This window comes from Salvelinus fontinalis, chromosome 4, assembly GCF_029448725.1.
Source record: "Salvelinus fontinalis isolate EN_2023a chromosome 4, ASM2944872v1, whole genome shotgun sequence".
In the NCBI taxonomy this organism is placed as follows: Eukaryota; Metazoa; Chordata; class Actinopteri; order Salmoniformes; family Salmonidae; genus Salvelinus; species Salvelinus fontinalis.
The window spans coordinates 68,842,339-69,318,636 of NC_074668.1; the positions used below are offsets into that span (position 1 = coordinate 68,842,339).

A 476,298-nucleotide genomic window follows, 5' to 3' on the forward strand; every position below is an offset into this window, starting at 1 on the left:
CCTTTCGGTTACTAGTCCAATGCTCTAACCACTAGGCTATGCTGCCGCCCCTATGTGTTGGATGTAGGTTCACACTAAACCAGTGTAAAGCTATTTGACTATAAATCCGTCTCTTTTACAGCTCAGCAGGCTTGAAATATATATGCAATATAGAGATGACAAATGACTTTACTTTGAGCAAGATTTAATTGAATTTTCAATTGAAAGTTGGCTCCCCATCGCTAGCCCAAGTTCCAATATGTCTCTCGTATCTCCTGGGCCCTCCTGCGGTGGATCTTCACTTAGCCACCTGTATCTTACCTGCAGGATCCACAACTGATAAACTCTCTCCTCCAGTGAGTCCTGTGGGACATTTATTCACTCTCAATTCAGACAAGACGCCGACTCCCTCCATTTGCTACCCAAACCTTTTCTGATTCCCCCGATCATAGTGGGCTTGTTTTGTGCCAAGAATATATCTCTTCTCACTCTTTTTTTATTGCAGCTGTGTCAGAGGCAGCAGGAACTGCAAGTGTGCATGATTATCGCGGTGCGCTCTCTCATTGCCTTTCTCCCAAGAGGCAGAAACCAGAATTATAAATGTGGGTAAGGGTAATGGGACCGTCTCACGCACACAGACCAAAGACACCACTGCTTTTTTGGGTTAGGAATTCTAGATTTCTCAGAAAGCTCTTGTTTTTAGATGAAATAAAAAAAACAAGAAGCAATGCCATTCATGGAATCATCAAACCCGCATTTCAGATATTGGAAAAAAATGTCAGTTGTCAAAGCAAGATGGTCATTAATCAGTGACATATCCAGGAAAGAAATCAGTATCTTTATGTAAAGTTTGTATAATATCTGTAAAAAATATATAAAATGTAATTCTATTTCTCATATGATGCACATGGTTTTTAGTCATCTTAGAATCGCTGTTACTGGGATTGATTGAACAGGTCCATGTTGTCATGTAAATCACACTTACATTTCTTTGGCTTTAATTCCTGAAACGGTATGTGAATCATAATGCTTTTACTGTCAGTATGAAGAGGACATTTCAAAGCAGGTGCTATCCCATCATTATGCTCATCTGAAAGGTTTTAAAGATTCACGATTAACATTATGCAAAAACTGTATGTGTTAACAAGAGCTGCAGTGTCATAAATAACTCAATGCCAAGATTTGAATATCTCGCTGAACGTGAGATTTGTTTGAAGAGTTCACTGTATGTGGTTCTGCATTATTTTATGAATTTAGAGCAATACAACTACTGTGGCAAAATTTGAGATGATGAATATGGTTTTCCACATATGAGGTTTGTGCATATCAGTTCGCAACCTTTGGAAAATCCATTCCTTTTTGAATTTGAGAACTCCCAAAAATATTTTCCTGATTTAAATCTGTTGGTGAAGGAAGCTCTGATGAAAGTGGGTTTACATGTATATTTAATGGCACGCCTCCCCTGGCCCGGCATGAATGTGGATGTTAATGAGGACTGGCATGTTGAAAACCGAATGTGCCACTCCTCTCCTCCCCTGGTACACACAACAGTCAGAATAGAAAGGCTTCGACAGAAACAAGCCCTGATTCTAGACTGGTGTCTGCTTCTACTGATATCACTCTGAGAAACTGACTAGATGTAATTTCTCCAATTTCTCCTTGTGTGTATGTGTGTACAGTATGTGTGTGTGTGTGTGTGTGTGTGTGTGTGTGTGTGTGTGTGTGCTCGCAAAATGTTTTTGATACATTATTGCACAAAACCATAAAAGGAGTATACAATATTATTTTGAAAATAATCCTGCAGCAACAGGAAATGTGAATTATTATGTGGATAATTTTTCATTAGGGCAAATCAAGTCTGACATTTTAAAGTGGAAATTTGACACTGTAGAATACTTTTTAAACCTTGAATACACTACAAGTTCCTGCTGCTCAGCAACAAAAGAGTAATCAAAAAAAGATCCTACATCTGTATGTGATCATTAATATAATTTGTGTAATCCGCATCCATTAAAAAGTGAACATAAACGATTAACTTCTGTATGTTGAGAGAGCTATAACCTTAAAAGGCATGAGCGTAAGGGGAAAGACACACATTCATTTTGATAACATGACATTTGCCTTGTGTCACATGGGACAGACGCACATACGGGACAGCTGGTGGCGGTTTACATGGAAAGGGCACACTCAACATTGTACCATTGGGGAAAAAAACACTCTACAACACATTCATATAGCATCAGTACTTTTACTGGCATATATTATAAATATTTTGAATATTTACACTTAGAAAATAGTATATTATTTCCATATATATATTCCAACATGTTGGCAATTCCCCAAAACTGTACAGCTTAATCGCATAATAAACTTATCCTACAAACCTGAGACACTAGAAGAAAAGAAAACAGCAGAGAACTTTTCGTAATGCTTGCTACACAGTAGCAGTTATTTACCAAGTACAACAATGAACATATAGAACCAGTACAACCTTCAAGTCAACAGAAAACCAACTACACTCTTAACAAAATATGTTTCATAACATTGTAGTATCTCATAATGCACAATATCAACCATCTATGGCTGAACCATACGCTAAAGAAAATGTTTAACATTTATCATGTGATGTCAACTGGTGAACAAAAAGACATCATGGTGCTCCAATGACTCATTAACCATGCGCCATTCTCCTTTATCCACAACAGAAAGTCCAGAGGAGCAACAGAATAAGCACCCCACCCAGTCCAGTGTGCTACAGTATATCCAGTGTTCTCTCAGAGGAGCCCATCATAGGGCACTGCCAGGCAGTGTGTTTGTGATGGACCATTTCTGTCCAGTGCATTTTTGAAGGGCCAGCTGGTACCCAAACTCGTTGTCATTGCTGGCCACCAGCTCAAGGCATCGCTTCGATTTCCTGTTCTGAATGGAACCTCCCTGAAAGGAAAAACAGGTAGATCAAATTACAGTGGGATGCAACAGCATCATTGGTGTGCATGTCGTTGATTGCTGTGTCACCTTAACCCCACAGCGCTATGAATTAATGGATGGGGTTGATGTGTATATCTTAACAAGCACGCGCAGCTCTGTTTTTCACTGATTTCCCTTTGGTGCCAGCACTGGGGCCTTCCCAGATAGCATCAGAATGCTCACGAAGCAAGAACAACACTATCTACCATTATACTCAGTAGCACTCTCAGTAGGAATGCCAAGGTTATGTGATAACAGAAGAAGACAGCATTAGATGAGAAGAAAACATTTTCACACGTCACCTGAGAAAACAACCGTCACACTTACAGGAAAAAACTCAATCTTTGTCACCTAAGGAATCGTTTGCTTCGAAGTGTCTCATCATCTCATCTCTCTTTCCTATCTCTTAGAGCGGAGAATCTCTCACATGTATTGGAGGCCTTAAAGCTTTGGGTTGGACTCAACTGTTGGGACCAGTGCGATGGGAGTCACTGCACAGATCAGAGAAATTCACTCTATGTGTAATTTCAGGGCCTGCGATCAGAAAATCTCCCGTCACCTCTCAGTCAGGAGAATGACGACTCAAACTGGAAGGGCAACCATTTTAAAATGGGCTTTCGTTCTGGTTCAAGATTAGATGCTCTAATAAGAAAGATGCTAGGGCATGTTAAGGTTCAGAAATTCAGACCAATACACATCCTTAAGATTTGCACTTACCAATTAATAATTAAGAGGACATTTTATGAGGGATTAATATTTATACGTGGAGTCAACAACCACCTCTAAGCAATCTCATTGTCAACTTGCCATTAATGTTTTGTTGCACATACAGCATACTGAGGATTTGGTCAGGTTAATTTGAAAGTGAATAAATCAAAATGACAGAGTCTAGTTGATGTCACTCTGACTCAGGATATGATAGGTTTTCATTAGAATAGAATACTGTATATTTAGTTAAGAGTGCTTGTCAGGTCTTGCATGCCTAAAAGCTATGGAATGAAACAATTATCTGCTTGAATGCATTCTGTAAAATACATGGGGGACGGATACAGTTTACATATTCACTAATAGTTTTTCATCAGTAATCAACATCTCCACGTGTAGTACTGGTTGTCAGATGTACAGTAGCATGAAATATAACATGGTGGATTCCATATGTTCAACCAAATGAAAAAAAAACGGCCATTAGATACACCTCATTGGCCACATGGTGCATATAGCCTGGAATGAGTCCAAGGAAAACAACATTACCGGCAAATAAGATATGACAAAGAAAACAAATAGAGCTACACAATGCAGTAGAACCAAAAAGTCATGAAAAAAGTTGTACATGTACATTTTTCTTATCATTGCTGCGGTATTTATTTCAGCTCATCAATTGTTAAGACTGTGCTTAGACATCTGAAGTTGTTTCAAAATATAAAACAATAAATTCATTTTCATTCTGTCATTATCATACTTTGCCAGAGGCGCTTCCTGAAATATTTACGAGGCATCTACGAAACTGGTAAAACACGCATTTATTTACAGAAAATATTCATAATTTCATACTGATTCTACTCATATTTGCAAGATTACCATCTTGCAGCAGGAAGCCTGCCAAGTTACCCTGGGGCTTTGGCATAATGTTCTTGACCTGATGTTTTGGCTATACATGGCTAAATAGCAAACATTTTCTGAGGCAGTTGAAGTCACTGAACACTTCAGAACAATTTCACACAAGAACAAATATCAGCATTACTCAGCCTTTCTCTATCTGGGTAGTCAACATCAAAATATCTTAAACACCAATAACCATTATAACCTTCAGGGTGCTTAAAAAGCCTGCGTTCTCTCCAGGAGAGGCTGCATTACAATACGAGGCCTGAGGTTGAATTCTGTACTGGCAGAGGACCAGTCCTGTGCTTGATCCCGTGGGCTGCTGCAAAACCAACATATTGATTTGCTATAGAGAGTGAACCAGCGAGCCAGAATGATAATGGCCCTGGGTTCACAAGCAGCAGTGAAAGGTTAACCAACTCTCCTGTGTTCTTTCATCTAATTGATTATTTTTGAGTGAACAGTTTGGGAGTCTGTGTGTGCATGCATGTGTTTATGTGTTGTGTTACATAAGGAGATAGGACGTATTTACAGTGGGTAGGCCAACATGAGAGGTAGAAGATACACCATGTAGTAGAAAAGCACAAAGGATAGTAGAAAACAGAAGCACTTGGGAAGGTGACGTCATCGAGTCAGTGAAAGCACTGAGGATGAACAGAAAGCTAATTAGATGTGTTTAATCAGCGTGTTAAGACTGTCTCCCAAGCAGGGCTCTTTACACCAAAACCCTCTGTGTCTCCATACTACAGCCCACGCTACAGCCACCTTAACTGCTGACAAAACCTTTACAAATACAAAAACACCCACTGCTTTCCTTCTGCTTCTTAAGATACATCACAATTATTTCACTTGTTGAATTTCCACTATAAGGCTCTAAAGCGAAGAAAAGTCACAAAATTGTAAGGCACATTCAACCACAAAGACATTAATTGATTGCTGCTCTTCTCCTCCTCGTAGAATTTAAGTGTGGTAACACTTAAGCTAGAATGGGAATAGGAACATTCCTCCTCGCTACAGCACTGTACAACCCTATGCTTGAGTTGTATCGATGCATCCTACTTCCTTTTGAGGTAAAACACATTTCACACTATGTCTAGCAGAAATGTGATCAATAATGCATGGTGTCTGACTCCATTCCTTCTTAAATTATACAATGCTAAACCAAGAAACCACCTACAGAAGAGTCATGTAGATCTGTGACACGTGAGACGAAGCATTTCAATTATTTTACACCGCAGAGCTACCTATACTTGAGTGAAACCAGGTCGGTACATTCTAGACGCAATTCCATCAACAATGATCTCTCCAACATAATCAAAGAAAAATTGCATTAAGATGTAAAACCGTGCTTGGCAGCATTTCAATAAAAACCTTTGAACGGAACATACAACATGATTTCCTTCTCAGTGAGTTCACAAGGTATCACACTAATGTCAAAACTATAGACGCAAATAGGTTGAATCCAATACTGACAATACCTTGACTTTTAGGAGTTTTAGTGCTAGAGATTCAACCAATTCAGGCATTTGACATACAGTACATAGTACTGTATAGTATGTTTTCAATGTCTCACTCCTTATAATTTTTGGGGGGGATAAGGTACAGAACCTACAAGTTTGTAACTTGTGCGGGCAACCACCCAAAATAAATAAGTGATCCACCAATTGAGAAAAAAAAATACATCTTTATCTGTAAACACAATTCCTAGAAGTTGAATTCAAGGTTAGCACCCCACTATTGAGTGGATATTTTGAGTGCATACGTTATGACGACACCGAACATGATCAGAACGGTTTTAATTGCACCTTCAAAACTTCAGATGGGTGAAGCACTCTTCAGGCCATGTTGATGTGGCCCTCATTACAGGCCACTGTGCTCAGTGAGCCAGTCCAATAATGAAGACAGAGAGAGTCATTATGATGTATTTACTGTTCATGTATAAATGGTTTGGAGGAATGTGGAGAGGTCTGTGGACCGTAAAACTCTTATTCCTGTGACACTCCTTAATGAGACCAACCCAACCACACTGAGCAACTGAGCCATGGACTTCTGTGAATATTACACCCTAAAATGTACCCAAGATATTTACGTCCACTTGTGCCACATTTACTAATGGTCCAACTCCCTTGCAACAAAGTAGTAATTTAGATCATTGACCTGCCATTTTCTATTGCTTGCTGGTCTATATTCAGTGAGCAGTCTGAGTGTGTTGGTCAGGTCTGTATGGTTTCTTACCTGAGTAAATAGCCAGTGGAGCTTCATGCGCTTGGCTGTGGCGTAGCTACACTCGATGAGGCGCGGTCGGCTGTTCACATCCACCAGGCACTTGTTGTCATCGTCATCGATGGTGGGACTGAGCACCCCTACATGTAACTGCTGAGTGCTGGTGTAGTACACATTCTGGAATGACAGAAGAGACAGCACATACATACGCTACATAGCTGGAAGGCATTCAAGCATTTCACAAAATGTTGATTTGTTTTAGGCTTTTCACTAGGACTTACATCACCCATATGGCATGTCTATTCATGCAGCTAACCTCACTGGACTGAAACACAGGGCAGGAAATGGCACAATGTGGGAAATGGCTTATTGTTTATGGAGAGGTGCGCACTCCATCAACAATTCAAGTCGACCAGCTAAACCCAAACACTTCTAATTGCACTCTCTGATGCGGTCCTTCCAGCCCGTATTTTCCAAGGGCACTTGAGTGCCCATATTTAGCTGGTAAAACACCAGCGGCAGGAAAAAGCATCTGTTTGAACTGAGTTAGTTGTGTGTGCTACAGATGGCAGCTACATCTGTGCTCTGACTATCACCGTGCATATGAGGGATGAGGAGGCTTGTCTGCACGTGAGGTAGCTAGAACCCTGGGAGAGGCAGGGGAATGTTAGAGCTGGATGGGTGGGAGGACATCACAGCTGGATAGGGGTGGGGATAGGTAGCACAGGGTTACATTAGGAGGGCTTTACTGCTACCTTGTTGCTCGCAAACAGTTGTCATAAATACACTATGTCACCTTGAAAACTATCCCATCAATCTTACAGGTAGAATACATCTCTATAGAATGACATGGCTGCCAAAATTTTTGTATTTATTTTCGGTAATACCAATTACCCCACCACCGACATTCTTTAAAAAAGTATACTCGGTCATAGAATAAAAATTAAAAAGTGTTACCTCTTCCTAAGTCCGAGGGTGGTTTTAACCTTCCAGACTCGGAATTATATCAACTCGCCACCCAAGGCTTTTACTTGCCACATATAGTTAAATGCACTAAAGAGGAACAATGGGTACATATTGAAGATGCACATGCTTATCTCCAGAATATTTTTTACTTGTCTATTTTCAAAGGATAAAGCTAAGAACATTAACAACTTCAAAGATAAGAACACTATAACGATATGGAAGAAAATGAAACATTTTACAAGAACCAATATCACTCTCTAGAAACACAACCTTATGGAACAATCCTTGGATAGCTTTTCAGAATTCATTGAAAAATAGGCCCACATGGAAAACTGAAGGCAGAGAAACGGTAAATGACTTGGTAACAGGAAATACATTTATTTCCATGACAGAATTTCAAAGTAATTTTGCACTGACAAATGTGGATAGTTTCAAATAATTCACCGCTTTGATCCAAAACGGATCTTCGTCAGGTCAAACAGACAGTGCTGACATCCCTATCATCCAATAAATTTGCATACGCAGGATCTGTAGTACAGAGTGACTATGACAAACGACTGTCTGGATGAGCTTTTCAGACAACAGGGTTGCCCAGAGGAATGGCTGCATGACGCAAGGGATGATAAAAAAAATGACCCAAAATGACATCCTCACACCCAAATCACCCCGCCCCCCCCTGACCAACGAGTTCAGAGTTTCCTTCAATACTCCCCACTTGGCAAACAGTTTGACCATATCATAAAAAAACACTGGCACATTTTGAGCCCTGATTCACAACTGGAAAATAATTTTTTTAGAACCCCCTAGTCTTTCGACGCTCCCCCAACAACAGTCGAATGGTGGTGGCGTCTGATCTTCCACCGGTGCCACGTAGCACCTTCCTAGACAATGTGCTGGACGGTAATTACAGATGTTGCCGATGTACCCAGTGTAACTTTACGAGCAATGCACAATGTTCAATCACATATCATGACCAAGGCCATTAAGATCAAGGGCATCATTACGTGTTCCACCAAAAATTTGAAACAAGGATAGCAGAACACAAGAGTAATATCAGGACTCTTGATCAGAGAAACCGCAAGGACCGCTGTGGATTTCATGGAGTACTGAAATACATTGGTATCGAACATGTTAAGACTCTTAGGAGGGGGGCGGGGGGGAGATAGTGATAATCTATTACTATGAAGAGAATTGTATTGGACTCACTATTTGTCGGCCATGTCTCCTAAAGGTCTGAACCAAGAGTTTGATATCAGACCTTTACTTACATGAATGTCACGTTGATTTGTCCTACCATATTGGACTCATATTGGTCATTTTGTACATATTAGATTTTTTGTAACTACTGATATTAAATTATTAGAGGTACACAAGTTGTTTTTGAAATAGGTCACTAATTATATCTATGGCCACTGCGCGTTCCGCGTGTATTGGTTAAATGCGCGGTTATTCCAACAGTTTCCAACGTAATCTCATTACTGTTGCCTAGGTTTTAACTTGGACCCTTTTGTATGCATATAATACTTTATGACCATATGTACAGTACCTATGTGCGAAAGTGAATTTAATGGTTCACACCCACCATGTGCGTAATGGTCATGTGAGGTGAAATGTGTATATTTTGGGATGTGAGGACTCAGTCTGCTTGACCTGACGAATATCTGTTTTGGATCGAAACGTAGTCCATAAAGCGGTGAATTGGGAGCAGAAACAGTTTGCGGGCCTTAAGGTTCTTTACTGGACGATCATTTTCTAATCACTCATCTTGAAAACATAAACTTGGAAGTCAATCAATCTGCCATCTTTGACACAATGGAAAATAAATAAACATTTATTATTGAAATAGCATGGGTGACCAAGAAAAACTAATTGGTACAATTTAAGGCCATTAGGCAAACAATAATGCAGGCATTAGGGATGGGGGTGTGAGCATGCGGATCTCGATAGATAAGATGGAGCCATTGTTTGTGTGTGTCTAAGTTGATGATCGTATGTATACGTTTGTTAAAAAATATATATTTTTAAAAAGGGAAAATAAAATATTATAACAAAAAAATGTAAACTATCATTCAGTCCCCTACCATCAGTGGGAGGTAAAGCAGGAAGAAAACGGCATCTGTAGTGGTGGGAAATTAAAACGGATTCTAAAAGGAGTAACAGCACTGTAACCCGACAACTATTCAACAGAGACATTTGAACAGATTTCTAACATTAATGAGTTCTTAAATTAGCCTGCTCTCAAGATGTGAGATTTGGTGTCATGTTTTCTCTGGAGTTATTTGTTAAGAAAAGTGTGCAAGGCATCTTGGGAAAGATCAGCTCCGACTGGCTTTCTTTCTTGTAATAGATCACAGGAGATTCCTCCAGAGCTTTAATTTGTAAACCAGCATAAAAATCAATACAGGTGCAATGAGTGTGAATTGTCTACCATGGAGATGTTTGAATAGGCAAGGATGATAGTGGATGCAACTTTTAGCTTCCCTTTCAAGAATTAGACCACTTTTTACTACACATCTGGCTAAAAGATTACTGTAGCTCTGTTGGTATAACTTTTATTGATATCGTTGACACCTTTTGGAAACAGAATATACTCTACAGGAATGCCGGAGTCCATCCAAATCATCTTGGTGCTTGGACCCTGTCCTCCCATTTCAAGGCTGCGTTGAGACAATGATTTAGCAGTGACCCAAGCCCTGCTCAGATAATCCCTACCATTGTGTTGCTGAGATGTCGTAGTGCTGCTGCAAATGTACAGTTTCCCAAGAAAGTTATCAGTCTTAATGTAAGTAACCTAATTTATGTACCTCTAACTCCCCTGAATTCCTCCGTCAATCTGACAGCAATAGTCAGCAGTAATCATGCGCCTATGAACCCGAGTTATACTGTTAGCACTGATACGGTTTTCTCTAGTAAGAAGCCCACTGTGAGCAGTTCACCTGCACTATCAGCTCAAATATAAATATCAGTCATGTCTACCTCTGGTAATCCTCCCAGTAAAGCAATGAAAACAATAACGCAAAACAGAAAAGTGTTGAAAATAGCCCACTTTACCATACTGTATGTAGCCAAAGAAACAAGGTTGATGAAATCAATACCTTGCTAGTAACAGAAAACATTAATACACTGGCTATCTCTGAAACTCACTTAGATAATTCCTTTGATGACAGTGGTAGCAATACTTGGCTAGAAAATATACAGAAGAGGCAGGAATACCAATGGGGGAGGTGTTGCTGTTTATATTTAGAGTCATATTCCTTTAAAACTTAGAGACTCATTTCAAATGCTGTTTGTTGAAGTAATATGGCTACAGCTACACTTGCCTCACCTAATGCCTATTCTTGTGGGAAGTTGCTATAGATCACTAAGTACTAACAGTCAGTATCTGGATAATATGTGTGATATCAACAGAGATATTTTCTGGGTGACCTAAATATTAACTTTCACCAAGCTGTCCACTCAAAAAAAAGCTTCAAACTGTAACCAGTGCCTGCAACCTGGTTCAGGCTATCAGTCAACCTACCAGGGTATTTACAGAAATCTGCTCTAAACTGGATGTAGTGTTCATAGTAGCCATATCTAAGAAAAACAACGTTTGGGCCTAATATAGTGTTTCACTAATCCTAGTAAAAATTCCTTGTCTTAGGTCAGTCAGGATCACCACTTTATTTAAGAATGTGAAATGTCAGAATAATAGTAGAGAGAATGATTTATTTATTTCATCACATTCCCAGTGGGTCAGAAGTTTACAAACAATTTAAAGGCAATGCTACTAATTGAGTGTAACTTGGGTCAAACATTATGGATAGCCTTCCACAAGCTTCCCACAATAGGTTGGGTGAATTTTGGCCCATTCCTCCTGACAGAGCTGGTGTAACTGAGTCAGGTTTGTAGGCCTCCTTGCTCACACACGCTTTTTCAGTTCTGTCCACAAATGTTCTATAGGATTGAGGTCAGGGCTTTGTGATGGCCACTCCAATACCTTGACTTTGATGATCTTCAGCCATTTTGCCACAACTTTGGTAGTATAAATTGGGGCCATTGTCCATTTGGAAGACCCATTTCCGACCAAGCTTTAACTTCCTGACTGATGTCTTGAGATGTTGCTTCAATATATCCACATCATTTCCCTGCCCCCATGATGCCATCTATTTTGTGAAGTGCACCAGTCCCTCCTACTGCAAAGCACCTCCACAACATGATGCTGCCACCCCCGTGCTTCAAAGTTGGGATGGTGTTCTTCAGCTTGCAAGCATCTCCCCTTTTCCGGTCATTATGGCCAAACAGTTCTGTTTTTGTTTCAACAGACCAGAGGACATTTCTCCAAAAAGTACGATCTTTGTCCCCATGTGCAGTTGCAAACTGTCGTCTGGCTTTTTTATGGCGGTCTTGGAGCAGTGGCTTCTTCCTTGTTGAGCGGCCTTTCAGGTTATGTCGATATACGACTCGTTTTACTATGGATATAGATACTTTTGTACCCGTTTCCTCCAGCATCGTCACAAGGTCCTTTGCTGTTGTTCTGGGATTGATTTGCACTTTTCGCACCAAAATATGTTCATCTCTAGAAGACAGAATGCGTCTCCTTCCTGAGCGGTATGATGGCTGCGTGGTCCCATGGTGTTTATACTTGCGTACTATTGTTTGTACAGATGAATGTGGTACCTTCAGGCATTTGGAAGTTGCTCCCAAGGATGAACCAGTCCTGTGGAGGTCTACAATTTTCTTTGAGGTCTTGGCTGATTCCTTTTGATTTTCTCATGATGTCAAGCAAAGAGGCACTGAGTTTGAAGGTAGGCCTTGAAATGCATCCACAGGTACACCTCCAATTGACTCAAATTATGTCAATTAGCCTATCAGAAGCTTCTAAAGCCATGACATGATTTTCTGGAATTTTCCAAGCTGTTTAAAGGCACAGTCAACTTAGTGTATGTAAACTTCTGACCCACTGGAATTGTGATGCTGTGAATTATAAGTGAAATAATCTGTCTGGAAACAATTGTTGGAAAAATGTATTTTTTCATGCACAAAGTAGATGTCCTAACTGTCTTCCCAAAACCATAGTTTGTTAACAAGAAATGTGTGGAGTGGTTGAAAACGAGATTTAATGACTCCATCCTAGGTGTATGTAAACTGACTTCAACTGTACATATCCCAACCAGAAGCCATGGATTACAGGCAACATCCGCACCGAGCTAAAGGCTAGAGCTGCCGCTTCCAAGGAGTGGGACACTAATCCGGGCACTTATAAGAAATCCTGCTATGCCCTCAGACGAACCATCAAACACGCAAAAAGTGAACACAGGACTAAGATTGAATCCTAACACACCGGCTCTGACGCTCGTCGGATGTGGTAGGGCTTTCAAACTATTACGGATTACAAAAGGGAAACCCAGCCACGAGCTGCTCAGTGACTCGAGCCCACCAGACAGGCTAAATGCCTTTTATGCTCGTTTCAAGCCAAGTAACACTGAAGCATGCATGAGAGCACCAGCTGTACACACCTCCAAGCTGTGTAAGGGCTATTTGACCAAGAAGGGGAGTGATGGAGTCCTTCATCAGATGACCTGGCCTCCACAATCACCCGACCTCAACCCAATTGAGATGGTTTGGGATGAGTTGGACTGCAGGAAAAGCAACGAACAAGTACTCAGCATATGTGGGAATTCCTGTTGCAAAAGCATTCCAGGCTAAACTGGTTGAGAGAACGCCAAGCGTGTGCAAAGCTGTCAAGGCAAAGGGTGGCTACTTTGAAGAATCTAAAATATACTTTGATTTGTTTAACACTTTTTTTTAATACTACATGATTACATGTGTTATTTCATAGTTTTGATTTCTTCACTACTATTCTACAATGTAGAAAATAGTAAAAATAAAGAAAACCCTTTAAATCAGTAGGTGTGTCCAAACTTTTGACTGGTACTGTATGTGTTATGGCTTTACATCATCTTTAATGGAAGCTTCTCCAATATAGTCCAGGTAGAGTCGCGAATACCCCAGGGCAGCTGTCTAGGCCACTTACCGTACCTTTTTCTATTTCCACTAATGACCTGCCACAGGCACAGAGTAAAGCCTGTGTGTCCGTGTATGCTGATGACAGAACATTATACACATCAGATACCACAGCAAGTGAAATCATTGCAACACTTAACAAAGAGCTGCAGACAGTTTTAGAATGGGTGGCAAGTAATACGCTAGTCATTAATATATATATATTTTTTTTAAAGCATTGTATTTGGGACAAATCATTGACTAAACCCTAAACCTCAACTATATCTTGTAATGAATAATGGGGAAATTGAGCAACTTGAAGAGACTAAACTGCTTGGTGTAACCCTGGATTGTAAACTGTCATGGTCAAAACATATTCATGCAATGGTAGCTAAGATGGGGAGAGGTCTGTCTGTAATAAAGAGCTGCTCTGCTTTCTTGACATTGCTATCAACAAAACAAGTCCTACAGGCCCTAGTTTTATCGCACCTGGACTACTACCCAGTCATAGAGTCAAGTTCCACAGAGGGAAATAGGCAAATTACAGTTGGCCCGGAACAGAGCAGCACGGCTAGCCCTTTCGTGTTCACGGAGAGCTAACATCAATGACATGCATGTCAATCTCTCCTGGCTCAAAGTAGTGGAGAGATTGACTGCATCACTACTTGTCTTTGTGGGAGGTATTGACAAGTTGAAAGCACAGAGCTATCTGTTTAAATGACTAGCACATAGCTCAGACACCCATACATACCCCACAAGACATGGAACCAAGGGTCTCTTCACAGTATCCAAGTCCAGAACAGACTCTGGGAAACAAACAGTACTACATAGAGTAATAACTACATGGAACTCTATTCCACATCAAGTAACTCAAGCAAGTAGTAAAATCGAATAAACAAAACTGATAAAACTAACACACGCACTGCACTCTACACAAGTAAACTGTAACGTTGTAATTTTGTTGTATTGTGGTATTATACATTTTGTATTGTAGATACAGTTGAAGTCGGAAGTTCACATAAACCTTAGCCAAATATATTTAAACTCAGTTTTTCACAATTCCTGACATTTAATCCTAGTAAAAATGCCCTGTCTTAGGTCAGTTAGGATCACCACTTTATTTTTAGAATGTGAAATGTCAGAATAATAGTAGAGAGAACGATTTATTTCTGATTTTATTTCTTTCATCACATTCCCAGTGGGTCAGAAGTTTACATACACTCAATTAGTCGGTGGTGGCATTGCATTTAAATTGTTTAACTTTTTGGGTAGCCTTCCACAAGCTTCCCACAATAAGTTGGGTGAATTTTGTCCCATTCCTCCTGACAGAGCTGGTGTAACTGAGTCAGGTTTGTAGGCCTCCTTGCTCGCACATGCTTTTCAGTTCTGCCCACACATTTTCTATAGGATTGAGGTCAGGGCTTTGTTATGGCCACCCCCAATACCTTGACTTTGTTGTTCTTAAGCCATTTTGCCACAACTTTGGAAGTATGCTTGGTGTCATTGTCCATTTGGAAGACCCATTTGCGACCAAGCTTTAACTTCCTGACTGATGTCTTGAGATGTTGCTTCAATATATTCACAATTTTCCTGCCTCATGATGCCATCTATTTTGTGAAGTGCACCAGTCCCTCCTGCAGGAAAGCACCCCCACAACATGATGCTGCCACCCCTGTGCTTCACGGGTTGGGATGGTATTCTTCAGCTTGCAAGCCTCCCCCCTTTTCCTCCAAACATAACAATGGTCATTATGGCCAAAATGTTCTATTATTTTTGTTTCATCAGACCAGAGGACATTTCTCCAAAAAGTGCAATCTTTGTCCCCATGTGCAGTTGCAAACTGTAGTCTGGCTTTTTAAAAACTTTTTTTTTTTTTTTTTTTTTTTTTTTTAAATGGGGGTTTTGGAACAGTGGCTTCTTCCTTGCTGAGCGGTCTTTCAGGTTATGTCGATACAGGACTCGTTTTACTGTGGATATAGATACTTTTGTACCCGTTTCCTCCAGCATCTTCACAAGGTCCTTTGCTGTTGTTCTGGGATTAATTTGCACTTTTCGCACCCAAGTACGTTCATCTCTAGGAGACAGAACGCATCTCCTTCCTGAGCGTTATGATGGCTGCGTGGTCCCATGGTGTTTATACTTGCGTACTATTGTTTGTGCAGATGAACGTGGTACCTTCAGGCATTTGGAAATTGCTCCCAAGGATGAACCAGTCCTGTGGAGGTCTACAATTGTTTTTCTGAGGTCTTGGCTGATTCCTTTTGATTTGCTCATGATGTCAAGCAAAGAGGCACTGAGTTTGAAGGTAGGCCTTGAAATGCATCCACAGGTACACCTCCAATTGACTCAAATGATGTCAATTAGCCTGTCAGAAGCTTCTAAAGCCATGACATAATTTTCTGGAATTTTCCAAGCTGTTTAACTTCTTATGGCTGCAATCCCGTTATCGGGATAATATGACAACAGCCAGTGAAAGTGCAGGGCGCCAAATTCAAACAACAGAAATCTCATAATTAAATTTCCTCAAACATACATGTATCTTATACCATTTTAAATGTAATCTTGTTGTTAATCCCACTAAAGTATCCAATTTTAAATAGGCTTTACAGCGAAAGCACCACAAACGATTATGTTAGGTCACCGCAAAATCACAGAAAAACAGCCAATTTTCCAGCCAAAGACAGGAGTCACAAAAAGCAGAAAGAGATAAAATGAATCACTAATCTTTGATGATCTTCATCAGATGACACTCATAGGACTTCATGTTACACAATACATATATGTTTTGTTCGATAAAGTTAATATTTATATCCAAAAACATCAGTTTACATTGGCGCCATGTTCAGAAATGCCTCCAAAATATCCTGAGAAGTTGCAGAGAGCCACGTCAAATAACATAAATACTCATCATAGAATTAAAGATATACTTGTTCTTAATGCAACCGCTGTGTCAGATTTCAAAAGCTTTACGGCAAAAGCACTATATTCAATAATCTGAGAACAGCGTTCAGCCACAAAAGGAAGCCATACAGTTACCCGCCAAATTGTGCAGTCAACAAAACTCATAAACAGCATTATAAATCTTCACTTACCTTCGCTGATCTTCGTCGGAATGCACTCCCAGGACTCCCACTCCCACAAGAAATGTTTGTTTTGTTCGGTAATGTCCATCATTTATTTCCAAACAGCTATTTTTGTTAGCGTGTTTGGTAAACAAATCCAAAGTCAGAAAGCGCGTTCACTAAAATCTGACAAAATGTCAAAAAGTTCCGTAACAGTCAGTAGAAACATGTCAAGCGATGTATTGAATCAATCTTTAGAATGTTTTTAACATAAATCGTCAGTAACGTTCCAACCAGAGAATTACATTGACTTCAGATATGCGATGGAACAGAGCTCCCTCTCATGTGAACACGCATGGTCAGAGCATGGCCAGGTCATGGTAGACCTGACTATTTCCTGTCTCCTTCGGCCCCACTTCACAGTAGAGGCATCAGACAAGGTTCTACAGACTGTTGACATCTAGTGGAAGCCGTAGGAAGTGCAAAGTCATCCATGTCCCACGGTTTGTTCAATTGGGGCTGTGTTGAAAATCTACGAACCTCAGAATTCCCACCTCCTGTTTGGATTTTTTCTCAGGTTTTTCGCTGCCATATGAGTTCTGTTATACTCACAGACATCATTCAAACAGTTTTAGAAACTTCCGAGTGTTTTCTATCCGATATGAATAATAGTGGTAGAGTAGTTGTGTAATAATGTGCTGTATGATGTAATTGCTTTAATCTTGTTTGGATCCCATTGGCTCACGGCAAAAACTTGACCTTATTCAAACAATTTGTTTTGTTGTCTGTTTTAGTCAATTACAAAACTACATTTAAGAAAAGTACAACATGTCTAAAGATTACTTTTAAATATTGCCTGCTCTCTAGTGTTCTCACTACTTAGAAAAAGTACTCACTACTTCCCTCAAGCCCCTTTTAATGACGGTGCTAGCAGCCACTAGTGCTAGCTAGGTACCGACCGAAACATTAAGCTAGCCAAGACCAACACCACAAACAAATAGACTATACAGCTACAAGTAGTGAGTGGAATTACAACCAGACTGTAGTTAACAAGTTAAACGTCTTACCTGTGATTAAATATTTTCTACACACATAGCTACGTGTAGCCTACTTGGACACCGCGTCCCTACATTTCCCACACCGAATAGCCTGAAGCCACAGTGCTCTTCTCGCAGGCTCTATTTTTGACCTGGCTACATGTACATTGAACAAAACAGCAGCTTTTCAGCATGTTTTGTTATTCATGTATTACAAAAAAGAAATTAAAATAGATGACGAAGTTGCCTCTCTTACAATGGGGGTCAATAGGTCGAGGGGAATTCCTTATTATAACGTGAATACCAACTGGGGTCATTACAAAATACAAATACTAGTCTGGTTAAGGATCACAAAAATCTCTAGGCATTGTTCTTAGCCCCTGGCTAGCTAAACCACAGGCTAGTCTGGCCCTGGGCTAGGCTTAGCCTGTGTTCACACAAGCATTTGTTAACCCAGGGCTAAGCGTGAGCCCCGGGCTAAGGGTTCACACTTGTATTCCAAAGCCCTGGGCTAACGGACAAACAACATGCGACCAACATTATATCTATGACATGCGACCAATGTTATAAGCAATAAGACATTTATTAGCACATGATTTCCTTTTGCTTCTAGTCTATCATTTGATTTCCAACAGTGATGGTTTGTATAAACCTTGCTGTCTGCCTGTCTAACCTCGGAAATAATGTTTTAATTTTGAAATTCGATCTTGCCCTTGTAGGTCTACACAGAGAATGCTGTGCATGAACAAAAATCAATATAACTTTTATGATCCAGGTCAAATAATGCAACAATATTACTATCATGGATATATCAAATTAAATGTCAATACAAAACCTATAAAAAGGCAAAGACAATTAAGCATATGCTGCCCTTCCAGCTGTAGAGTTTGTAGCTTTAGTTGGCTAAGTGAGAAGGAATTAGCCAGCCTGCATAGCAACCATTTTTTTTGGCATAGCAACCAAGTATTTATTTATTTATTTTTTCCCTTAGATGGAAGGTTGAAATAGTATGAATTTACTAAATGATGTGCAGAATGCATTAGAGGCATCATCACAAGAATATGTAAATTAAGTGACAGTGCCGCTTTTGTGATTAGACAGTGAGCATTCCAGGCGTTGTTCTTGACCCTGTTTCACACTGGCTATTTTGGCACTGTGTTTTCTGGGGCTAGCCCCGAAAAGTCGATACTAACCCTGCTCCGGAACAGGGCCAGCTACAGTTGGCCTGGGCTAAGGTGCTAGCCCACTTTAGAATGTGCAAGTATAAACACTCACCCTGGGGCTAAAATCTCACCTTCTGCAAACTTGAGAAGTCTATTCAGAAACAATAGAACCAAAGCTCTAATAAGAAATGACTGCTGTGCATATTTATGGCAGAAAAATATACAACTAGGTAGCCGTTGTGGAAAGTTATTTGAGTTTCAATTTTTGTTTTAACATTTACATAGTCCATGGTATCTCAGTTTTCAAAACATTATGACAATTGTTAGAGAAGGTGAGGCTGATAGTGCAGAGACAGCAGTTGTGCTGAATCATTCTGCCAGCTTGACCCAGATAGAAACAGTGTCAGGGGATGCTCTCCATCTCAACAGCACTGTAGTGGCTTCCTGGAATTAACTGCTAATGCCTGTCTGGAGACCGGGAAAGTATATGTATGTATGCATGTATCCCTCTCTCACACACACACACACACACACACACACACACACACACACACACACACACACACACACACACACACACACACACACACACACACACACACACACACACACACACACACACACACACACACACACACACACACACACACACACACACACACACACACACACACACACACACACACACACACACACACACACACACACACACACACACGTTTTGTCTAATCTCTGAGAAAGCTTCCTGTAAATTTACTACTTCCTGCAGACTTGCCACTTTTGAAGTAGAAACTATCTACAAATGGATTCCACTTTGCATTCTGTCAATACAAGACAAATGCAGCTTAGGATGAAGTTCACAGATCAAGCCCATGGTGGATGGGGACCCTTGGCAGTGTGGTGAATGATAAGTGGAGTCCTGTCAGCTGGTAGATCATGATGGGTGCTGCCATTACTAAGCCATACAAGAGACCAGACAGATGTTTCATACAATAATAGCTCTTTAAAAAGGGACCAACTGTACTGTAGCAGAGTCATAGACTGAATTTCACTGATAAGCCTTATGCAAGATAAGAAAGGGTCAAAAGGAGGGATAAGAAAAGGCGGGCTTTACACATGTGGAAGATTTGACACAGACAGAAATGATGATGTAGTGACGTGGGCTGAAGAGGGCTCGAGAGGGATCTAACCTGAGGTGTCATCCCATGACAGAGGTACAGGATGGGGACGTTGTCGGTGTCCGGCCCCTGGTCCAGACACAGGTCACTCTTCAGAGAGTTCTTCAGCTGAGGGAGGAAATGATCACAAAGGGAGTCATAATTTGATATGTCACTCAAACGGCTAGTTCAGGGAGGTTAGCTGTGTGACAGAGAATCGATGAGACCTTGAAATGATTCAAATATTCCTGCTATCACAGCTCCCTATTCAATCAAACCAGAAAGCAGGTTTCCAGTATAACTTCAAAACAACACATGGAGGGAACACTTTTCTGTTCTTTGCAGAACAACATGACATAGAACATAAATGGGACTTGTAATCCAAACATGAAGCCTTGTGTTTGCACAGTTATTTCAATATATAGCAGTATTTATTTTACAGATCTAGTCAACAGGTTTGTGTGAGGAGAGGGGAGGTACTCTGGAGACAGGGATTGGTGGCTGGGCGGATTAAGATGTGTTTGCCTCGCTCTCCGTGAGGACAGGATTAGGTACGGATATGACATTACAAGGACACAGCCAGAGACTGTGCCTGTCAACTCCCCACTGGCACAGGATATGTCTCATTCTGTCAGCTGATCATTAAAACGCCAGGCAGCACCTGGGATACTCTTCAGGGACTGAACATGATGGAATAAAGTCTGACAGACAACATCTAACCATTTCACTCAGGTTCCATGAAATGAAAAAACTATAACGTGCAAGGTTCATGCATGAGTGAATAAAACCTGGGGCTGCTTGTCAGTGTGGGGTGTAGCATGACATTTGACCTCAAATGCTGTGCTGAACAAAGTCTGCATTCTAGATAATGAATTCTCTGACAAAAATGATTGACAAGTTCATAAAATGCACCTAGCAAATGCAGAGTAATGAGGACATTCTATTTTTGAACCCACTTACTACTTGAATTAATTTTAATAAGGCTGACCTATTTTCCTCTCTGCATCTTACTACCTTTCATAATAATATGGAAATACAGAGAAAGAAACCAACCATGAAATGAAGCCCGTACTCCAATGAGACTGCTTTTTGGGTGTGTCACTGTAGATTCAGGCATATTGAACTGATGCACTGTGGCCACACAGAAATAAAGCTGTTTGTGTTGAACATGAATTGCTAATATAAATACTGCCAGCGTGCCCTCATGGCCCGAATACAAATTCAGAAACATTTGTCTAGCATTGCTGAGAATTCCATTTGGCCACACAGGCAGATCTCTGTGAGAGGAGGTGACAAACCAAGCTCTGCTCACCAGCCCCACCACTGCACAACAATATGTGCATACTCAATGGTATAACCTTTGGGTGGTGGAACATTCTTGATACACACAGGAAACTGTTGAGCGTCAAAAATCCAGCAGCGTTGCAGTTCTTGACACAAACCGGTGAACCTGGCACCTACTACCATACCCCGTTCAAAGGCACTTAAATATTTTGTCTTGCCCATTCATCCTCTGAATGGCATGCACACACAATCCATCTCAAGGCTTAAAAATCCTTCTTTTACCTGTCTCATCCTGTTCATCTGCACTGATTGAAGTGGATTTAACAAGTGACATCAATAAGGGATCATAGCTTTCGCCTGGATTCACCTGGTCAGTCTATGTCATGGAAAGAGCAGGTGTTCTTAATGTTTTATATACTCAGTGTATGTGCATACTATACAATGGTTTGTCACTTACTGTATGTGTGTGAAAACAATAGACTCTACTCAATGTGCATACACAATGGACAGATTCCTCTGAGTAGACTGGAAAAATAAAGCTTTAGCACTTGGGCAGGTTTGTGTACTGTATAATCTCCAGCAAGTCTTCTGTCTTCTCCCGGAGTCTGAGTTCCTGCACCTTTTCCACATCATGCCCACATTGCCCAAGCTTAAGCGTGCCAACCCTGGCAGTGCACACAAAGACTGAGGCTATGGTAGGCATGTCCACGTGTTTTAGAGCCAAGCTGCCGCAGAAATGCATCTCTCTGTGAAATGAAAGTATTCCTAACTGCAGTCATCCAAACCGTAACTCAATGGATTATGATTATTTGTTCAGGCATGGACCGCATGGTTTATTCTGTGGAGGCTTTACTTGACATAGCATTTCCATTTTTTGCAGAGGGCATGTTGCTTACCACTCCATACGCAATGGTGTCTGTGTACATCCTCATCTCTGGGTAGATGTTGACCAGGTACCACCGAAAAGTCTTACACTGGAGCCTCTTCCTAAGGGCCTTCCTCTCAGAGATATCTCCAATGTCTATTCCTGAGTCCTACACACACACACACACAACACAGAGATAAACAGTTTGACCGTGATTGCTGTAAAGATACAAATGCATAAAGATATCATGCATAGAAAAGGGTATATGTGCCAAGCTCTTAGGTGGAAAAAGGAATCAGATTCCCAGTTTCCCTGATTTCAGAGAGGCAATGTGACATAACTCCTGCGAGCCTTTCATGTTCCTTGTATAAAGAACCGCAGGACTAAGTGACTGACATCATTTAACATCATCTGCCATTTCCTCTGAGTCCTCACGCTGCAACAGCCACACTCTGGCCCAGCCTTCCTTCTGCAGCAAGCTGCCGCTCCTGTCCACTCTATCCCAATTATCTTAATTGCTGCAGCGCTGACAAACTTAAAAGCTGAAGCAGACCTGATAGATCCAACATCAACTGAAATTGAAGCAACTTGCATCCTTCTGAGATACAATAAACAGACCAACGAGAGTCTAATAGACAAAACAGCAACAGCTCTAACTTGAAATGGAATAGGTTTCTAATACGTTTGGACATAATAAATTCATGAGGCTAATCCTGAGGCCAAATTTCCCTCCAAGCTTGTTGAGTAGAATAGCAGAACTCAGTGTATCGATATCAATTTAGAGATTTGCCTGCTGATGCTCATCTATTTGAAAGGAGTTTGCACTAATACTCACAATTATGTAAACAGGAAAACTATTAAGCATCTAATCAACTCAGCCTTTGTTCAAAGAAACACCAGGAATCCCTGCTAATGTATTACAACATCTACATATACATATATATATATATATATATATATATATATATATATATATATATATATATATATATATATATATATATATATATATATATATATATATATACATATATACATATATATATATATATATATATATATATATATATATATATATATATATATATATATATATATATATATATATATATATATATATATATATATATACATATATACATATATACATATATACATATATATATATATATATATATATATATACATACATACATACATACATACATACATACATACATACATACATACATACATACATACATACATACATACATACATACATACATACATATATATATATATATATATATATATATATATATATATATATATATATATATATATACACACACAGTTGAAATTGGAAGTCTACATACACCTAGGTGGTAGTCATTAAAACTTGTTTTTCAACCACTCCACAATTGTCTTGTTAACAAACTATAGTTTTGGCAAGTCGGTTAGGACATCTAAGTAATTTTTCCAACAATTGTTTACAGACAGATTATTTCACTTATAATTCACTGTATCACAATTCCAGTGGGTCAAAAGTTTACATACACCAAGTTGACTGTGCCTTTAAACAGCTTGGAAAATTCCAGAAAAGGAAGTCATGGCTTTAGAATCTTCTGATAGGCTAATTGACATCATTTGAGTCAATTGACATCATTTGAGTCAATTGGAGGTGTACCTGTGGATGTATTTCAAGGCCTACCTTCAAACTCAGTGCCTCTTTTCTTGACATGGGAAAATCAAAAGAAATCAGCCAAGACCTCAGAAAAAAAATTGTAGACCTCCACAAGTCTGGTTCATCCTTGGGAGCAATTTCCAAATGCCTGAAGGTACCACGTTCATCTGCACAAACAATAGTACACAAGTACAAACACCATGGGACCACACAGCAGTCATACCGCTCAGGAAGGAGACGTGTTCTGTCTCCTAGAGAAGAACGTATTTTGGTGCGAAACGTACAAATCAATCCCAGAACAGCAGCAAAGGACCTTGTGAAGATGCTGGAGGAAACGGGTACAAAAGTATCTATATCCACAGTAGAACGAGTCCTATATCGATATAACCTGAAAGGCCACTCAGCAAGGAAGAAGCCACTGCTCTAAAACTGCCATAAAAAAAGACAGACTACGGTTTGCAACTGCACATGGGGACAAAGATCATACTTTTTGGAGAAATGTTCTCTGGTCTGATGAAACACAAATAGAACTGTTTGGCCATAATGACCATTGTTGGAGAAAAAAGGGGGAGGCTTGCAAGCCGAAGAACACCATCCCAACCATGAAGCAAGTGGGTGGCAGCATCATGTTGTGGAGGTGCTTTGCTGCAGGACGGACTGGTGCACTTCACAAAATAGATGGCATCATGAGGCAGGGAAATTATGTGGATATATTGAAGCAACATCTCAAGACATCAGTCAGGAAGTTAAAGCTTGGTCGCAAATGGGTCTTCCAAATGGACAATGACCCCAAGCATACTTCCAAAGTTGTGGCAAAATGGCTTAAGGACAACAAAGTCAAGGTATTGGAGTGGCCATCTCAAAGCCCTGACCTCAATCCTATAGAAAATGTGTGGGCAGAACTGAAAAAGCATGTGAGAGCAAGGAGGCCTACAAACCTGACTCAGTTACACCAGCTCTGTCAGGAGGAATGGGTCAAAATTCACCCAACTTATTGTGGGAAGCTTGTGGAAGGCTACCCAAAACGTTTGACACAAGTAATTAAACAATTTAAAGGCAATGCTACTAATTGAGTGTATGTACATTTCTGACCCACTGGGAATGTGATGAAAGAAATAAAATAAATAATTCTCTCCACTATTATTCTGACATTTCACATTCTCAAAATAAAAGTAATGATCCTAACTGACCTAAAACAGGACATTTTTTACTAGGATTAAATGTCAGCAATTGTGAAAAACTGAGTTTAAAATGTATTTGGCTAAGGTGTATGTTAACTTCCGACTTCAACTGTATATATACACACATAATGCCATATCAAATTGGCATCTCCAAAAATAACTTCAGTAACAATTCTCTTCACAATACAGGTGTAGGATCTTAATTTGAGCCAGTTTGCTACAGCAGAAAAATAATCCTGCTGCAGCAGAACATTTTAATTATGTGGATTATAATTAATGCACATTTTTTTTAGGGGTTGACACATTTTTCATAATGGAAAATTAAGTCTGACATTTCAAAGTGGAATTTACAAACTTCAGAAGCCTTTTAAACCTCAAATACTCTACAAGTTACAAATGTCCTGCATTGTAGGAACGTTCTCCTGCAACAGGGTGATCAAATTAAGATCCTAAACCTGTACACTAACGTATTACACTATACATCACTCTTTATTTACAAATCCCCACTAGCGAGACAATATTCCCACCCTGACCACTTGCCCACCCTCTATTAGACATGGTTCAGTAGACCTGGTCCAGTTAGCAGCTGACAAACTCTCACCTCCTGAGGGATGTTCCAGGCCATATAGACATGGCTCTTAAACTCGTCCATCCAGACCTCTGCAACCCTCAGGGCGTTCCGTCTCACGTGAGACGTCAGGTCCTCAGTGTAGGGCTTGTGGGCACGCTCTATATGGGCGATACGGGCACAGGGCAAGACTTCCACACTGCCCCCACACTGCCACACCTGGTATTACACATAAAAAGACAGAGCAAAACTTGGTTAATTATGTTGCCAGGCAGGAAAAGACCCAGGGCAGATCTAGAGCTCCAGAGGGTGCTCCAGTAGAAAGACTCAGATCAGAAGCCTCTTACTCTGAGGCTGACAGGGCTACATGAGCTCCACCTCTCTACTTGATCCAAAAAGCCTGTCAAATGCAGCCAGGAAGAGGAGAACCTGGAGAATCCTTGGTCCAGATAACACCTCACAGTACTGAGGTTGCCAGAAGCCTCATCAAAACGGAGCACCATGGCTTCACTGACATCTGACATGCTGTGTCTGACTTAGTGGTCTAACAGTTTTAATTGCTGATATGGGATGACATTTGGAGTCCCAGTGCCTTATGCTTAATGTCATGATTAATGGCTGCTAGGAGTGCGAGAGAGAGACAGCAAGAGCGAGAGGGGAAGAGGAAGCGAGCGAGAGAGAGTGTGTGCGAATGAGAAAAAGGGAGGGGGAGAATTCTGTATGTCAGTAACAACATTCCTACAATATGGCCTTATCTCCTGTTCTTTCTTAGACGTAGTGTAATGCTGTGATTCACTGTTGTGATAAAACTGACTGCTCTTTGTCCCCTGTGGCTCTGTGTATCTGTGCTTTGCCTGCTTTTATCTCTCTGCTCTGGCCCTGAAGAGCTCATAGCCTCTCGACTCCCTCCAAGGCACAGCACTAACCGACATCTAACCGGGCTTCAACGGGCTAGCATTCCATCCTGAGAATTCCTGCACACTGACATTCATTCCACATCTCCTCTTATCAGGTCCTATGTGCAAAAATGTACTTCAAAGCTCTGATGTAGTTCCAGAGTTCTGACAGATTTTCTGGAAAGGTAATGCTCATTCCATAATGTTATCATTTCCTACATTGCTGCCCACAGCACTGCATGAACTGGCATGGAGAGTAGATCGCCCCCCGCTGTCTGCAAGGAGTTTAACTTCCTCTGTCTACTTATAGCACTCAGGGACAGCCACAGAAATCTCTAAGTCGTCTATCAGGGGACACAAAACAGGACACATACATAACATACATACATACATACATATATACATACATACACAGACAGACCCAGAAAGAGAAACAAGTGCACACAGAACAACACAGTTACAGACCATAACAGTCAGACTACAGTGTTATAGGAGTGATACAGCTCAATGACGCAAGTAATGTAATTGATGATGTCTGTGACTGCTGTGCTGTGATCTACTTCCAAAGATGAGGCACTCTGTCTCTTTCTCTCACAGAGGCGTTCAGTCTTGCTTTCCAGTCACCTCCTCGCCTCTGTTTGCTGTGCTCATTTCTCCATGGCAAACTAACAAACTGGCAATGTCAACACCCACAGTCCCATTGCCCCATCTGGAGATTCTACTAAACAAACTGAAGGTGCAAAACAGGAATCTGTGAAAAAGTACATGTATGTCGATCTTTTCCCCTGACCTGAGTGAACTGGTGTTAATACACTACAGACAGAACAGACAGAAATCTTCATCACTCTGATTGGAGAGGTGCAGTAAAAGTCCTCAAGAACATCAAACTGCTCTCATCATCATTCTCTGATCTTCTCATCTCTTATGGCATTGTGCAGAGTTTGGACACACCAGATACAGACAGATGACCTCAGACAGACAGATTACAGACACATGACCTCAGTGAACCTTCTTCAGGAAAACCATTTCACAACCCACTAATTTTCTCTCCTACATGTCATGACTGCATTTCATGTTACAGGAGCTGTGTATACACAGAGGATGTGTTATGACAGTTTTCCAGCCATTGGCTTATTGCGTCAACATTATGAATAGGATGTTGAACGGAGCAGTTCACAGCATAAGTGCCTTTGGAATCTATGGAATATTTCCTGCCTACAATAACTAATATAGTAAAACAGTCTCAAAGCCTATGGAGCGTAACTATTTTTTTTACCTGATGTTCAGTAAATTACTTCTGTGTGACACATAGGCTACATTTATATTCATTCTGTGCAGTATGTGTTGATTTACCTAAATGTGCAGGTGTTGTTAAAGAATATGTATGCAAAGGCATACATTCTCAATAGGGTTGAATGGCGGGAACCCGGTAACCGGTGAATTATAATAAATAATTCATGTGAACAGCATGAAATGGAACAGTTAAATTATATGCAATGTCTAAACCTGGTTTCTCTACGGCCTCTGCATGGTAAGTCAACACTCAGACAGCGCATCTCACAATGCGTGTAGACCTATCATTTCATCATAACTTTTTTTCTTATGACAGGAAGGCCTACATTTGCTGCCGCATAGTCTATGCTACAGCAATATAAAGACTGAATGCACGTCTAATTTACACATCTTCACCTGGCTTCAAATCTCCTCCAAAATACAGTAGCTAATTCTGTTATATATATATATATATCCACAGTGCATTTGGAAAGTATTCAGACCCTTTGACTATTTACACATTTTGTTTAAGACAACCTTATTCTAAAATTGATTAAACACATGTTTTCCTCATTAATCTACACACAATAATAACAACAAAGTGAAAACAGGTTTAGATTTTTTTTGCAAAGTAATAATAAAAACATCATAAATACCTAATTTACATAACTATTCAGACCCTTTGCTATGAGACTTGAAATTGAGCTCATGTGCATCCTGTTTCCATTGATCATCCTTGAGATGTTTCTACAACTTGATTGGAGTCCACCTGTGGTAAATTCAATTGATTGGACATGATTTGGAAAGGCACACACCTGTCTGTATAAGGTCCCCTAGTTGAAAAACCAAGGCATGAGGTCGAAGGAGTTGTCCGTAAAGCTCCGAGACAGGATTGTGTCGAGGCACAGATCTGGGAAAGGCGCCAAAAAATGTCTGCAGCATTGAAAGTCCCCAAGAACACAGTGGCCTCCATCCTTTTTAAATGGAAGAAGTTTGGAACCACCAAGACTCTTCCTAGAGCTGGCCACCTGGCCAAACAGAGCAATTGGGGGAGAAGGGCCTTGGTCAGGGAGGGGACCAAGAACCTGATGGTCACTCTGACAGAGCTCCAGAATATCTCTGTGGAGTTGGGAGCACCTCGAAAAGGACAACCATCTCCGCAGCACTCCACCAATCAGGTCTTTATGGAAGAATGGCCAGACGGAAGCCACATGACAGCCCGCTTGGAGTTTGCCAAATGGGACCTAAAGAATCTCAGACCATGAGAAACAAGATTCTCTGGTCTGATGAAACCAAGATTAAACTCTTTGGCCTGAATACCAAGTGTCACATCTGGAGGAAACTTGGCACCATCCCTACGGTGAAGCATGGTGGTGGTAGCATTATGCCCTGGGGATGTTTTTCAGCGGCAGGGACTGGGAGACTAGTCAGGATCAAGGGAAAGATGAATGGAGTCAAAGTACAGAGAGATCCTTGATGAAAACCTGCTCCAGAGCGAAGGTTCAGCTTCCAACAGGACAACGACCCTAAGCACACAGCCAAGACAACACAGGAGTGGCTTCAGGACAAGTCTCTGAATGTCCTTAATTGGCCCAGCCAGAGCCTGGACTTGAACATCTCTGAAGAGACCTGAAAATAGCTGTGCAGTAACACTCCCCATTCAACCTGACAGAGCTTGAAAGGATCTGCAGAGAAGAATAGGAGAAACTCCCCAAATAAAGGTGTGCCAAGCTTGTAGCGTCATACCCAAAAAGACTCGAGGCTGTAAACGCTGCCGAGGTGCTTCAACGAAGTACTGAGTAAAGTGTCTGAATACCTATGGAAATGTGATATTTCAGTTGATTTTTTTTTTAAATTACCAAACATTTCTAAAAATGCAAAAAAATGATTTTCCATGCAGGAAAATCTAGACTAGAATAGTTTGCTGGATTAGCTTTTCTTATACCAATAGACTATTCAAAGAGGGACAGAAGCTCTTGTTTGCTGAATGTTAAATATAGCACCCAGAAGAGTGAACGCGATATGGCGGTAGGTTATAGCAGTTATTTATTCAGACTCAATCATTCAATCTTCGTGAAGAGAAGTGAAAGCCTTCTGCATCTAATTCTGTCAATAGAATGATGGACAACAAAACTTATTTCATTTAACTGTTAAAAGCGAGGAAGGAATGAAGCAAAAATAGAGAGAAAGAGGAGGTAGACTAATAACATTAAGGGGAAATATTATGGAAGGTGTATATGTGCCAGCCTAGTAATTTGAAAAATAGGCCCCATTATATATCAAAATTATTTAGCCTATACTTGTAACTTTGTAGGCCGCATGTGCTGCACCAGAATTGGATGTTCTCTCCTTGCTTTTCATGGTTTGAACGAGGTCAGTATAATAGTCTACAGTATAATACAATACAGTAATACAGTTCGCAATCAAAAGGATTAGCCTACTGGAGCTAGTTTCATTTATTTACTCAAGAGAGCATATAGCTAGCTACATATATGGGCTTTTATGTTTTCTGTCGTGAGTAAATGTGCAGTAGCTTACATTACCGTTCAAAAGTTTGGGGTCACTTAGAAATGTCCTTGTTTTTGAAAGAAAAGCACATTTGTTGTCCATTAAAATAACATAAAATTGATCAGAAATACAGTGTAGATATTGTTATGGTAGTAAATGACTACTGTAGCTGGAAACAGCGGATTTTTTTAATGGAATATCTAGATAGACATACAGAGGCCCATTATCAGCAACCATCACTCCCGTGTTCCAATGGCACGTTGTGTTAGCTTATCCAAGTTTATCATTTTAAAAGGCTAATTGATCATTAGAAAACCCTTTTGCAATTATGTCAGCGCAGCTGAAAACTGTTGTTCTGATTAAAGAAGCAATAAAACAGGCCTTCTTTAGACGAGTTGAGTATCTGGAGCATCAGCATTTGTGGGTTTGATTACAGGCTCAAAATGGCCAGAAACAAAGACCTTTCTTCTGAAACTCGTCAGTCTATTCTTGTTCTGAGAAATGATGGCTATTCCATGCGAGAAATTGCAAAGAAACTGAACGGCACAATCATTTGGCCTTTTTTGGGCATGTGCTCATTAAATGTCTTTAATGTAGGGCTCATAAAATGTATTTAATGGCTCAGGCTTGAATTTTCGATCAAAGCTCTAATCAAATCCAGACATAGGCCAATTTATTTACTTTAGAATGCTTTTGAATGACACTCCGGTTTTGGCGGGAAACTCCAGGTTACCCGGGTGAAAATTGATTTATGCTCAGGACGGAACATTTGTAAAATACCGGGAAAATATTAAACCCTAATTCTCACCATCTAGCACAACAAAGTACATTTCTGCTTTGTGTTTAATAACCAAATTAAATTTGAGGGATTATCTTTCAGAAATATAATTTAGATTTGGCCGCCGTCTACAGCTGGGTTTTTCATCAGAAAGGACAGAAACATGTTGTGCCCTCTAGCTCCTCTATTTCCATTCCCTAGCAACACATTCTGCAAGCTAAAGCAGCGCACAGGGGACGATTACGTTAAAACTCTGACACATACATTAAATAAATGAATACCATTCATTGTAAATGCAATTCACATGATATTTCATGATCCTTGTATATTTTCTTCCAGTGACAGAATGTGAACATGGTGCAGCTGTCATCCTGATACACCCAGGACATCCCCCTACAGATTACGCCCAAGCCTGGACCAGAGAGGTCCCCTGCGCTGTGCAGCAGTGTTGGCCTTGTGTGTGAGTATCTCTGTGAATGTCCCTTAGCGCTGTTCTGCTGTCAGCCTGAGTGTGTGCAAGCAGGTGGTCTGCAGGCAGGACCAATATGCTGCACCAGGCCGACCCTGCTGGAGCTCAGTGCGCTTGCTGATCTGGGATCAGTTCCAGGGCATCTATGGGCTCCAGTCCTGCAGCTCTCAATTCACTTCATCACCTTCTGTCAGACCAATGCCTCCCATCAGTCCACACATCCAGGACACAGACGAGGGCTGCAGGCTACACCACATTAACCCTCCATCCAAGGACCAGGGGTCACTTCCTATAGGACTCAGTCCAGATACAGACCCCAGCCATTAAAACAGCATGGGATTCAAGCAGCACATCTGGAGGCACAGATTTCCTTTGTCTCTATTTTTAGAGGTAGAGTTAACTGAAATTATTCATCAACTGTTTGTACATAGCAGTATGCAGGACACTGATGTATTATGTAGGTGATAAAAATTACCAACATTTTCAGCAGAAAGCAATCAGCGGGGCCATTATCAAGCCCCAAATCCTAAAAGCATGTAATGTTTTGGAGGAAAATGACTTATGGGACTAATCTCCTTCTCTTTCCTAAAGAGTGACTGATGATTACATCTCTGTCATTACCAAGGATGGATATTTCCCCACTTTGGCATCACATCTCTCTCTCTCTCCCTCCTGTAATCTACAGAGTACAGCTGGAGGAAGACTGTTTGTCCCGTCTCTGGGTGTTATTGTTGGAGTTGATTGCTGTTTTAGTGGCGGTATATGTACAGTGAGTATAGCAGGGTTATTATTAGACCTCCCTGGGGAAGTCGTGCCTCCTCTGGCCCATCTGCTCATTGTACTGCTGAGATCACACCGACTCTGGCTCGGAGACAGAGCTGAGGCAGGGGAATGGACCGTCACTCACACATACAGGGAATATACTTGACTGGAGGTATGCTCGACAGTCTGGAAATATGACGTAAGATTAACACAGATAAATATAACTGGCACAACCCAAAGCACTCTTTGAAGTGTATAAAAGGTGTTGATTTAAATCTGACATATTTTTCTTTGCTAGGAAACAAGGGGGCCTTTAAAGACTGAAATATATATTTTTTAATGAGTTTGGGGTGGTATAACTCCTCCTAGTCCTCTTACTATACATTGTTAATGTGTTCTAATTACAGACCGCACAAAGCCTTGAGCCAGAGGACACTTTACATAAAAAGTAGAGGGAGGCCAAACTCTAAAAGGTAGGGCTGCCAAAAACAGTGTGGATTATTATCGCTGTTAATTCTCCAGGATCAGAGCCATTACCTAAATGAACGATTCCCTGTGCCTGCTGGATGTGGCGTTATTACTCACCCTGACCCCCAGCTCCACGTTCTCGCCCCCATACACCTCCATCCCCTCGTCAAGCAGGCCAATCTCCTCAAAGTACAGCCTGTCCACCACGAAGCAGCCAATCAGAGAAGGGCTCCTACACCATCACACATGGAGTAGATACAAAATGTATTTACATGTGTTAGTCAACCTACTGGATACTTTGCTGAACTAAAAAAATAATAACTTGGAGGCATGAACAAATTAAATCAATCAATGTATATTTCAATGTGTTATATGCTGTTCTTGAGAGGAAATAAGTGTTTTTACGCTTTCATGTGTCATCCTCTCGGTATCTTGTACTTAAATACTGTATTTTTTCATTTGTACAAACGGTTTTACCCCAAATAAAGTGTATATATATATATATCTATCAATCAAAAGAATATTGTGTTCCCATGATTTACAGTATATTCTAATATACCTGGATACTTAATTGGCATGTATACTATATGTATACATTTGCCTTGTAAATCAGAAAACACAGCTGTTATGAAACAACGCAACCATCACATTCTGCCTGCATACAAAAGAGATGAAAGAAAATGTATTCATAAGTCCCCATATTTCTACCTACCTAATTGGAGCACTGTTGTTGGCCTGGTGCCACCAGGACTTGGGTGGGTTGAGGTAGCGGCACCACAGCTCCCAGTCGAAGCCCTGAGCAGACAGTGGGTACTCTTCAATCTCAAACGTGTCGTATTTGATGTTATCAAACGACGGAGAGATTATGCGTGTTCTGTCCTCCTGAATTCTCATGAGAACAGGCTCAGCCCTTCAAACACATAGTAGAATGCAATTAAGTTTTAGTACATGAGAAGCTCAATTACCTACCCTACACATGTAAATGAGGACCATGTGCAATAAATAAAAACTCCGCAATTAGCTTTCTGTAACAACCCCTAAAAAAGATCCAGGGTCCATTGTAACTAAGGGTCCAAAAAATATAAAAATGTGTATTATCCTACTAGCACAGACTTTGCTGATAACTACTTTATTGAGGAAAATGTATTTGCGATGACTGTAATATGTGGTTGTCTCACCCAGCTAGCTTAAGATGAATGCACTAATTATAAGTCGCTCTGGATAAGAGCGTCTGCTAAATGACTAAAATGTATATGTAAAAATTAAGCCACTGAGAAAACAGAAATGATTCATACTACTCCAAATGAGCACAAAAAACAATGCAAACAGTATACAATAGTTGTGCAATCATGCTCAGTAAAGGCTTGGATTAGCCACACACCGATAGTTACAAGTAGAGACAGGGTGGCAGGTAGCCTAGCGGTTAGAGCATTGGACCAGTAAACGAAAGGTTGCTGGTTCGAATACATGAGCCAAGAAAGTGAACAATCTGTTGATGTGCCCTTGAGCAAGGCACTTAACCCTAGTTTGCTCCAGGGATGCTGTACTACTATGGCTGGCCCTGTAAAACAACACATTTCACTGCACCTATCTAGTGTGTGACACTAAAAAAAAGATTAGTTTGTAGAAGCTGAGTTGGAAAATTCATCTATTGTATTCTGAACAAACCATGTGCGTAGGCGCTCCTGCCAAGTATTCAGACAAACAATGAATCAGCCTGTAGCAAGCGCACATCTAGGTAAAAGCATTACTGAGGGATGCTATTTGTGCTATGTAGGTTTAATACCAAATCAGCACAGATTAAAAACAGAAATATTCTGGATGCTGTTCAAACCGCCCTGACAGATTTGGGTCAGGCTGTTGAGACCACAATTCGACGGTATGAGAACTCTGTCAGAGCAATGATCGTTGTACCCCAGGGAAGTATGTGTAGGGTCTACAGTAGGCCTCACACACTTCCTGCCACACTGTTATCATAGACAACATGTCATGCCACCACACTGGCAACTATACCTCAGGAGGCAAAAGTCAAATGAAATGCCTGCTCTTCAACCAATCGCTGCCCGCACCCGCCTGCCCGACTAGCATCACTACTCTGGACGGTTCCAACTTAGACTGTGTGGACAACTATAAATACCTAGGTGTCTGGCTAGACTGTAAACTCTCCTTCCAGACTCACATTAAGCATCTCCAATCCAGAATTAAATCTAGAATCAGCTTCCTATTTCACAACAAAGCCTCCTTCACACATGCTGCCAAACATACCCTCATAAAACTGACTATCCTACCGATCCTTGACTTCATTTACAAAATAGCCTCCAACACTCTACTCAGCAAATTGGATGCAGTCTATCACAGTGCCATCCGTTTTGTCACCAAAGCCCCTTATACTACCCACCACTGCGACCTGTATGCTCTCGTTGGCTGGTCCTCGTTACATATTCGTCGCCAAACCCACTGGCTCCAGGTCAGTGGGTTTGGTCTATAAGTCTTTGCTAGGTAAAGCTCTGCCTTATCTCAGCTCACTGGTCACCATAGCAACACCCAACCGTAGCACGCGCTCCAGCAGGTATATTTCACTGGTCATCCCCAAAGCCAAATACCTGCTTTTGCCGCCTTTCCTTACAGTTCTCTGCTGCCAATGACTGGAACGAATTGCAAAAAAAATAAAATAAAATAAATATTGCTGAAGTTGGAGACATATCTCCCTCACTAACTTTACACGTCAGATGTCAGAGCAGCTCACCGATTCACTGCAGCTGTACACAGCCCATCTGTAAATAGCCTAACCAACCAACTACCTACCTCATCCCCATATTTGTTTTTCTGCTCTTTTGCACACCAGTATCTACTTGAACATCCTAATCTGCACATATATCACTCCAGTGTAAATTGCTAAATTGTAATTACTTCGCCACTATTGGCCTATTTATTGCCTTACTTCATTTGCACACACTGTATACAGATTTTTCTATTGTGTTATTGACTGTACGATTGTTTATCCCATGTGTAACTCTGTTTTTGTCGCACTGCTTTGTATTGGCCAGGTCGCAGTTGTAAATGAGAACTTTTTCTCAACTGGCCTACCTGGTTAAATATATATATATATATATATATATATATATATATATATATATATATATATATATATATATATATATATATATATATATATATATATATATATATATATATATTTTTTTTTTTTTAAGTCTTTGATCAAATGTGGCTTTGAGCATGGCCATAGAGTGCTGTAGCTGAGAACCCATATGCTTCACAAATCAGTGTAAGGAAGTGTGTTAATGTAATGTGCGTGTATGTCATGTGACTCACCAGCCTATGTTGAACTCCACGTGGGCGTCGAACAGGGCCACAACCGGAGCGGTGGCCGCCCTCCACCCACTCACCCTGGAGCGGATCAGACCCTCCTGCTTATCATGGCGCACCACCTTGATGAAGCCGGGACGCTGGCTGTTGGTCTCAGACACAAAGTCCTGTAGCTTCTCCTTCAGCTCATCTAAAAAGGAGACACACAGACACAAGGCATGAATGCACACAAACACACATGATTAGGCACACACGCAAACATGCATATGCACACAATAATGTGTTAAACCTTGAGTTTCCTCAATCTCTGGTGAAGTAAGAAAGGCTATGGATGATACATAGCCTACACCACTCTCAATAGACTCCATCTTATCCACCTTGGGGTATTTAAGGGTAGGGGGAGGCAGCCAAAAGCAGTCATGCTCCACTGCTTTGATCACTAGACCAAAGAACTTGCCTCCAGTTGTAGGGTTCCATAGGGCTCGCTGTACATGAGGGGATATTGCAATCCTGAAGAATCAGACCGCAATTCTATCAAAAGCGTGAAAGTAAGAGCAGGAATTGGGCACAGTTGGGGTGCTTTTGGCCTCAATACAGTATTTAACTTTTCAACAAACCAACAAGTCAAACAAACTGTAGGTTTATGGAAATGAATGGGCCTAAATAAAGATGGTGGCATAGTGCCACGGCTTGTAAAGTGTTGCTATAGAGGTCAACCAAAGACTGTTTTTCTCTAACCCCTTACACTCATGGTATTGGCCTATAGGGCTAAATTAAAATGTTTCTTACAGAAGAAACATGGGAAGCATACTGTATGCATAACCATGGTAGCAATTAAAAGGGAACAATTTGGAGATTATGGGGAAATTAGTGTTGGTCACTAAAGGTGAGGACACAACAGTTCACCTGACAAGACTCAATCCAAATATTACTGTTGATTTTATTTACTGTACTTTTTGCCTGCATTTGTTAGTAACAAAATCTGTAAATACTCTGGATACATTCAGTAATATGATAAGAATATTCATGGGAACTTTGGGGTAGATGCAACATAATTACAAGGGTTTGAGTAAGAGGTCTATCTGGTGTCTCAAAATGGCCACACACACCTCTCCAAAGTCTGCACAGTTCCTAAGCTTCTTCAATGCACTTTTATGACTCAAAGAAGAGTCTTCAACTATAAGGTGCTTTTTATTGCTCTCCTAGATGTGCCGTTAAGGAACTAGAGCAAGCATACTTGTAGTTGTTTTGTTTGGAACACAGACCTGCATCCACGCCGTCACACAAATACTGATGTTGTTTACTCAATTCAAAAATAGTCCATTACAAATCAGAAGCTGAGTTAGGGTGGGCATAATTTGAAAGCTTGTTCTATTGGCAGCGTGTTCTATTGGCAGCGGCAGCGTGGCCGCTGCCACTCTAACCTGGTGGTCCCAGCGCGCATGACCCACGTGGAGTTCCAGGTCTCCGGCAGCCTCTGGAACTGCCGATCTGCGGCCAACAAGGCAGAGTTCATCTCAGCTTATGCTTCCCTCCAGTCCCTCGACTTCTTGGCACTGACGGAAACATGGATTACCACAGATAACACTGCTACTCCTACTGCTCTCTCCTCGTCTGCCCACGTGCTCTCGCACACCCCGAGAGCTTCTGGTCAGCGGGGTGGTGGCACTGGGATCCTCATCTCTCCCAAGTGGACATTCTCTCTTTCTCCCCTGACCCATCTGTCTATCGCCTCCTTTGAATTCCATGCTGTCACAGTTACCAGCCCTTTCAAGCTTAACATCCTTATCATTTATCTCCATCCAGGTTCCCTTGGAGAGTTCATCAATGAGCTTGACGCCTTGATAAGTTCCTTTCCTGAGGATGGCTCACCTCTCACAGTTCTGGGTGACTTTAACCTCCCCACGTCTACCTTTGACTCATTCCTCTCTGCCTCCTTTCCACTCCTCTCCTCTTTTGACCTCACCCTCTCACCTTCCCCCCTACTCACAAGGCAGGCAATACGCTTGACCTCATCTTTACTAGATGCTGTTCTTCCACTAATCTCATTGCAACTCCCCTCCAAGTCTCCGACCACTACCTTGTATCCTTTTCCCTCTCGCTCTCATCCAACACTTCCCACTCTGCCCCTACTCGGATGGTATCGCGCCGTCCCAACCTTCGCTCTCTCTCCCCCGCTACTCTCTCCTCTTCCATCCTATCATCTCTTCCCTCTGCTCAAACCTTATCCTACCTATCTCCTGATTCTGCCTCATCAACCCTCCTCTCCTCCCTTTCCGCATCCTTTGACTCTCTATGTCCCCTATCCTCCAGGCCGGCTCGGTCCTCCCCTCCTGCTCCGTGGCTCGACGACTCATTGCGAGCTCACAGAACAGGGCTCCGGGCAGCCGAGCGGAAATGGAGGAAAACTCGCCTCCCTGCGGACCTGGCATCCTTTCACTCCCTCCTCTCTACATTTTCCTCTTCTGTCTCTGCTGCTAAAGCCACTTTCTACCACTCTAAATTCCAAGCATCTGCCTCTAACCATAGGAAGCTCTTTGCCACCTTCTCCTCCCTCCCCCCCCCCTCCTCCCTCTCTGCGGATGACTTCGTCAACCATTTTGAAAAGAAGGTCGACGACATCCGATCCTCGTTTGCTAAGTCAAACGACACCGCTGGTTCTGCTCACACTGCCCTACCCTGTGCTCTGACCTCTTTCTCCCCTCTCTCTCTGAAATCTCGCGTCTTGTGACGGCCTGCCGCCCAACAACCTGCCCGCTTGACCCTATCCCCTCCTCTCTTCTCCAGACCATTTCCGGAGACATTCTCCCTTACCTCACCCCGCTCATCAACTCATCCTTGACCGCTGGCTACGTCCCTTCCGTCTTCAAGAGAGCGAGAGTTGCACCCCATTCTGAAAAAACCTACACTCGATCCCTCCGATGTCAACAACTACAGACCAGTATCCCTTCTTTCTTTTCTCTCCAAAACTCTTGAACGTGCCGTCCTTGGCCAGCTCTCCTGCTATCTCTCTCAGAATGACCTTCTTGATCCAAATCAGTCAGGTTTCAAGACTAGTCATTCAACTGAGACTGCTCTTCTCTGTGTCACGGAGGCGCTCCGCACTGCTAAAGCTAACTCTTCTCTGCTCTCATCCTTCTAGACCTATCGGCTGCCTTTCATACCGTGAACCATCAGATCCTCCTCTCCACCCTCTCCGAGTTGGGCATCTCCGGCGCGGCCCACGCTTGGATTGCGTCCTACCTGACAGGTCGCTCCTACCAGGTGGCGTGGCGAGAATCTGTCTCCGCACCACGTGCTCTCACCACTGGTGTCCCCCAGGGCTCTGTCCTAGGCCCTCTCCTATTCTCGCTATACACCAAGTCACTTGGCTCTGTCATATCCTCACATGGTCTCTCCTATCATTGCTATGCAGACGACACACAATTAATCTTCTCCTTTCCCCCTTCTGATAACCAGGTGGCGAATCGCATCTCTGCATGTCTGGCAGACATATCAGTGTGGATGACGGATCACCACCTCAAGCTGAACCTCGGCAAGACGGAGCTGCTCTTCCTCCCGGGGAAGGACTGCCCGTTCCATGATCTCGCCATCACGGTTGACAACTCCATTGTATCCTCCTCCCAGAGTGCTAAGAACCTTGGCGTGATCCTGGACAACACCCTGTCGTTCTCAACTAACATCAAGGCGGTGACCCGTTCCTGTAGGTTCATGCTCTACAACATTCGCAGAGTACGACCCTGCCTCACACAGGAAGCGGCGCAGGTCCTAATCCAGGCACTTGTCATCTCCCGTCTGGATTACTGCAACTCGCTGTTGGCTGGGCTCCCTGCCTGTGCCATTAAACCCCTACAACTCATCCAGAACGCCGCAGCCCGTCTGGTGTTCAACCTTCCCAAGTTCTCACGTCACCCCGCTCCTCCGCTCTCTCCACTGGCTTCCAGTTGAAGCTCGCATCCGCTACAAGACCACGGTGCTTGCCTACGGAGCTGTGAGGGGAACGGCACCTCCGTACCTTCAGGCTCTGATCAGGCCCTACACCCAAACAAGGGCACTGCGTTCATCCACCTCTGGCCTGCTCGCCTCCCTACCTCTGAGGAAGTACAGTTCCCGCTCAGCCCAGTCAAAACTGTTCGCTGCTCTGGCACCCCAATGGTGGAACAAACTCCCTCACGACGCCAGGTCAGCGGAGTCAATCACCACCTTCCGGAGACACCTGAAACCCCACCTCTTTAAGGAATACCTAGGATAGGATAAAGTAATCCTTCTAACCCCCCCCCCCCCCCTTAAAAGATTTAGATGCACTATTGTAAAGTGGTTGTTCCACTGGATATCATAAGGTGAATGCACCAATTTGTAAGTCGCTCTGGATAAGAGCGTCTGCTAAATGACTTAAATGTAATGTAAATGTATTGCCAGCATGACTAGCTAAATTATAAAATATGATCTTACATTGTTAGGCTTTCACAAGGCAATTCAGAGAAGCAGATTGTCATTTGTGTGCGCATAGAATGGAGTCATAAGTGCATGACTCCATTCTATGTGTGGTCTGTGGAAAAAAAAGGTATTCACAATACAACAAACATAGGCTCATTCTGTTTAGGACACCCCAGTGTATAATGCCATGGTATCTTGCAACTGATCACAAACCATTGTATTTTACATGAGTTTTATGATATGGAAATGTGAAGTGCACATTTGGATTGCTTGTATGACATCAAAGCAGTATTTATTATAATCCTCAAAATCTCATCTTTCCAAATACATTGAGTCCTTGTCATATGCACACACCATTTCAATCACTCATACAAACAACAAAAAAGTTGCAAAAGTTGCCCAATTAGCAGGAGTGGTGGGGGCAACTTTGACCCTTTTCACACTACGACAGATTCTCTGGAGGTTGAGAGAATACCCTTGGCTATACTGTTTCTAATAATGTGAACTTGCAAACATTCTACATCTACCTTCAGAGGGAGTGCACAACGCTCGCCCGACAGTTGCCCACCTTGAAGCAAGGCTGTGAACAGAATTGCTTTGTTCAGCCCAACACTCCTAGAGCAATAATTTTGAAACATTTTGAAACATTTTCCTAATATTTGAGACTTATTTTATTGAGTTTTTACCTGCACTGAGCCACGTAAAACTATGGAAACCCATCCCCACCACCAAAATAAATGTATAATGTCAATAGTAGGTCATACAAAAAGGATATATACATTTAACATTGTGTGGTGATCATCACAGGTCCCAGAGTAAAGTAAGTAGCCTTGGCTTGTGCAAGCTGGAACAGCACATAGGAGCCTGTTTCTGTAGCATGAGGCAGCTTGATGTAAAAGTAAACCCCTTGGACAGGACACTAGTCTATAGCAGGGCCTTACCCCCAATCCCCTTAATGGTGAGTGTCAAGCAGAGACAATTTTTTATTACATTTATTATTTAACCTTTATTTAACTAGGCAAGTCAGTTAAGAACAAATTCTTATTTACAATGACAGCCTACCCTGGCCAAACCCGGACGACGCTGGGCCAATCATGCGCCGCACTATGGGACTCCCAATTAGGGCCAGATGTGATACAGACTTGATTCGAACCCGGGACTGTAGTGACGCCTCTTGCACTGAGATGCAGTGCCTTAGACTGCTGTGCCACTCGGGAGCCCAAGTCAGTTCCCATTTTTACAGTGTTCGGTATAACTTGGCCAGAGGATCAAACTCCCAACCTTCCAATCTCAGGGTGGGCCCAATAGTCCCAGAGTGGTGGGGTGGGAAAATAGTTTCTGGGGCCCAGGGTTTTTCCTGATCTGGTAACCTAACCAACTCCGGACCCTAGTTGTAGACAATTACTCAGCTGTAAAAAAAGTTGTATATGGGTTATGATGGGACCAGATTATTTTTCTAATCAGATCATATGTTGTTTTTTAAACTCCTGGAAAAACTCCTGGCCATAGGGAGAATGAAAACATTAAAATCCTGTAAAAACAGCAGAAACATTGTACTTGTTCATATAAATTGTATTTTATAAATAAAAAATTTACACAGATGTACATGTCCTTCACACAGACAGAGACAACAACTGCGATTGGACAAATAACTAATAACAGGGCTGAGCGCGCTGTATGCAGGTTTGCATCGTGTAGACCTTGGCATCTGTAATTAAGTTATTAATACAGCATGCCATCACTATTGTGTTGATTGATTAATTCCAGTCAACAACAAAAAATATAAAAAAGGACTTGAATATAAACCAAATTTGATCGCATTCTAGCAGAATACAAATAAATGGGTGAATTTTAGGCCATAAATGCATAGCTTAGGCTATAAATACATGACGTTACCGCTTCGTTTCCCCTGACCAGCCCAGATGGGATTTAGGCTATCTGCAGCTGTAGTTGTTCTAGGCTGAAGTTGATAAGCCTGAAGCACAGATTAATTGTGCAAGAGTTGGAAAATCCTGAGGCATATCAATGCATTTCTTTTTTAGGGTGGCGGGTATGGGGTCCATATATAAACAGCTCATCGCAACTCCCCAGTGAATTTGCTTATATAGTATACTCACGTTCTCAGTCATAATTTGCTTTTATTTTACTTGTATGTATGTATGTATGTATGTATGTATGTATGTATGTATGTATGTATGTATGTATGTATGTATGTATGTATGTATGTATATACACTGCTCAAAAAAATAAAGGGAACACTTAAACAACACAATGTAACTCCAAGTCAATCACACTTCTGTGAAATCAAACTGTCCACTTAGGAAGCAACACTGATTGACAATAAATTTCACATGCTGTTGTGCAAATGGAATAGACAAAAGGTGGAAATTATAGGCAATTAGCAAGACACCCCCAAAAAAGAAGTGATTCTGCAGGTGGTGACCACAGACCACTTCTCAGTTCCTATGCTTCCTGGCTGATGTTTTGGTCACTTTTGAATGCTGGCGGTGCTCTCACTCTAGTGGTAGCATGAGACGGAGTCTACAACCCACACAAGTGGCTCAGGTAGTGCAGTTCATCCAGGATGGCACATCAATGCGAGCTGTGGCAAAAAGGTTTGCTGTGTCTGTCAGCGTAGTGTCCAGAGCATGGAGGCGCTACCAGGAGACAGTTGAGCTGTTTTTGTTGGGGGTTAACTACCTTGCTTTTTCCACCTTACCGGCTCGGAGTTGAACCAGCAGCCTTTTGGTTACTGGCCCAACTTATTGTCTGCACATCCTTGTGAATTGTTGCCTTAAGAGTATAATGTGGTTTGGTTCCATTTTTCAAACGTGTAATCTGGTTAAGATAAAGTCGCTTGCATAGTTGAAGCATACTGGTTGTGGCTATAGTCTACTGGGATATTTCATAGGAATATTTATGGTAAAATGTCCGTTGCCGAACCCTCTTGCGGCACATGACGTTCCGTTGCTAATGTGAATTGAAAAGTGAATATACATATTATGTAAACTGAAATGTTGTCACGCTGCCTCTCCTTCAACTTTTGTCAATGAGAAGAAAAACATGTTGTGCGCGGTGCTCAAATTCAGAACGGCAGTCATTCGAAACCCATAATGAGCTGTAAAGACCCTGAACTCTGACGTCATGTATAGCATGTAACTGTGCAGCCACTGCGTTCCAATTTAGGCACTTAGTGTCCAAATCTGCCATTTCAACCTGTATAGGGGTACGAGTGCAAAGGGCTACTAATCAACATGTCAAGCCAAGTCTCCAACTGAAGGAAACATGAGGTCAACCACCTGATATCAACTGACGTCAGCGGAAAGATAGTTCCAGTTAGCACGCAGGTGAAACAACTCTGAGGTACCACTGACTTAACCTGAAACATTACAATTCACTCTCCAGGACAGGAAATCGTTACATTCAGAGTAATCACACATCGGGGAATAGCAGCCGATGAAATGCCAGCCAATCCAAAGGTTTCAGTCAATTACAAAGAACATTAAATACACTTTAATGAGCTGTGTAAACTTCCAGACAAATGCCTACAGTATGAAGAAGATGGACTCTTCCAAAGTGCCCTTGTTCAAGTCTCAGGGTTCTGCTGCATCATTTATAAAGTAGAAAGATGTGGTAAATGACTCTGCACTCCCCCACCAGGCACCTGCTTGTTTGCATCTGACGTGCTATCAGTCATCTCTCACAATGTTCACCAGATGGTTTGACTACAGGCCAGGAACAGAGGGACCCCTAAGCACAACAGCTACTGTGCTCTGTATGGCTGGCAGCCATAATCCAATAATCACACATTCCACCATGTGTAACACCACACTAAACAGTACAGCTACTGTGCTCTGTATGGCTGGCAGCCATAATCCAATAATCACACATTCCACCATGTGTAACACCACACTAAACAGTACAGCTACTGTGCTCTGTATGGCTGGCAGCCATAATCCAATAATCACACATTCCACCATGTGTAACACCACACTAAACAGTACAGCTACTGTGCTCTGTATGGCTGGCAGCCATAATCCAATAATCACACATTCCACCGTGTGTAACACCACACTAAACAGTACAGCTACTGTGCTCTGTATGGCTGGCAGCCATAATCTAATAATCACACATTTCACCATGTGTAACACCACACTAAACAGTACAGCTACTGTGCTCTGTATGGCTGGCAGCCATAATCCAATAATCACACATTTCACCATGTGTAACACCACACTAAACAGTACAGCTACTGTGCTCTGTATGGCTGGTAGCCATAATCCAATAATCACACATTCCACCGTGTGTAACACCACACTAAACAGTCCACCTGGGAGTAATGACTTACTGTAAACACTAATGGATCCACAGAGAATGGGACAGAAGGCCTCCCTGCCTACATTTTTTGGGTGGTTCCCTTTTCAGTCAGTACACTCATTACAACACAAAGCTATGGGGATTGCGCTCCACCGAGATCGACTGAAGAACCTTTGAGAAAGCATTTGTAGCGATCCAGCAAACTGGGAACATTCCTAACATTAGGATGATAACATCCCAAAAGCATTCATTCAAATATTGTTTTTGATAAAATGTTTTAAATGAAATATCCTTGGAATGTTCTCCTAACATTCACTAAAACATCTAACAACCACCACAGAACATTCCACAAACATTCTCATTAGGTTTCCCGGTTATGCAATAACGCACACAATGTGTTCTGGGAACATTCTTGCAACATCAGGCGAATGTTTTATACAAACATTGTATAATCATCAGCACAACTGGACAGTGTTTGTGTTATGAGAACATTTGCCACACCTTAACAAATGTTCTGGGAACTATCACAGAACCAATTTTGGTATTCTGGGTAGACACTGCAGAGCTACAAGCTCTCAAGATTTTATAAAGACACTTTGATGGTCATCCCATTCAGAGGGAAAGCATTGAGTGTCATTACAACCCAAGCAGAGGTAAGTAGAGAATGGAGGGTGTTATCTTAACTTGGCCATTTTGCTTCCTCATTGTTTTCCATAATGCCGCTGTAGTTCCCCTCAAGCAGCAGTCTCCATTCTAATCTTCTCCCATAGTGAACAGCAGCATACTAAACATTGTCTGAGGGAGTGGAACTCCAGCTACTATAGAATCTCACTGAATAAAAAAAGCACATGAGATCTCTACTAAGATACATTTTTCAGCAAATATAAGAATAATACATGCAGCAGAATTTTTTTTCAAAGTATGAATAAACATGACTGAATTAGATTTTTATAATACAATGGTACATTTGTTTATAATAACCACTCCAGCACCATGCAGTCCCAGTTCAGGTCAAGTAGATTGTGTTCTGAGAGAACCTTGTTTGCTGCCTTGAAGCACAACACCTTGCCCTTGAAATAGTTGTTCTTTTTGGCTGAGCGCACTAGCGTTTTGTTTATCCTTGAGCAAAATGTGTCCCTCATCGATCTTTGGGGAAAGTTCAATAGCCCAACTGGACGTGCTGTGAATGGTGGTGCTGTTCTATTTCAGAAAATTAGCGTTGGTTACAAGATGTTTCACAAATTGTGTTAATGCTTTCAGAGTGGCACATATCAGTTCAGTGATGGAATGGGGAGGAGCTAAATGACATTCTCTGTTCAGATCATTCCCTTTATCAGTCTCCTCAGGAAAGCAATTGGCACCTTATGGGCACGTGCTGATGACGTTTCATCAGCCGCATTAAGTCATTTGTTTTATACAATTAATAATTAAGAGATTCAGATGTGTGTGTTGAGAAGAAGAATGATGAAGTGTAATGGGTTCTAATGAATCATAATAAAGCACATGGAGTTACAGGTTCATTACCCTGGGAACAGCTGATGACCTAGAACATCAATCTTTTATGACTGATATCCTAACTGAAGCTTCCTAAGAAATTCTCATGTTTGAATGTAATAGGCACAGTCCTACAGTTAGAGTTGTGGGAGGATCCAGCTGCACAAAACTGCAACATCCTCTCGATTTGTGAAGTCATCAAGTGAAAAGTGTTTTTCATATAGATTCAAAGTTGCTTTCATAAATATTATTCCGTTTTGTAAATTTGTGGAAAAAGCTAATGAAGACAACTGCAGAATCATGGACATAATAGTTTGCTATAAAAGCAAATGCACAGTACAGATGTAGGATCTTAATTTGATCACCCCGTTGCAGGATAACTTTCCTTTAAAACATGTAGTGGTTGAGGTTTAAAAAATCTTCTGAAGTTTGTAATTTCCACTTAGAAATTTCAGACTTGATTTTTCCCTTATGAAAAATGTATTAACCCCTACAAAAAATATCCATTAATTACAATACATTTCCTGTTACTGCAGGATTATTTTCCTGCTGTAGCAAACTGGCTCAAATTAAGATCCTACGTCTGTATAAGAAGCATAATGAATAGGTGATGATATACAGTGAGCTCCAAAAGTATTGGGACCGACTATTTTGTTGTTGCTTTGGCTCTGTACTCTAGCACTTTGGATTTGAAATGATAAAATGACCGTGAGGTTAAAGTGCAGACTGTCAGCTTAGTATGATGATGAAAATACCCTCAAATATCCTCAAATTAAAGCCGACAGTCTGCACTTTAACCTTATAGTCATTGTATTATTTCAAATCCAAAGTGCTGGAGTACAAAGCCAAAACAACAACACATTTGTCACTGTCCCAATACTTTTGGAACTCACTGTTAAGCCATTTCCTATATCCAAATTGGGCACAACTGAGGAGTTTATAATCCAGGGGGGATGGACACAATCCTTGTTGTTGAGTCAAAGTTTCTGTATGTACTGTAGCTAAAAGCTGGGAGTTGGCGAGACAGAGGCTGCCATCCATCACTCAAAATGAGCCTGGGTTGGCAACTGTCAGGGCTGTGAATGTAATACATGAACAAATCCTCGTCACGCCGCCCAGACCAAGAGAGAGAGAGGGAAAGAGAAAAGAAAGCGAGAGAGAGAGAGTGAGTGCGAGAGCGAGAGAGTGCGAGAAGGCAAATGAAAGAGAGACTGATGTATGGAGTCTGAGAAAATATGAGGGACCAGAGAGCGACAGAGAGAGTAGACGGACAAAGATGGATCTTCCTTCATGCTTCTTGCTCTAGCCCTGTGATATACGCCCTTTCTCCCTGCAATGGAGAGTAGCTGGATAACAAGGCATGATAGATATTCTACTCTTTGTCGGTTAGGATATGCCTAACATTGCCTGTTCGTAATGATAATCATTTAGAAACTCACTCTGTGATGCAACCCTGTCAGATGACCTCATGCTAATTTGAATACAGAGATATACACAAGATCACAGGTTCAACTAAAGACTGACAACATTCCAAACAATATAAGTTCTGCTGTTTACAATTATCCTTAAATACAGTAGTGTGTCGCTCAATGTTGAAACACTGAGGAGTCATTGGCAGCCATTCCAAATCCTGCTTGGCTTCCAATGAAATCTTGAGCCTTCCTCCAATCAGTCAGATGATTGGACACCTGTCAGAGTCCCTGTGGCATGGAGACATGTCTTCCTCAGGCCAGGTACATCATCCAATCAGCCAGGCAAATTGGCCCTTCTTCCCCTCAACGGTCACAGTGTCTCCTGCATGCTAATGCTGGGTGGAGGTGGAGGTGAACTCTCAGAGATTCCCATTATGGATGCTCCTGGTGCTGGAGGACCGCAGCTAGATGGTGACCCTCTGAAAGCGGCCTCGGCAGCACCACGGGTCAACAGGCTGACAACGTTTAGTAGAGATAAGATTAGAAATCATGACGATAATGATAAGAGTAAATCTATCAGAGTGAATCTGACAGAATGCTCTGGCAAACAGGTTGCAATGCCATTAGCAAAATGTCACGGCGTGACTAGCTTTCCTGAGGGACCTCAGGGGCTGCTCTCTGCCTCCCAATTATGTGATAAAATCAAAGACTCCATGTGACACGGTAATCCACTTGAGCTGAGAGAGGACGGCAACAACCTTTGGAATTTCACCTCACTTAGGGGGGAAACAGATGGCATCTCCAGACAGTGGCACTCAGCCTACCCCCCGTACCCAGGTAATAATGGACTGTCCCAGGAGGCTGTCAACTCGCTGAGGCAATAAAGTGTGCCTCAGGTACCTACGGATTAGCAGAAGGGTGCAGGAGGTTGAGTGCACAGCAGGATAGAGAGGAGAGAAGAGATGAGGGAGAAAAGGAAAGAGGGATATCTTTAAATGAGTTCTTATCCCAGCAGGGAGAGTATGAGGTTCTTCTGGCTGACCCAACCCACTCAACAGCATTCTCTCCAATCAGCAGTCTGCACCAACTGATAGCTGGGCATTATTGACTTTTAGTGATGTAGTCCTGCACAAACTCTACAACAGCAGGATGTTTGCCTACATCTCACAGCTGGCGTCATCTTTAATCAGCCTTCCCCTCCACACCAGACTGTGTGACGGTGGTCATTAGTAACAGTAGACAGAGGCCGCTCACCTATACGGCTGCACTGTTTTAAAAGACGGTGTGCTGGTGGTGAGACTCCATAGGATCAGCTGGTGTTTTAAACCAGGCACAGTTTGAGACAGATCTCAGAACCAGTAGGCTCACACAGCTGGGAGGCCATAATACAATTCAAAATACTTAATTACCTCTCTGGATGGTAATCTACCATCAGGCAGATCTCCCTGCTTTTCTTGCTAATTAGTATTCTTTCACCTATCCTTTAAATCCAGTGAGCACAGCCCATAATTAAGGACATTAAAGAGCTAGATTAGAGATAGTCTACAGGAAACAAAGGGGTAATTACTAAGACTAGAAGATTCCCACAGAAACTGGAGGCCAACAGAGCCAAGGCCCAGAGGGAAAGAAAAGTACCACTGCTCAAGTTCTCAAAGGAAAAGGCAATCATACAAAATATGGGCAAGCTACGGCTGCTTCAGAGAAAACACTTTGTTGCAATACACCTTCATCATGGGTCATTTCAGTTCTATACAGTCTAATGATGCTCACCGTTGTCACTGTTGTCGTCAACCAGGATGATCTCTTTGAGGAGGTGGGAGGGGGTCCTGTGCATGGCAGAGTGGATGGAACGCAGGATGACGGACAAGGCCTCGTTCACAAAGATAAACACAATGCTAACTTGAGGGAGGTTAGATGGATACGTGATGTTTTTACACCTGGGGAGAAAACAAACCTATTGTGAGCGGAGTGTGGAAAGAAGGGACCTGATTTAGAGACGTGGACATGCATAGCAATAACATTCTAGCTAGATTAAAAATATTTGTCTGTTTCTCAGACACTTGGACAATTTGTAGTCTCAATGTTGAGGTGGTTGTTATGTTAATGTCCCTGGCAGACCTCCAAACCCAACAGCAGATGTGACAGCAAAAATACAATGTGTATTTCAGTGTGATCCAGATAAAAGCATCTGTGAAGCAAACAATGGGATAAGATGACACTTTTCACAATGTAACTTTATAGTCTGAGAACCACAGATAGACAGAGGGGGAGTGAGGGTCTTTTATGCTCCTACTGGGTAGACAAGAGTTGGTAATCATGGGAGATAAAATTGCACCCCGCTGTTTTGAAGTAACACTTTCCTCCTCTGTTGCCTGTCAAAACAGTGAAGGCTTGAGTCAAATGCAGAGGCATATTCTCAACATGAAAACCCACTAGGCAGCTTTGTTTTTTATGCTCTCGACAGTCAAACAAGTGGGGACTCTAATGTGTGCTCTTCCATATAGTCTGTATCCAAAACGATCACAACTAGTGTTATAGTCAGACCATAGTGAATTCAGACAGTCTGGATATGAAGGTCCTGTTAGCCCCTGGGCTGCTGGTATGACTTGGGGGGACAGCAAAAGTTTAAGTGGGAGATATTCTCAGTGGTTTTCAATGCTCTATTCAGATAGCTCAGCTTACCCATCAGGTCTGAGGTCTGGGATGGCTCTGTCCAGGGAGAGGCGCTCGCTGAGGTAGCCGTTGTAGCCGTAGTACTGGAACATCTTCAGGGCCACCCTGCGGCTGTCAGCGCTCAGCTCCTGACCCCAGTGGGCAAACAGGGACGAGTCAGAAAACGATTTGTCTCCTAGAACGTCCTCTCCTTTCAGGGGGGTTTCTGTGGGAGCCAGAGAGAGAAAAAAATTGAATATTTGTATAAGCCAGCCACACACAGTCCCTGCCTGTTACTGGGGGTGCATGACAGGAGAGAGGGACACTTCGATAACAAGGTCAATGTAACTTAGAACACTTAGTAGAGCTCTCACATGAATAAATGAATTGATGTTACATTGCTTATGTCCACACAGCTATCACACCTTAGAAAGCAGTAACAATACTCATATCAATATACAGTTCCGAATGTTAAGTAAATAATTGTATAGTATTACATTCGTATACAATGATAGAAAATAGACTGTATCCATTTATACAGCTTTTCGAGATAATAGATTTCCATGGTCACTGAGAAAGACGTAGTCAAGCATTGTGATGAGAGCCCGCGCAGAACGCAGCCTCGGCCTAGTGGTTTGTAAACCAAAGACACATTTAACCAAGTCGACAAAAAATGAAGGCTCCAGTGAGCGTGATAAAGTGAAACATTAAAGCTGTCAAACAGACTCGGTGTTGGTACGTGTGATTAGTGTTTACTTCTGGAATCCAATTGAATTTAAATAGATCCTGCGTCTTCCTCTATGACTCTCACAGCCACACTGTGAGTGCCCCAGGGCTGTCATTTAATGCATTTAATGCATTCCTTTAAATCCCAGTGGAGGGATTCTAGTGGGGACAGAATGATACATCTGAAAGCTGAACACTGCAGTGTGATTTGAATATTACATTGTTGTACAGCTCGATGACATTTATGATCCCTGTGAAGACAAGGAAAAAAGACTCAATACATTTGTGCAAATCTTGAATGTCGCTTCATCATAAATGACTCTATAGGGGATCAGTGGAAAAGGTTATTTTACGATGGTTCAGAGTAGTGTGTCTATCTAGGAGCTTTCAAGAGAAAACTGCAGAAAATCAAGCTGAAGTGCTGTAGGTTTTCAATCTGCTCATTTTGTTTTGGCTGCTGTGATGACCTTAAGCCTACAAGGTCTCCCATTTCTTCTCAAATACATATATCTCACATGGTGACCACAGTGGGGCTCAAGTTTAGCAGGAGGACAGTCTTTAAGGGGTTTAGCCAATACCTTGTAACACATGGGAGTTTGGAATGTCACCGAGTAGTCATTGCCTTGTTTTGTGAAAAGAAACCAGAGTGTGCACGGCCGTTGTAACAGAACAGTAAGGGAGAGCAGCTCCAGAGGCACCGGTCAGGACACTGAGACTGAGGGGTCAGGGAGGGTCCTGGGCTGAATGAAAACCTGGTCTGTCAGATGTGGGCATGTGATAGGATGCACTACGTGAAGAAAAAAATGATGTAATGCATATGCAACTATTATACAGTGGTTTTAGTCAGAAACAACATACTGTAAGAAAAAAATGAGAAGACATTTTGTTTGGTTTCATGTTAAGGGGCCAATGGATCTAGATTGCCTACAGCTATTTCCAGATTAACTCAACAGGCTAAAACAATTGCTTTGACAAGACAAATTACACTTCCCCTAACATGAGGTCATTTTGAAAAGAAAAAAAGGGGTGAGAATTAGTCTAGAATTGAAACAGCACTATGAGCATCTGTTTGATGGCAGCATGACAATGAACCATTACCCTTTCACAGAAACCCACTGTTACTGATTAAAAGAAAATGAAGCTTGACAGTGGGGGGGAAAAAAACACTTCCATTTATTTTCCAGGTATCAAATGTGATTTCCAAACCAAGAATAGACAAACATTAACAAGTAATGCTACTGTTAAACATCCAACAAATTCAGAAGGAAATATGTGCTTTTAATGAATTATCGAAAACTCTAAATAAACATAGCAGATGGTTGATTATTGTTTACCTCCGATTGAATGGTATACTTTCAGAGACAGAAAACAGTACCTCCAATGGTCTGCCTATCTGTAGGTAAAGGTCTCTCTCTATCATTTAATCTTATTACTTGAGTCAGTGTGCAGAGCGGCATTGGACTTTCCTATGAAACAAACAACCTTGTTATTGGCTGCATTTCAAACTCCTAAAAGACTCCCCCCTCCTCCACTTACCCTGGCCTTATGCCCTTGGTGGAATCCCCGTGGCCACCTTTGCTGTCAGTCCAAACAATTAGCCAAGCAAGTTGGCAACATATCATGTTGATGACACTGCTCGCGTTGCAAAATAAATGTACACATACATGTTATTCAAATCATTGCACCCACACTGGTCGCGAGCATCTGCGTGGCCAGGCGTTAAAACTGAAATTGGTTCTATTTGACACCCAACGCGCTGCAAGTCCAGCCTCTCCCATATCCTCATTGGTTTTTAGGAGCATATACCCACGTGCCATCTCATTGGTTTTCAGGAGCATATACCCACGTGGGTGATTGAAAGATTAACTGTGGTTTACCGTTTTATGTGGATTAATTGTCGGAGAAGAGGACCTTATGCATTTTAGCTAAAATAACACAATATTTCTATGCCAGGACAAATTAGCTAGCTAGCTAAATTGCCATAAATGTTTAATGCTTTTTGACCTTCCCCAAATTCATATAATTGATTTAGAGTTTGTTTTGTTATATAATCTGCGTGCCCTGATCACTTCTGATGTGGGTGAACAAAATCAACGTGCGTGCGATGGTGCACACACGTGTCCGGTTTGGTCAGCATGTAAGCCCCTCAGCCCTAGTTTGTGATCAAGTGTGCGAGTGTACAATTCTGTTCACTCCAGGGCCTGAAATGGCCCATAATTCAAATTGCTATAATTGTACATTTGCTAAGAAAAGTCTACCAAAACCCTTTTTTAAACAATCAACATACAAGTGTTAAGTAATATTATTTTTTATTTTTTTAATAAGTTAGAAATTGCTACTAATGCACATGGCAAAAAAACATATCGTAAAAGTAATGTTTGTTTGGTTGGCTTTTGGAAACGTTAGCAGGGAAAGTTATGCGCTAGCTATCACAGTTATACATTGTAATTTTCGATTTACTTGATATCGTCGGATAGTGTTCGTTGGCTTCTAGCCAAGATATGAAATGTAATCATAATTGACTGTAGCGCATACAAAGCACATACACACACACACACACACACACAACAGCTACCGGTGGTTCCATGATGCCTGAAAACACAACTGTGGGACGAACGAGTGACGAATTTCCAGGCAAGGGCGGTCCATTTAAAATTAATTCATTCTTCCCTCGCCCCTTCTGTTTCATTGGGGTATATACTACCGGTAAAAAGTTTTAGAGCATCTACTCATTCAAGGGTTTTTCTTAATTTTTACTATTTTCTACATTGTAGAATAATCGTGAAGACATCAAAACTATGAAATAACACATATGTAATCCTGTAGTAACCAAAAGTGTTAAACAAATAAAAATATATTTTAGATTCTTCAAGTAGCCACCCTTTGCCTTGATGACAGCTTTGCACACATGGCATTATGTGTTTCATAGTTTTGATGTATTCACTATTATTCTACAATGTAGAAAATAGTACAAAGAAACAAAGAAAAACCCTTGAATGAGTAGGTGTGTCCAAACTTTTGACCAGTAGTGTAAATATAAAGTTGACACACAGGCCAAGTTCCAATAGTCATTCATCACTTTGGGAAAGATCCGAGAACAGTAATGATGTGCGACCAAAGGTTGTGGAGCTGCACAAATCAGGAAATGGCTATAAGAAAACGGTTGAAAATGTCCACTATTATGGTGGTGGATCTTTGATGCCTTGTGGCTGTTTTTCTTCCAAAGGCCATGGACAACTTGTTAGGATGCATGGTATTACGGACTCATGGTTTTACATGGTAAAACCTGACTTTTTTTACATGGTAAAACCTGACTGCCTCTGCTAGGAAGCTTAAACTGGGCCGTGGTTGGATCTTCCAGCAGGACAATGATCCAAGGCACACCTCAAAAATCAACACAAAAATGGTTCACTGACCACAGAATCAAGGTTTTGCCATGGCCATCCCAGTCCCATGACCTAAACCCCATAGAAAACCTGTGGGATAAGCTGAAGAGGAGAGTCCACATGCGTGGACCTCGGAATCTGAAGGTCTGTAGAGATTCTTTATGGAGGAATGGTCTCAGATCCCTTGCCATGTGTTATCCAACCTCATTATGCATGATAGGAGAAGACTCAAAGGGAAAGGTTGTACAAAGTATTATTATTATTTGAGAAAATTATTTCAAAAATGAGACAAATATTTGTTTTATGATAAGAATATATTTCTTTCAATTATTTGACTTTAATTAAAAAGGTTAGATTTTTTGTGAATATTTTGAATGAAAGACCAAGAGGATAAAAAAAGGTTTTGCGCATATTTACCAAGGGTGCCAATATTAGTGGAGGGCACTATAATGCCTGGAGCTGTGTACCGTAAGTTAAACATACAGCATTGAACATTTCGGTTGCTTTGATGAACAAGGGAATGCCTCCATTCTTGATGGGAGAAGAACACAGTGATTAGGCTCAGACCGGGATGAAGTTCTAAAAGTCTGCCAACCCCAGCAAACATGCCTCCAGGCTCATTCACGTGACTACTTGTGCTGGTGATTAATTAGGCCTTGTGAGACGCTTTCCTCAGGAGTGAAAGGCTAAGCGCCAGCTGGGTCAAGGGTTGATGTTTTGCAGACAGGGTAACCTAGGCAACTTGTACTGGCTTAGTCTGGGCAGTGTGTCATCCCAAAGGCTCTTTTGTTGGGACAAGAACTCAGAAACCCCTAAAACGTGTAGGCAGCCTCTCATGCCCATTGAACACAGTAGAGGAAGCACTCAACTACTGCATGCTCAGTGCTCTGACAAAAAAATGGTACTGTAATTCAGTGACGATCGTCTCTAAGACAAAAGATAGTGTTACTGAGTTTGACACTATGAACCAAGTCTGTGTAATGAATTATAAATTAATGCATTCATATATTTATAAACGCTTATTGCTAGTCTTATTATCCCACGTTCTGCTGACACACACAAGTCCCAATCACAGTTCAACAACTCACAGCACTCTGGCCTCAAAACAAGACTTTAAAAAATGTAGAAGGCAGAAGAAATGTATATCTCAAAAACATGACAGGAAGTAGGTAAACTGATGTTTCAGTAGGAGAAGAAGAGGGAGAGTAGAAGGAAAGGAGGATGCATGTCAACACATGTCTAGCTATGGAATGCTGAGTTTTGATAGCATGTCGCACGATTTCCTAGCAACAACATTGAGTTACCAAGCGCATTCACACAGATGAGTAACACAAATGAGGAAAAAGTTGGGGGTTGTATTCAATAAAAGTTGTTATTAAAAGCATGAATTTAAGAACACAGCGGAAGGACCACAGTTGTACAGGACAAACATAGGTACAAGTAAGCGTTTTCAGAATTACATTTTTTACAAGTATCGACTGATGGTGGCTCAATGTTGTTGATAGCAAAACTCAACCCCGCCTCAATACGAGAGAACAGAGTTGAGCGTTCCTCAGCTAATACTGAGCGGTACCATTTAAGTAGCCTACAACTGCAACTCCTATGATAGGAAGAAAAACACCCTTCCTGTCTCTTGCTCCTGGCTTGTTTCTCTGTGGGTGGGAGTGTGTGTCTGTGTGTATGCGGTGGATTCTGAAGGGCTCAGGAAGGGGGACCCAGCGGGGTTTTGCTTTAAACTGTGATGGCTCTGGTCCAGACACAGAGAGCAGCAACATAGGCCCAGAGCTTATCAGCAGCAGTCCAGCCTGGTGAAGTGAGTCAGTCAGTGCGCTCCATTGTGTGTACATCAGGACAAGTCAGTTAGGGCCATGTGCTTACTGTGGCACATCCACAGAGGAGGAAGGCTGAGATACAACATGAAGAGGGAAACAGGACACACAAAGTGCCTTTATTCCTGGTTCAGGAAGGCAAACAGCACAATATAGCGAAGGGATTATGGCAACGAGAGGCGAGGGGAAGGTTTACAAAAGGAGGTCCACCGCAGAGGGAGAGAAAGTTAGATACAGTAAACAGGTCTGTACGCTGCAGCAAAACATGTGTTCCCTATGCTAACCTCCATGACAGAACACACAGAATCAACCCAGGGCGAACCGTACGAGGGAGGATTTCTGCTGTATTTTGGGAAAACAGGGATTTCAGAACAATAAGACATTGCACCAGAGCTCCGCTCTTGCCTGCCGATCACTGTTCTCCTCAGTTGTTCAGTGAGATGAATGTCTTGTCTGGAGTATAATAGGCAATTAAGACTCCACAGCGCTCATCTGTGCTGCTGTACCATGAGGCATCATATCAAACACTATCAGACGATATACATGATGATGGATTAAAGCTGCTCCCCAGCAGAGGGAGGGGAGGTCAGCAGAGACAGAGGGAAGAAATACACTGAAGGTTTACATTAACCCTTTACATCCCCTTTCCAACCCAATTAAATAATTACTACAAAGTATTATTATATTTTTTTAAAGCTATCATATCATGCCATCATTTTCAATTACATTTTCCCCACAAAACACTAACAGTATCCTATCTGATGAAATCACTGTGATGAGAGCACTCTGAAGATAATGAAGAGAGATAAACTGAAGAAATCACATTACAACTCCCAGTGGCCTCGCAGTTGGAACATATTTCAACCAGGCACCGTTTGTCTTTGACACCTCCAAGGTGAGGCCCTGCACACATGGTAACTCAGAGGCAAAGTTGTGTTGACAAAAACACTGTAAATCTTTACCTGTCGAAAGAAGGGGAAAAAAGGAAAATATACACCCTCAGTACACACATTAGGCCCTCATAACTTGCCCTTGTGTGTAACTTTATTACCCAGAAATCCATCCGATATGACGCAACACTGTGATAAAGTCGCTCTCACTACACTAGAACTTAATAGGAATACGACTTTTAGATTATGATAAACGTTTTCACACATGTCAGATTTCAACACTAGCCGATGCCATAATTGGAGGATGTCTTCTCTCGAATGAGCCATTGATCATATTTCTGCGATATTCCAACCGAGAAATTTGTAATTTAATGCATTTTTCCTATTTGTCTGCCTCTTTAGTCCAGGGTGCATTGCATGTTGCCGTTGCCAGAGATATTATAGACAGGCAATAGGAATCCATTGAATGATGGACCTTATAATGCCCCACCCAGCATACTGTCAACCAATTGTGCTCATGTTGTCATGCTGTGTCACACAGTTGCTAAGCTAATGGTAACACAATCCCTCAAAGTCAGTGTATATGTCGAGAAACGTGCCTATTTTCCTCCAAAGTTCCTTATGTCACGATTCCAAAACTATACGATACTACAGATTATAAATTAATCTCACATCTCGGAAAATATTTATAATGTACTTCTTGTTGCCAAAATTCGTGCTAATGTTGGGTTTATGAGCTAGCGCCCAATAGACTCCCATTCACTCCTTGAAGGAGGGGGCTCCTTGTCCCAGAATCGCCCAGAATGCACCGCGCTGCTCATTGACATAGCATGGGCAACGTTTCCCATTTTCTCAAAAGTATATCTGCTGTTGCAAATGTTGACCCCACTCTGAGGCACATCGATCTGCAGGTTGAACATGATGCGATTGTAGACTAAATTGATAGTGTAGTTTGTTTTGGCAATTTTACAGCTAACTAGCTACGTTACATGCTGATATTGTCTTTGGTATTATTGTGTGTAGCTACTTTTGCTAACTAGCTAGCCACCAGCCAGTCCATAGAGAGAGCATTGCATTGCTTAACTCTACACACAGAGGAGAGGGACACTAATCCGGACGCTTCTAAGAAATCCCGCTATGCCCTCAGACGAACCATCAAACAGGCAAAGCGTTAATATAGAACTAAGATTGAATCCTACTACACCGGCTCTGACGCTCGTCGGATGTGGCAGGGCTCGCAAACTATTACGGACTACAAAAGGGAAATCCAGCCGCGAGTTGCCCAGTGACGCAAGCCTACCAGATGAGCTAAATGCCTTTATGCTGGCTTCGGGGGAAGAAACACTGATGCATGCATGAGAGCACCAGCTGTTCCGGACAACTGTGTGATCACTCTCCATAGCTGATGTGAGCAAGACCTTTAAAACAGGTCAACATTCATAAGGCCGCGGGGACAGACGGATTACCAAGACGTGTACTCAGAGGATGCGCGGACCAACTGGCAAGTGACTTCACTGACATTTTTAACCTCTCCTTGACCGAGTCTGTAATACCTACATGTTTCAAGCAGACCACCATAGTCCCTGTGCTCAAGAAAGTGAAGATAACCTGCCCAAATGACTACCACCCTGTCGCACTCACGTCGGTAGTCATGAAGTGCTTTGAAAGGCTGGTCATGACTCACATCAACACCATCATCCCGGAAACTCTAGATCCACTCCATTCGCGTACCGCCCCAATAGATCCACAGATGACGCAATCTCAATCGCACTCCACACTGTCCTTTCCCACCTGGACAAAAGGAACACCTACAGCTCAGTGTTCAACACCATAGTGCCCACAATGCTCATCATTAAGCGAAGGACCCTGGGACTAAACACCTCCCTCCGCAACTGGATCCTGGACTTCCCAGGTGGTAAGGGTAGGTAACAACACATCTGCCACGCTGATCCTCAACACTGGAGGTGCGTGCTTAGTCCCCTCGTGTACTTACTCCCTGCTCACCCACGACTGCATGGCCAAGCACAACTCCAACTCCTTTTCCCCCTCAGCAGACTGAAAATGTTTGGCATGGGACCTCAGATCATCCAAAAGTTATACAGCTGCACAATCGAGAGCATCCTGACCGGTTGCATCACCGCCTGGTATGGCAACTGCTCGGCATCAGACCGTAAGGCGCTATATCGACTGTTCTCTCTGCTACCACACGGCAGGCGGTACCAGAGCGCCACATCTAGGTCCAAAAGGCTGCATAACACCTTCTACCCCCAAGCCATAAAACTGCTGAATAATTAATTAAATGGCCACCCAGACTATTTACATTGACACCCCCCCCCCCCCCTTTGTTTTTACACTGCTGCAACTCACTGTTTGTTTTCTATGCATAGTCACTTTACCCCTACCTACATGGACAAATTACCTTGACTAACCTGTACCCCCACACTGACTCAGGACCAGTGCCCCCTGTATATAGTCTCGTGTTACTTTTCTTTTTTACTTTCATTTATTTTGTAAATATTTTCTTAACTCTATTTCTTGAACTGCATTGTTGGTTAAGGGCTTGTAATTAAGCATTTCAAAGTAAGGTCTACACCTGATGTATTCAGTGCATGTGACAAATAAAATGTGATTTGATTTGTGGATTTTCTAGTCAACTTAAGCTGAAACAGATTCCCAAAACCATTTTCCATGTTGCTACCAACCTTATTATAATACCAAAATTAAACATTTGTTTACATATTAAATGTTATTTAACACTCTCAATTAAAGGAATTTGTGTTTTTTGGTGGATTTTTCATTTAATATGTGTGTTTGGCTGTGCAGGTGTTCAGGTGAGCTGGGGTCTGGAATAGACACTAGTGTGCTACTGAAACAAGAGGCACCTGGCCCATTGAACAGCGTCAGCATACCGTGTAGATAGACAGATGGAATATTTTGGCTTATGCACACTGCCAGGAATTATTAAAAAAATAATTAAAAAAACTTGGACCAGAACACAAACATTACCTTCAACATGCTAAATTGAGGCTTCAATAAAGAACCAATGGTGCTGCTATTTTAATGTACTGCATAATCATGTCTTGACATGGAAAACTCTAGTATGTGTGGGTTAAGGAGGTGGAGTACTGTTATTTCCTGTGTGTACAAAGCCACTACTTCTACCGCTCATCATCTATTCATGCTACAAGGTTACATAACTCCAATCCAGCTATCAACCCCCCTTCAACAGTCAAAGCCCTTTACCACTCACATCTTCACGGAACAAGACTTCTCCTGTGAAAATAAATGCACAATTAGCTTACACTCCAACTCCACATGGCTCAGCTCAGTGCCGAGACATACTGTATCACTTCTCTCTACGACTGTAGTTTGGTTGGTGCCAGCTAGCTTGAAAGCACATATTACAGCTAACAGCCAATTAACGTGCTCACAGGATGGGAGGCTGTGTACTCTGTCATACTGGTGCCCAGTGGAGACTGATGAAGTTCTCTGACTGGGTCTGTAAAGGGGGCACTCATTAGAACACATCAGCAGCTGACGCGTCTTCCTGACATTGTTTTTTTCTCTGGGAGAAGGGGAGGAAGAATCCAATCAAAGTTTGTCACGTGCGCCGAATAAAACAGGTGTAGACCTTACAGTGAAATGCTTACTTACAGGCTCCAACCAACATTGCAAAAAAAGGTATTAGGTGAACAATAGGTAAGTAAAGAAATAAAAACTGTAAAAAGACAGTGAAAAATAACAGTAGCGAGGCTATATACAGTAACGAGGATATAAAAGTAGCGAGGCTACATACAGGCACCGGTTAGTCGGGCTGATTGAGGTAGTATGTACATGTAGATATAGTTAAAGTGACTATGCATATATGATAAACAGAGAGTAGCAGGAGCGTAAAAGAGGTGTTGGCGGGTGGTGGGACAATGCAGATAGCCCGGTTAGCCAATGTGCGGGGGCACTGGTTGGTCGGGCCAATTGAGGTAGTATGTACAGTTAAAGTGACTATGCGTATATGAAAAACAGAGTAGCAGCAGCAGCGTAAAAAGAGGGGTTGGGGTGGGGCACACAATGCAAATAGTCCGGGTAGCCATTTGATTACCTGTTCAGGAGTGTTATGGCTTGCGGGTAAAAACTGTTGAGAAGCCTTTTTGTCCTAGACTTGCCACTCCCGTACCGCTTGCCATGCGGTAGTAGAGAGAACAGTCCATGACTGGGGTGGCTGGGGTCTATGACAATTTTTAGGGCCTTCCTCTGACACCGCCTGGTGTAGAGGTCCTGGATGGCAGGCAGCTTAGCCCCAGTGATGTACTGGGCCGTACTCACTACCCTCTGTAGTGCCTTGGGGTCGGAGGCCGAGCAATTGCCGTACCAGGCAGTGATGCAACCAGTCAGGATGCTCTCAATGTTGCAGCTGTAGAAACTTATGAGGATCTGAGGATCCATGACAAATCTTTTTAGTTTCCTGAGGGAGAATAGGCTTTGTCGTGCCCTCTTCATGACTGTCTTGGTGTGTTTGGACCATTCTAGTTTGTTGGGGATGTGGACACCAAGGAACTTGAAGCTCTCAACCTGCTGCACTACAGCCCCGTCGATGAGAATGCAGGCGTGCTCTGTCCTCCTTTTCCTGTAGTCCACAATCATCTCCTTACTATTGGTTACATTGAGGGATAAGTTGTTATTCTGGCACCACCCGGCCAGGTCTCTGACCTACTCGCTATAGGCTGTCTCGTCGTTGTCGGTGATTAGGCCTACCACTGTTGTGTTGTCTGCAAACTTAATGGTGTTGGAGTCATGCCTGGCCATGCAGTCGTGGGTGAACAGGGAGTATAGGAGGAGGGAGCTGAGCCCGCACCCCTGGGGGGGCTCCAGTGTTGAGGATCAGCATGGCAGATGTGTTGCTACCTACCCTCACCACCTGTTGGCGGCCTGTCAGGAAGTCCAGCATCCAGTTGCAGAGGGAGGTGTTTAGTTCCAGGATCCTTAGCGATGAGCTTTGAGTGTACTATGGTGTTGAACGCTGAGCTGTAGTCAATGAATAGCATTCTCACATAGGTGTTCCTTTTGTCCAGGTGGGAAAGGGCAGTGTGGAGTGCAATAGAGATTGCATCAACTGTGGATCTGTTTGGGCAGATCCACTCCAAATTGGAGTGGGTCTAGGGTTTCTGGGATAATGGTGTTGATGTGACCCATTACCAGCCTTTCAAAGCACTTCATGTTATGGGTCTGTAGTCATTTAGGCAGGTTGCCTTTGTGTTCTTGGACACAGTGACTACGGTGGTCTGCTTGAAACATGTTGGTATTACAGACTCAAATCAGGGACATGTTGAAAATGTCAGTGAAGATACCTGCCAGTTGGTCAGCACATGCACGGAGCACACGCCCTGGTAATCCGTCTGGCCCCGCAGCCTTGTGTATGTTGACCTGTTTAAAAAGGTCTTATTCATGTCTCTTACTCACGTCGGCTACTGAGAGCGTGATCACACAGTCGTCCGGAACAGCGGATGCTCTCATGCATGGCTCAGTGTTGCTTGCCTCGAACCGAGCATTGAAGTGATTTAGCTCGTCCGGTAGGCTCGTGTCACTGGGCAGCTGGCGGCTGTGCTTCAAGTCTTGTAGTCTGAAATAGTTTGCAAGCCCTGCCACATAAGACGAGCGTCGGAGCCAGTGTAGCATTCAATCTTAGCCCCGTTTTGACACTTTGCCTGTTTGATGGTTCGTCGCAGGCCATAGCAGGATTTCTTATAAGCTTCCGGATAAGCTTCCTGCACCTTAAAAGTGGCAGCTCTACCCTTTAGCTCAGTGAAAATTTTGCCTGTAATCCATGGCTTCTGGTTGGGGTATGTACGTACAGTCACTGTGGGGATGACATCCTCGATGCACTTATTGATAAAGCCAGTGACTGATGTGGTGTACTCCTCAATGCCATCGGAAAAGAATCCCGGAAAATGTTCCATTCTGATAGCAAAACAGTCCTGTAGTTTGTCATCTGCTTCATCTGAGCACTTTTTTATAGACCGAGTCACTGGTGCTTCCTGCATTAATTTTTGATTGTAAGCAGGAATCAGGAGGATAGAATTGTGGTCAGATTTGCCAAATTGAGGGTGAGGGAAAGCTTTGTACGCGTCTCCGTGTATGGAGTACAGGTGATCGAGAATGTTTTTCCCCTCTGGTTGCACATTTAACAGGTTAATGGAAATGAGGTAGAACTGATTTAATTTTCCCTGCATTAAAGTCTCCGGCCACTAGGAGCGCCGCCTCTGGGTGAGTGGTTTCCTGTTTGCTTATACAGCTGACTGAGTGCAGTCTCAGTGCCAGCATCTGTCTGTGGTGGTAAATAAACAGCCACAAAAAGTATAGCTGAAAACTCTCTCGGCAAGTGGTGTGGTCTGCAATTAAATCACAAAATATTCTACCTCAAGTGAGCAAAATCTAGAGACTTCCTTAGATTCCGTACACCAGTTGTTGTTTACAAATATGCACAGACCGCCCCCCCTCGTCTTACTGGAGTGTGCTGTTCTATCCTGACGGTGCAGCGTATATCCCGCTAGCTGAATATCCATATCGTCATTCAGCCACAATTCCGTGAAACATAGGATATTACAGATCTTGATGTCCCGTTGGTAGGATATTCGTGATCGTACCTCGTCTAATTTATTGTCCAATGATATCACGTTGGCGAGTAATATTGACGGTAACGGCAGCTTTCCCACTCGCCTTCTGCGGGTCCACACGAGGCATCCCACTCCGTGTCCCCTGTACCTGTGTTTCTTCCTCTTGCAAATAACGGGGATGTTGGCCCTGTTGGGTGTTTGGAGAATGTCCTCTGCCTCTTGCTTGTTGAAGAAAAACTCTTTCTAATCCGAGGTGAGTGATCGCTGTCCTGATATCCAGAAGCTCTTTTTTGCCATAAGATACGGTTGCAGAAACATTATGTACAAAATAAGTTACAAAACGCGGAAAAAACCCACATAATAGCACAATTGGTTGGGTGCCCGTAAAACTGCTGCCATTTCTTCCGGTGCCATTTCATCCGGTGTGGTGGGGAGTAGGCCTACTCTCTGGGTTTATTCCTGAGAGGGGAAATACACACTGGCAGAGTTTGGATTTAGGGTTGTCTCTGCTCCCCACAAACTATTGTTTACCCTGCTCCTTCCTTTCTGCTCATTAAAGTAATACAATCTCTAGGCCCTTCAGGAAGGCACTCACATTTCCATCCCTGACATCCCTTAGGAAACCAATGGGTGGTTCAGGGATAATAGATATGGCCTATTTTAACAATTCCAGGCTACAAAATGAAAAATAATGTTAAAAAAAACAAGAGAACATCAGAAGGGGATATTTCTCTCCCCCAAAGCAAAGTACATGTTAAAAAAACTGCACAAAAACATTTTGTTTCTTATGTTTGTGTACATTTTTCAGTCTCTTCAACGAGGTAGACAGCAGTCTTTGAGAGACTAGATGTTAGATGTGTCACTCTATTAAACCAGTCAGTGGAGTTGCGTCTCCTGTTGCCCCCTATCATGTTGATCTGACTCCCACTACACTTGGTGCCTGTGGATTAGTGCTCACTCTCTGAAGAGGGGAGATTTGAAAATAGATTTTGTTTTTGCATTGTGTGTCTCATCTGCACAGTGCTCTGAGCATGATTTCTCATGAAGGGTTTCTATTTTCAGTGTAGGGTATGGCCTCTGCTCAGAAACAAACTCACCACTGCAGGAAACAAATCAAAATGTTTCACAGCAACACATTACAGTGGCTGAACAACAGTGGTTGCCAAAGGCAAGCAAAGACAGTCAGGAATCAATATGAAAATACTGTGCATCTTCTTATCGAAGCACAGGCATTTTACAGTACATGTCTCAAGTACCATTGATGATGGCCTCTCGTCTGTTTACGTGGCTGCTCTACCATCGAAAACAAAGGTTTTTACAGTACAAACCCTTGATCAATATTTGTATAGAAATCAACGGGTGATATTTTTTTTTCAAACAAAGAAATGTATCTCAGATCGATACATGTTTATTCTAGGACAAAGACCAGGAAATATAGCGACAGATGCATTCTTCAGGAAATAATCAGGCAACTATTTCTTCACCATTTGACCAGTTTAAAATTGCTACAAAACCCTCATACACCCTCAGAAATATTCAGCAGTATCAGAGGGCCGGTCTCAAGTCTAGAACTCCAAAATCTATGTCTAATATTGTTTTCTGAGAGACGAGGAGTTGAGTATGGTACAAACTACTAAATATAAGAACATTTAAAAGAAGTACATTGAAAATGTAAATGAAATATGGATAGTGTGGGATAATGTGTGTGGGCGTTGTTAAAAATCTGTTGCACTGGTGCTATTTATATCTCCTTGAGTCATTAATTTGATTAAATGTCACATGGTCACAGATGGAGAGCACTGAGCATGCTTTAGCGAGTGCAAATTAGCATGGAGGTGTGGTTACACTTTAAACTCTAATTTCCTTTGGCTACGCCACAAAACTGCAAACCTAGAGGGGTATCAAGAAACACTGCTAACTTTATGGGACAGGTATGTCCCCCAAAAGTAAAATCTCTTATGTAAATTATCCTGTGTCTCATTTGCTCAAATCTATACTAGCCTATTGGGAATCATCTAACGGATTTAATGTCCTCAGTTGCCAGACAGTCTGACTCACAGCGCATCGCTCAGCTAACAAGTTTGGCAGGGCTAGAGCAATTACACCAATGACATACAATAAGCTCTATGGACGCACTGAATATTCCTCAATGAAAGACCTATAAAAAGTCAACATGGCTCACATTTACTTTGTATCAAATTAAGTTCTAGTATGTGCACCTTAATGTTTGACTACATTGATTTCCAGTAAGCTATTACTTGCCTTGATTGCTCACCACCTAAACCTCATTGAAAATGTTTCTCCTCTGCCACAAATTAAGTATTGTAATGGAAATCAAAACACTTTTTCAAAATGGAGAACATAAATCTGAATGTCACATCATAACTTTTAATCAAAGTTTCAATAATATCCAATTAATCAATGCAATATAATGCTGGGAGGATAAGTTAAAGACTTAACCCAATAACAAAGCATACTTGAATGTTTTTACTGCATGAGAGAGCAAGCAAGAGCGAGAGATGCGCCTCCCTATACCTTTGGAATATTTTCCAATATGATAATAAGACTCTGAAGCTGGAAAGAGGCAGAAAATGACTTTCATGCCCATAACATTTCACCTTCCCTTCCCTTTTAGATTGGATCACAAGATTCAGGAAATAAATACTTGGCTGAGCCAAATGAAATGAGATCAAGGCGGCTAAAGCTGCCAAGATCCGTCTGATGATAATAGAGAGTTATCTGGTCAAAATCTATTATAAGTACAAAATTATGGTGCTTGATCCATTACAGAACATGAATTTCCACTAACTTGGATCAAAGCCCTGCAGGTTAAAACCTGATGAGGATAGAGGGCGCTATTTACACTTTGGGTGAAAAACGTGCCCAATTTAAACGGCCTCGTACTCTATTCTTGCTCGTACAATATGCATATTATTATTGGATAAAAAACACTCTAGTTTCTAAAACCGTTTGAATTTTGTCTGTGAGTAAAACAGAACTCATTTGGCAGCACACTTTCTGACCAGGAAGTGGAAAGTCTGAAAATTATGCTCTGTTCAAGGGCCTGCCTATAAATGGACATGAAACGTATGAGTATACATGCACGTCATACACCTTCCCCTAGATGTCAAGAGGAAGTGAGAGAAAAAAATGAAGTGTTTATCTTGGTCTGAGGTGGAATATATCCTCTTGGCACGACGAGTCATCCATTTCCTGTTTTCTGGAGAGCGCGCAGATGGACCTGGAATTGCCTTTTGAAAAGCCGTCGTTATAGGCGACTACTATCTCCGGCTTTGATTTTATTTGATACATGTCACAATATCATCGTAAAGTATGTTTTTTCAATATAGTTTTATTAGATTTTTGAAATTTATTCGTGACGTTAGGCGTGTTGCGTTGTGTGCCTTTTTTCAGAAAGGAGAGCTTCGCGCCACTTAGCCAGTGTGCTTGCTAATTCAAGAGGGAAAAACTATGTTCTAAATCCAAACAATGACTGTTCTGGACAAAGGACCCCTTGTCCAACATTCTGATGGAAGATCACCAAAAGTAAGAAACATTTTATGATGCTATTTCATATATCTGTCGAACTGTATACTAGTAGTTTGCTCCCCGGTTTTGGCCACTCTCTCGCTATAACATAAGCCTTATGTCGTAATGAAGATATTTTTAGAATTCTAACACTGCGATTGCATTAAGAACTAATGGATCTATCATTTCCTATACAACATGTATTTTTTTGTAATGTTTATGAATAGCTATTTGGTCAGAATAGGTGAGAGTCTAATAGAAATATCCGCACATTCTGGGAAAAAGAAGCTACGTTAGCATAATGGATAACCACTGATTTCAGCTCTAAATATGCACATTTTCGAACAAAACATAAGTGTATGTATAACCTGATGTTATAGGACTGTCATCTGAGGAAGGTTTATGAAGGTTAGTGAAAATTGATATCTTTTGCTGGTTTATTCGCTAACGCTAACGTGCCTATTGCTATCGCTAACGTGCCTTGATGAATGAATGCGGTTGTGTGTAGGCTATTGTAGTAAGCTAATATAATGCTATATTGTGTTTTGGCTGTAAAACACTTATAAAATCTGAAATATTGGCTGGATTCACAAGATGCTTGTCTTTCATTTGCTGTACACGATGCATTTTTCAGAAATGTTTTATGATGAGTATTTAGGTATTCTACGTTGGTCTCTATAATTACTCTGGCTGCTTCGGTGCTATTTTTGACGGTAGCTGTGATGGTAGCTGCAATGTAAAACTGATTTATACCTCAAATATGCACATTTTTCGAACAAAACATAGATTTATTGTGTAACATGTTATAAGACTGTCATCTGATGAAGTTGGTTCTTGGTTAGTTAGGTTGGCTTTGTGCATGCTACCTGTGCTGTGAAAAATGTCTGTCCTTCTTTGTATTTGGTGGTGAGCTAACATAAATATACGTGCTGTTTTCGCTGTAAAACATTTTTTTATTTTTAAATCGGACATGTTGACTGGATTCACAAGATGTGTATCTTTCATTTGCTGTATTGGACTTGTTAATGTGTGAAAGTTACATATTTCGAAAAAATATTTTTTGAATTTCGCGCTCTGCCTTTTCAGTGGAATGTGGGAGGAGTTCCGCTAGCGGAACGCCTGGGCTGTAAAGGTTAATAAGTTAGATATTTATCACAGAGATAAGATAATACAAAGATCTTACAAAGGAGCCTGTTTAAGCAAAGTTATTCTAAGTGAAAGATAACTTTTTGTGAGAGTGACATTGTTCAAATAATGGGTCTGCATGTCTGCAATGATATCTAAACTAGAGGTCGACCGATTGATTTTTCAATGCCGATATCGATTCCGATTATTGGAGGACCAAAAAAAGCCGTTACCGATTAGATCGGCCGATTTGTATGTATAAATTTGTAATAATGACAATTACAACAATACTTATTGAACACTTTTATTTTAACTTAATCCATAAATAAACGTACATTTAGTCCAAAAAATATGATGAAACATGTTCAATTTGGTTTAAATAATGCAAAAATACAGTGTTGGAGAAGTAAGTAAAAGTGGAATATAGTTGAAGTCGGAAGTTCACAAACCTTAAACCAGTTTTTCACAATTCCTGACATTTAATCCTAGTAAAAATTCCCCGTCTTAGGTCAGTTAGGAGCACCACTTTATTTTAAGAATGTGAAATGTCAGAATAATAGTAGAGAGAACAATTTATTTCAGGTTTTATTTCTTTCATCACATTCCCAGTGGGTCAGAAGTGTACATACTAATTGAGTGCATTTGGTGGCATTGCCTTTAAATTGTTTAACTTGGGTCAAACGTTTTGAGTAGCCTTCCACAAGCTTCCCACAATAAATTGGGTGAATTTTGTCCCATTCCTCTTGACAGAGCTGGTGTAACTGAGTCAGGTTTGTAGGCCTCCTTGCTCGCACATGCTTTTTCAGTTCTGCCCACAAATTCTCTATAGGCTTGAGGTCAGGGCTTTGTGATGGCCACTCCAATACCTTGACTTTGTTGTCCTTAAGCCATTTTGCCACAACTTTGGAAGTATGCTTGGCATCATTGTCCATTTGGAAGACCCATTTGCGACCAAGCTTTAACTTCCTGACTGATGTCTTGAGATGCTCTGGATAAGAGCGTCTGCTAAATGACTTAAATGTAAATGTATGTTGCTTCAATATATCCACATAATTTCCCTCCTTCATGATGCCATCTATTTTGTGAAGTGCACCAGTCCCTCCTGCAGCTTAGCACCCCCACAGCATGATGCTGCCACCCCCGTGCTTCACGGTTGGGATGGTGTTCTTCAGCTTGCAAGCATCCCCCTTTTTCCTCCAAACATAACAATGGTCATTATGGCCAAACAATTCTATTTTTGTTTCATCAGACCAGAGAACATTTCTCCAAAAAGTACGCACTTTGTCCCCATGTGCAGTTGCAAACCTTAGTCTGGCTATTTTATGGCGGTTTTGGAGCAGTGGCTTCTTCCTTGCTGAGCGGCCTTTCAGGTTATGTCGATATAGTTACTTTTGTACCGGTTTCCTCCAGCATCTTCACAAGGTCTTTTGCTGTTGTTCTGGGATTGATTTGCACGTTTCGCACCAAAGTACGTTCATCTCTAGGAGAAAGAATACGTCTCCTTCCTGAGAAGTATGATGGCTGCGTGGTCCCATGATGTTTATACTTGCATATTATTGTTTGTACAGATGAACATGGTACCTTCAGGCATTTGGAAATTGCTCCCAAGGATGAACCAGTCTTGTGGAGGTCTACCAATTTTTTTCTGAGGTCTTGGCTGATTTCTTTTGATTTTTTCATGATATCAAGCAAAGAAGAACTGAGTTTGAAGGTAGACCTTGAAATACATCCACATGTACACTCAAATGATGTCAATTAGCCTATCAGAAGATTCTAAAGCCATGACATCATTTTATGGAAATGTCCAAGCTGTTTAAAGGCACAGTCAACTTAGTGTATGTAAACTTCTGACCCACTGGAATTGTGATACATTGAATTATAAGTGAAATAATCTGTCTGTAAACAATTGTTGGAAAAATGGTGTCATGCACAAAGTAGATGTCCTAAACGACTTGCAAAAACTATAGTTTGTAAACAAGAAATTTGTGGAGTGGTTGAAAAATAAGTTAATGACTCCAACCTAAGTGTATGTAAACGTCCGACTTCAACTGTATGTGCCATGTAAAAAAGCTAACGTTTAAGTTCCTTGCTCAGAATATGAGAACATATGAAAGCTGGTGGTTCCTTTTAACATGAGTCCTCAATATTCCCAGTTAAGAAGTTTTAGGTTGTAGTTATTATAGAACTCTCTCTCTATACCATTTGTATTTCATATACCTTTGACTATTGGATGTTCTTATAGGCACTATAGTATTGCCAGCCTAATCTCGGGAGTTGATAAGCTTGAAAGTCATAAACTGCGCTGTGCTTCAAGCATTGCGAAAAGCTGCGGGCAAAAGCAGAAAAGTGCTGTTTGAATGAATGCTTATGAGCCTGCTGCTGCCTACCACCGCTCAGTCAGACTGCTCTATCAAATCATAGACTTAATTATAATATAATGAACACACAGAAATACAAGCCTTAGGTCATTAATATAGTAAAATCCGTAAACTATAATTTCGAAAACATAACGTTTATTCTTTCAGTGAAATACGGAACTGTTCTGTATTTTATCAAACGGGTGGCATCTATAAGTCTAAATATTGCTGTTCCATTGCACAACCTTCAATGTTATGTCATAATTATGTAAAATTCTGGCAAATGAATTACAGTCTTTGTTAGGAAGAAATGGTCTTCACACAGTTCGCAACGAGCCAGGCGGCCCAAACTGCTGCATATACCCTGACTCTGCTTGCACAGAATGCTAGAGAAGTGACACAATTTCCCTAGTTAATATTGACTTTAACATTAATGTATTTTAACTAAATATGCAGGTTTAAAAATATATACTTGTGTATTGATTTTAAGAAAGGCGTTGATGTTTATGGTTAGGTACATTGGTGCAACGACAGTGTTTTTTCCCCAAAATAAATTAACAGGCACCGCATTGATTATTTGCAACGCAGGACAAGCTAGTTAAACTAGTAATATCATCAACCATGTGTAGTTAACTAGTGATTATGTTAAGATTGATTGTTTTTTATAAGATAAGTTTAATGCTAGCTAGGCTCCTTGCTGCACTAGTGTAACAGGTGGTCAGCCTGCCACGCAGTCTCCTTGTTGAGTGCAATGTAATCGGCCATAATCGGTGTCCAACAATGCCGATTACAAATTGTTATGAAAACTTGAAAATCGTCCCTAATTAAAATCGGCCAACCTCTAATCTAAACCATATCTTAATCTTAATTATTTTATCCAGCAAATGAGACAACATACTATTTTAAAGAAAATTTTGAACAGAAAGAACAAAAAACACATCTCCAAAACTGACTAGAATTCAAGTCATGCTCGCTCCACCATGACCAATTCCTTTACCTGTACCAATCCATGAAGACACCATTAGGTAAAATGTAAAGGAACTTGAGAAGACTGAAGGTTTCTTCTATCTTCTGTGTTAAAATATTTCAGTAACAGAATGCTGTCTTTAAACAGCCATTCTACAGATGTCACACCAACCACTTGTAATGTGCTCCTGAGCTTGAGTTGTTTCTCACTGCAACTAAAAACAGACTTCACTGGCCTATATACTAGAACACTAGGTCCACATGGATTTAGATTGCAGGCCCAATCACAGGGATCTCTCATCATCATAACATCAGTTATTCCAGCTGGTGTTGGTTTTCAATTAATTATTCAAGTTGGGAGAGCTCAGACTTTTACTGAGGGAATGTTGATGGGAATCTGGTACAGGTCAGTCCAGCCGGAGCCTTTTGCAATTACTTCAAATCAGACAAGCTGCTGCTCGGCTTTTGGCTAGGAACATAAGTTCCTAGATGACACTCTGTGGCAGAGGCTAGGATCACACGTACACCACCCTTCTTCACCAAAGCACAGAGTTGATGGAAGTACAGTAAGCGTGTGATTTATTTGTTTGGCATTATATTCTGCTAACCCAGCTCTGGTGAACTAGCCTCCTCTGTTCTGCTGCCGGTGTGAACAGGTTTGCTGCATCAAGTAGAGATGGGATGGGTGGAATGATAGCCTGAGGTAGTAGTGTTGTTGTTGTTGTTTAATAGCAGGCTGAATGTGTCACCAGCCATTGAAAGGTGGAAAACAAGCCCCAGAGCCCAAGAAGTCTCCCATAAGGGTGCATGATGGAAACAGGCTGCCAACCTAATTCAAGACATCAAGATGGGAGCCTGGGAATAATACAAAATAGATGGTGAGCCTGCCTATTATAAGATGTATTTTCTGTACCGGACCATCCCACATGCAAACAGCAAGAAATTTGGCCACCATCTTTCTATTCTCCAGCTCGAATACAGTCCTACCCTTTTCCTCCCACGCATTGACAGAATATATGTATGATGAGAAATGAGAAATGACAAACAGCTGAATGGAAGTGAAGGGAAAGTCAGTCATCTGTTGTTATCTATTGTCCTCCCCTTGCCTTTATTCATCACTTACATTCCACTCCAGTTAGACTGCAGTCTGAAAATAAACAGCTTTCTCTTGAGTCCTGTCTCCACATCCTCCCACTCTCTCTGAGGGAGTAATATGGGCACAAGGAGAGCAGAATTTAAATGTTTTCCCATCTCCAACTGAACCTGTCCGCTCCCCTCTACCACAGAGACACTTTAAGGAACTTTCTGGTGACTATGGAAACCCTGTGACAGGACCAATGGACACGAGCACTTCCACCAAATGAAAAGGCCTGTCCTTCTCAATGAGGCCCAGATCCCCTCCTCTTCCAGAAGCTATTAGCTCTCTAACCAGAAGGAGCAGGACTGGAGGAGACTGGAGAAGAATGAAGGAGACTGGGGAAGGCTGGAGCAGGAAGGAAGTGGCTGAAGCAGGAAGGAAGAGGGAGGAGGCTAGGGGTGACTGGATGAGACTGTCCTTTAAACAGGGCCTGACTGACTGGGGGGGCTCTGTGCTGCTGAGCGTGCTCAGTCTGCGTGCTGCAGAGACAGACATCCAGCAGGGAGCTTTAGGCTCCTTTCAGAGGGAGAAGTGCTTGGCTGAATCTGCATTGTGTGTACCAGACAAACAACATTACACTTTGTTTGCCTGAGGTGGAAGGCTACTCAATGAGGCTACAAAGATGTGCATTCAGATGTCTTATATTTTTTTCATGGATGTTTTTCCTCTCTAAATATTTACGGAAGGGTAAAAGCGTTCTCATTTGTGATAATTACCAACCTTGCTACAGCAGATAACTTTTATTTCTCTCAAAGCTGGAGGGTTTGACCTGTCTACTTAGCAAAGTTTCTCTCAGACACAACAAACAACACATTCTTTAAAGTGAATCACAACAGGGAACTGCAGCTGCATGGACCACCAGTTAATGCTGCGTTCATGTGCTAGTCGGAAGTAGGAAACTCTGAAATGTTCTACTTGCTAAATGGTTGAACGCAGCACATGTATAACCACAACCTGTTAGCAAGTCGTAAAGATACGAGTTTCCTAGTTACGACTAGCACATGAACGCAGCATTAGATTATGGGAGTGCTGAAGAGTTTGTGAACAGTTATGAAACAAGCTTATATTCATACACAGCCTACTACGTCTCAAGAAAGCAATAGATAACCATGGAAGAAAAGACATTTCAATTGCTGACATCGCCTACGGTTTACATTTTTATTCATTGAAGAAACTTGCGACAGTATGTAGTCCCTGGAAGTCTCTGCATTTTGGAGAATAAAGCATTCTACATCACGCATGTCTATGCTGTTTCTGTCTCCTGGCATAGAAAACACTAGAGCCATCATTCTTCATACTATTTACAGAAGGAAATGTTACCTTCAAAATCATTAAAATGGAGTAAAACACCCATGTGAGGTGAACTTGATGAATTGAAATTGACTAGGGGATGTGAAATTGGCAGTAACACTGATACTCAGATGGAATAAGATTAAGTTTAAACTGTAGCTCTAATTCAAAGAAAATGGCAGTCTCCTGGCATATACAGCACAGTGAGAGAGAGAAATGCTTAGATGTTCAATAATTTTGTAATCAGAGTAAAGCACATCCATGCTTACCTTACTGTTTGAGGGGGTTACGACAATAAACTCAGCTATCATTTTACATGTTCTATCATGACTGGGGTTGCAAATTCATAAATTCTGAACCAAACAATTTCCCTAACTTAAATTCCAAAAAGTGCTATGAGAGATTTAATTGACTCGAAACTGTCTGCAGTGAGGGATTTTCTTTTAACAGTCCACTCCTTATCACCACTCTGCAGATGCCCCACTAAAGCACATGAGAGGGAAGGTTTTCGCTGTGCTGTTTCGCTAACACCTCAGGTCAGACAGAGTGGTTGGCCGCTGACGGCTGTCATTGCCCTCTGTGCCAGACTGACAAAGCGCTGCCTGGTGGCTATATTCCTCCTATCATGTTTTGTCAGAATATCTGTTTTCCAAAGCTTCAAACTGGGTTTTTATGAAAGACAGCTCAGAAGTATCCATTTAGAGCTTTCAGAAGTAACACACAATGCCCTGTAGCCTTTCAATTCAATACCATTCTCTTTTCTGTTCTTCTCAAGCTGCTGGTGGCTGAACAATATGCTCCAACCATAGCATAAAGACATTCAAAGCTGTGACCGAAGAATTAATATCTCGTTACTAAATAGGCATTATTTGCATTGTGCTCTGTGCAGCATGCCTGCTGTAGAGTTATTACTAGAGTTATCGAAAAAATTAGTTAATATTAGGATATTATTTTTTACAATATATTGTATCATATCAGTTTGAATATATCGCAATATTATTTTTGCGCTAGTTGGCTGTACCTGCACCAAAACTCCAGTATTTTCCTTCATAGCTTGTTCTCCATCTCATTTTTAAGTAGGGAGCTAATTTGTTTTTAGCACTTTCATTTCCATGGCTCACTCTTGTCCCTCTGCAGCAGATGTAACTGACAAATTGTTATTTTATTACAGAGCAGTACTCTACTATCCTTTCTACAATGGGGAATTGTCGTCAGAGTTGATATAAACCTGTAATAAGAGAATACAATACACTGTTGTGGAACTAACTTTAGAAAGTAATACCTGCATCAGGATTGTTGTTAACATTCCTCTAACCTTCTCCACACCGTGCTATTTGTCTTCACATACATATTTCTCGGAAAAATTGCTGTGTAATAAACTTATTGAATAACTGATAGAGCGGGAGTAGCTAATGAGGCTGAACCTGAACCTGTGACCTGAGGTCTGAGGGGTCATGTCATGAGTGTGAGAAGTACTAGCAGATACACATCATACACTTCAGGCTATCCTCTTTGATTAATGCACCACTACCATTTCAAGGAGCCTTGTGGGTCCAACAGAATCAGACTGCAGCGAGCCAACACTACCGCTGTTGGAATGCTCAACCCGAGTTCATGAGAGTTCCGCACACAATTCAGTGGAGGCGGTCGGATGCAAATACAAACAGCATTTTAAGCATCTTTGGGGAGAATGTGTAATGACTCTTTCTTCCAGTATCACCACCTTAAAACATACTGGATCTATTTTTACACTTTGCATTTGCATTCTAAAGGCAGCAGTGAATATTTGATGGCTTGCACTTGTGCAGTGAGGAGGCGGAACAGAGGCAGAGGAGAGAGGCTGGCAGAGCAGAGCACTCCAGGCATAAACTCCTCTTATGACCAAAGTTTCTGGCTCCACTTCAACCTCTGACTGGCGTAGGCTACTTCTCTATAGAAGCTGATGGCCTTGATGAACATAGGAGAGATTCTAAATCAATAGCAGCTCAAAAAGCAGGTTTCATAAGGAAGTAGAATATAGAAACCACACATGCTAAAGATATATATATATATATATATATATATATATATTTTACCTTTATTTAACTAGGCAAGTCAGTTAAGAACAAATTCTTATTTTCAATGACAGCCTAGGAACAGTGGGCAGGGGCAGATTTGTACCTTGTCAGCTCGGGGATTCGAACTTGCAACCCTTTCGGTTACTAGCCCAACGTTCTAACCACTAGGCTACCCTGCCACCCCAGATGTCAGTAATGAGGTTTACAGATCCATACCTCTCAAATGTGCAAAACCTCATGCTGATTGAGAAACACATCTGTGATGCCTGTGTGTCAGATGCATTTGTTGGAACAAGTAAAATGTCAGACTCATTTCAGGAGTAGAGAGGACATGTTTCCAAACTCCACTCATCTCGCTGGGCATTCCTTGAGGTATAGCCTGCAGTGACAGCTCTAGAGAGGCGGACAGGACTTAACCAGTGTTGACAAGTTGAAGAGACCTTTTCAGACATTTAAAACAGAAAACATTTGATACTCCTGAATATTTTTTATGATAAATACCCACACATTGGTTCTGCTGATGCACCTGCTATAAAATGTCTCCTGTGACACTGATCCAATTCGGGTGTAAGCTCTGAGCTTCAAAGGCTCTGCTAACTTCACCTAGCATCACGTCCTACAGTAACACAGTCATCTCTGTATTGGTTCCCTGTGAAAACAGATGTATAAAGGGCTCGCCTCCTCCAGCCCTGTGGTCTGTGCTCTTCAACATGAGGCATCTAACACCGACATTCCAAGTCTAAGAGTTTACTGAAACAGCAGAGGACAGGCTGCTATCTGTCCTCACATCTGACGTATGCAAATGCCAATGTCACAGGGGCTTTCAATTTCAACTGGAGAGAAGAGGAAGAGTGAGTTGAACTTGGAGGGTAAATAGATTATCATTCTCTTAAAATAAGAATTTAAGGCTACTGTCTTTCATGCAAATATCACAACTTAAAGTTAAAATAATTAAGGTGAATGAAGTTAAAATAATTAAGGTGAATGAAGTAATCAAAAGAGATTGGGATAATGAGAGTGAATATTCTTTGAAGCAATTTTATCTCGATTCAAAAGGTTACAAGACACGCCTACATGGTAATGCCAGAGGTGAAACATACCCACACAGGTGGGAAAGTTTACACATCATTGCGTCTTCTTTCTGAGCAGAGCAGAGGCTTGCCTTGAAGCCTACCTGAACCGTTCCTGAGAAACTGCTTTAAAAATATTTAAAACACGACTATTAAACCTAATCCAATGTTTTGTTTCAAGACAACAGTATCTTAAGTGAGCTACGCTGAATTTGAGTGTCTGTTAGGCCACTGTCTGCTTCTACAGCTCTGTTCTTCCTTACGAGATGAGTCAGTCTATGAGACAGATGACTAAACCGCTGCCCTCCGCCCACTGGCCAGAATGGAGAGGTTTGATAGTGCAGGCATGGATGATTTCCCCCTCATAATAACATCTGTTCAAAGTTAGTCTTTTGAGTCATCTGTGGTTTACAACAAACACCAATAACAACAGCAGGTGCACTCAATGGGCTTCAACCGAACCGTGCACGCTGCTCTGTCTTCAAAACAAAACACTTCTAGAGACTTTGTACACTGCCGTTCAAAAGTTTGGGGTCACTTAGAAATGTCCTTGTTTTTGAAAGAAAAGCACATTTTTGTCCATTAAAATAACATCAAATTGATCAGAAATACAGTGTAGATATTGTTAATGTTGTAAATGACTATTGTAGTAAAATGGCGTCGGAAGAAATGGCAGCAGTTTTATGGGCGCCCAACCAATTGTGCTATTATGTTTTTGCGTTATTTGTAACTTATTTTGTACATAATGTTTCTGCAACCGTATCTTATGGCAAAAAAGAGCTTCTGGATATCAGGACAGCGATCACTCACCTCGGATTAGACAGAGTTTTTCTTCAACAAGCAAGAGGCAGAGGACATTCTCCAAACACCCAACAGGGCCAACATCCCCGTTATTTGCAAGAGGAAGAAACACAGGTACAGGGGACACGGAGTGGGATGCCTCGTGTGGACCCGCAGAAGGCGAGTGGGAAAGCTGCAGTTACCGTCAATATTACTCGCCAACGTGCAATCATTGGACAATAAATTAGACGAGGTACGATTACGAATATCCTACCAACGTGACATCAAAAACTGTAACATCCTATGTTTCACAGAATCGTGGCTGAATGACGATATGGATATTCAGCTAGTGGAATATACGCTGCACCGGCAAGATAGAACAGCACACTCGAGGGGGGACGATCTGTGCATATTTGTAAACTACAGCTGGTGCACGAAATCTGAGGAAGTCTAGATTTTGCTCGCCTGAAGTAGAGTATATTGTGATAAATTGCAGGCCACACTACATGCCTAGAGTGTTTTCAGCTATACTTTTTGTGGCTGTTTATTTACCACTACAGACAGATGCTGGCACTAAGACCTCAGTCAGTCAGCTATATAAGGAAAAAAGCAAACAGGAAACCACTCACCCAGAGGCGGCGCTCCTAGTGGCCGGAGACTTTAATGCAGGGAAACAAATCAGTTCTACCTAATTTCTATCAGCATGTTAAAATGTGCAACCAGAGGGAAAAACATTCTAGATCACATGTACTCCATACACAGAGACGCGTACAAAGCTCTCCCTCCATTTCAGTAAATCCGACCACAACTCCATCCTCCTGATTCCTGCTTACAATCAAAAATTAAAGCAGGAAGCACCAGTGACTCGGTCTATAAAAAAGTGGTCAGATGAAGCAGATGATAAACTACAGGACTGTTTTGCCATCACAGACTGGAACATGTTCCGGGATTCTTCCAATGGCATTGCGGAGTACACCACATCAGTCTCTGGCTTTATCAATAAGTGCATCGAGAACATCATCCCCACAGTGACTGTACGTTAATACCCCAACCAGAAGCTATGGATTACAGGAAACATTTGCACTGAGCTAAAGGGCAGAGCTGCCGCTTTCAAAGTGTGGGACTCTAACCCAGGAGCTTACAAGAAATCCTGCCATCCTGCCAAACAGGCAAAGCTTCAAAACAGGGCTAAGACCACACCGGCTCCGATGCTCATCTTATGTGGCAGGCTTGCAAACTATTACAGACTACAAAGGGAAACACAACCGCGAGCTGCCCAGTGACACGAGCCTACCGGACGAGCAAAATCACTTCTATGCTCGCTTGGAGGCAAGCAACACTGAGGCATGCATGAGAGTATCAGCTGTTCCGGACAACTGTGTGATCACGCTCTCAGTAGCCGACGTGAGTAAGACCTTTAAACAGGCCAACATACACAAGGCTGCGGGGCCAGACGGATTACCGGGACGTGTGCTCCGGTCATGTGCTGACCAACTGGCAGGTGTCTTCACTGACATTTTCAACATGTCCCTGATTGAGTCTGTAATACCAACATGTTTCAAGCAGACCACCATAGTCACTGTGTCCAAGAACACAAAGGCAACCTGCCTAAATGACTACAGACCCGTAGCACTCACGTCCGTAGCTATGAAAGTGCTTTGAAAGGCTGGTAATGGCTCACATCAACACCATTATCCCAGAAACCCTGGACCCACTCCAATTTGCATACCGCCCAAACAGATCCACAGATAATGCAATCTCTATTGCACTCCACACTGCCCTTTCCCATGTGGACAAAAGGAACACCTATGTGAGAATACCATTCATTGAACGCTGAGCTGTAGTCAACACTATAGTACCCTCAAAGCTCATCACTAAGCTAAGGATCTTGGGACTAAACACCTCCCTCTGCAACTGGATCCTGGACTTCCTGACGGGCCACCCCCAGGTGGTGAGGGTAGGTAGCAACACATCTGCCACACTGAACCTCAACACTGGAGCCCCTCAGGGGTGCGTGCTCAGTCCCCTCCTGTACTCCCTGTTCACCCACGACTGCATGGGCAGGCACGACTCCAACACCATCATTAAGTTTGCAGATGACACAACAGTGGTATGCTGATCACCGACAACGACGAGACAGCCTATAGGGAGGAGGTCAGAGACCTGGCCGGGTGGTGCCAGAATAACAACCTATCCCTCAATGTAACCAAGAGTAAGGAGATGATTGTGGACTACAGGAAAAGGAGGACCGAGCACACCCTCATTCACATCAACGGGGCTTTGGTGGAGCAGGTTGAGAGCTTCAAGTTCCTTGGTGTCCACATCACCAACAAACTAGAATGGTCCAAACACACCAAGACAGTCATGAAGAGGGCACGACAAAGCCTATTCCCCCTAGGAAACTAAAAAGATGTGTCATTGGTCCTCAGATCCTCATAAGTTTCTACAGCTGCAACATTGAGAGCATCCTGACTGGTTGCATCACTGCCTGGTACGACAATTACTCGGCCTCCGACCCCAAGGCACTACAGAGGGTAGTGCGTACGGGCCAGTACATCACTGGGGCTAAGCTGCCTGCCATCCAGGACCTCTACACCAGGCGGTGTCAGAGGAAGGTCCTAAAAATTGACAGACCCCAGTCACCCCAGTCATAGACTGTTCTCTCTACTACCGCATGGCAAGCAGTACCAGAGTGCCATGTCTAGAACAAAAAGGCATCTCAACAGTTTTTACCCCCAAGCCATAAGACTCCTGAACAGGTAATGAAATGGCTAACCAGACTATTTCCATTGTGTGCGTCCCCCAACCCCAAGGAATTCTTACTGGTTGGTAGGTGATCAAATACTTATGTCATGCAATAAAATGCAAATGAATTACTTAATCACATTGTATGATTTCTTTCTGGATTTTTGTTTTAGATTCCATCTCACCGTTGAAGTGTACCTATGATAAAAGTTACAGACCTCTACATGCTTTGTAAGTAGGAAAACCTGCAAAATCGGCAGTGTATCAAATACTTGTTCTCTCCACTGTATGTATGTATGTATGTATGTATGTATGTATGTATGTATGTATGTATGTATGTATGTATGTATACACATACATATATTATGTATTGGTTCCTGACAACTGAAAAGTTGCATATCGCGGGGGCTATTCGATGCCAATGCAGAACGCCACAGGATGTTTTTGTGCTGGTCAAGGGAAGACAGGTCTGGAGTGAACCAATGACTATATCTATTCCTAGTTCTACATTTTTTGAATGGGGCATGCTTATTTAAGATGGTGAGGAAAGCACTTTTAAAAGAGCAACCAGGCATCCTCTACTGATGGGATGAGGTCAATTTCCTTCCAGGATACCCGGGGACAGGTCAATTAGAGGAAGTGTTTAAGGGAGTGATTGACAGTGATGAGGGGTGGTCGTTTGACCGCGGACCCATTACGCACGCAGGCAATGAGGCAGTGATCGCTGAGATCCTGGTTGAAGACAGCAGAGGTGTATTTAGAGGGCAAGTTGGTCAGGATGATATCTAAGAGGGTGCCCATAGTTACGGATTTAGGGTTGTACCTGGTAGGTTCCTTGATAATTTGTGTGAGATTGAGGGCATCTAGCTTAGATTGTAGGATTGCCGAGGTGTTAAGCATGTCCCAGTTTATGTCCCCTAACAGTACGGACTCTGAAGATAGACGGGGGGGCAATCAATTCACATATGGTGTCCAGGGCACAGCTGGGGGCTTAAAGGGGCCTCTAACAAGCGGCAACGGTGAGAGACTTGTTTCTGGAAAGGTGGATTTTTAAAAGTAGAAGCTCAAATTGTTTATCCACAGACCTGGATAGTATGACATAACTCTATACAGGCTCTCTCTGCAGTAGATTGCAACTCAGCCCCCTTTGGCAGTTTTATCTTGTCGGGAAATGTTATAGTTAGGGATGGAAATTTCAGGGTTTTTGGTGGCCTTCCTAAGCCAGGATTCAGACATGGCTAGGACATCCAGTTTGGTGGAGTGTGCTGAAGCAGTGAATAAAACAAACTTACGGAGGAGGCTTCTAATGTTAACATACATGAAACCAAGGCTTTTACGGTTACAGAAGTCAACAAATGAGAGCGCCTGGGTAATGGGAGTGGTGCTGGGGGCTGCAGGGCCTGGGTTAACCTCTACATCACCAGAGGAGGAGTAGGATAAGGGTACGGCTAAAGGCTATAAGAACTAGTCGTCTAGTGCGTTCGGAACAGTGAGTAAAAGGAGCAGATTTCAGGGCACGGAAGAATAGATTCAAGGCATAACGTACAGACAAGGGTATGGTAGGATGTGAGTACAGTGGAGGTAAACCTAGGCATTGATTGATGATGAGAGAGGTTGTGTCTCTAGGAGGCACCATATAAGCCAGGTGAGGTCACTGCATGTGTGGAACAGAAGGACTAGCTAAGGCATTTGAGCAGGGCTGGAGGCTCTACAGTGAAATAAGACAATCACTAACCAAAACAGCAATAGACAAGGCATATTGACATTAGGGAGAGGCATGTGTATCCGAGTGATCATAGGGTCCAGTGAGTAGCTAGGCGAGCTGGAGACACGGCGATTCAGACAGCTAGCGGGCCGGGGATAGCAGATGGGCCTCCGGGGACGTCACAACTGAAGAGCCTGTTGAAAGCAACTTGGACAGTTACGTCGGCAGACCAGTCGTGATGGATCGGCGGGGCTTCGTGTCAGCAGTAAAGGGTCCAGGCCAATTGGCAAAAGAGGTATTGTAGCCCAAGAATTGGCTGATGGACCTCTTCGGCTAGCCAGGAGATGGGCCTAGCTTGAGGCTAGCTCCAGGCTAACTGGTGCTTGCTTCGGGACAGAGACGTCAGCCAGGAGTAGCCACTCGGACAGCAGCTAGCTAGCTGCGATGATCCGGTGTAAAGGTTCAGAGCTTGCAGTAGGAATCCGGAGCTGTGATAGAGAAAAAGCAGTCCGATATGCTCTGGGTTGATATCACGCTGTGCAGACTGGCAGGAATTGACCGGACTGAGGCTGGCTGATGTCCTTGTTAACGGTGATGACCGCTAGCAGTGGCTAACTGACTACTAGCTAGTTAGCTGGCTAGCTTCTGATGTGGGTTCCGGTTCTAAAGTATAAAAAATAGCAGATCCGTACCACATTGGGTGAGGCGGGTTGCAGGAAATTTAATGATTGACGAAGTTTGTGCAGCCTGCACAACAAACAAATCAGAGCTCATGCCTAAATCTAAACATATAGCCCAACGTTTCTATCACAACTAAAGTTACATAAATAACTCTATTAAATCATATATCAGGACCTGTTTCTTTGTTAACACAGAATAGCGTGCACTTCTTTGGAAACCATTTGGAGAATGTTTTTTTAAATTCAGCTATGTTCAATTGTATTCTTCATACTATAAAATAATAAATAATTACGTGGAATCTAAGCAACTCGTCTGCTAAATTAACTAGTGTAGCCCACAGCCATATGGCATAGCCATTTCAGGGCCGGATATAAGGACAACTCAGTATGCTATACTGTTCTTCTGAAATAAACATTTTCTTCATATCATGTTTCTTTAGACCAGGCTAAAATAAATCATGGATTTATTGTGATGGTGTAGGCTATATTACATGGATTTAGACTTTTTAAAATGTAGATGTTCCTAAGGTTCCTATCAGTGGCTTGGACGCTATGCGTGGAAGCCAGGAGATTCTAAACGTGTTTATGTTAATTAACAATCAATTACCGTGAGACTGGCAGTTATTTGCTTGACAATCACCGGCTGACAAAATGTCATGACCCCCACAGCCCTACTTGGAATATGTTCAATATAGTGATAGTAATGTGCCTTCCTGTGTAGTCTATAACTGGTAGTAATAATGTGCACTATAAGAAAACACAACAGCATGAATGAGGCATGTCTTTAATGCGCACAGGGCAGATTGTGATTATATGGATTGGTGATAACTATTATGAATAACAGGACGTGTTGCAGTCCAGTGGACAAAAGTGGCCAGATGCTAATTGCTATAGCGATTTTAATAAACATCTGAAAATAAACCTGTGTGGCGTGGCTGTTGCCTTCAGGTGTTTTGTGAGGAATACTGAAAAACAATTAGATAACAGAAGAATTTAGCGGCACTAAGTAATTAAGTTCCAGGGTAAAAATTATCAAATGAGACATGGTGATAATTGAGGCTGATTTTCAACATCCTGTGGGTATGAGATGCCTCAGTAGCACTCTCTCCCAATACATCAGCACAAATGCCAGTCTGCAATGGAGCGCTAATTTCTGTCAGGTTCAGGGAATGTTCAACTCTGGCTGATTGGGCCTATACTCGTAGCTCCTCACAGGTTCTTCATTCCCTCTAATTAACTAGCAATTAGGTCCCATTGCCGCTAATTAGAATCCCCTGCTCAAGATATGGGAGCAAAAAAGTGGCTTCTCTGTAATTAGCTACTTCATACACTCAATAGTTAGTATAAGTTAGAAAGCCTCTCCACTCAGAACACTCAGTAATAAGAACACTGATGGAGGAGGGAGTTGTTTCACTCACTGACTGTTCAACAACGACATAGCAACAACCTCAATAGTCTCACAGCTACGCATGTGCCAATGAATAACTATCATAGAATAAACACACAATGACAGTTAGTTAGGTCCATTCGGTTCACTTCTGTATCAGTGATGGATTATTAATGTTTTATGAGCCCTGGGAGTCAGTGAGCAGGGGACATGAGACATACGCGTTTTGATTACCATCCCAATTAGGGTTAACAGCGATGAATCCCCGGGCAGGTCACTGGTGATGTAGCCTCCTGCCGAGTCTCCTGCTTTCCTGTCATCATCTCTTCCTTCAGTCTCTGGGTTATCATCTCTTCCTTCAGTCTCTGGGTTATCAATCACGGTTTACACCAACCTTCAGCAGGATACAGATGTAGGATCTTAATTTGAGCCAGGTTGCTACAGTGGTTAATATATCCTGCAGCAACAGGAAATGTGAATTATGTGGAGTATAAATAAGAAATTTTTGTCGAGGTTGATACATTTTTCATAAGGGTAAATCCAGTTTGAAATGTCCATGTGAAAATCTCAAACTTCAGAAGCCCTTTTAAACCTCAAATACACTACATTTGAAAGTTCCCCTGCAACAGGGTGATCAAATTAAGATCCTACATCTGTAGTCTGCTGATTCCAGCAGCATACCACCCTGCATACCACTGCTGGCTTGCTTCTGAAGCTAAGCAGGGTTGGTCCTGGTCAGTCCCTGGATGGGAGACCAGATGCTGCTGGAAGTGGTGTTGGAGGGCCAGTAGGAGGCACTCTTTCAAAAATATCCCACTGCCCTGTGTAGGGTGCCGTCTTTCGGATGGGACGTTAAACGGGTGTCCTGACTCTCTGAGGTCATTAAAGATCCCATGGCACTTATCGTAAGAGTAGGGGTGTTAACCCCGGTGTCCTGGCTAAATTCCCAATCTGGCCCTCAAACCATCATGGTCACCTAATAATCCCCAGTTTACAATTGGCTCATTCATCCCCCTCCTCTCCCCTGTAACTATTCCCCAGGTCGTTGCTGCAAATGAGAACGTGTTCTCAGTCAACTTACCTGGTAAAATAACGGTAAAATAAAATAAAAAAATAAAAATTCACCAGGGAGAGGCGCAGAGGCATAGAGAAATTAGGCATGCAATAAAGAACAACTCTTCTTTTCCTCTTTGCCAATTGACTCCAGCAATACCCTACCTTAAATGTCTTAACCTGCAGACACTACATCTTCATTACAGATATAGCATCTTAATTTGATCACTGTGTTGCAGGAGAACCTTCTTGAAATGCAGGAAATGTAAAACTTGTAGTGTATTTAAGGTTTCTGAAGTATGTAATTTCCCTTTGATTTTCCCTTTGAAAAATGCATCAACCCCTACAAAAATGTCCATTCATGATAATCCACATTTCCTGTTGCTGCGGGATTATTTTCCTGCTGTAGCGAAATTGCTCAAATTAAGATCCTACATATGTAAATATCTCCAGACCTGTTTTTGAATGCAGCCAGACTGTGCTGTGCTCTGCATGACCTCGATTTGCACCACTGTGCCAACTCTTCCTTCATGCTTGTCAGGGAGTTTCTATATGAATTCCTAAATAAGAAAATGTGATTTTGCATTTCTCCTGTGTAGTACATCCTGGTATGTTTCCTGCTCTATGAGAAAACAGTCCTACTCAAATTAATACATCAAAGACTAATAAGGTATTAGAAAACTAGAAAGACTGTAGAACTCCAGAAATAATACATCATTTTTTGCTCAAAACAAAATGTTACTTTCTTACTCAGAGGCATGAATTATGAAGTATATAGGATGGCAGATGAATATGGGTAGACAATCTAGCATGTAAAAACAAAGCACTCCAATTTGTCTAAGTTACTGTCACCTTCACTCAGCCTCCTCGTTTCGCCACATGGAGATGAGCCTTCCCTAAAAAGCCTGTCTGGTGGAACACAAGCTGTCTTTGTGCCCATGTATGCACTTAGCAAATAGACCGGGCATATATGAGGGACTGAGACAAATTGCTTTGCATGATGGTGGGGTATAGAGGAGAGGAAGAGTCTGCATGGGACCATCTTAATCATGGTATAGCCAGAGAGGGCTGTCAAACGCTTTTGTTTCAGTGGGACACTTCTAAACGCTGTCCTGAATTATCTGTACGTTGCTTTCTAGATATTATAGCAGATACGGAGTAAACCGTAAAAATATCCCCCTCCTTACACTTCTCCAGCAATGAGACATGAATCTACCTCAGAATCATAGTGACTAACAACAATTACACGAAGATACTAATTTATAATTCAATTCAAATTAACAAGGAACAGTAGCCTTGAAGAAGTGCCATAGATATTTTCCTGTTTAGAGTAAATTGTCAGGGGAAACTCTGAACTGAAATACTTGCAAGGGAGGTTACAATTTCTAATTTATTCAGATTTTCTTCATGATGCTTTTGCCCTCTGCATTCATGGTAATTAATTGTTTTCATTAGCAATCGTCCTCCAGTGCATTTGTTTCTCTGTAATTCAATAATCGTTCCATTACTGGTAAAGGAAATCAACAGTCTGGAGACTCCCTTTCCCCTCCCTATCCACACCTTCACACTTCAGCACACTTTCACTGACACCACATTCACTTGGGATTGGTAGATCTTTGTCATTCCAGTAAGTTTACAATCCCAAAACCACTACATACATTGAGGCTGTGCTCTGTAAAGAAAAGACACCCTGTAGAGAAATGACAACATTTCTACTTGCTTACCCTGACACCCATATTCTACCAATCCACAACCCGCTAAGGTAATTAACTGTGGGAGTTGCTAAGAGGAATTCTGAGAGAAAATAAGGAGGTATGGGAGAATGAGATACTGTATCTCTACTTTCCTTTGAGGGAAAAGGGTTACAGCATATCTGCATTCTGTTCTGAAATGAGGATATTCATTGGTCTCCGAAGAGTAGTCTACATAAAGACTGTCAGTGAAAGGAAGCAGGGTACTTAACTAAATATCTAATGAAAACTTTCTCAGACAGACTTCCCCAGTCTTTCAATCAAATGTTAGTCTTTCATGCATAAAGTAACAATTACAAATACAAAAGTAACCTGGCATCGCCAATGATTTGATTCATATTTTGGGTAGCTTCCCAACCGTCAGCCGATCAGCTGAACACGACCCGTTCAGCACTATTGTTAGATCAAGAGAACCATATTTAACCTATATTCAGCAAGTTAAGCATTATGTATTATTATGACACTTAGTCAACGCCTGCAGCCTCCTGCAGTCGTTATGTCATTCAATATTTCATTGAAAGGATGTAGGGGCAAACTGACTTACCATGGCAGAATATGTGGAGGGGTATTTTTGTGGCAGATAACAAGGCAGATAAGTGCTCTATAGCCAAAACCATGCAAAAAGATAATACCATCGGATATACATTTCTTGTTCCATTATACAACATTTATTACTGGCCCTCCAGCAAGGAGCAAAACACACACACACCCTCTCTCACTCCTCTTCTCAAGAGTAAACACTCATTATGATTTAGAGGGCTTTTCAATTGATTTGACGGGTTTATTTGATTGAGGCATCATCATCTCCCTCTGAATCAGCACCATATAATTAGTTATCCCCAGGGGTAAAATACAGCCCCTGAGGTTAAATCAACCAGAGGACCACTGCCTTCTCACAAAAACAATCACCATGAAATAGACCCATACTCTGTCTTTTCTTCCCTCATGTTCAGAGGGGAGATCTATAGTAAAGTCTGAGGCACAGCTGTACTTTATGGAAGAAAACGCCTTTGGAGTTCTGTCATGTCTAAATTCATATTCACTTTTTGATGACTCAAGAAGACCTCTCAAGTGAATTCGCAGTTACCTGTGTTGAGGAGCACTCGGAGCGGCTCAAAATGTGAGCGCTGGTATGCAGGAGGAAAGACACTTCACACTTACAATACAAACGCCATCATTCTGAGTGATTGATGCCTGAATGATGCCCAGTGTTATACGGTACAAGACACATTTCTATGTCTCTGTACAAGAACACTCCGTCCATATTTGGTTGTCACATACTAAATGGTTTAGAACGATAGTCACTTGTTCAAGGTAAACAAGTGTCATGGCAGTGCATTTATTAATAGAGGACTATGTAAGTTGTTGTCCGTTTAGTACAGCAGCACCCTCACACAAATGCATTAACAGTATGAAGGCTTTTGGGAGCATGAGGAAAGCCATAGAGTGCAGTAACAGCACTTATGGTGGGCGTGTGTGGACTTGTCAGCTACGCAAACTAGAAATGTTTTCATTCTTGGTACTTACATTGGCAAGATAAACAGAACTCTAGATGTGTTCTGAGTAGTAGTCTTCCTAGTTTACTATTCTACAAAATGAATCCAAATATTTTATGCCTGCCCAAGCCGTGTCTTCAATCCTCTCTCAAACCTGAGGCCCACCTTTAATAGGCTGATTGATGATACATTCCAAATCAACATGCATGTACATCCGAGTTAGAGTGCATGTTTTATCAGTCCACACTCCATCCATACAGTATATTGCTATAGACAGAGGGCATTCTGTCCTTCCAGCCGTGTTCTGTGCCACATTGAATTGATCTTTACAATCTGACCTAATGCCACATTTCCCCTTTTGAGTAACACAACTAGTCCAAACATTTCCTGAGGAAATAAGACAGAAATAAGACAGAAATGTTTGGCAGACACTCTTACACGGAAAATGTAGAGCGCTGTTCAACAGGCTGCTCTCTGTCAGTTCCAAACAGTGAAATGTAGTCTTGGCACCACAACGAATGTTTACTCAACTGACCAGCCAGGCTTAACTATGTACGGTGCCTCACAGCTCAGTGAAGTCCACCTCTGCCCGTGACCTAGGGATGGGTGCCTCCCTGTCTGCCTGTAACTCATACTCTACCTGTCCTCTCTTCAAATCAGAGCCTGGGTAACATTATTCTTGTGTTGACAATAGTAAAGCTCAAATCATGACACAGAAAGGGAGGGAGATAATTACAGTATGGAGTAACTGTATGCTGTAGCGAGGGGCAAAGCCTGAAGGAATTTGAGAAGGGAATTCCAGACATTCCCAAGAACACAAGAGTAATCCAAAGTCAAAAGGATATTCAATATGGTCTACAACAAAATGTTTTTTTTTTTTTTTTATCAGATTCCCATTAGATTAACTGAATTAATGGCACCATTCGGTAGCATTTGAGCTTGTGAGATAATAATATAAAGTACAGTATAAAGAAATAATGTCTGTGGAAATTCACTTGTTGCAAGTTCAACAGTATCTCCAACACTATGTCTGGGAAAGACAGACAAACCTCTGTTTGGGTACAGTCTATACTGTGTGTGCCGTATTACATTGACATAACATCCTTCAAAATGTAGTCCCAGTACATTTGACATTGAGTTTTAAAGCTCAAAATAGATGACATTGTAGCAGATACGTACAGTACACTGGGCTAGTTTCACATTCACAGTCTACACTACAGTTTTCATGAGACAGTCTGAGAGAAGACTGTTTTCTACTATTGGCCTAACAGACAAACAAACTTAAAGAGTGTCACAATAGGCAGTCATAATAAACCTGATGAGCAGACGCAAATAGACAAGTATGCCAAAATGTATAAGGAGACAGACTTGGGGTTTGAAAAAGGTTTTAAGCTTCATCATGTGAGAGACAGCAAACTGAACAATAAGGTTGAGTATAACTGCAGCTATACATTTATTATATGTATATTTCACATGGTGGGAGAAGCTATTATGGTCACCAACACTGTTCGAATTATAATACATGGACTACAAGGAATTTTGCCCCCAGAGTATGAATGGCCTTTGCAATGTTCTCATTGTCCTTTTCCCTTTCTGTCACATGGTCCAGACAGGCAGACCATTCGAAGTAAGGACATGACAAATGTTGGTCACATTATTCATAAAGGACAATGTTATGGTCATCTTATGTTATAAATCAACAATGTCATGATTTGCTGCGTTTGGAGATATAGGCTCGTTCACATAGGTCGATATCATTAATAAATCACAAACTATGCATTCGATGCAATTAAACATATGCAACTCAGAATCTATAAAATGGTAAGTAAAGGATACTTGCTCAGTGTAGTGGTTACTTTACCTTGTATGTGCTGGTTGACCACATTCTCAAGTCGATCAAGTCTTTCTATGATCCGTAGGGTGTCCCCCTTCTTATCGCCTTCTAACTTTTTCTCTGGGACAGGCAAAGGGACTTTGATGTATACATTCGCGATATAATTAGTGACCCATCCAACATAGAGGAGACACACGATGTTGGTCATGCCACTCAAGATCACGCATGTAGACACCAAAGTTTTGGTTCTCCTGGTGCAAGCCATCCCGACATCCCTCCATACAGCCAACGAAATTCAGTACACCAGAGGACAAGTGCGACTGTCGCCCACCAAGATCTTAGAATGTGCTAGGCACGTCACTTGAGAGCAACCTGGATAAATTACTACAACTCCAAAATTCGTTCTGCAAACGCAGGCAACGGAGCCAATAACCGCACTGTGTCTTCACACGCAGAAGGCTATGATTTAATCCAAATAGGTAGGTCAAAGATTTTTAAAATATCTCAGTTGTTGGAAAGTAAAGTTGATTGTCTTGGTGACGAACGTTCCCTATTTCGCTTCATTTGCAAGTCCACACCAGTCGCGATTTCACCGACCGATAGAAGGCGTGTGGAACATACGTTCAACCGCTGTCCAATGAGATACGATAGTGAAATTGTGTGCATTCACTTCCACAATTATCCATTTAGATTAGAATGCGGGAGGGTTTTATTGTGAACGTTTTCAAATGTGCTAATCATTAATAGATAGTAATTGCTCGTTTACAATGTCGCAGCAATTATTAACTGTAATTGTTTCAATATTTTCCTATTTTGACATAAAGGTAGGCTACTGTACAGTCCAAGAAGTCACACCATGATTCAAGTTTGACTTAACTGTTTTCCAATCAAGGAAAAGATTAAACCTAGGCTACAATTTATGTAGCGAAATGTGACGTTTACATTCTTGTCAAATACTTATTTATTGTCACATGCATTCTTGTCATCTACAACCTGGCACATACTAAGCGTAGGCCTAGTAAACGTATCCTAGAGATGACAGCATATTAAATATTGCCACCTTTACTGACTGGCTTGGAGAAAGCACTCCTCATTTTGAAAGTGGAATCGGTTGGTATGTCATGATCTTGTGATAAAAGTATCCCCATATTGCTTATGGTAATTGTTGACACCTAATGGTTTCTGTATCCAAATAAATGATTGACCTATTTTTTTTTATAGTGTCTCTCCCTGCAAATTGAACATTCAACTTTGTTTCCAATGGATGAAGCACTGAGCATGCATGAGAGATCACTTGCAATACTTAATTAAGCCAGAAGATAGAGACACTGGGACCTAAATGACAAGGTGTATTATAATTGTTTGTACACACTACTTCATCAGTTCGACAGGAGAGGTTCATGTTAGAAAAGGAACACGTTTATCTCATAACAGTGTCCTGCTTGTTGCTCCTAGATGAAGCCTATTCTCTCTCCAAAGGGAGGAACACTGGACAACCCAATTACTACATTTCCATTGATCATCACAGTTCCGCTATGTGAGGACACAGTGGAGTAGACAAACAGACAACAGACAGCCAAACAAAACAATAAGGTGCTGAAACACATTCCCATTGTCATCCTCATCGTCATCATTATTATTATAATCAAAGTCGCTTAGAATACACATTTTCCTTGCATGCACAGCAACACACTTCATTGCACAATGGCACAGAAATCAATATTTGCTGTGTGCATCTAGGTGTCCCTGAGTGAGAAGCCTACTTGAAACAGGCTACAACTGTTTGGGTGGGGACCATGGTGAAAGCATTTGGCCCAGTCCTTCCATCAGTGGTCTTAGAACTGACCCCATCATGCACAGTGGCTCCTTCTGGAGGAAACCCAGTGTGATCCCTCTCCCCCTGTATTCCTCCGGAACATGAAAGCATGAGAGAAATGTCACCCCTCAGGCCTAAAAACGAGTTCACCCCTGCAAGCCTGAAAACGGTAATAAGCACTGAAACATCTCAGCAGCCGCTCAATGGGGGGCATCATGGAAGATGGATATGCAATATTATATTGTAAGGTTGAGAAGGCTATTGATCTCTGATGCCAGCGTGAGTTCAGTGGAACATTGAGACTTTGACTTTATGCCCCGTAGGGATGCAAATGTGCTGGTGCAAGGCATTATTTCCGCCCATCTAACGAGTGATTCAGTGCTTGAACAATATGGTGTCATTATTTTGTAAAGTAATGGATTTACAGTAAAGCAAAGATAAACATATTCAGCACCACAACGATTCATTGACGCATGGTTTTGCATTGTCTTTTTCTATCGACACTGCATTCTGAAAGTATTCAGACCCCTTGACTTTTTCCACATTTTGTTACGTTACAGTCTTATTCTAAAATGGATTCAATAAAAATAAATCTACACACAGTACCCCATAATGTTAAAGTGAAACAGGTTTTTAGAAATGTTTGCTAATTTATTACAAATAAAAAACAGAAATACCTTATTTACATAAGTATTCAGACCCTTTGCTATGAGACTTGAAATTGAGCTCAGCCGCTTCCTGTTTCCATTGATCATCCTTGAGATGTTTCTACAACTTGATTAGAGTATAGCTGTGGACATGATTTGGAAAGACACACATCTGTCTATATAAGGTCCCACCGTGGAAAGTGCATGTCAGAGCAAAAACCAAGCCATGAGGTTGAAGGAATTCTGCTAGAGCTCCGAGACCGTATTGTGTCTAGCCACAAATCTGGGGAATGGTACCAAAACAATTATGCAGAATTGAATGTTCCCAATAACACAGTGGCCTCCATCCTTCTTAAATGGAAGAAGTTTGGAACCACCAAGACTCTTCCTAGAGCTGGCCGCCCGTCCAAACTGAGCAATCGGGGGAGAAGGGACTTGGTCAGGGAGGTGACCAAGAACCTGATGGTCACTCTGAAAGAGCTCCAGAGTTCCTCTGTGGAGATGGGAGAACCTTCCAGAAGGACCACCATCTCTGCAGCACTCCACCAATCAGGCCTTTATGGTGGAGTGGCCAGACGGAAGCCACTCCTCATTAAAAAGTACATGGCAGCCTGCTTGGAGTTTGCCAAAAGGGACCTAAAGACTCCCAGACCATGAGAAACAAGATTCTCTGGTCTGATGAAACCAAGATTTAACTCTTTGGCCTGAATGCCAAGCGTCACATCTGGAGGAAACCTGGCACCATCCCTACGTTGAAGCATGGCGGTGGCAGCATCATGCTGTGGGGATGTTTTTCAGCGGCAGGGACTGGGAGACTAGTCATGATCGAGGGAAAGATGTACGGAGCAAAGTACAGAGAGATCCTTGATAAAAAAACCTGCTCCAGAGCGCTCAGGACCTCAGACTGGGGGCAAAGGTTCACCTTCCAACAGGACAATGACCCTAAGCACACAGCCAAGACAACACAGGAGTAGCTTTGGGACAAGTCTCTGAATGTCCTTGAGTGGCCCAGCCAGAACCTGGACTTGAACCCGATCGAACATCTCTGGAGAGACCTGAAAATAGCTATGCATAGACGCTTGAGAGGGTCTGCAGAGATCAACAGGAGAAACTCCCCAAAAACAGATGTGCCAAGCTTGTGGCGTCATACCCAAGAAGACTTGAGGCTGTAACCGCTGCCAAAGGTGGTTCAACAAAGTACTGAGTAAAGGGTCTGAATACTTATGTACCATTTTAGAATAAGTAACGTAACAAAATGTGGGAAAGAGTCAAGGGGTCTGAATACTTTCCAAATGCACTGTATATCCAGCCTTTATGTATATGACATTGGTCAGAGGGGAAAGGCTAACAAAGGTAATGGTTGGGGGCGCTGCACCTCTTCCGTCACGTCCCTTCATTCCTCATCTTCCACCCCAACAATGCATCCTCCTTCTTGAATGACATGCCCCACTGTACACTAATTGCCTTTCTGGGGCCTCCCTTTTGTTGTGACGCCGTTAATGGAATTCAAATTGTCTAGTCGTATGAAACTTTAATTTGGAAAATTGGTATTTGCGTCTGCCCAGAGTGCAGGCCCTTTGTGAATGGCTTCAGTGGCAGTTTTGTAAGTGCCAAGCACACTGCAGCTGTGGGAGAGAATGGAGACTCAATTAAGGGGCACAGCAGAAAGCCAGGCTTATTCCTCAGAACATAGTCAGAGAACATAGTCAGAACTCAGTCCAAAGCATCATGCTGTAATTCTCATATCTGCTGGAAAATAATGTTCTTGGTGCAGTGGGGCCAATGGATTTTCTGTTGTGTACCTGTTGGAACAAAATGTCCCCAAAACCCATTCTGATTCGCTCTTCATGCTGGCTGCTTTTAGAGATGACAGATCTCTGTGTAATGCCTCAACTGTTCCTCTGATACCAGCAGCTTCCAACACCTCTTTTCCTGTCGCCAATCAAGAGGAACTAATTTATACCTTTTTACAGGTCAGTCCACTCTATACATTGTATTCATAAATCCTGCTGGCCCCATGGTCCTCTTGTGAGGTTTGTTGCAGTGTGTCCAGAACATTACTTTTGTGTAGCTCCCTATTGCCAAAGCACCGAGTTTCTCAGCTTCCTCTCCCTCATGATTCCTAATGGGCATAAATGGCAGTATCAAAGTCTGGTATCAGCATCCAACCTAAAACTAAATTTCTCAATATGATCTAAAGGAGAGGTAGAGGGTCATTGGCACTCAGTGTCTTAGTCATCACAAGCACTAGTCAAAGACGGCAGCAGGGCCAGACTCACAATAGATGTGATGAAAGAGAGGCAGGGAATGTTGCCCCAGCAGGCCAGTTGTGTTTTCAACACCGGATTAAAGGCAGATAATTATGACAGTTCTTTGCCCCTGACAGACGTCTGCACTGCTTAAGGAGTTTGACCAACATATTTATGTCACAGCAGGGAGGTGGCAGTTGCCCTCTCAACCTGCGTTGTGGGACGCTCACAGTCCCTGCCTCTTCAGAAGAGAATGAATTACTGGCCCGCTGTGTGGCTGGCCTTGATTACAAACTTGATTAGAGAGAGGATGCCACAAGTAGAGAGCACCAAGCAGCCTCAGCATCTCTGGGAATTAAAAGGCTTTAACAATTGCGTTGATGGGGAATTTGTAAGGATCAGTAGGGGAAGACATTATGCAAACACAATTAGAAGATGTAATACCATCTGCTTACCATTTGATATTAAATGTATTCCTTTATAATCCCATTAGAATCACATCACATTTGAACATAGAGGGCATTGTTATTTAAATATATTTGATAATCAAGATTTTTATTTTTTATTTCACCTTTATTTAACCAGCTAGGCTAGTTGAGAACAAGTTCCCATTTACAACTGCTACCTGGCCAAGATAAAGCAAAACAAGTTTGTGTCACGGCTGTTGAATGAAGTAGACCAAGGCACAGCGTGGTGAACGTACATATTCCTTTTATGAGGATGACGCAATCAAAACAATAAACAATACAAAAACAACCGTAAAGCTTAAGGCTATGTGCCACAAACAAAGTTAACTTCCCACACTGAAAGGAGGGAAAAGGGATAGCTAAGTATGGTTCCCAATCAGAGACAACGATAGACAGCTGTCCCTGATTGAGAACCATACCCGGCAAAAACATAGAAATACAAAATCATAGAAAACAAAAACATAGAATGCCCACCCCAAATCACACCCTGACCAAACCAAATAGAGACATAAAAAGGCTCTCTAAGGTCAGGGCGTGACAGTTCGACACATACAACAACACAGAGTTACACATGGAATAAACAAGCATACAGTCAATAATACAGTAGAAAAAGTCTTTATACAGTGTCTGCAAATGAGGTAGGATAAGGGAGGTATGGCAATAATTAGGCTATGGTGGCGAAGTAGTTATAATATAGCAATTAAACACTGGAATTGTAGATGTGCAGAAGATGAATGTGCAAGTAGAGATACTGGGGTGCAAAGGAGCAAGATAAATAAATAAATACAGTGTGCGTAAAGCTAGTGTGGGAGAGATAAGTCTCCAGCTTCAGTGATTTTTGCAGTTCGTTACAGTCATTGGCAGCAAAGAACGGGAAGGAAAGGCGGCCAAAGGAAGAATTGGCTTTGGGGGTGACCAGTGAGATATACCCGCTGGAGCGCGTGCTACGGATGGGTGCTGCTATCGTGACCAGTGAGCTGAGATAAGGCGGGGCTTTACCTAGCAGAGACTTATAGATGACCTGGAGCCAGTGGGTTTGGCGGCGAGTATGAAGCGAGGGCAAGCCAACGAGAGCGTACAGGTTGGAGTGGTAGGTAGTATATGGGGCTTTGGTGACAAAACGGATGGCATTGTGATAGACTGCATCCAATTTGTTGAGTAGAGTAATGGAGGCTATTTTGTAAATGACATCGCCGAAGTCGAGGATCGGTAGGATGGTCAGTTTTACGAGGGTATGTTTTGCAGCATGAGTGAAGGATGCTTTGTAGGAACCCGATTCTAGATTTAATTTTGGATTGGAGATGCTTAAAGTGAGTCTGGAAGGAGAGTTTACAGTCTAACCAGACACCTAGGTATTTGTAGTTGTCCACATATTCTAAGTCAGAACCGTCCTGAGTAGTGACGCTGGACGGGCAGGTGCGGTCAGCGATCGGTTGAATAGCATGCATTTAGTTTTACTTGCATTTAAGAGCAGTTGGAGACCACGGAAGGAGAGTTGTAATGGCAAGATGGGATCCATTTGTTTTTCGTTCCCTCTTCCCAGTGTAAGCCCTGAGGTGACATGACAAACAACCACTGGTCTCCTCTGCTGCTCCATCTCATCAGCTTCACACTCATGCGAGAATGAGTCAGGCCCTTATACAGTAATATCAATGTGGTCCATTCCTCCCAGCTAACAGGCATACAGCCCACTGCATCTGTGATTTACTACAGTGTGGAGGCAGAGGTTTGTAGGGCTACCTGGATGTGATGTAAAATGCCAATGCTTATTTTCATCTGGCTCTGATTATTTTCACTTACATCAGAATTAATGTCAACCCCACCACTCCAGCCCAGCCTCCATTCCTTTCATTTAACCTTGCCATATCTATCTACACTACAGTATGTGTCTTGGAAATCAGTCTTCAGACTATCCTAAAAAAACATAGACTTGGATTTTTCCAGGTCAGTTGAAGTGCTTTTTAACTAAGTTCTACCCCTGCACAGTTCATGACAAGGTAACTGGCCTTAAGCTTTCCTGCTTCAAGGTATGGCATTAGCGTTTTAATCAAAGCGTATAGAAAGCAGATGGCAACTCTCCTTGCGTTTAGACCAGTATATTATTAATATGATATTCTCTGTCTTTAATCATTCTGATGACAGACATGGCTGACAGATGGCCCTTAGGTTTTGAGGCCATCAAATCGTGAGAGTGCTAATGTCTAAATAATTTTATGCTTATTCCAGCCCATGCTGCTGATGCAAATATACTCCATCCACTTTAACCCACTACATCTAGTCCTGACAGTGCATACAGTAGATGCCTGTATTTCCCAACATAGGATTATCTCACATGTTGTGGTCAAAGTATCCTCAAACAATCTCTGACTACAGGTATAATAATGGCCGAGGATGCCAACCATGGAAACCTTGCTTCCGCAGTGACATAGCAGTGTGTTGTCATTAAGCTTGGCGCCTGTCATCTCATATTTATGTCTAAAATGTATATATATATACAGTATTTTTTATAAATAGTTTTGACAGTAACCCTCCTTTTTAATTTCCACATGTAAATTAAAAAGGAGGGTTATTGTCAAAATTCGTGTGTTGTTCAATCTACAGTAGTTGAGTCAGACAATATAGTTTCCATGAATCAAATTAGCCTATTTCTCAACGGCGCCGGCGGCGGCCCGCCTCGGCCTCATCACCTAATTGCCTATCAAGTTCAAAAAAGTTAGGTGAATCGGATCGAACTCGGATGGAGAGTGAGTGAGTTGTTCAAGGTGGATAAACAATAGTCAAGACCAATTGGTGTACGAATACGCCGCAAAAAAAGCTTTATCTGATCAAGCTCGTGCCAAATTACCACATCAGCAAAGCTACCCCCTCGTCCTCGTTTGACGAAACACCATCACAGGTGGAAACTAGTAGGCCTCGTTTTGCAGCAACTAGCACTAGCAGCCTCCCAGGCCCGACAGAGACCTGGACTTTGCGGGGTCCAGAGAAACTGCCCTAAGCCAGTGGAGACAGGGTCCATTAATCAACATACCTTACACTGGAGTGGGTGCTGTATATTTATAGTCTGACCTTTACATTACAGAGAGAACAATGATTCACTGTGAACGGATGTAGGAAGTTTTATGTCTATTGTCTAAGTACCAAGGACGCAATCTGAACTATAGCCTGCAAACATGGATGTGACTCAACCCTTGCTAGAGAGGAATATTACAAAACTAAAAAGTCTTGCCAGACACAGAACTGTACTTAACTAAACTATGCTTGTTAAACTACATTATGCAGTGGTGTAAAGTACTTAAGTACAAACACTTTAAAGTACTACATACAGTAAGTAGTTTTTTTGGGGTACAGTGCATTCGGAAAGTATTCATAGCCCTTGATTTTTGCCATATTTTGTGATATTACAGCCTTATTCTAAAATGGATTTAGTTGTTTTTTTTTTACCTCATCAATCTACACAAAATACCCCATAACAACAAAGCAAAAACCGATTTAGGCTTTTTTTTGTTGTAATTTTTGTTGTTGTTGAAATATCACATTTACATAAGTATTCAGACCCTTTACTCAGTACTTTGTTGAAGCACTTTTGGCAGCGATTACAGCCTTGAGTCTTATTGAGTATGACGCTACAAGCTTGGCACACCGGTATTTGGGGAGTTTCTCCCGTTCTTCTCTGCAGATCCTCTCAAGCTCTGTCAGCTTGCATGTTGAGCATCGCTGCCCAGCTATTTTCAGGTCTCTCCAGAGATGTCGATTGGATTCAAGTCCGGGCTCTGACTTGGCCACTCAAGGACATTCAGAGACCTGTCCCGAAGCCACTCCTGTCTTGTGTTGGCTGTGTGCTTAGGGTCGATATCCTGTTGGAAGGTGAACCTTCGCCCCAGTCTGAGGTCCTGAGGGTTCATCAAGGACCTCTCTGTACTTTGCTCTGCTCATCTTTCCCTCGATCCTGACTTGTCTCGCAGTCCCTGCCGCTGAAAAACATCCCCACAGCATGATGCTGCCACCACCATGCTTCACCGTAGGGATGGTGCCAGGTTTCCTCCAGACGTGGCGCTTGGCATTCAGGCCAAAGAGTTCAATCTTGGTTTCATTAGACCAGAGAATCTTGTTTCTCATCGTCCTTTAGATGCCTTTTGGCAAACTCCAAGCAGGCTGTCATGTTTGTTTTACTGAGGAGTTGCTTCCGTCTGGCCACTCTACCATAAAGACCTGATTGGTGGAGTGCTGCAGAGATGGTTGTCCTTCTGGAAGGTTCTCCTATCTCCACAGAGGAACTCTGGAGCTCTGTCAGAGTGGTCATCAGGTTCTTGGTCACCTCCCTGACCAAGTCCCTTCTCCCCCGATTGCTCAGTTTGGCCGGGCGGCTAGCTCTAGGAAGAGTCTTGATGGTTCCAAACTTCTTCCATTTAAGAAGGATGGAGGCCACTGTGTTCTTGGGGACCTTCAATGCTGCAGAAATGTTTTGGAACCCTTCCCCAGATCTGTGCCTCGATACAATCCTGTCTCGGAGCTTTAAGACAATTCCTTTGACCTCATGGCTTGGTTTTTGGTCTGACATGCACTTTCAACTGTGGGACCTTATATAGACAGGTGTTTAACTTTACAAATCATGTCCAATCAATTGAATTTACCACAGTTGGACTCCAATCAAGTTGCAGAAACATCTCAAGGATGATCAATGGAAATTCTCAAAAGGTTTTGAATACTTATGTAAATTAGGTATTTATGTTTTTATATTTTATAAATTTGCTAAAACTTCTAAAAACCTTTTCACTTTGTCATTATCGGCTATTGTGTGTAGATTAATGAGTAAAACAATGAATTTAATACATTTGATAATAAAGCTGTAACGTAACAAAATGTGGAAAAAGTGAAGGGGTCTGAATAGGTCTGCACTATATTTGTACTTTACTTTACTATTTATATTTTTGACTACTTTTACTTTTACTCCACTACATTCATACAGAGAATAATGTACTTTTTACTCCATACATTTATCCTGACACCCAAAAGTGCTCATTACATTTTGAATGCTTAACAGGTTTGAAATATTGTCCAATTCACACACTTATCAAAATAACCTCCACGGTCATCCCTGCTGCCTGTGATCTGGCAGACTTACTAAACACAAATGCTTCGTTTGTAAATTATGTCTGAGTGTTGGAGTGTGCCCCTGGCTATCTGTAAAAAAAATGGTGCCGTCTGGTTTGCTTAAGATAAGGAATTTGAAATTATTTATACTTTTATTTTGGCAATTACATTTACTACAGAGGTGAAGGGAGAGAAAGAGAAACAGCTGCATGTGAGTTTTCACATTTTTCAACATGTTTTTTACAAAAAGATCGATTTGGAGTTAGATAAACTTTGAATTTTTGGCAGGGACATATAAAGAATGCTACCCTACACAGCATAACATTCACTCCAGATCAAAATTCCAAATCTATTACCTAATTTTGGACAAAATGATCTGGAAAGATTAATACACCATGTAACCTGGAAGTGAGACAGACCAGACAGACTAGATACAACTTCAATTAGCACTGAGGTGTGAAGTGAGAGGTGTCGAAGCCTATGAGCGCAACACATGGCAGGCTACCCCACCCAAATCCAGAGGCCTTGAAGCCCCCTCCTGCTGTTCAGTCCATCCACTGGCATTTTCTACAAGAAATCTGCCTCCAGAAATAAAAGCTTGGGTGCGACACCTACTCCCGTTGACTGCTGCACTGCTGCTTGGATTCCACCTGGTGTTCTGTTCACCTTCTGCTCTGGTTGTCTCCCCCTGTCTGGTACAGGTACCCCCCCCCCCCCCCCCCTCTCTTCTTCTGCATTTTGCTATTTTCCTCATGACTCCTGCATGCTTTGTTGACTATGAACTTTCTTATTTGCCCAACTGTGGGACAGACTATGTTTGTTCCCACACTCTGGATTCTGACTCTCTATTGGTTACACTGACTTTTGGCCTCCCATCCTATTCTAACCACCTCTCGCTGGCTTTGTAATCATGTTACCTGATGAAATTGCTGTATAATATGATCTTGTTGCCATCAAATGCACATTCAAATGTCATAACTCAACACTGCAGAGCTCTCCCTGTCCTCTGCCGGGCTTTTATTGTATTACTGTTGATGATATCTGGAAATCTACTGTTACTAGCCCCAATTCTGACTTGTGCTCTGATATCTGTTTCACAGATTTCTGCTCTCGTAAAAGCCTGGGTTTTCTGCGGGTTAACACTAGAAGCTTATTACCTAAAATGGATCAACTGAAAGTGTGGGTTCACAGCTCCAATCCAGATGTGTTGGTCATTACTGAGACATGGTTAAGAAAGAGTGTTTTGAATACTGATGTTAACCTTTCTGGTTATAACCTTTTTTGGCAAGACAGATCTTGGGGGAGTGGAAATCTTTCCCAAGGATCATTTTCAGTGCTAGGTTGTCTCCACAAAGTCTGTCCCCAAACAATTTGAATTGCTGGTTTTAAGCATTAAACTTTCAAATAGCTCTTTGTTGACTGTTGCTGGGTGTTATCGTCCTCCATCAGCACCGGCCTGTACCCTACCTGCCCTAAGCTCTCTCCTGGCCCCTTACACTAAGTCTGAATGTATCCTGCTTGGTGAACTAAACTGGAACATGCTTAAACCATCTGACCAAGTCCTAAGCAATGGGACTCGCTAAATCTTTCTCAGATTATTACCAATCCCACAAAGTATGACTCCAAACACCCAGAAAAGGCTACTCTCCTCGATGTTATCCTCCCAAATAATCCTGATAGTTATCAGTCTGGTGTTTTCTGTAAAAGACCTGGAGAATAAACCCTCCTCCTCACAGCTGCCCATGTCCCTTAAAGTTGATGATGTGGTTGTTACTGACAAAGCACATGGCTGATCTTTTTAATCACCACTTCATTAAGTGAGGATTCCTATTTGACTCAGCCGTGCCTCATTGCCCGTCCAACATTTCCTCATCTCCCACCCATTAGCCCCGATGCTACTCCCTCTTTTTCCCCTGCCCCGCTACAAAGCGAGTCCGAAGTGCTAAAGGAACTCCTTAAACTTGACCCCCCAAAAATATCTGGGTCAGATGATTTAGAGCCTTTCTTCTTTAAGGCTGCCCCTATAATCGCCAAGCCTATCTCTGACGTTTTTAACCTGTCTCTCCTCTCTGGGGAGGTTCCCATTGCTTGGAAGGCAGCTATGGTTCATCCTTTATTTATTTAAAGGGGGAGATCAAGCTGATTCTAGCTGTTATAGGGCTATTTCTATTTCGCAATGTTTATCAAAAGTGTTGGAAAAACTTGTCAATAATCAACTGACTGGCGTTCTTGATGTCTATAGTATTCTCTCTGGTATGCAATCTAGTTTCCGCTCAGGTTATGGATGTGTCACTGCAACCTTAAAGGTCCTCAATGATGTCACCATTGCCCTTGAATCATTGCCCTTGATTCTAAGAAATGTTCTGCTGCTTTTTTTTTTGACTTGGCCAAAGCTTTTGATACGGTAGACCCTTCCATTCTTGTGGGCCGGCTAAGGAGTATTGGTGTCTGAGCGGTCTTTGACCTTGTTTGCTAACTACCTCTCTCAAAGAGTGCAGTCTATGAAGTCAGAACATCTGCTGTCTCTGCCACTGCCTGTCACCAAGGGTGTACCCTAAGGCTCGATCCTAGGCCCCACGCTCTTCTCAATTTACATCAACAACATAGCTCAGGCAGTAGGACCCTCTTTCATCCATTTATATGCAAATGATACAGTCTTATACTCACCTGTCCCCTCCCTGGATTTTGTGTTAAACGCTCTACAACAAAGCTTTCTTAGTGTCCAACATTCTTTCTCTACCCTTAACCTTGTTCTGAACACCTCCAAAACAAAGGACATGTGGTTTGGTAAGAAGAATGCCCCTCTCCCCACAGGTGTGATTACTACCTCTGAGGGTTTAGAGCTTGAGGTAGTCACCTTATACAAGTACTTGGGAGTATGGCTAGATGGTACACTGTCCTTCTCTCAGCACATATCAAAGCTGCAGGCTAAAGTTAAATCTGGACTTGGTTTCCTCTATCATAATCGCTACTCTTTCACCCCAGCTGCCAAACTAACCCTGATTCAGATGACCATCCTACCCATGCTAGATTACGGAGACGTAATGTATAGATTGGCAGGTATGGGTGCTCTCGAGCGGTTAGATGTTTTTTACAATTCGCCCATCAGATTTGCCACCAATGCTCCTTATAGGACACATCACTGCACTCTATACTCCTCTGTAAACTGGTTATCTCTGTATACCCGTTGCAAGACACACTGGTTGATGCTTATTTATAAAAACCTTCTTAGGCCTCGCTCCCCCCTATCTGAGATATCTACTGCAGCCCTCATCCTCCACATACAACACCCGTTCTGCCAGTCATATTCTGTTAAAAGTCCCCAAAGCACACACATCCCTGGGTCGCTTGTCTTTTCAGTTCGCTGCAGCTAGCGACTGGAACGAGCTGCAACAAACACTCAAACTGGACAGTTTTATCTCAATCTCTTCATTCAAAGACTCAATCATGGACACTCTTACTGACAGTTGTGGCTGCTTTGCGTGATGTATTGTTGTCTCTACCTTCTTACCCTTTGTGCTGTTGTCTGTGCCCAATAATGTTTGTACCCTGTTATGTGCTTCTACCATGTTGTGCTGCTGCCATGTTGTGTTGCTACCATGCTGTTGTCATGTTCTGTTGCTACCATGCTGGGTTGTCATGTGCTGCTGCCATGCTATGTTGTTGTCTTAGGTCTCTCTTTATGTATTGTTGTGTTGTCTCGTCATAATGTGTGCTTTCTCCTGTATTTTTATTTAATTTAGTTTTAATCCTAGCCCCCGTCCCCACAGGAGGCCTTTTGCCTATTGGTAGGTCGTCATAGTAAATAAGAATTTGTTCTTAACTGACTTGCCTAGTTAAATAAAGATTAAATAATACAAAATAAAAAAATACTTTTGATACTTAAGTATATTTAAAACCAAATACTTTTAGACTTTTACACATGTAGTATTTTACTGGGTCTCTCACTTTTTCTTGAGTAATTTTCTATTAAGGTAGCTTTACTTCTGCTCAAGTATTACAATTGGGTACTTTTTACACTATTGACAATACGATACTTGATAAGTCCTACTGATGTGAACAGTGCTGATGTAATTGTATTCCTCTGGCTGCTGGTCTGCAGAAACTCTCCTTCATCTGAGCCCCAGAGAACACTCATACTCCGTTATCATGTCAGAAAATGTTCAGTGATGGCCAATCTCCATGATCAATACTTTGATGGGACTCTTACAGGTTAATTATGGGTTATGGCATCCCTTACACTGTGATGGAAGCTCTGGGGTCCCATGAGTCCCTCTAGTAATCAACCGATTGATTCTTAGCTAGGGAATGTGGTGGTGGGGTGATTCATAGAGTAATTCATGGGACTAATCCCCTCTCTGCATGCATGAACAATCCACACAGTTTATAGGCCACAGGCACAGATTAAATAAATAAACTCAAGGAGCTGGAGTCATTTTTCTAAACGTCTCCACATTGTGCATATTAATTATTAAGAGTGGACTAGCGTTTTATATGGAGGTGTTAAAGATTTGAAATGGATCCTCTTAATGGTAAACACAAACACACAGCTCCACATGAATGAGCTCACAGCTTATTACAGCGTGCAAAACTAAAAGGCAACAGGAAGGAGGCAGGTGCTCTGTGTACCTTTTGTGCGTCTGCAGGGATTACGGCGCTGCGTTTGGCATACAGAACTAATTCACTTTATACACTATCTTCCCTAACACCTTTAAAGAGATCTGTGTAGGGTGTTTGAATAGCTAAGCAGTTTTATTGGTCTTCATGGTAGGTCTTTGGGGGATGGACTCCAATTTCCTCTTTGGACAGTATAGCTCAGTGTGTGTGGTGTGTGTGTGTGTATTTTGGAAGCCTGGCAAACTTCTAAACTGCTGTTGCAATGTTTAGAGATATGTTTTTTTATTCAAAATTCACATGCAAGTCATACGTCTATAATAATATCAGAGGCAGAGCTCTGAATTTTACGTCATCTTGTTCTAAGCTGTAAATGGACCCAGAGGAGAATGTCTGTTTGTTTTTCATTACTGTCTGTGCCCCATTCTGTTGACCCGTTGGATGGGTGGTCACAGATGAGATTAAGGTGGAACAGGGATATTACATTTCCTGCCCTTGGCCAGTCTCTTCTGACTTCACTGGCATCAGATAAGTTCACAATAAATGAGCCTAGAGAATGGAGGGAAACAGAGGCCTTCAGACAGGAGGAACAGACACTTTAGGTCACCAACGAGGGGAGTTAGCAGGGGACATGTTTTAATTTTCTCATCATGCTGCATGCTGGGAAAGCTCAGTGGGGCCAGATGTGAGCCTTTCAAAAGAATTGCTTCAGATTGTGGAAAATAATCAGGAAACAAGGAGAAACAACAGGCAGGAAAATTAATATGTGAAGAGAATCGTCTGTGATGTCACAGGGGATTTGAGAGGTAATAGCATTAACGGGCATAGTTGGGTCCCCTGGAACAAAAGTCTGGGCCCTTTCTCTCTGCAGGCAGTCAGGAGTCAAATAAGGATAACTTATCACTGAGCTTGAGTTAGTGAGACAATGCTACAGCAAAGGACATTGAATCTTAATGGTATCTTTTATTTCATAAGTCCCTAATCCAAGAGTTGAATGAGTTGAACATTTTTGAAGTCCTCTCGGTTGCTGAAATAAAAATATAGGACAGAGAGAGCGAGATAACACTAGCTACCAGTCTGTAGACATGATGCCAGGCTAAACCTGACAGGATTATCCTTAAAAAATACCCTGTGTAGTGAAGAAAACCACAGTCTTTGCTTGAATGAAGTAGAAAGGGAAATCATTTTGACTTGGAGAAACATTGTTCTTGACCTACAGTATGAGACATAAGTTACATCCATGAGGTTAGAAAATAGGAGAAAGCTTCACTTGCTGAGGGCACATGTTTAGTTGGTATATAATGTTTCCTTCCCTTCTCAGTCATCGCCCAAGCAATGTTAAATACATCATAGGGGTCTCTTGTAATAAAATCAAAATAAGACTAAAGTTTTGGCAAATAAACTGCAATTTATCTCTGAGGCGTTTTAGTACTGAATGTCGCTTTGCATCATGCAGGAACAACCGCACACTTAAGCTGCGTTCGTCCCACATAGATATATAAAGATGCTTGTCCAGTTAATCTGTGCTGGATGGGTGATGTATTTGTTTGAATCTTAAACTGCTTTTTTATGTCGAGGAAAAACAACCAATTGATAAGCCTTGTCAAGTACAGTTTTGGGTTCATCCATTTTTCTAATCCAATCCAATGAACTCTCGTCCTGATCAACAGACTTCGAGTAACCGGCCAACAATGCACGGAGACAGCTGCATGTCAGTTGCATGCTACTGGAATGTTATGTATAGATAGTGCTGTGCTTATAGCTTGTGGTTCTTGCTGATACTGCAGGTCTTTACCATTTATGGCCCTTTATGAGATAATGCGAAATTTGCATTCACAAATATTGTACAAATTGTGCTCTGCTCTCTCCCAGTGACCAGAATGTAGCAATAATAACATGATAACAGTAGTGGACTAACACCTGGGAGAAAATCCCTTTGCCCCTCTTTTTCAGTTGGAGTTGCAGGTGGAGGCAGCAATTCCACTCCATTTCTCTGGTGTATACAGTAAGAAGAGCACTGACAATACTCTGAGGAGAGGACACAGTCTGCTCTTGAATGTACCATTGCCTCTCACATTTTCACTCACATGTCAGGGTGAGCGGTGAGTCACATATCAGCAGTGCAAGGAGCAGCCAGACATCATGTGGTCAGAGTAGATCAGCGTCTAATTACTGACCTCCCATGATCCTCAGTCCCTGAACTCTCATCAGACTCCTATCGGCCTCATCTGAGGAAATTTCCATCGTCAAGAGGATCTCTTTAGGAGATAGGTCATCATGTCAGTGATAATGACTGCATGGGGGTTTTCTATAGAGTAGAGACATTTAGACAGGAAAGGAACACTGCTGCCTCTGTCCTAATGCATCGCCATCTCTGCAAGGGGGAAAGGACATTTTTACCAAATATTGTACACTAGGCCTATTTGAGAGTGATCTTCCAAGCCCCTGGTCACTTTGCCCTATTTCACTCCTAAATCTTACCTCAGTCATTTCTAGGCACCCAGGGGTCAGGGTAAATGTAAAATTGTTCTAATACAGCTGTACCTCACTGTCATTGCTGCATTCACCGTGACTCAGATGAACTTGTTTTCATTTCTCCCTAGACCTATAAAGCGAATGACATACATATAAGATCAATATAGCATATTCATATAAATGTTTGACAATATTACAGATGATGTCACTCATTTATCTTGAGTGAGTGTCTTTGTAGTCACCACGGTATGGTGGTTAGCTAGCTTGCTGTAAAAAAACTCTTTACATATTGTGGAAAGCTTGTAAAACTTGAGAACTGTGACCAAGAAGTCTGTGACAGGCCTTTGTGAAACAAAAGCTTTCAGGGTAGCCTAACAGTCGGTGCTTGCCGCCTGCCTGCCCGTCCTTGTGTCTGCCACTTCATCTCTCATACCAATTTGTTGCTGTCACTTATCTCCATGTTCTCTGTGGGCAGCAGAGAACAAGGACACGAGAGGAAACTCTGTCCCTGAAGTGAGGCTTTTACAAATCAGTGTGTGCAAATAACACTTTGTCTTTGACTGAACACCCAGTAGCAATGGTGAGTATATTTAAATGCAATTCTAAAGGAAAATCCCATTTTGAGAATATAAATCGTAACCAAGCGGCTATGGGAGGATTGAACAACAATAGTATTTTCCTGAGAAATGTACTGTATTTCCTGATCTGGTCACCATGGTCTTTGATAATCTAATAGCCTATGGGTTTGAGCGGTAATAGCATCTAAGTACAGGCATAGCAGGAACACTTGAGAAGAAAATCAATTGTGAGGATTCTCCTGGCTCCGACTTCTCGACAATTTAATGATTTAGCCCATTTGATTGATGCTTTTTGAGTCTCTGAATTATTAACACAATAAAGATAGACCCATGAGCGGGGATAGAATTACATGAACAGATTATTAGTGTTCTGACCCATGTGCATGGGGGATATTATTTAACTGAACAACCAGTGCTTGACTTGAGCTCACTGGCACCTAAAAAGTTATACTATTTGAGCTCCTGTTCCTCCTACAGAATATAGGCACAAAAGTACTGTTGAGCTCCTGCACCTAAATATAAACAGTACCTGCACCCAAAATGAGTACCGGAACCTATTTCAGTCCAAGTCAAGCACTGTGAACAACAATGACACTATCATGTGTAGATGAGGCATTGTATGTTATACCTGTTTCTGATTTATGCTACTAATTGAATCTGATACATTTTGGTAGCTATACGAGACCTTTTCAAATAAAAATCTAATCTAATTTTATTGGTCACTTGCGCTGAATACGACAGGTGTAGACTACAATGAAACGCTTACTTATGAGCCCATTCCCAACAGTGCAGAGTTAGTTACAAAGTAAGACAAATGTTTGCTAAATACAAAAAGGAAATAGTAACACAACCAAAACAATAATGGGGCTATATACAAGGAGTCAGTACCGAGTCAATGTGCAGGGGTACGAGATATCTGAGGTAATTGAGGTAATACAGTATGTACTGTACATGTGGGTAAGGGCAGAGAGGGGTAGAGACAAACTTTGGAGGATAACCGACTGCATGCATGAACCCATTAAATTAATCTTAGTTATCAAGTGTATCTTCTGAAGCAGAATGGAAATATATATGTTATGGAAGTCTGCATTTGTTTCATGTCGATGCTTTAACAAACCCATTCTACGGGGTCCCTTTTGACAGAATAAACACACATTTCTTTGAAATGTCAAACCTATTTAGACGAGGAACATTTGCTCGAGCAGTGCAAATTGAGGTCACAAAACAAACTGACTCAGAGCAAAGTTAAAGTCTACCCTCTTGGGAGAGTGCCGCATCACTAATGAAGACATGTAGGTGCTCTCTCCTCAGGCAATGGATTTCTTGTGAGGTAGCTAGACGACAAAGGGGTAAGTGTAGTGAAGATCACGGTTCATTAGGAATAGACATAGGTCACTTCCCACTGAAAACAACTGGTTGAATGTGTGATAATGTGCGTCTAGGTCGTAGGTGTAGGGGTCAGGCGCAGGAGAGCAGGGATGTCTGAGAAGCATGTTTTAATAAGAAAGTCCACCAACACAGGAATGGCACAATCGAAAAAGTACAACGCCCTCGACAACAGATAACCCGTGCAAACGCACGGAGGAACAAACAAAGTTCCGACACGATTACACTTAAGAATCCGTGAAAACAAATAACGGTAGAATCTAACCGAGCACATCACAATAAAAGACTAATCCCGCACAAACTTAGGCAGGCAACAGGTTACAATTATACACACAGAAATGAACGCAAATGAAACCAGGTGTGAAAAAGAACCAAAGACAAAACAGAAAAGGAAAAAGGGATCGGTGATGGCTAGTAGACCGGTGACGCCGACCGCTGAGCGCCGCCCGAACAGGGAGAGGAGCTACCTTCGGTAGAAGTCGTGACAGAATCAACATTGTTTCCACGTCATTTCAACAAAAACAATTAAATGTGATGAAGTTGAATCAATGTGGAAAACTGATTGGATTTGCAAAAAGTCATCAACATAATTTTGTCTTTTCTTCACCCGACTTTTAACCTAAATCCAATGTCATGGTGAATTCTTGATGAATTCACGTTAGTTGACAACTCAACCAAATGTAAATCCAAAATAGACGTTGAACTGACGCCTGTACCCAGTGGGTTTTTATCTTGTGCTTCTCCATTTCCAATGGCAAGTTTGACCAAATGCTGAGTGATGTATTTAACCTTTATTTAACTAGGCAAGTCAGTTAAGAACAAATTCTTATTTACAGTGACGGCCTAGGAACAGTGAGTTAACTGCCTTGTTCAGGGGCAGAACTACATATTTTTACCTTGTCAGCTCAGGGATTTGATCTAGCAACCTTTCGGTCCAACGCTCTAACCACTAGGCTACCTGCCGTCCCAGTCATGTATAACATGACAAGCCCTCTGCTAGTTGATGGGGTTGTTAGTGAAGATCATTGGATGAGCAGTAGCAGCAGGTGTTGGGCCTGGATTGTTAAATGCTAACTAGCCTTGACATCCTCTCTCCGGGGGACTGAGCGAGCCCATCAGGACGCCTTGATTTCTTCCCGGCTTTGTCATGTAGCACCGAGCGCATCATGTTTACGCTGTCAATCACATGGTGATTCCTGTCACTCACTGACGTGTTAGTGTGTGTGAGTGTGTGCTTTGAGGCGGAACGACAAACCTGCATTATTGAAAGAGCCCCAGCAGCACAGGGGACAGATGTCATCACGGAGGAATCAAATGAGGACATCACTGTGTGTGTTGACGTTTTGTACTTCTCTCTATAAATGTTTGCAAGTGGAGGAGGTGGGACGGCTAATTCATTAGATCTTATCACACATCAGCGTTGCACACATCTTTTATTGGCAGAAAATAATATTATAGACATTATGAACTGAACAGGAGACAGTAATATATGGGACAAAAAGGGAATTATGTACTGAAGTGGAGGAGTCAAGGAGCAAACACTGATCAAAGCCATCCTGAAAAGTCTGAAAAGAACCCCATTCATGTCAGCCAAAGACCTTCAGTGGCCGTCAGCCACAGTTGTACATGGTGCTAGGTTACATAAACTATAGAATAAGGGCCTCGGTAAGTAACAAGTAACTAGTCAACTGTAGGCCTAATCAGGGCAACCCTTAATTCTGTCCTTTCTATTCTGTCCATTTTTCTCTCTCAAATCAAATCAAATTTAATTGTCACATACACATGGTTAGCAGATGTTAATGCGAGTGTAGCGAAATGCTTGTGCTTCTAGTTCCGACAATGCAGTAATAACCAACAAGTAATCTAACCTAACAATTCCACAACTACTACCTTATACACACAAGTGTAAAGGGATAAAGAATATGTACATAAAGATATATGAATGAGTGATGGTACAGAACGGCATAGGCAAGATGCAGTAGATGGTATAGAGTACAGTATATACATATGGTAAGCACCTCCCTCCATCCAACACAAACTCCCTCTTCTATCCAACAGGAACACCATTTATAGTTTGAGAAACTGGAAGCCCACACATCATTAGCAGTAATCCAGGGATAAGGATTATCTCTAAATTGTATTGTTCCACTGGCATTGAACACTGCCCAGTGGCCATAGGCTTGTATGTCTGAGCCAATGTTGTGGTGTCCTTGTAGCAGTTAAGCAGCCTGCCCTAACGACTGAATTATCATGCTGTGTGAAGTAGTTACAACCAAAATGTAATAGGGCATGCTTAGTCATGTTTTTTAGATTGTTCATACATTATACACTAGAACAGTTGTGTGCAGTCTACTGCATATGGCTGTTGACATTTTTTTTATCCTAAATTCGCACCACTGAATATCTGAACTTCGTCTCTGACTCTTAGCTCACCAGTTGCCCTTAGGGTGGATATTGACTATCAATTTTGAGACATTTTCCACCATCCAGATTGAATCACATGGAACAATAACCAATCCTCTAACTCTCTGGCATTAAGTCCATACACTTAGCAGAAGTAACAAGTCTGAGAGGACCATGTCCTGATCCGGTGCCCTGCTGATAGTGTAACGTGGACCTCTCTGAACTATGCGTCTGGTGAAATAGATGCACTCTGACACCCGCCGACCTCCTGCATGCCCTCTGCGCTTTAAAAGGTCTCTGGTGTACGATCTGAGCTTTCTGCTTTCATATAGCAGTCCAATCTAATTTAAACTTCAAAGCAACACAGAGAGAGACAGACAGACAGACAGACAGACAGAGAGAGAGAGAGAGAGAGAGAGAGAGAGAGAGAGAGAGAGAGAGAGAGAGAGAGAGAGAAACAGAGAGAGAGAGAGAGAGACAGAGAGACAGAGAGAGAGAGAGAGAGAGAGAGACAGAGAGACAGACAGACAGAGAGACAGACAGACAGACAGACAGACAGACAGACAGACAGAGAGAGGGGCTCTGGGCCAGCGTCTCTCTAACATTAGGACAGCCAGACAGGTGCTCTCTGTGCCCAGTTGATATGGTTAGGGATTCAGACTGAGGCTTTGATGAGCGAACGAGTCCTCAGCTGTCATTCACAGCACTTGCTGTGTTTTTTTCCTCTGTGTTGGGAGAACATCAAAAGCTGACGGGCAGCTCCCTGCTCTGTTTCCTGTGTGCTAGGCCGCTGACCTCCTGATGCTGCGTCTGCTGAGATGTCACTATGCTAGTGCTCTGTGCTGTGGCCGGATGCAGAGTGCACTGCTTCCTCTCATTAGTCAGAGTTTTAAAGTGGGGAGTGCTGACTGGGTGCTTCGTCTATTAAAAACCTCAATTGGGCTCAGAGGCTTGTTGTAGAGTTGCTTACTACGCAAAGTTGTTTGAAAGTGTAGCCCTGACCTTGATGTCTTATTTAGAAAATAAAATATATGGATTTTGTATAGAGGTGGATCATAGACTGTTTTAGCGAGACCACCCTAGAGATTTTAACTGAATTTGCATGGCTACAGGGTGAAATACAGAAACACAAAGTGAATGTTTTCTCATGTTTTACAACAGTGTGGTACAACACTCACCGGTCAGTAGATTGAAATCCAACAACAATCCCCTCCACAAAACAAACTAAAACAATGCTCTCTCAGAGAAGGTGATGCATCTCTCCTCACTAAAACAGTGTTCCATCAGCCTACAGCTTCACTACATGACTCTAAATGAAGTCCCTGGAAGCACAGTGATATAAGGCAGACATAATGTAGCTCTCTTCTCTCTCAGACAGAGGAACCCACAGAAAACTGCATTAGACCATACATCAACTACACCCACCCTCATTTGTAAGGCATTGGCAGAAGCTCCCCAGACAAGCAAGGGACACTGTCTCTTCCATATCCCAGTGTCACCAGTAACCAGTGTAAACGAAGGCCGACACCCAATTTGGTGCCACAGGTATGTCCAATCAGGTATATCCAATCACAGCCAGTGAGGTGAGACAAAGTTTGTGAGGTGAGACGAAGGAGACATTAGAGAGATGGATAAGGCTGGGAAACCTGGGGAAGAACATTTGGATCCATGGGAGTTTGGATGGATCAGCCAAGAGGAGAGGTCGGAAACAGGTGTCTGTGTGGACATGTTGTGTTTGTGTCTCAAAGCTCAAAGCTCTGAAGCTGAAACAAAGGGATATGGAATAATTCACAGGCCTGAAACTATTAGCAATAATTAAACTGAGCACAGAGCACTGCTTACCTTTCCTTTAATCATCAGATATCGACTGTGAATGTATAATTCTCTGTGGAGTATTTTGCAGTTCCTTTACCCTCTTCTGAGACAAAATGACTCCACTAATAGGAGCGAGCATGCACTGTACAATTCACAGTCATTAGGAAGATCCCCTATTCTATTAAAAAACATTACTTGAATTGACTTGACAGCCCACAAAATAATAGGCTTGGCTGACACAGAGCATCATTCGTCTCTATTATATAGTATGTTCACATGTGCAATCAGTACAAACTGTAATCTTGAGTTAGAGCCCCTACACCAGTGTTCCAATATATTGTAGGGCAGTCCAGGCATACCTTGGCTTAATTTGGTTCTTTTAACATTTGAAATTGGGGTTACACGCCTGTGGTATGTCCAGTTCATGGCTATTGGTTTGCACTGTCTCACTAGCTTCTGATATTCTCTGAATCACTCTAGGAATGGAAAGAAGTGGATTTAAAAACCAAAAGGGACACCACCGTAGCGATTACATTTTCCAGCTGCATATACTTGTAATTAAGTTTTAGGTTTAGCTGCAGAGACAGTAGCAAAACCCTGAAAGGTTTGGTCTTTCTAACTTCCAGACATAGACTAGCCTACAGTACAAACAGAAAAGATTAAACAGTGGCTTTATACTGCACATTTTACCAATTGTGTTTGTGTGCTGGAGAGTTACTTTGGCAAAGGATGATTTATGCTATAACTGAACACAATATCCTTATAAATGGTCTGTGATTCCACAGGGTCTTTGATTTATCCTATCAGTCTCTCTCTCTCACACACACACTCTCTCTCTTTCGCTCTCTTTTCTCAATCTCTCTCTCTCTCTCTCTTTCAGACCTGCATTTAAAGTTTAAAGGGAAGCCACAGTGAAACAGTGAGGACTCAGGGTTTGTTTGCAGGAAGAGGTTAATGGCCACAGACAGGCCTCAGCAGGCTGTACAGAGCACCAGAGCATCCAGACTGCTGCGCTGCATTTACTTCTGCTTTGGGGGTTGATTCATACAGAGTCAGAATAAAGGCCATGGCTTTTCACGACCTGGCATATTTATAGTCTTAGATATGCTGTGGGGGTTTAAGACGTCATATTACTATTTTCTGTGTCTCACGAATGTTGCTTCTAATGCATTTGCGTCATTTAAAAGTATTGTCTACACCTTGTCATAACAGCCCTATGTGACCAAATATCCACTGCAGCTACTGTAGTCCTGGCAAAAATGCAATAGCTCCAGTATGGTTCAAATCCAATGTTCTTTGCCTTCACCTTAGATTGATGCTGTGCCAGAGGTAGCATGATGTAACCATTCCTCTCTACCTGAGTTCTATTGTCTATTCTACAGAGTAATGGTATTTCATTGTATTATTTCTAAAGCTGTAAGAACTCTTATGTAACAATTGTAGTAATTGTCTGTCTCGAAATAGACAGCCCTTTGAAATTCTGCATAGCCACTGGTCATAACCATCAGTGAAGCAGAACTCCACTGTAGTGTGTCCATAACTTCCCTGGTGTGATTCAATGGTCTTGAACGCTCCCATCCTGTATGCCAGACCAGACTGCACTACACAGGGTCTGAAGCCAAAGCAATACTACAGAATGTTCTCCTGTGAGAAATGAACTGAATCTGTTCATCGGGACATCTGATCTAGATGTCTGCATCCATGAGCTCCTCTGACACAAAGTGGAGAGATGTGCAGACAGAACGCCAACGCTGTCAGAACACATATCCCCCCACGCACATGACAAGCCATTCAGACTGGCCCCGGGTCTGACAAATACAGGTAGAAGTGTGACTTGGTTCACATCTCAAACCGCTGAGGGACTGCCGATTTACTGCCTGCTGTCTGGGATTTGTAATCGGACTCTTCTTCCACCGTGCCTACACTCACCATACGCTATCTCTCTCTGCAGAACTAGCACTGCATATGCCATAACCTGGAGGGAATTCTGGGACACTGTTTGTTTACTGGGCAGTTTTTTGTTGACTCGGATCAACAATCACTCTTCATCATGGACATCAGGCCCTGAGAAACATCGCTGTCTTTTACCAGAGTCAGAGTCAGGGTTCAGAGTAGAGCTTTAACCCAGGCAATCCTCTTCCCCATGCCTCTGCCCTAGCCAAAACACGACATCACATATTCACTGCTGCCTTTTCAATACAAACTCTGGAGAGAATAAATAGCACCAATTCATTTTAGAGTGATGTTTAAGAAGCATAAGGAATAATCAAACATTCCCACAAGATGCATAAAAATAATGTTAACTTTGCCCCAGCAAGCCCAATCTGAATACTGCAGAACTGGCCATGGCTATGGACTCCTTTTCCTAAATAATATCAGCAGCCTGAAATTAAATTTTCCCTCAACCACAACCAGAAACGTAACATTTATAGAAAGGTTTTTCCTCACAGCATTTCACTTTGTGATTCCTTTTGGGCTGTGTACTATAGTTAGCCAGTTAGACTGTGAAACAATTGAACAGAAAATTATTGATTCCCAGATGTGTGAATGACACTATCTCAAAGTGAACTTTAACAAGTGTCTTTCTCCTACTGTTTAGTCAATCTAATTGCAAATGGGGCATGTTATTACCGTTGCGCTAACCTTTGTTGTTACGATACTATTGACCCCTCTTTGAATTGTAGACCTTGGCTGTATGGGCCCTGGGGTAATCGATAGTATTGTTGGCTCATTATTCACCAGGGTCAGATGGAGGGGAGAGAAAAAGCATCACATCACCAAAGAAATGGGAATGTAGGAAAGCAATAGCAAAGCCATTCATGTAGAGAAGCTAAATGATATTGTCCTCGAGGCACACAATGCAGTAAGATAAAATTGTCTCACTAACACAACAACATCCAAATCCCAGTACCTGTGTATGCAAATTAAGCGTATAATGGTGGCTGCCTGGGACACATACAGAGTCACCCAAGCAGCTTCTCCCTCTGAGAGTAGCCTAAAGCTTGTCTGTCTCAGCAGCACAGGACCTCCATTTTCCTGCCTCCTCCAGCCCTGCTCCAGCCTCCCCCTTCTTATTTCCTGCTTCAACTTCCTCCCTATTCCTTCCTGATTCAGAATCATCCCTCTTCCTTCCTGCTCCAGCAATTCTCCAGTCTCCTCCTATCTCCTTCAGCCTCCTCCTGCCTCCCCCAGCCTCCTCTAATCTACCCCAGCCTCCTCCCTCTTCCTTCCTGCTCTAGCTTCCTCCAGCCCTGCTCCAGCCTCCTTCCACCTCCTCTTGCCTCCCACAGTCTCCTTCAGCATCCTCCTGCTTCCCCCAGCCTCCTCCCTCTTCCTTCCTGCTCCGTCCTCCCTCAGTCTCCTCCAGCCCTCCTCCTTCCTCCTCCAACTGTGCTCCCTCTGGTTAGAAAGCTAATAGCTTCTTTAAGAGGAACGGATCTGGGCCTCATTGAGAAGGACGGGCCATTTCATTTGTGGAAATGGAAGTGCTCATGGGTCCAATGGTCCTGTCACAGGTTTCTACAGTCACCGGAATGTTCCTTAGAGTGGCTGTGTGGTCGAGGGGAGGGGGCAGGTTAATTTGGAGAGGGAATCATTTGCATTCTGCTCTCCTCATGTCCATGCTACTCCCTCACACTCTCAGACTGATGTCTAACTGGAGTGGAGTGTGCCTGATGAGTGAAGATACTGCAAGGACAATAGATATGAAAAACATCCTATTTCTCCTTCCTCATTATCGTGTCAAAGTCAGAGAGAAGGGCATTGTCCAGTAGTTTAGGTGGAGAGAGAGGTAATGATGCATTATCTACAAATTGCTTCAGCAAATTGGAGACCATTAGTAAAATGGATGTCCACACATAAAAATGGAACTGTAACTGTACTGATTAAAAGCATACATTTTTTTTAATCAACAACCTACTTAAAGCACTCAGCTCGGTTATTGTCTTTCTCCTGCCAGAGAGTGGAATTAGCTGTGCATTAAAACCAATTACTGTCTAACGGCAAGGAGCGCAGTACAATGAAAAGGCCAGCTCGTCTGTTCAGCAAGGAAAACTTCCAGCTCTAAAATATCTTAAATGTCTGAACATTATTCATTCAGGCACTGCACCAGCAGCTAAAATCATTTATGGACCCACTGTTATGGCTTTTAGGCCATGGTGACATTTCCTCAAGACACAAGTCATTCATCATCCATTTAACAAAGTGGCGCCTCACTCAAGCAGAACTGGGAACTCACACTTGGTCCCTTTCAGACAATTTTGGGGAACTCAGTGCGGTTCGCTTACATTTCTGTGCATTGTGAATGCTCCAAAGGAACTCAGAGACCCGTCAGAAGAGCCCACGAAATGAACCAAACTGAGAACATCTCCAGAGGTGGTCAGAGTTCGGCTCACTTGAAGTCTAGTTCGGTTCCCTTTTTTAGTGCAATGTGAACACAAAGCTCTCCAGGTTCACTTATTATTTCCACACCAAGCACCATAAGCTACTGCAAGACCGTTTCCCCTGCCATAGCCCCTCTCATTAGTGCCACCAACTAAAAAAAGATGATGTGCAGGTTGGTGGTAAGATTTTGAGTATAACATTTTCAATTTAAGCATTATTTAAACCTGCAATTATTCTTCTGCTATTTATCCCGCTACCAGTAATTTTTACATGTAAATATTATATTTTGATTATAATTAGTATGTCTTATTTTGTAACTAAATACAAACTATTACCTTTCAAAATGTATGTAGGTACATCCATGGCTGTCCGATAACAGGTTCTGATGGTAGGGTTTGTCCTGCACTGTGCCGTCATTGTAAATAAGAATTTGTTCTTAACTGACTTGCCTAGTTAAATAAAGGGTGAATAAATAAAATAAATAAAAAATGTTGGAAAAAGATCTTGGTTCTTTTCTATACATAGCAAAGTGAATGCAGAGGACTCAGATCACAAACATTTTGAAGTGAACTGGCAAGAGAGCTTTAGTTGAGTTTGAGTTGAGTTTTTCACCCAAGAGTTCACTTCAATTTAATTGATTTATTATTTAACCTTTATTTAACTGGGCAAGTCAGTTAAGAACAAATTATTATTTACAATGACGGCCTCCTGCGGGGACGGGGGCTGGGATTAAAAATAAAAATAAATTAAATAACAATATAGGACAAAACACACATCACAACAAGAGAGACAACACAACACGAAATAAAGAGAGACCTAAGACAACAACATAGCAAGGCAGCAACACAACATGACAACAACATGGCAGCAGCACAACATGGTAGCAGCACATAACATGGTACAAACATTATTGGGCACAGACAACAGCACAAAGAGCAAGAAGGTAGAGACAACAATACATCATGCAAAGCAGCCACAACTGTCAGTAAGAGTATCCATGATTGAGTCTTTGAATGAAGAGATTGAGATAAAACTGTGCAGTTTGGGTGTTTGTTGCAGCTCGTTCCAGTCGCTGGCTGCAGCAAACTGAAAAGAGGAGCAACCCAGGGATGTGTGTGCTTTGGGGACTTTTAACAGAATGTAACTGGCAGAACGTGTGTTGTATGTGGAGGATGAGGGCTGCAGTAGATATCTCAGATAGGTGGGAGTGAGGCCGAAGATGGTTTTATAAATAAGCACCAACCAGTGGGTATTGCGACGGGTATACAGATAACCAGTTTACAGAGGAGTATAGAGTGCAGTGATGTGTCCTATAAGGAGCATTGGTGGCAAATCTGATGGACAAATGGTAAAGAACATCTAGGCGCTTGAGAGCACCCATACCTGCCGATCTATAAATTACGTCTCCATAATCTAGCATGGGTAGGATGGTCATCTGAATCAGGGTTAGTTTGGCAACTGGGGTGTAAGAGGAGCGATTACGATAGAGGAAACCAAGTCTAGATTACATTTTAGTCTGCAGCTTTGATATGTGCTGAGAGAACGACAGTGTACCGTCTAGCCATACTCCCAAGTACTTGAATGAGGTGACTACCTCAAGCTTTAAACCCTCAGAGGTAGTAATCACACCTGTGGGAAGAGGGGCATTCTTCTTACCAAACCACATGACCTTTGTTTTGGAGGTGTTCAGAACAAGGTAAAGGGCAGAGAAAGAATGTTGGACACTAAGAAAGCTTTGTTGTAGAGCGTTTAACACAAAATCCGGGGAGGGCATAGCTAAGTATAAGACTGTATCATACATAGTCCCCCGTACATAGTCCCCCTTTTTAACCTCATAGTCATTGTATTCTTTCAAATCCAAAGTGCTGGAATGCACAGCCAAAGCCAGTGGTCTAAAGTACTTAAGTATAAATACTTTAAAGTACTACTTCAGTCGTTTATTGGGGTATCTGTACTTTACTTTGCTATTTATATATTTGACAACTTTTACTTCTACTTTAGTACATTTCAAAATAAAATAATGTACTTTTTACTCCATACATGTTCCCTGGCACCCAAAAGTACTTAGCAAGACAGGAAAATGGTCCATTCACGTACTTATCAAGAGAATTTCCCTGGTCGTCCCTCCTGCCTCTGATCTGGCAGACTCACTAAACACACATGCTTTGTTTGTAAATTATGTCGGAATGTTGAAATGTGCCCCTTGCTACCAGTGAATAAAGAAAAACAAGAAAATTGTGCCGTCTGGTTTGCTTAATATAAGGAATTTGAAATGATTTATACTTTTACTTTTGACACTTAAGTATATTTTAGCAATTACATTTAGTTTTGAAACTTACGTGTATTTAAAACCAAATACTTTTACTCAAGTAGTATTTTACTGGGTGATTTTTACTTTTACTTGAGTCATTTTATGTTAAGGTATCTTTACTTTTACTCAAGTATGACAATTGGGTACTTTTTTCACCACTGGCCAAAACAACAACAAAACGTGTCACTGTCCCAATACTTTTGGAGCTCACTGTATGTGAACGCACCCTAAGAAAGAAGTGAGAAAGCAAGTGTGAAATCTATTCTGTCTTGAGTTGAATTAATAGCTTCTTCTGTCTCCAACATCAACCACAGGCTATGCAATTTGTCTAAACCCCTACCCCTACTACAAAGTCATGAAGCAGATGGAGAAACGTGAACTTCCAATTAAGCTTTTTACATTTACATTGTTGTTCAATTGCTTTCCAACCGATTGCACGTGTCCCCATGGAATGTATTTACCAATTTCCTTTGAAGCACAGTACACATATAATTTGTCAGCTTTCATTACAATGACATTTGAATTGCATTTTCCTAACCTACACTCTCCGCAAAACAAGAGTAAAACAAATAAATCTAATTTAAACAATGTTGTTCTGTAGTAATGCTGCTTCTGATCAGCATCCTTCTGTCATAAGACAAGACTGGTTAGATGAATACATCAAACGGCTGGTCTATTCTCCTGACTGTTCAACAGGAGCTTGGTTCGTCATTAGGTCAGACCCTCCAGGGTGAGGATCAAGCTGTCTGGGTCGGCTCCACACAGCAGAGAGAGCAGGATTTGTTGGAATCTAATGGCCATTTGCAAAGAGGGATAAAGCCCTTAACACTTACTGAGCTCAAGAGGGTTTAACTTAGCTTGATACAGCCAGGCAGATCCCCCTAAATTCCCTCAACATCTTACAGGGAAGTAGATTCTGACCATTCTCTCCACAGAACCTGGTGTAATGACTTAATCTTTCAGGTTATTTGCATTGTCGGGGTTGTGAAACAATGGCCAACACTTTTATATGTATTTTAGGTTTTATTGTGACCTTACTGTACAAAGTATGTTTGGAAGTTAACTGATGAATGACGATTCACTCTAGGATATGTCCTTTGTCTTTAAGATGCATGTTATTCTCAGACCTTCAGCAAATAAGTTTTGATATACAGCAATGATTCACATTCCCTTTGATACCTGCTGTAATCTGGTGATAGCATCTTTCATTTTTATCACAATCCTTTCCACTTTTTAGGGGAAGATATTTGATCTTCATCTTGAACGAATCTATACCAATAAGCCATAATAAAATGTAAATCCAAGAGGAGAGTGTCACTGACTCTGTGTTCGTTTTTAATATGTTCTCTCTTTTTACGTCTAATGGTTTTGACAGAAGACATAACGCAGGTTTATCTTACTGCCTAATTATTAGGATAAATCATAAATTCCATTCATAAAATTGACAGACATGGAGGTGACACATATTTCCGAAATTATATCGATACCTAAGGTCTTGGAATGTCCATTTCCTGATGACTCCATTCACCACCATTCAGATTGGATTCTATAGAGATTTACTGCGTGAGACCAATTTATGGGAACCTAATGGACAATGACCTTGAACAGGACATCTTAACAACTGAATTAATTAATGATCATTTCCCAAGTCCCATAAATCAAGCAGTCAGTTCACACTTGGAAGCAGATGTAGAGGGGATGGAGGACAATCCATTATCATATCCATGTCACGCCCTGGCCTTAGTATTCTTTGTTTTCTTTATTATTTTAGTTAGGTCAGGGTGTGACATGGGGAATGTTTGTGTTTTGTTGGTTTTGGGTGATTCTATGGTAAAGGGGTTGTTGGTGTAGTATATGGGTTTGTGTTGAGTACATGTGTCTAGCGTTGTCTATGTGATACGTTTGTAGCCTGTGTGTGCACATCGTTGTTTAGCTTCACGATCGTTTTCTTGTTTTGTTTAGTTCGTAAGTGTGTTTGTTTCGTTTGCCTTCTTCTTCAATAAAAAGGAGATGGCTTATTTTCCTAAAGCTGCGTTTTGGTCCGTCAATCCTCCACACGATCGTGACAGAACTACTCACCATTACAGGACCAAGCGGCATGGAAAGCGGCAACAGGACCTACCTACACAGGATTCGTGGACATGGGAGGAGATACTGGATGGTAAGGGGCCGTGGGCACAACCTGGAGAATATCGTCTTCCTCGTGAAGAGCTGGAGGCAGCTAAAGCCGAGAGGAGGCGATATGAGGAGGCAGCACGGAGACAAGGCTGGAAGCCCGTGAGTACAACCCAAAAATTTCTTGGGGGGGGCCTTAAAGGGAGTGTGGCGAAGTCTGGTAGGAAACCTGCGCCTACTCCCTGTACTTACCGTGGAGAGCGAGAGTACGGGCAGACACCGTGTTACGCAGTAGAGCGCACGGTGTCTCCTGTACGCGTGCATAGCCCGGTTCGGTACATTCCAGCTCCACGTATCGGCCGGGCTAGACTGAGCGTTGAGCCGTATGTCATGAAGCCGGCCCAACGCATCTGGTCACCAGTGCGTCTCCTCGGGCCGGCGTACATGGCACCAGCCTTACGCATGGTGTCCCCGGTTCGCCTACATAGGCCGGTGCGGGTTTTTCCACCTCCCCGCACTGGTCAGGCGACGGGGAGCATACAACCAGGTAAGGTTGGGCAGGCTCGGCGCTCAAGGGAGCCAGTACGCCTGCATGGTCCGGTATTTCCGGCGCCACCTCCCCGCCCCAACCCAGTACCACCAGTGCCTCCTCCACGCACTAGCCATATGGTGCGTGTCTCCAGCCCTTTACCACCAGTGCCTAAACCACGCACCAAGCCTCCTGTGTGTCCCCAGAGTCCTGTGCGTCCTGTTGCTGCTCCCCGCACTAGCCCTGAGATGCGTGTCCCCAGCCCGGTGCCACCAGTCCCGGCACCACGCACCAGGCCTACAGTGCGCCTCAGCCGGCAGGAGTCTGCCGTCTGCACAGGGATGCCTGAACTGCCCGTCTGCCAAGCGCCATCTGAGCCATCCGTCTCCCCAGCGTCATCTGAGCCATCCGTCTCCCCAGCGCCATCTGAGCCATCCGTCTCCCCAGCGCCATCTGAGCCATCCGTCTCCCCAGCGCCATCTGAGCCATCCGTCTCCCCAGCGCCATCTGAGCCATCCGTCTCCCCAGCGCCATCTGAGCCATCCATCTGCAATGAGCCTGCAAAGCCGCCCGTCTGCCATGAGCCTGCAAAGCCGCCCGTCTGCCATGAGCCTACTGAGCCGTCCGCCAGACAGGAGCCGCTAGAGCCGTCCGCCAGACAGGAGCCGCTAGAGCCGTCCGTCAGACAGGATCTGCCAGAGCCGCCAACCAGACAGGATCTGCCAGAGCCGCCAACCAGACAGGATCTGCCAGAGCCGCCAACCAGACAGGATCTGCCAGAGCCGCCAACCAGACAGGATCTGCCAGAGCCGCCAACCAGACAGGATCTGCCAGAGCCGCCAATCAGACAGGATCTGCCAGATCAGTCAGCCAGCCATGAGCAGCCAGATCCGTCAGCTAGCCATGAGCAGCCAGATCCGTCAGCTAGCCATGAGCAGCCAGATCCGTCAGCCAGCCATGAGCAGCCAGATCCGTCAGCCAGCCATGAGCAGCCAGATCCGTCAGCCAGCCATGAGCAGCCAGATCCGTCAGCCAGCCATGAGCAGCCAGATCCGTCAGCCAGCCATGAGCAGCCAGATCCGTCAGCTAGCCATGAGCAGCCAGATCCGTCAGCCAGCCATGAGCAGCCAGATCCGTCAGTTAGCCATGAGCAGCCAGATCCGTCAGCCAGCCATGAGCAGCCAGATCCGTCAGCCAGCCATGAGCAGCCAGATCCGTCAGCCAGCCATGAGCAGCCAGATCCGTCAGCCAGCCATGAGCAGCCAGATCCGTCAGCCAGCCATGAGCAGCCAGATCCGTCAGCCAGCCATGAGCAGCCAGATCTGTCAGCCAGCCATGGGCCGTCCCTCAGTCCGGAGCTGCAGTCCCTCAGTCCGGAGCTGCCATTCCTCAGTCCGGAGCTGCCATTCCTCAGTCCGGAGCTGCCATTCCTCAGTCCGGAGCTGCCATTCCTCAGTCCGGAGCTGCCATTCCTCAGTCCGGAGCTGCCCCTTATCCTGGTGCTGCCCCTTACCCTGGTGCTGCCCCTTACCCTGGTGCTGCCCCTTACCCTGGTACTGCCCCTGACCCTGGTACTGCCCCTGACCCTGGTACTGCCCCTTACCCTGGTACTGCCCCTTACCCTGGTACTGCCCCTTAGTCCGGAGCTGCCCCTTAGTCCGGAACTGCCCCTTAATGCAATGGGGTTAATGTGGAGGGGGGTCATTTGGAGGAAGCTAAGGAGGTGGTTAGGGACTGTGGTGACGTGGGGACCACAACCAGAGCCGGAGCCGCCACCGTGGATGGAAGCCCACCCAGACCCTCCCCTAGACTGTGTAATGGTGCGCCCGGAGTTCGCACCTTAAGGGGGGGGTTATGTCACGCCCTGGCCTTAGTATTCTTTGTTTTCTTTATTATTTTAGTTAGGTCAGGGTGTGACATGGGGAATGTTTGTGTTTTGTTGGTTTTGGGTGATTCTATGGTAAAGGGGTTGTTGGTGTAGTATATGGGTTTGTGTTGAGTACATGTGTCTAGCGTTGTCTATGTGATACGTTTGTAGCCTGTGTGTGCACATCGTTGTTTAGCTTCACGATCGTTTTCTTGTTTTGTTTAGTTCGTAAGTGTGTTTGTTTCGTTTGCCTTCTTCTTCAATAAAAAGGAGATGGCTTATTTTCCTAAAGCTGCGTTTTGGTCCGTCAATCCTCCACACGATCGTGACAATCCATCTATAATGGCTGATACATCAAAACTGATCAGGGAGCCAGATAACTATTGGGAATTACTGTCTGTTACATCCTGTACTGTCAGCTTCTTGTGATCTGATTTAAGATTCTGAAGCTGCATTTTGATGATACATACTATCACTCCAAGGACTTGCTAAAGTGACCTTTTCAGGTGTCTTCTTAAAATGCCATAAAAAAGTTATTTTATAAAAACAACACAGCCATCATTCATTTCCAAAATTCCTTATAAAAGGCCCAGTGCAGTTAAAAGTGTGATTTCCCTGTGTTTTATATAGATTTACACAGTATGAGGTGGGAATAATACTGCGAAATTGTGAATGCCATTTAGTGTAAGAGCAGTTTGAAAAGACCGGCTGAAATGTTTGCCTGTTTTGGTAGGATGGACTTTTCACCTGCCTGGTAACATCACCAGGTGGTAAATGAGTCAACAGACCAATAAGAAATAAAGTTCCAAACCTCTCTGACAATAACAGCTAGTTTTCAAATTCCCTCTGCACTCAGACCACTCCCAGGCAGTCCTAGAAAAATTCTTACATGAGAAATAGCTTTTTGCAAATAAGCTATTTTTGTTTCTTTTTTACCATTGTAATTGAAAACAATCCCAGTAAGGTACGTAATTATTAGCGAAAAATTATTTGATGTTGAGATAAAAACGTCTGCATTTGACCTTTCATTACTAACCCCTTAAAGTTGGCGCGACCACACTGATAAATCCTATATAACTATTGTGATTAATCTATTGTGATTGGCTCACTCTCTCTCTACACCTGTTTAATATCTACATATATTATACCTATGGTCCCAAGCCTAATTAAATGCTCTCTGGTCAGCCCAGTTCCGGCCAGGTAAAGGAAAGTCTGGCCTCAGTTTGTTTCCAGGTTGACACACCGCTCATCTTCATCACTGGCCACACTGTTCAACAGAGTGAGGGCTATGCTCCTCCGATAAGTGGATTGAGCCTGGGTACTGCTGTATCATAAATGAATGAGAGAGAGAGAAGGAAGAGGAAAAGAGACAGTCATTATCCACTTGCTCCAGATGGTGGAATCCCTGAGTTACAGTGTAGTCCAGAAAGCTGATGCAGCTGCAATGCACAGAGGCTGGTGATGCACTCTTTTTTATTGCTGAATGAATGGCCATAATCAGCATTCTTACATTTCAAATCCTTGTCACTGAAACAAAGACTGTGAAGAATGTGGTGATGCAGAATAATTATGAAATGGAACCTATTGGGATTTTCTCAGAACTGCTGTGTGTTCTTTGTGTGAAAAGGCAGCTCTAGTCCCTCCTCACGTGCTGTGGATCACCTGGTTATGTTTGATGATTGGACTCCCATTCAGGACTGATGGGAGATGATGGAGTCCTAATAATTTGTTAGAACAAGAGAGGTAATTAATCATTGTGATGAAATGACAGGTAGAAGAGAGGAGAAGAGTGATAGAGAGGAGGGAAGTGAAGCCGTGTGTGTTACTGTGTTTATGGCCTTCTTCATAATATGTTGAGTTTGTATTAGAATGTTGCATTGTTGCAGGTTTAGAAGGGGTATAATACCTCATCCTTCATTAACGGTAGTAAAGGATATCCTTTCCAGCTAAGCTTTCCATACAGAGGGCTAAAAGTACTTTTAGTGGAATACAGGCATGTGGTGTTGGACATTCTGGGTGGTCAGATTGTAATTCTGTCTGCTTAGCCAAACTCAGTGACTCTAGATGTGGTATTAGATTCAGAGTTAGGGTTTAATAAAGGCTGAGTTGTCAAAATGTTCCCACCAGTACCAGATCATATTACTGAGAAACTTGGAAATGGACCTGAAGCATAATTCAGATTTCCTTTCCCTCGCTGAGTTTCTGTTGGAAGGAAGTGATATACACTTGGTCTGTGGAGAATAAAGAATAAACAATTGAGGGCTGGGTTGGTTGATAAACTTCATACAAGATGAATCATGTCTTCAAACAGATTTGATCTATTTTTTCCCTATCATAAAACAAAAGTATAAAACAATTTTTCGGACTTGCCTGCCATTTGGGATTATGAAAGTCAACAAACTCTGAACAAACAAACAACAGTCCAGTTCTAGGTTGCATAGCCTTCAGCTATCACATCAAACACTAGCATGTACAGAACAATAGCTCTTTCAGCAAGATATCTACTGAAATCCTTGTAATAGTGCATCCATAGACTAGTAGTTTCTGTTTTTCCTGGACTCTCCAGGCAGTGTGCACATCTGACAGACCAGGTTTTCATTCATCCCAGGACCCTCCCTGACCCCACACTCTCAGTTTCCTCTCGGTGCCTCTGGAGCTGCTCTCCCTTGTAGGACTAAGTTACAATGGCCTTGACCTGCCTTGTACTGTGTATGAAACAGTAGCCTACCTTCCAAGCCCATCAGACTGCAGGGTAACCAAGTACACCATAAAACAAAGAATGCCCTTTGGGTAAACTTTGCAGTCCAGTGACCTTGTAAGATGTGCTTTTGGGTATAAATGAGAGACCGTGTAAAGGGGGTCCAAATACATTTACACACACCCACACATGAAAGGAAATGAGAAAACACATATGGTCTTGTTGAGTGTACCCATGGATATTTGGGGCAGCACTCCTTTTCAGTGTAACATCCTCCCAAGTGCCAGTGTGCAGGCTTTAAAAAATGTTTTGTGCGTTTTCGCTCCCCTTGCTGAGGGTATAATTGCAATAGCTATCACATTATATAAATTGCTGATTTTGGACAAAGAAATCACTGAAATATCTTGCAAAAAGCAGCAAACAAACTTGAAAGCTCCAGACAATTGCCTGACAGTTTGAGTTTAAATACATTCGACTCGAATGAATTCCAATTTGTCTAGATATGACGTTATGAAAGAGAAAAGGGTGTTTATTCCAGTTTCATTTAGGGCTGCATGTTTTGTTGTAAATATTTCATGAACATGGTTTATTTGTCCTTTAATAAGTGGAGCGTGGCGTTGTTTGGTTAATTGTATCCCTTAAAGGATATATGTTTATAGAAAGCTACTCAGTGAGAGACGGAAGTGAAAAGATCATTTTTGGTCATTTTATTTATCTCTAATGGTTTCCATGGAGATGCCTTTGGAGCATTCATGATAAGAGCTTATAGGTACTGTATATTTTTCAAAAAACTACAGTTATATAAAAAAAACTGAAAGCTGAGAAATAATAGACAATGTCAACAGCCTAACAATATGCTTTTGTCACTGTTTCTTTTTAATTGAACTGCTAGTTGAAGTTTTATTCTCTATTCTCACTATTCTAGCTAGATTTCCATACTGAATTATCCAATGTGTTGTTGGGATAACATGTGTATATTTTACTGAATATGTGAAATTTGAGTGACTAATGTAAAATGAACCAAGCAGCTCATCATCACGTCTTCCCCCCCAAGGAGACATGAACCATAGCAAATGTTTGCCATTTGAGGCTCCATATTTGAGCTCAGTAGGTAATGGGAAAATATAGAGAGAGAGAAAGCGAGCACCTGTCACAAGGCAGAGTGAAGGGAAATTAGAATGAGGGAAGTTGATAATTAGGTATAAGTGTTTCCTCATCACCTTTTAGCATTCCATTTTAGCAGCATGCACTATTCCCCCGTCCACAGGAGCATTGGAAATGATGGCATTACCCATTCTGTTGCAGAGGAGAAAACAAACCCTATGGGAGAATATGGGGACAGCTATAGTATCCCACATAGTTGGTAAGGCCACATTTCAGCTGCAGCATGTTGTTGCAGTGAGTCTTTCCTGGGTCATGCAATATTCTAGTGTCGTTCTTCCTAAGTCACTGAATGGCTGCAGCTTTAGCAGAATGCTAAACCAACCAAGTGGAGCGTAACTTCAGATACATATTGAGTCAGAGATCCATAAGGTCTTCCATTACAAAAATGCTCTCATTTCTTCTATTTATCCAAAAATCTATTCAGCAAGTGAAATTATTCAGCAAGCCCAAAAAAGTAGTACAATTTTTACAACCCATTCTTAGGTGCTTATTTTCTTGGTTGGATATGTGAAAATGAATATGTTGGAGTAGAATGGCCACTTTAATACTTGGAAGATACCAGTGAAGAGAAATTATGGGCTTTGCATTATCAGTTGGCAGAATATTTTTCTCCCTGAGAAGAGTGGATCTTCTGAGGCATAACATTCTCTTTCACAACCATAGACTTCCTAATTCTTTAGCCTAATTGCATTTAAGGATTCCATTGTTTGGTATTGTTTATCTGCTGTAGTTGTCTCTCTCTCCCTCTTAACCATTTCCCATCCTCCCCTGGCACTGTGTCAGCCGCCACACATTGACTTTGACAGGCCAATTTACCTCAATAAAGCTAATTAATTTGCAAAAACAAGAGGCTGGGGTAAAATAATTGCTGCAAATCAGCTGTGTGTATTTCGAGTCATTTGGAAAAGCACATTTGATGTAATGATGTACTGTATATTTCCAGGTTAGTGGAGGGCAGGCTGTCTTATCAACACTATAAGGGTAAGGTGTGTGTGGTAATCTCTGAACATATGTCATATTCATCTGGGTCATTTATTAATTGGAATGTGTACAGTGCCTTCGGAAAGTATTCAGACCCATGACTTTTTCCACATTTTGTTACATTACAGCCTTATTGTAAAATGGATTAAATACATTTTTCTCTCATCAATCTACACACAATACTCCATAATGACAAAGCAAAAACAGGTTTTAAGAGATGTTTACTAATTTATAAGGAAAAAACCCTGAAATATTACATTTACATAAGTATTCAGACCCTTTAATCGGTACTTTGTTGAAGCACAGATTGGTACGTCTGTATTTGGGGAGTTTCTCCCATTCTTCTCTGCAGATCCTCCCAGGTTCTGTCAGGTTGGATGGGGAGTGTTGCTGCACAGCTATTTTCAGGTCTCTCCAGAGATGTTCAATCTGGTTCAAATCCGGGCTTTGGCTGGGCCACTCAAGGACATTCAGAGACTTGTCCCAAAGCCACTCCTGCGTTGTCTTGGCTGTGTGCTTAGGGTCGTTGTCCTGTTAGAAGGTGAACCTTCACCCCAGTCTGTGGTCTTGAGCGCTCTGGAGCAGGTTTTCATCAAGGATCTCTCTGTACTTTGCTCTGTTCATCTTTGCCCTGATCCTGACAAGTCTCCCAGTCCCTGACGCTGAAAAACATCCCCACAGCATGATGCTTCCACCACCATGCATCACCGTAGGGATGGTGCCAGGTTTCTTCCAGACATGATGCTTAGCATTCAGGCCAAAGAGTTCAATCTTGGTTTCATCAGACCAGAGGATCTTGTTTCTCATGGTCTGAGAGTCTTTAGGTGCCTTTTGGCAAACTCCAAGCGGATTGTCATGTGCCTTTTACTGAGGAGTGGCTTCCATCTGGCCACATAAAGGCCTGATTGGTGGACTGCTGCAGAGATGGCTGTGCTTATGGAAGGTTCTCCCATCTCCACAGAGGAACTCTAGAGCTCTGTCAGAGTGACCATCAGGTTCTTGGTCACCTCCCTGACCAAGGACCTTCTCAGTTTGGCCAGGCGGCCAGATCTAGGAAGAGTCTTGGTGGTTCCAAACATCCTTAATTTAAGAAGGATGGAGGCCACTGTGTTCTTGGGGAGTGTCAATGCTGCAGAAATGTTTTGGTACCCTTCCACAGATCTGTGCCTCGACACAATCCTGTCTCTGAGCTCTACGGACAATTCATTCAACCCCATGGCCTGGTTTTTGCTCTGATATGCACTTTCAACTGTGGGACCTTAAACAGTGTCCTGTCTTAATATGGATTAAGTGATATATGACATGCTATTTTATCAAATAAGTTCTCTGTAATTAAAATTACCTGATTAATCTAGTCATGTAAATGTAATTAACTAGGAAGTTGGGGCACCACGGAATAATGTTAATAAAGCTGTTGTCTTCCGAATAAACTCTTAAAGACCTGGTAATCTTTTATATCAATAGCAGTCAATTATTAATTGGCACCTTATTCAGTCTCATCTGAACGTCGTAAAAGTCTTGGATATCTTCACGAACCCTGGCTAACAAGTTGAATCAGCAATACAACATTTGGTTTAATTATTCATTTACTAAATACCTGAATAATCACACAAAATTACATATACACAGGATGGATCATACATTGATTACTAATTATGTCATCAAAGAAAACGTCCTTAGTGGACGAAACCGATATGACAGCTGGTTACACAAAGAAAGGGGGTTGGGTTTGAATGAAAGCACGGGAAGACTCAGGAACAAAAGGATTGTGTCTCTATCGGACCTTATGAAGCTATGCTATCGTAAATACAGAATCTTATCCATTCTAAATACCGCCCATTCGGAAAAGGAAAATGTAAGAAATATATTTACTCTGAGCTGTGCTTCGATAGACTGGTCGAAGATGGAAGGCTGGGTTGCCCAGCAGAGATCTCTCTTGTCCTTTGATGAGTATTTATGGGCGGATACGTTGTAGTCTGTCGTCTTGTGGTAGAACGGATACATTGTAGTACCATCGTCGTGTGGTAGAACGTATACGTTGTAGTACCCTGTTGTTCTGAAGAGATTGTCCGTCCTTTCTTAGGCCACGCACATTTACAGCTGCTGCTGATAACTCAACGTCTAGGATGTATCACTTCTTTAGTGAATACGAGTTCAAAGTTCATACCAAGTTGCCATACTATAAGCTCATGCTATGTTCTGGCTGGTATAGTCGAAATTCATCCTTCCACCGTGGCGATCGTCACCTCCACATTGAAAGTCGCCCTTCTAAATGTATGGATAACAGTCCTGATGTCATCTGGAACACAATGTTAATTTCGTTAAGTTGTAGTTGTTCAACCATTTGCAGCCAGAGCTCACGCTGAGGTTGGCTTAGTTCGCCGTGAATTGGGTCACGGGTGCTCTTATAGAAATGTAGAAAAGGGGTTGGTTCATCATTTCCAACCAATGCCTATTCACGTGGGCGTGGCCACTGATTGAGAATATTTTACTTATGAAAACAATTCTCTAATTTTAAAAACTGAAATTACATTTCATTTTTCACAAATAGTTTCATATTTAAACATTTAAATTGCACAACAATTTCATGTGAATCTGATAACTAGAATGTGCAGACTTTCCAAGATACCGTTTGTCGTCCTATCATCAGTAATAATGTCTCAGACGACAACTGATCTGACATCATATTCTTTAAGTACCAACGGATACTTCCAACTGGTTGGATTACATAAAGATTGTTCTTTTCCCCAACCTTTTGATGTTACCAGACTCTCTCTATGTTAACAAAGGGCTTTCCAAGAGTCCATTCTGTAGAATAGAGAGAGAAAAGGGGGAAAGGTATTTATGGGGGTCATAAACCTCACCAACAGGGCAACGTCATGACAACAGACAGGTGTGTGCCTTTCCAAATCATGTCCAATCAATTGAATTTACCACAGTTGGACTCCAATCAAGTTGTTGAAACATCTCAAGGATGATCAAAGGCAACAGGATGCACCTGAGCTCCTTTTCGCGCATTCATAGCAAAAGGTCTGAATACTTATGTAAATAAGCTATTTCTGTCTTTTATGTTTGTTAAATTTCAAAACATTTCTAAAAACCTGTTTTCACTTTGTCATTATGGGGTTTTGTGTGTAGACTGCTGATGAATTGTTTTTATTCCATCAATTTACGGAATAAGGCTGTAACGTAACAAAATGTGGAAAAATTCAAGGGGTCTGAATACTTTCCGAAGGCACTGTATGTGCTATTAAAGCACAGTTTCCAGTCACATTTTATGCACAGGGGCATTTACTATGGTCATCACAAGGACTGTCTACGGTGTACCTCGGAATACCAGAGGGCAGCTAGTGTGCTTGTCTGAGGATGTGGTCACCCAGTGTGACATCTAAGACAAGTCAGGAAAACTTAGCCTGTGCTAGCTCTTAGCCTCTGTCTCCCATAGTTAGTGCATCTTGCTCTTTTCTGGCAGGCTGATATAAGTGCCAGTGAAATATTAATGTCTGCTTGACGCTGGTGCCCAAGAGTAGAGACAATTAGGTCTGGCAGCAATCAAAATAGGGTGAGACAGGTTGTTAGAGCCTTCCATACGGAACCGGTGGCTCTACACTTATTCTGTCTGAAATAGTTCTACTCATACAAAAATGAACAGGACAGGTCTGTGTGTGTGCGTGTGCATGCATGTGGGTAAGGCATTGCCAATTTCCACACACTAGACCTGTGTTACTCACCTTTTTTGCTCTGATGACTATCACTTCCTGTCGGAAATGTCATGACCTGTTGTTACCACGGTAAGGAATGAAAACTGCCATTCATAGACTTAAAACACACTGGTGCCAAATAATGCATAAATGTCACCCAGTTTCCACAATAGAACACAATGGAACAGAAACCTGCTGTGCAGACACAATATCCAGGCTGGACCAGTCACCCTGTCTGCTGGCACAGTCATCATTCTACCACAATATACAGCACAAAATATGGAGCCTGAAAATCATTCAGCGTTTAGCACCTGAGAGTGAGGATCAACTGTTTTCCATATCTTCAATATATCATTCCTCTCACATCGTCTCTGGAGACTAGGCCTGAGTAACACCAAGCAGTCCCATCAGTCCACCCATGGCCACGGAAATGGCATGCCATGACAAACTGAATCACTGAGACACAATTAAGCAGTGAGAGCGGGCAGTTATCGGTCGAGGGGAGCCCAGATTGACAGCTCAGTGGAGGCAGTGCGGCGTTAAAGATGAGCTCTGTCAGTGAAGAGGGGAAATAGCCCTGTCATCTCCAAGAAGGCCTGAGCATCCATCAATATATTTTAATTTGCAGACTGGTGCATGGAGGCAAACAACCTTAAGAGAAGCAGCTAAAACAGCAGGCTCCCTGGTTCCCTGGCCTGGAGATAAGAGCAACAGGGCATGAACACAGTACAGGCCCTGAGAGAAATGGCACTCGAATGGAAAAAAGAGGCTCGGGAGGGAGAGACGGGGAAGAGAGGAAGAAATCCAGCAACTTGTTACCAAGTGTCCTCTCAAAAAAAGAAGGGAAGTGAACCAACGTTTTCGGGCCATGTGTGCGTGCGTGCACGTGCACGTGCAATAGTGAGATTATCCTTGGGTTTGTGCTATTGAACAGGGGAGTGACTCTTATGACCTATCAGTAGTCCCTTCTCCATATGAGCCTCATTATAGTGAAATGAACAATTGTAAGAGACTCCAATGCAGCAGGGGACACTGGACGAATCTGATCTGCATTATGTTACTGCACCAGTGTCCAACCAGATTAGGAGAGAGCAGGTGTGTCTTACATGTCTCATGCATTCTGGTACGTCTGAGTGAATCTATGTGAACTGATATGGAGACAGAGTAGTCTGTGTGCTGCGTATGTATAGATGAAGCGGACATTGAACACTATTGTGTTGTGCCAATTAAAACAGATTGTATCCTCCACTGCCTACTGTGCTAATGGAGATGGTAGTACTCTATAAGCCTCCACAAAAGTTCACATGAGTGTGAATCTGACACTCAATAAACATCTTGACCCCAATCAGAGACAGAGGATATTTCTACTTTTAATCTGCTCTGACAGGGTGTTAAAAGGAAGCAGCAAAAATAACCTCACAAACAGCAGCATGTGTTTGTAGGTTATAAATACTTCATTTCATTCGGCAACACAAGAACATCTTTAGCATTGCAGCACTTTTGAGTGCTTTTCGTTTTTCACAACACTTTTCACCTGAACTGTGATAATAGGCTAAAACAGATCAGCCTACAGGATGGGGTATCTTGAGAAGGGACATGATTAACATGACAGACAGCCATCTTAATAATGTCACTGTGGACCTAACATATCCGTTTCCTGGGAGACGCTGGATGTCAGTGATCAATAGGTTCCAGCGCTGTGATGACAGCTATGATTTTTTATCCACTACACCAGGTTCACATCATTATCCCCCAAAAGTATTCCTTCTGTACATACATAGACACTTAGTGTACAAAACATTAAGAACACCTGACCTTTCCATGACATAGACTGACCAGGTGAATCCATGTGACAGATTAAAGAAGGATTTTTTTAGCGTTGATACACTCGAGACATGGATTGTCTGTGTGTCATTCAGAGTTTGTATGACCAAGACAAAAGATGTAAGTGCCTTTGAACAGGGTATGTTAGTAGGTGCCAGGCGCACCGGTTTGTGTCAAGAACTGCAACGCTGCTGTTTTTTTCACCCTCAACAGTTTCCGGTGTGTATCAACAATGTTCCATCACCCAAAGGACATCCAGACAACTTGACACAACTGTGGGGACATTGGGGTCAAAATTGGCCAGCATCCCTGTGGAACGCTTTCGACACCTTGTAAAATCCATGCCCCGACAAATTGAGGCTGTTCTGAGAGCAAAAAGGGGGTGGGGGGTGTTCCTCATGTTTGGTATACTCAGTGTATTTATTCAGAAGATGTAGGCTACTATGTTGATTTGAAATGTTTACTTGAAGCTCCACAATACAAACAATCATAGAATACTAATTTATGGTACAAGATTGTGGTTTGAGGAAGCAGCCCCAATTTCTTTATCTTAATCATGATTATTCAAGGTAAATGGTGTATTCCAGTGGCACATTTACCACAAAGCACCCCCGAAAGACCACAAGAACTAGCTCAACAATACTAATGAGCATCTTGATGGGTGGTGTATATGAGCAGGCAGAGAAGCTGCACACACAGCACTTTCTGCACCGTAATGACTGTCCCATTCCCATTCCCACACAGTGAGAGAAATCTACAGCTCTGATTAGCTGTAGTTCTGTAAAAGTGATCTAAGGAGGGGTATGGCGGATGGTATAGCTTGCGAGTCACAGTGAGTGATGATGTCATTTGAACTTCGGCAGGTCACACATACACTGTACGTTATTAGGAGGAGTTATTAGTCTTGCTCCCAGTGTGATTTAGCAGTAGTGGTAATTACAGGGGAGCTTGGAAGAGGCTCAGAGGCTCTGGGGCTGGCCACCCCTGTTACTGTGTGTGTGTGTGTGTGTGTGTGTGTGTGTGTGTGTGTGTGTGTGTGTGTGTGTGTGTGTGTGTGTGTGTGTGTGTGTGTGTCTGTGTCTGTCTGTCTGTCTGTCTGTCTGTCTGTCTGTCTGTCTGTCTGTCTGTCTGTCTGTCCCCTCACTAAGCTGGCTGGGGAGAGGGAGGAGGACTGGAGAGTTACACATGGTGGCGTGACAAAAGAGCCCGCCGTCCTTCAGGCTCTTATCGGCTTATTCTGCTCAGATGCAAATGGAAAGCTGGAAGGCCCTGCCTGCCTGGCATCTCTCTCCATGCTGGATGATGGTCACAGAATCCTCACTGACCTCAGATACGCCACATCACTGTATCCTTATCATTGAACATTGCATTTGATACGCAGTGAATTATTTTGCATCATGCAGTGACTGAATAGTAAAATATATAGTAAATCTCAGTCACTTTTTCTTGTACTATGAATTAATGAATAGCCCAGTTTTATTTATTTTATTGTAGCCTTGTCACGATCGTTAGAATGATTGGACCAAGCCGCAGCGTGCGTAGAGTTCCACATGTTTTAATCAAATGAAACTCACCAAAACAAATACAGAAAACAAACAAACTGTGAAGTAATTGCAGTGTAAACAGGCACTACACAAAAACAAGATCCCACAAACAACAGGTGAGAAAAGGCTGCCTAAATATGATCCCCAATCAGAGACAACGATAGACAGCTGCCTATGATTGGGAACCATACCTGGCCAACATAGAAAACGAAAAACTAGAATGCCCACCCTAATCACACCCTGGCCTAACCAAATAGAGAAATAAAAAGGCTCTCTAAGGTCAGGGCGTGACAAGCCTAGACTAGATCTCACCCTTTTGGTTTTACTCTGAAAGCATGTGCATTTACGTCTTGCTATGCTCTATAACAGATGTAACAAACAATTCAGGTGTAGGGTATAGAGATATATACTCAGGATTTGGCCCTTCAGATTTGCTGCTTGACAACTGTGCTGTTTTAATGGCTGTGGTCTGTAGCTGAACTGAGTTCTATAGGAAGTGACCCCTGTTCCCTGGTTGGAGGGTTAATGTGGTGTAGCCTGCAGCCCTGTTCTGTGTCTATCAAGGCGAGACCTAAATGTAGACAAAGGAGGCAGATGGTTGGAGTCTTACAATGTTTATTAATCCAAAGGGGTAGGCAAGAGAATGGTCATGGACAGGCAAAAGGTCAAAACCTGTACAAAGTCCAGAAACAGGCAAGGGTCAAAACCGGGAGGACTAGAAAAAGGAGAATGCAAAAAGCAGGAGAACGGGAAAAACGCTGGTTGACTTGGAAACATACAAGACAAACTGGCACAGAGAGACAGGAAACACAGGGATAAATACACTGGGGAAAACAAGCGACACCTGGAGGGGGTGGAGATAATAACAAGGACAGGTGAAACTGATCAGTGTGTGACAGTGCCCTGGCTGTGTGGACTGATGGGAGGTGTTGGTCTGACAGAAGGTGATGCAGTGAACTGAGAGCTGCAAGACTGGAGGCCATAGAGGCCCTGGATCTTGCCCCAGATCAGCAACCCCGATGAGCTCCAGTAGGGCCAGCCTGGTGCAGAATATTGGTCCTGCCTGCAGACCACCTGCCTGCAGACCACCTGCCTGCAGACCACCTGCCTGCACACCAGAACAGCGCAAAGGGACATTCACAGAGACAATCACACACAAGGCCAACACTGCTGCAGCATAGATTTTTCTATATGCACACACAAAACAAACTTTTGTCATGATAAGGGGAAAAAAACATATACCCAGGGGCCAATGTAAAGGACATGGCTGAATAAGAATTACCCATCTGACGCATAGCCAAACTCAAAACACCTGCAAATGAATCAAAGGTGATATGTAATGCAGCTGTTGTGACTGCAAGTCTGGTGGAATGAATCACATGCCAAGCGGATTGGATGAAGAAATAGGGATCATTGAACACTGTGAAGAAGCTTGTAAAGCGGTTATGCAAATGTGATGTGCTGCATGAGAATTTTATTTTAAAAATAAATATGCATAAGCTGTGTGGGGAGTTCACAAATGCTGAGGATAAGACATGAATAGCTAATGATTGACTTGCAGGTTGCTCAAACAGAATTAGAGTTTTGCATAATCACTGCTGTTAACCCTGAAATAGGCACGTCCACGACAACATGCTTTGACAAATTGATTATTTGATTTCTAAGGCTCCTTGGAGCAAAACAAATAAGTCCTAAATCATTGGCATAACGGGAGATAATGAAGCGTTTCACAGACTGGAGCATAGCACATCCACTCTACTATAAGGGTTTGAATGTGTGGTAATATAGCTGATATGGTCATACGTCTTCCTGAGTATCTTGGGATCAATTATGGACTAAATGTAAACACTATGCAGGGAGAAATGTATTGTGATAATCATAGCCACGGGAAGTAGGGGTCTTGAGGGTGCTGCAGCTCCCCTGATAAATAAAAATAAAAAATGGTGTTAAAGAAATCTAGAAAAATTATTAAACTAGGCCTCTATTACTCCTGTGTGAGCGAAGAAAAATATTTGTTAGCAGAGTGGAGATAAACACTCCTCAGATGTCAAATCTGATGTCAAATAAAAACTGAGTCTATTTTTGTTTTTAATTAAAGGTAGACTAGGCAATATTACATAGGTGCAGAAAGTAAACAGCATTGTGGGTCAATTTCCACAACAACTAAGAGCGTTGAAGTGCTAGTCTCAACTTCTCCGCTGTTTTGGTGCCAAGGCTACCACGCTGTAAAAAAGCGTGTAGCGAACCCATGCACATGCACACGTACTGTGTGTGACTGTGTGAGAGCGAAGTCTTGCATCTCGCTCATCTCAATATATGTGGTGCTGCGCGTGTCAACGTCATTTCACTGAGTCTACCTTTAATGCATATTTACATTTTACAATCACGTTCTAACCTAATTATTAGGAATTAACAAAATGCTTTGATTCTTAGTCAAACGGATAGAAAGGGGGTCTTAGAAAACATCTACAAAAAGTTAAAACAGGTATGAGAAATACATTAAAACACAAACATTTTGAAGTGAAGACCCCTGTGTCACGCCCTGACCATAGTTTGCTTTGTATGTTTCTATGTTTTGTTTGGTCAGGGTGTGATGTGAGTGGGCATTCTATGTTGTATGTCTAGTTTGTCTATTTCTATGTGTTTGGCCTGATATGGTTCTCAATCAGAGACAGGTGTCAGTCGTTGTCTCTGATTGGGAGCCATATTTAGGTAGCCTGTTTTGTATTGTGGGTTGTGGGTGATTGTTCCTGTTCCTGGTCACCATACATTTTGTTAGGTGGAGTAGATTGAAGTTACCAATACTTTTGATAATTCCTTTACATTATTCTCAGTAACAAATAAAAACACTTCTAAAATCAGTGGAATGATATGAATAAAGCACACAGAGGTTCAATCCATCCTTGTGATTGCAATCGTAATGTACTGTGTCTGTTACGTTGTTGTTCACGTTGTTGTTCATGTTGTTGTTCACGTTGTTGTTTTTGTTCAGTGTTCATTTTCTTTATTAAAATATGGACACTTACCACGCTGCGTATTGGTCCTCCGATCCTTCCTACTACTCCTCCTCAGAAGAGGAGGAAGACGAGCGTTACAGCCTGACAACTATTTGCGTTCTGTAAGTTTAAGAAACGTGGCCTTGTCCCTTGAAATTCCATTACCAAAACCTCCCATAACTTAAAGATATTTTTACATTTCTCTCCCTTGTGAGGGAAGATAATGAAAATGCACATAAGTAACAAATAAAGCTAGACCTTCCAATTAGTCAGTGTTTTTACTTATATCTATATGGTTTATGAACTATTAAGTGGTTACAATTTTAATTCCATTACCAAACTGATAACAGAATTTCAAAAAATCACTAACAGAACTATTGCCTATTGCAATTGAATTGGCTACAATAGGAAATCATAATAGTCATAAACCACAGTTGGGTCACCTGCTACAGTCATCCTTCAACTGGCGTACTGTTATGTTCAGCTTATAACCCAAAGCAAGCGTGAAAACAGTCTGAACAACCCTTCACTATCTCTCTCTCTCTCTCTCTCCCTATCGCTCTCTTTGCCACTCTCTCTCTCATTTCTTTCCAGGTAGCCCTTTCCTCCAGTCAAATGATCTAGTTGCCTCATGGGTGCAATGTTATTACGTCTGGGAATGGATGAAATATGAACCAGTCATAGAGATATATGTTTCACAAGTTTGGAGAGCAGGGCTTTCTAAGACTGGCACTGAAAGCTAGGGATGGACAAATCAAATGAAATCAAAGTTTATTTGTCACGTGCGCCGAATACAACACGTGTAGATCTTACAGTGCTTACTTACAGGCTCTAACCAATAATGCAAAAAAAGGTATTAGGTGAACAATAGGTAAGTAAAGAAATAAAAACTGTAAAAAGACAGTGAAAAACAGTAGCGAGGCTACATGCAGACACTGATTAGTCAGGCTGATTGAGGTAGTATGTACATGTAGATATGTTTAAGTGACTATGCATATATGATGAACAGAGAGTAGCAGTAGCGTAAAGAGGGGTTGGCGGGTGGTGGGTGGCGGGACACAATGCAGATAGCCCGGTTAACCAATTTGCGGGAGCACTGGTTGGTCGGGCCAATTGAGGTTGTATGCACATATGTACATGAATGTATAGTTAAAGTGACTGTGCATATATGACAGATGAGAGAGGAGGGGGTAAACTGGCATGAGAGGATGAAGGGATAACTTTACTCCTTTTTCTGTCCAATCGTCTATGTCAGCAGCAATGGAATAAATATCTCAGTTTTGGACACTACATTGGAAGTGTGACAAACAGCACTGGTTTGGAACAAACATTTTCACTCTGAAACAAACATTACTTGCATGACTCTCGCATCTGTTACCCTTTTTTAAAGGCCCAGTGCAGTCGAACACATGATTTTTCTGTGTTTTATATATATTTCCTCACTATGAGGTTGGAATAATACTGTGAAATTGTGAAAATTATGATAATGCCCTTTTAGTGTTAGAGCTGTTCGAAAAGACCACCTTAAATGTCCAACAAGCTCTCACAGTCTCACTTCAGAATTCGACGTTTATCCACGTTTCTCTAAACGTCAAATTTCTAAGTTGCTCCAAACGTCAAACTTCGAAGTTGATCCAAACGTCAAATTTCTAAGTGTTTTTGACAACCTGGGTTGACTCCTCCTGCTCAGTATCATTCCGTTTCTCCAAACGTCACATTTAGAAGTTGCTCCAAACATCTCATTTAGAAGGTTAGGGTTAAGGTTTTGGATAGGGTTAAAACCTAAAGTTTAGGTTTCCGGATGCTTAAGGTAAGGGTTAAGGTTTGGACATGGTTAAAACAGAAGAAGGAAAACGAGTGTCCACCACTGAGATTGATCTCCCTAGCAAAACCCAAGCCTACTTGATGGTTATAGCACTCACTGTTGCCTCTAGTGGCCAGTTTTGAAGGCATTTCCTGACGTCCTCAGGACATGGATAGATGGCCAATTTTGAAGTCACTCTTGAGCGATCTGCCTGGAAAATTCAGCCTGTTTTGGAGGGATGGAGTTTTGGCCTGCCTGATGACATCACCAGGTGGTAAATTACTTAATAGACCCCTTCCCACTCAGACCACTCCCAGACATTCCTATCAAAATTCTTGCTTGAGAAATTGCTCTTTGCTAAGAAGCTATTTTGGTTTCTTTTTTTAAACAATTTTATTTGGAAAACTATCACAGCAAGGTACTTAACTGCGGCCCAGAAATGATTTGATATTGAGAATAAATGGTTGCATTGGACCTTCATCAAACTTTGGGACCATTTTGGAACATAATGGAATGGTAGCATTCTGGAACATACTTTAATGTTCTGAAATTAAAGTTGGGGTTCTGATGGGATGGGAGGCAGGCTGGACAGATGTCATCCCGTTGAAAGACAGTTAGTGGTATGGAAGGAGAGGACAGGACAGGACGGGACAGGAGAGGCTCCTGACTGGAGGCTATAGGCACTTCAGGGGTGGAGCAGAAATTTGAAAGCAGGTGAAGCACAGATGCACAGGGCAACTGATGTGTTCAATTAGGGATCAAGGGGAGATATTTCTTCCACAACAGTAAATCACAGAGTACACTACATCTGAAAGGTACAATAAAGGTCAAAATGGCTCCCTTCTACCATTTCTAAGTGAAAATACAATTGCGCCTGCAGCGGAACGGAGAGGCGGACATGCAAGGTCTGTTGGCATCACTGCAAGCAAGGCAACTATTTCACAATGCAGCACGTTTGTTATCTGTGTTGCTGCTGCTCATAGGCTGCTGGACCTGACAGCGACTGGGACCTTCACAAGATGAAGGAGCTGCCAGAGAACATGGAGGACCAGATATTACTCTTACTACAGCCTCTGCTGGTCAGAACTCATTTCAACAAGCCATACACACACTGATAAATGGCCTCTTGAGTTCTACTGTGGCCTTGCAATCTTTTAGTCATTAGAAAGATCAGATCAAACCACTCCTTTATAACAACATGACACCAAGGACCTGAGGATGCCGCAGGCAGGTGCACATATAGGCTGCTACAATGGTTCTGTCAGTTCTCTACCAGCCGGAAAATGATAATAGGTGAGGTCAGTTCAGTCTTGGAAATCCCCTACAATATTCTGTAATCAAACTATATCACTATAATCTACTGTGTCAAGATTTGCTTATCTTAGGGGCATGTACTCTACAAGGTGTCGAAAGCATTCCACAGGGATGCTGGCCCATATTGACTCCAATGCTTCCCATAGTTGTGTCAAGTTGGCTGGATCTCCTTTGGGTGGTAGACCATTCTTGATACACACAGGAAACTGTTGAGCATGAAAAAAACAGCAGCGTTGCAGTTCTTGACACAAACTCGTGCACCTGGCACCTACTACCATACCCTGTTCAAAGGCACTTAAATCTTTTGTCTTGCCCATTCACCCTCTGAATGGCACACATACACAATCCATGTCTCAAATGTCTCAAGGCTTAAAAGTCCTTCTTTAATCTTTAATATATATCATCTATTAATGTTATTCATCTTTTTCATAATTTCCTAATTAATAAACATTCTTATTTTTTTATGCCAAAAATCAGGTGTTTCTACACTACATGACCAAGAGTATGTGGACACCTGCTCATCGAACATCTCATTCCAAAACCATGGGCATTAATATGGAGTTGGTCCCCTCTTTGCTGCTATAACACTCTTCTGGGAAGGCTTTCCACAAGACGTAGAAACATTGTGATGGGGACTTGCTTTCATTCAGCCACAAGAGCATTAGTGAGGTCGGCACTGATGTTGGGCGATTAGGCCTGGCTCGCAGTCGGCGTTCCAATGAATCCCAAAGATGTTCGATGGAGTTGAGGTCAGGGCTCTATGCATGCCTGTCAAGTTCTTCCACGCTGATTTCGACAAACCATTTCTGTATGGACTTCGCTTTGTGCATGGGGTCATTGTCATGCTGAAACAGGAAAGGTCCTTCCCCAAGCTGTTGCCACAAAGTTGGAAGCACAGAATTGTCTAGAATGTCATTGTATGCTGTAGCATTAAGATTTCCCTTCACTAGAACCAAGGGGCCTAGCCCGAACAATGAAAACAGCACCAGGCCATTATTCCTCCTCCACCAAATGTTTCAGTTGGCACTATGCCAAAACCAGATTTGTCCATCAGACTGCCAGATGGTGAAGTGTGATTTATCACTCCAGAGAACACGTTTACCCTGCTCCAGAGTCCAATGGTGGCGAGGATTACACCACTCCAGCCGACGGTTGGCTTTGCGCATGGTGATCTTAATCTTGTGTGCGGCTGCAGCTCCCGACAGGCAGTTCGGGAACTCTGTAGTGAGTGTTGCAACCGAGGACAGACAATTTTTACACACTATGAGCATCAGCACTCAGCGGTCTCTTTATGTGAGCTTGTGTGGCCTACCACTTCGCGGCTGAGCCGTTGTTGCTCTGAGACGTTTCCACTTCAAAATAACAGCTCTTACAGCTGACCAGGGCAACTTTAGCAGGGCAGAAATTTTAACTGACTTGTTGGAAAGCTGGCATCCTATGACGGTACCACGTTGAAAGTCAATGAGCTATTCAGTAAGGCCATTCGACTGCCAATGTTTGTCTATGGAGATTGCATGACTGTGTGCTCGATTTTATACACCTGTCAGCAATGGGTGTGGCTGAAATACCCAAATCCACTAATATGAAGGGGTGTCCACATACTTTTGTATATATAGTGTATGGTTTGGTTATATTTTAGTCTTCCATAACCATGTGTGTGAGGTGTATACTGTACTTTTGTTTCAAAGTAGATTTGTTTAGGACTACCAAGAAACACTCTGTGTGACCCTGATTTAGGTTAATGTCACCTCTCTTAGCTCTTACTGACACCTAGACATGAGCCCCCTCTCTTTCAATTTACTGTATCCAGCATCCTTACTCACCAGCATCCTTACCGACACTGGACGTCTGTGGACGTTGAAAAGGAGTCATTTCACCCTGGCCTTGATTTCAACGTCCACAGATGTTGTTTTATGATACGTTCTGGACCGGCTTAAATTTCAAAATCCATACATGTTGATTTTTGGACCTGCCTTGATTTGGCCCAAACACAGATATCCATGATTGGTTCAGATTTGGTCATGTCTGGGAATGGACGAAATATGAACCAATCATAGACATATATGTTTCACAGGTTTGGTGAGCACAGTACAGTACAGTATAGTACAGTAGAGCACAGTAGAGTACAGTAAAGTAAAGTAAAGAAATGAGTAGAGTGTACAGTACAGTACAGTGCAGCACAGTACAGCACACAGTAGAGTATGGTAAAGTGCAGGGTTGATAATGGCAAAACCTGGCCGTGACACCCCTATCCACTATCCAGTATCCGAGGCTGCCTCAGAGGGAGTCGGGATATGCAAAAAACACATTTTTAATATAATCATGTGTTTAATAAACACTTGTACGTGAAATAGGATAAATATAAGCATCCATTAGTTATATTATATGTACAGTACAGTACAGTACAGTATAATAGAGTAGAGTAGGGTAGAGTTCAGTACAGTACATAGTAGGACACACTAGAGTTGTGTACACTATAATGTAATGTACTGTACTGTACTCTACTGAGCTCTACTGTGCTGTACTTTGATGTCCGAACTTGTGAAACATAGACGTCTATGATTGGTTCAGATTTGGTCTAGTCTGGACCATCCAAATTTGGTCTTGTTTGGAGGCAGAGCTCATTAAAATAATAGCCAGTGTGTAGAATAATACATGAATATGGAACGGATGATATTGCATATTTCTACCATTGTGTACCTATTGTGTACCTATCAGCATGAAGAGAATGACATTCATATATACGTACTGAACACAAATATAAACTGAATATGCAATAATTTCAAAGATTTTACTGAGTTACAGTTCATAGAAGGAAATTAATTTGCCCTAATCTATGGATTCACATGACTGGGCAGGGGCGCAGCCATGGGTGGGCCTGGGAGGGCATAGGCCTACCCACTTGGGAGCCAGGTCCAGCCAATCAGAATTACTTTTTCCCCACAAAAGTGCCATTATACAGACAGAAATACTCCTCAGCACCACCCCATTTTATTATTTTATTGGACTTGTATTGTCCCCAGCACAAGGTGCACCTGTGTAATGATCATGCTGTTTAATCAGCTTCTTGATATTACACGCCTGTCTGTTGGATGGATTTTCTTGGCAAAGGCAAAATGCTCATTAACAGGGATGTAAACAAATTTGTGCACAAAATTTGAGAGAATAAGATATTTGTGCGCATGGAAAATTTCTGGGATCTTTTTTTTCAGCTCATGAAACATGGGACCAACACTTTTCATGTTGTGTTTATACATAATTATGCATTTCTGTGTTGTACAGATCTGGGACCCATGATGACATTCCATTCCACTTCACTTACTATAGTTCAACAACCAGAAGAGATTTTTCCAAAGTCAAGGTGTCTTGTGATAGCTGACATCCCATTCTTTCTGCAGATATTTAACAGGTTTTGGAAAACATGCTCACATATAAATCTGAGGGAGATTTTACCAAAATTCTGTCACCATACTTTGCATCTGCTCAGTTCTTCCAGTAAATGTGTATTTGTAAAATTGTCATTGTAAATTGTTGCAATTAGTCCTTGTACATAGAGTTGTATGGTTTGTTAAACTTACTGTGGAATTGCCCGTTATCGTGGAATTGATCAAAATCTTTGGCCTGTATGACCACCAAGGTTTTTGTTTTTATGCACTGGGCCATGAAGATAATATACAGTACCAGTCAAAAGTTATTTTTTCTTGTTTTTACTTATTTTCTACATTGTAAAATAATAGTGAAGACATCAAAACTATGAAATAACACATATGGAATCATGTAATAACCAAAAAAGTGTTAAACAAATTAAAATATATTTTTGATGTTAGATTTTAATATTTGAGAATTAACCAATGATTTTAGGCCACTCTTGGCCATGATTACAGACCCCTGTGTGTCTTTTGACACTATATAAACGAGTCATCCCGCAGTGTTTGTGATCATACCCTGATGAAGACAGCTTGGCTGTCGAAACGTTGGTAATTACATTTTTGCATCTGAGCTCCTAGAGTGTACGCACAACCTAGGAGGAGGCAGTTTAGAGGATGGGTTAGGTTATAGTGACTTAAACACATTTAGATCCAGATACATCTTTTCTGTCCATCTCCTTTATTTTTACATTTTCTACTCCGCTAGCCAGCACCTCGCCTAAATAGGTGTGCGTTTCTTTTTATTCTAGATTCTTCAAAGTAGCCACCCTTTGCCTTTATGACAGCTTTGCACACACTTGGCATTTTCTCAACCATCTTCATGAGGTAATCACCTGGAATGAATTTCAATTAACAGGTGTGTCTTGTTAAATGTTAAAAGGTATTGGGAATACATTAAAAGGATCCGCCCCGTTTCAATTTTCGCCTAAAATGACATACCCAAATCTAAATGCCTGTAGCTCAGGACCTGAAGCAAGGATATGCATATTATTGATACCATTTGAAAGGAAACACTTTGAAGTTTGTGGAAATGTGAAATTAATGTAGGAGAATATAACACATTAGATCTGGTAAAAGATAATACAACGAAAAAAACGTGTTTTTTGTATTTTTCTGTAACATCATCTTTGAAATGCAAGAGAAAGGCCATAATGTATTATTCAAGCCCAGGCAAAATTTTGATTTTGGCCTCTAGATGGCAGCAGTGTATGTGCAAAGTTTTAGACTGATCCAATGAACCATTGTTTTTCTGTTCAACATTTTTTATCAAGAATGCCCAAATGTGCCTAATTGGTTTATTAATATCTTTTCAGGTTCATAACTGTGCACTCTCCTCAAACAATAGTATGATATTCTCCTCAAACAATAGTATGATATTATTTCACTGTAATAGCTACTGTAAATTGGACAGTGCAGTTAGATTAACAAGAATGTAAGCTTTCTGCCAATATCAGATATGTCTATGTCCTGTGAAATGTTCTTGTTACTTACAAACTCATGCTAATCACATTAGCCTACGTTAGCTCAACTGTCCCGAGGTTTTTAAAACACAAACATTTTGAAGTGAAGACCCCTGCCAACTATTTGCCTTCTGTAAGTTAAAGAAGCATGGCCTTGTGCTTTGAAATTCCATTACCAAAAACCCACGTAACTTTAAGATATTTTCAAAGTTTTGTGGAATTTCTTTCCCTCTTAATGCAATTGAGCAAATCAGTTGTGCTGGGTGGTATACACAAGATAGCCCTATTTGGTAAAAGACCAAGTCCATATTATGGCAAGAACAGCTCAAATAAGCAAATAGAAACGACAGTCCATCATTACTTTAAGACGTGAAGGTCAGTGAAATCAGAAAATGTCAAGTACTTTGAAAGTTTCTTCAAGTGCAGCGGCAAAAACCACCAAGCGCTATGATGAAATTTGCTCTCATGAGGACTGCCACAGGAAAGGAAAACCCAGAGTTACCTCTGATGCGAAGTTTATTAGAGTTAACGCACCCCAAATAAATGCTTCAAAGAGTTCAAGTAACAGACACATCTCAATATCAACTGTTCAGAGGAGACTGCTTGAATCAGGCCTTCATGATCGAATTGCTGCAAAGAAACCACTACTAAAGGACACCAATAAGAAGAAGAGGCCAAGAAACATGAGCAATGGACATTAGACCGGTGGAAATCTGTCCTTTGGTCTAATGAGTCCAAGTTTGAGATTTTTGTTCCAACCGCCGTGTCTTTGTGAGACACCGAGTACGTAAACGAATAATCTCTGCATGTGTGGTTCCCACCGTGAAACATGCAGGAGGAGGTGTGATGTTGTATAGGTGCTTTGCTGGTGACAATGTTAGTCATATATTTAGAATTCAAGGCACACTTAACCAGAATGCCTACCACAGCATTCTGCAGCAATACACCACCCCATCTGGTTTGCACTTAGTGGGACTATCCTTTGTTTTTCAACAGGACAATGACCCAATACACCTCCAGGCTGTGTAAGGGCTACTTGACCAAGAAGGAGAGTGATGGAGTGCTGCATCAGATGACCTGACCTCCACAATCACCCGACCTCAACCCAATTGAGATGGTTTGGGATGAGTTGGACCATAGAGCGAAGGAAAAGCAGCCAACAGGTGCTCAGCATATGTGGGAACTCCTTCAAGACTGTCAGAAAAGCATTCCAGGTGAAGCTGGTTGAGAGAATGCCAAGTGTGTGCAAAGCTGTCATCAAGGCAAAGGGTGAATACTTTGAAGAATCTAATCTAATCTAATTTGTTTAATACTTTTTTGGTTACTACATGATTCCATGTGCTCTTTCATAGCTTCACTATTACTCTACAATGTAGAAAACAGTCCAAATAAAGAAAAACCCTTGAATGAGATGGTGTGTTCAAACTTTTGACTGGTACTGTATATATTAGTGACAACTTCATAGGTTTTGTTTTCTTTGAGATTTGCTTCGTGAAAACAAACACGTTGACACAGTTGATTAGATGGCAGTGGAGAAATAAGCAAAAACAAACAGAACTATGATGTGAGACCGCACACAGAACACTGACTCAGTGGAATGCATCAGTGAATTGGGTTCGACGAAAACAAACATACTGAAGTGACATTCCTATCTGTTCTTAGTGGCAGGGCTTTCTAAGACTGGCACTGAAAGCTCTGGATGGACAGATAAGAGAGGAGGGGGTAAGCTGGCATGAGAGGATGAAGGGATAACTTTACTCCTTTTTCTGTCCAATCGTCTATGTCAGCAGCAATGAAATGAATATCTCAGTTTTGGACACTACATTGGAAGTGTGACAAACAGCACTGGTTTGGAACAAACATTTTCACTCTGAAACAAACATTACTTGCATGACTCTCGCATCTGTTACCCTTTTTTAAAGGCCCAGTGCAGTCGAACACATGATTTTTCTGTGTTTTATATATATTTCCTCACTATGAGGTTGGAATAATGCTGTGAAATTGTGAAAATTATGATAATGCCCTTTTAGTGTGTTCGAAAAGACCACCTTAAGTGTCCAACAAGCTCTCACAGTCTCACTTCAGAATTAGACGTTTATCCACGTTTTATCTGAACGTCAAATTTCGAAGTTGCTCCAAACGTCAAATTTCTAAGTGTTTTTGACAACCTGGGTTGACTCCTCCTGCTCAGTATCATTCCGTTTCTCCAAATGTCAAATTTCGAAGTTGCTCCAAACATCTCATTTAGAAGGTTTGGGTTAAGGTTTTGGATAGGATTAAAACCTAAAGTTTAGGCACTCATTCTGGATGCTTAAGGTAAGGGTTAAGGTTTGGACATGGTTAAAACAGAAGAAGAAAGCGAGTGTCCACCACCCAGATTGATCTCCCTAGCAAAACCCAAGCCTACTTGATGGTTATAGCACTCACTGTTGCCTCTAATGGCCAGTTTTGAAGGCATTTCCTGACGTCCTCAGGACATGGATAGACGGCCAATTTTGAAGTCACTCTTGAGCGATCTGCCTGGAAATTTCAGCTTGTTTTGGAGGGATGGAGTTTTGGCCTGCCTGATGACATCACCAGGTGCTAAATTACTTAATAGACCAATAAGAAAGAGAGTTCCAAATCTCTCTGCCAATAACAACTATTGTTCAGTTTTCCCCTTCCCACTCAGACCACTCCCAGACATTCCTATCAAAATTCTTGCTTGAGAAATTGCTCTTTGCTAAGAAGCTATTTTGGTTGTCACGCCCTGGCCTTAGTTATCTTTGTTTTTCTTTATTATTTTAGTTAGGTCAGGGTGTGACATGGGGCGTGTTTTTGTCTCGTCTAGGGTGTTTGTATTGTCTAGGGGGTGTTTGTAGAGTTCATGGGGTTGTGTTCAGTGTAGGTGTTTATGTAAGTCTATGGTTGCCTAGATTGGTTCTCAATTAGAGACAGCTGTCTATCTTTGTCTCTGATTGGGAGCCATATTTAGGCAGCCATAGTCATTAGGTAGGTTTTGGGTAATTGTCTATGTGTAAGTTGCCAGTGTCTGCACTTATTTGTTTTGTATAGCTTCACGGTCGTCAGTTTGTTGTTTTGTTAGTTTGTAAAAGTGTTTGTTTCGTCTTCATTAAAAAGGAAGATGTATTGTTATTACGCTGCGCCTTGGTCCTCCTCTCTTTTTCCTAATGATGATCGTGACAGAATTACCCACCAACCTAGGACCAAGCAGCGTGATGACGGGCAACAACAGCAGCGGCAGAGGACACAGAACTCCTGGACTTGGGAGGAGGTATTAGACAGCGGAGGACCCTGGGCACAACCAGTGGAATATCGCCGCCCCAAGGCAGAGCTGGAGGCAGCGAAAGCAGAGAGGCGCCGGTATGAGGAGCTAGCACGGCAGAGCGGCTGGCAACCCCAAAAATGTATTGGGGGGGGGCTCTCGGGGAGTGTAGCTGGGTCAAGTAGGAGAGACTGGAATCAGAGCCGGTGAGTGCGGTGTTGGAGGTGAGCGAAGTAGAGACTGTGAAGGATCTAATGGGGAAATTGGAGGAGAGAGAAATTAGGGATTTGCTGGTTTGGTGCATGAGGCACGACATCCGCCCGACGGAGCGTGTCAGGGATTTGATGTCACCTGAGTCAGCTCTCCATACTCGTCCTGAGGTGCGGGCTAGCCGTCTGGTGAAGACTGTGCCAGCCTCACGCACCAAGCCTCCTGTGCGCCTTCCTAGCCCTACAGGTTCTGTGCCAGCTCAGCTCTCCTATGGCAGCCCCACGCACCAGTTCTCCTGTGGCAGCCCCTCGCACTTGCCCAGGGGTGAGTGTTCCCAGCCCAGTACCACCAGTGCCAACACCACGCACCAAGCCTCCTGTACGTCTCCAGAGCCCTGTACGCACTGTTCCTTCTCCCCGCACACGCCCTGAGGTACGTGCCCTCAGCCCGGTACCACCAGTGCCGGTACCACGCACCAGGCCTATAGTGCGCCTTGAGAGTCCAGTGTGCACTGTTCCTGCTCCCCGCACTCGCCTAGTGGTGCGTGTCTCCAGCCCAGTACCACCAGTGACTACACCACGCACCAGGCTTCCAGTGCGTCTCCAGAGCCCTGTTCCTCCTCCACGCACTCGCCCTGTGGTGCGTGTCTCCAGCCCGGTACCACCAGTTCCGGCACCACGCACCAGGCCTACTGTGCGCCTCAGCCGGCCAGAGTCTGCCGTCTGCCCAGCGCCGTCTGCGCTGTCCGTCTGCTCAGCGCCGTTTGAGCTGCCTGCCTGCCCAGCGTCATCTGAGCTGCCCGTCTGCCCAGCGCCATCTGAGCTGCCCGCCTGCCCAGCGCCGTCTGAGCCGTCCGTCTGTCCCGAGCCGTCAGAGCCGTCCGTCTGTCCCGAGCCGTCAGAGCCGTCCGTCTGTCCCGAGCCGTCAGAGCCGTCCGTCTGTCCCGAGCCGTCAGAGCCGTCCGTCTGTCCCGAGCCGTCAGAGCCGTCCGTCTGTCCCGAGCCGTCAGAGCCGTAGGTCTGTCCCGAGCCGTCAGAGCCGCCCGCCTGTCAGGAGCCGCCAGAGCCGCCCACCAGTCAGGAGCCGCCAGAGCCGCCCGCCAGTCAGGAGCCGCCAGAGCCGCCCGCCAGTCAGGAGCCGCCAGAGCCGCCCGCCAGTCCGGAGCCGCCCGCCAGTCCAGAGCCGCCCCTCAGTCCGGAGCCGCCCCTCAGTCCGGAGCCGCCCCTCAGTCCGGAGCCGCCCCTCAGTCCGGAGCCGCCCCTCAGTCCGGAGCCGCCCCTCAGTCCGGAGCCGCCCCTCAGTCCGGAGCTGCCCCTCCGTCCAGTGGCGCCCTCTACGATGGTCTTCAGTCCGGGACTCGCTACAAGGGTCCTCGTTCCTGGGAGGCCACCTAAGCGGGTATTGACTATGGTGGAGTGGGGTCCACGTCCCGCACCTGAGCCGCCGCCGTAGGAGGGCCCACCCGGACCCTTGGGGGGGGGGGGGGGGGGGTACTGTCACGCCCTAGCCTTAGTTATCTTTGTTTTTCTTTATTATTTTAGTTAGGTCAGAATGTGACATGGGGTGTGTTTTTGTCTCGTCTAGGGTGTTTGTATTGTCTAGGGGGTGTTTGTAGAGTTCATGGGGTTGTGTTCAGTGTAGGTGTTTATGTAAGTCTATGGTTGCCTAGATTGGTGTTCAATTAGAGACAGCTGTCTATCTTTGTCTCTGATTGGAAGCCATATTTAGGCAGCCATAGTCATTAGGTCGGTTGTGGGTAATTGTCTATGTGTAAGTTGCCAGTGTCTGCAAATTTGTTTTGTATAGCTTCACGTTTGTTGTTTTGTTAGTTTGTAAAAGTGTTTGTTTCGTCTTCATTAAAAAGGAAGATGTATTGTTATTACGCTGCGCCTTGGTCCTCCTCTCTTTCTCCTAACGACGATCGTGACATAGTTTTCCAATTAAAATGGTAAAAAAAAGAAACCAATCACAGCAAGGTACTTAACTGCGGCCCAGAAATGATTTGATATTGAGAATAAATGGTTGCATTGGACCTTCCTCAAACTTTGGGACCATTTTGGAACATAATGGAATGGTAGCATTCTGGAACATACTTTAATGTTCTGAAATGAAAGTTGGGGTTCTGGCACAGATGGTATGGGAGGCAGGCTGGACAGGTGTCATCCCTTTGAAAGACAGTTAGTGGTATGGAAGGAGAGGACAGGACAGGAAGGGACAGGAGAGGCTCCTGACTGGAGGCTATAGGCACTTCAGGGGTGGAGCAGAAATTTGAAAGCAGGTGGAGCACAGATCCACAGAGCAACTGATGTGTTCAATTAGGGATCAAGGGGAGATATTTCTTCCACAACAGTGAATCACAGAGTACACTACATCTGAAAGGTACAATAAAGGTCAAAATGGCTCCCTTCTACCATTTCTAAGTGAAAATACAATTGCGCCTGCAGCGGAACGGAGAGGCGGACATGTAAGGTCTGTTGGCATCCCTGCAAGCAAGGCAACTATTTCACAATGCAGCACGTTTGTTATCTGTGTTGCTGCTGCTCATAGGCTGCTGGACCTGACAGCGACTGGGACCTTCACAAGATGAAGGAGCTGCCAGAGAACATGGAGGACCAGATATTACTCTTACTACAGCCTCTGCTGGTCAGAACTCATTTCAACAAGCCATACACACACTGATAAATGGCCTCTTGAGTTCTACTGTGGCCTTCCAATCTTTTAGTCATTAGAAAGATCAGATCACACCACTCCTTCATAACAACATGACACCAAGGACCTGAGGATGCCGCAGGCAGGTGCACATATAGGCTGCTACAATGGTTCTGTCAGTTCTCTACCAGCTGAAAAATGATAATAGGTGTGGTCAGTTCAGTCTTGGAAATCCCCTACAATATTCTGTAATCAAACTACATCACTATAATCTACTGTGTCAAGATTTGCTTAGCTGAATTTGGCAGGGGAAACATCTTGATTCTGCATAAACACACATTTCTGTAGCAGCGTGGCTCTGCAAATGTGGTCCCATCTACCTTAGCCCCAGTCTCTGTGTGCACTCCCAGGGTTGGCAGGCTAAAGCCTGAGTATGATGTGGAAAAGACACAAATAGACTAGTGCAGGAACTCCGGAGTGAACCACTGCCAGTGATTACACACAGACCTGCCCAAGTGCTAAAGCTTTTAATCACATTCCCCAGGCGACTGGGGAAGGAACAGTCCATTGTACACATAGTACACAGTATAGTGTAAAGTCTATTGCTTGTTGGACTTCATTGTGTGTGCACATGTTCAGTGATGAGAAGTCAATTGTGTATGGACATATATTGTTGTGCAGTGGTGAGGCTGGTGAGAAGTGCTTGCTTTGTGTCACATCCTCTCACAGAGCTGCCTGTGTGGCTAAATGGGATTCTCAGCAATGTTTTGAATTTGCATGCTGGGTAAGGAGCACACTGGCCATATTTATACAGTGGGGCAAAAAAGTATTTAGTCAGCCACCAATTATGCAAGTTCTCCCACTTAAAAAGATGAGAGAGGCCTGTAATTTTCATCATACGCACACTTCAACTATGACAGACAAAATGAGGGGGAAAAATCCAGAACATCACATTGTAGGATTTTTAATGAATTCATTTGCAAATTATGGTGGAAAATAAGTATTTGGTCACTTACAAACAAGCAAGATTTCTGTCTCTCACAGACCTGTAACGTCTTCTTTAAGAGGCTCCTCTGTCCTCCACTCGTTACCTGTATTAATGGCACCTGTTTGAACTTGTTATCAGTATAAAAGACACCTGTCCACAACCTCCAACAGTCACACTCCAAACTCCACTATGGCCAAGACCAAAGAGCTGTGAAAGGACACCAGAAACAAAATTGTAGACCTGCACCAGGCTGGGAAGACTGAATCTGCAATAGGTAAGCAGCTTGGTTTGAAGAAATCAACTTTGGGAGCAATTATTAGGAAATGGAAGACATACAAGACCACTGATAATCTCCCTCGATCTGGGGCTCCACGCAAGATCTCACCCCGTGGGGTCAAAATGATCACAAGAACGGTGAGCAAAAATCCCAGAACCACACGGGGGGACCTAGTGAATGACCTGCAGAGAGCTGGGACCAAAGTAACAAAGCCTACCATCAGTAACACACTACGCCGCCAGGGACTCAAATCCTGCAGTGCCTGATGTGTCCCCCTGCTTAAGCCAGTACATGTCCAGGCCCGTCTGAAGTTTGCTAGAGAGCATTTGGATGATCCGGAAGAAGATTGGGAGAATGTCATATGGTCAGATGAAACCAAAATATAACTTTTTGGTAAAAACTCAAATCGTCGTGTTTGGAAGACAAAGAATTCTGAGTTGCATCCAAAGAACACCATACCTACTGTGAAGCATGGGGGTGTATACATCATGCTTTGGGGCTGTTTTTCTGCAAAGGGACCAGGACGACTGATCCGTGTAAAGGAAAGAATTAATGGGGCCATGTATCGTGGGATTTTGAGTGAAAACCTCCTTCCTTCAGCAAGGGCATTGAAGATGAAACGTGGCTGGGTCTTTCAGCATGACAATGATCCCAAACACACCGCCCGGGCAACGAAGGAGTGGCTTCGTAAGAAGCATTTCAAGGTCCTGGAGTGGCCTAGCCAGTCTCCAGATCTCAACCCCATAGAAAATCTTTGGAGGGAGTTGAAAGTCCGTGTTGCCCAGCAACAGCCCCAAAACATCACTGCTCTAGAGGAGATCTGCATGGAGGAATGGGCCAAAATACCAGCAACAGTGTGTGAAAACCTTGTGAAGACTTACAGAAAACGTTTGACCTCTGTCATTGCCAACAAAAGGTATATAACAAAGTATTGAGATAAACTTTTGTTATTGACCAAATACTTATTTTCCACCATAATTTGCAAATAAATTAATTAAAAATCCTACAATGTGATTTTCTGTATTTTTTTCTTCTCATTTTGTCTGTCATAGTTGAAGTGTACCTATGATGAAAGTTACAGGTCTCTCATCTTTTTAAGTGGGAGAACTTGCACAATTGGTGGCTGACTAAATACTTTTTTGCCCCACTGTATACACCGAGTGCACAAACATTAGGAACACCTTCCTAATATTGAGTTGCACCACCCCATTTTGCCCTCAGGACAGCCTCAATTCGTTGGGGCATGGACTCTACTAGGTGTCGAAAACGTTCCACAGGGATGTTGGCCCATATTGACTCCAATGCTTCCCATAGTTGTGTCAAGTTAGCTGGATCTCCTTTGGGTGGTAGACCATTCTTGATATACACAGGAAACTGTTGAGCATGAAAAACCCAGCAGCGCTGCAGTTCTTGACACAAACCGGTGTGCCTGGCACCTACTACCATACCCCGTTCAAAGGCACTTAAATATTTTGTCTTGCCCATCCACACTCGGAATGGCACACATACACAATCCATGTCTCAAACGTCTCAAGGCTTAATTAAAGTCCTTCTTTAATCTATCTCCTCCCCTTCATCTACACTGATTGAAGTGGATTTAACCAGTGACAGCAAAAAGGGCTCATTGCTTTCACCTTTATTCACCTGGTCAGTCTATGTTATGGAAAGAGTAGGTGTTCTTAATTAAAGTTTTATACACTCAGTGTACACATGCAGTATCTTGAAATAAGGCTTTGGCATTTCCTGGAAAGAGAATATAATCCTATCCAAATACCACAAAAGTAAAAATAAATATATTACTGAACTTCAAGACAACTCAATAGACTAGACATATGGCAGGTCTGCCAACTATACACTCTCTTTTTCCGTTTCAACTTTGAATGTGACAGAAAAATATATACTTATGCCTTTTGCTCTAAAGTCATACAATATTAGAGTTCAAAACCCCTTTGATCAATACCTGTCATTGCTATACATTACTGGCTGCTTTGAGAAGAACACTGCGTTTTTTAAAGAGGAGAGGTTGTGACCTGTGAGGCTACTGCCAGCGTTTCAGATTCCCATTTCAGATTACCAACTTGGCGTGGTTCAGAGATATAGGCATAGCTGTGAATGTGAATGTTGTTGTCTAGTAGCAGCTAGCAGCTCCTGACAATGAATTGTACTTGTTTGGGAAAGGTGTTGGAAATGAAGAAGCTCACTGAGGGAATTGATCCCTCATTATCTGACTGTACAGTGACTGTCAATGTTGATGTCACATTTTTCTGTCTCCATTGCATGCTTCTTTAAAAAAATAACAGCTTTCCTATTTCCTCTGAGGAAATGTATTTCTTGGTTTGTGATATCAAAAGCAATACATAAAACTGCTACATTATCCCAGAGACAACCCTGCTGAATTCACCAGAATGTTACAAAATCCATTGTCCCTTCGGGTCATCCTTGAAGTTTTTACTTTCTACCGGTTGCTGTCTGCTGATGGGAGGTTAGGTATCTCGTGTCATTTCATCCTCAGCTCAAATACTCCATAGTCTTACTTGTATTTAACTTACAAAATGTCATTTACTAAGTTTTCTTATCTTCTCCGTGTCAATTGTGATCCTCCTAACAGATTCTACGACAAACACAACTCCTGCTGCATTAAAAAAACAGTTCACAGTATACAAGGAGCTGAAGGAGCCAAGCAGAAAAGTTATTGCAAAATAGTGATTGCAAAAGGCAGTGTGTGTGTGTGACTATGTTGTGAAGTCAAAACTAAACTGCATCCCTCTGATCGCAAATAAAGTCGTACTTGAAGGAAGGGCCAATGAATCAAAGTAAACTTCAACTCGATGCTTCTGCAAACTTCCCACATGTAAGTCAATATGTATATATGCAGCTTAAATCACCCAACAGATGATATCACCTCTGCTCAATTCAAACACATGCCTTATGTATTTTAAGATCAGGGATGAGTCCGTCTATGTATTTCATAGTCTTTGGTATGTCTGATTTGCTATGGCTGGGTTGTGCAATGGGGCACTCTTGGCACTTTGCCGCCTTATTCACTTCATGTTAATGTAAGCACTTGAACAAATCCCTTTAGTCCGCTGTGGACAGTAGTGCACTTCAGATCTAGGAAACAGTATTGTTATTTTCCCAAAATGTTGCTCTTTCCAATATAACAAGAATTCTCAACAGGAATCACATGGTGTAAACCTATTGGTTCATTGGGGTGAGACAATGTACTGTGATGTGATTCAGTATCCATGCACTGTATTCTTTATTTAGAAGCATTCTCACACAGTTGGATAAATAAAGCTCATCTCTATACTGTGTCATGACGTTGGCAGTGGGGGCAGTCATAAATACCTCTTTCACCCTTTTTCTCTTCCCTACTGATGTGACATAAGAAAACCCCTTGGTTAACATAGAGATTCTGGGGACATCAGAAAGTGGGGGGGAATGAACTATATTCTGGCAATCCGACCAACTGAACATATGCGGTGGTACTTAAGGTATATTATGTCAGTTCGGTTGCCCTCTGACACATTCTCATCAATGATAGAATGACATAAACTCTACTGTGGAAAGTCTAAACGTCAGAGGTATCGGATTCACATGGAAATGTTGTTTAATTCAAATGTTTGAATATGAAATTATTTGTGAAGAGATTAAATGTAATTTTAGCTTCCACATGAGAGATTTGGATTTTCATAAATGTGGGCTTCTGCTCAACTAGGGGCCCACCCCTGTGAAGAGACATGGGTTATAAACTTTTCAGACACACCCCTCTCCCTCCACTATAAAAGCCATTGACAAAAATATAACTTCCTGTTCCGGGTACACTAGGATGACGATCCGGTGTCAGAATGGTTCAGATAATAACTACAGAACTAAGCCAACATCAGCATGGACTTTGATTGTGAATGGTATGAACTTTGAAATCGTATTCACTACAGAAGGGATATCTCCTAGCCGTTGAGTTAGCAACAGCTGCTACAAACGCAGGTTAGGAAGGACAGTCCGAGTATCCCGTCTACTACACACAACGTTACTCCAACGTATCCAGTGACTACCAGAGACATTCTTCAAAGGACAGAGGACTCGGGTTGGCGATACGGTCTTCCATCTACCACCAACCTACTGAAGCGCAGCTCAGAGTAAATATTTATTGCATTTTCCTTCTTCAAATGGGCGGTAATTTAGAATGCATAAGATACTGTATTTACGATAACACAGCTTCGCCTATGTTCCAGTCTCCCGCTCTTTCACTAAAATCCCGCCCCTTTTCTTTGGGTAACAAGCTGTCATATCTATTCCACCCGCTAGGGACGTTTTTCTGTATGACGTAATTTGTGATCAAGTTATGATTTCATTGTGTATGTGTGATTCTGTGTGATTAGTTAGGTATTTAGTAAATCAATAATTAAACCCAATTTTGTATTGCTGATTCAACTTGTTAGCCAGGATTCTTGCAGATAACAAGGATTTACCACTTTCAGATGAGACTGAATAAAATGACGATTAAGGTGACTGCTATGGATGTAAAATATTACTAAATCTTTAAGAGCTTATTCGGAAGATAACAGCTCTATAAATATTATTTCGTGGTGTCCCTCTCTAGTTAATTAATATTTATATGATTAGTTCAATCAGGTAATGTTAATTACGGAGAAATTATTTTATAGAATAGCATGTCATAGCAATTAATCTGGCATAGTCAAAAACACGACAACTGGACGAGGCAGAGAGCAAGTTCTCATGAAGATTTTAAACTTCCTGCCTCCAACTCCCTGTCTATTGCACTGAATAGTCTTTACCTCTAATATAAACTGACATATTGGACCACTCATAGCATTATGAGAGAAATTAAGACTCATTAAGACAGGCTAATCTAAGTCAGGCTAATCTATTTGTATTTTGTTGACAATATGCAAGCAGCATGCCATAATGGGACACAAATCACAGCTCCAGCATTGATTTTATGAATCTCAAAACACCACCAGTCAAAAGAATGCAGTAGAAAGCAAGGAAATAGCACAATATCACAATCTAAATAAGGATTGCCTTGACACACGTATTGACAACTGCTTGTGCATTCTCATGACAGAACAATGAGGAAAAGGTGTGATTGTACCCAGATTGACTCTGTTCAGTGACTGTCTGAACACAAATCCATAGATCATCATCTACAAATCAAATGAAATGTTATTGGTCACATACATATATTTAGCATGTATTATTGCGGGTGTAGTGAAATGGTTGTGTTCCTAGCTCCAACAGTGCAGCAGTATCTAACAATTCACAACAATACACAAATCTAAAAGTAAAATAATTGAATAAATAAATATATAAATATTAGGACGAGCAATGTTGGAGTGGCATTGACTAACATACAGTTGAAGAGAATACAGTATATACATATGAGATTAATAAAACAGTATATGAACATTATTCAAGTGACTAGTGTTCATTATCAAAGTGGCCAGTGATTCCATGTCTATGTATATAGGGCAGCAGCCTCTAAGGTGCAAGGTTGAGTAGCCGGTTGGTAGCCAGTGCTGCTATCACTGCTCTGCTACCATTGTGCTTTGATGGAAGGCAATAACAAGCTCAAGCACTTTTCAGAAAATTCAGATTTTGACATTCAATTTCTAACAAATGTTTCAAAAGCAATGTGGCTACATTGTCTCTATTTATTTTACAAGAAAAATACAAGAAAACTTCAATGGAATATTCAACTGAGAAGGTCACATTTTAGTCATAAAAGCATTCTTTCTTTAATTGATTCCTAACTTTAGGGATCCATATTATGCTTCATGTAGCATAAATTATATAGGCCTATCCGTGATATATTGATTTTGATATTTCAGTGTGAATTTGGACTGAGATGGTGAAATGGAATATCTGACTGAATTGAGTGGAATATACTGTACTGCTGGTACCTTGCCGACCTCCTGCAGGAATACACGTCAACTGTTAATCTATGTAGAGGGGCACAGAGCATCCGGAGCTCGTTTGGCAATTAACCTGTGGGCCTCCGTACTCCCCTCCATTAGCAGGGCTCTGAGACAGCTTTGTTAGCTCAGCACTTCCTCTCCAGCTCCTGGCCCCACGTAGAGCTCAGTCAGCTTCACAGCATACAAAGAGAGATAAATTGACTTGATAATGAAAATGAAATATACTCCTGGGTGGTATTAGCACTAAGTCGCAGACATAATGCGTTATGGCAAGGATGGATCAATAGGGAGATTGCATTATGAGGTGGTTTTGGGGCAGGTTGTTATTTTACCAATTCTGCTGCTCTGCTAAGGAAAATGTTCTTTGTTGTGTCAAACAAGCTCTCGAAATGGGATTTTATTGTAGTGAATACACATGTGGAAATAAAATGTCTGAAATGGCAAAATGATGAGGACATGCTGCCGGGATGTTTTGTTCATTACTGTCTGTTCAGATTATGGAAGATAGTTTGTAAAACCAAAAAGTGAATGTGTGTGTGAGGCGACTGCACTGGACCTGTGCTTCCTCTTTATCTGTTGATTAACTTTTCAGAATGAGCTGGGGGAAAGAAACTATGCCTCAGCAAGAAAATGTATTATTTTTTCCATTTAACTTTAGGAGATAAGGCATTGATGCTCTCTGTGTCTGTAATCATGACTGTGTAGAGAAATCCAGCATGAGTCATATTCTCCCCTGCTCACACATAATAAACACTGTTATTTCTCTAGATAACACAATTACACATTACAATATTAACATGCACATTAGTCGCAATGCGAAACTAAACTAAATACATTTCTTTCTAAATGTTTCTTTGTTGCACCACTCAGGAGGGGACTGTTGAGAGTAATCCTCCTGTTAGTTCTCCCATTAAGTTAAACTGCAGTCCTCAGAAATAATTTGCCAGCTCATTTGTATTGAGCATTCATCATTTATAAACATTTATCCCGAGGGAAGATTATATCTAAAGCTATCATTAATTATTGGGCAGCTTTTCACCACACTCGTCTTCTGCATCAAAGAATACCACAGCAAATATGTACTTATACTGTATTTACTAGTATTATAATTTCTAGATTTTCGGGACGATACAAAGCACAGAATGATTCACCTATCAAGCAAGATTCGAGTCTATGGACTGAGCCAGGGATGTACCTATGCATTACGTCACATCAGTTAGGTTGATAAACAATGTTCCATTCAGACAGTCTCACTGTTGTTGAAACACATCGCAATCACTTTTATCTCAGTGCAGTTTCACCCAGCAGCACTGCACTCTGGCATGTATAGAGGGGTTTCCCTTGATTATCAAAACCTTTAAAAAAGAGGGGGGGGGGTGTTGTTCCAGGACGAGTGACCATCATTAGCTTCACCACACATCAGGAAAGACACTTGATCAGAGGGACATCAAAATCCCACTGAACCTTATTATTTAACGTACTAGCCATCAAATAGAATATTATGCAGTGTCTCAATGACAGCCGTGGCAGAATCACAGCATCAGTGTGATAAAACATTCATGGAACAAGAACCAAGTAACATGCACAGTGTGCAATTCTATGATCACTGAGTCTGTGCCAAGCACAAAAAATAAGCCCATATGCCATTTCCTTGGTCTGCTGAGGGAATATGTGTCCTTTCATAAAATAATCCCTCTTCGTCTCTCTTTTCTAGAATCATATCCTGATGGCTAATTAGACATATGGACAGAGACAGGGTTCAGAGCCTATTTACAGGAATACGATATGGACACTGAGAACGGTTTCGAATCGGAAGCTGAGCTGCTGACATTTCCCTCTCATTGACTGACAGCTAAATTGCTGGGATGATGCTTCTGTGCCAAAGATATGTATTTTTTAAGGGACAGAGGAGACATTTCTTTAGTCTGACGTGGGCTAGAGGGCTGCATGTAAGTGAATGCATGACTGTTAGCTGTCAAGACTGTTGCCTGTGTTACCTGAGTGGAATCAGACCTATAGTCTATGCTGTGTCCTCAATACGTGTGTATGAAGAATGGGGAGGAGAGGAGATGGAATTTAATAATACAGTGTTGACTGTGCAATGACAAAACGCCTACTTATTCTTGCATTGTAAAGGGGTCAATTTTGGGGGATTTGTGATGAATATACAGAATTGCAATATGCTGCCTCGCCATAAAAGCGTCCTGAAATATAATGGGCTCAAGACAGCAATAAAACCAGGTATATGCTTTATGTAGCTAGACACCCTCTGATGGCACAACTGATCCAAGACCAGGGAGTCAGATCATAAATCTAAATGCAGAAAGTGCTATTTTAGGATTATAAAAGGTGTGTGTGTGTGCATGTGTGTGTGTGCAGAAAGTGCTATTCTAGGATTATAAAAGGTGTGTGTGTGTGCATGTGTGTGTGTGTGTGTGTGTGCGTGCGTGCATGCATGCATGTGTGTGTGTGTGTGCGCAACTGACAGAGAGAGAGGGAGAAAGACAGAAAAGTGTGTGAAGGTGAAACAGAGCTTCACCACTACAGCATGCAATGCTGAAGATGATTGAAGTATTGACACTCAGCTCTCTCTCTGTTCCTGTTGAGTCTGGAGCAGGTGTCCATCACTAAGCTGACAACAGTATCACAGCTGCTGCTGGCTGCAGAAACTACGCCACACTACACAACACAAACTGACAGCCCCTGAAGATGTGAACAGAGGCCTCTCTCTACAGTACAGGCCAGGACAAAAAACTTACCCACAGCACACTGATAGAGCTCTAATTAAAGGCCAGTAGAGAATGAACGGTTCCATTTCTTTCTGTGCATTCCTCCTACTAACACAAATTGGGACTACTTTTCTGGTCTTAAATTAAACATGTAACAAAATGAACGATTGTGTGTCTGTTCCAGGTTCAGATTTAATTAGGGAAATTGATGGAAAAATTAGATTAGATTTAAAAGTCACGTTAATTGGATTTTCGGGACTGATGGATGTGGTTGCATGAAGCTCATTTAACAGTTTGCAACTTTTTCCTCAAATTCTCCTGTATAACTGTATAACTCTCCCTCATTGTCTGGCCACCTTAGCTATATGTACATATCTACCTCAATTACCTCGTACCCTGTGTACAGTGCCTTCGGAAAGTATTCAGACCCCTTGACTTTTTCCACATTTTGTTAAGTTACAGCCTTATTCTAAAATAGATTTTTTTTAAATAATCTTCATCAATCTACACACAATACCCCATAATGACAGAGCAAAAACAGATTTTTAGACATTTTTGCTAATTGATTAAAAATAAAAACTGAAATATCACATTTACATAAGTATTCAGACCTTTTAGTCAGTACTTTGTTTAAGCACCTTTGGCAGCGATTACAGTATCGAGTCTTCTTGGGTATGACGCTACGAGTTTAGCACACCTGTGTTCGGGGAGTTTCTCCCATTCTTCTCTGCAGGTCCTCTCAAGCTCTGTCAGGTTGGATGGGGAGCGTTGCTGCACAGTTATTTTCAGGCCTCCAGAGATATTCAATTGGGTTCAAGTCCGAGCTCTGGTTGGGCCACTTAAGGGCATTCAGAGACTTGTCCAGAAGCCACTCCTGCAATGTTTTTGCTGTGTGCTTAGAGTCGTTGTCCTGTTGGAAGATGAACCTTCGCCCCTGTCTGAGGTCCTGAGCGCTCTGGAGCAGGTTTTCATCAAGGATCTCTCTGTACTTTGCTCCAATCATCTTTGCCTCGATCCTGACTAGTCTCCCAGTCCCTGCCGCTGAAAAACATACCCACAGCATGATGCTGCCACCAACATGCTTCATCATAGAAATTGCTCGTTTTGGCTGGGCGGCCAGCTCTAGGATGAGTTTTGATGGTTCCAAACATCTTCCATTTAATAATGATGGAGACCACTGTGTTCTTGGGGATCTCCAATGCTTTTTTGGTACCCTTCCCCAGATCTGTGCCTCGACACAATCCTGTCTCGGATCTCTACAGACAATTCCTTCGACCTCATAGCTTAGTTTTTGCTCTGAAACTGTGGGACCTTTGTCGTAGCTGAATCAGAATTAGTTAGGTAACATAGATAAATAAGATGTTTTATTTACTTTCATAATATGCAGAATATCATAAAGGGAGAAGATCTCCACTATGTCTGTACGCTAGTCACTCCCTTCTTTTCCCATTGGGGGGAGGAGTATGGAATCATTGTATTACCCCTCTGATGTTGTATGAATCTTGACCTGGTATATGACCTAGAGAATCACTCCCCTTTTTGAGCTTGTCCAGGGGGGGGGGGTGTATTTGAGATGGGAGTATCTAGAATTGACAATTGATATTGTAACGGCTGTCCTCCTCTTCTTCATCCGAAGAGGAGCAGGGATTGAACCAAGGCGCAGTGGAGTTTGAATACATAATGAATTTAATGACAAGACGAAAAAAACACGAACTTGACTATACACTAACAAAACAAATAAACGGTGTAGAACAGATCTGAACGACGGACTCACAGAACACACGAGAACGCGCGAACAGGGAAAAAGCCTACACATAAATGACACTTAACAAACAAACCGAAACCAGTCCCGTGTGGCGCAACGACATACACAAACACAGGAGACAATCACCCACAACGAACACTGTGACAACGCCTACCTAAATATGACTCTTAATTAGAGGAACGCCAAACACCTGCCTCTAATTAAGAGCCATACCAGGCAACCCAAAACCAACACAGAAACAGAAAACATAGAATGCCCACCCAACCTCACGTCCTGACCAACTAACACACATAACAACTAACATAAATAGGTCAGGAACGTGACAGATATATGCCATTTGATGAGGTAATGTTTTGGTCCTAAGTGGTACCAAGAACGAGATTAGAATCTAAAGAGACCAAACTGAACGATAATTTATAGCTAAGGCTATCTGGCTATGGGATACTCCTCTTTCAAGTAAAGTATTTCTTTGTAATGTTCCTAAGATCTGTGGTTCGTCATGTGAGTTGAGAGGGGTGTATCTTGGCTATAAAAGATACTTATTTATCTATGATAGACACTGAATTGATCTGAGAGTCAAAAGGGCTATGGTGAAGCTCATATAATTAAAGATGACCTTTATAATATAACTCTGACTTGTGTGTAGTTTGCTCTCTCACCACGTAGTAATACAGGAAATTACCACGACACCTTATATAGACAGGTATATGCCTTTCCAAATCATGTCCAATCAATTGAATTTACCACAGGTGGACTCCAGTGAAGTTGTAGAAACATCTTAATGATGATCAATGGAAACAGAATGCACCTGAGCTCAATTCCGAGTCTCATATCTCATATAAGGGTCTGAATACTTATGTGAATAAGGTATTTCTTTTTTTATTTAATCAATTTTAGAATTTGGCTGTAACGTAACAACATTTGGAAAAAGTCAAGGGATCTGAATATTTTCGAAGGCATTGTAGTTATCGTTGCTGTGTTATTAGTTTTCTATATTTTTTCTGTTTTTCTCTCTGCATTGTTGGGAAAGGTCCGTAAGTAAGCATTTCTCTGTTAGTCTACACCTGTTGTTTTACGAAGCATGTGACAAATACAATTTGATTTGATTTGTGTGAACCAAGCCTTTTGCCTTTATCATCAGACATCCATTCTAAGAGTTAATTGTGTATGGTATGAGTACCATTACACAGCTTGATGAACATTTTCAAACGAGTATTAACACCAGACATGTTTTCATTTTGCATACGTTCATCCATAATTTTCATCATGTGCCTTTCTGCATTCCTGCATGACTTCGATCACCTTTACCAAAGCTTTGTACTCAAATTGAATGCATTTTCTTCTTTGCTAGAATCCGTTTCAACTGCATTGGACTCAACACCAATACCTGTCCAGAACGCAACTGACTATACTTCTAGGGAAGCCTTTTCCTAACACAGTTTCAAGTACTGCTCCTTTAAGGACCAACGTAGCACAGTTACGCTTGCATCACTCGCTTGCATCACTCAGGTTTGAGCGCCAAAACACATCATCAGCAACGCGCCACCTTGAACGTGCACAATAGGCTCCATCAACAAAATGCAACACAATCTCCGCCTTCATATGACCAAAACAAAAACAAAACCCACCACCTGACCTGTAACTAGACTAGAGTGCCCCTGGTGGTGACAAGTGACAACCAACAACACACCAACTGGCAAAATGACTCTTACAATAATTAGCAGCCTATTGAAGTTGGGCACCATCCCCAGGCAGTCACCTAGAGGCTCACAAAGAGGTTAATAAAACTCATTCTTGGAGATATAACGTAGCTTTGCATCAAAAGGCCTTGCACCAAGGGCACTCAACCTGTTATTCCATTAAAGTGTTTTATTTGAATACAAAATTAAATCTCAAACCATTAAATTGCAACGCTCCTCGAGGATGAAGTGATGTCAGATGAGCTGGCTGTCAGTAGATTGATACAGCAGGTTATTGAAACAGTCAGTGTCAGTTTGTCTGCTGCAGACAGAGCAATGAGGCTGAATATTATGGCTTTCTGTATTTGTCAGACTGCTGGATCATCACAGAGAGGCAGAGGGAGCCCTGATAAGGCTCATTTCCTGGGCCGCACCTCCACTATCCAGGAAATGACTTGTTCTAACTCATTCTTTATGCTGTGGGAGTGCAGTATAGTATGTTGGATGATATGGCCCTGTGCGCAATCATATATTTAGGTACATACCCATCCTCTAAAGACCATTTTAAAAAGGAATAATCTGGACTATTTGCTTGAACACATTCTAAAATCGGTCCACACATGGCTTCTTTGACACATTTAAACTCAAGCATTTCTGGAAAATGGCTGTCAAGACCAATTATACAGAAATTGAATGCCTCTTACAACACTTTAACTGTGCCGTTGTGTCACGCATTTAGAGCACTGTCCCTCGTTGAGGAAGCTAGAGACTGTACCTCTGTCTCTCCTGCCTCTCTCTCTCTTCTTTCTCTCTGCTTGGTTTATTGTCCCCTTTTATCGTTCAGTAGCTGATTCTTTTTTTTCTGTTGGAAAGGCGGCACCTTCTCCCAGAAGGCTTTCTTTGGTCCAGCGTCTCTTTGACTGGTCTACTCACAGACTTTTATTAAAGAGCCTTCTCCATTAAATATTCATAGGCCCAATAACAACTCTAAGTTTCCTCCACCCCCTACTAGAGATGAATGTGACACTTATTTCTGAGACATGTCTGTAGTGTGAATGGTTGGAACTTCATAGACCATTTAATCAAAGCAGTTGAGTTAATCACTATATGTACGTGACATATAATAGAAATGACAATACTGTACATAACATCAAATTTTATAGAATTTTAAAGTTGGTAAATGTGGTCGGTTCAAATATCTCTCTCCCTATGTCCTGTGAGTCTGAGTCACGTCATGAGAGGAGGAGTATTCTGATGTTCCACCTACACCATTACAGCCTGTTGTTGTTCTCATCTGCTCTTTCCCATTCAGTTCCTGCTAAAGAGTTGTGTAATCCAAATCTTTCTATTCAGTTGTAGGGCTAGCAGGAGTATATAAACGGGGTCTCAGGGGCTACGCTGTGTTTGGTGTGGCTCATCCCTAGGGCTAGTCATCACAGATATAATGTTGATGGATTAAATAACATTGGGAAAGGTACAGCGCATGAGAGGACACAAATCAATGACACAGTCAATTGTTTTCCAAAGGCAAATACACTGATCAAAATTAATTATAGCCTAGAGCTACCCACTTCCCATGAATTTAATTTGGGTCTAACCATTGTGCCAATCATAGTAAATCATTTAGACGGAAAATCAATACACAACGCAAAACCCTGGCAGGCACACCAGTCAAAGTAGGAACTTAAAATGTCAAGGAATTTCTTCCAAACAATACCTTACCAAGCAGACAACAAGTCCTTGTCTGCCTTTTAAATTGCTGGAGTGTATTAAGAGTAACAAAAGAGAGAGTGTTATAATGGACTGGAAGATTAACAACTTAAATTGCATTTTGAATTGCAGGAAGGGGATTTGAAAGAGGCCTACTGAATTAATGCAGAGGCTTGGGAGGCACCTAGCAGTCCAGTGGATGGGGGCCTTTGTTAGTAAGGGCCCAGGGGACAGAGGTGTCAGGTATAGCAGCGCAACCTCTGAATCAACATGTTGCAGTCTCACAGGCTCCAAGGGAATGGAGAATGATGGACTGAGAGTAAAATTCCTATTATTGGTTCGGGTCTAAAACATCATTTTTGATTCTATAGGCTACCAAGGACAGAACACAGTAGTACTTCAACATTGATCATGTAATCACAGCGCCTGCCTACCTGTAATTACCATGTAAACTCATGGGTGTAAGCAGCCTGGCCTCAGAGACATAAAAAATATACTTTACGTATTTCTGAGCACCTCCAGGAGGAATGATACTTACTCATGGTCTTGTTACTTTAGACAGAAATGAAAGTAGGGAGGTGGGAGGGGGGGATGGGTAGACTTAATCCACGACAGTCTAACAGTCTAGCAATCTAAAAGTTGCATGTTCGAGTAGCGTCGGGGACAACTGAAGCATTTTAGCTAACCCTTAACCTAACCCTTATTCTACACTTTTAAAAAAGGGTCTAGGGTTTTTCGTCTGTCCCCATTTGATAACCCTTTGAAGGATCGTTTTTGGTTCCTGGTACAACCCTTTTCGTTCCAGGTAGAACCCTTTTTGGGTTCCATGTAAAATCCTTTCCACAGAGAGTTCTATATGGAACCTGTCAGAGCTGCTAGGAGTACTGGGTGGAGTCAAGCGCAGAGAGCAGGTATTCAAGAACGTGGATTTATTTCCTGTACACAGGGAAAACGATCATGCCCAAACACACGGGCGCATGAAAATACCAGTCCAAACACACAGGACTAAACTGTCCGGAAAATATAGAATACACATAAAAATCCAACACCAAATAACAGAGAAACAACCCCGCACAAAAGCCAGCGGGCTTACTGCCCTTAAACAAAACTAAACTCAGAACAGGTGCACCCAATCAGCCCAAACTAACAGAAACAAAAAGAAGAGAATCGATGGCAGCTAGTAGGCCGGTGACGACGACCGCCGAGCGCCGCCCGAACAGGAAGAGGCACCATCTTCGGCGGGATTCGTGACAGAACCAAAAAGGGTTCTCCTATGGGGACAGCCCCAAAGACTTTTGGAACCCTTTTTTCTAAGAGTGTAAACTTAATCCAATTCACCTTACCTGTAAATTCAAAGCTTTATCATTTTATTTCTCCTAACTTTCGTTGCTAGTTCCCCTAACCGCCAACGTAAATTCTCCCCGTAATACTCCTTTGTTTTAATGGTGCAGCAAGCAATCTGGTCTCAGATAAAGACGTGCAATACTATACGTCCTCCAAGAAGTATGATAAATTATGTAATCTAATTTGTATGCTATTTCCCACAGGGTTAAGACATCTGATACTATACGTCCTCTAAATTGTATGATATTGTACAACCCCTTTTCCATTCATAGTGTAGCCTAGCGTAACATAACATATACTAAATGGAGTGTCACAGAGTTACATACAGTATAGTACGAATTGCCTTGAGACCACATTGGTATTAGGGACACTTCTGTAAAGTGACACCCTGTGGGATTGTAAAATGGCTGGTTTTCGGGAGACAGATTACTAAAAAGTGCTTTCAATGAAAATTCTCCATTGGAATAGGCTTAATCTGAGTCCTGGAAACCAGCCCTCAAAGTTTTACACTACATGAAATATGTTGTTTATGACCATTTATGATCTTGGTAGGAGTGATTGAGTTCATTACCCCCAAGTTAGTCTGTGAAGTCCCACTGGAACTACCAAACGATCACCCTCAGTGCAGGCAGGGTTCCCCAGTGTGTGGAGATCTGCTTGTTGGTCGTGATTTAGTACACCCCCACTGCTAGAGTGCATGATTAATTAGCCTTGTGTGTTAACACAGGGACAGTGGGCAAGGTGAAAGCCTAAGGGGGAGGCCTCAGCCTCATTAATCCTGAGAATCTGATTCCAGATACCTTTGAATCAACTTGCCAATCTATGAGACGTGAGGTGAGATGAAGGGTTACTCTGCTCATTTCCATGAGACGACTTTCGTTGAAGTTCTGACGTGTGATAAAACGCCATAATGAAAAGGTTCACAGAAGAGGCAGGGGTACACTGTGATAGTTGCTATGTAAATATGCATCATCTATAGCATGCAGTGATTACACATAGTTACATTTATTTTTAATCAGAATGAGAATTAAATGACTATCAGATGTTAACCATGATTTGACTTGAACAGAATTTGGTATTTTATTAGGATCCTTGTTAGCTGTTGCAAAAGCAGCAGCTACTCTTCCACACAAAACATGAAACATAATACAGAATGACATAATACAGAACATCAATAGACAAGAACAGCTCAAGGACAGAACTACATAATTATTTTAAAGGCGCACGTAGCCTACATATCAATGCATACACAAAAACTGTCTAGCTCAAATAGGGGAGAGGTGTTGCTTTATCTGTTTTTTGAAACCAGGTTTGCTGTTTATTTGAGCAATATGAGATGGACCCCTGGTGGCATGTCTGGTGGGATAAGTGTGTGTGTCAGAGCTGTGTGTAAGTTGACTATGCAAACAATTTGGGATTTTCTTCACATTAATGTTTCTTATAAAAAGGAGAAGTGATGCAGTCAGTCTCTCATCAACTCCTAGCCAAGAGAAACTGACATGCATAGTATTTTTATCAGCCCTCTGATTACAATGAAGAGCAAAACGTGAAGCTCTGTTCTGGGCCAGCTGCAGCTGAACTAGGTCTTTCCTTGCAGCACTGGACCACATGACTGGAGAATAATGAAGATTAGACATAACTAGAGCCTGCAGAATTTGCTTTTTGGAGTGTGGTGTCAAAAAAGCAAAGCATCTCTTTATTACGGCTAGACCTCTCCCCATCTTTACAACCATTGAATCTATATGTTTTGACGATGACAGTTTACAATCTAAGGTAATGCCAAGTAATTTAGTCTCCTCAACTTGTTCAAAAGCCACACCTTTCATTACCAGATTCAGCTGATGTCTAGAACTTAAGGAATGATTTGTACCAAATAGAATGCTCTTAGTTTTAGAGATGTTCAGGACCAGTTTATTACTGGACACCCATTACAAAACAGACTGCAACTCTTTGTTAAGGGGTTGAGGGCCTAGAGAGCTGACCTGCGGTACACCACACTTTACATGTTTGACATTAGAGAAGCTTCCATTAAAGAAAACCCTCTGAGTTCTATTAGATAGATAGCTCAGAATCCACAATATGGCAGAGGTTGAAAAGCCAAAGCACATACATTATTTTCAACTGTAGGTTGTGGTCAATAATATCAAAGGCTGCAATGAAATCTAACAGTACAGCTCCCACAATCTTCTTATTATCAATTTCTTTCAACCAATCATCAGTTATTTGTGTCATTGCAGTACATGTTGAATGTCCTTCTCTATAAGCATGATGAAAGTGGATTGTTAATTTGTTTACAGAGAAATGGCATTGGCAAACACAATTTTTTCGAACAGTTTGCTAAGAGCTGGCAGCAAGGCCGCTTTACCACTCTTGGGTAGAGGAATTACTTTGGCTTCCCTCCAGGCCTGAGGACAAAGACTTTCCTCTAGGCTCAGATTAAAAATATGACAGATAGGAGTGGCTATAGAGTCAGCTACCATCCTCAGTAGCTTTCCATCTAAGTTGTCAATGCCAGGAGGTTTGTCATTATTGATTGATAACAATAATTTTTCCACCTCTCCCACATTAACTTTACAAATTGCAAACTTACTATGCTTTTCTTTCATTATTTGTTTTTTTATGCATGAATACAATTGCTCACTGTTCATTGTGGGCATTTCCTGCTTAAGTTTGCCCACTTTGCCAATGAAATAATCATTGAAATAATTGGCAACATCAAATAGTTTTGTGATGAATAAGCCATCTGATTCGATGAGAGATGGAGTTGAATTTGTCTTTCTGCCCATAATTTCATTTAAAGTACTCCAAAGTATTTTTCCATCATTCTTTATATCGTTGATCTTGGCTTCATAATAAAGTTTCTTCTTCTTTTTGTTGAGTTTAGTCACATAATTTCTCAATTTGCAGTAAGTAAGCCAGTCAGAAGTGCAGCCAGACTTATTAGTCACTAATTTTGCTCCATCTCTTTCAACCCTACAGTTTTTCAATTTCTCATCAATGCATGGAGCCTTAGCAGTTCTAACAGTCATTTTCTTAAGAGGTGCATGTTAATCAATAATTGGAAGAAGCAATTTCATAAATTCATCAAGTGCAGCATCTGGATGCTCCTCATTAATCACATTTCCTGTGACTCACATCCACATAAGAGTCACAGGAAAATCTTTTGTATGATCTCTTATACAGTATTTTAGGCCCAGCTGTTGGAACTTTGGCTTTCCTGGATATAGCCACAATATTGTGATCACTGCATCCAATGGGTAGGGATATAGCTTTAGAACAAAGTTATACAGCATTAGTAAAAATGTGATCAATACATGGGGATGATCTTGTTCCTGTAGTGTTTGTAAACACCCTGGTAGGTTGAATAATAACCTGAACCAGATTACAGGCACTGGTTAGAGTAAGAAACTTCATCTTGAGCAGACAGCTTGATTAAAACCAGTCAATATTCAGGTCCCCAAGAAAGTAGACCTCTCTGTTTACGTCAGATACACTATCAAGCATTTCACACATATTATTTAGATACTGACTGTTAACACTTGGTGGCCTATAGCAACACCACCAAAGAAAAGGCTTTCGATGTGCCAAGTGAACCTGCAACCACAACACTTCAATAACACTTGACATAAGATCTTCTCTAAGCATTACAGGGATATGGCTCTGAATATATACAGCAACACCTCCCCCATAAGCATTTCTGTCTCTTCTATGAATGTTATATCCTTGTATTGCTACTGATGTATCATCAAATGAATTATCTAAGTGAGTCTCAGAAATGGCTAATATGTGAATGTTATCTGATATTAGCAAGTTATTGATTTCATGAATAATTTCAATGTGGGTGAACGAGGAAGAAATGATCATGTGATGGAGGTTTAAATGATTTGCGGGATGTGCATTATCAAACTAATATGGCATTTTGGCAGAAAATAGGTCTCAAGGCAGCTGTAAAGCATTTTATTCCATATCATCATACACAATGATTGTTTATTTCTAGCAAACACAACTGAATGACCAATTATGCATTCATAACCATACTCACAGCTGGCCTTTGACAATTATACATTCATAACCATACTCACAGCTGGCCTTTGACAATTATACATTCATAACCATACTGACGGCTGGCCTTTGACAATTATACATTCATAACCATACTGACGGCTGGCCTTTGACAATTATACATTCATAACCATACTGACGGCTGGCCTTTGACAATTATACATTCATAACCATACTGACAGCTGGCCTTTGACAATTATACATTCATAACCATACTGACAGCTGGCCTTTGACAATTATACATTCATAACCATACTGACGGCTGGCCTTTGACAATTATTATTTCATAATCATACTCCCAGCTGGCCTTTGACAACTTTACAGATGTACCTCATACACCTGGAGCTATATTGAACACAACACAACATGCAACATTTTCAAAGATTTTACTGAGTTACATTTCATATAAGGAAATCAGTCAATTGAAATGAATTCATTAGGTCCTAATCTATGGATTTCACATGACTGGGAATACAGATATACATCTGTTGGTCACAGATACCTTAAAAAAAGGTAGGGGCGTGGATCAGAAAACCAGTCAGTATCACCTTCCCATAGAGTTAATCAGGCTGTTGACTGTGGCTTGTGGAAAGTTATCCCACTCTTCTTCAATGGCAGTGTGAAGTTGCTGGATATTGGCGGGAACTGGAACACGCTTTTATACATGTAAATTCAGAGCATCCCAAACATGCTCAGTGGGTGACATGTCTGGTGAGCATGCAGGCCATGGAAGAACTGGGACATTTTCAGCTTCCTGTAATTGTGTACAGATCCTTGCAACATGTGGCTGTGCATTATCATGCTGAAACATGAGGTGATGGCGGCGGTTGAATGACACGACAATGGGCCTGAGGATCTCGTCACTGTATCTCTGTGTATTCAAATTGCCATCGATAAAATGCAACTGTGTTCGTTGTCTTTAGCTTATGCCTGCCCATACCATACCCCACCACCACCATGGGGCACTCAGTTCAGAAACGTTGACATTAGCAAACCACTTGCCTACACGACACCATACACACCGTCTGCCATCTGCCCGGTCCAGTTGAAACCAGGATTCATTCGTGAAGAGCACACTTCTCCAGCATGCCAGTGGACATCAAAAGTGAGCATTTACCTACTGAAGTCAGTTACGACGTTGAACTGCAGTCAGGTCAAGACCCTGGTGAGGACAACGAGCACTCAGATGAGCTTCCCTGAGACGGTTTCAGAAAGTTTGTGCAGAAATCCTTTGGTGGTGCAAACCCACAGTTTCATCAGCTGTCTGGGTGGCTGGTCTCAGACGATCCCGCAGGTGAATAAGCCAGATGTGGAGGTCCTGGGCTGGCGTGGTTACGTGTCGTCTGCGGTTGTGAGGCCAGTTAGACAAACTGCCAAATTCTCAACATTTACGTTGGAGGTGGCTTGTGGTAGAGAAATTAACATTAAATTCTCTGGCAACAGCTGTGTTGGACATTCCTGCAGTCAGCATGCCAAAACTTGAGACATCTGTGGCATTGTGCTGTGTGACAAAACTGCAAATCTTAGAGTGGTCTTTTATTGTACCTAGCACAAGTTGCACCTGTGTAATGATCATGCTGTTTAATCAGCTTCTTGATATACCACACCTGCCAGATGGATGGATTATCTTATCATGGCAAAGGAGAAATGCTCACTAACAGGGATGTAAACAAATGTGTGCACAAAATTTGACAGAAATTGTCAAGGCTGTGGGTAACTGGTGAAAGGAGCCAGGTGCAGGAGAGCTGAGATGCATGGACATGGTATTTAATTCAAGAAAACACCAGTACAAACACAATAATATGGTGCAGGAAAAATACCGGTACCACGAATAAACGGGCGTAACATCAAAACCCGGCAACAATAATACCAGCAGTCAGATACAGCCTAACAATAAAACAAACACGCACACAAACATGGGGGAAATCAGAGGGTTAAATAATGAACATGTAATGGGGGGAATTGAAACCAGGTGTGTAGAAAACTAAGACAAAACAAATGGAAAAAGAAAAGTGGATCGGTGATGGCTAGAAGGCCGGTGACGTCGACCACCAAACATCGCCCGTACAAGGAGAGGGACCGACTTCGGCGGAAGTCGTGACATAAATAAGCTTTTTGTGAGTATGGAACATTTCTGGGATATTTTATTTCAGCGCATGAAACATGGGACCAACACTTAACATGTTGCATTTATATTTTTGTTCCGTATAGTTTAAAATCTAGGAAGAATAACAAAAATACATTTTACATTTACACTATATTTTAGTTAATTTAGCAGCAAGCGCTCTTATCCAGAGCGACTTAAAATAATTGCACTTAAAAGTTTTCTGTCTGTACTTGTTCTCTAATAGATTCAGTCTAAAACATGAACCAGTCTGACACCTCTTCCCTCAAATGATACCCCTCTTTAGTATGAGTCACCAGTGTTGGCATTTAAGGAGTTGCCTGGATGGTGAGAAGTGCAACCGGTGGTCATGTGTTCATTTCATAGCTCTGAGCTCTATGTATGCAATACCTCCTGCCAATCATCACTGGAGTGCTTGGGTGGGCTCAAAGGATGGAAAAGGGATTTCAGTAAAAGGCAGGTAATGATTTATGTGTCCTTGAAATGAAAAACACCAGCATGAGCTTTAGCACACTGAATACTCACCATTCGCTAAAATGTCTCTCTGGAGAACCACTATAAAAGTGACTGGCACAAAAAAATGCCATCAAGAGAATGACAGCTTTCCTCCCTTGGACCATGTGTGTAATTGCATATGAAAGAGTAAATAACACCCGTGGCTTGAACAGAAATGTGTGTTTGTGTGGCAGTCAGCTGTCATACCATTCCTCTGTTGACTTTATGTTAAGTTAAGCTGGGTTAGGCCTGGTGGGTACCTTAATGGGAGATCATCCAAGTGGTGGAGGCCAAGCCAATGCCCAAGGACAGTGGCAGGGATGCAAAACCCCCACTTGCTTCTTCGCATTGGAAGCCTATGTGAGGCTGACATGTATTACCCAGGTGGGTGCTACCCATACAATGTTAAACATTTTGAGACTAGTGAAAGCGTAATAGAAAATGTAATCCATTATTATGATTATTAATGACATTTTGACAAATGTAGTTCCTCTAAATTACACATATGCAGGCTTTTCAAACGGTTGGGAGTGAATGATGAGATGAGTGAATGATGAGATGATGAGAATTTTTTTCAAAACATTTGGTTATACACTGAAAACGTTAAATGAGATGGTGGGTTTTCAACAGAGAAAGTTTAACAGCAAGTCTTTTTTCATCAATTGAATTGAATGCTACTGAGTTCCATTGCTCACATTCTGTACATATCCAGTCTGCATTGACATAGGGCAGCTGCACAATATCATTCAAGAGCTCTGTTTCGCCTTGATTTGCCCCACTTTGAGACATAGTTTAACCGTTGACTCAAACCAGCAACCTTTTGGTTACTGACCCAACGCTTTTAACCACTAGGCTACCTGCTGTCACACCCTGATCTGTTTCACCCGTCTTTGTGATTGTCTCCAACCCATCTTCCCCATCTTCCCCATTATCCCCTGTGTATTTATACCTGTGTTCTCTGTTTGTCTGTTGCCAGTTCGCTTTGTTTCGTCAAGCCTACCAGCGTTTTTTCCTCTGTTCTTGTCTCTCAATTGTTCCTGTTTTCCTGGTTTTGACCTTTTCTGCCTGCCCTGACCCTGAGCTTATATACTGTCCTGTACCTTTACCTCACCTATCTGGATTAGTGACCTTTCTTTGTGGAGGGTTTCAGAGTAGGGTTTTTGATCTGATTGTGTCATTTGAAACTTTGTTTTATCTTTTGACCAGTAGTACTATTTTTTATACAATACTCTCATGGAGAATTATGGGTTAAAAATGGGGCGAGGGTGGGTTTATAAAAAACTGTCATAAGGTTATTTTGAAACTCCCACTATTTTGGCTTAACTAATGCTTAGTAATCTAGCAAAGTTTTATTTCCCCTTAGGTAATCAGCTGTTGTTGTATGCAGTGTAAGAAATGTAACACAACAAGGTTGTGAAATTGATATAATAGTATTATTATATTTTGTTGTTGAACAAGGTTATAAAGTTAGCAAGAATAAGTTTAATAATGGTAGACTTATGTTAAGTATTTAGAACATATTCTAAGCCAACAGGACAGGGATATATGACATCTGTGGTGATTCAGGATCATTGAGAGATAAACTTTATCAACTAGGTAATAATCTTAGAGATTACTACCATAGACATGTTGATTTTTCAAAAAATCCACGAGTGCAGACAGGGAGACAGTGAGACATTTAGTCAATATTTGGAAACAACCCATATTTGATACTGACTGTTATAAGAAAGAGCAACAGACAGATAGTAGAAAAGGCAGACGGAGAAGGGCTCCCCCGCCCTATGCTGGGCCCTAAGGTGACCTTGATTGTTTGGGAGTATTAGGAGGAGGGGGGGGGCAGGAAGTGAGCAAGAGAGAGAGACAGAAGGAATTTGAGGAGAATGAGAGGGAGAGACTGGGAGTGAGGAGCAGGGGACCGGGAGCGTTATGAAGGTTAGAATCTCATAATAAGCCAGGATTGAGAGAAGATAGAAGTGACATAGAATAGTTAGATGACGATGAGAAGATACCCCAATTCCCACTCATAACCTTACCCAACCGCAGAGCTGGGGACGGAGCATAACCAGACACGATAGAAGTCTATAGGGAATGGACACAGAGGGATGAGGCAAGGGCATTAGAAGGAGTCGCACATCCTAAAACAGGAATAGAGGGATTCAGAAGAGATTTTTGTTCGCTTAGCTTTATGATATTAATTCTTGGAGAGACTGTCAGCTCCATTGGTTTTAAAAAATATGAAGAGTTAGGAGAGAAGACAGGTATTTTAGTTTTTATTTTCAGTGTAGGGTTAGTAAATTCGCTAGGAAGAGATATGATGATTTTGTTGGAAGTAGTTGTTACCCTAACAGAAAGTGTAATGAAAGCTTAGTTGGTTTCAGGAACTAAGGTGTTAGACACTGAACCATTGCCCAGAAAGTATTCTGCACAGCAGGCCGAAATAGTAGCATTGACTAGAGCCTGTGAAATAAGAAAGGAGAGAAAGGTTACTATTTACATAGACAGCACATATTCATTTAAAACCATACAAAGCAGCACAGATAAATCTTAAAAGTAGATAAGACACTTGACAGAGAATTGTTACAGGATAGCCAAGAACGAACGCCCCAGAGAGAATTGGACATGTGGAAAATGAAAGGGGCGATCCTACAAGATAATGTCAGACATACGGATAATTTTCTAATCTTACCTAAGTCATTGTTTAGATATGCAGCAATGTTGACACATGGGCAGAGCCATGTGTCAACAGGGAGGAAGGAGGGTAGAGCAGGTTAGGAAACACGGCAGGTTAGGAAAGACGTTGTGGCCTATGTGATAACAAACTACTAAAAAATTATAATAGATAAATATAGCAAATTGGTTGAAGCGTTCCCAACTTACTTGGCAGACACGATTATGGTAGCTAAAATATTAGGTAAAGATATTCTCCCTAGAGTTGGTTTACTAGGATCTATCTCTTTAAATGATGGATTACATTTTAGCTAAACAGGTAGACATAGAAGTTGAAGATATACTAGCAGAACACATGAGAAGACCCGTATGTCCAAGAGTTTGTGTCCAACAGGTGAATTACAGGAGAAGGTGATTCACTCAATCCAACCAGGAGACTGGGTGTGGATCCAGTCCCTGAGGAGAAAGGACTGGAAGCAGCCTCGTTGGGAAGGCCCATACCAGGTTCTGTTAAACCACCGCCTTTGCCATTAGAATAGCTGAGAGAGTCACTTGGGTCCACGTTACCCACTGCAAAAGGGTATGTACACATACAAGCACTGCTGCTCACACACAGAGTTAGGAGAAGAACCGAGTACCAACAGGGTCCGGGGGTCACCTCCTTAACGAAGATTCATCACTGTGGGTGCTCCTAGAAGTGTGAGTATGGGGTGGTACCTAGCAGACCGACTGAGGGCAGGAGAGGGTTGGCGGTTTTTGGGAAGAGTAGGGACTCTGAGCTGCATCATAGTCTTGGTAACCTTTCTGATACATCCAGATCCACCACCTTCCGGTAGTAATTATATAACGCCGTTGCCATTGATAAGAAGTAATAGATAAACTATGTAATACACTGATGAGTGACTTACAGAATAAGAAGTCAAAGAAGATCAAGATGTATGATTTAAGGTAAACATTAAACAATTCCCTAGGAAAGCAAATAACTTTACAGGGATTGGGTTGGCCAGATTGAAGTACTCGGCCAACCCACCTTGGTTCACTTTAACTCCTGATGAGTACCAGTGTTATAGATACAAGAATGGCACCGAGAACTTAGATGATTTTAATGGCTGAAAGGTAATCGTTAATGTGACTGACTTAGGTTTGGAAGTACAGGAGAAAATTCTTAACCTCGCAGCACCTATAACTGATGTAGGTACAGGAGGAGTTTTGACCAGGATGGGAGTAGCTTTGTCTAGATGGATGCTATTGGCATCCTCAGGGAAGTTCTAGATGAATACAAAGCTATGAATCAAATAGGTGAAGGCATTACCACTACATTATTTTGGTGGTTGACAAAAAATAAAAATGTGGATTGGATAAATGACATCTATTATAATCAACAGAGATTCGTGAATGATACTGGGGATGCAGTAAAGGGGTACTCTGACCAATTATCCGCCACCTCCCTCATGACCTGGTAAAATAGACTGACTCTCGATATGTTATTGGCAGAAAAGGGCGGGGTATGTAGAATGATTGGGGTCCATTGCTGTACGTTTATTTGTTAAATAACACAGCTCCAGAAAGATCAGTGACCAGGGCCCTGGCAGGTTTGACCACATTAGCTCATGAGTTAGCAGAGAACTCTGGGGTGGATACTTCACTGACAGCGTAGTTCGATAGCATGTTTGGGAAATGGAAAAATGTCATAATCATGTGTTATGGGCAACCTTCACCTGTATGACTGTGTTGGTATTATGTTGCTGTTGTTCGATTCCGTGTCTGCGAGGTCTCATTTCCAGGACTCTGGAGAGGTAGAAGACGCAACAGATGGTGAGATACGGACCGATTCCGAGCTCCAACCAGTGGGATGACGAATACAGAGTTCCAAACCTAGTAGATGATTCTGGTTCCTTCATTTACGAGGAGCCCATGTTGGATGAGACCATTTTTAATGTTTAGACTGTTTTTTAATGAAGATTATGATGATAAATCCTAACAGGAAGAGTTATAATTGGATATAGGCCTAGAACAGTCATTGATGAATATCGAATGTAATTACAGGTTTTGGTTTGGTACATTCTTGTATAACATTTATGTTTCCATATAGTGTTTGATATATCAGTGTGTATTATTTAGTCATTAAGGGTGGATTGATAAAGGAATTATATTATATGCTTAATGGTAATGACTCAAACATTCCACCCTGAAACCATATAATTGTAGGAAATTTATTAGAATCACACAACTATAATCTGATGATGTGTGTAGTTTTAGTCAGAATTAGAACAAGGACCTTTTGTTCCTTTTTAGTATGTAAGCAAGGTGCAAGTGTGAAACAAATGATAAGAGGATGTATCGACAGACAAGCTGTACTACTGTGTTCTTTACAGGACATTCTGTCTCCACCCGTGGAGGGGAGAAACTGTTAAGCTTGCAGAAAATTATTAAACATGTTGCATATTAAAGAAACAATGTATCTGTGTAGTGGAAAAACACCGACTGTCTGAGCAAGGCGTAGCTTAAGATTTGAACTTGTTTGTGTGTGTTATAAAGACTGGGTTTGCATTTTTGATGTTAGAACATTCTCATGAACAAACTGTACTAACCTTTTGCATAAATCTGAGTCTTTGCCTAATTATTATTATACCCATGGTTTTACAAACCTCGGGGATTGGTCAAAGCTATTGATTGATTGATAGTTATTATCATTGTGATTAAAAATTCTCGTGACACCTTCACTCCAAATCAAAACTCCACACCTACAACCTGATTTTGGACGGAATTACCTGGAATGCTTCCTACACCCAAGGATTATTATTCCCAAACTATACAGCAAATGCTCTGGCAAACAAGCAGAGACCAGAAAACACCATGCAACCTGGAGCTGAGTGAGTAATGCTTAGTCTGAAGATATTTTTTTACTTTCAAAAGCCAAGAAGAAAAATACATTACAATGATATATTTTACTTCATAAGGACTGAATGCTAAGGCTACCAAGCTTGCTAGGACAAAGAGATACAACTTCAATTAGCACTGACATGTGAAGCAAGAGGTGTCGAAGTTTACGTCCCAAGTATGGAAGGAAACGTCTGGGGGTCTCGGTCAGCCTGACCTCGGGTTATCACCCGGAGAGTAATGGGCAGGTGGAGAGAGTGAACCAGGAAGTGGGCAGGTTTCTGCGGTCGTATTGCCAGGACCGGCCAGGGGAGTGGGCGAGATACATCCCCTGGGCTGAAATGGCCCAGAACTCACTAAGCCACTCCTCTACCAACATGTCACCGTTGAGTGTGTGTTGGGGTACCAGCCGGTTCTGGCACCATGGCATCAGAGCCGGACCAAGGCTCCTGCGGTGGAGGAGTGGGTGCAGCGCTCTAAGGAGACCTGGAAAGCCGTCCAGGAGTCATTGCGTCAGGCGAGTGGACGGCAGAAGAGGAGCGCTGACCGTCACCGCAGTGAGGCCCCCGTGTTTGCACCGGGGGACAGGGTCTGGCTCTCGACCCGAAACCTGCCCCTCCACCTGCCCCTCCACCTGCCCTGCTGGAAGCTGGGTCCGCAGTGTGTAGGGCCATTTAAAGTCCTGAGGAGAATAAACGAGGTGTGTTATCAATTGTTACTCCCTTCGTATTATCGTATTAACCCCTCGTTTCATGTGTCTCTCCTCAGGCCGGTGGTAGCTGGTCCCATGCAGGAAGGTGAGGTTCCGGAGGCCCCTGCGCCCCCTCCGCCCCCTCTGGACATCGAGGGGTCCCCGGCGTACACGATACGGGCCATTCTGGACTCGAGACGCCGGGTGAGGGGCCTGCAGTACCTCGTGGACTGGGAGGGGTACGGGCCGGAGGAGAGCTGCTGGGTCCCGGTGGGGGATATATTGGATCCCACTATGCTAAGGGAGTTCCATTGCCTCCATCCGGATCGCCCTGCGCCTCGCCCCCCGGGTCGTCCCCGAGGCCGGTGTCGGCGCGCTGCGGGAGCCACGCGTCAGGGGGGGGGGGGGGGGTGGTACTGTCACGAATACCACCGAGGGTGGCTCGCCGGTCTACTAGCTGCCACCGATCCCTTTTTCCTTTTCGTTTGTTTTTGTCTAATTGTGTTCACCTGTTCCTTATTGGGGTTTTGGGATGGGTGTTATTTAAGTTCTTTTAGCCAGCTGGTGTTTGTGCGGGCTTGTGGGTATTTGACGTTAGTGGTGTTTGTTGACTTTTGGGTTTTCCGCTGTCCGGTATTTTGGTAACAGTGGTTTTGGGTTTGTTTGCGCCTGTGTTTTGGGCTTCACCCATGTTTGTACCTGTTACTGTGCTTGAGGACATTAAAGCGTTTTTTCCCGTCTACCTTCTGCTCTCTGCGTCTGACTCCACACCCATCACTCTCCCGACGTTACAGAGATTCCCAAAGATTCGAAAGCAGCTGCGGTCATCCCCCTGTTCAAAGGGGGAGACACTCTTGACCCAAACTGCTACAGACCTATATCTATCCTACCCTGCTTTTCTAAGGTCTTCGAAAGCCAAGTCAACAAACAGATTACCGACCATTTCGTATTCCACCACACCTTCTCCACTACGCAATCTGGTTTCAGAGCTGGTCATGGGTGCACCTCAGCCACGCTCAAGGTCCTAAACAATATCATAACCGCCATCGATAAGAAACAATACTGTGCAGCCGTATTCATTGACCTGGCCAAGGCTTTCGACTCTGTCAATCACCACATCCTCATCGGCAGACTCGATAGCCTTGGTTTCTCAAATGATTGCCTCGCCTGGTTCACCAACTACTTCTCTGATAGAGTTCAGTGTGTCAAATCGGAGGGCCTGTTGTCCGGGCCTCTGGCAGTCTCTATGGGGGTGCCACAGAGTTCAATTCTTGGGCCGACTCTCTTCTCTGTATACATCAATGATGTCGCTCTTGCTGCTGGTGAGTCTCTGATCCACCTCTACGCAGACGACACCATTCTGTATACTTCTGGCCCTTCTTTGGACACTGTGTTAACAACCCTCCAGACGAGCTTCAATGCCATACAACTCTCCTTCCGTGGCCTCCAACTGCTCTTAAATACAAGTCAAACTAAATGCATGCTATTCAACCGATCGATGCCTGCACCTGCCCGCCCGTCCAGCATCACTACTCTGGACGGTTCTGACTTCGAATATGTGGACAACTACAAATACCTAGGTGTCTGGCTAGACTGTAAACTCTCCTTCCAGACTCACATCAAACATCTCCAATCCAAAGTTAAATCTAGAATTGGCTTCCTATTTTGCAAACAAAGCATCCTTCACTCATGCTGCCAAACATACCCTCGTAAAACTGACCATCCTACCGATCCTCGACTTCGGCGATGTCATTTACAAAATAGCCTCCAATACCCTACTCAATAAATTGGATGCAGTCTATCACATTGCCATCCGTTTTGTCACCAAAGCCCCATACACTACCCATATACTACCCCTCTCGATGGCTGGCCCTCGCTTTATACTCGTCGCCAAACCCACTGGCTCCAGGTCATCTACAAGACCCTGCTAGGTAAAGTCCCCCTTATCTCAGCTCGCTGGTCACCATAGCAGCACCCATCCGTAGCACGCGCTCCAGCAGGTATATCTCTCTGGTCACCCCCAAAACAAATTCCTCCTTTGACCGCCTCTCCTTCCAGTTCTCTGCTGCCAATGACTGGAACGAACTACAAAAATCTCTGAAACTGGAAACACTTATCTCCCTCACTAGCTTTAAGCACCAGCTGTCAGAGCAGCTCACAGATCACTGCACCTGTACATAGCCCATCTAGAATTTAGCCCAAACATCTACCTCTTCCCCTACTGTATTTATTTATTTATTTATCTTGCTCTTTTGCACCCCATTATTTATATTTCTACTTTGCACATTCTTCCACTGCAAATCTACCATTCCAGTGTTTTACTTGCTATATTGTATTTACTTCGCCACCATGGCCTTTTTTTGCCTTTACCACCCTTATCTCACCTCATTTGCTCACATTGTATATATACTTATTTTTCTACTGTATTATTGACTGTATGTTTGTTTTACTCCATGTGTAACTCTGTGTTGTTGTATGTGTCAAACTGCTTTGCTTTATTTTGGCCAGGTCGCAATTGTAAATGAGAACTTGTTCTCAACTTGCCTACCTGGTTAAATAAAGGTGAAATAAAATAAATAGATTATGGTCCATACCATAACCCCACTGCTATCATGGGGCACTCTGTTCACAACATTGACATCAGCAAACCGCTTTCCGACACAACGCAATACACGTGGTCTGTGGTCATGAGGCCGGTTGGATGTATTGCCAAATTCTCTAAAACGACAAACATCTTATAGTAGAAGAATTTACATTCCTGTAGTCAGCATGCCAATTGCACACTCCCTCAAAACTTGAAACATCTGTGGCATTGTGTTGTGTGACAAAACTGCACATTTTAGAGTGGTCTTTTATTGTCCCCAGCTCAAGGTGCACCTGTGTAATGATCATGCTGTTTAATCAGCTTCTTGATATGACACACCAGTCAGACTGATGGATTATCTTGGCAAAGGATAAATGCTCACAAACAGGGATGTAACCAAATGTGTGCACAACATTTGAGAGAAAAAAGCTTTTTGTGCATTTGGAACATTTCTGGGATCTTTTATTTCACCTCATGAAACATGGGACCAACACTTTACATGTTGCATTTATATTTTTGTTCAGTGTAATAAAAAGCCATGCTCTCTTTGACCACACTTGGGATTCACAGAAACCAAGGCTACCATAAAGCCTGGTCGCATCTCCTCATCAAGGAATATTAAATGCAGAAGATGGAGATTTTGGCTCTGTGGCAGACAGATCAGAGATATTTCAGTATATGAGATTCAGGATGCAGGGCAAAGCACCCTGCCCCAATCAAAACGAGGTCAGTATTGGCTAAACTAATTTGTATTCTGAAATATAAACATGATCAAAGACATGCAGATTGCAGCCTTGCCTTCCTGGAATATTGGCATAGATCCTCCCCCACTGCTGAATACAGCGCAGGTCCGTCATAACAACGTACTGAAACCAAGGACCTGAGGATGCTTGCAGGCATGCAAGCAAACACACTCACACACATGCAGTGTGAGACATGAAGAGCACCTTTGGCAGGAAATAACACGCCAGCACCAAGATAAACAGCACATCTAGGCACATCGCAGTGTGAACACCTTCAGGATACTGCCAGGCCTTATCCTGTCTCAATTCTCACATATATGTGTGAGGCACAGAAGTTGTTTACTGTTGGTAAAAACAACTCTGGAGAGTGTGCTTGAGGATGTGATAAATGCTCTGTTCTGGAGGTGTTGCTACAGCAGAACAAATATCTCACTCATGGAGATCTCGTGGAAAAGACCGCTGATATGGAAAGTGGATGAAGATTAGTCCAAAAAAAATCAATGGATATAAGATATATGACTGTCAATACATAGATTTATCATATTTGTCAATGCTAAAATGTTTACATTTTGTCCCTGAAGATTCCAACCACAAACAACCATGAAATCATCACATCAAGGATGCACTGTATTTGATAAATCTCCTGAAAGCCCACTGTAAATTCAGCCTTTGCTGGGTGTTGAACATCTCTGAGCTGACAGGCTTGACACTTCATTCATAACGAGCAACATAGGAACTGAGTGTAACTTTCTATGGACTTTTCCAAAATGATGGAGACACCCAGAATCATCTTTGAGCTGTTCTTCACTTGAACTGTTCTTCACTTGAACTGAAAATTGGTGCCATCACACACAAGCATTTCATTTCAATTCTCTACTGTGTGTGCCTGCATTCTTCATGCCTCAGACAATGCCTCACCAAGCCTCGACAGCCCTTTTTAAATCTTCGTCCAAGGCCACCTATTGAAAACCCCAGCATAACTCTCTCCAGTGAGGATGTCCCAGACTTCATTGTGGATTTTAAATTCAGATAAACATATTTACTTGGTCTGTGCTCAAACATTTGTAAATGTTTTCACATCGCATGTTAAACACAAAGCACATACGATAGTGAGTGTAGCGAGAAAGCATTTATTGAAATAGTGTGCTATGAACAGCTGTACTGCTCTCAACAAGAAGAGCATATGCATTTCTATTCCGAAACACGAAAAACGGTCAGGATAAACCCTGAGAACGTCACTGCTGCATGACTGCAGTATTCATTTGAATATGAATAATCTGAATATGACTAAAAATCACGCATCACACACAATCAAAATAAAGTACAGTACAGTATGTTCAGTCAGTGAGTGAGACTGCTTCCAGTCTCAGTATTCCACACACGGCTGCAAGCCCTCTCTCGATCAATACCTAGAGTTTAGGGTCTGTCATAAGATTCAGTCCACAGCTAATATCCATCAAACACCACTTGATGGCCAAGTATTGAGTTCTGGTGGACAGAGATGGTGGACACATTTCTCTTCATGTCAGCATCTCTATAAGTTCTAAAGACAATGAAGTCCATCTTAACATTGAAAGGGAATCAAGAAAACAGTACTGCAAATCTACCAATCTAGCCTATAACACATGACTGACTGTATTACGACCACATTCTATGTTTAAATGTTTTACAATGAAATACTCCTTACCCTGTGTCTTTTCTCTTCTTTGGCCAGCTGGCCCAGGTGGCTTGGCCGGTTTAGATAGGCCAGTCCTTTAATCAGGCTTTAATTCATAGTGTGTATCAGATTGGGAGATAAAGCCCCCACATCGCTCAGTCCTGACAGGACACCTCCCTGCATGCCAAAGTCATGACGGCCATTTGTCTCACTAAGCCTGAGGGATTTGGTTGGGAATATTATACAGTGACATAACAGTGGCTCATTTGAGTAGGGTCAAGGTTTTTGTCTGTCTGTAAACTTTCTTGCCACTCCTGGGTATCAGGACTACAGATAAACTAAAAGTACCTTGCTCTTTACCCATGAAATGATTACACGAGCACTCTCATTATGATTTGATTGAAATTAATCAATATTATGCAACATTTGGAGCTCCGTTTTTCGTTCCAACACAGCTGGGAATCAACCATTCACATCAGCTGGCTTTACAGTGTTTCTAATTCTTGGATACAGTCAACTATACATAAACAGAAAATGTTGTTTGCTTATTACTCACAGATCATGGATCATTTCAGAATTTGCAGCGATTCCCTCTGAAATATGATGACAACCTCAAGGGCTATTGAACCTAAATATTGGGAGAAGTGAGTTTTTCACAGATTAATAACTTTAGGGGGATGTAAGTGTAGTGAGACTGGGGTAAGATGGGTCACTCTGTCCGGTGGTTGACAGGCCATTACTGTCGAGGCTGGACCTCCATCTCTCAGAGTGCAGCTTGTCAGTGAGTCTGCCTATCAGTCATCAACCAGTGTGCCTCTCTCTTCAAAAGCGGTACCATACTGCAACACTCAAACACTCCATCCCCAATGAACCACACTGGGGTATCATTAGTTCACTTTACACTAGGATTTAATCAGACCGTTTGTTTCGTCACTTGACTAAACAACTAGTAAAAAACGGACAATTCTATAAATAGGTGATCTACTTAGTCACTCAAAGAGTTAGGCTGGATTCCTGGCACATCATGCAGCTTGTTATGAACACTCTGTGTGCATGTGAGGTAGAGAAGAGAAACTAGCAGAGGCTCCAAATTATAAAGAGCTCGTCACTACCATCTACTGGTCATTTGTAATAGAGCAAGTAAATAATATGAGTCCTTCACAGAAATATTGAGTACTGATAGCCTATCAGAAATATTGAGTACTGATAGCCTATCAGAAATATTGAGTACTGATAGCCTATCAGAAATATTGAGTACTGATAGCCTAACATTCTAACAGACATAGAAGCTCAGATAAATATTACTACAGGTAAGATTTGATGTTACCTATCATTTATGATTCATAAATATTTCTACATTTCTAAACTCACCTTTGCTATGCTTATGCTGTATTCTTCATTGGAGATATGCATTGAATAGACTTCCATTTGTCTTTCTTTTTTCTCTATCCCATTTATATTTGGTGAATGTTGCTAGGACATTTGCATTTGTGAGATTCCTATCATATTGCTAGTCAGGATTCATGTATGAAGGTCTAAGGCACTGCATCTCAGTGCTTGAGGCATCAACACAGACACCCTGGTTCGAATCTAGGCTGTATCACAACCGGCCGTGATTGGGAGTCCCATAGGGCGGCGCATAACTGGCCCAGCGTCGTCCAGTTTTGTAAATAAGAATTTGTTCTTAACTGACTTGCCTAGTTAAATAAAGGTTAAATGAACTATCATGAATAACTTGTTTAAATTGGGGGTATTGCAATGATAGTCTATAATGTTAAAACATAAATACACTGTATGATCACATACATCACCCTTTAGGGTCCAAAACTGTCAGGCAGCAATGTGTGAGTGAAATTACTAGAGCTACTAAGTGCTGGGCCCTGGCCTTCCTGCATGGGGCGTATTGCAATGAGAGTCTATAATGTGAAAATATAAATACACTGTAGGATCATTTAAGTCTCCCATTAGGGTCCAAAACCGTCAAGGCAGCAATGTGTGAGGGAAATTATTAGAGCTGCTAAGTGCTGAGCACTTTTCTATTCAACCTTTATTTAACTAGGCAAGTCCGTATAATGTGGGAGGTTGCATATGAAACTGAAATGACAACGCACTAGGAAAAGTCACAGATAGTAATATATTTGATGATACGTAAGCACTGTTAAAATGACAAATGCATATAAAAGAGGGCAGCAAGGCAGTTCTCGTACTGTAAATCGCTACTGTATATTGAAGACCCCAAACTAAAACCTGCTGCTACTCACACACATTAGCATAGGCACTGGCGCACACAAACACTACATACATAGGGCCTACTGTAAACTCGCTTACAACAAGCTCATACAAATGGCCTTCTGATGGCATTACTTTGGGCCTTATTAGTAGCAGTGGGCGCTGAAAGCCAGAAAGCTGGTCTATTTCTCTGTGATTAATGATTTAAGAAAGCCTTACAGTCACACAGCTGCCTGTAGAAATGTGAGGGAAAGTCTATACCTCCACAATGAGAGATAAAGAAAAGGATTTGAGTGGGTAATAAGAACTGACCATGAACCAGCCAGCTTCCACATTGACAAAGGAATCTCGAGTCTGTTGACCATAGAATTTGAAAGGTACTCTAAGTGTTCATGTGATGTTGATTGGTCATTGTCTTGAATAAATAAAAAAAAATGAAGTACAAGAATTCCTTCAAAATAGCATTAGCTCACAATGCTCATGTAATCTGATGACAAAAAACTGTAACTGTAATCAGTTACGTTACCACCAAAAATGTTGTAGTCAGATTACAGATACTTTTGAAAAACTAAATTATTACTTATTGGATTACTTTTAAATTCAGAAAGGATGTTTTCAGCAAAGTAAAAACATTATGACACCTTTCTGTTTTCTTAATGGCTGTAACGACTCCCACCGAAGGTGGCTCCCCTTCCTGTTCGGGTGGTGCTCGGAGGTCGTCGTCACCGGCCTACTAGCTGCTACTGACTTTTCCTCCCCCTCCCTTTTTGTTGATTATTGACACCTGTTTGTGGTTAGGGTAATTTGTGGGGCTTTATTACCCAGCAGCCCGGCCTGCTGGGTGTGCGGGATTGTTGTGTGTACAGTCTGTACATGTTTGTGTGTCAGGATACGTGTTCGTTGGTTTATGTTTATTTCGTGTTTCTCACTTTGCTTGTGGTGAAGCATTTGGTTTAGAGGAGCGTCGTGTGTTCACCCGTGTGGGGAATTAAATTTGGAACGCTACTCTGAACTCTGTCTCCTGCGTTTGACTCTTTGCATCCACGACACCCAGGGCATTACAATGGCATTCAATTCAGCATTGAAAACAGATGCAAGTTTAAGTTTGTCCCACCTGAGCAAGTCTGACCACAAGTCAGAGACCAATATGATCACAAACCAAATGTGTTTGACGGATCCTTTTTGTCTTCTTCTAATGCCTCTTAAGGGGAAAGTAATCCAAAAGATAATATTACTGATTTTGGGTAATCCAAAAGTTACCTTATTGATTACAATTTTGGACAGGTAACTAGTAACTATAACAGATTACATTTAGAAAGTAACCTACCCAACCTTGATGACAATATTGTGCTTCCATTGAGGGATCTATCAAGACTGGAGATAATGGGCTTTTCATCAGAGAGGGAAATAGAAAAACTTGGCAGATGTCAAGCAAGTCTGTCAGCGTGGATATAATTCATAGACAATCTCTGATTAAACTGATTTCATTTCCCCAGAGCCTCCAGGTACTGTGTCAAGGTTTTCTGGTCCAACATACATTTCAGAATTCTTTTTTAAATTGTACCTTTATTTAACTAGGCAAGTCATTTAAGAACAAATGTTTATTTACAATGACAGTCTACAATGCTTTGTTTAAGGGCAGAACAACATATTTTTACCTTGTCAGCTCAGAGATTCAATCCAGCAACCTTTTGGTTACTTTCCCAACGGTCTACCCACTAGGCTACCTGCAGCCCCATACTTAATACACTGCTCAAAAAAATAAAGGGAACACTTAAACAACACAATGCAACTCCAAGTCAATCACACTTCTGTGAAATCAAACTGTCCACTTAGGAAGCAACACTGATTGCAATAAATTTCACATGCTGTTGTGCAAATGGAATAGACAAAAGGTGGAAATTGTAGGCAATTAGCAAGACACCCCCAAAAAAGGAGTGATTCTGCAGGTGGTGATCACAGACCACTTCTCAGTTCCTATGCTTCCTGGCTGATGTTTTGGTCACTTTTGAATGCTGGCGGTGCTCTCACTCTAGTGGTAGCATGAGACGGAGTCTACAACCCACACAAGTGGCTCAGGTAGTGCAGTTCATCCAGGATGGCACATCAATGCGAGCTGTGGCAAGAAGGTTTGCTGTGTCTGTCAGCGTAGTGTCCAGAGCATGGAGGCGCTACAAGGAGACAGGCTAGTACATCAGGAGACGTGGGGGAGGCCGTAGGAGGGCAACAACCCAGCAGCAGGACCGCTACCTCCGCCTTTGTGTAAGGAGGTGCACTGCCAGCGCCCTGAAAAATGACCTCCAGCAAGCCACAAATGTGCATGTGTCTGCTCAAACGGTCAGAAACAGACTCCATGAGGGTGGTATGAGGGCCCGACGTCCACAGGTGGGGGTTGTGCTTACAGCCCAACACCGTGCAGGACGTTTGGCATTTGCCAGAGAACACCAAGATTGGCAAATTCGCCACTGGCGCCCTATGCTCTTCACAGATGAAAGCACATGAGCACATGTGACAGACGTGACAGAGTCTGGAGACGCCGTGGAGAACGTTCTGCTGCCTGCAACATCCTCCAGCATGACCGGTTTGGCGATGGGTCAGTCATGGTGTGGGGTGGCATTTCTTTGTGGGGCCGCACAGCCCTCCATGTGCTCGCCAGAGGTAGCCTGACTGCCAATAGGTACCGAGATGAGATCCTCAGACCCCTTGTGAGACCATATGCTGACACATGCACATTTGTGGCCTGCTGGAGGTCATTTTGCAGGGCTCTGGCAGTGCACCTCCTTGCACAAAGGCGATGGTAGCGGCCCTGCTGCTGGGTTGTTGCCCTCCTACGGCCTCCTCCACGTCTCCTGATGTACTGGCCTGTCTCCTGGTAGCGCCTCCATGCTCTGGACACTACGCTGACAGACACAGCAAACCTTTTTGCCACAGCTCGCATTGATGTGCCATCCTGGATGAACTGCACTACCTGAGCCACTTGTGTGGGTTGTAGACTCCGTCTCATGCTACCACTAGAGTGAGAGCACCGCCAGCATTCAAAAGTGACCAAAACATCAGCCAGGAAGCATAGGAACTGAGAAGTGGTCTGTGATCACCACCTGCAGAATCACTCCTTTTTTGGGGGTGTCTTGCTAATTGCCTACAATTTCCACCTTTTGTCTATTCCATTTGCACAACAGCATGTGAAATTTAATGCAATCAGTGTTGCTTCCTAAGTGGACAGTTTGATTTCACAGAAGTGTGATTGACTTGGAGTTAAATTGTGTTGTTTAAGTGTTCCCTTTATTTTTTTGAGCAGTGTACTTGATGTTATTACTTCAATAGACATGCTCGTTTAGCAGAATATACAGTTGAAGTTGGAAGTTTACATATACATAGGTTGGAGTCATTAAAACTCATTTTTCAACCACTCCACAAATTCCTTGTTAACAAACTATAGTTTTGGCAAGTCGGTTAGGACATTTACTTTGTGCATGACACAAGTAATTTTTCCAACAATTGTTTACAGACATATTATTTCACTTATAATTCACTGTATCACAATTCCAGTGGGTCAGAAGTTTACATACACTAAGTTGACTGTGCCTTAAAACAGCTTGAAAAATTCCATAAAATGATGTAATGGCTTTAGAAGCTTCTGATAGGCTAATTGACATCATTTGAATCAATTGGAGGTGTACCTGTGGATGTATTTCAAGGCCCACCTTCAAACTCAGTGCCTCTTTGCTTGACATCATGGGAAAACCAAAAGAAATCAGCCAAGACCTCAGAAAAAACATTGTAGACCTCCACAAGTCTGGTTCATCCTTGGGAGCAATTTCCAAACACCTGAAGGTACCACATTCATCTGTACAAACAATAGTACGCAAGTATAAACACCACGCAGCCATCATACCGCTCAGGAAGGAGACGCGTTCTGTCTCCTAGAGATTAACGTACTTTGGTGCGAAAAGTGCAAGTCAATCCCAGAACAACAGCAAAGGACCATGTTAACATGCTGGAGGAAACCGGTACAAAGTATCAATATCCACAGTAAAACGAGTCCTATATCGACATAACCTGAAAGGCCGCTCAGTAAGGAAGAAGCCACTGCTCCAAACGAGCCATAAAAAAAGCCAGACTATGGTTTGCAACTGCACATAGGGACAAAGATCGTACTTTTTGGAGAAATGTCCTCTGGTCTGATGAAACAAAAACAGAACTGTTTGGCCATAATGACCATCATTATGTATGGAGGAAAAACGGGGAGGCTTGCAAGCCGAAGAACCCCATCCCAAGCGTGAAGCACGGGGGTGGCAGCATCATGTTATGGGGGTGCTTTGCTGCAGGAGGGACTGGTGCACTTCACAAAATAGATGGCATCATGAGAAGGGAAATGATGTGGATATATTGAAGCAACATCTCAAGACATCCGTCAGGAAGTTAAAGCTTGGTCGCAAATGGATAATGACCCCAAGCATACTTCCAAAGTTGTGGCAAAATGGCTTAAGGACAGCAAAGTCAAGGTTTTGGAGTGGCCATCACAAAGCCCTGACCTCAATCCTATAGAAAATTTGTTGACAGAACAGAAAAAGTGTGTGCGAGCAAGGAGGCCTACAAACCTGACTCAGTTACACCAGCTCTGTCAGGAGGAATGGGACAAAATTCACCCAACTTATTGTGGGAAGCTTGTGGAAGGCTACTTGAAACGTTTGACCCAAGTTAAACAATTTAAAGGCAATGCTACCAAATACTAATTGGGTGTATGTAAACTTCTGACCCACTGGGAATGTGATGAAAAAAATACATCTGAAATAAATAATTCTCTCTACTATTATTCTGACATTTCACATTCTTAAAATAAAGTTGTGATCCTAACTGACCTAAGACAGGGAATTTTTACGAGGATTAAATGTCAGGAATTGTGAAAAACTGAGTTTAAATGTATTTGGCAAAGGTGTATGTAAACTTCCGACTTCAACTGTATGTAGTAAAAACAGCTTCCTGTACAATGTTAATGGTTGCCAGTAAGCATAGGAAAACTTAAATGTATCTATCAGTGTCTGTGTATTCCATCCTGGCATTTCCTAATGTCTACTATGGCAGACAATGGGCTGGGCTGATGACACACTACAAGAGAGACCGACAGGTACAGACTGGCAGAATGGAATGTGTCTAGCCTTGAGTCATGCCGGCCTCAAGAACCTCTTCTTCCAAACGGAAATATACTTGGGAGAAACACAATGCTCACTTCCTTGATAATTCAACCTTTATTTAGGGCTATGCTCCATCTCACTGGGCACACACTGGTTGAATCAACATTGTTTCAATGTCATTTCAATGAAATTACATGCAACCAAGGTGAAATGGCCGTTGAATTGACGTCTATGCCCAGTTGTTTAGAAAACAGTGCTTACATATAGTGCTTAAAGTTCTAACCGACCATGATGTAATCTAGTAAACCTTGACAAACACAAAACAGTACATAAAACCAATAGACACATAGACAAGAGAAAGATTGATTAAAGTTTCAGCTGCTGGTGGAGGGTTTTGAGGTACAACCAGTGAATAAGTCAGGATCTGTATTGTATGTATGGTGTGGGTGGTAGAAAAAGATACCTGAGCACTGGTAGCCATTTACCAGAGGCATGAGGATCTGACTTAACATGACCTTATGAGCATTTTGATCAAAAGTGTCAACAAGCAATAGTGTCACAAAAAGCAAGTTCCAGGAACTTCTTTCAGCAACATAGTCTGGCCATCATCTCAGTTCATCATGACCATGTGAAATCTCAGAGCAGAACGTTCTGTACACTACACTGAACTGTAAATCAAATAGTGTTAATGTTTTGAAATCTCTGAATGAGAATACTGAAAGTCAGGACAATCGTAAAATAGCCCACTGAATCAAGTTTAATCCCTAAGAACTCACAACAATAGGCTACATGAAACCAGTATTCTCTTTCACTTTATCAGAGATGTGTCAGTGAGCCTCCTATACCTAAACATACTGCCTGGAGGCACCGGACCCCCAGTCAATCAATGTACTGTACTGGCAAATGACCACATTGTCTGGGTCCACATCCTGTGCACTTTGGCTCTCTGATAATCGTGCCAATGAGACACATACTACCCATGGCTTTACAGAAACTGGAAAAGAGGGGTTTTACCATAGGAGAACACCACATATGTTTTTTTGTATCCAGATATGCAACTAATAATGATATAAAAACATAAACTCACATTTACAATAGCTCAGGCACAAATATATAGAATGGAAAAAACAGACAGTAACCTCTGATATAACGGATAAAAAAGAATTAGATAAAAGGCTTTATAACAATTGAGAGATAATGCAGTTTATGCATTCAGTCCAGGAATAGAACACATACATACATCTTGCGTTTATTTCCCCCAGTAAACTGACGTTACATTTTTTATTTAGGGATTTTTTTTTAAATATGTAGGGGCGCTTGGAGAGGGGGGTGTTTGATTCTGTTTTATGTGTGATACAAAGGCTGGCAGTCCCATCAACGCATGACGTAGATTACAGTCAGCGTTCTTCTCACCGGTGCGAGGTCTGGTCCTGGAACGCACTGCTTTTTATTTCAGTATTTCCAGTTAATTAATCACGACCAAACAGGGTCCTTCCTTCTTTCTTTTTTATTTCTCACATTTGGAACCACACAAACTACAAAACTGACGTTCCTTCGGTGAAGGTATGATCGTTAAATCTAGTCATTGTTTAACTTTAGGTTTGGCTAGCTGGCCGTTTAACTGTTGTAAAATGGCGTCCGATTGTTAGCCTAGTTAGCTTTCCGATGTGGCGTTTCCTGCGTATGCTAACTGGATAGCAGTCTATAACCTAACTAGCAGTTTAACACGACACATTAGCAGAAAATTGAGTCTTGCCATTGGTAAAATACTACTAATATTAAGCGCTTGCCACAGAACCGGCATATTGTTATTTTCATTTAACTGTTAATGATGACAGCTAACGTTAGCCAATAAGCTTTGTAAATGTTGATATCGTATCACAAGACCGCTGACAATAATGATGTTGAAATGTTGAAAGTGACTGCTTACTAACTAGTTAGCCAGCTAACGTAGCTAACTAGTCCACCTCAACCAACAGGCAGAGAGGAAATGATGAGCTAGTTACCGGTAACATTAATTATCTAGCTTGTTAGCTAACGTAATTATTAGTAAATTGATACCAAAACAGTGATCAATTTATTGATCAAAACAGACATGGATGGCTAAACATGCCATGGATTCGGAATCTCAGCATTACAACGTCCTTGCCATGTTGTTTAGTTAGTTAAATGAGTCAAACGGGCTACTACAGTAACGTTAGTTAGCTAACGTTAGCTACTATGCATTTACAACAAAGGATGTGTAACGTTAGCTGCGAGTGAAACTAGCTAGCTAACTCTGAGCTTTAGCAGGAAGTGTATGCCATGCGTCAATGTATTAATCTACTTTGTACTCTAAAAGGCTTTTCTTTCTAAAGGTCGCTTTTGCCTACCCCCACCCTTTGAATATTAATATTTTCGGGAATTCATCGTTGTCAAGCCGCCAAAGTGGAGAGTGTGATTGCTGAAGGGGGTGCTTCTCGTTTCAGGTAAGATTGTAACTTATTTCAGTCTAAATGCAATTTAGTCCTCATAGGTCGTTGTTTCACTTCCTACTGATATCCCTCATAGTGTAGAATAGATTATAGCTTTAATAGTCCTAGCTATGTTCTTTTGTTCACGTTATTCTGCAAGTAAATCATATTTGTTCCACAGTGCTTCTTCGGGTGGGGGAGGAGGTAGGGGTGCCTCTCAGTACCATCCCAAGACTGTCGGCAACAGGTACTATTCAAGCCATTTTACTAAAACTAAATGTTACTCCAAACAATCTTACTTCAGATGTCACTAATGCTGTTAATTGCAGCGAGTTCCTGGGGAAAGCCCCAGGATCTAGCGTTCAGAGATGGGTTCCTTCACGAAGCACTAGACGAGATGCCAATGCCTCCAACGAAAAAGAACGACATGATGCAATCTTCAGGAAAGTGAGAGGGTATGTATCCCCTAATAAATTGTGGCTACACAAATTAGATTCAAATAAAAATGTAATCTTGTAGGCTGTTTGCCAACTTGAATCTGGTTGCTTCCCATTGCTTTTTTTTTTTTTAAATCCATCAGAAATGACAGAAATGACTTTCAAGTCAGCTGATTTCAGTGAATGTGTGTTAGTGGTGCTGTTTTCTAAAACCAGATAATGCCTTGTCTTCAGAATGCAGTATTTTTCATGTTTCCTATTCTTTCTATCCTCAGCATACTTAATAAACTGACCCCTGAGAAGTTTGACAAGCTATGCCTTGAGCTCCTGAATGTGGGCGTAGATTCAAAACTCGTCCTAAAAGGAGTGATCTTGCTGGTAATTTAAAATCTATTAGCATTCAATTCTGTGTGCATTAATGTTTATTATTGATTGAGTGGAAAATGGCTATATTGTTAAGTGTGCGGTCACCCCATTTCAAACAGATTGTTGACAAAGCCCTCGAAGAGCCCAAGTATAGCTCGCTTTATGCTCAGCTATGTCTGCGCTTGGCAGAGGACGCACCGAACTTTGACGGCCCATCGCCAGAGATCCAAACGTCACAAAAACAAAGCACCGTAAGCATCGTTGTCATCCTCATCACAGATTGATTACTACCATTATAGACAATGGTATCATGGGGGTTTAAACAACATTGATGAATCCCGTTTTGGTGTTTTTTCCCTTCTAATCTTTTCATTTCGCAACAATGTGTGTTGCAGACATTCAGGAGACTTTTGATTTCTAAGCTTCAAGATGAATTTGAGAACCGTGCCAAAAATGTTGAAAGTGAGTGAACATTTGAAAAATGTGTATATTTTCTGTGCCCTGTGTGGTTGATTGTGTTAACCTTTGCTCTTTTCTATTCCCTCAGTCTATGACAAACATGACAACCCTCTTACCTCTGAGGAAGAGGAGCAGCATGCCATTGCCAAGTTTAAGATGCTGGGCAATATCAAATTCATTGGGGAACTTGGCAAACTTGATCTTATCCATGAATCTATCCTTCATAAGTGCATCAAAACAGTAAGTTGAATATATAAGAACTGTTTTTACATTGTTAAACCATTTGAAATGCATGTTAACAATTCTTTTGTCTTTATTTCAGCTTTTGGAAAAGAAGAAGAGAGTCCAACTTAAGGATATGGGGGAAGATTTGGAGTGCCTCTGTCAGATAATGAGAACAGTGGGGCCTAGACTCGATCATGAAAAGGCTAGGGTAAGCATATACTCGAGTCATTTTATTTACTATCTTAATATTTTCCATTTGGGCGTGGCTAATTTTGTTTCTCTTGCAGTCTTTAATGGATCAGTACTTTGGCCGTATGAAATCCTTAATGAACAACAAGGACTTGCCGGCAAGGATTCGTTTCCTGGTGCAGGATTCAGTGGAGTTGCGAGAGAACAATTGGGTGGCTCGCAAAGCTTTTATCGATAATGGGCCGAAGACGATTAACCAGATTCGTCAGGAAGCAGTAAAAGTTAGTTAACCATTCTTTATTAAGTGCAGCTAAATCTTATGAATCTGTATTGCCACGGCTTGTCTTAATACACGTTTGCTTTGTCTTGCAGGATTTGGGTGTTTTTATTCCACCAATGGCCCAGGGAATGAGGACTGACTTCTTTTTGGAGGGGCCCTTCATGCCTAGGATGAAACTTGACAGGGAAACTCTTGGAGGGTTGGCGGATATGTTTGGACAGATGCCAGGTAAATCCATGACTGACTCTCTTGAGTAGTTTGAGTTTTGCTGTCCATCTCGAGTCCTGCTGTCCAACGTTTAACATGTGTGTCCTGGCACTAGGGAGTGGGATCGGCACAGGTCCTGGAGTGATTCAGGACCGGTATTCGCCCACCATGGGCCGTCACCGCACCAACCCACTCTTCAACGGCCACAGTGGGCACACAGCCCCTGCTACCCAGTCTCAGTTTGAGATGGGAGGCAAGCCCTTCATCAAAACTAACCAGGTGAAAGTTGCACCCTTTACTAAAAGCAGTAGCTTTTTAGTATTCTTTAACTGCTCAAATCTTGATGGATATGGCATTGCATCCAAAGTAATTTCAAATATTTTCTCAGGGGCAGAATCAAATTTTCCAGAACCAGCAACAGCAGGCTCAGTCTAAGGACATGGCACCGCGTTTCATCAAGAAAGGATCGCTCAACGCTGATGAGGTACAACACCTGGTAGATACCCACTCTTTTAAACCACCGTTTGCACAGGCAATAAGCCAAAACACTTTAATGCAAGAGATGAGAACGATGCATAATACCCTCTATTCTCCTTCTTAGATCAGTCTAAGGCCGGCACAGTCATTCCTTCTCAATACAAACCAAGTGCCAAAGTTGCAGCCACAGATACCAACAATGATTCCTCCAAGTGCTCAACCTCCACACACTCAAACACCACCACTGGGACAGGTAAAGACAAACATGCATACTGCTTTTTTTATATTATTAAGCTGGAGATGATGCTTATCTAAAGTCTGTGCCCACTCTAAACGGTCTTATCATTCCTCAGCCTCCTCTGCTTGGTCTGAAAACCAACCCTCCTCCAATTCAGGAAAAACCTCCAAAGACCACCAAGAAACCGCCTCCTGCAAAGGAAGAGTTGCTTAAGATGACCGTATGTTCCACTTTACTATCTCAGGCACTCCCTCAAGTTATACTTTTTGCCCCATAGAGAGAAAAAAAAGTGAAACTTAACAATCTTTGTCCATATTATATCTTATCAGGAGACCATAGTGACCGATTACCTGAACAGCAAAAACATTGATGAAGCTGTGAACTGTGTAAGAGAGATGAAGGCTCCCAAACACTTCCTGCCTGAGATGTTGAGCAAGATCGTGATCTGTTCTCTTGACTGCCCAGACGAAGACAAGGAGCATGCCAGCACCTTGATCCACACACTCCGCACAGAGGGCCTTGTTACCGGGGAGAGCTTCATGCGGGTCAGTCTTCCAGTCATGGCAAAGAGCTTTTGTTGTAAGATATCAAAGGTTCTACTGTTCAGTGAATTTACTCACCACATGCCTTTGTGTACTTTTTTACAGGCTTTCCTCAGTGTTCTGGACCAGTGTCCCAAGATCGAAGTGGACGTTCCTCTGGTGAAGTCCTACCTGGCCCAGTTTGCGGCTCGAGCCATCATCGCAGACCTGGTGAGCATGGATGAGCTGGCCCACCCTCTGGAGAATGGCACCCACTTTCCCCTCTTCCTGCTTTGTCTGCAACAGACTGCCAAGCTGAAGGATCGAGAGTGGCTCACTGATCTATTCCAGCAAAGCAAGGTCAACATGCAGAAGATGCTGCCTGGTATGTTAACATCTCCTAAACACTTATCCTAGAAAGTTATCAAGTTTTCACATTTGAACATGATTGTTGTGATTTTGACATTTGCCAAAACTCACATCTGCAGAAATCGACCAAAACAAAGATCGCATGCTAGAGATCTTGGAGGGCAAAGGCCTGAGCTTCTTATTCCCACTAATGAAGCTGGAAAAGGAACTGCTGAAGCAGATCAAAGCAGACCCCTCTCCCCAGTCCATCTACAAGTGGATCAAGGACAACATCTCCCCTAAGCTCCACACTGACAAGGGCTTCGTCAACATCCTCATGACCAGGTATGGGGAAAGGGCTAATGCCCACATTGCAGAGTTCTGTGGTTATGCATCTTGAAATGACTTATGTTAAGACTGTCTGAATTCTGCTCTTCCCCCCTCCAGTTTCTTGCAGTACATTGCCCAAGAGATAAATGCCAGTGAGGAAGAAGACCAGTTATCAGCCCCCACTAAAGAACAGCTGGACCAGGAGAAGCAGCTGCTGCTGGCCTTCAAGCCAGTGATGCAGAAGTTCCTGCATGATCACCAGGACCTGCAAGTCAGTGCCCTCTATGCACTGCAGGTCCACTGCAACGCTAAAGCTTTCCCTAAAGGTACGTACAGGTCACAGGGTCAAATTATTGCTATGCAAACACATTTGCCTAAGGGTTTTTGTTCAAACAGTTTTTTTTTTAAATACAGATTTTTGTTGTCTAGGCATGTTACTGCGCTATTTTGTCCACTTCTACGATATGGAAATCATTGAAGAAGAAGCCTTCCTTGCATGGAAAGAAGACATAACTCAAGAGTTTCCTGGAAAGGGAAAAGCATTATTCCAGGTAATTTGATTTCTTTCTTTTTTTTCTTTTTTTTTCAATTTCTTTGTATCCCCTTTTCTCCCCAATTTTCGTGGTATCCAATCGCTAGTAATTACTATCTTGTCACATCGCTACAACTCCCGTACGGGCTCGGGAGAGACGAAGGTCGAAAGCCATGCGTCCTCCGAGGCACAACCCAACCAAGCCGCACTGCTTCTTTAACACAGCGCGCCTCCAACCCGGAAGCCAGCCACACCAATGTGTCGGAGGAAACACCGTGCACCAGGCCCCTTTGGTTAGCGCGCACAGCCCGCCACAGGAGCCCGCCACAGGAGTCGCTGGAGCGCGATGAGACAAGGAAATCCCTACCGGGCAAACCCTCCCTATCCCGGACGACGCTAGCCCAATTGTGCGTCGCCCCACGGACCTCCCGGTCGCGGCCGGCTGCGACAGAGCCTGGGGGCGAACCCGGAGACTCTGGTGGCGCAGTTAGCACTGCGATGTAGTGCCTTAGACCACTGCCCCACCCGGGAGGCCCGTAATTTGATTTCTACTCCCAGACAATTTGTATTGCAACTCACACCATTGCAGGTGCATAATAAACTGGCTTTTTTTATTAGACCAGAAATGTATTACCCATGTCTGTGGTGTATCTCTGTCTTGGGCTCATGGTATGTTCCCTGTGAAGGTGAACCAGTGGCTGACCTGGCTGGAGACTGCTGAGGAAGAGGAGTCTGAGGAGGAAGCTGACTGAAGATCCAGCCAAAAGCCTTATGGTGCAAAAATGCTATTGATACTGTTTTTTTGTTCCCATCTCCCCTGTCCCAATATGATATGCATACCTAACCATTGCAACACTTCATTCCGCTATCAAGTTTTTGGCCATGTTAAGCCAATGCATGTTTATTTATTTTTTTGGCTCTTTTCTAGCGCTTAAGCGTAATAATGGTTGACCATCTGTTTTTAAGAGCCCCTTTTAAGATCAATGGTGTTAGCTGCTTTGAATCTAGACCTTTGTTATTCTTCAAGACAATTGCAAGGGCCTTGTTCCTCCTGCTGAATTCTATGCTTTTTTTGTTTGTTAACCAATTAGCAACACTGTAGAGATGCACTTTGCTCAACGTCATACATGAGTCGTTGCAATATTCACTCATCCCTTGATTGTTACAAAGAATCCTCAACTGTTATCATTGGTTACCATAACATTTAATGGTTTTATTTGCTTGTGTTTCTACCTCCTCCATTATGGGCTTCATGTGCTGGGTTTGAATTACATAATGTCTCCATTTCAAATGTAAACACTTAGTCTGGACTAATGCACACGTCTGTAATAAAAAACAAATGGTTTTACTTGCACAATAATATCGTGATTGTAAGAATTCAAATTCAGACCTTTTTTTTAAGTGCTTTGGTGGATGGATGTATGTCACATCACCTGGGAGATGAAATTATGCGGCCTTGTTAATTTATCAACCCTCGTTGCTGTGTAACCCCCCCCCCCCCCCCCCTTCTGTATCTGTCAAACATTGTGATACTTGAATTCTGATTTCTTTACAGGGAACTACCAAACAATGGGTGAGTTGGTTTTGCATGGCTCGGTGCCCAATGGAATGGTCTAAAAATGTGCAAATTACCCACCCGGGGCATTGGGCCATGGAAAACCAACTCACACTTGGTCTGTTCTCATGCAACAATTTTCAAACTACACAGAAGTGCAACATGTTTTATTGGTGAATAAAGTTAACATGAGAAATTATTTAGATTTTGTTACACTTTCTCTGCCCCCCTCGTGTGAAAATTTTAAGCCTGTTTGCCATAATGTCTGATCCAGATATTTATTGATTGTTTTTATCATGATTAAAAAAATAATCTCAACTTATGATCTGATGAAATCATGCAGTATACATCTGTACTGTACAACTTTCTATAAGTGTTACTGTAAGGTTCTGTAAGTGCTAAGAATGTTATTGTGTACCACTATTGCTTAACTTTCAAATAAAGTTAAACGCTGAGTTCACTTAGACTTGTCCTGTGTAATATTTAATCAAGATTCAGGCATGTAAATGTGAGCCCAAGAGCAGCAACATGGCCATTTAATATGGTTTATAACATCCTGCACCTACTGTATTGGTGCATGGTTGCTATGTATAACTCCCCAGTGACCAAGGCAAGCTCTCAAACACTTCCTCTGTTTCTTGGTAGGCCTCTGAGGAATGGCCAACAATTACAGAAATTCCTGTTACCATGGAAGTTAACTTTGTTTAGATTTTGAAGGAATTCTTGCCTTAATATAGCACATTGTCACACCATTATTTATTGGTCCATTCCCATACTGAAAGGTTTTATTGCAATGGACTGATCCTTTTGGAGAACATGTCAAAGGTCATCAGTGCCCACACGTGGTATGCATCTTGTAAGAAATTATGGTTAGAGAGAAACGTACTTTCTTATTGAAGTAGGTTGCAAAGGACAGTGACGGCATAAAGTGAGTGGTTTGAGCTCTGAATGCTGATTGGCCGACAGATGTATATCAGATCGTATACCACGGGTATGACAAAACATTTATTTTAACTGCTCTAATTACATTGGTATCCAGTCTATAATAGCAATAAGGGACCTCTGGGGTTTATGGTATATGGTCAATATACCACAGCCAAGGGCTGTATCCAGGCACTCTGCGTTGCATCAGTGCTTAGCCGTGGTATATTGGCTATATACCACACCCACTCGGCCCGTATTGCTTAAATATAGTACTGTAGAAATGTTGCACGTCAGTAAGTGGTTGCAAGGGGAAGATGAGGCCCATTAGTAGCAGTTGTACAGCGTGTCCACAGCTAAATAAGGCAATGGATCAGTGTATTTAGTAGGCTGGGAGTATTCACCAGAATTGTGTTGAGTATTTGCAATGCACTTTAGGCTATTGCCAAGGCCTAGTTGTTCACTTTACTTCTATAGTCCCATTTCCTTATGAGCTTTTATTCTTAGATTAAGCAGCCCATCTGCACTTCAAACAGAACTACACTGGTACCCATATTCAGAACCATGTTTAGGCTACCAACAGTGACAACTGAGAAAACTTCTACAAACAGGCGTCAAACTCATTCCATGGACGGCCTAGTTTATGTTTTTTCCTTTCAATTAAGACCTAGACAACCAAGTGAGGAGTTCATTACTAATCAAGTACAAGAGAGTGAAAACCTGGAAATACTCTCCCCTCCGTGGAACGAGTTTAACACGTGCTCTACAACATACATTCTTCAGACAGCCCCGTCAGACATACCCTGATCTGGTGTTGTCAGTTCCAGAGGCTGGCCACAGACATCCACCCCACCGTGGAACCTCTGGAATGGGGCCATGTATTCGGAGTCTCAACTCCATAATTTCATTTACAACTGCATCACCTAGGCCTGCTGCCAGATTACTTAGCACTACTTGTCTCAATATAGAGGACAATAATTTTAAAAAAATGGCACATATATACACTCACTATTGAAGCTGAACTTGTAATATGGCATTTTATTCACCTCAACATGACTAACAAGATTTTTCTGAATGGCAGAGGGCATGTTGATACACAAACAAGGCAAATGCAGCCAAAATAATTACGACACATTACCCCATAATCAGAAGATACGTGTCAAGTTGTTTTCCAATGTCATACAAGCAGCTTCATCATCAGAAATAGAAAAAAAACTCATGTTTATTTTGTGTTTGTTTATTATCTACATAGAATTTGTCCCAACTCTGGGCCAATTTACTAATTTTCCATGACATCACCTCTTCCAATCATTTTAAGATATAAAATATATGGGTTATAGCTGTCAGAATACTTACAAGTCACATTTCCCATCCATCATCAACAAAACAAAAAAACATGAGGTACAGCATCAATGCAAAAGTCTTAACAGTCTGGTGACCAGAAACTATTAAAGACAACCCACATTATGGGCTACAAAGCTACACTGCATGTGCTCATTTCAATTTCATGGTAAAAACCAAGACGGAACAAAAAAGCCTCTACAAAAATCAATGTCAAAATAACTTCTTTTTTTTCAGTAGGAAAAAAGTCAGTTCTGAGTTTGAAGCCTCAGTCGCTGTCAGAGACAGAGCCGTGGTTGGAGGCCTCGTTGGCAGAGCCCCTTGGTTCTGATCCATTGTCGGAGCGGCGTGGGGAGCCTGCCGGGGAGCCCGGCGGAGAGCCTGCTTCAGAGCCAGAGGCTGCGGCCGGTGAGCCTGGCTGGGACTCGTTCTCCGACACAGAGCGGCTCCTCTTACTCTCGTTATCAGACTGCTCTGAGTCAGACTGCTGCTGCACTCTCTTCCTCTTCACTGGACGGTCGCTGCCTGAGTCGCTACCCGAATTTCCGGAGCGCTGGGGGCTTCCAGCTTCGCTGCCAGAGCGGTTCCGGCCCCCGTTGGACTCACTGTCGGAGGCGATGCGCTTCTTGTGGCTGCCCTCATTATCAGAGCCTGAAACACTGTCTCTGGGGTTTCTGGGTGGTCAACAGACAAAGAATCATGATATATTAGTGGCACAAAACCCTTCGGAGTTGTATTTTCATGTAGCATTTTATGTACGAATGAGTTTATGCCCTCACCGGTCTTCAGCAATTTTCAGTCCATCCTCGTCTGATGAAGAGTCGGAGGATGAGATGATGGCCTTCGACTTAATCTTGCCTTTGAGAGACGGTGGCACAGGCTCGGCCTAGACAAAAACAGAACTGTTACAACTCTGGGCCTAAGGCCTGGCATTTGGGTTAAAAGAAAATACCATTAGAAAGACAAAAAGACAGTAACAAACTAGATTTAACTGACCCTTTGGAACTTCTTGCCGCCCGCTCTGGGTTTGCGTTGCTTTTTGGGCCGTGAGCCTCCTTCCTCGTCATCGCTGCCATCGTCACCCCCTTTGTTGGGTCTGAAATACACAGTCACAGTGCCACTCACACAGGGCCATTTTCCTACCGGTCACTACAAATAAAACACTTTCCACAGCAGTCTCACCTCCTCCTCTTCTTGCGGCCCTCCTCCTCACTCCCGCTGCCACCCTTCCTCTTCTTCCTCCTTCTCACTGGCAGGTCCTCATCAGAGCCATCGTTGACAAACTCATCAAAGTCACCCCCTTTCTTGCGCTGGGGAGAACAAAACAAACAACAATATAGTCACACTGCACCCTAGAGCCTTTCTTTGAGATTCATATCGATCTGATGTGCCATGAGATAATGATTGATCAACCCAAACCTCCGCGTTGCACTAGCTGTTCTCGACACATTTACACTCACTCGGCCGCCACCTTTCTTCTTCTCTTTCCTTTCCTCCTTCATTCCATCGGCGAAGGAGAGCAGACCCTTGGTCTTCTCCACGTACATGGCTCTCTGCTCCAGCAGCTTCTTCTGATCCTCTTCCTGCTTGGTTCTCTTCTCCTCCTGGTGGGGCAGGAGGAAGACAAGGTCAGTGGGTTAGTCACACTGTTATAAAGGAATACATTTACAGTGGACCAAAGAAAAGTGTTTTCAAGACATCACAGGCTCAAGTAAGGTCTGTTTACTTACATTTCTTATCCATTATGGTTTACAAGTACAACATAAAAGGGATGAGGGACTTGTGGAGATGTGACATCCCAGGCCATAGACAGACCTGTTCTTTATGCATCTGTTGGCGCAGGAAGTCCCTCTCCTGATCCTGCTTGGCCCGGATCTCCTTCTCCTCCTCGTCCTGCTTCCTGGCCCGAGCCACGTGGTACTGGGCTTGACTCAGCAGGTCAGAGCATTGCCTGCAACGGCCACCACACAAACACAGCTCAAAATCCAGGCTTAGCCCGACATCTGATAGCTGGGCTCAGCTGTCATCCCTCTAATTTCCTCTGAGATATGATCTGAATTTTGGCTAAGAGTGGTTTATTGATTTACTGAAGGCTATGAAGTAAGTACTGGCCTGAATTTGGATTTTAGAGGGGAGATATTTGTTCAAACTGACCTGCCCTCAGTGGAGGCAAGCACTAGGTCGAACCTCATCTTGTCACCAGCCTTGGCAAGGTAGCTGAAATACCTGAAACAAAAAGAGAAGACAGAATTAGGCTGAGAAAAGTGAAGGATTATTTTAGGTGTTAAAGTGAGTTTAGGGTGTACCGGTGGGCCAGCTCCAGCTCTTTGACAGCACTGAGTACAGCCTTTAGGTTACTCTTCTCGTCCTTCAGCACCAGAGTGGCCAGCCTCTGCAGCACCAGGGCCACGTTGAACATCAGCACCGTGTCACTGGGGGCCACGTGACGCGCCTGGGGACACAGCCAGCCACTTTTTTTTTTCTTCATTTAACTAGGCAAGTCAGTTAAGAACAAATTCTTATTTACAATGACGGCCTACCCCGGCCAAACCCTAACGATGCTGGGCCAATTGTGCGCCGCCATATGAAACTCCCAGTCACGGCCAGTTGTGATACAGCCTGGAGTCGAACCAGGGTCTGTAGTGATGCCTCTAGCACTGAGATGCAGTGCGTTAGACCACTGCGCCACTCGGGAGCCATCAGTGAGTAACAGGTAGGGTTGCAAAATTCCGTGAACTTTCAATAAATTCCCTGGTTTCCCAGAAATCCTGGTTGGAGGATATTGAATTTCCTGTTTATTCCCCATCTGATTCCGTGAATCCTCCAACCGGGATTTCGGGAAAACCCAGAAATTTATAGAAAGCTCACAGAATTGTACAACCCTAGTAACAGGACACTCACACAAGGGTCACCCTGCTCTCACATAAACAAGCTGAGGCAAATGAAGCCCAGCCATAGGGTTACTAAAAGGAATGAGAGACGTTTCGTTTCACACAAATCTCACCTTCAGCAGAGTCTGTTTGCACTCCTGGAGTTTCCCGCATTTGAAGAGTGCCCGAGCCAGGTACAGCAGCACCTCAGTGTTCTGATGCTTGTAGAATTTCTTCAGACAGTTCTCGTACTAAACGCCACAAAGAGTGGATAAGACATTTTAATAGAACTCCTCAAGTTAAAAAAATAGGAATATAAAAAAAAACCTGCAGTGTGTACTATGAGCCAGTACAGAGCCTTACCATCTGCACAGCGCTGATGTACTGTTTCTGCTCCACGTAGATGTGGGCCAGGTTGAGCCAGACGTCACTGATATCAGCTGTGGCCTCTCTCACCTGGGCAAACACGTCACGGGCCTCTCGGTAGTAGCCCTTATGGGCCAGGACGGCACCTGGACAGAAAAGACGGCAAACTCTGAGGTATTTACATGCTAATAGTTAAGTACAGTCAAGTCTGAGTATTAAGCATTTATGTGAATACAATGAGTGAGAGAAGGCCAACAAACCTATGCCATTGGCAGCGTAAAGGTTCTTGGAGTCATTTCGTAGGACCTGTTTGTAAATGGCCAGGGCTCGATCCTGATGTCTCTTTTCCTGAGGGACACAACCAAAGACAGACAAATGATGAAGGCACTGTTTCTGACAGTGATGATTTATGGCTCCACATCAAAACAACTGATATTCTGCCGTACCTTCTCCCGGTCCCTGGTGGGCTGGTGCAGGGTCTGGAGCCACACGTTGCCCAGGGCCAGCATGGAGTAGGTGTCGTTCTGAGTGGATGGCTGCTTGAGGATACGCTCAAACTTCTTCTGACCCGGACCCCACTCCTGCTTGGCCAAGTGGAGATTCCCGATCAGGGACCAGGCGTCTGGGTGATCCTGATTAATCTGCAGAGCCTCTTTGAACCAGTCGGAAGCTTCATAGAAGTTTCCTTTGTCACGAGCCATTGCTCCAAGACGCAGGTAACCTGCAAGCAACAACAAAGGACCAATTGATACGCACACACCCTAAGGAGACAGACATTAACCAAAAAGTATAGTGTGTCTTCAGTGCTTACAGTCGACGTAGTTGGGATGTTCCCTCAGGATGTTCTTGTAGAGTTTCTCCGCCTCGTGGAATTCGCACATGGCCTCGTAGAGCCTGGCTAGGTTGTAAGAGGTGGTGACAGAGATGGCGTTGTAGTAATGCTCGTCATGCTCGCCCTCAGCTTTGGCCCGCTCCAAAGAAGCCAGGAAGTATTTCTAAACATGGACAGACAGAACAAACCCCTGAAATCTATTTATAGCTCTGTTGTGTCTACTAGGGTTGGGCGATGCTTGGAATGACACATCATCCTGTCCAAACATCATTGATATACGATTGCATAGTAAAAAGAAATCTGGGAGGTGCGCATTGCGCACGGAGGGGTCAGTCGATTGGCGGGATGAACGCACTATGAAAGGACACATTTCTAGGTCTGAACAGTGTAAAGCCTAGTTATTTATCTAGTCTAGGCTGTAAAATAATTTACAAAATTGGTAGAACTATGTTTCTCTTGTTTATAAAAATACTACGATATCAGTTAAAAACTAATATTATAGCCGTATCAAGTGTAGTCTACTGTTATTTCACTAGGCTACTTTCCAACAGTTTCAGACAAAAATAAAAAAAGGCGTGATGGGATTTCACTATATATATGCCTTATGTCATAACAGAAAAAAAACTATGGCTCCTTGGTGGGAAAGAAAAGCTTCTCTTCGCCTGTTTGGCAGTTCTTTGGTTTCAGGCTGAATGATAAAGGTGAGCCAGCAGACCTGACCAAAGTCACTTTCAAAATATGTAAAAAGACAATCAGGGCAAAGAATCGACAGACTACAAACCTCTGTCAACATTTACAAGTCCATCATCCTGCTGAGTTCGCTACTCTGGGGCAGAAAAGTTGAACATGCTGGTGTTCCTTGCCAGAAACCATTAGGTAGGCCTAAGACATGGTTAAAAAAAAAAATTAAAGACCTAAAAAGGTTCAGGGCCATTCCCCTGGGAAATGTCCGGGAACTTGCAGGCGCCTTGGTGGAAGAGTGGGGTAACATCTCACAGCAAGAACTGGCAAATCTGGTGCAGTCCATGAGGAGATGATGTACTGCAGTACTTAATGCAGCTGGTGGCCACACCAGATACTGACTGTTACTTTTGATTTTGACACACCCTTTGTTCAGGGACACATTATTCAATTTCTGTTAGTCACATGTCTGTGGAACTTGTTCAGTTTATGTCTCAGTTGTTGAATCTTGTTATGTTCATTCAAAAATTTACAAATGTTAAGTTTGCTAAAAATAAACACAGTTGACAGTGAGAGGACGTTTCTTTTTTTGCTGAGTTTACATTGTTCTCTTGCATTATGTTAACAATCTAACAACCTCATATGTATTGAACATTTAGGCTATGGAAAATAGGGAATAGGCCATTTGGCATGTCGCCCTGCTGTGTGCTCTGCGCTGCGTGTTGTTCGCTGCCAGACTCCAGAGGTGCAGTCAAATACAAATACGCTAAACTATCGTGTGACATCACGATGTCGTCACTATCAACAATGGCTGTCAAACATCGTCGATAGGCGACACAAATCCAAAATCACCCAACCCTAGTGTCTACCATTACCACAAAGGCAAGTTACGAACTACAAATAACCATTCAAGTATTTAACTAATTCATTGCTACAACATGTAATGACTAATTCTAGTCAGGCGGCTCTGCCATCCTCCTAAATTGTACCTTGGCCTCTCCCAGGTTCCCCAGTCTGAAGTGGAGAGCCCCCAGGTTGTTAAGGATCTCAGGGGGGACGTCAGCCTGGACCTTCTCCTGCAGAATGCGGGTGGCCGTGCCGTAGGCAGAGAGGGCGCCCTGGATGTCGGTCTGCTCCAGGATCTGGGCCAGCTCGATCCAGGCCTCCACGTCATCAGGGTACTGCTCGGTCACCTTCTTCAGATGACCCTGCAGAACACAAAGACATTACATGTTAATGATTTTAGCAATAGTGCTGATTGACTTCTACAGAGTTACAAGTTAAGAGATAATGCCACAAAGATCAGACAAACACATACTTCATGTGAGGTTCACCTTCACATAGCTGTTTTACTTACTTTGGCAATGTCTCTCTTTTCCTGATCATCTGAAGTAGCATAAAGAGAGCCCAGGATCTTCATGGTTTCATAGTTGTTGGGGTAGGCCTTTAGGACCTTCTCAAAGCACTGGGCTGCATTCTCCTTGTCTCTACGGTACACGTACATCTGCCCCAGGCCAAAGAAAGGCAGCACAAAGGTAGACGAGGCAAACTGGGTGGCCTGATAGTAGTACTGGAAGGCCTGGTCATAGTCCTCCTGAAACACACAAGAAGGAGAGATGTAATGCCAATTCAATTAGGAAAGCAACAGTCTTCCCGAAAAATAAACTGAGGCCATAGCGCTTACCTGTACATGAAAGGAGCGGGCCAACTGGTAGCAGCTCTCAGCTTGCATAGCTTCCACCTCTGTGTTGTGAAAGGCATGGAGAGCCAGATGCTGCACTTTACTGTAGTCCTGAAAATAAGTACATCAATGTGAATGATAAACGATGCTCAGGTCAAGACATGCTACTATATACCAGGAATAAGATGACAACCCTCTCACCTTTTTGAAGAAGAAGTGGTTAGCCAGGTGGTTGAGCACCATGGGGTTGCTGGGGTCGATGGTGTAGGCTCTGGATAGGAGCTGCACTCCATTCTTGATGGAGTCGGGCTCCTTGCTGTTGAGCTCCAGCACAGCCAAGCCCACAAGGGCTCCCACACACTTGGAGTTGAGCTCCAGGGCCCGGCCAAAGGCTAGACGGGCCTTCTCCAGCTTACTGAGCTTGACAAAGCAGTGGCCCATCCCCAGCCTCACCTCGGCTGGTAAGATAAATAGTGACGGTATATTAGGAGACACCAGGGATATTATTTATAATATGACAGGTGAGAGTGAAATGCTTACCAGGACATCCAGGGTTTGTGCGTAGAGCCTTCTTGTAGTAGGCCAGTGCTCCCCTGTAATCCTTCTTATTGAAGGAGATGCAAGCTTTACCTGTTGAAATAAAATGTATAGTGGTTAGGCCCTATTTCGAAGTGAACCTTTGTGGTTGTAATGGTAGAACTTTCCCTTTGTGTTTTACTTACCAAGTAGAGCAGGGATGTTATTGGTGGACTGGTTCAAGACAAAGTGGAACTGAGCGTCAGCCTGGTCCATTTTGTCCCCCTCCAGCAGACAGAAACAGGCTCTTCCCAACAAGTGGTTCTGTTACAAACAAATAGATTACATTTATTATTTTTTTATGATGGGGAAATTAACTTTCACAGTATCCAATCATTGTTAAGCAGATTTTCTTACCTGGTCGTACATGATGATCTTGTCTGCCATGGTGTAGAGCAGGGTGGCCTGAGTGATGAGCTCCTTCTTGGCATCTTTGTTCTTCTCTTTACGTGCCTGCTGGACATAGTAGGCTGCCAAGGTGTCCAGACAGGTCATCTGGTCCTTCTCATGGTCTCTGTAGTCCAGGTTCCCATCGATACGGGCCGCCTCCAGCAGCTTGACGAAGTCCTCCGTCTTCGTCTGTTTGTAATACTCCAGCTAAAAGAAAAATATGTTTTTGTTTATTTTGGTGACAAACAATCCATGAACAAACCCCCAGTCAGTGGGAATGCAACTACATAACTCACCAGGGAGGATAGCCTATCAGTGGGAATGCAACTACATAACTCACCAGGGAGGATAGCCTATCAGTGGGAATGCAACTACATAACTCACCAGGGAGGATAGCCAGTCAGTGGGAATGCAACTACATAACTCACCAGGGAGGATAGCCAGTCAGTGGGAATGCAACTACATAACTCACCAGGGAGGATAGCCCATTTCCTGGACCAGAGTTCTGTATGACATTTAGACACCTTGGGAGATATTTGCCAACCCGTACCTGTGCCTGTTTGGCAACGCTTTTCCCACGTCTGAGAATATATCAGCAGTTGGTGGACAGTTCCGATAAGGAAATTGTTGTTTACGTCATCGGACTGTGCCCAGGAAATTATTACATTAAATTGTTAGATGCTACCACCCCCTCCAAATCCAAACATTCCATGTTGTGTCTCGCTTGTGTGTTTCACACCTGTTTGTCTAGCTAATCAGCCTCACAACTGGGCAGCATGCTGCTGCAGACGGGTAGTAGAACAGAGCGTGCGCGCGCAAACGTTGACATCCATGTTTGGTTTTGACTTGGGGGTGGTATCCTCTAACAAATGGATTCAATTATTTCCTTCAGCAATGCAGACCACAATTTCCTTAACAGAAGTGTCCACGGATATACTCTCCAACATGGGTAAAGTGTCTCCAAACAGGCACAGGTCAGCAAATATCTCACACGTCTCTACAATGGTATGCCCTAAGACGGAATGTTACTGTAAAATAACTGTACATGGCGGCAAGCCTGTAGGGCTTGTTAGGGAGGAGGAGTTACAGGTAACAGTAGAAATTACAATCCAACTGTATTTTATGCAACACTCATACAGAGTAATATGTACAACTATCAATTCAACCATTACATTTTTTGAAGGCTTAAATTCATTCTCATACCAGTCTGTGTATTCATACTTACAGCAAGAGCAATCCATATGTGCAACTGTGTATGCTCCTGTTTCAGGATACTGATGACCTCATCTCCTTCTGGCAACTGGTCGAAATCAAGCTCAATAACCTGCAGAACAAATCATTGATTCACTAACAAGACACAGGTCTGTGTGAACACCAGTTTGTACACATACAACATGACATTTAACCTATGGCTAAAAAGCTTGATCAGAGGCCAAATTATTTTATTCAATGTTTTGACTGGGGACAAAAAGTGGCTGCATTTTATTGGTTCCTGAGACTTGTATCTCACGTCAATTAACTAGCTCACTAGTTCGCTTACTGAATGATCTGAAAGACAATATCAACTGTAGAAATAGACAACTTACAACTCAAACCTGGGTTATGACCCATAATTTGCATGACTGATAGTAAAGAAAAAAAAAAAAAAATTCTTAGAAGTTGTTAGCGATCTGGCTGACGTTAGTCAATAAACACAGGGCAATACTACGTTACTAGCTGACGTTAGTAGGCTAGCTGTAGCAATCCACGGTCAAACAAAGCAGCGTAACTAGTCCTTACCTCGTCGGTGTCCCGTAAGGGGATTTCAATTGAACCCCGAGACATATTGGCTGATGGAAATCCACGTCCCTACTCCAATATATTCCCAAAATGTGTTCAGCTGTCCCCGTGGTCTCAAAGATCTGGCTCCACTTCCGCTCTAGAACAAATACATAGGTGTTCACAAAACAATGTCCGGGTAGTACAGCGAGCGACTGGTGGGATAATATGACCCACTGGTGTAATACCGGTAGCAAATTCTTCTTGGCAGCCTAAACTTATTTCGACTGAAAGAGAAACATTCTGTATTTTCACAATACTATTTGTTGTATTTTCAAAAGTAGTAGGTATATTTGTTGTTTAGAAATCTGTAAATGTTTGTTAATAATAAATGGTGTTGTGTTCACTATTTTACCATGCGCAAAGTAGGGAACTAGAATTTGTACATTATGCAGTGCGCCAGTGTGCCTTTCCATTCAAGCTCCATAGTGGCCGTGTTCGAGAGCATCAAAACCGTGATGTATCATGGGTACATTGTGACTGACTGATCTACAAATAATAAAAGACAAGAAAGCGAAGGAAATATTTGATTGGTTGATTGATGATTGCTTAAGGGAGGGAAAAATAAGACAATAATAAAAGCTGTTATAATTGTGATAATCCTCTGTGACCTGTACCCAGTTCAGGTCTTCATTAACCCTCCCTGCCCTATCCTAAAAAATCTGATCGCTACTGTATGAATGAACAAACTGGTGATTTCCTATTGGTTTATGCGGGAGATGTTATGCAGATGATCTAGAATAATTTGATATGTTAAACTGACTAATGTTAATTCAAAAAGTCCATTAACTGTGTTATTGTTTGCTGGCTTGAGCCAGCAATCGGTGGAGCTGAGGGGAGGGGGTGGAGGTGTCAGCTGGTTTTGATGTGTGGCAGTGAATGATCAAAGCAGGCAAAGGCTACACTCACTGAAGAGAATCTTGAGGGTTTCCCACTGCAAACCGGCAGCAATAGAGCTGTCTACAATTAGGTTGCATGTTTGACCAGCTTATGTGATGAGATGTAGCTAGTTATTGTATGTTTTCGAATGAACATTTTCTGCAGCTTTCAAAGGAATATTCTTTAACTGGGAGGTAAGACTTTATTTGTATGTATTCTCACCATTTTCTAATATATCTAACATGGTTAGGGTAAGTATATATGTCTTGTATAACTTCATAATGCAATCTTGATTAATTAATAACTGTAAATATCTAATGTAGGCTACTTGACATCAAGTAAGCTTAGACAACCTCTCTCTGTTTTGTTCTGTAATGTTTCCACAGTCTTTCTTTGCTTCGTGTGCTGCAGTGACCTGCAGTTTCAGTTACATGACTGTCACAAATCTAGTCCCTGGTTAGGTTAAAGTTCTGAGGGGTCATTCCTTTCTCTTGCCCAGGGACCCAAAAGGAAAAAACACCTGAGTTCAGGAAACATAAGTTAACAAAAGAACATTCCCATTCTAACTGGCTCTTAATACATTATCGTGCATGTAAGTATGGTATTATATACACATAATGCACTTCTACAGAGATGGCTTGTTAAGGACTTTTCTAACTCAGACTTTCCCCCCACAATCAAATAGACATATTTGATATTTTACTTACAAAACCAACACTACGATTCTAACAATTTCTTCAAACTCAAACTTCCGACTTTTTCAGACTAATTTGTAAACCAGTATGACAAGTATTTTATATGCAATGTCATATTTTTCTTTATACAGAGAGATGTTATGGCCTCGGAGAACTTACTGAATGGAGGTCAGAGTTTTCATGGTGAAAAATCTCAGTCTTATCTTCTGAGCAGCCACGGTGAGAACCATGAAAGCAGCCGGCCGTCAACTCAGACCAGGCCGATGAGAGATGACAGAAGGGGATACATAGCACGAGCTCTCTCAAGGGACTCTGGAGTTAGCTTCATAAAGCCTTACCAGGTACCGGACAGCAATGAAAGTAAGCATTGATATTAATATTTACATATTGTCAATATCATAAAACATTATTATAATACAGAACATCTTGATAACCAGACATTTATTTTTTCAGATCAGTAAACAGAATGATTTTATTTTTAAAGATGTGAATAGACATTTAAGTTTAAAACTACTTCCACCACTGCACTTTGACTTCTGCATTTGCTAATTTTGAAGTTGTACATGACAAAGCCTAATGGATGTTTTAGTGTGGAGCAGCTATGGACCAGAGGATTCTACTGAAGAATCCGTGGACACAAGTACATTTTCTGAGGAAGAGCTTCTTGATATAACATTTGAGGCATGTAATACTACTGGCACAGGTACAGATCATCTCTTGTAATAACAGCTGTACATTAGTGTTCTCTTTGTATACTGGCATGCTTCCTAAGTCTTTGTTCTCAATAGGAGAGGTTCTGGCCTCCACGATCATGCAGTACCTGCAGACGATGACTAGCCAGAGCCCAGAACAGGACAGGCTGAATGCTTTGAATCGTATGCTGGACCCTGAGTGCCGGGACCCCACTATTAGCAGGGCCAAATTCCAATCCACCATGAGGGAGTGGATTGCCCAGTGCAGCCAGGATGGGTAAAGAAAAAACCTTCAGACAGCTAACTGCTATAGAATGTTCATCTGCAGCAGCCTTATAATCAACAACATGCCTCAGAAATTCTGCCACTAAAAATGACTGACATTTTTTGTTGATTACATCTGTTTGTGTGATTTATTTTCATATAACATTGGTTAACCTGCTAATCCGCTTTGTATCTATAATTGGAGACTAATGATTGTTTGTATCATTCAGCATGCATGAGGACGACAAACATATTTCAGGGGAAAGTCCTTGTAAAGCGTCTTTAAATGGTAAGGCTTTGCTTTTGTAGGCAGCCTGGGAATCCGTCTCAGATATCAGTGTAATTCACTCACTGTGCAATTCACTCATTGTGTTGTTCTTTCACGGATGGATTTCTCAGGTCCTGAGATCAAAACTGCCTTCTCAGAAGGAGAACAGTGTTATTGGTAAGTTATTCAGCTTTCTCAGTCACTCATGATTTGACTCTTTCTATGCAGTACTATTTCTGTATTGTACTATATTCAACTGTCTTCCAGTTGAAGCTCGCATTGGCCCTCTCACCCCTACGGGATTGCAGCTCTCGCTCAGCCCAGTCCAAGCTCTTCTCTGTCCTGGTGGAACCAGCTTCCCCCTGAAGCTAGTACAACAGAGTCACTGCCAATCTTTCGAAAACATCTGAAACCCTACCTCTTCAAACAGTATCTTAAATAATCCTCACCTCCTCTTTTTAAATACACTTACCCCCCCCCCCCCACACACTCTTCTAGCTCTGACTCTACTGACAGCTACGTTGTTGAGGAACATGTTACTTTCTATGCCTGTGAGATGTGGTTGTCCCACTATCTCAAGATGAATGCACTAACTGCAAGTCACTCTGGATAAGAGCATCTGCTAAATTACTCAAATGTGAAATGTAAATGTATTAAGGCCATAAATCTGACTACTCCTTTTGCTCTAGTGACTCCAGGGAGCTGTTGGCCACTGTGTCTGAGCTTAAGCATGCGCACAGTAGAATGAGTAAGCAGAACAACAGCCTGTTGAGGACTGTATCTCAGGGTGAGGACACCAACCTGCAGCTCACAGTGGAGATCACTGAACTAAGTGCCTTGCTGGCCAGGTACTGTCTGTGAGGATGGAGCAATATGTTGTTTTGATATGTTGGAACATTATATGGATTCATTATTGCAAGGCATGGCAGTTCTGATGATTTACTGTTGTAAAACTGTTTATGTGACATCCCCCAGTGCCCAGCGGTCAGCAAGGAGAACCAGGTCCCTTGTGGAGGAGCTTGAGGATGCCAGGAGATCCCTGAGGGAGGCACAGGAGAGAGCCAGCCAAGCCCAGACTAGCAGCTGCAAACTGGTACTGCACTCAGCTCTTAGCAGGAAATGACATATAAGGAAATGGCATATAAGGAAATGGCATACAAATGTCTTATACCAGAGGGTGGATGATTTTTATTGGAAAGCATACATTTCCATATACATTTTTTTTTCAATTTTAGAGCAAAGAATGTGACTGTCTGAAAGCACACATTAAAGTGCTTGAAGACAAGGTAAATTTGATCTTTATTATTATTTCATAATAAATGTACAAAGTGTGTGATGTCACATACTGTATATTATATCTGCGTGACACAATCACTTTTATATCTGCAGAATGAACAACTCACACTCGAGGGGACTTGTTCTGAAGACTGTCTCAACAAATTGAGAAAGGTTCATGCTGAGATGAGGGTAAGAACTGTTGGCCAGAACATCTTTGTCTGTCACTGAGATAAGAGTGCAGTAATGGAGATCCTCTCATTTGTTTTGCAGGAGGAACTTGAAGAGACCCTTGTCATGCTGGCTGTAAGAGACAGGGAACTCACTAAGGTTAGTCACACATAGACGGTTCATTCTCTGTTTTACAAAGACTGCATTGGTAGATTTTTCTTTTTTTTCCTGTTTCATTCCAGAAAGGCATACTGATGGATAAGCTGAAGAACTCTCATCTGGAGAACCATAGAATCATTGAGGTATCTTCATAATAACATTCATCATTTCAACTGCCTGCAGGTATGCTTGTGCACTAGCAGAAAGTACCTCTGATTGTTTTTTGCTTGTCGTTGAAGGGGCTACAGTCAGAGTTTATGCATTTATCAGAGCATTCCCAGCTAGCTCTTTTGAGGTAAGTGCTGTCAATCATTTCTATGTCCATATTCTACTCGTCATTATTTTTGTTACCAAAATCTCACCCAACAGCTGTTCAGGTGACATATTTGTTGGGGCTCATTCGTTACTGAGAATGTACTGTATGTGAGTGACATAGTCACAAAGGGACATGCTAGGGGACAGTGGGGTCAGTGTGTTTAACCTGGTGCTGTGCTGCTGTAATTCATAGGTTTGACAGGCACTGTGGCAGTCCACCAGGTTTCCAGGGAAGGAGTGGAGTTGTTCCTTATCACAGCTCTTTGCATGCTGAGATCCAGGACATTCAGCAGGTGACAAAGGCTTTAGTTCTGCAGTTGGTTATCAAAAGCTCTATCGTGTTACTATATGTTTATTATAATGATGTATTTCCCTCAGCAGCGTGGGGTGCTGGAGGAGATGACTGGGCCAGTATGTGGGGTTCGGTCCTCTCACACTCAGAGGGACGATATCCAAAACATAATTCACAGGATCAAGTCTGCTGAGCTGGCCCACCTTCTCCACGCACATTACCCAGAGAGGGTGAGAACACACACACACACACACACACACACACACACACACACACACACACACACACACACACACACACACACACACACACACACACACACACACACACACACACACACACACACACACGCGCGCCTGTGTCTGATGAATGATAAAAGTGTAGGAAGTTTTGAGGGTCTGATGTCTGTTCAATCACTCAGGATTCTGTTGGTGGTTGTGCTGTTGAGACCCTGGAGTGGCCATATCCCCACAGCCAGCAGCCACAGCCTAGCATCAAGCAGCAGCTGGTTAATGTGTATGTGAGTTTTTATCCCCTTCTCTCTTCTGTTGTGATTACTGACATAATGAAAGTACGACAATGGTTGCTATTTATTGAAACACATTCTGACAATAAAAAGAAAGCCTGGTGTTGCTACTTGCCAGAGCAATTATATGGACTACCATTATATCATCAGCAGTAGTTACTGGCTCTCTGTCTAATATGTTAGAGATAAGTGCAGTTTTAGAATCCTTGGCTACTTCAAGATGTAACAATGTGTGAGTGAGTTGTTTATAAAGTCCAGGCTGTTCTTCCAGACTGAAGGAACTGGAGCTGCAGACAACTCTGTGGGAGGAGAGAGAGGAGAAGGTGGCGGAACAACGGGGGCTACAGGAGCAGCAGGAGCAGAGGCAGAAGCCCCAGGCCAAGAGGGCAGCTGTGGTGAACTGGTGGAGAACCCTTAAGGTGGAGGGGAGTAGGACCAAGGTCAAGCCGGAAGACACCCTGACCCAGCCCAGCAAGGCCCTCACTGACACAGATTCCAAGCTCCAACAGGCAAAGCACACCATCACAAAGATTAGGGAGCAGGTATGCCACCTTGAGTCGGCTCTGAGAACTGCCCAGGAGGGCGTAGCTGAGCACAAAAACATTCAGGACAGGGTGGGTGTTCTTCACAAAGACAAGGAGACCAACACGGTGAGAGAGGGACCTGGCCGGACTGGGGAGGAGGCACCAAAGGAGTGTAAGGATGTGGCTGTGGCTACAGACCATGTGGAAGACCCATGTAGATCAGAGAAGGTAGCAGCCCAGCTTGTGACCTCAGAGGGTCTGCTGGTGACCCTCAGGAGGATGGAGGCCATGGTCAGCAGTGCTCTGGATGCAGCTGAGCTGGTCAGGGAGAGTCAGCGAAGGGTCAGCCAGGTCAAGGAGAGGATGGAGAGCATCACTCAGAAGATGGAGGAAGCTCTGACCAGAGCAGCGGACACAGAGGGTCAGCTCAGTGCCCTGGAGGCCAGGGTCACAGCCAAACCTCAAGTCAGTTTGCATAGTCTTTTCATGTGTATTTCAAGAATAGTGAGCTCAAATAAGCCCTGACAGTAAAAGTTTTGAATTTTCATTCATCTAATATCTGCGTGTTTAATATGCAGCCCCACATCTATGTTCACATATCTGCTTTTGCAATGATTACCAATGACCTATTAAACTAGGCTGTTTTCCTCCGGTAAAATCCTTAAAGGTTATTTACAGCTGCTTCATTTGCATTTCCTCTCTCTCTTCTGTTCCGAAGTTGCCAGGTCCTATAGGGCAGACAGCCCAGCCTGATGTTGAAGCTATAGGAAGAGACAGACCCAGGAACCCCTCTCCACCAGAGCCTGTGACCGAAAGCTACAGCAAGTCTCGATGGCCCCTTATAAGCGGTATGATGAGACTACTACTACTGAAATACAGGGCAAACGCAGCATTTGTATGTCACTGAATGTAGCCGTATTAATTAGCCTATTCTATTGTAAGAGGAGAAACACAGAAAGAAACAAATTAGTTAGCCACTTTCTTTTTTATTAGTAATCCCTGGGGACGCTACTGAAATAAACCCAGCAGACTGTAACGTACACAAAGCAGTTGGCGCAGAGTGTCTGACGGCCCCTTGGTGAGTGTCACTCATCATGAAGGGTTTACTATGGCCATCATGGGCCTTGCCCTTGTTTTCTGTGTCTCAGGAGCCCAAGTCCTATTATCTGGGGAGGAATAGATGAAGCCCCTCAGTAGAAACACCAGGATGTAAACAGTGAACATTTGGTGTGGTTTGCTCTCACAGCTACAGGGAAGACCAGCTTTGTTTGGTTCACACGAAAGGGAGTCCTGCTCATGTGACTTCCATGACGAGAATCCGTCTAAGCAAGGTCACAGCCTTATTGTTTATTTGTTCCCTAGCCTTCTTCACGGTCAAGTTGATGAGTTTGGAAAATCTTGATAACGCTGGAGATCAGTGGAAGTTGTTTGGTATGAACAGGCCTGCTGGTCAGTGTTTGTAGTGTGTTGGTGATCAGATCACTACATTAGTTCTACAGTCCAGTGTAGTTTATCACCTGACCCTTGCCCCTGTTCTGCCAGGGTTTTGTGGTGATGAGTAGTCTTCTATTTGCTTAACAAATGAAGCATCTGCCATGAGAACAGCAATATGCCAGAAGCATCCTCTGATGCTCAAATAACATCATGACACTTACCTTACGCATTCTCACCTGGCAGGCATTCTCACACAACCATAGAATATGGCACATACTGCATGTAGATACTGCAGGCACTGCAGGTGGGATATGTGATATGTGGACTACTGAAAGCCAGCACCAGGCTAATGTAATATCTCTAGATGTGGGCTGTGTGTAATCTAACCCAATTGATGTGACTCCTGGCTGCTTTCACTTTAGAAGGAACTCCCCATAAAAGGAGCTCTGGATGCCAGCATCGGCTCTAGCTTGACATTCAAAATCAAATGCATTCCATCCAGTAAGACAGGATGAACCCCCAGCCCTCCCCGCATGGAAATGAAGATATTTGGAATATACCTTGCAAATGTAGGCCTGTTAAGGTGTTAGTAAAAGGCTAGTATTCCAACACACTGACTGTAACATCTCCTGAAATAAGCTTGTTGGATACTAGCCTTCGTCTGTTTACCTTGTTATCTACATTCTACTAAGTCACTCTACTCCGATTTACCCATAAAACCCTAAGAGCAATTTTATATCCCCTGCAGATCGATTTCATACCAACCAGGGCAGTTTAATATGGGCTTGTGTTTATTAGAACATATGAAATAGAATTCAAGTATGTTTTGTTCATACTGAACATTTTGTGCCAAAACATTTGTATTTAGTAGGACGGTAAACTGAAGCAATATTGTACATTCAGTACTGTAGGCCTTATCATTATGTACAGTATCACTTGTACAGGTGCTTATGGGTTTTCCCATGACAAATACCTATAGGACTCGAGCAAAGACTTGTGGAGCAGGTGTATGTCACTATCAAGAGATTGGCTCAATTTACATCCACACGCAACAAATCAGCAGTGGCAGGGGCAAATGTGACATTTCTACTATAGTCAGAAAGCAAAAGGGCTCTTATGAACGTTTATGCTTTTCTGAGGCTGAGAGCTCTTGGTGGCGACATTGTAAAATAAAGACTACACAAGAATGAAGTGCTTCGGAGATGTTTTGCCAACGTGAAGTGTGAACGGATTTTTTCCTGTCTGACCGCTGTTGGAGTTGAATAGCTGAGATGTGGTTTCTTTTCTCAACCTGCCACTGACCCCAGTATGAATGAATTATACATCCTTGTGATCATTCTATTTCCTCTGTAATTAGATCTGAAAGCCATGAGGACGTTTCCAGTGATAAGGATGCTTCAAGTAGCATGTAGCATTGGTGTCATTTAGATTTTTGTTTGTTCGCAATGACGGAACGACACTGTCTTTCAGGAGAGATTCAAAAGGATATGACACAATAGGCCTGCCGTGGGCCAAGTGCTTTCAACCAGAGGATCAAGCTTCCCATGAAACTGGTTGCCAGGTTATTGTTGCCCTTAGAAATGGAGGTAGGAGGTGAGGGAGAGGACTTCCTGAAATACTGTCCGGTCCACCAATTAGACAGACAGCTCACTCTGTGCGTCATCCTCAGAGGAATACTCCTCAATTTAGTGCATTTTAATGGCATTCATTTACATGACATACAGTACAGTACCAGTAACATGCAAATTGAGCCCACCTCACTTTCTCTGGTTTGGTTCAAACAGGTGCCATTTACTCACAAACTGGAGGAGGCAGCAACAGTGGCAGAAAGGTAAGAAAGATATATATTTTTCTGTTGTTGGTACTTTTGGTGTTGTATAGGCTAAAATAACAAAGAAGAAAAATTGTTTGCAAGTTCATATTTTACAGTGGCTTGCAAAAGTATTCACCTCCTTGGCATTTTTCCTATTTTGTTGCCTCACAACCTAGAATTAAAATAGATTTTTTTGGGGGGTTGTATCATTTGATTTACACAACATGCCTACCACTTTGAAGAACTTTAAACATCCTCAACTGGGGGAACATATTAGGTGTACGCTAATAAGCTGTAAAAATAAAAATAAATCTATTTATAAGACTTGTTCATAGAGGAAAATGTGTTCATAAGAAGGGCCTGAGATCAAAGTCAATATTCAGACCACTAGGGGTCAATGTTTTTAGATAGGATATCCAGTAAGCCTCCCTTTTGTAGTAGTAGGATCTCGATGTTACCTCCTCTCCTTGGTAGAACAACATGCTCAATGCCTGTGTATTTGAGGGAGGAGATGGGATGGTTAGCTTCAACAAAGTGAGCTGCTACTCGATAGTCAATGTTCTTACACCTGATTGAGCTGTAGTGTTCAGCTATGCATTGTTTTAATTGTCTTTTCGTTTGTCCTACGTAGGCTTTTCCACATGAACAGGTGATGAGATAGATTACTCCCTTGGTCTTGCATGAGATGATACCCCTAACAGGGATCTTTGACCTGTATGTGGGTGTCTGAAGAAAGACGTTTATTATTTGTACAGCTTATCAGCGTACACCTAATATGTTCCCCCAGTTGATGATGTTCATTATATATTAAAGTTGAACCAAAAGATTACATGTAACAAAAATGAAATACGAAATTATTATGTGAAATTGAATGAAACAATAATGTATGTTGATGCTAATATGATGTACAATATTCCATTATGTTTCTATATGATAACAATAGCGTAATATATTTAATATGCCATATACTATTTTTTAACAGTTTCACTAATTCATTTTAATTAACTTAATCATTATGACACACCCCTCACGGGTTACACTAATTGCTCTGTGTGTCTACATAACCTGGTTCAAGTATTCATGACATTACCACGAGGAAGGCACACTGATGCCGCAACGTTGGTAAATACCCATTAAATTGCTGGGAGATTATACATGGAGTGTGCGACTTTCTTTATTTTGATAGTTTAGTTTATTCGCCGTTAGTCAGCACCTCCACACAAACTGTTATTCTGGGTGTGCACTAGCTCATGTTTTTTTTTATCTACCATTATTTAACAAGGCAAGTCAGTTAAGAACAAATTCTTATTTTCAATGATGGCCTAGGAACAGTGGGTTAACTGCATTTTTCAGGCTCAGATCGACAGATTATTACCTTGTCAGCTCAAGGATTCAATCTTGCAACCTTTCGGTTACTAGTCCAACGCTCTAACCACTAGGCTACTTTCCACCCTTTAATTGAGTTAAATACGAGAGGAATATCTAGAATGTTTTCTACAGCCCTTTCTCCTTTTCTCTCTAATCCTTTCTGGGCTTCAAACACCCAAACCTGAGATAAACAATTATCCTCACACTATAGCAGAGGCATGTCAGCCCATATTAGAGCAAACTGTACTGCTGCTCCCAGAACAGTGAGATACAGGCTAGCTGTGTCATTATTGGATCATTTAATAATCACACACTAACAGAAGGCCTTTTCTCTTTGTTGTGATCTGATTTCAAATGTTAACAGGTTCCATAATGTGTCTGCTGTTACTGGTTCCACCTTCCACTTACATTATGTGATATGTGGTGTCCCCTGTTTCTCATACTGTCTCTTATGGTCTATTAATGACCTGTAAAAAAGCTTAGAACCTCAGATAATCCATAATATTTGAGAAGTTTATCAGAAGAGCTTTTTTAGTCTGTTTGCCTCTGTATGTACCGAATAGAGGATGCATATGTGTACATGTGCATGAGTATGAATGTTTGTGTGTGTCTGTGTGTTTATTTTAGGGGCTCAGTAGGAGCTACCCACCCACCCTTCATTTCTTGAGGTTATGTGACTGCTTGGAAGACTGCTTCCACCCTAAACCATGTCCTAGACTCCGATCTGGTGGGGGATGGAGGAATGATGGTTTGAGTTATGCAGTGTTTTGATCAAACACACACACGTCCAAACTCTAACCTTCCCTGGTCAGACCTCTGCCCCCACAGAATGTTCACAGAGAGATAAAATAGTGACTTGGCGCTCCCAGGCAGAGTACGAGCTCAGAGTTGGAGCTCAGAGTTGGAGTGTAATTCAGGAGATGTGATCAGTCAGGGCTGAGTGGAGCGGAGCAGCAGCCTTAGAGAAGAGCTGTACACATACACAGCAGCAGCCCAGAGAGGCACACAGAGCCTTCTCCTTAAATGGTCAAAGCTCCCAGGAGTGAAAGAGAGGCTGGTGCTGGGAAAAAAAGACAGGGAAAGGAAAGGAAAAGAGACAGCCAGGGATAGCTAGGTTTTCTGTGAAAAAATCTGGGAATTACAGTTTGACTGAGGGAATGTTCTGTCGGGTGTTTTATGTGGAGTTTATGTGGAGCTAAGCAGTGGAGGTGGTATCTCTCACAGGAGGTTACAGGTACAGCTATTGATCTATTCTCTACTCTGTGGACAGGTAGAGATGATGTATTGTACGCACGTTTTATTTGTTTAGAGATTAGAGAGTCTGCAGCTGCATGACATGCACGTTATCATTAGTATCTGTGGCTATGTGCATCGAGTTGACAGCCATGTTAAACATTTGCGCTGTTCATCAGCACTTTGGGTTATGTTGGAATATGTATATCTCTGCTGAGGGTTTACAGGCTGTCACTTATTGGGAAGATAGTAATGGTTTGCTAAGGGAGAACAATAATTACAAGACTTGGTAGAAAGTTGCAGATACTGGAATTCTATGCATGACCAGCAGATGCTAATGATTTATTTGTTTTATTGAGATACTGTATTTAGCCATTATAGTCTAAATGGCATTGGTATTTTGAACAAGAGCTCACTTGCCTCCCCCTCTATCTTTCGCCATCCATCTCTCATCTTTCTCACATTCCCTCCACATCCTGTTATCTGGGATGGTGGCTGTGTAACCACCACTTCCTCTGCCGGTTCTGTACTCCCTGTGCTTTACACAACCAAATTTTAAACAAATCTGGCAACAGGCAGAGAGCTTACATAACAGGGGAGAAGGGGGTTGGAAAACGCTCTGCTCAGCTCATTTTATCATGAGGGAGCAGCGAGGCCAGCCCTCTGCCTTGCCGTGAGGTAACTCTGTGGCCCTCAGGGCCCTGCCTGCTAAAGGGGACCGGCTGAAGGTTCCTGAAAATAGCTCTGGTCAGGGGAGAGAGAGGCTGTGAGGCCCTGTGTGTCCAGTGGACAGAGCCTTGCAGGCTTGGATGTACTCCCAGGCCCGGCAGGAAATAATCAGAGTGATTCAATTACACTGCAATATTCATCTCATTGTCTCTCTGTTTAGACTCCTCCAGTTTAGCTTGGCCCCCTCGACTCTGTTCGCTTTGAAATTTACTCTCACTGTGGACAGCCCAGGACATTGCTTCTAGATTCCAGTGTTGCACTGTAAAAAAAACAGCCCCCACAAATCTAGTTGTTTCAACTAATTGTCACATTGACATACATGATTACATTGTGCATGTTCATTTATACAGTAATTATTGTTCAACATGTCCTCACCTGGAATTAGAACTCAGAACCTCTTGATTCATGGCCTTCTGGTCTTCCTGCTACACCACCCAGATAATCATTTATAGTTGAATGAACATATGAGACAATTTAAGCAAACATTGTTTTAAGTTGACTGAATGTTTGCCTACGTTTTCCTACGTTTTCAAAAACAAAAATCTGTGGAACCAATTAATAATAATAATAATAATAATATTAATTTGAAACAAATATTTTTTTTACAGTGTGTCAACCCTTGCAATGTTGCACAGTCACAGTACAGCAGTCTTTCTGGACTGCCTTTATTTGTCACTGTGTGACTGTTCTTTAGATTATTGTTTTATCAGTGTCTTAACTATGTTTGAAAGTGTTCTCTCTATGTCATCTCCTTCATCATGTACAGATATAGAAGTGTGTAGGAGTAAATACGCAGGCTTGATGAGGAGGAGACCTCCGGTACTGAACCTGACCTCACACTAATGAAAATAGCAGCATTCTCTGATGTTTGATAATGCAATAGAGATTTATAACAGCTTGTTATAAACGTTCATGACAAATCAATTATCTGTTTATTGTAGTATGTTAGACAGGAGATCCGGGTGCATTTTGTGTTGTATATGAGTGGTTCATCACAGCTCCAGTTGTAGGAAGTTGGCCTATCTGAACATTGTGTTTTGTGAAGGCCATAACAGGATAGTGATTTAAGGCCAGCATCCCAGAGTCGCCTCTTCACTGTTGATGTTGAGACTGGGGTTTTGCGGGTACTATTTAATGAAGCTGCCAGTTGAGGACTTGTGAGGCATCTATTTCTCAAACTAGACACTCTAATGTACTTGTCCTCTTGCTCAGTTGTGCACCGGGGCCTCGTCATTGTAAATAAGAATTTGTTCTTAACTGACTTGCCTAGTTAAATGATGGCAAAATAAATGTAAAAAAATCTTCCTACGGCTTTGTCTAAATATCCCTCTTGTTCCTAGGAGACCGCTAAACAGTCTTCTTCCTCCCTTGTGAGGGATGGGTCTATTAGCCCCACCTTCCCAGCATCCTCTAGCAACGTTAGCCATGTTTGTCATGACATTTACCAGCATATACTGATACTGTACTGTGTCTGGACTCAGGAAGCTATTCCTCAATGAAATATGCACTCTGGATGACTTACGAGCAAAGATAAGAGGGTGAATGTTTTCTGTTCTACAGCTTATTGTTTTTCCCTTCTACTTAGTGAATACTGAACACATGACACTGAATCCCTCATTGCCGGCATGTCAGAAAAATCCATTGATGCATTCTCTCTTTTTATAAGATTTTATTACGTCAAAATCGGCTAGATCTGATACGGCTAACAGCCCCATAAAACATTAAACATAGGTAGGGACTAGGAGATGATGAGTGTGGATGACACATCATAGTTCATGAATGGACTAATGGAAGATGTTGTTTTCGCTCCGTCAGAGCTGTGACGATTCAGAGGCACCTTGCACTGATGACAACAAAAGAAGCCAAGTCCAATGTCCTGACTTTGTCCCAGACCAAAAGCACAACAGTACCAGCAGTGATGGTCCTGCACCTGCATTTTTAGGTAATAGATCCACTGTCATCTTCAAATCAAAATCCAATGTATTCGTCACATACACAGTTTACAGCAGGTAAAATAGGTGCAGCGAAATGCTCATGTGCACCTCACATATCTTCCACTTCCTTTTAGCAGGTCGTACAGTGCCGCAATTCATCTGCCTGTCATTTCTGCTCCTATCTCCTGTCCATCTGCTTGTTTAATGTGTTTTGTTTTCAAATGTCTGCTACTGCCTACACCATGTTGTTAGTGTGACTGGGACCTCCCTGTCTGACCGTGTTGGTTCCTCCCTCTCGTAGGTTCCATCCCAGTGTCAGAGACACAAACGCCCCCAGTGTCCCCATCACAAGTCTTCCTCCAGTACGAGTGTGCCCCTTCACTTACCGTCCCAACGGATACACCCCCTCAGTCTGCCTGTGTCAGTCACGCTGCCGCTCACACTGAGGAGAATGTAGCAGGGTTAGTGTTTATATTCTCTCTCTTTTACAGGAAGAGGATATTGCATGTGTTTAGATTAACATCCCCCCACAACTGACGAGCTAGGCTAAGGTGAGACTGTGCAGGGATGCCATACCAGCGCCCAAATAAGTTACAGGGGCTCTCTGTACATTCCTAGGAGGAAGCGGGAACTGTCAGAGGATTGCATAAAGTGTGTTAGGAAAGGCCCACCTCTCCAGGTTTAAAATGAGGAGGTGGTGGTATTTCACATAGCAGGAAGCTGTGGAAGTTATTACAAATATTCAAGCTGATATACGGGTTATAATTGTGTTTGATATGATTTTGGAGAGATTTAACTGTTGATTATGGATAAAGAACAGTGTGTTGATGTGTTTGATCAGTCTCAGATCGGAGGATCCTAGTTGCCGTGACTACTGTCAGTCAGAGGCCCGCGACTGTGGGAGTGGCCAAGCATTGCTGCCTGGAGACTGTGGGAAGAGTCAGCCATCAAACCCAGAAGACAGTGCTGGTAGTAAAGCCTCTGAACCAGAAGAGAGTGGGAGGAGCAACGCATTACAACCAACAGATATTGGGTGTGATCTAGAGCATTGTGGGAGTTTCCATTCTCGAGCTCTACCGACTGTTTTAATAACAGGCTCAGATAAGGTAAGTTAGGACTGAATACTTTTTAATGATTACTTTAATGAGGATAGCCTCTTTTATTATTAAATACTCGAGTGATTCCCAAATCATTGTAGTTAAAAAATAAACACACACACACTATTCTAAATGGGCAGCAACATAAGCAAGTTATTTTACCCATTTAAGGTGTACACATCCTTCCAAAGCCATGGTTTACTACACAAAACCCCCCTCCCATACCCAGAAACGGAGTGAGTGGTGCTTGAGTGCTGGCTGTGGGCAGCACGGGTTGGCTGATGGATAGAGAGGCAGGGCAGGATGAGGGAGGACGGCCTGGGCTGGGCGGGGTAGGAATGGAGGCAGGGAGTCCTGGAGTGAGCCCTGGCAAAGACCATTAGGCTCAGAGAGGGAGACTCCAGTAAGAATGTGACCTCCGTCAACCCCGACAGAGCTCTGACTGATGGCATGTCTGATTGGATGATTCTGGCTCTGCTGAATGACATTTTCCAAGTGTATTATTTCCATAGGCATGTTGAAATGGATAGGATAAATTTAACTGTGTTTGTTTCCCCTTTAGAATCAGATTGCGATTGTGTGGTTAGATATGCTGGTTTTAGTGTAAATATGGTAGTTCAAGCTAACCTTGCTCTATGACGATTTAATTGCGACACTGCTAACCTTTCATCCTCCATTGTGCTACCTCGCTGCCCTCCCAGTTTGATTTGCCTGTCATAGATGTTCAGATTCGTTGCAAGACAACGGTATCTTGTTTTTCTTTGTTCATTCTCAGAATTAAATAAGTCTAACTTTAATAGCTGGAAGAATGCGTTCCACTGGGATTCCCGTTCTCCCAGATTAATTTGGCTCATCCGCCCCCGCCTCTGGGGAGACAAAGGTCACATTTGTTTATACACAGTTCTGGAAGCTGCAGGACTTGTTAGTCAGGTCTAACACTAGAGAGAAGCAGCTGACATGTCTGTGTGGTGGTTTGTCTGATACGTTATTACAGTAATATGCCGCTAGAGATTTGTGCTGGATCTGGAATATTGCAATGATAATTCATTGCATCATAACCAAGTTATTTGAGAGAAGGGCAAATCCATTGTAACAGAGTGACGCTGAGACTCTCTTTCACTTTAAAATGTTTGCGAAGTTTAAAGGCCCAATCCAGCCATTTCTATCTCAATATCCAATAATTTCTGGATAGCAATTAAGTACCTTATTAACCACGTTTTCATGAATTAACGCATGAAAAAAGTCACGACCGGGCTGATGGAAACCTAAAATGCCGGTACAATTGTATAAATGCCGACAAACAATTTGTTTGTTCGACATGGTGGGATCTTTTTGTGTCGGTTAAATTAATAATCTGAGAAATAGCGCTGGAAACGCCTTCATGGGCAAATATTTATATACTAACTATCATATCGTGATGATATGGTGTGTGGTCCTCCCACTACAACTCGGGAAAGCATGCAGTTTATTAAACTACAGATTAAATAAATAATGATGAACTTCACAGGGTGATTAATGTGCAAGGTGATGATCGATGCTTGGCTGCCGTTTGACAAAGACAAATAATATCGCGCTTACATAACAGTCTCATAATATAGGTAGACTACCCCCACTGTATCTGCCAGCTGTTAGTTAAACCACATGTGCCAAGACCAGAGTGGGCACATTTGCTATATAACCCAACAAATCCATCAGTAGAGTTGAAAATGCGATGGAAACCCATTTAACTTGTGTTTTTCATTCAGTACATGGGAATTTAATGGCAAAAGTCATTTTTATGTGCATTATCTCATCGCGCACAGCCTTTTATCTGCAAAAAGTCCGTTTGATGGAAACACATCTCTGGTGGAAAATGGGCATATTGTTTGGATGGAAACCGAGCTACTGTGATTGTTTTCAATCAAAATGGTCAAAAAGAGAAAAAAATTGCTTCTCAGCAAGAGCAATTTCTCAAGCAAGAATTTTGCTAGGACTGTCTGGAAGTGGTCTGAGTGGGGATGGGAAACTGAAAACTAGCTGTTATTGGCAGAGAGGTTTGGAACTCTCTTTCTTATTGGTCTATTATTAACAAATTTACAGCCTAGTGATGTCACCAGGCAGACCAAAACTCCATCCCACCAAAACAGGCTGAAAGTACAGACAGTCTTTTCAAACAGCTCTTACACTGAAAGAGCATTATTATAATTTTCACAATTTCACAGTATTAGTCCAACCTCATAGTGTGGAAATATATATCAAAACACAAAAAATATAGTTTTGGACTGCACTGATCCTTTACCAAACCGCACCCCTATACACAGAAGTCTACTTTTAACAACTGCCACTGAAAATGTTACTAAAACACATTTATTAGAGGAACAGTGCAGATGCAAAGTTTGTTAACAGAATGACAGTAAAATCTCCCTCAGTTTTTTATTTGACTACCATTTCCGAAAACTAAAATAATTCAAAGATGTCTGCAGAAAGAATGGGGTGTTAGCTATGATATGGCATCTTGAGTTTGAAAAAATCTACACTGAACTAAAATATAAATGGAACATGCAACAATTTTCAAGATTTTACTGAATAACAGTTCATAAAAGGAAATCAGTCAATTTAAATTAATTCATTAGCCTCTAATCCAATGTTTCCCAACCCTGCTCCTCGAGTACCCCCAACAATACACATGTTTATTGTAACCCTGGACAAGCACACCTGATTCAACTTGTCAACTAATCATCAAGCCGTCAATGAGTTGAACAAGGTGTGTTTGTCAAGGGCTACAATGAAACGGTGTGCTGTTAGGGGTACTGGAGGACCAGGGTTGGGAAACACTGCTCTAATCTGTGGATTTCACATGGCTGGGAATACAGATATGCATCTGTCGTCACAGATACCTTAAAAAATGGTAGGGGTGTTGATCAAAAAACCAGTCAGTATCTGGGGTGACCACCATTTGCCTCATGCAGCGCGACACATCTCCTTCACATAGAGTTAATCAGGCTGTTGATTGTGAGCTGTGGAATGTTGTCCCACTCCTTTTCAATGGCTGTGTGAATTTGCTCGATATTGGCGGGAACGCTGTCGTACACGTTGATCCAGAGCATGCCAAAGCTGCTCAATGGGTGACATGTCTGGTGAGTATGTAGGCCATGGAAGAACTCGGACATTTTCAGCTTCCAGGAATTGTGTACAGATCCTTGCGACATGAGGCCGTGCATTATCATGCTGAAACATGAGGTGATGGAGGCGGATGAATGGCACGACAATGGGCCTCAGGATCTCGCCACGGTATCTCTGTGCATTAAAATTGCCACCTGTAAAATGCAATTGTGTTTGTTGTCCGTACCACCATGGGGCACTCTGTTCAGCAAACCGCTCGCCCACACAACGCCGTACACGCTGTCTGCCATCTGCCCGGTACAGTTGAAACCGGGATTCATCCGTGAAGAGCACACTTCTCCAGTGTGCCAGTGGCCATTGAAGGTGAGCATTTGCCCACTGACCTCAGGTACGATGCCGAACTGCAGTCAGGTCAAGACCCTGGTGAGGACGATGAGCAAGCAGATGAGCTTCCCTGAGACGGTTTCTGACAGTTTGTGCAGAAATTATTCGGTTGTACAAACCCACAGTTTCATCAGCTGTCCGGGTGGCTGCTCTCAAATGATCCAGGTGAAGAAGCCAGATGTGGAAGTCCTGGGCTGGCATGGTTGCATGTGGTCTGAGGTTGTGAGGCCGGTTGGACGTACTGACATATTCTCTAAAATTACGTTAGAGGCGGCTTATGGAATGAGAAATTAACATAAAATTCTCTAGCAACAGCTCTGGTGGACATTCCTGCAGTCAGCATGCCAATTGTATGCTCCCTCAAACCTTAAGACATCTGTGACATTGCGTTGTGTGACAAAACTGAACATTTATTGTCCTCAGCACAAGGTGCACCTGTGTAATTATCATGCTGTTTAATCAGCTTTTTGATATGCCACAACTGTCAGGTGGATGGATTATCTTGGCAAAGGAGAAATGTTCACTAACAGGGATGTAAACACATTTGTGCACAAAATAATTTCTGGGATCTTTTATTTCATCTCATGAAAGATGGGACCAACACTTTACCTGTTGCGTTTATATTTTTGTTCAGTATATTTTGGTTAGTAAGTGAAGTGGATCAACACCCGATAATATAATGATGGTAACAGAAATCACGTCATGGGTCCTTGTCACGATCGTGTGGCGGATTGACAGACCAAAATGCAGCAGTTGGAAAATAAGCCATCTTCTTTTATTTAACACCACGAAGATGAACACGACACAAAACACTTTAACAAAACGACCGTGAAGCTACAAACGTTATGCACAAACATACAGGCTACAAACGTTCTTACATAGACAATTACCCACAACCAATGAGAGCCTATGGCTACCCTAAATAAGGCTCCCAATCAGAGACAACCGAAATCAGCTGTCTCTAATTGGGAACTCATTCAGGTAACCATAGACTCTCCTAGATAACTAACCACCATAGACAATGCTAAACATCTACACTCAACACAAAACCATATACTACACCCATTAACCCCTTTTCCAAATAAACACCCAAAACAAAACATAAACATTCCCCATGTCACACCCTGACCTAACTAAAATAATAAAGAAAACAAAGAATAATAAGGCCAGGGCGTGACAGTCCTTGATCTGGACTTTACAGAAATGCAATTGTGAATGTCATTTATATTCATGTTGATACATCCTGAATAGGTACGCAAAGGTAGAAAAATGTAATATCCTCCTTTGCATGTTTGGGTATTATTCTACACACTGGCTATTTTTCTACACACTGGCTATTATTGGTCCAGACCGGACCAAATCTGTACCAGTCATAGACGTCTATGTTTCACAAGTTTGGACATCAAAGTACAGCACAGTAGAGCTCAGTAGAGTGCAGTACAGTACAGTAAAGAGTCTGCTAAATGACTAAAATGTAAATGTAAAGTACAGTACAGAAGAGTCCAGTCAATTATAGTGTACTCTACTTTACTGTGCTCTACTGTCTTCTACTATGATTTTCCATTTTGGCCAATTCAATTGCAGTCCTTATGTTGCAGATTTTTCAATCACTCTGTTACCAAAATGATTATCAGTAGAAACATTATAACTAACTGGTAGGTCTACCATTACTTGTTATTTCTGTGAAATGTCATTATCCTCCCTCCTCATGAGGGAGAGAAATTAGAAAATATCTTCAAGATATGTGGGTTTTTGATAACAAAATGACAAGACACCAGGCAATATTACTTCAACTTACACAAGGCAAATCATTTCTGCAAAACTTAATAGAAATGTTGATATTAGTTGGCAGGGGTCTTTACTTCAACATTATTGTTTTTATTGTATTTCTGATACCTTTTAAGACTTTTTCTGGAAGATGTTGTCTAAGACCCTTTTTCCATCTGTTTATCCACAAAGCAAAGTTTTTACTTATGCCACATTTTTTGAATGGAAAATGATTGAAAAATCTATGCGTTCAAATAATATAGACTTTTAGCTTTCATTTGACACCAATTGTGATATGTTCCTATAAGCGTCACATGTTGGTGCTCATTGGTCCTTTTACATGGAGATGACCAGAACAGTGCAACTGCAATACTATTTACAGAATTTGAATGTATGTCTACAAGGCCCTTTCCTTGTGATATCATAGGTTTTGTCTTCCAACATCAAAGTTCAATCAACATTGCGACCACCAGTTGGCACACCCATTCATAGGCAAATGTATCTATACACTTATCCTATTTGAGGAAGCGTCATGCTTCTTTGTGGTTTCCCTGGTAGTTAGAAGCTATCAGAGGCTGCATATTCTCACTTGTGCCTGTGTGACTTCCTGCTTGCATGCATATAATTCTGGTTTCAGGAAGGAGGGGGCCACGAGTTGTACTGCTTTCCCTGGGTTCAGACTGAACAGCAGTTAGAAGAATCCCCTACCCAACCCACTCCAGCTGAGAGTCCCTTTTTTTTCCCCCTGACACGACCCCGAGCCCCACAGCCCCCCGTTATGCCCGTCCTCCCCGAAGAAGAGGAGGATTCCCCTGAGGAGCTAGACAGTTCCTCCAGCTCACCCAGCACAGTGAGTCCATTACATTAAACCTTCACTCTAAAGCTGTGATATGTTGCACTCAGAGCTATACATGACACTATCTCATTAATACAGAACCTAGAACCCAAGGTTCAGTATTGACAAGCTATACTGATTTGCGATGAATGTGTGAGCAACAATAGCATATGAGCAATATGAGCATTAGTCTTAGCTCATATCTATACTCATAGTCTTGCTAACATATTCATTGCTAATACATGTTAGTGTGTTTTGGATGTGTGTATCTTTAGTAACAATGAATCCCTTCACTGTCTTTCACCAGACTTTAATTCATTCATGATTTGAGTTTGGGATTCCTGTGCTTTATGGGTGCGTTTCACCCACTTCTATTTTTGACTCAGGAACAAAGCTTCACTCAGCAGTGAAAATATGTAATTAATCCCAGCAAAAACATGAACGGGATGTTCTTTCCTCTTCTGTCCAGATTACAAACTTCCTTTCCAGAGCCTCTTATTACCCTGTTTTTTGTGTTGATGAGATCATTTGCGCTGCGCTGGTGGTCAAGACAGGTTAGCACAGTGTGTCCAGACCACTCCAGATCTTGGCTCTACTCTGAAGACTGAACTGTCCCTCGTTGTTTTGTTCTGTCATCTGTTCAGATCCTGTGTGACTCCCTACCCTAATGTTTATTGAGTTGAGTAGACTTGTACAGAGCAGTGGATAGATTGGATGTTTTATGAGTCTCTGAATGTGGCTTTGCCTAGTCCAGTACGTCTCCCAGAAAACATGCTATTGAAACTCTGAGACAAAAAGTAGAGGCTTTCTGAAAGCTGTCTGTGTATAGTCAGGACCTATATACAGATTTGTGTTGAGCGGATGGCTGCCTCACCAGAACCACTGAGTTACTCCTCACCCGTTCCAGTCAGTCATAACCACGGCCTAGATAAGACTTCACTGAGGAATGCAATGAGCCTCTGTAATCTAACCTGGGGGTATGGCAACCGTATAAAATGATCCTCCTTTATTAAACAATAGCCCTGGCCTTTCAGCAGTTTTAGACTGTTACAGGGATAACATTTATTAACATTCTCTTCCAGGACAAAGGTCTCAGTGAAGGTTTATTTAATGCCTCCCTGTTTATTTGCATAATTTTCTCTGAGGATAGAACTAGGACACTAGGATATTAATAAAACATGTACAGGGTATATAAGCCTGACCTTTAAGGTTGGAAATATACTTAATATGGTTGACTTGGTTCAAGTGAGTGTTCATTGTGTCCTTCCACTCTCCTGGGATGCTGAGGTCCAGTGAGTTCAGGATGTGTTTAGTCCAGAGGGACGTTGTCTAGAGTTTCTGATGTTCAGGGGTTCAGGCTGTTGACATTGTGCTGCTGAGCTAAAAATGCTGCTGCTGCTGGAAACCATGGACCACCTGCTAGTCAACAGAGCTAAGTGCCTCACTGAAATACCCACCGATCACAGAGGACCACAAGTTTATTTATTTTCCCCTTAAAAGTGCTTTGAAATGGGTATGCCTTGAAGTCTTTTTCCTCCTGCGGATTCCACCACGTTCCCCATACAGTCCCAGCCACGGTCAACATCAGGGAGGGTCTAGAGAGACGTTAAGCTGTATGTTTGGCTCTGTCTTTACATTAATATCAACATTAAAAGCTTATGAAAACAGCAAGTCTTCAGTTTGGGGACCCAGGTCACCAAACATCGCTGTGAAGGTGTGTACACAACATCGCTGTGAAGGTGTGTACACAATATTTTATAGATGTGTACATAAGCAGGAAGGTTAAAGGGTAGAGAACGAGAAAGTGCCTTTGCGGTGACACAAGCCATTTGGTAACATGTTTACTCAAATGTCTCTGTAATCTTTGTTTGCGTGCTTTCATGTTTTGAATGATTTAAATGAAAATGTCCCCCTGTTTACGTCATTGCAATAACAATATCCATATCTATGAATTTGCCTTCTATTTGAGAGACAATATCAGATTTTTCTGTGGCAGGATCCCATGTCTGCTATCCAGGTCCCTCAAAAGTCCACTCAAAACCTTTTTCATGCAGTCTAGTTCTGGTCTTGCTGCATAACTAAAGTTACGCCTCTCCTATTTTAAACCTTTTGTTTCTCACATATCTTTCTATCTAGTATACACCAGTTGAAAGTAGAGCAGTTACCGTGGCGATGCCTGCTCCCACCATTGTCTTCCCAAAGCAAGCGACCGTGACCGTGGTCCAAGCAGACCGTCGCCCTCTGGAACAGACCAGGTACATGTGTTATTTCATCCTGAGAACAGGACTGTTCATGTCAAAAAGGCTTGAGAGCAAACCACCTCTTGAAAAATGTGCCAGTTTAACCAAGCCAGGATCGAGATTCTTCTAGAAAAGAAAATCCATCCTTCTTCAAGTGTTTAGAGTAGCTAAATGTAAATAAAGACTGTGTCGTAAGAACACGGCGTCTGTTCATTTTAAACGTTTCTCTTTCCCAGACCACACAGTCCCAGATCTCGCTTGTCCCGAAACTCCCTGGCAGGACCCATCACGACAGTCGGTGGGTACAATCAAATACTGAAAGGCTAAATATAGCCTCGTGTTAACAAAACGTACATAAGTCCATTGTTCAAAATGTGAGTTCCATTGTGATTTTTTTCTTCATAACATTGTATGGCTAATTTAATTCCATCTATTGAAATGTGTAAGTTTGGTCATCAGTGTCTGACAGCATAGAGAACTGGGGCCCTTTGTCCTTAGAAAAGCAGAGCCAGAGCTCTCAGCGCCGGGATGCTTCTGCTTTGATTACTATTGATGTTGGCTTGTTGCTCTGTTGCTGAGCTCAGAGAGAATGCTATTGGTTGTTGCCATTTGTCTCTTATTGTCTCTGTTTTAATTACGTGTGTGTGTGTGTGTGTGTGTGTGTACATGTGTATCCTTCTCAGACAGTACTGGCAATGTGATAGACCTGGTGAAAGACCATCTGCCTGAGCTGCAGTTCTCGGAGGAGGACCGTCAGAAGAACCTGGTGCTACTGCAGGAGGCCAAGAAAGTCAGCGACCGCTTCCTGAGCCGCAGGGGCCGAAAGTCCCCCTGCAGCCTCTCTGAATCGCCCACAAGTGAGAGACACTCACTGGTTTACAGACTGGTATACAAGTGAAACAGGGAAATATACAAGTACTTTACGATAAGTCTTACTGTATAGTATACAGTATGTAAGACAGAGGCAGAAAGATGATACAGGAAATGTCACGTTATTAAGCTCTTCAGCTTAAGACCACTATTTACACAGTAGAGATTTAGTCACCTGTTGAAGTGTAGATTTGGTTTAACAATATTTTGACTCTTAACATTGGTTATGAAATACAGTGAGCAGCCAACAAACCCTCAGGTCTGCTAGCTGAATTGCGTAAGTGAGTCATTGTAATTGCTGCATTTTTCTATCTTGACTTCCGGAGTTATCTGAACATCACGTACGTGCCCTCATGCCTTCGTCTTGCAGCATTCTGAATGCACGCCAGATAAGTCCAGTCTTCCATCACGTAACAGACTACAGTAGCAGATATCAAATGAAGTCCCAATACCTATAGTTTTTATGTTGCGTTGTTATCTGGAAAGCGATGCTGATGCAGTATACTGTACTTTCATTGTCCAAACATAACACACGTGCATGTTGTATCCACAGGTCTTTCTCCTAACCACACACCATCCTCCTCACCTGTACCGTCCAGAAACAGCTCTCTTATCACAGCCCCTCAAATAGGTACGTCAATCTTTCTGTCTGTTAGAGAATATTCACTTTCTTCACTGGAGAGCATGAAAAGCCTTGCATAAAAATACAAAAAAACACATTTAATTATACAGCTTTTTTTCGAAACCTTTTTCTTTCAGCTGTAGCCACAGAGGTGAACTATGCCCCATCATCGCCTGTCAGCCTGGTAAGACCAGTATGAATTTGTCTTATGCACTCAGTAATGGTGTTTTAACAGTATGTTGATGGGTGTTGTTTTGTGTTCCTCTCTGGCAGCGATTGGAGGTTCTGCCTGCGAGGGAGCAGGCTGATACCAGTACACCGGAGCATGAGGTAGCACAGCACTCTCACCACCACTCTCATTCTCAAGTGGCACCCTGGAACAGTTTAAAATACATGAAAGTACATGAAAATGCAATGCGTAGTTAGTAAAACCCTCATGAGTTTACACTCCAGAATAGCTATGCTCATAGCTATGTTGGGTACAATAATTCATTTACGGTAGAAAATGGTAAATGTTGACATTCTTGCACCTCCTCTCCAAGAAAATCCAATTAGTTTCTCCTGAATTGACAGTGTTTAAGGAATTGTGATATTTCTGTTTTTAGAGCACCAGGAGGTTGGTGGACTGGAAGCCCAATGAGAAGCGTAAGGTGTCCTCAGGCACCCTGGCTCCCCGCTACTCTGGCCCCCCGCCCCCCAGGGAGCCCAGTGGGGGCCAGAAGGAGAACTGTGACCCCCGGGTAACAGCTAAGAATTGCCCAGAACCAGTACTAGTCAATAAGCCAGAGGAGGGTCTGGTTCGAGCCCCCAACCAGTCCCCTGCCACTGGGGTGGCCAAGCCTGTCCCTCGGCCCCCCACTCAGCAGGTCCCCTGCACGGCAGAGATCAAGACAATCGGGGCCTTTCCTCCCCTCATGAGAGCTGTTTCCTGGGACACTGTTGGAACCCTCAACGCCAGGAATGGGGCACCAAGTCTCCCCCCTACAAACGAGGAAACCTTTGCCTTTCAAGACAAGGCCCGGGATGCCCTGCTCAAGTCCTCTGGGTACAAGGACTTCCCTGTACAGCCTGTCAACGTGCAGAAGCTGTCCAAAATAAGAGAGGTACGATGGGAGCCTTTTAACTACCGGGGCTCATCCCTTGACTTTCACCTGATAGCATTAATGGGACATTTATTGCATGTTTTGCGGGATTTAAGAGCCTTTTGGTAAATGCTAAAATCATGAGAGAGAATGTTTTGTTCTTGTAATGTTTTGGTCTTGTAAACATCTTTGTACGACACAGTTATTACATAATGAAAGCTCTTAAAAATCAAAATTTGCACTGTTCTTCTGTATACAGGAGAACAAGCTGATGCGGAACCAAAGCATTGTGGGGTCAAAGTTGGCAGACTTGAGTGAAACAGCTGAACAGGAAAGAGGTACTGTGTTACCCCGTGTCTGACCTGGAGAGGAGACAGTGCTGTTTGTAGTGCTGTGTAACAGACCATTGGAGTGGACAGTAGACTTTTATCTAGTGAGGGGGAAAGGAGTCAAGGCTCCCAGCTACGTCACAGGATGCGAGTCCTTACTGACCCCGAGAGATTTTCATTAGAACTGAGGGCACGTTCTGTTCTAAGTTTGGCACAGAGCTGCAGTTTATTGGCAACCTGAAATGTTATTTTTAGTTTGCACCAGCAGATGATGCGAGTGTTAACTAAAACATGAGAGAACCCAATCAGCTAAGATTGGTTTGCCCAAACTTTGAAAAGACATCAGTGAAGTAGTTTGTGATCCAAGAAAATTGCAGTACAATGTTGTTCAGAAGTAGGTCGATTATCAAAATAGTAATCTGATCATTTAAATAAATTAGGTTTTCCCATAGAGACCAGATTGCCACGTTGTAACTATCTAATGGTCTTGTGTGTGTGTGTGTGTGTGTGTGTGTGTGTGTGTGTGTGTGTGTGTGTGTGTGTGTGTGTGTGTGTGTGGGGGGGCTCCTGGTCCCTCTCTTCTGCCCCCTGCAGGGTCTGCTACTGATGAGGAGGCTAAAGAGAAGTCAGATGCCATGCCCAACATCTCAGACATCATGCTGAGGAAACTCAAACTGCACAGAGGGCTACCAGGCTGGTGGGTATCACAGTAGTTAGACTGACAGGGAATGACCTTTGACCAAATATTTTGGTATTTTCTACTTACATACTGAACCTATATTTCCTCTCTGATTATATTGTAGTGCACCTCCACTCACGGAAAAAGAAGTTGAGGTTAGTATCTACTCTGGAGAGTGTATTATACAACAGTAACAGTTTTATAGTGCATGTTCTCCCCCTGTCTGTGGCCTCATGAATGTAATGTACAGGAAACCCCTAGTCCCTACCCATGATTGAGACTAATGGGAGCCTTAATGATTTCCTGTCTCTAAGGAGAAAATGCAAACATGGCTGTGTTGTTTGAGTGCAGAGCACTGGGCCTAGGCTATAGCCCCGCCTGCCCAGACACCGGTTCCTCCCAGGGGGATACATGTTGTGCACTAGGACAGTCGAAGTCACCGATTTCCTCTCAACGCTTGCCTCAGTACTCTGCGACGATGTTTGGGATTCTGCAGCAAAGACCGTTTGATCATGACAGCATGGCACCAGGAGTTCATCTGTCAGCTTCGCTGCACGTTATAGGCCCATCTCAGGCCTGGTAGCAAGCAGCACTGTCAACACACTGGCTAGTTGGTGCTCTATATGGCAGCTGGGTAGCCAGCTGGTGTAGTTGTGCTTTACATTACCACATACTGCACATTGCTAGCATAACAGTTATGTTATGTTAACATGTTATCAAGGATGATCAGTGTTACATGTGTTTATTCAGTCCCATACTGTATTCATGTTTTCTTGGGCAGCACATTAATTGACCTGACCCCTCTGATCTACTTTGTGTGGCGGTCCAGTGAGTTGGTGGGTCTCAGTCCTTAATAATGGTATCTAATGTGTCCCTGGTGACGGTTTAATGAACATTGAACACAGTCATATCCTCCCCACAGAACGCGTTTGTTCAACTGTCGCTGGCGTTCCGGAACGACAACTACACTCTGGAGACACGGCTCAAACAGGCAGAGCGGGAGCGGACCCTGACCGAGGAAAACACAGAGAAGGAACTGGAGGAATTCAAAGGCTCTCTGAAGGTCAGCCTTTAGTGGGCCATGATGACAATAAATGAGTTGTGATTCACTTTCACTTATAAAAGACCTGTGTTTTGTTGCTGTTGCCTCCTCAGTGCACGGCACCACAGTGGAGTAACATGGAGCAGCGGGAGTCTTACCAGTGCCTCATAGAGACAGTAGCAGTACTGCACCGTCTAGCCACCAGGCTCTCCAGCAGAGCTGAGATGGTTGGAGCAGTCCGACAGGTACTGGAACGCAGGCATAGGATAGGATAGGATGGGCCATCCACGGGGTACACTAATGATTTGAGGAAACCCATGAATGAGAGAAGAAAACATTGAGTGAAAGTGAAAAGACCTTTCCATGATCCACTGTCATGAGAAAAAGACTTTGGGATGTTCAGGGCCATGGGTATGTTTGTTTTAGGATAGATAAGATATGTTTATGAACGATTTAGCCTGATGTTATGCTTTTCCTCAGGTTATCGTTCACACCAAAGCCAACTCCAATAAATGACTAGGGAAGGACTCAGGGGTATGTCCGTTGTTAGACGTCACACAAGTCCCTTGTGATTTATAGACTAACAACATATTGCTGCTGAACCTAGACCTGACCCCAGACCTGACATGATGATGGCTTTCTACAGTGTTGGAGTCCCTCTCAAAATGTTATTCTCTCTCTCTCTCTCTCTCTGCTGTGACTGTATGGTTAACTCTTAGAACACTCTTAGAACAAAACATGCTATCTAGAACCTAAAAGGGTTCTTTGTCTGTCCCCATAGGAGAACCCTTTAAAGAACCCTTTTTTGGTTCCAAGTAAAACGCTTTCCACAGACGGTTCTACACGGAACCCAAAAAGGGTTCTCCTATGGGGACAGCCAAAGAACCCTTTTGGAACCCTTTGTGTGACAGGAGAAACGTATGAACAAGGCCACGGAGGTGATGATGCAGTATGTGGAGAATCTGAAGAGGACCTATGAGAAAGACCGCGCTGAGCTGATGGAGTTCAAGAAGCTGGCCAACCAGAACTCTAGTCGCTGCTATGGAGGATCCATAGACACTGGAGGTACACCTGCACAAACCCTTTATCTCCAGTGCATGATAGGGGAGTTGTTGCAAAATGTTGATGGACTTCAACTGCATTCTCCTGTGTTCTCTGGTTAGATGATGGAGTCCCACGGCCATCCAGATCAATGTCGCTGACCCTGGGAAAGGTTGGTGCTGTAGTGTTGAACCGAGTGTTTCTACTGGGTTTGTTGTTGAGAGTATGCACTGGATTTGACTGGTTATATCAGGTTGACACTTCTCAATATATTTTTAAGGATAATCCCCCCCAACTGAACTCTCCCTCTATTTTCTTCTTCCCTCTATCTCTCAACCTCTCTCTCTCCTTTCCAATTGTTCCTTATCAGGCTTTGCCCAGGCGGAGGGTCAGTGTTGCGGTGGTCCCCAAATTTAACCTCCTGAACATCCCTGGTCAGACCCCGGTCATGGCAGGACCCGGCCCCAGCGTTGCCATGGGACCCAGCCCCCAACCCACCATGGGCCAAGCACTTCCTGTCCTGGTATGTTTTCTACCCAATCACAACCTTCTCAGCCTGTCAACCTGACCAGATGATTAAGTGGTAATATCCTGTCTATTTAAGTTTATTAGTCTGCTTCATCTACATGCATGTTGTTTGTTCTTGTTAATTACAGTGTGAAGCCAACAGTATGAAAAGCAACTTTCCCACTGATACTACACAGCCAGCTATAGCTGAGAGGTATGTTCCTCCATCCTCTGTCATAATGTTGACCTAATGCATACCCACGAATATACTGTACATACTGTACTCAGCACAATCTATCTCCTTGCCTGTATTGCCTGGTTCCCAAGGTCAGTTCACAGCGCTGTGAAACAATGGGCGATGCGGGGCCTTAATATATGTACACCCTTATCAGAAGACATCTTGTGCTGTATCAGAATATTTGCCTTATGTACTTGACCTTCAGGAAGTGTTCCCTGGGGAGTAGCTTGATTAATCATTGCCATCCGGATACCAGGGGCCATACACAGCAGATAACTGCACTACCCTTATGCAACTCCCAGATTGTCTATGCACCCAAAATAACTATGCAACATTCCATAAAAACCCAACTGCAGCTGGCTGATGGGCTATTCTGAGATGTAATCTAAACATTTGGGCTGGGGAGCTTGACAAAAGCCAGGAGAGAGGGAGAGGGAGAGGGAGAGGGAGAGGGAGAGGGAGAGGGGGAGAGGGAGAGGGAGAGGGGGAGGGGGAGAGGGAGAGATGCGCTCTCTTAGTTCGACCCATGCCAAAATCTCAGGATCTCTCAAAGCAAGAGAGACAATAACAACGTATCAAGTGTCTGCTCAGTAAAAGCCTGGGACATTTAAGAGTCCCCATGTACACATTTTGCCTTCGTACTTTTGTTTTTTACGCAAGCTTACCTGGCAGTGATGGTGCCATACACGCACGCTGCCTTTCAACTGCGTTCCAGCCTGTCCATTAACACAAGGCCACAGTGTTATGATGGAAAGCCTAATGACCATAATGCACTCCTCTCTCTCATAATGTCTGTTGGTAAAATGTTCTATGTGTTTTTTCCGCTATGAAACAATGCAGTGGAAAGACTGTGGCAGAGCAGGAAGCTGAGCAATCTGCCCCAGCCAAGCCCTCCATCAACCTAGAGGAGATCAGATCAGAGATCAAGGCAAAGATCGAGGAGGAGGCCTACAATAAAGGGTGTGACCCTTTTCTATGTACCCGCTCACCCTGACCACCCACACACATACCCACAGTCACACACCCTGTGCACACTGACAGAAGAGTGGCTCAACACTGGCTGTACTGTACTGACATAATAGCCCCAGTACATAATAGAATATGAATACTCAACGAAATATACTGTACATTCAGTACAGTCAGCATTGCAATAAAGTTAAGTAGTTTATACACTACCGTTCAAAAGTTTGGGGTCACGTAGAAAGGACAAGTATATTGTTTTTGAAAGAAAAGCTTTTTTTTGTCCATTGAAATAACATCAAATTGATCAGAAATACAGTGTAGACATTGTTGATGTTGTAAGTGACTATTATAGCTGGAAATGGCAGATTTTTTAATGGAATATCTGCATAGGCGTACAGAGGCCCATTATCAGCAACCATCATTCCTGTGTTCCAATGGCACATTGTGTTAGCTTATCCAAGATTATCATTTTAAAAGGCTAATTGATCATTGGAAAACCCTTTTGCAATAAAGTTAGCACAGCTGAAAACTGTTGTGCTAATTAAAGAAGCAATACAACTGTCCTTCTTTAGACTAGTTGAGTATCTGGAGCATCAGCATTTGTGGGTTAGATTACAAACTCAAAATGGCCAGAAGCAAATAACTTTCTTCTGAAACTCGTCAATCTATTCTTGTTCTGAGAAATGAAAGCTATTCCATGCAAGAAATTGCTAAGAAACTGAAGATCTGGTACAACGCTGTGTACTACTCCCTTCACAGAACAGCGCAAACTGGCTCTAGCCAGAATAGAAAGAGGAGTGGGAGGCCCCGGTGCACAACTGAGCCAGAGGACAAGTACATTAGAGTGTCTAGTTTGAGAAACAGACGCCTCACAAGTCTTCAACTGGAAGCTTCATTAAATAGTACCCGCAAAACACCAGTCTCAAAGTCAACAGTGAAGAGGCGACTCTGGGATGCTGGCCTTCTAGGCAGAGTTGCAAAGAAAAAGCCATATCTCAGACTGGCCAATAAAAATAAAATATTAAGATGGGCAAAAGAACACAAACACTGGCCAGAGGAACTCTGCCTAGAAGGCCAGCATCTCGGAGTCACCTCTTCACTGTTGACGTTTAGACTGGTGTTTTGCGGGTACTACTTAATGAAGCAAAACATTTTTTTTTTCTTTCAAAAACAAGGACATTTCTAAGTGACCCCAAACTTTTGAATGGTAGTAATGTGCCACTGCTGTCTTGTGATACTTCCTCTACGTTCAGCTCATGTGCCTTTAATGAGAAAACAAGTGCAATGTTCCAAATACAGCTACCAAGAGGGACTGAAGAGAAGTAAAGAAGTCAAAGAGGTGGAGGAGGAGGAAGAGGAGGAGAAAGTAGAGGAAAAGCCAGAAAAGAAGGCTGAAGGAAAAGGAAAAGAAATGAGCAGAAAAGAAAAGTTCAGCAGGTCATTTTCACTTCATGTAGATCAATTGTAAATGAATTATTATGTAGTTATACTAGCCGCTGTATAATGACTGGGTGTATAGCTTGAATTGTTCTGAATCCCCTCTCAATTTTGCCTTTACAGTAAGGTTGAAGAGGTCCTAGTTGTCCTTGACCGGCGTTGCCCCAAGATTTTCCGCCGTAACCAACTTCTCTGGATTGTTTTGACGTTATTCCTGGTCACATTTCTGGTCGTCAACGTTTTCACATACTTTAGTGATCGCTATAACAACCATGGGGACATGTCGGCAGAAAAAGCCATGGTCCAGGGCAAGAAGAAGATCTTTGAACTGAATGTAGGAGTACAGCCAAAGAATCCCACTCCAGAATAACAAAGAGCTTGTCTCATACTTCTCTCAGTCCACAGACAATTTTTTCCATGATACATCACCATACAAGAGCTGAACTTGAATACAGGGTTTTGAAGGGTTTGGGGATGTATCTTTGGGAGCGTTTATTGAGTTTTTTTATTGGTTTCAGAGGATAAGCCTTCTAATGATCATAAACTTTATCAAGGCATATTTATGTTGTGTTAGGAAAGCTGCCCAAGTGTTTGTGATGGTGATATATGATTGTTGCTTAGGGGGCCAAGTATAATAGTGTGATGAAATATTTTCTTATGTAAGAGATCCAGGACTTTGGATTTTAAATTATACAATGACTATGAGGTTAAAATGCAGACTGTCAGCTTTAATATGAGGGAATTTTCATCCATACCACGTGAACTGTTTAGAAATTACAACACTTTTTGTACACAGTCCCCCCATTTCAGGGAGCCAAAAGGTTTTGGACAAATTCACTTATATGTGTATTATAGAAGTACAAAGTGTAGTATTCGGCGTATGACTCTACTAATCTGTTGGATGCATTCACAATTTGTTTTGGTTGTGTTTCAGATTATTTTGTGCCCAATAGAAATTAATGGTAAATAATGTATTGTGTCATTTTGATGTTGTAAATAAGAATATAATATTATAATATATACTATTAATATAATAACTCTTCTACTTTAATGTGGATGTTAGCATGATTGCGGATAATCCTGAATGACACAATGAACAGAATGAACGGGTAGGATTAGCATTTTGGGGGTATGATATTTATACCTCAGTAACTTTAACACTCATCATTATTCACTATTCATTCATCATTTTCCGTAATCATGGTAGCATCCACATTAATTTAAAAGTGTTTAGAAACATGTTCTATTATTATTTACAATAAAATTTACTCCAAAATACACAATACATTATTTACCGGACTATGTACACAAAGTGCTGTAATTTTTAATGGATGAAAATACACTCAAACCAAAGTTGACAATTTGCACTTTATAGTCCTTGTATCATTTCAAATCCAAAGTGCTGAAGTACAGAGCCAAAAATATATATATATATTTGTCATTGTCCAAATACTTTTGGACTGTATATATTCACAATGTATTGTTATTATTCCTTGTCCTACTCTGAATGTCATCCTGGAGGACTGAATGTGGCCCCTTGGGTGAAGATGGATGATTCCTGATGAGTTCCCTAAGACAAATGTCCCAGTAGACATTAGACTAATGTACATTCATCTATCACTCTGTTACTTTATGTTCATTCTCTTAGGTCCAGTAAGAGGACATCCCCTGAAGAGATTTACAGAGAGATTTAAAGAGATAGATAGGTTTTTTATCTTTAGTAAAATATCTATATTTGTGGTATTTAAGCAGATACTATTTTGGATAATCAATAATATAAGCACATTCCAAAGTAGTTCCTCAAGTGCAATATTTAGCAGCTGATGGTTCTTGTTTGTTTGTGTTGTTACTGTGTTGGTTTGCGCCCTCCGAGCACTGAAAGATTTCCTTAATGTACGAGAGCACTTTTAGACAGCCTGAGAAATCTTCTCCCCACATGCGTGCCAGGGTTTTCTGTTGTGTCATTTTCGCCTTGAAATAAAGGTGCCTTAAAACGTGCAGCATTAATTTCCATAGTGAATAATGTATATCAGACAGACAGGTGCAGTTTCCATGAAGCAAACAGGTGTGTTGGCAGAGTTCTCATGCTAACCTCCCAAATCAGTCGCTTCCTTGGAGGAATGAGTGACACAGTAATTGTATTTTTCAGCACAGCGCTTGTTCTCTTCCCCCCTGCACTTATGAAAATGAAAGATCTTTTGAACTTTTCATATCTCTCAGGAAACCACTTATGTAATCTACTTGGCTCCATTAAGCTGTAGCTGCAGTGTGTCAAGGCTGCTTGAGTGATTCTCTCTATTTTAATATTAAATTCATGTCACAAAATAAAATATAAATGTTCTCTTTAGATGTCATTTTTTGGGGGGGGGATGTTTAAATGTCACTGACTCTTCTCATACAGCAAACAACTACTTTTGCTTATTTTTCAGTTCTGCCTGCGTCATTTCCTGCTGTACTAGGTTGGGGTGAGGTGTTTGCTGGAAGTGGGATTTCGCTGTGTGTCAGAGTCACATCAGAGGATGCCAGGGATCACGAGCTTGTTAATGACTGAGCAATGGGCAGATGGAGGAAATCATTGTGTGAGGTGCCAAAGCCAATAACAATAAACAATTTTCCCAACATCTATCTGTGCCAAACACTCCTCCTGTACTCTCTCGAAAGATTACAACTTAAGGACTAGCTTGTTTGATTTTTGCTTATTCTGTATTCATAAGTTTTTTAGGCAGTCTCCCAATTTGACTTGCCTATCTATTAAAACAAATCTTCCTCAGGTTCAATGTTTTGATGTTAGTAGTTTACATGATCATCTCAGAAATGTTTTCCTGAAGTTGGTAAAGGAGTCCTGAAGATCAGTTTGGATGGAATCCTCCATATGTCTTTTCAAGCATAATGCGTTATTACGGGGTATTATGAGTAAGAGATGTTCATCGTATTCTCAGTTAATTAACTACTTCAGCAGTTTATGCCACACTTCCGAAGCTTCTGCTCCATGTTATGTTAACGTCTTGCTACATTTATCTTATTCTTGGACCTGGTTGGATCCTAAAGTGCCCATACTGAATAGCCTGTACAACGTACTTCCTGCTTCCTGTTCCCGGTGGTTCCGTGGCCTTGTCACCACCTCGTCTGACTGGTCATTTATGCAACAGCCTTGTACACTTCATGAACCCACCCTTCTGATCTGAAGAGAATCACCTCTCACTAACCTCTTCATTTTGGCTCACAGACACACAGACACACAGTGGAACACTTGTCACCCCATTAGCTCCCAGTCCTGTGTCTCTGACCATTGGTAACCATGATGCAGGTTTGGATACTATCACTACTACTGCCTCTCACACTGTCATTCTCTGGTCTACATGTTGATCCTAGCAAAATTCATGGTAAGAATCATTTTTTGTTTTGATTATACTGCATGTGCCTCAAAGCTCAAAGATGTTGCCTTCTTTCACTATTTGAAATCCGTTCTCAAATATGCACTGTGCTTTTGGGGAATTATTTTGAACATCATTTTGAAGTGATTTTATTATCTTCCTTAATGATTACTGATGAACATTGATATAAAAATACATGAAATAATACAAGGCATGCAAATGCATTTTTTCACTAAATTATCTAAACGAAAAAGGAGTTTAAAATATTCTGACTTATTATTGGATTTTCAAATTGATGAACTTGACTAATTAGAAACAAGAACAGTGAAATATTGCTAATGTTTTAAAACCAGCAAATATGCACAGAAACTTATCTTCAATTCCCTTATCACCAGCTTTCCCAGAGAGACACATAGCTGGGGTGTTTCTGGTCAGCTACACAAATGACGCAAACCAGTTTGCCTATGCCTTCAATGCCTCTGAGGCCAGGGAGGTGTGCTGGTCTCTGGGTGTAACCATGGCCTCCAATTCCCAGGTTGAGGAGGCTCAGAGACTGGGCTTGGAAACATGCAGGTAAAATGGCTTTTGGATTCGATTCTTCTTTGTATTCTAGTGATCATTTTCATAATAGATAACCTCTGAGAATTAATGAATCCATTTTAAATCGGCTGTGTCTCTAGGTTTGGGTGGATTGATGAACATTTTGCAGTGATCCCTCGTATTGAGGCCAGTAAAACCTGTGGTCAAAACCAGACCGGTGTCATCAAATGGAGAGCCTCTGTCACCAAACGTTTTGATGTGTTCTGCTTCAACACTTCAGGTACAGGAAAGGATTTAAAAAATCTCCATGCAGTCAATGGATCAAAGATAAAATAGAGCAATATTATGGTATGGTGATTCATGGATACATAATCTAATTGCTCTGTGCCATTTTGTTGACCCCAAACTCTGAGGTAATTGGAATTTTTCCAGAAAGTCAAATCACGTACTTTAATTTCCTTTGTGAAACTAACAATTGTATGAACGTGAGAGGAAAAGGGAACATTTGAGTGTGAAAAACATCCTACATTAACTTCCTGAACTGTCTCTGGTTTGGTTTGACCAAGTTTTAGGAATTGAGTGAAATGAAAATATTTGGCAAACAGCCACTGTGATGTCAATGCTGGATATCAATGTATTCATTTAATTGAATGTGAATAAAATTACTAACCACATCTTTCTCCTTCAGGAGCGGCCTCACCCCCCTCTACCTCCCTCTCTCCAGCCATCATTCATCTTGTCCCCTCCACACAGTCCGCACGGCCCACCTCTCATTCTCGCTCCTCCCTTCTCTCGCTCAGTAGTTTTTCTGATAACCCAGAGGAGGTAGAGGTAGAACTACCCCAGTCCATGAGCAGCGCAAAGTCTTCAATTGGAGGTTTGAGACATTAACTACCAGCATTGCTGTTGTCCATCAAACCACTCGTATGTTCTGTCATCATTACCATTGGGAGTGAAAGTGACAAGGCTCATTTTGTACGAGTAATCTCTTCCCTCTCCTGTGCTCTGTTGTTTTAGTGCTGCCAAAAGCATTACTTATCACCTCGGCCATTGTTCTTCTTCTGACTGCAATGGCCATTCTCATGTACTTTAGAACGTAAGTGTTTTTACGTCTTTTTTTGTAAAAGGGAAAAAACTAGATATGTAAGATCCCTTGAATTGAAAGCCATTATTTAGATAATGGTAATTCATTAAGCACAATTGCTATAACATATACCTGTTGACATGGTCATGCATACATTTGATTTATACCAGAGTGACTTTAGGGATGTAAGTTGATGCTGTGTTAACTGTGTTAAAAAAAAGTAACATTTTTTTTTTCCTCTTTCAAAAGGAACAATGGCCTCAAGACTATTCTCCCCTGCTGGGATGGGGAGCAGCCGAAAGAGTACATTGAGACCGAGGAGTGTGCAGCACACACCTGTATGAAGGACACAAAGGAAGCCCAGACTGAGGGAGAAGCTAGGGCTGAGCCTGAGGAGGATGTGTGCAAAGAGACAGCCAATGACATCAGTGTGAACATCAGTGATGAGACCAACACTGATTCAGCATCAGAGACAAAACCTTGATGCTTTAGATTATGTAAAACCAAAGATAAGGTCAGGCTGCTTTTTTAAAGTTATGTTCATGCTTATGGAAGTTATGTTGTTTAGTCGTTTGTACAAAGTGTGCATTGATGTTATTCAAATGCATTTATTTATAGCATGGGATGCCTTTCCAATTTTGCTTTAAAAAGTGACTTTATGTCTCCTTGTTGTTTTGTGCCGTTCATATTCAAAATAGATTCTTCTAGAGATCATCCTGTATTTTAACCACTAGATGGCGATGTCATCAAGGCAATTATTGCTGCAACGTGGATGGGTTGAGGCAAGGACTATTATAGTAGCTGAATTCAAAATGGGTTCATATTTTCTACTACACAGATAATTCATTTGATGACTTCAGATAAAGTTAGTCAGTATGCCATGGCCACTGCTAACTACTGCATGTTAAATCATGTGTTTTAACTAATGCCAATCTTGAACTGATGCAATAAATTCTAACTTTTTGTATCCCTGCCTTGCAGTTACTTCTTAGCCTTTTTGGAAATGTGTCAGGCTACTGCCAGGATATTTGGGTTAGCGCTTCGTAGTATTCATGTTCTAATAAACAATGTATTACATTATCTCACAGTTTTAAATTGCTGCATGACAAAAAAAAACGGAATAATCCATGTTTAAATATCTTTATTGATAACAAAAGTAACATAATTAAAAACAGGCTATTTTACAGCATTTTGTCAACCACTAACGAGCAAGAGGTGAGAAAGCAGTATTACATCTTTGGCCATCTTTGGACACTTGTATCTCAGTGCAACTAGAGGAGAACACATGCCTTCACATTTGTCTCTCTTGTCCAAACTCTTAACATTCAATTGGCTCATAGTTGCTTTCCAAAGTTATACATACAGTACATCCAAATTAAATATTGCATACTCTGACCAATAGAAATGCCTGTTTTCATTCAAATTGAAACAAAACATTCACACAAATATTTCAAGCAAATATCATACAGTGCATACAAGTACAATGTTTTGTACCTACAGTGTCCACAACTGACTTCAGTGTCCTCCTTGGAACCTACTGCATGACATCCTGTAAAAAACAAGCACACATGGAAAGGGACAGTGGAAATGTACCATTCATCACAGCTAAAGCAGTGTTCCAGCTCCAGAGATAAACACTGTCAGGTTCCGTAAACAGCTGGGACCGCCCATCACTAGGGCATGATACAGTGAGTGTTAGACATCAAAGTAGAAGTGGCCAGTGTTTTTTCTCCCAGACATTGCACTTGAAACCCAAATATTTTGTAACATTGCTGAACTGTGAGTAAGTGCTCTGCAGAGTGAACCAGCCTTAGTGCAAATGATGTTGCTGCACTGTAGAAAGAAACCTTTGTACTGTGGACATACATAATTTAGACACTAAGATGTAGTTGGCTCCTACTGCTACCTCTCCAAACTATTTTTATACTGTTAAAGACATGCTCCGGAACTTTGGCGACTAATAAGTATTTATTAAGCCTCCCGCTTTGGATGTGTCAATGTGTAGTTCATACATGCATGATCTATTAGCAGAATTACTGTCTTACCTCAATTATCCATGAAATGCCTAGTTTGAAAGCAACTGCTTTTCTGGAAACTGTGCTTGACCTACATATTCCTCCATGTGGGCCAGCCACTTAGGCATATATCTGTACATGGCACACAATTTTCGGGGATCACTTTTGCCACTTGAGCACTACTTTCAGAACTACTATCACACATGCAGCCAGAGAAACAGGAGACACACTTATTCATTCAAACCATTGGGTTTTTTCCACCGTGAATGCAAGAGATACCGTTGTGATGGTTGAGAGCTTACATGCACGGATTGAGCTAAATCCCATGTTATTGTGGTAACTCTGGTTGTGTGCCAATGGCCGCTTCAGTTTTCACTGCATCCACTAGGAAGCTGAGCTCATTGCACAGGGTCTCGTGGCGGTAGGCCATGCGGATCTGAGCCACATTGGTCCGCCGAATGTCGTTGCCCTCAGGTCCATCCTTCAAGTAGTTGGCCCCAATAAAGTGCTTCTTCTCCTGCACAAAATGAGTCATACAGTATTACCAGAGATTGTATATCATGTAAACTCCTTAGGTATAACCACTCCATTAGATGGGGGACAGGGGAAGGATATTTTAATGTTATTTTGCATTCATGCTATTATACACTCTTATAAAAAAGGTGTTATCTAGAACGTAAAAGTTCATTGGCTGTCCCCATAGGAAAACCCTTTGAAGTACCCTTTTTGGTTCCTGTTAGAACACTTTTGGGTTTATGTAGAATCCTTTCCAACGAGGGTTTCTACCGAGAACCAAAAAGGGTTCTACCTGGAACAAAGAGGGTTCTCCTGTTGGGACAGGGAAGAACCCTTTTGGAACCCTTTTTTCTAAGAGGGTAGATATCAATGCCCAGGGCTCTACCTGGTGAGACAGGCCACTCTGCAGCACACTGTTCCTGGCAATCTCACACACATCACAGGTGCTGAGCTTCCACAGCTGGGCCGCAATGGCATACTCCTCCATCAGTGCCTCCTACAGACAGGACACACTGTCATCAAGTACTGTCCTACAAAACAGCTATGGAACACTCAGCTGGAGTTTACCTTGGTATAGTGGAACTGCATAGGATCATCTGTTGATAGAGACACACACAGCCCCTTGTGTAGGAACTCCCTGAGAGGGTTTTTGGAATATTCCAGGAACAAGCTGTTATTGCTCAGAGGAGACATGGCAATGGGCACCTGGGCCAGGTAGTACAGGTACTGTAGGACAGGGCTCTGTGGCAGAGAGAGACAGACACACTCAGTACATACACACAGACTTACACATACCTCGCTGTCACCTGCTCATCATACAGGGTCTCTGCTTACTGTTCAGCAGACACGGTGGATGTTAAAATGTGTCAAAAGTTGATAACTAGCTCCTGTCCCTGTGGCTGGCTCGGTTATTTTCAGTGGCTGTATTTGCGTGGAGCAGGCCTGGTAGACAGGGCTTTTCTTTGTCTGTGTGCTGGTTAGGCCCACGGATAGACAGGAAAATGAAGCAAACAGTGAGGCCAAAAGGGCTGTACACTGTTACTGCATTACAATGACTAGCATTTATACAGCATGCTTTCATGTGAGAATATTAGATAGCTTTGCATTTCTTTAGGGTCATCTCATGACATCCACTATTCATGTGAGTAGCACCTACTGTATCACATGGGAGATCAGCATGCTCCATTCAAACATGGGAGTTCAGCATTTACAGTATATTTGATGGCAAATAAGTGTGTGTAGGCTAGAGTGTGTTGAGGACAGATGATGCAGGATTCAGTATGGTAGTAGAGGACCTTCTTGAGGTTGAGGCCGTGGGAGATGTTGTCAGCGGTGAGGAAAGCAGAGACCAGGTGGGTGATGGATCCAGCCTCCCCGCAATGTGGACGGAACTGGAAGGTGCTTAAGCCTCGCTCTCTGGAAGAGACCCAGGGAAATATTCCGTGGTCATATTCACACACACACACACACACACACACACACACACACACACACACACACACACACACACACACACACACACACACACACACACACACACACACACACACACACACACACACACACACACACACACACACACACACACACACACACACACACACACACACACAAGTGTATTATGTAGGCCTACAGTAGCACCTTCAGTGACTTTGGAGGAGCTCCTTGACCATATGTGCCAGTAATTCAAGTCTGTCAGAGACTGTAATTCTATTCCTTTGTATTATCATAAGGAATTTATTTATAGATGCAAGAGGAGGAAGGGAAGCGCTACTAAGGTACACTATAGTATATTTTGGTAGATAGAAGGTGCTCTTTGGTAAAAGGTGTAAATTGGTCATCAAAAAAAAAGGAGGACCAAGGCACTCTTATTTATAGATGCGTTGGTGCATTACACTGTGCAGCAATGTAGCATGCCTGCAACCAGACACCTGTTCTGCTCCCCTTGGTTGCCCTCATTCTGAAGTGCCTTAAATTCAATGAATAATAGCAACTGAACAGTGGGTGTAACACCTACATTTTCCCCTCAGCAGCATCAGTAGAAGGACAGTTGGAACTCTCGGTTTCTCTTGAAAGAGATATAATGGTTTGGGTTCGTTACCAGAGGCCTGAGAGGGGCAGATATCAACAGGTACTTACTTCCTCAGATTGTTGAGCACCATGATGTTGGCGTACATGTGGAAGAGGTAGTAGCTGTAGGGAGGGTTTTCATCTGCTGTCCACTGCTCAGGCTTGGGGCTCTTGTAGGAGAACATGTGGTCACTGTGCTTGGACTCATCATCCACACTGTCAAAGCCTGTCACCTGCACAGGAAGAGTAGGGGTTGAATGGTGAATGGTTGACACTATCGGGATACATTTTGCAGGAAAATCTAAATGAATTATACTCACATATTTGAGAAATACATGTAGCTCTTTATGCTTCTGTGGATTGACTGTGGCCTCAAACAGAGGAAGGAATATGTTCTCCAACATCTTGGCAAAGTTAGTGATCAACTTCTTTGACTTGAAAATATCACTGAAAGAAGTGAAACATTTTTAAGGATGACAAACATCTCACAAAAAGAGTACTATCTTTCATAGTGGCCATGTTACATTATTCCTCCAGTTGAAAGTGAAATGTAACTCTTTGACTTTAGCTGTCACTCAGGCAGCAGCACTTACTAGATCCTGGGGACTTGGATGATCCACTGCATGTTGGTAGAGTGCACTTTGTGCTGGATGAACCACTTGGAGAGGCTGTCCCATTCGTCTGCAGAGCGTCCGTAGATGGACAGACGAGGCTCAGCATGCTGGTACTTACTCTCCTCTAGGTCATGGGACACTTCCTGTCAAGGGCAAGACGTGGTAGAAAGATCAAATAAGTGAGAAGTTCTCTCATCTCCAAACAAAACCATTATTCTGGGTCTCTGTCACCTCCCATCCATCAGAGTAACACATGTGCAAATGTGTTACTGCACATGTTGTTTTTGCATAATAATGATAGCTTATGCAACATAACATGTGTTATCAATTTGAGAGAATCAGGATGTTTTCTGAATGAACTATACCTTGATAATGCGTGCAAAGTACTCTCCATCTATGAGGTTGTCTGTTTTCAGGTAGATTTCTCTGAGTTCACTGGCCCCCACTGGGTTGTACTTGGAGTTGAACTTATCGAATCTGTGAAAGGTTTGTCTGCCCTGTGGGGTGAGACACACACAGGTATCTGATATTAGCTTATGGATGGTGCTAACAGATCTCCAAAACGAACACGTGTCTCTAGCTATAGATATAACTGAACAGCTATGGTTACACAATAAATATGTGTTTTATGGCATAACAGCTGTTCCTGTACAGTATGGATGATATACTCTTACAAAAAAACACATTTCAAATTAGCATTCTGTTTTCAGATGTTGAACTTAACTTTCACATGTTAACACCACCGTCTAACATGTGAGGAGAGAAACATGTTTTCACATAACATGGTGAGGTGAAAATTGGGGTGGCAGGTATCCTAGTGGTTAGAGCGTTGGGCCAGTAACCGAAAAGTTGCTGGATTGAATCCCCGAGCTGACAAGATAGAAATCTGTCGATCTGCCCCTGAACAAGGCCGTTAACCCACTGTTCCCCGGTAGGCATTCATTGTAAATAAGAATTTGTTCTTAACTGATATGCCTAGTTGAATAAAATAAAAAAACATGTGAATTGGGGTTTCACTTGGGAAATTTCCAGGTCAAAATTAGATATGCAGGTTCACATGTGAAAATCTCACTCTCCCATGTGGAAATACAAGTTCACATGTGAAAATCTCACTCTCCCATGTGGAAATACAAGTTCACATGTGAAAATCACATTTGCAGTTTCATACAGTGCCTTCGGAAAGTATTCAGACCCCTTGACTTTTATTCTAAAATGGTTTGAATAAAATAAAAAACTCAACAATCTACATAGAATACCCCATAATCGCAAAAAAAAAAATTTAAGGTCCCACAGTTGACAGTGCATGTCAGAGCAAAAACCAAGCCATGAGGTCGAAGGAATTGGCCGTAGAGCTCGGAGACAGGATTGTGTCAAAGCACAGATCTGTAGAAGGGTACCAAAACATTTCGACAGCATTGAAGGTCCCAAACAACACAGTGGCCTCCATCATTCTTAAATGGAAGAAGTTTGGAACCACTAAGAGTCTTCCTAGAGCTGGCCGCCGGCCTAGAGCTGGCCGCCGGCCTTTATCTTGGCCAGGTCGCAATTGTAAATGAGAACGTGTTCTCAATTTGCCTACCTGGTTAAATAAAGGTTAAATAAAAAATTAATAAAAATAAATAAAAACTGAGCAACCGGGGGACATAAGAACCCGATAAGAACCCGATAGTCACTCTGACAGAGGTCTAGAGTTTCTCTGTGGAGATGGGAGAACTTTCCAGAAGGACAACCATCTCTGCAGCACTCTACCAATCAGGCCTTTATGGTAGAGTTGCTAGACGGAAGCCACTCCTCAGTAAAAAGCACATGACAGCCTGCTTGGAGTTTGCTAAAAGGCACTTAGACTCTCAGACCATGAGAAACAAAATTCTCTGGTCTGATGAAACCAAGATTGAACTCTTTGGCCTGAATGCCAAGCGTCACGTCTGGAGGAAACCTGGCACCGCTCATTACCTGGCCAATACCTTCCTCATGGGGATGCACGGTGGTGGCAGCATCATGCTGTGAGGATGTTTTATTTATTTATTTATTTATTTATTTATTATCCCATTTTCTCCCCAATTTTCGTGGTATCCAATCGCTAGTAATTACTATCTTGTCTCATCGCTACAACTCCCGTACGGGCTCGGGAGAGACGAAGGTCGAAAGCCATGCGTCCTCCGAATCACAACCCAACCAAGCCGCACTGCTTCTTAACACAGCGCGCCTCCAACCCGGAAGCCAGCCACACCAACGTGTCGGAGAAAACACCGTGCACCCGCCCCCCTCGGTTAGCGCGCACTGCGCCCGGCCCGCCACGGGAGTCGCTGGAGCGCGATGAGACAAGGATATCCCTACAGGCCAAACCCTCCCTAACCCGGACGACGCTATGCCAATTGTGCGTCGCCCCACGGACCTCCCGGTCGCGGCCGGCTGCGACAGAGCCTGGGCGCGAATCCAGGGACTCTGGTGGCGCAGCTAGCACTGCGTTGCAGTGCCCTAGACCACTGCGCCACCCGGGAGGCGTGAGGATGTTTTTCAGCAGCAGGGACTAGGAGACTAGTCAGGATCGAGGGAAAGGTGAACGGAGCAAAGTAATGAGGGATCCTTGATAAAAACCTGCTTCAGAGCGCTCAGGAACTTAGACTGACGCGAAAGTTTACCTTCCAACAGGACAACGACCCTAAGCACATAGCCAAGACAACGCAGGAGTGGCTCCGGGACAAGTCTCTGAATGTCCTTGAGTGGCCCAACCAGAGCCCGGACTTGAACCCGATCGAACATCACTGGAGAGACTTGTCCCGAAGCCACACCTGCGTTGTCTTGGCTGTGTGCTTAGGGTCGCTGTCCTCCCCATCCAACCTGACAGAGCTTGAGATGATCTGCAGAGAAGAATGGTAGAAACTCCCCAAATACAGGTGTGCCAATCTTGTAGTGTCATACCCAAGAAGACTCGATGCTTTAACTGCTGCCAAAGGTGCTTCAAGTACTAAGTAAAGGGTCTGAATACTTATGTAAATGTGATATTTCACATTTACATAAGTAAATGTTTTGGCTTTGCATTATGGGATATTGTGTGTAGATTGATGAGGGAAAAAACTATTTAATACATTTTAGAATAAATCTGTAACATAACAAAATGTGAAAAAAGTCAAGGGGTCTGAATACTTTCACATGATAAAAATGACAAATAATTAAAATGTGCAGTTTCACATGTAAGAAAACTAGTTCACATGTGGGGTTGAAATAATGTTATTCTGTTAACATGTTACAGTAGCAATGTTTCCACACCTGGAAATAGGGTGACTGCATCTAAAAATCCTTAAATGCGTTACAAATTATGTGGGACATTTGCAGAACAGTGGACAACATTATTGTCACGATCGTTGAAATGAGTAGACCAAGGCGCAGCGTGGTATGCGTACATTCTCTTTCAATGAATGAACACCAAACAAACCAACAAAAATAACAAACGAAACGTGAAGCTATACAAAATAGTGCTGATAGGCAACTACACATAGTCAACATCCCACAAACACAAATGAGGAAATGGCTACCTAAATATGATCCCCAATCAGAGACAACGATAAACAGCTGCCTCTGATTGGGAACCATATCAGGCCACCATAGAAACACAAAAACACCTAGATGACCCACCCAAGTCACTATCACGCCCCAACCAACACAGAGGAAAAAACAGCTTACTATGGTCAGGGCTTGACAATTATTTCTCTTTTCGGGCATGTTAATGGATCATGTTCAAATGGTGACATACACTGAGTGTACAAAACATTATAAATACCATCCTAATATTGAGTTGCAACCCCCTTTTTCCCTCAGAACAGCCTCAATTAATCAGGGCATGAACTCTACAATGTGTCGTAAGTGTTCCACAGGGATGCTGGCCTGCGTTGACTCCAATGCATTCCACAGTTGGCTGGATGTCCTTTGGGTGGTTGACCAGTCTTGATACACACGGGAAACTGAAAAACCCAGCAGCATTGCAGTTCTTGACACAAACCAGTGCGCCTGGCACCTACGACCATACCCCATTCAAAGTCACTTAAATCTTTTGTCTTACTCTTTCACCCCCTGAATGGCACACATACACAATCAATGTCTCAATTGTTTCAAGGCTTAAAAATTATTCTTTAACCTATCTCCTCCCATTCATCTACACTGATTGAAGTGGATTTAACAAGTGACATCAATACGGGATAATGGCTTTCACCTGGATTCACCTGGTCAGTCTATGTCATGGAAAGAGTAGGTGTTCTTAATGTTTTGTACACTCAGTGTAGTTCTGCTGTATGAAAGTCACTGCCTGTTATTACAGGGGCAATCCTTAGCGACTACATCCATTTTGGGATTTATGAATTAATCATATTTACCAATTGATTCTTGAAGAATATAAAACATTTTGCCTCAGTGCTGAGTGCTGAAGTGCGTAGCGCTTAAAAATGGTCTGTCCTCGGTTGCAACACTCTGGAGTTGGTCTGTCCTCGGTTGCAACACTCTGGAGTTGGTCTGTCCTCGGTTGCAACACTCTGGAGTTGGTCTGTCCTCGGTTGCAACACTCTGGAGTTGGTCTGTCCTCGGTTGCAACACTCTGGAGTTGGTCTGTCCTTGGTTGCAACACTCTGGAGTTGGTCTGTCCTCGGTTGCAACACTCTGGAGTTGGTCTGTCCTCGGTTGCAACACTCTGGAGTTGGTCTGTCCTCGGTTGCAACACTCTGGAGTTGGTCTGTCCTTGGTTGCAACTACCGGGTTCCAAACTGCTTCTGGAAACAACGTCAGCACAATAACTGTTCGTTGGGAGCTTCATGAAATGGGTTCACCATGTGCAAAGATCACCATGTGCAATGGCAAGCGTCGGCTGGAGTGGTGTAAAGCTCGCTGCCATTGGACTCTGGAGCAGTGGAAACGAGTTCTCTGGAGTGATGAATCAGGCTTCACCATCTGGCACTCCGACAGACGAATCTGGGTTTGGCGAATGCCAGGAGAATGCTACTTGCCCCAATGCATAGTGCCAACTGTAAAGTTTGGTGGAGGAGGAATAATGGTCTGGGGCTGTTTTTCATGGTTCGGGCTAGGCCACCTAGTTCCAGTGAAGGGAAAGCTTAATGGTACAACATACAATGACATTGTAGAAGATTCAATGTTCCAACATCTAGTGGAAGCTTTCCCAGAAGAGTGGAGGCTGTTATAGCTGCAAAGGGAGGACCAACTCCATATTCATGCCCATGATTTTGGAATGAGATGTTCGACGAGCAAGTGTTCACGTACATTTGGTCATGTAGTGTATCATGGATGTACAGTCCTTGCATCCGTAGCGTAGGGTAAGGATTTGCGAGTGGTTGCATTTTTCCAGCCCCAAACCTTGGCTTTTTACTGAAACTGTGGTGGGGAGATCCCTTTGTTAATGTTTCAATTAAGGATTGTCGCTTTAAACACCTAATAGAGTACTAGTGTTATATATTTTCACACGAGGGAAAAATACATGGAAAATTAACATGTGAAACTTCACACGTGTCTGAAAACCATAAGGGTATGCATGATGGCAGGAGAAATAGATAGAGAGAGGGAGGGTCTTACAGCGTGTACATCCAGGGAGTCCACAGTGAGGTCATAGGGGTCCATGTTGAGGTGTTCAAACACCTCTCTGAGGGTCAACTTCCGCCCGCCCTTCTCCAGCACCACACGGTCTGCCTCTGTCTTGTAGGTGGTCTGGATGAAGTTTAGAAGGTGCTTCTGGGACATGCAGGCGGCTGCATGGATGTGTGTGTCCACCTGGGGAAAGAGACATCACAGTCGGAAAGTGGACAAATCAGATTTAGTCTAAATGGTGGACTTTCACTTTTTACATGACAAATTTAGCTTTCACATTCAAGTGTTGGAACTTGCCTTTCTGACATTGTAGAAGTCTCTGTGTGGAACACCCTTCAGTTCCTTTAACTCAGCCATCTCATTGAGCATTTCATGCAGGTAGAACTTTGAGCCCAGGAAGTTCAGGCGTCTGTGACAATAGGTCTTCCTGGAAAGCACATTAGTTATGCAGAGACAAAAATAAAGCTCCATTACACAGTGGTGAGTTCAGGAAGTGGTGGTCACTCACGTGGGTCCATCAACGATCATGGCCAGCACATGGCTGAGGTCTATAGCGAAGGTCTCCAGGTCAGGGTAGGGCAGGCTGCGGGGCCTGTTCAGACTTAGAGCCTCTGCGTTCTCATACACATACACTATGCCATCTTTCGTCTGCAGCTCATAGCTCAGGTTGTCTGGGATATTCTCAATGCTGTAAGGGTCTTCCCCCTCTCTAGGGCAAGGGCAGACATCTGTGGGGAGACCAGTATGACTGACATAGACTAATACAATGGACTCCACTTGTACAGGACGTTAAGAACACATTATGTACATATAGTTAATTTATGGGCACTGTTTGAGTATACACTGAGTGTACAAAACGTTATGAACAACATGACATAGATTGACCAGGGAAATTCAGGGTGAAAGCTATGTTCAGTTATTGATGTCACTTGTTAAATCCGCTTGAGACAATTGAGACATGGACTGTGTACGTGTGCCATTCAGAGGGTGAATGGGCAAGACTAAAGAACGGGGTATGGTAGTAGGTGCTCGGTGCACCGGTTTGTGTCAAGAGCTGCAACGCTGCTTGGTTTTTCACACTCAACAGTTTCCCGTGTGTATCAAGAATGGTCCACCACCTAAAGGACATCCAGACAAATTGTCACAACTGTGGGAAGCACGGGAGTCAACATTGGCCAGCATCCCCGTGGAACGCTTTCAACACCTTATAGAGTCCATGCCCCGACGAATTGAGTCTGTTCTGAGAGCAAAAGGGAGGTGCTACTCAAAAGTAGGAAGGTGTTGTTAATGTTTTGTAAACTCAGTGTATACCTGGTAGAACCTCGTCCTCTTCCTTCCACGTCTGGTTCTCAGCGCTGCGGAGGAACTGAGCGACGGTTCGGGGAAAGCGATGGTAGGCCAGTTTGGAGTACTTCTCCCTAATGAACAGGGCTTTCATCAGTGTTTTTGCTGCCTGTTCATAGTCCTCTACTGTGATCTGGGGGGAGGAGAGAGCTGTTATTACTAGTCTTATCACATGGCTTTTCATTTCATCCTGTGGACTCCCTGCCACACAAAATTATTCCTAACCACCTGGGAATTTAAAGTCATACCAAAGTACCACTTTTATTATTTAAATTGTTTATCAAACTTGTATTTTGACAGGGAGTCATGCTGAGTCTGCACTTCTGCGAACAGGCCTTTCTAATTGACCTGGCCGGGGTATCCTGGAATGACATTGACCTCATCCCGTCAGTAGAGGATGCCTGGTTATTCTTTAAAAGTGCCGTCCTCACCATCTTAAATAAGCATGCTCCATTCAAAAAATGTAGAACTAGCAATAGATATAGCCCTTGGTTCACTCCAGACCTGTCTGCCCTTGACCAGTACAAAAACATCCTGTGGCGTTCTGCATTAGCATCGAATAGCCCCCGTGATATGCAACTTTTTAGGGAAGTTAGGAACCAATATACACAGGCAGTTAGGAAAGCTAAGGCTAGCTTTTTCAAACAGAAATTTGCATCCTGTAGTACAAACTCAAAAAAGTTCTGGGACACTGTAAAGTCCATGGAGAATAAGAGCACCTCCTCCCAGCTGTCCACTGCACTGAGGCTAGGAAACACTGTCACTACCGATACATCCACAATAATTGAGAATTTCAATAAGCATTTCTCTACGGCTGGTCTTGCTTTCCACCTGGCTACCCCTACCCCGGTCAACAGCCCTGCGCTCCCCACAGCAACTCGCCCAAACCTCCCCTACTTCTCCTTCTCCCAAATCCAGATAGCTGATGTTCTGAAAGAGCCGCAAAATCTGGACCCCTACAAATCAGCCGGGCTAGACAATCTGGACCCTCTCTTTCTAAAATTATCTGCCGAAATTATTGCAACCCCTATTACTAGCCTGTTCAACATCTCTTTCATATCGTCTGAGATTCGCATAGATTGGAAAGCTGCCGCGGTCTTCCCCCTCTTCAAAGGGGGAGACACTCTAGACCCAAACTGCTACAGACCTATATCTATTCTACCCTGCCTTTCTAAGGTCTTTGAAAGCCAAGTTAACAAACAGATTACAGACCATTTCGAATCTCACCGTACCTTCTCCGCTATGCAATCTGGTTTCAGAGCTGATCATGGGTGCACCTCAGCCACGCTCAAGGTCCTAAACAATATCATAACCGCCATCGATAAGAGACATTACTGTGCAGCCGTATTCATCGACCTGGCTAAGGCTTTCGACTCTGTCAATCACCACATTCTTATTGGCAGACTAAGGGCAGACTGGTTTCTCAAATGATTGCCTCGCTTGGTTCACCAACTACTTCTCCGGTAGAGTTCAGTATGTCAAATCGGAGGTCCTGTGGTCCGAACCTCGGGCAGTCTCTATGGGGGTGCCACAGGGTTCAATTTTCGGGCCGACTCTCTTCTCTGTATACATCAATGATGTTGCTCTCGCTGCTGGTGATTCTTTGAATCACCTCTACGCCGACAACACCATTCTGTATACCTCTGGCCCTTCGTTGGACACTGTGTTAACTAACCTCCAGATGAGCTTCAATGCCCTACAACTCTCCTTCTGTGGCCTCCAACTGCTCTTAAATGCAAGTAAAACTAAATGCATGCTCTTCAACCGATCACTGCCTGCATCTGCCTGCCCGTCCAGCATCACGTTTCTGTCTTAGAATATGTGGACAACTACAAATACCTTGGTGTCTGGTTAGACTGTAAACTCTCCTTCCAGACTCACATTAAACATCTCCAATCCAAAATGAAATCTAGAATCGGCTTCCTATTTCGCAACAAAGCATCCTTCATTCATGCTGCCAAACATGCCCATACCGTAAAACTGACCATCCTACCGATCCTTGACTTCGGCGATGTCATTTACAAAATAGCCTCCAACACTCTACTCAACAAATTGGATGCAGTCTATCACAGTGTCATCCGTTTTGTCACCAAAGTCCCATACACTACCCACCACTGCGACCTGTATGATCTCGTTGGCTGGCCCTCGCTTCATACTCGTCGCCAAACCCACTGGCTCCAGGTCATCTACAAGTCTCTGCTAGGTAAAGCCCCACCTTATCTCAGCTCACTGGTCACCATAGCAGCACCCACCTGTAGCACGCGCTCCTGCAGGTATATCTCACTGGTCACCCCCAAAGCCAATTCTTCCTTTGGTCGCCTCTCCTTCCAGTTCTCTGCTGCCAATGACTGGAACGAACTGCAAAAATCTCTGAAGCTGGAGACTCTTACCTCCCTCACTAGCTTTAAGCACCAGCTGTCAGAGCAGCTCACAGATCACTGCACCTGTACATAGCTCATCTGTAAATAGCCCATCCAATCTACCTCATCCCCATGCTGTATTTGTTTATTTATCTTGCTCCTTTGCACCCCAGTATCTCAACTTGCACATTCATCTTCTGCACATCCTACCATTCCAATGTTTAATTGCTATATTGTAATTACTTTGCCACCATGGCCTATTTATTGCCTTACCTCTCTTATCCTACCTCATTTGCACATGCTGTATAAAGATTTTTCTACTGTATTATTGATTGTATGTTTCTTTATTCCATGTGTAACTCTGTGTTGTTGTATGTGTCGAACTGCTTTGCTTTATCTTGGCCAGGTCGCAGTTGCAAATGAGAACTTGTTCTCAACTAGCCTACCTGGTTAAATAAAGGTGAAATAAAAATAAAATAAAGAGTCTAAGTTCTCTTTTACAGATGAACCAAAAACATCAATATACACTATACACATCAATATTCAGATCAATACACGAAAAGCTATCTACACAATCATTACTGTCCCATTTCATTGCAACTCTTCCAGTATGCAGTGAAATACTGTATGAGTTGAGTATGAACTGTATGCCACCTGCTTGGAGCACTTACACCAGCGCAGTAGTCTCCACTGATGGTGACCCTCTGGTACTCGGGGCAGTTCTCTGGAAGTGAGGAGCAGGTGGAGGAGGGTGAGAGGAATGGGGTCACCACAGAACGGGCCCACTCTGCAGTCACAGGGATCTGCAGGCCCTGCAAGGATGCTGACTGCGAACGGATCATCTTGAAACTCTTCTTCCTGGAAACAAAACATTCTTATAAATACTTAACACTCCAGTACAGAATTGATAAGCTAGTTTAGATTCCATGAGGTCCTGTATTGTTGAGAGCCAGACTCACCTCTTGGCGCTCTCTTCTGAATGCTGCTCTGCCAGCTCTTTGAGCAGCTCCCTCTCCTTGGCCTGGTGCATGCCGATGGGACAGTCCTCAGGGACGGTGAACATGGACAGGGCATCCTTAGTGTCCTCCTCCTTCAGTGCTGATGCGTACACCTTCTCAGCCAGCAGACGTGTCTCCTCATCCACCTCACTCAGCGTGATCTTAGGGAATTGTCGTGGCATGTCTGTAAAAACACCAGCAGCAGTGTAGCAGCTTAGTATAAACACTGTACAGATACAGTATGTACGTATACACTTCGGAGTTTTGGAGGGGTTAGACTGGAGTTTCGTTATTGTAAGAGGTGGCGCTGCCACCTAATTTGTCCCCAAAAATAGCTGCCATTTCCAGTGTTTCTATCCACTCAGAACTCAAATCTGCATTGTCATCACAACACCTCACTGTCATGACATCCCTCTGCTATAAGCATTGCTTTGCATATTCACCTAGTATTAAAGGAGAACTATTAGCACAATGTGTTAGCTAATATTAAATCTATTAGCATATATTGATTTATTTGCTTAGCAGAGTTACCTTGAGGCAAGGCAAAACAACCACCATGACAGATTGACAAATTGTGGCGTACTGCAATCTCCTTTTGAAATTACTCTGGTAAGCGGATCCTTGAGCACTTGTGACCGACATAAGTACTGACAGCTGATCACGTTACATCCAACATGCTAACCGTACTTGCCTCCGAGACAATATGCTATTTTCACTTATGACCTTTAGGGTCAATGCCAGGCCCCGTAATATCCTCTCTGAGGACAACATAGAGACAGGTTAGAGAATGACATTAGGTTAGTGTTTATCTAATGCAGAGACTGTCTGCTGAGTGAATTGTACTGTCAGAGGTCATCGTATTACCCCTGGGATTTAATTCACTTTTAATTCCCAGCTGTTCCATCATTCTCTTCATTTCCTGAAGACCAGAGTATCTGCAGCCTGTAGACTCAGGCTGCAACGATGTTGTTTATACTGTTTCATGTTTGTTGGTCGTGTATGAAGACGAGGCTAGGGACACAAATCTGGAGCTGGCAGATTACACTGAAAAAATCTGCTGTCATAAGTGGCTCAACGTGATTTTCAAAATTGAAAACTCGACTTATACAGTATGACTGCCATTTTGATTTGTCTCCAAACACATACCAACTCTATTCCTTTCAGGTTTATGGTCCTAATCATAATAACCTGTGTAACCGTGACAGTAACGGTTGAACTGTAGACTTTATAGCCCAGTGTCTGATTGTCGGTCACTGGTCCAGTAACCACACTGTTGTCCCATTTAGGGACGTGTCTGCACCGACAGATCAAGTGACCAAACCGCAAGGGGTTTGTTGATACCCCAAATGACTTAAAACCCTATCCACCCAGGCAGCACTGTGGCCATACAGACCTGGTGCCCCTGAGAGAAAAGCTCTGGTGTCATCAGTGACAGAGTAATGTCAAAGCTCCATTCTGCCAAGCCTTTCCAAGAGGGCTGCCATTCCTGCCAAAATGATGTGCCACAAACACCCCACTGCTCACCCTAAGCCACTTCCAAGAACAGCTTTGTGGATCAAACTAGCACCTGTCCACTGCCCACTGCACTGCAGACAGACAGAGAGAGCAGCACATTACAGCAAAGACCACAGGTGAACTCTGAAAGCTGAGAGAGTTTCTGTGAAGCAGCAGCAGCATTGATTAATAGATGGGTTCTCATAAATAATTTAGCACCGCTTCTTCCTCTCACAGTGCTGCCTGGGTGGATAGGGTTTTAAGTCATTTGGGGTATCAACAAACCCCTTGCGGTTTGGTCACTTGATCTGTCGGTGCAGACACGTCCCTAAATGGGACAACAGTGCTGCCTCACTCTCACACACACGCGCACACGCACACACTCTCTCTCTCTCTCTCTCTCTCTCTCTCTCTCTCTCTCTCTCTCTCTCTCTCTCTCTCTCTCTCTCTCTCTCTCTCTCTCTCTTTCTCTCTTAGTCTCTCTGCTTATACTGCTGCCTCAGCATCAGTTATACATCATTTTCTCAGTCAGAGACACCCACAAGCCATCAGTATTCCTCTCAGAGTAATAGCCATCTCATTTCCATCACACGTTATGAACTTTAACACACTCTCTCAAACAGCAACACAATAGTTTCCGAGGCTCTAGCTGCTAGAACAGTATGTAGTGTACCTTAACTCGTTATCATCTGCGTGCCTTACCTTCCGGTCTGTTCACAGCCATCTCTCTGTGCTGTACAGTCTCCACTGGGAGTCCTGATGATGGAAATCTCAGCTAGGATCACAGTGTTTCTGTACAGGCTCTCTGCGGTAGAGACTGGCTAACAGGCTGGTCGCCTGACTCTGACGGGCTGGCAGGGATGTGGGTCGGTCCCACACTGAGCCTGCCGTGGTTCACGACCGCGGTTCTGTTTTCTTTGAGTGTCCTTCTCTATCTATTTTAAGAAGCCAATGGCATCATGTCGACAGAGCCACTAATCCTTGGGATATGTCACAACTGGCTGTCAACAAAGAGAGAGCCCAGAGGCAAGCCACCGGCACTCCCCTCAGCTGGCTGGGCTCACACACACTCACACTCACACACAAACACTCCTCTCCATCTTTGGGACAGTGATAAATCACAAGCTGGTAGCCGCAGCCTTCCTCCTTAAGGAGCCAGATAGCAAGCTATGCAGCCGTTGCAAGTATTGTAAACATTACCCAGGCAGCCCTGATTGAGAGGACTGCCGCTGCGCAGCCATGCATCACTGCTTTGCCTCAGAGCCTCGACAGACCCGCCCACAAACTTAATCTCAGCTCTGACTGACCTTGGTTTAGGTGCATAGTGTTAGAATGAATAATTCTGCTGTAGTTCTCTGGCATCATGTCAGTCAGCTGATGGGTAATCATCCTCAGTAAAGGATCAGACTACCTCACACTCTAACATCACCCAATTAGAATAGGTGATGACAAAACAGTGACCCACAAAACCCATGTTTACCCATGCACACACTGTCCTTCATGTTCATGCTCAAAGCTGACAATTTGAAACCGTATAGGACCCTCTACCCTGATCTGTGTGATTTCAGTCCAGGCTGATCCTATCTGACACTGGCTTCGGCAGAGACACTCACATAGCTTGTAGTGTATGTTGTACACACATGACATAGGGCTCCATTCCCTACCTGGTACTGGTGTTGTTCAGCGTTCCCAGTAGAGGTCCAGAAAGAGAGATATAGGGCAGATTAAATTCAGTGTTGTCGATAAGGTCCTGTTGTTTCCCCCAATGGACAACTGCTGCAGCTCTGATTACCCCCATATGACTACATCTTACATCCCAGCTGCCTGTCCAACCCCCTTGGCTCACACACACACACACACACACACACACACACACACACACACACACACACACACACACACACACACACACACACACACACACACACACACACACACACACTCCAACATGCAGGTCACAATGTTAACAATCCGTGTTTATTTTTACCTAGCCTGTTGAGGTTGACTGTCTAATGCCTCACAGCAGGATGATTTACAGTATCTTTGGACAGCAACAATATCATTCAGCTTGCTCTATATTTCATTCAGAGCTTCATTACATGGAGAAATAATGTTGTTCTGCATTGGAGTTGACTTCCTATTATTGATCTGCACATCTGGTTTTGGGAGCATTAGATCATGTTACCGAGGGGATTTCTGCTGCAGCTCCATAGAGAGCATTACAGGAGATGAATGTAGGCACAGACACAGTCTGATCTCAATGGTTCCCACTCTGCACTGATGTACTTATGATAGTGGGATGTGGGGACTGAGAGACAGAGAGAATGAGAGAGAACTGAGCCATGATCATGTTGAGTTATGTTGTTCTAAGCCTCTGTACGTTCCAGGAAGCCCCTTTGAGTCTGCAAGTGGCATTTTGATACCATGATGTTAGCACATTGGAGCAAAAAGGAATTTGAGCATCTCCTGAATGGGTTGTTTCCTAATGTTCTGGTCATTGTATCCCTGCTATCTTCCTGTCTGTGTTGGATCATTTACCGTAGTGCTCCCTGTCCCTGGGCAGCCATTAGTAGTTCTCTTGCCTCAAACACAGCTGTCACACACTGTTTTTATCATGTCCTCTCTGAGCTCTCTCAGACACCAGCCTGTTGTCACAGGTGGGGGTCCTGTCCTGAATTACTGTACCTTCTGTCAATGATACCTCTGTAAGAGAAGGTCAACTACATCTCTGTCAGTCTGTGTATGAGAAAGACACGTATCACCCTGGCTAAAGATATTTTAAGACAGTACAGTATATCAACATTTATGAGCACTGGTTGGAGTGGTGTTGTTTTATTTATTGGGCGGATGTCTACATCTCTGAGAGTCTACATGTATGAGTGAGAGAGCATGTGAGAGATTGAGTGAATGAATAAGCCTGAGAGAGGGAGAGAAAAGGAGAGAGGGGGAGGAGGGTGAGAGCAGGCTCACCGTTTCCCAAGCAGGGGCTTGACTGCTGCTTCAGCAGAGGGGTGTCTCCTCTCCTCATCTTCCTCACAGTGTTTGGGCCTGGGAGAGAAAAACAAAACAGTGCAGTCATGCACGAGAGCAACGCAGCTTTACCCAGAGTGTTCCTCAGACACAATTGGGCGGGCCTTTAATGCATTTACATTAGTCTCATAGCGTTGACAGATTGATGCTCATAAACATACAAGTCATTTATCACATTGATATGATCTTAGACAGAGAAACTGGAGAAGAATCAGTAAGAATATGTAAGAAACACAATGCACATTCAATATGTAGCATATCACCAACATATGTCAATGATCCATCATTTGAGTCTTTGTGAGATACAATAACATCTTTAGACCATAGCTGTTCACTCACCTCCTCTGTCTCCGTGCCTCCGTACCTTCTGCAGCCAGGCAGACTATATGAACTCTGGAAGTTCTCTCAGAGAAAACCCTCAGTCATTTTCTGCTCCTGTGGTGGTAAGGAGATAACTCACTCATCGCCCTCCAGTGGACAAGACACCATCCTTAACTCTTTCACTGCCGCTGCATAGCAAATGACATAAAGTAAAGTGTTCATTCTTACTACTTATCCAGAATGCAAATGAGTATCAGTTGGTCATAACTCACATCGGTTACACTACCATTGTTGTCCTCTCACCGTCCCTCTCTACATATTCTACTGCTGCCCCTCATTTTGGCAACTCCCTCTTCGGTCTGAGATAAACTGAGAAAGAGGTGCTGACATTTTGCAAAGAGCATGTTGTTAAACATCAGTACTTTGTGAAGAGTCCTCTTTCAGCTGTAGACACAGAGGGCCCTCATGTGGAGGATTTATTATTGCAGGATATTAGGGTGAGATTAGCCTGGTCCCAGATCTGGTATCATGTCAACTCCATGGCATGACCAGGAGTGGCAACGAGTGGCATGATGACATAAACAGACTGGTACCCAGGCTCGGGCAAGATATGATGCTGCCAAGATGTCAACCTCCCTGTAACTCTAACTACAACCTCATGAATTGTAGATGTTTTTGGATAATATCCACACTCTGAGGTCATCTTTAACACACATGTGGTATGTCAAAGATGATCAGAGAGTGTTTTAGCTAGCATGCGATAGCGGTGTGGCTCTCCACAGGGCCTAGGAGGAGATCCAGCTTTACCGCTGTGCCCTTTTCCGCCACAGGCCCTGTGGTGTTGATTTAGCCTGGCTCTGTGCTAGATTACAACACTAATCCTCCCCTGCTCCAGTTATCAGGGCACTTTTAAAGTTGACTGGAGAAGACTCACTCACAGAGCCATCGGTCTGTTGCTCCTGAATGACTGACAGACAGCAGGACAGAAGGATATGGGCTTGTACTGTATGAATCTGCCCTGGGCTCCTCTAGTTGTCCTCCTGGGGTAGAGAAAAGCATGCCATGTACTTCCTCCATAACTAGAATGGAAAACTGCATCATGTCTCCATGTGAAGCATGGGAAAGGAGATGGCGTCCCACTGACATGACTGTGGAAGTGATCTGGCAGTCCATAAACAGCGTAGGTATGTGATCTTATCAAAGCCTTATTGTATGCTGATGTTTGGCTTCCCTGACAGCTTTGGACTCTGTTTATATCACACATGCCATGCTGTGCTAACCAATTGATTACATTAATTTGGATGATTCAATTATGCATTGATATCAAGTGATATTTAGTGGTTGACATACAGTATCTTCGATGACATTGTGAAAGAATGGCCCTCTTGTGACTTTGTGATAACTGTCTAAGAGGAACATAAGAATCACACCTCTTACAAATCCATGGGCTCTTATCAAGCATCTAGGAGGGCCTGGGGGAGTTATTATTTTTGACTGATTGGAGACCTGCACTAGTCAGTTTGTAGACGCTATCACACCGTTGGATGACTCCTTGTGTTCTTATGGCAAGGCACATCTATCCATTTCATTTTCTTCTCAGATTTTTAACAGAACAATGACAGGACCCTTGTTGAGTTTTCCTATGTGAGCAATCGTTCAACTGACTGTAGAGCAGCGTATTTCCAAGCGTCAGATACTGTACCCACCACCAGGTGGCAGAGTTGCCAAGAAAGAAGAGCGTATTACCGTAGTGTCATTTACATATGTCTATTGATAGAGCGGAAACTAAGGCTTGATACTGTTGAAATAAATCCAAAGTGTGAGCTAATATGAACATGTGTGGGCAAGCTTATTGTCATGTATATTCTATATTCTACAGTACAGTATGATACGTGGGATATTCCTTTCTAATGTAGATTACAGTTACATGATGAATGACAGCCCTAAGGCATTAGTACCGTGCCGTCTTACTGTGTGATGGGTAACTTCTTGGCTTTATGGACAACTGTCTGGGCTTGATGGTTTTACATACGCTGAACTTCTACCTGGCTAGCCACTTAGTTCCTACTTAAAAATATAAAAAATCCTGTAAACTTGACATAGCTTGCAGATTTTGGGGTCGGGTAGTTTTTAGGTAGTTAGGTAGTCTCACTTGGCCAGAAGTCTTGTGTTTGTTCTGTCTGCATAGTTCCAGGAAAAGCCTTGAACTATGGCTAACAGGGCCTTCTTGGTGACCCATGGTGGAATTTGTTAAAATGTGATTGATTAGTACTTGACAACTCTCACATTTTCCTTGATCAGTCTTGACCTGTATACATAATGCTTTATGTAAGGCCTGCTGCACCGTCTGTCCTGTCACATCTGTAGTCAGATCCCCCTGTTCAAAATCAAAGAGATTCTCACCTCTTCAACTCAAATTATTACTGTCAGAGGCTTTGAAGATGGAGAGGTCCATTGCATGTTTTAGCCTCTTGGCATATTTCCACTGTTTTTCGGTTCTCACATTTAAGAATTCCTTACACGAAGGAAAGTAACGAACTTGAGATGCATGGCCCCCAGGCTTATAGGATTGCCACGTCTCTAAGTGTCCGGGTGTCCCCTGGAGGTAGGAGGATTGATGATGAGGTGTCCAAACACTGGTTAGGGAGACATTTACCTGACTATACACATCATTTAGCTCATATGTCACCTTATAGAATGCTACTGTCCTCAGTGTTGCCTGTCTGTATTTCAGCACTGCTGTGGTCCAACTGTAACAGGCCCAGGATGTTTCACTACTCGTTAGTGATTTCATAAAACATTTCTGGAGAATGAATTGGTGACATATGTATTTTCCATTAGTACCATTTAAAAATTGTGCTTTTGTGTAGGTGGTGAAAGCAATCACCTTGTCAAGATGGTGCCATTTTAAGTCACTAGATGGCATTAGAACCAAAACAATGTAATTTAACATGTCTCTGGCAAGCTGTCTTGTAGTGCATGCCTTCTTATACAATCAGATAATAATTGCATTGCAATTACATTGGCACCTATCCCTAACTTTTACAATGACCCAAGACAATCCATAACCTCTCTCTGGCTCAGTGGAGTTACTAATGACCATGTTTTGAATAAGACAGGAAGGAAGTGCAATGGCCTCTTCTTGAACCATACATTCATCCAAATTGTATCTGGCATACCAATCAAATAGAGTTCTGGTGTACACTTCACTTGTGCGGCAACATATTTTCGATAGATTTGGTCAGCAAGCAAACCAATCTAGGTAGGGTATACCACAGACAGTTGTTGGAAACCCTTAAATGTTATTCAAAGTTTCATTTGGAATTTGCCTGTGGAAGAGTAAAGTTTAATGAGAGCAAATGTAATGTTGTTATTGGCATTAATAACTGTTCCTGACCTAATGGGCATATCTAAATAACAGACATAATCTTTTACAGGCTTTGATATTTCAAACATCCATGGAGTGACTGCAACCTTCCTGTGGTTGATTAATAGCAATGTCTGTCTGTCTGTCTGTCTGTCTGTCTGTCGGTCTGTCGGTCTGTCGGTCTGTCGGTCTGTCGGTCTGTCGGTCTGTCTGTCTGTCTGTCTGTCTGTCTGTCTGCACAGCTCATGAACGAGCTTCGCGATGGCTGTTTTTTTGATGCTCTCTGCGTGCCTCTCAGGAATGTTACACAGACCCCCCCTCCGCCCCCCCCTCCACCCCCCTCACAGCGCTGCATCCTGATGTCCAGACTGTCTACCATTGTGTGCAGATGGAGCTGGGTCTCTCATCCTCCCGTAATGGCTGAAGGGCCACGCTGCAGTGTGGAGTGAGCCAGCAAATATGCACTGTACTATGCAGGAATGCGCCTGGCACTCCTGTCTGCCCTCTAGGGGGGCCACAGGGAGAGTGGAAGGGGAATTGATTTAATGAGAGCCTGAAATCACTTAACCCAGACCAGGTGCTACATGTCTCACTGGAGCTGGGCAGACAATAGAATGCCACTTTCAATTTACAACAGTAATTTCCTGTGGAAAAGAGAAAGTCTGGACAGAGTCAACTTTTATATTCAAAATGTTTATTGTATGACAATGTTAATTGCTTCGACACAAATAAAATAGACCACATTTACAAATATATTATACCATAGCTATAAAACCATTTATCCTATTAGCACAATTCCAAACATATAACATCCATGATGCAAACAATAGTGGAAACAACAAATACTTACAATGCCCTTATATTTTCTTCCTGTACAAAAATAGTTCTATCTCCATAAGTAGTTGAATCTAACCTATATAATATTTAAATAATGATATCTGAAATATCTTATATACAAACTGGCAAATAAAAATATACATACATAGATTGCACATGTGTTTTATACAAAACATATTCAAGTATAGTTCCATCCATTGTGGACTGGCACAGATATTTCATACAATCTCTAATGCATTTCCCTCATACAGTGACCAAAAACTTCAGCTTCATAGCTCTTTATTATAAGTCCATCTCCTTATGTCTCATCTCCCTGTTTGGCATGGACCAGATGTCTTTAGATGTATTTTAGGTCCACATAGATATCTGACTGAGACTGCTGGGACTGAAAAGTGCAGATGAGTATAGAGGGTTTGGTGAAATTGGCTCCTGTAATCCACAGGGTAAAACTCAAAGTTCAGGATCTGCATAAGAGGTTTATAGAGTCCCAGTATTTACGCAGTGGACTCTTCTCTGAGTCTGTACCGCTGTATTGACCTTGCTCCTCTCCCACAGCTGGGCAGAGATAGCACCATCCTCAGCATCTCTCCCTCTCTCTCTTCACGGTGCCATCCAGTGCCTGTAGACCAGCTGTTGTTTTGGCGCTCTGCATCGCCAATGCCTCTGCTAAGTCCAGCTTCCAGAGGCGCTGCAGCTATCGCTCAGTACTCACGTCTGGAAAAAATGCACTGGAGAACATTTGGAAAAAGTCTGAGGCATTTGGAGAATTTTAGAACAGGGCAGAGACACTAAGCCTCGACTGCTGCTCTCCTCCCCTGTTCCTCCCCTGTACAAGTCCAGCTCATGTCCGTCTGAACAGCTCCTCCAGCTTGTGAACATGTGAGTCTGCGTTGCCCCACACGGGCCTCAGCCTGCCCCCCTCCAGCCTCAGTGTGGCCCTGCGCTCAGGGAGGGAACGACGCCTCCGGCCGTAGCCTTGTGGGCTGATCTTGTCGATGGGTGCACTACCAATCTTTAGCTTGTTGTTGAGCTGGTGGATGCGGTGGGCCAGGTCGTGCACAGTGCATGTGCCCAGAGAGCAGCCCGGTCTCCAGGCCTGGTTCACTGAATTTTTGGACCTCTTGGTTCGGACACTGATGTCAGTGCTGGAAGAGAGAGGAGGGAGAAGACCATTAATTAATGCCTTACATTCCTGAGCGGATACAACTTGACTCAGAGATCCGCAGCTTGCTTTCTTTAATGAGCCTTGTTTGACTATGGTGATTAATTTCTTAATTCCATTTGAAATCTTGATTTCTCAAGGATAACGAAATAGCACCATGCACATTGAGTTATGTAAAGGTTTGTATGGTATAGGCTTTTACCTGGAATGAGGAATCAGGGTGTCCCTGACGTCTTCTGGGCTGACAAACTGTACAGACTCCGCTATCCTCTCTCCAGAAAAACTGCTTAGATCTCTTCTCAATCTGCTCTGCATCCATATGCTCAACCTGGGAAAGAAGAAATCCAACTCATTAAAAACTGTTCAAAGAAGTCCACAAAGTACACAACAGTATGTGCTGATATCATGGTCACTATGCATTGTAGCAGACTTATCTTGACAAATAGCTCATCAATTAGCTCACCTCATTTTGAGCTCTGGGCTCATTTCAAGTTGGAATCCAGCCACGCTCTGGGCAATGGTGGCCAGCAGACAGCCGTAGATGAAAGACTGCAGGATCAGTTTCATTTTGATTGGCACCTGTGGGGAAATTGGGGAAAAACGTGTTAGTTATTTACTTATTAACGATAACTTACTGAGTTTCCTCCTATCATTACATGTGAGCCTCCCGTCACAAACCTCTTGCTGTTGCTTACACAAGAGTCCAAAAGCCAAGTTATTTTCACTTATCATTCATTTATTTAAAATGTCACACTAAGGTCACATTTTATTCTCTTAAGTAAACTTACAACCAAGTTGCAGGCCCTGGCCAGTGAAAAGCAGGACACAGTCTATAGAAGACTGAGTTTCCTCAGCTAGAGTAAGCTTTAACCTCCCCTGTGTAAAGTCAATCCCATTCAGTCAATTAAATCCATAACCCCAAAAGAACCGGTAAACTTAAGGTTAGATAGAGAGAGATAAGCCTTATTTGGTATTTCTGCCCGACGTCCACAACCCCCCACAGTCCTGCACAAGAAGACCGGCACTCCTTATATAATAAGATTGATAACATGTCCTTGTCTAACGCACTTGAGCTCCTGATAAAGCCATCTGTGGCAAACAGAGCAACAGTCAATATATGGTTCAATTGAAAGTACATACCTGAAATACTTCAATAATTCACTTGGGTGATAAAGTAGTTATAGTAGAGTCAATGTGGAGAGAGTATTCCAACGGCTTCTTGAAGTTGCTGTTGGTGCTGAAAGGCAGCTGTGACACTGTGCTAATAGTCTCTACACACCAGACGATGAGCCTTTATAGTGGAGGTGGGAGGGGCTCACTGACTGACACACACAGACTCATCCCAGTCCCACTACTCCACCCCACACAGACCAGCACTACTGGAAGCCTGCTTAATCAGTGGGATAATGCAACAACATAGCAAACCCAGGAGAATAATACAGTTTAAATAAACCATTCAATAGATATTTGGGTCATATGAGAGTGATTTACTGTAATACTTGTTAAGGAATGTTGTTGTTATTTCCTCTGTTTTTCATTGACAGAATCTTTATTTGTGATTTGAAATTCACATTTTTACAACTTTCTTTTTATCAAATGTATTTTTAAAGATTACATAAAAAAGAAAATAGAAATTATGTTTTCGCAAACACATTAAGAAACAATGATTCACACTCCCAACAGAGAAAATGGTGAGTGCTCATTCCTTTGGTATTTGGGGAGGAGGCAGAGAACATTCTAAACCAAATTATTATGTCCACTGACATAATTAAACATTTTAGACATAACTGAGCTTTGAGGTCAAGGGGTTATTAACTTTTGTCCACCTGCATTCCGGCACATTTTTGTCATATGTAATTTCTTCAATGTTGACACAATGCCCTCTGAAGGCAATATCTGATTACAAGTTTAGTCATCTTGAGGAAAAGTTGGTTGGTGGGTTTGACGTGAGATAACACAAGAACACTTAGTAGTTATTCATTAATAGTAAGTGTGTCAAACTATAACCACTACATTCTCCATGTCTGCGTTTGTTTAAACATTAGGGCAAATATTTGGCTGTACTAATGTAAATGTTTAGATGAATTTAGCAGTTATCTCAAATAAATCAAGAGGGTTATTTATCATAAGATTATATCTGCTGGCTTTACATAATCTCTAACTAACATGGTATTGCAAAAACAATTAGGATGACTTCTTCATGCTCAACACATCACGACTGAGATCCATTAAACAAAGGGGATAATAGGTTAAGTCACAAGAGACAGCAAGTCTGATCCCTGTGTTACTGATATCTGCTCCTCACAATCACTGATTATATGACTTCATCTCAAACCAAAGTATAATGATTTTGCACTGAACCCCTTTAGCTCTTTGACCATAATAAAAGTACATTTACTTTTCAAATGTGCTTAGCTAAATTAAACCATTCCAGAATGAATGGTGAGACATATTTCAAAGTACGGGCAGTGAAATAAAGTGAGATATGCAGCGGGGTCAAAACAATGTCAGCGAGGGTCATAAGGCAGATGTTGATTACAGGCCCCTGGGGACAGATATCTGCACAAGATGCCATCAGGATTAGCACAGGGTCTAACAATTTTAGTTTTTTTCATTCCAGTCAACCACACAGCGGACCCAAAGCTGGTGTCTGGTGAGGGGATGTCTGGGGATGGGAACAGTGCGTTGAAATTTGCTTGTGTAGTCCCCAAGACTTGGCCTTAAATCTCAAGAACATTGAAAAACATGTAAGCCTAGATGTGATCAGATAATCACAATTTGTGGCTTTCAATGTGTAATGTCTTTAATAACAAATACGACAGTATTTTGGGAACAACATGTGAAATGCTTTCTCAGTGCTCAGAATGTATCTCAAACAAGTGATAAAGAACCTTGTACGTGCTGAATAGAACATATCTGTGTGTATCGCATTTTACTATGTCGCGTGCAGTAATTCAGACAGAAGGTCACCTAAATCTCCCTTCAGCCTTGAATAGAAATCCTACTACACACCATTCTACACATAATTCTTACGGCTTCCTTGCTTACCTGGTGTCCCTTGTGTTACTGTAAATACATAAATGTGAAACACGTGTTGTAAACCAGCAAACATTTTGTAACCATTTGTAATGATAATTGCCTCTCCCAGACAAGTAATCCCCAAGTACTCAAGTCATTTAAATCTCCTAATATGGAGAGAAGAAGATTGCGCAACCATGACAGCATCATTGTTCAGTGGCTCCTTATATGGAGCAATCATTTGTTAGCTTCTTGTAAGACAGGTGTCAGGAACATGACCACTATTTGTTCAGTCACAGCTGTGGCATGTTAATGTAACAGGTAAGGTGGGAAGGAACGTGAACTAGGAAGCTATGTCTTGGAAGGTTTATAGAGGAATAGATGAACACATACCTAGATATTGATATGTTATGGAAATGCTCCTCAAAGTTGTCATGGTGATTTGATAGACCTGGAAGCTTTGTGGGGTTTGCACCTGTATAGTCTTTCATTCTTTCATTCTGCTCCCTTAAACCCCATTGACCTGGAACAATTTCAATTTTTTTTATTCAACAACTCAAATACCAAATTTGGTAGAGTTAGATGACAAAAGTCGTGATTTATTATTTCAACTGCAGACGGAGCGGCAGACATATTGGATTATTGTAAAATACTTTCTATTCAGAAATATTATGCTATTGTGCAAAATAAAACTCAGCTACATGTCTGGTGTTGAAGTGAAGACCCTATCATGACAGATATGATAACACCTTACAGAAGAGAAGCAGCTGATAGCATAAGCATAATGGTTGGCGGAGCGGAATCATCAAAATTAACTTAACAATAGGCTATTTGTTAATGAAGAGATTCTCTCTCAAATTGCCCTAGTACGCTAGGGACCATGACGTTGTGGAATATGTTCAGTCCAAGTCATTGAGATGTTGGCAAAAACAGCACAAGAGAAGAATTCCCGCGCACCGGTTTTCCACCCCGCAGCGTCTCCCTCCCCTATTTATTGGCAGGAAAGGTCACTCACTGTCCACAGAATTCCAGAAGTAAGTGGAGTTGTGCACTCTTTTTTCACATTTTGCCTGACCTTACCCCCAAGTCTTGTGTGTGAGTGAGCCTAATGCCCCCCGGTGTGTGTGTGTTTGTGTGTGTGCGCCATAGACATTTAAAGGTGTGCGCATGTTTTTGTCTGAGAGAGAGAGAGAGAGAGAGAGAGAGAGAGAAAGAGAGAGAGAGAGAAGGGAGGGAGGGATGTTTAAGTTTGACGCAGTGTGATTATGGAAAATAGTAATCATGCTATTGACACAGATTTTTCCACCAGCACCCTCTGCTTCGTGCTTCTACCAAACTAAATATCCTATACAATTAATTCAATACATGTTTAAGAAATACTGGATGCCACAACCTGCAATACTTTTAATTTATCTTAATGTATTATAACCCACATTCTTGGAAAGAAAATTAGGCTACTATTTTTTCTCATCTAGCCTAGTTACACCTCTATTTTGTCTCATCTACTCTCGAATGGGCTTTAAAATATTTGGGTAACTTATTTTTTATTTATTTTAGTTTTTTTTTATTACCCCTTTTCTCCCCAATTGGTAGGTAACTTTTTTTATGAGCATGCTAAAGGGATTCGAATGGTCATCAGATGGTTTTCCGTGCGGGCCAACAAGTGGTGTGGCAGGGTGTGACACCGTTTGCGGCCACACAGTTTCTATTTGTAAACCAAGCGCCCACGCCCATGGATGTCGCTACTTCCACACGCAGGCGCAATATCACTCCTTCTGTCAAACATGGCTCTGCTTTTGAAGAAAGAAAAATGCTGAATTGTGTTGGTAGATTTCGGAAAAAGAAGCAAACATGGCGAGATTGGCTGATTATTTGATTGTCGTGAGATTAGATCAGGACAAAACGGGTGAGTTTTTGAATGTAACGCTTGGAACACGAATGCTACATTGAGCTTCAAATGCTTGGGTTTATCCAGGCCGTCAGTGTTGATAATGCTAGCTGGTTAGCTTAGACTAGCTAAGTGGCTAGCTATTGATATCTGAGATTTGAAGCAGTCTGCAGCGTTCCATTGTTGAACTATCGGTAGATTTAGAATGCACATACGACGGTTTTTAAATATATGCAAAGGGTGTGTGTGTGTGTGTGTGGGGGGGGGGGTGACTGAGTGTTGTAGATATTTAAACCACAAATTGGAGTTTCATTGAGTCGAACTGTAACATCCTGTTGATGTGACAAATCCAGCCCTTTGGAATTGTAGTTCGTGACGTGCGTGGCTTGCACCGGGAGCAGCTTTGGTATCATGATTTTGGAGAATGCATTCAGCTGTAAGGTTTGCATAAGTCGCGAGCTGCTGTGATTTGTTTAGTCTCATATCATTTGCAAACTGTACGATATCATATTTTGTTTGACACCGGCAGAATGAAAATAGAAATCCTAACTTCCTGTCTTATACGAAATTGTTTTTATCTAACGTCCCTACAAGATGGGCTGGGCATAGGGGGGGTCAATTACTTGGTATTTCTGTGTTTTTGGGGGGACTCAAAAGTGGGGCCCAGAACTGAGGTTCCCAAACCAGACCCACACTTTGGTCTGCTAAACCATTGTTATACTGTACTTCTATAACAAAATTACTTGGCCTACAGTTGGAACATTCCTTTTGAATTGGCTTGGTTGAAAGAGGAACCTACTGAAGAAGAGCATACAAGAAAGCGGATGTTTATAGTGATCCCAAAGTATGGCCTGCATTTGAAGAATGATGAAGGACTGTAGACTACCCGTAAGGGAGTAAAGACACATCCCAAGTGCAGTGGCATCTTTCCAGGCCCATGTGTGAGAGGGAGACAACCAACCAATCCAGCTGAATCCACTCACTCACTAGAGGCAGCCACATGAATAGGTAAATAGTGGCCCCAATGTCACTCAACAGACAAACAACTTCTGTGCCGTAGGAACAAAATGTTCCCGGCATCGCTGAAGCCTAGATGGATTCAGCCCGCCATCCTCACAAAACCCCCAGTTCTGACTGAGCTGGATAATGATGAATAGACAGAGAGTGGTGGATCTCCCTGATAAGAGGATGTTTCTGTTACAGCCAGAGGTGATTGAATACGCCTCTAGTAGGGACGGGGATTTCCAGATAAAAAAAAGTATCTCTGTCCATCCTCTGTTTATTTCCCCATCCTGTTCTCATGTGTTACTGAGGTGTGGGATTATGTACGTCCAGGGATGTCTGGACCTGGGGGGAATCAGCAGTTCTACTGCATAGATGTCCCTTTGTGTGAACTGGAGTTGCATTCTCTACTCTACTGGAAAACTGGAAATGCTTTTTAGAGTTGATACAGACTCTCACAAAAAGAAAACAAACAACAAGAACATGTCTCCCTGAGAATGCATTTCACTTAATTGCTTTGCCCTTCTTTTGTAAAGCTGGACTGCAGACAGTGGGCTGAGTAGACAGCAGCTGCTTTTTCTCCACCTTGCTCGTTAAGTCCAGCCAGGGATCCACACAGAAGTCATGATCACTTTCCTGCTTTATTGTGGCTCCTGTTCCACACTTGACCCAATTCTATTCCAAATTACTGACTCATAAAAAAATCATGTTGATGCTAGTTGTCATTTGTTGAAGGATAGGTCTGCTGTCAAGAGAGCGGCCCAGCCAGTCCATGGCATAAGCTAGTTTAGGCTATTTCTACTCCAGTGATATTTTACTAATGGGAGCCTCCCTCCGTGTAGGAAGATTGGGAAAAGATTCATTGGTCAGGTAAGACATAAAACCAACAGGACGAGCCACATATTGTCCAGGCATAATCCATGGATTTTCAGCCTAGTAAAGCACACAAACTCTTCAGATCTGTAGCTTACATTCCTTGGAGACCTTAATAAAGGCACGTACCTAGCCAACATCAACCCACTACATTCAGTTTGTCATACCACTAAATTTGACTTCAGCATGGGTTAGAGGTAGGCCCTACCTGGAAAGGAACCTTTTATGATGATGATGGGCGCTTTTGATAAATTATTTTTCGTCTTCTGTGTCTGCATCACTGTGGTCACTTGGATAACAATGAATAGAAGTTGGCTGTGATATGTTATGCTGGAATTACACTAGGGTTGGACGATATTACGATAATATTGTCTATCGACAGTGATTGACAGCCATTGTTGCTGGTGACGACATCGTGATGTGACAGACAACGGTTTAGCCTATTTGAATTTGACTGGCACCCCACAGTATAGAACAGTGTCTGGTAGAGCACAGCGGGGCAGCACACAAGTGACATTCAGAGTAATTTGCCTATTCCTATTTGCTATTACCTATTTCAATATGTTATACATAACGCAAGAGAGTAATGCAGGCCAGACAGAGTGGAGAATTCCTGTCAGAATATATTGTTTCTCTTCTCCCCCACCTCCTGGTCGGATGCATGGGTTTTAGGCTATAGCCTAAACTTAATAATAACGAACACTCCTTAACTGTCTTGCGTTTTATCTGTTTTAAAGAAAATATTTCTTCGAATGGCTATATGACTGAAGGCTACGCTTCATCATTTTATGCATGGTTTGTGCAACAATAGGCTTCACTAGTTGAGTGACAACCAATGTAATTTGCTAGGTTATTTTTTTTAATCAAATGCACTGTTGAAAAGGTTGTTTTAGCAGAATAAAAGTAGGCTAAACTACCCTTGGAGAGACAACTCTCATCTGGCTATAGGTAGGCTACATGCTGATCCGAGCTTATATTTGGATATAATGATCGTTTTTTTGTGTACATTTTAGCCCCTTTTTTTTCTACCCACTTTTTTGTGAGATCCAATTGGTAATTACAGTCTTGTCCCATCGCTCCAACTCCCTTACGGACTCGGGAGAGGCGAAGGTCGAGAGCCATGCATCCTCCGAAATACGACCCTGCCAAGCCGCACTGCTTCTTGACACACTGCTTGCTTAACCCAGAAGCCAGGCGCACCAAGGTGTTGGAGGAAACACCTTACAGCTGGTGACCGTGTCAGCATGCATGCGCCCGGCCCACCACAGGAGTCGCTAGAGCATGATGGGCCAAAGACATCTCGAGAAGCTCACCCCGAGTCTGTCAACTCCCAAACAGTCTAAAACATTAGGTTATGAGACTGGGGAGAGGTGAAATCCAAAGTTGTGCAATATAGGGTAGCGCATTTTGGGGAGTATTCAGAGGTGGACGTTTTCTGTGGGAATTATTGGAAATGTATGCAAATGAATATTAATATCATTCAAATGTAGATGTTTTTTGCATTGGATATATTCATCATATGGAGACAAACATAAACCTTTTACTTTATCATAAGTAGACATAATTGCACATGATTAAATCCTTCCAATAAAATATAATTTAGTTACGAATTTAACTTTAATTAAATGAGTTGACTTCACATGGGGTTATTTCACTGAACAACAAAAGAGAGGGAATATTGAGTGATCCTCAATGATCCATCGCATCTCCCAAAAACATTTTCAACATACATCTGTAAAATGATAGTCTAGAAACAACTAAAGCTTTTTTTGTCTTCCTCTCAGGCTTCCATATCTTCTCCCTGGACCTCCTCAATGTCCACCTCTTGAACATCAGACTCTGAGGCCTCATCTTCACTGTCACTTTCCAACCTTGTTGAGGATGGCTCGATATCAGGCTCAAAAAGCCTGAAATTTGACTAGATGGCCACCAATTTTTAAACCCTTGTATTGGTCAGCCTGTTGTGTGCTTTAGTGTGTGTGTGTGTTCCCAAACAAGGGCCATTTGCACTCTGATGCTGCGGATGATGGAGGCAACAGGGGAAAGAGCCTCAGATCCACAAAGTCCCTTCCACCAGGTGGCTGATGAGATATGTTGGCACGACTGCCATATTGCATCTCCATCCCAAAGCCCTTGCTTGGAAGGGTACTTTGCCAGACTGCCAAGAACCTTGCCCTCATCCAGGCCAAGGTGGTGAGACACGGTAATGATGACACCATAGGCTTCTGCACCAGACAGGATGCTCTTGCCAGCATACTTTGGGTCCAACAGGTACGCTGCGGCGAGTATGGGCTTCAGGCAGAAGTCTTTGCTTTTTGATGTATTTCAGAACTGCAGTTTCCTCTGCTTAGAGCAACAGTGAAGTGGGCAGGGCAGTACGGATTTCTTCTCTTACATCTGCAAGCAGAGTCTGAACATCAGACAGGATGGCATTGTCTCCCTCAATCCGTGCAATGGCTACTGCTATAGGTTTCAGGTGTTTCAGGCTGCTTACCACTCTCTCTCAAAAACATAATCCAGGAGGATCCTCTTGATGGGGCTGTCCATATCGGCAGACTGTGGTATGGCAATTTCTTGGAGAGACTCCTTCCCCTCCAGGAGACTGTCAAACATGATGACAACACCACCCCAATGGGTGTTGCTGGGCAACTTCAATGTTATTCTTATTCTCACTTTGCTTGGTGAGGTAGATTGCTGCTATAACTTGATGACCCTTCACATACCTAACCATTTCCTTGTCTCTCTTGTAGAGTGTATCCATTGTTTTCAGTGCCATGCCATCCTTGAGGAGCAGATTCAATGCATGAGCAGCACAGCCAATGGGTGTGATGTGAGGGTAGGACTCCTTCACTTTAGACCAAGCAGCCTTCATGTTGGCAGCATTGTCTGTCACCAGTGCAAAGACCTTCTGTGGTCCAAGGTTGTTGATGACTATCTTCAGTTCATCTGCAATGTAGAGACCGGTGTGTCTGTTGTCCCTTGTCTGTGCTCTTGTAGAATACTGGTTGAAGGGTGGAGATGATGTAGTTAATTATTCCTTGCCCACGAACATTCGACCACTCATCAGAGATGATTGCAATACAGTCTGCTTTCTCTATGATTTGCTTGACCTTCACTTGAACTCTGCATCCAGCAAATGAGTAGATAAAGCATGTCTGGTTGGAGGGGTGTATGCTGGGCGAATAACATTCAGAAATTTCTTCCAATACACAGCCTGTGAGCATCAGAGGTGAACCAGTTGCATACACAGCTGGAGCAAGACATTCATCAGCATTTCTCTGACTACGTTCCTCCATTGAGTCAAAAAAAACTTCTGATTCCAGGAGGACCATGAGCTGTTGCAATCGATAGTGTCTGATTCATCATTTTCACCTTGAATAGAAGTAGAGGGACTTTAGAGATTGCTTGTTGTGAGCGCTGAGGGAACTTTATGCACTTGGCCAGATGATTCTGCATCTTTGTTGCATTCTTCACATATGATTAGTGACAGTATTTGCAAATGTACATAGCTTTTCCTTCTACATTAGCTGCAGTGAAATGTATCCACACATCAGATGGTGCACGTGGCCTTTTCCTGTAAAGATTAGAAAAAAATGAGTAAAAAAACAAAACAAATACAATTCCATGTACAGATACATTGTTAAGCAGTTAGATTAAACTTCTTTGTAAGATAAATGTTTTAAAATGAAACATGTATGGAAACAGGTGAATTAAGACCTCAGTTAGCAGGCTCAAGCAAGCTAAAACCCACATGGTAGCAAAAACTAACTAGCAGAAATTGTTAAGTTAGAAATTATTTAAACACTTTGCTGTAGACTACAATTGACTAGTTTTCAAAAGAAATCACGTATGTCATATACAATATATTCACCCCGCCCAGTATTGTAATCAAAACGTACCAGAAAGCATGTAGTTCTTGGCTCAGACAGTGTAGTTGTGTGGGCTCAATAGCATCTCATTAGTGTGCAAGATCTTGAGAATCAGCAGTACATGTGATGGAAGAGTGCACTGTATATGTGATGGAAGAATGCACTGTGCATGCAGAGGATTACAATTCCATTGAATTGGGGATTGTTTAACCAAAATATGCCACAAGACCTAGAATTGTGTATCCCACAAAAAAAGGTTAACTGTTAAACGCTAACTTAACTTCCCATGGTAAATTTCTGTAAATTTACCGGAAAGTTTTCGACCCTTTGCAACCCAAGTGCCATATGTTCCCCCCCTGCAGCACAGCTCCCCGGGACTGCCAGCGCGGAGTGCAGACGAAAAGTCAACCCAAGGAGAGAAGCACGAGATTGAACTTCACTCAACATTGTAGAGTTTTCCCTGTTATCACTGTCAACGTTTCCCTTTACTGTGGAAATTGTGATCGAATCAATGCAATATTAACCACTTTCAATGCAACATACCGAAACAAAACTAACTATGCAAGAAATGTTGTTGTAGGCAGAAGGCATCTGAGTAGATTCTTTTGTACACGACTCAGCCCGAACTCTACACAGACCAGACAAAACCAGTCAGAGCTGCAGTAGGCCTATATGCAAATGGGTCATTGCCATATATGGATTTGTGCCATTTACTTGGAGCTGGACTGTTTACATTTTAAATAAAAAAACTAAAAAAAAACTAGCTAAGTCAGTTCAGAACAAATTCTTATTTACAATGGTGGCCTACACCGGCCAAACATGGACGATGCTGGGCCAATTGTGCCTGCTCCCAATCACGGCCTGTTGTGATACAGCCTGGATATAAACCAGGGCGTCTGTAGTGACGCCGCAATTACAGAGATGCAGTGCCTTAGACCGATGCGCCACTCGGGAGCCCACAGCTGTGGTCGTGAGTAGTTGAGCTTGTTTTGAGATCAAAGCAAGAGCTGCATGTAGCTACGTGAACATTTTGTTCATATCCTTTGCTAGTTAGTGAGTTATTAACCCAGTCATAGATAATATGTAGTCAGCAATAGGTGAGTGATTGCTTCCTACAAGAGCACAACTGTGTACATTTCTAGACATCTTTGAAAAGCAAGTCAGGTAAAAGCTTCTTTTTTTTTGTCTCAAAGGGGCAGTGTTGTATTTTGAGACAGGCTTGAATAAGCTAATTTGTCTGATTCACTGTAATAATGAATCTGCAAAAATGACCAATAAATTAGTTGGTGATTTCAGATTAAGAAGCAAACGTTTCTCCCCCGAACTGATGGTGTGTGGGAAGATGCCCAGTATCTCTTAAGGCTCAGCTGAAGTGCCTACAGACACCATAGACATATGCAGTGCATTCGGAAATTATTTAGACCCCGGGACTTTTTCCAGATTTTGTTATGTTACAGCCTTATTCTAAAATGGATTAAATCGTCCCCCCCTCATCAATCTACACAATACCCAATAATGACAAAGCAAAAACAAGTTTTTAGAAATGTTTGCATATATAGATGTGTTATGTATGTAAATTTAAGATGACCATTTTTTAAATATATGTATTCAGACCCTTTACTCAGTACTCAGCACCTATTGCAGTGCTTCAACCTTGAGTCTTCTTGGGTATGACGCTACAAGCTTGGCCCACCTGTATTTGGGGAGTTTCTCCCATTCTCTGCAGATCCTCTCAAGCTCTGTCAGGTTGGATGGGGAGCGTCACTGTACAGCTATTTTCAGGTCTTTCCAGAGATGTTCGATCGGTTTTCAAGTCTGGGCTGTGGCTGGGCCACTCAAGGACATCCAGAGACTTGTTCCGAATCATTCCTGCATTGTCTTTGCTGTGAGCTTAGGGTTGTTGTCCTGTTGGAAGGTGAACCTTCGCATCAGTCTGAGGTCCTGAGCGCTCTGGAGCAGGTTTTCATCAAGGATCTCTGTGTACTTTGCTCCGTTCATCTTATCCTGACTAGTCTCCCAGCCCCTGCCACTGAAAAACATCCCCACTGCATGATGCTGCCACCACCATGCTTCACTGTAGGGATGGTGCCAGGTTACCTCCAGAAGTGACACTTGGCATTCAGGCCAAAGAGTTCAATCTTTGTTTCATCAGACCAGAGAATCTTGGTTCTCATGGTCTGAGAGTCTTTAGGTGCCTTTTGGCAAACTGCAAGCGGGCTGTTGTGCCTTTTACAGAGGACTGGCTTCAGTCTGGCCACTCTAACCGTCTCCACATAGGAACTCTGGAGCTCAGTCAGAGCGACCTTTGAGTTCTTGGTCACCTCCCCGACCCAAGGCGCTTCTCCCCCATTTGCTCAGTTGCCGGGCGCCCAGCTCCATGAAGAGCCTTTGTGGTTCCAAACTTCCATGTAAGAAAGGCTTGAGGTGCTGTGTGCTTGGGGTCCTTCAATGCTGCAGAATTATTTTTGGGTAACCTTCTCCAGATCTGTACCTCGACACAATCCTGTCTCGGAGCTCTACGGACAATTCCTTCGACCTCAGGGCTTGGTTTTTGCTCTGACATTCACTGTCAACTCTGGGACCTTATATAGATGTGTGTGCCTTTCCAAATTATATCCAATCACTTGGATTTACCAATGGTGGATTCCGATCAAGTTGTAGAGACATCTTAAGCATGATCAATGGAAACAGGATGCACATGAGCTCAATTTTGAGTCTCATAGCAAAAGGTCTGAATACTTACTCAAAAGTTTGGACACACCTACTCATTCCAGGGTTTTTATTTGTACTATTTTCTACATTGTAGAATGTAAAAACTATGAAATAACACATGGAATCATGAAGCAACCCCAAAAATAAATAAAGCTCAAGTCAAAAAAGATTTTATATTTGAGATTCTTTAAAGTAGCCAACCTTTGCATTGACAGCTTTGCACACTCTTGGCATTGTCTCAACCAGTTTCACCTGGAATGCTTTTCCAACAGTCTTGAAGGAGTTCCCACATATGCTGAGCACTTATTAGCTGTTTTTCCTTTCACTCTGCGGCCCAACTCATCCCAAACCATCTCATTTGGGTTGAGGTCGAGTGATTGTGGAGGCCAGGCCATCTGATGCAGCACTCCATCACTCTCCTTCTTGGTCATAGCCCTTACACAGCCTGGTGTGTTGGGTCATTGTCCTGTTGAAAAACAAATGATAGTCCCACTAAGCGCAAACCAGATGGGATGGCATATTGCTGCAGAATGCTGTGGTAGCCATGCTGGTTAAGTGTGCCTTGAATTCTAAATAAATCACAGCCTGTGTCACCAGCAAAGCACCATCACACCACCTCCATGCTTCACGGTGGGAACCACACATGCGGAGATCATTCTTTCACCTACTCCGCATCTCACAAAGACACAGCGGTTGGAACCAAAAGTTTAAATTCATCAGACCAAAGGACAGATTTCCATCGGGCTTATGTCCATTGCTCTTGTTTCTTGGCCCAAGCAAGTGTCTTATTGTTGTGGTTTCTTTGAAGCAATTCGACCATGAAGGCCTGATTCACACAGTCTCCTCTAAGCAGTTGATGTTGAGATGTCTGTTACTTGAACTCTGAAGCATTTATCTGGGCTGCAATTTCTGAGGCTGGTAACTATGTAATGAACTTATCCTCTGCAGCAGAGGTAACTCTGGGTCTTCCTTTCCTGTGGCGGTCCTCATGAGCCAGTTTAATCATAGCGCTTGATGATTTTTGCGACTGCACTTGAAGAAACATACAAAAAAAAATCCATTGACCTTCATGTCTTAATGTAATGATGAACTGTTGTTTCTCTTTGCTTATTTAATCTGTTCTTGCCATAATATAGACTTTGTCTTTTACCAAATAGAGCTATCATCTGTATACCACCCGACCCTGTCACAACACAACTGATTGGCTCAAACACGTTAAGGAAAGAAATTCCACAAATTAACTTTTAACAAGGCACACCTGTTAATTGAAATGCATTCCAGGTGACTATCTCATGAAGCTGATTGAGAATGCCAAGAGTGTGCAAAGCTGTCAAGGCAAAGGTTGGCTACTTTAAAGAATCTCAAATATATATATATTTTATATATATATATATATATATATATATATATATATATATATATATATATATATATATATTATATATATATATTATATATATATTATATATATATTTTGTTTGCTTCATGATTCTATGTGTTATTTCATAGTTTTGATGTCTTCACTATTATTCTGCAATGTAGAAAATAGTCAAAACAAAGAAAAACCCTGGAATGAGTAGGCATCAACTTTGACTGGTACTGTATGTCAATAAGCTATTTCTGTTTTTAATGAATGTGCAAACGTTTCTTAACCTGTTTTCACTTTGTCATTATGGGGTTTTGTGTGTAGATGAGGAACTATAATTTAATACATTTTAGAGTAAGGCTGTAACGTAACAAAATGTGGATAAAGTCAAGGGGTCTGAATTCTTTCCGAATGCATTGTACATCCTTTCGACAGATAGACAGCTAGCTCCGAGAAGCCAGGTTCTTGAGCTCCATCAGCAACAGATTTTAATTTACAATGAAAAATGAATGTGTCAAACCGAATAGCACCGACTCGTTTCAAACTATAATCGTTCCTGTATGGGAGCCCATGTATCAAATCATCTTGAAAGGGAAAGATGCACATCCCAAGTACATAAACATGATAGGACAAATCATCTAAACCTAAACTGTACCTCCAGAGGTTGTACTAGGGCTTTGTTTCCCTGGGGACTAATGTCTGATTTGATCCATGAACCTTGGATTCATTTTGCTGCTTTGAGCTGGAATGTAAAAAATAAATAAAAAGAAGTGTGCCTGGATGCAGACTTGAATAAGCAGTGTGTCTTTCTCCTTACTGAGGGATACTTTTTCTCGTTATTGGCGTTGGAGCTGTAGTAAATGTTCTCTGGCTTACTGTGTGCCATAAATCGTAATTTGCAAAGTGAAATGGAGGAGTTTGCCCTGCTGCCTGCCTCATACTGTATGTGACAGAAATGATAACCTCTCCGATTAGATCTACATGGATGTGTTTGAGGCATTTACTGGCCCATCCTGGCTTTATGACAGACCTTGTTCCCTTGTATTAAGGTTGTGGACACAGGAAATGGCTTACATAATGTGACTCAAACCTGCAAGGAAAAAATACCCTTGCATTCATTGCGAGCAAGAACTAACTGCTTCCATATGCCGATGCCTGATGGTTCTATTATTTTAGCTGTGCACTTTTTAGGGATGCAAGCATGTGAGAGGTCAATGTGGGGTGGAATGTCTTCATCAGCATCTACTGTAGCATGACTTGAATGGTTTCTCCAGACTTGGCTTTGGCTGTTGTAGTGTTCAGCTCGAGATTGCTGCCTCTTGATGAGTAATGTTTTGTTGATTTGTTGCTTAAGTGTAGCTCTGTGAAAAATTGCAGATCCAACATTACTTATTAGCATATTGCAAGGGTTGTGTTTAATTTTTTTGGGACAAATTGCCATATACAAAGATTTATCACAAAGCTGATTTGTATTTTCTTGACTGGCCTTTATAATGTGATTTATCTGACACTTGCGTCACTTGTGCTTGCATATTTGCACAAACAAAATACTTCAGCAACCAGCCATTTGTCGAAAGACGCTACTGCAGCCAGCATTCTTGGCTTTAGTTGACTAAGGTTTTATTGTCAACAGTACATTTTGTACTGTACTGTGTGAGTGCTGAATGACATGTCAATAGGTCATTTAGAAGAGGGTTTATCCATTTCCAGGGCTCCAGACTAACATTTTCTCTGGGAGAAATGTTGTGCAGGGTCACACACAATACATTAAAGTCATCTTAGAAAGTCATTAGAATGTCATTCACAGTGATTTATTAAGAAATGTAACGGATGGTATTCAATAAATGCATTGTTAAATCTAACATGTCCAAGCAGGAATGCATGATTTCAAAATATTTTCATATGTGACCTAATCCAGTGATTGTCATACATTTTGTATTGACAATTAGGCTATTTTTGTTATTTTACTATCAAAATCGGGCTCTAGGCTTTTCCGGTGTTTCTGTTAATTAATTTTCCTTTATCTTTGTGTACTAATATTATATATAGGCATAATTCAATTGGTGCTAATTAACCACCAGAGGAAGTGGAAACTCAAAACACATTAGCTAGATCGCTAACTCCATAACATGTACTGCTAGTAGACATGTATTAATCTAACAATTAAATGTTAAAAAGGCCAGCATCCCGGAGTCGCCTCTTCACTGTTGAGACTGGTGTTTTGCGGGTACTATTTAATGAAGCTGCCAGTTAAGGACTTGTGAGGCATCTGTTTCTCAAACTAGACACTAATGTATTGTTCCTCTTGCTTAGTTGTGCACCGCAGCCTCCCACTCCTTTTTCTATTCTGGTTAGAGCCAGTTTGCATTGTTCTATGAAGGGAGTAGTACACAGCGTTGTACCAGATCTTCAGTTTCTTGGCAATTTCTCGCACGGAATAGCCTTCATTTCTCAGAACAAGACTAGACTGACGAGTTTCAGAAGAAAGTTCTTTGTTTATGGCCATTTTGAGCCTGTAATCGAACCCACAAATGCTGATGCTCCAGATACTCAACTAGTCTAAAGGCGGACCGTTTTATTGCTTCTTTAAATCGGCACAACAGTTTTCAGCTGTGCTAACTTTATTGCAAAAGGGTTTTCGAATGATCAGTTAGCCTTTTTAAAATGATAGACTTGGATTAGCTAACACAACGTGCCATTGGAACACAGGAGTGATGGTTGCTGATAATGGGCCTCTGTACGCCTATGTAGATATTCCATAAGAATCAGCCCTTTCCAGCTACAATAGTCATTTACAACATTATCAATGTCTACACTGTATTTCTGATCAATTTGATGTTATTTTAATGAACAAAAAATTTGATTTTCTTTCAAAAACAAGGACATTTCTAAGTGAACCCAAACCTCTGAACGGTAGTGTAGGTACATGCTGTAACAACGCCATGTAAAATGTTGCACTACGCGTGCAACACAGCATTCATATCCTAGCCCACAATGTCTGCTGTGTGGATCGAGCAGTCGTGTAGTCATTTGACAGAGTAAGAACATTTCAGCGAGACAACTCAAAAGTCGAAATCCATGATAATGGAATTCATTGCCATTGACAATCAAGCGTTCTCTGTCGTGGGTGATGTTGGCTTTCGTCGACTGGTCGAGTACCGGTACACACTACCAAGTGCGTTTTTTTTTCAGATGTTGCCCTACCGGTGTTACACAGTAATAGTGTCACTGCTATTAGCTTCAAGACATACATACTAGAGTTCAACCGATTTTATGAGTTTTCAACGCTGATACCGATTTATTGGAGGACCAAAAAAAGCAGATGCCGTTTTAAAAAGAAGGAAAAAATATATTTGTATTTTATTTTTTAAATATATCTGTAATAATGACAATTACAACAATACTGAATGAACACTTATTTTAACTTAATATAATACATAAATAAAATCTATTTAGTCTCAAATAAATAATGAAACCTGTTCAATTTGGTTTAAATAATGTAAAAACAAAGTGTTGGAGAAGAACGTAAAAGTGCAATATGTGCCTTGCTCAGAACATGAGAACATATGAAAGCTGGTGGTTCCTTTTAACATGAGTCTTCAATATTCCCAGGTAAGAAGTTTAGGTTGTAGTTATTATAGGACTTTTTCTCTCTATACCATTTGTATTTCATATACCTTTTGACTATTGGATGTTCTAATAGGTACTTTATTGCCAGCCTAATCTCGGGAGTTGATAGGCTTGAAGTCATAAACAGCGCAATGCTTGAAGCACAGCAAAGAGCTGCTGGCAAATGCAGGAAAGTGCCGTTTGAATGAATGCTTACGAGCGTGCTGCTGCCTACCACCGCTCAGTCAGAATGCTCTATCAAATCAGACTTAATTATAATCAGAAATACGAGCCTTAGGTCATTAATATGGTCAAATCCAGAAACGATCATTTCGAAAACAAAACGTTTATTCTTTCAGTGAAATACGAAACCGTTCCGTATTTTATCTAGCTGGTGGCAGCCCCAAGTCTCTAAATATTCCTGTTACATTGCACAACCTTCAATATTATTTAATAATTACGTAAAATTCTGGCAAATTAGTTCGCAACGAGCCAGGCGGCCCAAACTATTGCATATACCCTGACTATGCTTGCAATGAACGCAAGAGAAGTGGCAATTTTTCCCTAGTTTTTAATATTGCCTGCTAACCTGGATTTCTTTTAGCTAAATATGCAGGTTTAAAAAATATATACTTCTGTGTGTTGATTTTAAGAAAGGCATTGATGTTTATGGTTAGGTACATTCGTGCAACGATTGTGCTTTTTTCGCAAATGCGCTTTTGTTAAATCATCCCCCATTTGGCGAGTTGGCTGTCTTTGTTAGGAAGAAATAGTCCTCACAAAGTTTGCAACGAGCCAGGCGGCCCAAACTGATGCATATACCCTGACTCTGTTGCACAGAACGCATAGAGAGGTGACACAATTTCCCTAGTTAAAAGAAATTCATGTTAGCAGGCAATATTAACTAAATTTGCAGGTTTAAAAATATATACTTGTGTATTGATTTTAAGAAAGGCGTTGATGTTTATGGTTAGGTACACATTGGGGCAACGACAGTGCTTTTTTCACGAATGCGCTTGTTAAATCACCCGTTTGGCGAAGTAGGCTATGATTCAATGATAAATTAACAGGCATCGCATCGATTATATGCAATGCAGGAGAAGCTAGATAAACTAGTAATATCATCAACCATGTGTAGTTAACTAGTGATTATGTTAAGATTCATTTTTTTTTTTATAAGATAAGTTTAATGCTAGCTAGCAACTTACGTTGGCTCCTTGCTGCACTCGCATAACAGGTAGTCAGCCTGCCACGCAATCTCCTCGTGGAGTGCAATGTAATCAGCCATGATCGGTGTCCAAAAATGCAGATTACCGATTGTTATGAAAACTTGAAATCGGCCATTCCGATTAATCGATCAACCTCTAATACATATTATGGAACGCCGTTTGGGTCTTTGCGTGTCAAAAAAGATACAGTACCACTGTCAAAGTTGTACAAAAAAGTCTGCAAACACCGGCCACGCACAATGTGTTTACAATACCTTGTTGGTAATAAAGAATAATTTTGTTCGACCGCAACTTCTGGGGTAGCTAGCTTTAGCTTGGTACCTAGCTAGCACCAATACAACCAGCCTGAAAACAATGACCAGTATCAACTGCAGTCATTTTCATTATTCTTAGCAATGATTTAGGAATTGTTGTAAGTATTGTTGTTCCCCTATTGAAATTGAACTTCAGTTCATGAAAATTAATAGCTAGCCAGCTACTTAACCCGAACAGAACAGCACAGTAAGTAAGTGAAAGAAATATAGGTTTTGATTGTTTTACTGGTAATGGGAACATGTGTAAATGCCAACAACTTTTTGGTCAGTTGTGTGTGTGTAACCTTTATTTAACTAGGCAAGTCAGTTAAGAACAAATTCTTATTTACGGTGGCGGCCAAACCCGGACGATGCTGGGAAAATTGTGTGTCGCCCTGTGGGATTCCCAATCACGGCTGGATGTGATACAGCCTGGATTCGAACCAGGGACTGTTACGCCGCTTGCACTGAGATGCCATGCTTTAGACGGCTGCGTCCGTGTGTGTGTGTTAATTATTTAACTGTATTAGAATGCTTAAAAGGCTGCAAACATTTTAAATATCGGGTATCGTTTTGTTTGGCAAGGAAAATATCGGGTATCGGCCAAAAATGTCATATCGGTGCATCACTAGTTAATTTACAATGTTTGTTACTTTGGTTACGGTAATTTATCTTCATGCAGTCAATGTTATTCCAGTCTTCCCGTTATCATTGTTGATTTGGACACGTTGTTAGCAGAGTGCGCAACCTATGCTACACTTGTGAGAAGTTTTGGTTTATTTCATTCCATTTAGTTTTGTCAATTTGGTAATTGTTTGCAGTGCTCCCGTCAATGTTGAGTAAGGACGCGCACACATAGAATTAGGCCTATAGGCTACCTGGCCTGCACACAAATGTAGGCATATAAATGTACCCATTTGGGGATCTAATAGGATTTCTGATTGGCTTAACGCACCACCACTAAATGACTTGTGGAGCTTCTCAAAGTAATGTTTTCTTCACCTCAAACAGCAAGCAAACAGCCTGTTTTTACATCCATTGAGAATAACAATAGTTCCTCAATGTATTTGAAAAATATTTCCAGCTCTCTCCCTTTCGATAACCACTCAGCGTGAAAGGGAAAAATGTCATGCTCTGATCCAGTGAAAACGTCATAAAATAGGTTTACCTGATTTACTTCTTATCAGTGCTTGACTTGGACTGATTCTCAATGTAGCGATTCTATGACAAGGGAGCATTGTATTGTAAGTCTATTCTGAGTGTTATCGATTTGCTTAAGGTATCCTTCCTTCTGAAAGTTACCTGCCTCTCGGGTAGACGGGTGAATGCCCGCCCAGCCTGTGTGAGTGAGTGTGTTGGAATGCATGCACTGTTATCTCAGACCCAGTTGTGGAGCATGGAATTGGCCCTGATCAAAATCACAGGGGGAAAGTATGGACAAATGGTGGGGAATACCCCCCCCCCCCCCCTCCCCCACACACACACCAGACAAAGCATTTATCATACTGACCACTACACCCACACACACCTCAGTTGAACAGTTTGTGTAGGCAACAAGCAACGGCTTAAACAAATTGTCCCGAGATAAGAGCCGCCTCACCCTTTACTTATTTATTTAGGGTGAAAGTTTTGTTTGACAGGATGGGTGATAAGAACTAGCTTTTGATTAGTCCTCCTCGTCACTCAGGGGTGACATTATAGCCTAGTAGCCTACATTAAATCAACATTATGCTGCGTACAGTAGTATGTTATCAGATCAAGCTCCACTCTGCAGATGTACGAACAGGATATTTTTTTACAAATGGTTTGAGAGACTGGCATTCCATGTTTCCTGTTGGTCAAACGTGGTGTTAATACAAAACAGGCATCTCAGGTGTTGACAGGTGTTATTGCTGAAATTATGAATCATAAATCATTGGAGGGTGTTATTGACTGTTTTACCAGGGACATCCAAAGGTGTAGAGGAAATGTTTACCAGCTGTTTTCAAAGTACATGGGAAAAGAGTTGGCATGTCACATCAAACACTTTGTTTTTATGACTAGTGACTCAGACCAGGATTATCCACTTGGCCAAGGACTTGTGGGCCTACACACTGTAATAGGCTATGTTAAAAAACATATTATTGTTCCTTAAAACTGTCCACACTTTTTATTACAACCCTGTAGCATTGGTAACCATAATACTTTTCTGACATTGCAGAGGTTTGACTGTAAATGAAGGATCCTGTCACATGAACCTTTTTGCTGTAGTGTAATGCTTTTGTCGTTGAAATCTCCACCAATTATTGACTTATACTTTCATTAAGTTGCCATGATGGTAGGGATGAGCATTTTAAATGATTCTACAATTCGAATATGTTAATGTTATTAAATTTTTTCCCGGATATCCGGACAGGGTAAATACAAAATATAAAAATAAGTTAAAATAAGGAATTTGGTATCGACTCTCAAACAGAATAATGCAATTGCACATGGCAGAGGTAAACACACTGCTTTTCTCCGTTACTATGGCTAACTGCAGCAGTGAATGACCGAGAGCCTAAAAAACTGCTTATTTTACTAGGCCATCACTGCTGAACAGCCATCTACCAGGTGATGCACAATCACTTACACACTAGGGTTGGGCGGTATCCAGTATTCATACTGTCACATTGTTTCTGTACCGTACCGGGATATACACTGTTAACGAATGTGCATACAAGGTTGCTATTTCTAATTAATAAATATTATTATTAATTTTAAAGTGTTTTTACGTACAAAACAATTTAGTCAACTGGAATCTTGATCCAGAAGAGGAGTGAATGTCTCTGCTGTAACCAAGAAGCTTGATCTTTCCATCTAGCCGCAGGTTAGCAAACCAAATGCATAGCTGGAGCCCTGAGCTTGATATCACTTGACACGTCTTCGATTTCTTAAACTTAAGTTAAAAAATGTATTTAGAAATATTAGTTATAGATCTGTCATTCTCATTGAAAGCATGTCTAAGAAGCGATAGAACAGACCTATGTTTCCCGTTCTTAAGTTTCATTTTTGCGTTTTTCTTTTGGTTTTGTACACCAGCTTCAAACAGCTGAAAATACAATATATATTTGGTTATTGAGAATATACACTACATGACAAAGTATGTGGACACCTGCTCGTCGAACATTTCAGTCCAAAATCATGGGCATTAAGATGGAGTTGGTCTCACCCCTTTTGCTGTTGTAACAGCCTCCACTCTTCTGGGAAGGCTTTCCATTAGATGTTGGAACATTGCTGCGGGGACTTGCTTCCATTCAGCCACGAGCATTAGTGAGGTCACGCGCTGATGTTGAGTGATTAGGCCTGGCTCACAGTCCGCGTTCCAATTCATCCCAAAGGTGTTTGATGGGTTTGAAGTCAGGCCAGTCAAGTTATTCTACACTGATCTAGACAAACCATTTCTGTTTGGACCTCGCTTTGTGCACAGGGACATTGTCATGCTGAAAAAGGAAAGGGCCTTCCCTAAACTGTTGCCACAAAGTTGGAAGCACAGAATTATCCTCAATGTCACATTGTATGCTGTAGCGTTATCTCCCTTCACTGGTACTAAGTGGCCTATCCCAAACAATGAAAAACTGCCCCAGACCATTATTCCTCCTCCACCAAACTTTACAGTTGGCAGTATGCATTGGGGCCGGTAGCGTTCTACTGGCATCCGCCAAACCCAGATTCGTCCATTGGACTGCCAGATGGTAAAGCGTGATTAATCACTCCAGAGAACGTGTTTCTACTGCTCCAGAGTCTAATGGCGGCAAGCTTTACACCACTCCAGCTGACATTTGCCATTGTGCATGATGATCTTAGGCTTGTGTGCGGCTGCTCGGCCATGGAAACCCATTTCATGAAGCTCCTGACTAACACTTTTATACACTTTTTTTGATTACTACATGATTCCATGTGTATTATTTCCTAATTTTGTTGTCTTCACTATTATTCTACAATGTAGTAAACAGTAAAAATAAAGAAAAACCCTTGAATGAGTAGGTGTCCAAACTTGTGACTGGTACTGTATATAGTGTATTTCATAGCGGTTTAGATGGTACAATGATTCTCTACACTACACTTGCTTGTTTTGTCACAAACTAAAATTAGGCAAACTATTCAACTTTTTACAACCGGGAAATGTTAGAGCATAGGGCATATGCATCATTAACTTTATATTGTGGTTATAAGTAGTGACGTAGCACTGCCCCAAACCCCCCAAAAATGTATATATATATATAATTTTTTACAGTATTAAATCATACCGTCGGTATTTGGAAATACCCCGGTATAAACGGTTTATCGCCTCGTTTCAGGAAACTAGGCTTTTGCTGCGTGTCACTACTTCAGGAGCGCCTTTTGAACGCTATACTGTTTTTACTTTACCTTCTATAACGGAATTTGAATGTTAGATTTGTTAAATGTGGTACGTCCATTTTTTTATAGTTTACTTAGCTACTTGAGTCATCTCTTTCCGCTCTCTTGATGCCGCTTTCCACACAGACCTAGCCCCGCGCTGTTTGTTGTCCCTGGACCACGAGACACTTGCGTTCAGTCTGCATGGTCAATGCAGCACATGCAACAATGTTGATGACAACCATGCTATTTTCACTTTGCTTCTTAAAACCTTTCAGGACTACCCATCCCGGATCCGGGATCATTCTCAATACAGCAAATGAAAGATAAACATCTTGTGAATCCAGCCAACATGTCGGATTTTTAAAATGTTTTACAGCGAAAACACAACATTTATGTTAGCTCACCACAATATCCAAAAACACACCGCCATTTTTTCACAGAAAAGATAGCTTTCACAAAACCCACAAATAGAGAAAATTAATCACTAACCTTTGAACAACTTCATCAGATGACAGTCATATGACATCATGTTATACAATACATTTTTGTTTTGTTCGAAAATGTGCATATTTATAGCCACAAATTGTGGTTTTACATTGGCGCCATGTTCAGAAATGGCTCCAAAATAGCGAAAGTAATTACAGATAGCAACGTGAAATACAGAAATACATCATAGACTTTGATGAAAGATACATGTTTAACATATAATTAAAGATACACTGGTTCTTAATGCAACCGCTGTGTTAGATTTAAAAAATAGCTTTAGTAAAAAGCACAGCATGCAATAATCTGAGACAGCGCTCAGCCAATCTCCGCCATGTTGGAATCAACAGAAATACGAAATTACATCATAAATATTCCCTTTGATGATCTTTCATCAGAATGCAGTGCCAGGAATCGTAGTTCCACAATAAATCGTTTTTGTGTTTTATAATGTCCATTACTTCTGTCGAATTAGCAACTTTGGCTAGCATGTGTAGCTCACGTGTCCAAAGAACTTTACGCTAATGAACGAAAACTTCAAAGTGATATTACAAATCGAATAAACTGGTCAAACTCAGTTGAGAATCAATCTTCAGGATGTTTTTCTCATATCCAATAACGTCCCAGACAGGGGGCATTTCTTCATGTCTATCTAACGCATTGCAGACAAAGACATCACATGCGTAGTGTGCATGGCCAAGAACTGGCAATATGCCTGACCAGTCACTCCATTGGCTCTCATCCGGTCCCAAATCAAGCTATACGCTTCATTCCACGTTCTACTGCCTGTTGACATCTAGTGGAAGGTGTATGAAGTGCATACAGATCCATAAATATAGGAGAATTGAATAGGCGATGCCTTTCACAGCGACCCATTTCAGAATTTTCACTTCCTGTTTGGAACCTGTTTGCCTGCCATAGGAGTTCTGTTTTACTCACAGATATAATTCAAACAGTTTTAGAAACTTCAGAGTGTTTTCTATCCAATAGTAATAATAATATGCATATCATATGATCTAGGACAGAGAACGAGGCCGTTTAATTTGGGCACCAATTCATCCAAAAGTGAAAATGTCGCCGCCTATCCCTAAGAAGTTTTAATATAATTCCACTAGCGTTCTGTAATTACACTATTAGTTTGTTTCTTACATCTGCAAACAGCTAGTTTGTCATTTAGCAGGTTGGGCCTGAATCTTCTAAGCCGCTAACTAGCTAATACATGTACTGAGTCAGAGCAAACATAATTAGCTATACAGCTTGATAATACCAGTGACGGTGTAGACCTAATTCAGCATCTTGTTTGTGCAACAGTATCTTCTAAATCAATGAGGAATACGCAAAGCATGATTATGTAAGCTACGTGAAGTAGCTAAGAGAACATTCAATGTAGCCAAAGATTATAGAGTCCCCTAGGAAACACAACACTTTGTTTCCTACCCTGTCACAATATCTCCTCCCTGGCACGTTCATTCATTGTAATGTCAAACAACACTGTATTCAAAGTGCCCAGTATTATATTCTAACTATAGAATTAAAACAATCGTAATATTTCCATGATTCCAACAGTTCACCCAAGTGTTTTGCTCTAAATTGCAAGTCAAATCGCAATTTTAACATTTGGTTAAAAATAGTGCCAAGAGTGTTTTCCCATATTGTGCAGCACTGTGTGAAAATGATCTCAAATGAGTGTAGGAAATGCAGAAATTGTTATGCTGACAATTATTTTAGGTTGAAGTTGACTTGAATGCTATAAAACAATTAGAATGGAGAAAGACGCATGCATACGTTCTAAGTGATTTCAATGGGTTACCACCCATAAAGCAAATTTAAAACTTATTATTCAAAAACATAAAATACCATCCAATTTAAAAAATAAAGTTATGTTTTGGCCATATCGCACAGCCTTAACTCACTCAAGTAATCGAATACTTACTTCTGTTCAGATATTTGGATATCTGATTAACCTTGTCCCTTCCTACATGATGGTAGCCAGAAGCTGTTAGGTTAGCTCAAATCATTTGGAGGCGATTAGGCCTATGACATGGTTCTTCTGCATGTAGGACAGTGAATTTACTGTTTGTGGTAAGACAGGAACCTTTGTTGGTGCATATGTGTGTGCAGGAAAAGGACTAAAATAGTCTATCATGTTCTCGATAGGGCTGTGATGGTCATGGAATTTGACGGTTATTGGTCAGCTAAATGACCACGGTCACCGTTTTATAACTGTTTGAATACCATTTTTATTCTATTTTAAGGCACTCTGCTTCTGACTGCATGTGCTGCCATAGAATGAATAGAATGGGCATCAAGTCAATGATGGCATGAGTTTCTGTGGTTGCCATGGCGCCATCAGGTAGCCTAGGCAGAGAGCTTCTGTACATTTTGTAAATAATTCATTATTTTATATAATTTTGTCCCCTACAAACTTTTTGTTTTAAGAATGAATATAGCTAATTAATATGATCAGAATCCACCACAGAGTTTCAAGACTGAAGCTTGCGACTCATTTGTTTGGATAGCTAGCTAATGTTAGCTGTCAATTGTTTTGATTCGAAGGTTGTCCGGAGGTTGAGGATGGAGAAGCCTCAAGCAAGACTGTATTGCAGAGGTGTGGAGTGATGAGGATAGTAGGGGGACTAAGTTACAAGGCTACTTTTGAATTATTATTGAAATGTGGTATGCTTTCTGGTGCTACGTGACTCCCGTAGCTTCATCCAAGTGGGTGCTTCATTTTGGTAGTAGTGAAGGAGTCGCTAGCTAGCTACACCTAATCTGAAGTCCATGAACTGCAGTGGCTGAGCTCAAACTTCATCCAAGTCCTGCTATGGAGAAGCCACACAGACGGCAGGGACGCAAGACACTTTGATGACACAGACCAGCTTTGCTTACTCTCCCCCTTTATGACCACCTTCCTCCGATGACCCCTCAAGCCATTAACTTTCCTGACCCTCTCATGACCACCCTTCTCATCAATTATGTTTTTCTAAATGAGTCTTTTTTTGCTTTAAAGTGCTTAGATTTTTATATAAATGAATAGCGCTATAAAAGTTGAATAAATTATTATTAATGGGTGGACTGGCTGCCATTGCGAGTGTACCCGCAGGCACAAATCAGGAAGATAAAGCAGGAAGTGTACCCATCAATATGTGCGGTGATTTGTTGATTCAACTGACATTACAAAAAATGTATTCCATTGCTAGAGCCACATCATTTCAATAAACATTCTACATTACAATGAAAATGGTTGTATCCCAGGCAGTCATTGCAAGTGAACCCATACGTTTACCAGTTAAATTGTCAGGGTTCCAAGCCTGTTCTATTCATACGTGCTTATACGGTAATTGTGCCAGCCCTAATTCTTGTTACAGTTCTGGAAGCTTGTGCAAGGCCTTAGTGTTATGACTATCTTCACCTAATATTATTTCAATCATATTTTAAAGGAATTTCTGATGTGCTCTGTCAGAGTAAGTCCGTAGCTTTCATTCATCTTCTGCTTTTGGCCAATAGAGATACTCAGGTTGTGGTGGTTGTAGAATTTACAAGATGTCAGATGTGGAAATGTCTCCTATGTTATTGAACACCAGGGATTTGTTGCCTCTATTGATTGGCTGATGCACTGGGCAGCTTCCCTTTTTGGGTTTGCACTTTGTGATGAGGCATCCTGACCACAATGGAGGAGTTCCTTCCTTTCTTCTTTAGAGTGGAGAGTGCAGGAGGGGTGATAGCCAAAGCTTGTCCAGGGAAACTCCACTTAATACACTGCTTCAGAGCAGCTATCCAGATGGGGATTCTGTTTTCCACAAATAGTAACATTCCATTCAAGTACTTATGAAAGTCAAGTAATCAGTTAGGAAAAGCCTTTGCATATTGTATGATGGAAGAGTAGGTTGCTGATTGTCACACAATGTGTGGTACTGTAGGAAGGATTGCAAAGGAAGCCATGGCAAGTCCCACTCCCTAATCAGTAACTGCCTAGTCTCTGTGATAAGATATCCGTCAATGTTCACATAAAGATCATAGCTATAGACTAGTTGTAATGGATGCCAGAGGTTTGAACTCAATGAAACCGTTTCATTCATATGCCTTGCTCTTTTAGGGAAATTAAACCAAAACAAAACCACTTATTTAGGAAAATTTTATGGCCACCATTCGTCATCCATAAAGGACATGTTAACAAATGACGCGTGCTAGGTACGTCACTGGTTGTATGGTTAACCTTCCACGGCTCTTGACCCATATTATTTTGATGGTTGATGTGTATTTTGGTCCATCTTTTCCTGTGATGCCCTGATGCCATTCCTTCCAAATATTTTCCTAGTTCTGCAGCTGCTTTCAGACACTGGAATGCTTCCTGGAATTGGATCTCTGACATCATTCACTTGATCATTTTTGATACCCTTTCCCATGCAAACCATGGCATAGTCCTTTGCATATCTTCTCTTTGGAACATCCAGTCCAGTGTGTTTAGTTCTAGGATGGGGGCGGTGGAAAGCTTTTGGACAGGTTGTTGGAGTGATGAGGGGCTTTACGTAATAACTCTTGCTGAAAAAATAGCATTCAGCACTAACTGGGTTTCATTACGTGGAGCAGCGGTGGGGGGTTTTAATAAAACCCTTGTTGTGGCGCAGAGGAAAACAGAGTTGGCAGCACCTGCCAACCTGTCTCTGACCAATCGGCACACCTGTCCACACACTGGGCCAGATGTAGGTTAGGAGCTGACGTGGAGATGACGAAAGCTGGCGGCTAGCCGCCGGCCTAGGGCCTGCCCAGGCCTCCAAGAGCTGATTTCTGGAGCAGCTCTGCTAGAAGACTAAGGCCAGGAAGATGGATGAACCTTTTTCCATTAGAAGAACCACCTGCACTAATCAAGAGACCAACGACCGTTCTATGGTTGTTTTGGAAACCGAATCAGTCAATGATGAATAATGTCTAGAGCATTATGTCTTTGGCCCCTTTCTTTTTCTTTTTTTTGTCTCTTAGGTTTTTCATTTGAGCTTGTTTTTATTGAAGCTCTTGTGATGCAAGTGTATGTAAATATTTGCTCATCTTACTCTCAGCACACTTTTTGTCTCTTGTCCCAAATTTGCTCAACAGTCACATTTTCTGTATCTTACCACAGGCCAACTTTTTAAAAATGGCCTGAGTTAGCTGTGGAATGCTCGCAGCAGTAACCTCCAGCACTGATAGTCTGTGTTGCACTAACAGACTGTGTAGAAAACTCTCAGAAGACCCAGTGATTTAACCTCTATCTTATTCTGGTCATTACTCTACTGTGAAAATACCCTGGCCAACTCATTAACATCTTGAGTCTACGAAAAACAGGTTTTTAGGACACACATGAGACCTATGTGGAGTATTTGGGAAAAACATGGTTTGGTTTACAGTTTGGTTTTGGGGGTTTGACATTTGTTTTGTGCATGTACGTTTTACAAGATTTTTGAATGTAATACACTACCGGTCAAAAGTTTTAGAACACCAATTCATTGAAGGGTTTTTCTTTATTCTTACTGTTTTCTATATTGTAGAATAATAGTGAACACATCAAAACTATGAAAAAACACATATGGAATCATGTAGTAACCAAAAAAGTGTTAGACCCTCTTGGCATTCTCTCAACCAGCTTCATGAGGTAGTCACCTGGAAAGCCTTGTTAAAAATTAATTTGTGGAATTTCTTTCTTAACTTCTTTGGGGTAGGGGGCAGTATTTTCACGTCCTGATGAAAAGCAGGCCCAGAGTAAACGGCCTGCTAGAAAGCCATAAAAGCTAGAATATGCATATTATTAGTAGATTCGGATAGAAAACACTCTGAAGTTTCTAAAACTGTTTGAATGATGTCTGTGAGTATAACATAACTCATCAGGCAGGCAAAAACCTGAGAAAAAATCCAACCAGGAAGTGAGAAACCTGAGGTTGGTCGATTTTCAACTCAGCTCCTATTGAAGATACAGTGGGATATTGGTAATGTTGCACTTCCTAAGGCTAGATGTCAACAGTCGTTAGAACCTTGTCTGATGCCTCTACTGTTTAGTGGGGCTGAAGGAGAGAGGAATGAGTCAGGTCTGCCATGACCTGAACATGCTCTGACCATGCGCGTTCACGTGAGAACGAGCTCTGTTCCATCGCAATTCTGAAGACACAGGAATACTCCGGTCGGAACATTATTGAAGAATTATGTTAAAAACATCCTAAAGATTGATTCAATACTTCGTTTGTCATGTTTTTACGGACTGTAATATAACTTTTTTAACTTTTCGTCCGTACTTTCCGCTAGACCTGCCCGCGCGTCGTGAGTTTGGAAAGTGTACTGAACGCTAGAACAACAGGGAGGAATTTGGACATTAAATGATGGACATAAACAAACATTTATTGTGAAACTGGGATTCCTGGGAGTGCATTCTGATGAAGATCATCAAAGGTAAGTGAATGTTTATAATGTTACTTCTGACTTCTGTTGACTGCATAATATGGTAGCTATATTTGTGTCTTGATTGGGCTCTGAGCGCCGACTCATATTATTGCATGGTTTGCTTTTTTCGTAAAGCTGTTTTGAAATCTGACACAGCGGTTGCTTTAAGGAGAAGTGCATCTAAAATTCCATGCATAACAGTTGTATCTTTTACCAATGTTTATTATGAGTATTCCTGTAAATTGATGTGGCTCTCTGCAAAATGAAAGGATGTTTTGTTACTTCTGAACGTAAGGCGCCAATTTAAACACAGATTTTTGGATATAAATATGAACTTTACCGAACAAAACATAGATGTATTTTGTAACATGAAGTCCTATGAGTGTCATCTGATGAAGATCATCAAAGGTTAGTGATTAATTTTATCTATATTTCTGCTTTTTGTGAATCCTCTCTTTGGCTGGAAAAATAGCTGGGTTATTCTGTGAATAGGCACTCGCCTAACATAATCGTTTGATTTCGTCATAAAGCCTTTTTGAAATCGGACACTGTTGCTGGATTTACAACAAGTGCATCTTTAAAATGGTGTAAAATACTTGTATGTTTGAGGAATTTTAATTATGGGATTTCTGTTTTGAATTTGGCACCCTGCAGTTTCACTGGCTGTTGAAGAGGTGGGACGCTACCGTCTCACGTACCCTAGAGAGGTTAATGTGCTAAAGCCAATCAGTTGTGTTGTGACAAGGTAGGGGTGGTATGCAGAAGATAGCCCTATTTGGTAAAAGACCAATTCCATATTATGGCAAGAACATCTCCAAATAAGCAAAGCGTCACGATACTCCAAGACATGAAGGTCAGTCAATGCGGAACATTTCAAGAACTTTGAAAGTTTCTTCAAGTGCAGTCGCAAAATCCATCAAGCGCTATGGTGAAACTGACTCATCAGGGCCGCCACAGGATTGGAAGACCCAGAGTTACCTCTGCTGCAGAGGATAAGTTCATTAGAGTTACTAGCCTCAGAAATTGCAGCCCAAAATAAATGCTTCACAGAGTTCAAGTAACCGACACATCTCAACATCAACTGTTCAGAGGAGACTGTGTGAATCAGGCTTTCGTGGTCAAATTTCTGCAAAGAAACCACTACTAAAGGACATCAATAAGACTAGGAGACTTGCTTGGGCCAACAAACACGAGCAATGAACATTAGACCGGTGGAAATCTGAGTCCAAATCTGAGATTTTTGGTTCCAACCAACATGTCTTTGTGAGATGCAGGGTAGAGGATGATCTCTGCATGCGTGGTTCCCACCGTGAAGCATGGAGGAGGAGGTGTGATGGTGTGGTCGTGCTTTGCTGGTTACACTGTCTGATTTATTTAGAATTCAAGGCACACTTAACCAGCATGGCTACCACAGAATTCTGCAGCAATTTTTGTCAATGTAAAAAAAAATTAAAAATAAAAAAACACTTGAGAAATTAATATTTTTCTAAGACACACTAGGCATAGGCCTAAATCAGTATTATTCATTGCTACTGTTAACTCGGGTCCCTGTTCAGTCAACACTTTCAGTGCCAAAATAATGTTTGACTAAGCCTGTTTGAGTCATTTTTTTGCATTCCTTGTTAAACATGGAGTAAATCCCATGTAGGCTAGTGATTGGGCCCATGGTGTTACTAAACAGACCAATAACTTAGTCTTCTCCAGAAAGTGATCAATATTATTCAGCACTTCTATAAACCGAATGTTATTCACTTGTTTATTTTTTGTCATGACCCCCAAGTAGGTTAACAGTGTGGAAAATCTACCAGTTGTTTGGAATTCCTCTGTTTGTTATTACAAGAGGATCCTGAAATTAGCATGTTTCTGTTCTAGGCTGACCTGGCTTGTATTAACCACAGCTGTCCGGCTGCTTTATTGTTATCTAAGGGGTAAAATCTGATGGTCTGGACTACTTTTAATTGGTTACAGAATGCAGCCTGACCAAATGTCAGGAATTCTGTATTTTGTCATCCATGAGTGGAAAGTTGAGCTTGAAACGTGGAAAGCATATGATCTCAATCAGGGAAGGGGCACTTACTGCAGACACTTGATGCGATGTCATGGACAGGGGACGGGCTCCTCAGGGCCCTACTCAGCCCACCACACAGGCCCAGAGCCCTCATGAAGATTAACGACTCCCCTCTGTCTCCAAAGCCCTGACAGAGGTCAACGTGTTAAGGGGCAGCTGACCGCTGGCTTGAGCCACTGAGGGCAGCAGCCAAATGATACTGGTGATTAGGTGTAGTAGTCCCTCCTATTGGATTCCTGCTCTCTCCCCTCTACATGACCTGCCTGCCTGTCATTTATTTTTCTTGTAACACAAGGTTTAGTGACTGTTTTATTGCTGGTCACAATTTCAATTACCAACATGGCTATTATGGCATGTTCTGTGAGCCAGTGGTTTCCTGAAATCTCTGCTGTTCCAGTTTAGATCTGGGGAGAGCACTCGGCATTGCCACTCTCCACTTGGCTGACATGTTTACAGAAACCGAATCATGGGGATAAAAAGTGTCTTGTGGAAAGATCTGTATTTTTATTTGTTTATTTTACCCCCCAATTTCATGGTATCCAATTAGTAGTAGTTACTGTCTTGTCTCATCGCTGCAACTCCCGTACGGACTCGGGAGAGGCGAAGGTCATGAGCCATGCGTCCTCCGAAACACAACCCAACCAAGCCGCACTGCTTCTTGACACAACGCACATCCAACCCGGAAGCGAGCCACACCAATGTGTCGGAGGAAACACCGTACACCTAGCGACCTGGTCAGCGTGCACTGCGACCGGCCCGCCACAGGAGTCGCTAGTGCGCGATGAGACGGCCAAACCCTCCCTAACCCGGACGATCCTGGGCCAACTGTGCGTCGCCCCATGAGCCTCCCGGTCGCGGCCGGCTGCGACAGAGCCTGGGCTCGAACCCAGAATCTCTGGGTGCACAGCTAGCGCTCACGATGCAGTGCCTTAGACCACTGCGCCACCCGGGAGGCCCAGATCCGTCTATTTTTAAGGCAACAGTGCCATGATGTACAGTAGACTGTCTTGTCAGCAAATTATCTTAATGTTACTTTTACACATCAATACAGTGCCTTGCAAAACTATTCATCCCCCTTGGCATTTTTCCTATTTTGTAACATTACAACCTGTAATTTAAATGGATTTTTATTTGGATTTCATGTAATGGACATTCACAAAATAGTCCAAATTGGTGAAATGAAAAAAATACATTTTTAAAAGAATTATACAAAATAAAAAATGGAAAAGTGGTGCGTGCATATGTATTCATCCCCTTTGCTATGAAGCCGCTAAATAAGATCTGGTGCAACCATCTACCTTCAGAAGTCTTATTATTATTCGATTGCACACAGGTGGACTTCATTTAAGTGTCACATGATCTCAGTGTGTATATGTACGCCTGTTCTGAAAGGCCCCAGAGTCTGCAATACCACTAAGCAAGGGGCACCACCAAGCAAGCGACACCATGAAGACCAAGGAGCTCTCCAAACAGGTCGGGGACAAAGTTGTGGAGAAGTACAGATCAGGGTTGGGTTATAAAAAAATATCAAACTTTAAACATCCCACAGAACGCCATTTAAATCCATTATTAAAAAATGTAAAGAATATGTCACCACAACAAACCTGCCAAGAGATTGACACCCACCAAAACTCACGAACCAGGCAAGGAGAGAATTAATCAGAGGCGCAACAAAGAGACCAAAGATAACCTTGAAGGAGCTGCAAGCTCCACAGCAGAGATTGGAGTATCTGTCCATAGGACCAGGGGCACGACAAGGTTCTTTGCACTCTGGGAGGGCGACTGTGTGAAGTTGTCAACTGTGACGGAGAGGTCTTTGAGCAGACATGCCTTCCCTGGGAGAAAGAACAGTTCTGTCTTGAGGTGGTGGGCCGACATCCAAGTTGACATATCGGCCAGACATGCAGAAGATGCGTGTCGCCACCTGGGTGTAAGAAGGGGGAAAAAGAGAAAAGTAGTTGAGTGTCATCCGCATAACAATGTTAAGGGAGACCATGTGAGGATATGACGGAGCCGAGTGACTTGGTGTATAAAGAGAAGAGATGGCCTAGAACCGAGCCCTCGGGATACCAGTAGTGAGAGTACGTGGTGCAGACACCGATCCTCTTTACTTCACCTGGAAGGAGTAGCCTGCCAGGTAGGATGCAATCCAAGAGTTGCAATCCAAGAGTTGAAGATTGACTGGTTAGGGTCATGAAGATGGTTCTGTTCGACATAAGAAAGTTGGTCAGAAACAGCACGGTCAAGTGTTTGGAAAGATAAAGAAGGGATACAGGTCTATAGTTTGACGTCAGATGAGTCGAGTGTTGGTTTTTTGAGGAGGGGAGCAACTCGGGCCATTTTGAAGTCAGAGGGGACGCAGCCAGTGGTCAGGGAAGTGAGGAATGGGAGGTCTCCAGAGATGGTCTGGAAAAGGATGGAGGGGATGGGGTCGAGCGGGCAAGTTGTCGGGCGGCCAGACCTCACTAGTCGCAGGATGGCATCTGGCGAGAGGGGAGAAAGAGGTCAAGGCGTTGGGTAGTTCTGTGTGAGTGAGACCAGTGGACTCAATAGGCTGAGTGGTTAAAAAGGTTGACAACATCCGCTACTCATTGAAAGGGGTTGAGGGATGGAGGATTTGAGGGAGGAGAAGGTGGGAAAAGAGTTTCCTTGTGTTAGAGGCAGAAGCTTGACATTTAGTGGTAGAAAGTGGCTTTAGCAGCAGGTGCAGAGGTAGAGAGGAGTAGGTGAAAGCATGATAGGTTCTCCGCAAGTTTAGTTTTCCTCTGTTTTCGCTCAGCTGCCAGGATTCCTGTTCCGTAAGCTCGCAATGAGTCACTCAGCCACGGAGCAGGAGGGGATGGCGGAGCCGGCCGGGAAAGAAACAAGACAGTGCGAGTCATAGGATGCTGAAAGGGAAGAGAGTAGGGTCGAAGAGGCAGAATCAGGAGACACAAGGAAGAAGGATTTAGCTGAAGGGAAGTGCAAAGTGGTGTACTGAACATCATTGAGATGTTGAACTATACTGAACAAAAAATATAAACGCAACATGTAAAATGAGCTGAAATAAAAGATCTCAGAAATTCTCCATACACACAAAAAGCTTATTTCTCTCAAATGTTGAGCACAAATGTATTTTACAGTGACTTTGGAAAGCATTCAGACCCCTTGACCTTTTCCACATATTGTTAGATTACAGCCTTATTCTAAAATGTTCCTGATCAATCTACACACTACCCAATAATTACAAAGCAAAAACTGGAATGGTTTTTGGTACCCTTTCCCAGATCTGTGCTTGGACATAATCCTGTCTCGGAGCTCTACGGACAATTCCTTCCATCTCATGGCTTGGTTTTTGCTCTGACATGCACTGTCAACTGTGTGACCTTTTATATAGACAGGTGTGTGTGCTTTTCCAATAATGTCCAATCAATTGAATTTACCCAGGTAGACTCCAATCTAGTTGTAGAAACATCTCAAGGATGATCAATGGAAACAGGATGCACCTGAGTTCAATTTTGAGTGTGTCGGAATCTTAAGTAAATAAGGTATTTCTGTTTTTTTGTTTTTAATAAATTTGCAAAGATTATGTAGATTGCAGAGAATTGTTTTATTTAATCAATTTTAGAATAAGGCTGTAACGTAACAAAATGTGGAAAAAGTCAAGGGGTCTGAACTTTTAATCCCTGTTAGTGAGCATTTCTCCTTTGCCAAGATAATCTATCCACCTGACAGGTGTGGCATATCAAGAACTGTTTAAACAGTATGATCATTACACCGGTGCATCTTGTGCTGGGGACAATAAAAGGCCATTCTAAAATGTGCAGTGTTATCACACAACACAATGAGATGTCACAAGTTTTGAGGAAGCATGCAATTGGCATGCTGACTTCAGTAATGACCACCAGAGCTGTTGCCAGAGAATTGAATGATAATGTTGCCACCATAAACTGCCTCCAACGTCGTTTTAAGAGAATTTGGCAGTACGTCCAACCGGCCCCATAACTACAGAGCATGTGTAACCACGCCAACCCTGGACCGCCACATCCGGCTTCTTCACCTGCAGGATTGTCTGAGACCAGCCACCCAGACAGATGATGAAACTGAGGAGTATTTCTCTCTCATAATGCAGTTTTGTTGGAAAAAACTAATTCTGATTGGCTGGGCCTGGCTCCCAAGTGGGTGGGCCTATGCCCACCCATGGCTACACCCCTGCCCAGTCATGTGAAATCCATAGATTAGGGCTTAATTTCTTTATTTCAGTTGACTGATTTCTTTATGCACTGTAAGCCAAAACTTTTAGCATATTGCGTTTATATTTGTGTTTAGTATATATTGCCCCATATAGTCTGTATTAATAGACTGAAGACTTAGATTAAATAGGTCCATTCAGCCTATCTACCAATCAAAATCCAGCGCAATAGGCTTCGCGCAGCAATCATCCTCTTGTCATTCTTGATAGTTTTCCTTCCATCTCTGTTGAGAAGAAACCTATGTGCTAAATGTATGTGTGACAGAGCTTAAACTAAATGTAAATGAAGTCATTGTGTCAAACGGCACGTTGGAAAGGAAAGCATTTTTAGATGGTCTTGGCATCTTTTAAGTTTCTTCGATTATTTTTCCATTTCTTAGCTTTCCAGATTGTTCTTTCAAATCCTCTTCAATCGCCACCTTAAATAGGTTGCAGTTTGTTGTAACTCATTACATTTTGATGACAAGTAATTACATCAAATTTTTCAAAACTCCCTATGACAATTGTAAGTCTGCCATTATGTGACAGTGACCCTGTGTTCTTTTTCATGACAAGTAGGCTCTTAAAATAGACCAGACAACACTTTGAATCTATGCAGTCCATGCTGTGGCATTGTCTGTTCAACCGTGCATTGAATACCGAACTGATAATAAAGAGATGACAGTGTTCAGCAGATCAGCCGTGTACTGCATCCCTCTCTGCCACCACAATCTATTGATCTGACCTCTTGTTTGCAGATATTTCCATGAGCTGTCTGATTGGTGATCTACCTGACAGATGCTGGGGTTGAGGAGGGTTCTCTCTCCCTTTTTCCTTTTATTCCTCATCCTCCTCTCCTTGAATCATGCTGTCAGAGTGGATCACTCCCAAATGGATGGCCTTCCCACTTCTGTAATTTGCTGTGTTAGCTGTCCGGGTTCAGTTTCTCGCACTTAATCTTTGGCCACTTTCTCGGTGAAACATCTTGATTTAATCCAACCCTGTAAATGATTTATTGGCCGTGACTGATTCCAGATCTGTTGATGCATTTCACCTTCATTATTTTAACCTCTGCGTGTTTGTTTCTCACGTCGATGGCAGTGTCACATTTGAATTCAATTTCCCTGTCAATTAACTCATTTACACTCCCTGCACATTGGTTCTGGATGCTTTCAAGTTTTTTCTTTTCAATGGCGACTTGGCTACATTAGGGCTTTGGCTCCATGCTCACTTATTTGGAAATGGGCCTATTTATTTATTGCGGCGTCTGCTAGTGCAGATGCAAATAATAGGCTAAGTTTGTAAACATATCTGTTTTGTCTTCCCCTTAGTGTGGGTTGGCAATTGGCTTGTAGGATTGCTTCACCATTTACATTTGAAGTTATACTGTGGGATTTTCACAATGAGGCCCTTTATCTACTCACCCAGAGTCAGATACCAACTCGTGGATACCAATTTTTGTGTCTATGTGCATGCTAGCAGATACCCATAGACTTCCAGTCATTGCGCTAACACTAGTTAGCATTGGCTCGCAAAACTACCTCTAACTTCATTCATACTGGACACAGAGACATATTAAAATGGTATCCATGAGTTCATCTGACTCTGAGGACGTAGATAAAGGGCATTATTGCCAAAATCCAGAAGTATCTCTTTAACATGGCAATCTTGGGTTATTTGTTAGCACTCAGGAACAACACAATCCCTCATACATTACCACTGGAGAAGCATAGGATGAATGTTCTGCCGTTATGACCCTGTAGTGCTACTCCTCTGTGCTTTCCTCTTGTGGTTGAAGTGTTCCTACAGAATGAAGAGAAAGATGGAAAATGTAAGGAGAATCATCACAGGACCTGAAAGAATGCACCAAACCGATTTGTGCCAATTAGGAAGTCTGGAAATGTGATCAAACATCAAAATGATTTGTGCGTCCTCGAATGCCCCCTTCACCTCTACTGTTTGGAAAAATTGTTTTATTAGGGCCATTCACAACCAGTATGTCCTTTTAACAATGTGAAAAGCTGACCTTTATTGTGTAAAGCGTCCATTCCACAGAACATTATCTTGACCCATGCATAATTCACCGTACACAATGCATCTGTCTGTTAACTAGAGGAGCTTATCTCTTCCCTCTTCCTGTTGGTGGTATAGGCCCTAGAGCTCTGTTATGAATTCCATAATATTGTAGATATTATTCAGGCTACTCCTCAGGTGGAGGACACTTTGACATCAGATCCGTGCCATGCCAGGTTTCCCTGCCATGCCAGGTTTCCCTGCCATTGATTGCCATTGTTTGGTTTCGTTTCCAGGTGCAGGAGAAGGATGTGGGAAGATCATCCAGCGCTTCCCCAAAAAGGACTGGGAGGGCACAGTGTTTCCCCAGGGGGTGGAGATGGTGAGTACATAACATTTAACTGAAACTGACTTATTCATGCACCCTGTGTGATAGCTGTGGTAGTGAGTTGCTTACTTCCCCTTAACCTCTCTACCTCAGTCTGCATGTTTGATGGGTGCGACTTTAATACTGCAAGCAAAGATTGAAGATAGCTCTGGTTTCTCATCGCAGAACTTGAGTTGACCTAAAGGACACATGGGGCTCTGCCTGACAGAACAAAAATGTAGAGGTTTGCATAATTTCCTGTTGTGACTGTAAGCACCATTTTAGTGGTTATTTTGTCTGCAGACGGAAAATGGGCTTGTTAAGCTACGGTGCTCCAACCAATCATGCTGTTGGAGTGCTCTGTTCACTCAGGGAGCCCTCTCTAGTAGCTCTTCTGGAACTTTCTGGAGATTAATGTGTCATTTGTACAGGTTGTGCAGTGTTCCCCTGGTTAATCTTCTCACGGTGCCGACTTGCCGGAACAGTTTTGACCAATTTTTTTGTTGTTGAAATCCTGTGAAGTGCACTGTAAAATGTTATTTTGCCATATCGTACTGACAAGAACCCCAGGAGTGGAGCAACAGTTGAGACATGTTCCCAGGACGCATATTCTTCTGGAGGGTGCAGAGCAAATATTGGCATTTCCTGTATCAACAAATGCATAATGATTGTTTATTCAAGAGTTTGTTTCAACACTTTCAGCTTCCACTAATTGGGACATTCTTACCCACCTCCCAGAATCCTCAGCTATGTCCAGCCTGTTATCGCTCTCTCTGCTGGGTGTCCCAATCTTCCTTTTTTGGTTGCATTAGGGAGTTGCATCTCTCGCTCTCCCTTTGGTCACTCTCATTATCTTTCTCCAGCCCCCTCTTCTCCGAGGGTGACTTAGGGGGGTCCTTGACTCGAGACATGGGGCCTGTTACCATCATGCACAAATCATTGCACTCATTGTGACCAAATATTTGCTTATCTGGGTCTGGAGAGATCTGGAAATCAATATCCAGGGCAGCAGTAAACTCACTGGCCCAGGCAGCCTCCCACAGTTCAACAGTGTTCTTTCTCCTGACAGCGCATGGCCAATGGGGCCTGCCCGCCTGTGTGTCGGTTTATTTGTTTGTTTACTTGGACATACTAAATGATTTAAATTAGGATGCTTTTGGCCCACAGTCAACAGTGAGGAGAGCGAGGCGCCTCTTGAATGCCACTGTCCCGCGAAGACCCTAATTACCCGATAATTTTGACAGATTCCAGGAAATACTTAAGCATTTAGTTAGAACAAGCAAAATCAGCAAAATTTCTTAAAGATGCGATCGCTGCATCATTTTGAACATTTGTTTACGTTCACATATGCACTTCTCCCCTCATGGAGGCTAAACTACTCTGCCTTTTTTAATGCCAAATGGATACACATGGACATTTATTTTTCCTCTGTTATACAGTATGTTCTAGTTCAATTTCATTTTCTCTCCTCAACAGCCCACTGGATTTTGTTACATTTAGCACTCAATGCTTTCAGTTTGTGGGTTATGTTACTCAATGTCCACATTTTTGGCATAGCCCTCAGTTTGGGACGAGTAGTGCTGAGCGATTAAAAAAATATAAATAATAATAATAATATATATATATATATATGGGTCCCATGTGGCTCAGTTGGTAGAGCATGGCGCTTGCAACGCCAGGGTTGTGGGTTCGATTCCCACGGGGGACCAGTACAAAAAAAGTATGAATGTATGTACTTGTAAGTCGCTCTGGATAAGAGCGTCTGCTAAATGACTTAAATGTAAATGTATATACACTGCTCAAAAAAATAAAGGGAACACTTAAACAACACAATGTAACTCCAAGTCAATCACACTTCTGTGAAATCAAACTGTCCACTTAGGAAGCAACACTGATTGACAATAAATGTCACATGCTGTTGTGCAAATGGAATAGACAACAGATGGAAATTATAGGCAATTAGCAAGACACCCCCAATAAAGGAGTGGTTCTGCAGGTGGTGACCACAGACCACTTCTCAGTTCCTATGCTTCCTGGCTGATGTTTTGGTCACTTTTGAATGCTGGCGGTGCTTTCACTCTAGTGGTAGCATGAGACGGAGTCTACAACCCACACAAGTGGCTCAGGTAGTGCAGCTCATCCAGGATGGCACATCAATGTGAGCTGTGGCAAGAATGTTTGCTGTGTCTGTCAGCGTAGTGTCCAGAGCATGGAGGCGCTACCAGGTGACAGGCCAGTACATCAGGAGACGTGGAGGAGGCCGTAGGAGGGCAACAACCCAGCAGCAGGACCGCTACCTCCGCCTTTGTGCAAGGAGGAGCACTGCCAGGGCCCTGCAAAATGACCTCCAGCAGGCCACAAATGTGCATGTGTCTTCCATCCCTCTCCCTACTTGGAGTAGGGTAACGCTTTTTCGGGGGTGGCTGTTGTCGTTGTGTTCCTGGTTCGAGCCCAGGTAGGAGCGAGGAGAGGGATGGAAGCTATACTGTTACACTGGCAATACTAAAGTACCTATAAGAACATCCAATAGTCAAAGGTTAATGAAATACAAATGGTATAGAGAGAAATAGTCCTATAATAACTACAACTTAAAACTTCTTACTTGGGAATATTGAAGACTCATGTTAAAAGGAACCAACAGCTTTCATATTTTTAAACGTTAGCTTTCTTACATGACACATATTGCACTTTTACTTTATTCTCCAACACTTTGTTTTTGCATTATTTAAACCAAATTGAACATGTTTCATAATTTATTTGAGGCTAAATTGATTTTATTGATGTATTATTTTAAGTTAAAATAAGTGTTCAGTATTGCTTTTTTTGGTCCTCCAATAATCGGTATCAGCGTAGAAAAATCATAAAATCGGTCGACCTCTAGTAAGAAGTTAATTGACCCCCATAAACGTTACGGACATATACCAGAAGCTGTGCCAGGCCCACCACGTCTGTTGACTCATCCAGCTGTAACACATGCAGTAATTATTTGAAAACATCTCCTGCCATGTCACTGTTGCGTCATGAAACGGTGTTTGATGAAGGCATTGTCTGTGTAGTTTTTTTGGTGTTTTCCCCCAGCATTGTCTCAGCCATATCCGCGGCAGCAGGAAGAATTAAGTCCTCCGCAATAGTATGGTGCTTGCCTGTCCTAGCCACTCGGTAGCTCACCATATAAGACGCTTCTAGCCCCTTCTTATTAATGGTATCTGTTGCTTTTATACATGTCCTACTACTCGAAACTTGTCTTAGTTTTTCGCTCAAACTCCTGTGGTTTATTTTTGAAGTTGGTATGTTTTGTTTCTAAATGTCTATGCAAGAGTGAAGGTTTCATCCAGTTGTGAGATAATTTTACACATATAACACACTGTGGCTGAGGAAAGGCGCTACTCCTAATATAAGTGAACCATAAATCAATATAGGTCTCATCATATTTGCGCCTCTTTGATGGTCCAACATCCCTGTCTGTTCGTGCTTTCCCGGGTAAGGGGGCAGTAGCTCTTCGGCTGCATCAGATTCACAACTGTCAGTTTCCATGCTAGCTGGGCTAACAACAAATGTAGAATTCTTGATGCTAGCATTGGATGTGCTCGTGGAAGCAGAACAACTTGTGTTGTCGACAGGTGCAGTTGTAGTACTGCTGGTATGTGTAGTACAGCTGGTATGTGTCTATGGATGCAGGCCTTAATTTATTTAACAATTTAATCTATTTTAGAGCAAACAGAATGAGCAGCAGCTACGTTTGGCTACATACGGACCGTTAGTGGAATTCCCGCAAGAGTAACTTTTAATGTGATTGGATATTAATTATTTGACTAGGCTACTTTTATTTGACATTGTTGTCAACACTAGATGGTTTAATTTTATTTTTGGCTGTGAAACGAGGCTAATCAGGCAGGGGGGAAAAATGTATAGCCCCATTGTAAAATCTAAATGGACTGGTTGAAAATGACACTTAAAAAAATAAAATAAAAGATATATATATAAAAAAATGAATCACGTTTTTATTTGTCCTACCCCAGACCGCATTGCGCGTACCCCTGCAGGTACCCCAGTTTGGGAATACCTGGCCTAGATCATCTGACATTCAAGAGAGAGGAAAAAACATTTTCTGACATTTCTGACAAACATTTCCTGCTTTGGTGAGACTAGCTCTGTCTACGTTGTTCTCTTGCTTTGTGTAAATATAACATTTATTTAAATAGGCTATAGGAATATAGGCAATTTACTCAATGTCTACCATGCACTGTCCTGCTGTGTGCTGCCTGTTCCAGTTCTGATCAGAGTACTTGTTCGATACAGTGATTTTTACTTATCCATTCGGACAACTGAAATCTACTTTCTGGTTGTCCCACAATTGTTTTACTTTGCCAGGACAAGGTCTTAATGTCAAGCCCTGCTCACCTCAGTGCTGAGTGACTCCACACTTTGATTTGCCCTGGTGAATGAGGTTTCCTGTTAGCTGTTAGCTTGGCTGGGGTATACCTAGTCCCTATTTGGTTTGAGTAGAAAAACAGGATGATGGAATTAGCCTTTTGTCAAAGGATTTTCTTTTTTCTTACTTCAGAAATTGAAACTTTGTTTGATTTAGGCTCGGCCTAGTCATGCAAACCTCATGTAGCATTGACATACTAGTCAGAATAAATAGACCTCACTCTGTATGCATACAAGTCATTCTTGTTTTTCTCTTGACATTAAAGTAGACGTTACAATCCTGTCCATTTTTTATGCAGTCAGGTGGTTTCTTGGTAAGCCCAGGCACATTCCTCCTGGCTTAGGTGAAAGTGAACTAGGGAGATTTGGTAGCATTACTAAGATGCTCACTAGTCTCTCTGTGCTAAGCTGAAGCTTTCTCCGGTACCAACTGTCTTGTCTAGAGAAGCGCTTTGCATTTCAGAGTAATCATGCATCACAACAGCCGTCTGAGTTTGATAGCACAGTCAGTCAGTTTCATCCAGGCCTTTCAAGAGGTCCAGTGAAATAGACCAGACTGGACTGTAACGAACCAGACCGGCAGGTGGAGGAGCCCGTGAGCAGCCTACCTGTTTGTTGCATAATCTATGTCAATGTTGTGGAAGCCAGATTGGATTGAGAGAGGAGCCTATTTTCTTTCAGTGGGAATGGGAAATATTTGTAAACCTCAGTGATTTCCGTTAATGGTTCGATGTTCCTTTTCAAGGAAAAACAGAGACCTGTATGGATGCAGCAATATACTGCCTACATCTTTTTTTTTCAAATTTAAATAAGGTCCCACAGTTGACAGTGTATATCAGGGCAAAAACCAGCTCAGACAGGATTGTGCCAAGGCACTGATCTGGGGAAGGGTACTAAAACATTTCTGCAGCTTTGAAGGTCCACAAGAACCCAGTGGCCTCTATCATTCTTAAATGGAAGAAGTTTGGAACTACCAAGACTCTTCCTAGAGCTGGCCGCCCGGCCAAACTGAGCAATCGGGGGAGAAGGGCCTTGGTCAAGGAAGTGACCAAGAACCCGATGGTCACTCTGACAGAGCTCCAGAGTTCCTCTGTGGAGATGGGAGAACCTTCCAGAAGAACAACCATCTCTGCAGCACTCCACCAATCAGGCCTTTATGGTAGAGTGGCCAGACGCAAGCCTCTCCTCAGTAAAGGCACATGGCAGCCTGCTTGTAGCTGTGATACCTGAAATCAATTATCTTGTTATACAACGGGTGGGTCTAATCCTGAATGCTGATTGGCTAAAACCGCATTGCAGCCGGTGTCTATTCCACAAGTTACCACCGGCTATATCTATTACGTTAAAATGCCTATTTACTCTGTTTCATCTGACTGCGCAATCCACTATCTCATCAGCCCAGCCAAGCAATTTATAAACTTGATCTCCACTATAAAAGCCTCTAGACATTATCTAACATTTCTTTTAGACTAACAATTTGTTTTCAACAGCGGAGATCTGTATAAACCTTGCTGTCTCTCCGACATTTTCAACTGGGTTTCAATATTCAAATTTGACCTCCGGCTGTCCCATAGTAGTGAAGGAGTTGGGACGAGACAGATAGGCAGGCAGCGTTTCTCATCCAGTCTAAATCATGAATCAGCTGGTATCATTTTTATGGATATATGCAAAGAAATGTCAATTGAAATAAGGTAAAAGGTGTAGCTAGTTTGCAGTCTTTCCAGCTTCAGTTTGAAGTGATTGTTTTAGCTGTGTTGTTGGCTAGCTCCTCCGAACAACAGACGATTAGGTACATTTTCTATGCAAGACAAAAATCACGCTTCATTAGCTCTTAAGGAGGTATCCAAATAATGTTACTAGAAAAAACTGCTTAAGCAAATGCAGCTACATTGCTGTTATTCTGACTTTTTGACCATCACCAAGTTAGCCATAGTTGGCTAGCTAGCAAGCAAGGGATAAGAATGTTGCCAGCCAGTATGGCAATGGAACATTTTAGAACAAACAACTAGATCTCATCCATAGATACTGAACATAAAGACTGAATGACTGGGTCGTGTCTCTGGCACCCGAACCGATAGAATGAACAACCAGCCGGCTTGGGTAGCAACCCTAGATTTGTGACAGGACTATATCTTGTGGTAGTATGAAAAATTCATAAATTTTGTTTTTAATGAAAATATGTCAATCGTTATTTGAATATGTTTATAATCTGTTGTATAAAAGTGATATTGCCCTCGAAGCCGTTGTTTGGAGTATATATTGGCACGGTTTGTCAGCACTCGTCTTCGTCTTGGGCCTAACACCCGTGACAGTATATCCTCCAAACACTAGCTTTTCTGGCATTATTACTTAATTGTAGTTCGCCACGGTATGCTGCTACTGTGAGAATGTGACATGCAGGTATGACTGCTAGGATGAAAAACCCATATCAAGGAATGCTCATGAAATATGCTATCATGTGCATATATTAGCACTGCCTTTTCACAAGTCTGAGTCTGTAATACCAAGATGTTTCAAGCAGACCACCATAGTCCCTGTGCCCAAGAACACAAAGGTAACCTGCCTAAATGACTACCGACCCGTAGCACTCATGTCTGTAGCCATGACATGCTTTGAAAGGCTGGTAATGGCTCACATAAACACCATTATCCCAGAGAACCCTACACCCACTCCAATTTGCATACCGCCCCAACAGATCCACAGATGATGCAATCTCTATTGCACTCCACACTGCCCTTTCACACCTGGACAAGAGGAACGTCTATGTGAGAATGCTATTCATTGACTACAGCTCAGCGTTCAACACCGTAGTTCCTTCAAAGCTCATAATTAAGCTAGGGACCCTGGGATTAAACACCTCCCTCTGCAACTGGATCCTGGACTTCCTGACGAGCCGCCCCCAGGTGGTAAGGGTAGATAAAACACAACCGCCACGCTGATCCTCAACAAAGGGGCCCCTCAGGGGTGTGTGCTCAGTCCCCTTTACTCCCTGTTCACTCATGACTGCACGACACAAACACCATCACTTAAGGTTGCTGATGACCCAGCAGTGGTAGGCCTGATCACCGACAACGATGAGGAGGAAGTCAGAGACCTGACCATGTAGTGCAAGGACAACAACCTCTCCCTCAATTTGATCAAGACAAAGGAGATGATTGTGGACTACAGGAAAAGGAGGACCAAGCATGACCACATTCTCATTGACAAGGCTATAGTGGAGCAGGTTGAGAGCTTCAAGTTGCTTGGTGTCCACATCACCAACAAACTAACATGGTCCAAGCACACCAAGACAGTTGTGAAGAGGGCACGGCAAAACCTATTCCCCCTCCAGGAGACTGAAAAGATTTGGCATGGGTCTTCGGATCTTCAAAAGCTTTAACAGCTGCACCATCGAGAGCATCCGGACGGTTTGCATCACTGCCTGGTATGGCAACTGCTCGGCCTCTGACCGCAAGGCACTACAGAGGGTAGTGCGTACGGCCCAGTACATCACTAGGGCCAAGCTTCCTGCCATCCAAGACCTCTATACCAGGCGGTGTCAGAGGAAGGCCCTAAAAATTGTTAGACTCCAGCAACCCCAGTCATAGACTGTTCTCTGTTACCGCACGGCAAGCTGTACCGGAGTGCCAAGTCTAGGTCCAGTGCCTTCTAAACAGCTTCTACCCCCAAGCCATAAGACTCCTGAATATCTAATCAAATGACTACCCAGACTATTTGCAACCCCCCCCCTTTTACGCTCTGCTACTCTATTATTTATGCGTGGTCACTTTAATAACTCTACGTACATGTACATATTACCTCGACACCGGTGCCCCCGCACATTGACTCTGTACCGGTACCCCCTGTATATAGCCCCGCTATTGTTATTTACTGCTGCTCTTGTAATTATTTGTTATTGTTCTCTTACTTTTTCTAGGTGTTTTCTTAAAACTGCATTGTTGGTTAAATGCTTTTAAGTAAGCATTTCACTGTAAGGTCAAATACCTGTTGTTGTTTTTGGTGCATTCAAGTAAATGTGTATTTGTCACATCTCAGTTGTAAATAAAGTATGCTGACTTATCTCAAAAGGTACTAAAAAGATCAGAACAATTTATTTATCTGAACTTTGATTTTGGCCACTAGGTTGAACTTAGACAATTATGTGTAACGTAACCTTTCTGGCGCAGGCGTTCCGCTAGCAACCCACCTCGACAACATCCTGTGAAATTGCAGAGCGCCATATTCAAAATACAGAAATAGTCATAATAAACATTCATAAAAATACAAGTGTTATACATCGGCTTACAGATGAAACTTCTTGTTAATCCAGCTGCTTTGTCAGATTTCAAAAACTCTTTACGGCGAAAGCATACCATGCGATTATCTGAGGACAGCGCCCCGCTTACAAAGCATACAAACATTTTCCAACCAAATAGAGGAGTCACGAAAGTCAGAAATAGTGATAAAATTAATCACTTACCTTTGAAGATCTTCATCTGGTTGCAGTCACAAGAGTCCCAGATACACAATAAATGTTTGATAAAGTCCCTCTTTATATCCCCAAAAATCTTTTGTTGGCGTGTTTTGTTCAGTAATCCACTGGCTCAAAGGCGGTCAAAACATGCATACGATTACATCCTAATAGTACCGGTAAAGTCCGTCGAAACATGTCAAACGATGTTTATAATTAATCCTCAGGTTGTCAATTGTCTAAATAATCGATAATATTTCAACCGGACAATAGCGTATTCAATAGAAAGGAAAAACAACAAAGGGCGTGCACTCGGTCATGCGCGCAAACCAGTGCTGCATGATTCTACAGTCCACAGACAGAAAGGTCTCATTCTTCTTCATATTTCAGAAAACAAGCCTGAAACAATGTCTAAAGTTTGACATCTGGTAGAAGCCATAGGAACTGCAACCTAACCCATTAGATACTTAATAGGCATTCAATTGAAAACTACCCACATCAAAAAAATACCACTTCCTGGATTGATTTCTCAGGTTTTCGCCTGCCATATCAGTTCTGTTATACTCAGACATTATTTTAACAGTTTTGGAAACTTTAGAGTTTTCTATCCAAATATACCAATTATATGCATATCCTAGCTTCTGGGCCTGAGTAACAGGCAGTTTACTTTGGGCATGCTTCTCATCCAGATGTCGAAATACTGCCCCCAAGCCATAAGTTTTCATTAAACATCTGATCGGCTTAGAATAACAAAATGTATGTATATAACAACCAGATTAATTAGTTGAAACATTAAACAGCAGAAAAGATGGAATTGGGCTTAATATGTACGCATTTCAAAGAGCTGTGATATTTTAGTCACTCAAATGGCTATTTTACATGGGAATCAGAATGACTTCGGGAACTTAAAAAGAAAAAAAAGTGCATTTAATGAATGACAAATCTACATGAATGCAATGTAGATGCCAGAGCTGCAGCTGAAGTCTGAAGGTCTCTGGCCAGTGTCAATGGTTTTAGGTGAACATTCCAGGAACCTTGTTTATGCATGGGTGTTTATGGGATTTTACAAAGGAGACACAAGCTCTTAGTGAAGAACAAATATACTTATTTTGAGGATGTTGTGCTGTGGGGTATTGTGGTCTCTTCCTGTGTGAGTCACTGGGCCTGCTCTGGTGGTGGCCATCATGGCTGTGCTGCTCTGTGAGTTATAGCACTAATGTATCACACTGCAGAGCCATCTTCACACTCCATCTCCTAGGGATCAATGAGCTATGAGCGCATCCTCACAGCATCATCCTCCAAACATCCATCCCCTGTAGGGTGGTAGTTAAATATAGAAGCAGTACCACTAGTTCAGCCAAACATCACTCATGTCTTCAGATGTCTTTGGACACCCATGTGTGCTTGGGTTCCAATATATGGTCCGTGTGTGTTTTGTTTATCGTATTCCCCCCCCCCCCCCCCCCCCCCTTTAATACTTCCATGTTGATTTGTGGTGATGTGGCATTTAGGAGGCATTGTGCGTGTGGAAGACCCCCAAGAGCAGCTTCAGTCAATGTGTCTGAGACTGGAGAGAAGATTCACTGGCCCATATGTGGCACATTAGATTGCATTACAGTAAGCAACCAAAAGCTGAGTAAACATGAACATTTATAACAGCCACATTTGGACTAATACACTTCATGGTTTCTAAATTGTGCGCTTCCTCTAAAATGATATGTTTAAGACAATTAGAGAATTGGATGAAACCAAACGCATTCATATGTTGTTCATGTATTTATTTTTTGCAAATGGAGAAAGTACAGACAAGTGAGGCAGCACGTAGCCTATAAGGCGGCCAGTTCTGGTGTCCCCACTGCGGTGTGACACTTTGGTCAAAGGCCAAATCAGTGGGATTCTAGCTTTGAACTTTTTAATGAAGATACACCATAGTGTTTTAACATACCCCACCAAGCAATTTGGCTCGAGTTTTAGCTGGTATGTAAATTGTTATTATTTGCAGATTTCCTCCACGCCATAAAAAAGAAAATGAGTCATTTACTAACGCTTGGAATACATCTGTAGAATGAAAAAAAAAAAACGGATGGGGCTAAGCACGAAATGCATTTTGCGGTCAAAACAGGCCCCCAGCAAACTAAATAACCACAGATGAAGAATGCACCAAGAAAAAGCGTTTACAACTCAAGCTCTGAAAATGTGTTTCTAATCTTTTCAGGCAAGTGACGATTAGGCTATATATATCACCAAGCTCCACTCCTCATCTGCCAGGCTGTCCTGCTCTGCATAGGCCTAGAGCCTGTGGTGTTAGACAACTTCACTCAGGAAGTCTCTGTGTGTGTCAAAATGGATGTTATTGTCCCAAACACAGAGATCTGTTCACTGCATGCCACTTGTTGCAATATTCCTCTCCACACACGAGCTTACCTTTACCGTTGCATTGACTAGTGAAGGGGGAGAAAATGGATACAGATGAAGTCGGAAGTTTACATACACCTTAGCCAAATACAATTTAACTCAGTTTTTCACAATTCCTGACATTTAATCTTAATACAAATTCCCTGTCTTAGGTCAGATAGGATCAATACTTTTTAGTTTAAGAATGTTAAATGTCTGAATAATAGTAGAGAATGATTTATTTCAGCTTTTATTTCTTTCATCACATTCACAGTGGGTCAGAAGTTTACATGCACTCAATTTAGTATTTGGTAGCATTGCCTTTTTAAATTGTTTAACTTGGGTCAAACGTTTTTTTTGTAGCCTTCCATAAGCTTCCCACAATAAGTTCAGTGAATTTCGTCCCATTCCTCCTGACAGAGTTGGTGTAACTGAGTCAGGTTTCTAGGCCTGTCTTGCTCGCACACACTTTCAGTTCTGCCCACACATTTTTCTATAGGATTGAGGTCTTGGCTTTGTGATGGCCACTCCAATACCTTGACTTTGTTGTCCTTAAGCCATTTTGCCACAACTTTCGAAGTATGCATGCGGTCATTGTCCATTTGGAAGACCCATTTGCGACCAAGCTTTAACTTCCTGACTGAAGTCTTGGTGTTCTTCGGCTTGCAATCCTCCCCCTTTTTCCTCCAAACATAACGATGGTCATTATAGCCAAACAGTTCCATTTTTGTTTCATCAGACCAGAGGACATTTCTCCAAAAAGTACGATCTTTGTCCCCATGTGCAGTTGCAAACCGTAGTCTGGCTTTTTTACGGCGGTTTTGGAGCAGTGGCTTCTTCCTTGTTGAGCGGCCTTTTAGGTTATGTCAATATAGGACTCGTTTTTACTGTGGATATACATACTTTTGTACCTGTTTCTACCAGCATCTTCACAAGGTCCTTTGCTGTTGTTCTGGGAGTGATTTGCACTTTTCGCACCAAAATACGTTCATCTCTAGGAGACAGAACGTGTCTCCTTCCTGAGCGGTATGACGGCTGCGTGGTCCCACGGTGTTTATACTTGCGTACTATTGTTTGTACAGATGAACGTGGTACCTTCTGGTGTTTGGAAATTGCTCCCAAGGATGAACCAGACTTGTGGAGGTCTACAAAAAAAAATCTGATGTCTTGACTGATTTCTTTTGATTTCCCCATGATGTCAAGCAAAGAGGCACTGAGTTTGAAGGTAGGCCTTGAAATACATCCACAGGTACACCTCCAATTGACTCAAATTATGTCAATTAGCCTTTCAGAAGCTTCTAAAGCCAAGACATCAATTTCTGGAATTTTCCAAGCTGTTCAAAGGCTTAAAGGCACAGTCAACTTAGTGTATGTGAACTTTTGACCCACTGGAATTGTGATACAGTGAAATAATCTGTCTGTAAACAATTGTTGGAAAAAGTACTTGTCATGCACAAAAGTAGATGTCCTAATTGACTTACCAAAACTATATTTGGTTAACAAGAAATTTGTGGAGAGGTTGAAAAACAAGTTTTAATGACTCCAACCTAAGTGTATGTAAACTTCCGACTTCAACTGTACATATCGCAATATTATTTTGGGCCGATATATCGATATTTGACTTTTTTGCTACTGTAGGTAGCGTTAGCTAGCGCTAGTATTTTCCAATCTATAACTTGTTCTCAATCTTTTTAAATGGTGAGCCGACATGTTTTCCGCACTTATTTCTCTGATTTTGATCAAAACTCATTTTCTCATGCTCTCTCGTCTCTGCAGCAAACATACACTGAGTGTACAAAACATTGGGAACACCTTCATAATATTGAGTTGCACCCCTGTTTGCTCTCAGAACAGTCTTAATTCGTCGGCATGGACTCTACAAGGTGCCAAAGTGTTCCACAGGGATGCGTGTTCCATGTTGACTCCAATGCTTCCCACAGTTGTGTCAAGTTGGCTGGATGTCCTTTGAGTGGTGGACTATTCTATATACACACGGGAAACTGTTGCGTTGCAGTTCTTAACACAGTCATACCGGTGCGCCTGGCATTACTTCCATGCCCTGTTCAATGGCACTTAAATCTTGTCTTGCCCATTCACCCTCTGAATGGCACACATACACAATCCATGTCTCAATTGTGGAAAGAGCAGGCGTTCCTAATGTACAGTAGGATGGATAGAGGCACAGAAATAGATGGGAAGGGGGAGGTGCACAGACGGTACACATTAAGTGGAGTCATCAGGAGTGAAATGTCATAGATTCAGAAGTCTGGTCCTTGTTGTGACTTTGGGATTAAGATACAACAGACATACAAGGACAACATGTATCCCATAAACAGGAGAGACATGTGGCCAGCTCAAGTTCAGGATGGATACACCTCAACTCCGTAACCAGAGACCAACCACAGCACCACTGACATTGATTACTGCGTTCAGAATGTCATGGCTGATTCCATTTCACTTGCTTGCAATTCATCCATTGAGAACCTATGACAGTGGTTCCCAAACGTTTTATAGTCCCATACCGCTTCAAACATTCAACCTCCAGCAGCGTACCCCTTCTATTACCAGGGTCAGCGACACTCTCAAATATAGTTTTTTTGCCATCTTTGTAAGACTGCCACACACACACTATACGATACATAAGAATGAGTGTGAGTTTGTCACAACCCAGCTCGTGGGAAGTGACAAAGAGCTCTTATAGGACAAGGGCACAAATAAAAATACCATAATAAATTATTGTGCTCTTTATTTAACCATCTTACATATAAAACCTTATTTGTTCTTCAGAAATTGTGAATAACTCACCACAGGTTAATGAGAACGGTGTGCTTGAAAGGATACACATACTGTAACTCTGCAATGTTGTATTGGAGAGAGTCGGTATTAAATCATTTTCCACACAGTCTGTGCCTGTATTTAGTTTTCATGCTAGTGAAGGCCAAGAATCCACTCTCACATAGGTACGTGGTTGCAAAGGGCATGTGTCTTAACAGCTCGATTTGCCAAGGCAGGATACTCTGAGCGCAGCCCAATCCAGAAATCTGGCAGTGGCTTCTGATTTTAAAATTCAATTTTCACAGAACCGCTTGTTGCAATTTTGATGAGGCTCTCTTGTTCAGAGAGCCTCATCAAAATTAAAGGGATAACGAATCCAGTTGGTTGTGTCATCCGTTTCGGGAAAGTACCTGCGTAATTGCGCACCCAACTCACTCAGGTGCTTCGCTATAATGCAGTTGACATTGTCCGCAAGCTTGAGTTAATTTGCATACAAAAAAATCATGCAATGATGGAAAGACCTGTGTGTTGTCCTTGTTAATGCAGACAGAAAAGCTCCAACTTATTAATCATAGCCTCAATTTTCAAGCTAAAGTGTACTGTTAGCTGGCTATCTAACGTTAGCTGGCTGGCTCCCTAGCTGAAGTTATTATTCGTATCCCACAGCTGTTTGCTTTGCTAGTTAGAGCCTAATGTTAGCTAGCTAACGTTGAACTTGGGTGGTTAGCTCCTAGCATATTCATGCAGGGTAGTAACGACATGATTTGGCACAGTTTATTGTTGTTTAACTAGCTAACGTTAGCTGGCTGCCTCGTTAGCTAACGTGACGTGTGTGATCTTACATGTTGTTTACCTAGCTAGATTAAGTGTTTACCTAGCTAGCTAGCTACATGTCTTAAGCTAAAGTGTACAACATGCGTTGAATATGGCCGGTGTCAGTAAACGTCCACAAAAAAGCGTAATGAAATTGTTGTCAGCAGGGCTGGTTTGGCTGTTTTTATGTTATCCATAAGTTAACAAATCATTGGCCAGAGCGTCAAGTGTGCGCTCTGAACGCTCCGAGGGTGAAACGAGATGAGTGGGGCTATTGCTTAAGAGGGTGTGAATGATGCTGAATGGGTGTAGACAAAGTAGGGCTCTTCACTACCAAAACATTCAAAAGCCATTTTCTCAAAAGTAATTTTACAAGTTTATCATTTATCATCAACTTTCAAAGCAGAATTACTTTCCCGTTGTTCCTCAACAATGCAGTGTATGATTTACCATTTTGTAGTCTTTACTTTTATCCAATGTAAAAAACACAATTTAAAATTGCTACATAAGACCTAATCCAGGTGGTGAGTCACACATACAGTACCAGTCAAAAGTTATATTAAAATATATTTAGATTTTTTAAACACTTTTTGTTACTACATGATTCCATATGTGTTATTGCATAGTTTTGTTGTCTTCACTATTATTTTACAATGTAGAAAACAGTAAAAAATATATAGAAAAACCCTTGAATGAGTAGGTGTCTAAACTTTTGACTGGTACTGTATACACCCGCTCTTAACATGACAGACTGACCAGGAAAGCTATTATCCTTTATTGATGTCACTTGTTAATTCCACTTCAATCAGTGCCGATGAAGGGGAGGAGATGGGTTAAAGAATGATTTTTAGGCCTTGAGACAATTGAGACATGGATTGTGTATGTGTGCCTTTTGAGGGTCAATAGGCAAGAACAAATATTTAAGTGCTTTTGAACAGGTTATGGTAGTAGGTGCCAGTGCCTTTGAACAGGTTATGGTAGTAGGTGCCAGTGCATTTTGAACAGGCTATGGTAGTAGGTGCCAGTGCATTTTGAACAGGCTATGGTAGTAGGTGCCAGTGCATTTTGAACAGGCTATGGTAGTAGGTGCCAGTGCATTTTGAACAGGCTATGGTAGTAGGTGCCAGTGCATTTTGAACAGGCTATGGTAGTAGGTGCCAGTGCATTTTGAACAGGCTATGGTAGTAGGTGCCAGTCCATTTTGAACAGGCTATGGTAGTAGGTGCCAGTGCATTTTGAACAGGCTATGGTAGTAGGTGCCAGTGCATTTTGAACAGGCTATGGTAGTAGGTGCCAGTGCATTTTGAACAGGCTATGGTAGTAGGTGCCAGTGCATTTTGAACAGGCTATGGTAGTAGGTGCCAGTGCATTTTGAACAGGCTATGGTAGTAGGTGCCAGTGCATTTTGAACAGGCTATGGTAGTAGGTGCCAGTGCATTTTGAACAGGCTATGGTAGTAGGTGCCAGTGCATTTTGAACAGGCTATGGTAGTAGGTGCCAGTGCATTTTGAACAGGCTATGGTAGTAGGTGCCAGTGCATTTTGAACAGGCTATGGTAGTAGGTGCCAGTGCATTTTGAACAGGCTATGGTAGTAGGTGCCAGTGCATTTTGAACAGGTTATGGTAGTAGGTGCCAGGTGCAGTGTATATTCTGCTCTGGCTGCTCCAACATCAGTCTGGTTAAGGAATTGCTCCCTGATGATGCCAAAGGAAAGGCCTAATCACAAATCGTTTGACTTTTACTACATCCGGCCCTATATATTTTTGCCTTGGGATTCAGGGGTAATGGAATCAATGTGCTGAAATAATTTCAGTGTGTTGTGATGGTTATCGTGAGTGTTTTATGTTTGTATTGGAATCGGACACTTCCAGCGCCTTTATCTCTCTATTTGAATTTACTACCATCAAGTCCACAACGAGGAAATGAAACATGTGCCACACAAATGACAGAGAAATGATCAGAATGACTTTGATGTTTATTACAAAATTGTTGCGTATGCTAATATCATTACATGGACCCTTTGTATAATGCTTTGATGAAAGTGAATTGCAGGCCCATATCCTTTCACATCAGTCTTATAGTATTTTAAATTCGATACAAGTTTGTTATTTCAGGTATTTATGTGGTCATTGATTGATTGATTGATTCTTAAACAACCCCCAACATATACCCAACTCCCCTTCTATTTGTTTCTCTCCTTCTCACTTATGTCAACTCTACAGACTCTTAGCGCACGGATCCCGTTAACGGGATCAAAATCGACAACATCAGGTGAAGCTGGAGCGGGCCAAATTCAAATGACAATTGTAATATTAAACATTCATGAACATACAAGTGTCCTAGATTTTAAAAGCTTAACTTCTTGTTAATACAACCGCGTTGTCAGATTTCAAAAAGGCTTTATGGCAAAAGCATACCCGGCGATTATCTGACGACAGCGCCCCACACCAAAATACTTTTCCAAACCAGCACAGGCGTCACAAAAGTAACAAATAGCGTTAAAATAAATCACTTACCTTTTGAAGATCTTCCTCTATTTGCAATCCCAAGGGTCCCAGCTACACAACAAATGGTAATTTTGTTCGATAAAGTCCTTTATATCCCAAAAATGTGTTTAGTTGGCGCGCTTGATTCAGTAATTCACTCGTTCAACATGCATACAAACGAATCCAAAAGTTATCAGTAAAGTTCGTCCAAACAAGTCAAACGAAGTTTCTAATTAATCCTCAGGTACTCTAATATCTAAATAAACAATAACATTTAAGACGGAGAATAGTATGTTCGATAGGGAAGATAAATAACGAAGAGCTTGCACCTCATTTACGCGCGCAACAAGACTACATTTCTAATGACAGCTTGGAAAAACTACAACTACTCAATAATTTTTCAAAAAACAAGCCTGAAACTCTTTCTAAAGACTGCAGTTCCTATGGCTTCCACTAGATGTCAACAATCTGGGAGGAATTCCTTTGAATATCCCATAGAAAAGTATTGAAATGGACTGTGACTTGAAACATTTTCCGGATGGATTTTCCTTGGATTTTTTCCTACCATATCAGTTCTGTTATACTCACAGACATTATTTTTAACAGTTTTAGAAACCTCAGAGTGTTTTCTATCCAATGCTACCAATTACATGCATACCCTAGCTTCTGGGCCTGAGTAACAGGCAGTTTACTTTGGGCACGTCATTCATCCAAACTTCCTGACACTGCCCCTTAGCCCTAAGAGGTTATTAACTTATGTGTTGCTGAGTTCTAGGCAAAACACTGGGTGAGAGGTCACTCACATTCCAGAGAGCATTCAACACTGAACGTCAGGGTCACTGAATTACTAGGCGCAATTCGTCTTGTCTCCTCCATGGAAATATGTGACAGTCTGATAACAAACATAATTTAGTACCTGTAATTGTTGAATATAATTTGGAGTATTTCAGACTGAAATTGTGCTGCCCCTGTCCATCTTAACAAGACTGAAAGAACTGATGGTAGATAAAGGCTTAGGAAGTGGTGTGTGTGTCTGTCATATTGTTTCCGAAATGTCTATTACTCTGTAAAGAAGAAGCTTTCATACAGTCCAATGTGCACTTCAACCAGTCTCATTGAGGTTGAAAGGGCTACATTGTAGCATACCAGCTAACTAAAAAAGGTGTCAATAGAACCATGTTCTTCTCTCTAGGACACTTGTGACGTTGGTTGGTGAAGTCCATCGGTGTAAAGCTGGAAACTCTCCACAATACCATTTGACCTTTCTAAGCCCATTAAATGAAGCAGGCGGCACATCATCAAAGGATCTGCTAAAGGCCCTGGCTTCCCAACGCATACCACACTTGGACACCTCACAACCATCACACATTCTCCCTCTGTGACTCAGTCTTCATTTTGTTTTGCTTGAGTTTTAAGACCACCCTCCTCACCTCGTGCGACGTGAAGGATGAGGCAGGTACCTGCAGAGCTTTTGTTTGCAGTGACGTAACTGAACACTGCTGAAAATGTCACTGCTAAACTGCGGTTGTTGTGCTGGGGCTGTGGGCGAGATGCTGACCAAGTAAACAATGGGAGTCCTGTCCGACTGACTCCCATGCTCCAGTCAGACTAAGCTGCTTCTCTTTGGTGTCTCTGGCATACACCGCCAGGCCTCTCCTCTGCTTTACTATCCTGCCGTTTACTCAGATATGTAAGCTGGAGGTGTTGTTTGATTTATAGATCCACTTATTGGATGTTTAGAGCTCCTCTCATTCCTCAGGATTCCAGCTAGTCTCTCATTGGACTCTCACCTAAAACACTACCCCATTAACTGAATCTCCACATTAACAATTTCTCTTTTATGATGCTCTCTATCTCAATCAGAATGGAGAGAATCAACAGTACTTACTCTGGACGCTATAATAAGCAGTCCATCCAGGATTTAGTTGGGATTTTTTATCATATTTGCGGGCAAAAATGCTTGATTTTGCTGTGGCAATTCTGACGTTTTGCATGGCAAAATGCAATGATTTTGACCAATTTGTCACAAAAATGCACTGACCAGGAAAAAGTTTGACATGTGGCATGTTAAGTTTTAAAAAAACATGTTATTTTATGTGTTGTTTTACAGGGCTAGCTATGGTAGTATGGGGCCCCTAGTGCAAATAAGAGTTAAGTGCCTTGTCAGCTCAGGTATTCGAACCAGTGACCTTTCGGTTTCTGGCCCCACGCTCTAACCGTTAGGCTACCTGCCGATCTTAGGTACCATATGATGGAACCACATTATGCGGAAAAAGTGTGGTGATTGGTTGAAATTGAAAGCCCTCCTTTGAACTTCGATAATATTGTGATACTTTGACTGTTTTATGAGGAAATAGTGTGGTGATTGCATAATATGCAAGGAATCATTTAATTTTGCTACACAAAAATAGCCACGGAATCCTGGAGGGACTGATTAAGACTTGGTGAGCTTTTAGTTAATGGTGAGGTATTTTCATAAAGGCTGCATAGCAGCTGCCTCTTGATTTATAGAAGTTTGGATGCCTGTCCAAAAATGGAGTGTGGACAACATGGTCATGTTTGTCCACAGGTGTTCAGTGTTTTTCTACAAAGATTGAGGATGTAGTGTGCCTGATATTTGGTCAGGTGGTGGGGTATGAACTCATTTTGGGATTTGTTTCAGCTCTAGTACCTCAATACACATCTGTAACGCAAGTTCATTGTGAAATATGGAGAAGTACTTTTAGCCCAAATCATCGCAGTGCATTTGTTTCTTCCCAATTTAGGGATATGACATGATATACAGCAGTTTTTTATTTGTTTGATATATTAAGTTAAATTAGCCTTGCAAATTGGGAGCCTGTCAATTCAGCAATGCAAGGTAAGAGTAATGTTCCTTCAAACACCAAAAAGATTGATAACACATTTTTCAAATGTTCTTGCATACTTTCACTTCTGGACCAAAAGAGATCAGGCTGTGATTTCCATTTGGATGCCTTACCTCAAAAGCTGTGAGTAGGCAGTCAGGGGTGGACGCTCTTTGGAGGCTAGATACCAACCTTCACTTAAGAGATGGGCATTTCCATCAAAGTACCCATAGGCACAAAAGTGAAGTTCATAGGAGCATATTAAATTGGGTATCAAATGAAAGCTAAGTCTATATTTTGGGGGAAATAAAGGTATAGATACTTTTATTTTTGTTTTACCATTTTCCATTTTAAGAATTTGACATGAGTAAAGGCTTTGATTTCTGTATAAACAAATGGAAAATGGGTCTTAAACATTTACCAGAAAGTCTTAAGGTATCAGAAATGCATAAAAACACAACGTTGATGAAAAGACCACTGCCAACTACTGAAATGTCAACACTTATAAACTAGGCAAAAAAAGAAGTGTCCTCTCACTGTCAACTGCGTTTTATTTTCAGCAACTTAACATGTAAATATTTGTATTAACATCAGATTCAACAACTGAGACAAACTGAACAAGTTCCACAGACATCTGACTAACAGAAATTGAATAATGTGTCCCTGAACAAAGGGGGGGGGGGGGGGGTCAAAATAATCAAAAGTAACAGTCAGTATCTGGTGTGGCCACCAGCTGCATTAACTGCTGCAGTGCATCTCCTCATGGAATGCACCAGATTCGCCAGTTCTTGCTGTGCGATGTTACCCCACTCTTCCACCAAGGCACCTGCAATTTCCTGGACATTTCTGGGGGGAATGGCCCTAGCTCTCACCCTCCGATCCAACAGGTTCCAGACGTGCTCAATGAGATTGAGATCCGGGCTCTTCGCTGGCCATGGCAGATCACTAACATAACTGTCTTGCAGGAAATCACGCACAGAACGAGCAGTATGGCTGGTGGCATTGTCATGCTGGAGGGTCATGTCAGGATGAGCCTGCAGGATGGGTACCACATGAGGGAGGAGGATGTCTTCCCTGTAACGCACAGCGTTGAGATTTCCTGCAATGACAACAAGCTCAGTCCGATGATGCTGTGACACACCGCTCCAGACCATGACAGACTCTCCACCTCCAAATCGATCCCGCTCCAGAGTACAGACCTCGGTGTAACGCTCATTCCTTCGACGATAAACGCGAATCCGACCATCACCCCAGGTGAGACAAAACCGTGACTCATCAGTGAAGAGCACTTTTTGCCAGTCCTGTCTGGTTCAGCGACGGTGGTTTTGTGCCCATAGGCGACGTTGTTGACGGTGAGGACCTGCCTTACAACAGTCCTACAAGCCCTCAGTCCAGCCTCTCAGCCTATTGTGGACAGAGCACTGATGGAGGGATTGTGCGTTCCTGGTGTAACTCGGGCAGTTGTTGTTGACATCTTGTACCTGTCTCGCAGGTGTGATGTTCAGATGTACCGATCCTATGCAGGTGTTGTTACACATGGTCTGCCACTGCGAGGACGATCAGCTGTCCGTCCTGTCTCCCTGTAGCGTTGTCTTGGGTGTCTCACAGTCCGGACATTGCAATTTATTGCCCTGGCCACATCTGCAGTCCTCATGCCTCCTTGCAGCATGCCTAAGGCACGTTCACGCAGATGAGCAGCGACCCTGGCATCTTTCTTTTGGTGTTTATCAGAGTCAGTAGAAAGGCCTCTTTAGTGTCCTAAGTTTTCATAACTGTGACCTTAATTGCCTACCGTCTGTAAGCTGTTAGTGTCTTAACGACAGTTCCACAGGTGCATGTTCATTAATTGTTTATGGTTCATTGAACAAGCATGGGAAACAGTGTTTAAACCCTTTACAATGAAGCTCTGTGAAGTTATTTGGATTTTTACCAATTATCTTTGAAAGACAGGGTCCTGAAAAAGGGAAGTTTCTTTTTTTGCTTAGTATATTTAGTTTTGGAGGTATTGTTTACCTTCTGTAAGTTTGAAACATTCCCCCAAAAACCAAGATTTCTTTAAGATATTTTCAAATTTCCCTCCCTCATGAATAGGGAGTATAATGAAAGTTCACAGAAGTAACAAGTAATGGTAGACCTACCAATTTGTTTATTAATTAAGTGATTAAAACTGGTAATGCCAAATTGATAATGGGATTACAGAAAAATAAAATAACTGAATTACTGCAACTGAATTGGCTACAATGGGAAATCATAATAGTCACACACCACAGTTGAGTCACCTGCCAATGTCCTCCCTTCCACTGGCATACTGTTATGTTCAGCTCATAACTGTTTTCTTTGTCTTTCTGTTGTCTGTTGGTCAAACCAAGAGTGTTTCAACAGTCTGGACAACCCCTTCCTCTCTCTCTCTCACTCACCATTTTAATGTCACCTCTCTCAGCTCTTACTGCCATCTACCCATGAGCCCCCTCTTTCCATTTACGGTGTTATTTCATTCATATAAATATAATTAATAGAATTGACCTATCCCTTCAGACCACTGAAATTTAGCTGGTACACCATTAGACATTTGAAGTGATTTGTCATTTTAACTGCTAATTTCTACCACAATGATAGTGGCCGGTCCACCCACCGTCGAATGTCAACTTAAACGGTCATGTCTATTCTATTATCTATATTTCTATGGTTTCCATAGGTTTCCTATGAAGGATTGACAGTATAATTTAAAACAACAGATTCCTGTTCAAGTCAACATTCTCTGATGTGTGGACCTCCAACCATCTTTGTGGTACCATTTGAAAGTTGAAATTTCAATTTGATTCTATTTTTAGTAAATGTATCATCCAAAACATGACACCCAGAGCGGCCTGTATTCAAGAGCATGGGTCTCAACCGATGGCGGGCACAACTCAAAAACCTATAAGGTCTTAGCCAGTGGTTCCAAAACTTTTACTGTGCCACCAAGGTTACTGGTTACTGTACCACCAACTGAATTTTTCTCTACCCAGAGTACCCCTGTAGTACCCCCTCATGTGCATTTTACCAGTAACCCTATGTTCTCATGAGTCTTCTCAAGGTACCCCCTGCGGGTAGACCAAGTACCCTCCAGGGGTCCTAGTACCCCTGGTTGGGAACCACTGGTCAAATGTGAATATGAAGAATATGTGAATCAACATGGGAGTTTATGGGAGTTTATGCATATTTAGATGTAGTATTTTATTAAGATCCCCATTAGCTGTTACCAAGGCAGCATCTACTCTTCCTGGGGTCCAAAAAAGATACATGTCATTTGAGGTTTAAAAAATGAGTTTCTTTTAAGAAAAGATATTTCTTCCATGAAATGTGAAAATAGTATGTCAACCCTGTTTGTAAGCTTTTCAATGATATCAATCTCAGCCGTTTATCTTCTCCAGTGATTAAGGTATGGATGTCTCATGGTATGGTGGTATATGCCAAATAGGTCAACTTTGAGCACATTCATCTCTTGAACGTTTTGGCATTCAGGTCCAAAAAGTAACTTTTTGAGCACTTCTACAATGGGCAGATATGTATGGTAGGTTTTGTTCAAATCAAACTGGGTGCTATCAGAATGGGATTGACTCTATTGGGTAAATCCGTTTGAATTCATTCACAATGATTTATTAAGTAGTGTAGTATACTACTGAGATGGTATTTGAAAAATTGGTACTTCTAACACGTCCAAGCAGGAATGCATGATTCCAAATATTTTCATATGCAACCTAATCCAGTGATTGTCATGAATTTGGAGTTGACAAATGGGCATTTTTTTTGGTGTTATTTTACTATCAAAATAGGGCTCCAGAATTTTCTGATTATTTAGTCCAATAGAGATGAATTTGCCTTTAATCTTTCTGTACTAATATTAAATAAAGGTATAAAGTATAGCGCTTGTCAGCTGTACCGACACCTATAGCTTTTTACCAACTTTTTAAATAGTGAGCGAACATGTTTTCAACACTTTATTTCCTTGACTGATCAAAACTAATTTTCTCATGTCTCTCTCTTGTCTCTCTGCAGCAGACATATAGTGAGCAATATGTTTGGAACATTAAATCGCAATCAAATCACAGTATAGAATCGCAATACATATAGAACAGTAAGAATAGCAATACATATTGTATCGGCACCTAAGTATCATGATAGTATCGTCAGGTCCGTGGCAATTCCCAGTCCCAGTGTTTTGACTGAGGTGACCAGGTAGGATGTGCAACTCGCACCAATGTCACCAATTCCATTTTTTTCACACAGCCAAGTCAAAGGGGCGCAAGTTGAAGCCCTGCATATTGGACATTTATGAAATTGAAGCACCAAGTGCCAGTCAGGTATCCCCCACTGGGTTAACGGGAATCTGATTCCTGTCAAAGTAGCAGCACTGTACATCCTGAGGTCTACATCTTGGTACAATTTTGCATTTGTTGTACTGTTCCAATGATCATGAGGCCTTACCTGGAAAGCCCTTGTCAGTATGTTTAACCATATCCTAGTAGCCTGATGGATATCATTTGATCCCAAGGACATTTTCCTCATGGTTGGCTTCTATGTCAGCCCCACGCTTCTCACATCTTTTCTGCCTCAACGTGCAAGGAATGTAGCACACCCACTGGCAGCTCTGTAAGAGCGGTTTGTGTGTAGAGGCCACTGTACTTTCTTGTGCCACACACACAGAACAGGGGACAGCTGTATTTTTTTGAATATATATTTTTAAAAAGACCTTCAATGAACATTGCTTTAAGTACAGCGACTTCTTGTCATGGAAGTAAAACATAGTTTGATCTTAGACATTTGTCTCTGATGTTCTCTGTTTGGTCTCTTGTTCAAGTCTTGGCTGAAGATGTTGTACTTTTCAGTGGAGAATCTGCACAGGACCAAGTGGATATGCTTTACTAAAATGGCGAGAGACTCCTTTAAATATTAAGCGAAAAGTAAATCATCCCCCCCCCTATTTTATTTTGTCTGGTGTCACTTTCATGTGTGCAAGTCCACTAGCCAATTTTTTAATGACAGATTTTGTGCTAGCAATGGATTGGTATACTTTTCTTTTTTCAACTATTTGCATGACCTAATCCATAGGGGCAATGTTTAGTTTGCCTGATGAAGGTTTGTAGGGTCTCTCTGTTCATATTTGCTTACTTTCCTGCTTCCTCACCTGGCTGCGTGGGGTATTAATGAATTATCATGCAGGTTCTATTTCCAGCTGACACTCATTGCCACTTGTTTGCCTCAATACTATAAAGAGATTGATAGAACTGTTGTCCCCAGCAATGATTACCAGTCCTCGTGCTGTTTGATCATCTGCCCCTGAGTTTAAATCAAAGCGGAATTCATAGTGTACATGAGCAGAATGACTGTAAAAAAACTAATGTGACACATTCTTTGAAGTCACCAACGGCAAAACAAAGTTTTAATCTTCCTCTGCTTGTTTTGTTTTTACAAAACTGTGTACCTATGTAAAACAAATTCCTCCTTGGTGCCTGACTTCCTGTAATGAAGGAATTTGACCAGACTTGACCAGTAAGCGGTTGTTTCATTTCTCTTGTCTCCCCCCAAATCCCTGTTGTAATGTGGAATGTGGCACGTACTTCCAGGAAGGATGCTGGAGTTATTCAGACTGTGTATACTGTTGGTGCAGAGTGGGCAGTAGATGGGATAGTGACTAAGGTTAGCATATCTATGCGCTAGTGCAGTGGTTCCCAAACTTTTTATAGTCCCGTACTCCTTCAAACAGTCCACCTCCATCTGCGTACCCCCTCTAGCACCAGGGTCAGCGCACTCTCAAATATTGTTTTTATCATCATTGTAAGACTGCCACACACACACTATACGATACATAAGAATGAGTGTGAGTTTGTCACAACCCGGCTCGTGGGAAGTGACAAAGAGCTCTTATAGGACAAGGGCACAAATAATAATACAATAATTTTGCTCTTTATTTAACCATCTTACATATTAAACCTTATTTGTTCTTCAGAAATTGTGAATAACTCACCACAGGTTAATGAGAACGGTGTTTCTTGAAAGGATGCACATACTGTAACTCTGCAATGTTGTATTGGAGAGAGTCGGTATTAAATCATTTTCCACACACAGTCTGTGCCTGTATTTAGTTTTCATGCTAGTGAAGGCCGAGAATACACCCTCACATAGGTACGTGGTTGCAAAGGGCATCAGTGTCTTAACAGCGCGATTTGCCAAGGCAGGATACTCTGAGTGCAGCCCAATCCAGAAATGTGGCAGTGGCTTCTGATTTTAAATAAAAAATTCACAGAATCGCTTGTTGCAATTTCGATGAGGCTCTCTTGTTCAGATATCGATAAGTGGACTGGAGGCAGGACATGGAAGGGATAACGGATCCAGTTTGTCATCTCTTTTGGATAAGTACCTGCGTAATTGCGCACCCAACTCACTCAGGTGCTTCGCTATGTCACATTTGACATAGTCCGTAGCTTGAGTTCATTTGCACACCAAAAATCATAATGATGGAATCATAATGGAAATACCTGTGTGTTGTCCTTGTTAATGCAGACAGAGAAGAGCTCCAACTTCTTAATCATAGCCTCAATTCTGTCCTGCACACTGAATATAGTTGCGGAGAGTTCCTGTAATCCTAGATTCAGATCATTCAGGCGAGAAAAAACCATCACCCAGATAAGCCAATTGTGTGAGAAACTCGTCATCATGCAAGCGGTCAGACAAGTGAAAAATATGGTCAGTGAAGAAAAATTTAAGCTCGTCTCTCAATTAAAAAAAATAATGTCAATACTTTCCCCCTTGATAACCAGCGTGCTTCTGTATATTGTTAAAGTGTTACATGGTCGCTGCCCATATCATTCCATAGTGCAGAAAATACACGAGAGTTCAGGGGCCTTGCTTTAACAAAGTTAACCATTTTCAGTGTAGTGTACAAAACGTCTTTCAAGCTGTCAGGCATTCCCTTGGCTGCAAGAGCCTCCGGGTGGATGCTGCAGTGTACCCAAGTGGCATCGGGAGCAACTGCTTGCACGCGCATTAGCACTCCACTACGTCTCCCTGTCATGGCTTTTGCGCCATCAGTACAGATATCAACATGAGCAGCAGCTACGTTTGGCTACATACGGACCGTTAGTGGAATTCCCACGAGAGAATAACAGTTAATGTGATTGGATGTTGATTATTTGACTAGGCTACCTGTGTTTGACATTGTTGTTATTTCGCTGAACACTAGATGGTTTCATTTTATTTTGCGCAGTGAAACGAGGCTTTTCAGGCGAGGGGGGGAAAAACTCACCCAAATGTATAGCCCCATTGTAAAATATAAATGGACTGTTTGAAAATGTGAAGAAATGTTTAAAAAAAAAGAAAAGAAAAATGTGAATCTTGTACCCCAGTTTGGGAATACCTGCGCAAGTGGATTGATCTTGACTGGGGGTATTGGGGGAACAGGCATCTCTGGGTGTTATTGTGTCAGGGTCTGAAACAGCCTGCTTAGACTATCTGGTTCAGACTAGGAAGCTTGCCACATGTTGCAGTATTGCTGTCTCCTCCTGGCCAGTCCAGAGACCCAGGGATAGGTGCTGGGCTGGCTGGTTACATCACCAGACTGAGTGACCAATGCTGACATGTCGCACGGCACGTTCCTGTGATGTTTGTAAAACTAAATACAACAGTGCATTCCAGATACAGGATGTCTTCCAAGACGGGGATAATAGAATCATGTGTTTGTCAGGAAGATGTTCATGAGTAATCAATGCTTTGGCTGCCAGCGAAACAAAAATCCCCAGGAAACGGCACTGGCAGTGGGCTGTAGTGCATGGCAGCCTTGTCCATGATGAAAACCACAGTGAGCTCATCAGGAAATGTGAATACTCAGGATACATGGAGCTAATATGTTGTAGTCTGGAGACTTCCTTATTCTGGGAGCACATAGTTATGTTACACAGTTTAGCAGAACTAACCCCTCTGTTGGAGTAATTAGAAGCACTCTTGTGCGCACACACACACACACACACACACACACACACCACTAAACACTTATTTCCTTTTTTTTCCTCCATAAAATGGAAATATACTCAAGGGATTCATTCCAGCTCCACTGAATCAAAACAAGCCATTGAGCAGTGAGACCGTCCACGGTCCTCCTCTCCGTCCGGCCTGGGCTTGGAGCTGGAACTGGAAAATACGTGGATAGGAGCCAGGAGGGGAGCCAGTCGCAGCTTTTGGCACAGGAGCACAGCTCAGAAGCCACATAGCCTCCTGTGGCCTTCCCCTTCCTCACTGCCCAGCTCCATGGTGGCTCTCCCCTGCCAGCCACCGCCTCTGTTCTCGTGGAGCAGTGGGAATGTGCTGACTGCAAGACCAAAATGCCTGCGGACATACCTGAGATTCCTCGCAGTGCTAAGAGATGTCCTAATTTGTCTGGAATGTCCGTTCTCTTGACATGACCCACCTGTAAATCACGGTGTCTTGTCCTACACCTTCTGTCTGCCTCCACTCAGTATGAGAGGTCCACGGGTGAAACCTCGACACCCAGACATTTTGCTCAAACCATTCCCCTTGTCACAAGCGTTTCTTCACAGATACCATAGTTAGGTAAAGTTCACCAGTGGCACTGCAGAAGAGACCTATGTTTCACATTTTCCAGCCCAGTTTCGGCGCTCCCTGTTGTCATAGCAGAAGCAGTTCACACTGACCCAGTGAATGAGGGCAGGGCAGGAGACATTCGAGCTGGATTGATCCTGAGGATAGACCAAGGCCGATCAATGACTACTGCTTTAGCATGAGGTGCTAACCCTAGCTCTTGTGCCCAACCAGCTAAGAGTGCTATATGATAGACAGCTAAACTCAGCAAAAAAAGAATCGTCCCTTTTTCAGAACCATGTCTTTCAAAGATAATTCGTAAAAATCCAAAACTTCACAGATCTTCATTGTAAGGGTTTAAACACTGTTTCCCATGCTTGTTCAATGACCCATAAAGAATTAATGAACATGCACCTGTGGAACTGTCGTTAAGACACTAACAGCTTACAGACGGTAGGCAATTAAGGTCACAGTTATGAAAATGTAGGACACTAAAGAGGCCTTTCTACTGACTCTGATAAACACCAAAAGAAAGATGCCAGGGTCCCTGCTCATCTGCGTGAATGTGCCTTAGGCATTCTGCATGGAGGCATAAGGACTGCAGATGTGGCCAGGGCAATAAATTGCAATGTCCGGACTATGAGATGCCTAAGACAGCGCTACAGGGAGACAGGATGGACAGCTGATCGTCCTCGCAATGGAAGAACACATGTAACAACACCTGCATAGGATTGGTACATCACACCTGTGAGAAAGGTACAGGATGGCAACAACAACTTCCCGAGTTACACTAGGAACGCACAATCCCTCCATCAGTGCTCAGACTGTTCGCAATAGGCTGAGAGAGGCTGGACTGAGGGCTTGTAGGCCTGTTGTAAAGGCAGGTCCTCACCAGACATCACCGGCAACAACGTCGCCTATGGACACAAACCCACCGTCGCTGGACCAGACAGGACTGTCAAAAAGTGCTCTTCACTGCAGAGTCGCGGTTTTGTCTCACCAGGGGAGATGGTCGGATTCGCGCTTATTGTCGAAGGAATGAGCGTTACACCAAGGCCTGTACTCTGGAGCGGGATCGATTTGGAGGTGGAGGGTCCGTCATGGTCTGGGGCGGTGTGTCACAGCATCATTGGACTGAGCTTGTTGTCATTGCAGGCAATCTCAATGCTGTACGTTACAGGGAAGACATCATCCTTCCTCATGTGGTACCCTTCCTGCAGGCTCATCCTGATGTGACCCTCCAGCATGACAATACCACCAGCCATACTGCTCGTTCTGTGCGTGATTTCCTGCAAGACAGAAATGTCAGTGTTCTGCCATGACCAGCGAAGAGCCCGGATCTCAATCCTCTTGAGCACGTCTGGGACATGTTGGATCGGAGGGTGAGGGCTAGGGCCATTCCCCGCAGAAATGTCCGGGAACTTGCAGGTGCCTTGGTGTAAGAGTGGGGTAACATCTCACAGCAAGAACTGGCAAATCTGGTGCAGTCCATGAGGAGGAGATGCACTGCAGTACTTAATGCAGCTGGTGGCCACACCAGATACTGACTGTTACTTTTGATTTTGACCCCCCCCCCAGGGGACACATTGTTCAATTTATGTTAGTCACATGTCTGTGGAACTTGTTCAGTTTGTCACAGTTGTTGAATCTTGTTATGTTCATACAAATATTTACACATGTTAAGTTTGCTGAAAATAAACGCAGTTGACAGTGAGAGGATGTTTCTTTTTTGGCTGAGCTTATAAATGCTGCATTATTGACTTATCTCAATTGCTGTGTTTAAGAGCAGCATGTCATAACAGTCATGTATTGCCATTAAAATGAAGTATGAAATGGCACCAGTCCTTGACCCTGTCTGTGAGGTCATGTCTTTCCCCAATGCCAGATCATTGACCTCCCACAGCCCTCATCCTGTGTGGTGGGCAGAGTGCAGTACCGTAGACCCAGAGCCCTGGATAGGCAGTCAGCTGGAAAACTAAAGGCCAGTGTCCCCTGTGTAATGCACTGCCATTGCGTTGGTGTGTTTTTCCAGTGGCACTTTTCACACTCTATCATGGATATAGCACGCACTCACTTTTGTCTTCATGGTCTGGGGTGGTACCACAACAGTAGAACGTGCTACTGGTCCTTGTGAGGGGTGTGTAACTCTGTGAGCCAATCATATGACGTTTGGGCGGGGGGGGGGGGGGGGTCACTGTTTTTTCAGGTGAAAAACAAAAGCAGAGGTATAAAAAGAAGAAAGGCCACGGTTGGAGGGTGACTTAGTGACAGCGATAGGGAGAGAGGAGTGGGCCTGGGCCCGGCAGGAAGCACCTGTCCCAGGGCCATTATCACAGGGCTCCCAGGCAGGGGCTCCACAGGCTGACGCATAAGCACATTGTGTTACTCTACGTCCCAGGACAAAGCTGTTTACCCTCTGCTGTCCCCTCATCAAACACACTGTACTCTTCAAATGGGCCGACCTGTTGTTGTATTTGTACTTGCTTTGCTTCACACAACTGTGTAGAATACTGTAAACAGCAGTGCACACACTAATAACTATATAATGATGAGTGAATTCTTCAAGCGCAGTAAAGCTCTTGAAAGGTAACTATACGTGTTGCATAACTGTGCTTAGGGGGGGGGGGGGGGGGGGATGCAGCACAACAATAGAGACGGAGTAACATCATGTTTGGATTAAGATGGAAAAGCCAGGCTCTGCTTATATCCCGCCATCAGCTATCTTGGGAAAATCCATGGAGTTTTCTTGGACTGTCGAGGGGGATTTCAGCACTGATGAGCATCCATCCCTGCTTTTAAGACGGAGTCTTCTCTGAACTTCCACTCCATCCGCTTGTCACATGTTGGAATGGCATGTAGTTCTACCCTTTTCCCCAGGAAACACGTGTTTGAATGATCTTACTAAGGCAACCTTAGTTAACTAGGTTTATTAACCTAGTTTTCCTAAAACGAAAATCTAAAAAAAGTCTTTATCTGGTCACTATCATCCTCTTATGGTTTGGGACACCCTTGATTGTAGTGAATCGCATATGAGTGCTCAAGGCTGGGTTTGAGAGGTTGCAGTGATTGGAGCAGAATTAAGCTGAAATTAAGCTGACAGTAGATTGGTTTAAGAGAAGGAATGCCTAACCCTTTTTCTTTTTGCGTTTTAATGCATCTCGGATTGAAATAAGTTGCATGTGGTGAACCAGCCGTATGTTTTTAATTTATTGTGTTTTAAAATACATCCAAAGTATTCACCCCCAAGTGAAGAAATCTTCCCAGGAGACTTCGGATGTGAGGAACTCGGCAGAGCTGTCGGTAATTTCATGTTATGCTAGCACAACAAATTACATCCCCCCCCCCCCCCCCCCTAGAAATGATCGCCATATGAGATATGGACCCTGAAATTCTTCACGTTGTACACGTTGCAGTTTGAGACATCGACCTCCTAGCCTATTACTCTCTCTTCCCCATCTTCCTGGCCTAGCTATCTGTTGAATTATTGCGGTCCTTTATGACCAGCTAAAAATATCCATCTCTAAAATGAACCATATGTTCCGGGTTGCATAACAGATCACAGGGAACCACAGAGCTGTGGGGACCAAGGGGAAATAAGGATGGATGTGAGATGCCAGTTATGGGCAGTCGTCTGCTGTGTGATGGAGCTCTCCAGTCAGACCTGTTGGCCTACAGTACATCACAGGGCTACCTGCGCTCTACTTTCCACTTTGCACTCTGGTACCTGTGGTTTGAAGCTGGCTAGCTTTGTTTCGTTTTGTTTGTGTCGCGCTGACCCTGAAGATGTTCTCAGGAAGTGTTGTGTGTGTGTGTGTGTGTGTGTGTGTGTGTGTGTGTGTGTGTGTGTGTGTGCCTCCTGTTTGCTGGTCTTCATCCTGGCCTCTTATGAATATAGCCTCCATCTCGGCTCAGCTCAAGACTTCCTACCATGTGGCTGCTCTGTGTGGCCCTGGCTGCTGGGGAAACTCAAATAGTCCTGGCCCGTGTTTGGATTTCAGCTCTGTCCACTGTCCTGTTCATCCTCCGGGGGTTGATAAAGCAGCAGAGCTCTAGGCCGGCCAGGTTGCAGCCCGGTAATGACCCGCTCACCTCCGGCCAACCCCCTTTCACCTCAGACACCACTTTCCTGCAAGTCATTGTCTTGTCTTCCTGAGAAACAGGCCCTCGAAGTGAAGCGGGAAGAGATAGAGGAGGATAAGATGGAACTCGAAGATAGAGAAGGATGGAGCAAAAGAGAGAGGAGCGTACACAACACATCTGTTGCCGTGTTTTTGTCCTGACCACAACCTCTTGGCAATCACTTTGCTTTCAGACTGTCAGCACTACCCTGGCATCGATTGGATGCACTTTGTTTGGGAAACATGTTTTATGCTCATGCAGCATGCGGTATTACTGTTGTCCTTCATTACACATACCTTGTTGCCTTACAAATACCTACCTAGTCAGCCACTCTTGTTGGATAATAGAACTTAATGTGTTTGGTCAACAGTGTCCTCAAAGGCTTTAATTTAGACAGTTGGATCTCGATACGCATTGCTCTTGTGTAGTATTCTCACCAGAACCGGCCAGGTAAACTTGGTTTTTATCTACTGTGACAGAGAATGTTGTGTTGGAGAGATTCCACCCTGGGAATGCTCTTCATTCCTGTCGGCGCAGTTGGGAAAGTGTTTTCCCATCAACTTGTCCTTTTTCCAGTTCCAAACTTCCTTCTCTTTCACCCAGTTCAGTCTTGCGTCACATTTGTTAATGCTCAGAAGGGAGGAGACATCTACATTTTATTACCATACAGAGGAACTCAAGAATACGTTGATGTTTGTTTGTTTGTTTGTTTGTTTGGCTATGTCAACTCAGGAAATTAAACTTTGAAAACAGTTTTTATTTCTTGGAATTTGAGGTGTGGAGATGTACCATTTCATACTATGTCATAAGCCGATATGAACTCCATTCCCCATTTTTCAACTGTAGCAACACAAGTAAAGGTTGCATCAGATGTTTTCTAGGGGTGTCTCCTTGTAAAGACCAGTGTGTGTCTGTCCCTGACGGACAGTCTGGAGTTTCAGCCCCAGTGCCCGCAGCATAGCTGTTTGTTTGTCCCCTGTGCACTTATTACAGCGGCATACAGTACATTTTCACAGTATTAGAATACAGCTCTGACCACAAACTAGGCTTCAATTCGGTGGGACTGTTCCCCATGCTTTTCTGTGCCGATTCTTAGCAGGTCAAACTGCAGATCTAGTGTCGCTATCTGAAAGGGTGGACTAGGGGGGAGCCATGCCACACAGAGCCACATGATGCAGAGAGCTCAGTCGGTGGCAGGGCAACAATGTGCAAAAGGACAAAGATCCCAGAGTCGGTTAGCCAATGAGTTCCATTGTCACTTGACTGTGGTCTAATTTGAGACCAGGGACTGTCCTCGCCATGACTCAGCTTGTGTGTGTGTCCGTACACCATGCATATATATAGGCTACGTGGGTGTGCGCGTGTAGTCGTGTACGTTTACACCTTGCGTATGTGTTTATTCTTGCACTGTATGTTTCTAGACAAGCCATGCACCTGTTGCACTGCAGTGAACATATTTTGCTTGATCTCTCCAAACAGTCTGCTGGTACTGTGTGTGTCAGTCACAGCTGGCGGCAGGCAGGGGCTCCCTGGAGCTGCTACCTGGAGTGGTGCCTAGAATCACTGCTCTGCTCCCTCTCAGTCACTCTGTGTGTGTGTGTCTGGCAGATAGGCCGTCAAACTGCAATCCAGACCACACGCGTTCAGGGCATGCTTGGATGCACTTCTTCTTACTATAGAATGATTGACAGTAGAGTAAGTTTTCAGCTCCTTTTCCTTTGTCAGTTAGACAGCTACTGGTCATTGGACTTGTTTTTTTCTCTTTTATGGAAGTAATTCTCCTCTCTGTCCTCTGGTTAATATATTAATTTACAGTGTCATTAAGCAGGTGCTTTTATCCAAAGCGACTTATTCATGCGCGCATACGTTTTCCTGGGAATCGAACCCACTACCCTCAGTCCTCATCTAGTCTGCTTTTTATTCCATTTTCCCTCTCTCCACCCATATGACTGGTGCTGATATTAGTATATCAGATGTTGTGACTAAAGGCCCTGCCAGTCAACTCTTACTCAGTCTGTTTTTCCATATTCAGACTCCCTAGTAAGTATTAGCTACTTGAGTCTAAGCTAATATTTACAGAGAGAAAATCCTTCAAAACATCATTGCCTTCCAGTCAGTCACTGGCATGTGAAAACGGATAGGATATCTCCATTGGTGTTAGGTAGTAGACTGTCTGGCTGTTATTCAGCCCACTAAAGGCACTGGGCACGTGGAGGGGAAGGAGAAACCCAGTCCAGAGCCTCTCCTCAGACCTCCGGGATAGTGTGAGCATAACAGCTTTGCAGAAGATGGCCATTGGTATCATTTAAGCAAAACTAGACCCCCTTCTTCCTCCTACACACTCACACCTCTGCTTCCATCCCCCATTTTATCATATCTCCGCTTATCTCCCAAGGTATACGGTCCGAAAGCTGTTTATCTCCTTTCCGACAGTGATTAATGACATATACTTAGAATATTTTGGGATGTGTTCACAGTTATCTGCAATTGTTCTTAGGTCCTGTCTGGGCCCTGGCCCAGTATGTATGACACTCCCCCACAATGCAGCTTTTCCAGATTTCCTGCTGTCTATTGTGTCTGTTGGAGGATGGTGGCATCCTGGTTCAAGCCCCTGGGCTAGTCAAGCATAGCTCCTTCTTTCTTTTCCTATCTTGCGCTATCTTCCTCTCTCTCTCATCCTATCTTACGCCACCCACCCACCCACCTTTTCATTTTATTTTCTCTCTCTCTCTCTCCCTCTATCTATCCATCCCCCCCTTCTCCTCTCCCTCAGTCAGTCCAATGTTCTCCCAGTGAAACGCCTGAGGAGCAGTCTAAATACTGTCCCACAGCCAGGCCAGCTCAGCCTCCAGCACAAACACACAAGATTTACTCACTCTGGCTGCCTGCCTGCCTCTCACATGCTGCTCTCGACACTCCATCATCCTCATCATTTCTCTGTTTTTCTTCTAGGCCTGTATGGTTTCTATCCTCACACATCTCTTTCTTTTCTATCCATCTGCACTCTTCTTCAATCTTCCCATATTTCTCTCTCTCTCCCCCTTCTCCGTCCCTTGCGTCACCTCTCCCTTCTCTCGCTCACCAGTACTTCATGTTCCCTTAAGATTGCATTTATTTTGTGTTGTTGGTAACGTTTACAAATCGAGTTGAGATGGTTCAGTAGTGGAGTCAAGATTTAAACAACCTGATCCCTAACTGATATGTTTTATTCCCAGAAGAAGGAAGAAGTGGTGCATTTTTTTATGACATGGGGTTTTTATGTCAATTAGTCATTATCTTGTTTGTTTAATGATAACATGGGATTTCCTGCTTGAACAACCAGATTTGGCCTAAATATCCACTATTACATTCTTCATGTTAATCCCAGTGTTATCCAATACAATCCTACTTTTGTCATGTTCATCTTATCATAAATGTTTTAATACTTATCCAACTGAGCACATGGCCTACTGTTTCACAGTGAAAGTCAGTACTTTTGGTTTCAGTACCTTTCCTCATACTTTTCTTTGTGCCTAGAACCAGACTGATATCAAACCTCTCTGACGAGCAGTGAGGAACGTGAACCAGTGCCATTTCCCTCTCTGTGATGAACGTGAACCAGTGCCATTTCCCTCTCTGTGAGGAACGTGAACCAGTGCCATTTCCCTCTGTGAGGAACGTATTCCGCAGTAGTACTAATGCACTGAAACAGGACATCCTGTGCATCCACAATGGCATCAATGGCCCCCTAACTAACGTAATACTTCCCCATTCATACTGAAAGATTACCAGCAGAGGATCTCCTGGGGACACGGGGGCTAGAATTGGGGCTCCCCTCTCAACACAACAACACTGGCTTCCAGTAACCACTCTGGAAAAGCCACAGGGTGTCTTGTACTCTGCCTGTGCCCATTTCATCTGCACCCTGAGGGCAGACTGTTCCAGTACAGGTTCTCATGTATAACGGTGTGTTATACTTTGTGTTTTTTCCAGTTCTGCCAGCCAGGAGGATGGAGGCTGTCCCGAGAGAGGAAAGCTCCCACCTTCTTCACAGTGGTGTTGACGGACATCGACTCAGACAGACACTACTGCTCCTGCCTCACCTTCTACGAGGCAGAGGTCAACCTACAGGTGAGATGGCCTGTTGTACTCCTCAACCCCAACCCCCCTACATGCATATCTTATCCACTTACAAGGGCATTATGCAAAATATTATATCAAATCTAATGTATATCTGTTACAGCTTACCCATAATTACCTTATTCAAAGCAATCAGTTATACGTATGTTTTGACATTTGGTGGATTTTCATGCCTTTAAACACTTACACACTTGCTGAAATAGGACCACGTCCTGCAAGTTCTGGGTTTAGGATCTCGGGCAAAATAAGTGAGCCACGGTATAGTAGATAGTGCCTACTGCCTCGGCTGGCAGGTTGATGCGTCTCTCCATTAGCAGCACGGGGTTATGGCCGTTCATTTCTTTATCATTTCAAGCTTCTCTCTCTCTCTGGATGAATACTTGATTCCGAGCATCCAGCCGGGGCTATTTGTTAATTCTTGGGAATTTTTTTTGGGGGGGGGGGTTGATTTTCTTTTTGTTTTTCATTGTTGTAATTGTTTTGTTTTTGACATGTTTTCTTGCATGGCACATTTTTGTACTATTAGGAATTTGTGTCACGGCATGATGTGTTCCAGAACCCACTAAAGTGGGAAAATAACAGCACTCTGGATGAATTGAGATGAAGTGAACAACACTTCACATACTGAAGGGTTTTGGTGTGATGGGAGAAAAAAGGTATCCAATGAGCTGACATCTCATCCCCTCTAGCACTGGCTCTTGGATGCACCCATCCTCATATGAATTCAATTCTATCTTTGATGTTTTTTCTTCCACACAAGTTCACAAACCCCTGAAATAAACTAATGCAATAACCTCAATCCTCTCAAGGTTTGCCCTGATACATTACACAGAATGACTGGCTGGATGTCTAATTGTGGTTAAGAATATGACTCCTTACAATAGCCTGACATCACCCTCCAGACTGTCTCTGAAGTGCTGCATTTTGTCGCAAGAGTAGGACGTGTCCCCTGCCTCATATTAAACACATGACAACCATGGCCATTAGTCATATTCATTCAAGTCAGTGACCTTTAGTTCATTGAAATCTGACATTCCTTGAAAGGCCCCATTCAATCAGGTGGAATTCTTCTGACCATTAGTCATGTTAATTCAAGGAGTCTTATGAAAAAGTTAATTGAAATCTTATCATATCCTCTTACGTAAATTCCGGTGGAATTCTAACCTTTATTAACTGCGTGGTCATTATGACATGTCACATTCTGATGTGATGATTCTGTTTACATGAATGCTCAGACTCAACATCCTAGCATGTTGATGACTTTAACATTAGTTTACCATTACACAGTGTACTGTATGAATCAGACCAATTTACACAAACATCCCTTGTTGTGCCTGGATGTGGAACCACTGATTTTCCATGTAGAAACAAAGCCTTGGCATGAGACAAGGTATAAACCACGACATCCTTCATTAAATAAGCGTGATAACGGCTAGGTTAGCTGCGACTGGGTCTCTCTAGCCTGGCCTGGTTCTATGCCTGGGCTGGAAGGTTACATAACCGGCCCTGCAAGTAGTCTGAATAATTCCCCTGTCAGGCGCTGTTTGGTGATGTCCTGCAGCTGTCCCCCCCCGAACTTTCTGGCCCACTGGACCCTCTTCTCGTGACCAGACTTTAATCCTCCCTTATTTGTTTTCTGTCCTTCACACACGCCGGCCGGTCTACTAAGGGAGAAGAGGCGAAGGCCACCCGTAACGATCAGTGCAGTGTCATCGCAGACATTAATACAGGATTGTTAGAGGTCTTGATTACAGGGCTAACTGTGGCCGGTCACCTCACTGCCTCTTCATCATGGCCCCACCTCTCTGTTTTGGTTTGATTTCTTTCCAGGAACTGTTCCCAGACCCCTTTGTGCACTTGGTAATGGCTCAGTTAAGGATAAGAGTTTGGATCACAAACACTGGACAGATGTGAGGCTGGTTTTTCACTGTGTAGGTGACTGTTGCGGTATCTTATGGTTTAGGGACCAGCTTGATACAGTATACCATCCACTGCAAAAGTTTGCACCAGAGCCAGGACCTATGTTCTCAATATTCACATTTACACTGTTAACAAGGTTAGTAAGATGCTGAAGTAGTTTGAGTTAGTGTTATACCACAGTACCAAAACGTCAGGGTACTTATTATGCCAACATTTTAGAATACCATACTAGCGTTTCATATGATACTACAAAAATGATCAAATGTTTATGAAGTCAGTTTTGTTTCGACATTCAGTTGAATTTAAGCAACACTAGTCTCTTGTATGCGCAGGTCCAAGAATGTCCACTTCAAGTTCATGTGCACATCACCTGTGGCAGTTGTAGTCAGCCAGCCACATCCCCTTCCAGCCATCACTCACCTGCTTCTCTTCTCTCCGTCCGCTCTTTCTGCTCATCTACTCCTCTAACAGTTTAAAATATATATAATGTAGCTGTGATAGCGAGGGGGCATGCAGACCCTGATCAGTCTGCTACAGGTTACATTTCTACATTTGATACATTGGAGCAGCGCGCAGTGCGAGGAAAGTTAATACATTGTATATAATTTCATCCCTGGTATAACTAAGTGCACAGGCCAGTCTGATAGGCTTTGAAAGTTCACGGTCACGCAGCAGGAACAGAGAGTAAAAACCGCTTCGCAACAGTCGTGTTTACAGCTTTACAGCAAAGAAAAGGGCTATTACCGGACCTACCTTTTTTCCTTCCTGCGCGATTTTGCGCTCATTTTATATAATTTCACAAACCATATCGCGGGCCGTTAATTATTGTTTTGATAACAATGTTGTTCAGTCATATTACCTAGCTAGCTAACAACCTGGTAACTTGACAGTAGGTTAAGGCACATTTGATTGGTCCAGGAAGAAAAGGGCCTGCTTCTCATGGGATGTGCTTCAAAAGTAGGATTCATAATCTCTCTTTCTGGTGCTCCTTACATTCTGTGTTGGTGCCTAACGTTTTTAAATTTGAATATCAGTGACATATTTTTTTGTGTAGCACTTGCACATAAGGTTTACAAAACGGGAATAAGTTTCGGGGGGGGGGGGGCGAATAGGACGCTAGTCCAATCAGAATTCTCTCTGGTATCGTGATACTTGGCCTGGTATCTAATCGTTAGTAAAATGTTGGTATCGTGACGACACTAGTTTGAGGTGCATCATGTGTTTTGTCAAATACACCTAATTTGGATAGTATATTGGGCCTAGGCTGCAAAGCATTTTACTGAGAAGGGCACACATGGTTTTTGTAGACCCTGTAAGCCAGCATACAGCAGTTTTTTTGTTTTTGTTTATGTGGGGATTATCATGAGCCTTACCCTGTAACGTTTAAACCAGCGTGGCTTTTTTCTATGTGATTGGATTCAAGAGGCAGAAATGTATTTTTGCCGATAATTGAATCAAATCTTCAGAATGCTGTAGAAATGTGTTTCCCATCTGAAGGGATATTTAGATCCCGTGTTCCCTGCTCGGAGCATGCCAGAGCTTTTGTGGCATGTTTTCATTGTCTGAAGGAATATATGGGATTCTGATAAAGGGTTTAGCCAGGAACGAGCCCTGTGAGGCTGCTATCTCTGTAAACTGATAGGACTGACGGCTCCTGGTATGGGACAATTGGAACCAGATTGAGATGAGACCACTGAGACTTGACCTCTGTGTCCCAGTGGAGCACTTTGGGAAGGAGTGGGAAGGTATCTTTGTTCAAATCATTCACCTTAATGACTTAGCCCATATGCTGTTAGTTTAACGCGGTCACTCAATTGCTATTTATGGTACATTACGCCATGTCCTTCGAACCCAAGTGTCTGCATCGTATTTTGGCTAGGTTTTGAATGATTAATATCCTACAGGTAGGCCTACAGTAGGTCTGTCTCCAGTGTGGTTACTGGGTCAGAGGTCAAGTAGCTTTTGCTTTAATTATCTTTGGTTCTCTATTATTATGGGGGAGAAAAACATTTTTCTTAATTTAGGCTTCAGGGAGTTTATTATAAATATTTCTATACTGATTACATGTTGTGACTCCGTTTTGTAGGAAATGTAATTTTTGAACTACAACCCCAGCCAAATTGAATTGAACATGTTTCAAACCACCAGCTCTGGGTTTGTATCCATAGTTTAGAATTACATCTCCAAACCACAAAATATTATTCCTCGACAAGTAAAGGAACCAAAGTAATGACATTGTAGTCTTTAAAATAAATACCCTATTTTGTGAAGAAACAACTGAACAGATGAGAAAGTAGTATGGGTATATTCCAGACTGGAAGTAGCCTATTCATACTGTGTTATTAGTACTTCACAACTGTTTTAGTAAACCGAGTAATGTGACTTGATACATAGTTGACTTGGTTTCATATACATCTCACTGCTGATTTCCAGTCAGTATGTGACTGGAAAGGAAATGACACTCCTCCTCTCTTAAGCTCCTGGGTTTTGTTCAAGCGGTCTCCATGACAATACATGTTTTATGCTCTATTTTTTGGGTTAGTAATCTTTTATGAACCCCATGGTGATTTGAAGAAAATCCTCTTTGCTCTTTCAACTCCTCAACTGCGATGAGTATCTGTTTTAATGGGTACTACAGATTTGGAGAGGATCTTTTAAAATTCAAAATAAGTCTATATATCCCATTGCAGAGGAAACACAGGATTTAGAGTTTTTTGCAGATAGTACTGTGTCTGCCTGAGGGGACTTTTCCATACTGTGTTCTTTTGACTGATAAGTAATGTAGCATTATCACTTTGAATAGTACTCGTACTGTGTGCACTGTACTCTGTGCCTGCGTCAATCAGAATTCTCAAGGAGGGGGTGGCACATGCACGTTTCCAAAAATAGGCTACAGTATGTGATGTACTGTAGAATGTACACGCTGTGGTTTGACCTGGAAGTAGATGACACTAGAGCCACCCTCAGCGGGTAAGCAGAAAAGCTTCTGTTTTTTTCCGTCCCCGTTCAGGCGTTTTTTTCCGTCCCCGTTCAGGTGGGGTTTTTTACGCCTCCGTTCGGGCGTTTTTTTTTACGCCTGCTATATGCGGTTACTCTGCACAGGGTCTTAACTCACTCCCATATCACTGTTGAACTCTCCCATTTGAATAACTTCTTCTGTTTCGCTGTTTCAGGGTACAAAGACTACCGATGCAGATGAGGATGAGGAAGAGGATGGCTTGATCCAGCCCGCTCAAGTCTTTGCACCCAAAAGTCTCATTCTGGTCTCCAGGCTGGATTATCCTGAAATATTCCGGGTAACATGATAACACTGATTAATTCCTGACTAAAATAGGTTCCTTTCAAAATGTCAGATGACCATGCATCGTGGTCGTTTCAGTTTTTGCGGGTTTATTTGCTATCTATAGTTACCTGGCCAGGAACATTCTAGGCCCTATTCATGTGGTTCATGACTTCACTTTACTTATCTCTGCCTAATTAGCATTGGCATGATAAACGGTAGCGCAGCAATTAGTGCATTGACTATCAATTGTCTCATGATGGTGATAGAATGCGTCATGTTGGATCCTGTGTGTGTAGAATGAACATATTGGCTTTATAGAGTGAATTCTGCATGTACTCAAGGCCAGGATATCCAGCCAATCCCTCACTTAAGAACAGAGTGGGGCTTAGCGGATCTCTCCTGTCCCTAGGCACCCCACTGGACCACTACGCTATTCAACTTTGGCATTCAAATGTCTCCGACACACATATTGATTTAGCATTTATTTTTAGCTTTGCAAATGGCATTTGCCATTAAACCACACATCTCAGCTGTACATTGGGAATATTACATAAAATACTATAAATCTGATGGTATTGGATGACGAATTCCCACAGTGTTTTTAATTGTCCATGTAGGTGCGAAACTGTGATTGGGTGTATATCTTGTGATACATCTATGGGAGTGTGTTGATTGACCTGGTTGTGTGTCTGTCTCCTCCTGACCTCCCCAGGGCTGCTTGGGTCTGATCTACACGGTGTACGTCGACAGCCTGCCGTTCCCCCTGGAGGGGCTGGTTTCCAACCTCTTCACGTGCATGGTTCCTGTGGCTGGCGGCTCCCAGGTAAGCAGGCCTTACTAAAGCAAACAATTCCTCAAATACCTCCATCTTAGAGGGCTTGTCTAACCCCCTCTCAACCCCTCTGGCCTGCTCTCCACAGAGGCATGAATCCACCCCAGACTAGGGGTCAGTCTGGGTTAATGTTGCTGCTAGACCCACACAAGGTGCTGGTTACTCACTGACGGCCTGATGCTTATTATAGTTTCTCCTACAAGTAGAGTGGGAGTGAGGGAAGAAAGTCATGTTTTGGCCCATGTGAGAATTCAGAAAAATGATTTGCGTTTGCTTTCCATTCAATCATGCATTCCTCGTCTAGATGGTGCCATAGATTGCTTGTACCACCGCGTGCAGAAATGTCCTCATAATACTATTACGTTTTTCTGGCTGCTCCTCTGATTACATTACTTAGTGAAGCTAGGGTAGAAACAAACAGAGTAGGGGGCCTGTTTTTATATTTTCACTTCTCACTAGGTTATTGAAACCCACATCTGAAGCTGTCCTATAACAAGAACCCTACGCTGGTCTGTTCCCTTAAAGTCTAGACAATGGTGATCAATGTGGCTTTAAAAAACTGGACAATATTTCAACTGTATTTGTAAAGGGGTAGGAATGTGGCCCATGATTAAGTTCACATCCTTAACCTTAGGGTAATTTAGTGTTTTTGATATAATTTACCAACTTATGTCAGTGTTCCTCCTCAAACTATCGCCACTCCCCACAGAGCCAAGGGCTTTAGGCTGTAGTGACACAACATGAGTTAGAAACCTCAGGAGTGGAACAAACTCATCCTTCAACAGACTGTCAAACATGAAGGAATGTCATGAATCAGGGAACAGAGAGTTGTTCTCTAGCTGGTTCAAACTGAGTTGAAAGGCTATGATCCCAATTAATACCTTTTATTGACCATGGTTCAATCCACTAGGATCTTTGTCAGGTCAAAAGCCAAACTCCATTGAACCACTGTCTGTACCCCTATCATGTTCAACATTGGTTAAGCTGAATTAGACGTACTGGTTGTGTTCACGCGAACACACTGTTTCCACTGTACTCTTACTTCTCTACCTTCAGCCACACTGGATACAGCGATGGACGCTGCTGTCCCTATTGGATTGCAGAGGCATTGTGCCATGCCAGTGAAATTTAGGTTAACATGCAATTGAGGTTTCTCCCATTGCTGCCGGACTGATTCAAAGGCTAATTCAGTCATGCAGCTGCGATGTCCATCGGGTTCAACAACACGTGTTTTATTCATTTTCTGGGAGATCGTCAAAAAAACTCTCACACAGTGGATCCCTTAACTGCCATTGTACTGACATTTCTCCCTTGCCTATATGACCTTTGGCCTTGTGCTGAGGTACAGTCTTGTTCAGTTTCCTAATGATATATACAGTACCATGAAAACATGTTTTGATGTCTGTTAGCAAAAAATTTCCCTCTACTGATACAGTCTTGTCTAGTTCTATGATAGATCCATCCAATGGTTTTTCATATAACCTATGACTTTTGTGTTTTTTGTGATTTTCTCACAGAAACTGTTTTCCCTGGGAGTGGGCGACCGACAGCTAATCCAAACCCCTCTGAATGACAACCTGCCTGTTACATGCAAGAGTGTGGCCCTGCTCTTCCAGCAGCTTGGTATGTCACTGGGCTTCTGCTTCCTCATTACTGCTGTCATGACGTGGCCCTCTTTGGGTATAGCGAGTGCCTTCCCTCTCTCTCCCTGTACACCCCGGTTCTGTTATCTCAGGTCGTAAATTCCTGGAGGAGACTCTCTCTCTCATGCAGTATAGAAAGAGGGTTTCACAGTAGAACAAAGGAACTTCTTCTACCTCACAGAACTTGAGAACTGAACAATATCCATGTTTTGGAGAATGTGTAAAGGAGAATCCAGCTACAACCGGTCCATTTTGTTTAATGTTTGTGACCTCATGAGAGACAATACAGCCACATTACCATAACTCTGTTTATACAAGAGTCTCCTTTATGAGTTTGGCATCTAATTATTGTTTAAAATGAATGAGTAAAGATGAAACTATTTGTGAAATTATGTAATGTGATTTTAAACTGTTTAATGAAAGACAATCCAATTACCTTTCAAGTTAACTAAGTCATTGGCCCGCCCCATGAGCACAGGCATTGATCTGGCGTCATTGGACAACCTTTTCTGCTGTTCCAAATATAACCCCCACCTGGACAAACCCGCTTCAGACCATGCATACCTCAATTACCGAGAGGGCAAAGGTTTAAGTAGAGACCATGCGTACCTCGATTACCGAGAGGGCAAAGGTTTAAGTAGAGACCATGCGTACCTCGATTACTGAGAGGGCAAAGGTTTGAGTAGAGACCATGCGTACCTCGATTACCGAGAGGGTAAAGGTTTAAGTAGAGACCATGCGTACCTCGATTACCGAGAGGGTAAAGGTTTAAGTAGAGACCATGCGTACCTCGATTACCGAGAGGGTAAAGGTTTAAGTAGAGACCATGCGTACCTCGATTACCGAGAGGGCAAAGGTTTGAGTAGAGACCATGCGTACCTCGATTACTGAGAGGGTAAAGGTTTGAGTAGAGACCATGCGTACCTTGATTACCGAGAGGGCAAAGGTTTGAGTAGAGACCATGCATTCCTCGGTTGTTGCATTCCTAACCAAACCACGTGGAGCATTGGCTACACTGGTGGAAATAGTTAAACTCTGAGACTATCGATACCGACAGAATAAGAGCAAATCTTCCAAACTAATTACTAGTCTGCAGCTAGAATTTATGTCGACTGAATGCGAAGACCGACAACCGCCGAAACATCTATCCTATATGAACATCTCTAAATGTTACTCTGAAGTATCCATTCTAACCAAAGACTTTGTAGAAGAGAGAGACAGGCGGATTAACTTTCCAACAGAAAGATGGACGATTCCAACAGAGATCACGACGACACACTAGTCTGGTCTGTATTGGGTCTACTTAGTTGCAGTACAGTAGCTCAAGGCTTCTCTGCCTGTTGGTCACGTACAGTCAGTATACACAACTCACATTGTAATTTAGCTTGTGTTTCCTGTTAACATGATATCGCGGGCGACTCAAATAACTTGACAGCTGAATACGAACTGTAGTGCCAGATATTAGGAATATCCCTCTTAATCATATTGTTTGCATAGTTTTTCCCCCCGTTTATTTTAGTAAGTAGCTTAGTTGTATGACAGGTTATCCGGTCTTGATCCTTGACGGTATTAAACTTTTTTAGGTTCAACTCCGTTATTAAGAGGTTTAGAGTTGCAACACGAATGAATAAAGCATCTGTCCAAATCACAATTTGAAACTCTCAAATTGAATAGCCACTAAGCAGTTGGATTAATGCTGTACGAATGAACATGTACAGTGCCTTCAGAAAGTATTCACACCCCTTGACTTTTTCCACATTTAGTTGTGTTAGAGCTTGACTTTAAAATCTATCAAATTTAGATGTTTTGGGACACTGGCCTACACACAATACCCAATAATATCAAAGTGAATGTTTTATATTTTTTATGGTTACAAATTATTAAAAAACGAAAAGCTGAAATGTCTTGAGTCAATAAGTATTCAACCCATTATAAGTTGCATGGACTCACTCTGTGCATGAATAGTGTTTAACAGGAGTTTTGAATGACTACCTCATCTCTGTAGCCCGTCAGAAGTTTACATACACTTAGGGTGGAGTCATTAAAACTTGTTTTTCAACCACTCCACAAATTTCTTGTTAAGAAACTATCGTTTTGGCAAGTCTGTTAAGGCATCTACTTTGTGCATGACACAAGTAATTTTTCCAACTATTGTTTACAGACAGATTATTTCACTTATAATTCACTGTGTCACAATTCCAGTGGGTCAGAAGTTTAGATACACTAAGTTGACTGTGCCTTTAAGAAGCTTAGAAAATTCCAGAAAATGTCATGGCTTTCGAAGCTTCTGACAGGCTAATAGACATCATTTGAGTCAATTGGTGGTGTACCTGTGGATATATTCAAGGCCTACCTTCAAACTCAGTGCCTCTTTGCTTGACATCATGGGAAAATCAAAAGAAATCAGCCAAGACCTCAGAAAAATAAGTGTAGAGCTCCACTAGTCTGGTTCATCCTTGGGAGCAATTTCCAAACGCCTGAAGGTACCACGTTCATCTGTACAAACAATAGTACGCAAGTATAAAGATCATGGACCCACGCAGCCGCCGTACAGCTCAGGAAGGAGACACGTTCTGTCTCCTAGAGATGAATGTACTTTGGTGCGAAAAGTGCAAATCAATCTCAGAACAATAGCAAAGGACATTGTGAAGATGCTGGAGGATACAGGTACAAAAGTATCTATAATCCACAGTGAAACGAGTACTATATCGACATAACCTGAAAGGCCGCTCAGCAAGGAAGAAGCCACTGCTCCAAAACCGCCTTAAAAAAAGCAAGACTACGGTTTGCAACTGCACATGGGGACAAAGATTGTAATTTTTTGAGAAATGTCCTCTGCTCTGATGAAAAAATATATAACTATTTGGCTATAATGACCATCGTTATGTTTGGAGGAAAAGGGGGGGGGGGGGGGGGGTTGCAAGCCAAAGAACACCATCCCAACCATGAAGCACGGGGGTGGCAGCATCATGTTGTGGGGGTGCTTCTCTGCAGGAGGGACTGGTGCACTTCACAAAATCGATGGCATCATGAGGGAGGAAAATTGTGGATATATTGAAGCAACATCTCAAGACCTCAGTCAGGAAGTTAAAGCTTGGTTGCAAATGGATCTTCCAAATGGACAATGACCGCATGCATACTTCACAAGTTGTGGCAAAATGGCTTAAGGTCAACGAAGTCAAGGTATTGGAGTGGCCATCACAAAGCCCTGACCTCAATCCTATAGAAAATGTGTGGGCAGAAACTGAAAAAGCGTGTGCGAGCAAGGAGGTCTACAAACCGGACTCAGTTACTCCAGCTCTGTCAGGTGGAATGGGCCAAAATTCACACAACTTATTATGGGAAGCTTGTGGAAGGCTACCCAAAACGTTTGACCCAAGTTAAACAATTTAAAGGCAATGCTACTAAATACTAATTCAGTGAATGTAAACGTATAAACCACTGGGAATGTGATGAAAGAAATTAAAGCTGAAATAAATCATTCTCTCTACTATTATTCTGACATTTCACATTCTTAAAATAAAGTGGTGATCCTAACTGACCTAAGGCAATCTTTACTAGGATAAAATGTCAGGAATTGTGAAAAACTGAGTTTAAATGTATTTGGCTAAGGTGTATGTAAACTTCCGACCTAAACTGTACAATTATCTGTAAGGTCCCTCAGTCGAGCAGTGAATTTCAAACACAGATTCAACCACAAAGACCAGAGAGGTTTTCCAATGCCTTGCAAAGAAGGGCACCTATTGGTAGATGGGTAAAAAAAAAAAAAAAAGCAGACATTGAAAATCCCTTTGAGCATGGTGAAGTTATTAATTACACTTTGGATGGGGTGTCAATGCACCCAGTCACTACAAAGATACAGGCGTCCTTCCTAACTCTGTTGCTGGAGAGGAAGGAAACTGTTCAGGGAATTCACCATGAGGCTTGTGGTGACTTTAAACAGTTAGTTTATTGGCTGAGGATGGATCAACATTGTAGTTACTCCACAATACTAACCTAATTGACAAAGTGAAAAGAAGGAAGCCTGTACACAGTAAAACAAATATCAAAACATGCATCCTGTTTCCAACAAGGCACTAAAGTAATACTGCAAAAAATGTGGCAAAGCAATTCTCTTTTTGTCCTGAATCCAAAGTGTTATGTTTGGGACAAACCCAATACAACACATTACTGAGTAACACTCGCCATATTTTCAAACATAGTGGTGGCTGCATCATGTTATGGGTATGCTTGTAATCGTTAAGGACTCTGGAGTTTTTCACAGTAAAAAAATGAATGGAATGGAGCTACACACAGACAAAATCCTCGACAATAACCTAAATGACAAAGCCAAATATGCACAGGATTTGCTTACCAAGAGGCCGTGAATGTTCTTGAGTGGCCGAGTTATGTGGAAAAAGTCAAGGGGTGTGAATACTTTCTCAAGGCACTGTATGTATACTCCTTTACTAGGATTTGCTTTGTCTGTTTTGCATTCTTGTTCACATGACGTAGCTTTGCTGTGGTTTGGTGGCTTCACGTGGCATTACCGTATATTGTCCCAAATTCCTGCGCACTGCATTCGTTCATACACTGGACTCAAGTATATGGTTTTATCATGTCCTTAATACACACAAATCACCGCAGCAGTCAAGTCTACATTCCAGGGGCCGATGTTGGGGACAAGTTAGTAAATAAGTGAACTCCAAACACATTTTTCTGATGCTTTCTTTTATTTGTAATGGAAAATAGGCCCTCATTTAGTGTGATTAGAAGAATGTGTTACAAAACTAATTGGATTATGTTTCTTGTAAGCATTAGTCCCTGAACCCCTTGAGGAATTCAATAATAGTTTGCATGCTCCTTTGTGTTTATTTGGACAGCGAGCAGTGGACGTGCACATGGGGGAGGGGTACTTTACTGATACACAAAGTATCAGGGTCATGTTCAAGGCATGTGTTTGTAGCCAATCTGGATACACACAGAGATGGAGGAAGACAAATGGCCTGTACCTTGACATTATCCTCAGCCATGGTTTGTGTCAGTCCTCGCCGACTTTGTTTTTGTTACCAAATACTGCACATGTTATCCAGGAACAGTCCACAAAGCTAATAAAACGGACTAGATTCATGTCTCTCTAAATTTTACATTCCAAAGTGTAGAATTTACCCGGAGCTTGATAGAGGATAGGTCTAAACTCCTCAGGTCTAGACAGCTGTTTTTGGAGTAACAGGAGGAGATGGAGCTTGTTACTGTGCAGCTCAGTCCAACCATCAGGAGGAATGTGTGTTGTGATGTGTACAGTAGTGTGTCCATTCCCCTCTATGCTGGATCTGAACATGGCCCCTGTCCCTGACAGATGAAGATGATGGGCTGATAGAGAGGCCTGGGCACCTCACGCTACTGCTGTTTGCTTACAATACCCTTGTGCAGTCCTGCACTTAACTCTTAAGAGATGCTCTCTGTCATGTCCTTGGGCTACAGGTGATGTGACCGATGTCCTGTAAGAACTGATCAGTACTGCATGATATCATATGAAGGGTAAGCATTCCAACAGCACCAGAAGTGATCAGATCATGCGACTTGTGTAAGAGAAGCACCTTGCATCTCCCATCCATCACTGCTGTTATACAATGCGGGCTGAGAGTATGTTCTGAGTGCAGAATCAGTGTTACCCCTATATTAGCAGGGGCGGGCCGTTGCTGCAAATTTGTTGCCGCCACGATTTTTAAAATCTCTGCCGAGACACTTAAGATCAGAGTGATTGTTACATTCATGTTTTAAGTATCTCTATATTTCTGTTAATATGGCGCTATCACTCTGTTATTAGTACGCCTATGTGGTAGTCTCACTGCTGATGGACCTGGCCTGAGTGCAGTGGCAACTATGTATTGTGGAAATACGGTTTAGTAAACGTTGTTAAACTTGAACCTAGCCGTTGTGTCATTTTAAGTTAAGGGACAAGTTACAACGTTTATTTGTACCTAGTAGCATTGGATGCATTTAGAGTCTTTTGAGATTTTGCAGATGTAAACCCCATGCTTCAGCCTATTTATTTAAAGGGGCAGTGCAGTTAAAAACGTGATAGTATGAGGTCGGAATAACACTGAAATTCTGATAATGGCCTTTTGTGTAAGAGCTGTTTGGGGGGGGGCACGGCCCACATGATTACATTACAGTGTGATGTAATTAAAATAGACCATGACTGTTCATCTAGGTAAGGGGGTAGGCTCTAGACCATCCTATCAACCCAATCAGGGCTGTGTATGTAAATACAGTATCTTCAAATTTGTTTCCTAACGTCCACACGATCAGACTGAGCATTTCAAGGGCCAAAAGGAGCCTCAGGGGATTTATTTTTTTACAAAATATATTTTGGAGTTATTAAATAAACAGTGATTTATTAGACATACAGTGATAGATTATTATATATTTTTTTAACAAAGACCGCATTAGTGCTTTAAAGCCGCTATGCTGCATCAGTTGAGCTAAATGTTATTTCAGATGGTGTCAACATTTTACATTTTTTATTTTCATAATTTCTTTTGTAGAATGTCCTTTCAAAAAGTCACCAAGTGACCTTCTCACATTCAGATCAAATGTTATTGGTCACATACACATGGTTAGCAGATGTTAATGCGAGTGTAGAGAAATGCTTGTGCTAACTGCATAGTTTTCTAAGGACCTGAAGCGAGGCGACCATCTGCCGGCGCCATCATCTCTAGTGCTATCATTCGTTCTTCCTTTGCCACCACTGACCCAAAAAGTTCTAGGGGAAGCGCTGCGCGTGTTCGAGTATCGTGACGATGCAACCGCTGCACAGCCCAAGGTCGGATCATATGTCAGAACATATTCTCTCATTATTTATAATCTCTCATACTTCCGTGTTTGTTTTCTATGAATTAGCAACAGATTTGCTCTCCATGTTGGCTGGGCTGTGTCGTCTTCCACCTCTGGTTGGAGTGTCTATTTAACGCCATGTGTTTTGTGTAACATGCTAAATCTATGTGATTCATCATGACAGTCAGTCAAATCTGTAAGAACAAATGATTAAACACAGATTTGAGTTATAAAATGAAATACCGTACAACTTGCAGTAGACTACACCCCCACCCTTTCCCCATGTGTGTGATTTGTCTCGCCCCAGTCTGTCAGGTACTGAGTTATTCAATCCACCTTATGACCAAACAAGACCTGGGGAAAAGGACCAGACCTAGTGGGTTGTGTGGTGCATATACGTGTAGCATGTCTACGCATCACTGTGTCCAGAGGTCATCCCAGAGGAATGTCCGTCCAACATGTCACACTGCTCAGGAAGTGTGGCCCCCAAGGGGATAGAATGGACAGGCCCTGGACAGGCTGCTGGGCTGTTTGTTGTTGCTGCCTTTGTCTTGGCCCGGTCGGTCTCTTGTTATTTAGGGTCGGAAATGTGTCGCTGTTTCCCATAGATATGTAAACACCTCAAGGACACTAAACGAGCCAGGCTGCTTACCTCAGGATGCCATTATGAAACCTAATTGGCTGCCAAACGAAAAAATGCCAGATGAGTCACCTCAGACCTATGCACTTCCACACAGGAAGTCATGTTGAGGTGACAGAGAATGAGCCACGTGATCAGCCTGTGTCGCTTGGGAGATCCTGGTATTCCGTCAACAACGGAACAGACAATGTCTATGTTCCGATTCCTGTTTATCAGGGCCTATCTGAGCTGGAGGCAGACACAGAATCAGGGACCTCAGTTTGTAGCGGACTGCTGATATGTTTGCCAGTGTTCCGTTGTCTTCATCTCTGTAATGAGTGATGGATGGGTCTAACACTATGTTGATAGGAAACAATAACAGGAACTGTAAACTTGAGAATTTGTCTGGACTGTCATATTGGTAATTGACAGATTATATCGTCTCATAGCGTGTCATTTCTTCTGGCTATTTTTCAGATTGTATTGTCCTTATCATTAATGATATACACTGACTGTACAAAACATTAGGAACACCCTTTTGCCCCTCAGAACAGCCTCAATTCGTCAGGGCATGGACTCCACAAGGTGTCGAAAGTGCTCCAAAGGGATGCTGGCCCATGTTGACTCCAATGCTTCCCGCAGTTGTCAGTTGGCTGGATGTCCTTTGGGTGGTTGACCATTCTTGATACACACGGGAAACTGTTGAGCTTGAGCAACCCAGCAGCATTGCAGTTCTTAACACACTCAAACCGGTACACCCGGCACCTACTACCATACCCCGTTCAAAGACACTTAAATATTTTTTTCTTCCCATTCACCCTCTGAATGGCACACACACACAATCTTTCAAGGCTTAAAAATCCATCTTTAACCTGTCTCCTCCCCTTCATCTGCACAGATTGAAGTGGATTTAACAAGTAACATCAATAAGGAATCATAGCTTTTACCTGTTCAGTCTGTCACGGATAGAGCAGGTGTTCCTAATATTTTGTCCACTCAGTGTATAATATTCACTGCGCTGTTTTGTAGCTGAAATTGCATTGTTTACCCACCTGTTATCACTGTTGGCAAGAAGAACATTGTTTTCTCAGCCATTTGTTTGTTATAAGTCAGAATGTAATGGTGAATAATATACTGTGAGTAAAGAGGGAGATGTTTTCAAAATATTGTGATACTTGTAGAGTACTTTGGATTTCATACAGTATGTCTCTGCAAAACACATCTTTCCTCCAATAATTTCAATAAACAGCTAGTCACATAGAATGATTGATAACACCACATGTTCTATCACCACATGTTCTACCAAAGAAATATAATTTACTCTGAGTATTGTTTGCTCAGCTTTGAAATAAAATCCACCCCCAACAGTATGTTTTTTAAATTTATTTTGTATCAATTGTCCAACCGAATACCTCATTTAATTACACATTCTCTCTACTTTCTTCTGCCAGGAATCCAGAATGTTCTGAGTCTTTTCTGTGCGGTTCTGACCGAACACAAGGTTTTATTCCATTCTACGAGCTACCAGAGACTAGGGGAGGCGTCGCGTGCCCTGGAGGCACTCATGTTCCCCCTCAAATACAGGTACGTGATTGGCCCGTCGGTCTCCACGGTCCCCCGTCAGTCCCCATTACACCTCGGCTATTGACATGACTTGCCTTGCACCAAGTGTGACTTGAATGATGTTTATTTTTTTATCGTTTCTTATTATCGTGATTTGTTTGTTCCTCAGTAAAATTGTTACACTTAGGCTGGCTTTGATTATGAGTCCATTGAAAGTGCAAACGTTTTAAGATGTTCATGTTGATTGCGTTGCCAACTGACTTTCTGACATTTTGTGACTAAACAAAACAACATTCCAAAATGGTCTTGGTTATCTGTTCTCATGTCTTTAAGATGAATACACTTACTGTAAGTCGCTCTGGATAAGAGTGTCTGCTAAATGACTCAAATGTAAATGTACTTGAAAGATTATTCTCTGGTTTACTGAACACCCAAAATGGTCACTTTGAGCACCACAGTTTGATGTCGAATTTGACCTGGCAAGTGTTGTGTGTGTTTCCTCACTGTCGTCTCCTGTTTGAAACTCAGTTACCCATACATCCCCATCCTGCCGTCACGGCTGCTAGAGGTGCTGAGCTCACCCACCCCATTCATCATCGGGGTCCACTCCATGTTCCAGAGCGAGATCCAAGAACTGGTGAGTGATCTTTAGCACCTTCTCCAGACATGAACTGCCTCTGACCCTGATTCAACATGTACAGTACACCAGGGATAACAACATACCTTTTATTTAGACTGATTCATTGAAAGCTTGCCCAATGTAACCAGTTGTCAGTGAATAATGGAGCCCTATGATATATATGAGTCACTGTACATTTTAAGGAAATGTTATGTTGAGCTGACGTTCCTTGTGCCGATTGATGCGGCCTCCTGAGTCCCTTAGATTCAGGGAGTTGTGACTCCTCCACTGTGTTGGCCAAGAGCCTGTTTTGGCAGGTTTCGGCCTTAGTTTCTCTTATACGCTCTGCCATAGTAATGTAGAATGTGCTCCACAGCTAAAATAGGAATCTAACTAATTCGAAAGGATTGTTTAGTGATGTGTTTTGTCTGTCTTACAGTTGGACGTTATCATAGCTGATCTGGATGGAGGAACCATAAAGATTCCAGAGTGCATCCACCTGTCCCAGCTCCCTGAACCACTGTTACACACTACACAGACTGCCCTGTCTCTGGTACATACCTGTAACACACTACACAGACTGCCCTGTCTCTGGTACATACCTGTTACACACTACACAGACTGCCCTGTCTCTGGTACATACCTGTTACACACTACACAGACTGCCCTGTCTCTGGTACATACCTGTTACACACTTCACAGACTGCCCTGTCTCTGGTACATACCTGTTACACACTACACAGACTGCCCTGTCTCTGGTACGTACATACCTGTTACACACTACACAGACTGCCCTGTCTCTGGTACGTGCATACCTGTTACACACTACACAGACTGCCCTGTCTCTGGTACGTACATACCTGTTACACACTACACAGACTGCCCTGTCTCTGGTACGTGCGTACCTGTTACACACTACACAGACTGCTCTGTCTCTGGTACGTACATACCTGTTACACACTACACAGACTGCCCTGTCTCTGGTACGTGCGTACCTGTTACACACTACACAGACTGCCCTGTCTCTAGTACGTACCTGTTACACACTACACAGACTGCCCTGTCTCTAGTACGTACCTGTTACACACTACACAGACTGTCCTGTCTCTGGTACGTGCGTACCTGTTACACACTACACAGACTGCCCTGTCTCTGGTACGTACATACCTGTTACACACTACACAGACTGCCCTGTCTCTGGTACGTGCGTACCTGTTACACACTACACAGACTGCCCTGTCTCTGGTACGTACATACCTGTTACACACTACACAGACTGCCCTGTCTCTGGTACATACCTGTTACACACTACACAGACTGCCCTGTCTCTAGTACGTACCTGTTACACACTACACATACTGCCCTGTCTCTGGTACGTGCGTACCTGTTACACACTACACAGACTGCCCTGTCTCTGGTACGTGCGTACCTGTTACACACTACACAGACTGCCCTGTCTCTGGTACGTGCGTACCTGTTACACACTACACAGACTGCCCTGTCTCTGGTACATACCTGTTACACACTACACAGACTGCCCTGTCTCTGGTACATACCTGTTACACACTACACAGACTGCCCTGTCTCTGGTACATACCTGTTACACACTACACAGACTGCCCCGTCTCTAGTACGTACCTGTTACACACTACACATACTGTCCTGTCTGTGGTAGGTACTTGTTACACACTACATACTGTCTCTGGTGCATACCTGTAACACTACGCAGACTGTCCTGTCTGTGGTAGGTACTTGTTACACACTACATACTGTCTCTGGTGCATACCTGTAACACTACGCAGACTGCCCTGTCTCTGGTAGGTACATGTTACACACTACGCAGACTGCCCTGTCTCTGGTAGGTACCTGTTACACACTACTTTTAATTTTTTTATTTCACCTTTATTTAACCAGGTAGGCTAGTTGAGAACAAGTTCTAATTTGCAACTGCAACCTGGCCAAGATGAAGCATAGCAGTGTGAACAGACAACAACACAGAGTTGCACATGGAGTAAACAATAAACAAGTCAATAACATGGTAGAAAAAAAGAGAATCTATATACAATGTGTGCAAAAGGCATGAGGAGGTAGGCAATAAATCGAATAATTACAATTTAGCAGATTAACACTGGAGTGATAAATCATCAGATGATCATGTGCAAGTAGAGATACTGGTGTGCAAAAGAGCAGAAAAGTAAATAAATAAAAGCAGTATGGGGGGTGAGGTAGGTAAATTGGGTGGGCTATATACCGATGGACTATGTACAGCTGCAGCGATCGGTTAGCTGCTCAGATAGCAGATGTTTAAAGTTGTTGAGGGAGATAAAAGTCTCCAACTTCAGAGATTTTTGCAATTCGTTCCAGTCGCAGGCAGCAGAGAACTGGAAGGAAAGGCGTCCAAATGAGGTTTTAGCTTTAGGGATGATCAGTGAGATACCTGCTGGAGCGCGTGCTACGGGTGGGTGTAGCCATCGTGACCAGTGAACTGAGATAAGGCGGCACTTTACCTAGCATAGCCTTGTAGATGACCTGGAGCCAGTGGGTCGGACGACGAACATGTAGCGAGGGCCAGCCGACTAGGGCATACAGGTCGCAGTGGTGGGTCGTATAAGGTGCTTCAGTAACAAAACGGATGGCACTGTGATAAACTGCATCCAGTTTGCTGAGTAGAGTATTGGAAGCTATTTTGTAGATGACATCGTCGAGGATCGGTAGGATAGTCAGTTTTACTAGGGGAAGTGTGGCGGCGTGAGTGAAGGAGGCTTTGTTGCGAAATAGAAAGCCGACTCTAGATTTGATTTTGGATTGGAGATGTTTGATATGAGTCTGGAAGGAGAGTTTGCAGTCTAGCCAGACACCTAGGTACTTATAGATGTCCACATATTCTAGGTCGGAACCGTCCAGGGTGGTGATGCTAGTCGGGCGTGCGGGTGCAGACAGCGAACGGTTGAAAAGCATGCATTTGGTTTTACTAGCGTTTAAGAGCAGTTGGAGGCCACGGAAGGAGTGTTGTATGGCATTGAAGCTCGTTTGGAGGTTAGATAGCACAGTGTCCAAGGAAGGGCCAGAAGTATACAGAATGGTGTCGTCTGCGTAGAGGTGGATCAGGGAATCGCCCGCAGCAAGAGCAACATCATTGATATATACAGAGAAAAGAGTCGGCCCGAGAATTGAACCCTGTGGTACCCCCATAGAGACTGCCAGAGGACCGGACAACATGCCCTCCGATTTGACACACTGAACTCTGTCTGCAAAGTAGTTGGTGAACCAGGCAAGGCAGTCATTAATAAAACCGAGGATACTGAGTCTGCCGATAAGAATATGGTGATTGACAGAGTCGAAAGCCTTGGCCAGGTCGATGAAGACGGCTGCACAGTACTGTCTTTTATCGATGGCGGTTATGATATCGTTTAGTACCTTGAGTGTGGCTGAGGTGCACCCGTGACCGGCTCGGAAACTGTTACACCTGTTACACACTACAGACTGCCCTGTCTCTGGTAGGTACCCAGCATACACCAATGCTCATCCTTGGAAATCACAGATCCCCATTAGACATTTCACATTAGATCATAATGAGAATGTGGTTTGTTGCAAACAGCTATATAATGTTCTGTCCTTATGTAACTAGTCTAGTCATTGTAATGATTTTGTTAATGTAATCTGAACCATAAAAGTGTACTTAGGAATAAACAAAGTCAAGACTAAGAGGCATTTTTATTATTTTCAGGTTTTGCATCCTGATCTGGAGATAGCTGACAATGCCTTCCCACCCCCTCGCACAGCCCCCTCCAACCTCAAACTGTTGGTAAGGCACCATCATTCCAATAAACACAGGGTCTTCACCCTTTACCCCTGGCCATGTGTCATTGTAATAGATGGAGCCTTTTCCCAGAACATCATGTGTTTGTGATATGAGGAGAACACCACTGCTCTGAGATATCTCCTATAGCACGCTCGTCTCTTGTCCGACCTATGAATAGCACAAAAATGTGAACTTTAGTGGGGGTTTCCATTTCTTCAGATGGTTGAATAATCCCGTTAAGATGTGATCTGAATTAACAAGGGGGTATTCATGGCATGTTTGTTGTGTGACTCTCCCCTCTGGTGTTTTCAGGATAAGGAGGTGCGAGCCGTGTTCCTCAGGCTGTTTGCACAACTCTTCCAGGGCTACAGGTCCTGCCTGCAGCTTATCCGCATCCATTCCGAACCCGTTATCCACTTTCACAAGGTGAGATCAACGCACTTCTGTTCAACTCAATCTGGGTGGGTCAAAAACGTGTTCCATCATACCCTCAATGTGTCTTCTGATGATGACGCACGTTTCTCCCCCATGCTGTTGTAATTCCGGAAAAGATCACATTTCACCGATCACTGCAATGTAGGAGGTTACCTTATTCAATTTGTTTGTCCCCATTAACATTTGATAGGCTGACATTTATCCCTTGTTCCTCAGCCTGTAAAAGAATGTTTGGAGAGAATCCAAGAAGGTGTTTTTGTTTTAGCGTGTGTGTTCTTAGGATGCGCTTTAGTGACTGACAGTATGGCTCTTCACCATGCTATCTGCTTGTTTGTGTTAAGTGCTGTCAGCCTTGGCCAATGGCCTCACGATGAGCCATATGAAATATATCAAATATAAATAGAAAAATAGCTGGGTTTGTGTTTGTTTGTGTCTGCGGCGTCTCCGTGGTAACCTCTCAGCACATCCCTCTCAAAGTACCCCACATGGCTCGGATTATGGGCCAGGAATTTATCACGAATCTACAGAAACTCAATGCTTTTTTATGGAGAGACGTAGACTGGGGGGTCTAGAAAAACTGCCCCCGTTCACCCACTAGCACGAATCACAGGCCTGATTCACCATATCTTCAGTCATTTGTTTCACTTTTGTGACTGGGTTCATTGTAATAAAAAAAAGTTAAAGAGAATAGAAGCAACTGAGAAAAGCAAAGTTTGTCTGTTAGTCTTAAAAGTACATCTTTATGTACCTACCATTTATTTAACCTTTGACCCTGTCTCCCTACAGACTGCCTTCCTGGGCCAGAGAGGCCTGATTGAAAACGACTTCCTGACCAAGGTTCTGGATGGCATGGCCTTCGCTGGCTTCGTATCCGAGAGGGGTCCGCCTTACAGAGCCTGTGATCTCTTTGATGAGGTACTGTCAGGCATGGCTAATGTAACCAGACTGTATGTTTTGCAACTCCAGTATGATTTGTCAACAATTTTTCTAATTGCACTGTTGTGTATAAAACTGGGCTTGTCGAGAGATTGTATCATTCGGGAATAGCTTGACTGACTTATCGTTGGTTCTGTAGCTGGTGGCCTTTGACATGGAGCGCTTTAAGGAGGAGGCGTCCAGCCCTGCCAAGCTGCAGAAGCACATGAGGGAACTCTCTGACCAACTGTACAAAAACGTGAGTGAACATCACTCAGCCTCTGGGCCTGTATGCAATAGTGTTCACATTAGGTACTTTCTGTACTCTTTTGTGTTCTAGCATGTCCTATGGCCGTCACAGATGTTGTTCTTGTCTGTATGTTTTATTATTGAATGGTCCATTACAGGAGAATCCCAACCCCCACATGGCGTTCCAGAAAGTGCCTCGGCCCACAGAGGGCTCCCACTTGCGGGTGCATGTGGTGCCCTTCCCCCTGCTGGACGATGAGAAGGTGGAGCGGCTGCTGGCGGAGGGCCTGGCCAAGCATCCCAGCGCCCCTGCCATCACTACCACCACCCGCGCAGAGAGGAAGTGTGTGGTGCCCGCCGGCCCTCCCGTGGGTATGTGAGACACAAACATCAGCTCTACACCATGCCTGCTCCTGTGTGAGACAAAAGGCTTGGCAGGAGTCTGTCTATAATGTGTTAATAGCTGTAAGTACTTAGTTGCTGAGTATTGAATGGCGTCTGTACTAGCATAGCTAGTATTTCTACCACTCTTGTATTCCTAACCTGCTCAGCCCTCATCTGTGCAGTGTCCATCATGGGGAAGATGGGCTCAGTGTTCAACAGCGCTCGCAGGCTGGAGGTGGTGAGGAGCTGCATCTCCTTCATCTTCGACAACAAGACCCAGGAGACGGAGAAGGTGACGCACGGCATCCTCCCTAATCCCTGTCTCTCAGCCCAGTGTAATCAGCCACGTCTGTAATGGCCCAGACATCTAGACAGACATCCATCCCTCCGATTACAGCAGGCAGGCAACCGTGTGTGTCTGTCTGGAGTTAGAGCTCTCAACTCTATCAGGCTAATTATACCTCCCGGCTGGGAGACAGGACCACACTGGAGACAGATAATCGAACACTTAGATTAGCCTCATAATCTCCTCGTTATCAGCAGAAATAACCCCATTGTTTTAACACCGAGGTTAATGGCATAGCTGTTTTGCTTTCTGCTTTTTCCCGTAAAGCATTTACACGTAAATGATGCTCTTTGATTTCCCCGCACCGTGACACCCCCTATAGAAGAGCCCATAGGAACGTTGATGCGGGTGTCCCGTGTGTACTGCATGAAATGGAGCCAGTTCCTTTATGCCTGCACCTCTGGCTGTAATAAGCAGGTTATATAAGGCAGCCGTGCATCCCTGTGTCGATAGAGGAACACACAGTACGCCAGCTATAGACCCCACCACCACCCCCGAGCCTATAAACCCTTCACCTCAATATACATTGTACAGCCAATGTGAAAACTATTACCCAGACGAATTACCATCACATTTTTTCGCATTGTTTGACATTAGTATGAAATGTGTCGTATTAATATTTCCCAGAGGTCAACAATTCACTGTCTGGACTGGTAATATTGTAGCTGCTATTGTACCTGTTCCTGAGCTCCTGCAGAGCTACTAGCTTAGGTTTCTTGGCTGTAGCCTGGTTCTAGAATTCTGGGATGTTAAGAAATCATTTCAGAAGATTATTTGTTCATGTATGTCGTGGTGTGTCTTATGGTATTTGTGTTAAAAACAGGCTCTGTCTGTGTCTGCTGTGTTCCCAGACCCTGCCAGCTGCGCTGCGTGCTCTGAAAGGCAAGGCGGCTCGCCAGTGTCTGACTGAGGAGCTCAGTCTTCACGTCCAGCAGAACCGGGCCATACTGGACCACCAACAGTTTGACTACGTCATCCGCATGATGAACTGTGCCCTCCAGGTGGGTCAAAGCTCAGCCAGTCTCCCTGGCTCTGTTATTCAAATTTTATTTGAACCTTTATTCAACTAGGTAAGTCAGTTAAGAACAAATTCTTATTTACAATGACGGCCTTCCCCGAATGACGCTGGGCCAATTGTGCGCCGCCCTATGGGACTCCCAAGTCACAGCCGGATGTGATGCAGCCTGGATTCGAACCAGGTACTGCAGTGACACCTCTTGCACTGAGATGCCGTGTCTGAGACCACTGCGCCACTCGGAGCTATTAAAGTTCTGTGTGCGGTATGTCCCTCCACGAGGTAGTAAACATCTCTCCTAAAAGTCTCTCTGAATGTCCTTCTACAAAGTATGGAACACTGTTTTCTAGTAGCTAATGTACAGTAAGTATCCAGATGTCAGTGGCAGCCTTTTTTCTTGGGTGTTCCCTAACATTCTCACAGAGGCAATAACAGGTAAACCACAAAATATTTGAGGAGCAGGAAGCAGGAGTTTGTTTCCAGGCTCTACCCTTTAAACAATCCCACTCTGGGTGACGTGTTTTCATGGGCTTTAACTGGTTCTAATTTAGCGCGTCTGAAGTTGTCTGTAATGGAAACCGTACGAGACAGCGAGAGCATGTGCCGGCTGACCAAGTGCTAAGCAGACAGCTCTGGCAAGGTCATGTGATGTAGAGCTCTGCCTGTTCCACCACTCAGAGCTTCCTAGGGTACATGGGTCTCTGGCAACAACACGTGCTGCTACTGCACCATGCTGTTACTTCCCTTCTCCCTTACCTTAGTCATGCTTGGCTGCAGGTGGAAGAATGGCCAAATCATATCTTTTCCCAGTGATTTATGCTCAAGTTAGTCTTCATTTGCAGTAGTTTGACAGATTGTCAAAAGTGAGTGCTCACTGCGCACCACATATCGAGTAAAAGGTTGTTGTTTAATGTACCTGGGTGCAATTGGGTTTTTGCACTATCGCTTCAGTTATTGGACAAAGCGATTAGTGGTTTATTCTGCTCCCCCTGTGCTGCACACGCCCCATAAAGTTTCACTCTGCCATCAATCAGGTGGGAGAGGAGGGCTCGGAGAGGAGGGCTCAGAGTCAGAGCTGAGGCCTCAGTGGTAGTTCCTCATGTTTTACAGCCTCACATGGCTGTTGCCACGGGGATTTAATGATTCGGAGCAGTGTTCACAGAGAGCAACTTTTATGGAGTGGCTCTGGATTCCACGCATTCTTCTGGCCAAATGATCTAGGCCGGCGAGCCAATTAATCCCACCATCTGCCTTTAGCCTGGGTGTGTAGAGGTCACTGGCCTCCCCACTTGTAAAATAGGTCAAGAGCCAGCCAGCCGACTAGTGGCTGTGTAATTTATACATGACAGAGGTATATATGCTCTCCCTTCCTGTGCTCCTGTTAGCAACACGGGTTCTAGGAGATGTGCCATACCACCTGGTTTCAGTTGCCCCCTGCATGCATAGCTAACTGCATGTCTTCAGTATCCGAGTCCAGGTCCCACTCTGTCCAAGCCAAGGTAGTGATGTGATGAAGCTGCTGGTCCTACAGTAGTCTCCCGGTGGTACAGAGCTGTTGGAAGACACCACAATGACACTGGGACTCTCTCTATAATAACTGCAGATTAGTCTTCTTTGTTGCTAGATCTGTCTGGAGAATACCGGAACTTTCTGGAATGTTCAGAACAATGTAGAAATGCTTGTCTATTAGGTTGCTTAATGTGGCTGTGTTATCTGATAGCTGGCCTGCGAGCGTGTCTGACATGTATTGTGTTTCTCCCCGAAATGGGATCCTGATGTGGAGTTTATTTTTTGGGTTCAAGGAACAGATTAATAGTATTTCTGTGGATAAAGAAAAAAAGATCCCCTTCAAACTGGACATGAGCATTTTCAGTGACATTGCATTGGGAATACTGAATCCCTAGGCAGATGCTATAAAGCCAAGCATGTGAGATGCATTCAATACCAACCTTCAGAGTTGATTAGTCAGGATAACAACCACGTGTGAGTGTGTGCACCCTGGACCAGAGGGTTTTTTATTTAGAGCCAAGTGCAGCAGAGTGACTTTGTGTGGACTTATACAGACTGTCTCTCTAGTACCGTGTTTGTTCCAGGGGGCACTTGGCAGGGTTTCCCATAATACAGCATGGAACATGTCAGGAGAGGGAGGGGGTGACGGGCTGGAGCAGAGGGGTTCTGTCTGGCTGTGGCACGACAACTCGGATCAGCATCAGTCCGGGGCCCTTGTCTCTCCTCAACAACCACTATTCAAACCCAAACATCAGATGGAGACTTGCAGATAGAGTCCACCATTAGAGATGGACATCTCCACACCAAAACATCCCCAGTGTATCTGAGATGAACTGCCTGTCCAGCATAGTACTGCACTACAGGTGACCTACTGGTGTGACTTCACCCTTTAAGGTAGATGGATAGAGGCCAGTGTGTATATTATCTCCAAACCTTCAGGGTTCTCATTTCACCAGACTTTCCCGTCTTATTTTGATTTAATCTCTGCTTTGCCTCGCAAAACAAAATGAGCAACAATTTTACTCATGGAGCTGGTATTTACAATGGAGCGAGGGTTTACTTGCCAAAAGGTTAGCTAAAACATAGCGAGCATTTCTCTATAATTTCATTTAGCTTTACGGTGTAATACTGTATTGTTATTTCTCCCCTATATGTTCACTAAGGCAACAACAGGCCAGAGGTCCATCCATTTTGCAGTTATTTGGTCCTGATTCTGTGTCCTGGTCCGTAGCCCAGGTCCATGGATTTGTCTCAGATGGGCTGTAAAGGGAACAGAAATAGCAGATTGCCTCGGCAGTAATTACTCTCGTATTTCACTTTCACCCCTCTCCTCTCAACGCCCTTCCCTGTCAAAAAGCCCTTGGAGATATATCACAGATTGCACTGATGCCAGTGATTGTGTGTGTGATCCCTCAACACCCCACAAAGCTAGTGTGACTTCTACAGTGTGCTATGCACCACAGTCTCTGTACAGTGACAGAATGATGCCTCATTAGAACGAGATGGGAGGCATGTGTGTTTCTATCTAAAAACAGCTCACATTCCTGATGATATCATCATTCTGAGGCCAATCAAGAGTTTATGGGCCACATGTAACATGTCAGTTTGGGGCTAACCGTAGGGGTGCGTACTAGGAAAGGTGATACCTAGTCAGTTGCACAACTGAATGGATTCAACTGAAAAATTTCTTCTGCATTTAACCCAACCTCTCTCTGAATCAGAGAGATGCGGGGGGCTGCCTTAATCGACGTCCACGTCATCGGCACCCAGGGAGCTGCTGTTGTTGGGGGTTAACTGCCTTGTTAAAGGACAGAACGGCACATTTTTCCACCTGATTTGAACCAACAACCTTTCGGTTACTGGCCCAACACTCTTAGACTAGGCTACCTGCCGCCCCCTGTGTTGCCCTGGCTCTGTTGACTGACTGTTAGAAGGCTAGCGTCAGCGGTTCAAACTGTTTTGAAGGGGCACTCGTCCACAGGGAGCGGTGTTTGTTCTGCGGAGTTTCTCTTTACTACAGTAGGAGTCAAAGCAGTGTGTGTATACAGTACAGTAAGTGTCTGCTTACTGACAGACAACCAGGTGAGAGAGGGGGTTGTCCTTTTCTAATGGAAGTAGGTGTGGGATCTCATCACTCAGAGTAGTTCTTTAAATCAGGCTATACTGTAACTCAGTGGATGTCTGTGTACAGTCACTGAGCCCCAGCTTGGCCGTCCTCAACTCCACTCTTTCCTGAAGCAGCGCACTCAAGGCAGAACATAAGTCACCTCAAGTACTTGTAAGGCCATGGAGGACCAAGTGAGCATTCAAAAGACTGGACTTTATTGTAATTTCTGTTTTCTTACAAATCTGGGGGGAAAAAATATTTCTGAGGAAATGTCATTCCCTGGTGCAGATCATGCCCATGTTTGTCCCTACTGGAGAGACAGTGAACCTGTGTCTGCTGAGACTGACGGTTAGTGACGCATTTTCCCCACTCATTAAATGCTTCAAGGTTTGTTTACATACCTTACCCCGTGTTTTTCCCCATTTATTGCGAGTATTCAAAGTAAATATTTACCTTACTGTCATTCTGAGTCAATTGTTATTTTAATGAGATAAGATGCTCTGCCAGTGCGTTTGAGGCCTGCAGGTCTGTCTGTGTAGTGTGAGTGATGTGATTGGCTGATTGAGCCAGAGGTATCAGATGTAGACCATGCAGTGTTACTACTTCGTGTTCCTGTCCTGTCAGGCCTCAACCCACATTTTACACAACTTCTTTGAAAACCAATGAGCTCTGACCAAACACATTAGTCGTCCATTCCTCAAGTGCTTTGACCTCAACTGTTACAGTAAGATGCTGACTAAACTGTCCAAAGTGGATGCCAGTGCTATCGGTGCTGGACGCATCTTATCTGTGTATGTGGTAAACATTCTGCAGCTGTTTTAAGTCGTATCTCCTACTTGACAGCCACATGACTCAAAGACACGACTGACCTTAATTGGAGTATTTGCACTAATGGGGAGCCTATTTGTTTCTGTGTGCGTGCAGCCGCTGTGCAGAGCACCTCTCCTCCCTCTCTCCCCCTCCTGCTGTTGCAGGTTTGAAAGTGGACATTGCACAAGGCAAGGCCAGGCGAGCGGAGCCCTGCTGTGGAAAAAGGGGTAAAATGCATCCTGGCATCTCAACCATTTCCTATCAGAGAGAATTATGGGCCCCATGACAGTGCTCACAAAACGCTGTCAGAATGTCATTCACACATGTGCTCCTTCACCTGCTGGGGGTTGTTGGGTGTAGGAGAAAAGTTGTAGGTCCATCCATTCTAGATTAGTATATGTTCAGATGTACTCTGGGCTGGCCAATGCTGTGATGCTATTGGCCAGATGGGCCATAACCAATGTTCCCTCTAAGCTGAGGGCACAGCTCACATCGGCCTTCCACGCAGAAGAAATATAAGCCCGCACAGAGAAGCACGAGATTGAACTTCATTCAACTTTCTACAGTTTCCCATTTAGTTGACATTAGCAACGTTTGGCTCTACTGCAGCAATTGTGATCGAATCAATGCAATATTAGTCACTTTCAATGTAATATACTGAAACAAAACAAACTATGCAAGATTTAGTATGCAAAATTAACTGTGCAAGAGATTTTCTTGTAGGCAGAGCGCATTGGAGTAGGATTCTATTGCATTGACAGGCATGACTCGGGGCCCATATTCTACACAGACTGGTGCACCATAACCAATCAGAGCTGCAGTAGGTCTATGCAAAACAAACCTCCAAATGAGCTTGGACGCCATACAACACTCCTTCTGTGGCTTCCAACTGCTCTTAAATGCTAGTAAAACAAAATGCATGCTCTTCACCGATCGCTGCCCGAACCCGTCCGGCCGACTAGCATCACTACTCTGGACGGTTCTGACTTAGAATATGTGGAAAACTATAAATACCTAGGTGTCTGGCTAGACTGTAAACTCTCCTTCCAGACTCACATTAAGCATCTCCAATCCAAAATTAAATCTAGAATCGGGTTCCTATTTCGAAACAAAGCCTCTTTCATTCATGCTGCCAAACATACCATTGTAAATCTGACCATCCTACCGATCCTTGACTTCGGCGACGTCATTTACAAAATAGCTTCCAACACTCTACTCAGCTACTCAGCAAATCACTGAAGTTGTAGACTTATCTCCCTAACTAAATTTAAGTGTCAGCTGTCAGAGCAGCTTTCCGATCGCTGCAGCTGTACACAGCCCATCCTATAAATAGCCCATCCAACCAACTACCTACCTCATCCCCATATTTGTTTTTGGTTTTCTGCTCTTTTGCACACCAGTATTTCTACTTGTACATCCTCATCTGCACGTACAGTTGAAGTCGGAAGTTTACATACACCTTAGCCAAATACATTTAAACTTAGTTTTTCACAATTCCTGACATTTAATCCTAGTAAAAATTCCCTGTCAGTGAGGTCTGTTAGGATCACCACTTTATTTTAAGAATGTGAAATGTCCGAATAATAGCAGAGAGAATTATTTATTTTATTTCTTTCATCACATTCCCAGTGGGTCAGAAGTTTACATACACTCAATTAGTATTTGGTAGTATTGCCTTTAAATTGTTTAACTTGGGTCAAAAATGTTGGGTAGCCTTCCACAAGCTTCCCACAATAAGTTGTGTGAATTTTGTCCCATTCCTCCTGACAGAGCTGGTGTAACTGAGTCAGGTTTGTAGGCCTCCTTGCTCTCACATGCTTTTTCAGTTCACACATTTTCAATAGGGTTGAGGTCAGGGCTTTGTGATGGCCACTCCAATACCTTGACTTTGTTGTCCTTAACCTTTACTTCATACCCATCCTGGATCCGGGAGCATCCTCATCAAAAAAGCTGACTAGCCTAACGGGACAGGGACAGGGATATCACATAATACACTGCTCAAAAAAATTAAGGGAACACTTAAACAACACAATATAACTCCAAGTCAATAACACTTCTGTGAAATCAAACTGTCCACTTAGGAAGCAACACTGATTGACAATAAATTTCACATGCTGTTGTGCAAATGGAATAGACAAAAGGTGGAAATTATAGGCAATTAGCAAGACACCCCCAATAAAGGAGTGATTCTGCAGGTGGTGACCACAGACCACTTCTCAGTTCCTATGCTTCCTGGCTGATGTTTTGGTCACTTTTGAATGCTGGCGGTGCTCTCACTCTAGTGGTAGCATGAGACGGAGTCTACAACCCACACAAGTGGCTCAGGTAGTGCAGCTCATCCAGGATGGCACATCAATGCGAGCTGTGGCAAGAAGGTTTGCTGTGTCTGTCAGCGTAGTGTCCAGAGCATGGAGGCGCTACCAGGAGACAGGCCAGTACATCAGGAGACGTGGAGGAGGCTGTAGGAGGGCAACAACCCAGCAGCAGGACCGCTACCTCCAACTTTGTGCAAGGAGGAGCACTGCCAGAGCCCTGCAAAATTACCTCCAGCAGGCCACAAATGTGGAGGGAACATTGGCTACAACCCCATTCATACTAGGGTGTGAGAGTCAGGGAACCTGCTTGCGCTCTCCCCATTTGGTTTGGATCAAAAGCAACAGCTACTCTTCCTGGTGTCCACATGAAACATGACATAATACATAGTACAGCACATTATTAGTCAAGGACTAAACTACATACATTTAAAATGCCACACACAGCCTACATGCATTATATATACAAAAGTATGTGGACAGCCTTTCAAATTAGTGGCTTTGGCTATTTCAGCTACACCTGTTGCTGACAGGTGTACAACATTGAGCACACAGCCGTGCAATCTCCATAGTAACATTGGTAGTAGAATGGCTTGTACTGAAGAGCTCATAGATTTTCAACATGGCATGTTCATAAGATGCCACCTTTCCAACAAGTCAGTTCATCAAATTTCTGCCCTGCTAGAGTTGCCCGGTCAACTGTAACTGCTGTTATTGTGAAGTGGAAACGTCTAGGAGCAACAACGGCTCAGCCGTGAAGTGGTAGGCCACACAAGCTCACAGAACCGGACCACCGACTGCTGAAGTGTGTAGCGTGTAAAAAACGTCTGTCCTCGGTTCCAACACTCACGAGTTCCAAACTGCCTCTGGAAGCAATGTCAGCTTCATGAAATGGGTTTCCATGGCCTAGCAGCCACACACAAGCCTAAGATCACCATGTGCAATGCCATTGGATGTGTTCTATGGAGTGATGAATCACGCTTCATCATCTGGCAGTTTGACGGACAAATCTGGGTTTGGCGGATGCCAGGAGAACAGTACCTTCAACACATCAATACCTCGCACAAAGACCAAGAGTGATGCAGTCAATCTCTCCTCAGCTTTGAGCCAGGCGAGATTGACATATGTTACTGACACTTTCTCTCCGTGTACATCTAAGTGCCACACTTGCTGCTTTGTTCTGGACCAACTGCAATTTACAGTGCCTTGCAAAAGTATTCATCCCCCTTGGCGTTTTTCCTATTTTGTTGCATTACAACCTGTAATTTAAATAGATTTTTATTTGGATTTCATGTAATGGACATACACAAAATAGTCCAAATTGAACCTTTTTTTTTTTTTTTTATAAAAAAATATATTTAAAAAGTGGTGCGTGCACATGTATTCAACCCCTTTGCTATGAAGCCCCAAATAAGATCTGGTGCAACCAATTACCTCCAGAAGTCACATAATTAGTTACATTGCACACAGGTGGACTTTATTTAAGTGTCACATGATCTGTCACATGCTCTCAGTGTATATATACACTTGTTCTGAAAGGCCCCAGAGTCTGCAACACGACCAAGCAAGGGGCACCACCAAGCAAGTGGCACCATGAAAACCAAGAAGCTCTCCAAACAGGTCAGGGACAAAGTTGTGGAGAAGTACAGATCAGGGTTGGGTTATAAAAAAATACCAAACTTTGAACATCCCACGGAGCACCATTTTAAATCCATTATTAACAAATTTAAAGAATATGGCACCATAACAAACCTGCCAAGTGAGGGCCGCCCTCCAAAACCCACCAAAACTCAGTGATCAGGCAAGGAGGGCATTTAATCAGAGAGGCAACAAAGAGACCAAAGATAACGCTGGTAGGATCTGCAAAGCGCCACAGCGGAGATTGGAGTATCTGTCCATAGGACCACTTTAAGCCGTACACTCCACAGAGCTGGGCTTTACGGAAGAGTGGCCATGAAGAGCCGTTACTTAAAGAAAAAAAATAAGCAAACATGTTTGGTGTTTGCCAAGCATGTGGGAGACTCCCCAAACATATATAAGAAGGTACTCTGGTCAGATGAGACTAAAATAGAGCTTTTGGACATCAAGAAAAGCGCTATGTCTGACGCAAACCCAACACCTCTCATCATCCCGAGATCCACATCCCCACAGTGAAGCATGGTGGTGGCAGCATCATAATGGGGGGATGTTTTTCATCGGCAGGGACTGGGAAACTGGTCATAATTGAAGGAATGATGGATGGTGCTCAATACAGGGAAATTCTTGAGGGAAGCCTGTTTCATCTTCCAGAGATTTGAGACTGGGACAGAGCTTCACCTTCCAGCAGGACAATGACCCTAAGCATACTGCTAAAGCAACACTTGAGTGGTTTAAGGAGAAACATTTAAATGTCTTGGAATGGCCTAGTCAAAGCCCAGACCTCAATCCAATTGAGAATCTGTGGTATAACTTAAAGATTGCTGTACACCAGCAGAACCCATCCAACTTGAAGGAGCTGGAGAAGTTTTGCCTTGAAGACTGGGCAAAAATTCCAATGGCTAGATGTGCCAAGCTCATAGAGACATACCCCAAGAGACTTGCAGCTGTAATTGCTGAAAAGGGTGGCTCTACAAAGTATTGATTTTGGGGGGGTTAATAGTTATGCACGCTCAAGTTTTCTGTTTTTTTGTCTGATTTCTTGTTTGTTTCACAATAAAACATATTTTGCATTTTCAAAGTGGTAGGCATGTTGTGTAAATCAAATGATACAAACCACAAAAAAATATATTTTTATTCCAGGTTGTTAGGCAATAAAATAGGAAAATTGCCGGGGGGTGAATACTTCTTCAAGCCACTGTACCTATGTCCCTCTTTGCAGTGAATGACCACACAGCTGGGCTGTAGTCCAGGTGCGACAACTAGAGCCTGTAAGACCCGTCTGGTTGACTGAGATGCCAAGAAGGCAGAGCAATGCCCTATCATGGACAGAGCTCTTCCCATTTGAATAACCATTGAGCCTATATGTTTTGACAATGACAGCTTGCTATCTAGGGTTACACCCAGCAGTTTAGTCTCCTCAATCAAGGTTTAGCGTTGAGCAGATTGTTTTTAGTGATATTTTGCACTCATGGCTTTGCTAAAGTGAGCAGTGTCCACAGATTCCCATTCATTCAATATCATGTGATGTTTTCTTCGCCCTCCTCTCTACTAGGATGTACTGCTGTGTTTGACAGTCTCACACAGGGTCTCCAGCCTTCCTCCCTCCAGGACCTGAACAGTAACTTGGTTAAGGTTTCATTTAGAGTCCTCCACTTCTCCTGCTCTCCTTTTAATATCCTCTGTGAGAAGAGGAGTGGGTTCTTGCTGTGAAAAGCTCTTGCTCTGCTTGGTTGTAGATCGGTCAGTCTCTGGACTGGTTGGACAGGCTTACATAACGACAACACTGGGAAGTTCTCACGAGCATCGTTATCATGTACAGATAAAGCCGTGCCCCTTGGATGTCAGCCAGCAGGACCAGGTAAACAGTACAGGCCAGGAAGCTAACAGTGATTTTATTCCATGCTTCTGACATTCAATTTGCGTACCATAGTTTGTAGTATGTGTCTGTGTGCACGGCTGTACTCAGTATTGTGCTTGTTTGTCAATGAGTCAGCTTATAATGAGTGAGTATGGCTCATGCTCTATGGTTTCTGACCCAGTGAGTATGAATAATACCACAGCACAGCAGCCTCATAAAAGCCTCCTCCAGCTCCCCTTCTATACTTTTAAATGGCTGTCTCAGTCGGATGGTTCCTGGAAAGCGCTGAGGGAGAGGTGTCTGGAGTCTGCAGGAAGCTGCTCTCTGCTCACTTCCTGTCATGGGGCCACGTTAAACGTGCAGGTCCAGGGTTTTTGTTTGCTGAGTATAGGCCTACGTGTTTATCAGGGGCAAAACATCATGAGTCATCTGTGAACCACAGCCTTGAGAGAGAATGAAAGAGATGGAGAAAAGAGGGGAGATGGCTTCCTCCTTCCTAAGCGGAGCTGCAGGAGTGCACGTTGCTCTCCTCACCCTTCTGTACACAGATGCGCTTACACACATACATTTATACACGCACGCCCCACCCCTGCACTCTTGCATGTGCTCGTATGCGCTGGGCTCTGCGGCGACTGCAGCGTCCCGAATCATAAACAGCAGCATTCCTCTGTCTCAATGTAAACAGAGATATGTGCTGCTGGTGAACCAGGGATAACTCCAAGCACATGCAGTAGAGCCTACATAGGTCAGCAGCATCAGGGTCTCCCTCACGCTTTGCCGCCTTTCAGTTATTCAGCCTCACTGTAGTTGGGCGTCTTTATACTCTCAATATGGCTTGCTGTGACCTATTGGCCTGGGAAGTTCTGAACTACAGTAAATCATGGCGCTAACCTGGATAGCTGCTTCTAAGACCTCATGTCTTCCCTAAACTTGGCACTTGAAGAACATCACTTTCCCTCTTCTGTCAGATTACAGCGCGGCCCTGTTTGTAGATGATACTGAGGTTGCATAAAGTAAACGGGATTGTGCCAGAATGACATATGAACATGTACACTGAGTCTGTTTTTTTACAGATAGCAGAGCATGGCTTGGTCTTATGACTCTTCTTCATGCTCTGAATCAATGCTTCTGCCTTTTGATGTTGACAAGCTCGGCTCAAGGCGTTACAGTACAGTGTTTTGGAAAGATGAATTACAACGATGCTTTATGAAATGTTAGCCCAGACTTGGCTCCTCTGACCTTGTGGTCTTTTTGTCTGAATAACGACGTCTCTGTTAAATGTTTCCATTTTTCTGCCCTTGCACTTCTGCTCCTGGAGTTATTTGGAGAGTTTTCGCTGGGTTCTTTGAACCTCTGTGACCTGCGGCATTGTCAAGGATGCCGGTAAACAAAGCTTTGGTGGCTCTCCAAACTGGAGCATTCAACCGCAACCCAAAATAACTAAAAACGAACTGCAAGGGGAAAACAAGAAAGTATATCGCTCGGTCCATGGGGGGCCAGGCTTTCATGTTTAGCTGAAGACCGTGTGTTTTGCATTTGTCTCCTCTCTGTACATTCCTCAGTTTTTTGGGAAGGTATGAGGGAATGGGGGATTTATTCAAAAGGCCCCCTCTCCATTGGCAAGTCCAGCATTCCTGTCACAATCCTTTTACCCCCCCCCCCCCCCCCCCTCCTGACAAAATGAGAGGCTCTGATCGTGTGGTTGAGGTGGTGTGCGTCTTTGTGAAAATGCAAAGTTTTTGTCGAATGTGTGCGTGTTATGAAGTGTTTGTTCCTATGTGTATGAAAGATAGGTTGTGTGTGTGTGCGTGTGTGTGTGTGATTTACGACGTATCCTGCCCTTGGGGTCCCTGTGAGGGTTATGAGACACGGCACCAGATCAGGATCAGCTCTGCTGTTTTGACATGGACTTAAATCAAGTTTCCGGCGGCCATTCTCATTTTCCCAGTTGAACAAATAAATCCCAACAAAGCTCATGGAGATAAGTACCAATTTCCTGTGTGTGGAGCTCTTTTGGGTCCGAATTGGGTCCTTTTCAGATTTTCTCATTTTCCCATCCAGTCTCTCTGTTCTCAATATGAGCCATTTTATTTTGGCCCTTAAGTCCCCAGTTCTACTGGATGTATTGTACTATCTGCCGGAATGCCGTGCTTATCTCTAATGCTCCATTGAATACAACTTATTTTATTTCAAATAGACCCCAGTACAGATGCGTTCTGTGAGTGGTGTAAAAATGGGAGAAAAAATTGTCAGCTGCGCTCTAAGCTGTTTAAAAAATGAAATGTCTGTTTTTTTTGGGACTCGTCATGGTGCTTGACTAATGGATGTTGCATTTTAAAGCCAAGACAATTTGTGATTTTATGCAACAAAATCTCATGGTTTTATTCAATACGTTTGTAGATGTTGATCCCGGAAACTCTGGGATGTAATCTGGAGCAGGAATGCACAACAAGAAATGACCAACAAATTAAATTACTTCAATTATTATTAGTTGTTTGCAAAAATTACATCAGGTTTTGCTCGTACGTAATGTTTTTTTGAGAGGTGCACTGCCCAGACCTTATTGACCGATAGTGATATAACAGGTGTACTTGGAGGCCTGACCTGCTTCTGTAACATTATCTTGCTGTGTCCTGACCTCACCACTCCACTGTTGTGTGACCCACAGGACTGCTCCAGCTCTGAAGAGTACACCGTCGCCTCCGCCCTGCTGCCACTGACGACAGCCTTTTACCGGGTGAGTGACTGACTGGGAGATTCCATTCCACAGAGCGGATAGAGAGTCACCCAGCAGGTCCTTTTGATTATATTGCTCAATCAAGGGCAGGATAACCTGGCATTCACCACAAGCTAGCTTTCCTAATGGAGGGTGTTTACAACGGGGGGCAATAATAGAAAAGGGATGGGGTGTGATATCCCAGCTGTCCTGGCACTGGTCCTGTTCTGAAGGTTGCCTCTGGTGCATGCAGCATGCTTTGACCTCATGTCAGGAGCTGTGTTCCAAGCAGGACAAAAGACTTCCCAAGCCTCTGACCATGCAGCTCTGGGACAGGGGAGGGGACAGAGAATTGTCCCGTTTGTTCTCAGACGAGCCACATTAGGATAAAGAGGGTGAGAACTGTACTTCACACCAAAGCCCAGAGGGCCGCTGTGGTTTGTGGTTTCCAACCTCCCGTGATCAAACTTGGTTGCTGCGGTACGCACCACAAATATGTCCCCACCGCTCTGCTGTTGCCACGGCGACAGACACAGCTGTGGGCTGTTGCCCTGCATTGGGTACAGACCCTAAGAGACAGAATTTGGACCTCGCCCACTCTCTGCCATTATATGACTCACCCTGTTTTTACAGGACAGGCTGATGTAACGCTCTGTGATAAGCCTTCTCTCTCTGTTTCCCAGCCAGGTTAACCATTCTATCAGACCACAGTGGCATTGGAAATGTACACACATAGTAAATTATCTAAATAAAACCAAGGGAATTGTCTCTGTTTGTTGATACAGGTGCACAGTGTTACCTGCTATGTAATGGGGGTGAGAGCAGAGTTGTCTCTGTACACAACCTGAGTCAAGTGGTCACAGACCCCACTATAGCACATTGTTCATAGTTTGGTTTGTTGCTGTAACGGAGTAACAGTGTCTCTCTGTGACCGTCAAGTTGTTAACAAAACACTGTGACCCTAGGCTCCAGCTTTCTGCCTCTTCATTAAGACATCTGAAAGCCGTTGCCCAAACGCATTGGATTTCCTGTCGTTTTTTTTCCTGTTTCCCCATTTTACGTCACCATACAATCTGATTAAAGGATTACGTTAAAGGACCTTTATCACCAGGTTTTCAGAAAGAGACACGAATCCTGAGAGGCATCTCATTCTCAACGGAGCAGTTTCTGGCACGGGAGGAATGAGAAGGAATGATATCGTGAGCTCCAGAACGCAACAGATTTCTCCCAGATTTCCAAAGGAATGGCATTAACTGTAGAGTCCAGCATGTGGTCACGCAAATGGCGAAAAGCAAGAGCGCAGGAATCCACCACGGTCCATATTGTGTAATCTCTTGTGTGATGAAAAAACCCTATGAAAAAGCTGGGAAAACAACATATCCCCCAAAAAACAGAGCACCTTGTGATGGTTCACAACGTTCCACAAAGATTCTCGGGATAATCTCAGCATCGCACGATAGTCAATTACATCCTTTTGCTTTACTCTACCCCCCCATCCTGCCACATTTCCCCATAGTCTTTGACTTTACCACACTGACTGTTATGGGGCTGTTCAAAAGCATGCTTGGCAGCAGATGAAGGAACCAGTGGAGTGTTGGGTTTACGCCACGCTGTAGTATAGGACCATGACAGTCTACTGTAGGACACTGCTGAGAGAACCGGGAACAGAAGGAGTGTCTTCTCTGTATCCAGGTGACAATCGTGACAAAATAGCAGATGAAATGTGAAATAATCTTTCAGCGGTACATGTGTTTCGTTACAAAGCCAAAAAGAGAGAATTTCAACCAGAACCGTTTGTTTCTTTGCCATGGAGTGGTTTTGACGTGGGTCTTATGGTTAAGATTATTTGCATACCTTTTCATGGAAGATTAGCTCTGATTTCCTTCATCATGGACTTTATTACACTACCAAGGAAAATAACACGTCTCGGGTACATGTTGCACATCTGCGTCCAAGTACTCCTAACCTCCTAGCTTCAGTACTAAACTGCTAAGCCCTTCAACCTTACTACAACAGCACCCTGCCCTCAAGTTAAGACAACCTGCTTTACCTTCTAGATTTCCTAGAAGGTGAAGCTGATCTGATAGGTGTTTACCTGTGGGTCATGCCAGGGTAGGGAGAACCTGTAATACAATGGTAGTTCAAACTGGGCCAGAGGTATCCCCGGAAAGGCATTTGGACAGCGGAATTCACACGCACGAACGCACGCACGCACACACACACACACACACACACACACACACTGTCTGTAATCTCCATAGAAAGACTTAGTTAATCAGTGCTCAAGTGGCATTGAGTGATTAGGCTACTTTTTTACACCTTTTTTCCGTAACCACAGTAGCCCAGGCTTGCCGCGTGAATTTGCTGCATAGTTTCATTATAAACATGTTCTTATTTTGAGTTTCTCATGTAGATGACTTTACAAGAGCAGGCCTATTGCTTTCCTGAAGTGTAATTCCATCCGTGTAAATAGTGAATTGTACATAATATCCCGTCTTGCAGTGGCAAGGTGGGATCAACACAATACACAGTACGGTAGCACGTGCCATTGACGACATCCGCCTTGCTTGTTACTGTATCGTTATTTTTACTCCAGCCAGTCCTCATGCTCTGCCCCCAGGAGTATTTATCACCTTATCAGGAAGTTCTACATCCCCTCAACCCCTCCCAACGAGGTCAGTTGGCTTAAGGCCCTTTCCTATTAAAACCGCTGCTCCACCTGTACCTGTTATCCATCACTCCTCATTGACATCTTCCACAGAGCCTCTCAATCCGTCAACCTCTGCTGCCCGCAGTAACTACAATGAGAATTGGGGATCGGGTCTGGAAGAAATTTGGTCAGGGCTTCACATCCCGGGGTTTTATCACCACAGTATGTAATGTGTTCAATCCCTACAATGCACCTATCGGAAGGCTGCCCCCAGAAACGCACTCTAAATTAAAATTACCCTTTTACAGTATAATATTTATAGTAAATCCCCTAAGTCTTAAGGTAGAGTGACAGTTCATGAAAGCCTAAGCCAACTTAATCTGATGAATATAGACTGTCCTGTCACAGTGGTCTTCTTTCTCTTAGCTTTAGCCTGGCTAGTCTGGACCCCCTCAGTGGACTGTCTTCAGCCCACAGTGCTGCTGCCCGACCTCTCCTCACAACAGAATGTGGGACGCTTCCCAGCAATGTGCCCGCTCCCACAGTGTTTGTGCGAGAGACATTGTGTGTGTTTGGTTTGTGTTTTGGGCAAATGTTCAAACTGAAGAGCCGCCTTTCATTGACCTATATTCTGCCCCTTATTTCCCTCGGTCCGTCTGGCAGGCTGCACAGTGAGGTCTGTCTGGCAGGCTGCACAGTGAGGTCTGCCTGGCAGGCTGCACAGTGAGGTCTGTCTGGCAGGCTGCACAGTGAGGTCTGTCTGGCAGGCTGCACAGTGAGGTCTGTCTGGCAGCCTGCACAGTGAGGTCTGCAAAACTAACCAATCTTGGAACAACATATGTTACTTACTTTCGAGGGCTATATGTCTGGTGATGTCATCATAATGCAGCCAACAGGTTTAACTGTGTTTGACATGAGCTTTTGGGTTAAACTGGGTTGGCGTGCTCTCTTGGGCTCAGTAAGTAGTTTACCTAAACCGAATGCAACCTTTGTACAGGCCATATCTCAGTTAGCAGTGACGGGTTGTTGTATTGTTCTGTATAAATGTTTCTGAATTCCTCTGAAATATACTACTTCTGATAAACCCCATCTTACTACAAGCGTCAGCACTGTTTGATTCTGTGTTATTGTGCCCTTTTAATAAACTCACATATTTATCATGCTTTTATTGTTGCAATTGAATGTAGACCAAGAGTAGAGATCTGCCTACCTCTTGGTTCTGAGGTTTAATTTCAATTGGATGCATCGCGGCAGCAGTCAAAGCCCAAACATGATTCTGGACTCAGAAAACCAATGGACTGTTTAAATGATTTCTGCCCCAGTTTGTGCGTGGAGAGATTGGAAGGTTTTCGCTGTTTTACGTTTGGTCCTGGGGAGAACGGATGATTTACGTCGTGACCTTTGTGTCCCTGTGAGACGTCTAGAGCTGGACTCGTCTCTGTTTACTCTGCATGGTAGAACATTTATGTAAACAGTACATCCCGCATGTATACTTATGGCATAATGGACTTGTTTGTTCCACGCTTTTCAACATGTCGTCTCTGTTTGTTTGACTCGGTCATCTGTATAAATACATCGTTTGGATGGCGACGTCTTCAGTGCTACAGAATGCAAATAACTCATGACACAATAGGGATTAATGGGGAATAAATCTATAACGCTTGATTGGTCCAAGTCGGGTTATTTTCTTCCCCCAGTGTCTCTGTCACAAAGGACTTCTAACGGAATGTCTATTTTTATACCCATGGACGCCCAGTGATTTGCTCCAAAACAGCCAGAAACGATTTTGTTGCCCAAGGCTGGTCACGGATCAAACACGCCACTTTTCCTCCAGTGTCCAGATAAGTACAGGTCAACCATCAGAGCTATGAGACATCGTATCTCCCTTTTTAGAGCTGATGAACACACCCTGAGCTCTCTGTATATGTCTCTCTCTCTCACTGTCTATCTAGCTATATGGGCAATACTGTATTATTGAAGAGTTACCACCTTTTCCTTCAAGTCGTGTCATGAACCCGAACATCATCATCCTGGGATCCCCTAGCCAGACCTTGACCTCTTTTTCGGTCTCTGTGCTCTCTCGGTCTCTGTGCTCTCTCGGTCTCTGTGCTCTCTCGGTCTCTGTGCTCTCTCGGGTCTCTGTGCTCTCTCGGTCTCTGTGCTCTCTCGGTCTCTGTGCTCTCTCGGTCTCTGTGCTCTCTCGGTCTCTGTGTTCTCTCGGTCTCTGTGCTCTCTCGGTCTCTGTGCTCTCTCGGTCTGTGTGCTCTCTCGGTCTCTGTGCTCTCTCGGTCTCTGTGCTCTCTCGGTCTGTGTGCTCTCTCGGTCTGTGTGCTCTCTCGGTCTGTGTGCTCTCTCGGTCTGTGTGCTCTCTCGGTCTGTGTGCTCTCTCGGTCTGTGTGCTCTCTCGGTCTGTGTGCTCTCTCGGTCTGTGTGCTCTCTCGGTCTGTGTGCTCTCTCGGTCTGTGTGCTCTCTCGGTCTGTGTGCTCTCTCGGTCTGTGTGCTCTCTCGGTCTGTGTGCTCTCTCGGTCTGTGTGCTCTCTCGGTCTGTGTGCTCTCTCGGTCTCTGTGCTCTCTCGGTCTCTGTGCTCTCTCGGTCTCTGTGCTCTCTCGGTCTCTGTGCTCTCTCGGTCTCTGTGCTCTCTCGGTCTCTGTGCTCTCTCGGTCTGTGTGCTCTCTCGGTCTGTGTGCTCTCTCGGTCTGTGTGCTCTCTCGGTCTGTGTGCTCTCTCGGTCTGTGTGCTCTCTCGGTCTGTGTGCTCTCTCGGTCTGTGTGCTCTCTCGGTCTGTGTGCTCTCTCGGTCTGTGTGCTCTCTCGGTCTGTGTGCTCTCTCGGTCTGTGTGCTCTCTCGGTCTGTGTGCTCTCTCGGTCTGTGTGCTCTCTCGGTCTGTGTGCTCTCTCGGTCTGTGTGCTCTCTCGGTCTGTGTGCTCTCTCGGTCTGTGTGCTCTCTCGGTCTGTGTGCTCTCTCGGTCTGTGTGCTCTCTCGGTCTGTGTGCTCTCTCGGTCTGTGTGCTCTCTCGGTCTGTGTGCTCTCTCGGTCTGTGTGCTCTCTCGGTCTGTGTGCTCTCTCGGTCTGTGTGCTCTCTCGGTCTGTGTGCTCTCTCGGTCTGTGTGCTCTCTCGGTCTGTGTGCTCTCTCGGTCTGTGTGCTCTCTCGGTCTGTGTGCTCTCTCGGTCTGTGTGCTCTCTCGGTCTGTGTGCTCTCTCGGTCTCTGTGCTCTCTCGGTCTGTGTGCTCTCTCGGTCTCTGTGCTCTCTCGGTCTGTGTGCTCTCTCGGTCTCTGTGCTCTCTCTGTCTCTGTGCTTTCTCTCTCTCTCTCTGGGCTCTCTCTCTGTGCTCTCTCTGTGCTCTCTCTCTGTGCTCTCTCTCTGTGCTCTCTCTGTGCTCTCTCGGTCTCTGTGCTCTCTCTGTGCTCTCTCTGTGCTCTCTCGGTCTCTGTGCTCTCTCTGTGCTCTCTCGGTCTCTGTGCTCTCTCTGTGCTCTCTCGGTCTCTGTGCTCTCTCTGTGCTCTCTCGGTCTCTGTGCTCTCTCTCTGGGCTCTCTCTCTGGGCTCTCTCTCTCTGGGCTCTCTCTCTCTGGGCTCTCTCTCTCTGGGCTCTCTCTCTCTGGGCTCTCTCTCTCTGGGCTCTCTCTCTCTGGGCTCTCTCTCTCTGGGCTCTCTCTCTCTGGGCTCTCTCTCTCTGGGCTCTCTCTCTCTGGGCTCTCTCTCTCTGGGCTCTCTCTCTCTGGGCTCTCTCTCTCTGGGCTCTCTCTCTCTGGGCTCTCTCTCTCTGGGCTCTCTATGGGCTCTCTATGGGCTCTCTCTCTCTGGGCTCTCTCTGTGCTCTCTCTCTCTGGGCTCTCTCTCTGTGCTCTCTCTCTCTGGGCTCTCTCTCTGTGCTCTCTCTCTCTGGGCTCTCTCTCTGTGCTCTCTCTCTCTGGGCTCTCTCTCTGTGCTCTCTCTGTGCTCTCTCTCTCTGGGCTCTCTGTGTGCTCTCTCTGCTTATTTTCCTGCATTCCTCTTCTGCATTTGGCAAGTGGAGCGTTCATATGGGTCTCTTTTGAGGGTCGTCTACCTCCATCCCTCCATCTGTCTTCTCTTGTCCCTCTGCTCTGTGTAGTAGGTTCTGACTTCAGCCTAGACCCTGGTTCCCCTCTGCTATCAAAGCAGGGAGAGCCAACTGACCGTGGTCAACCTGACCTCCAGACAACTGAGCAGGCTGTGTGTTTAACAGGAGAAGACACACACACACACCTCCACTCAATGTGCTGCAAGACCCCCACACCATATGACATGAGAGTATAATGACAATATTGTAAATATTGTTCTCTGGTGCAGGTCCCAGAATAACAGCTGCATTAACGCGTCTACTGTTCTTGTTTTTCATATTAGCCACTGTTCCATGAATGGCCACGGTTCATTCCTTTCCATCCTTTAACACTGTGCTCTTTTTCGGTCTCTGTGCTCTGTGCATTTAGTCTAGACTCGTTAATCCAATCAGGTAATCTGTAAGTCTATTAGCGCCACAGTTTGTCCTGAGAGCACTTATGGCCGTGTCAGATTTGTCTCTGTCGACAGAGGGTTGTTAGGCTAGCTCCCTGGAAATGGCTGAGTACTAGCGGAAGACACGGCCTTCCTGTGAAAATGTAATGTGTATAAAACATTCCCGGGGGAAATGAAACTAGCCGTACGAGCTTTGACATTGGCGTCATCCGCCATACTTCCTTAACGATATAAAGCTGCGCTCTGATGGACTGCGTACATTTGGAGGTGAATTATGTCTTTATGACAGTGGTTTAGAGAGGAGGTTTAGCAGTGGATTTATCATTTATATCAGAGGGATACTACTCAAGGTATAGGGCTGTCCTGAGCAGGGAGGGAGCCGAGCAGGCGGTCTACTGCTGCCCTCCAACGGCCTTCAAACCTCTCTGGAGAGGAGAGATGATGAGATACACAGGCCAACGTATACTGGAGTCACTTCCAGCCCCAGTCTCACCTTTGAACTTCCGCACACTGCTCTCCCACTCCCCCAGGGCTCTGTGCTCGATCCCCTGCCCTCGGGTAAGCCTCAGCAAGGTGCCGGGACTGTAGCCATTTTAGTTCTGCAGCCTCTGGTAACTACAGTAGCCCCATTGCCGCTGGTCATTCAGGGAGAACCAAAGCGATAATGAACAGCCCTGTGTTGTATTGTGTCAGGCTCAGAGGGAAGAAATCAGAAATAATCTAATAAGAGGCTTGAGCGTCGCTCAAGAAAGACACATGGCCTTCAGACTCGGCCAGGGGGGAGGAGGGGAACATAGAGGTGGGGGGCGTTGTAAGGATGTTAATTTATTAACAGTGTTGGCACTCTGTGTTCTTGGGTCCGGGACTAGTAGGTGCCTTAGCTGTTGCCCAACATTCATGTGTTTATATCGGGACATAGGAACAGTCTTCATGGCTTTAGCAGAGCTGCTTGTTCTCTCTAGGTGCTGTGTGAAAACAGGTGCTTCACTTCACTATTCATACCGTGGAAAAACAGCAGGGCCCTGTTTTTAGTACTCATCCAGAGCGGGAGAGTGACGTTCTTGGTGTGGTGTTATATGTGTTGAAAACTTACAGCCCACGAGAAATGGTTGATTATACTTGAAACCTTTGGCAGCTTTGGATTATTTTCCTATTTCCACCCAGGTTTTAATGATCGTCTTTACAAGCTATGCTCACCACAGCCCAGTTAGTTTCACGAGTTGTGAGACGTTGAGCCCAAACTGCTCTCTTGTATGTTCGAAAGCAGACCCTCAGCACATCTGAACGTTTGTCTGGTCAGCGCTTCAGTGTAAGCTGTTGAAAACGTCTACTCCTCAGCCTCTTACTGTCAAAACATTCCCTCTTGTCTGCAGAAATTGCCGGCTGGCGTGAGCCAGTTTGCCTACACCTGTGTCCAGGACCATCCCATTTGGACCAATCAGCAGTTCTGGGAGGCCACGTTCTACAGCGAGGTCCAGAACCAGATCCGAGCCCTGTACCTCACCGCCCCTGAAGACAAACTAGGCATCACTGCCAGGCTAAAGGTAAACGAATGAGAGGTTTCAAAGCCAAATAATGGTTGTTTTTCTATCACTTTTTTAGCCCCATTTGCAGAATGACACTAAACAAGCACATATCTTTCTCTCCCCTCAGGAGCAAGGTCCCCTGCCCCCGGCGGCCCCCAGCGCCTCGGAGCGCACGGCCATGGACCTGGCGGCGGAGCAGCTGCGCGCCTGGCCCTGCCTCAGCAAGGAGAAGCAGCAGGAGCTGGTGAAGAACGAGGAGAGCACGGTGTTCAGCCAGGCCATCCACTACGCCAGCCTCCTGGTCTACCTGCTGGTCCCCCTGGACACCAGCAAGAACAAGCTGCTCAGAGCCAACCCCGTCGCTGACTGGGAGAGCGGCAGCAACAGCATCGTCACCAACAGGCAAGCAGAGCAGCTGGTTGCGCCTCACTGCACCCCACTGATATTCAGTCAGTTAAATCTGACACCTAACTATTCCCCACAGCTATATCAACAGTTATTTTGGCACAGCACACAGAAGCGCCCTCTAGAGTGAAATGCACTTGATCGGAAAAAGAACTCATATGTAAGGCTGTTATCTAGGATGATAACGCTCTTGCTTGGGGAGTATTTTGTACTTTGTAATAAGGTGACGTTAAGTGTGTGGGCGGACATGACGTTACCGTGTACATGATCTCCTCTAAAACGGATCAGTGTACAGCACCTCCTCAGCCATATCCTGCCCATCCTGTTGGCTGTCCTATCACCTGCTGGAGTTTCAGCCTCAAGTCTGCCAGGGTGGTTAACACTCAGCCTGTCTGTGGGGGGGGGGACCTCCACTCAGCCAAAAGAAACAAAGATTGGGATTTCCACTGCTCTGTGCTAAGAGTAATGTGATGTGTACCAAGTTTAGAAAGTTTGCACGTGTGCCTTTTCTCAGAAATGGAGAAGGGTCTGCCAAAGACATATCTCCAGTTTCTCTCACTTTCACTTTCTGTATGGTAGCCCCCTAGCTAGTCCCCTCTGAAGCGTATTACCGGAGATTTTAGGCCCTTTGAGTTGTTTACATGGAGAATGTTGAAGCCTACACCATGTTGAATCCTTTAGTTCTTGTTTTGCCGCTGGTTTCATGAGTGGCTCGGGGATGGTGGGGGGGGGGCTGGTGGGGGGGGGGGGGCTGCGCGATGGCCACACTGTTTATTTGGTTGTTATTTTCTCTCTCTTGGTTCTTGCTCCAGACTTGTTTTGTTTCTCACAGAGAGACTTCTGGATCTCATCTGTGTGTTTTGTAAACCCCGCTGGACGTTACATCACCGTCCCATGTGAAAAGTGGCCAAGAGAACGCGTGAGCGGTCCTGGCATCACAGCTCACCTCTCGCCAGACTGCTGGTGTGCCATGCTCACAGACCTCAGGCACACTATATCGTCATGTGGATCTCTGGGAAAACTTCAAGCATCCCTCTCTGCAGCCTGTTCTATTCTCATGCCATGAATGCAGACTAATGTCCGACTAAATGTGTGTTTGCAGTATTGCAGGCAGTATGGCGGAGAGCTTTGACACAGAGAGTGGCTTTGAGGACTCTGAGAACAGCGACGTGGCCAACTCTGTGGTACGCTTCATCGCCCGCTTCATTGACAAGGTGTGCACAGAGAGTGGCGTCAGCCAGGACCACATCAAGAGTTTGCATAGCATGATCCCAGGTACCGTACGACCCCCAGTCAACCTCAATACTACCAAATACAACGTCAATTAAACCCCAATACACCTCTATCCCGGAGCGCTGTAGCTAGCACCATGACCTCTGACTTCAGGAGCAAACTCCCGCTGTCCTAATTCTGTCAGCTTTATCACTTAACCCTGTATTTGTGCGTCTAACTTTCTCACTCATCATTATTTACGATTCATTCAGGATTATCCGTAATCATGGTAGAATCCACATTAATGTGTTTAGAAACATTTATATTCTTATTTACAATAAAAGTGACTCAAAAATGACACTACATCATTTACAATTTATATTGGGCACAAGATCGTCTGAAACACAACCAAAACAAACAGAAAATGCATCCAACAACTTTGTAGAGTCACAAGCTTGATTAAACAGTTCACCTGATATGGATAAAAATACCCTCAAATTAAAGCTGACAGTCTGCACTTTAACCTCATAGTCATTGTATCATCCCAATACGTTTGTAGCTCACTGTTGGTGGTGGCCTTCAAATCTGTAAATATTGGCTTCCTGGGGTTGTAATTAGGGGTGTACAAGCATGTGTTTATGTATACCTGGGTTGGGTAACTTATGTGTTTTTGTGTGTGCATGACATCGTGCTAACTGGTCATGACCTCTGACCCCAGGCATCGTGGCCATGCAGATGGAAACTCTGGAGGCGGTCCACAGGGAGAGCAGGAGGCTGCCACCTATCCAGAAGGTAGGTGCTTACCTGCACTGGGCCACCCATCCAGAAGGTAGGTGCTTACCTGCACTGGGCCACCCATCCAGAAGGTAGGTGCTTACCTGTACTGGGCCACCTATCCAGAAGGTAGGTGCTTACCTGCACTGGGCCACCCATCCAGAAGGTAGGTGCTTACCTGCACTGGGCCACCCATCCAGAAGGTAGGTGCTTACCTGTACTGGGCCACCTATCCAGAAGGTAGGTGCTTACCTGTACTGGGCCACCTATCCAGAAGGTAGGTGCTTACCTGTACTGGGCCACCCATCCAGAAGGTAGGTGCTTACCTGTACTGGGCCACCTATCCAGAAGGTAGGTGCTTACCTGTACTGGGCCACCCATCCAGAAGGTAGGTGCTTACCTGCACTGGGCCACCCATCCAGAAGGTAGGTGCTTACCTGTACTGGGCCACCCATCCAGAAGGTAGGTGCTTACCTGCACTGGGCCACCCATCCAGAAGGTAGGTGCTTACCTGTACTGGGCCACCCATCCAGAAGGTAGGTGCTTACCTGCACTGGGCCACCCATCCAGAAGGTAGGTGCTGTCCGGCACTGGGCCACCCATTCAGAAGGTAGGTGCTGCCCGGCACTGGGCCACCCATTCAGAAGGTAGGTGCTGCCCTGCACTGGGCCACCCATTCAGAAGGTAGGTGCTGCCCTGCACTGGGCCACTGAGTTCTCTGTCTGAATAGAAATGTAGTTTATCAATCATGAATATTAGTACCATTTGAAACTCTGTAAGCTGTCATCAACATTTTATCAATCTCATTAATGGAGTAATTTTGTTGTGCCTTTGAAGTAAACCTGTGTCCTTTAATAATGAAGTGGTGTTAGAATCTCTATTCTCCTGGAAGTGGTGTTAGAATCTCTATTCTCCTGGAAGTGGTGTTAGAATCTCTATTCTCCTGGAAGTGGTGTTAGAATCTCTATTCTCCTGGAAGTGGTGTTAGAATCTCTATTCTCCTGGAAGTGGTGTTAGAATCTCTATTCTCCTGGAAGTGGTGTTAGAATCTCTATTCTCCTGGAAGTGGTGTTAGAATCTCTATTCTCCTGGAAGTGGTGTTAGAATCTCTATTCTCCTGGAAGTGGTGTTAGAATCTCTATTCTCCTGGAAGTGGTGTTCTGTAGCTGAAGTGCCTATGATTCCAGTAATGTTGCGGTCATCAACCATCAGACTGGGGTTCTTACAGTGATGCTGTTGTGCTCCTTATCACACTGCCAGTTCTTGATGAGGTCTCTCCCCCTGGTCGGCTCATTCCCAGGACACTGCGGGCCCAGTCAGGTCCAGTGTAATTGATTTGTATGTTTGTCTGGCAGGGCTTTGTCTGACATTCATAGCTGAGACCACGTTGCACACAGCTCTGCTGCCAGCAGCACATTCAATCCTGTGAACTCTGTAAACAAGTGCAGTAATGACCCTGGTGGGCCATCAGCACAGAGATTTATGACTGGAGTTGGAGCTGTCCTTGCCTCTATGGAACCTGCTACTGCTTTGGCCCAAGGTTCAGGGAGAGGAGGAGGTAGTGCTGTTGGGTCTGTCGGGATTAAACAATCAGTTAAGGGAGCTGGACGTACTGGTGTACCTTGGGCACTCCAAGCTACAAGCAGTGAAAAGGGTCACTGTGATAAGTTGGTATCGCTGGCTCTTATATCTCTGGCGTAGCTGGGTGGGTTGTCTAGTGTGTGTGTAGGGGTGATTACTTAGAGTTCCAGCTGGCAGCCTCATCGGGGTGCTGGGGGACCGTTGGGGCCTTTAACACACTGGCCCCTGGCCCTGGGCCATCCAACACCAGCAGGACCATGTTCCTCTTATCTTTTGGCCAGACTAGACCAAAACTCAACTGCACAGCCACTGGACTGGCTTGACCTTAGCATGGTTGTCCCTTCAGGTTCCATGTATCACCCCCCCCCCCACTCTGTGTGTAAAGGCTGTGCTCTGAGGGACCAGTGACACCATTCTGTTCCCCATGGAAGATATGAACACTGCACAGAACCATGACCTTCTGACATTGACTGTCTAGGCCCCCTCACACTAGAGTGCTCAACTTGGCTACAGTTTGATGAGCTAGAGAGGCAGAGCAGTGTTAGACCAGCTGCCTTCAGACCTGGCTCTGCTGGGGAGCTGAAGAGAAACCGACTTCCAACACAGTGGAATGGAGTTCGGATTTGCAGGTTGCTACGAAGCACCTCAAAGCAGATGTTCAGCAGTTGTCAGTGCTCGTTGATGAGGGGTATGCTTTGGATCCTCCAGCATTTCTTGAAGCATGTAAATCAATAGATTGTGGTAGTGTTGGGTAAGACTTGAGTTAAAAATATGTTGCGCAGACTACACTAAATGCATATATCAAAATGAACTAAATGAATTATTGTAGTTGTAAATAAATGTAAAGACTTGCATGTACCTAGGGACCAAGTGATTGACTTGGAGCATTACTAATGATCAGTCTCCACGGAGCACATGCTTTGCTTTTCTTGGTAATGCATCAGTGACTGTAGGTAGCTGTGTATAACGCTATATGATGCGGAGTGTGTGTGCAACACACTGTGTGGATGTGTTGCTTTTGTGACATGATAATGATGTCTGTGTGTGTGGTAGATTTCTGTCTTAGATATGCTCAGCTGTTTAGGTGTGACGTGTGTTGATATCTATCCTTATCTAATGCACTGATATGTTGACATTAGGACTGTCCCCGACAACAACAAAAAAATGTTGGTTGACCGCAAGTCATCTGTTCAACTAATCTATTGGTCGACATTTTTAAACGTATATTTTTCCTTATATAGACAAACCCTATGTGTTTGAATAAAATCAACTACAGCGCCTTCGGGAGATATTCAGACCCCCTTTTTGCACATTTTGTTACGTTACAGCCTTATTCTCAAATTGATTCAATTGTTATTTTTTTTCTCATCAATCTACACACAATACCCCATAATGACAAAGCAAAAACGTTCTTTTTTAAATGTTTGCTAATTTATGAAAAATAAAAAATAAAAAATAAAAACTGACATAACATTTACATAAGTATTCAGACCCTTTACTCTGTACTTTGTTGAAACACATTTGACAGCGATTACAGCCTCGCGTCTTCTTGGGTATGACACTACAAGCTTGGCATACCTGTAATTTTTTAAAATTTTATTAAACCTTTATTTAACCAGGTAGGCTAGTTGAGAACAAGTTCTCATTTACAACTGCGACCTGGCCACGATAAAGCTCAGCAGTTCGACACATCTAACAGTTACACATGGAATAAACAAACATGCAGTCAATAATAAATACAGTAGAAAAAAGCCAAGTCTATATACAGTGAGTGCAAATGAGGTAAGATAAGGGAGGTAAGGCAATAAATAGGCCATGGTGGCGAAGTAATTACAATATAGCAATTAGACACTGGAATGGTAGATGTGCAGAAGATGAATGTGCAAATAGAGATACTGGGGTGCAAAGGAGCAAGATAAATAAATACAGTATGGGGATGAGGTAGTTGGATGGGCTCCACATGGGCTATGTACAGGTGCAGTTATCTGTGAGCTGCTCTGACAGCTGGTGCTTAAAGCTAGTGAGGGATATATGGGTCTCCAGCTTCAGTGATTTTTGCAGTTCGTTCCAGTCATTGGCAGCAGAGAACTGGAAGGAATGGCGGCCAAAGCAGAAATTGGCTTTGGGGGTGATAAGTGAGATATACCTGCTGGAGCGCGTGCTTTGGATGGGTGCTGCTATGGTGACCAGTGAGCTGAGATAATGCGGGGCTTTACCTAGCAGAGACTTGTAGATGACCTGGAGCCAGTGGGTTTGGCGACGAGTATGAAGCGAGGGCCAGCCATCGAGAGCGTACAGGTCGCAGTGGTGGGTAATATATGGGTCTTTGGTGACAAAACGGATGGCACTGTGATAGAATGCATCCAATTTGTTGAGTAGAGTGTTGGATGCTATTTTATAGATGACATCGCCGAAGTGGAGGATCGGTAGGATGGTATGTTTGGCAGAATGAGTGAAGGATGCTTTGTTGCGAAATAGGAAGACAATTCTAGATTTAATTTTGGATTGGAGATGCTTAATGTGAGTCTGGAACAAGAGTTTACAGTCTAACCAGACACCTAGGTATTTGTAGTTGTCCACATATTCTAAGTCAGAACCGTCCAAAGTAGTGATGCTGGACGGGCGGGGAGGTGCGGGCAGTGATCGATTGAATAGCATGCATTCAGTTTTACTTGCATTTAAGAGCAGTTGGAGGCCACGGAAGGAGAGTTGAATGGCATTGACGCTCGTCTGGAGGTTAGTTAACACAGTGTCCAAAGAAGGGCCAGAAGTATACAGAATGGTGTCGTCTGCGTAGAGGTGGATCAGAGAATCACCAGCAGCAAGAGCAACATCATTGATTTATACAGAGAACAGAGTCGGCCTGAGAATTGAACCCTGTGGCACCCCCATAGAGACTGCAAGAGGTCTGGACAACAGGCCCTCCGATTTGACACACTGAACTCTATCAGAGAAGTAGTTGGTGAACCAGGCTGCCAATAAGAATGTGGTTCTGCCAATAAGAATGTGATGATTGACAGAGTCGAAAGCCTTGGCCAGGTCGATGAATATGGCTGCACAGTTATGTCTCTTATTGATGGCGGTTATGATATCATTTAGGACCTTGAGCGTGGCTGAGGTGTACCCATGACCAGCTCTGAAACCAGATTGCATAGCGGAGAAGGTACGGTGGGATTCGAAATGGTCGGTAATCTGTTTGTTGACTTGGCTTTCGAAGACCTTAGAAAGGCAGGGTAGGATAGATATAGGTCTGTAGCAATTTGGGTCTAGAGTGTCTCCCCTTTGAAGAGGGGGATGACCGCGGCAGCTTTCCAATCTTTGGGAATCTCAGACGATACGAAAGAGAGGTTGAACAAGCTAGTAATGGGGGTTTCAACAATTTTGGCAGATCATTTTAAAAAGAGAGGGTCCAGATTGTCTAGCCCGGCTGATTTGTAGGGGGTCCAGGTTTTGCAGTTCTTTAAGAACATCAGCTATCTAGATTTGCGTGAAGGAGAAATGGAGGAGGCTTGGGCGAGTTGCTGTGGGGAGTGCAGGGCTGTTGACCGGGGTAGGGCTAGCCAGGTGGAAAGCATGGCCAGCCGTAGAAAAATGCTTTTTGAAATTCTCAATTATCGTTGATTTATCCGTGGTGACAGTGTTTCCTAGCCTCAGTGCAGTGGGCAGCTGGGAGGAGGTGCTCTTATTCTCCATGGACTTCAGTGTCCCAGAACTTTTTTGAGTTTGTGCTACAGGATGCAAATTTCTGCTTGAAAAAGTTATTATGGGGAAATAGTATTAGGGGAGTTTCTCACATTCTTTTCTGCAGATCCCTTCAAGCTCTGTCAGATTGGATGGGGAGTGTTGCTGCATAGCTATTTTCAGGTCTCTCCAGAGATGTTAGATCGGGTTCAAGTCCAGGCTCTGTCTGGGCCACTCAAGGACATTCAGAGACTTGTCCCGAAGCCACTCATGTGTTGTCTTGGCTGTGTGCCTAGGGTCATTGTCCTGTTGGAAGGTGAACCTTCGCCCCAGTTTGAGGTCCTGAGGGCTCTGGAGCAGGTTTTCATCAAGGATCTCTGTACTTTGCTTTGCTGCAGAGATGGGATAATATTCTAGAAGGACAACCATCTCCACAGAGGAACTTTAGAGCTCTGTCAGAATGACCATCATGTTCTTGGTCATCTCCCTGACCAAGGCTCTTCTCCCCCTTTTGCTCAGTTTGGCCGGGCGGCCAGCTCTTGGTAGAGTCTTGGTGGTTCCAAACTTCTTCCATTATTAAGAATGATGGAGACCACTGGGTTCTTGGGGACCTTCAATACTGCAGAAATGTTTTGGTACCCTTCCCCAGATCTGTACCTCGACACAATCCTGTCTGAGCTCTACAGACAATTCCTTCGACCTCATGGCTTGGTTTTTGCTCAAACATGCACTGTCAACTGTGGGACCTTTATATAAACAGGTGTGTGCCTTTCCAAATCATGTCCAATCAATTGAATTTACGACAGGTGGACTCCAATCAAGTTGTAGAAACATCAAGGATGATCAATGGGAAAAAGTATGCACCTGAGCTCAATTTTGAGTCGCATAGAAAAAGGTCTGAATACTCATGTAAATAAGGCATTTCTGTTTTTTATTTTTTATACATTTGCAAAACAATTTCAAAACCTGTTTTCACTTCGTCATTATGGGGTAGTGTGTAGATTAATCAGGAAAATGTTTTATTTAATTCATTTTAGAATAAGGCTAAAAAGTGAAGGGGTTTGAATACTTTCCAAAGGCACTGTGTATGTACTGAGCTTTTCCGACGCTTTAAGCCCACTGTTTGATGAAATAAGTAAGACACATGAATGAAGGGAGCCGGATGGCCATGCTGTGTTCAAATGAACTGACAGTGAGTGCCTGTGTGACTGTTGCGTGTTTTCTCTCTCTCCTCCCTGCTGCAGTGAACAGGCACCACAGCACAGCAAGCGTTTCTCGCGCTGTCCGTGCTGAAGCTGCAACATAATTACAACTATTTTGTTTCTTGTTTCTGACAGAAGAGTTCTGTTACCAAAATACCTAATTTGTTTGGGGGAAACATTCCCTATTCCCTCAATGCTTGCTCTCTTTAAATGAAAAATGTATGCATCGCATGCACATGACCAATAGTGCCTGACCTATAACCTATCATAATCACATCAATAAATTGGTTATAACAAACTATGAGTACCGTAACACGTGACGGCAAAATGGATGCGGAGGACCTGAAAAAGCAATTAGAAACGGGCAAATGTTTACTGGTTGCTCAGGAGGGAAAGGGGAAGTCAGATCTGTGGAAGACATTTGACTTAGTTGAGCAAGCGTTGTATGAGTATTATGTGTGCCAAACAGTTGCTGTTAAATTATATTGTAATCTTTCCTGACCATTTGGAACAGTGTAAACAACACTAAATAAATAAGTGTACCAGAGAAAATATATATATATATATACTGTATAAAACCTTTATTACAGCAGACTGAAAACTGTCGCATGCATTCATGAATGGCGGTTTATTTATTTATTGTTTGGGCTAATTATTGAAATCTCCCTTTATTTAATTTTAACGCTAAAATGCTTGATTGCATTTCAAAGTAGAAATGTATCGTATGCTGTGATGGCATGAACAAATGAATGATTGATTGATTCAGCTGCCTATACTGTATATTCAAATATAGGCCTAAGTAATTTACGCTATTAAGACTAAACAGGGTGCGCTCTTTTGCCTTCAGCTCGATGGTGGATATACAAGCCTACTATACAAAGACCGCTAATGACAACGATATAACCTATTATTATAATGTTGATCATAATAATAATAACAATAAGGAGATCAATAAAAAGGAGGGTATAGAAGCAAGAGCTACGTACATATTGTATGTGACAAACAGGTCCTGTTAGATTACAGTATCATTTTTCTGCATGTTTGGAACAGTGTAAACAACACAAAATAAATTATAAGTAATACCAGTCTGTTCTAACAAAATGGTAAAGCCTTTATTAAAGTATAGCAAAGATTAAAAACAGCCGAACCGGTGAAATTGCTTTATCCAACATTTTTCTGTTGCATGTGGCTTGGTGCTCACGGAATCAGTATTCTATTAAACAAACACTCAAACAGGCAACAGAAGCAATATCTGTCTTATTTCTGTAGATATATATGGATGATTTTATAAAGAGGCACATTTAAGTTAGGCTATTGATTATAGACCTAATTAAGTTGGTTTCCCCTCAATTTTCTTAGACAATTAGGCTAAGGCAAGGGCTGTTTCCTCGTCTCTGCTGCTGCTGCCTCCGCCACCATTGTTTTCAATCCCAATATGCTGGTTAAATTTGCTTTAATGCACATAGGGAAAGGCGACCAATTCTACTGAAGATTGTTTCAGAACCGCGGACAGCGACCGTATCCAATGAGGGAGAAAGCGAATTTGTATTAAATAATATTTGATTTATTAGTGTTGCACTATTTTTTTTACATACTATAACCATACACAATTTCAGTATCACGTGTCAGAGTGATAGACGGTGCCATCCCCATGGCCTCTGCAATGAATTAGTCCACTAAGACAGGCGCGAATCCGACAGGTGTCTTGTGCACCATGAAGAAAAGAAAATTGCGACTGCTCGACTGAAGAAATCTTGGTCGACCAACAGTCTATCGATCAGACAATCAACCAGTCGACTAAATGGGGTCAGCCCTAGTTGACATGCTTAAGTACATGGTGTGTGTGCGGGTATCTGTACATACAGTATGTTCTGTGTTCTGGTGGAGTGTGTTTGACATGTGCATCCTCTGCCCCACCCAGCCTAAGATCCTGCGCCCAGTGCTGCTCCCTGGTGAAGAGTTTGTGTCGGAGGGTCTTAGAGTGGTCCTGGACCCTGATGGCAGAGAGGAGGCTACGGGGGGAATGCTCGGGGGACCGCACATCCTGCCAGCAGAGGGAGCCCTCTTCCTCACCTCCTACCGCATCATATTCAAGGGCTCCCCACACGACCCGCTAGGTAAATCATCCAGCTAGCATCTAATTATATCTGTCCCTCTTGAGATTACCCATAAGAAGTTGATAGTGCACTTTGGGATTCCCAATGTTGTGCACTATAAAGGGTATCATTTGAGATTAAGCCTGTTTTGAATGTGTTGTGTGGATGAGATATATTATGTATGTTGAGGTGTCCTGTGTGTGTGAGCAGTGGGGGAGCAGGCAGTGATCAGGAGCTTCCCAGTGTCCACCTTGACCAAAGAGAAGAAGATAAGTGTCCAGAACCAACTGCAGCAAAATATGCAGGAGGGACTGCAGCTCCGCTCGGCATCCTTCCAGGTAATACACACACACACCTACTCCTGTTGTTGTGGTTGATGATGAAGATACATTATTAAAGAGGTGATTATGATGCTTTGTGCTTTTCCATTATTGATTTCATAGTGGAGGGATCTGTCTCTGTTCGTGGATCTGTGAATCTGTCTCCGTTCGTACGTTGGTCACACGCGATATCTCAAACAGCCCTGGGTCAGTTTTGACATAACTTGGGTGAATGAAGCGTCTAGCCATATAGATCTGGCATTTACAAAATTACACTGATCGGCCCAAGGCGGGAACTGTAGTAATTAACTGAAATGTGTTGGTCACACGTGGCGCTGCATCATTCATGGGCAACGACATGTTTACTGTTCCCTTGTCGCTCATTAAGTACACAAAGTCCCATTTCTTAGATGCTAAATAGATGTTAACATAGTATGTCCAAGTATGTGAGTGTTCTCTCCTTTTGCCCCAAACCATGTGTAAGATTGCCAGAACATGTACAACAGATACACAGAGAACCCAGAATTACTGATCAATTGTGACATTTGGAGAGATTAAAGGAATGCATATGCTACAGACTCTGCCCTATATCCAGTCTGATATCAATACATTTCTTGGAAGTTATATGAGTAACCTATGTTGAGTTTGATTTGAAGGAAAAAAAGGCAACCGTGCACATGTTTTTGGTCTTTCACAATTCATGTAGTGCTGTAAAGTTTTTATGGTTCATTCCTATCTTTTTAGTAACACGGACAATAAAACAGGCCTTTATGTGGGGAGGGGGTCACTTGGCCACTTGGCCTGGCTGGGCCTGTGTGTGTGCGCGTGTGTGTGTTAGCGAGCAAGAGTGTGTGAGTGTGTGTTACTAAGCCTGGCCAGAGGGCTGTGTCTAAGTCTGGGGTGCATTATCAGGCCTTTATTGAGAGCTGCAGGCTGCTGGGGATCCACAGGAAAGCAGGGGGGTGGCTAGGTCTCCTCTCCTCAGGCAGGAACTGGTGGGATGTTGGGGGTGGGATGGATGGGGAGAGGAGGGACTATCGGGTCAGGGCAGTCAATGAGAAGCGGACCTCACTCTGGAAAGACAGTCTGTGTGAAGTATGTGTACATTCCGTACATTCTGTTTCCGATTTGCAATTAGTAGTATTTGCTTCCCTGCGAGGGAAAAAATGACAACATGCGACTAGAAATGTGGCAAATTTTTGGGGCTTCACAGATGTGCATATCTGCCGAGACATTTTGATTTATGAATGCATTATTTTCCAGCCATTCCATGTAAGACCATATGTTTAATCTGGAGGCAATGAGCTCACAGGTTCCCTGATGCGTCCTGTGTCCCCTCCAGTTGATCAAGGTGGCGTTTGACGAGGAGGTGAGCTCAGAGATGGTGGAGATCTTCAGGAAACACATCCAGAGGATCCGCTACCCTCAGTCCATCTTCAGCACATTCGCCTTCGCCGCAGGCCAGACCGCTCCCCAACTCATCCTTCCCAAACAGAAGGAGAGGAACACGGGTTTCAGGTCAGTCCCACCTCTGAGTAGCACACATTGACGCACTCCAGTCAACTCGACAATGTTCTGTTAAAGTTGTTTTGGAGGGCAAGTCCCATGATGTGTTTGAAAGGTTCCTGTAATACCTCCCACAACAGACACTGCCTGAAAGTGTTGAGTAATCTTCCTTATCTGACGCTGGAATCAGACAAGATAAATGATGTTATGGTCTCCTCTTTATCCTCCTCCTCACAGGACGCTGTCCAAGACCATTGTGAAAGGAGCCAAGAGAGCTGGGATGATCACCATGGGCCGTCAGAGTCAGACCACGCTGAAGAAGAACGACAGAGGGAGTCGGATGACCTGGCACGAGGATGATGACATCTCAGGTAGGAGCAGATTGATGTTAAACTCCTACAAGGAAGAAGAGGGGGAGTTTTGACAAGCTGGTGTTTCCTGAACGGTCACCTGATCTTGTCTCTCTCTCTTGTCTCTCTCTCTCTCTGTGTGTGTGGGGGGCTCTTTGTGTCTGTGTGTGTGCATGTCTGTGTGCGTCTGTTCCAGTGTCAGATGAGGGTGAGCCACCCCCCAGCAGCACGTTGAGGGCATCAGAGAAATCCACCATGGAGCAGCTGGTGGAGCGGGCGTGTTTCCGTGACTACCAGCGGCTGGGCCTGGGCACCGTCACAGCCAGCTCCTCCCGCTCTAAGACAGGAGAGCAGTTCAGAGTAACTGCAGTCAACAGACTCTACTCCCTCTGCCGCAGGTACACACAACGCACATACACTTTGTCATGTCAGATAAGACGTTGGCGCTCTGAGCAATGTAGAAGAGGTGTATTCGATGTTAACTTATTGGTTGTATCAGATCAAACTGCCATCATAGGTGTCCCAGTAGTGGTCTCCATGCTCCATGCTGAATGGGATGATGGTGTGTGTAACCCACAGTTACCCAGGGCTCCTGGTGGTTCCCCAGTCAGTGCAGGACAGCAGCCTGCAGAAGGTGGCCCGTTGTTACAGACACAACCGCCTGCCAGTGGTGTGTTGGAAACACCCCCGCACCAAAGCTGTGCTGCTACGATCCGGAGGCTTCCACGGCAAAAGTGTGGTGGGACTCTTTAAGTCCCAGAACCAATCTTCAACAGGTACGGTACTCACACATACAGTACCAGTCAAAAGTTTGAACACATACTCATTTCAGGGTTTTTCTTTATTTTATTATTTTCTACATTGTATAATTATAGTGAAGACATCAAGACTGTTAAATAACACATATGGAATCATGTAGTAACCAAAAACGTGTTAAACAAATCAGAATATATTTGAGATTCTTCAAAGTAGCCACCCTTTGCCTTGATGACAGCTTTGCACACTCTTGGCATTCTCTAAACCAGCTTCATGAGATAGTCACCTGGAATACATTTCAATTAGCAGGTGAGCCTTGTTAAAAAATAATTTGTGGAATTTCTTTCCTTAATGTGTTTGAGCCAATCAGATGTGTTGTGACAAGTTAGGGCTATTTTTTGTATACCACCCCTAAGTCCATATTATCACAAGAACAGCTCAAATAAGCAAAGAGAAACGACAGTCCATCATTACTTTAAGACATGAAGGTCAGTCAATGCGGAACATTTCAAGAACTTTGAAGGACACTCATAAGACGAAGAGACATGAGCATTGAACATTATACTGGTGGAAGGTCCAAATTTGAGATTTTTGATTCCAACCGCCATGTCTTTATGAGACGCAGAGTAGGTGAACGGATGTGTGGTTCCCACCGTGAAGCATGGAGGAGGAGGAGGTGTGGGGGTGCTTTGCTAGTGACACTGTGGGTGATTTATTTAGAATTCAGTATGGCTACCACAGCATTCTGCAGCGATACGCCATCCCATCTGGTTTGCGCTTAGTGGGACTGTCAATACACCTCCATTCTGTGTGAGGGCTATTTGACCAAGATGGAGAGTGTTGCATCGTATTACATGGCCTACGCAATCACCCGACCTCAACCCAGTTGATGGTTTTTCGATGAGTTGGGCCGCAGAGTGAAGGAAAAGCAGCCAACAAGTGCTCAGCATATGTGGGAACTCCTTCAAGACTGTTGCAAAAGCATTCCTCATGAAGCTGGTTATATAAAATGGCGCCGGGGCAGAAGGCAGACGTTTTACGTTCCCCCAACCGATTGTGTTTTTTTGTTTATCTGCATTGTTTGTAACTTATTTTTTTACTCTTTTTATACATAATGTTGCCGCTACCATCTGTTATGACTGAAAATAAGAGAGGCCAGAGAGCGGGCTGCCTGCTGAGAAGTTGAAGGTGATCGAATATACCCCCACTTCCCTCAATTCTGCTAGCAAATGTGCAATCTTTGGACAATAAAATCGACGAGTTACGCTTAAGATTAAACTACCAACGGTACATTAAAATCTGGAACATCTTATGCTTCACGGAGTCGTTGCTGAACAACGACAACATCAACATACTGCTGGCTGGTTATACGATGTACCGGCAGGATAGAACAGCGGCGTCTGGTAAGATGAGGGGCGGCGGTCTATGTGTTTCTGTAAACAACAGCTGGTGCACGATATCTAAGGAAGTCTCGAGCTATTGCTCACCTGAGTTAGTTTCTCATGATAAGCTGTAGACCACACAACCTACCGAGAGAGTTTTAATCTGTATTCTTTGTAGCTGTTTACATACCACCACAGTCAGAGGCTGGCACTAAGATAGCATTGAATGAGCTGTATTCTGCCATAAGCAAACAAGAAAACGCTCACCCAGGGGTGGCACTCCTGGTAGACTTTAATGCCGGGAAACTTAAATCAGTTTTACCAAATTTCTATCAGCATGTTAAATGTGCAACCAGAGGGAAAATAACTCTGGACCACCTGTACTCCATACACAGAGACGCATACAAAGCTCTCCCTTGCCCTCCATTTGGCAAATCTGACCATAATTCCATCCTCCTGATTCCTGCTTACAAGCAAAAATTAAAGCAGGAAGCACCAGTGACGAGATCAATTAAAAAGTGGTCAGATGAAGCAGCTGCTAAGCTACAGTACTGTTTAGCTAGAACAGACTGAAATATGTTTCGGGATTCCTCCTATGGGATTGAGGAGTACACCACAGCGGTCATTGGCTTCATCAATAAGTGCATCGATGAATGACGTCGTCCCCACAGTAACTGTACATACACACCCCAGCCAGAAGCCATGGATTACAGGCAGCATCCGCCTGTACGAACCATCAAACAGGGAAAGCATCAATACAGGACTAAGATCGGGTCGTACTAGACCGGCTCTGACGCTCGTCGGATGTGGCAGGGCCTGCAAACCATTACACAATACAAACGGAAGCACAGCCGAGAGCTTCCCAATGACACCAGTCTACCAGACGAGCGAAACTACTTCTATGCTTGCTTCGAGGCAAAAAACACTGAAACATGCATGAGAGCAGCAGCTGTTCCGGAAGATTGTGTGATCATGCTCTCGGCAGCCAATGTGTGTAAGACCTTTTAGACGGGTCAACATTCACAAGGCCGCAGGGCCAGACGGATTACCAGGACGTGTACTGCGAGCATGCGCTGACCAACTAGCAAGTGTCTTCACTGACATTGTCAACATCTCCCTGTCCAAGTCTGTAATGCCAACATGTTTTAAGCAGACCACCATAGTGTCTGTGCCCAAGAACACTAAGGTAACCTGCCTAAATGACTACTGACCCGTAGCTTTCACGTCTTTAGCCATGAAGTGCTTTGTAATGCCAGTCATGGCTCACATCAACACCATCAGCCCACAAACCCTAGACCCGCTCCAATTTACATACCGCCCCAACAGATCCACAGATGATGCAGTCTCTATTGCACTCCACACTGCCCTTTCCCACCTGGACAAAAGGAACACCTATGTGAGAATGCTATTCATTGACTACAGCTCAGCATTCAACACCATAGTGCCCTCAAATCTCATCAATAAGCTAAGTACGTTGGGACTAAACACCTCCCTCTGCAACTGGATCCTGGACTTCCTGATGGACCGACCCCAGGTGGTAAGGGTAGGTAACAACACATCCGCCACGCTGATCCTCAACACAGGGGCCCCTCAGGGGTGCATGCTCAGCCCCCTCCCGTACTCCATGTTCACTCATGACTGCACGGCCAGGCACAACTCCAACACCATCATTCAATTTGCCAATGACACAACCTGATCACCGACAACAACGAGACTTCCTATAGGGAGGAGGTCAGAGACCTGGCCGCCCTCAACGTGAACAAGACAAAGGAAATGATTGTGGACTACAGGAAAAGGAGGACCAAGCACGCCCCCATTCTCATCCACCGGGCTGCAGTGGAGCAGGTTGAGAGCTTCAAGTTTTTTTATTTTTTTATTTTACCAGGTAAGTTGACTGAGAACACGTTCTCATTTGCAGCAACGACCTGGGGAATAGTTACAGGGGAGAGGAGGGGGATGAATGAGCCAATTGTAAACTGGGGATTATTAGGTGACCATGATGGTTTGAGGGCCAGATTGGGAATTTAGCCAGGACACCGGGGTTAACACCCCTACTCTTACGATAAGTGCCATGGGATCTTTAATGACCTCAGAGAGTCAGGACACCCGTTTAACGTCCCATCCGAAAGACGGCACCCTACACAGGGCAGTGTCCCCAATCATTGGGGTATTTTTGGGGTATTTTTTAGACCAGAGGAAAGAGTGCCTCCTACTGGCCCTCCAACACCACTTCCAGCAGCATCTGGTCTCCCATCCAGGGACTGACCAGGACCAACCCTGCTTAGCTTCAGAAGCAAGCCAGTAGTGGTATGCAGGGTGGTATGCTGCTGGCATGTTCCTTGGTGTCCACATCACCAACAAACTAACATGGTCCAAGCACACCATGACACTCGTGACTCGGGCACGACAAAACCTATTCCCCCTCAGGAGACTGAAAAAATTTGGCATGGGTCCTCAGATCCTCAAAAGATTCCACAGCTGCCCTATCGAGAGCATCCTGACTGGTTGCATCACTGCCTGGTATGGCAACTGCTCGGCCTCCGACCGCAAAGCACTAGAGGGTAGTGCGAACGTCCCAGTACATCACTGGGGCTAAGCTTCTTGCCATCCAGGACCTCTATACCAGGCAGTGTCAGAGGAATGCCCTAAAAATTGTCAAAGATTCCAGCCACCCTAGTCATAGACTGTTCACTCCTCTATCGCACGGCAAGCGGTACCGGAGTGCCAAGTCTAGGTCCAAGAGGCTTCTAAACAGCTTCTACCCCCAAGCCATAAGACACCTGAACATCTAGTCAAATGGCTACCCGGACTATTTGCATTGCCTCCCACCCTCCACACCACTGCCACTCTCTGTTGTCATCTATGCACAGTCACTTTAATTAACTCTACCTACATGTACACAACTAACCGGTGCCCCCCTGTGTGTGTGTGTGTGTGTATGTGTATATATATATATATATATATATATATATATATATATATATATATATATATATATATATATATATATATATATATATATATATATATATATATATATATTATTTTTTATTATTATTTTTTATTTTTTTACTGCTACTCTTTAATTACTTGTTACTTTTATCTCTTATTCTTATCTGTATTTTTTTTTAATTGCGCTGGTTAGGGGCTCATATGTAAGCATTTCACTGTAAGGTCTATACCTGTTGTATTCGGCGCATGTGACTAGTAAAATTTGATTTTATTAGTTTGAGATTATGCCAAGAGTGTGCAAAGCTGTCATCAAGGCATAGGGTGACTACTTTGAAGAATCTCAAATGTAAAATATATTTTGATTTGTTTAACACTTTTTTTGGTTACTACATGATTCCGTATGTGTTATTTCATAGTTTTGATATCTTCAACTATTATTGTACAACGTAGAAAAATCTAAAACCCTTGAATGAGTAGGTATGTCCAAACTTTTGACTGGTACTGTACATTACTTACGTACACCGTACGGAATTTAAAGGAAGTCATGTTATAAAATTTAGGCCATTGATGTTGAATACTGTATGTCTAATGACTGGTGTCCTCTCCCTCTAGCCCCTGCCAACTCTTCTGATTTGTCCAGTAGTCTGGAGCAGGAGAAGTATCTTCAGGCCATTCTCAACTCCATCCCCGTCTACTTCAAACTGAACGGCAGTAACACTCTGTCCAACCGCTCTCTCATCGGCCTCTCACCAGGTACCCTTGCTCTGGGCTCTGCTCTGGGCTCTGCTCTGGGCTCTGCTCTGGGCTCTGCTCTGGGCTCTGCTCTGGGCTCTGCTCTGGGCTCTGCTCTGGGCTCTGCTCTGCTCTGTCCTGCTCTAGACTGGTGGTGTTCTTCCCACTCTGTCACTATTGTTTTTGTGTTTGTCCTTGTTCCTTCAGTGTTATTCTGCTGATTATCTTAGTAAGGTTTCCTCTGGGCCACTGCCTGTTATTTATGTTGTGTCCGTTGTGTGTGGAAGGAACTTCGGCACAATGTTGTGGTTATGTAAGAAGAACAGGACACCCAGGGGTCACCCTCCATCCATCTCCAGACTTCACCCCACTGCCGAGTGCCAGTCCAGAAGGCTGTGTGACCAGCACATACCCTACGCAAAGTCAGCGGGATTCTGTTTCCCATGTAACCACAATATATATTTAGTCTCTGGGAACTGGATCAAAACACACCCGGAATCAATGTCAGTTGCATCCATCTTCCAGTTTTAAGATCTACGTCTGCAGGGATCAAATAGTCTTAAAGGGGGAAATAGGATTCCCAAGGCTTGATAGCTTCAGACTTTCTGATTAAGCTAATTGGAACTTAATCAACGGGACACGATTGTCGGGTGTGAGCCCAAGGCTAAGGCCTAATTTGAAACACAGCAATCAGTGTTTTTCCCCCTAAATGTAGGTAATGCAACTCTCTGTTCGTTCACCTCATTTAACTCTTAAGTAATCCCTCCTTGTGTTATCATTTAAAAATCCGTACTAATCTCCCAGGTCTGTGTCCATTTTGTGACTTATCTGAGACGCACTGTGGGGTAGTTATGTTCTCAGATGCTGTGTCTGACAAATATAGATGGTTAGTCATCCAGGCATGGTTTTCATTCCCTGTCCTCTCTGGGTCTGTGTTACTGTGTTTGTCCTGGTTACAGCTGAATGGTGGTGTTATCCCCATTTCATGTCTGTGTGTCCTCTTCAGGCAGTGAAAGGAGGACGTCTAGAATACCAAAGATGGCCCCCGTCCATTTGGACATGCCCTTCTCCAACAGCTTTGCCAGAGGAGGTGAGTGCTGGTCCCACTTGTCACTTCCTCAAAGTCCAATATATCACACTGCAACCGCAGTCCTGGAAATATACTGGGCCTCTTTTGGTCTATGACTCAGCTTTGTTACCTAATTGTACCATGCCAGATACATGTGACCTAGTAGTCTGGTATGTCCAGTGAAGATGTGTCCTAGATTTTCTGGAAATTATAAGATGTCTGCTATTGGCATGCAGCTGTCTGCGTAATGGTTTATCTTCTCTGGAAGTTGAAGTGTATTGTTAGGTTAGTTGCCACTGTTCCTGTAATATTCAAACACAAGATTGCTACACCCGAAGATGACTTTCAAAGTCATTGACAGCAGCATTAAGTGGATTTTGATTTGTCTTCTAAATAATCATCAAAGATTTCCTATAACATGGGGCTTCTGTGGGATTTGATCATCGTCTTTGTTTTTACTCAACACCATGGTCTACGATGTCATGCACGTTAACCTTTATTCTGTTCATCTCAAGACTGAATTGCAAATTAATATTTTCCTTTGGTATTCATATCTTTCTACCATCCAACCCTGTTGGTCTCTTAAGTTTGGAGCCTAGCTCCACATGTCCTGGCCCCTTGCTGTAACCTCCCAGGTGACCTTATGACTGCGTGCCACACTATGTTGCCCCTACGGTTGGGGGATTGAGTGTGTGCTGGTATGTTATGTCCATCTGATGTTGTGATCTTTCTGTGCCCTTTTCCCCGTTACCCCGTACCCATTACCTACCAGTGCTTGGGTACAGGGATAAGCTATTCACTCATTCAAACCAAAAACCTGCCACTAAGGGGATAATCCAAAATCAAGGTAAAGTGAAAATGTCTACTCTATTCAGATCTCCCTCCCCCTCTCTTCCTCCACCCCTCTTTATTAACATCTTTGTCTTGTTTCCTTGTTATTGATCCTACAGTGGTTCGTCCTTTAAAAGTTGCAGCGTACTGCAGCACAGCTTCCGTGGTGCCTCAGAATTCTATGGCACGTGCCAACCACTGGTACCATTAATGCTAGTTTGACCATCAGATGCTTTGAGAAGCATTTGATAGCCTTCAATAGTGGCTGTACTAGAGAATTTAAAACATGGGTTTCCGTTAGGATGGAACGGAAAATATGGCGCTGTACAACGTGACGGTCGGGAGTAGGCTACAGTACTTGGCTATTTAGCTAAAGAATTCCCGTGTCGTGCGGACACGCGGGAGACTGGGGTTCAATTTCCACGACGGGGAGGAAGGAGTAGGCTGTCCTTGTAAATAAATAAGAATTTGTTCTTAACTGAATTGCCTAGTTAGATAAAGGTTACACTAAGAACATAATATTTCTAATTGTAGTCTAACCAATACGCAAACGGAGATTCAGTGAAAATAAAAATCTCATTGATTTATCAAGACCAGTCCCCATGCTTGTCTCAGAGCAGAGCGAAACGATGCTAAAATAGTTGGAGGCTATTGCTTGAAATCCTATTGCTTCTAACTTCAATGTGCTCTTTAAATAAATAAGCCCTACATAACTTTTAACATCACATTACTCAACACTAGTGAGACTCATGTCGCCTACGGTAGGCCTACAGTATATCGAATAATATGACGTGACTCTCCAATAATTACATATAGAGGATTCTAAATTAAAACCAAAAGCCGCCTCATGGGTCTCCCGGTGGCGGCCGTCACGGGTATCTGTAGCAACACATTTTGCATTGTGATGCGGTGACTTAGGCAGCTGCGCCACTGAGGAGGCCCCATCCACAAAGTATCAAAATACAGAGAGGTGTTGGTAAAGGTTTATTGTACTCCTAATAGCCCATAGTGGGCTATTATAATACTGTACATGATGTCCAGGTCAGGATAACTAAAACAGTTTTTAATACATATCAGAAAGAATGTTGGTACTTATTTATTTGGATCCAAAGCCATGAATGAGTAAGTCACTGAACTTTATGTAGGCGCCCCTATATGACTGTGCCATCAACTTGATGATATATAACGTTATTTCGTTTTCAAAAAAAGGAAAGTGGGTGATTGGATAAAGGCCAAAATAATATGTGTAGTGTCCACAACATTTATTTCTGTTTTTAGAGGGAGAGAAACGCTGGGCCAATTGTGCGGCGCCCTATCACGGTCGGATGTGATACATAATATTTTTAGTTATTTTTTTTGTTATTTGTTTTGTCTTTTCTGGTGGATTAAAATGAAATTGCAACCAATCACTGCCGGTTGTGATACAGCCAACCTTACTTAGAAATACATTTGACAATGGAATCCTCCCCCTACCCTCCTTCTAGGCAAGTCTATTGTCCTGCTACCTGCTAATAGCCATAATAGCGCTGTACAATGTGACCGTGTGTGTTTTAAAAGAGTATTTTCCAGTAAGCAACAATTTGTTACCTTCATTAGACAACTTTGTTCCAATATTTCTGTAATTCAGCGATATCCCATCGTAATTCCTTATGGATCCGTAATGAAATAAATATCGGCATTTTGAAAATCTTTTTTTAATCATGTTATTAACGAAAGCATAAATATGCCGTTATTAGTTACATTGTTTTAGTTTGAACGTGCAAACTGGCACTAAGAACAGCGGGAACATTTCCCTAGTCAGCACCATTATTAGTGCTACCCAGTGTGACGGGTAGCACCTTCCTCCTCCCTTCCCCATGGGCTAGGTCTGTCTTCTGTGCGCAGCTCTGCGGCCCATCGCATGCCCCCTACCCTAGTGCCTTGAACCTCGCGTGCTTTCAGTGGATACAGCTGGAGAACTGCAAGGCAATCCCGTTGGCTGCCACTCGGGAGCCATGACCAATATATATTGTCATGCTAATAACAGGGTTAATAATATATCTGTGAGAATATCCATGGGGCTTTTATAGAATTATAAATTAATAATAATCTTTGTTTAAAAAATACAATTTTGGAGATGATTTCAGTTTCAATTAACAAAAAATGAGCGAGGAAAAAGGCCATTCTTGAACATGGGGTGAGACATTGTTACTAATTTGTAAATAAAGACAGTTTGTTATTTAGAATTATTTATGTTTGTTTTTAGAGAGAGAGAGAGAAACCAAAAACTTACAATCATCTCATGGGTCTCCCAGTTGAGGCCGGCACGGGTATTGAACCAGCATCTGTAGCAACACAGCTTGCACTGCTCTGCAGTGTCTTAGACCGTTGCGCCACTCAGGCGCTGTACAATGTGACCGGTCGGGAGTTGCCTTCACTACTACAGTAAGAGCAAAACAATCCTAACAAAATGAAATAATAAAAACCTTAGTAAGTTTTAGTGAGTAACACTGAAGTTGTGCACAATTATCAGTTTCTATTTAGGTTTGTCACCCTTTCATTGTCAGTTAGAGACACGGTAGGACCCAAAAGCATAATCAGTGCTCTAACTCCCCCTTGGCCTGGTCTGAAGCAATGAAGTGGTGACGCAGGGTACCGTACTAAACCACAAATTGCCTCTAAGTACCGCAGCATAATCACAAAACTTTTAGTGGAGCAACCACTGTATGTAACCCACGCTCATGCCTCTGTAATAGTTAAAAACGTATCCTGCGTCTGGTATGCTCATCTCTCTTTTGAGTAATAGAGAGTATCTCTGTGGAGATTCATAGTATCACCCATCACTTCCTCTTTTGGCGCACTTGGGCAAGGCTGTGGTTCTTCTCTGCTGGAAAATAATCTGACTGTGGTCCACTTCAGGGTAAATATGGTCCACTTGTCACTGAATGTGATGTCTCAGCAGTTGTGGATGTGGTCAGTCAGCAGTCTTGGCCCAATGTGAGGTGCTATGGGCTCAGCTCAGTCATGACAGGCAGCTCGGGAATGAGGCCGCTCTGGCTTAACCTCTGCATTGTATTCAATTTGTGTCTAGCCGTCTTAAGGCGAGATAGGATTTAGAATGTAAGGTACCTGCCTATTGGTTGATGGTTTGATTGGTTGAGAGCTCACTCTAAATTGTTGTAATTGATATCCGTCAGTTTAATTGGACGACATACTCAATGCCAAAGCTGCTTAAACACTACATGTGGTGTCCTTTTCCTTATCTACCTACAGCCTGGCTCAGACAGGGCCCTTGAGGGCAGTAACAACAGCATAAGCAAAGTGGAGGAAGCATGGTTTATCACAAAGTTATATCATATACAGATCTGTATTGTAGTTATCTTGGTGGTCGTAGTTTGTCAAAGAGAAATGAGCATCCTTCAGTTTCTTCCCCTTGGATTAGTGAATGAATAGATCTGTAGATTTAGAGTCCAAATTCTATTCTTCAATGTATCAATGTGCTATAGTCTTTATGTCGCTATGTGCCGTTCTGTCATTATCATTCTGTTATCTGTTTCCCCGGTATGGTGGTCTCGGCTGTTTGTGCTTAACCAACCCCTCTCTGTGGTCATACATGTCAAACATAACGACAGAGGAGCGCATGAGTATTGTACCAGGCTAGTTAGCGCCTGTGCGTTCCAGCCCTCTACAGGCCTGCGGTGCCAACTCTAACTGTACATCTCTTTCTCTCTGTTGTTGCAGGTGTCTGGGCCAGCCTGCGTTCCAGCAGCCGCTTCAGCCAGCACCCTTCTGCAGCTGATGTTGGTGCCAGGCTGGCAGGAAAGGATTTGGCGCCCCCTGCGGGCAGCGAGAGCCTGCATGCCCAGCTCCTCAAACAGCAGGCTGCCCTCTACATTTTTGGAGAGAAGTCCCACCTCAGGGTAAGACGAGAGCTGGGTCCAAACCTTTAGGGGAAGATGAGTCCATAGAGAGTGTGTGTGTTCAACGTAAAGCTTTGTTGTAATTGGGACCTTAAGTTAAAATTCTCAGTAGGGGTCTAGATAGACTGTGCCACAGAGTTATGGAGTATTTGTCTATGGGAGGGCTGGTACATTTTTACAGGATACTGTGGAGTGGAATCAGGTCACTCCAGTCTAGAATGTGTAACCATTGTTTTGTTCCCGCAGACTACATTTCCAAACTGATAAGGGGACTCTTGATTGCAATTAATCAAAATGATGATTTATTATTAATGCAGTCCCACATCTCTGATAATATTACTTTTGGACTGTTGTTGGAACGTTCTGCTCGTTTCAGTGACTTGTTCGAGTGGAGCAATGTGTCTGTGTGAATGTGAAATTGATATTCTTTTCCTTGGCTAGAAGAGGTTCTAAATAAATGTGAGCGAGGTGGAGTCGCCAGCTGTGCGGGTGGCTGTGATTGGCCAGTGGCCACATTGAAAGAGACAGTCTTCTCTTAAATGAAACTTCATTTCATAACAGAAGCCCTATTTTTACCTCATACAGTACGTCCCAAGTATTTAATATGTTCTCTGTCTTTGTCTTCTGCTTTAAACATTTGTTTATTTTTGTCAGTCAGTTTTAGGTGTCTTTTAATCGGTCTTTCAGAGTGTTATTTTAATGTCTGCGTCGACTTGTGATAGTTGACTCTCGAGGACTGTTAATTTTCAATGACATTTCTCCTCTTTTGTCAGGGCTTCAAACTGGACTCTACTCTGAACTGTGAACTGGTGCCTGTGGACTTTGCTGACACGCGCCAGATCAAAGGTGCCTTTAAGAAGCTGCTGAGGGCCTGTGCTCCGAGCGCTATGTCTTCAGACACACAGGACTCCTTCTTCAAAGCCCTGGAGGACTCTGAGTGGATCCTTCAAGTGAGCTCCCATCAAATACACAAACACACACTCACCAATACACATACATACACACCCTCCTACGGTTTCCACAACAACAAGAGATCTGTGAGAACGAGCCAGCGGCGTGCTCTCATGATCTTCCTGTGTGACTGACCTCATCCTATATTCCCTCATCCTATAAGCTTATTTCCCAAGGGAAATGATAACGATACAAACAGACATGGGAGAACCACCAAATTGTCATCATAATGGCCCTTGCAGCCTATGTCCCTGCACTAAATGTGTCATAAACTACAGAACAATATTATCTGGGAGAAGCCCTGCTCAGGCTCCACACCGTCTTCACAGGAACATCTTAACGGCATGAACTGACAGTGTATGTGTGTGTGTTCCCTGCAGCTTCACAAGCTCCTGCAGTTGGCCCTGATTTTGGTGGAGCTGCTGGACAGTGGCTCGTCCGTCCTGCTGAGTCTGGAGGATGGCTGGGACATCACCACACAGGTGAGCGTCACGCACACACACACACACCGTTTCCCCCCCAGCAGGAGTAGTGGAAGAGGGGGACTGAGGATGTAGGAGGGTGCTATGAGAGAGAGGGGGACTGGGGATGTAGGAGAGAGAGGGGGACCGGGGATGTAGGAGAGAGAGGGGGACCGGGGGTGTAGGAGAGAGAGGGGGACTGGGGGTGTAGGAGAGAGAGGGGGACCGGGGATGTAGGAGAGAGAGGGGGAGCGGGGGTGTAGGAGAGAGAGGGGGACCGGGGGTGTAGGAGAGAGAGGGGGACCGGGGGTGTAGGAGAGAGAGGGGGACCGGGGGTGTAGGAGAGAGAGGGGGACCGGGGGTGTAGGAGAGAGAGGGGGACCGGGGGTGTAGGAGAGAGAGGGGGACCGGGGGTGTAGGAGAGAGAGGGGGACCGGGGGTGTAGGAGAGAGAGGGGGACCGGGGGTGTAGGAGAGAGAGGGGGACCGGGGGTGTAGGAGAGAGAGGGGGACCGGGGGTGTAGGAGAGAGAGGGGGACCGGGGGTGTAGGAGAGAGAGGGGGACCGGGGGTGTAGGAGAGAGAGGGGGACCGGGGGTGTAGGAGAGAGAGGGGGACCGGGGGTGTAGGAGAGAGAGGGGGACCGGGGGTGTAGGAGAGAGAGGGGGACCGGGGGTGTAGGAGTGAGAGGGGGACGGGGGGTGTAGGAGAGAGAGGGGGACCGGGGGTGTAGGAGAGAGAGGGGGACCGGGGGTGTAGGAGAGAGAGGGGGACCGGGGGTGTAGGAGAGAGAGGGGGACCGGGGGTGTAGGAGAGAGAGGGGGACCGGGGGTGTAGGAGAGAGAGGGGGACCGGGGGTGTAGGAGAGAGAGGGGGACTGGGGGTGTAGGAGTGAGGGGGACTGGGGGTGTAGGAGGGGGACTGGGGGTGTAGGGGGGTAGGAGTGAGAGGAGGAAGAAAAGGAAAAGAGACACCTCGGCTGAAACTGACAAGTGAAACGTCTACACCAGGGGTGTCAAACCTACAGGCTGAGTTCCAATCCATCCCGCGGGAGGTTTGAGTAAAAAATCGAATTAAAAAAGTTGTTTTTGTGTGTATATAAACTCAGCAAAAAAAGAAATGTCCTTTCAATGTCAACTGAGTTTATTTTCAGCTAACTTAACGTGTAAATATTTGTATGAACATAAGATTCAACAACTGAGACATAAACAACAGAAATTGAATAATGTGTCCCTGAACAAAGGGGTGGTCAAAATCAAAAGTAATAGTCAGTATCTGGTGTGGCCAACAGCTGCATTAAGTGCATCTGCAATTTCTGGGGGGAATGGCCTTAGCCCTCACCCTCCAATACAACAGGTCCCAGACATGCTCAAGGAGATTGCGATCCGGGCTCTTAGCTGGCCATGGCAGAACAGTGACATTCTTGTCTTGCAGGAAGTCACGCACAGAACGAGCAGTATGGCTGGTGGCATTGTCATGCTGGAGGATTATGTCAGGATGAGCCTGCAGGAAGGGTGCCACATGAGGGAGGAGGATGTCTTCCCTGTAAGGCACAGCGTTGAGATTGCCTGCAATGACAACAAGCTCAGTCCGATGATGCTGTGACACAACGCCCCAGACCATGACGGACCCTTCACCTCCAAATCGAGCCCGCTCCAGAGTACAGGCCTCGGTGTAACGCTCATTCCTTCAACGATAAATGCGAATCCGACCATCACCCCTGGTGAGACAAAACCGCGACTCGTCAGAGAAGAGCACTTTTTGCCAGTCCTGTCTGGTCCAGCGACGGTGGGTTTGTGCCCATAGGCGACGTTGTGGCCGGTGATGTCTGGTGAGGACCTGCCTTACAACAGGCCTACAAGCCCTCAGTCCAGCCTCTCTCAGCTGAGCTCTGATGGAGGGATTGTGAGTTCCTGGTGTAACTCGAGCAGTTGTTGCCATCCTGTACCTGTCCCGCAGGTGTGATGTTCGGATGTACCGATCCTGTGCAGGTGTTGTTACACATGGTCTGCCACTGCGAGGACGATCAGCTGTCCGTCCTGTCTCCCTGTAGCGCTGTCTTAGGTGTCTCACAGTCCGGACATTGCAATTTATTGCCCTGGCCACATCTGCAGTCCTCATGCCTCCTTGCAGCATGCCTAAGGCACGTTCACGCAGATGAGCAGGGACCCTGGGCATCTTTCTTTTGGTGTTTTTGAGTCAGTAGGAAGGCCTCTTTAGTGTCCTAAGTTTTCATAACTGTGACCATAATTGCCTACCGTCTGTAAGCTGTTAGTGTCTTAACGACCGTTCCGCAGGTGCATGTTCATTAATGGTTTATGGTTCATTGAACAAGCAGGGAAACAGTGTTTAAACCCTTTACAATGAAGATCTGTGAAGTTATTTGGGGTTTTACCAATTATCTTTGCAAGACGATCCTGAAAAGGGGATGTTTCTTTTTAATATCGTTTTGGGGGGGGGGGGGGCAAACTCGATATACTTGAAATGTCTAAAACCAAATCGAAACTGTGTAGCAATGATAATTCGCTAATAATCAACGAAATGAAAGCTAGACAGTCAGGAAGCAAAGAAAATTTAAAAAATGATGGATAGAGGCCAATTTTGAAGAAAGAGAACACATTTTCCCTCCGGACCTCGTTGAAGACTGAATGTGGCCCCCATGGCAAAATGACTTTGGCAACCCTGGTCTACACTTCCAGATAAGGAAATAGGTCATCATATTCTCAGGTCAAATACAAAGCTACGCCTTTAGTTTCAACGACTTATTTCCAAAGTTGTTCTGGCACTACACTAGCAGACCAGCTGATTAGTACACCATGCTGAGATGTGGTGAAACGATGCTGAGGCTGTAGGGCCCTGTGTCATTATATATGGATTTCAATCGGGAAAGTGCTTGTTTTTATCCTCATCTTTTCCTGTTCGCTCAGCGATTTGTCACATTTTTGCACTGTGAGCTCACATTTTCCATGCTGTCTTGCTAAGTAAGCGTGCGTTATTGGGGATGGCATTGTGTGTGTGTGTGTGTGTGTGCGTGTGGCCTCCAAATGTGTTTACTGGGCCCGTAAAGTCCAGGCCTGCCGTGTAAAAGCACAGGCGCAGCCTCGCTTCCAGTGCCTGGCCCGTGTCAGGCCCAGAGCATTTTGCTCATCACGGTGGGGCCTGATCAGCTTTGCTCCAGGAAATGGGCTCTATATGCCTCTTCAGTCTCCTGACCAACTCATAGACACCCAGCAGAGGAGAAGCAGATCCCTGTGTTTCTCGCTCTCCCCTCTTTCCTTTCTAGTAGCCCCCTCTTCAGTGATGGTGCTATGGTCATTTAGGAGCTCAGGTCTGTACTGGGGAGGACCGCTGTGATGAAGATGACTTTTCAGAAAGCCCACTGTTTTTTGGAGGGTACAGTGGTGCACTAGAGAGGGAGTGCAATCTGTTTCCCTCATTCATTCCACATGCGTCAGGGCTCATCGGTTAGCTGAAACAGCAAGGGATCCAGACCAAGTGCCGGCAGCATGTGTACAGTCAGACGACACGCTCTTACAGAAATCAGCCGTAACCGTCCCACTGCATATAGAGGGAGAGGATTCAAACCACAGACAGGAAAGGTAGTGTAACAGACCAGGGAGAACAGAGGTTACTGGTTTGGAAAACAGGGTCAATGGAGCCCTTTCCTGGTCACCTACCCCTCTTTCACAGAACTCTGAAGTCCTTGTCATGCCATCGACAGTTGGGAGCTTAGTCAGTCTTCAGAGTTTTAAAGGACTTCAAGAGTTTTTTTATTTAAAAAACTCCCCCTGTATCTCTCTTTCTCTCTCTCGGTGTCTCTCTTGCCAATGTTTTCTCTCTTTCTCCCTCTCCCTTTCTCTCTCCCTCCAGGTGGTGTCCCTGGTCCAGCTGCTGAGTGACCCGTTCTACCGGACTCTGGAGGGCTTCCAGGTGCTGCTGGAGAAGGAGTGGCTGTCCTTCGGTCACAAGTTCAGCCAGCGCTCCAACCTGAGCCCCAGCAGCCAGGGCAGCGGTTTCACGCCCATCTTTCTGCAGTTCCTGGATTGCGTGCACCAGGCAAGCCTTGCACGCCCACACCCCTTTCATTACCCCACCATCCACACACCTCTTCACCCCCTCTCCTCCATGAGCTCATCACATTCCTTCATCGAAGAGGAGGAGAGAGACTCAGCTGTCATTATCTATGGACTCGGTTGAGTTTTTGTGCTCTGCAATCCCCCCATTGAATAAGTCATTTAGACAGAGTTGTACGCTGGGGAGTTTCAGCTGCAGTGCTGTTGCCCAGATGGTCTATGAACCCCACGGTCAGCGCTGTGCTTTCCGTGCTAGTGTGTTTCACCATCGCATTTCCTCAGTGTTTAGAGCGCTGAGTGGGAAAATTGCAGTTGTGGGGATTAAAAGTCTCTCCTCGGAAGGTGAGGTGGGGAGGGGGGGGTGGTTGTGAGGATGATGTGGAGGGTGCAGCTGAAGTGGATTGAGTTTTACACTCAAATGCTAACTTTAGAGAACGTTGTGTTTTCTGTCTCCCCAAGGGTCCGGCAGGCCAACTCCCATACACTTACATCAACACATAGTTTCTGAGTTTGTCTTTTGAAACTGGAGAGGCGTCTGCCAAGGAGGCCTGACAGAGGTTCTCTGGGGCCGAAGTGCGATAAACAGGGGGAGAGGGAATTTGATGAGTTTCTGAAAATAGAAGTTCCTCATCTCAGAAACAGCTGTTGTTTTCGCCAGTACGCCCAGATGGTTCAAAACATGCAAAAGAGCGGCAATGTCCTCTCGCTTGGCCGCTGCTGCACATTGCTGGACGGGGACGCTGCCTTCTAGATCGGCCCAGCTTTTGTCTGAGAATGATGTCAGTCACTGGTCTTTGCTCCCTGGTCTCCATTTTATTCTGCCGGTAATGGGGAGCATATGTATTCATAACGGACCCATCTGTAGTCATAACACAGGGACATGATCCAGCAATCACAATGTGTCACCTTCCTCTCTCTCTCTCTCTCTCTCTCTCTCGCCATCTCCTCTCATTGCAGATCCAGGACCAGTGCCCTTTGGAGTTTGAGTTTAATCAGCACTATCTGAAGTTCCTGGCATACCACTACATCTCCAACCGCTTCAAGAACTTCCTCCTGGACTCCGACTACGAACGCCTGGAGCATGGTCGGTATAGTACAAATACAGTGTAAAGGGATGATTTAACACTAAGGCCGTTAAGATCTGTACGTGTATTTAAAGTCTTTGGCAGAGTTGCCGGCTTCAACAGGCAGAGTGTTGAAACTACTGTTCTGTCTGTGAAATGATGGTGTGTAATGATAGTGTAATGGGTCAGGTATTTCAGGATACTGACATGTTGCAGTGAAGCACTTCTAAATTACCTAGATCCTATCTCTTAGACCAGGGATTTGTCAGCGAATAGTGGTAGTGTGTCTCAGCCTGTTGAACAACCTCATCTTTGTCTCACTCTTCAAAAGGCACATTGTTCGAGGACAAGCCGGGAGACAAGCAGGCCAGGAGGGGGGTCTGTATCTGGGAGTGTATCAGCAGAATGCACCGGAGGAGTCCACTGTTCTTCAACTACCTGTACAGTCCCACAGAGGCTGAGGTGACTGCTTGTCTGTGTCGTCTTTGTTTGTGTGTCTTGTGTGTTGCAACTCCCCAAGCAGTTTGCTGCCATCTCTGACACGTAGCGGTGGTACTTCATTCTGTTTGTCAGCCAGATCCCCAATGGCCTTTTCTCTAGTTCACTCACTGACTCCCACGTACGCACACCCAAGTTCTCCTGTTCTGGACATCCTCAGTAGAACGTCCTCAGTAGAACGTCCTCCGTAGAGATACAGGGATCTTCACACTTTCCAGAGCAGCCAGTCCAGCTCCTTAAACTTCAGATCTCTCCCAGATGACATCCACAATGATGGATGGCCAGTCTGCCACTATCTTGCACCAGATGATGTCTTATTGTGGTGACCTTCCAGTGTTCCTCTCCCAGTCCTGCTGAATGTTCTGTAGCGGACTGTTGATGTTGGTGAAGACCGTGAGTCACAGGCCCAGAAGAGCCCAGCTGAACTCTGTTAGCAGTTTCTTATCAGTGTTCTTCGGGATCTTTTAATATCTGTGGTCGTAAAGGAAGCATCTTGCTTAGCCTCTTCCAGCTCCCTGACAGGGACATTCTGATGTTGCTGTTTAACCCTGTCTTGGCATATGTCTGGTCTTCAACTTCAAAGTCCATCCCAATGGGTTAGTTGTGTTCATGGGAACTGTAAATCCTCTTCCCGCTTGCCAGCGATCGCGGCGGCTGTACCCATTATTTCAGGGGCGTATAAATCAGCAGGAGGTGGAGGAAAACAGCCTGTGTGTTTGTGCACCCCGGGCCCCGACGTGATTAAGTGCTCAGGGAAGTGTTAGGTCTGGTGGGCCACATTCTTTCCCACTGGCTCTATACAGTGGTGTGCTCACTGAGAGATTGGACAGATTCACATCATTGGGGAGAGAACTCTACTCTACAGACTTGATTTCAAACAAGCCAAAATAGATGTTTGTCTCATGTATTATCAGTGTCAACATATCAGATTATCATAAGTTATTTCTTTGTTTCATATGTTATTTAGCCGGTGCTCAAGCCCTCTATCAGCATCCCTGCTTTGAGGATGTGGGACTTCTTCACGGGGGAGACCCTGTGCACAGGCCCGTCCTATGACTGGAGGATGCAGGCTGTCAGGTCGGAGAGCATGGAGGAGACAGACACCATCGCCACCAGCAAGAGGAGGATCGTGTGGCCCTGCTACAGCAGTGTGGGGCGCGCCCAGCCTGACGCCATCACCAAGCTCCTGGCTGTGAGTTCTAAAAGTCTGAGTTGGGAGGATGTTATCCATGCCTGACTATGTGCCTGATACTGATGAGAGCCCTGTTGTTGCAGGACATAGAGCGGCTGGAGGGGGAGATGAGCCAAGCACCAGAGAGGTGGCAGGCCACTCTGGAGAGGGTCCGAGTCAGTATCCAGGAGGACCTCAAACAGGAGGGAAATGTAACACAAACACAACACACTTTCCCATGTTTTCTCCTCTCACCCGACTCCTGTTTCCCATAAACCTTACTTAGCCTGAACTCCGCTCTTGTTTACTGGAAGGTTCAGTTAGACAGCATTGTTTGACTCGTCAATCTGTGACACAGAACATCGGGAGGATGTTTTGACTGATGTTTCATGGCTTTTCTTATTCCATCTGTCTTGTCTGTTTTGCAGCTCCGCAAGCAGTCTGCGTCCACCTCGGGGCTGATCCCCACGTCCAGTCTGCAGGCGTTCCAGAGACGTTCCATGCTGCACCTGCCTGACAGTGGCTTGGGGGAGGAGAGCAGCCCCACTGCCACTAACGGGGTCAACCGCCGGGCCGCCACACTCTACAACCAGTTCACCCCCAAGAACGAGGAAAACAGGTGGGTCTCCACTCCCAGCACTGAGATGGCAAACAGGGACCAGGACTTCTAATTACTCCTGTTTCCTCACCCAACTTTTCTGTAAAGCGTTGACACAGACAGAATCTCTCTACCAAGCAGATGTTTTAAATTCATCTTAATGGTGTGTTTTTCAGATCATTTGAGGGGATTCTGTACAAACGAGGAGCACTGCTGAAAGGATGGAAACCTCGCTGGTTTGTTTTGGACATTACAAAACACCAAGTAAGTACTATAGCATGTTGTATGTTGTTACCAGTCTGTTCCAGGTAGTCTCCACTCCTATGCCAGTGGTGTTATATGTGTGTGTGTGATGTCCCAGCTGAGGTACTACGACACGGGAGAAGACACTAACTGCCGGGGCCACATTGACCTGGCGGAGGTGGAGTCGGCTCTGATCGCCACCCCCACCATAGGAGCTCCTAAACACATCAGTGAGAAGGCCTTCTTCGACGTGAGTCTCTCTGTTTCTCCATTCCTCTGTCTGCCTGTGATCTTTTCTGTGTTCTGTGGTAGAATACCCTTCAGCCATGGCAGTATCAGGCTCTGTATGTCACATCCCACCTCTCCTGTCACTGTTTAACCGTCGGTTGGGTGTTGTCACTGCAGTTGAAGACCACCAAGCGAGTGTACAACTTCTGCGCCTCGGATGCCCAGAGCGCCCATCAGTGGATGGACAAGATCCAGAGCTGCATCTCCGACGCTTAACCTCTGAACTCCCCAGCCAGGGCGTGGCCAGGGCGTGGTCAGGGTGTGGTCAGGTCACAGCATTAGCATTAGCATTAGCTGCAGCAAGGTGGCTGAGAGCAGAGACTGTGGGCACATATATACAATACATATTCAGCTCAGTCACCATGGAAGTGGCTTTACCATGAGGACCGCAGTGATCTAAGTGCCTGTTAGTGGAGGCTATGTTATCCATCCATCCTGCTGCCTTGCAGGACTTCAGGCAGTCGTCACAAGTTGATTAATGTGCCCCCGGTCTCTGCCATCAGCTCTCTCTGTACTATTCCTTGTTACTGCTACAGGGATCAACACTTATAGTGAAAAGTAAATGGCTGAAACGGATGCCTGAGCACCACTAAGTATAGTTTATGCCATTTCAGTTGTAAATAGATAAAAGCAATAGCACTGGCCATTTTAAACTGTGGGTTCAATATATACAGTAAACTAAGATATATATATATATAAAGCATACAAGAGAATTTATTTCAGATATTTTACAATGAGGAAAGGGTATTACTGCTTGATGAAAGGTATAAACCACCAAAAACTCAAAGGTTTTGAAAATGCACAATATGACAAGGCCATTTGTTTGCACTTACTTCTATAATATGCACTCCATATAGAATGATTTTCTTACTGAAGCGAACAGCCAGGCGAAAGGCATTACTTTATGATGATGTACATAAGGACCTTTTCCAGACAAACTGGAAGATAAAAAACACTAAAGTTCCAAACATGTTCCTGACATTTTATATTTAAGTGATGTCCTCTATTTTTAAACATACACTATGAATGTTTTGACTCATGGATAACTGTTTGTTCTTGTGATGTAAATTATTTTTTTTATTAAAAGAGTAACTCATGTTGTTAAAGTGTGGTGGCTTAATGTTTTATGTAAATACTCATGTGATATTTCCTATTTTTTATATATAACATGTGTATGCTTCTCTAATCTTAACTGTAATATGACCAACTTTACAATTCTGCATTTTGGTATGTATTGTCTTGTATGTACAAGTATAGTAACCTTGTTTCCTGTCTTTGATGAGACTGACTATGAGCCATTGTGTGTTCGATGAAGGGGAGTTGACTATATTTCTCAGAATATCCAGAAAGACTGTCTTAAGGGCTTTTAAGTAAATCAGTCAGTGTGGTTTGTTTCATCTGTTGTCTGCATCTTCCAGTTTGAGATAACAAAGCAAAAAAGAGCATCAAAGTCATTTCAGAAGCTATTTGAGAAGATATATGTTACTGTATCTTTTGTACCATGTTTTGTTGATACTAATGTTGTTTTTTTTGGAAATAAATCAAAAGTACTTGAACTAGCCAGATGATTAGTGTGATTATTTTACAGTACATATGACAGCTGCATATATTTAAGATTAAGAGAATTTACTAATGATGAATTATGTGGCTACCGACGAGTGCTATTTTTCAATCCTACAATAATAGCCCTTTAGGTGCAACCTACATCTAAAATGGATGAGAGCATACTCTGGCGCCATAAGTCTCCTATTGTAGGTTGCAAAATACCTAATTTATTTGCAGATATTAGGTTACAAGATATAGGGGACAAACCTGAACCTAATCTAAGCCACTTGAAATAGGTTTGGCTTGTTATGAGCCTCTCCTCTTGTTAAAAATAGTCTCTCTTTTCTCATGAAAGGTAAGCAGACACCACTGCTGCAGAATAGTTCATATGGCCCGAGCCAAAACTGGGCCTGGCAAGGATGTTTCACTTCCAACAATGAGTAAGGAACTGGGCAAGAAACCCAACACAGAGCCACTGGCGCCTGCTTGGCGGGACTCGAAGGCACTCCTGGTCCTGGAGAGACCCGTCCCACTGCAAGAAGGCGGGAAAGCCCTAAACTGAAGTTCTCTAGAAGACATTGTGGATGTGTTCCTTATCCTGAGCACTCTCCCAGCTGGCTTGTACTGCGAGCAGGTGCAGTGCTGGCTAACATCTGGACAGACGCTTCTCTGGCAGGTCTCTCCATATTTAGCTGCCCCCTGGAGGAGTGGATTTACGCCTCCGCCCATGACGAGAGGGATGAGGCGGAAGTGGGGATCCGGCTGGATTTTCAGGAATGGAGCCATTGGGACTCCTCAGTCCCTTAAGGAGAGTTAGTGGTTTAAGACTCACTCAACAGGACGACGATGAATCCAAACTCACTGGTTCAACGCTATGATTGTAGTTCATTGACTGTTCTATGACTATTTCACAAATAGATTGTCTGTGATGGTACATCTATCTATTACATGAGGATGAGCACGACATGACGCCTTGTTAATGTTACACAATTCTCCAGATGCAACAGTATACAGTGCATTTGGTAAGTATTCAGACCCATTCCCCCTTTCCACATTTTTGTTACCTTTCAGCTTTATTCTAAAATGGATTACATTCATGTTTTTCCTCATTGATCTACACACAATACCAAAGCGAAAACTGGTTATTAGACATTCTTGCAAATGTAGAAAAAAATAACATAATTTACATAAGTATTCAGACCCTAGGCTATGAGACTCGAAATTTAATGAAACTGCCAGTTGTGGACTTGTGAGGCCTCTGTTTCTCAAACTAGACACTCTAATGTACTTGTCCTCTTGCTCAGTTGTGCACCTGGAACTCCCACACTTTCTATTCTGGTTAGAGCCAGTTTGTGCTGTTCTGTGAAGGGAGTAGTACACAGCGTTGTACAAGATCTTCAGTTTCTTGGCAATTTTTCGCATGGAATAGACTGACGAGTTTTAGAAGAAAGTTATTTGTTTCTGGCCATTTTGAGCCTTTAATCGAACCCACAAAAGATGACGCTCCAGATACTCAACTAGTCTAAAGAAGGCCAGTTTTATTGCTTCTTTAATCAGAACAACAGTTTTTAGCTGTGCTAACATAATTGCAAAAGGGTTTTCTAATGATCAATTAGCCTTTATAATGAAACTTGGATTAGCTAACACAACGTGCTATTGGAACACAGGAGTGATGGTTGCTGATAATGGGCCTCTGTAAGCCTCTGTAGATATTCCATTAAAAAAATCTGTATTTCTGATCAATTTGATGTTATTTTAATGAACAATATATGTTATTTTCTTCCAAAAACAAGGACATTTCTAAGTCATCCCAAACTTTTGAATGGTAGTGTACATGTACGGAGGGTGCCAGGTTTCCTCCAGACGTGACGCTTGGCATTCAGGCCAAAGAGTTCAATCTTGGTTTCATCAGAACAGAGAATCTTGTTTCTGATGGTCTGAGAGTTCTTTAGGTGCCTTTTGGCTAACTCCAAGCGGGCTATCATGTGCCTTTTACTGAGGAGCGGCTTCTGTCTGGCCACTCAACCATAAAGGCCTGATTAGTGGAGTGCTGCAGAGATGGTTGTCCTTCTGGAAGGTTCTGAAGCTCTGTCAGAGTGACCATCGGGTTCCTGGTCACCTCCCTAACCAAAGCCCTACTCCCACGATTGCTCAGTTTGGCCGGGTGGCCAGCTTAAGGAAGAGTGTTGATGGTACCAAACTTCTTCCATTTAAGAATGATGGAGGCCACTGTCATCTGGGGACCTTCAATGCTGCAGAAATGTTTTGGTACTCTTCCCCAGATCTGTGCCTCGCCACAATCCTGTCTCGGAGCTCTAAGACAATTCCTTCGACCTCATGGCTTGGTTTTTGCTCTGTCATGCGCTGTCAAAACTGGAACCTTATATAGACAGGTGTGTGCCTTTCCAAATCATGTCCCATCAATTGAGTTTACCACAGGTGGACTCTAATCAAATTGTAGAAACATCTCAAGGATGATCAACGGAAACATGACGCACCTGAGCTCAATTTCCAGTCTCATAGAAATAAAGTATTTCTGTTTTTTATTTTTAATAAATTAGCTACAAAACCTAAACCTGTTTTTGCTTTGTCATTATGGGGTATTGGATGTAGATTGAGGAGAAAAATACATTTTAGAATAAGGCTGTAACGTAACTAAATGTGGATAAAGTCAACGCATCTGAATACTTTCCGAGTGCACTATAACTGCAAAAGGTGCAAGAAAAAAAATATTAATATTTGTGCTGCAACTGTTGAGCCAAACGGTGTTTTATTGTCAAGTTATATAATAATGTAAGATATCCTTATAGTTTTGTGCATTCTGAATGTTTTCCACATTAGCTCATAGTAATTATTCCTGTTGGTTTAGGAGAATAATCCCTCGAATCAAAATGGAAATCAAAACCTACTGGAAATTCAAGATTCTGATTAATTTTGATCATATCTAGTGTCATAGTTACAGTTCTTGATCCCATCACAAGAAATGTATTCTAAATATAAGTACTAATTGTAGGACTATGAACCTAAAAATAACTCCCTATTGACTGGTAGGCGATAAATACGAAACAAATGTTTTTTTATTGGCCTCCCAAATCCCCAGGTCGCCATGGCTGTTTTTTGGGTTTGTTTACAGAGCACATCAGCAATGTGGGCTATGTCCTGGAATAAGTTAATCTACACTAAAGCTACCCTTAAGAAACATATACACTGCTCAAAAAAATAAAGGGAACACTAAAATAACACATCCTAGATCTGAATGAATGAAATATTTGTATTAAATACTTTTTTCTTTACATAGTTGAATGTGCTGACAACAAAATCACACAAAAATGATCAATGAAAATCAAATTTATCAACCCATGGAGGTCTGGATTTGGAGTCACACTCAAAATTAAAGTGGAAAACCACACTACAGGCTGATCCAACTTTGATGTAATGTCCTTAAAACAAGTCAAAATGAGGCTCAGTAGTGTGTGTGGCCTCCACGTGCCTGTATGACCTCCCTACAACGCCTGGGCATGCTCCTGATGAGGTGGCGGATGGTCTCCTGAGGGATCTCCTCCCAGACCTGGACTAAAGCATCCGCCAACTCCTGGACAGTCTGTGGTGCAACGTGGCGTTGGTGGATGGAGCGAGACATGATGTCCCAGATGTGCTCAATTGGATTCAGGTCTGGGGACAGGCGGGCCAGTCCATAGCATCAATGCCTTCCTCTTGCAGGAACTGCTGATACACTCCAGCCACATGAGGTCTAGCATTGTCTTGCATTAGGAGGAACCCAGGGCCAACCTCACCAGCATATGGTCTCACAAGGAGTCTGAGGATCTCATCTCGGTACCTAATGGCAGTCAAGCTACCACTGGCGAGCACATGGAGGGCTGTGCGGCCCAACAAAGAAATGCCACCCCACACCATGACTGACCCACCGCCAAACCGGTCATGCTGGAGGATGTTGCAGGCAGCAGAACGTTCTCCACGGCGTCTCCAGACTCTGTCACGTCTGTCTGTCACGTCTGTCACTGTGCTCATGTGCTCAGTGTGAACCTGCTTTCATCTGTGAAGAGCACAGGGCGCCAGTGGCGAATTTGCCAATCTTGGTGTTCTCTGGCAAATGCCAAACGTCCTGCATGGTGTTGGGCTATAAGCACAACCCCCACCTGTGGACGTCGGGCCCTCATACCACCCTCATGGAGTCTGTTTCTGATCGTTTGAGCAGACACATGCACATTTGTGGCCTGCTGGAGGTCATTTTGCAGGGCTCTGGCAGTGCTCCACCTGCTCCTCCTTGCACAAAGGCGGAGGTAGCGGTCCTGCTGCTGGGTTGTTGCCCTCCTACGGCCTCCTCCACGTCTCCTGATGTACTGGCCTGTCTCCTGGTAGCGCCTCCATGCTCTGGACACTACGCTGACAGACACAGCAAACCTTCTTGCCACAGCTCGCATTGATGTGCCATCCTGGATGAGCTGCACTACCTGAGCCACTTGTGTGGGTTGTAGACTCCGTCTCATGCTACCACTAGAGTGAAAGCACCGCCAGCATTCAAAAGTGACCAAAACATCAGCCAGGAAGCATAGGAACTGAGAAGTGGTCTGTGGTCACCACCTGCAGAACCACTCCTTTATTGGGGGTGTCTTGCTAATTGCCTATAATTTCCACCTTTTGTCTATTTAATTTGCACAACAGCATGTGAAATTTATTGTCAATCAGTGTTGCTTCCTAAGTGGACAGTTTGATTTCACAGAAGTGTGATTGACTTGGAGTTACATTGTGTTGTTTAAGTGTTCCCTTTATTTTTTTGAGCAGTGTAGTTTACTTAACTAAAGTTACTTTGAAAAAGTAGTTCACTACATCCAAACTAAGTTATTATCCCTAAATCTGAAATCGCAAGGTTAGATGTTAATCGAATATATAATTTTGCCTAACAATATAATCTATCATTTAGCCTAATAAACACAAAAACTATGTTTCAAGTGAGAATTAGGCAGGTCAGATTTAGAAAAATAAAATCTTCTACTTTACCCATATTTTATTTTATTTCTGCAACAAAAAGTGTGTAATTCCAGTAGTCAGCTACACTGCTACATGGACAAAATGTATGAACTACTGAAAACACTACCAAGATTTTAATTTAGTTCAAGTACAACTAAGCTACAGCAAAATGTAAGGAAATGACTAGTTAACCTACAAGTAGTTCATTTCTAACCACAACTGGCTATTTCAGTGTGAGCCAGGATTGTGCATGGGTGATTCACAGTTCTGAGATCCCCATAGTTTCAGGGGGCACACTCACTAAATACTCCTCCCACCATTGATCTCAACTCTGGGCAATCCATTTCCGCTCTTCAGAAAGCATGAGAATATACCATATAACAAAGCAAAGACTTGCCAGTTTAGTTCAGGGAAATCGTGTTTGTGAATCATTAGGACAGTCATGGAATGATCTTATCTGGACCTCACCCCTCGACCCCTATTTGGAGCACGATTTTAACGTTCATTTATAGCCATGACAGACAGATTCTCCTTGGCTTTGGGGGGTAAGACAAGAGTTTGCTGTGTTGGCTTTTCCTCGGCCCACTTGCTGCCATTTGTCTGAGGCCATCCATGTACTTATGTCAATCTGCCCACATTGTTAGTGGCCCTAAACCGCTACCCTACGGAGCCCAGGGTCCACCATGTGCACTACTCAGAGCTGTGAGGTCACTCTGGGAAGACATTTAAACTAGAAACCAGGCATCTGCAAGAGATTTATTAATTACCAGACCATACGAAAGAATGTTCCCATTTCAAATCTATTGAGATGAGAATCTGTTGGACAGGCGTCAGATAAACTGGATGCGGGTATTAAGGTTCTTTAAGACACGTGGGGCCGGGGTTAGACGGGTCAGAGATATTTTTGCCTTATATTTGGAATGTAAAGGCTTGTGCAATGAAGTCACAGAGATGAAGTCCACCGTTCCCTGACAGTGAGTACTGAGAACGGCCTGAATCCCTGCTGAATCACGTGCTTGCATTTTTCACAGATCTAGATATTATATTTATTTGACAAGTACCAAAACACTGATAGACAGGCACACAAATTTAAAATACAATGATATACAAACAATACAACAACAACAATAATGTATGTGTTAGTGTGTCTGTGTGTACGTGTGTACGTGTGTTTCTGTGTGTCCCCTCACAGTCACCGCCGTTCCATAAAATGTTGTTTCATTTGTTTTTTAAAGGTAATTTTGCTGTTTGCTTGAGTAATAGGAGATGGAAGGGAGTTCCATGCGATCATGGCTCTGTATAATACTGTGCGTTGCCGTCAATTCGTTTTGGAAAGGGGGACTGTGAAGAGACCCCTGGTGGCATGTCTTGTGGGTGTCTGAGCTGCCTGTTATTTGATTATGCAGACCATCTGGAATTTTCATCACAGTAACATGTCTTATAAAAACTAGAAAAGAAGCATCTCTCCTCAACCATTAACTAGGAAAGACTGGCATGCATGTTGTTGATGTTAGTTCTGTATGTTCAGTTAAGGGCAAGATGTGCTGCTCTGTTTTGAGCCAGCTGCAGCTTTGCTAGATACACGACATCGCCAAATGTGTGTGGAAAGGTGGCATCCTATGACGGTGCCACGTTGAAAGTCACTGAGCACTTCCGTACGGCAATTCTACTGCCAATGTTTGTCTATGGAGATTGCATGGCGGTGTGCTTGATTATATACACCAGCAACAGGTGTAGCTGAAGTAGCCAAATCCAATAACTTTTAACTGGATAAATGTTAGTAGTAAATCTATTTATATTCAAAGACAATTAAACATTGGGTCCAAAAACAGTGTCATAAAACATTATTTTAAGGAAGAACATGTTTGCGTGTTTGTGTGTAGTGGTGTTTGTCCATTTACTGCTGGATCCCATCAGTCATTGTGTTTTGGAAAAAAAAGAAAAATGTACGGAAAAAGTTAAACTCAGCAGAGGCCCAGCAATCTGATTCAAACTCCATCATTGTGAAAGACAAAGCCTTGAGGTATACTATTTGAATGATGGCCAATCATACAAGCAAACCATGCCATAAATGGAGCTGGTGTAATTTGTTGCATTATCTTTTGATGCGCCACATTCCAGGTTGATGTGACAACCAAGAACTGGAGTTTCAGTTTCTGAGTGAGAGCACAGGCCTGTATTTGTATGTGTTGTCTGTTGCCCAAGCTAGTGCAGGACCCTATCTCTATTGATGGCCTTGACTGGCTTGTGGTGGTATTAGTTGTCAGATTGGTGCATTGGATGCCTGTCATTGTCGTCAATCCTGACCCTCTGGCCTTGGGATGAACTGTCTGTTTCCATAGAATATGGCAAAAAGTACCTATGATGTCAAGGCCTCCATTGGGAACATGGGTGCTGGCTGCGGCTGATGCCAACAGATAATAGTTTCAGTTAGTTTAACAGTCCTTCTCTGTTACCGCTGACTCCAGACGGGAAGGAGTGAAGAGAGGGGGGAAGAAAGGTGTGTATGAGGGCGCCTCCCCTGTCAGATGCCAGGAACACAGTGATGTTATTGTCCCGTATTTCCATTCTTGATAAAAGAGGCCTGGGCAATGCAGGTCATGTGTGCTGCTTAAATGATACATCATTGTAGCTGTCCTTGGTTTATGATAACTAGCAACTTTGTCAACATGCTTTTTAACTGATGCCTGGGATAGTTTGGGGGACTTACAATATATAATTTCTGTTTGAAGCTCAAGCAATAATTCAAGCCTCAAAAGCTGGAATAGCAACATTGGCGTCCCTTAGACTTCAGAGGGTCATGAGAGAGTCTGGGAATAGGTCATGAGATGGTTGCAAATAATACCTAGCATTTTTCTATTTGACCAATTTGGACATAAACGCAAGAGGTTTGTTTTCCTATAATTATTAATGGGCAAGATGCATTTTAGAGGACTCGTATTTCAGACATGGCCGACATAGATGACATGGGCAACAGAGCGGCAGTTGGATAGACTTATATGATTTAAGTGCAATAGCAATAGCAATCAACAGTCACAAAATGTAAACCTCAGTCTGTATCCATTTGAGTCTGTCTGATCTCATCCTTCAACCTAGTCTAAGTATTCACACAGTAATGGCCTGGTCCATGCTCGTGCAACATATAGTTTTGCTGCGACAGTAAAATATCAAACTCATTACCAATGACAGTGTTTAAACCCAAATACAGATTGTAGTGACTGGTTAGGGATCCTACAGACTGACTGACTGAGGGACAGACCTAGATATGAATGGGGAAACAGCCAGTAGGGACCAGCCAGGCCACATCTGGAGGTCCTCCTCACAGCACAGCTGTGTCCAGGCCCAGCGCCTGGCTGTTTCCTAGTAACCCCCTTCAGAGGGGTGTGGAAAGGACACATTGAGCCCTGGAAGATCCCACTGAAACTTTCATGCATTTTCGACTTTCATGCATCTTCGACTTTCATGCATTTTCCCCTGCAGGAGTCACCAGCAATGCCCCAGTGGGTCCGGCAGACTCCGGCAGAATCCGGCTCATGGCGGCCCGGGTGGAGACACACTAAACCTCTGCCAGGGAGAAGACAATCACTGGCCTAGAAGACTCAAATCTGGCCGGGCCACAGATGGAGTGTGCTCCTCTCCACTCATTCATTACTAAGTATTGGTTTCCAAGATGCAATAAAAGGACCTTTTTAAGAACCAGCCAGAAATCATGATGAGACAAAAATGCATCAGGATATTCATTTGGGACGATGTGTGTTTCAACATCAGCTAGATTTATTATGCAGCCCAAAGGACCAAGCAAAACCATGAATCAAACTGGAGGTAAACTCCCTAATAAATTGGGTACTATATTATCTAAGTCATTTTGACACATACTAGGTTAACTGTCAAGTAACAGACATTTTAAAGCATTCAGAACAGGTCATAAGTCATCACTGTTGAACTTGCACAGGCCTAATGCACCAAATCCCTTCGCTACCTTCAGTGAACACAAACCATGTTCTGACCATTGTCTTATTTAGATTCCATGTTGTTCTGAGCCTGCTGCTTGCTCATCCGTGCCAATCATGACACTTGGTGGACACAAAGCCTCACAGATCATTTGTGTTCATGGAGTTGCAGCAAGAAATGCTTTTCACCAACATTTATATATATTTTTATTATCACACATTTATGTATAGTTACCGCTCACTTTCAGACAAAAGTTAATCAAATTCAATGTTTTCTCAGCAGTTTCAACAATTATCAAAGAAACAAACATCAAGCAATACTCTCTCTGAGCCAATAACAGTTAGATGCTGCTACCTAGAGTTAGGGTTGAACCGGGATGTGGACATGAAGCTAGGGTTAGGGTTAGGTTTACAGTTGAGCTTGTGGTTGAGGCTAAGGTTAGGGTTGAACTGGGATGTGGACATGAAGCTAGGATTAGGGTTAGAGTTAGGGTTGTGATTGAGGCTAGGGATTCCAACAGAATCCAAGTTATCTAGATTATATTGTATGGTGCTGGAGTCTTGTGCAGCGTTAACGCTTCCGACTCTGGACCACACATACCCCCATGGCGACGGGATTTCGAGGCCCTTCTCGGCCACTCAGTCTTTGTCCCTACTGCTGTCTATCCCCTCTCTGTATTTCCCGCTGTTTCTGTTATAAAACAATACGATACTTACCGTAAGGAGGTCTCTAAAATCAGATCTCCTTTTTACATTTTTAAAGGGGGGAGGGGGATATTCTGTATGATCTGATCTGTACACCCACTTACCAGAGAACCATTTCTCTCCCCCTCACAAAACATGTCATTACAATTTTTGGGGGTATTTCTATCCAGAACAATACATAAAGAGCAGTATATGGCCATTGTGAGCTATTGTGACATATGTTGTGGATTACACTATAAATCAGGGATGGGCCCACGAGGGATCTTGCATTAAAACATGATTGAAAACATTTTTTTGTGGTTGTTTTTTATAAACGATCATTTTGCGTTTAAAAAACATTCCAGACAATTTCGAAATCCTGATGTGGCCCTCAAGCCAAAAACGTTGCCTGCCCCTGCTGTAAGTGATGGCAGCTGGAACCTCATTTTCTCTTTGTAGATGGCTCTGTCCTTGAAAGAACATTTACTGGCTGATAAACTCTGATCAGTTCTCCATCGATCCTGTGGCTGTCATCAGCCAAGTGAGTCCTGCCATCGATCTACAGGGAGAGGCTACCTGTTTACCTGTCGCCCCAACCTGTCTTTGACCTCCTCAGGGTATATGTCATCATGTATTAGTCATAATCACTCTTTATACTGTCTGGCAGAATCATTCTATGTACAAGCACATCATTGAGACAGAGTGCCTGCGATACAGTATGTCTGTGAGACTAAACGTGTGTGTTTTAGACATTAAACAGGCTATTAAACATCTCTCCACTGTTCGACTCCAGAGAAATTGAATGCATACCAAAAAGGGCATGAGCGATGACTCATCACATGCCCTATGAAAGTGACAAACTGTATAAAAAAAATTCTATGGAGAAGTTGCCAATTAGATTCACATCACACCAAAGACACAGTATCTTTTTTATGTCCTCTTTGTGCCGAGGTTGTGGAAGTTTCTGGGATGTAATGATTGTCAAATAAGCATATTAGGGTTGTAAGACTGTCCCCACTCTGCAGTAGGAACAGATCAAGCAGCATCCATCCATGATGTCGCAAAAAAATATATAAATAGTAAAGCACCCTTTGCTGGCTCTAACAGCCGCCCAATCAGTTGGCTGCCTGTTCTTGGTAAACTGATGGAGAGAATTGTATTTGAACAAATAAAGTGCTACTGACTTTCAGCATGCATATATGGAAGGGCACTCCACTAGTCCTGCACTGACTCAGATGACTGACGATTGGCTAAATAAATGGACAGTACTATGATAGTTGGAGCTGTACTGCTAGATTTCAGTGAAGCCTTTGATGTTATTGATCATAATTTGTTATTGAAAAAAACTAACTGGTTATGGCTTTACATCACTTGCCATCATATGGTTGGAGGGTTACTTATCCAATAGAACTCAGAGAGTTCTTCTCTAACATCAGATAGCTTCTCTTACATCAGATATGTACAGTGCGGTATCACTCAGGGCAGATGCGTTTGGCTATTTTTGCAAATGATTTGCCACATAAAGCTAAAATGTTGAAGGAAGCTGAACTCCTAGGAGTACCATTGGATGGTTAGTTATCATGGTCAAGTCATATTGACAAAGTTGTTGTTAAGTTGGGGAGAGGTATGTCTATTATAAAAAGATAATCTGCGTTTTTGACACAAAGATCAACTATACTAGTTGTCCAGGCTTCGATTTTATCCCATCTTGATTACTGTCCTGTAATATGGTCAGATGCAGCAAAGCCCTAGAAAAGCTGCAGCTGGCTCAAAACCAAGCAGCACGCCTTGCCCTTAACCAGTGGTGTGTATTCATGGATACCAAGGGAAGCCAGGCTTCCCCAATAAATTCACTAAGAAAAATTATAACAGTTGTCTTTCGTCACTCTGTGTTTCATAATTGTCCTTCAATTCAGAAGAGGCTGAATATATCTCACTGGAGAAAGCATCCGAGTGAGCAAAACAGTATGTGTAGGCCATCTTTCTGGTGGTGTCTGGTCAAAAGAAGTATGACGTTGCCGCCGGTGGCATCGAATGAAAGACGTGGATGTTGATTAAGGCAGTCCCACGTACCTCTCTGATTCAGAGGGGTGGGTTACATGCAGAAGACACATTTCAGTTGAAGGCATTCAGTTGTACAACTGACTAGGTATCCGACTTTCCCTTTTCCCTTTCATTGACAGAAACAACTTGAATTGTTGCATCTCTTTGTGTTGTTGTCCTCCAGTTGCTAGCTAGCTAGCTTGCTAAAATTGTCTCTTTGCTAAATTAGCCATGGATGGATAGGGAGTTGGATTTGTGGTTTTACTTAATTCTCTGTACTGGCTAATGATTATAACGACAATTCTGATCCAACTATAAATTCATGCATTGTGCTCCAGTCCCGAGAGGATGGAAATTCAATATGTAGCTAGATGTAGAAGGCTAATGTTAACTAGCTATAGTTGCCCATGAAAGGAAGTTAGGCTAGCGAGCAAGCTTTTTAGCCAGAGAGCCTAGGACAACAAAAAATAAAAGTGTGTACTGTATGACAGAGTGATAGACCGTTTCTTCAATGTGAAAGAGAGGAGAATGGCATTGGCGTTTCTCTACAAGTAGGGCGAGTCAACATGTTTTTCTACTTGCACGCACACACATGCACACACAGAAATCAGAACCATGGACAGCCACATCATATTTAGCTTACGTTGATTGGACTAAATTATTTTTGGTATCTTTTAATTGTCACTGTATTAGGCTAAGCCTAGGTGATTTGATGATGTTGAAATGTTGAAGTTGAAATGGTGCTGGAATAGTGGAGGCACCTCCTGTTTTCTTTGCGACTTGCTGTAACTCTCTGTACTTTTAAATCAATAGTTGTTTAGCACTTCCCGAAACTGTCGGAAACACTAACTTGCTTGACCATGCTGTAGGTCATGTAACTGTTTGTTACATTCAATATGCTTTGTGGACTTGACCAGACAGAGGATGCTCTTGGGTTTTGTTATGAAATAAAGGTGTGGTTCAGTTTATTCTGCAACTGTGTCTTCTTATTGTCTCGGCCTAAGGCTTATATATCACAGTCTCAAGGCATATGAACTAGTAGGTTATAGATCAAACAACGCAATTATCACAACACATAGGATGTAATATGGCATTTCTTTCTGGCTTGGCTATTTTACCCACGCACCACTACTGCCCTTAACTGCACACACAGAACTAACATCAACAACATGGATGACAGTCTTTCATGGTTGAGGGTTGAGTTGAAATTGTCTACTTCTCTTCTAGTTTTTTAAATAATCATTTGTGTGTTGAAAATGCCTAACCACTTGTATAATCGATGTGCATATACTTCAAACAGACATATGTAATAAGCTGAAAACAAAGTCACTAAAAACAGACACCCCTTTATTATTTTTAAAATCTTTTTAAACCAATTTCTTAATTAATCTAAGTTGTATATTCTACATGCTTTAACATTAGTAGTCCATCCGGCCAATAGATGGCGCTGCTGCACTGTATTAATAGGAGAAACAGACATTTCTGGTGGTACATGGGAAGCATTCTTCAGAATAAATTAAGCAGGGGTCCTAATATACAAAAACTAAAAATGTGGACCGTGTACTCTACTATTCAGCTTAACTCTGAGAGATCCACTCACTGACCTTTACTCTCCATCCACCAGCCTCTTTCTGGGGGTGGTGGGGTAAGGGGGAGCAACCTCTCTCTTAAAAACAGTTGTCCCCTCAAGGTGAGTCACCTCCCTCTGTGTCTTTACCCGCCTTGCCAAGAGCCAAGGATATTGATCTTCCCTTGCTCTGCTTCCGTTCATAACCTAGACCAATAGGCGTGATGTTCGCAATGTGAGAGAGAGAGAGAGAGAGAGAGAGAGAGAGAGAGAGAGAGAGAGAGAGAGAGAGAGAGAGAGAGAGAGAGAGAGAGAGAGAGAGAGTGGAAAAGCTCATGTTCTGGTTATGTTCTGATTTTCACTGATGGCTAAACCTCCCGTCCACACCTGTAGAGTCTGGTGCAACTCTAGCCAGTCTGTATTGCCTGTATGAGTCCGGGCTAATGGACAGACAGCTACCAGGGACTGGATCCACAGCCTATTATGGCCTCTGTAGTCATACTTATGATAATTGGTGTGTTGCTATGACTACATATGGATGATGTTTGCAAAGTGAAAGTACTGAAAGGGGGCATGACGTATTGTATGTTATATGAGAGTGTGTTGACTCTTAGAGCACATGAATAACACATCTTATGAACTAGATTTGAAGACATTTTTTTCGTTGCTGTCTGTTTTAATGGGTGAACCTCTAGAGGGTGGCAGCAAGTTAGCCTCCTGCAATAGTTGATACTGGCTCTACAAATACGCAGAGATATCCAAAACCTTTTGGCGGTACAGTCCCAGTCAAAAGGTTGGACACACCTACTCATTCAAGGTTTTTTCTTTATTTTAAGTTTTTTCTACATTGTAGAATAATAGTGAATACATCACAACGATGAAATAACACATGTGGAATCATGTAGTAACCAAAAATAGTGTTAAACAAAGATTAGATTCTTCTAAGTAGCCACTCTTTGTTTTGATGACAGCTTTGCACACTCTTGGCATTCTAGCTAAGATTTTGAAAGTATAATGTTGACATGATCAGTCCAATCAAAGCTACTGTAGATATAACGTGATTTGACGTCATTTTATCTGTGGCCAATGACCTTGAGCCTTCTTGGATGGGCACTTCTAATGTAACTCTATGGCAGCACCAAAGGGGCTTTTCAAGCTCTACCCTTAAATTTGGCAGTGACGTAGTGTCTCCATGAGTGACAGAACACTGAGCCAATCATGGCACAACTAGAGAACATTACCAAACCCTACGCTGTGTATTTTCCGCTGGCTGCCACACCACCACAGAAAGCGCTGAGCTAGGCTGAAACACCTGCATTTTGGAGCTGCCTTACTCAAGAAGCGCTCTGCCCCACCTGCCCTGAATGTCGGGTCAACACTGGCCTCGACACAGTCCTGTCTCGGCACTCTACAGACAATTCCTTCGACCTCATGGCTTGGTTTTTGCTCTGACATGCACTGTCAACTGTGGGACCTTATATAAACAGGTGTGTGGGACCGAGAGACTGAAAAACAGCTTCTATCTCAAGGCCATCAGACTGTTAAATAGACATCACTGCGCGGCTTCCACCCGGTTACGTAACCCTGAACCTTAGCGGCTGCTGCCCCATATACATAGACTTGAAATCACTGGCCACTTTAATAATGGAACAATAGTCACTTTAATAATGTTTACATATTTTTGCATCATCTCATATGTATATACTCTATTCTATTCTACTGTATTTTAGTCTATGCCACTCCAACATTGCTCATCCTAATATTTATATATTCATTAATTCCATTATTATACTTTTACTTTTAGGTTGTGTGTATTGTGTTTATTGTTATGAATTGTTAGATATTACTGCACTGTTGGAGCTAGAAACACAAGCATGTGTATGTGACAAAAAAAATTGATTTGATTTTTTTTTTATGTGCCTTTCCAAATCATGTCAAATCAATTGAATTTACCCCAGGTTGCCTGCCGTCCTGTACCTTTGCCCCATCTGGATTTCCGTCCTGTAACTTTGCTGTCTGTTTTAATGGGTGAACCTCTAGAGAGTGACAGTGACTTAGCCTCCAGCAATAGTTGATCATGGCTTTACAAATAAGCAGAGATATCCAAAACCTTTTGCAGGTATGTGCATTCCATGCTACTTTCTCAAATCCTGTGAATCTCTCTAATTTGACCATAATCCTGAAACCTGAACTCCTGTTTAGATGTAGTGCAGGCAACAGTATGTTTCTACTGTGGAGGGTCAGCAAGGGTTCACACAGAGATATGGGAATGAGAACAGATGATCAAACACCCATTAAGATACCTCGCCTGGGAAAGTGGCAGATTAGAAAAATCAAAAAATGAAACGATGCCATTGTGGTATCACGTGAAGTGCTTTCATAGAAATCACAGATCAAACCTTATCTCCCTGTTTACATTGGCATGTTTTAGTTCTACTAGATTAAACCCATATAGAATGTACATTTGTTCGAACTCTCAACTCCTACTCTATCATAGACCATTCAACAGTAGATATGTCCTGTCTGTCACATTCAATATAAGTGCTATATAAGTGATTGCTCTATAAATTGATATCCGGAACCATGATTTCAGTGGCACATACAGCAGTAAAAAGGGCAGCAGAGCTGTCCGACTCATTGTGTTGGTATGATGCAGGGAATTAAGTGAGAAGATTTCTTTCCAGCTGACTAATCCTTGAAGATACAAAAATATCCCACATGTATTTACACATTGTGATGGCTCTCTGAATAACCATCAATCATGACATAAGAGTATGTGTTGGATTATATCATTTTTGTCATTTAAACTCAATCTATGTGTAACCAGTGTGAAATGGCTAGCTAGTTAGCGATGCGCCCTAGTAGCATTTCAGTCGGTGACGTCACTCACTCTGAGACCTTGAAGTACTTGTTTCCCTTGCTCTGCAAACGTCATGACTTTTGTGGAGCGATAGCTAACAATGCTTCGTGCGAGGCAGTTGTTGATGTGTTCAGAGGGTCCCTGGTTTGAGCCCAGGTTGGAGCAAGGAGAGAGACGGCAGCAACATTGCTACATGTGGATATTTCTAACCATCAAAAGGCATGCCATCAGCACTGCATAAGAAACAATGGCGATGACTGAAGATTGGGTTCTACAAGTCTTTCCATATCAGGCATTTTACTCCACTAGTCAACTGTGGTATTTTTTCTTGTAATAATGTTAGGTGCATGTAATATTCTAGTGCATGGAACATATACTATATCTAAATATGACAGAACATATGGTATCTTCATCACGTCACTTTAATTCAGAGACACATGTCAACTGTGAGAGCTTTCACTGTTAAAAAGCATAAATATGCAATTTTAGCAATACAAGACAGGCATTCCATTTATCAATGCTGATTAAAAGAAATGAAAGTCCCATGACATTATGTGTACACTACAAGTCCCTTAAAAGGCATGCCTACACAGTTACAGTAATCAATTGATGGCTGATTGATGTACGCAAATGGCTTTTCAGACTCCTGTCTTCATGAGTATAGCGCATGATGATCACTTTTTCAATCACGCTAATGTCTGGCAAAGATCCCAATCATGCAAGTAGCACAGACCACAAGAACCACAAGAGCACAACACAAACAAAGCAAGTAGAGATCAATGCTGAGGACAAATACTGACACAGAACGTCACAGTAAACCAAGATTAGAAGTATTTTGGCTATGACTCAAGAAGTGTTTTGGCTATGACTCAAGAAGTGTTTTGGCCATGATTTAAGAATCATTGACAGTAGAACAAATTCAGACAAAGGTCATTAAAGCTGGAATCCTTAGTTGCTACACCCATCTTTGGACTTTGGAATTAATGATACAGTATACCCATCCATTGATTCTTGAAAAATATAACTTGTAATTGCCTCATGAGCTTATTTAAACTGTCCTACTCCATCAGAACCCATAATACAAGCTTGTTTTACTCCAATGTTTGTAAACTATGTAAATGTAAAACAACACTGTACAGCCTCAAAACATGGTTAAAACTATAATTTTGATATCATCGATGTTCAGTCCTGCCTATGAATTTGAGAGTGATTATCTTTCTCCAAGCTCATCCCCCAGCTTTTTAACAAAACACAGGTGGGGCAGCCGCTTTGCTGTAGTTTCAATTAAGGATTCCAGCTTTAAAGATGTGCGGGACTGACCGATTTTTCTCTATGATACAAACAGCACCAACATATAACACAAATCCATGCAACTGGTATCATACATCGGTAGTGGCAGTCCATCCTGTGGCCTGTATCTCACTGTTAGGGCAGTGTGGAACAGTAAGCATCAGGTACTACAGGTCTAAATGCAATGACATCACAATATGTTTACAGGTACCACCACCGATAGTCCATTTGCTGTCTGTCCTTTGTGTGTGTCCCATTAGTCTAGCAAGCCCTCTATCCCCCGTCCTCTCTCCAGCAACGCCCTGACAACCTGACACAGGTAGAGGCCTGCTATAAAGTCCTAAAAGACTTCTGGTGTGATGGGGTGCCAGTGTGCTGTCTCCACCTGTCCCTGACTGCACATGTCCCTCCAGTGTCCCTGTCCTGCCTCTGGGGCCTCGCAGCCAATCAACACACGGCCCAGCATGCTGCTCTTCGTGTAGAGCCGCCCCTGTTGGAGAGATAGATGTTTCATTGGTTACTCTCTGACCATATACAGTGAAGTGAGGTCTGAGACATTTCTTTTGTAGAAAAATAACATTCAGATAGTTGTAAGACACAAATGCACAGAAGATACATTTGATGGAAGACTTGCAACATAATTGAGGATGCAATAAACAAGTTATTACAAACAAGTTATTACATTATCTGTTATTACGTTATCCGTGGTTGCACTCTCCTAATTCTTCACCACTGATTCATTCCTACCTGCATGATGATGAACTCCAGAGCAAGAGGCAGCTGAGTGATGTCACCAACAGGCAGGTCAAAGAGAAAGGGAGCGTTCCACACAGCGTTGTGTCCTCCCGCCCCTTTGGTCTCCTTCGTACTGATCACCTTCCCATCCTGACGCAGGTTGATGACTACATAGTGATCTGTAGGGACAAGAGAGCAATAATCAACTTGAGAGAGAGAGAGAGAGAGAGAGAGAGAGAGAGAGAGAGAGAGAGAGAGAGAGAGAGAGAGAGAGAGGAAATAACATGAGGCCCATCAGTATCTGTAATCTCATAGGGAGCTCAATCAGGGCGGCAGGGGCCTGGGAATATGACTGTGACTAAGGCTGAGAGTGGATATGGGATTGTGAGGTCGAGGTCGAGGGCTTGACTGGGGTGGTTCTAAATAATGGCTCAGTGGCTTAAAGCATAGTGCTGGCAACACCAGAGTTGTGTATTGATTCCTGCATGTGTATCACTGACAATGTCGACAGTTCTGTATGTTGCTGGGATGAAAGATAATATCATACCTGCTGCTCCTGGCATCCGGGAGAGTTTGGCCAGATTCTCAGCCTTGCGGATCATCACTTTGATGCGGTGGGCCAGTGTCTGGTACTGCAGCAGAATGAAGAGCTGACCCAGGGCCCGTGGAGCAGCACAGAGCGAACTCTTCCTACGACCCAACGTCTCCTGGGAACTCATACTCTGGGAGGGGAGAGGCTGACTTAATAACAAGAGACGAGCACAGTGTGTTGTTGTTTTATCAAGCACATGTTCTTCTTTGTGTCCTGAGGTAACTACAGTAGAAAACACAGGATAAAAAGAACGACATGTTGTTGCCACTAAATTATCATCCATAATGAATCTCATTAGTTGATTTTTTAGAGCCGACAGCACCCTGGGCCCAGACCTAGTGAGCATGCAGCTGTGAGCCTGCCTGTGTTTGTGAGACCAGTGGAGTCTAATGGGAGATCACCCAACAAGGGAGATTCACTTCGCTTGCTCTGTCTCTCAGTCAGTAGTCATTATGTTATGCCCAAGAGACCCCACTCTGTGTCACTCAACTCAACACAGTATTTTCAACAACAACAAAATTTCCACAACCACACACTAACATATTCATTCAATTCCAATGATTGTATTGACTGCCTCTGTCTGTATTTCTGTGACTCAGCCAGGACAAGGGCCACCGATGTCCCCTCAGACTAAAGCATGACATTGCAGAGTCAAATGCTGAGTAACGTGTAAGTGGGCTGACGAACCCATTGATTCCGGACGTCACAAACTAAAGTTTGTGAGGGTACATTACCTTGGTCCCTTGGTACTCTGCAACAGCTCCAAACCCTGTCACGTCAGTCCCTGGCCTCCCAAATGATGTCAACAATAGTATTATAATGCTATAACGGATTACAGTAATATGGTGACTTAGATCTGATCTCATTGCACCACCACAGTACCATTAGAGATCACAACATCATACCACCTATCAGCTACCACCTATCTACTTCTATTCATTTTGTCATTGGGTGATAACTCATTGAGCTTCATACACGTGAAGTTTTCCACATTCACATGTGCAGTATGCATGACATCTCTCTGTGCCTTGTAGCTGAGATCAGAGGCGCCTGCATGCTGCCACTCAGCCTCACGGAGAGATCCACTGATAAGACATGGTGTCTACATAATGTCCATTCATACATCACCATGCCCGCTCAGCCCAGCACCTGAGGCCTAGCTCTGTCCCTCTCACCCACACCCTCGCCAGCTCAGGCTGTCAGTAATGCCTTCTGGCACAGCCGCCACAGCACCACAGAGGACACGGCACACTGCTCACTGCACTCCACGTTTGCTCTCCAGTCACAAAATACAATGTCACCATGTCCAACAACAGTGGAAAAACTGCTAACGGCCAATGGCCCAGACCTTATTCTGATTAGATTAGCCTGACACATTCCCTCATAGATAAAACATGATATGGGCTATTCATAGCCCCAGCGTGGGTAGTTTTGCTGTGCGTAAAGTTAACTGAAAAAAGAGGTCTAAGATGGTGGGGAAATGTTTTGAAAGTGATTGTGAGGCTATAGTGCCCATAGAAATAGAATGACTATATATCTATCTATGTTGTTCTATTTCTATGATAGTGCCCTAGGCTTGTAAAATGACAGGCATAATGTGTTACCTTTTTCAGCCTACTCCTGGTGGGGGTGAGCTCCCTGGTGTAGGTGACAGTTGTGTCGGGCTCCCAGTCCATCTCCCCACAAGGCATCTCCAGCTCCCCCAGCGCTGTCTCTCTCAGGCCTGAAAAGTCCCTGCTGAACACAGCCAGCCAGAGGGTGCAGGCGCGGAGCTCTTCCACGGAGCCCACCTGTAGCACAAAGCTCTGGCACTGTATCTCTGGGCTGAGGCTGGACCGTCGAGACGCCCCCTGCTGGGGTGAGGGGCAGAGCGGGGGCAGGCTGGCTCGTACGAACACCCCACTGCGCCGCCGTGCCGCCCCTGACAGGCCCATGATGTTGGTGGTCAGAGTGCCCCGTGCCGGGGAGAAGAGTAGGGAGAAGTGTAGTAGAGGAGCAGGCTTGGTGGGGATGGATAGGGAGCAGGAGCTGGAGCCATATTGTGGCTGGGACAGCTCCCCCTGAGGGCCAGGAGGGTGCATGGCACTGCCAGGGCTGGTCAGGCGGCTCTGTTCGCTGTACAGAAAATTGTCACCGTTGACGGAGCAGCGGCGTTCCAGCGCCCGACGGGTCTTGGAGACTAGGCCCAGTTTGGGGATGGAGGGCAGGGAGGCGCGGCCATGGCCTGAAGGCTTGTAGTGGGAGGAGGAGGACACAACCGGGGTGCTGAGGCGACGCATGGGGAAGCAGGACCTGGGGGAGGACCTCAGCTCGGAGGAGGATGACCGGGGGCGAGGTTCAAAGGGCAGGGTGGTGAGGTCATTCTCAGAGGGGGAGGAGCTGCTATTGTGGGAGGGGAGGTCCAGGACATCCCCGTCTAGCTCCTCATACTGCTGCTTGATGGGTAAGGTGCCAGAGGACGGGGTCAGGGTCACGGTGACCCGTTCACATGTGGCTGAGGAAGGGGACAGTGCAGCCTCTTTGTCCTCTGGTGGATGATACTTCCCTCTCCGCCAACACAGTAGACAGCCCAGCACCAGGCAGAAGCAGAACACTCCCAGACCCACTGCCAGCAGAATCTGCAGGTGGACTGGACACAGGAGGGGTTACGTTTCAATTACATTAGTGACTAAAAAATGCAGAGAGTGAGAAAGAGAGTGAGAGCGCAAGAGAGGCCCCCATCAATTTGCTCCTATTCATTATGAATCATTGAACATAATTCTATTTAACTTATTTATTTGCCAATACAGCCCTTCACTTATTATGTTTCTACACCCATCATCCATTATGAGATTAAACAGGAAATGGCTTTGGGTCCTAATTCTAACTAATTGTTCTCTTTTGGAAATGGGAATTATGGGCTTTGATTTAAACCAGAGCAGCAGACTGATCTGAATGCGGTGGAGTCACATTTCCTGCTTTCAATGAGGCTTAGTACATGTGTAGGAGGCGATATCAGCTCTCATCTCATCTCACTTGACTACAGATTTGTAAGCAATGTAATTGGGACACCAAGGGATGGTACCCTATTACCTCTTTAGTGCACTACTTTTGATCAGGGCCCTACTCAAAATCAATGCACTATAAAGAGAATAGGGTGCCATTTCAGACACCGAAAAGTAACTTGTCCTGTAACGTAAACACTTTGTGACAGACAGTCTCCGACTATGACTCATCCATCAGGCCCAATCTGTTTGATTGAGAATGAGAAGCTCTGAAAAAAGTGTCCTTTTCAAGGAGAATGTGAACTAGAGATCACCCTGATCATGACTCACCAGGGCATCTGGCCATTCAGAGACATTCAGAGACATTATCATGGCCAGACGGTGGATGGAAAAGGTGAAGGCTCTCTACTGTGGACAGTGAGCGATGATCCAGGAAAAAGATTATTGTTTGGTGTAATTTATTGCCTGGGTCCATTTTTGTCATTGCTGAAACCCAGTCAGTGATAAGATAGCTACTAGCCAAATATAACAATTGTTATGCAGTCTCTGTTACCACAAATTAAATAGAGTATGCTTCAAGCTGGTGTTATTAGACATTACAGGGTCAGGGATGATGTTGTGTAGTCAGTAGACATACATCTTTAAAGTGAAGGCAATTATTTTTTATAAAGAACTGATCCAGCTAATTCCTATGCTAATAAGACTACAAGGAAATCTGTTGGTCTCTATGAATTCTAAAACAGAGACTAACAGATTTCCTGTGTCTCTTTGCATTACATGGGCTGCTAAACCGCTACATATCAAAAAGAGACAGAAAAAGCCCAAATAAAATCAATACTATTTAATACATTATTTTATACAGCAACATGTATGCATTTATAACCAGATGTATATAAACCACACTAGATAATTTCCACTAGTCATTTTTAGCTTACACAATCGAACTGATTTTAAATGGTTTTGTTAAACCATGATTTAAAATGGTTTTGTTAATTCTTAAATTAAAAGGTGTACCACATCGTTACTGTATTAGACGTTATCTTCATGCTGTTGGTATTTCCTGCTGTTTGTAACCTGTTGGTCCTCGATGTCTTCATCAAATACTATTTACATTGCCACGTAAAAATGTGTACCCATTAATATGCAAACTATGCACCACCTTAACAGAAGTTTAATTTAAAATAATAAATTAAGATCTGGTTTTCATAAAGTATTAATTAAGCTTGTCATTTTTTCGACCTTGAGATGAAGACAAGCATATTCACAATAGGACATAGCTCGTATCAACTTAACTTGAATTTCAAAGTGCAACAGAACTGACCAAAATTATGATAATTATTATGACGTTTCTTACCTCCAAGAGCATATTGCGTCATTTTTCAGATTTTATTTTTATATTCCACCGTATCAATGTGAACGCGGTTTGTGAGTGAGATCCATTCCTGCTTTATCCTGCACGCGCCCTGGGAATTTCCTTAGCACAGCGGGTCTCTGCATTGACGTGACAGACCGGTCCTTTAAGCCAATCAGAGGGGTCGGTGACTAAACTTTTATTCCTATTCTATACGTGGGAGTCTGTGGGAGAATATGCTGAACTAAAAAGTTAACCATTGCTGCTAATTATCATCGTATTTCTTATTGACAATATGACCTAATAAAAAAGTAGCTTGATACAAATGAAGTTAGATAAAGTTATTAATTAAGCAACATCTAACATTTTAAGATATCAATTCAATAATCATGAAAAAGTGTAACCGAATAAGAGAATACACACACATACAAACACTCTGTGTATGACTCACAGTGAAAGACCAAAGGCTGCACCAAGAAACCTGTCTTTCCTCAGATCTCACTTATCGTTGATTAAATGTACAGGCATTTTGCCCACATGGTACCCATTACTTAGAAATTGGCACCTCCCATTATCTGCAACTACCTCTCCCTTTCTCTGTCCTGTGTCAACCCACTCCCCATTTCCCTCTTAGATTTGACATGGACGCACACACACACACACACACACACACACACACACACACACACACACACACACACACACACACACACACACACACACACACACACACACACACACACACACACACACACACACACACACACACACACACAGTATTATCCCTATTCTAATGTATCTCCCCTTGTATAGGGAAAGACAGTGAGGAATATCTATTAAGTATGCAGGCTCTTCGCTTTGGGCAGAAAATGCATCCTACTCCTCTTTGTGAAGAAGCTTCCCTGCCTCTTTGAGATGTGGATGAGTAATCATTGTAACTGTCTGTTTGTGTGTGCATGCTTGCGTGTGCTGTCAGTCCCTCTCAGATCTCTTTATTTCTCCATATAAGACACAGCAAATCCAATTAGTTATCACGTACAGTTGAAGTTGGAAGAATACATACACATAGGTTGGAGTCATTAAAACTTGTTTTTCAACCACTCCACAAATTTCTTGTTAACAAACTATAGTTTTGGCAAGTTGTTTAGAACATATACTTTGTGCATGACACACGCAAATTTTCCTACAATTGTTAACAGACAGATTATTTCACTTATAATTCACTGTATCACAATTCCAGTGGGTCAGAAGTTTACATACAGTAAGTTGACTGTGCCTTTAAACAGCTTGGAAAATTCCAGAAAATTATGTCATGGCTTTCGAAGCTTCTGATAAGCTAATTGACATCATTTGAGTCAATTGGAGGTGTACCTGTGGATCTATTTCAAGGCCTACCTTCAAACTCAGTGCCTCTTTGCTTGACATCATGGGAAAATCAAAAGAAATCAGCCAAGACCTCAGAAAACATATTTTAGACCTCCACAAGTCTGGTTCATCCTTGGGAGCAATTTCCTGAAGGTCTGAAGGTACCACGTTCATCTGTACAAACAATAGTACGCAAGTATAAACACCATGGGACCACGCAGCCGTCATACCGCTCAGGAAGGAGACGCATTCTGTCTCCTAGAGATGAATGTGCTTTGGTGCGAAAAGTGCAAATCAATCCCAGAACAACAGCAAAGGACCTTGTGAAGATGCTGGAGGAAACAGGTACAAAAGTATCTATATCCAAAGTAAAACGAGTCCTATATCAACATAACCTGAAAGGCCGCTCAGCAAGGAAGAAGCCACTGCTCCAAAACCGCCATACAAAAGCCAGACTACGGTTTGCAAATGTCCTCTGGTCTGATGAAACAAAAATAGAACTGTTTGGCCATAATGACCATCGTTATGTTTGGAGGAAAAAGGGGGAGGCTTGCAGCATCATGTTGTGAGGGTGCTTTGCTGCAGGAGGGACTGGTGCACTTCACAAAATAGATGGCATCATGAGGGAGGGAAAATTATGTGGATATATTGAAGCAACATTACAAGACATCAGTCAGGAAGTTAAAGCTTGGTCGCAAATGGGTCTTCCAAATGGACAATGACCCCAAGCATACTTCCAAAATTGTGGCAAAATGGCTTAAGGACAACGAAGTCAAGGTATTGGAGTGGCCATCACAAAGCCCTGACCTCAACCCTATAGACAATTTGTGGGCAGAACTGAGCAAGGAGGTGAGCAAGGAGGCCTATAAACCTGACTCGGTTACACCAGCTCTGTCAAGAGGAATGGGCCAAAGATTCACCCAACTTATTGTGGGAAGCTTGTGGAAGGCTACCCGAAACGTTTGACCCAAGTTAAACAATTTAAAGGCAATGCTACCAAATACTAATTGAGTGTATGTAAACTTCTGACCCACTGGGAATGTGATGAAAGAAATAAAAGCTGAAAATAATCATTCTTTCTACTTTTATTCAGACATTTCACATTCTTAAAATAAAGTGGTGATCCTAACTGACCTAAGGCAGGGAATAAGCTAAGGTGTGTGTAAACTTCCGACTTCAACTGTATTTACATAAAGACACTCCATCATGTCATCTTCATATGCCATCACCACTGTCCAGCCTTCTAGACTGCAGTTGCCCAAGCAACTACTGTACAGTTGTTATCATTTCTTAAGAAGATGCCTTCCAACTACATCCACGTTCATGCTCTGTAAACCTTTATGAGAATGAATGGGTCAATATTTCCTTATCTCTAATGATCTCAGTGGAAAGAATGCACAAGCTTGCCTGCTGATGGCAGCACACATCATATAGTTTAGAGTTAGAGTTCGATTGTCTATGAAGCATGTGTGTTGTGCTATGGATTTAATCCCTTGAATATGATCACGGCCGTAGAGTAAAAACATTAAATCAGTATAGATCAACAGAACAGCACTGCCTTGCCTAAAGTATTCTGTGAACATTTTGAAAAGTGTTTGCGTGGGAGCTTGATAATCTGTTCAGTGAGTACAGATGAATAGGCAGGCATAAATCTAATTATAACCATTTTAGCTCAGTTTAACAGTGTGAGTAAAATGTTTGTTCTTATTGCGTAATCAGCAGAGCTACCAGGCAAGCAGTCACTGTTGTGTGAAAGGTACATCATGCACATTAGAGCAATATCAACAATATTTCAGGTGTTATAAATATCCAGGAACCTAGTTAACACTCATACTCCAAACTGGGGTCATTTCGATCCCAAATGCATATTTTTGATCATAGCCCAAATTCTTCAAAGTTTTCATGAGTTTGTCAATCAACTTGTTATTAATACATCTAAATCATTGTTTAGTGTTTCTGAATCAAAATATGCACCCCTCAAAAAATAAAATCGTTTGGGGCCACCAGAACAGCTTCAATGCGCCTTGGCATAGATTCTAGATTCCGGAACTCTATTGGAGTTATTCGACATGATTCTTCCACCAGCAATTCCATAATTTTGAGTTTTGCTGATGATGGTGGAAGAAGTTGTTCCAGCCTAACTCAGTGCTTTCTGTGGTGGTGGGGCAGCCAGCGGAAAATACGGAGCGTAGGGGTTGGTAATGTTCTCTAGTTGCGCTGTGATTGGCCCAGTGTTCTGTCATTGATTGGGACATTACGTCACCCCAAATTCTATGGGGAGAGCTCGAAAATAAAAGCCCCTTGGGTGCTGCCATAGAGTTACATTAGAAGTGCTCATCCAAGAAGGCTCAAGGTTATTGGCCACAGATAAAATGACGTCAAATCACGTTATATCTACCATAGATTTGATTGGACTGATCATGTCAACATCATAGTTTCAACATCTTAGCTAGCAAGCTAGTAGTCATCATCATGAATCAAGTCAACAATCTACTAACAAATCCTTTTTAATTCTTGTCATATAAAGAGAAATTATGAAGAGAAATTATAGATAAAACGTATAGGTGCTCATCGGCCATTGAACATAAACATTACACAGGTTGGAAATCACAAATTCATCAATGAGTGGTTTGGAAGGAATCAGTGGGTAACTACAAGCATTGCAAAGCAATCCCTAACCTGCTATTCAGTGGAGTGGGTGTGTGGTCCAAGTTTGAGTTTAAGGGTCTCTTTTTCAAGCTTTAAAGGATAAACATTCAACATTGGCCATGCTGTCAATCCTGCATGACTTCTATCGGGTTCAAGACAACTGGAAACTCGGAACTGGGAAATCTCAGACCAGTGAGTTCAAGACAACTGGGAACTCAGGAAAAAACGAGCTCCGACTGGGAAAATACGTTTTGAACGGTCATCCAACTCGGAATTCCAAGTCGGGAACTCGGGCCTCTTCCTAGAGCTCCGACCTGAAGATCACTGACCTCATGATTCAACTTTTTTTTTTCCAGAGTTCCCAGTTGTCTTGAAAGCACCATAAATCCAGAGAATGCTATACTTTGATGACGAAGTTTGATGACAAAATTTGCCCACAAAGGACCGCCGCACCACCTTCCTGTTCAAGTGAGCACAACACAAGGTGAGACCAAAAATGTATTGTATGCTGCTGCATAAATTATGTAATATGCCAGGTAGATATATATACTGTAGCTAAGAAGCTAATACTAAGTGTTTGTTGTGTAGTAAGCTGTTAGTAGCCCATGTGCCTCACACTAATAACTTGGTCTATTTTCACGTCTGCTTTCGCATACTGTTCTGATTTGGTGGTGCACATGTAGCCTATAACCTGTTTCAGAGAAATGTCATTATCCAATATTGTAAGAGCTTGCATTGCCTGCTTATATTCCTCCTTTATTTATCCCTAAAGTTCTGACTTGATGTACAGGGAAAATACTGTAAGAACGGCCCATGTTCTGAATTCTGTCGCTGTACATTTCAAAAGTGCTGAACAAATGGTTATACTGACTACATCCGTCCCAGCTCGCTCATTAATGTCTTAGCTAGTTGTACCCTTATGCCACAGTATGTACATCTCAATTGTCAGTAGAAACTAAAATGAATATGAACTTATTTTCTTTGCATTATTCGAAGTTGTCAATTTCTGCAAATAAATGCTCTTTGGGAGAAATGTTGTCAGTAGTTTATAGAATAAAATAAAAATGTTCATTTAACTCAAACGCATACCTATAAATAGTAAAACCAGAGAAACTGGTAATTTTGTAGTGGTCTCTTAATTTTTTCCAGAGCTGTATATACAGTATGAATAGTGACATAACAAATAAATACACAGTGAACAACAAACAACAATAACGCGTAAAAATAACATGGCTATATACAGGGAGCACCGGCACCGAATCGATGTGCAGGGGCACGAGGCAACTGAGATAGCTGTGTACATATAGGATGTACAACAGGATAGATAATAGACTGAACTGTAGCAGCAGCGTATGTGGTGTGTGTGTGTGTGTGTGTGTGTGTGCGTGCGTGCGTGCGTGTGTGTGTGTGAGAGTGTGTGTGTGTTGGGGTGTCAGTGTAAGTACTGTATGTGTGAGTGTGTGTAGAGTCCAGTGGGTGTGCATAGAGTCAGTGCAAGAGAGTATGTTCAAAAAAGGGTCAATGCAGGTAGTCCGGGTAGCTTGTTTAGCAGTCTTTTGGCTTGATGGTAGAGGCTGTTCAGGGTCTTGTTGGTTCCAAACTTTGTGCACTGGTACCGCTTGCTGTGCAGTAGCAGAGAGAACAGTCTATGGCTTGAGTGGCTGGAGTCTTTGACATTTTTTTGGGCCTTCCTCTCACACCGCCTGGTATAGAGGTCCTGGATGGCAGAGGGCTTGGCCCCAGTGATGTACTAGGCCGTTCTCACCACCCTCTGTAGTGCCTTGCGGTTGGGTGCCTTGCAGTTGCCATACCAAGCGGTGATGCAGCCAGTCAAGATGCTCTCAATGGTGCAGCTGTATAACTTTTTGAGGTTCTGAGGGCCCATGCCAAATCTTTTCAGCCTCATGAGGGGGAAGAGGTGCTGTCGTTCCCTCTTCACAACTGTTTGGGTGTGTGTGGACCATGTTAATTCCTTAGTGATGTGGACAGGGAGGAACTTGAAGCTTTCGACCCACTCCACTACAGCTCCATCGATGTGGACACTGTGAGGGAAATGTTCTGAGTGAGAGAAAAGAGCGAGATCAGGTGTGTGTGTATGTATAAGTCCGTATGTGTAAGCAAGCATGCAATTGAGTACGTGTGTGTTCATATCCACTTCATAATGTTCAGATATTTTTACAGTTCCCATAACTTATTTTTTTTCATAACCTGAAGTCCCTGTAAAATTTTGTACAGCCACGGTGTTATGGAGCTTTCTCCGAATAGCTATCCATCTATAAAGTGTTGGTCCTCAATGATAAATGCACGCCAACCATCCTTCATTTGTTTTCTTTGTACCGGATACAGTCTCTTACGACGTTCGTTTATCTCCCTTGGAAATTGGACATTGAGACCGAATTTGGTCCCTTTAAGCTCCCTTCCCCTGCTTTTGATCAGCTCCTTTTGTTGGTACTGTTCAAATATTGCGGTGATCGGTCGGGGACCCTTGGTCTTGTCGCTCCGAGCTCCAAGTCTGTGTACTTGGTGGAAAGCATTCTTGTTTACAGTCTCTATAGGAAGTTTCAAGGCGGATTGCATGAATTCTCTGATCGCGCCCTCTGCATTATTGGATGCGTCCTCAGGAATCCCAGAAAAATAAATATTTTCACGCATGCTACGACTTTGTATGTCTAGTAGCGACTCCTTCATCACCCTGTTTTCCCTGAGTAGACAATCCATGTTGGAATCGTGGATTTTTACCTTGGCTGTGAGTGTCTTGTTTTCTCTTTGGAGCTCCAAACTCCCCCTCAGCCCTGCTACCTCCTCACACAACTTTTCCAGTGTTGCATGGATTCCAGCCAGAGCACTAGCCTCTACATCAATGGTAAGTAAATCGTCCATGTCTGTAGATGAATCTGTTTTTCTTTTTTTGTCGGGTTAAAGTTATTTTGTGAGGTCTTTCCATGATGGAGTATATTGTTCCTCCATAGCGTAAAGCTGTTGGACTCGTCGATTTCCCTCAGAATCTCCTTAGTATCCAGATTGGCTCTTTACTGCAAACAGTTGTTTTACAAAAAGATAACAATGAGTCTTTCCCACGACGACGACAGGTGTCTGTAGTACAGCTAGCACTCGCAGAATCCACGCAAAAAAAAGAACACAAACTTGCAGTCCCAGCCGTAAAGGCTAACCGCGTCATGGAATCCTTAACAACAAAACTCTAGTTCGGATTAAAATTGATTTAATGAAAATGTTTTATATAAACAACAAACCGAGTGTAGACAGTACAATGTCCTGTTGCGCGTTCTGACGATGTCAGAATTAGCAAAGTAACAAAGATAATTAAGATGTCTTATCCGCAGAATATGCTTATATGATTTAACTGTTGAACTCTTGTCATTAGAATGTCTCCTTTCGGACTCTGGGGTTGGCAGCTGCACTTCCTCCCTCATATGGGCCTCAGTCACCTGGGGTCCAGAGACGGGAAAAGTCAGGCTTGTCTATCACATATCCCTGTTGCTATGCAGAATATCAGCAAGGAGTATGGCAAAGGAGGTCAGAAGGAAGCATTTTTTTCATATGTGAACTATGTGTCTTTATTGCAAACCATGTGAAGGGATAGCATGAGTAATGGGGAACGAATCACTTGTCTCCACAGTGTCTGTGCATCAGTCACCTCCTCCTAGGTGGAGATTGTTCTCACCCCTAGTTCAAGGTAGAAACTAAGTAACAACAAATGTTCTAAGTTCTTAGTACTGAACAAAACAACAAGTTCTTTGTATTTGGGGCCTAATGATATCATGTCACCGTGTGGGACTATGGGTCAAATAACCTTGTCGGAGTGGGTGCCCTGATTCTAGTTTGTGAGCTATGTCTCCCACTCAGAAGTATGAGATGGGGAGGGGGCGCGGGTAGGTTGACCTCAGGTCTCCCCACTGGGAGACCTCTATCAAATAGCGCACCTCTAACTTCGTACAGTACTAATGAAATTAGTTGTGCAATTTAGTTTGTGTGTTTCTTGTTTGAAGTGCAATAGTGTAATTGTTACGCAGGACGGGAACAGGTGAACCCAAGAGCAGACTCAGACAAGGAGACTGGCATGAGGTAACCAAGGTATTTATTGAAATGTATTTATTCCCTTTGTAATCTGTGAAGGTTTGCAAGCCCTGCCACATCTGAGCGTCAGAGCCGGCATAGTAGGATTCAATCTTAGTCCTGTATTGACACTTTGCCTGCTTGATGGCTCGCCGGAGGTCATAGGGCAATTTCTTATAAGCATCCCGATTAGTGTTCCGATCCTTGAAAGCGGCAGCTCTAACCTTTAGGTTAGTGAGGATGTTGCCTGTAATCCATGGCTTCTGGTTGGAGTATCTACATACGGTCACTGTGGGGACGACATCGTTGATGCACTTATTAATTTAGCCGGTGACTGATGTGGTAAACTCCTCAACGTTATCGGACGAATCCCGGAACATTCCAATCTGTGCTAGCGAAAAAGTCCTGTAACTTAGCATCCACTTCATTGGACAACTTCCATATTGAGCTGTTTGAGTTTTTGCCTGTAAGCAGGAAGCAGGAGGATAGACGCATGGTCTGATTTGCCAAATGGAGGATGAGGGAGGGGCTTGTATTCATTTCTGTGTGTGGAATAAAGGTGATCTAGAGTTTTGTCACCTCTAGTTGCACAGGTGACATGCTGATAAAAAATGTGGTATGACGGATTTCATTTTCCTTGCATTAAAATCACCAGCCACGACAAACGCTGCCTCTGAATGTACATTTTTTTGTTTGCTTATGGCCCAATAAAACTTTCACTGCAGTCTTAGTGCCAGCATCGGTTTGTGGTGGTAAATAGACAGCTACAAAAAAATATAATATGGTTTGCAGCTTATCATGAGGAATTCTAACTCAGGCGAACAAAAAACTTGAGACTTCCTTAACATTAGAGATTGCGACACACCCCTCCTCCCTTCTTCTGACCCGAGTCTGCCGTCCGGTCTTGGCGCTGCTTAGAAAAACCAGCGATATGTATATCCATGTCCTCGTTCAGTCATGACTCTGAGAAACATAGGATATTACAGTTTTTCAGGTCCGGTTGATAGGATAGTATTGGCCTTGCTTGCCTCTCCTTCGCCTTCACTTCCTCTTTTGAGTCCTGGGGATTAGGGCCTGGTCAGGAGTAAGCAGAAGGTCCAGAGTTGCCGACTCATTGAGATAGACATTTTAATCCAATTCGAGGTTAGTGATTGCTGTTCTGATGCCCAGAAGTTGTTTTCAATTATAGGAAATGATGGCGGAGATATTATGTATAAAAAAGTTAAGATCAGCGTAAAACCCCCCCACAAAATAGCAGAATTGGCCAGGAGCCTGTAAGACGGCTGCTATCCACTGCAGCGCCATCTTAAATTTGGAGGAGCTGCAGAGCAAGAATGCCACGTTGCCAGCCACAATGATAGGTAAGGTAAGGATTTAATGTCAATTGGAAAATGTATGTACATATTATCTAAATTGTAAATCTCATCGTGCTCATTCCTTAAATTTGTGTAAATGAGGATAGCCGCTTTGTCTGCAAGAACATTGATTTACAGATCTGCTATCTTAATTTGACCAGTTTCTCATAGCAGGAAATTAATCCTGCAGCAACAGGAAATGTGAATTATTATGTGGATTATAATTTTTCAGTGACATTTTTGTCGGGGTTGTTAGCAGTTGATGTTACTCTTCAATAACACAGACCCCAAAGCAAATCAGGAGGAGGAAAATAGGTTTATTCAAAGCGGTCAAATCATGCTTGGAAGTAGATGGTAGATGTTCATGCTCCCCTGTCCTCCGTGATTCTCTCTTGTGGTTCTCTCCACATTACAAAGGGAACAGGATATAATTTATAACCCCCACCCTAGCCTGTGGCTGAAGTCATTGCAGTACAACTGGGCCAATGGCCAAATAACAAGTATCCTGCTCCAGACTCAGACTAATGAAAACATAGCATACGTAGCTATGAGTTCAGGACTGACATTCCTAACAGATTCTAAACAGATGTTGAACTGAAAATCAACTATTTCCATTGATAGTTCCCTATTACAGAAAAAACACTATTTCCATTGATCGTTATTACTCTATTGACTTCTCGTCCTCTGCGTTGTGTATTTACCTTCAACATATTCTTACAAGGTTGATACATTTTCAGTTAAGGTAAATTAAGTCTGACATTTTTAAGTGAAATTACAAATTTATAAGCCTTTTTCAACCAAGTTTCCATTTCCTGCTGTGCCAATTAAGATAATACATCAGCACATGGGATCAGTGTCTAAATGAATGAGCATTACAGGAATCTACTATTATAACAATATAAATGATCAACAGTGAACCATCAGATGGGAGAGGGAGTCAGTACCTTCCAGGTTCTTGGTGAACAGGACCTGTATGAGCAGCCAGATGAAGAGGAGGACCACAACACCCTCGATCATCCCCTTGCAGCAGAAGAAGAGTACAGACTGCCATACAGGCTGGTTGAGGTCCTCTTCCTCCAGGTGATAAGGCATGGTGACATCTGCCGTGGAGCCAGCTCTGGAAGCTCTGTAACACTGTGTAAGTCTTCTGTAGGCCCCTTCCTCTTCTTCAACCAGTTGAGCTCTGATCATTTCTGTCAGACACCTACAGTATAAGACCTCTAGCCTCTCACTCCTGTAGTCAACCCTTTTTCCCTTTTAGCTTGGATGAGCTGGAGGGTATTCAAGGATTTTCTCATATAAGTTCCCAGCTAAAATGACCCTCAAAAAATTTAAAGAGCAAAAAGTGATGCAGAGGTTGTGATACAGAATGATCCAATAATCCTCACATTATGCTCTGACAAGCGTCAACAAAAAATTACAAACTTGGTCTTCTTTTCAAAGTCCACAAAGCAGTTAGTTTGGCTGACCCATGCTGAGTTGTTCCATTTCACAGCTGAAAAGATTGCTCATTCAGTGAAGTGGCAGGTGCTCCGGGCCACTATGGCGATGTGATGTGGATATCCCGATGACTTCTCAAAAATACCCTCTTTCTATTCTGTAATCTCTCCAGGACAGTAATCCCTTCTCCCTTGCAGAGAGGGGGAGGCTGGTGGGGTGGTGTAGGCACGATACTTTTGATCCAAGTGTCAGTGAAGGGAGGTTTGTTCGTCCTGCAGTTTTTATCTCTGGCCAGATTTCTCTTATAACTGCAGTCGTGTCCCAGCTCCCCAGTCTCCCCACTCCATGCCAAATACACAAACACAGTCAGCACAATCCCCCCTCCCTTTCTTTTGTGACCTGCAAGCTGTCACTTCCATTAGCAAGTTCTGTTCTGCAGATTGCAGAGATGTACCCTTGCTCACTCTGTTGCAAACTGCCTGCGCACACACTTTCTCACTGCCATTCAGAGAAGCAGTGAACTCTTCACTGGCCCATGGCCAGCATTTAAGTTGCATTCAGTGTACACCTCAATTACTGTAATGGAATAGAATTTGTGTGTGTGTAAAAAAAGACGGGGAGGGGGGGGGTGTAGCAGTTCAATGTCTTCTGTATTGTCCACATATAGGAATGTGATAACATGAGCCAGAATATCAAGTCTTTCATATCTTGTAGAACTACTGGATGCTGTCTGGTGTTCCATTCAACTCCACATTATATCCAGATCCAAATGACACTATATTTAAAATGGAGATACACTGAGTGATATATTCTAAGGATTGTGTCCACAGTCAGTTTCAAAAAAACATGTTTGCAGGTGGGGAAAACCCTCAAACCTATATCATGTTATCCAAGTACAATAATGTCTAACAACGGAGAGATACTGGGTCATCACTAAGCTGGGAAAATGCTGAAAATCTATTGATCAGCAGTAAGAAACACAATTTTACCCCTTATTTGTTAAAAACAAATAAAAACATGGATGTTTCCCTCTGAGGAAATACTGGTTCACTTACTCCTTTGACCCACTAAAAGGCTCATTGTTGTTTAAACGGGAATGGAAACACTTTAGGAAGTAAAGCTAAGCAAAGAGATGCATTCAATCCACTAATACTAAACATGTGCATTTAACATAGAAACATCTGTATTTTTTCCTAAACAATGTTTATTAGAGGTATGAGTAGCGGAGTAGCGCCATCTTAAATTGTCATAGTAATGACTGACACCAATGTGTCATTGGTAAGAATGAGCAAATTGTGTGGTTTGGAGACTGAATAGGCTAGTGGCAAGTCCCCATTAATGTTCATGTACCCCTACCCGAAGTATAACAAAGTACAACCATGTTAATCCATATCTCTAAGGTCTCCCATATATGAAATGGAATATATGACATTTTACTGCAAAAGAGGTTAAATTAAATAGATATTGTGACACACCCCCTTAACTCAAACAGCATTTTTTATGTAATTGTTTTCATTGATAACTGTACAAAATAAAATGCTCATAGTGACAATTTGAATAGCATTTATCATTAGGTAGCCGGCTAGTGATGGCTATTTAACAGTCTGATGGACTTGAGATAGAAGCTGTTTTTCATTCTCTTGGTCCCAGCTTTGATGCACCTGTACTGACATTGCCTTCTGGATGATAGCGGGGTGAACAGGCAGTGGCTCAGGTGATTGATGCCCTTGATGATCTTTTTGGCCTTCCCGTGACATCGGGTGCTGTAGGTGTCCTGGAGAGCAGGCAGTGTGCCCCCGGTGATGCGTTGGGCAGACCGCACCTCCCTCTGGAGAGCCCTGCGGTTGTGGGCGGTGCAGTTGCCATACCAGGCGGTGATACAGCCCGACAGCATGCTCTCAATTGTGCATCTGTAAAGGTTTCTGAAAGTTTTAGGGGTCAAGCCAAATTTCTTCAGCCTCCTGCTGTTGCGCCTTCTTCACAACACTGTCTGTGTGGGTGGACCATTTCAGATTGTCAGTGATGTGTACGCCGAAGAACTTGAAGCTTTTCACCTTCTCCACTGCGGTCTCGTCGATGTGGATAGGGGCGTGCTCCCTCTGATGTCTCCTGAAGTCCATGATCAGCTCCTTTGTTTTGTTGACGTTGAGGTTATTTTCCTGGCACCACTCCGCCAGGGCCCTCACCTCCTCCCTGTAGGCTGTCTCATCATTGTTGTTTATCATGCCTACTACTGTTATGTTGTCTGCAACTTGATGATTGAGTTGGAGGTGTGCGCGGCCATGCAGTCATGGGTGAACAGGGAGTACAGGAGGGGGCTGAGCACGCACCCTTGTGGGGCCCCAGTGTTGAGGTTCAGCATAGTGGAGATGTTGTTTCCTACCTTCACTATCTGTGGGCGGCCCATCAGGAAGTCCAATTCCACAGGGTGGGGTTCAGACCCAGGGCCCCGAGCTTAATTATGAATTGAAGGGTATTATGGTGTTAAAGGCTGAGCTATAGTCAATGAACAGCATTCTTACATAGGTATTCCTCTTGTCCAGATGGGATAGGGCAGTGTGCAGTGTGGATCTATGCAAATCTCTCAGACACCCAGCACATCCACAAGGGACCCCAACCTTTGTCACAGTTGTTCATGAATTCATTGCAGCTGAGAAGAAGCGAAACAATAAGTTGGTGAATTTTGTGGAAACATGCCCATTTGTAACAATCATGGTAACAAGCATTTATTGTGAAACATCTGTAATTACCGAGCGCAATTACTATCAGGTACATGTTGTTATTACACTGTAACTAGTTGTTACACTTAACTACAATACTTGTTACAGAGTAATTACACTGCATTAAGGACTGCTTAAAAGGTAGTGTTACCAAATGGATGGTTTTGACCGCTTGAAACTTTTGGAAATGAAGCTTTGTAACGGGTTTCGTCCTCTTCGTCTGACGAGGAGTAGTAGGAAGGGTCGGAGGACCAATGCGCAGCGTGGTAAGTATCCATTTTAATAAGGATACTTGAACAATGAACAAAAACAATAAACTGACAAACGACCGAGACAGTTCCGTATGGTGAAACACAGACACAGAAAATAACCACCCACAAAATACAAAGGAAAACAGGCTACCTAAATATGGCTCCCAATCAGAGACAACGACAAACACCTGCCTCTGATTGGGAACCATACTAGGCCAAACACAGAAATAGACAACCTAGACATACAACATAGAATGCCCAACCACATCACACCCTGACCAAACAAAAACATAGAAACATACAAAGCAAACTATGGTCAGGGCGTGACAAGCTTCTCCTCCCGCCCGTGCCATTTTCCTCCTAAAATGATTACTAACTTTATCCTCATTATGTAAACAAATGAAATGATGATTGGGTAAACTAAACTCAACAAAAAAACAGAAATGTCCTCTCACTGTCAACTGCGTTTATTTTCAACAAACTTAACATGTGTAAATATTTGAAGGAACGGAGACATAAACTGAACAAGTTCCACAGATATGGAATAGAAATGGAATAATGTGTCCCTGAACAAAGGGGGGGGTCAAAATCAAAAGTAACTGTCAGTATCTGGTGTGGCCACCAGCTGCATTAAGTACTGCAGTGCATCTCCTCCTCATGGACTGCACCAGATTTGCCAGTTCTTGCTGTGAGATGTTACCCCACTCTTCCACCAAGGCACCTGCAAGTTCCCGGACATTTCTGGGGGGAATGGCACTACCCCTCACTCTCCGATCCAACAGGTCCCAGACGTGCTCAAGGGGATTGAGATCCGGGCTCTTCGCTGGCCATGGCAGAACACTGACATCCCTGTCTTGCAGGAAATCACGCACAGAACGAGCAGTATGGCTGGTGGCATTGACATGCTGGAGGGTCATGTCAGGATGAACCTGCCGGAAGGGTA

General features: G+C 43.0%; 10 protein-coding genes and 1 non-coding gene across 18 annotated transcripts; 6 read left to right on the forward strand and 5 right to left on the reverse strand.

Annotated features, from left to right (window-relative positions):
* Positions 1 to 2,207: 2,207 nt before the first annotated feature.
* Positions 2,208 to 91,558, reverse strand: LOC129852714 (polypeptide N-acetylgalactosaminyltransferase 18-like). Its single transcript, XM_055918336.1, has 11 exons — positions 90,923 to 91,558; positions 50,525 to 50,720; positions 49,613 to 49,779; positions 36,189 to 36,372; positions 33,568 to 33,765; positions 32,973 to 33,087; positions 25,736 to 25,921; positions 22,319 to 22,456; positions 20,172 to 20,267; positions 6,781 to 6,945; positions 2,208 to 2,913 (listed from the first exon to the last, which is right to left on the reverse strand). Exons 1-11 carry the CDS (start codon positions 91,158 to 91,160, stop codon positions 2,767 to 2,769), a joined length of 1,830 nt encoding a protein of 609 aa, XP_055774311.1. The 5' UTR covers positions 91,161 to 91,558; the 3' UTR covers positions 2,208 to 2,766.
* A 107,214-nt stretch (positions 91,559 to 198,772) lies between these two features.
* LOC129852921 (eukaryotic translation initiation factor 4 gamma 2-like) lies at positions 198,773 to 205,455 on the forward strand (the record flags this gene model as incomplete). The annotated part of the gene is made up of 20 exons (XM_055918519.1): positions 198,773 to 198,846; positions 199,013 to 199,078; positions 199,161 to 199,286; positions 199,544 to 199,646; positions 199,754 to 199,885; positions 200,030 to 200,096; positions 200,182 to 200,333; positions 200,416 to 200,526; positions 200,606 to 200,788; positions 200,880 to 201,015; positions 201,110 to 201,273; positions 201,383 to 201,478; positions 201,596 to 201,724; positions 201,825 to 201,929; positions 202,039 to 202,254; positions 202,357 to 202,615; positions 202,719 to 202,923; positions 203,026 to 203,234; positions 203,338 to 203,459; positions 204,127 to 205,455. Coding segments are annotated over 20 exons (2,721 nt in total), but the record flags the coding sequence as incomplete, so codon positions are not given.
* Positions 205,456 to 206,934: 1,479 nt separating this feature from the next.
* On the reverse strand, positions 206,935 to 216,586 carry LOC129852705 (RNA polymerase-associated protein CTR9 homolog). Its single transcript, XM_055918311.1, has 22 exons — positions 216,433 to 216,586; positions 215,879 to 215,977; positions 214,621 to 214,860; positions 214,410 to 214,527; positions 214,228 to 214,317; positions 213,889 to 214,145; positions 213,691 to 213,798; positions 213,364 to 213,600; positions 212,996 to 213,214; positions 211,305 to 211,488; positions 210,940 to 211,214; positions 210,754 to 210,841; positions 210,491 to 210,639; positions 210,262 to 210,378; positions 209,564 to 209,709; positions 209,412 to 209,483; positions 209,073 to 209,208; positions 208,718 to 208,861; positions 208,440 to 208,567; positions 208,254 to 208,353; positions 208,037 to 208,143; positions 206,935 to 207,931 (listed from the first exon to the last, which is right to left on the reverse strand). Exons 1-22 carry the CDS (start codon positions 216,475 to 216,477, stop codon positions 207,526 to 207,528), a joined length of 3,465 nt encoding a protein of 1,154 aa, XP_055774286.1. The 5' UTR covers positions 216,478 to 216,586; the 3' UTR covers positions 206,935 to 207,525.
* Positions 216,587 to 217,683: 1,097 nt separating this feature from the next.
* Positions 217,684 to 221,029, forward strand: LOC129852922 (inositol 1,4,5-triphosphate receptor associated 2-like). The gene is made up of 12 exons (XM_055918522.1): positions 217,684 to 217,942; positions 218,177 to 218,405; positions 218,635 to 218,748; positions 218,834 to 219,014; positions 219,232 to 219,290; positions 219,401 to 219,446; positions 219,959 to 220,117; positions 220,245 to 220,362; positions 220,505 to 220,555; positions 220,659 to 220,736; positions 220,818 to 220,874; positions 220,958 to 221,029. Exons 2-12 carry the CDS (start codon positions 218,186 to 218,188, stop codon positions 221,027 to 221,029), a joined length of 1,155 nt encoding a protein of 384 aa, XP_055774497.1. The 5' UTR covers positions 217,684 to 217,942; positions 218,177 to 218,185.
* A 1,703-nt stretch (positions 221,030 to 222,732) lies between these two features.
* Positions 222,733 to 251,618, forward strand: LOC129852706 (inositol 1,4,5-triphosphate receptor associated 1-like). Of its 2 annotated transcripts, XM_055918313.1 has the most exons (26): positions 222,733 to 222,996; positions 223,250 to 223,379; positions 225,750 to 225,796; positions 230,924 to 231,050; positions 231,344 to 231,503; positions 231,884 to 232,148; positions 238,030 to 238,242; positions 240,364 to 240,482; positions 240,704 to 240,765; positions 241,151 to 241,324; positions 241,891 to 241,968; positions 242,097 to 242,143; positions 242,233 to 242,289; positions 242,565 to 243,062; positions 243,301 to 243,379; positions 243,965 to 244,067; positions 244,174 to 244,204; positions 244,972 to 245,112; positions 245,205 to 245,336; positions 246,003 to 246,156; positions 246,255 to 246,304; positions 246,503 to 246,655; positions 246,789 to 246,853; positions 247,718 to 247,837; positions 249,140 to 249,277; positions 249,401 to 251,618. In XM_055918313.1, the coding sequence occupies exons 1-26, from the start codon at positions 222,811 to 222,813 to the stop codon at positions 249,645 to 249,647; spliced, it is 3,576 nt and encodes a 1,191-aa protein (XP_055774288.1). In that variant the 5' UTR covers positions 222,733 to 222,810; the 3' UTR covers positions 249,648 to 251,618. The 2 variants fall into 2 exon arrangements, with proteins under 2 accessions (XP_055774288.1, XP_055774287.1); XM_055918312.1 differs by lacking the exons at positions 222,733 to 222,996; positions 223,250 to 223,379; positions 225,750 to 225,796; positions 230,924 to 231,050 and adding an exon at positions 227,978 to 228,380.
* A 95-nt stretch (positions 251,619 to 251,713) lies between these two features.
* LOC129852727 (lymphatic vessel endothelial hyaluronic acid receptor 1-like) lies at positions 251,714 to 255,242 on the forward strand. The gene is made up of 6 exons (XM_055918384.1): positions 251,714 to 252,660; positions 253,047 to 253,224; positions 253,332 to 253,471; positions 253,880 to 254,068; positions 254,209 to 254,287; positions 254,525 to 255,242. The coding sequence occupies exons 1-6, from the start codon at positions 252,576 to 252,578 to the stop codon at positions 254,757 to 254,759; spliced, it is 906 nt and encodes a 301-aa protein (XP_055774359.1). The 5' UTR covers positions 251,714 to 252,575; the 3' UTR covers positions 254,760 to 255,242.
* A 157-nt stretch (positions 255,243 to 255,399) lies between these two features.
* Positions 255,400 to 274,735, reverse strand: LOC129852708 (AMP deaminase 3-like). Of its 4 annotated transcripts, none has more exons than XM_055918316.1 (16): positions 274,642 to 274,735; positions 274,243 to 274,320; positions 269,740 to 269,962; positions 269,452 to 269,638; positions 266,388 to 266,553; positions 265,585 to 265,804; positions 265,374 to 265,503; positions 265,065 to 265,259; positions 259,856 to 259,987; positions 259,470 to 259,633; positions 259,197 to 259,323; positions 258,946 to 259,109; positions 258,102 to 258,222; positions 257,374 to 257,547; positions 257,192 to 257,302; positions 255,400 to 256,807 (listed from the first exon to the last, which is right to left on the reverse strand). In XM_055918316.1, the coding sequence occupies exons 2-16, from the start codon at positions 274,298 to 274,300 to the stop codon at positions 256,619 to 256,621; spliced, it is 2,361 nt and encodes a 786-aa protein (XP_055774291.1). In that variant the 5' UTR covers positions 274,301 to 274,320; positions 274,642 to 274,735; the 3' UTR covers positions 255,400 to 256,618. The 4 variants fall into 4 exon arrangements, with proteins under 4 accessions (XP_055774291.1, XP_055774290.1, XP_055774289.1 ...); XM_055918315.1 differs by lacking the exon at positions 274,642 to 274,735 and having other exon boundaries at positions 255,400 to 255,824; positions 256,593 to 256,807; positions 274,243 to 274,351; XM_055918314.1 differs by lacking the exon at positions 274,642 to 274,735 and having other exon boundaries at positions 274,243 to 274,351.
* Positions 274,736 to 278,664: 3,929 nt separating this feature from the next.
* LOC129852731 (pro-adrenomedullin-like) lies at positions 278,665 to 281,238 on the reverse strand. Its single transcript, XM_055918391.1, has 4 exons — positions 281,130 to 281,238; positions 280,453 to 280,568; positions 280,192 to 280,317; positions 278,665 to 279,972 (listed from the first exon to the last, which is right to left on the reverse strand). Exons 2-4 carry the CDS (start codon positions 280,554 to 280,556, stop codon positions 279,669 to 279,671), a joined length of 534 nt encoding a protein of 177 aa, XP_055774366.1. The 5' UTR covers positions 280,557 to 280,568; positions 281,130 to 281,238; the 3' UTR covers positions 278,665 to 279,668.
* A 3,494-nt stretch (positions 281,239 to 284,732) lies between these two features.
* Positions 284,733 to 438,470, forward strand: LOC129852702 (myotubularin-related protein 13-like). 3 transcript variants are annotated; one of them, XM_055918293.1, is made up of 42 exons: positions 284,733 to 284,913; positions 319,689 to 319,774; positions 356,621 to 356,758; positions 361,861 to 361,983; positions 362,683 to 362,793; positions 364,320 to 364,425; positions 373,335 to 373,467; positions 373,975 to 374,083; positions 374,505 to 374,618; positions 377,793 to 377,870; positions 378,180 to 378,293; positions 379,089 to 379,217; positions 379,378 to 379,476; positions 379,625 to 379,838; positions 380,033 to 380,142; positions 381,048 to 381,197; positions 394,114 to 394,182; positions 402,666 to 402,836; positions 402,946 to 403,220; positions 404,326 to 404,498; positions 405,154 to 405,227; positions 413,595 to 413,790; positions 413,980 to 414,107; positions 415,432 to 415,607; positions 415,833 to 415,966; positions 416,142 to 416,343; positions 416,525 to 416,721; positions 421,648 to 421,788; positions 422,774 to 422,857; positions 423,609 to 423,683; positions 427,388 to 427,566; positions 428,340 to 428,516; positions 428,898 to 428,999; positions 432,847 to 433,032; positions 434,007 to 434,133; positions 434,445 to 434,575; positions 435,579 to 435,803; positions 435,887 to 435,994; positions 436,211 to 436,401; positions 436,557 to 436,644; positions 436,742 to 436,873; positions 437,029 to 438,470. In XM_055918293.1, exons 1-42 carry the CDS (start codon positions 284,859 to 284,861, stop codon positions 437,125 to 437,127), a joined length of 5,709 nt encoding a protein of 1,902 aa, XP_055774268.1. In that variant the 5' UTR covers positions 284,733 to 284,858; the 3' UTR covers positions 437,128 to 438,470. The 3 variants fall into 3 exon arrangements, with proteins under 3 accessions (XP_055774268.1, XP_055774269.1, XP_055774271.1); XM_055918294.1 differs by lacking the exon at positions 423,609 to 423,683; XM_055918296.1 differs by lacking the exons at positions 422,774 to 422,857; positions 423,609 to 423,683.
* trnaa-ugc (transfer RNA alanine (anticodon UGC)) lies at positions 321,393 to 321,468 on the forward strand. Its single transcript has one exon. It is a non-coding gene; the product is annotated as a tRNA-Ala (tRNA).
* A 16,483-nt stretch (positions 438,471 to 454,953) lies between the features above and the next one.
* Positions 454,954 to 472,722, reverse strand: LOC129852716 (synaptotagmin-4-like). 2 transcript variants are annotated; one of them, XM_055918338.1, is made up of 5 exons: positions 471,889 to 472,722; positions 458,771 to 459,795; positions 457,122 to 457,296; positions 456,587 to 456,753; positions 454,954 to 456,329 (listed from the first exon to the last, which is right to left on the reverse strand). In XM_055918338.1, exons 1-5 carry the CDS (start codon positions 472,133 to 472,135, stop codon positions 456,180 to 456,182), a joined length of 1,764 nt encoding a protein of 587 aa, XP_055774313.1. In that variant the 5' UTR covers positions 472,136 to 472,722; the 3' UTR covers positions 454,954 to 456,179. The 2 variants fall into 2 exon arrangements, with proteins under 2 accessions (XP_055774313.1, XP_055774314.1); XM_055918339.1 differs by lacking the exon at positions 471,889 to 472,722 and adding an exon at positions 461,505 to 461,820.
* Positions 472,723 to 476,298: the final 3,576 nt, after the last annotated feature.

Coding starts and splice junctions, on each gene's coding strand:
- LOC129852714 (XM_055918336.1), bottom strand. CDS start 91,160: ATGGCTTGCACCAGGAGAACCAAAACTTTGGTGTCTACATGCGTGATC. Junction 20,268..22,318: donor ACACCATTGCGTATGGAGTG/GTAAGCAACATG, acceptor TTCCTCCCTCAG/CTGAAGAACTCTCTGAAGAG. Junction 6,946..20,171: donor GTCATGGGATGACACCTCAG/GTTAGATCCCTC, acceptor CTGTCATTCCAG/AATGTGTACTACACCAGCAC.
- LOC129852705 (XM_055918311.1), bottom strand. CDS start 216,477: ATGTCTCGGGGTTCAATTGAAATCCCCTTACGGGACACCGACGAG. Junction 214,146..214,227: donor CACAAACCCTGGATGTCCTG/GTAAGCATTTCA, acceptor TTATCTTACCAG/CCGAGGTGAGGCTGGGGATG. Junction 209,710..210,261: donor GCAAACAGACTCTGCTGAAG/GTGAGATTTGTG, acceptor CTGTGTCCCCAG/GCGCGTCACGTGGCCCCCAG.
- LOC129852922 (XM_055918522.1), top strand. CDS start 218,186: ATGGCCTCGGAGAACTTACTGAATGGAGGTCAGAGTTTTCATGGTGAA. Junction 220,556..220,658: donor TTAAAGTGCTTGAAGACAAG/GTAAATTTGATC, acceptor TTATATCTGCAG/AATGAACAACTCACACTCGA. Junction 220,875..220,957: donor GAGACAGGGAACTCACTAAG/GTTAGTCACACA, acceptor GTTTCATTCCAG/AAAGGCATACTGATGGATAA.
- LOC129852706 (XM_055918313.1), top strand. CDS start 222,811: ATGGAGGCCATGGTCAGCAGTGCTCTGGATGCAGCTGAGCTGGTCAGG. Junction 244,068..244,173: donor CACAGAGGGCTACCAGGCTG/GTGGGTATCACA, acceptor ATTATATTGTAG/TGCACCTCCACTCACGGAAA. Junction 246,854..247,717: donor CAGCCAGCTATAGCTGAGAG/GTATGTTCCTCC, acceptor GAAACAATGCAG/TGGAAAGACTGTGGCAGAGC.
- LOC129852727 (XM_055918384.1), top strand. CDS start 252,576: ATGATGCAGGTTTGGATACTATCACTACTACTGCCTCTCACACTGTCA. Junction 252,661..253,046: donor TGATCCTAGCAAAATTCATG/GTAAGAATCATT, acceptor CCTTATCACCAG/CTTTCCCAGAGAGACACATA. Junction 254,069..254,208: donor CGCAAAGTCTTCAATTGGAG/GTTTGAGACATT, acceptor CTGTTGTTTTAG/TGCTGCCAAAAGCATTACTT.
- LOC129852708 (XM_055918315.1), bottom strand. CDS start 274,351: ATGACTGCACTGTTTTGTTTTTCTCTCCCAGGCCCAAACACTGTGAGG. Junction 259,988..265,064: donor ACTCCCTGGATGTACACGCT/GTAAGACCCTCC, acceptor CTCACCCCACAG/GGCAGACAAACCTTTCACAG. Junction 259,634..259,855: donor ACTTTGCACGCATTATCAAG/GTATAGTTCATT, acceptor TGCCCTTGACAG/GAAGTGTCCCATGACCTAGA.
- LOC129852731 (XM_055918391.1), bottom strand. CDS start 280,556: ATGAAACTGATCCTGCAGTCTTTCATCTACGGCTGTCTGCTGGCCACC. Junction 280,318..280,452: donor AGCCCAGAGCTCAAAATGAG/GTGAGCTAATTG, acceptor CTTCTTTCCCAG/GTTGAGCATATGGATGCAGA. Junction 279,973..280,191: donor ACCCTGATTCCTCATTCCAG/GTAAAAGCCTAT, acceptor TCTCTCTTCCAG/CACTGACATCAGTGTCCGAA.
- LOC129852702 (XM_055918293.1), top strand. CDS start 284,859: ATGGCGAGATTGGCTGATTATTTGATTGTCGTGAGATTAGATCAGGAC. Junction 361,984..362,682: donor ATTATCCTGAAATATTCCGG/GTAACATGATAA, acceptor TGACCTCCCCAG/GGCTGCTTGGGTCTGATCTA. Junction 434,134..434,444: donor CTACGAACGCCTGGAGCATG/GTCGGTATAGTA, acceptor ACTCTTCAAAAG/GCACATTGTTCGAGGACAAG.
- LOC129852716 (XM_055918338.1), bottom strand. CDS start 472,135: ATGATCAGAGCTCAACTGGTTGAAGAAGAGGAAGGGGCCTACAGAAGA. Junction 459,796..471,888: donor GTTCACCAAGAACCTGGAAG/GTACTGACTCCC, acceptor TCCTGTGTCCAG/TCCACCTGCAGATTCTGCTG. Junction 456,330..456,586: donor TGGAGTTCATCATCATGCAG/GTAGGAATGAAT, acceptor TCTCTCCAACAG/GGGCGGCTCTACACGAAGAG.